Source organism: Equus caballus, chromosome 28, assembly GCF_041296265.1.
Source record: "Equus caballus isolate H_3958 breed thoroughbred chromosome 28, TB-T2T, whole genome shotgun sequence".
NCBI classification, from domain to species: Eukaryota; Metazoa; Chordata; class Mammalia; order Perissodactyla; family Equidae; genus Equus; species Equus caballus.
The window spans coordinates 48,052,599-48,624,552 of NC_091711.1; the positions used below are offsets into that span (position 1 = coordinate 48,052,599).

At 49.8% G+C, this 571,954-nt stretch overlaps 1 protein-coding gene and 3 long non-coding RNA genes across 19 annotated transcripts; all 4 read left to right on the forward strand.

Moving 5' to 3' along the window:
- Positions 1–718: 718 nt before the first annotated feature.
- TBC1D22A (TBC1 domain family member 22A) lies at positions 719–343,403 on the forward strand. 16 transcript variants are annotated; one of them, XR_011433577.1, is made up of 15 exons: positions 3,230–7,000; positions 7,125–7,265; positions 25,649–25,705; positions 26,650–26,990; positions 32,233–32,409; positions 93,330–93,400; positions 105,366–105,494; positions 110,185–110,247; positions 127,324–127,438; positions 180,594–180,703; positions 194,818–194,879; positions 202,730–202,805; positions 234,813–234,940; positions 290,606–290,701; positions 341,292–343,403. XR_011433577.1 is itself a non-coding variant. In XM_005606790.4 (14 exons), exons 1-14 carry the CDS (start codon positions 6,960–6,962, stop codon positions 341,418–341,420), a joined length of 1,674 nt encoding a protein of 557 aa, XP_005606847.1. In that variant the 5' UTR covers positions 3,230–6,959; the 3' UTR covers positions 341,421–343,403. The 16 variants fall into 16 exon arrangements, 10 of the variants coding, with proteins under 10 accessions (XP_023486862.1, XP_070110169.1, XP_005606847.1 ...); XR_011433574.1 differs by lacking the exon at positions 194,818–194,879 and adding an exon at positions 270,488–270,626 and having other exon boundaries at positions 341,292–341,843; XR_011433575.1 differs by lacking the exon at positions 194,818–194,879 and adding an exon at positions 270,488–270,626 and having other exon boundaries at positions 7,125–7,206; positions 341,292–341,843.
- LOC138921204 (uncharacterized) lies at positions 38,853–40,881 on the forward strand. Its single transcript, XR_011433580.1, has 2 exons — positions 38,853–38,931; positions 40,672–40,881. It is a non-coding gene; the product is annotated as an uncharacterized lncRNA (long non-coding RNA).
- Positions 343,404–360,175: 16,772 nt separating the features above from the next.
- On the forward strand, positions 360,176–397,590 carry LOC138921205 (uncharacterized). The gene is made up of 4 exons (XR_011433581.1): positions 360,176–360,705; positions 372,628–372,670; positions 396,643–397,049; positions 397,363–397,590. It is a non-coding gene; the product is annotated as an uncharacterized lncRNA (long non-coding RNA).
- Positions 397,591–535,045: 137,455 nt separating this feature from the next.
- On the forward strand, positions 535,046–537,675 carry LOC138921227 (uncharacterized). The gene is made up of 2 exons (XR_011433639.1): positions 535,046–535,371; positions 537,234–537,675. It is a non-coding gene; the product is annotated as an uncharacterized lncRNA (long non-coding RNA).
- Positions 537,676–571,954: the final 34,279 nt, after the last annotated feature.

Sequence of the window (571,954 nt, forward strand, 5' to 3'; positions counted from 1 at the left end):
TCAAGGAGCTCCCAAAGTTATATTGGAGATTCAGTCTGAAATGCCAGTCCCTGACGTCAGTCTTTGGTAAACGGACAACAGAGTTATAAAGCAAACCACATATGTAATTCTACATATTTCGGTAGCCACGTTAAAAAAAATTTAAAAGGAGTGTGAAAATAACTTTAGCAATATATTTTATTGAACCCAATATATCCAAAATATTCCATGTAGTCAATATTAAAAAGCATTAACATCTTCATTCCTTATTTCGTACTAAACCTTTCAATTCCTGAGTGTATTTTACACGCACAGGACATGACACGCACGTCCCAAGCGACGGCCGCCTGTGGTCAGCGCTCAAGCCAAGGCAATCCCCACACCTCCGGTGCCATCTCCTGTGCAGCTGACCCTGGCCTCACCCCGCCGTCTTTGCCCTCTCACACGCCCCGTGTCCCTTGAGTCACGGCGCTCACCTTACTGCAGGGTATGTCATCCACTGGTATTCCCCGGTCCCTACCACGTGCCGCGACACAGTCTCGACCGCCGCCCAGGCGGGGTGCTTTCCGGTGTCCGCGTTGCCCTGTCCTCCGGTCAGGACCCCTGCCGGGCCGCTTCGCCCAGCGACAGAAACCGGAGCTGGACACGCGGTCTGCAGCCATCGCCCAGCCCCGAGCACTCAAAAGCGTACGGAGCACGACACCCAACCGTCGAACGTCTTTCGCCGCACCACCCCAGCGTCGCTCCTTAATGCCGTCCGGCGCCTGCACTGTGCGTCACGCACGCCTGGCACGGAGGAGGGACTTCCGGGCGTGCGGAGGCATAACTTCCGGAGGGAGGCGGAAGAGCTTCTAGGCTCTACGCGCCGAAGTCCCGGGACCTCTGAGGGGCAACCTGGGGTACAGGAAAGGGCCGCCGGGGCGAGCCGGCTGCACTTGGGGTGTCGGAGCCGTGGGTCTGAGGGATGAGGAGGCGTCATGGCCAGCGACGGGGCCAGGAAGCAGTTCTGGAAGCGCAGCAACAGCAAGGTCCCGGGCAGGTGGGTGTGACTGGTCGGGGTCAGAGGTCAGAGGTCAAGCGGGCACTTCGGTGCTCAGGGCTGCGGGTGAAGTCGGGGACTGGGGAGGGGTAACCTGGGCTCTGGAGTCACCGCTCAGGGGTGTGAGGGGCACTGAGGGGTTGGGAGCCGGAGCGTGGGCTCTGGGAGGTGACAGTGGCTGCGCGTAGGAGCGAGGCTAAAAAGGAGGGGGAGGGGCGGCCGGCGAGTTGTCCTGAAACCGCAGGCTGTCTTCTGCGAAACTCCGCGGCTCCCTGGGGAGGCTGAAGGAACTGACTCGGGTCGCGGTGCGGAGTTTGGTGGAGTCAGGAAACTGGCCAGGGCGGGCAGCGCCTGCCGGAGGATCGGTTTCTGCAGGGGGCGTGGTGGTTTTGACCCGCTTGATTGGCCTTCTGTCTCTTGTCGGCTGCTGCTTTTGCCTTAAGCAAGGAAGAGGATTTGAGGCTCCCAGTGAATTTCTATGTTCCCACTTTCTGGCCTCAGAACTGACTCCTGTCTTGAGTTAGCAGCAGGAAGCAAATTAATTTTTTTTTTTTTAAATACAGTGCCTGCAATGACCCGGCTGCACCCTGGGAGCTGTATGGCTCCAAAGTCCTCATCTGTTTGGTGTATTGTCCAGCCCGCGCCAGGGCCCTAGGAAATGTAGAGACATTTCGTGGAAAATATCTAGGATAAAATCAGCTGCTGGTGAAAATAGATTAGGGATAAACTTCAGAATTTTTGAACACAGTCACTTCTCTTTGGAAACTAAAGTCTGAGATACTGAAAATTAAAAGTCGTGATATTAAAATAGTTCCAAGTAGAATCATTCATAAGCACAGCTTATTCTTAACTGTTGCCTAGCAACACTATTGTTTGAGTGATAGAATTGCAAACTTCCAAATCACTGTGTCCAGTCAGAAATGTTTAATTTTAAGAGTGATCTGGTAGTTAGCAGAAGTTGGTGACTGACTGCTCAGACACACTGCCTTTGGAGGGGGTCACTAAAGGTGACCGGAGACCCTATTTTACTTTACTGTGCTTGAGTGACGGACAATAAGAGCTTTCCTGAAAACCAACGTCAGGGTCCAAGATAATGTGAAAATTCTGGAATGGTGGAGGATAGGACATCCTCGTAGCAACAGGGACAAATGACAAATGCTCTAGAACATAGACTCCAGGGAGAAGGAGCCACGTGGCAGTAGAAATTTTGTGTGTTGCTTTTTGGTCTTGAGGTTTTGGTTTCTCCTCAGTTCAAATTTTTAATTGAACTGAGCTATAAGAATCATCGAGCTCCTGTGTGTAGTTATAACGGTGAACGAACCTTTGGATTGATGACTGTGTCTTTTGGTAATTTGTCCTTGTATTGGATTCAATAGTGTCCCTCCAAAATTCATGTCTATCCAGAACTGTGAATGTGACATTTGGAGGTAGGGTCTTTGCAGCTGTAATTAAGTTAAAATGAGGTCATGCTGGATTAGGATGAGCCCTGGTCCCTTGACTGGTGTCCTTATAAGAAGAGGGAAATTTGGACACACAGAGGTAGACTAGGGAAGGTGGCAGGTGAAGATAGAGATAGTGATTGGAGCAATGCATTTACAAGCCAAGGAATGCCAGGGATTCCTTGACATTCCAGTAGATGCTGGAAGAGGCAAGGACGGATCCTCCCCTAGAGACTTGAGAAAGAGCGTGGGCTGCAGACACCTTGATTTTGGACTTCTAACCTCCAGAGCTGTGAGAGGATAAATTCCTGTTGTTTGAGCCACTACATTTGGGGTAATTTGTTATGGCGGCCACAGGAAACGAATACAGTCCTCGGCTTTCTTCTGTGAGCTCCTGCATTACCAAAGACAGACTTTCTTTTTTCCTTTGATTTTGATACTTTTCTGTGTCTTAGGCTTTTTTTTTTTTTCAAGATTTTATTTTTTACCTTTTTCTCCCCAAAGCCCCCCGGTACATAGTTGTATATTCTTTGTTGTGGGTCCTTCTAGTTGTGGCATGTGGGACGCTGCCTCAGCGTGGATTGATGAGCAGTGCCATGTCCGCACCCAGGATTTGAACCAACGAAACACTGGGCCGCCTGTAGCGGAGCGCGCGACGTTAACCACTGGGCCACGGGGCCAGCCCCTGTGTCTTAGGCGTTTTTGAGAGCAGCTCCTGCGCTTTAGTTACAGAATTGGAGTGGAGTCTTGGAGAACTGCTAGAGGCTGTCGCTGCACAGAGTTGGGCAAGGAGGAGAGGCTGGACCCCCCAGAAAGGCCTGTGCAGCTGCTGTGTGCCCCTTGTCTTCTGTGGCCTTGCCTCTGGCGATGCTGCTGTTTCAGGGGACAGGAGGAGTTGCAACGGTATGCCCCTTGTCCTCTCAGCAGATCACATCCCTTGGTGATTACTAGCCACATCCTTAGACAAGCACGGAGCTCTCAGAGCTCCCAGCCGGAGTCCTGTGGCTTTGCCAGCCCTTTCAGGTGGCTCCCATGGTTGTTGAACTCTTTTTTTTTGAGTGTGGACCTCAACCCAGAGAAACTCAAAGGAGAAAAAATACACCCACCATGAAATACAGAACTGTTAAGGAATCATACATACCTCAACCCTTAATAATTCCTTAATGATGACCCCCTCATAGTACTCCTTCTGACGATAGTGGCTCGTAGGCATTGAGCACTTACGGTTTGCTGGGCACTGTTCTTGGTGCTCTGTAAGTGTTATGGCTCCTAGTGTTTCAGAGTTTATGACACTTGCGCTTTGTCCTCCGAGTGACACTCGCTGAAGTAGGCTTGGCTTAAAGCCCCTTGGTCATTTCCCTGGAAGTGTCGGGCTGAGAAGCATGTGTTTTTACATGATGCATGAGGCCCTCTGTGACCTGAGTCCTGCTCAGTTCTTTAGCCCCTCTCCTGTTTTGCTTTGAACTTTGCCCTTGGTGGTGCTGACGGACGTGTAGGTTCCTTAGTGTACATGCTGTATGGTGCCTCTGTCCGTTTCATGCTCTCATAGCTTACTAGAACGTTCTTTCCCTCCCTTTCCTCCCATCTTTGCCTGGCTTATTTATTTATTTTTTAAAAATTTTCAAAATTTGTCTCCGGCATACCTCCTTGTAAAGCCTTGGCTGTTTTCATGCAGTCTGGGGGAAAGTACCCTTTCATGCATTGGACTCAGTGGTGTTGGGGTGTGCTTGGTTTCCTCACTAGACTCTGAGCTCTTCAAGTTTTGGGACTGTGCCTTACTCACCTGTGCATTGTTAGCGCTGATGAGTGGTGGTTGATCCCAACTACCTTCCGGATTCACCTAGAGGGGAATAAGTGATTTGGCCACGGTTTCACACTGTGTGAGAGGTGGTCTTGCTGGTAGACCCCTCTGTTCTCCGTGCTCTTGGTCCTTAGGTTGTGCACTTGGCTGATGCTTTCTTAGAAATTTCTTTTCTGGATGAGGCAGGATGTGTGGTACGATGGAAAGACCTCTGACTAGGAGTTGGGTGGTCTGGGTTTAACCCTTCTTCTGTTAATCTCTGTGTGACCTTCACCAGGTCATTTCGCTTTTGGGGCCATCAGTTTCTGCAAGTGTAACCCAGGGAGCTGCGTTAGACCGAGGTGGCTGGGACCTGCAGGAGGATGTTTGTTTGGCCTGGCCCGATTCTCTTTATGAGAATGAGAGAAGGCCTCTTGGACTAGTTTTGAGATTGATAATTTATTCATTCAGCAAATATTTATTTAACCCCTACTCTGTGCCAGTAACAGTTCTAGGTGCTAGAGATACATCAGTGGTCAAAACAGGCCCAGATCTGCTCACAGAGCTCAGAGGGCAGTGGGAGTCAGAGAAGACGAACAGAACTGAGGGAGTTAACTCTTAGAAGGTGATAGCCGCCATCAGAACAGAAATCAGAGGAGTAGGGCAGATAGTTCGGGGGCAGGTGCAGTGGGGAGGGTTCCACGGTGACAAGGTGGCCAGAGAACCCCTCACAGAGGAGGTGACATTTGAGCAAGATTTGCAGGCGGTGGGGGGACAGGCCCCATGGGTGGCTGGGAGGAGGGTGGTCAAGGCCCTGGTGTGGGAGTGATGCTGGTGTGTTTGAGTAGGAGAGTGAGGGGGCTGTGACTATAGCCGAGGGAGGCAGGGAGAGGCACAGGCTCGAGGTCTGAAAGGTGGCGGGCCTCGTGGTCACAGTCAAGACGTAGCCTTTCAGTCTTTTGTTCTGAGTGAGGGCAGGAGCCTTTGGAGGATTCTTGCCAGTGGAGGGGATGGTCTGCTTTCGGTTGAGCAGGATTACTCTGGCTGCTGTATTGAAGGTAGAGTGGGCTGAGAGGGCAAGGGCAGAAGCAGGGAGGCCAGTGAGGAGGCTGTTGGGAATATCCAGGTGAGAGATAATGGTCCTTGATAAGAATCAGAAGTTAGAAGATAAGAATCAGAAAAGCTTCAGTCAAAAGCTTCAATCTCTGCCCCCTGGGGCCTGTTCTTTCTTGGGCCATTGACTCGCTTGGCTCCCAAGGGGCTGTTGCTTTCGGCAGTTGGAGTTGGCATTCTTGCCACACTTAACTCTAAATGCCAAGACGAAATCATAGCACATGGGTGTGAGAACACAGGCAGCCTTTCAGTGTGGATCCGATGCTTGCTATTTTAGCACAGCTCTGCCTGGCAGCGTGCTCTGCTGACAGAAGGGTATGCAGGCAGCTGGGGCATGTGAAGGATGACATTTGTAAGTGGGATGGCGGCAAGAAAGGCCCAAATTGAATATGGCAGGACTGTGGGTGCTTGGGGTAGAGCTGGAGCAGAAGATAGCTCACGGTGTCGTGGCTCTGACAGCTTTCAGCTTACAGCTGTCAGAGCCACGAGGAGTCTCTGAGCAAATGAGACCGTTAACTCAACAGTCGTCTCAGCAGGCCACCATCGCTTGTCAGCTGAAGGAGAGGAATTGTTGCGGGATAATTCATTCATTCAGAAAGTACTGAGCAGCATCGTCTGTGTGCCGGGGACCATGCTGAATGCTGAGCTAAGAAATGTGGCCCTCAGAGGCCCCTGGGGTGAGGGAGACAGTAAACACATAAATACATAAACAGTCTGAAGTGCCCCAAAGATGATAATCTGGGAATAAAAGGGCACTACATGAATAGAAGGACACGTCGGCCCAGAGGAGGTCACACCTAAACTGAGACCTGGAGGTGGAGAAGGAGCCAGCCTACCGCACAGAGATGTGGGCTAGGCAAGTGTGAGAGCACTTCTGGCCGGGGAGGCGCGAGGCCAGGAGACCAGTGGCTGGGGAGAGCTTTGAGAGGAGGGTCGGCGAGGTGAGCAGGGCCTAGAGCACGCAGGGCTTCGAAGGCCGTGGAGGAGATTCGGGTCTTGGTCCTTAGCACTGTGAGAAAGCACCGAAGGGCTATGATCCTATTTATTCTCCTTGAAGAGAGGGTGAGAGCGGAAGTGGACAGTGGGAGGTGAAGACAAGGGCAGGGCTGTGGGATTGGAAGAGAGTGGACGGGGTCAGGACCCATGTTGTAGGTGGAACGTGGAGGATTCACTGATGATGGGCTGGATGTTGGGGGTTGACGTCATCACCAGGGTTCTGGCCTGAGGGATGGGGTGTGGTAGGCAGAAAAATGGCCCCCCAAAATGTCTATGTCCTCATCCCTGGAACCTGTAGAATGTCGTGTTCCATGGGGAAGGGGAATTAAGGTTGCAGATGGAATTAGGGTTGCTAATCAGCAGACCTTGAGATGGGGAGATTGTCCTGGATTATCTGGTGGACCCAGTGGAACGCCATGAGCTCTTAAAAGTGGTCAGAGAGATTCGATAGGAGTTGGACTCTGTTTGATCTGCGATTGCCGACTTGGAAGATGGAGGAAGGGGCCACAAGCCAGGGAATTCGGTGGCCTCTAGAAGCTAGGAATGGCCTTCTTCTTACAGTCAGCAGAGTTCTTGATCCCACAACCACAGGAAACTGAATTCTGCCAACAACATGAATGAGCAGGAAACGGATTCTCCCCAGAGCCTCCAGAAGTAAGTGCAGCTGGCCGACACTTAGACTTTAGCTTGGTGAGACCCATCTCGGACTTCTGACCTGCAGCTTTAAGATAATAAAGGTGTGTGTTCAAGCCACTAAGTTTGTGGTAATTTGTCACAGCAGCTGCAGAAAAACCGTTTGCGGGAAAAGAAGAGGATCAGGGAAGTGTGCCGGAGGGATGTCAGACAGGGAAGAGTGGCAGGTAACCCACAGCACCTGCCCCTGTGGACTCCTGCAGCTGCACGAGGACAGGCGACCTCGGTCAGTCTTCATGGGTGGGCTGGCCCCTCAATGGGAACTTCTGCAAAGTGCGTTTAGTCCCAAGGGACTAGAACTAAGCTGGGAGGGTTCTTCCTGTGTCCCGTGTCTGCTCGGGTCCAGGAAGCAAGTGGAGGCCCTGCCTCTTTTCTCAGAAGTTCTGAGCTGCTGTCCCGGACCCACTCTCTCTCTTGTGTTTTTATAAGCCTGTGTTTATCTCCTTGCCTGTGTCTTCGCAGGGCTGTTGGGCTGAGTGCCTGTTTATTCTGTTTCCCGTGTTGTGAGCGGCGTAGGGTCTGTGCCCTGGCGTTATGTTGTGTTTCATGGGAGTGGGTTTCTCTGGTTACCATTTGTACGTGGACATGCTCTCACTGTGCCGAGTCCCTTGGATCCGCAGGGGTGGGTTTTTCTCTATGCATAGTTCCTTTTGCTTGTTTGTTTCTCAGTGGTCGCTTTTCATGTTATTAAATGCCTTTTATTTTGTCTGGAAACATTTTAGAAAGTAAATTTAGTGTGAATCATATATTTTCTCTCTTACATATTTGTCTAATGTAGCAAATCCAGACTCTTGGGTTAATTTTAAGTGAGGATGAAAATGATTTTTAAAAAATAAATCCCTGATGGTTTTGGAATTTTTTTTTTTGATTTAAATTTTTATAAATGAGAGGAGGACGTGTTCACTCCCCCAAGTATTGTGAAGGCAGGATCCGAGGTCGTGGATGGAAATGAGTAGACCCTGCCCTGGGAGCCCACGTCTCTGCTTTTCTGTTCCCCAGACTGCCCTGGTCTCCCTGGGCCTGTGTGTGGCGAGGACGAGGGCAGTGGCACAGTGACCCGGGGCCTGTGAGTGACAGTCACCCCCTGCTTGCCTTCTGCAGCAGGCTCCGTCTCATCTCCGCTTCTCAGCTTATTCACTCAGCTGAGCACGTGCAGTGCAAAGGCTGGCCCCTGCAGGCCCATGGGTGCACGGGGGTCTAGGAGCACCAGCTGGGTGCTGGGCTGCACACAGTTTCCTGCGGTCACTGTGGTGTGGGGACGGCCACTATGCTGGACCCAGGCAGCTCAGGCAGGGCCGACCGCATGTGTCTTTCTCTTGAGGAGCCAGGGAGAGCAGCTGTGAAGAGTCCCAGGACAGGTTTTTTTACTTTTTATTTTTTAAAAAATTTTTAAAATTTTTAATTTTTTAATGAGTTCATAATAGTTTACATCAATATGAGTTATCAGTTGTACATTATTTCTTGATTGTCACAACATAAGTGCTCCCCTTCACCCCCTGTGCCCATCCCCCAACCCCCTTCCCCTGGTAACCACTGAACTGTTTTCTTGGTCCATGTGTTTGTTTCTATTCCACATGAGTGAAATCATCTGGTTTGTGTCTTTCTTGGTCTGGCTTATTTCACTAAGCATAATTCCCTCCAGATCCTTCCATGTTATTGCAAATGGGATGAATTTGTCTTTTTTATGGCTGAGTAGTATTCCATTGTGTATATATACCACATCTTCTTTATCCAGTCATCAGTCAATGGGCACCTGAATTGTTTCCATGTCTTGGCTATTGTGAATATGCTGCCATGAACATAGGGGTGCATGTTACTTTGGATTCTTGATTTCAAGTTGTTTGGGTAGATACCCAGTAGTGGAATAGCTGGGTTGTATGGTAGTTCTATTTTTAGTTTTCTGAGGAATCTCCGTACTGTTTTCCATAGTGGCTGCACCAGTTTGCATTCCCACCAGCAGCGTATGAGGGTTCCCTTTTCTTCACACCCTCTCCAACATTTGCTATTTTTTGTCTTAGTGATTATAGCCATTTAAACAGGCATAAGGTGGTATCTTAGTGTAGTTTTGATTTGCATTTCCCTGATGATTAGTGATGTTGAACATCTTTTCATGTGTTTATTGGCCATCTCTATATCTTCTTTGGAAAAATGTTCATATCCTCTGCCCATTTTTTGATTGGGTGTTTTTTTTTTTTATTGTTAAGTTGTGTGATTTCCTTATATATTATGGAGATTAACCCCTTGTCAGATATATGATTTGCAAATATTGTCTCCTCATTGGTAGGTTGTCTCTTTGTTTTTGATTCTAACTTCTTTTGCCTTGCAGAAGCTCTTTAGTCTGATGAACTCCCACTTGTTTATTTTTTCTTTTGTTTCCCTTGTCTGGGAAGACATGGTATTAGAAAAGATCCTTTTTAGTTTGATGTCAAAGAGTGTACTACCAGCGGCTGGCCTGGTGGCGCAGTGGTTAAGTGCGCACGTTCCGCTTCGGTGGCCCGGGGTTCACTGGTTTGGACCCCAGGTGTGCACATGGCACTGCGTGGCAAAAGCCATGCTGTGGTGGGCGTCCCACGTATAAAAGTAGAGGAAGATGGACATGGATGTTAGCTCAGGGCCAGTCTTCCTCGGCAAAAAGAGGAGGATTGGCAGTAGTTAGCTCAGGGCTAATCTTCCTCAAAAAAAAAAAAAAAAAATGAGTGTACTACCAATATTATCTTCCATGAGTTTGTGGTTTTTTTTTGGATTTTATTTTTCCTTTTTCCTCCCAAAGCCTCCTGGTACATAGTTGTGTATTTTTAGTTGTAGGTCCTTCTAGTTGTGGCATGTGGGATGCCACCTCAGCATGGCTTCATGAGTGGTGCCATGTCTGCACCCAGGGTGCGAACCAGCAAAACCCTGGGCCACCAAAGCAGAGCGTGTGAACTTAACCACTCAGCCATGGGGCCGGCCCCCCCTTCCACGATGTATCTTCAAGTCTTTGATCCATTTTGAGTTTATTTTTGTGTATGGTGTGAGATAGTGGTCTACTTTCATTCTGTTGCATGTGGCTGTTCAGTTTTCCCAACACCATTTGTTGAAGAGACTTTCCTTTCTCCATTGTATGTTCTTGGCACCTTTGTCGAAGATTAGCTGTCCGTAGATGTGCGGTTTTATTTCTGGGCTTTCAGTTCTGTTCCATTGATCTGTGTGCCTGTTTTGTACCAGTACCATGCTGTTTTGATCACTATGGCTTTGTAGTACATTTTCAAGTCAGGGATTGTGATACCTCCAGCTTTGTTCTTTTTTCTCAGGATTGCCTTAGCAATTCGGGGTCTTTGGTTGCCCCATATGAATTTTAGGATTCTTTGCTCTATTTCCGTGAAGAATGTCTTTGGGATTCTTATAGGGATTGCATTGAATCTGTAGATTGCTTTAGGTAGTATGGACCTTTTAACTATGTTTATTCCTCCAATCCATGAGCAGGGAATCTCTCTCTATCTCTTTATGTCATTATCAATTTCTTTCAATAATGTCTTAGTTTTCATTGTATAAGTCCTTCACCTCCTTGGTTAAATTTATTCCTAGGTACTTTATTCTTTTAGTTGGGATTGCAAATGGGATTGTATTCTTGAGTTCTCTTTCTGTAAGTTTGTTGTTAGAGTACAGAAAAGCAACTGATTTTTGTAAGTTGACTCTGTACCCTGCAACTTTACTGTAGTTGTTAATTATTTCTATTAGTTTTCCGATGGAGTTTTTTGGGTTTTCTATATATAAGATCATGTCGTCTACAAACAGCCAGAGTTTCGCTTCTTCACTCCCTATTTGGATTCCTTGTATTCCTTTCTCTTGTCTTAATTGCTCTGGCCAAAACCTCCAGTACTGTGTTGAATAAGAGTGGTGATATTGGGCATCCTTGTCTTGTTCCTGTTCTCAGGGGGATGGCGTTCAGTTTTTGCCCAGGGCAGGTTTTTGTGCTACGCCCCAGAGGTGGAGGTGAAGCCTAGCATCAAAGTGGCATGGGCTTTGTAGTGACACCTCATACTGGTGACAGCTTACTGAGTGCTTCCCTTGTGCCAGGCTCCTTATATACACCACCCATTCGGTGCTCACAGCAGCCCTGGGTACTGCGTGGTCCTTGCTTCACAGATGAGCAAGCTTAGCTGCCTCTAAGGTGGGGGCGGGGGGCTGGCCCCTGAGGAGTGGACGCTGACTGCTGTCCTTCCGTGCCTGACGTGCCAGCCCTCAGCCTGGCCCGCTGAGCTTAGCTCGAGGCCTGGCTCCTCAGGGCTGGGAGAGGGGCACCGTGGTCCCTGTGCATTCTGACTTCTGCAACTCCGGGGGCTTCCCCAGGACTGAGATCAGCAGCTTCTTCTAGGTTCACCCTGGTGTGCCCTCACAGACGAGAGGCAGAGGCGTCAGGAGGCCCAGAGGGAACGGGGCAGCCTGGGTCCTTCCCGTTTATGGGGTCTCACGCTACGGGGAACTTTCGTTTTGAGTAGCCCCAGTCTTTCTGTTCCCCCATGCTGAAATGCTGTTTCCTCTTTTTCAGACATTAACATGGAAATGCCAGCCCAAGTGCTGAAGGTGGTAAGGCGCGTGGACTGTCAGTGAGTTTAGTTGGTGGGAACAGTTATGGATTCTCTTATTACAGTTGTGAGAATTAGGGGCTGAAATGCTGCTATTGTTGCTGCTACAGTCAACCAGGGAGTAAGTGCGCGTGCCAGGCGCTGTGGCAGGCCCTTTACAGGGCTTTGCTTCTCTGTGTGCACAGCAGGAGGAGGTTGAGCCTTTGCCCAAGGCCCCGCAACTCCGAGTCAGTGAGCTGGCTGTGAGCTCAGGCGCGTCTGTCCAGGCCAGAGCCCTGTCTGGCTGCACCACCCTATACGTTTCTGGGCTCCAGACTGCATTCACTCTGTTCCCCATGGGCTCCCTCCTGGGTGTTCTTGCTCATCCTGGGGTCCGCCCTCTTAGGGTCTGGAGTTCACCAGCATGGTCAGAGGAATAGTTCCGGCCCAGGTGTGTGCACTCTGCCTGGGCTAGCGTGTCCCTCGTCCACCATCTTTCTTTCCACACAGACTGCACACTTCAGCTTAGCCTGTGCTGTTGGTGGCCAGACCTCCTCGATACAGTTCTTAAATGTGCCAGGTAGCTGCTCTCTACTTGTTCCCTCCTGCACCTTGCTGCAGGTTTTGAAATGAGCCTTCTTTCAATAAACATTTCTATTAACTCAAAAATAGAGTGAGGATTGCTGGCTCTAAGGCTTACGCCAGATGAAACAAACAGTGTCTCATCCCTGTTTTCTGGCTGAGCTCCTGATCCTTGGCTGAAAGCCCTCAGCAGAGTGACTGGGGTTGTCAGAAGCGTGTGGGCCTGACGTGCTTGGAGAGGCAGGGCGGAGGACAGGGTCTTGGGATGGGGACAGGTCTCTCGGTGTCACTGTGACCTTGGAGGAGGAGGCAGGCCCTTAGAGAGTGCTTGGGGCACCTGCTTCTCTTCTTTTCACGTGAGCGTGTTTGCAGGTGGTGAAGCCAACCACTTAGTGGGACTCTGCATTGTGCTTTTGGGGTGGGAAACAAAACAGGGGTCTGGCCATGCTCCTGTCCGAATTCAGGCAGGGTCTGGGAGGAAGAAAGGGTGAGAGATGATTAATCACAGCTTTATAGTATTCATGATAATAATTTCCTCCTCCTGTCCAGCGCATTGGGACTAGTTTTATTGGTGTGGAGGAAGAGCGCCGAATGCCACCTCTCCTGTCTTGAGAGTACACCTGCATCTGCCAGTTCTCAGGGTTCTCAGGGTGGCTGGGAGTGCTGGGCATTCTTCCTAGCCAGACGGTGACGACTATTTCGTGGAATGGCTTATAAAGACGTGTGGGCTGTGGGCCTCATTTGTTTTCTCTTTAGAATTAATCTCTTTCTTGGGTTAATTTTCTATTCCAAAACCAGTCACTGGAGCCATCATACATTTATTGTCTCAGCCAAATGTGATTTCATGAACCATCGTGATTTTAAGTAGCTCTGACAGGGTAGGTCACGCAAGGGAAATGCAGAGCTTTTCAGAGGGGGTTATCTAGTTCTGTCTAGTTATGGGAGACCATGCTCTGTTCTTTGGAATTTAGCTCCTTCCAATATAAAGTGCTCGATCGTTCAATTATTTGCATGGTAAAGAAGACAGCGTTAAATGTAGCAAGCATTTATTGGATGCCTTCTGTGTGCACACCAGCCCCTGGCCTGTGCAAAAGTGATGTGATCCCTCCAATTGAGAGGCTCCGTTTGCTGGGGGAGACAGACACCAGCCAGGAGGGATGAGGAGAGTGCTGCGGCAGCTTGACAAGGGAAGGGAACTGCTGACGGCAGGTGGAGGTGGCATCAAACGGGACTTTGAAGGACTGGTCAGTTCCTTTGGACACTTATGTGGGTATGGGAGTGTTCTGTAGACAGGGGCTGGGGCTGGCTTTCTTGGCAGTGAGGGTGGCTTGGACGAAGGCCTGGATGAGAAAAAGGTGGATGAGAGAGAAGAGCCTTGCCCGCAGTGACCTGACCAAGGAGAGAGGGATGACCAGGCAGAGTGTGCTGGAGGCCAGCGCTGTGGTGGGAAGTGGGCTTGCCCCAAGCTGGGGTGGGTGTTGGGGGGAGGGGCGAGAGAGGTACCTTGAAGCTTCCAGTTGTTCCCCAAGGGCAACAGGAAGATTTTGCTGCCTTTAAGCTGGAGAGTGAATCCGTCCTCTGACACTGAAGGCCAGAGCCAAGGGAGAGCTGGGGAGGCTGCCTCAGCTCTGTCTCTTGGGGATGGTGGTAGAGAGGAGGGCGTAGATGTGTGAAAGGTTTCGGGGGTCGGGGGACATGGAGACTGGCTGAATGTGGGTGGTGTGCCTCAGGGAGGAGGCGAGGGTGGCCCTTGGGTTCTTGGATTGCTGTTCATGGAGATTAAGTCATGGAAGAAGTGGATGACGTGGTCAGGAGGGGAGGAAGTGGAGCCTTGATCCAGGGTGGTGGGACAGCAGGTGAGTTTAGATGCCACAGTTGGGCTGGGGGGAGCCAGGAGGTTGCTGGTTGGAAGAGGGCATGAGGGAGCAGCACGAGGCAGGGTGAGCCCCTTGTTTTGTTCCTGTGCAACTGGCAGTGATGTTGTTGTCCAGTGAGAGGACACTGAAAAGAAGGCGTGGGGCATGGCGGTTGGGGCAAAGTTGATTTTTCTGAAGGCCCCGTTAGTGTGAGAGCTGGAGTGGTTCAGCCTTGAGACAGCGGTGTGAGATCACCTCCCTGGAGATGGTCAGTAACAAGAGCGTGATTTCCCATGAGGTGGGAAGAAGGCAGGATTGAGGACTCTGCTCTGGGGAGCAGAGGTCAGCGGAGGTCAGGAATGCCTGGGAGAGTCTGAGGAGGGTCTGGACAGGCTGGCAGCAAAGGAGAGAGAAAGGGGGAGGGGCTCAGTGTGGTGAGTATGGCCAGGAGGTCTGCAGAGGGGTTGAAGTGAGAGGCTGCAGGGAGAGAGGTAGGGAATCTGCTGGCTGGCTGACTGCCAGGAGGGCGGAATTGTACTTTTCCATGTTACTTTCAGAAGCCTTCTTTTGTTCTTGTTCATATTTTCTGTGTTTTTCCATGTTAATTTCAAGACTTTTTCATGTTTTCTAAATTTCCGATAATAAACTCACATTGCTTTTTTAAATAGAGATATAATTGACATATAACATTATATTAGTTTCAGGCATACAACATGGTGATTTGCTATTTGTATATATTGTGAAATGATTACCACAATAAGTCTGGTTAACATGTGTCACCACATAGAACTACAAATCTTTTTTCTTTCGATGAGAACTTTTAAGATCTACTCTCTTAGCTACTTTCAAATGTACAATACAGTCTTATTAGTTATAGTTACCATGCTGTACATTACATCCCGAGGACTTATTTATTTTATAACTGGAGGTTTGTACCTTTTGACCACCTTCCCCCATTTTGCCCCCTCTCCACCCCCACCTCTGGCAACCCCTAATCTGTTCTCTGTATCTGTGAGTTCACACATTGCTTTTTTTTTTGAGGAAGATTAACCCTGAGCTAACATCTGCTGCCAGTCCTCCTCTTTTTGCTGAGGAAGACTGGCCCTGAGCTAACATCCGTGCGCATCTTTCTCTATTTTATGTGGGATGCCTGCCATGGCATGGCTTGACGAGTGGTGCCTAGGTCTGCACCCGGGATCTGAACCAGCGAATCCCAGGTGAATTCCACTGAAGTGGAATGTGCGAACTTAACCACTGCACCTCTGGGCCAGCCCCACTCATTGCTTTTTTCATGTGAGGGAAGAATTTATTGTAAACATGCTTATTTCCAAGACATATTTCAAGAGACATCCATGAAGCAACTTGTTGATTGGCTCAGTAATTGCCTGAGTATCTGCTGGGTTCTGGGGGCCACGAGGAGTGTGACAGGAGACAAAATCCAGTCTCTTTTGCCTGGAGCTCATGGCTCCTGGGGACACGAGATCACTGAGAGCTTGCAGGACAGAGGAAGCATTACTGCCAGGCAGGTGGTGTGGGTGGTGGTGGTGGGACTGCCCGGGAGACCCTCTGGTTTGGGTTCTGTGGGGCCACGTGTTTCTGTAGTTGACTCCATGGGGCAGTGCGAGTTTCAGATTATGCTGTGGGCGGAGGGGACATGGAATTGTTTACTGTTGTAATAATGTCGTTTCATACATTTTTCTCTGAAGCCCTCTAAACTTAATTTCCTTGGAAAACTTACATCTTCTGAACATATTTTATAAATCTGAGGAGCATCACTCTGTGTTAAAATGAGCCTAATGGAAAATCAGTTGCTAATTTAGTTCATATTTCAGAAAACTATTATTGAGCCCAGAGGGGGCATTGAGTCATGGCCGTGCTTGGAGAAGAGGTTGATGAGCTATAAACTGAAGCTGACTGCGTGATTCGCCTGTTTACTTCATGTATCTGAAATACAGGGAAGCGTTGAATCGCAAATGCGGTCATAGAATTTTTCATTTGTTTTATGATGCTTGGGACACTGCAGCTGGATTTATTTCTTTTCTGTACTTTTATTTCCTCTCACTGTTTGCTCTTTTCACTCATTACCTTTTTCACCCACTGCTATTTAACCTTTAATTAAAAAAAATAAAGCTTTTCTGGTCTTGTTCTTTCAGTTTTGTTGCAAAGCCAGTGCCTTGCTTAGGCATTCAAGTTCAAACCGGGAAGAGGTTTGCCAGGAACATGGGAGGGACTCACCTTATTGTCCAAACCCAGAGGCCTTGCAACTTTGGTCTCTAATTACTCCTTCCTTCTTGACTTCTGCCCTTTCCGCTCCCTCCCATTCAATCTTTTATGCTTCCGTTACTATGTTCCTTTCCATCTTTCTTTGCCTGCTTCAGTGGTTACCTGCATTCTAATGATTATCCACCATTGTGGGAGCAACTCTGGGGCAGGCTGTCACTGGCTCCCTAGCATCTTTCCTGCACTAGCCAGTGTTTGTTGAATGACTTGAGTCATGACCATTTACGACATCATTGTTTCCTGATGCTCTCCAGGTGAAGACCAAGTTCCAGAGCTTGGCTCTCCACGAGTAGGCCCTCAGACAGCCTTTGTTTTCTGAGTTTTTTTTTTTTTAAAACTTCCGTGACCCTGTTGTAAAGGCAGTCTGGACAGAGTCCTGAAGAGATGACATTGATCTCAGGGACCCATCTCCATCTTTTGAGCATTCCCTCATCTGACCAGTGTCTCCAGCCTGTCCTCGTCTATGACCCCATCCACCTAGAGACAGCCGTCCCAGTTCTTGCTTTAAACCTTAGCTTTATCCCATTCTTCGTCATCTTCCTTCCCCTCACCAGTGGTGGCATTTTAGTGGAGTTTGCCTGTGCCTTATGCGGAAGAGGTGACCTTTGGTGAGAGCTCAGGGGCTGTTGTGGGGGCAGTACCTCTAGTTGGGGTCGTCTTCTGGGCACCATCCTGGGGCATCTCTTCCCCTGCCCCCTCCGCCCCCCCCCCCCCCAGCCTGCTCTGTGCTGTCCTTTATCTGGACCCAACCTTCTCACCTTGGTGTGAGGTCACAGGGCTGGGACCTGGGGCTCTTCTTTAGTTCTCATTCATTTGTTCTTCCGTCTGAGAGTCCCTCCTGGCTGCTCGCTTGTGTAGTCATCAGGATGTATGCAAATCAGGCCCAGAAAACACAGCTGAGGGTCCCTGCTGTTGCCTGCTGGTAACAATTAGTCCTTCGTAAGTTTCCTTTTCTTAGTTTGGGGGATGATACAATTTCTATCATTTTCACATGATGTATATTGAAATGTTTTCTTCTGTGACGGTAGCATTTCAGGCTCTCGTTATTCAGGGTGGGAGAAGTGCACTTGGATCTGTTTGAAGGTTTTTTGAGTGACCTGGGTCAGGCATGCTCTTGGTGCTGAAGGGGTGCCTTGCTTCCCCTCTGTGGCCCCCCTTCCTGGGCACCTGGGTCAGGGAGGAGACCTTTCTGGTCCTTCCGCCTTCCTCCCGTCCTCCAGCCCTCCCTCTCTTCCTTCCTTCATTTTAACATCTTTATGGAGATATCATTTACATAACCGTACAATTCACCCATTTGAAGTGTATAATTCACTGTTTTTAGTATATTCACAGAGTTGTATAACCATTACCACAGTCAATTTTAGAACATTTTTCATCACCGCAAAGAGAAACCCCAAACTGGACTCATTAGCGGTGACCCCCCCAATTCCCTCCTCACCAGCCCCTGGCAACCAGTATTCTACTTTCTGTTTCTATAGGTTTGCCTATTCTGGACATTTCATTAAGTGGAATCATATAATATGTGGTCCTTTGAGATCGGCTTCTTTCACTTAGCGTAATGTTTTCAAGGTTCATCCATGTTGGAGCGTATGTCAGTGCTTCATTCCTTTTTGTGACCTGATAATTAATATTCCTTTGTGTGGATAGGCCACATTTAATTTGTCCATTCATCCGTTGATGGGCATTTGGACTGTTTCCACGTTTTGAGTATTATGACTAATACTGTATAAGTTTTTTGTGTAGATGTATGTTTTCATTTCTCTTGGATATATACATAGGGGTGCAACTGCAGGTCGCATGGTGACTGTTTGACCTTTTGAGGACCTGCCAGACTGTTTTCCAAAGCAGCTGGACTGCTTTTCATTCCCATCAGCCGTGTATGAGGGCTTCCATTTCTCTGCATTCTCGCCAACACTTATATTATCTTTTAAATGTTTGCCATCCCGCTGGGTGTGAAGTGGTCTCTAATTGTGATTTTGATTTGTATTTCTCTATGGCTAACGATACCGAGCTTTTTTTTTTGAGAGATTTCTGTGTACAGTGTGGAAAGAAAGGAGGTGGGAGTGGAGGGCCTAGCGTTGGTTACCTGAAATGTGTCCTTGAGGAGCAGTCCGTCTTTTACCCTCCTGGGTGAATGAGACAGCGCCCCCGTAGCTGTGTCTGCATCTAGTCCATAGACACCTCACCTCACAGAGCCAGAGCAGTCTGTTTAAAAAACTAGAAAACATTTTAGACTTTCAGAAAGGCAGCATACAGATTAATAAAATGAACACACAGCACACATGTATCTTCCGTCCAGCGTAAGAAATAAAAGATTACACATATGCAGTTGAAGCTCTGGTGTTCTTTTCCTGGACCAGCTCTTTACTACTCCTCCTTCTCCCGGATAATCACTAGTCTGAATTTTGTCTTTTTGTTGGCTCGCGTGCAGTAGGATTCTTTTTTTTGTTTTTCTTTTGTTTTTTTGAGGAAGATTAGCCCTGAGCTAACATCTGCCACGCCAATCCTCCTCTTTTTGCTGAGGAAGACTGGCCCTGAGCTAACATCCATGCCCATCTTCCTCTACTTTATATGCGGGATGCCTACCACAGCATGGCGTGCCAAGTGGCGCCATGTCCGCACCCAGGATCCGAACCAGCAAACCCTGGGCCGCCAAAGCAGACGTGTGCACTTAACCACTGTGCCACCAGGCCAGCCCCGTGTGTGGTAGGAGTTTTGACCACTCATGTATGTATCCAAAAATGATATATAGTGTCATTTTGCATTTTTAAAAACTTTCCATAAATGACGTCACCCCGTGTATTTTCAGCTTCCTTTTCCTTCAGTGTTCTGTTTATGAAATTGCCTGTCTCGGTTCTTGTAGCTATGGTTCGTTCATGTTTGTTGTGGTTAGTATTCTATTATATGCATATATTCCAGTTTTTTAATTTGTTATTCAGTTGATAATGGACATCTAGATTTTCTTAATTCTCTTTTTCTTTTTAGTGTTACAAATGTTGCTGAACCTGTCTCCTTGGGTACTTGTGAAGAATTTTTCCAGGGTGTATAACTAGAAGTGGAATTATGTCGTATGTATCTGCTTTTCATAGGAATCATTAGGGTTCTCTTTAAGACAATGAATTACTGTAGTGTTTTAGAGCAGTATAATTTATTAAAAAGTTTATTGGTTAATATATTTTTTTAAAAAAGATTTCATTGTCTGAAATGAGGTTGATGTGTTAGTTGCCACTTATTCTTTTAAAATGGCTTTAGTTGAAGCTTGTTTTTCTTTTTAGCTATTCCAGACCAAATAAAAATGCAATTTTAATAAGATAAATGAGGTTCCTTTAAGTCTTAGCCCGAACTTTGTTGGAACATTTTCTGCTCAATAAACACAAGTGGTCTGCCCATGCAGAATTAATGAGTTTCCTGTGATCCTGGGAGGGGGAGGGCCTGCCGTGTGTGATAGTGCTGGCAGCCATTTATGAAAGTGACGTGCAGCGGTGGGCCGGAGACCACACTGCCTGCTGGCTTTGAGCCATGCAAACCTACTGGGGCATGACGGAGAGATGCAAGTGTTCAAGTTAAGACAGACTGATCATATTGGGAAATGCACGGTGTAGGTCACTTTGCAGTATTCACACTGCTATCATATGGTTATCTCGTTTCATGTACATTCTCATTCCCATCGCTGCGGTGGGGAAGCTAAAGCTCAGAGGAATTACCTCGGTAACAATTGATCAGCTCGAAAGTGTTGGAGCTGGGACTTGAACCCTGGCCTTTTGATTCTTAAAACTTTCTACCAAGGTCAGGGAGGCCTCCATGAAATTTCAGGAAAGAGACCATGACAGATGGCTTGTGCTTGACCTGCTAGGCAGGCTGATACTGTTTTTTTTTTTTTGGCCACACACACACAAAAAACTCATGGATTCTGTGGGTCAGGAATTCAGACAGGAAAGGCTCATCTCTGTTCCATGATGCCTGGGGTGTCACTGGGGCGGAAATCAGAGGAAGGCTGGGTCACTCATGTGTCTAGCGGTTGAAGCAGATGGTCACCTGGGACCTCAGCTAAAGCTGTTAGTTGTAGTGCTGACACGTGGGCTCTCCATGTGGCTAGTTTGGGCTTCCTCACAGCGTGGTGGCTGGGTTCCAGGAGAGAACGGAGAACCCGGTGGAAGCTGTATTGCCTTTTAAGAAAATTACATTTTTATTGAGATTCATGTATAACTAATTCACCCACTTTAATTTACATACAACACCATTCACTCCTTTAAAGTGTAGAATTCATTGGAGTTATACTGTGTTCACAGAGTTGTATAACCATCACCACAATTTTACAACGTTTATTGCTTCAAAGAAACCCTGTACTCTTTAGCTCTCACTCCCCCTCAAGCTTCCTGTGCCTCACCCCACACAACTGCTAATCTTTTTGTCTCTATAGATTTGCCCGTTATAGACATTTCATATAAATACGATCATATAATATGTGTATTTTTGTGACTGGCTTCTTACCTTTAGCGTAATGTTTTCAAGGTTCTTCCACATTGTAGCAGGTATCAGTAGTTCATTTTAGAGCTGTTTCATGACTGGTATACACTGTTTATTCCTCGATCCGGAGAGGGACGTTGGCTTGTTTCTACTTCTTGGCTGTTGTGGGTAATGCTGCTGTGAACATTCCTCTACAGTTTTTGTGTGTAGACGTCTGTTTTCATTTCTCTTGGGTATACTGGGAATGGGATTCTGGGTCAGATGGTAGGTATCTCTACGTGTAGTTGTTGGGGAGCTGTCAGACTGTTTTGTAAAGCAGCAGCACCATTTTTCATTGCTGGCAGTAGTGTGTAAGGGTTTCAATTTCTCTATATTCTTGTCAACACTTGTTATTATCTGTTTGTTTTTTTTTTAAATTTATTTTAGCCATCTAGTGTGTGTGAAGCGATATCTTATTATGGTTTTGATTTCCTTAACCACTAATGGTATTGAGCATCTTTTCATGTGTTTGTTGGTCATTTGTGTATCTTTTTTTGAGAAATGTCTATTCAAAGCCTTTGTCCACTTTTAAATTAGTTTGTCTCTTTATTGTTGAGTTTTAAGAGTTCTTTATATATTCTAGACAGAATCCTTTATCAGATAAATGATTTGCAAAAAATTTCTCCTTTGAGTTTTCTTTCTCCTTTCTTGATGGTGTCCTTTGATGCACAGAAGGTTTTAATTTTGATAATGTCCGATTTATCTTTTGTTGTTGTTATTGCTTTTGGTGTTGATCTAAGAAACCATTGCCTAATCTAGGTTCACAAAGATTTACTGCTGTGTTTTCTGCTAAGAGTTTTATAGTGTTAGCTCTTACATGTAGGTCTTTGAGTTTGAGTTAACTTTTGTATGTGGCAAGAGGCTAGGGTGCAAGTTCATTTTTTTGCGTGTGGATATCTAGTTGTCCCAACACTATTCGTTGAAAGACAATTCTTTACCCATTGAAGGGTCTTGGCAGCCTTCTGAAAAGTCAGTTGTCTGTAAATGGAAGTGTTTATCTCTGGACTCTCAGTTCTCTTCCATTGATCTCTATGTTGATCCTTCTGCCAGTACCATACTGACTTGGTTCCTGAATCTTTTAGTAAGTTTTGAAAAGTGGAAGTGTGAGACCTCCATCTTTGTTCGTTTTCAAGATTGTTTTGGGTATTATGGGTCTTTTGAGTTTCCGTATGAATTTCAGGATCATTTTGTCAGTTTCTGCACACAAGCTAACTGGGATTTTGATAGGGATTGCATTGAGTCCTTATTGAATTTTTTTTTGAGATGTTATTTTTCATTTTTATCCCCAAATCCCCCTGGTACATAGTTGTATATTTTTAGTTGTGAGTCCTTCTAGTTGTGGCATGTGGGATGCCGCCTCAGCATGGCTTGATGAGTGGTGCCAAGTCTGCCCCCAGGATCCGAACCAGCAAAACCCTGGGCCGCCACAGTGGAGTGCACGAACTTAACCACTCAGCCACTCTCAGTAGGTATTGTGGACTGAATGTTTGTGTCCTCCCAAAATTCATGTTGAAGTGCTAACCAGAGTCATGGTATTAGGAGGCGGGGCCTTTGGGAGGTGATTAGATTGGGAGGGTGGATCCCTCATGAATGGGATTAGTGCCTTTATGAAAGAGACCCGAGAGAGCTCTCTCACCGTCCTACCAGGTGAGGACACAGTAAGAAGACAGCTGTCTGCAAACAGGAAGAGTCCTCACCAGACACCACATATGCGGGTACTTTGATCTTAGACTTCTCAGCTTCCAGCACTGTGAGAAATAAATTTCTGTTTATAAGCCGCCTAGTCTATGGTATTTTTGTTATAGCAGCCTCCATGGACTAAGATCGTAAGAGTGTGCCTTTCCAAGTACAGTCACGCATCGCTTAGTGACTGGGATGCATTCTGAGAAATGTGTCATTAGGCGATTTTGTGGTTGTGCAAATATCATAGAGTGCACTTACACAAACCTAGATGGTGTAGCCCCCTACACACCTGGGCTGTATGGTACTAATCTTTTTTTTTTTTTTTGCTGGGAAAGACTCGCTCTGAGCTAAGATCTGTTGCCAATCTTCCTTTTGTTTTTTTTCCTTCCCTAAAACCCCAGTACCTAGTGTATTCTGCTTGTAAGTCCTTCTGGTTCTTCTGTGTGAGTGCCACCACAGCATGGCTCCTGATGGATGAGTGGTGTGGTTCTGCGCCCAGGAACCGAACCTGGGCTGCCCAAGTGGAGCACACTGAACTTTAACCACAGGCCATCAAGGCTGGCTCTGTATGGTGCACCATCTTATGGGACCACCATTGTATGTGTGGTCTGTCATTGATTGAAACATTGTTAGGTGGTGCATGGTTGTATAGATGTCAAAGTAGAAACCTCTGTAAAGGATAGAAGTGTGATTGATTTAGCAACACAAATCTTTAAGCCTCCCATATACCAGGAAAACAGATTGCCACCTGCATTAGTTTTCTGTTACTGCTGTAACAAATTATCACACACCTCTTGGCTTATAACAACACAGGTTTATTATCTTACGGTTCTAGAGGTCAGAAGTCTGACACAGGTCTCATTGTGCTAAAATCAAGGTGTTGGCAGGGGTTTCTCTAGGTTCTATGGAGAAACCATTTCCTTACACTCTCTGGCTTCTAGACGCCACCCACATTCCTGGGCTCCTGGCCTCTTTTCTCCATCTTTAAAGCCAGCAATGTAGCATTGCTCTGAACATTCTTCTCTGGTCGTGGCTCCCTCTGACCATAGCTGGGAAGGTTTTCCACTGTTAAGGACTCCTGATTGGATTGGGCCTTCCTGGATAATTCAGGCTAATGTCCTTAATCACATCTGCAGAATCCCCTTTGCCATGTGAGGTGATGCATTCACAGGTTCTGGAGTTAGGAGGTGACATCTTTGGGAGCCGTTATTCTGCTGACCACATGCCTGAATGACAAAGAAGGAGTCCTCTGTTTACAAAGAGGTTTTTACAAATCAATATGAAAATGTCTAATACCCCCTTTGAAAATGGACAAAGGGCCCTAACAAGCAGTTCACAAAAAGAAGTAGCACAATGAGTGAAAGTGTTTAAGAATTGTTCAGCCTCACTAATAGTCAAGGAGGCCCACCACCAGCCTGGAGAGCACTTTTCTTTCATCAGATTAGCAAGGCCATGGGGTCCATCCACACTGCTGCCGGGACTGCGAGTGGCTCGCCTTTGGCGGTCTGTACCAACAGCCTTTAGAAATGTGTGCTGCGTATCCCAGGCACTCCATTTCTGGAAATTTATCCTGAAGAAGTTCTCACATTTGTGTGCAAGGATTTCTCCCCAGAGATGTTTATTGCTGTTTTTATACACAAACAACTTTAAACAAGTTAAATATCTCACAGTCAATGTTGGTTCAACAAATTACAGTGTAGCCGTATGGTGGGATCCTGTGAAATTAGAGGTGATACTGTCCAGGGAGATGGCACAGGCAGTAATGAATTAACTGGTACTCATTATATTGTTATGATTTTTAAGAACTTTTAAATTTTGTAGTAAGTATAGATATACAAGGAGTTGCCGAGAAATATGTAGTGAAATTGTGTGTGCCTGTCTCATGATTAAGCTTTTAAATTTACATATGCTGCATATGTTTGTTGTGTATATAAAACAATACATATAAAGTAAATAATTGCATATAAGTAAATTGAAGAAGGATAGTAATAATAGGGAGAAATAGTCATGATACATTACTAAGTAAAAAAGGTTACATTTTATTTAAAAATATTAAAATATTCATGAGTATACTAAACACTTGTCTGTCTGTACTTGTCTTTACATACACACACACTCCCTGTGAGGCACTGTGTCACAGTGTGACAGTCGTGGTCTCCTCCGTGTGGACCGCATCAGCTAGGATGTCTGACTGTGAGTGGCTTAAACAAACCTGGGTTTGTTTATTCCATCTAAATGGGTGTCTGAGGGGGTGGTCCGAGGCTGGACAGGCAGCTCTGCAAAGCTGTCAGAGACCCACGCTCTTTCCCATTGTCCTGCCCTGCTATCCATTATGGGCGGCTTTATTTCTCATGGTGGCAAAATGGCTGAGGGGCCTCTAGACCTCTCATCTGTGTTCCAGGCAGGAAGAGTGGGGAAAGCTAAGGGCCAAGGGCACGCTAGCTAAGCTTGTCTTCTGTTGGACAAGGAAGAGCCTGCATTTATTTCTGATTGGCCTGCACTGGGTTACACATGGCCACCCCTGACTGGAAGCCGACTGAGGAGGAAGGGGTGTGGATGGGGTTGTTCAGCTGCCCAATGTGGGTGTCTGCCATGCAGGTTATTTGTTTCCAGCTATTTTCCAAATTTACTCCGATGAACATAGACTTTTATAATGAAACCATTAAGTCTTTAAAAAAAATTACATTTATCTTCTTTGTAATTCTGTATTCCATCCTCAGACAAAATGGTACCAGTTGAGAATTTCCAGACGGGTGTTTCATTGTCAATTTTTAGTCCTGTGACATGAGGTCCGAGAGTGGAAGCTTTGGGGAAAGTCACTGATGCTGAGCGGCTCCCAGCTCCCAGCAGCCTTGTCACTAGTCGATGCCTGAGGCTCTGTGGGGACACTGTTGGGCCTGTGGTTCCCTGCACAGAGGCCCATTCGCAGGGAGGACTGAATGCCCTGCTTGTTGTGGGGTGTGGGCTTGTATGGCGCCATTCATCCCTTCCAGACAGGGCCCTCCTGACCCTGGAGTGGCCGGAGACGCCTGTGGCTGCTGATGGAGAGCTGCTTCCCTCAGTCTTGTAGGTTACAAGGAGCTGGTCTTTTCCCTGAGTCAGTGGGCTCTTGGGAAAGCTGAGGAGAAGCTAATTTGATTTCTCTTTCTTTTAAATAGCATCCAGCATGTGTATGGCGCCCAGCACCCCCCGTTTGATCCACTGTTACATGGCACGTAAGTGAAGCCTCAGCTCTCACAGGGCTGTCTCATGCACAGTTTGGGGGCCTTGGTGACCTTCCAGCTCTCTGAATTCCTGAGGGGGAGGAAAGTGGGCTTTCATTCAGCAAACGTACATCAAGCAATTGCTTGTGTGGGACACTGCTGGCCTCACACAGCTCATCCCCTGGGGGGAATGCAGACGTGGACGCTGAAGCCTGAAGCAGGGGCAGCCAGTGTGGGAGAGCATGTAGCTGCGCCTGGTAGCTGGCGGGCAGGGCCTGGCTCTGGGCTGGTCATGGTGGTTGATTTATGTCCCTGGCTCTCCACTGTACTCTCCGCCCCACTGCCTGAGGCTGGCTCTGCCATGTCCGGCCTCTCCTCCAGAGGCACGCCAGAGGAAGGTGTGGCCATGCAGGACTGCACCTGTCGGACAAGTTACCAGACACACACTGGGGCCGGCGTTCTATGTTGTCATACTGTGGGGGATCTCATTTAAATTATACTGTATCCAAATCTGTATACGGAAGGCCTGTGTTCTGTGAACAGCCTCTCCCGGCCCACACCCCCAGCTGCTGCCGTAGGAGGTGCGAAGATGCTGGGGTGAGAGAATGTGGTTGCAGGCACTGGCCAAAGTGAGGGCTGGGGATTAGGTCTGAACACCGTTGCTGGGTGGTGCCATGTTTCCTCATAAATTGGTTCTGTCAGTGGGCAAAGACTGCTTAGTGTGACTCTTTCTGGAAATCCTGCCCTCCTCCCCGTCACTGGATCCTCGTGAGCTCTGCCCAGTCTTAATTAGGATGTCTCTGAATTGTGTTTGCTTTTTCACTTCACTTTCAGCTCAATTGAAGTTGAAAGCTTGTGTGTGTCCCTTCTCATCTGGGGGTTCCTTTCTGACCAGTTTTGGGGTGAATACTCTCAGGCCTCCAGGAGTATAATTAAAGACTACCTTTGCTTTGCAGCTTGCTCAAGGCCACACCCAAGGTGCCGACCACACCAGTGAAGGCCAAGAGAGTGAGCACCTTCCAAGAGTTTGAGAGCAACACCAGCGATGCTTGGGATGCTGGCGAAGACGATGATGAGCTCCTGGCCATGGCGGCCGAGAGCCTGAACACTGAGGTGGTCATGGAGACAGCCAACCGGGTCCTGCGCAACCACAGCCAGCGGCAGGAGCGACACAAGCTGCAGGAGGCCCCGGGGCCGGAGCAGAAGCCAAAGCCTTTGGCAGAGCCTCATTTGGTCCCAAGCGGTGACCTCCGGCTGGTGAAGTCCGTCAGTGAGAGCCACACGTCCTGCCCTGCAGGTGGGTTGGGGAGAACTGAGAAGTGATGTGTATTTCTGCAGGAGGAAAGGGGCTGGAGTCCTTCCCCCGCGGAGGAGTAAGAGGGCTCACGGTCTCCTCTGCAGCAGGAACCCCTGCCCTTGAGAGCTTGTAGGGTTATTATCCAAGCAGCCGCAGGCCTTCCCAGGAAAGAGAAGCAGCCTGCACTTTTCTCTTTGTCCTCCTGGCTGAGTGCATCTCCTCCAAATGGAGTGGCAGGACATGTGGCTTTCATGGGCTGGTCCTGAGAGGGCCACGGGGGAGCACTTGGGCTCGGGGGACCCCGCTTTCTCCTAAGTACACCCTGGTCGCTCCAGGGGTGACGTTTCTAGCCGAGGAGCCAGGCCAGCTGCATGTTCAGGGGCAGCTTACGGGGATGCCCTTCAGGGACACGTGTACACGCGGGCTCAGGGTCTGCGGGAGCTGGGTGTCCGATGTTTGGAATTGCCATGCTCAGATTCTAAACTCCGCGGGGGTAAGATCACGTCCGCATCTTGTATCAACGTGCCAGGCAGTCAGCGCCGTTCTTGAGACTGCTTCCGTCCTGCTCTTTTTGCTTTGGAGGCTCTGAGATGTAAAACAGCACGGTTATTTAATGAGCACCTGCGATGGGTCAGGCACTGTTCTCAGGGCTCGCGATGCCCCAGTGGACAAGCCAAATGGAAGTCCTTGCCCTGTGGAGTGTCTGTTCTGGCCAGGAGGATGGACGCTAACCTATACACGATCAGTACAGAGGCAAGGAGTGTGCTAGAGGGAGGCTGGTGCCATGGGTCAGAGTAGCCGTGGGCAGTGGTCATGAGAGCAGCTGGGGCAGGGGCATCATCTTAGGGGGATCGGTCAGTGCAGCCTCCCTGAGAACGTGATGCATGAGCAACAGCATTAACGAGGTGAGGGGGTGAGACGTGGGGACTCTGGGGGCAGAGGAGCCGTTGCAGCCTCAGACTCTCTGATACTTGTCCTAAGGTCTCCTGGGGGTTAGGGTTGCTTGCCCCTCATTTACAGATGAGAACAGGAGATCGTTGTCACAGCCTGAGGTTCCCCTGCTAGGAGACACAGAGTTAGGTTTCATACCTAGGTCTCGTTTTCAAAAGCACTTTCCAGGAATTGATTAACTTCTAAAATGTTACAAGTCTTCTTAGATGAGAATGCTATGAATTCTTTCATTTGACCAGTTTTTATATTGGAATCTAGACTATTTTCCTGTAAAATAGGGTGAACTTTAAAGTATTTGAGTTTAAAAATGGAAGGAAATCCAGTTAGGGCTTTTGCAGGTGGATTGAAAATTCCTGTGGCTGATGAAGTACACACTGACTGCCCCCATCGTGCCCAGTCCCGGCCAGTGCACCCTCAGCCTGGGTCACTCTTGGCATTGGCAGGCACCCTGAATTCCTTCTGCTCATGGGCTGTGCTGATGCTGAAAGTCTTCGAGCCGGGGAGGCAGTTTCTCATGACTCTGGGGGCCTGGGCAGAGCCTCTGTAATGCCCGCCACCTGAGCGATTGCTTGTGGTGGTCCTCAGCAACCCCGGAATGGGGGCTTGTCTCGGCTGAGAGTGGTAAGGATCTTGTTGTCTTAGTCAGCCAGGGCTGCCATAACAAAAGTACCACAGACCTGGTAGTGTATAAACAACAGAAAATTATGTCTCACCTTCTGGATCCTTGGAAGTCCGAAGTCAGGGTGCCAGCATGGCAAGGTCCCTCTTCTGGGTTGCAGACGGCTGCCTTCTCATCATGTCTTCACGTGGCAGAAAGCAGAGAGGGGAAGCAGGCTGTCTCGTCCTCTTAAGAGGCACTAATCCTGTTCATAAGGGCTTTGCCCTCATGACTTCGGATCCTAATTGTCTCCCAAAGGCCCCTCTTCCTAATACCATCACATAAAGGGAGGTAGAGCTGCGCCGTTCAGTCCACGATGAACATGGTATGTGGTTGGGGGATTCCCACCAGAGGCAAGCTTGGGCTGCATCCAGCCAGGCTGTGGAGCCTTGGAATGTCACCTTGGGATGGGCCTCCTCCTGTAAGAGCCAAGTGAAGGACACTCTAAGCAGCTTGTGCTGGGAGAGGGGCTGGTGACTGAGTTTGCCTTCCCCTTCCACCTGCCTGGCAGTTGGCCATCTTTCCTTTGTTTGCTTTTTGGGTAAGCCTTTTGTGAGCACTTGCATATGATAATAACAATAACTAGCATTTATGGGTCGTTTACTATGTGGCAGGTACCCTAGCAAGCCCTTGTAATTAATAAACTCATTGAACTTTGCAGCGTCTCTGGGAGACAGTTTACAGGTGAGGTACAGAGAAGTTGCATGGCTTGCCCAGAGCTGTGTACCGAGTTATGGGGCTGGGGTTCAGTCCCAGGGCGCCAGACTCCAGAGCTTCTGCAGTTGGCCACTGGCCTCCAATATAGAACAGGCCTTCTCAACTGGGAAGTTTTGCTCCCAGTGAACATGTGGCAAATGTCTCTGGACACTTTTGGTTGTCACATCTGGGGCAGGGTGTATGTGCTACTGGCACATGATGGAGGCCTGGGATGCCACTCAACATCCTGTGGTGCCCAGGACAGTCCCTGCCTCCACAGAGAACTCTCTAGCCCTAACAGGCATAGAGCCGTGAGCAGGATCCAGAAGCATTTAAGGGCAGAAGTCCCAGTTTTGTCTTGTTGAGGAGGCCCAGGGGTATGTCAGGGAAGGCTTCAGAGAGGAGGTGATGTCTCTAGCATTTCCAGGAGCATAAGGGCTTTTGGGCCAGGAGGTAAGACTGTTAGGCTAAGGGGAGGTGCCAGGCCAGCTGGTCTGGCCAGCATTCCCATGCGGATGGGTCGGGTCTGTCTGCAGGCTTCATGTGCGTGGTTTGCAAGTTCCTTGAAGGCCAGACCTCATCCCAGTTACCTTTGTTTCTCCTTGGTGGAGTTACATAAATGCTGTTGACATAAACTGAGTTGTCCTCAGGGCCTGGTGACGTGGCTCTCCCCCTACACCCTGTCCCCTGCGGCACCCACACTTGTCCCTGCACAGGGACACACTGCCCAGGTAGGCGGGGCCTTTGCTCAGGTGAGGGACCTGTGAGTTCCATTTTACTTTATTGTTCACGTGAACAGCATTTTGTAATTTTAAGTGTCCTGCAACATTCCACTTCATGGGGCACGTCCAGTTAGAATGCTGCTTCTCCTGCTACGCGGATGTGCCACTGCCAGAATTTATCTTGGCTGCTTGTCCTTTCATGGTGTGCCGCCGTGGGGAGCAGATGTCACCTTGCACAGTGCCAGCAGGAGCTGCCCACTACCGTCAACTTTGGCCTTCAGCCCTGGATAGATGGTGGCCTGGAAGTTCAGTGATGGTGCAGCATGGAGCTCGTAGGCTGGCTGTCCCTGTGCCTGGGCTTCACCCTCTGGCTGTCCTGGCTTTCCTAATAAATGTCTGAGAACTCTCTTGCCTTCGTGCCTGAAGTCAGAGGCACTTTGCTTGATTTAGTGTGCCATTGGGTTAATGCAGAGCATGTCTTTGGCTGGGAAGGGCTCAGTGGGCATCAGCCAGGTGAAGACTGTCCCCGTAGCTGACCGTGAATGAGCTGCGAGTGGGATCTTGTGTGGATGCTGACTGATGGCAGCTGCATCACACCCTTAGGGACCCTGGAGGTGGACCGTGATGTGTTTGCTGTTCACAGTAACAGGGAGACCTGGCTGTCCATCTTACTGTTTTCTCGGGCGCATTGCTGTCGCTTTACCTTCCAGATTGCATCTGTCCCATCTTAGAGTGGGGCCAGGAGTGTGCTCTGCTCGGGAGTGAGTGGGGCCTTTAGTGTTTCAGGAAAGTCACACTGACGATCTCTCAGATTGCAGATAAATCAAAGTGAGCACGGTTAGTTCCGTGATACAGTGTGGAGCTGTTCTTCCTGCGGAATGTTCTTCCTGTAGAATCATGAAATGCGGTTGAAGTAATGGAGGGAAAGGAGGGAAAGGAGCTCTGAGTGTTACCACCTCTGTCTTCTCACCGTTCCATCATTTTCCTGAGCCGTCCCAGAGTGGAGGCCAGTGAGGGAGGCCTCCTGCAGGGGAGGGGCCGTCCTGGGGAAGGGCGGGAGTGGAGATGGGGAGTGGAATGGTAAGGGAGGCGCTCTCACCTCTGCGCCCACTTTTGAGGCTTTTCTGGAAGCTTAACTGGGCCAGACTACCCAGAGGCGTGGGCTGCCCTGTTCCTTGCAGCCAGAGGGTTCCTGTGTGAAGCCTTTCCACCTAAAAATTAGGGTAATGAGCGCTCTGCGGGAAGGAGGGGGCAGGCGGAGTGGTCATCCTCCCTCGCAGCCCAGCCCGGCAGCAGCTGCCACAAGCAAGCAGAGGGCAGCACGGATGCTCCATGGCGTTTGCTCCCTGCCCCATTTCCTGGAGTTTATTTTTCACTCTTCTTTGAATTTCAGTTTTGGAAGATGCGCTCGCTCGGTGGGATGTGGACCTGGGGGTTTGCTGCCTTTCAGGGCCTCTTGCTTGTGGGTTCGTGTTGGTCCCCAGTGGCTTCGGCTGTTTCCTTTGGCTGTCCTTGGACCCAGGCTTCTGGATGTGACTCAGTGTCTCACTACGTCTCCGTGGGTCCTGGTGGGCACAAGCCTTTCAGCCCGTCGAGGGGTCCATGGCACCCTGGGCCAGGGCTGGGCAAGCTTGCACTCTGGTGACCCGCTTACTCCTGCAGTAGGAGCTAACCTCCTCTACTTTCTCTGGGTGGCAGTCCCTGCCCCACCTCCCTCACAGGGTCCAGGGAAATGCAGGAGATTCAAACAGTCCTCAGTGCCGTCCTCTCCCCTTCACGAGTGACTCAGTGGCTTCCCTGCGGGCTCAGGCCTGGGAGACCTGCACAGGCCCCCTCCTACCCCTTCTACACCAGCAGCTCCTTGGGTCATGTCACCCGGGCAGGCCTGATCTGGGGGAGCCCTGTCTGCTGGTATGTCCTGAGGTCTGGAGTTTTCTGGTTGTCACTGTCTTGCTTTTGTGTGGGGTGTGTCTGTTTTACTGATGAATAATACTCTGCCAGTTAGGTGGGTGAACTTCAGAGGTGTTAGTATCACTCAAGAAACCAGGGTTCGCGCCACTCGGTTGTGAGAAGAAGGGACGGCTGTGACACGGCAGCGTTCAGAAAGGGAAAGCAGCTCAGCAGGTGGGAGCCCTTTTTAGTGGAGAACGTGGCCGTGGCCGTCGGGGGAAGCCCAGGAGGCTGGCCTCAACCTTTGTTCTCTTTCCCTTTGCAGAAAGTGCCAGCGACTCTGTCCCTCTCCAGAGATCCCAGTCTCTCCCACACTCAGCGACAGTTGCATTGGGTGGGACGTCCGACTCCAGTACCCTCGGCAGCTCTGTGCTAAGTGAGAGAGAGGCCTTCCGGCTGGACAAATTCAAGCAGCTCCTTGCTGGCCCCAACACAGACCTCGGTAAGTCCCCTGTTGGAGGATACGCATGGTTGTGTGTTGTTTCTAGAAGAGGCCCAGTTCTTGAGAGACTGCTGTCATGGAATGCACGTGCTTCATGTGTAATTTACCTTCTAAGAGGTTGATGTGTTTGGACTGTCAGACCAGTAGTTCACTAAGGTGAGCGTCACTCATCCGAAAGTTTACTTTAGGCTTGTTTGTTAGTGTGCTTCCAGGTGCTCAGGTATTTCCTGTTTTGTTTTCTTGATGCCCCACTTGCACTCTTTCGGCTTCTTAGAGCTGCCCTTGGCAAGCTCTGCATGGCTGGCCACGTGGCCCTCTTTGCTATTCGTGGCGTTTGTGGGGCATGGGGCTGCTGACTGACCACTGCTGACAGTGCCTTCCTGCTGGCGGCTCTGAGTCAGTGTAGAGTGTGACAGGCTGCAAGCACTGCCAGAGAGCCAAGGCAGGGCTTGGGAGGACAGGCCAGCAGGGGACAGGACAGTTACCCGTGTGGTTCTTTTGGGTCCTGATACCCGTGTGGATGCTCTGCAACCAGGCTCTGAGGCACGTGCCAACTTCCAAGTCCATCTTCTGCAATTCTTCCATTTGAACCTGTGTTCTCTTGTTTCTGTACCTCATTTTGTTGAATGCCACCCTGTGGTGGGCATTTTGCTAGATGCTGGAGCTTTCAGCAGGATTGGATGTGGCCCTGGCTGTGGGATCACTCATAACTGGGGGGGGCCAGGCACCAGAGAGCGGCTCTGAGGGCTGGGCGCACCGAGGCGGGCAGTGCTGCGCTCTACCGGCAGGTGGCGCATGAGGCCTGTGGACGGCTGCACTGAGTGGCTCCAGGCCCAGACGAGGCTGCGCCAAGGAAAAGCTGCAGCCTCCTGCCTAAGGCGGGGAGGCGGGGGAGGGCGGGGGGGGGCGGCGCGGCTCTGGAAGGTCTTGGAGCTCCTAAGGTGCTGCTCCTATTCTGGGTACAGTTCTCACGGCGAGGTTTTCTTCTTACTTTTATGTATTTTTGCACATGCACACATTACACAGTTACATGGCGCAGAAGGGTGTACAGTGAATGAGCCCCTCCCTTTCCCCACCTCCCCTTTCCCTTCCTTTGCACAGTTCCAGGTGTCTTCCAGAGATGCTCCGAGCATGTATTGGGTTAAACTGTTTATTTGATGTAATTTCAAATTTACAGAAAAGTTGCTAGACTAGTACAAGTGACTCCCATATATTCTCTACCCAGACTCACCAATTGTTTCCATTTTGTCCCATTTTCATTCTGTGTGTGTGTACTTGTGTGTATACGTACTTTTCCTGGACCATTTGAGTCAGCTGGAGGTATCATATCTCTTTACTCCTGAAAGCTTCACTGTGTACTTCCTGAGAACAAAGGTGTTCCCTTGGTGTAATCACAGCATCATTGTCAAGGTCAGGAAATTTAACGTCGAGATGGCACTGTTACCTCATCCACACTCCACCTTCACATTTGGCTCATTGTCCCAGTAATACATTTCTTCTTCTTTTTTTTTCCCTGCTTTTTTTCCCCAAAGCCCCCCAGTACATAGTTGTATATTTTAGTTGTGGGTCCTTCTAGTTGTGGCATGTGGGACGCTGCCTCAGCGTGGCCTGACGAGTGGTGCCATGTCCACGCCTGAACCAGTGAAACCCAGGGCCACCGAAGCAGAGCGCGCGAACTTAAGCCCTCGGCCACGGGGCCGGCCCTTACGTTTCTTTTCCCCTAGTCCTGAATCCAGTGCGGGATTGCACATTGTGTTGGTTGTCACGTCTCTCGTCTCCATTAACCTAGAGCATACTCCAGCCTTGCGCTGCGTTCCTGGATCTGGACAATTTGAAGAGCGTGGGCCGCTCAGCCTGGGCTGCTTCATCTTCCTCCTGAGGAGATTTGGGCCGGTCGTCTCTGGCAGGAGCATCACTTAAGAGATTTGTGTTCTCAGTCGTCATAACAGGAGGCCATGGTGCTGGCTTGTCCCGACGTTGATGAGTTCAGCGCTCATCACTTGGTTACTACGGTGCCTGCCAGTTCTTCCAATGGAAAGTTCCTCTTTTTCCTTGGTAATTCAGAAGCAGTTTGTAGAGATACTTTGGGGTCTGTGCATTTCTGCAGTACATTTGCTTTCTCCACACGAGTAGTAACACTGTCTGCGCCTGACTCTTTAAATTGAACAGCGTGTTTTCCCGTGTAACGGTGCTAGAGAACAGCTGTGGTCTGTATGGTGCTCTGTGGCGTGCCCGTCTGTGGGCCCCGTGCTCTGTGTACTGCCCCGCTCCTGATGGGCACGTAGGCTCTTCCTCACTTCCTGTCATTGCAGAGATGCGAGACTGCTCTTCAGACGTCGGATCCTCACCGTCGCTGGTGATGTTCACAGAGCATCCCTAGGTGCCGGTGGGGGAAAGGGAGAGCTTGAGAAGCGGGGTGGTAGGAGTCTCGTGTGCCAGGCTCAGAAGTAAAGATGGATCGTGCGTGAAGGAGTGCAGTGTGGGGTTGAGTACATGCCTTAGCTGCTTGCTTTTCTAGCCTGCCAGCACACCTGTGCCTTTGAGGCAGTGTCAGGGGACCAAGTCACATAGTGGCAGTGAGCGGGGAGGTTCTGGGGACGGCTCCCTGCGTGGAGTGCTGGCTCCACTGCTTCCTTGCCTTGTGACCTTGAGCAAGCCGGGTAGCTCCCGGGCCTCAGTCTCCTTGTTGGTCCCTAGGCGCGATGGTGGCACTGCTAGTTCTGCAGATAGTGCGTGTGAAGTGCTTAGGAGAGTGCCCAGAACATAATGAACACTCCAAAAGGTTAGTTATTTTTCTTCTTATTTTCATTCGCATTGGCTTATTTATCCTCTAACTTGATTTTTATAGGATTGACATATATGGTCACTTTTGTGATCGTTGACAAGTCAAGGAAGTTTACCGATATTTTCTTGGTTATGTTCAGCGGTGTCTAATGTTAAGTAGCAAGGAGATGGCTGATGAAAACACGGTTTCCTGCTGGGAATCACAGTTCTGAGCCCCCAGTTAGAATCTTCTTGTGGACTCTGTCATTGGAGTGACTTTTGGAAATTAAAACCATACTTAAAAATAAAGCTTTTAAGACTTGTAGGAAAATGTATGTATGGATAGATTGAAAAGTTAACATGTAAAAATTAAATTCTTTTGTTAGGTTGCTGGGATTATGGGTTTTTTCTTTCTTCAGAATTCTATTTAAATATCAAATCTAACACCAAAAAGCTAAAACCAAAGCTTTCAAAGTTAAACAGTTACTGGATCTGTGTTTAGTGGCAAGAGGAAAAACACAGCCAGTAGATTGTCTGTTTTTATGAGGCGTTTAAGATAGCTTCGGAAGAGAGTGGAATATATTATCTTCACATTACATAAGAGACGTAAGTGGCAAATATTTGCCAGTGTTGGAGACGCGGTCACTGGTGTGCCGAGTGCCCGCAGGACCGATTCCACCTGCTGCGTGCCTGGTCTGTTGCTCTTGTTTGGCTTCTGCTGTTCTGAGCCTGGGGATGAAAGTAGCAAATAGAACTTAACAGCTCATTCTCCTCTTAGCATTGGCTCAATGTTTACTCGGACAAAGGCTGCCTGCTTTGAAGCCCAAGAAAACGACACTTGGAGGCATTCATTTTTATCATGAGCTTGCCTCTGTGAATGGGAGTGTGATTTGGCAGTATGCAAAATAGGTGTTTCCTGAGGCCTGTGGAATGGGGCCACGTGTGGCCTGGCGTCCCAGGCCTTCAGATGTGAGTACAGAAGGAGCCAGGCCAGGTACACTGTCACGTTCTGGTTCCCCCGAGTGAGCACCCGATCTGGGCTTTAAGATGGAGAGCGTGGGGAGGAGAGGTTTTCTTTGGGGCAGGAGGCAATATGGAGCTGCTTGCCCTGGCAGCGGGAATTTCAGTTAGGTGCCCCCTCAGGCTCCAGGGCTGGAGGAGAGCCCTGCAGGACCGTGATGGCAGGAGGAGGAGGCAGCACAGCCTTGAGCCAGTCCTTGGTGGGACGCTGGCCATGTCCTTACTCTGCATGACTGACTCTAATTAGGTGACTCAGCTCCTGTCTTACCAGCCATAACAGGGAAATTAGGCCTACCCTGCAGGGTCCTTGTGACCTAGGAGGTAATTTCCGTAAGGGGCCCATAGTTCATGGGGCCCACATAGTTCATTTGTTCAAGTATTCATTAAGCACCTGCTGGTGTAGCTCTGGGCAGAGACAGAATCAGACCCCCAGAGTCCTGCCCTCAAGGAGCTGATGTTCCAGTGTGAGGAGACAGATGGACAGACGTATGCACACGGTCAGAATTCCAGAAACTCTCAGAAGATGGTAAGTGTATGTGGAGGGATAAAGACTGGTACTGCTTTAGAGGGAGTGGTCAGCAGGGACCCTTTGGAATAGGGTACCTTTAAGGCAAGCTTGGCACAAAGGCAGGCACTTGAAGATGGGGAGGAGCATTCCAGGGAGAGGGACTGGCGGTGGGAGGGGGCTTCCTGTGCTTGAGGAATGGAAAGCAGCTGTTGAGGCCAGGGCCTGGTGGGAGAGGGGAGGGAGGCCAGCAAGGCAGGAAGGGACAGGTCCCGAGGGCTGAAGGGCCAGGAGAAGGTGCTTGCCTTTCACTCTGAGTGCAGCCTGAAGTCTCTGGGAGGTTTTGAACTAGGAGAGTGGAGCTTGGCAGGAAGCATCAGAAAGTGGTTGCTGTTCTGTGGAAGGAAGAGCCGCTGAAGACTCCTGGGCAGGGCGTGGCCGGTGGCCTTGGGCTGAGGCACATTCCTTTGGCGGGGGGGGGGGGGGGGGGGGGGGGGGGGGGGGGGGGGGGGGGGGCTTGGGGAGGGGAGGGACAGGAGGGACAGGGAAGAAGTTCGATAGTCGATTGGTGGAAGGAGATGAGGGTCCTGGCTGGGGGGGGGGGGGTCAGTTCCCTAGGTGCTGCAGGGTGGGCTGGGTAGGCCTGGTCCCTGGTTGGACAGGAAGCTGGGTAGACTGGGGAGGAGAAAGCCAAGACTGTCACAGCTAGAGTCTGGGGTACAAGGGCGGAGACAGCTGATGGACACAGAAACCAGAACACACCCAAGAAGTGTGTCATTTCACCGGGGAAACAAAATCTGGTACTTGTGGAACAGAGCCAAGGAAAGCACTCCATCCAAAGGACTGCACAGTTGCTGCCGTTTTGGGTCCTTTCTCTGTGCTGAGTACTGTGCTTCATCTAATTATTTATATATGTACACAGTATCCCCCAAACCCAAGCACACCACTGTCTGCTCCAGACAGTAGCCGGACCCTGGCTTATGGCTGCCGAGGTCCAGTCTCGGCTTCAGTAGTGGCGTGTCCTGCAGCCCTACAGTGAGAGCATGCTGGGATGCGAACTGCCGCCGACCGCCTCGGGCTGTGCTCACAGCCTTCCGTCACGCTCGTTCCTGGTCAGCGCAGGCATTCTCCATGCTCTTCAGAGGCCCGAGTCAGGAGGGGCCAGTTCTCTCCTGAGGGCCTTGTTCGAGAACCTAGAGCAGAGGGATTGTCTTGGGCATTGTGGGTGGGTGGCCAGGAGGGCACTTCTGCTCCCGCAGGTGCAGGCAGTGGGCCAGTAGTGCCCGGCATCCCCCTCTAGTGGCCAGGCGCCAGCCCTGCAGCCTCAGCTGCATTGTCACAGCAGGGCTCGTTAAGGAGGTGTGGGCGGGAGAGCAAGTGCGCCTGTATTTGTGTGTGTGTTTGTGTGTTTGTGTTCAACTGTGTACTGAGAGATAGGTGTATCTCGGAATTAGAATGAGAGAGGGGCAAGATGGACACTCCAGCTAAATCAGTCTTTCTCTGGAATCTCATCAAGGGAGGACTTTCACAGGGACAGTAACCCACTGGCCACTTGGAGCTACCAGAGTGCAGAGACCCCAGGGGGAGGAAACAAATGACCACTTAGTCTTTGTGGTTTACATGGCTCCTGTCACTGCCCAGCCACACTGAGCTGCTGCCGCCACTGCTCCTGCCCGCTCCACCCCGACGCCTGGCTGAACGCACCTCCCGCCTTCCCTGTCGCTGGGTGTTTTGACCCACTGGCTTAGTTGGCCCGTTTACATCCCGTTTCTAATCAGAGGTGTGGACAGAGTTTGGTTCCTTTCCCTGCTGGTGCCAGTTCTGCTGGAGACAAGCTTTCTGAGATCAGCCTGAGGACTGTGCTGAGGCCAGCAGTGCTTCTGGAAAGTAATTAGAGTGTGAGAGATGGGCAGCAGTGACTGCCCCTGTGGGCTGTCAGAAGGCCTGGGCAGGGTGCCTTTGAAGGCCCGGTTTTATCTCAGCTCTGTGGTTTGAGGAAAAAACGCTTTTAGTGAAACAAACAAAGAAGTTTAAAAAGAGAGCCCCTGAACGTGTGAGACCGCCTGCCGAGCTCTGTGTTTCCTGCCCGCAGCTCGAGGCAGAGTAGCACTGTGACAGCGGCAAGGGTGGGGCTGCCCCCCCCCCCCCGCCCCCCCCCGGGGTCTTGGAGGTCCGGCAGGTAGTTGGCCCACATGCAGTTGTGGAATGAGCGAGTACTCTCGGTGTGAGATGTGGTAGGATTCTATTGGGACCTTTCTCATGGTGCTGCGTCGCATTTTCCTGGACATGGATTGGCTGAGCCTCACCTTGCACGGGAGGCACTGTTATTCCAATTCGCACTCAGTCTGCACAGTGTGGGAGGTGGTGTGACAGGGAGCGAGAGCACGGGCCGCAGGCGGGGGCCCCCCACCCTCTCTGTGGATGCGGAGCTGGCTGGCCCAGGGCTCTAGGCTTCTTTGCGCTCTTCAGTCCTTTCCCTGGCTGCCTCCTTCCCTGGTTTCTCTTGGAGTCTCCCCCGTGTTTGGTTCTTCCTGGCTGCATCTCCTCTGATGTCAGCAGGAGCACTGGCAGAGCCGATTTCCTTAAGAACATACATAAGGGGGAGCTCACTTTTTACAACATTCATCTACTTTTAAAGGCAGTTTCTAGGTTGAAGGTGTCACCTGAGTTGAACTCACGAGGAGACCTGGGTTTCTTCTCCTGGCACACCCCCATCTCTGTGTACAGCAGCACACCCTGCCCCTTACTCAGGCCAGACTCGGCTGCTGTCGTTTTCTCTCCCCTCCTCACACCTCTGTCACTGGACCTTTGGCTTCATGTGCTCAGTGCGTGCACCCCACCTGGTCCAAGCCACCACCTCTCACCTGATGGTGACGGTGCCTCCCTGCCAGCCCCCCATGATCCTCTTTGCCCAGAGTGTGCTGCATACTGCAGTCAGTGATCCTTGGAAAATGAGAGCCAGATCAGGTCCTTCTGCAAGCCATCCAGTGGCTGCCCTCTCGCTCAGAGGGTCAGCCACAGGCCTGCTGATGGCCTATGGGGCTCGGCACAATCTGCCCCCGTTCCTCTCGGACCTCATCTCCTCTCCTCTCCTCTTCTCTCGGTGTGTTCTGCAATTTCTGGAACATACCGGCATGTCCATGCCTGGGACCTCTGCACTGCTGTCCCTCTACCCTGGATTTCTGCACGACTCACTTCCTTCACTCTCTGCTCAAATGTCACCTCATCATCAGGGTCTCCTGACCGAGCCGTGTGAGGCAGCAGCATCTTCTGCCTGCCCTGGGTGCCCTGATCCCTTTATCCCTCTGCAGCCAGCTTTGTTTATCTCCAGAGTACCCATCACCTCTGCTCGCTTGTGCACTGGCTTGTTTGCATCTGTCCCTGTCGCTCCAGGGGCAGGGCTGTCTCTGTGAGCACTGCTGGCTCCTCAGAGCCTGGCCCGCTGAGCCAGCATCTTGCAGTAGGTGCTGATCGTTCAGTGTTGTTCACTAGTTGCTTTGTTAGACACTTCTCCCCTTCCTTGGGACGTGGGTAGTCCTCCCTCTCTGGTTTATTTTGTTTCTTTAAAAACAGTGACTAGGTGAGTAATTACTAATATCCAGATGACAGCTCCCCTGCAGTAATGCCCTTCCTTCAGCCAGGAACAGTTCTCACACTGCTGGCATTTTCCATCCTGGGGTGTCCCTGGCCTCACAGACACTCTGCCTTTCCTCCGCAGCCTTTGCCCAGTGCCTGGGCAGGTCTTGCCTGTGTCTTCCCACTTAAGAGAGGAGTTCTGCACACTGCTTTCCTCTTTGTCATTTTCTTACTGTAGGGTTTTGGTGATTATCGTTAATGACATGTTATTGAAAGTTAGAGAAATGGAACGGATGATAAAACCAGCAAACTGGAATTGCCACTGTTTACACATGCTGTATGTATTATGTGTGTGTTTCCTTCTGACCTCTTCTTGTCTCTTTATTGGTTCTCGCCAGCCAATGGTCGTTTCTCTGCAGTACAGTCTGCTGGGCCTCAGGATGGGAGGGCGAGAGCCTCAAAGAGACACACCGGCTCCTGACTTCAGTGCACTGCCATCACCAGCATCCTTTTTTTCATTGGTGACGTTCACTACTGGATGTGCTATTTGAACTACATGTGGTATCAATCAGCTTGAAATAAACTGAATTGAATGTGTTTTGGTGAAAGTTGAGTATTTCCTTTACTATCTATAGTAGCGTGAATCTTGAGTTTAATAGGAATCCTTTTGAGCTTCTTCCAGACAGCTTGTTTCCATTGTATGATGATTTTCTGTGTGTACTCTTAAAAGCAAAGATGAAAAAAATGTTATAAGTCTATTGTACAGTTTTAAAGGAGCAGTCTTAAAAATCTACCTATTAAATGTTTGCCTTTTTCCTTGAATAATTTCTTTTGTAGATTAGGCTCTTAAATAGCTAGTAGAGTAATTGTGAGATTGTGGTGTCTGCTTTCTCTGTTTCTCCGTTTGAGGGATGAGAGCAGAGAAGCAGGGAGAGGATGTGAGAGTCACGGGAGTGAATGGTTCCTTACTCTCGGGGACGCTTTGTGCTTGCAACTGAGCTCCTGCTGTCTTCTGCCTCTCCTCGGGTGTTAGAGCTGTGTGCATCTTCCCGCTGGATGGTGAGATCCTCACAGGCCGTGGCTGTGCCAGTGACTGGTGACCTGTACACGATGCATTCTTGGGAAATGCCAGTGGAGTTCATCAGACCACTGGCTGTCAGTCTTCTCTCTCCTACCCCGTGTCCCTTTAGTGGTTATTGGCATCTCTGTTTTACCAGCTGACATGAGTTACCTTGTGTTGAGGGGTATCGGTTAGGGTTTGTTTTGGCTGACGGTAACAGAAAACCAGACTCAGGGGCTCTTAAACAATTAGGGGTTTATTTTTCTCAGCAGGATGTCTGGAGGTAGGTAGCTGTTGGCATCGGATCACTGTGATATCATCAAGGATTAAGCTGATGGCCACAAGATGGTGGTCATCATCTTGTGAGGGGAAGGGCAGTCTCCATGGCATCTGTATTCTTCTCGGGAAAGCAGAGTTTGACCAGAGCTGGGTCACATGGCCACCCCTAGCTGCACACGGCACTCAGAAGTAAGTATCTCAGGTGGGCTCGGCCATTGGCACTTTGAAATTGGGGTTCTAGTAACAGAAAAGAGAGACGGGATGGATATTGGGTAGACAGCCAGCTGTGTTTGCCACTTGGACTTTTGTGTATCTGTCACCTCACCAAATTTCTGGTTCCTTGAGGTCAGGGACTGTGTTAGATTGTAGCATTTAACCCGTGGCTCATGTCCAGCACTGTGCTGAACACATAGTAAAGACCCAGAAATGTTTGAGTTGCAGTGAACTGTCTACAAAGTGTTGGGTGTGGAGGGAGTGCCTGAGTGAACTTTGACTTTTCGTAGTCAAAGACACGGCATTTACAGTGAGCCCGCCCTGTCCTGTTTTTTCCCAGAAATGGAGCTGAGACTCCAAAGGGCCACAAACCATCACATAGCCAGGTATCTAGTCCTGGAAACTGCAAAGAAAATAATATTTTTGTTTTAAGATGATTTAAGTTTCTTGGAATCTATTGCTAAAAATAAAGACAGACTGACCGCAGACCATTAGAACTGAGATATCAAGCTGAGAAAAAAATCCAGCTAAGAAAGAATCTAAAAATGTGTTTACTTAGAAAAACGTGATGATGTACTTTGACCTCCTGGGGGCTTTGGGTGTAATAGGGAGTAATGTAATGTCCCCAGCCTGAGAACAGAGAGGTGGCAGGAGCCTGAGTGGGAGAGGTGAGTGTCTGTGAAAGGCGGGTCACACCCAGGTCTGGAGTGGGCAGAAAATTGGCAGTCCTCAGCCGGCCAGGCCCCAAGTAGATTGTTGTGGAGCTGGGTTTGGTAATAGGAGCGCTGGAAGTCCTGCTTCTTCCAGGGACCGGCCTTCTGGTGGTTGCTGAGCAGATGGGGTGCTTGCTTCTCCCCAGGCACGGCCTGGACACGTGGCGAGTACCTTTTATTAGGGATTGCCAAGTTCTGTGATCACGGATCCTATCTGGTGCGTGCTTGAAATGCACATCCTATAAACTTGCCAGATGAAGCTAGACGGAAGAGGATTTCTTTATGAAGGAAAGTTGGAAGAGATTGGTGAACAGTTGGAATTCACCCTGGGGATGGAAGGATAGTGGAAAATACAGCGACAGGATCGTTTGACTTCTTTATAGTCAAATCATGGGCTTTGGGATGGTGGTGGTGGTGGCCATGGTGGTGGTGGTGATAGCTAACTTTTATTGAGTGCTTACTCTGTGTCAGGTACATGGAAATCCATGGAATCCCTGAGAAGGAGCCCAGAGAGGGCCTGAAGCACAATGATTGTCAACTTGGACTCTCCCCCTCCTGGGTCCCATGTTATTCTGTGTTTTCCAGAAGGCAGAGGCCCTACTCACAATGGCACTTTTTCCTGGAGGTTCTTTTTGGTTCTTCTCCTTTCCTAGGACAAGATTTCAGGTGCCAGAGCCAACCAAGTTCCTTTTGTTCTGTTCCCTTCTGTGCCGTCTCTTTGTCTCCTTGGCCTGGGAGGCCCAGAGAACTTACAGGGAGGAAGGGAAGTTGAATATGTTCAAGACAAAAAGCAGGAAAGTAGGGGAGAAAAGGGAGGTCAGGGCAGCCATTTTGGACTTTGTTACTCCTGGGCCTGATGTGACCTTGAAGGGCTCGAGTTAGCATCCTTTCCTGGGAGGGAGATCACAGCAGTCACATGTGCAGGGGTGGTGTGGCAAGAGAGGCCCAACAGCGGGGGTCCTGTGTTTGCATGGCCTGGACCCCCACTCTTGAACTGCCCTGATGATAGGGCAAATGAAAATCCATGAGCAGTGGGGACTCCAATGATGGAAGGTCAGTGGACTGTAAACTAACACAGACAGCGGGAACAGATGTCTGAGGAACTCTTGGGCTGGTGGAAGAGCAGGTGCCACCACCCAAACAGCATAAGAGCCGCTAGGGACAGTGCATGAGTCCCTGTCTGTGCTGTCCTGTGGAAGCAAGTTGGTGGTTTGCTTTGTCGCTTATTGGGGTCCAGTGGGCTGTGGTCATCTGCTCAGCTCAACATTGCCTTCTATTGAAACGTTCACTCTCAGGGCCCACGAGTCGATGGGGTGCAGGGTGTGCATGGATGCCTTCTGAAATGGCCCTCACTGCAAGGGGCCTGTTGGTGATCGTGGACCCTTTGAGCTCTTGCTGAGGACTTCTGTCATGCATGGCTCTGAGTTCCAAGTGCTGCTTCACTCTGAGCGGTTTCTGAGACACTGGCTGTCTATGTTTTGGCGTATTAAAAGGATGGAGAAGTCGGCTCTCAAATTGGTGTGATTATGCTGCTGTCTTAGTCTGCTCAGGCTGCTGCAACAGAATACCACAGAATGGGTGGCTTACAAACGACAGGCATTTATTTCTCCCAGCTGTGGAGGCTGAGAAGTCCAAGATCAAGGCACCAACAGACTTGGTATCTGATGAGGGCCCACACGCCTGGTTCATAGAGGGTGCCTTCTCTCTGTCCACATGTGATGGAAGGGGCAGGGGAGCTTCCTCAAGCCTCTTTTATAAGGACACTAATCCCATTCATGAGAGCTTCACCCTCACAACCTAAGCACCTCTCAAAGGCCCCACTTCCAAATACTGTCACGCTGGGAGTCAGGATTTAACATATGAATTTTGAGGGGACACAAACACTCTGTCAGTGGCAGCTGTTTTGCTTAATAAGACATGGCACTACTTCATCCCTGCCTGCCACTGCCCTGCCCTCTGCAGGGATAGAGACAGGTAGAGCTGGTGGCACCCCCCGTCACCTCCACTTCGCAGTGAGGAAACTGAGACTCAAAAGCAGGACGGCCTGCCTGAGGCTGGAGTCCTTGGGGTGTCACCCGGTGTTCTTGGTGGTGGACGCTGCTTCGCTCGCTTTACAGGGCACGGAAAAGTCACGTTGAGAAATTTGGTACAGGATTAAATTGTACGTGGTTAAAATAAAAAAACAGGAAGAAATTTCTAATGAACAGAAATGCAAATCCTGGGAGATGAAAAATAATTCCTTTAGGCATCACAAGTGCATATAATACAGGAAGGAAGTTGAAGAAATTCTAAGGCGCTTCCAGGAGAAGAGAACGCTGGGCTTTGTGTAGGGCGGCAAAGAAAAGCATCTCTATCCTGAGTTTATGGCAAGGCTTTGGTTGGTTTCGCGCCAACCCTTGAGATAGTAATATAAACTGAAAGCTTTCTGCTGAAATCTTAGACTCATGTTCAAATGGGTCCTAAAGGGAAAAGTTCAGATTTGCCTAAATTGCGTAAAAAGTGAATGTTGTTTCTCTTAGGATAAGATATTCTAAAAAAAGTAGTTAAGAATATCTTTTAAAACACACATTTCAACCCAAGATATAACCCATGTATTGTTTTAGGTTCTAGAAGTAGAATAACCACATTATGGGAAAGTAAGAAGCCATAACTGCCATCACCCTGGCACCCTGGCTCTTAGCATGTGGGGGGACACGGCGAGTGGGAGACAGAGTGTGGGCTTTGGGTCACATCAGGTGATGGCCACAATTCACCACTTACTAGCAGAGTGACCTTGGCAGCTTTTTAATTTTGAGCTTCTTTCAGCTTCAGTTTCCTTGTCTATGAAGTGGGTCTGATGATGTTTACCTCCATATTGTTTTGGAAGCTTGATCAGAAAATCCTGCAAGAAGCGGCGAGCACGGTGCCCAGCGCAGCGCATGCCTGATGCTGCCTGCTGTCCTGCTGTCGCTCTTCTCCCTGTAGGTCCTCCCCACACCCTTCTTTTCAGTTAGGAGGTGAGAATCGAGAGGTGATGTGTTATCCTTTTTTTCAGTTAATATTATGTTGTAATCCTTTCCCATGTTGCTACAATCTTCATAACCATCATTTTTAATGGCTGTATAATGTTTTGAAATTGAGCTTTTCTTAAAATTGTTATTAAAATTGTATATCTGTCTAAATCAACATTTAATTTATGTACTTAATCAAAATCTAGAGATATTCAATAGTGTTCAAAATCCGTAATATAAGCTACGCTAATAGAAATGTTGCTCCTTGATGTTCTGGAGGAGGAGGAGAATACACAAGGGCTCGTTTCTTAAAGTTTGGGAACTGGTAATATTTATTTTTAATTTTTTGTTTATGAGTTTTTTTTTTTAATTGAAAAAGCTACATTATGCAATGTTGAAAGATTCAAATGGCTCCTAAGAGCTTCCGTAAGGACAAACAAGTCTAAGGACAAACAAGTCTCGCTCCTCCCCAGGCCAGCAGCCCCTCCTCTTCCTTATCTCCTTCCGAAGTGGTCTGTGTGTATTTAAGTAACTCCCTGGAGGGCTGTGGGCGTATCACCCGCCCCCACCCTTTGTGAAATAGTGATGGAAGCCTGTTAGTCTTCTGTGCCCTTTTTCTCACCTGAGGACAGGTGATAATTGGGCATATACGCAGACATCGTTTTATTCAGAAGTGTCAGAATGGCTTAAAACATCATAAAATTTTCAAGTAAAATATATATTTTTTAAGTTGAGGTGAAATTCACATAATACACAATTAACCGTTTTAAAGTATACTATTCAGTGGTGTTTAGTGCATTCACAATGCTGTGCAGCCACCTAAAGGTTGTACACCGCCTCAGATATTCTTGATGCAAATAGAACTACCATATGAGCCAGCAGTCCCACTTCTGAGTGTTTATCCAAAGATAACAAAAGCACTAACTCAAAAAAATCTGTACCTCGTGTTCACTGCGGCATTATTGACAATAGCCAAGCTATGGAAGCAAACTAGGTGTCCATCAGTGGATGAGTGGGTAAAGAAGATGTACTAGACACACACACACACACAGAATATTATTCAGCCATAAAAAAATGAGGAAAGCTTGCCATTTGCGACAACACGGATGGACCTTGAGGACATTATATTAAGTGAAATAAGTTGATAGAGAAAGACGAATACCATAAGACCTCACTTATAAGTGGAACCTAAAACAAAAACAACAACCGAGCTCATAGATAGAGAAAAAAGATTGGGGGTTTCCAGAGGCAGGGGTGGGGGTAGGTGGGTGAAATGGGTGATGGGGATCAAAAGCTATAGACTTCTAGTTATAAAATAGATAAGTACTGGGGATGTAATGTACAGCATGGTGAGTATAGTTAGTAATACTGTATTGTATATTTGAAAGTTGCTAAGAGAGTAGATCTTAAAAGTTCTCATCACAAGAAAAAAGAGTTAGTAATTATGTGGTAATGGATGTTAATTAGACTCATTGTGGTGATCATTGTGCAATATATACAAATATTGAATGATTATATTGTGCACCTGAAACTATGATGTTGTATATCAATTATACCTCGATAAAAAAATTATTCTTAATGCAAAGGAATTGTCAGAAATTTAGTCATCAGGAGAAATTTTTTCGTATAACAGCAGTGATATAATTGGGGATTTTTTATTCCTGTAATCAAATGAAGGAGCTAGGTCTTCCCACGACCCTTTGAGGTGCCCCTCTTCAGGCGTACCCTATGATTAGACATCATCCAATTTGGGATTAAATCACCTCCCGGCAGCTCTGACACATCCAGTCTGTGACGTCTTGTCCACCTGTGAGCACTGGGGCAGTTGAGAGGTTTACACTTTGTACCCTTGGCATCAGGATCATATAGAGGCTCAGAAGCAGCACGCTGTTGTGCGTTGGAGACAGTGTGTATCCAGCTGGTAGAGGGCTCTCCCCTTCCTGGTTAGCAGGTGACCAAGCTCCCTGAGAGCTGGCCCTACCAGGTGTACGCTCCTGGAGCCCTGTTGGTGCCGAGCGTGGTGCCCGGTGTGGTGCCCGGAGCCCTCAGGACTGGCTGATGTCGGTGGTGGTCTCCCTGTCGTCTCATCGGGTCCCTCCGGTAGAAATGGCTGAGCCGGTATTGAAGCCCATCCCTGACTCATGTCCTTGCGCAGCTGCTCCGTCAAGCTGCCTCTTGTGGGGGATGTGGAACTTAGGTGGTAGAGCCAGAGTTCTGAGAGAGTGTGAAAAATAGTGTGTTCACTTGTTTTTGCCCTACAGGGTCACTGCCATGGATGTGAGGCACCCTCCAATAACTCTGCCCAGGTATAACAAGCAAAGTGGGAGTAGCCTTGGACTGATCTGCAGATGGTCTCTGGAGGACAGGAGGGCGAAGCCTGCAGTCCTTGCAGGGCTGCGTGCCGGGAGCTTCCAGGGCCTCTTTTCACACTGGGCCCCACATCGGTGTGTGGACTACATATTTGTGGTCTTTCTCCAGACCCGAATATTCAGCCCTTTGGAACTGAATTTCTGGAGGAAAAAGATCTTTTGTGTAGTATTGATAAAACCCTTCTTTTTTAAAGTCCTCTCTGCAGTACACTGGCTGTTCCAGAAGTTTCTAATGTGGAGAAAGAAGGAGTGTACTGAATCTGAAACAGGCGTGGGACCCCTCTACCCTAGGCAGGAAGCCTGTCCCACCCTTGGCGCCTGCTTGCTTCTTCTGCTGCTGTGAATACCTTGGTTTTGGTTTCCAGTGTGACCCTCTTCATCTTTTCTTTGAGGCTTACACCCTTTGTCCTTATATTTTGTCTAGGTTAATGCCATTTGTATATGGTCTGTTATATTGAGTGTGCTCAATGAATGGTCTGTTGGATGAAGGTTATTGTGCCAGTTGGGTGCATTGAACTTGCTCTGTGGTGTGTCCCAGACCACTGGGCACACTTGGGCCACTCACTCACACACTACTCATGGCCTTTTGTGTCTACCCCTGTAGCTGGGCCCCCTGGGACTCTTGGTTGTCTCATAGACGGGAGAGTTGCCCTTAAGGAGGGGAGGCTTTATTGCTAATCTGCTGCCAAGAGGGGACTGTGGGGCTGGGCTCCTGTTGTCCCCAGGTGGTAGTGTGACTGCAGCCAGCCTTGGTGGCTTTGGGCCCCAGGGGAGCATGGCTATGCTAGGCTGTGTGTCAGGGTTCTGTCAGTCAGCTGTGGTCTAGGACATGACTCGTTACTAAGCACCCTGGGCTCCGGGCAGCAAGCTGGCCTCAGGTTCCGTGGACAGTGGACAGTGGGCATCCTGATATTTGACAGGCTTGTTTTGGCCAGGTGCAGGTACTAGGCGGTGACTGAGGGCGCTGTGGAAGGGCTTCGGTGCCTGTTGCTGGGCTTCCTAGGCAGGCCTGATGGGTTGGAATGATGAGGTGTCAGGGGGACAGCCTCCATGGTTAGGGAGCATAGGGGCTGTGGTGAAAGCAAGCAAGTTTCATCCGTCCCTCCACTCATCCATCAGATATTTAGTGGATGCCTGCCGAGTACCAGGTCCTGCTGAAAGATGACGTGTACGTGACTGATGTACACTATGTAGGGCTGGTGTTTGTGGCTGGGTCTTGTCTCATGTGTGTGATTTCAGTAGCTGGAGCCTGGATAAGGCTGTCCTGGGTGGAGTGACCAGCGCAGGCAAAGCATTGAGGGGAGGAGGCATGGAGAGCAGAGCCTGAGCAGTGAGAACCGCAGCAGTGACAGCACCAACACCAACACTGCCGCCATCATGGGGGAGCTGTGTGCTACACACACTGTGTGCAGTAGCCCCTGCAGTTACCATTTTTAGAGGCTTGTAGAGGTGACATCAGTGTCTCAGGGTCACCCAGCCAGCAGAGCCAGCACTCAAAGCCAGCTGTGTCCGAGAGAGCCCTTCTTCAGTCTGCCCCACTGCAGGTATGATGGCTCTTTGAGGAACGCAGTGGTGGGAAGGCCAGGAATGCAGGTGGGGCCAGATCTTGGAAAGATGAGCTTGCCAGACTAAGGCATTTGGTTTTGAGGCAGCCATGGTACAGTGGAAAAAACCCTGGCGATGGAGAGGAGATGCTGAGATCTTGGGTTCAAATCCTGCCTCTGCCACCTTCAGACCTTGTAGTCACTTAATCCATCCTCCGTCTCAGTTTGCTCATCAGTAAAAGAAGGGATTGGTGCTGTTGGTAGCAGAGGTCTGAAAGTCTGACACTGTGACTTTGTTCTGTGGGTAGTTGGGAGCCATGAAGGTTTGGGTAGGGGAGTGGAATGATCAGAATGGTGCTTTGGGGAGGTTAATCTGACTTCTGTTCCTTTGTGATAATCCTGCTGTAGGCCTGCAAGTGACAACGTGTGGGTGACACTCTGAAATTCAGCAGCAAGTGAATTAGCTGTGCTCTGAACTGTAGCCGTTGGAACTCCCTCATGTGGTTTGTGGGTCTGATGGAAGCTTCAGCTCCTCTGCGCTCCTCTTCCCGCCTGCTCTCTCCCGGCACCAGCCCTTTCTTCTCCGCACACCCTGCGGTCACAGCAGGCTCAGGTGTAATGAGACTGTTTGGAGCTGGCTGGTGGTGGGGAATAGACATGGGAACGTTCATGAATCACGAGGATCACAAGTGGCCCCCTGTGAGGTTGGCCTTGGAGGCGTGCAGACTCTGTGCTCACATGTATCTTTCACTTTTTTGGATGCTTGGCCTTGGATCTTCCTCGCCCACTCTTTCTGGCTGGCCCAGCGAGCTGGCCTCCCCGCTGCTTGGGCCACAGGCTTGCTGCGCTTCTTGTGGCCCTGCACCCTGCCTGCCTTTTGTCTCGTTCTGAAGTGGGTTTCTGTGGATGTTGCTGAGGAATGGGCAGAAGGCTCACAAGGTTTTAGTTTTAAAGAGGCAGCCGGGTCACTCAGTCCTTGGGAAGGAATTTCTTGATCCTTGTTTTATTATCGTACTATTGTCAGATTTAGGAACTACCATCAGTTTCCATGAAAATGGTCCCTAATCCTTGCACGCTTAAATTTGCCTGTTTTAGCTTACTCTTAGCATTTTTCTTGTGTCAGTTCTTTCCGGGTCATTTGACGCTTTGGTAGCCCTCACTGTTTTGCATCTCCGCAGTGTGTCTTCCCAGTGTGTGGTGTCGTCCCCATTATTGATATACTCGGAGTGTCTGAGCTGTCGTTGGAGTGATTCATGCGGCCGCCACTGCCGTCATTCCCCTACTCATCTCTCAGGTGGCCCTGGAGTTCTTTCTGTATGCAGGTCACTGGGTTTCATTTGCTGTCCCTTTAGTTTAATGACCTTCTAGATCAGACCATTAAATACTTCACTAAAGTACACTGTTTTCTTCCATTTATTCATAGTTATTTCCTCAATAAAATATATATTGAATTAGTGAGACACAAATTTCCTTATGTGTGCCCTTTCTATCACAAGTCATTAAAACTTTTCTAGATTTGGGTCTTCTGTACTTGAAAATCCTATCCCCATTACCTAAACCAAATATTAAAGTATAAAATCTATTTAGCAAAGTCAGTTTTTGATCTTTAGTATGCAGCATTTAATTTACAGTTATTTTCAATTTGCTTTGGCCAGGTGACCAGTTTTTCTTGAGAGGGAGAAATCTTATTTTCATTTAAACTTCTTAGTGTCTTCTCCATTTTCCTTGGCTGGGAGAAGAACCCTTTTATTAATAGGGAAAATTATTTCTGATGATTTCATTCAATTAAAATACACAGTGGGCTTCTAGTAGGCTCAGCACAGGGGGTACAAGAGGCTCCCACTTCAGTGGGAAGGCAGATCAGTTGCAACAATTACAGCAGAGCAGGGAAAGATTAGGGCTGCTCAGTACACCTGGGAAGTTCTGGAAATGCAGATGAGCAAGTAATAAATTCCACCTGGGGTTTTGCTGCGGTGGGGGGAGCGGGTGGGCCCTTATGGGCCAGAGTGACCGCAGAGAAGATGTGCTCTCTGAGCCACAAGCTCGACCCGGGACTGAGTGGGTATTCCAAGAGGATGGGTACCTTCTGGGCAAGGGACAAGACCTGAAAACTCAGGGAGTGTTTGGGAAGATGGCATGGGTGGACGTCTGAATCTCAGCGTGGGGAGGCAAGAGCTGAGGCTTGAGGTGGACCCAAGGCCTACAGCTGTCGTGCTCCTTGAGCTTGGGGGGAGCTGCAAGGCTGGTGCTGTTTACACTTCTCTGGAGCTTTTGCCTGTTCAGATGATGCGCAGTCGTCTTTCACCAAGTGTTCACGTGGCTGGAACACAGCCTTCTGTTGTGGAACATTAAACTTGTTCTTCTGTGATATTCATAAGTATAAATTAAATTTATAGATGTTCAGTGTTTAAAGTTTAGCACATACTGCAAATAATAATAATAAGAAAAATATTAGCATCAAGTATTTTTTAATGCCCACTGTGGGCCAAGTGTGGTGCTAAGAGCTTACTGTGCATTTTCTTGATCTCTTCTCACAATTACCCTGTGAGGTGAACACTCTTAATGTCCTAGTTCTACAGACAAGGAAACTGAGGCTCAGAGGGGTTAAGAAATGTGCCCGAGTTTACACGATCAGGAAGTGGCAGAGCCAGAGCTCAGCTTCAGGTGTGTTGGAGGCCACTGGGTGTGGCCTTACTTGCTGTACAACCTCCCAAGAGCAGAGTCACGAAGGAAGATGGACACTTGTACACCTGCTGTCCTGGTTGACCCTGGGTCTTAAAAGAGCTAATCTTTGTGTCTTTTGGGAGGGCCTTCACAGTGTATGTGTGTGTTTCTTCCTTTTATAGAGACTGAGAGCAAGCAGTGTACCTAACTGTGCCCCTCACTACTGTTTGCGCTTATTATAAATGATGTCTTTTCCCATGACACTAATGTTCTTTGAAACATGATTGTTAATGGCTCTGTAATAGTCATTAAAGTAGTCACTTCTTCCATTCGCTCATAGGTGAGACATTTCTTAAGCCATTCTCCTGTTATTTGGGGCTTTCAGTTATTTGCAGTTTTGGTTTTGTTTTTTATTTATTGTTGTTACTAATCCTGTGAGGACCATCCCTGAGTCGTAACTCTTTGACCACCTTCTGCATTTCCTCAGCGTAAATTCCGGGCCTGGACTCGGTATTAATGGAGAGCGTCACTGGTCAGTCGGGTGCCGATCGTCTCAGGCGACCCTTCAGCTCCCTGACGGTCCTGTGTGCTCCTACAGTAGCTCTCCACTTGATTACTCTCTGCCCTTTCATTTCGTCCATGTCCGTGTTTTTGAATTGAAATGCCCCGGGCACACAGTAATTTATTTGGGCCCTTCTGATGCTGTCTCACTCAGAGCATGCAATCCTACCTTATGTTTGGTTTGCTAAGGTTTTTCTCCTCAAGCCTTTTTAGATTCCTCCTGGGTCTCTGGGCAGTTTTAACAAGGTTGCAGCCATTTCTTATTCTAATTATCTGCTCACTCTTTCCCTAACTCATTAATTCATCACTCACTTGTTGATTTATTATTCATTCATTTATTTGGGGAACCTTTCTCAAGCATGTAGTTGGTGCTGGGCACTGAGGATACCAGGATGTGTTTATGAGTTATATTCCCTGGTCTGTGGAGAGACAGGGCAAATGTAACAGAATTCCAGGCTAGGTTAGGGAGGGAGTCCCTGGACCTCAGGGCGGGGGGTTTGGAAGGATGGGAGGATGGAAGGCGGAGGGAGAGGCATTACATGGACAAGGGGCCACGTGAGGAAAGGCATGGAGGCAAGACGTGGTGGTGGCTTGGGGGTCCAGTTGAAAGGTACGGTTGGAGCTTGGGGTGTGTGTGTGCATGCATGTGCGCATGCACATACCTAGGAGAGACAAAGCTTGGTGGGTGGGTCTGGCCAGGTGTGGAGGGAGCAGTCTGGATTTTATCCTGAAGGTGACTGTCGTTTCCCTGCTCACAGTTCTTTAAAAACTTCTGCCTCATCTTTGGGATAAAGTCTGAGTTCTTGGGTTGGTCCCACTTACCTCTTGGACCGTATTTCTTGCCGCTTCCCGTCTTTGCATGTGATGTTCCGCAGCAGTGAGGCTGCTGGTCCTTCTGGTCCAAGCGTCACTCAGTTCCCTGCCTTTGCACCTCTTACACTCTCTGTGTGTCCAGTGCTGCTCCTCCTTTGGTGCTGTCTTCCCTGCCCTCTTTCCCCCGGAAGCTGTCTGTGGCTCCTCTGCCTCTTTGCGGCACACTTTGGTTTGGGAGGTGTCTCAGAGGTGGGCTCGGCCTTAGTCCCCCCGGGATCCCTGTCCTCCGCTCAGGCCTGACTCAAGGCCAAGCTTTGTAATTTTTGGTAAACTGAAGAATAATCTCTACCTTGCCTTGTGGTGTTTAGTGTTCTTTCCTTCATCTCAGTTCAAAATTGTGGTTTTCAAGAAATGCACTACTGCTCTCTAAGCGCTGAGTGAAGTTGCTAGTTTCCAGTAAGATTAGGTACATTCTGTGGAGAGCTTGAAGGAGAACCAGTCCATTAGAAGCTAATCCAAGAATCACACCATCATCAACAGTATCAGATTTTCAGTAGGGCCTGCTGTGTGCCAGACTCTGCTGTGGGCAGCGCAGTGGGGAGGAACACAGTTGATACCTGGCCTCAAGGAGTGGACAGGTGAGTTAGCAATGTGGCAGGTGACGGGATGAGGTCATGATTCCCAAGTGTCCCAAGGCTGGTTTGGCCAGCATTGGCTGCAGATGAGCTGAAATGGAAGATGAGCTCGTCTGGGTGGGCCTGGCAGAGGAGATGGGGCTTAACCTTGGCCTTGAGGGCCTGATGGGGGCTCAGGTCAGTAGTGGAAGGGCTCCTGGGCTCAGAGCTGAGGCAGCTCTGGAACATGCAACAGTCATCCGTCTCCTGGGGAGCTTAAAACAAAATACAACAAACCAGCCCCTGGCCTCTCCCCAAGCCAGTGACCTCAGAACCCTGGGCTATAACCACCGTTCTTGAGTGAGGTATTGGCAGATCCAGGAGTGTTCAGACTGTGTCTGGAACCTTTGTTGTCTGGAGCTGTGTGCATCCAGCTGCATCAGGCGTTGGAAGGTGATAGGGCCACACCAAACCTCAGTAATTCACATAACCCAATGTCTCCAGTCAGAACTAATCAGGGGTGTGAAACCTTGTGGTTGGATAAATAGCACATGCTCGTTACAGAAAATTTGGAAAACACGAAGAACTGCGGCCAAGAGATAATCACCTGTGCTGTATCTCTATCTGAATTGTGGTCCCTGCTTTTCGTGTAGTCACTGTTACTGTACCCCACCTGTCACCTGAGGTCACCTGTGAAGTGTAGGTCCTCTCGGGAAGGTCCAGGTGGATTCTCAGGGCAGATGGGAAGTCAGGGAGCGGGCTGCCTGGGCGGCATCCGTTCTGGTCGCGTGGAGACTGCTGCCCGACAGCTGGGCTTGAGTCCTGGCCCCACCGCTTACTGCCACGTGACCCTGGGCTCCTGTGGAGGATTAAGTGAATCCACTTAAGTAAAGCTCTTAGAATGGTGCCTGTCACGTAGACACTACTTAATAAATGTTAGCTATGATATTTATTTTTATTCTTATGGTCACTTCTGGCTCTGTTCTCCTGCTTTTTCCTGAATTCTTGATTTAATTTGATCAGTTAATTGCACTTCTGGTGTGAGCACCTGCTGGGTGCCAGGTGCTGTTGGAGGAGCAGGGGATACAGCAGTGACCAGCACCAGCAGGTGCCGCCCTCAGGGAGCTCCTGTCCCCTGAGAGGCCCCAGACCACATACTCCTAAACCCAGCAACACACAAGGTGAAATGAGACTGTGGTGCTGTGACTCAGGCGACACAGGTCATGGTCTCAGGCAGTTCCACCCGAAGGAAGGACGTTGCTGCCAGCCACGTATGCAGTTTCAGATGTTCTCATAGCCACACTAAGGCAGTGCAAAGACACAGGTGAAATTAATTCTAATGATGTATTTTATTAATCTCAACATACGAAATATTATCTTAACGTACTATACATTCAATATATAATCCATATGAAAACTGCGAATGAGATAATGTATACTCGTTTTTTGGTACTATGTCTTTGAGATCTGGGGTGTATGTCACACTGAGAGCAGGTGTCAGCTGGGTGACACATCAGGTGCCCTGTGGCCACCTGTGGTTCATGGCTCCCTCCTTGGATGGCACAGGGCTCGAGTGGATGGAAGGAGGGAACGGCTGATGACGGTGGTTGGGGTGGCCCTTCTGATGAAGTGACATTGACGGTGGTTGGGGTGGCCCTTCTGATGAAGTGACATTGAAGCTTAGAAAGATGAGGAGTCAGCTGAGGGACGATTTGGGGGCAGAGCCCTCTGAGGAGAAGGACCTTAGTGTGCAGGTGGCGCTTTGCAAAGGGAGGGAGGGCGGAGGGCTCGGCTGGAGAGCAGTTTAGCTGTGTTTAGAAGTTTGGGAGTTGCCTGCTGGCCGTGGTGGAAACAGTGGAAGATTTCACACAGAGGCTGACTGGGTCTGATGTAGGCTTTCCCAAAACTCCTCAGCCTCTCTGTGTTAGAGGGAAGACTTCGGAGGGAGTCTTGTGGTCTGGGGGGAGGCTTGGTATGGAGTGGACTGTGGCCGAGGAGGCTGTGCGAAGCGTGGGGCTCCTTGGGGGCATATTTTAAGGCTTCAGAGATGGACCTGCTGACAGACTGGCGGTGATGGATGAGAGAAGCGCCATCGGGAGGGGATGATTGGGTGGGCTGGGCACCAGTGAGATGGGGAGGACATGGGGAGAAGAGCAGGGTTTGGTTTGGGGCATGTGGAGCTTCACTGCCTATGAGACCAGACACCTGGGCTCTGCTGCAGAGTTGGCAGCTGGGTATGGAGTGCGCAGTGCAGGGGAGGGTCTGTGTGCAGACCCCGGAGCTCTGCTGGCACAGCTCCCGCTGTCCCTTGGGCTCACCTCCTTGGGCATTTGTGTGTGCAGCAGGCCTTAGTGTAGTCTTGGCGTCTCAGTAGGGGTTAACTTAGTAGCTCTGTAAATAACTTAAAACCAACAGCTAAACATCCACGTTCCAAAAAAAAAATTCCCTTTGCACCAGGAGTTTCGTACAGGCACCTTTTTCTCCCTGGGGGTCCTGTCTCTCGCTCTGTCTCGCTCTCTTGGTGAGTGTTGGGGCTGCTTCTCCCGCTGTGGGAAGCCCAGCTCTTCTCAGTTAATTGCTCAGAGCGGATCCCCCTGCCCCAGCCCCTCAGGCTCAAGTGCAACACAGAAGGACCAGCAGTGGCATGGCCTTCTCAGCTGCCCCTGTCTCTTTCCTGCTGGATGCTGGAAGCAAAGCAGAGATGGAGAGAAATTTGTTTTTTCCATTGATACGAATTATATAATACCTTTGCCAGAAAAGATTGTAATGAGTTGTTTTAAATAAAAATTGCCTCCACATATTAAATATGTAATATGAAAAAACACTTTTAAAACAATTTCATCTGGGCCATGAGACACCTCAGTGTTCTTTCTTCATGTGACAGTAAATCTCGGGCCCTTTCCTGTGGTTCAGCGTGCTTCTGCAGGCAGACATCTAGGACCCACATGGATTCCAGCGTTTGCATGTTCCACAGTTTATTTGGCCACCCCTTATTGTTGTCGATTTTGTTTTTTCCAGGTTTTCCCCACTAAATGCTGCCTTCAATATCCTTGTGGTCACATCTTTTCTCCCATCTCTGGTTATTTTCCGGGATAATTACTAGATGTAAAATTATTGCCTCAAAGGATAAGCCTATCTTAAGACTTGATCAAGTTTTCTTCTTTGTTTTTCACGTGTTATGGGCCATCTGTGTTTCTGCTGTCAGTTTTCGGTGCTAACTTTTCTATGATGGTGTTTGTGTTTGTGAGAGTTTTTCATGTTAAGAACATTAGTCCTTTGTCCTGCTGGTGGATGAGAGATACAGATAAAGCGTGGAGCCTGATGAGTGTGCAGCAGAGTGTGTGCCAAGGGTGTAGGAGCGTCTGAGGGCAGGCGCGTCGGGCTGTGGGCCTGTCAGGCTCGAGACACTTGGCTTTTAGTTCTCAGGAGGATCCTGCAAAGTAAGTGTTATCAAGCCCATTTTATTGCTGAGAAAATGAGGTTGAGAGTTAACTTGTCGAAGGTCACATGGCCACTAAGTGGTAGAGTCAGGATTTGAACCCGAACAGTCTGGCTCCAGGACCCAGGCTCTCAGCCTCAGCACAAATTCTATTGCACAGGAAGTGTGATCTCTGAGTCATCACAACCCTGATAGAGAACTGTGCACAACTTTTCTCCCCCCGCCCCCCTTTTTTTTCCTGAGGAAGACTGGCTCTGAGCTAACATCTGTGCCAGTCTTCCTCTACTTTGTATGTGGGACATTGCCACAGCATGGCTGATGAATGGTGTGTAGGTCCATGCCCAGGATCTGAACCTGTGAACCCTGGGCCACTGAAGTGGAGTGTGCTAACTTAACCACTACACCACTGGGCTGGCCCCTTGTTTCTTTTTATTTAACATTTCTCCTTCTTCCATTTTGTGTTGAAGAGGAATCAGTAACACTTTTTTATTGCTTTTTTCTGACTTTTTGGATGTTGAGTCTATGCTTTTGCAAAGGATTCTAGGCCCACAGACTTGCTTTTATTGTGTGCTAGTGCATTTATAAAGAGACAACCAATCTCTTTGGATAATACTGTGATTTTTTTCATTGAACCTATTAATGTTAATTCAAATATTCAATAATTGATATATTAGTAGAATCAATCTACTAATCACATTTTTAGATTTTCTGTTATTGAATCATTCTTGCATTTCTTGATAATGATTTATTTTTAAATAAACATCTGATTTAGTTTGATTCAGTTCATTACTATTTTTAACAGCTTCACTGAGTAAAACTGACTGACAGTAAGCCATGAGGGGTGAGGTGATAAGCTTTCACATACCAGTGTGAGACCATCATGCAATCAAAATAGTGAACATATCTGTGACCCCCCCCTCCCTAGTTTCCTGGGGAACACTCATTTCTAATGTATCACTTAAACATGGTTGCTTTGGGGGCACCTGCCCACTGAGGGGGACCCTGTGGTATGGGGGGCCCAATGGTGGCAGTGGTGCTGCCTCAGTGGTGGTCGTGGGGGTTGCTGGCTGCTCCCTCACATTGCGCTCACAGCTGATTCCTTCTCATCCTTGGGCATGAACCAAGACAGCGTTCCTCTGAGGAGCCCTCTCTGACACCTCCAGATAAGAGTGGATGTTCCTGCTAGGCTCTCCCATTGTGCCTGTCCTATCATTGGTCTCCATTTATGGTTACTGATGGTTTAATTGTCTCTCTTTCCAGGTAGACTGTGGGCTCTTTGAGGGCAGAGACCATATCTATGTTTGTTTAGCACCATATCCTCAGTACCTTGAGCATAGGAGGCCTTCAACCAGTATTTTTTGAATGAATGAATGAATCAGCATTTTAGGTGTTGAAGATGCAAAGGTGAAAACATTGGATCCTGCCCTAAAAGGCTCACGGCCTAATGGAGGAGCAGGCAGATAAATAGATTCATTAACTTCTATGAAATGCAGTAAGTGCTGTTAGCGAGTCCAGTTCCACGCAGGCACGAAAGGACTGGCTGGCTGCTTCTGCAGGGAACAGGGTCTGAGAAGGTTTCAGCGTGGATTTAGTGCTTGAGTTAGGGGGACCAGGATAGATTCCAGGATAGAGGTTTATGGCTGTGGTAGGTAGATTAATGGCCCCCAGAGATGTCCAAATCCTAATCTGTGAAACCACTGAGTTTGTTACTTTACATGGTGAAAAGGACTTTGCAAATGTGATTAAGTTAAGCATCTTGAGAGGCATTATCTGGGTTGGCCCAGTGAAATCACAAGGTTCCTTACAAGAAGGAGGCATGTCTGTTAGGGAAATTTAAGATGCTATGCTGCTGACTTTGAAGATGGAGAAAGAGACCACAAGACAATGAATGCAGACAGCCTCTAGAAGCTGGAAAAGGGAAGGAAGTGGATTCTCTCCTCGAGCCTCCAGAAGGAACTCAGCTCTGCTGAAATCCTAATTTTACCCCAGTAAGACCCTTTTCGGAATTCTGATGTCTAGAACTGTAAGATAATAAATTTGTGTTGTTTAAAAAAAAATAAAAAGAGACAACTGAAGTCACACCTCTCCATCAGTGCTGGGCTAGTTCCTGTTACCTGTCAGCCTCCCTGCTTGGATCAGAAGGGCACAGCCCGAGTCCTGGCTCTGCGCATCGTGCTTTGCGACCTTTTGTAGGTTTCCTCTTCCGGTTTCCCCTTCTGCAAGTGGGTTTAGTGACACACCTTGCAGAGTTGCTGGGAGACTGGAGTGAGGGAGATGCTGCATATCCTTGATTCTCGGACGCTGGAAACACCTGACACTGGCCTGTTAATCTGCTCATTAATAGTAAAGCACGTACATATTTTTGAAAAATTCAAGTAGTAATCAGTGTCATTCCAGAACTGAAGAAATACAGTAATCAAGCTTCTGCGGTAATGGAGTTACAGAAATATCTCAGCCTGTGGTCACTTGGTTGGTTGATTTCTCTAGCATGCTGGATGCTAAGTAGATTTATTAAAAAATACCAAACCACCCTGAAATGCAATCGTAGTCATTTCTGAGTTGGAGTTTCTATTCTGAGGAGTTTCCTTAAGTCACTAGATGTGTGAACCTGCATGCTGGCGGGGTCTGCTTTCCTCTAATTCCTCCCATGGTAAGTGTTCAGCAGTTTCTAAATTAGGAGGTTTCTGCCTTAAAGGCTTATCCTCTCCCCCTGCTCGGTGACACTCAGCTTTCCCTGGGTGTGGACTGATCGGTGACGTTTTTACATGAGAACTGCAGTTAAAGGAGCCTAGAGCCTTACTACCTGATCTTGTATGGTTAACAGCAAAAATAAGTTTATTGAGAGAGAGCTTGTGCTAGGTGCATCATCCGTGCTGTTATCAATCCTCAGGATTACCCTTTACGGTCCGCAGAGAGGCTGTAAAGCAAGTTACGAGACTGGACAGCTGTGAAAAGGGGAGCTGGCTGATTCCAAAGTGATTCCAAAAGTTTAAGTCGAGGCCGTGGTGTCCAGGCTGGCTCCTGGCTTGTGGTTAGCGCTCAGGTAGTTGTTGAATGAATAAATGAAAATGCAAATCCAGTTTCAGCTTTGTCTCTCTCTCTTTTTTTTTTGGTGAAAGATTAGCTCACTGTAAAATCTGTTTTTCTTCCTCTGCCAGAAAGCCGTCAACAGAGACTCTTTCCTCTCTCGTGTTGTAGAGTTGATTGACATGATTCTTTGTGCCTGGAAAGCAAATTATGTTAACATGTTCCTCACGATCTATTTATAAGTTACACGGCTCCACAGCACTATTTGGTTATAAGCTGTGTCCCACGATGTACTTAATGAACAACTGCTGCCACTCAGGTGCGTGGGGGCTGCCGGTTCCAGTGACCTTGTGCCTGCTTCTGACCTCAGGGAAGCAGAGGGTCGAGTCTCGTTCCTTAGCCTCTCGGGGTGCGCTCTGCACCCTCAAGGCACACACCTGCACTGTGTGCTCACCTAGGGCCAGCTGAGTGAGTCGGTGTCTGCTGGCCTTGTGTGCAACCTCTGAGTAGACCCGGGGAGAAGGAACCCAGTCTGCTTTCCCGTAACGCCCTTGGCTTTCTCACTGTTGCCGCAGATTTTGTGTCTAGGGTGCGACTCCCTCACCTGCATTACCTATCCCTACAAAACTTCAGCCGTCCGGAGCCCTTTGAAACCTGCCGTGCTCCTTCCTCGTGGACCCACACTCTGGACATATATACCGACTGGTATTTGTAAGTGACAGCCTTTTTGCATCAGAGGCCTGGCTGCCAGCAGAGCATCTGAGCACCACAGGTGGCCTGCCTGTCCAGACTGAGTTGCTGCCATTTCTGCCCGAAGATACTTGTTTGCTTGGTCAGCCTATGCAGCCTGCCCATGTAAGTGGGGTCTCTGCGCCAGGTGGGCTTTTGAAATGTGACCAGCCAGCACTGCTTGCATGCTGAGCTCTAGGGCTCTGAGAGAGCCTGAGTGTCCTGGGGACCCCAGGTCAGGTCAGGTCAGGTCATTTCCTGCTGGGGAGTCAGCGAAGGCTTCACTAGGGTTTGCTGTCTTAGCTGCTCTTAGTGTGTGACCAGACCACAGGAGCAGAGTTCATGCCGCTCTGCAATTCTTCCTGCAAATTGGGTGACGTAGGCTTCTGCCCTTATACCCCCCCTCCCCCCCAGAACAGCTGTGGTCATTAGCCCAATGCCCTGTTCAGCGTGATTGCCCCTGAAGATGTCACTGGAGATCTTTTCTGTGACTTTCACATCTGAGGCTGCAGGGTGCCTCTTAGGAAGATTAGAAGCACCCCAAGGGTAGGGCTGCCCTGTGCTCCTTGTGCCCTCCTAAACCAGCGTAGGTTCCTGTTTAGTCACTGCTCAGGCTGTACGTTCCTTTTCTGTTTGGGAGAATGTGTGCAGATGGGATACATTTGTTTAGCGTGATTTCCCCCCATGGACTAATAAGTAGATGTACATGTGATAAACTTAAAAGATGGAAGCCTTGAGATTGTCCAGGAAGAGAGAAAGGATTGAAAGATTAAGAAGGCCAGAAGCCTTTGAAATGGCTTGCTGTCCTCTTAGTTGTTCGTGTTCTGGTTTTGACAACATATTTTCTTCTAAGTACTCCCCGGGCTGTTGTAAAAAACCTGTCTGTCCTCCTGCATGTCTCCATCCACTCCCCCTGCCACTGTGTGATTTCAGATTGTTCCATCTTTGGCGCGGACCGTTTGGGGATCTCCTGTGTGGCCTTCTTATGTAGTTTTCCACTTCCTACCCGTCTTCCACATGCGGTCTGACAGCAGCAACAGTCTGCATATATTAGCTTTTGCTTCAAAGCCTTTGATAGGCTCGCCCGGGAGCTCAAGAGTAGAGGTCAGACCCCTTTGTGGCCTTCACCTGCCCTCTGGCCTCATTATGGGCTGCTCCCTGTCACTCACTTCACTCTGGCCATGTGGGCTCATCTCTGCTCTTTGAATGTGCCACTCATATAACGCATGTCTGCATACACACGCCTACACACAAACACACGTGCACACACATGAACCCTAACGTCGAGTCTACATGTCCTACGTGCCAGACGCTGTTCTGAGTGCTTCATTGACTTAACCTATTTCATGCTTGAAACAACCTTTGTGGTAGCTACTATTATTATCTCCGTTTCAGATGAGGAGCTGGAGGCACTGCTGCATGGCGCAGAGTACCCAGGGTCATGCACTCACCCCGTTCCCTAACCAGGATTAGAGCCAGGATGGGCTCCAGTTCTTGTGTGGTGTCCCTCCTGCCACGCGCCCCCCTGCCCAGCCTCCTCACTTCCGCTCATGCAGTTGAGGTTGCCCTGCCTCCCTCTCTTGGCGCCCTGTGCATTCTCCAAGGCTCAGAGCAGATAGTAGCACCCTTCTCTCCGTCCTGGCAGAATCAGTGTACTGTCGGCCAGCCGACTGTTTCACGGTTTCTGTAGTCTGGGCTGTGAGCCCCGAGGTAGGGGGTATGGCTTGTATGTTGTCAGATCACACAGACCGCACAGTGAGTAGGTTCTTAGTAAGCTAAGGGGGCATTTTGAATTTCTTAAAATACGCGTTTTGGAGTTGACCTTCTTTAATGGGCTGACGAAAGCGAGGATCTCATGAAGAACACCCTGTTGCGGCTCCTCTCTTCCGAAGCTCCGTGACTTTCATGAAGTCGTCTCTGATATTGCTGCTGATGAGAGTCAAAACTCTCACAACGGATTTGGTCACATGGAGAGAGTACATCGACTTAATGTTGCTGCCAGATGAATACTGCGTCTGGAAGGCCAGAGAAAAGCCAGGTTAAGAGAATCTTCCTGCATAGTTTATGAAAGACTGCGTCATAAAATGAGCATTTACGATGGCCTGTTTGCCCAAGGTAGGGAACCATAATGCAGCTGTTATTCACGGTGAGGGGCAGTGGCGTTGCCATGACTCCAAAGGTCTTCTGGCTCTTGGTCTCCTCTGTGGATTCTGAGGCTCTGTAGCCTCTCTTTCCAACATTGGCTCTCTTCCTGTTTGGGGATGAGAGCTTTGAAGTTCACCGTTATGTGTTCAGACGGAAATGATTTTATGAGAACTGAATGTGCCGATATTTCTAAATAGCCAAGTCTTTAAAAAACCCCCCACAAATGAACAGATTCGGTGCCAACTCTGCTAGGCACCATGAAAGGAGCAGGGGTACAAAGGAAAGTGAGGCAGGCACCATTCCCAGGGTGCTGTCAGTTGCTGGAGAGACAGGTTGGATACCTGACAATGTGAAAGCAGTGCCCTGGATGAGGAAAGGGTCCAGAGGGGGATGGGTTCCCCGTACCTGACGATGCATCATGGCAGACGGCTGTGGAGCTGGGCAAGGGCATTGCAGGTGTTGGCACAGGTGCACCAAAGGCAGAAACGCCTACAGATGCTGAGGTGAGCGACCAGAGGCAGGCTGAGTGATGGCCGGTCTGGTTTATGAAGGTTCTTGGTTTCTAACTCTAAGTCAGCCCTACCGCTCGTCACACGCGACTTCCCATCTCCACCCACACTGTCTCCTACTGTCCCATGAGCCTCCGAAGGGCAGGGCCTGTATGTCCCCATTGAATGTTGGAGCAGCCATCGCAGCTTCACAAACAGCCCTCAAAGCTCTGATGGTGAGGAATCACAGAGCTGCCTGCTCCCTGCCGGCTGCAGGTGGCTGTGGCTCTGCTCCAGGTAGCTCTGTGTGTCCTCAGCCCAGGCCCTAGTTTGAAAATGCAGTCTCTATGTGGGAGTGTTCTCATGGCAGAGCATGGAAGCGAGGGGCTGACAGAAGCTTCTGGTGCCTCTTAAAGCTTTTTCCAGGACACAGTGTGTCACAGCCACTCACATTCCATTGGCCAGTGGGTGGCACGCAGCCAAGGCCAACCTCAATAGACGGGAATATGTCATCCTCTATAGGGAAGTGAGTCCTGGGAACCATAACACAGCTTGTTTATAAATGTTAGAAAGTTCATTCTGGTGGGAAAGTAGAAGTTGGTGTGCAGAGACGAGGCTAAGTTTGGGTGAGTGTAGGCAGGAAGTGACGAGGGTCATGCTGACCTAGGAGGGATGGCAAAGAAATAAAAGACTTGAGAGACATCTCAGAGGGAGATGGCATCACTTGGATTTGGGGACTGATGGAATCACAGTGTCACTAGTGAGGCTGTGTTTTGGCACCAGCTAGATGGCAGTGACCTCATTGGAGAAGAAGCCACATGGGGAGGAACAGCTTGGGCAAGGCAGAGAGGACTGACAGAATCTACCCCGGCTGTTTTGATGGGAGGAAGGACCCTGATGTTGAAGGCCTACCATATGTGGGACATTGTTCCAGGAATCTCTGTTGAGCCTCTCATTTGATTTCCAGCTCTTGGCCACCATTTTGTTTAATAGTCGAGGGAACTGAGGCTTAGAGAGGTCACGGAACTGGCCCCAAGGTCATCCAGTGAGTGAGGCCAAGCTACAGTTAAGCCCCTGTCCTTGGGGTACAGAGCAAGCGCTCCCCTCCAGCAGGCCGTATTCCTTCTCAAATAAGACTACTCCTCATGTCCTCTGGCTCAAGATCATATCTAGTATGTAATGAAATTTTGTTTTATGCAGCTTTTCAATTGAGTTTACACCCATGGTCTGATTGAAAAAGTAATTAGTATTCCTATTAGTGCTTACCAAACAATTCCCTGGTATTTGAGCATCAGCAGAGGAACAAAGCAGCCCTGTGTTTGTGATCTTTGATTTATAGCTGCCTGTGCCCACCAAGCTCTGGGCAGAAGGCTATAAATAAAATTAAAATAAATGGAAACAATGCACCTATAAATTGTGTTGTAGGAACCTCCAATTGCCTTTTAAAGGAAATCCCCAATAAAATGCTGTTTGGCAATCCATTTCAAAGAGAAGGGACAGTAGATCATTGTGGCAGTCAGTAAAGTGAAGGACAGGCTACGGCGTTGGAATATTTTAAATATGAAAATTAGCTGACCCACTGAAACTTGCTGTTTGATGTTGGCTGTGTTGAAAAGTCTTGGGTAAGTGCTGGCTAATGCGCTAAAGGCTGTCAGTTGAAAGTGCAGGGTTTTTGGAAGGCAAATCAGTATTTCTGTCATTCCTTTTCTTTTTCAAGTCAGCTCCTGGACTTGTGTCATGGAGAATGTTGGAGGCCCGGAGAGAGGCCAAGTTTGATGTCATCATGGAAGGGAAAGGCTGAACCTGGAGGCCAGGTCCGGAGAAGGAGCTCTGGGCCTGTGCACAGAGAAGTCACTTTGTGTCTCTTTAGAAATCTTGCTGTGTTCCAATTAGTGGTGTCTCAAAAAGTTGTAGTCTATGAAAAAGGGTAAATTCTCTTTAAAAATAGGTTGTCCATTTTAATAAAATACTTTAATAAAAAGATTTACTTTAAAAAGTTGTCTTTATGCTTATTCTGCTGAAATAAATTATAAGCGTATTGCCAATTTCCGGCTATCTGGTGCTAACGGGTTATTAACAAAGTTACTAAAGCAAGTGGAAAACTCCTTTCTTGCTGGATGAAGACTTTCCCAAGCAGGCACTTGAATGCTGCTCTTTCTCTTTTGGTCTCTCCTGGGCTCTGTGGAGAGGGAAGGAGAAGGATAGATCGTGACAGGAGGGCACAGAGCCCCACTGCTGAGTCGCATGGGGCTTTCTCTTACAGGATGAGTGTAAATGGGAGCCCAAAGAGAACAAAACACACGGCGTTTTGGGGCCCTGCCACACTGAGAAGGGGCCCCAGAGGCTTGGCCAGGTTTGAAGATGGAGAGTTAGATCTCAATTAAGGCCATTGTTTGGGCTGGAAGGTCACGGCTCAGGCCCCGTTTTAAACATCATGAACTGTGGGTGGGGACCTCCCAGTTAGACCAGCCTGGGAGGGCCTGGGGACAGTTGTGGCAGCCACTAGGCTACCTTTGAGCTCTTGAGGGCCCTCTCAAGGTTGGCAGCTAGGAATCAGTGTAGATTGCCAGCTCCTTGTCCCCTACTTGAGTCCCACAGTGTATTCTCATGCTGGGCCGACGCTGCCTTGCCTGAAGGGCTCTGAGCTACTGTCCCTGTCCTTGGGGACTTTATGAAGATGCCTGGGGGTGATAAGACTCAAGGAGCACCTGGGAAAGGCTGACCGTTGGGAGAAGGGAGAGCAGTCTGGCTGAAGGAATTGGGAGACTTTTGCAAGAAGGAGATGATTAGGCAGCGAGGTCTGGGCTGCAGTGAGAAGGGCAGTATTTCAGAGGAAGCAGTTGGCCAACGGTGGCTCCAGGGCAGCAAGGGTCTAGTTTCTCTGGAGCCTGGGTTGAGGGTAGAGTGGCAGCCGTGTGCTAGTTCGACAAAGGCTCCCTTCCCTGAGCTGAAGCAACCCTGAGGCAGGTGCAGGTTCCAGGACCTGCCAGCAGAGCCGAGTCGGGATTTGAGCCCCACTTAGTCCCTCTGCCAGGTATCTTAACATTTTTTTTAGTAGCATCTGATTTAAATTGCATTTAGATATACCTGCTACCCCTAGAGATAACTTCTGTATGTTATAATTTGGCCCCTCTGACAAAACAAACACATGCAGATTTGTAAGTTCTAGTTATAGATATTTTTACGACAACTTTTCAAATTTTTCCTTGATTTAAAACATGTACCGCCAATTTTGCATTCTTTGACAAAGTCATGAACAATCCACAGATGAAATACCAAGCTACTTTCTTTTGGGTCACTTGAGAGATAGAGCCCACTAAGATGTGGTATATTATTTGGCCAGTATCCAAATAGGCTGACCTGTCATTGGGTTTGGGATCTAAGACCAGTAATTTATTTTTAACTTTTTATTGTGAAACATTTCAAACAGAGAAAAGTTGAAAACTTGTCAGTGATCACCCATATAAGCCACCACCTGGAGTATATTCTCTCTCTCTCCGTCTGTCCATCTCTATCCATCCATTAATCCATTTTTTTCAAAAATGAATTTTAAAGTAAGAGGTAATTATTAGTTCACCCCTAAACACTTAAGCGTGCATGTCACTAACTAGATTTATTTTTTTATTTTTGGAGGTAAAATTTACATCATAAAATGTACAAAAAAGCACAAAACTCAGTGCGATGAGTTTTGACACATGCACAACCTGTGAAACCCAAACTCTGATCAAGTTATAGAACATCATCCTCACCCCAGAATGTTCTCCAGGTGCCTTTTTGCAGTGCACAGACCATATGGTCAGACACAGTGTACAGCCTTGGTAGGTGAGTGTGGAAAGGAAAGCTATGGTGCACTGAAAGGCTTGAGTGTAGGGGTGTGTTATAGAGCTGATGGGCAGCATGGATCATGGTCTGTGTGCCCAGTCGGCACCTGGACAACATTGCTGGTGAATTCAGCAGTGATTAGGTTGCATGGATGAGAAAAGGACTGAGTGAGAAGAGTAGCAGGTGCTTACAAGAAGACAGGAGGAGGGCTGGTATTGCTGGGACCAGCGGGTCTGGTCTTCCTTAAGTGTCCATAGGGCCTAGTAGATGCTGTGTGTCCCCAGGGCAGTTGGTGGGAAATGCATTTAGTCCCAACTGTTCAGTGGGGTGACTGAATTTTGAGATATCCCTCTCCTCATTCTAATTCTGCAGCTTTTTTTTTTTTTGAGGAAGATTAACCCTGAGCTAACTGCTGCTAATCCTCCTCTTTTTGCTGAGGAACACTGGCCCTGAGCTAACATCCTGTCCGTCTTCCTCTACTTTATATGTGGGACGCCTACCACAGCATGGCGTGCCAAGCAGTGCCATGTCTGCACCTGGGATCCGAACTGGTGAACCCTGGGCCGCCGGAGTGGAACGTGCGCACTTAACTGCTGCGCCACCTGGCCGGCCTCTAATTCTGCAACTTTGAACAGGTTCTTGACCTCTCCAATCTTTAGTGTCCTTATTTGTGAGATGGTCCGTAGCGCATGGTGACTCAGGGTGTAGGCGCTGGGCCAGTTTTGCTGCTTACTCGTGGAGTGAGGGGGGTAAGGTCATTAATTTCTGTGTGCCTCAGTGTCCTCATCTGTCAAGTGGGAGTAATCCTGATACCTCCTTCCTAGGCTTGTTATGGGCGTTAAATGTACTAATGCATATAAAGCTCTTAGAACAGTTCCTGCACAGAGCAGTGCTCAAGAAATGTTAGCTGTTATTATTGTTATTGCCACATGCATTTTTGTAATAATAATGATAACTGCCTTACAGAGATAAAGGCGACAATGGGTATGGAGTGACTAGCACAGATGGTGCTCTGTAAGCGGTGCATCCTGGGCTGCCGAATGATTGAGCGGCTCCTGGCTCTATTGGAAAGCTGTCTCGCATGCTGACCATGTCCTAGTATTAGGCTGCCCAAGACACCCCTTTGTTGTCTGTGCACGAAAGAGCATACAGTGTGGCTGCAGCACATTCTGGGTGAAGTCTGTGCACCCATTCAGCTCCAACCATGGTTGACTTCTAAAGACTTCCAGAAAGTTCTCTGTAGAGGGGCTGTATCATTTATCATCTGTTTTGAAGGTAACTATTAACAGTTAAAGAGGGGCAAATGGGGAGTAAAGTGGGCAAACCAGGATGTATGGCTTCCTAGTTCTCTGGTATGAAGAAGGTCAAGCTGCCTTTGTATTAATGGAAGTATGTTGCATCTTGGTCGAGGTTGATTCAGCTATGAGGATGAACGCACTGTGGTACGCAGCACCTCACCCCACCCTGGATCCTCGGGATGGCTGACTCACACATCAGTCAGTACAGCTGCTGTCTGTTCATCATACATACTTATAGATGCTGTTTGCAGCTGTGTTGTGCCTGGCAAACATTTGAGGAGGTGTTAAGAAATCCCAAGCCAGATGTTTGTAGGTTGTCCAGTCCTGACGTGGTTGCACAGTCCCTGTCTTTTTGGCTGTCATTTGCAAGACTGTTGTCGTGGGCTGGGCTGGCCAGCCTCACTGTGGTGTGTATGTGTGAGTGTGTGTGGAGACTTGCTGGGTCCAGCACTTTTCTCATAAAGCCACTGGGCGTGTGCAGACTGGGAGTGCTATTGAGAAGCGTCTCCTCCCCCGTCTCGCCGTACCACAGTCAGCAATGGTCAGTGAGCCCACTGTCAACTGCTGCCGAGAACCGGAGACCTTCCCTCGAGTCCTGCTTCCTTCTCTTCTCTTCCCTCGTTTGGGCAGCCCCATCTCCCTCCGTTTATACACCTTCCAGGCATTCCGTATGCACCTCCTCTGTGCAGTGAAGCCACAAGCATAAAGCTAGTGAATGAGCCTTGTGATAAATGACTGTGTGGTGAGTCATCAGGTGGGGCAGCCACGGAGAGTTGGGCGTGGAGGTGGGACGGCGTGGGAGTGGGAACTGGTGGAGTGAGGGGTGGGCAGTCCACGAGTACAGCACAGCCAGGATGGACCAGGTGGAGGTGGGACTGAGGAGGACCTCAACAGGGTTGGGCTAGGCTGGATAGTTTCACATGGGCCCCCTGTAGCTCTGTTGCTGTGACCTTACCTGGTCACAGGCCTGATGAAGCCTCTGCCCCCACTTTTGATCATTGCAGTTGGTGGCTGAGCACAGTGAGGCAGGACTGTAGATCTGGGCGATGTCACAGGCTCGTGGCCCTAGCATGGCTCCCAAATGGAGAGCAATAGGTGAGCACTGGGTTGCGGGTGGCAGGTCCTGGACCGGCCCGGACCGGCCTGGAGGCGCAGCATCCTCACATGCGGAGGAAGTGTTGTGTAGGTGGTCTTGGAGCTCCCTTCCTGCAGTCAGGTCTTGATATGCCTGAGTGCTTCCACTCTGGAGCCTTGTGGAGAACAGAACCCCATGTGCCTGGAGCCCGGGGCCTGCGCCTCTGGTCTTGGCTTCCTGCATCCTCTGCGGGCAGCTCCTTGGTGTCAGGAGCTGGCCGTGTCGGTGAGTGAGGAATGTCTTTGTTGATTAGTGGAGAAAAGACCATAACAATGGGATATCGAGATTTTTAATTATTTTAGGAGAAATACCCAACTTTCTCATCGTAGCTGCTTAGATTCCATCTTTCTCTTTGCTGCAGACGAAAGGATGTCTGTGCTCAGGCACATGGTTGTATCTGATGTTATTTTCAGTCTGCTACATGTATTCTGAATAAGTCTTTTGTTCCATTGAGAAGATTAAGGGCAGTATTTGGTTGAAAAAATTTTAATGAAGCACCTAACAGAGCTATTATTCATTTTTGAAACAAGTTGCTGTGGTTACCATAGTAATATTAAACCTTTTATTAAATATTTTTCTTTTCAGTCTGTAGTCAGTTTTTGCTAAATGCTGATGGGGGAGCTGCCGATCCATGAACCTGGCATCTGGAAAGAATTTTCTAGCTCTGTTGAGTTAAATCATTCAAGGAATTTATGTTATAGGAACATAAAGCTTATAAATCTAGTTTATCATATCTATCATTTAATTGTTCATGCAAGCCAGCTCTTCATGTAGCGATTTACAGTAATCTCAGTGAAATAACAGTTTTGTGTCACAAAATGAATAATGCATGCAAAGAAATTGTTGAGCTCCTTAAAATCATTATGCTCAAAATATTAGGCTCTTTTATTTGAAAGTGATAGAATGATCATCATGTATGAGTTGCAAGCTAGGGACTTCAGAGTCTGTCGTTCTTGTGTGTTGGGTCGTCAGCTCTCAGGAGGGAAGCGTTGGCGATGGGGTGTCTTCAAGAGGGCTGTGCACGCTGCGGTCACACTGCGGGCAGCAGCCTGCCGGAGAGTGGGCAGGAGGCGGCCAAGGGCTCCGAGAGCGTTGGGATGTTGCTTTAGAGAAAAGAGGCTGTGTTTAAAAGATGACATGCTTTGTAGACATTCATCTCTCTGGGACAGGAAATGGGTGTCTTGCCATTCGGTATTGTTGCGAAGGAAAACCCACGGAGTGTCCACGATGAGTCTGGAAGGCAGAATGTGCCCAGTGCTTTTTTCTCTTCCTGTTACTCATCTATGTCAACAGCACGCATGTACCATGATGTGGTGCTTATTATTGTTTTAAATAATGATTTAACAAGCAATATCTGCTGTGAGTTTTCAGTTAGAATGGTGAGCGAGTTAGGTTTGTTGCTAGCAGCATTTATCCGTTTGTGTATATGTTTATCGTTGGTCATGGTGATGTTGAGGGCAGAGGAGGCAGTTCATGGGGCACAGTGGAGGTTGGGGCAGGGGGGGCAGTGTACAAGAGGGGTGGCAGCTCCTCATCTGGAGGGTGAGGGCTCTGCTCCTCAGGAAACGGACGCAGTTTTCCAAAATGGGAGTGTGATCAATCATTGTCAGAAGGTCTGCACACCTCTGCCTTCTCTCATGCTCTAAAACAATTGTGTTATGAAAAATTTCAAACATATACCAAGGTCGAGAGAACAGTACAATGAAGCCAATACCCCTCTCACCCAGATTCCAGAGTTATCAAGATGCTGCCATGGTTGTCTCATCCATCCCTTTTTTCTTTTCCTTTGCTGTAGTATTTCACAGCAAATCCCAGACGTCGTGTCGTTTCACCTTTCTGTACTTCACGGTGCATTCCAAAAAAGAAAAGAAAAACCCACCCCAGATCTGCTGTTTTAAGAACGTGCTGGTGATGGAGTGTCCTCCAAGCAGGCATTTCCCTCCACCGAGTCTTGTGTGGATTCTGGAGTCCAGGACTGAGTGTTGCGGGGCCTCAGCCTTCCTTGGGTGTCACTGAGTTAAATGACCTTTGGCTCATTGGGACTTTGGGGGAATGCTTCGCAGTCTAGAAAACCAATTCTGTAGTGATCCCTCCCTCATTTTTGGAGTCCCTGGCTTGGGTGGGCTTGAGTTGGAGGCATTTGTTATGTTTTATGGCTCTAGTTTTTTTTTGAGGAAGATTAGCCCTGAGCTAACAGCTACCGCCAATCCTCCTCTTGTTGCTGAGGAAGACTGGCCCTGAGCTAACACCCGTGCCCATCTTCCTCTACTGTATATGTGGAATGCCTGCTATAGCATGGCTTGCCAAGCGGTGCATAGGTCCACAGCCGGGATCTGAACTGGTGAACCCTGGGCCACCGAAGCAGAATGTGCAGACTTAACTGCTGTGCCACCAGGCGGCCCCTTCTAGCTCTAGTTTTGATGTTTAGATTTCCGTGTGTGAGGAATATTGTAGCAGACATGCCACCGCAGGAGACCTGAGAGGCAGAGTGACTGGACCTAGGATGTCCTGTACAGTTCAGTAGTCAGAGCACTTATTTTAGGAGTATTAATCATTCAGGTTTAAATATGCACTGATGTCTATAATAGACGTATCTAATAGGTCCTAAGGTTTTAAGGTTTGGTGTATATTGTCATTTTCCCCATTTCTGTTTCTTGTACTTGGGGAGTTATTTGTGGTAGGTATTACGCTGCTTCCTTGCCTTTTTGTAATAGCTTTTTCCCCTCACCGACTCTTCCCTCTCTCCTGTGTTTACACGACTGGAGGGAAATGTGGTGCCTTGGGTTTTTTCTGTTGATCTTAAATCATGCCTGCCACGTTTACTGAGAGCGTCCGAGCTACGTGTTTTTTCCAAGTGAGACTTTCACGTCCTTTATTGCAAGATGTACAAAATGACCCTGTGCTAGAGGCGACCAAGCTTGGTGGTGCCCTTGTTTGCAGAGGGGTGGCCCCTCATTCCAGGGAGGGGGAGTGGGGTTTGACGTGAAAAAACTTTTAGTCCTAAATGGACATTTATAGGACATTTGTATATAAAACATTGAAAAATATGTAAAGGGCCTGTTCTGATGGAGCCTGGGGAAGCAGTCAGAAAACTAGTGGAGTGTCGAGGGAGTCTGTACAGTAAACACCCATGAGGAGGGCCCCAGACACTCTTCCTGTGCTGGACATTCTTTCTGGGTGACAGTCCCATCCTAGAACAGAGGCGATGAGACACTAGCTGGGAGAGTGAATTTGATCTAAGTTACTTGGAAAATGGCTTTGCAGTGAGAAGTATTTGATTACAAAGAGTGGCTTGGGAACGTTTCATTTGCTTCATTCAGTTCCGCAGTTCTTGCACCCTCCCCCCAAAGGCCTGGTGTAGTGGAGGGGCTTTCGGAAGAGCTCTTGAAGTGTTCTGGTGGAGCTTCCGGGCCGCCTCTGCGCTTGCAGTATAAATCTCGCAGTAGAAGCTTTCCATCAGGGACCTGGGAGAACAGGGAAGGAGGGCTTGCTTGCCGTAGGAAGGCAGCGAGTGGAGAGCCGGCTGGAGTTGATTCTAGGCCCATAAATTGGGCCGTGACTCACTGCAGTGAGTTTTTAAAGCAGGTTGTGTGTGAATTTTAAGTGCTGCCTCATTGAGGCAGCAACAACCTGGTCCTGATTTCAGAGCAGGCTGTGGGGTTCTCTGAACCGACAGAGACCCAGGGCGCAGCGGGTGGACCACCAATTTGCAGCCTCTCTATCAGCAACTCAGACAGATCCAGCTACACTCCCTGGTACAAATATTTATCACCTCTGCCTAAGGAACAAGGGCTTTCGGTTGGTATTGCTGAAGCTGTATGATGATGTTTATGCTGTTACTGTATATTACTTTTTTATTGCATACTATTTCTGTTGCAAATAGTCATAAATATTGTTACAGTTTTGACTGCATTATGACATGTTTCTCTAAGTAGTCTCATGTACACTTTGGGTAGCAGGGCTGAGCAATTTCTGTTTTCCTTTGGTGTTTCTTTCTATGTTTCAGTCCACAGTACTAGGGCCTCATCACTTCCTTTCTTGGCTGGTAAGCCTTCACCATGGGGTTCCTTAACTCTGACAACATTTCATCGTTGGTGGGAACCTTATGGGGACCCTTAACAATGCATGCCCTCCCCTGCCCCAGCTGGATAAATTACTTAACCTCTTCTGTAAGGTGAGCAGGGGTGGGCTATCTCATAAGGTGGTCATGGGGATCAAATGCTAGAGTTCATATAACGCTCTGGGCAGGGGCCCTGCTGTAGCTATTATTATTCCAGCTGTGGAACATTCTTTCTTCCTGAGAGACAGAATCTGTCTGCAGGTTCTCCCCATTGGTCTGCCTCTGGAGGCCCAAGGGTGTCTCTGACCACATGGCAGGTGGTCTCCAGATTGCAGCCTCCTCATTACTCTGCTACTCCCTTCTCAGGCAGTTCCTGGGCCATGGCAGCAAGGCCCTTTGCCAACCTGACTTCCTCCCCTAGGCTTGTTTCTATGAGTCAGTGTTTCTCTGGAATTCTGCACTGACTAGTGGAGGCAGTGGGCCTGTCTCCTCCCTTAACATGGCCCATGGCCTTGGATCCTGTTACTTCTCAGGACAGCTACCATGCGTGTTGGCCCCTCCGTGCCTGCTGTTGACTGAACCAGTCGCTGTTGCCTTTGTTAGAGAACAGCTCAGTCAGGTCACCTGTCCTAGGCTGAGTGGCTGACCCAGATGCAGCCACCTTCTTCCCTCATCCCGCTTGTAAAGGCTGTTGGGAGAGGCTGGGCAGCAGGCGGCCAGCAGGTGACAACCAGAACTGTGGGCCTGTGAGACACCGAGTCTGCCAGCACCTTGATCTTGGACTTCCAGCCCCCAGGACTGAGAGAAGGAAAGAACTGCTGTTATAAACCACCCAGTGGATGGTATTTTTGTTATTGCAGCCTGAGCAGACTAAGACAAGGTACCTGTAGGATCTGAGCAGAATCGCAGGAATTTTGAAAGCATGTGAGAGAGGTATGAAGACACCTACCTCCAGAAAGTGCTAATCACCCTCTCCATGGGAGTATGGGCCAGAATTTTTGAACATTTGGAAAATGTCAGTTCATTCCCATGAGGGTCTGTGCACTCTTATGTGCACACCCTGGTCCAGGGACGGCCCGCTTGGCCAGCTTCGACCTCCTCTGTGGCTTTTCCTCCAGTCACTACAGTGTCAGTAGGCCACCCCTCCTCTGGGGCTTTGTGGTTTCACTTGCAGCTGCTTCCAGATGCGGTTTGAGACACAGAAGTGCTCTGTAAGTGCTCTTTTCCTGAAATCTGGGTTTTACTCCCAACTTTGCTGGAACTGGTCTTTTGGAGGTCACCCAAGTTTATTTGCCCAGTGGTGCTTGAGAGCTGAGCAGGAGCTGAGAAGTTAACTAGTTCAGTCTCCTGTTTTATAGATGAGACAGGAGCCTCAGGGGGTCCCAGTTTCAGCAGAGGCTCTTGAGCACTTACTGTCCGCCGGGCTTTGTTCTCTCGGCCCTGGAGCAGCAGTGCACGGAGGGTCTGCTCAGAGTGGCTGGGCACTGCGACGGGGACAGGGCAGGGCTAGGAGGCAGGCGCCGGCCTCCTTCGGCCTGAGGGATGGCTCCCATGGTCATTCATTTTGGCCCTGACACATTTTGCACCAATGGGTGCTTCCTGAGAAGTGTTTTCCCCTGGATTTCCGTGATGCTTACCATCTCCGAATGTTCCGTGTGGCTCCATTCCGCTCTCTCCGCCTTGTTTTGGTAACACCGGCTGTTTACTAAAGTGCGTTTCTCGACTCTCTTTTGTGGTACTCTCCCTTGATGCAGGGTCCTCCTCCATTTTCACATTCCTGAGCTTCACTCCCAATCCCTCTGTCTTCTGGAGATACCCACTGCAATAGCCTCGGACTTTCTCCACCTAAAATGTGTAAAGTGTGGTAGAAAGATTGCACACTTTGGCTTAGAATCAGGCAGCTGAGTCTCATCCCTTTATTTGTAAGATGGAGATGAGAATTGCCTCTCAGGGTGAGAAACCATCCCATGGAGATAGCCTGGCACAGGCCCTGCACTGTAGCGTTCGTAGATGCCACGAAATAGGACTTCTCTTGGTCCTCTCCCTGTTTCTCTTCTCCTCCTCCACTAAACTAGCTAGTCCTTTCCACCTCCTGTTGAAATCATAGTTGTCACTATTCTCTCTACCCAGGGTCAAATGTGGGGGTCGTTGTCAAATCTTTACCTCTTTTTGTCTCCATATCTGGTTGTTGCTGAAGCCTGTCTATTCTTGTTCTTTCAAAATGTGCCTGTGTTGTTTCCTTCATTCCTCCCTTCTGTCTTTGATGGGCCTGCCCTCCGTCAGACCTTTGTTATCTCTGCCCATCCACTGAAGTAGCTTCCAACTAGTCTCCTCGTCTCCCCATTCCCCTGTCATCCATTCCGTGTACTAGGAGGAGGGGAATCAAATTGGAACATGGCTTTCGCCTCGACTTTAACAGCTCCCCGCTACTTCCAGAAGGAAGATCAGACTCCTGGTATTTAATGTCCTTCATAGTTGGACTCCTAATTACTTGTTCATTCTTCTGCTCCATCCAGACATGGGAGCCTCCTGATTTTGAACTGTCGATGACTAATATCTGCCTAATACTTATGAATGCTAACTATTAAAAGTACTCGGATGGCACAATAGATAGCAATATGGTAACTATTATATTAGTTAAATAATAACAATTAACAATAGTTCAATTTGCCTCCTTTCTGAAATGTGTCTTTGTGCCTGTTTTCTTTGATCTCAGTGCCCCAGGACACCTTCTCATCTGTGTGCTACCCACAGTACCTCAGGCAGAGCCCTGTGCTCAGGTTGGTCACAGGCTCAGGCTGCCAGAGTGCTTGTCTATCCCTATTGTCCTCGCATAACTATTAATTATGCCCCTAAATGTCTGTTTTAAACAGTCATATGGTCACCCCACCTCTGCGTAATAGAGATTGTGGGTTTGAGTGCATGAATGGTGACCCCCTGATAGTGGCGGCTCGTTAGACTTACCCAGAGACTGTTTCTTGCCCATCTCACTTGGCAGATGTAGGGTTTTATATTGTGACTTACCTTTTTAGCATCTCGTCTGTGTGGCCGTAATGCAAAGAGTCAGGGTTACAGGGACGTGTAAGACACAGTCTCTGTCCTTGAGGAGCCTGTGGTTGGGGTACAGATGGACCTGGAACCAGACAGAGCTCATACCGGGGTGAAGGGAAGTGTGCACCTGGGCAAGGAAGGGGTAACCCCTTCAGTGTGGTGGAAGTGGCATGGGGCAGGCTGAGAGCAGGGCAGGATCCTGCAGCCAGTTTCATGGATTAGTGGTGGTCTGCTGGGTGGATGCCAGGGAGAGGTGGCTTTCTGGGTGAAAGCCCCCTGGTGGTGCCAGACGAAGGCTCCATGGTGAAGCTGGCCTGACTGTGCCATGTGAGTTGTAGGCCAGCAGGTGGGGTTTATGGTCAGTTCTTGACTGTCCCTGGGTCTCTCTTCGCCATCTAAGCCTCCTTTCTGTGCGTTTATATGTGAAATGATATGCAGGGGACTGTGAGATTATGTTGCTTTGCCTTTGTAATTACATTGCATACTTATCTAAAATTAATTGAGCTTATCACTGACAAGACTGTCTTCAGCCTTCCTGTGGGCTATTTCCAGCTTCCTGTCTGGTGGATTCCTCAGTCACATGTGACATCTAGAAGTGTGCTCGTCAGCCTTCAGAGCCTCAGAAAGCCTCAGAGAGCCCTCCCAGTGAGCCCCAGCCTCCATGACGCTAACTGAAAACCTGGCCAAGGCCTGCTTAAGTGGATGGGTTGCTCTGTTTTTCTTTGTGACTGCTGAGGGCCTGTCGATTGACATAAGGCAAACCGGGCCTGCTGGGGAGGATGCCATGGTCCATTGATGCCCACGGTGCCCTGTGAGTCTGGGCCCTTGGAGTCCATAGGAACTCAGGAAATGCTCTAGCCTTCACCAAGCAAGAAATAGGGCTGAAGGCAGTTCTATGACTAGATGTCATGGGGCTCGCCCCGGGCCTCCAGCTCATATCCCAGCCTCACTCAAAATGCTCACACCCTTGGAGCCAGTAATTTCATTCCTGGGAATGTGTCCCAAAGAAATAATCCAAAATGCAAACAAATATTTATGTCTAAAGATGATCACCACAGCATTATTTATATAATAAAAAAACATATGATCTAAATGTCTAATCAGAGGGAACTGACTAAAGTGGAGTTATATCCTTCGTTACTAATAGGAAATCAAGAAACACACCTGAAATGTTTAAGGGAAAACTCTGGCATTTCACAGTCTACAGCAAGGCAAAGCAAAGTACAGCTGTTCTGTATGTCCTGGAACCAGCTCCCCAACCCCCACCCTTGAAAGAGAGCCCAGTCATCCGTGAGTCACTTCACCAGGTCTAATTACACTGTTTTCCCTTCAATACCATTGATCCTACAGCTGGTGTCGCATGGCATTTAATTAAAGGAAAGGCTACTGCTATTTCATGTTAAAACTCTAAATGCTTTCAAACAAATTAGAAGCTTGAGGTTCACATCTTTGCCTTCCAGTAGGAACCATTGAAGAGGGACCCTCAGCCTCCTATAATTTCTGCATTAAAAAATGTATATACATGCAAAAAGATTTAGCTCCACATGCCTCTGGAGTTAACATGTTTCTGATAATAGTACCTGGCAGCAAGTTACTCCGTTTCTTTTATTTTGGTGAGGAAGAGTGGCCTTGAGCTAACATCTGTTGCCAATCTTCCCCTTGTTGCTTGAGGAAGATCATCCCTGAGCTAATGTCTGTGCCAGTGTTCCTCTCCTTTGTATGTGGGACACTGCCACAGCATGGCTTGATGAGTGGTGTGTATGTCAGCGCCCAGGATCCAATCCTGCGAAACCTGGACTGCTGAAGTGGAGCGCATAAACTTAGTCACCACACTGGGCCTGCGCCTACTCCATTTCTTAACAGGCAAAGTCAGTGACAGGATTGGAGTCAGCAAGAACAGTCGCCATCTCCGTTTCAGCAGGGGAAGCCACACAGCGGCCCAAAGAGGACTTGTCATATCTAAGCGTTTGGTTGGGACCCTGAGGTTGTCACAGCCTCTTCCGCTTTGTTGTCCCACCTGCACTTGCTCACTCCACTCTGGCTGCCGCTCCTCCCCTCCCACACCCATCACTCTGGAGAAGCCCCTGGACCAGACCTCCTCATGGACTCACAGAAAAGAGAGGCCCCGTCTCCCAGCTTTCCCGAGGGACTCCCTCTGCCCCTCTCGGTGCTCCTCCACCATCCTGCCACCCGGGAGGTAGGGCCCTTCCACATTCAGAGCTCTCCTTCCCTCTGCAGAGCCCTTCAGCCCTCCTCAGTTCTCATCAACCTTCTGCCCACCGAAGTCCATTTCTAGACCTTTACAACAAAGAGCCCCCTTCCCCAGGCCCACCTGCCTTAGAAGGCGCTCGGGGCTGTAAATAGCCTTTAAAAATTTCTTCACCCACGGCACTTTTTAAAACATCTTTATTGAGATGTAAGTTACAGCCCATATGACTCACCATCTAAGTGTACAACTCAGTGGTTTTAGTGTATTTGTAGAGCTGTGTAACTATCACTATAGTAAATTTTATTTTATTTTTTTAGTAAATATTAGAACTCAAAAAGAAACCCTGTGCCCGTCAGCCATCCCTCCCCATTCCCCCTCCTCCCTCCCCAGCCCCTGCAGCCGCTGGTCTGCTTTCCGTCTCTGTGGATTTGCCTCTTCTGGACATTCCGTATAAATGGAATCGCACAACCTGGTCTTTTGAGAATGGCTTCCTTCACTCAGCGCACTGTTTTCAAGGTTCACCCATGTTGTAGCCTGTATTCTTCAGTCTCCTTTGTGGCTGAGTAGTACTCCATTGTACGGATAGGCCACATTATGTACACTCATCAGTTGATGGACGTTTCATGGTTTCCACTTTTTGGCTGTTTAAGTAATGTTGCCATCAACATTTGTGTACAAGTTTTTGTGTGGCCGTGTGTTTTCATTTCTCTTGGTTCTGGACCTAGGAGTAGAGCTGCTGGGTCGTGTGGTCGCTGTGTTTGACATTTTGAGGAACTGCCAGGCCGTCTTCCAAGGATCTGCAGGATTTTCCAGTCCCACCGTGTTGTGTGAGGGTTCCGGTTCCCCCGTTTTTCATCACGGCCATCCTAGTGAGTGTGAAGTGGACCTCATTGTGGTTTTGATTTCCCTGATGGTTAATGATTTTCTGCATCTTTTCATGTGCTTATTGGCCATTTGTATATCTTTGAAGAAATATCTATTAAGATCCTTTGGCCCATTTTTAATTGGGTCGTCTTTTTATTATTGATATCTAAGACTCTTGATACTTAATACTGTTGTTTTTTCTAGTTGGTTGCCATGAGGACCAGGCTGGAACAGGGGACAGCAGGGAAGCTGGCTTTGGGCTGGTCAGGCTGTTTCCTGTGGGCTCCGGCCACCCACCACGCTGCCATCCCTGTGTTTGTCAGGTGTAGCCCAGCTGGGCCCGAGTGCCGTGTGATAAAGTTGTTACCCGCTAGCGTCTTATTGGTCTTCTTGCAGAAATGCCTGAACCGATTGTAGATGCTTCCCCTGCTGATTTTTGGGAGGAGAGAGCTTTCCTGCAGGAGAGCAGTTGGGTAGAGAGGAAGTGCTGATCGGTGCAGTGGGGGGCTCTGGCTTCAAGGGCTGGCCTGGCTCGGGAGGGCTTCTTGGAAAAGGTGCCTCGAACTTTCCAGGTAGGAGGGCTGAGGAGAAGCAGCTGCCCTAGAGGAGGGTAGTTACTTTTCTGGCTTTGCTGACAAGATGATTTCTGTTTCGATAGGATTTGTTTTCCCCACTGAGAATGAATTTGTGTATGTTCACTGAGGTGAATTATAAAAAAATGAAAAAGTACAAGAAAAGGATAAAAAAGAATTCTGCTTGTGATGCAAGCAAGTAACTTTATTAAAATTAGCAAAATCAAGCAAAACCAAAACAAATGACATGAAAACAATGAGATTACCAGAATCCCTTTGGATGTAAACACACACAAGACAGTGTTCCATCCTGGTTCAGACATGGCCAGCTTCTTCTAATGAAGAATGTGCTTCCTGGAAGTGTGTTCCACAGTTGTGTGAGGGCGGAATCCTCTTTTGTGGGGCGAATTTCCTGGAGAAGCTGTGAACGAAGCCGTGAACAGGAGCTGCAGTACTCGTTGTTTTGTAAGTGGCCGGAGCATTTTGCGGGGCAGTGATGGGTCTCTGTGCAGTCCTGAGGGGAGGTGGGTCTGAGTCTGCCCTGCCTCTGCGGAGGCGTTGCTGTTCCAAGCAGCTCTTGTTGGTGAAGGAGCATTTGAAAGCAGGTAATGAACTCAATTTTTAGAAATATGTTTATCTCATACAGAGTTGACTTAACAGTTAACTGTAGCACGGTTTCTAGAATAAAATGCATCTCTCTTTTGATTTTTCATTCTTTTTAAAACATCTTTTGGGGTTTTAAACTGTAGTGGTGCAGCCACAGACCAGAACGCAGCAGACCTCAACATGTGTTTTCTTGCTAGTGGCTTGCAGGTTTTTATGTCTGTGAGCAGCTGAGAGGGCGGGAGACCGCAGGGGTCCGCTCTCCCCGTCTTTTTCAGAGCTCTCAGGATTGTGGGAGCAAGTGGTTCGCCTTCTCTTGTGTGGTTATTCAGTCCTTTGGTGGTGAGGCTGAATCCTCGGATACCATCTCCTGCAGGGGCTGCAGGGGTGAGGCCAGTGGTCCTCCTGCTCTAGGATGGAGGCGGGGGGAGGGGGGCGGGAGGGACTAGGCTCTCCACGCAAGACCCACCCTCAGAACCCCGAGGCATCTGTATCTCCCCCCTGCCCCTCACCGTGATTCCTGTGCTAGTTGGGGTTGAATTAGAGCCCCATGAGTCACATGAGGTCATTTTATACAAAATGAAAGCGTTGCTGTCGTTCAGGAACAGGAACCTCATTGGGTTGGTCCCTGCTTATGTCTCTCCAGGATTTTCTCTTCCACTGCCCCCTAAGCCCTCGACCGTGCAGGGCTTGGCCCAGATGCTCCCCTGTGAGGAAGGCCTTCCCTCCCTTCTCCCAGCGGTTGGTGGACCTCTCCCGTCTTTCAAGGTTCCCGTGCGGCCTCCTCCACGAGGCCTTCCCTGGCCCGGCATCTAGACCTCAGCCCTGAGCCCTCGCTGCCTTCCCTCAGCCCCATCCTGCTGGCCTCTCCCCAGGTTCAGCACTGTGTCCCTTGAGGAGCATGTATCCATTTCTGATACCTCTTAGAGCACGTGCCTGGAGGAAAACCCTTTACATAAAAGAAAAAATTACAACTAGAGAAGGTACTTTGAAAAACTTTATGATGTTAATTTTAGCAATTAAGGGTCATCAAGCTTAGAATCCCAGAACTGTTCAGAAAAACTGCCGGGCAGCTGGGCATCCCTCTCATCTCCTCTCTTTCAGCTAAACAGGGAGAAGCCAGCTCCTTGGAGCTGGGAGAGTGCAGCCCCTACCCCTTGCTGCACTTTGAACTCCAGGGTCCTGCAGAAACACCCTCTAGAAGGATCTTTGAACTGTGTCGCGTGATCGGGAAAAACAGTTTCCCTCCAGCTCTGTCTGCGGAGCTGAAGCCTTGTTCAGGTTTGTTAAAGGCCGGCCAGGAAAGGAGCAGACGTCCTTCCTGGGCTTGCTGTGCTTTTCCCCCAACATCCGGCCTTCCACACGCACAGAGTGCTAAGGACACCGGAGTGCAGCATGTACGTGATACAAATCACTTAGATATCGGTGGTTAGGAAGTTTTCCACTTCTCCCTGTTTTCGCCTGAGAAGAAGGCAGCCTTCCCTAGAAAGTTGGTTCTTCCATTTTGAAAGCCTGAGGCTGGTGGTGTGGTAGTGATCTGTTTCCAGGTGCAACCATCCCCATTTTGGGGTCCGTCGTGGGGTGCAGTGGTGTTCTAAAGGGAGTGCAACGAGAGGCCTCAGCCTGATTGATTCCAACCTCTGTTCCAGCACGGAGCCCGGCCCGTAGCAAGTTCATCCTGGTGCGGGGCGTAGGGTGGCTGTGGGGTGGCTGGGTGGTGAGCCAGGGCCTAGGGGTGGCTGGCTCTGGGCACATGCTGGCTTTGCGTTTCCTGTTTGCTCTGTGCCTCTTCTCTGGAAGGGGTCGCTATGCTGTTCTTTCAATTCGGTAGTCACCCAGCCAGCCCTGCGGCATTCTGTCCAAATACTAGTGTTCTTCTTACTGAAACCCACATCTGGTCACAATACCTCTGAAATCTTTGCTTAATACCCCGTGCCTCTCTCCCCCACCCACACCACACCTTGGCTCCTGCGAGTGTAAATCCAGGTGGTCGGCATGTGGTAGTGGCCCTCTCTGGGTGACCTGGGCTCTGCCCCTTTCCAGCCTTGTTTCTCGCTGGCGCTCCCTCCTGCCCACCCCCTGGAGGGTGCTCCATGCTCAGCTACTTACAGGACCAGGAGCTGGTGTATGGTTTTACTCTGCTGTGCTTCCAGCTGCAGTGCCCTTGGCCCCTTGGCGTGTACCTCACTCAGTTGTTTTTAGGTCCAAACTTTCTTTTTATTGAAGTAATCCATGCACCTGGTTTAAAAGATGAAGTAGTAATATGAGATATACTGGAAACTGTAGTCCCCTGCCCCCACCCTTCCTCACCCCTGCATTCAGTCCCCAGAGGCTGTCACTTTACCTTTTGGTAAGAGAAAGTACCCTTCTGGTGCTTTCCTTTATATTTCCAAATACTATGCAAATTCTGCGGCTTTTTACAGTCTAGCCGTATTTATTGCCTTTCTGCTCTGTAAGTGGAGGGGTTAGCCTCTCATCATGCCCTCCCTCCTCTCCTTCCCCACCCTCTCTGTGCAGTTGATGTCACAGTTTTGGGGAAGGTGGATTCATTGTGCTATTAGGACTCTAAGTCTGGTTCCCGACTCCGCCGTGGCTACATGTGCTGTATGACTTTCTGTTTCAACCTAGAGTTAGTTGTTAATGTGCGGGGTGGGCGGGCGGCTCCTGCAGGCGTGTGGGCTCTGACCACCTCCTGTGCCTTAGAAGTGTGTATCCTGCTTTCAGCCCCACGCAGCCCTCTCTGGGGGTTCTTTGCGTTGATTGGCTGCTTCCCGTTGGCTGCCCTTTTGCCAGACGGTAGGTCTAGGCTTCATCACTCAGCTAGCTTGGCTCCCAGTCTCTCGTCTGCTTTCCATCTTTCAGACTTTTGTTGACATTTCTTGTCTTCCCCTGTCTCCTCCTCTGTGCCCTGGTCCTTGTTTATAACAATATTACTTTACTGTTGTGTTGATGAGGTCTAGGGTAGGGAGCAGAGATAAATCTACCAAGTTTTAACTTGGCTTCAAGGTGCCTCTCAAGCAGCAGGTCCTGGGACTCTTTCCTGCTGTCCCCCTTCCTCAGAGAGAGACCACCTCTACTCTGCTGTCCTGCGTCACCTGTGCACCCTTCTTGCCGAGCATCCCTTATCGCTTGCTCGCACTGTTAGATTTCTTCTTCCTCGCTTGCCGATGAGCCCCCAGAGGGTTGAAGCTGGCTCTAATTGTACCCTCCGAGGCTAGCCCAGTGTCTGGTGGTGATAATGTTGATTGATGTTCACTGACCAGATATATAAGTGTGTATGAGGGACTCAGAGGAGGAGCAGTGTTTAAGTGGCTTTTGCACCAGAGGCAGCAGCTTCCAGAGGGGGTGCTCAATAAATGCTGGCTAAATGGGCTGATTTATGAGACCCTCGTGTACTGTGGCTGTTAGGAACCAGAAATGTGCTTGTTTTGCAGACCCTTCTGCTGCTGGTGACTGCTCAGCTTTTAGGTTAGGTTCACATGGAAGCTGAGGTGATTGTAATGTACATGTGTTTCTTATTTTTGTTCAGTGTTTCTCCTAGATTTTATTGCTGCAAAAATTTAAAAAAATCAGAATGAAAACCTGTTAAAAAGAGATGAGTGTTAGGAAAAAATAGCTTAAATTATGGGCTGGTTTTTCTGTTATTCCTGGCTTTTCAGGGAAAAGGTACTTATAATTACGAGTTCGTTGCATACACGATTTTGTGACAGATTTCTGGTTCAGTCTCAAATGTGATATTTTACATCCAATTAGAATGAATGAGTCCCTATTGCTTTATGGTTTGGGTTCACAGAGTGTGCTGAGTAATTACATCAGTAAGCACAACAGAATCATGTTCTTGCATTTGTATAGCATGTCACAGTTTACAAATGCTTTCCCATGAATTGTCTCTTTGTTCCTTGTGAAAATTCTGTGACTTAAGCGAGGCAGGTATTTTCATTTGTTCCATGTTTCAGAGGAGGAAACTGGAGCTCCAGAGATATGGAGGGTACTGTCCAGGCCACACAGATTCTTGTTGGCCATGGTGGGCCTTGCTTTCGGGTCCACTGAATCCACAGCCAGTGTCAGTTCCCCTGTGCCTCTGCTGTCCTTGGTGATAGAGTGTCTGCTAGGGCAATTTCCCAGGGGCATTTTATTGAGACGTAAAGTCTCCTAGTATAGATGAACATGGAATTAGGATATTGGAGTTGTTTCCATAAAAATATTTCAAAATTTTATTTTTCAGAAATGAAATCTACTGTTGTAGAAGAAAGAAATGCTATTTATTTCTCATTCGTGTTTTGATTATTATAGTTTTTCTTATATTTTAGTTTTCTCTCTTAGAGGACAAGTGATTTTACAGTCTGATTCCAAGAACTACAGGGACAGAAAGCTGAAAGGAAAGCCAAATATAAGCTTTAAACATAGAGACTTAGGCTGTTGAAGTAAAAGGGTGGAAAAAGATTTGCTGTGCAAGCACTAATCATAAGAAAACTAACCTGCTTATAACAATATCAAAAAAACTACTCATCATGACAAGGAGTTTTATTAGAGAGAAACAGATGTGTTTCATGATGATAAAAGGTTCACCTCCTTAAGTAGACGTATCTTTTCTAAATGTGTGTGCACCTACTAATACAGCTTCATAACACATGAAGCAAACATTGACAGAAATAGAGAAATAGACAAATTCACATAGGCAGAAATTTCAACACCCCTCCCTGAGTAAGTGGTAGAATAGGTAAATTAAAAAAATCTAAAGATACGGAAGATATGAATAGCACTACCAACCAACTGGATCTAATTGATTTATAGAATACCACATCCACCAACTGGAGAATACGTGTTCTTTTCAAGGACATATGGCATGTTCACCAAATAGATCATATGCTCTGCAAAACAAGTCATAATAAATATCAGAGGATTGGAATTACACCAAGTTCATCTGACCAAATGTTATAAATTAGAAATCAGTCTAGCAATATGATACCCAGGAAATCCTCAAATATTTGGAAATTTATCAACATACTTCTAAATAACTCATGGATCAAAGAAATCAGAAGGAAAATTAGAAAATATTTTGAACTAAATGATAATGACAACACATCCAAATTTGTGTGATGCAACTACAACAGTGCTTGGAGGGAAGTTGGTGCCTCCAAATGCCTGTAGGAGAAGAGAATAAAGGTTTTGAATCAGTGATCAAGGCTTCCACCTTAAGAACCTAAGAAAAGAGGAGGAAATTAAACAAAACCAAGTAAAAGAGGAGAAATAAAATAAAGGTGGAAACCAGTAAACTGTAAAATGTGTAAACAAGGCAAGAATCAACAAAATGGAAAATCAGTTTTTTGAAAAGATCAATAAAAACTTCTAGTTAGGCTTGATGAATGGAAAAAAGAAGAGACACTAATTACCAATATCAGAAATGAAAGAGGAAACATTACTACAGATCCTACAGACATTACAAAGGTAATGAGGGGATATTATTTACAACTCTCTGCCAGTAAATTCAAGAACTTACATGAAATGGACATACTCCTTGAAAGATAGGACCTAACAAAATTAATATAAGAGGAAACAAAACTTTAATATCCCTTTCTTGACTTAAAAAATTAAATTTGTAATAAAAAACCCTTCACACAAGGAAAGTGTCAGGGTCAGATGGCTTTACTAGTGAACTGTATCAAACATTTAAAGAAAAAGTAATACCAGTTCTCCAAAAGCTCTTTCAGAAAAGAGAGGAAGAGAAAACACTTCTCAACTCATTTTATTAAGGCAACGTAGCTCTAATACCAGAACCTTACAAAGGTGGAGCAGAGTGCTGGAGGGGAGAGAATTACACAGATAGAGCCCCCGATTCTGTGCAGAGGGGTCCCACCAAGTCCTTGGCAGAGTGCTGATCTGTTCATGAGTTGGGTGACATTCCATGAGGCAGGGAAAGAATCCCCAGAGCCCACACAGGCGCTGACTGCTGGGTGTTGCCGGCCATCAGCCATTGCTATAGGAACCGGGAACTGAAAAGTCACTCTCTTTACTAGCTGAACGTCGGAGAAACCCTGTGTGCTCAGGACCATGCGCTGGAGAAAGCAGACTCTGCAGGGCCTTGAGCAGGAGAAAGCATGCTCCAGAGGAGGTGAGGGGTGGAGAAAACTGAGAAGCCACCTCACTGCAGAACTGAGAAGCAGCACTCTGCAGGAGCCTGGTGAAGGAGGCACACGAGAAAACCCCTTCTCCTTTACTGGCCCCCCAGTACGCTCTACTGAAAAGCGTAACATCATTCCAGCCGGCAAAGGAGAAATACTTACAAGACTTGGTTCCATTATCACAGAGGCAATAACTTGATAACCAGCACATCTGGCATTCAATAAAAAAGTTACAGACATGCAACAAACCAGGAAAATATGACCTAGAATCAGAAGAAAATTCAGTTATTAGACTGACGAATCAATAATAAAATTGTGAGCAACCCCATCAAAAGATGGGTAAAAGATTTCAATGTAAACTTCATAAAAGGTATAGAAAAGGCCAGTAAGCACATGAAAATCTGTCAAAGCTCAACATCGTTAGTTATCACAGAATTGCTAGTTAAAATCATAATGAGAGACCATTTAACACTTACTAGAATAGCTAAAATTAAAGACTGACAACACTAAATTTTGACCAGGATGTGGAGCAATCGAAACTTTCGTACATTACTGGTGGGAAGTGTAAAAGGGTACAGCCACTTTGAAGAACTGTATGGCACTTTTTTATAAAGCTAAACATATGTCTATCCTATGACCCAGCAATTCCATTCCTTCATATTTGCCTAAGAGAAATGAAAACATACTCCACGAAACACATAGCCACAAGGATATTCTTAGCAACTCTTTCATAGTAGTGAAAGCTTGTAAGTAACCCAGATGTCTACACACAGGTGAATATGTAAGCAGATTGTGGTATGTTCGTAGAGTAGAATACTGTTTCTGCTTGTAAAGAATGAACTGCTGGTACGTGCAACATGTGTGACTCTGACAGACATGAGCAAAGAAGTACAAGAGATTACATCCTGTTTGTACTAGTGATGTGAATTTTAATAACAGGCAGAGCTAATCTATGGTGATAGCTTTCAGAAGGGGCTAGCTCAGAGTGGGGGCAAAGAATTATTAGAAAAGGGTGATGTAAATGTTCTGCATCTTGTTTGGGGGGCTAAGTCATTTTTTATTGTTATAAATTATATTTCAATTAAAAAATATGATCTCCTTCACCCCCTTAAAAAAACCAATCTCTAAAGGGGTGGAGGGAAGAATTGGACTTTCTTTTCCCCCGGCACTTAACACCAAGCAATTGCAAGGCGCTCCATTAGGACAGACAAGAAGCAGAATCATGCAATCTTTTAAATCGCTTCTAGGAAATGAGACTGATGCTAATGACACTGCCCCGAGGGTGGGCTCTTAGCTGGATTGGCTCCAAGTGTTACAGGCAATCACAGGAGAGGAAGTAAGTGAGGACTGGAGTTGTCAGGAATGCTTCATAAAGCTGGCAGACCTTGAGTTGGGGCTGGAAGGTGGGGTGGGTTTTGAAAAGCTGAAGATAAAGGTGGAAAACCACAGGACCTTAGTGGCTTCGTAGAAACACAGTGGGGTACTCAGTAAAAACTGTCTTCCGCCATCCTTGAGCTCATTCTCTGAACCCCTCCCCTGAGTCTGGCTGTGCTTCCAGATCCCTGTGTATGCTCTCAGAAACACTCAGTGCCTCTACGCTCTGCTTTGTATTGTCCCCTTTTCACTTAATAATTTAGATAAATTTATTCCATATCCACCTAAAAGGTATCCATTCTTTTCCATGGCAGTATTGTAGTCCAGTGTATGGATGTAACTGTCTTTAATTATCTCCCTAGAATGGACGTTTTGATTGTTTCTAATTTTTTGTTAACATGACAGTACTCAAATGCACATCCTTGTGCACAATCCTTGCAGGCCTTTGCGGTTATCCCTGTAGAATAGGGTTCTTCCAGTGAAGTTGCTGCTCAGATGTTACTACCTTTAAAATTTGACCAACAAAAAACTTGTACCGAATACACTCTTACCAAATTGTCAGAGAGTGGCTGTTTACTCAGAGTCCCATCGGTATTGGGTATTATGCATTTAAGATTTTATCTAACTCATTTGTGACAAATTTCTTGTTTTAATTTATAGTTCTTTGATCACCATTGAGGTTATGTGTCTCTTTTTGTATGTTTATTAACCATTTCTGTTTCCTCTCCTGTGAATTTTCCATTTTTCTGTAAATTGTTCACTCTTTTGTTTGTGCTCTTTATATATGAGTGATGTTAACCTTTTTATATTATATGGTGCATGTATTTTTCAAGTCATTTGTTGCTTTAACATTATAGTGTCTTTCACTGTTCAGTCACTTCAAACTTCTTTATAATTGTGAATCTTCTTATTTATAGTTTCTGAGATTTGTGTCTTCCTTAGGAAGGCCCTTCTCCCACCTGAAGATAGCAAAATATTCTCCTGTATTTTCCTGTGGTATTTTTTTCCTTTCTTTTCTCTATCTCTCACATACACTATTTAGATCTTCGGATCTTTAATTATCTAAAAATATGTTTGTGTGGTACGATACATGGTCTAATTTCCTTTTCTAAAGACAGATACTGTGTTTTATGGACATCATTGGTTGACTAACCCCCTGATTTGACATGCTATGTTTATCACAACTAAATACAGGTTTGATTTGAACCATTCATTGTGCTTCATTCTGTGACACTGATCTCTTTGTCTTAGTCTTGCTCTTAAAACCCTGTAGTCTTAATTTTGTAGCTCTGTCACATATTTCTTCTCTATTCATGCAAGTCCCTTTGCATTATTCTTTTTGGAAATTTTGTTGGCTGTTCTTGTGCATTTGCTCTTCTAGATGAACTTAGGAAGTTTCAGAACACATGCAGTATATCCCATTGGAATTTTGATTGGCTTTGCATTGAACTTAAAGATTTTTGAAAGTGATAATTGACAGCATTATAATTTTGAGTCTTAGATCCGGGAATATATCATTTCAGTCTCCTTACTTTTATGTCCTAAATATCTGTTTGGTCATTGCTTTTCTTTTACTGTCACCATTCTAGCCACCATTACGTCTACACTGGCGTTCGTAAGTAGCCCATTAAGTGGTCTCCTTGTGATGCTGGCCCCTCTCTTCTGTTCTCCCCACTGTGGTCAAGGCTTTGCGTGAGCTCTTCCCTAGGCTTAGAATACCCCCCTTCCAGGCTCCCTCTTTACACTATTAATTCCTCCTCATGTGTAGCTCTTATCTCAGTCTCATTTCCTTGAGGAAACCTTCCTTAGCTAGGTAGGAATTCGCCATTTACAACTTCACTGCGCTCTGCTGGTTCTTCGGAGCACTGGGTCCAGTTGTAATTTTACATTCGCATGTCGTTGGAGTGGAGGGTGAGTTCTCAGAGCACAGGGCTGTGTGTGCTGTTGTTCCCTTTTGTGGTCCCCTCCTGCCAGCCCAGTGCCTACCCAGAGGGAGTGCTCCTTAAATGCTCGTTCACTTCAGTGAGCTTGGTGTTTTTCTCTGTTTCTTTATGTCTTTAAGTAAAACCTTACAGTTTTCTTCATGAGGTATTGTTCATTTGTTGTGAAACTTATGCCTGTGACAATTTTTATTTATTTTTTTGCCCGTAGAGAAAAGCTATTGATTTTTGAGTGTCCTTGTATCTGGCTGTCTTGCTGAGCTCAGAACCCTGGTTCCTCCTGTCTCCCAGTTCTACCTGCCTCTCTTTGTTGGCTTCCTCCTCAGGCTGGGTGGGCGCTGGGGGGCTGCTGCAGTCCCCAGCCTCACATCTGACCCGGGCAACCCTCAGAGGAAGCAGTGGAGGGCTGCCTCCCGAAGATTTCCCCGGAGCAAGGAGGAGCTTTCTCGGAAGCCCCAGCTAGTTTGCTCTCTCCTTCTCAGTGGCTCAAGTAGGGTCCCAGGCCCATTGCGGAATCAGTCCTGGTGAGGAGGGTGTGGCTTAGCTCTGTACCGACCAATCAGGCCCACCTTTGCAGGGCAGGGTGGGTTCAGTTTCCCGTGGGCTGCTGGGGGGTATGTGCACAACTGGAATTCTGCTAGAAAGGTGGAAGGGGCGAATGGCCCTGGGTGGAGTCTACGCCTGACACCCATCAGAATGGTCCTGTGGCTTTTCCCATCAACCCATCTTAATAAAGTTACAGATTTCGTGATTTGGAACCATGCTTTCATTCCTGGAGTGGATCCTACTTGCATGCACTATTCTTTGAATACCTGGTTGTGTTTTGATCTGCTAAAATTTTATTTTGGACGTTTTTGTCTATATTCATAAGTAAGAGTTGTTTGTGTTACAAAGAGCCTTTTTAATAGTGGAAATTAGTGGAGTGGAAAGACCCTGGGAGATGACGGTCCCTTAGTTCCTGTGCCACCGTGGTCAAGTCCCCTAACCTGTCTGAGACTTTTCCTCAGTTACACAGTAGGATCACAGCCCTAACTCACTCAAGCTGTTTTGAGGATCAAATGAAATATTATACATGAAAGCTCTTTTTAAACATTAAAGCTTACACAAAGGCAGAACTTTGTTTCGTACGCAATATTCAGGATACCATTTTTGTGAGTTTCTTCCTTGAGGAGATGAGTTCAGAGAGCATTAACAAGTGAGATTTCTCTCGGCTTCCTCATAACCTGTAATCAGAAAACCAGCCTCCTGCAGTAGGAGAGGCTCGGGAACGTGATTGGTAAACCTTACATTATTGGTGTGCAGATATTAGGTTCTTGCTTTTCATAATATCCTCAGGGAACTGGGGAAGATTTGATATGTTCTGAGATTGCTGTAAAATGTAAGTTATTGCCGTACCATCACCCAATTATTCTGTACTTATTTAACTTAGACTTTAGTAATTGGAAAAAGATTAGAAGTCAGGACTTTGTATTTTGTTGATTATGTTACCAAAGTCTTCTCTTTAATCATTTCTTTTATTCCTATTATTAATCATTAGCTGTGAGCTGTTAGAAGAACCTAATGGTGGATTCCGAACTTCAAGGAAAGAGATAATTGCTCAGTTTCAGTGGGATTGACTAAGCGTTGATACACCTACAATTGAAATGTATCTCCAGCCATTCAGGGCATGTGACTGAGACGCTGGAGGAGACACAGAAGGTCTGACGGCGTTCAGGGCCCTTATCCTACCCCTCCGTCCCGCTCTGTGCCTTCTCCTGCCTTCAGGAGGCTTGTATGAGTGTACCTGGAAGTCTCTGTTGTCCTTGGTGTGTATAACATGGTGACACCCTTATCAGTGCTGTATAAATGCAAGCTTGTCTCTAGGAGAAAACCACCTCATGTAGATATTCTTAAACAGTAAATGGTGAGAGTGAGACAGGATGAGGGAAAGAAAAGCTCATTAAGATGTTAAGTTGGGGAAAAGGCCTTCAGGAGAGAGAGAGTCACGGGAAAGGGGGAGAGAGCGAGCAATGGAGAGAAGGAAGTGAGAGGGAAGGCAGAGCGGTGGAAGGAAGCTGGTGTCCTCTGGACCTCACCTGTCCCAGGGTGGCACTAGGGACACCGGGGATGCATTTAGCAAACATGGACTCTCTAAGATTTAAATGTAAGCAGGTGACATTTAGCTTTGGACAGAGTGGTAACTTCTCTTGTATATTGAGAAGAATCAATATCTGAAATTTTTATCACTTAGGTTCATTCTGGTTTCATTTAAGGGGCTCACTGCCTCTAATAACACTTGCGAAAGATGTTAAAGCACTGGGGGAAGTTTGCTCACTGTTTGTAAACCCTGTTTTTCCTTGTCTCTTTTTTTGTCAACAGAGGAATTGCGGAAGTTGAGCTGGTCCGGGATCCCTAAGCCAGTTCGTCCAATTACGTGGAAGCTGCTCTCAGTAAGTCTCTCTGGGCCTGCTCATCAGTGCCATGTTTCTCCTGTGAGGACAGGCACCCATCGTTGGGGCCAGGTGTGGCCCGCCAACTGTGCCCAGATGCACCTGGTCTTTGTTGCAGTGAGGGGCCTTTGCTGGGCTAAGGTGATATTTTTCATCCTTTGTTTAGTTTCAATCTGCGTTTGACAAGACTGGCAGAAAATGAGGATAAGTAATAATTTATGACAGCTGTGTTCTTTTTCTCTGATTTTATTATTTTTTGAAATCTTTGTAATATTTTCAAACGTGTGATATAGAAAGATTCCAGCAGAGAAGATTGATTCAACTCTGAGGATCAGTGGCAGGGACTATGTTTTGCCCAAGGTGGTGTTTTTTTAAATATTAGTAATGATGCTAGAGGGGAAAAAGGATGTTAGAGGTAGTTTGTGTTTCTGTTGTGGAGAGTGGAGTTCTGGCTTCCTTACCCCTCGAACTATGCTGCCCGACTGGGAGCCCCTCTGGAGAAGGTGGGGGGTGGTGGTGGTTATTGGTGCCTTCTCGTGTACTTACCTGGGGCTCAGCATGGTCCTGCTGGAAGTTTCAGGATAGTTTATAGACAGCTTCTTCTCTTTTCCTTTTATTATTATTATTTTTGGAGCTAAGTCAATAGGGAACTCTTAGTGTTTACTCTAAGTTGGGTCTGACTTTCAGTATTTAAAAGACTCTTTCTTGCTAATGAGTCAATAAATTTGCAGCTCAGTACCTCGCAATCCTACTTGCAGATGCAGCTCTGAACAGTGAATATTGATTAATTAAATATTCTCTTGCAATTAAAATTAGACCTGCTGCAATTGCTGATGTTTTTGTTTGGATTTTTATTTTAAGTGGTTGTATCCAGTTTTCCAAATGTCCTCTAAGATAGGTTACAAGCTTTTCAGATTGAATTGTAGGAAGTTTTGATGAAAACATCTTTAAGACCCTTTATTGGATTTTGTCTTTATTAAGGGTGTACTGCATCTGGGTGGAAAGTCTTTACATGAATTGTTTTGTCGTATTCTATTCCCTTTAGTTCTCAGTCCCTGTGGTCATGGTTTAAATATCCTGTATGTGCTGCACAGGGGTTGACTCAGAAAATGGGGGGTCTGGGGACTCAGCACACAGAGGAGCAGAAGCGAGGGTGACAGAAGCTCCCTTTGTTGGTTTGAATGGCAGGGAGGGTGGAGGTGGGCAGAGTCTGTAGCCAGGAATACTGGGAACCGCCTTCTCAGGCACATTTGTTCATTTAACCATCACTGATTACAGGGGCCCTTTGCCCGGAGTCAGAGATGAATTAGACACCCACACAGCCATTAGGAGGGTTTGGTCAGGGGTGCAGTGCAGTCTAGGGGCCACATACTTGTGGGCTGTCCAGGATGCAAGCGGGAGCCGAGGGCGAGAGGAGTGCAGCACTGTGAGTGCCAAGGACAGGCCTCCTGGCCGGGAGATTCACTCCTTGGTCTACAGGGATGGAAAGTGGAAAGAGGGAGAGAGGGACAGAGATGAATGTGACAGTTCTGGCCCTCTCTTGGGCTTGGGTTGACGAATAAGTAAAAAAAAAAAAAACGTGTCAGGGTCAGTGAGCAAAGCCCATCCTTCCAAAAAGGGGACCCCAAGAAAGGGGGGGGGGGGGGAGTTCCAGGGCGGTGTAGACTCACATGGATGTCAGGCAGGGCTTCTTAGTGAAGGTGGGATGCTTCTGTGGCATCTCAAAGGGTGTGCCAGTGTTCCCTGGGTGAGGGAGATGGGGTGGTCATATGACCTGGGGGATGCAGTGGGGGTAGGGTGAGCAGGACCCAAGGCTGAGAGGAGCTGGCTCCCCAAGAAGCGGCAGGTTGACCACTTGAGTGAGGGAGGGGATGGGAAGCCAGGCTAGCTGGCGACTGGGGGAAGGCCAAGTGCTCAGGGCCCCGAGTGCATTGCTTGAGCTGCAACCTGAAGGATACAAGTGAGGGAGTGATGAGGGTGTTTTGGGAAGAGTAAAGCCAGGAGCCTCTTGAAAGATCCTTTGGTTGGTTCACGCATTCATTCAATCAGTATTTATTGAGCACTTTCTGTGTCTCCGGCACTGTGTTTGGTGCTGGGAAATAGTAGGGAAGGGAAAACGACCAAGTCCCCGTCCCTCACAAGCCTGCAGAAAAGAGACGAAGACCCTGCCTTTCTCTGTCTTCCCCCAGGACAGACCTGGGTCTTACTGCACGGAAAGGAGCCCGTTCTCTCGAGAGTCTGAGCCCCAGTGCCCTGCTCACCCTGGGCCTCTTCCTTTGCTTTTTCCTTTGTTTCACAAGCATGTTTTGAGTGCTTGCTGTGTGCCAGACCATGCACATGAGAGAGAGTCCGTGGAAGCAGTGGTCTCTGAGCGCATGAGCAGGTAGCTTGGGTCCAGAGTCATTCTTGACCAGTGTCTGGCTAGAGGAGGAAGAGTGGTGGTGGGCGTGAGAGGAGACTGCACCCAAGTACCTCTTGGAGGTGGATTAGAGCGAGGCCAGGGGAAATGGGAAGGGGAGGCGGGATCCAAGGCTGTGCGGGGGGACAGGAGGGACCCAGGCAGCTGGAGTGGGAAGCCAGTGTTGGGTCTCTGGAGCCCTACTCATTCATCCTTCAGGACGCACATTTAGGACTCCTAGGCCTTCATCCCACTCCGGGCCTGTGCTGACGAGCAGGGATGTCATTCCAGCCTTCAAGGGCTCCCCATCTGCCCGCGGAGTGGAGCCCATGCACAGTCTTTCTGCATGGTGGTGTGTGCCTCGGCAGGTAACGGTGGGCTCTGGGCATCCAGAGGAAGCGAACCCACCGTTTTCAGGGTGCTAGTCACATGTGGGCGTGGACAGGTGGAAGGAGGTCAGAGTTGTGGGGGCCGTCATCGCTCGTCCTCTCATCCCTGACCCAGGAGCTTGCTTATGAGCCTCTCTCCTTGCCCTCTAGTTACTCCCAGGCACAATCAGCCCAGGCCTGTTTTCTGCAGTCGAAGATTTTGGGGAGCACAGTGATGGATGCTAACCACTCATCCCTGATTCAGAAGTGTTTTTCACTTGTCTGCCCTCGGCCAGGCCCTTTGCAAGGGCTGAGGTCACAAGGATATCTTGGAGAATGGAGGGGAGAGAACCCAGCAGGCACTTCAGAGAGAAGGGGTCTGTTAGGCTGCCTCACAGTCATTCTCTGAATCTGAGAGTCTCAGCCCAACTTCACAGTCCCCTCTCCTGGGGAGCTCTTGGGGATCCTGATGTCCACGCCCACAAAGCAGCTTGGAGTCTTGGGCTGGGCTGCGGCATCGGCCTTTGTACCGACTCCAGCCTGCTGCGAAGCTTGTGGTCCGCTGAGTGCCTACCCCAAGCCCCCAAGGAGAGAGGGCAGTAAGGGCGTGGCAGCTTCAGCTGCCCTCTTGACCTGTGGATTTGCATTCTGGGTACACATTAGTGTCCCCTGGGGAGCTTGGGAACTGGGTTTCTGAGGGGTTCTCAGGTGTGCTGAGGGTTGGGGGTTGCTGCTCTAGGATACTCTCTCCACGCAGGGCAGGGCATGCATGAGCCAGCTGTCCGCACACCTGGGCTGAGGTGCCTGGGTGGAGAGCGGGTTGGGCTTGACTTACCAAGAGCGTGTTGTCCCAGAGGGCTTGGCTAAGTGAGTGGGATGGGGTGGTTTGTCCCAGCCCACTCTGCTTCCAGGATCAAGAGCTTCAGAGTCGAACTCAGGATTGAGAAGAACTTACCATTTTGTCCAGTTTAAAAAGACAGCCGAAGCTGTTCTTGAATGTGAATCTGTTTAGACCTGGCAAACTAATGACCCCCCCTCCCATGTTCCTCATGTGTTATTAACATGATTTGGGGGCTTGTCGGGGAGTGCTGTTCTTAACTGATGAGTGGGCAATGCTCCTTTAGTGATGAAAGATGAGAAATTGGCTCTCGTTGTTTATGGAGAACTAACATATACTCTAGTCTGGAACATATCATTAAACCACCATTAATGCTGTTTAACATTTAAATGCCATGTGGGGATGGCAGTAGCTTTTTAAAAATTACCACTATAGAAAATCGTATTTTTGGCTTTTTTAAATAACTATTTCAGAAACATCGAACAAAAACTAATTAAACATTTAACGTTTATGTTAGTGAGTAGAATGGTTAAAAATGAGAACTGAAACTCTGGTATAATCTTTTCTTCTTCCGATATATTGAGGTGGTTTTGCACGTGAACCCAGTGGGAGGGAGCGATTTGATGTTTGTGTCACCGGGACAATTTCGATATAAGTATATGCATGCATTGTTTTACATTTATGATTAGTGTTTTTATAGCATGCTAATACAGCAATTAAGTTTTCTGTAGTTCTGTCATTTAAAATTCATTGCATACTTGAATATATTTCATTTGCATAATTTCTAGTCTTGCTTAATTATCTAAAGGCCTCAACTTGCACATGTGTGTTTTCCTTTAGGAATGGGAGTGTGAGGAGTATGTGTGGGGGGGTTTATTGCCTCTGTTCCCATTATGACATACTTGCCTTTCAGAATTTCTGTTTAGATAGGTTAAATTAAAATTTGGGGAATAGGGAGAGTTTCCGAGTACTTGTTCACTAAGAATCCTTGTTGTCACCATGTGCGACTGAGGTAAGCCTGTCCACACCATTCCTGGCTGAGACCCCTTGGTGGCCACACTGTCCTGGATTGAAGGCCAGGCCTGGCCCGGCCCACAGGGCCCACTGCCCCAGCCTCTCCACACGTCTCCACGCCCCTCATCTGCCAGGCTCTTTGGCCCTGCCCAGTGCTGACCTGGCCACGTGGCCTGTGCAGTCCTGCAGTTGTGGAGCCTTTCTAGGTGTCTGCTCTGTCTCTCCCTCTCCCTCTCCATCTTCTCCACCACCCGCATCAAACCTAACCCAGAACAGTGTGCTAACTAGTACTTAAGTTTTCACATGTTAGCTCAGGCATCTTCCTCCCTGGACCCTTCCTCCCTGGACCCAGGGCTGTGCCGCTCCTTGTGGGTATGATGGTATCATTGCACATCACACTGACTTCAGTCTTTCATTTGACAAATATTTATTGAGTATCTGTTGTGTGCCAAGCAATATCCTGAAACCTGGGGGGGATATCTGTGAACAGCAGTGGTGGAAAGTCCTGCCCCAGTGGAGCTTGCAGTCTGAGGGAGGGGACAAGCAGTGAACTTAGTGAGTACATTTCATAGTATCTGAGATGGCGACAGGTGCTCCAGAAAAAACCTGGAGCAAGGCAGGAGGGATTCTGAAGGCGGGGGGCATAAAGTTGCTGTTTTAAGTCAGTGGTCACAGTGGCCTCATTGAGAAGGTGACGTTAGAGCAAGGACTTGAAGGAGGCGGGGACATGGCCATGCAGGTGTCTGGGGGAAGTGCGTTCGAGGTCGTTCATTCTTGATGAGGGATTTATTGATTCCAGTGTGGTGTCTGCCATTGAGATGCAGTGCAGACCAGACAGCCCCCACCCAAATGGAGCTGAGCTCTGACCATGAAGAGGGTGAGCAGCGGCATCAAGAAGTAGTGTCATTCTGGTGCTGATGCTGCAGAGGAAGAGTCGGCACTAACAAGAGGGTGCTGTTGTGGAAAGACTGGCCTTGCCACCTTGTGCCCTTGAGCACAGACCTGAGAGAGAGTAGAAGCCAGCCCCACAGAGGTTGAGAGCGGGGGCGGTCAAACTTGCTCTGTAAAGGGCCAGGTGGTAAATGTTTTAGGCTTTGTAGTTCCTGTAGTCTTTGTTGCAGCTGCTCAGCTCTGCCCTGGTAGAAAGCAGCCATGAAGGAGCTATATACAGGAATGTGCACAGCACTGTTCCCATAAAACTTTATTTACAAAGGCGCACTGTGGGCCGGATTCCACCTGTGGGTGGTAGTTTGTTGATCCCTGATCTAGAGATGTGAGTCGCAGGCAGAGGGGGCATAAGTTCAGAGAGAGGCCTTGAACCTAGAGGGGCTGGTGCGCCATGAGTGAGGGGAGCACCTGGCCCCTGGTCAGAGAGGTAGGAAGGGCCAGGCCAGGCAGGGCCAGGGAGGCTGGGGCAGGAGCATGAATAGAAGCTGTTGGAGGTTGTCTGGGGGGTGGGGTGTTAAGGTGGTCTGATCTTGCATTTCCACAGGGTCTCTTGCAGTTGTGGGGAGAAACGACTGTGGGGGTGGAGAAGAGGTCAGGGTCTGTGTCCACCAGCAGCTGGCTGCAGTCAGCATCTCTGCATCCTGGTGCTGAGCTGAGGGTCTGAGATACGCTTGGAGCTCAGTCAGTGAACAGTATGTGTGTGTGTGTGTGTGTGTGAGATCCCACAGGGCAGGGACTTGTTCCCGAGTTTCAGTGAATTGAGCTGGATGCCCCTGAAAAGGGTGGGGTCTCAGATAAGGAGGTTGGAGTCACAGTGCTGGGCTCTGTTCAGTCTGCATCAGGTCCCTGTGACTGTGCACGTGCACTAGATTCCTGAGCCTGGAATCTGCCTAGGGATAATGTCAGCCTCCTACTCTTGCCAGGAGTAAAGCCAGTACCGTGTGTAGCTCAGTACTTGGTGAGGAGCTGTCCCTTCTCTTGCTGTGGCTGTGGCAATTTTAGGACAAAGAAAAAGAAGTAAACTTAAGTAATTGTTATTCTCCAAGACATGATAGAGACTTGAAATAGCAATAAGGTCAAAACAGGTGTGGTCAATGCCCACAGTTCCCAGACGGATGGTCTCTGAGCCATCTCTGACTGAGGAAGGAGTGCCTTTCGCTGGGAGCTGCCCAGCCCAGCTGTAGCTTTGTACCCCCCACGGCAGGGGGAGGGCTGGGTACCCAACGGGAGGAGGGCGAGAACTCTTATGTTGGGCGATCCGTTGGCATATTCCAGATGGTGCTGGTTGAAGAGGACTAGTTCCGGAGATGCTCAGGTGGGTGGTTAATGGAATAGCACTGGAAGGCTCTTAGAGGCACGCCTGGCACTTCCTGTACACTTGGGGGCTGGTTATTACTTTTGTCACTCTTATAATTGTCTGAAGCGGTCTGCTCTTTGGGATATTAACATCCTTTTATTTGGCCAGAAAATAGAGTCAAGTGGGAATGACAGCCACGCCTTTCCTCGTAATGGGGACTCTGACCGTCTGACTCGTGTGTGTGCTTGTCAGCTGGACCGCTCTGGTGAATGTGCCCCTTTCCCGCCAGTTGTCATGAATGGGACGGGTGTTGGTGCAGGTGTTCTTCACGGGGCCCTCCTCCCTGTCGGTGAGGGTGGAGGGTGGGGACACCTGTGACAAGGCTGCTGGCGTGTAAATTGCCACACCTCCTGGCAGGGTTACTTGGAAACAAGGCATCGAGAACCTTAAATATATCCAATATCCCTTTGAGCTGACAGTTCCCTTGTAGGAAGTTTACCTCAGGAAAAATCAGACATTGTTCACTGCCACGTTTAGAATATTGACGATTGTAAATAGTCAAAATGTTCAGAAATTGGGGAAAGGCTAACTATAAAAACATAGAAAGACACGTGCTAGAAGGCTTTGTAGCCTTCAGGATCAATGTTTTGAGCAGGGGTAGCACACTTTTTCTGCGGAGGGCCAGATAGCAAATATTTTAGTGTGTATTTCAGTGAGTCACATGGTCTCTTTGGTGACCTCTCAGCTCTTCCGCTGTCGTGTTCAACGTGCAGAGTATGTAACAGACAGATGTGGCTGTGCTCCAGCAAAATCTTATTTACAAAAATGGACAGTGGCCTGTAGTTTGCTATAGTAGAAAACTATAGTACACCCCTATAGTGGAACAATACCTAATGACAGTGGGAATATGGTCATGATTTTAAAGTGAAATATATAAGCAAGGAATGTTGGATAAAGGAAATTTTCTTAAAAAGGACTAATTGTAGGGGCCAGCCCTATGGCCAAGTTCGCATGCTCTGCTTTGGCAGCCCAGGGTTTCACCGGTTCGGTTCCTGGGCGCAGGCATGGCACTGCTCATCAGGCCACATTGAGGTGGTGTCGCACATGCCACAACTGAAAATATACAACTATATACTGGGGGGATTTGGGGAGAAAAAAGCAGGAAAAACAAAAAGATTGGCAACAGTTCTTAGCTCAGGTGCCAATCTTTAAAAAAAAGAAAAAAAAGGACTAATTGTAAAAGATTAATAAATTGGGCTAAAGTTAGGAACTTCTCTTCATCAAAAGACATCATTAATAGGGAGAAAAGGCAAGTCACATGGGGGAGGAGAAGATATTTACAACAGAGCCTACATGTGGACTAAGAGTCAGTAAGAAAAAGGCAGATGACCCAAGAGAAAAAGAGGACTGTGCTTGTTCCCGCACTGCACAGGGGATGACATCCGACGGCACCCACTGGTCTGCTGGGAAATTTGATGAAGACGGAGTTCTAATGATTCCACTGCAGACCCACCAGGATGGGTACAGTGAGAAGTTCAGCAGCACCACGTGTTGACAAGATGTGGCACAGCGGGTACTCTCATACACTTCCAACGGGAGTGTAATCACTTTGGAAAATTAGCAGAATCTATCAAAGATGTGCATATCCTGATAGTTCTGCTCCCAGGTGTATACCTAAAATCCGTGTCATGTGCTATAAAAGGCAGGTACAAGAATGTTTATAGCAAAGACTGGTAACAGCCCAAATGTCTGTTAACAGTAGAGTGGATTTTGTACATGGCAATATTATGCAATAGTGAAAATTAACTACTGTTACGTGTTACCAAATAAATAAAATTTCAAATGTAATATTGAGTAAAGCAAACAGCCAGACAGAGAAAATGATTCCATTTATGTGAAGTTCAGAAATAGGCAAATTTATCCCAGTGTCAGGGAGTCACCTCTGAGGAGGAGGAAAGGGATAGTGATTGGAGGCTCCCAAGGGGCCCTGAGACGTATTCAATTTGTGATAATTCACACACACTTTTTGGGCATTTGCGTACACACACACACACAAACACATGTATGTTATATTTCCATATGCGTCTATTAAAAAGTTTAAATGGTGTTATCCACATGTGTTAAAACAAATGTGTGAGTGTATGACTTTTTGTTTTTTTATTAAAGATTGGCACCTGAGCTAACAACTGTTGCCAATGTTTTCTTTTTTTTTTTTCCTGCTTCCCCCCTCCACATCCCCCCAGTACATAGTTGTATATTTTAGTTGTGGATCCCTCCAGTTGTGGCATGTGGGACACCACCTCAGTGTGGCCTGACAAGCGGTGTCATGTCTGCGCTCTGGACTGAACCAGCAAAACCTTGGGCTGCCAAAGCAGAGCACTTGAACTTAACCACTCGGCCACGGGGCGGGCCCCGAGTATATGATTTGATACAGAATAGATGCTAATGGAAATACCTTAAGGAAAATAAAGGGAATGTATGTGCTGACACAACTGAAAAGATGTGGCTGGATTCATGCTGACTTCATCATCAAAGCCTGGCAACTCCAAGATCAGCTCTCCTTAAAGTCAGCTCTTCAGGGTGGGCCTGTGGCTCATAGTTCTTTGTGGTCACAGACTGGCTGCCACAGCGCCAGACTGCACGTTCTCTTTGATTCATAGGCAACAGCAAAGAAAAGTCCTGGGCCTTCCATTTATGCCTGCATTGGGTCCCCTCTGAGCCTGTCAGTCACTGTGGCCAGTGGGGTGGTATAGCTATTTAGCATAGTGCATCAAGGCCTGCCCTGAAGGAAGGGGATTAGCCACCTTCAGGTGGTACATGGGTTGAGATTAGGGAGCTATGGTTCCTAGAGAATCCTCAGGGCTCGGTTTGAGTAAAGGATGCATAGATGTTTGTCAGCAAACACAGTGATGTCTGCTGCTGATGTGGAAGCACTTTAAAAGGCAGAAAGCACTGGGTGGGGTATATTTGTTGTTTCTTTCACTCACTTGCTCATACAGTCATGTGTTGCTTAATGAGGGGGGCATGTTCTGAGAAATGCATCATTGTATGAATGCCAGTTCATCGTTGTGTGAACACTGTGGAGTGCACTTACACAGGTCTAGATGGCACAGCCTACTGCACACCTGGGCTGAATGGCACTCATCTTATGGGAGCACTGTCTTATATGTGGTCTCTGCTTGACCAAAATGTCATTGTGTGGTGCATGACTGAGCAAGAATTCACTCAGTTAGGGTTTGGATGCCTGCCAGTGAGGCTGGTACAGTGAGGGGCTGGCTCTAGGGAGCCCCATGCCAGTTGCTGCTGGAGCTCTGAGTGACCAGCCCTGCCTTGGGAGTCAGGTCAGTCCTCCTAAAGAAGTGACCATTGAAGGGACACTCAAGGGATGAAAAGGAGGTGGCCAGGTAAAGCTTTAAAACGTCTAGGAAAAAAATAAGGAGAAAATCTTCCATATATAGGACACAAGAACCACTAAATATAAAAGAAAAACTTTATAAATTGGACTTCATGAAAATTTTAAACTTCTGTTATTTGAGACATAAAAAGGCAAGCCACAGACTAGGAGAATATAATCGCAATGCATATATTTGACAAAAAGAGTTGTGTCTAGAATGTATACAGACCTCATAAAACTCAGTAATAAGACAAACAGCCTGGTTAAAAACTGGGCAAAAATTCAACCAGACACTTCACCAAAGAAGACAAGCAGTGGCGAATGGCTGTGTGAAAAGGTACCCAGCATTGTTAGTCACTGGGGAGAGGCAATACAACGACTCACAATGGCTAACGTTGGGCGTTGACAATACTAAGTGTTAGCGAGGGGTGGAACATCTGGACTTCTCATATGTTGTTAGCTGGAGTGTAAAATGGTATCTCTTTGGAAAAAGATCTGGCAGTTTCTTAGAAAACTAAACATATGCCTACATTATAACCCAGTAACTCTACTCCTAGGTATTTAGCCGTGGGAAATCAAAATGTGTATCCATCAAAATCTTGTACGAGAATATTTGTAACAAGCTTTATTCGTAATAGCTCCAAACTGGGAACAACCCAGATATTCAGCAACAAGTGCATGGCTTAACACACTGGTATATCCATGCACTGGAGTACTACTCAGTAAGAAAAGGAAGTAACTGCTGCTTCATGCACAACTGGGAGGACTTGCCCAGGACACTAGGCTGAGTGAGAGAAGCCTTGCACAAGAGCGTAGGTCCTGACTGATGCTGTGTTGGCGACGTCCCAGGAGAGGTGGCAGTGGTCATGGTGAGGAGGCAAGTGGCTCTCTGGGTTCTCCTGGGGGAGGGCTGAGATGGACTACTGAGGCACCGGGGAAGGTTCTGGGGTGACGGGAATGCTCTGTATCTTCAAGGGGGTAGTGGTTACACAGCTGTGTACCCTTGGCAGGTGTCACAGAACTGTTTACTTAAAAGAAGTACATTTTATTTTATATGTGATACATCAGTAATGTTGACATAAAAAGTAGAAAATATGTAACACCAGTCCCTCTGGCCCTGGAGTCTGGGCTCTTCATGGCCACCGTGTGCTTTCTGGCCCTTTCTGGGTTTGAGTCTACTTTATGTATTGGGAATGTGGCTGCTCAAAGCCCAGGAGTCTTTGGAGAGAACTACATAAGTGACAGTTTATATATGTGTGTGTGGAGGTGTGTGGACACACGTGCACACACGTGCACATGCATACGTGGTTGTTAGGAGACCATCCAGGCTTCTGACTTGGTCATGCGTCTGAGGCACGTAGAGAGGGCCGTTTCGTTTGCAGTGCTGCCGTGGAAGAGCGGTGCGCGCACTGCTGTGCAGATCCCGGCCTGCCTCCTGTGTGGTTGCTGTCAAGTGTGATCAGTTTGGTGGAGGCTGCGAGCCCTGAGCCGGAGCCCTCTGTCCAGGGCCTTAGGTGTGGGCTCGCTGTAGGGGTCAGCTTGCTGACTTTCTTCATGTCTCTTTCTTCGTTCACAGTCCATTTATCCTCCCCTTCATGTCAGATTTCAGACCACCAAGCTTATTTAAGACGTGAGCCTTTTTGTTTTAGACTCCTAATAGAGCCTCTGAATTCATACATATGTTTGTTTTTGTTTCTTTTCTCACCAGGGTTACCTCCCTGCCAATGTGGACCGAAGACCAGCCACTCTCCAAAGAAAACAGAAGGAATATTTTGCGTTTATTGAGCACTATTACGATTCTAGGAATGATGAAGCTCACCAAGACACATATAGACAGGTGGGAGTCCTTTTCCTTTTTCCTGTGTTCCTCGGAGTACTTTAACTTGGTGTGACCTGGAGGAGGAAATGTTTTATCTAGATTGGGTCACAGATCTTTATTTTCTAATAATAAATAAATTTGAAAGCAAATAATGGTGAATTTCCTCTAGTAGTAGTACCTTGCTTGTCTCCAGTTCCTTCTACAACAGTAAAGAGGATGTCACACGATAGATATCCAAGATCCCTTGCAGGACCCTGAGACCTGCTGGGGGTGGCGGTGGGCGCTGCCGTCCGACCTGGAGGGCCAGCAGCAGGTGTTTCACTGGATTGGATCAGACGAATGACTCCGCTGGGCTCCACAGGCGTTGTGCTCCTGGGTGCAGTTAGGGACGTGAATTAGATAGAAGAGAGCTGTACTAACCAGTGCAATTCTGGGGGGCCACAGTTCAGCCCAAAACAAAAAGTAGCCAGTTTATCATTTTGCTATTAACTTAATACAAAGTGGGTATAATTATGGTTTCTTGAACAGTCAGTTGATAGACGGTGTGAATAATGGGAAAAATACTTAAAATTGATTTACAGTTCACATTGCATTCAGAATTTGCTGTTAGAATAGCTCTTTGAGGCCTTTATAATTCTCACCATCTTTGTAATATGTGAAAATTCAAAATGGTTTGTGCCGCAGTTAAACCAGAAGGTAGTTCTTAATTGGTAGCACTGCCTCATATTTCTGAAAGAACTTCGGATTTTCCGGAGAGTTGTCAGCACTAAATACTTCCTTTCAGAAACCCTACCTCTAGTTGGAGGGGCTTTGCTGAATTTTTCTACCTCAGATGTGGGTTGTCCGCATCTCTTTGTCAATTTGGTATCAATCTGTTAAGAAAGTCCAAAGACAGGCTTTACCTCTGACAGATAAGCAAAGGTTCTTTAAGTTGAATGGATGTTTGCAGAGCGTCTTCCTTACAGACAGGATTCCGTGGGGGCTCCGGAGGAAGACGGGCTTGCTTACTAGCCAGGAGTAGTGAGGCTGGGGCGGGAGCCCGCCTCCTCTGCCCTCCGGGGCTGGGCCCTCTCTGCCTCGGCCCAGCCTTCTGCCCTGGAGCTGCTGTGTCTCATAGCTGGGCGGCTCCCAGGCCACATGCTGCTGCCAGCCAGTCACTCTGGGAAACTGATTTGAGAGACATTACATTTGGATTTGGTTAGGGAAGTATTAACTTACCTGGTTTATTTTCCACTTCCCTAGTTTTGGGGAATGGGTAAGTTTGGTATTGCTTTGAACATGTTTTCGATGTAATTTTATTCAAGGAAAAGACTTCCAAAGGACGACACTAGCATCTATCTGCAAGATTTACCTGTTATGAATTTCTTAAGGGAAAGTTAATTAAAAATGGGTTGCATACATCTTTATTCAGTTACTATGATAGGTAATAAAAAGCTCTTATATTATTGTGAATTCCCAAAATGTTTCTACATTAATTTAACTAAGAAAAATGTAACCCATGGCAGTTTCCTGGGGGCCTGCTTGCTTGCTGTCTTGCCGCTGCTATTTCAAGTGCACTGTGAGGTCAAGGCAGAGCCCGGCCGGGTGTAGGGCTTGGGCACCCTGGTCTCTTCCTGCTGCCTACTCGTGTTGTTTAACCCATGGGCTGACCTTGACCCACCATCTACACCACTAGGAGGCAGCAGGGGGCGGGGCTGAGGCCTGCTTCCCCACCCTCTTCTGTCCTCTCTTCATTTGCTTAAGCATTTACTCTCTTGCTGAAGATGTCATGTCCAAAGCACATGGACTGGGTCAGAGTTACAGATGCATCTGGTGTGTCCTCCCCTCTCCAGGAGTCCTGCAGACCATCATGACCTACCCTGCTCGCCCAGTCCGTACATGGGGAGAGGGTAGGGGGTCTGGAGGGGCACATGGAGCCCCTCATGTCCAGCCTTGCGCAGTGCCGTGTCTCAGGTTGGACCTCCTCCTCCTGAAGCCGTGAATGATGGCCAGGTGTGGATGTAAAGCACGCTGCCCTGTCTGCTCAGCAAACACGTGACAGGAGCTCTTCTGTAGCACGGACTGTGCTGGCCCTTGGTTGCCGAGGACAGGTGTGTGCCCATGTGAGTGTGACTGCATGGGAATAGGGCTCTGGTGAAGGGGACGAGAGCTGGTGGGTTCTCATCCCAGCCTGCACCGGCCTCCTGCACATGGCCAGCTAGGGTCCTCCCTCAGTCTGGAATGCTCCCCTCCTCCTCCTCCTCTTCCTCTGCTTCCTCTCCTTGTCCTCCTCCTCTCCTGCTTCTCCGTCCTTCCCTTCCTCCCCCTCCTCCCCCTGCTTTTTCTTCCCCTTCGGCTCCTCTCCTTCTCTTGCTCCTCTCCTACGTCCTCCTCTTCTCCTTCCTCCTCCTCCTCCGCCCTTCCTTCTCCTCTTCTACTTCCTCCTCCTCCCCTTCCTCTTCCTCCCCTTCCACTTCCTCCTCCTCCCCTTCCACTTCCTCCTCCTCCCCTTCCACTTCCTCCTCCTCCCCTTCCACTTCCTCCTCCTCCCCTTCCACTTCCTCCTCCTCCCCTTCCACTTCCTCCTCCTCCCCTTCCACTTCCTCCTCCTCCCCTTCCTCTTCCTCTTCCTCCCTTTCTACTTCCTCCTCCTCCCCTTCCACTTCCTCCTCCTCCTCATCAGCACTGTTGCCCGCAGGTCTCCTTCGGCACACATCAGGGATGCGTGCACGTCTCAGCTTACTCAGTTCCTTCCCATGCTGCTCAGAGGGTTTGAGGATGATTATTTCTTATATTCCTTTGGTTTGTTGTTACGTGCTGTCAAAACAGCTCCACCTCGGGGCTGGCCCCGTGGCCGAGTGGTTAAGTTCGCGCACTCCGCTGCAGGCGGCCCAGTGTTTCGTTGGTTCGAATCCTGGGCGCGGACATGGCACTGCTCATCAGACCACTCTGAGGCGGCGTCCCACATGCCACAACTAGAAGGACCCACAACGAAGAATATACAACTATGTACTGGGGGGCTTTGGGGAGAAAAAGGAAAAAATAAAATCTTTAAAAAAAAAAAAAAAACAGCTCCAACTCCTGGCAACCCAATGAATGAGTGATGCCCACAGTGTCCTGTGCTCAGCAGCCCTGCTCAGCTCCTATAGCCTTGCCTGTGGCTTCCGTTTTGGAGTCAGTCCATCTCATGTTTGGTCTTTCTCTTCTCCTGCTGCTTTCTATTTTTCCCAGCATTATTGTCTTTTCTAAAGAGTCCTGCTTTCTCATGATGTGTCCAAGGTGGGACCGCCTCGGTTTTATCGTTTTTGCCTCAGCGATAGTTTAGGCTTAATTTATTCCAGGACCCACTTGCTTATTTTTCTGGCAGTCGGGGGTATCCGTGGAGCTCTCCTCCAACACCATTTTCCTCCTCACTTTCTTGCGTCGCTGCCTTGTAGTCTGTGTTCCCTGAACACTCAGGTTTGCTGCCTCCGCGCCCCGGTTCCAGTTCTCTCCCTGAGCAGTTGCCTCCCTTCCCTTGGTGCCCCTGATGGGCTGCTGATTTCCAGGTTCTCGCTTGAGGGAAGAATTTAAGGCAGGGGGCTGTTAGCAGAAAAAGTAGTTCCTGAGTCTCAGAGCTGTGCAGTTACTGGGGCTCTCAGCCTGTTGATCCACCAGCTCATTTGCTCTCCAGCAGTGCCCCAGGAGGGATGTAGCAGGCATCTAAGATGAGGATGCTGAGTGCATGTCCTCAATGAGGTACCCAAGGCCATAGTGCTGGTGAGGTAGAGTGAGGAGTCTGTCTCAGGTCTCACAGATATGAGTCCTCACAGTCACGTGCAAGGATGCGGAATGAACCTGAGTTCGGGACTCCCTTTTGGCATTAAAATGTCTTCCCTCAGCCTGTTTGAGCCATTTTCCTGGGAGAGTAGGGGTGGTGACAGCAGTAGGCTATTGGGAGCCAGCCCAGGATGCCCCCCCAGCCCTGAACATACTTATTTCGTTGCTTCTTGAACCCACAGTTGTGCTCATCTATAGTGTGGGAAACTTTATTTTTTTTATGAGGAAGATTGTTGCTGAGCTAACATCTGTGCCAATCTTCCTCTGTTTTGTATGTGGGTCACTGCCACAGCATGGCTTGATGAGTGGTGTGTAGGTCCACGCCCGGGATCCAAACCCATGAACCCCAGGCCACAGAAGCAGAGTGTGTGAACTCAGCCACTGCACCACTGGGCCAGCCCCATGGGGAACTTTATTTTGACTCATGTCAGGCAGAGATTTTTAAATGCTTCCTTGGAGAAGTGCCCTGGATTCCCTAAAGACTTCGTGAAGTGGAGAAAAAGTGGCCTGGGTTCCAAGAAGAAGCTGTCACAGCTGGAAACTTGTCCACTGTTGCTGCACTTGAATTGCTCCCCTTGTCAGAGGCTGGAAATCAATGTTTACTAATTGCTATGGATTATGTTACTAAATAGCTGAGGGCCTGTGTTGTTCCTATCATGTGACTGCTGCCTTTTGGCTGCAAAGTGTCAAGCCAGCCTGTCATGCGAGGACTGGGGGAGCCCCGTTCAGGTGGTACCTGCTCCCTCATCCAGAGGAGAGTGCAGGCGTGGAGAGTTGCTGTCTTCAGAGAGGGAGCACTGGAGATCCAGAGGAAATTTGTTGCCATTCTTAAGTTTTGCCTTTTGAATCATAATGCTTGTAACGATGTTTGTCATCTTCTGAAATATGTCTCTTTCTCTTGCGTCTCCAGATCCACATAGACATCCCTCGAATGAGCCCGGAAGCATTAATACTTCAACCCAAAGTGACAGAGGTAGGAGCTGGACCTGGAGACTCCTGTGGAGGGTGTTTCCGTTTGATGGGGTGACGGGTGCCCACTGTTCTAGTAAGAGGTTGGGGCAGCTGGGGCGCTTTCCGCACAGCAGGCTTGGGGGTGACCTTGTGGGCATAATCACCGACAGGAATTGCTAATTGTTCTTCAGACGTTTTTATTGCGTGATATTGATGCATATAAAAGAATATAGATAACATGTATGTGTGTGTGTATATAGTATACACTCGTGAATCACCACCCAATTTAGGACCGAGAACCCCACCCGAATCTGACCCCTAGTGTTGAAGCTGCTCGGTGTTTTCACCCCGCTTTCTCGAAGCCCCTCCCAGGCGGTGACCACTGTCCTGGCTTTGTCTCTGTGATTCTCCATGGATTGGATATGCGTCATGTGATACCGAGAAAATCAGCATTTGGAGCTGTATCGTCCCTGTGTAGTCTAGTCTCTGCAGCTTGTTCTTTTCCTCTACGTTATTTTCTAAGATTCAGCTAATCTGTGTGTCTAGTTGTCTAACAGTCTGTTGTTTAAATATTCTACACCTTTCTGTAGCCTTTTTCCTGTTTGTGGACATTTGGGTTGTTTCTCATGTTTTGCTAGTAGGAGTGGTGTTGCCTGGAACCTTCCTGTACATTTATGCAAGTGCCCACAGGCAAGAAATTCTCCAGGGTGTTTACGAAGAAGTAAAATTGTTGTCTTGTTGATTGTGAGCCTGTTAAACTTTCGAGATGATGTCAATGTGCCTTCCAGATGGGTTCTATAATTCAGCTCTCCCCTGCAGAGGATTAGGGTCCCTGGTGCCCCCATCCTGGCCAGTTCTTGATACTGCCAGATTTCTCACTGTCTGTCCCTCTGGTGGGTGTTTTTACTGTGGCCTTCGTTTTCCTTTCTCTGATTACTGAGGGCGCTAAGCATCTCTCCGTAGATTTGTGGATTCCTCTGTTCCCCCTTCTGGGAAATGCTGTTCGTGTCCTTTGCTGGTTTTTCTTTTAGGGTGTTGATCTAATTTTTTGTTGTCTATTCATCTGTAGATGTTAGGGATTCTAATGCTTTGTCAGTTTGCATGTTGCAAATATCATCTCCCACCCTGGGCTTGTTTCTCACTTTCTTCTTGGTGACTGCTAATGATCAGACATTCTTAGCGTAGTCGAATTGATCAGTCTCTTCATTTATGGTCATCACTGGTGTGCTTTACTTAGAAGTCTTTTCCTATTCGTACATCATTAGGGCGTTCTCCCGTATTCTCATCCAGAAGTCTTAATGTTGTGCCTTTCCCACCTGCGTGTTGGATTCCTCTGTGTTGATAGCTGTGTGTGATGTGAGGCCATATCTGGTTTAACTTTCTCACACAGTGACCGGCAAGTCCCTGCATCCTTGGTGGTCTTGTCTCCCGTGTTTGCAGTGTCAGTTTTGGTTTGTCGTCGGCACATTTGCGTGGATCCATTTTTGTGTTCTCTGTTTTGTCCGAGTGTTCACGTTGTCTTCCCTCATGCCACATCCTGCCGAGTGACTCAGCCTATTAGGGAGTCTTGCAGTTGGCTGGGGGCCACTGCCGCCTCCTCTTCGGGACTGATCGTGCATCCTCAGGCCTCCACTCTCCCACGTGAGTCGCAGAAGCAGATGGCCAAGTTTTCTCGTGTGTTTTTAGAGTCTGCTTGATTTATGACTGGAATTGCATGGCATCTATAGATAATTTGGGAGAATTGACATCTTTATGAAATTTAGTATTCATTTTCATGAACATACTAATTTAGCACTTTTTAGGCCATTTTTAATGCCTTTCAATGAAGTTTTAAAATTTGTTCCATAAAAGGTCTTGTATGTGTTTTATTAGATTTATTCTCAGTTATATTTTTTGTTGCTATTGTAAATGGTATCTCTTTAAAATTGAATTTTTTATTGTTTGGAATGTTTGTTTTTCATCTTGACTGCTTCAGTAAATGCACTTTTAAACTTCGATCTTTGTGCAGTAAGTTTGTTGAAAAAAAATCCCACGTTATCAAAGCAAAAGTGCTTACAGCTGAGAGAACACAGAGGCCGAAGATCAGCCTTCCACAGGAGAAGCGTTTTGAGATCCTTCTCTGTCCTTCTCGACTGTGCTTATTGTGTCTGGAAGACGAGGGATAACATAGTATAACCTCTTTTTTGCCTATTTTCTTTTTGGTGGAAACTAGAGTCTGCCGCCAGACCTTTGGTTTGTTCTCATCTCCATAGTTTCCTGCCGCTTGACACAGTCCTTGCAGGGCTGAGCTCACAGTGCCAGCCTCTTGCTTTCAGAGAGAGGATCCAGTCACCGCAGCTGGTGTCGGTTGGCCTGTGTGTCTGTGTTGTCTGGGACCTTGAACCCCTTGGTTTGAAGCGCCTCTGCCCTGGTGGTGGTCTCTCTCCTAAATAATTTCTCCCTTAGCTCTCGTGGGCTCCTCCTGCAGCTGCAGACTCTGTCCAGGTCCCGGCTCAGCAGGACAGGACACCCTGAGGGGCAGCTGGGCTTTTGGGGAGGAGCTGGGGCTCTGCAGGCTGGCTGAGGGGGAGAGTCGGGCACAGCTGTGTGTGGGGGAAATGAAATGAGTGGGGGCCTTTAGGAAGAGTATGGAAATGTTGGTCTTGTGTTAGCCAGTAGGCGAGAGCAAGTTATATTTCTGGCATTGTGGAGGTTATGCTTAGATATATCTGCAGTGACAGCAAATCCACAACAATAGTGGCTTCACAACACGGAGATTCATTACCATTTCAGGAATGAGTTCACATCCATGAATTGGTTCCTCCTCTGTGCTTGGCTTTCACCTCATGGTCCAAGTTGGCTGCTTTAGCTCCCTGCGTCACATCTGCATTCCACCACCAGGAATAATAAGACATGGTGGAGAAGGGCCTGCCTCTGCCTTTAAAGATATTTCATAGAGGTTGCTCATGGCACTTCTTATATTCGACTGGCTAGAGCTCAGTCACGTGGTTGTACTTGGCTGTACAGAACCAGGAAAATGTCACTCTGATTTCAGTTGGTCATTTGCCCCACTCAAGTGTGGGGCTTCTTATTACTTAGGAAGATTGGTTCTGGCCTAAGTATTTCCCCCAGTCTGAGCACACATTCATTCATTCAGTCGACAGGCGATGCCTGGTTCTGCTCTGGTCTTCTCTCCCCCTCATCCCCTCCCTCCTGACAGCTTCACTGAGGTCTCATTGACATGCAGTAAAATCCCCTGTTGTAAGTGCACAGTTAGGTTAGTTCTGACACCTGTATGCAGGAGTGTGACGACCGCCTGAACCACGGTGTAGACCAGGTCCACCCCAGGAAGTTCCCCCCTGTCCCTTTGCCATCACTCTCCCCTCCCCTCCTGCCCTGGCAAATACCTGTCTGCTTTGAGCCCTAGAGTTTTGCTTTTTCAGACTTTCCCGTGAGTGGAATCATACAGACTGCAGACTTTGGTGAGTGGCTTCTCCTCCTTGGGTGGGGCGTTGGCGTTCCTCCACGTTGTCGCGTGTCATGGCTGAGGAGGACTCTGTCGTCTGGGTGGACCTCGGTGTGTTTGCCCATTCACCCCTCTGTGGGCAGTTGGGTTCTTTCCCATTCTGGGCCATTACAGAATAAATTTGTTGTACCTCTTCCGTACATATCTAGTGAGGGCAGCTGTTTTGCCCGCTCTGGGAGGTACCCAGGAGCGGAGTTGCTGGGTCATACGGTAAGTGTATATTTAGCTTTCTAGGAACCTGCCGAGCTGTTTTCTGCAGTGGCTGTAGTGGTTTGCACTCCCACGGGCAATGTGTGAGAGTTTGAGTTGCTTCACATCCTTGTCAGCACTTGGTATTGTCACTCTTTTTAGTGTTAGCCATTTTTAGCGGGGGTGCGATGGTATCTTTATGGGGTTATAATTTGCGTTTCCCTATCGACTAATGATGTTGAGCATCTGTTCATATGCTGATTTGCTATGCATAGATCTTTTTTGGTGATGTGTCTGTTCCATTTTTTGTTCATTATTTAATTCCTTTTCAAACCTTTAGCCTGCCTGTTCCCTGGCCTCCCTCAGAACTTCTGAGTCAGACTTCTTGGGTGAAGCCTGGAATCCCTGTTTTTAAGGAAGCTCGGCTAGACGTAAGGGCCACACAACCTGGGCCTGTTTAACTGCTGATGGGGAGGGTCCTAAGGTGAGTCGGGGGAGTGGACCAAGGAGGGGCCGGATCGTCATGCCCCAGCGTTGTGCTTGCAGAAAGCTGTCTGGAATGACTGTCTGGATTCCTCTTCCTCTTACCTGTGGCCTCTCAGTGTCTGGTTTCTTCTGGGCCTTCAGCTTCCACCTGGAATGTTGCCTTGTCAGAGACACTGTCCCCAGTGACTCTGGCTAATGTCAGTAGCCCCCCTCCTCCACTGTCATTCATACTCTGTGTTTCGTTGCACTTATTATCTGATTGTATTTGTCTTCTGTTTACCTAGATGTCAGCTCCCCTCGAGCAGGGCCACGGGCCCCTCGCTGTGGCTAGAGCATCACCTGGAACCTCATGGGACTTAGGAGATTTTGTTGAAATTAGTAATTAGTCTTTCTATTCAATGTTGTTATTTGAAGTAAAATTCAGAACTTTGTGGCCACTTGCTCCTTTTATCCGCTGTCCAGTGTTGAACAGACTCGATCTGTTGCGTTGGAAATGTGAATTCCGACCTGTGGCGCTCTGGCCGCTGTGGTTGGTGCCGTGAGTTTATGGGAAGAACTGTTCTCAAGTATGGCCATTGGTGAGTTCTTCTTCGGCTGAGGCACTTTTCCTGCAGTTATTATATTATCTGCCCTCTGGTTATCTGCTTCTTAGAGCAGTTTCACAAATTAGGGAAATAAGCTGCTTTTTCCAATTAGCCATGGAGAAGTGATGTCTCATTAAGTTTAAACAGACACAGAGGATAAGGAAGCTGGCAGGCTTTTTAAACTCTGTTATTTATGTGCACTTTTTAGAATTGGTGTGATGAGTTTCCAGGCCCTAAAGGATGGACACTTTCTAGGAGGCAGATATCAGTGGAGCATAAGTTTCTTCCAACTTTTTATAGACTGATTCCCAAAGAGGGCTTTTGTGTGGAAGAGCGTGGGCTTGCCGACCCCTGGGCCCCGTGGGGACGAAAGAGGAACCTTCTGTAGGAGCAGACGTTGGCTCTGTCTGCCTGGGACCTGGGGCCAAACCCAAGTGGGTTGCTGGCATTTGCACATGCTGTTCCTTCTGCCCGGGAGCCCCTCTCTAGCCCGCTGTTTGGCAGATGCCCTTGGCCTTACTGACACCACCAGTTCTGCCACACTGGCCCTGACAGCGCCTCTGTGTTCCCCACTCTTGCTCTGGGCGCGTCCTCAGAATTGCTCCTTCACGCGTCTCTCTCCCATCACATGGTCAGCTTGGCCAGGGCGGCAGCCTTCACTCTGCTGTTTTCCATCCCTGGAGCTGTGAGCTGGTACCTAACCGACATCTGTTGGGTGGAATTGATGAGTCTGTGAGCTGTGTTGCTGGGGGCCTGGCTGTGGCCGAGGGCTCTGGATCTCCCTTCTCAGACTCTGAGGGCAGGGCCCGGGTCTCTTGACTCCCCAGTGTCTGCCTGGTACCTGCAGTGGTGCCCGGCACATGGCTGCTGCAGTGTGAGGGGCTGTGGGGGCCTCAGAGCCTGGAGCATTGCTGCTGTTAGTGCCCGGGGGTCCGCATCTTGCTGCTCCTTGTCTCCTCGTTTCGTCTCGTAGTTGATGCTTGCTTTCTTTCTTTTTTTTTTTGGAGACAGGGATGCATTTGTGAGAGCCCAAGAAATACTTATTTGTTATACAACCAATTCAAGCTCTTCTGGTACATATTTTGGGGAGCTGATCCATAGATCTTTCCTTTTCTCATTCTTTGTTTTTATGGTGAAATATATCAGAGAAGAAGAGTTTCTATAACATGGGTCCCATTTAAAGAAAAAAAATTAAAAATGAACTTCCAAAATGTATTGTCAAGCTGAAGAAATAGAGCAAGCCCAGCATCTTTGGAGTTCCTTCTTTGTCCCTCCCCAAGCCTTTCCTTCAACAAGTATCTATGCTCTGGAATTTTGGTTAATGATTCTCTTGCTTTTTTGTATGCTTGTATTACGTGTTTATATGTGTGTGTGTGATTGCTTATTTTTAATCTCTATTTTTAATGGAATTATTAAAGTATTTACTATTATACATAATATAATACTACATATATTCCTTTGTGATTGCTCTTTATATTACAGCATTAAGGTTTTAACATCCATCCATTGATGCCTGTAGCTGTAGGTCATTTTTCACTGCTGTGTAGTATTCCACTGTAGGTTCCAGGATTTATGGATCCAGTCTAATGTTGATAAGCATTTGCGTTATTTTTCTGCCTATGCTTTTTCTCAGGATGTGGCTGTGAGCATTCTTGTCTGAGTCCCAGTGTATGTGTGTGAGAGTTCCTCTTGGGTGTATACCCAGGAGTGGCACCATAGGGCGCACACACAATGGGTAATGCCAGGTGGTGGTCCCTGAGGAGAGTGCCTAGTGCTGTCCCCTCACCACCTCTTGGAAGTGTTGGGCCGGAAGTGTCCCTCTCCTGGCTGGTGGGTAGGAAGTAGTGTCTCATTGTGCTTATAATTTTCATTTCCTTAATTGCTGATGAAGTTAAGTGTTTTTTCATAGGGTTCTTGGCCATTTGTCTTTCTCTCCTGTGAAATGCTTTTGCTCCTATTCCTGTTGTGGTGCTTGTCTTTGTTCTACTGATTTGTAGGAGTTGTTAATATAAACTGGATACTGATTCTGTTTTTGGATATATATGGATGCATGTATGTTCTTCCAGTTAGCAGATTCTTTTTTCACTCTATTGCTGAACAGAAATTCTTAATACACCCAGTTCCACAATCTTTTCCTTGACGATGAGGCCTTTTTGTGTCCTAAGACTTCCTTTCCAACCTCGTGATTTCGAGGAAGGCTCGTATTTCTTTGAAGAGTTTAAAGTTTTGCCTTTCACATTCAGGACCATCACCCGTTTGGATCGACCGTGCGTGGAGTTGATATGGCAGTCCAGTTTCCTTATAAATTAGCCCCCGGACAAGCAGTTGTGCCGTCGCCACTGGTCATCTCTGTGGCCTGTCAGGATTCCCTGTGTCTGTGGGCTCCTTCTGGGCTCTCACCTGTTCCCTGGTCTGTCTGTCTGTCTGTTCCTGTGCCAGCTTCATCGTGTCTTGGTTCCATGGTCCTGCTGTCTGCTAGGGTGGGCCACCCGTGCCTGGTCCTTGTTTCTTGTCCACTCCTGACCTTTGTTTTTGTGTGTAAATTTAAAACCAACTTGTTGTGTTTCGTGGAAATCTCATAAATTCTGTTGAATCTCTTGATCAGTTGTAGAGAACATTTTGTTTTTGCATTTATTTAGTTCTTCTGATCTTTTATTTTTAAACAATGTTTTCTCCTTAAATGCATTACACAACCTATTAAATTTATTCATAGATACATCTTTTGTAAGCAGTGTCTTTTAAATTTTTAATTGCATTGCCTAATTTTTTATTGACAGTCTATAGAAATGCAGTTGACTTTTGTAAGTTGACCTTGTATCTGGCAAATTTACTAATCTCTTTCATTAATTCTAATATTTTGTGTATAGATGCATTTGAGTTTTTGAAGAAGTTAATCATACCATTTGTGAATAATGACAGTGATTTTTTTCTTCTTATTCTATATGTCCATTTTTTCTTTTTTCTTGGCTTTCTTTTGCTGGTGAAGATCCTGCAGCAGTGTTGAGTGTTAGCGTGAAATTAGGCGCCCTGGTGTCACTCCTGACTTTAAAGGGAGGTTGTTTACCTGGTGCTGTTGACTTAGGATGTTTCCTTAGGTTTTATGGATCCTTTATCATATTAAGGAGGGTGGCTTGCTCGTAGTTTTAAAACAGTACATGGTTGTTAAGACTTATCAGATCCACCCCCCCCCCCCCCCGCCCCCTCCCCTCCCCCATCTGAGGTAATAATATGTTTTGCTCCTTTATTCTATTAATGTGATGAATTTTATTAGTAGACTTGTGGAGGCAACTTTACGTTCCTGAGATAAATCCAGATTGGTCAGGATGGAGTTTTTTAATGCCTTTCAGGATTTGGTTTAACATCTCCTGCGCCCTACTGCCGGAGACGGAGGGCTCGTTGCCTTTGAATTTGAAGAAGGCCTAGATTCCGGTGTCACACTTGGTCTGGAGCCCGGGCAGCCTCGAGGAGTGTTTGGTCTGGTGCTGACCCTGTAATGTGTTCTTTGAAAGTGGTGTTTCTTTCCTCTATTTCTGTTTTGAGTGTAATGAAATGTCTGTGCTTTGCTAACCTATCAAGACACCTGATGTGAGCACAAAATGTGGGACATAAATCAACATATTTGGATGTGGTGAAAGATGAGTAATTCATACCCCAAACATGACATCAGTGCCTGCTTTATGAGAGCGCCGCATTATTAATTGTGCTGTAAACATGTAGTTGGTAGTTGTCTGGGTATTCCCAGTGTATGTTTTATGTGACATATAGTTGCCTTTTAATCCACATTTTAGATTTGTTATAGGGACTTACTTTGGTTTCATTTACCAGGTATTATAATTCGTATGGGGGCATGTTCCTTGAATCATGTTGCGGACACTTGGGTTGTAAATATCTTCTTCTTTCGGAGCCCACATTGCTCCTGGATTTTGAGGGTTATAAATCCCACAGGTCCCCTCGGCAGAACTGTCTAGTTTGTTGCTCCTCTCACAGAAATCATCTCCATGGTGCTTCACATGCTGTGAAGTTGGGTTGCCGATGCATATGGTAGAATTATGATGTTTGCACATTTCTGAAATCAGATTTTTTAAATAAGTAGTCATGTGCACAGCGACATTTCAATTTCTATGTATATCACTTTTTAGAATGCAGATTGTCTCCACCACCTGAGTGCGTGAGCTGCTGGTGCACAGCGCCGCCTTGGAGGCGTGTGTGTTGGGAGGTGATGGGTTTACAAGGGACGGACCAGGAGCTGCCAGTCGGAGACCCTTGAGCCTTGCCAGGAGCTGTCGTGGAAGAAGCCTTTGAGTTTTTTAGGGAAAACCTTTCCTGGCGCTCAGGTTTCTGAAGTTTGTCAAGCAAACTGGCAATGCCTATGGCTTTTTAACTTTTTCAGCCCTGGTGGTAACAAGTAGTAGCAACTTTTTCTTTTTTTTTTTGAGGAAAATTAGCCCTAAGCCAACATCTGCTGCCAATCCTCCTCTTTTTGCTGAGGAAGACTGGCCCTGAGCTAAAGTCTGTGCCCATCTTTCTCTGCTTTATACATGGGATGCCTACCACAGCATGGCTTGACAAGCGGTGTATAGGTCTTCACCCGGAATCTGAACTGGCGAACCCTGGGCTGCCGAAGTGGAACGTGCGCGCTTAACCGCTGCACCACTGGGCCGGCCCCTGTAGCAACTATTTTTATTCTTGTCATTGAGTATAAATTAATCTGCAGAAAAGATATTTTGGGGAGAGTTTAAAGTCAGCACTACTTTTAATGAATTCCCACTCTTTAACGAAGATGAGAATGTCAGGAATGCCAATAGAACTTTAATAGCTGGTAACATCCAGTGAGTGTTCCTCGTCAGAGCCGTTTCAGATCGTTCTCTGTTTTCATTGACCACATCCACATACATAGGGCATCCTTCCTGTATTGTCCTTTGGCAGACACATCACTGCTTAAACCCCCAGCACGGTCATTTCAGTGTGAGCTGACGTGCTGTGACAGATCCTTTCTATTTCCTAAACTGCCCTGCTTCTGCGAGGAGCCTTGTGCAAATGAGTCTGTTGTTTGTACCTTTCCTACGACAGCTGTTGTTAAAGTACCTGGATTTTTAACATGTGAAGTTGTGGGGCCTCTGACCCCCACTAAAGAAATGCCAGTGGCCACCCATTGAGCACGTGGCTGACACAAGACCCAGAGTGGTCTCCATGCCCAGTAGTGTGATGTTGAAGTACAGGGCGCGGACAAACGTGCTGAAACCAGGGGAGACCTTATCAAGTCGCCAAGAAAATCAGTTTGGGTGGTGCCAATTTTGTTAGCTGCGTGCGTAGGATCGAAGAATACAGTCCAGAGGTGCGGCGATTTGTGGGGACCCTGGAATTTGGAGGGTAACAAATCGCTGATGCCCCCTTGTTTCACAGTTTGGGGAGGCCTTCTATTCCCTGACCTGGTCCCGCAGAAACCTTGTAGAGAGAATGTCCTGAATTCCACGTGGGGCTGCGCCCCTGGTGCCCGGGGCTCCGCCTGCGGCTGTTCCTTCCTGGGTCAGGGCAGGGTCTCCGGACCCCGTGGCCACCCTCCTGGCCCCGTAGGCAGGCGACACGGGCCTCGGCCTGGCGTGCCTGGGGCTGACTGCAGGGGAGGTGCTAGGGATTGTCTCTTGCGGGGACTGCAGCAGTGAGCCTCTAGCCCGTGGGCACGGCTGTGTTGGGTGTGGAGTGGGGGACAGGGCGCCTGCCTGGCGCTGGCCTCAGAGCTCCACTCCTGCTCAGGCCATGCCTGCTGGGGGCCGACCCTCCTGGATTCCTGGCTCGGGCCCTCTGGCTTTGACCCTGGCTTGCGGTGACCCGTTGGCTCTATCTGCTTTGTCTTGGGGACTTCTGACTGACTCCTCGGAGCCTGGATGAGAGAGCTCCGGGGAGTTGAGCTGTGTCACAGGGCCTGGGTACGGGGCCCTCATGGGGAACTGGAACGACCACTTCTTCTGGCACCATCCTTAGTAGGGTGAGACGGCGCAGGAGCCGCCTTTGCTTGGGGTGTGTCATCCTTGATGGTAACCTCAGTGGGGAGTGAGGCAACGAATGTCCTTTGAAAGATTCCTCTGTGATTCCTTTTCAGTGAGTCTGGCGAAGGTGGCAGTGGGGCACGGGGTGAGGGGGTGGACCCGAGGTGGTGGGAGCCCGGGAGAGCAGGTGCTTGCTCCCAGCTTGCCTCCGGGCGCATCGCTGGGCGTAAATGCAAGGGAACCAGGTGCTTAATTCAGACCCCTTAAAGTGTCACATTGCTATACCTTGAAAATGCCTCCTTGGAAAAGAGATATGATACCAGTCATTTATGATGTTTTTTTATCAGTCTGAGAGCGAAAGCTTAGAAATGACTAATGCATTCTTTGAAAAATAGCTGCATAGTAATTTGATGCAGGCTTAGAAGCCCTACAGCACGTGTCCCTCTGTGCTGGGCACGGGGTCCCTGTTCCTTATGACGAGCTCTCAGTGATGTCTCATCTGTGGAGAGCTCATTAGGATGACAGCCGAACGGCAAAATAATTTCAGGGTAACCCTCAGAGACACCATCCTAGTGTCCTCAGAGTCATGAGCGCTTGGCTGGTTGTGTGGCGGCGATGTGATGTCAGGATGGGAAAACGGTTCAGCCCAGGTCTTCAGAGATCTTGTCACGAATGAGCTGAGGGTCTTGAAGACAGGAGCTCTCAGGGGGAGGCAGTGGGCCTGGGCCCACAGTACGGTTTCAGATGATTTGGGGAGGACGTTTTAAATGGTGCTAAGTGACTTTGACAGGAATCAGTACTAGTTTTTGTGATTTCAAAACAAAAGCAAAGCAAACTCATGTGAAGTGATTTAAGACAAAAGATCCAGAATAAATCACAGTCAGTCAAGGAAAAAACGGAGAACCCTGCACCCTATCAGCTCCGCTGTCCTTTCTGCTTGAAGGTGTCGTCGTCCAATCAGCGCACAGCGCGGCCTGTGAGTGTTGCCTGTGTGCTCGCAGCCTTTCCTGAGTGACTCAGGTCTGCACCCGGTGTGCGCCAGCCGCCCTGGCTCCTGGGGCCACGGAGCCCAGCATCCCGTTTGCAGCCCCCTGCAGCCAGCCCCCAGAAGAAGGCTTGGAGAGCGGGGATGGGAGCTGAAGAAGGGCTGCACTCGGCCTGGGAGCAGGCAGAGCCTGGAGGCTGAGCCGACTGGACAGCTCGAGGCGGGCAAAGGAAGGGCAGACACTGGAATGTGTGGTCTTGGTGTGTAGGTCCTGTGGCTGGAGCTGAGGTTGCCTCTGGGTTACGGCCAGGGCCAGGGGTGAACCTGGGGCCCTCGGGCTGGGGCGCTGGCTTCTTGCTCCCTCGCCGGGTCCTGCCAGGCCTTCCTTTGCCCGGTGCCTCCACGGCCCACTGCCTCCGCGCCCCGATGCTCTCCCAGCAGCTCCCCCTCAGCCTGCAGGCAGCTAGGACTCGGGGTTCTCCTCTAGGCTCCTGGATTCATGATCTGGTATCACCAGGCATTCTCTTTACATGGAAATCTTTTCTACATTATACAATTATTGGTAAGTTTTTCCTCAGGGGAGTCTAGACAAGGCTGATCTGCCTGTCACCTTTTAAAAGACAGGCTTCTGCCTGCCGCCTTAGATTGATGGCTGCTCCATGTTCTGTGGGTGGCGGGTGGTCCCGCAGCTGGGCTGAATACGAGGCCTAGGACTGGGGACTGGCTCCCTGCAGGCAGGTGCGGGGCCTGGGACCTGCAGGTGGCTTAGTCGGAGGGGGGAGTCATCTCTGGCTTCCTGGTGTTCCCCCAGCGTGCAGGACAATTGTTGACACGAGGAAGGGAGGCTGAAGGAAATTTAAACATGTTGTTTACCTTTTCTTCCCCTTCTCCTGCCCAAGGAAACATAAATCATGGGAGTTTTTCTTATTTCCTAAGTGGATAGCTAGTGCTGTAGGGAAAGTCTACTCAGGAAGAGGAGTGGCTCTGGCGTAGCTTCTTGGGCTCCTTAATGACGTGGGGACCACGAGTGCTTGCCCAGACACAAGTCCGGGAAGGGCATGTCCGCATCAGCGTGGTTGGGGCTTATGTAATTGGCATTGAAGCTGACCTGCACGCAGAATTCAGAGGGGCTGGGTGCTGAGATCTGGGGTGGGGACAGGTGGGCCTGGAGACAGCTAGCAGGCAGCATGTCCCCGGGGAGGACACAGACCCGTCTCCTCTGTAAGACGCACTCGGTGCTGAGGGGTAGACATGAGTGCTCTGCCTTGTGCTCATCTGGCGGATTCTCTCCTTGCCCAGTCCTTGACTGGTGGCTTGGAAATAGGAAAGTCTTTTCAGTGATAAACAAAAAATTCTCCACGTATGGAACCACGTCCCCGTGCGAACACTGCTTGCTCTGACTCTCAGCCGTGCGTAGTTCCCTGGGCCTGCATCATCCCACTGCCTCCTGACTGTGTCCGGGTTTGTGCTCTGCTCTCTCTAGAAGGCTCCCCTCCTCCCTCCGTCTGAAGAACTCCTCTTCAGCCTTCACTGCCCTGTTTGCCAGTCGCCTCCTCTTTGAAGTCTCCCCCCGACAATGGAGCTGATTCCCCTCTCCCCTCAGCCCATTTCCCTCTCAGACAGGTGGGGGCCGAGGTCCTGAGTGGTTGGCGTTTGAGGAGCCAGATCTGGGGCATCACTTGATGGAGAGACAGAATGGGAAAATCTGATCCGAAATCCGAGAGGCACCATGGGTGTCGTCTGTCAGAGAGAGCACCCGAACGGGCAGGGCCAGGGCTCGCCAGGGGCGCAGAGCTTGGAGAACAGAGGAGAGTGAGGGCTCAGAAGGAAGGGCGGGGAGGGCTGGATCGTTTACGCCCCCGTCCAGCCAGCAGAGAGTCCCAGGGTCTCCTCTGGGCCCGTGAAGTGCCGGGACCGGGGGTGCAGCAGTGCATGGGACGAAGGAAGAGCCTCCTCGGGTGCTTACGCCCAAGTGGGTTAGAGCCGCAGGCTTGGAGGAGGGGCTGCTCTAGATGGGGCGGTGAGGGAGGTCGTCTCTCAGGAGATGGCGTTTGGACAAGATCTTATGCAGAACATTGTGGAGCCAGGGGGCATTTGGGAGGAGGATATTCCAGGCGGAAGGAGCAAGTGTCCCCCCTGAGGTGGGGACAGAAGTGGCAAGTTTGGTGAGGAGGACCCAGTGGAGGTGATGAGGTGAGCGGAAGGGGGAGGCAGGTCACGAGTTTGCATTTTACCCTCAGTGTCTCGGGAAGCCCAAGGGGGACAGACGGTGCTGTGCGACCTGATGGGTTTTCCGTGTCGGCAGCTCCCTCTGCTGCTCTGTGGGATGTGGAATAGCAGGGAGACCAGCTAGGGGACTGTCACAGAGATGATGGCCGCCAGGCTGATGTCAGTGGAGCTGGGGCAAGGAGTTGGAGCTGGCTCTTCTGGAGGCTGAAAGCACGCGGGTGTCACAGCTCTCTCCATGGTGCTCCCGGACTGACCTCAAGGTGCAGTGGCATGACAGCGCGCATCTCTGTAGTGGCAGCGCCAGGATTTGCATCTGGTGTCGCAAACCTCCCCGGGATCTGCTCTTGTCGCTGTTCAGCCTGCCTGCCTTGTTAAAAACCATGTTTGTTTTAGGTTCGAGCTACCTGTCCCTTTATTTCCGTGTTACTGGGATTAAAGTCTTAAGAGTATAATTTTCAGGTTATCAAGAGAGATCAAGTAGAGCTAAATCTAAATAATTTGAACTGACTGATAGCTTTCCTTAATAGGAAATCAGAATCTAAATTTTTCCCCGAAGTAAGAGAAGCACACTCTTTTCGAGTGTGTTGATGTCTCGGTAGCACACCATGCTTCCGGGGCAGGGACAGGCGGGGAGAAGCCTGTGCAGGCCTGCAGGAAGGGGTCAGAGGTCGTTGCTAGATTGTGTGCTCCTTGGTGGCCGGCTGCTCTGGAGGAGCCTGAGCTCTGTGCTCACTGCTGGGGAGGCTGGCCGCCTCCTCCCGCGTGGGCTCCGCCTGGCTCAGAGACATGCTTGCCCTGGAGGCTTCTTCAGTTTCTGCAGGTGGTGTTCTTGATGGCTGGCTCTGGCCTCCCCACAGAGGAGCCGGGCCAGTGAGCCTGGGGCTCTGGTGCTGAGTCTGGAGCCAGGTCCCCCTGCAGCTTTCTCAGGCTTTTTGTTGCCCCTTGGTCTGGGAGTCACGACCAAGAGTACGTTCCAGCTGCCTGCACGGGTGGCGAGCTGGGTGCGCTGAGAGGCCCTGTCCATCCTTCCTCCCCAGGCAGAGCTGGCTAAACCATCTGGACCACAGTGGGCTCCTTCATTGCCCCGGCCGCCGAGGGAAAACTGCATTCATGCTTGTGAGGGGGTTTGGGGGGTGTGTGTGTGTGTGTGTGTGAGATAAGCTCTCTGAAAGTGTGGGGCTAGGTTAAAAGGCAGGAGTGCTCCACTGCTTAAATCCCCACTCCCCAGGAGGGAGAGACCGTGAGAAGAGGAGAGAGCCCTGCGCTCTGAGCGCCAGAACGTCCTTCAGTTCACACACACACAGCTCTGCGCATGAACACCACACACACGCACGCATGCAACACACACCTTTGTGCACACACACCACACACACGCATCACACACACCTGTGTATGCACACACATCACACAAACCATACACACATGCACATGCACGCACACATCTGTGCATGCACACAAACACCACACACATACACATACACCTGTGTGCACACACACCACACACCTGTGCACATACACACATTATACATACACAAACACACATGCACACCACACAGCCAGACAGACACACACACCCCCCAAGTTCCTGCAGCAAGACTGGCTCCCTGCTGGACCTCGGGCGGATGCAAATCAATCAGATGCAGATTTTGCTCACTAGGAGCTCATAGTCTCTTCTGTTTCTTTCTTACTATAAAATTACAATTTCTTGGTCTTGTCTCCTTTTTGGTTTATGTATGAAAACAACTCTTTTGCTAGAATGTGAGTGCTGGATTTGGGGACCCTGAATCAGGGGCCAGACTGGGAGGGGACCAGGGTGCTGCACTGTGGCCTCTGGGCTCCATTTGTGGGAGGTGTGCGGCAAGTGAAGGCTTCAAGCTGTGTGTGCGCATGCGTGTGTGTGCTTCTGTGGTCAGGGCGATGGCATTGTGTTGCACCTTGGTAAAATGCCTATCGTGAATAAAGACAGAGGAGAGTGGGTGGGTGTGAGTGATGGTAAGAGGAAGAGTCAATTGAATGTGAGTGTTGTAAGGAAAGAGAAGAGGCTAAGCTAATGCCCGGGTTTATGGCCTGGGTAATTGAATGGCTGGTGAGAATGTATGTGATGGGAAGATGCTTGAGTATGTCCTCTTGGATGGTGATAACTTTCTAGTGATTAAAAAACCCCCAAGCTCGTAGACACAGAGAACAGATTGGGTGTGGTTGCCAGAGGCTGGGGTGGGTGTGCGGAAATGGGTAAAGGGGGTCAAAATAAAATAAATACATCCTGGGGATGTAACGTAGAGCATGGTGACTATAGTTAATAATACCATGTTGCATATTTGAAAGTTGCTAAGAGAGTAGATCTTAAAAGTCCTCATGACAAGGAAAAAAATTTGTAACTATGGTGACTGATATTAACTAGACTTATTGTGGTGACCATTTTGCAATATATACAAATATTGAATCATGTTGTACACTGAAACTAATGCAATGTTATATGTCAGTTATACCTCAACTAAAAAAAGTGTTTATTTACCTTATGAGGGAAATTCAGAGCATCCACACGCCCACCTGCCCTCCTTCCCTCCCATTCATCCTTCCGTTCATCCGTCCATCCAACCACGCACCCCTTCATCCATGCATCTTCCCACCCACCTACCCTCCTACCCTTCCTCCCTTCTGTTTATCCTTTGCTTCATCCATCCACCCATCTGTCCATCCATGTACCCGTTCATCCATGCATCCACCCACACCTCTCCTCGTCTCTCTACCCGCCCATCCATCATCCATCCCTCCATCACTGAGGAAGTGTTCACTGCTGGGCCAGGTGCTGTACTGCCCAACTAAGGCCTGGGCGGCAGTTGTTACCTGAGGAACCTGGACGAACAGGGAGCATCTTTTGTGAGAGCTAGCTCATGTGTAGGACTGAGCCCAGGGGTTGGTGAAATACTGCATATTGCTTGTGAGTCAATGAAAAATTACGATAATTGGAATTTTACAAAAAAAATTAAACAGCAGTTGATGTTTGTTTATATTTTAGTATTAGAGACAGAGAAAAATATTGATAGTACAATTTTAAGTAAAAGAATGCATATATTTTAAAGCTTCTGATGTGCTCACTTTTTGCTTCACCACCCGTTCTATTTTCTTTCAGATTTTTGAAAGGATATTGTTCATATGGGCGATACGTCACCCTGCCAGTGGATATGTGCAGGGGATAAATGACCTCGTCACTCCTTTCTTTGTGGTCTTCATTTGCGAATACATAGGTAAGATCATATCATGATATTTTTTCTCACCAGCATTAAACATGGACTTTAGTGGCCTTACTTAATGTTACTGTGCATAATTATACCAATATTGAAAATTGCCATTAAGTTTAATGTTATTAATGACAACTAATAATAGAGAATAATAGTTTTCTCATTGTTGCCAGCTTTAAAAAATTCTTTAAATCCACGTGCTCAACCACTGAAGACATTGAGATACAGTTATTATTATTAATATCTTCTTTTTAATAATATAAGGAGAAATGTAATATATTTGGGGAGTGTAGTTTTGTTTTAATGGCCATCAGAGCGCTGGCTTTCATGGTTGGAATTTAAATGGATAAGGTTAAGGTGATAGAATATTAGTTGAATGTTTTGCTTACAAGCTAAAAACTGAATCTTCTTTAATTGCATTTCTGCACCATTTCGTCACCTTTCTGCTTCTGATATACTAGTAGCATTTCATTTTATGGGAATATTAGTTACATGCAGAATAATTGGTTTAATGGAGGTTTAGGGTGGGTTATGCCGTTTCTTGTTGAGTACTGTGTATTTTTTCTTCCGTTTATCTTACAGCAGCCAGTTGTCCTAGAACTTCACCTGTTTTGAACATATTTTAAGTTTTAAAAAAATTCTGATAATGTAAGTCGGAAGGATCTACTTTTTAATTCGTCTGTGGTTAAAAAAATACATAGCAAAGGGCTGGCTTTAGTCTTTCGTTGCGGTATTTTTGTTTAGAACCGATGTTGATTTGTCTTCATGTGGGCCTTCCCGACTTGGTGTGTTGGTTTATGTCAGTTCTTAGTCATTTCAGTCTCCCGTCTGCTTCACAGCCCATCGTTGTTGTAATCTGGAGAGATTAGGTTTACTCGAGGACAGATTATCCTCCGAGGATGAGAACACAGCCATTTAGTGCATTTTATCGCGAGCCCTCTCTCACTTTGTTTCCATTTATGATTTCAGAGGAGGTTTTTTCATTGCTAAGCAACTAACAAGAACTGCCGCCGCTCACTCCCTAATCATCTCTTAAGGAGGGGAGAGGCCCGCTCCTGAGAGCTCTTGCGTTTCTGCTTCTTACTCCCTCATTTGACAGATAATGAAAATGTTCTTAATGATCCTAGAACAGTAGGACCTCTGTCAGTAGACTTCAGAGTTGTTAATTGAAAGAAGAACTTCAACCGAGATGTGATTAGAGAATTGATATTCCATGTTAAATAGACCATTTAATTAATGTGGTAAATAAGTTTGTCTTAACTACTTTACCACCAACTTATGTTGTAAGACCCAAGTGATCCTTAATGCATTTGCAAGATAGGATGAAGGGGCATGACCGTGCTGTTAATTGTCCAGAAGAGAGAAAAACTGGAGAAAATAGAATCTGTTCTGTAAGTGGTGGCTTCAGTTAAGCTCAGAGACTTTCCTTGCCTTCCTGCTGTGCCCACACACACATGTGCACGTGCACACATTTGCACACATGCACACACATGCAAACATGTGCATCGAGTGGATGTACACTGTGGTTTTGGAACATTTGTGTGAAATGTACCGTTTCTTCACTTGACTGTGTTAATTAGCGGACATCTGTTATCTTTTGCTCCTGGCTTTCAGGTGTGATTGGTGGATGTGAGGTCTTTTGGATCTTGTCTCCCAGGCTTGGGAGTGTTGGTTATTATGGTCCAAGTCCACCCTCAGTGACAGGTACAGCCTCATGTCTGTTTAGGTGGCCTGCTGTACTACTTGGCTGCCTTCTGGAGCAGCAGTGTGGGCGTCCATGCAGACCTCACGGGGCGCCTGCTGTGGGGTTTCTGGCAGAGCACAGGGTGTGGAGACCATGTCAGTTCATTTCAGCCAGTGTTGACTGGGCACCTCCTGGCCCTCTCCAGGGTGGTGGGGATGCAGGTGGGCGAGGCGAGTATGGTTCCTGCCCTCTGGGAGCTGGTGGCGGTAGCAGAGAAGACAGCTTTTAATCAAGTAATTGAAGCAACTAGACATTCGTATTATCAAGAGGAAGTATGAAATGGGCCGGCCCGGTGGCGCAGCGGTTAAGTGTGCACATTCTGCTTCAGCGGCCTGGGGTTTGCTGGTTTGGATCCCGGCTGCGGACGTGGCACTGCTTGTCAAGCCATGCTGTGGTAGGCGTCCCACATATAAAGTAGAGGAAGATGGGCACAGATGTTAGCTCAGAGCCAGTCTTCCTCAGCAAAAAGAAGAGGATTGGCAGTAGATGTTAGCTCAGGGCTAATCTTCCTCAAAAACAAAAAAAAAGAAGAGGAAGTATGTGAAGTGCTATGGGAACAAACTTGGGGAGGGGTCAGGAGCCTCCTGGACCCCAGGACGTTCCATGGCACCTGGTTGGGTGAGAGGAGCATCATGTGCGGAGAGTGGCAGGAGTGCAGGCCTGGGCTGCAGTCACAGGGCTGGAAGAAGTGCAGCGTGGTGACGTGGATAGTGAGGAGCAATGATAAGCCATGCGCTGGGGGATGCAGGGGCAGCCCTGGGCGGGGGGGTGAGGCTCCGTAAGAACCTTGGGCCAAGTCCTCAGGGGTGTGAGAGCCACCGAATTAGGGAAAAACCTGATCTCTCCAGATTAGCAACTCAGGGTTGCGGCTGAGGGATAACACGCTTGCGTTCTTGTCTGTCAGCTTGGCCCTGGCTGCAGAGATTGGAGGCATGGAGAAGCTCGTAGATGATGGGCACACGTGCAGTAATCCGCTGGCCAGAGGGCTTTCTGATTTGCTGGGTTTTCAAGCAGGTAAACCTCAGATGCTTTGCTAACTGAAGATTTTGAAAGTGTCTTTCTTTCCTTGGGACGGTAGAACTTGGGCGTGGGGTTCTGTGGTTTGGGTACCTGAGTGCCTTAGCAGTGCTTTCGGTCAGATGACGTGACTGCTCAGCTCTCAGGAGGCACATGGCTTAGGGGATCAGCCCGCATGTGTACTGCCTCCTGAAAGCCGTACCTCACTCCATTCTTGAGGCAACTTATGTTGTTATTTGGGTTTTCCTCTTTCTTTTAAGCTGAAATATGGGGAACAGTTCCTGTTGATTGAAGGTAGGAGAAGTCCCTTGGGTGTGCGACTCCTCCAGGAGCCCTCAGGCAGCAGTGGACAGACCTGCAATGCCTAACTGGGAGCTGCGCTTTTTCCCTGGAGCACGTGTTTGCCATGGGCGCCCAGCTCCTGGCCTTCTGCGTGGTCCTCCTGGGTCATGAGGGAGGAAGAAGAGGACCCTGGAGTGCAGCTCTGATGACTGTGATGTCCCAGGCAGGGAACAGCCACTCCTGAGCAGCAGAGGTCCTGACTTTGCAAGTGCGAGGTGGCACATAGCGGCCTCTTAATGCCATAGGTTTGGACTTGAGAAAGAAGGATACAGGAAATGAACAATGGCTGATCTGTTTGGGGTTGACAGATGGTCTGGAGGACCTTGGCTTATCAACTAGGTTAACTGCTTCCTGACAAGGAGTGGGTGTCCCTGCAGGTCAGAGGGTTCGTCTTTGTTAGGAGGCCGGCCAGAATGATCACAGACGTAGGAACAACTTGTAGGGAGGGAGGATGTACTCAGAGAACACTGTAAAACCGGAACAGGGGAGAAGCAGGAGTATCCTGGGAATTGAGCAGTGTAGAGGCAGCACAGCCGCCCTGACGGGTCTTTCAGGGCTGCCAGCACACCGTGGGGATGAGTCAGTAGTACGTGCCATCGAGCTCTGGTCTCACGCCCCTGGGGGAAGGCAATTTAGTCCCACTGTCAAAGTACGCAGTATCCTCAGATGCAAGTTAGCACATGCACATATGCATGCGCACACATACACAGATATGCACGTGCATGCACACACAGGCGTACGTTTGCACACACATGCACATGCACCTGCTTGCCCCTCACTAGTGCTAGCCACAACCTCTCCAAGTAAAGGTGGCAGAAATCCTTGACTAACCTTTGTTTGGATGGAGCCCACAGTCTCTGGTGGGCCCTGGAGGCGCCTGTCAATCTCACGAAGGATGGTTGGGCAAGGAGGTCAGGAGACCTCTGTGACCTCAGAGGTAGGGGTAGCAGTGTGCAGAGCCCATCAAGATGTGGAGGCTGGTAAATATAGTCATTTAGGTGGCACTGAAGCCTGGGGGACAGTCCTACGAGTGGAGTGTCATAATGGGAGGGTATCATTTTCTCAGAGAAGTCGATCATGGAAGAGTGCGCTGTGCCAGGAAGGTTTGGGAATTCATGAATTTCAGGAGTTGAAGCCTTGGGGAGTGAGTAAGAATTTTTAGGCACATAAACGACATGTTTGCTGAAGCATCATCAGTGTGCCCATTGCAGATCTGAGCCTTGCTCAGGTGCTTGGTCTTGTAGATTGCATCCTTGGTCTTGCAGATGGATCCAGAGGCTAGGCAGAGTGTGCAGGACACTCCAGCCAGCACATGCATTAGAGGCATCACCTCCCACCAGAAACAGGCATGAGACACAGTCCTGAGTTTTATCATTTGAAAGCTAGAGGAAGCAGCATGTTAACTACTCCTGTGGACTTGATTCAGCCATTGAGGAGGCGGGTCTAGGATGAGGCTGAGATAGGATCCCTGCCGTCTTAGAGTTCATGGTAGCAAAGCAAGGGAGTAGTGGGCATAGAGAGACATTGGGGGCTGATGGGAGCGGGCCCAGAGGCAGGCAGGGGCAGAACCTGGGACTAGAGAGAAGGCCCTGGCGCCAGAGATGGTGAAGAGATTGACCTGGGGGGCCTGGAGGCTGAGCGGAGTCGAGGGTGAAGGAGAAGGAAAAGTCTGGCATGTATCCCGGGTTCCTGGGTACCGTCGTGGATGTAGTATTGTTCTCCAGGACGGGACATAGAGTGAAAGGAGCTGGTCTAGGAGGCAAGATGACGCTCTGCTTTAGGACACGTTGAGCCTGCTTCATCTGTGGTGAATCAAGTAGGGTGTCCAGTGCGATCTGGAGCTTGGAAAAGAGGTCTGCGCTGGAGGTCGTTTTGGGAATTGTTGTCCTGGAAGCGGCAGCTGAGAGTCCTGGGTCCGGATGTGTTTATCCAGGGAGAGTGTGGAGTGGCGGGTGGAGTCCTGTGATGCCAGTGTCATAGGGGTTGCGGATGTGATTGCATTTGGCTTGAGGATCTGAGATTGGTGGCTATCCCCCACGAAGTTTAGGCTTTCTCCAGTGGAGGAGTCTGGATGTCAATAGTTCAGGCTGATGCCGCTGCCGAGGCATGTCCTCAGGGATCCTGTGGCGAAAGACACAGCTCTGGAGCCTGACTGCGTGGTTCAGATCCAGGCTCTGCCCTTTACCAGAGGCATATGGCCTTTGCGCATATGCATATGGCAGCTTTGCGCACCTCCTTAGAGTCTGTGTCCTAGGTATGGAAAGCGGCAGGTGGTGAAGGGCACAGGGCCAGAGGGCAGAGGGGTCCGTCAGCTGAATGTGCCCATTTTCATAAGCCTTCCTGACTTTCTCTCCTTGCCCCGCCAGTGGTGAGGGGTCCTGGAAGGGTGAGCCTCCCGCTGTCTTCCTCCTGGAGTAGAGGAGATGGGGATGCCGGGGCGGGTATGTGTGCCCAAGGGGAACGATGGGCGGTTGTGGGAAGGAGACGGGGAAGGAGGGGTTTTAGAGGCAGGGAGAGCCCTGGCGTGAGGGTCACAGACATCAAGGGAGGGACAGTTTCAAGGAGGGAGGGACAGTTTCAAGGACGGAGTGGTCAGTAGGGTCGAGTGCCAGATGTGTAGACTGGAAATGGACCAAAGGGTTTGACATTGTGGGTGTTACTGGTGACCTGACAGAAATGGGCTGAAGAATGGTGGCAAGTCACCTGTGACCTGAGCTGAAGGCGCTTCCCATAGGAATGGTGGGTGGGAATTCCTGCCCAGGGAAGGTTGGACAGAATAGTCCACAGGCTGCTTACAACTTTAAAGGACTTTTTACTATGGGAATTTTCACATACAAAGTTAAGAAAATAGTGTGACGAAGCCCCGGCTACCAGCATCTGGCTTCAAGCATTGTCAGCCTTCTGCCATTCTTGTTTCCTCTGTTCCTCCACCTACTCCTGACCTCTGCCCAATTGTAACTATTCCTACTTGAAAAAATAGCTTTATTGTGATACAATTTACATACCATAAAGTTCACCCACTTTGAGTGACAAATTCAATGGCTTTTAGACTAGTCATGCAGTAGTGAAAAACCATCACAATTTAATTTTAGAATATTTTCATCATCCTGAAAAGAAATCATATACCCAGTAGTGACCATTCCCCGTTCCTCTCTTCCCCCGACTCTGCCAGCCCTAGGCAGCCACTGATCTGCTCTCTGTCTCTGTAGGTTTGCCTCTTCTGGATGTCTCCTATAAGCGCATTAATACAATGTGGGGTCTCAGCACATGGACTCTGTCAGTTGTGTATTTTCAAGGTCCATCTGTGTTGTAGCATGTGTCAGTACTTCAGTCCCTTTTATGACCAAGTAACATTTCATTACATGGCTCTACCATGTTTTATTTATCCGTTTATCCAGTGATGGACATTTGCTTTCTTTCTACTTTTCGGTTATTATAAGTAATGCTGCTGTGAACCTTTGTGTACAGATTTGAGTATGGACATGTTTTCATTTCTCTTTGCTGTCTATCTAGGAGTGGAATTGCTGGGTCATGTGGCAACTCTACGTTTAACATTTTGAGAAGTTGCCGGACTATTTTCCAGACTGACTGTGCCATTTGACATTCCCCCAGCAGTGTAGGAGGGCTCCACTTTGTCCATATCCTCGCCGACACTTGTTATTGCTTTTTGCTTTTTTAAATGAGGTATAATTCACACTTATCCCTTATGACTTGTGATTACTGTGATTCAGTTTTGCCTTATCACTCTATGTTTTGTTTTCTTTTTCCTCTCTTTATATCTGCCTAGTAGATTTCAGTTCCTTGAAGCTAGGGACTGTGTCTTGTGTTCGTCCTGCTTTGCACAGAGTGGGAGCTCAGTATGCACCTGTATTGAATTGGATCCCTACAGAAAGTTTGTTTGTTGCACAATTAGAAAACATGGCTTTTAAATACTTTTAATAGAAATACCTGCTCAGTATAGAGAAATTGGAAAGTAGAGACAGGATGAAGGAGAGATTTAAAGTACTTTACAGTCCCACTGTTGAGAAGAACACTTATTTCTCTTCTCTTGGCAGCCGTTCCTTTCATTCGAGCCTCTTTCCCCACACAGCCCTGCAGGGTGGGCCGGGAAAGAGTTCCCTGCTCTCCCTCCCTGCGCTTGCTCTTCCCATGGGAGGAGTTACTGGTCGGCTTGGTGAGAGTCTTGCATCCGCCTGGGCTCCATTTCAGAGCCTCGGGGTGGAGTCAGGGTATCAGTCATTCTCGCGCGTCTGTGTGGTGAGCCCTCCTCCATCTTTCCTTCTGCCCGTGGCCAGGCCTCTGAGCTGGCCTGAGCCTCTTCTCTGGCTGCTGGGTGGAAGCAGAATCGGCTCGTTTCTTCTCTAGGCTCAGCTGTGTATGCAGGTCCCAGTGTCTACATTTGGCCTGGGAGGAATGAGGACTCATCGAGCCTTGAGCCTAAGCTGCGTTTTCCAGCCTGTTGTCTGCACTGGGGCCCCAGACAGTGGCTCGTTAATGATCACTCTGTGGTTTCTGTGCCTGTGTGTGCCATCAGACAGGCGCGGAGATGGGACGCAGGCCCACTCTGGCACTCGTAGGTAACAGCTGTTTTGGTATAATTCCTCTAAGTCTTTTTTCTATGCCTTGTATTTACGTAGTTGAGAGCATATTATGTATAGCATTCTGTTTTGTGCTTTTTTCCCATTTAACCTTATAACAAAAGCTTTTCCCTATATTATTAAGAAATCTTTGTAAAGATTATTTCTACCTCCTGCACGTAATAATTCTATTGAGATGATGTAGCATAATTCATAAAACTATTCCACTGTTGTTGGATTTTTTTAGGTTTTTTCCTCCAGGCATGGCATAATTTTTAAGTAAAGCCTGTATTTTTCCAACAATGACTGTCATATTCCTTTTAACAGTGTTAAATTTGATTTAAAATTAAGAACCATTATTCCAGCACCTCGAATCACCCAATTTAAGCAGAGAATTATATTTTAGTTTAGCTCAGTATTTCCAGCACAGCAAAGAACGAAGACGCATTCCCCGCCCTGTGTCCTCTCTGTTATGTAGATTAGAAACAGTTCTGACTGGGCACTTTGGACCCACACCTCAGGGTGATTGAACGTGGGCTGGGCTCTGTGGGGGGAATGGTGCGGACTGTATTTGGGAAGGTGAGGAGTATCTACAATTGATTCTCGTTATCAGCGTGTGTAAGCTCTGATTAGTTTGATTTTGTATGTCACTTTCTCTTAAAATACATTACTCTTGAAAGCCAATATGGAAAGGGACTGGAATAAACAATGTTTACTTACAAACGTTGAGAATATTCATTTCTCTATTCCTGTTTGTAAGTCAGGATCTCCAAAGTATAGGTTGTTTTTAAACATGTTAATTTTGCCTGGAGAAGACATTGTAGCCTTCAGTCCATGGAGACTGGAGTGCTCTGGAGTCATAATTAGCGTATGATCAGCATGGGAAGTCAATTCCCACGCCCGTTGGGATGCAGAAGGAAATAGGGTCCGGGATGTGCTGTTGGCCGAGCGTTAGCCATGCAGCCATTCCTTTGCCTGCTTCCATTATCAAAGTATAGACTGGGCTTTGAGTGACAGCGAGGGCAAGAGGAGCTGTTGCCCGTTTCTCACTGATAATTGACAGTTGTAGAAATAGGGGTTTTAACTTTCCCCAGTGTGTTTTCTTTTCTCTGTATGTTACCTGAACCAAGGCTGCTGGTACATGCATCTTCCGCATGGCTTTCGTGAGTGTGCCTCATACCTCAGCTACGTTTGCGGTCCACAGTCAATCTCAGAAACTTTCTGAAGGTAAAAACCAGAGCATCTGGGTACAGGAAGTTTCCTGCGTCAGTTCTAGTTCCATGTGGGAGAAGTGGAGAGCAGAGGACCCTGAGAGTGCCACTGCGTTACAGCTGGAGAGTGGAGGGCTGCTGGTTTTACAGCCTCCTGGAATGGTGCCAGATTCTTGCATAGCTTGTGACTCATATGTAGTCATATTTTCTTTTAAAAACATTTTGATGATGATCAAAGTAATGGAATTATTGTTAAAAAATTGGAAAATTCAGTAACAGTGTAGCTCCACATCCTAGAATCTGTTACTGGAACATCTTGCTAATTCCTTTTTGACCTTTTTGTCAGTGCACTTTTTTGCATGGTAGCGATTATGTTATGTGTGCACATTTTAATATTGCTTTTTGTTTAATATCTAAACATTTTCCGAAGTCTTTAAACATTTTTAAAAATGTCTTTTTAAAAAGCAGTGACTCATTACTTTCAATAATGGGTGGGAAAACTAGACAGAAGATGAACAAGGGACTAGAAAGAAAGAAGACTCAGCGCACTGAAAGCTGGCTGCTAGATGTCTGCAGAGGCTGCACCCACAGCAGTGTGTTCCTCTCCATGGCGCACGGAGCACCCTCCAGGATAGACTGTGTGCTGGGCTGCAAAGCAAGCCTCAGTACATTTGAAAGGATGGCGGTCATATGGAACATGTTCTCTGACCACAGTGACATTAAGTTAGGTATCAGTAACAGAAGGAAATTTGAAGAAATTGACAAATACGTGGAAATTTTAGAATACAATCATAAATAAGCAATGTGTCTGAGAAGAAATCACAAGGAAAATTAGAAGTTACTATGAGATGAATGAAAATGAAAACACAACATACCAAAGCGTATGGGATGCAGCTTAAAGCATTGCTCCAAGAGAAATTCATAGTTATAAATGACTGTATCAAAAAGAACATCTCAGATCATTAACTTAACAGTTTCAGAACCTAGAAAAAGAAGAGCAAACCAAAGTCAAAACAAACAGAAGAAAGGAAATAAAGACTAGAACTGAAATAAATGAAACAGAGAATAGAAAACAATAGAGAAAATCAATAAAACTAAAGTTGGCTTTTCAAAAATATCAACAAAATTGACAAACCTTTAGCTCAACTGACCTAGAAAAAAGAGAAGACTCAAATTACTAAAATCATGAGTGATTTTAGAAATAAACAGCATTAAGGGAATACTACAAACGACTTTCTAAATTAGGTAATGTAGATGAAAGAGATATTCCTAGAAAGACACAAATTACCACAACTGACCGTGATGGTTAGTTTTCTATCAACTTGGCTAGGCTATGATGCCCACTTGTTTGGTCAAACACCAGTCTAGATACTGCTGTGAAGGTACATTTTAGATGTGATTCACATTTAAATTAGTAGTCTTTGAATAAAGCATATTACCTTGCCTAATGTCTGTGGGCCTCGTCTAATCAGTTGAGAGCCTTAAGCAAAAAGACTGAGATTTCCTGAAGAAGGAGAAATTTTCCTTAAGACATAGAAACTCTGCCTGAATTTCTAGCCTGCTGGCCTGTCCTATGAATTTCAGACTTGCCAGTCCTCATAGTTGTGTGAGCCTAGTCCTTAAGATAAGTCTCTCTCTCTTTCATTATATATGTATTGATATATATATATATAGATATATCAATATTAATATCTCTATTTCTACTTATCTATAAGAGCAATGCATATAAAAGATTGAATTAGTAACTTAAAAAATTCTCACAAAGAAAAGCCCAGGGACCAGATAACCTCACTGGTGAATTCTACCAAACATTTAACAAAGAATTAACACCATTGCTCGACAGACTCTTCCAAAAATAGATGAGAGGGAACACTTCTCAATTCATTCTATGAGGCTAGTCTTATCTTGATACCAAAACTAGGCAAAGACATCACAAGGAAAGAAAACCACAGATCAGTATCTCATATGAGGATAGATGTGACAGTCCTTAATGAAATACTAGTATGTATGGCTGAATGTAGCAACATAGTAAAAGGATTATGCATCATGACAAATGGGACTTATCCCAGGAGTGCAAGGTTGGTTCAGTAGGTGAAAATCAATCAATGTAATACACTCTATTAACAGAATAAAGGACAAAACCCGTATGATTGTCTCAATTGACACAGAAAAAACATGTGACAAAATCCAACACCCTTTCATGATAAAAACACTCAACAAACTAGGAATAGAAGAACTTCCTCTCTAATAAAGACCATCCATGAAAACCCCACAATTAACATCATACTTAATGGGAAAGACTGAAAGATTTCTTCTAAAGATCAGGAGCAAGACAAGGATGTCTGTGTTCTCCATTTCTATTCAGCATTGTCCTGGTTCTAGCCAGGGCAGTTAAGCAAGAAAATGAAGCAGAAGGCATCTAGAATGGAAATGAAGAAACAAAACCACCTCTATTTGCAGATTACATGATCTTGTATATAGAAAATGCAAAGGAAACCACTACAAAACTATGAAAGCTAATAAAGGAGTTCAGCAAGGTTGTAGGATACAAGATCAAGATACAAAAATCAGTTATATTTCTATGCAGTTGCAGTGTACAATCGAAAAGTGAAAACAATTCCATTTACAGTAGCATCAAAATGAATTAAATAGGTATAAATTTAGCAAGAAAGTACAGGATTTGTACTCTGAAAACTACAAAACGTTGTTGAAAGATATTAAAGAAGATTTAAATAAATGGAAAGATATCCCATGTTCATGGATTGGAAGACTTCATAGTGTTAAGACGGCAGTCCTCCCTAATTGACCTAAAGATTCAGGGCAATCCATTGTCAAAACTGTAGCTGGCTTTTTAACCAAAATTGACAAGTTTATCTTTAATCCATATGGATATTCCAGAAACCCAGAATAGCCAAAACAATCTTGAAAAAGACTTAAGTTGGAGGACTCCCACTTCCTGATATCAAAGCTTACAGTACTCAAGAAAGTGTCATATTGGCATATGGATGGACATGGAGACCGTGGAACAGAATAGAGAATCTAGAAATGAACCTTCATGTTTACGGTCAATTGATTTTTGACAAGGATACCAAGGAAATGGTCTTTTTCAGTGAATGTTCTGGGATAACTAGATAGCAAGTGACATGCAAAAAAAATAAAGTTGCATCCTGCCTCTCACCATACACAAAAATTAAATACATCAAAATTAAAACTTTTGTGCTATAAATGATACTCTCAAGAAAGTGAAAACATATCAGCAGAAGGGGAGAAAATAGTAGCAAATCATATGTCTGATAAGAGACTTAAAACCATAATATATAAATAACTTATAACTCAGTAAGAAAACAATCTAACTGAAAAATGGGCAAAGTATTTAATAGACATTTCTCCAGAGAAGATATACAAATGGCCAATAAGCATATGAAAAGATGCTTGACATCATTATAATCATTAGTGCAAATCAAAACCACAGTGAGACACCGCTGCACATCCACTAGGATGCTGTAATCAAAAAGAGGAACAATAAAAAATGTTGGCAAGAATGTGGAGAAATTAGAAATCTCAGGTGGTGTTGGGAGGAACGTAAAACTAGTGTAGCACCTTTGGCAAAAAGTCTGTCATTTCATCAAAAGTTAAACATTGAGTTACTACATGACATGGCAAAAACTTAAATGATAATCTTCATAGAAGCATTGTTCATTACAGCCAACAAAAAAAAACAAACCCAAATGTTCATCAGCTGATGAATATGTGACTAAAGGATGATGCACCCGTATGACAGAATATTATTCAGTACTAGGGAAGCACTGATAATGCCTTAACACGGGTAAACCTTGGAAACGATGTGCTAGGTATACGAAGCCAGACACAAAAGGCCACATACTGTGTGATTCCATTTATATGGAATACCTGGAATAGGCGGATTTATAGAGACAGAACATGGACTAGTGGTCGCTTGTGGCTTGGGGGCAGAATGGGAGGGAATGGGGGTTGACTGTTAATTGGTACAGGGTTTCTTTTAGGGGGAAAATGTTCTAAAATTAGGCTGTGGCGATTGTTGCCCAGCTTAGTGAATAGCCCACAAAAGCACTTTAAATGGCTGAATTGTGTGGTAATGTGAATTGTATTTCAGTAACGCTGTTTGAAAAGAAAGTAGAGGCCCTGCTCAGTCAGTTTGGGTTACTGTGACAAAATACCACAGACTGGTGGGCTTATAATGAGAGAAACTTGTTTCATAGTTCTGGAGGCTGGAAGTCTGTGATCAGGGCACCAGCGTGGTAGCGTCCTGGTGAAGGACCTCTTCCTGGTTCTCAGACGGTGTCTTCTTGCTGCGTCCTCACGTGGTGGAGGGGTGAGGGAGCTCCCTGGGGCCTCTTTCATCAGGGCACTAATCCCAGTTGTGAGGGCTCCCACCTTCATGACCTAAACACCTCCCAGAGGCCCCACCTCCTGATACCGTTGCCTTTGGGGGTAGGATTTCAGGGTATGAATTTTAGGGGGACACAAGTGTTCAGATCATGGCAGGGTCAGTATTTCTGCTTTTTCATTGTTTTTGATGATACATGTAGTATCTTTGAATAAATTCTTTTTTTTTTAAAGATCTTTTCTTTCCTTTTCTCCCAAAGCCCCCTGGTACATAGTTGTGTATTTTTAGTTGTGGGTCCTTCTAGTTGTGGCATGTGTGATGCCACCTTGGCAGGCTTGATGAGTGGTGCCATATCTGTGCCCAGGATTCGAACTGGCGAAACCCTGCGCCACCGAAGCAGAGCACGCAAACCTAACCACTTGGCCATGGGGCTGGCCCCTCTAAATAAATTCTTGATTATTTTCTTGTCATGCATTCCTGGAAGAGGCATTACTTAATCAATGGTTGTGAGTAAGTTATGATTTTCAAGTCTTGGTAGTATTTGCTGTTCCCAGCAATGTTTGCACGCCTATGCTCACCAGCCGTGTAGGAGATTGCCATCTCACTCTCTTTTTTATGTTCTGAACATTCATTCTTATTATCTTTTTGCTGAGGAAGATTAGCCCTGAGCTCACATCTGTGCCAGTCTTCCTCTATTTTGTATGTGGCACGCTGCCACAGCATGGCTGACGAGTGAGTGGTGTAGATCTGCGCCCGGGATCTGAACCTGTGAACCTGGGCTGCCGAAGCCGAGTGCGCCAAACTCAACCACTATGCCATGCGCTGGCCCGTGAATATTAATTACTAATAGGTCCTTGATAGGCTTGAGACAGGACCTGCACGTGTGTCTATGTGCTTACATGTGTACTTCCTTCATCTGTAGATACTTTAGTATTTACATGTGAGGTATTTCAACATGGGCCAGAGCTCAAAGATGTTAACTGCCTCCGTGAACCCGTTGTAGAGCCAGGAGCGATTAATAAACCCTTCAGTGTTGACATTGGAATATTCAACCTACAGGTACCTTTTTCAACTGGCCTAATTAGGAACTTAGAAAAGACAGGGGTGTGTGTGTGTGTGTTTGCACGTGTGTGTAGTAAAACAGCAATTGGATTGGAACCTGGTGACTGTACTGCTTGTGTTTGGCGTGTGCTAGTGTTGTCCAAACAAATGTTTGACCAGTAGACCCTTCTAGGTGACTTTTCACAAAAGGTTGTTTGCTCCCTGGTCCCTGCAGCATGGGTCGGCCCCCCTTGGAAGACAGTGGTGGAGGGGTCGGTCGGGGCGCTGTGTGGAAATGCAGTATGTGCAATACGTACGCCGGCATCACTCAGGTCTCTGAGATCCTTCCATGAAGCGAAAGATGCTTGTATCCTTGTGAACAGTGAAGTAAAGGCTGTACGATCAAAGCCACCCAGAAAGACAGCCAGTCCTTCTGTTCGCCTTGGGCCTGTTTCTGGGGCCTTGCTTTCCGTTTCTCCATCCTGGTGTCCTCACCTCACTCCCAGTCTGCCCGCACAGTCTACAGTCTTTCCCTCCGTTACCAAAAGTGATGGCTTGCGTGCAGCCTGTTATGTGCTAGATGATGGTACCTGACCTGTACGGAGCATTACTGGGCCGAGTGTTGTACATACATGGTGCTGGGTGGGTTAGGTTTTCCAGTGAAATTGTGGGTAATCAAAACTACCCTCCAAGTCTCTTAAGTCACTAAGACTTGGGGCCTCTGATGCTCCAAATCTGAGAGAGAATCCTTCTTGTTTCTCCTCGCGTTTAAATGACGGCTTCCCCTTCCTTGGAGCAGTAGCCACTGTCTAGTTTGAATGGTTTAGGATTATGGGGGAAAGAAGTGGCTCTCCCCACTGCCCACCTCCTTCCCCTGAACTGGATTTATGGTTTAATTCACTTCATTGTGTGCCTCTTTTAACTCTAATAACAGCCTCCTAGGGTAGGTGTTTCGAAAAAGGAGGCATAGAGAGGTTCAGTCACTTGTCAAGGTCCTGGAGTTGTGGGTCTGGAATCCCAGCGTCTCCGTTTGACCCGAGCAGCCCGCTGGCAGCGCCTGCACCCGGACAGGTGATCTGCCGGGCAGCCTGGGTCTTCTCAGAGCTGCCACGGAATTGCTGGATCATGTGAGTTTTATGCTTGCAGCTAATAGTTAAGTCAAAGGAGTGACTTCCCCAATTTATAGCTTTTCTTGGTGACGCACCACCAGAGTTCTCCCTTACACTCGGATATGAGCCTCAAGGCCCAGGTGGTGGGATTTTATCCTTGTTACTTGGGACCCTTTGTACAGCCTTTTGAAATCCTGTTTCAGAAAACGGTTCTATTTCCTTTCCATTGAAATGCACCTTCACTTTTTTTTGTCCTCATTAATTTCTGTTCTTTGAAACTGAGTTTCTCTTCATTTCCTGTTTTAAATTGCAATCATTGCTGAAGTGGTCCTGGCTTTGGCTAAGAGGAAACACACAAACAAGTAAATACATTAGAGGTGTACCCCGACTTTTACCCTCGTGATATCAATGTCACATCATTTAATGTCCAGAAACTCCAGTAATTCAGCCCATGGCCTTTGAAAACGGAGTCAATTCGTCCAAGCAGTAGGAAGCCTGGCACGGAGGGTAGGTGTCCTGCTTGGAGTTGGCAGCCTGGTGGTTACACCGGCAGAGTGTGCTGCTGGCTCGAGAGCGTCTGCCCAGGAAGACACCTGGCCCCTGCTGGGCACAGTGTCTCGGGGACTTCACGGCCCTGTTTCCTGGGTCAGGATTCCCTGTGTAAGAGGTGAAGCCCTGCAGCGGGTGTGGGCTGTGTGAAGGCTTTGCCGTTCATGTTTGAAGAACCTCTTCCTTCCCCCCACAAACTCAGCTTTCTGTGAATTTTTATAGTATACTGTGTTAGAATTGGGAATTTGCAGAATATTTCTTATGTAACAAACACCAATGACTGTCCTCTTTGTTTTTTGGCATCTTAACATGTTTCTGTTTTTATCAGAGGTGGTTGTTAAATTACCCAAACCATTTTCAGACGAAATTGTATTTTGTTAATATTAATTTAACAAATCCATCCACACATACACTTAGACATACACCATGTACTTATTCCTCCTTAAAGTGCTGCGTGTGCGTGCTACAGGAGCCTGTGGTGAAGTGTCACAGGAGCCTGTGGTGAAGTGCCACGGGAGCCTGTGGTGAAGTGCCACGGGAGCCTGTGGTGAAGTGCCACGGGAGCCTGTGGTGAAGTGCCACGGGTTCTTACAGATGAAGACTGCGGTCCGTGGGTGAGTTCTGTCCTGTGCAGCCCCAGACGGTGGACAGCGCTTGGGAGATCCCCACGTACAGTGTGCTAGCTGAGGGCAGAAGGGAATTTGGGCAACCCAGCTTTGTTCTGGAAAAGTCCAGAGGCAGACCCAAGCTCCACGCCACAGCCCACGAACAATACAGACCAGCTCATCAGCAGGCGTGGGTTTGTCAGTTACCAGGAGTGTGCTCAAGAATGCCCTGATGGAACTTAATTTTGAAGTGTAGCTTCATCTGTTCTTGGCTATTGCATGTTACACAGTTTTATTTTATCCACAGAGATTTCCTTGGAATTATTATTATTATTATTATTTGTTGGTGAGGAAGATTGTCACTGAGCTAACATCCGTGCCAATCTTCCTCTCTTTTGTATGTGAGATCCCACCAAAGCATGGCTTGATGAGCAGAGTGCTGGTCTGTGCCTAGGATCCGAACCTGCGAACCCTGGGCTGCCAAAGTGGAGCACACAGACTTAACCACTATAGCATGGGGCTAGCCCTGGAATTTTTTTTTAATCGCTAGCATTTGGTTATGAAATCCTTATGATACATTCTGTGATCTGTTGTTTTCTTTGTTTTTCCAATTCAGTGTTAGAACTTGGGGGGAAAATCCCTGCTTGCAGATGGGTTACTTGTTAAGGAATGCCTTAATCTGATACTGTGAGTTTCCTGACTGACTCACACACGTAGCTGTCTGTGATATAGAGGAAGCACAGTGCTCTGCCAGTCACATGAGACTTTATTAATGAGCCTGACTGTGGCGTTAGTGAGTTCCCTGCCCAGACAGCGTACTGTGTGCTCCATTCCAGTATCCCAGGGATCCTTGCAAAACCCACTTTACCCCTGAGCATGGGGAGCCTCAGCAAGGTGACATGACTTCCCCAAGGTCACTTACCAAGTGCTTGCTGTGACCAGGTCTGCTGAGCCCAGAACTTGTGCTTTCTCACCAGCTTGCTGCATATGGAGAAGACAAGACCAGTTAAGAGTTCAGCTGTGGTGTCCTGGTTTGTTGGTTCATGTTTTTGTAGGCTCTTCATGAGTGATGCTGGTCTTAGATGGGATGGGGAGGGAGACAGCGTGCGGGGATGTGGGGGGTTCTCGTTTGCACCGATAGTTGTTTTGAGGCATGGGCATTCTTTGTTTTCAAGCTATGAGGCCATGGTTTTGGTGTAGCTTTATTTTTTCCTTCTTGTTTTTCTGTATTGTTTCGAGAGGAAATATTGGGAGATGGATATTTTGGTGGCTGCCGTTGTCTTTAGCTACCTGCATTTCCTCCTTCCAGAAATTTTTATTTTCTGCCTAAGACCTATCATCCCTTCCTCTGAGCTGTTGGTGTCTGTCCCCAGATCTAGCAAGTGGCATTCTCTTCAGGACCATTTTCCCCAAAGCAATAAAAGCCAGGCACGATGACAGTCAGTGTCCCTCTGAGCAGCCAGCAGAGGTCAAGTGGAGGAGCAGTTCCTGGATGTCAGGCATGCCTGCAGGGTGGGCACAGGAGTCGTGGGACGGTGTGCTCCAGGTGGCATAGCAGGTGTGTCCCTCCCCTCTGAGCACCCTCTGGCTCCCTGGCCAGGAGCTTTCAAGAGTCCTCCAAAAACAACTCGGAATATACAGGCAGCTCTTAAACCCTGCAAAGGATGTCTTATTAACAGCCGCTTACCAGCTGGGGTCCTGGGGCCAGGGCTGGCTCTCTGGTTCTCAGGTTCTCCTTTGATGACCTCCGTTACCAAACAAGGTCTGCAGACAGCCAGACGATTGGAGCGTGAGACAGGCCGCGGTAATTATGGGTCTTCCTGTCAGATTCTGGACAAGGGCTGTCAGTTAGCCGCTCGGGCTCTGCAGAGGATCCCTGAATAAGGAACAGACATGGGGCCTTGCTCACGGGCTCTCGTGTGCGTGTGTGGACGCGCCGGCCCAGCGGAGCAGAAAGTTAGTCTTGAGTATTCACCGCCCCGACAGGAGAAGATATTATGCACCTTGCTCCTCACAAGCCACTCCGACTTGGCCTGAATAATCTTCCAAGTTTTAAACTCCAAGTAAAAACAAACTGCTAACCCAAAAGCAAACTAACAGCAATTCCTCATAAACTAGTTAGGCTGGACATTCTGAAAGCTCTCGTCATTCTCAGGGTCAGTGTTTTACATCTCACAAACATAATGTTTGCTTTTTTGGTGGGGGGAACAAATAGGTTCTTGGGTGGCTTCATGTAGACGGTAGAGGGACTTTTTTTGGGTTCTGGGTCTGGTCTGTGTTTTCTTTAGTTCTGAGGAAGGCGTTAACCCTCTGTACACCCTCAGGATCTGTTTGGTCCAACTTTAGTTTTTGAGTTTCCTTTTTGAATATTTCAAACTATTTGGAAGGGTTGCTATTTGATGAGTTTTATTCTGTTCTTCAAAGATCAAGGAGAAAGATCTACTTATTTTGGAAAATAGAATAAAACCCGTCTGTCTTGCAGCTACCGTATAGATCCGTTGGACCTTTTCCTAGATCTAAGATATATTGTCAGATCTTAATTTTTTTCTGTATCTTAAAACATTTTGCTATTTTATCATTCTAGGAATCATTTTGTCATTGCTCATCAATTATTCCTAACTCTAGTAAAAAAAAAAAAAGACAAAGGAAATGGAAGAATAAGAGATGGAATCATCTAGAAGAATTGTGCTATAGTGAAATAAACCTCCCGTTTATACGATCCTTCAGTTTTTTTATTGTGTTTCCCAAACGATTATATTATCTTTCAAGGAAAAAGAAAAGTCTGGAGACATTTTTTTAGCCTTTTTTGTTTTTTTTAGCTTTTATTGAACACAGTAGAGAATTTAGAATTTTCTGTTTTTCACCCATAATGACAAAGAGGAGAATTGGCAGAGGGAGGCTTTCCCTCGTTATTAGACAAGTCAGAAGATGGGTGCAAAGCAGTGGAGGCAGCTCTCTAGAAGCTCATGATGATGGTGCAGTTGATTGTACAAGCACATTCTCAGACTGAAGTCTTCCGCTGAGGCTGTCTTAGGTGAATTTTCTCACGCTCGAGCATCAGTGAGTGAACGACGTAATTCTGAGGACATGAAGGAAATATGGTTTCTCATCCAATTAGTCATGCAACAGGAAGGCTTCATCACATAATTTTTATGACAAGAATGTGGACTATCTCCTTTTGCTAAAAAAGTATATGGCAGTATTCTTTCGTCTTTCATGATATTTCTGGATCAAACTTAGATGTAAATGGATAATGCTGAAAGCAGTTGTGTATTCAAGAGGTGATTAGAATGGGTGAAGAGGAAGTTATAGAAGTGAAGAAATCCACTGGCTTGATCATTCTAATTGTTCATAAATCTAGAAATGAAAAACCTCTGCAGTTCTGCAGCACAGAAGATGACTATCTTCTCTTCAACAAAAATGTAAGCCATAACATTTCAGGTATCGTGTTTTGAAAACAGAAATACAAGAAGAAGAACTAGAAGTAACAGTGAGCTGAAGTTTATAGTGATGTATTTAAAATCCAGAATCGTGATTGCGTTTCAGCAATGCAAGTGAAAGAAGAACCAGAAGTAATGACAAGCTAGGACTCATCAGAGATGAATTTGGAACCTGGAATCATGATTGCATTTCAGCAACATAAGTGCAAGATGAACCAGAAGTCATGACAAGCTAGGAACGGCCAGAGATGAATTTGTAATGTATTATCAGTATTTACAATACAGATATGATCCAAGTTCAGTCATGACAGCTGGTGAGCAGTTATTTGCTTTCAAAGGATGTTGCCCATTTCAGATATATTATACTCTCAAACCTAGGAAAATGTGGGGAAAGATTGAGTTTACTGTGTTTAAAATCATATTAAAATTTCTAACAAAGTTTTTTTTTTTTTTTTCACCTCACTTTATTCTTAATTCTGTAAACTCTTTGTAAAGTGACTTAAAAATACATAAAAAAGGGTCTATTGAGCTCTGGTGACAAATGGTGGTTATTTTTCCTAGTGTGCTGTGAGTCTGTGGAGCTGCCAGTGAGGAGTCTCCTGGTGGTCCCCTGGGGATCTGGGAGTGTCCTGGAAATGGGGGTTTAGGGTCCCTGCGGGTCAGTGATGGATGGCCCAGCAGGAGCACGTCTGCGCCTCCTCTGATGCGGCCCGGCTCTTGTCTCTAAGACAGTGAATGGCGAGAGGGCCTATGTCACCTTTCTGAATTCGGGGCGGTGCTGGTGACCCTGGCAGAGTTGGAGCACCTTGGCGGTTGGTCCTTGGCCTGGGGTGGAGGTGGACTTCACAGGCTGGCCATTCCTCTGTGGGGCTGGAGCGTCTGTGCTTCGCGGGTAGCCAGCTGATTTTTCAAATTTAAAAATTGGCGTTGTGATAAATCAACTTGGAAAACCTGGACCTGGATGGTAGGGCCTTTCTCCCCCTTCCTACTCCCTGGGAGAAAAAGGAGACCTTGGAGTTACTCGCTGTAGAGGAATACCCTCTCCTGGTGTGTCAGGCACTGTGCCCACTGCTTTCTGAATATTTAACCTCTGAAGGCATTCTGTGTTACAGTGGGGAAAACGAGGTCCTGCGTTAAGAAACGTGCTCAAGGGCATGGGACCTTTCAGCAGTTGGACTCATGCCTGGGAGAAGTCAGTGACACTGGTTCGTTTGTTCATTTTCTTCCTTCGTCATGTGGAAATCAGGCTGCCTTGTGTGCTGTTCACATTACCTATCAGTAACAGAGCCATCTTTTTCTTGTGATTTTTTTGTTTCAACTTTGTTTTGAGATGTTTTTTCCATTCTTTATAAAGATGTCTTATTGACTTCTGAAAGCCCCAGCCTTCACTGCTGCTGTTTGCTTCTTTGGGGACGTTTCTGGGACCCCTGCACAGGCAGTTAGAAATGGCCTCTCTGGTCACATTCTTTTGGCTGCTTAGCTGTGCCATTAATGTCAGACGTCTAAGTTTTTGCTTCAGTAATAAGAATTGAATAGTATTCAAGAAGGATTCAAACTACATTAATATTTAAGAGCCTTTTTGGATCCAGAAAGGGCCCGTGTAGCCCCTCTGAACGTAATGTATACAGCACATGTCAATTAGGAAGAGGGATGCGGTGCGCTTGGCTCCCCGTCCGCAGAGGCTTACTCCAAGCTGTCTCTTCAAGAATGCATCTTGCTCCAGCGCTCAGATTGCCAGCCTCCCAGAGGCATCCTTGCTGAGAAACCATGCTTTCTATTACTTTGCTGTTCTGAATAGATCTGTGTCCCAAATAGAAAGGAAAATTAATTTAATTACTTCTGAAACTTTTCCTTAAGGGTGAATGAATTATGAGGAAAAAATGAACTATCTGTCATCGGTAAGTTTATTTCAGGGCTGAATATGAGAGAAATTAATTTTGTTATGAAGATTAGGTGTTGGTTGTTTGGTGAGAGTGGAGAGAGAGTGCTCACAAAGGTATGTTCACCCAGAACTGCAGGGCGGAACAGCTTTGTGCTTCTGGGACCAAATGGAAAATGAACTGGAGTACCAGTGGCAGCAGGAAAATGGCGTTGAGCAGAAGCCAGACGACTTCCGCAGGTGTCAGAGCAGAAGAATTATGGAGGAGGAGAGAGCTAATTGCAATTAATGTGATTATGAGGAGAGAATGTACTCCGGAGGGAGCTGCATGCCTCACTTTTGGCTGGCGCTCTCCTCCCAGCTTCCCCGTGGCATCCATCTCCGTGTAATTACTGATCCTCATCGCCCACTTCGCAGAGGCGGACGTGGCGGAGCCGGACGGGATTCTGCCCCACAGTCCTTAGCCATGGGCAGAAAGCAACTCTCTGTTTTTTCTCCATGTGACACAACTTTGCAATATATCTACTTGAACAGAAACCAACTCAGAATGCAGTTGTCTTGTAGCTGGGGCTTTAACTGTTCAGCTGTCCAGGGTGTAAGGACAGAATAATGGAGTGTGCTGCTGGTTGCCCAGGACGGGAGCAGGAGGTGTGATTGAAGAGGGGAGAGTAAACCAACCCTTCCCAGCCCCTGCTCATGTGTTCTGATTGTCGACTGGTTGATCGATGGATCAGTCTGTCCACCGCCCTCCCTCTAGGTACCTATCTCTCTTTTAACATGTGTAATTCCGTGACTTTTAGTGTATTCACAGAGTTCTGCAACTATGACCACTAATCCAGGACATTTTCATGTTTCAGAAAGAAACCCTGTACCCGTTAGCAGTCTCTCTCCATTAGCCCCTCCCCCCAGCCCGTGGCAACCACTGATCTACTTTCTGTCTTTTTAGGTTTGCCCATTATGGACATTTCATATAAATGGCATCATATAGTATGTGGCATTTTGTGACTCACTTCTTTCACTTAGCATAATGTGTTTGAGGTTCTTGCGTGTTGTAGCATGCATCAGAATGTCCTGCCTGATTAAGGCTTGATAATACTCCATTGTATGAATAGACCACATCTTGTTTATCCACTCCCTGGTCAATGGACATCTGAAGTGTTTCCACATTTTGGCTGTTAGGAATAAGGCAGCCATGAGCGTTTGTGTACAAGTTTTCGAGTGGATGTGTTTTCATTTCTTTTGGGGATGTTCCTAGGCGTGGAATTAACTGGGTCCTATGGTAACTCTGTGTTTAACTTTTTGAGGAACTGCCAAACTGTTTTCCAGAGGGGCTGTAGCATTTTACATTTTACGTTTTACATTCCCATCAGCAGTAGGAGGGGCTTGCTTTCTCCACATCCTTGCCTGTACTTGTTAGTGTCTGTCTTTCTGATCCTAGTGGGGGTGAAGTGCTGTCTCCTGGTTTTGACTTGTATTCCCTGATGACTAGTGATGCTGAGTGTCTTCCTGCCTGCCTATATTTATTTGGTTTTGGTTTTACATGGTGAGATTATATTTGATGCTGACTGGATTCACTTGAAAGTCTTTTTAAACCTTAAATGCCTTTTACTAGCATTAAAGTCTATAAGCTCCATGCTTTTTCTTTAAAAAATTTTGTTTTTCACTCAGTGCTTTTTTGTTTTCTGTTTTTTGAGAAAGGTTGGTCCTGAGCTAACGTCCGTTGCCAATCTTCCTCTTTTTGCTTGAGGAAGATTGTCCCTGAGCTAAAACACGTGCCAATCCGCATCTACTTTATGTGGGTTGCTGCCACAGCGTGGCTGACGAGTGCACGGTGCTAGGTCCCTGCGAACCACGGGCTGCTCAAGTTGAGTGCGCCAACTTAACCACTGCGCCACTGGGTCAGCCCCTTGATGGTTTTTAATCTATTATAACTCAGCTGAAATTGGTCTCACATTTCGTAAAATGAAGATGCTTTCTTTTTCATTGTTATTACTTTTTTTGGTTTTAGAGGAAAAAGTATCTTCAGGGAAAGATTGGTGCACAAGTTTGATTTGTTTTCTAATTCACAAAGACACAAAGCCTAGGTTGATTTTTCTTTTAAGGTAGAGATTCAAGTTTGTATGGCACTGGTTGTTTCATTTCTACCCTCTTGTGTCTGAGAGAGGTGAAAGGAGACTTGGAAATGAGAAACCACTTCTTGTGACTTTGCACCATCGTGCTCTTTGGGCCAGGTGTGACTTTGGTTCTTAAAAGTCAAAATGGAATCCTTGTCTTCTGGATCCTTCAGTTCCTGTTCAATTCCACAGACTTCTATAAGCTCACTCCCAGGCGTCGGTATTTGGAAGACCAAGATGTGTAAGTGTGGTCTTTGCCCTCAGATAGTTTAAATTTCAGGAGGGGTCAGTGGTAATTTATTGTATTCATTCAAAATGTGGCAAAGGTGCTACCTCACTGTGTTGTCCAGCAAAGCACATAGTAGGTGCACAAGAAGGGCTCTGGGGACAACAGGCACCTGGGCTCTTGGATGCATTGAGAGGTTTCGCAGGTGGCTTTCATTTTGGGATGAATGCATTTCCTTCGTGCAGTCAGCAGTCTGCACGACTTTATCAGCAAGAGAACACCCCCAGGAATGAGCCCTCGTCCCTTCCTCCAGCTTCGTCTTCAGAGCCATGTGCTCGGCTGCGTTAGGAAGTGCATTTTGAGCACATCACTAGAGGTTTTCCTGCAACGAGCTCGCACCTCCCACTCTTACACTGGCAGATGGTGTGGCCTCAGGGGATGAGAGAGAGTTAAGCTGCTGCCTCCTGAGCTGTCTTTGGTGCAGTCTGGTTGTTAGTCCTTTGCCTTGGGTTGCTTTTTTTGGTTTGTTTTGCTGAGGAAGATTAGCTCTGAGCTAACATCTGTTGCTAATTCTCCTCTTGTTTTGCTTGAGGAAGATTAGCCCTGAGCTAACAACTGTGCTAGCCTTCCTCTACTTTATATGTGGGTCGCTGCCACAACGTGGCTGGTGAGTGATATATGTCTGTGCCCGGGATCTGAACCCACGAACCCAGGCCACCAAAGTGGAGCATGCCAAACTTAACCACTGGGCCACAGGGCCGGCCCCTTGGCCTGCATTTTGAACAGTGGCCTTCGCTAGTTGGAGCAAGCCTTGGTCAGAGGACTTAAGGCCAAAGGGTCCCCGGGGTTTGTGGGGCCCCAAAGCACAGCCCCCACTAAGCTGATGAGGTGGTGGGGGGCCTGCGAGGCTGGGGACTTGCGTGTAGCATTAGAGGCGCTGCTGACCTGTGTCTGGATTACTGTGTCACTGCTCCCTGCCTCTGGGCTGTGTGTGCAGTGGTGTGACAGAATAAGCACCCAGTGTGAAGAGGGGAGCATTCGCCACGTCAGCTGATTGTCTCCAAATCGTGTTTTTCCTGGTTGCGTTATGTGTGGACGTGGTTCTGGGGTCCTTTTCAGTCTCTGTGGGCTCAGGTGTCTCTTGGATGGCAGATGCTGGCTGACGTCGCTGGTCCTCAGAGTGCAGCCAGCTTTGACTGTTGTTGTCCTTAGTTTAAAAAGCGCTGCGCAGGAGGCACTAGCAGCTCACCCCTGCATGTTACAGGGGGATGGATAGTCGGGTCTCCTAGACCATCCGGTCCTCTGTCCTCATCGTGCAGGTTATGGGTGGGGCCAGGAGCCTGGCTGATGTACCCAAGTTGCTGCAGGTGGCACAGAGACAGGCCTCGCGCTAGGTCTACACAGGCCTTATCCAGGTCACAGCCATCCGTGTTGCAATTATTTAAGTTTAGCATATTTCAAGGCCTTGGGGAAGCCATGTGTGTTGTTCACCATTTGCCCGCCTGCCTGTCTGTTATGTTGCGTGTCCTGGTTTTCTTCATATGTTGACTCCGCCCCTGGTGTGTACAATCTCTCTCCTGCTCTCTCTGTTTTCTCTTTCCTCCCCTCCTGGCTTCTTCCTCTCTCTCCCTACGTTTGAGGTGTATGGATTTATCTATACCAGGCCTGGGGAGTCGGGTGGGGACTCCTGCCGAAGGAAAGAGGCCGGAGGCCCTAACAAAGCCTGGCCCTCTGCACTCAGCCTGTTCAGCAGCGCGGCTGTTCTCTCGGGTGGCTCTGCCACTGCCTTCCATTCTGGTGCTAACCTGGGGGACCTGGTTGTTCAGCTCTTTCTTCTCAAGAGACGTGCACAAAAATTACCAGAGCTTTTAGGATCCTGCTCTCACCTGATAAACTCGCCTTTTAATGCCAGCTGTGAATGAGAGAAGGCTGCTCTTTGTATACTTGCATAAATGAAGTGTTCAGAGCCGCTGCGTGTTGTCTAGGAAACATGCCTTTGGAGGGCTGCAAGGATGAAGGGCTTGTGTATCAGAGATGAATAAGAGAGATTGACAAAACCAAGCAAATAAAAACAACAAACCATGTATCTTCAAATAAAACATTTCAGGTGAAAAGGAGAAAACAGGAAATCAAAGCTCTTTAAGCAGAAAAGGTTTTCATTTATATCGTAGCTCTTAAATTGACAAGTAAGATGACATCCATACTTTTTCCCCCTTTTGCTTAGTTCTATTCCAGAGCAAGACTTTAATAAAGAAACACTAGCAGTTGTTTCTAATGATCTTTCAAAAACCTGCCAGTAATCGTCATTTTGTGTGTGATTGTGGCTCTGCAAAAGTCCTCCTTCTTGGTACTGCCTTTGAGATTTGCCCCCATGCTGGGCTCCCATGGGGTAGGGCCCCTCCACCCAGCCTTGGTCACAGTCATGGGCTTTGCTCGTGTGCCCCCTTGCTGTGAATTTCTAACTTCTTTTGTGCGTTAGCTGATAACCGCTTGTGCGAGTCTGTTCTGTGGCCATGGTTTCTGCTCAACTCAGCTTGGGAAACCTTTGATGCAGGCACAGAGGGTGTCTCCTCTCTCTGGTCTTTGTTCCTTTGGGGCAGGAGCCACAACTTCTCGAGAAGGATGGAAGAATAGTCATTTGAACTGAGCCCCTCCCTGCTGCTGAGAGACCCTGTGAGACAGGTAAAGACTGTACCCTTCTCCATGGAAGCAGTTTCCTGTTGCAGACACTACCAAACAAAGACATACCGATCTGGGTTATGGAAGTCAGGGCATCCAGGAGGGGCGCGTCATTGCCATGTCTCCCTTATGCAGACTCAACCTTGTGTGCTGGGCCAACACAGAAGGAGATGGCGACAGAGAGAGACACACATACACACACACACACGCAGAGGCAGGTCAGACTGTTTAGATAATGTGAGAAGTTTGTCCAGGGTTCACTGAAGGAGCAGGTGCCCTAGAGGGAGTATGAGATGGGAGCCATGAGTCTCAGGTTTTGTTACCTGGTCCGTCTTTCAACCTCAGTGAGAAGTAAAGATAGATCTCTATAAAGCATATCCTCTAAGTGAGTCAGTCATTTCCTCGGAGTTTCTGGGTTAGGGCAAAGACCTGAGGGCCGAGGGCCTGAGCAGAGGCTCGTGTAGCCAGAAAAGGGACATCCACATGGTGATGGCCCAGGTCCTGTGGGACGTGTGAGCCATTGGAAGGAGGTTAGCTTTTCACCTGGAAGAGAGAGACTTCTAAAGAGAGGGTTAACATGGCTCCATTTATGTAAGATCGCTTGGGGAACATGCTGAAGGCAGGTTGAAGGGAGGAGCTGGGCAGATTCGGGGGACCAGTGAGGTCATTGAGCTCAGCCAGGTGGGAGGTGATGGTGTTGGCTTGGAGCAAGGTGGTCGTGATTGGTGGTTGGATTCGACTGGTTTGAAGCTAGACGTGGAAGGCTTTGCTGATAGATTGGATGAAGGTGTGGGAGAGAGGAAAGTTAAGGTTGACCCCAAGGTTTCCCCTCACTAACAGGAGGGATGGAATGGCCACTTCCAGAGAAGGCAACCTGGAGAGGCTCTGGCTCTGGAGGGACGGCAGGAGCTGTCTTGGATGCGTGTGGTTCGTGGTGCCTGTTAGACGTCCTGAGCATCCGGTGCTGCTGATGGATCAAACACAGCCTGTCTGCTCTCTCCTGCCTCGGGAGCAGTTGATTTGGGCCATTTTTTCAGGTCTTTGTGTCAACCGTGAAATGCAGGACTCTCTTCCAGGGCAGATGGCTGGGGGGTGGAGGCTTTGTGACCCGCTGGCTCCCACTTTCCTGCTCGAAGTCAGAGCCAGCTCTGTTCTCTGAGTTTCCAGTCTTCATTTCCAGTGTAGGCCCAGTGACATCGCCTCAGGACATTCTGAGGACCAATGAGATGAGAGTGGGGACAGCTTTTATACGCTGAGATGGTTATTGTAGACATGCGCAAACGATGGGTGAATGTCGACCTGAATTGGTGATAAGGTAGAGAAGAATGCCTTTTACATATCTTTGCATCTTCTAGATGCTTGTGTAAATCAAAAGAAGGGAACGGCAAAAAACCCCGTTTCAGTGGTTCTGCTTTATTTCCCTCTAGTTTATAAAAGTTCTGTTGTGCTTTCTTTCTAGAGAGATTTCTGCTTACTCACGTTCCTTGTAAATATCCAGGGTGTGGGTTTGTGAGGTGTGTGTGCGCCTGCATCTGTACAGATGTGTTTGTGCATGTGTGCATATTGATGGGTACAAAGAACCTAGCAGTTTTCCAGCTTTCTTTGTTTTGCACGCAGCCGTGGGCCTGCCTGCCATTTGCGTCTCTGCCTTAGACTCGCTGTCTGCAGAATAGACAATACTTGCAGCTTTTCTTCTTGCTGGGAGGTTAATGATTGAGTATATGTATAGTGCTGTGAAGTCTTTGAGAGAAAATCACAAAGTACATGTGCGTTATTCTTATAGCTCTAATGGTATTTATATTTAAATCATTATTATTGCAATAATAAGGCACCATATTGCCAATAAAACACAAAACCCCTTCAGAAGAACATTCTAAAATGATAGTATTTTCTGGGGCAGGGCAGCGGTGTCTAATTTTGGGCCCTCACAATTGGTTTTGTGATTCATGTATTATGTATTTCCAAAGAATAATCAAGAGTGTGCAGTATTGCCCAGGGCAGTGAGTGTGGAAAACAGACCGTGCGATTGGACGTCTGGATTGACACGGTTGTATTTCACGTGGGCTGGGGGCTGTCATCAGCCTTTAATGCTGGTTTTGATCCTTTGGAGCTTGACCTGGTGACAGTGTCAGTAGGGCTGAGCGCCTTTTGTCTGCTGTCCACTTGTGGCAGAAATGTACAGTGGGGGAGCATCTCAGTGTGATCCACGGATTGTTTCTTTCAGATCCATACAAAATTCATAAACTTGATTTATAACCAGTAGAATTTGTGCTGCTTGAAGCAAGAGGCTCAAAGGCAGACCTTTGTTTGTAACAGGAAATGTCTCTCTTTTGGGTGCCCTGATACTCCAGTCCCTGAGGATGTACAGGTGATGAAACTGGAGGCTGTGCTGCCAGAGGGGAGTGGGGAAAGAGTTTGTACCCCTTCTTTCATTTCACTGGAAATGACGTTTAGCTTATTGGAATGGGACCAGTTATTACATTAAGAGCAGAATGAGAGGAGCTGTTTATTATTAGTTTTCTTTTCTTTTCTTTTTTTTGTGAGGAAGATTGTCCCTGAGCTAACATCTGTTGCCAATCTTCCGTGTTTTCTTTGAGGAAGATTTTCACTGAGCTAACATCTGTGCCCGTCTTCCTCTATCTTGTATGTGTGATGCCGCTACAGCCTGGCTTGCTGAGTGGTGCTAGGTCTGTGCCTGGGATCAGAACTGGTTAACCCTGGGCCACCAAAGTGGAGCATGCAAACTTAACCACTATGCAATCAGATTGGCCCCTGTGTATTATTAGTTTTGAAAACAAGGCATGTTCTGCTGGGTCTCATAGGATAGGACACATGGATGTCCAGTGGGGCAGACGTGACCAGAGGCTCGGTGAGCATGCTCTATCTGGGGTCACTCGTGACCACCCTGCATGCCTTTGATGCTTTGTAGCTGGCGTGGCCCTCTGCAGCCACGCCCTTCTCTAAAGCCTTCACCTTGGTTGGCTCCAGGACGGAGGCCCTCCTGGCGTTGCCACTCCTGGTCCCTCTCCCTCCTTCTCTCTGTCTCAGGTCCTGGGCCTTGGTCTTCTCTCCCCTTATCATTCTCTATGTGGGAGACCTCTTGCATCTTGGTGGTTTCACCATTCCATGTTCTTAGACGTCCACCAGTGGTTCTTTTTTTTTTGCTGAGGAGGATTTACCCTGAGCTAACTTCTGTGCCAGTCTTCCTCTATTTTGTGTGTAGGTTGTCGCTCACAGCATGGCTGCTGATGAGTGGTGTAGGTCTGCACCTGGGAACCAAACCTGAGCCGCTGAAGTGATGCGTGCTGCACTTAACCACTAGGCCATGGGGCTGGCTCCACCACTGGTAGTTTTTAGTGGGTTTATGAAGCTCCTGAAACTGTGCCGAACATTACATGTTTGTATATTTTTCTGGGAAAAGGAAGCATAATTTTCATCAGATTTCAGTGGGGGAGGGCTGACCTATAAGATTAAGACCTAGTGCTCTCAAATGTCGAATTTCTAGCACAGATCTGCCTGTGTGTATCTGCCTGCCTCCTTGGCATCTCCTTGAGGATACAGGAGCCACAGAGTGTGCTCTTGGGCCAGTGCAGCATTCTCTCCCATACCTGGTGCCTTGCCGTGTTCTTTGGCTGCCTGCACGTGCCGTCTTCTGGGTCTGAGACCTGAGAGTTACCCCCACATTCTCTCACTCTTAACCCCTCACACCATCAGGCTCCAGGCCTTGCTGATCCTGTCTCCTAAAATCCTTTCCTATCCAGCCTCTCCCATCCCAGTCTTACTGCTCAATCAGGACAATCCGATTATCTACCCATCTCTGGTCTCACTTCTTACACGTTTGTCCTGGGCCGTGTCTCTGGGACAAGCTCTCATCCCGTCTGATCCGACACATCTTCCCTCTGCTCAGAGCCTCAGTGGCTCCCACTGCTCTCAGTAGCGAGGCTGGCCCGGTCAGCACGGCACACAGGGCGTGCTCAGGCCTCCAGAGGCCTCCCTGCGGCTGTCGCTGTGGCTCCTCCTTGATCACTCCCACTCAGCACACTGCTTCGGCAGCTTCATGGCTTGCTTCCCTCTCCCCCACCCCCTGCGACCCCAGCCACTCTGCTGCACTTGACAATTACTGCTTCACAGGTGCACTGTCTTCCCGTGAGGGGACCTTTACCATTGTTGACCTCCTTGGTGTTTTGTCACCCTATGGCCATCAGGGGAACCCTACGATTGTCACTAGGCCCTTAGCATCGTGGTGGGGTGGGGGTGGGGGGTGGCTTCTTTGTCTTGGCATCTGTGCACACATCCCGGCCTTGGCCTAGGACAGGCACTCTCCAGGTGCTCTTGAACCAAATGGCTTTTGTGTAACGGCTTCTCTGACACCCTTGCTGTTATCTAGGAAGGGCTGGCCCTGTGCTCCTTGTCTCCTGTGCCTTCAACTGTCATGGCACCTATGCCTGCGGTTCTGTGGTGGGCGTGGTGATTCACCTTCTGTCTGCCTTCCAGATTCTGAGGTCTTTGTGGGTAAGGCTCAGGTCTGCGATGACTTTGCTGCCCTGGGGTCAGGGCAGGATTGGCAGCATTGATGCTTCACCCATGTGTGATGACAGACAGAGACAAGGTGCAAAGCCCTGGGCCTGGCTTTGCATCGACCTGGGTCGATGATGAGAGGCAGCATGACATGTTACGCCAGGCTTGCGTGTTATGCATGGCAAGCGTGCTTCAGGTTCCCTCTGGCTGTGGCAGGACGCAGGCAGGGGCAGCTCCAGTGTCGAGCAGCAGTCCCCACCCATCCATCCTCCATCCTTACCCTCCGTCTCCACTGTGGTGTTGTCTTCAGGACGCTGCATGAGGTCCGCGTGTCAGTTAGAGGCTCTGCTCTTCAGCCTAGGATCCTTAGCCATCGTGTAGATCGTGCTTCCCAGCCTGGGGTCTCAGTCACATGGTCGGAGGACCAGACCTTTGTGAGGACAAGCGGGCTGCCTCCGGGCACCCTTCCCAGCTGGCCTTCTTTTAGATTAATTGAGTTCTTTCTATGGTCCCGTTTTATCATTTGTGTTGGCTCTTAGTGACATCTTTTTTTATTTTTTAGAGGTTCTTCTAGGGTTTACAGTATACATTTTTAACTTATCACTGTCTACCTTCAAAAACCATTTACTGCTTGATGTTTGGGTTTGTCTGATGTTTTTTTCCGTAGTTAACCCAGGGTTATGCGTTTTTTGGAGGAATAACAAAGAGGCGAAGCGCCTTTCTCATCCTATCACATCAGGGTGCGTGCTGTTAACGTGACTTCTCACTGTGGTCTTGACCTTAGTCACCTGGCTGAGGTGTGTTTGTCAGGCTTCTCCACTGCAGAGTTCCTCCTTTTTTCTTCCCCTTCTATCCTCTTCCCTTTGGAAGGAAGTCATGGTGCACACAAACCCTACCTCCTTGAAGGCAGATATCTGTATAAATTATTTGGAAATCTTCTGCATGAGAGATTTGTCTATTTTCACCATTTGTTAATTTATTCAATCATTTATGTCAGTATGGACTCACAGATATTTATTTTACGTTTTGCGTTCTAGTCCAATACCACTTTATCTGTTTTTTTGCTCAGATTGTTTCAGCTTTGGCCGTTGGACACTCTTGTCAGTTGGCGCCGAGGTCCCTCTGACATTCCCCCCGTCATGGTGTGTGCGTGGCCATTTCTCCGGGGAGCCCCAGTTCCTCCAATGGGAGAATGGTTTTGGAAACCAAGATCTGTATGCCTGCTGTGCTCGTTGTCAGTGACCGTTAAAGAAAGTATAAATGAGGAAGAAGGCCTTCATATTTACCTTCATTTCTACCGTTACCCTTTTCATTTCTTTGTGTAGATCTGTCTTTCCACTTGGGATCATATTCCTTCTGCCTAAAGAACTTTCTTCAGCATTTCTTGTGGTATAGCTCTTGTTTGTCTGAAAAAGTGTTTATTTCCCTTTGCGACAGATATTTTCACTGAGTATGGAATTCTGGGTTGACGTTCTTTTCTTTCAGTACTTTAATGGTGTCATTCCATTGTCTTTCGTCCTGCGTAGTTTCTGTGGGAAGTCTGCTGTAATTGTTATTTTTGTTCTGCTTCTTAGGATTTGGTGGAATTCCCTGGAACTTAACTAGTTTCAGTATGAACACTGTTTACTTGTATCAGGCACTTCATTAAGCCTGGCTCTGCGTGTGCATAGGCCTCCCAACCACCTTGAGGAGGAGCTGGCCTTATTTTTCACAATTTATAGGTAAAGAACCTGAGGGTTGAGAAGTGAACTGATTTGCTCAAGGCCACTTAGCCAGGAGGTGGCAGAGCCCTGGTGGCCTGGTTCTAGAGCCTGCATTCTAACCACTGTTTCTAGAATTCATGCTCTCCAGAAGCTGTAGGATCAGACTGAGCTCATCCTAGTCTAGTTAAAATGCCATCCCCGTGATAGGATGTCCGTGGGCATCAGAGTCTGACAGACCTGAGCTCCTTCCTGCTCAGCTTTTTACAGGCTGTGTGACTGTGCACATGTCTTGCTGAGTTTGCTCTTTCCTCTAAAGTAGGTGAGAGTAGCTGCCTGCTGTTTTCTCTGGGTTAGGATTAAGTCATGTGATGCATAACATGTGAGCTGCACTGCGCCTTGCGCTGTAGTCAGTGCATGGAAGGTTTTCTCAGTTGGGTTGTGCACAGTGCATATCAGTTGAATTAATGAATTGAAGTTTTGCCAACGTTAGAAACTACATTGATGTCTCTGTTCAAGGCTGAGAGTTGTGGCTCACAGCACATGCTGTAGTGTCCTGTCACGTTTCACCCCCTCTGATTGGCTTCCACTGCTGGATGCATCTTTCCAAAGCATGGCCCTAATGACATCATTTTAGAATGCATTAAGTGGCTTCCTATAACTCCCTTATTCAGATACAGAGCACTGCCAGGGAGCCCCGACCTACTATTCCCGCCTGACTTTCTCCAGTCCCTTACTAATCACTTTCTGCCTGTTGTTCTGAGAACCTGCCCCATGGTTGTCCCAGCCTCTCTTCAGCCTGCTTCCTTTGATTAAAACCCCATTTCTTAGGGCCATCTGTATTAAAAACAACAACAAAACCCCAAAGACATCATTTAACGGAAGACACTTGATAAACTGCAAAGCTCTGGGTAAGCATTTGATACTTTCATCTGTGCATCTGTCTGCCTGTCTGTCCTGTGAACATTTTCAAGTGCCTTATCTAGGCTGAGCACCATGCTGGGCCCTGGGCCCTGGGTTCCTGGAGAGCCCCCAAGGACTTCACTGTCTGGGAACAGATTATAGGCTGGTCCCGCACTGTGAGAGAGATGTGGTGTTTGCTCTGGGGTTGGGAGTAGTGGGCAAGGCAGCTGACCCGAGGAGGACCTCAGAGGAGGAGGGGAAGGTCATGCAAGGCAGACGGAGGGGCACACTGCAAGGTCTGGGCCTATGAGGTTCTGAAGCCTGCAGTGACTACAAGTGGATCGTGCTGCTGAGTGGCTGGGACTGGGTCCAGAGAAGCCACAGGGAGCCTCTGCGTGGAGCCATGTGTGCTAGGCCGAGGGGCTCGGGTTTTATTGTAGGAGCTGAGGGGAGCTATGGAAGAGTAATTTTAGTTAGGAGAGTGAGGTAGTTGCACGTGTGAATTTTAAAACCCTAAGCTTGTTTATCATTCAAGGCCCCAGTCAGTGGGTTTCCTCCTCCACGAAGCCTTCCTATACCTTCCTCCTCCAAGCAGGATGGGCTTTCTCCCTCTTTGGAGGTCAGCCTGCTGCATGTCTCTCTCTCCCTTCAGGCCCTGGGAGGCTGGCTGTCCATCTGACCTTCAGCAGTGTGTCTTGGACACCTCTTGGTGACTTTGTGTTGGGCGTCACTCCCTAGGTCTTTCAGACCTACACTTTTTCAGCAAAGACCACGTTAACACAGGTATCTACACAATTGCTTGATTATAGTAGTGCATAGTTATTACAAAGGAGAGGGAAAGGATTGTGTGAACGTGTTAAGTAGACAGCAGGCCCACCCTAGGCATTCACTGAGTCCCCCAGGCTTGCTATCCCCCTGTCCCCATGTGAAATGGTGCTAACACCGAGGCAGCAAGCTCCTGTGCAGATGGATGATGTGCTGTGTCACACACAGCCTGGCATGTGGTATCCGCGTCCTGACTGACAAGGGAAGGTACCATAGTCAGTCGGTGAGTCCTGCCTTGTGTTATAATCATCTCTCAATTTTAAGTCCCTTGAAGGGTAAGCCACTCTCTGTCATCTTGGCATCTGCTGCAGCCCAGGCTCTGGGCGGAGAGCAGGAGCTTGGGACCCTGAGCCGATTGGATTGGAGGAGGGGGCAGAATTTACAGCAGCTGGACACGGTTAGGGGTTAATGTCTTTATTCAGTTGGACCAGAGTGAAATGGGTCATCTACCCATTAGGGATCTAATTGAAAATAATGCTGTGCAGTTTAATACAGCAATTTCTTAACATTTTTTGCATAAATTAGCAAAATACTTCAGAATAACATCGAGTTGCAATGGAAATGACTGAATCCCAGTGACAGATAAGTAGATCCTGCTAGAATATCCAAGGAGGAATTTCTGATGGGCTTTGGAAGCGAAGGGGTTATCTTTGTAGTATTTTATTGAACCACAAAATGTTATTTATAACCCATGTCAGGAGCAATTAAACTGATTGATGATTAAGAAAGTTTAATAGTTGAATAATAAGATGCGGTTCTTGACAGCTATTTTTTCTCCTTTTGGAAGCATATTTTATGAGACTAATAACAGTGTGAAGGATGGGCTGTGGAATGTGTTGTGGTGTAATTATGTGCTGGTGACAGAATATCCAGTCTGGTGTTACATGGTGTGTTACTTATAAAAAATTAAAATACCAATTAGGATTTTTTGATTTATTATTGAAGTGGTTTGTTAATTTTGACTCACCCCAAGCGGGGTTAATTAGTACATATTGATATATTTGATTAAAAGTACACTAATGTTGAATCAAATAAAAAAGGTCAAACAAAATAAATTATTTTCCAGGCACCCCAGAATGGTATCATAATTTTAGTTATTTTTCATGCTTATGTGAAAAGGTGGCTTCAGATTTTGACTAGCACCGTTTGCTTTGAGTGGCAGTTCCTTAGGCATTCCATTGAAGGTGGCATTTTCATTTTCAAAGCAACCTGTGCTCCTCTCCTTGCTTGCAAATGTGTTTTTTTTTTGTGGTAGTATTTATCTTTATGTACCATGTCTTGTGTCTGTGAAAAGCAAATATATAGTTAAGAAAATTCTTTTTAGAAATAAGCAGAGATGTTACAAAGCAGGAAACACAAATGACTAATAAACTAAAAAAAGTCTAGCTTCACAAGTAATGAAAATGCAAATTGAACCAATAATGCAGTTCTATTTTTGTCTATACAATTAGCGAAGATTAAAAAGAGATAATACTCAGTGCTTTTCAGGTTGGGTGAGATCGACACTCTGTAGTCTTTTGGTGAAACAGCCTTCTGGAACGCACTTGGGTGCTTATGGAAAGGATGCCTCCTCGTCTCCAGAAGTAGGAGGCGATCGCACGAAGACCGAGGCTTGGGTGTCTGTCCTGGCAGGTTTGTTCTGGTAGACGCTCCACACAAACCCAGAGCTCCTGCTGGAGGGGAGGGTTAAACCAGCTATGCTACGCTGATCTCCAGGCAGTCTCAGGCAGGGGGACCCTGGAAGGGAAAGGCCCACCTCTTCACTCCACCTTCCAAGGGCCTCCCTTTGCCCTTCTTCGTGTCAGTTCTGGCACCTGCGAGCTCATTTGACCCTGGTTCTGCTCAGGTCAGAGCTGACCAACACCCCTCTGTGCCTCCACCTCCCACTTTTTTGAGCATCCTGGCCCCAGGTGGTTCGCTCTTGTGCCTGTTTGTTCTCTGGTGCATTTCGTACTTTAGGGCCCTTTGACAAAGCCAGCATAGACTTCAGCTTTCAGACTTCTCCCTTCCTACTCGCCTGGGTCAGTGTGGGCTTTCTGTTGGCAGCTGGCCCCTTGGTCCTTGGAGCAGCCTTGTTTTGGTAACCTTTTTTAGCACTGGCCCCCAGTACCTCTGAAGGCCTCCATTTTGTCACCAGGCTCCTTCTGAATTTTTCTGCCCCGATTAAGAGCAGCTGCTCTCAGAGCCTGGGTCCTTGTCGTGGAGGACGGAGTCAGACACTGAAGCCTGGTTTCCCTCGAGCACTTGGCGAAGGAGCAGCACACAGTGGGGACTGGCCGCTAGTGACCGAGCAGAGGAAAGGTCAGGGTCTGCACTGCTGTTTCCAGTTTAGCTCAGTTTCCTCGTACCTGCTTCTCACAGGGAAGCTCGGTAGTCCATTTCCCCAGTAGTTGGCAGGGCTGTGTTGTATGCTGCCGTCACAGACCTTATGTGTGACGTGCAGTGTTGGACCCAGATCTAGAAATCTGTTTGTTTTTTTTTTAGGAAGATTAGCCCTTAGTTAACATCTGCTGCCAATCCTCCTGTTTTTGCTGAGGAAGTCTGACCCTGAGCTAACATCCGTGCCCATCTTCTTCTACTGTATATGTGGGACACCTGCCACAGCATGGCTTTTGCCAAGCAGTGCCATGTCCGCACCTGGGATCTGAACCTGCGAGCCCCAGGCCGCCGAAGCAGAATGTGCAAACTTAACTGCTGCGCCACTGGGCTGGCCCCTAGAAATCTGTTTTTTCTTGGCCTCTTTTTGATACTTGGCACAAGGACCCTCAAACTGACCTCAAGTGTGCAGGTCCAGGCAGGCCCCCTTGTCAGTACCACGTGCACACAGCTGAAAACAAAAAGTGGCCACTTCATATAAGAGAATGTATTTTCTTAAAAACCAAACAAAAAACCCATGGCCAGTACTCCTGGCCTCAAGAAAATTCCAGATAATTAGGGAAGATGACCGTCAAGTGATTAGCCAGGAGCCCCGGCTTCTGAGGCTCTGCTTTCAGGCTTGTCCCTGCGTTTCCCCAGTAACTGAGGTTACGGAGTGCTAGTGCATCTGTTATCACAGGTGGCTTTAGGATTGAAGTCGCATTTCTTAACTGCCTTTGGGTAAACAAGGCCTTCATTATACCAATACGTTAAAGCACTCTAACTTTTTAAAAACCAGTAAAGCATTTCAGAAAATGTGGCAAATGAGTGTCAAGCATCATCTAAGTGCTTTTCAGATTTTGCCCCTGAATTCAGGTTGAGTAGCAATTGCTGTAGATTCATACTTGGGTTCTACCACAAGCAACTTCAGATCGTGATGCATTTCTTGCAATTTTCTATTCATAGTACACTGAGCTCTTCAAGTTGCTCCAGACATTTTTAGGCCCATCTTCAGAGCTCATGCCCACGTGAACAAATACAGAGATTTCAACAAGTTAGTTTTAGTAAAGTGTCCGGTTTTCTGCATGGTTTATAACGTTCCATGCCTGCATCCTTAACTTTGCATTTTGTAATCTCAGCACAAACATGGCAGAGAAGAAACTCAAAGTCATTTCCTCAGGCTGTTTGGTCGATAGAGACTCAGAAGATTCTTAAGCCAGCCCCTTCCTCGGTGACCACATCACCCCCAGCACGTGGGGACCCAAGGCTCCGTCAGTGCTAGCTAGGCCTCCCACAGCAGCCTGTGGACTCATTTAGTTCCTGTAAGCGCAGGATGTAGGGGGAGTACAGACATGATTGATGTCCTTTAGTCATTACGAGGGACACGTGTGAGCCCTGCAGAATTTGCTAGTCAGACAGTATTGTGACTATACGAGTGTGTGTAGCTCTTGACACATTTGCTGGATTGTCATCGGGGGTGCTCACAGTCACTTGGTTCCTGCAGATTTTGAGCTGCGTCGGTTGAGCACACATTCCTGAGCCTGCTGGGAGGCCTGGGCTAGGTGGACTGCCGTGTGGGTCTGCACTTTCAAGGAGGGGACACAGATGTCTGAAGTCCCAACCAAGGGGAGCTCCCGCTCCCAGGTGATGAGAGCTCACCTCCTCCTTGTCGTCCCCCCACCCCCCACACACACTCTGTGTGACTCCCATGGGAACTGAGTGAATCCACAATGGATTCAAGGAACAGCCACAAAGACGCTTTTGGGGAAAAAGTTAAGCTTCACCAGAAAATAAAAATGCAAATTAAACCTCATGTTCCTGAGCGCTTTGCACCTTCCCAGCAGACAGAGCTGGCAAGGAAGAAGTGCTGGTGAGAGATGGGCGAAGGCAGCCTCCGGCCTGCTGGCTTCAATGTAAATTGCAAACACTCCTTGAAAACATTTTACCAGTATTTGTCAGGAGCCCTAAAATGTTCTTACTCGTTACCCGCCACTTTCGTTTGAGATGTTTATCTTAAGGACATGATTCTCAATGTGGATCAAATCCCTTATGCAAGAAAGATGCTCACTGGGGCATTCCTTATAATAGTGAAATGTTTGCAATGATGTCAGCATCCCAAAGCAGGGGTGTGGCTAAGTAAACTGGGATATCGCCAGTTCTTTAGACTGTTATACAACCTCCCAAAGGATGGCTTCAAACAGTGTGTTATAAAATGCAAAATCATCATTACAACTGTCAAATTTCAGCAGGATGCAAATTTATATTTATAATGCAACTGTAGTCATATAAAAGCTGAGCAAAAACTGTGTGTAGGAAAAAATTGGAATAAAATCATACTCAGGTACTCCTGGTTGTATTTTAGATGATAGTTCTGTGGTTAATTTCCCCCCTTTATTTAACATTTTGAGTTATTCAAATGTTCTCCTGTGACTGAATTAAAACAATCAGTACCCCGTCATCTTACCCCACCAGGATTTTGGACATGCCCTGGGGACCCCACTGGGGAACATGGTGCCCCTCACGCACCCGCCGTGGGCCCTGTGGTTCTGAGGCCTTGGCAGCCCAGGAGCGCTGGAGCTGTGGCCATTGCATGGCCTTCTCTTGTCTCCTATCCAGGTGTGTTGGCTATGGATGGAATGGCCACCAAGCCCCCTCCTCTGCCTTCCACAGCTCCCACTGCCCTCTATGCTAATTGTTCAGGGAAATGGAAACCTTCCAGTGTGAAACCCAAGGGACAGGCCATTTTGAGTGCCTACAAGGCCCTGTGTCTTTGTTTGCTTTTCCTCCTTGACTCAAGGGCATGCAGGGCAATGACAGTGTGGTAGTTCAGGTGACTCTGGAGACAAGGTTGGACCATTGACCAGGCCCAGGCCCTGCACCAGGTGGGTCATAGGACCTTTGGGCTGAGCTGGCCCTTCTGCACTCTGGGGCCATGCAGCAGGCTGCTTGTCTGGGTAGGGTACAGCAAGGCTGTGATCATCTGCTTGCTCTTCAGCCTTTGATGGGCACAGAGAGGTAGGTGTAGGAGCAGGGCATCTGGCTGGCAGAAGGAGCCTGTCATCTGAAGGCTCTTAGGAGCAAGCTTGCTGGTGTCCCTTCGCTGTGCTCTGGCCTCAGGTCCAGGAGGAGCTGTGCTTGTTTCTGTGAGGCGTTGAGAGTCTACTTGTGATGCTTGAGTGTGGATGACACAGTTGCCTGTTAGTGTGATGGTGAGGCTTCCCTCCCCGTCCTGTCTGTCTGCCGCGGCTGTTAGATTTTCTGTTAGGTGCAGAGTAGTTGCTGGTGCTTCGGGTCGGAGCCGTGGTTCTGTGTCACCTGTGTAGGAAGGCTGGGCAGCCTGAAGCACACTTTATCTGAAGGCTTCTTAGGTCAGGGATGGAGAGGGGCAGAGCTGTTTGGAAATTGGGTGCCTGTCACTTAGGCAGTGGTTTATTTGTTGGACTTTTCCACACTTATGCCATTTGAGTACCTTTTCAGCGTGTAGTAGCCCCACTGACCCTCCCTAAATACATGTGACCTGTGACATTTATGTTGGCCGTGAGCCAGGATGCTGTCTGACCACTAGGAAGGGAGGGGCCCCATAGTTTAAAGGCATCCATGAGTTCTTTTTGGGGGAACAAATTTCTTTTTATTGACAAATCTAATAGGCAACACAATTGATTATGTTATTTTGAACAGAAGTATGTTTCAAGAAACACTGGAAGGAAGTAGTGCCACTGTGCTTTGACCTTGTGCTACAATATTGGAATGTCTGTCCAGGTGTGTTGTAATGCGGTAGCCTCATACCCTTTCTGTGATTATATTCCATTGAATTGGGATAGTTAAACGTAAGCAGTTTTTTCCTTTGTGTTTATGGTCCATTTGCCGATGTAACAGAGGAAAGAATGTGTTGAAATGTATCAAATCCCGATTGATAGGTGGCCAGGGGCATTTCAAGAGCTACTGAAATCTAGCCAAAGGTTTGCGTTGCCAGCCTGGTTCCTGGCAAGGCCATGCCCAGTAAGTGACCACAGACAGCCTTTCATGCAGACATATTGGAATTGCTGCAGAGGCCGTGGCCACAAAACTCATTTTATTGCTTCTGCATGACACTCAGATGCTCAGCACCAGTGAATGCCACTCCCCACTCTCGCTGTAAACTGGGTCAGAGGAATCCCAATTGGCATGTAGGTAGTATGAAAACATGAGCAGAATTTTGGAGTTGATGTGTCTGAATCATTTATTGAGGACCACGAATTGACAATGAAAGCAACTTACTCTTTTGTAAATGGCCCCACCTTGTTGGAGTGGTCAGTGCAAGCCAGATTGTCTATCAGTTAGAGCAGCACACATTTCCAATTACCAGTGTTTTAAGATCCTACATCATCTCAGCAGCAAAGGTACCTGCTGTATGACTTTTTGTGAGTGTATTTCCTGGCTTTTCATTGTGCTATTACTGGTCAAGTGGAATGGCACCTTGTTCATACTAACCTGCGATTTCCCCGTCTAACTGTGGGGCACAGGGCGTGTCCTGCCTGCTCTGATTTGATGTTGGACTTCCACCTTGGTGCCCAGCTCCCAGCCAGACCATGAGCCAGGTGAGGGCGGGGCCCAGGGCCCCCATCTCAGCACCTGGTGCCCCATCTGGGCTCAGCAGGGCTCTGTGAATTTTAATGGGCTCTGACATATTTTGTCAGATTGCTTTTCAGAACCCATTTATCCTTCCCTTAGCAGAATGTCTGTGTTTTGTGTGTTCCCTGTGGTTCGGAGGGTCTGTTTCTCATTACCTATGTCAGTAGTGGGCTTTTCTTTTTGGTGGGCAAAATTGGCCCTGAGCTAACATCTGTTGCCGATCTTCCTCTTTTTGCTTGAGGGAGATTGTCCCTCAGCTACCGTCTGTGCCACTCTTCCTCTATTTTGTATGTGGGATGCCGCCACAGCATGGCTTGGTGAGCAGTGTGTAGGTCCATGCCTGGGATCCGAACCCCTGAACCCTGGGCTGCCTAAATGGAGTGTATGAACTTAACCACTCTGTAGCCAGGCTGGCCCCAAAAGTGGGTATTTTAAACTTTGAAACTTGACCAATTTTATAGGTGAACTGGGGTATCTCATTATGTTTATTTGAATTTATTACTAACTAGTGCTGTTGACCATTTCTTTATGATTTTAACTGACTGCCTTTTATAAATAACCTTTTCAGGTGTTTTTCTCAGTTTCAGTAGGCTGACTTACACATTTTTCTTGTTGAGAAATAATTCTTTGCAGATCGTTTGATATTACTTGTTGGCCTGCATTGTGTTGTAGATGTTTTCTCAACTTGTTTGACTTTCTGCGTTATCAGTTGTAACTGTGTGAGTCAGTGTGTGGTGACATAAACCAGGCTTTCCTTCTGTCCTGGGCTCGTCCCTGGAGAGTTGTTCTGACCAGCATGCACACGTATTGTCAGGCTCCCCTGGGCTTGCACTGCAGTCTTGTTTTCATCGTTACCTTGGACACACACCTTTGGCTTGGCCTTTTCCCATATTGGAACCCCACGCACGTTCCTTTTCGCCTTCTCCATGTGGTTCACTGAGGCCTTCAGCAACGAGCAGGCTTGTGTTGGTCCATCTTTCTTTCCATGTGGCTGCATCATTAATGATTTGAGTGAGGGAACATTTTGCTGATTGATTTAAAGACCCTTTTATCCTTTGAGGAATTATTTTTGAGTTAATTAGATAAAGGGAGTAAATGAATTTAATGGATTGATTTATGATCAGTTTGCATTTTTAGATTATCATGACTCAAGAAAGTCTATTCTCTCTATAAGACGTGTGCTGTCAGCCTTCTGAAAGATGGGTATCTACAGAATCTCCTTCTAGTTGGAAACACGGCATCAGAAAGAAGCTCTTAGCCGGAGGTCTGCCACTCCTTTCCTCATTAAGAAATAACGAGGGGCCGACATCCTTTAATGCACGACCTGGGAGCACGAGGAGAGCTGCCCAGCCCCCTGCATCTCGGGGAGCACTGTGGCTTCATGGTCTGTGTGCTCCTGGGAAGGTGGTGTGTGTGTGTCTCCTGACTTCTTGGAATGTAGGAGGCCGGAACAGGGTGAAAGCCTGCTCTGTCGGACAGGTGGACCTGGGGCCCTGTGGCCAAATGTGCATCCTGTTTTCCTGAGAAACCATGTCGCCGATTCTCAAGGCCAGCTCAGCAACGACGGTAGCTTTTGGGGGGTGTCTCAGAATTAGAAAAGAGTTTTGCCTTCTTTTCAGAGAATTCTGAGCTTTTGCAGAAAAGAGGCCGTTAGAGTACGTTGTATTAGGAAGAATGCTTCCTTCAGTTTGAACAGATTCTTGTTGACTAAAGTGTTGTTTGTGTTGTCATTAGTAGAAGCAAGTTAGACTTGATGTATTGTCTTAGATTCAGCAATAATTTGGATATTTCTCTTAACCAGCGAAGTTGAGATTACATCTTTTTTTGTTCTTCATAGAACATCTTGGCATAGTTTTCACTGTGTTCCAGTTCTAATTGTTTATGTATTTATGCCAGTCTCCTGGACCGTGAGTGCTTTGATGGCAGTCCATTCATTCACTTGGCATGTGTTTATTGAGCACCTTCTGTGTGCCAGGCACTCCCGGAGGTGCTGGGGACATGGAGAATAAGGGGGACATGGCCCTGCTCTTACTATAGTGGGGGGACAGAAGCAGACAAGTAAGGACACAGCAGGGAGTGACGCAGCTGGTGATATGTGTCATAGAGGACATACAGGGGGCAGTGCAGCGTACTGGCATGTCCCCTTCTGTCTCTGCAGCGGGGGGTCCAGTGCCTGGCATTTCATGGTGTGGAATTGATCTGTTCTCTGGAAATGTCTTTACTAGCTAGAGGGGCATGAGTGGTGGGGCCCAAACTCTGCATTTGTGCCTCAGCAGCAATTGGGGTTTGCAGGCTCTCGTTGGGAGCCTCTCCACCGCCTTGGCCTTCTCTTCCTTTGCTCAGCACTGTCCCTAGATCAGATCCCTTCTCCACCCCCACCCGCCATGCTTGCAGATGCCAGTGTAACGAGTTGCTCTAATGCACAGATGTCTCCAAGGGTCCCCCTTTCTACTAGAAGGAAGTCCAGCCCCAGAGCCTGGCACCCAAGGCCGGCAGCATGATCCTCACGACTCTTCGTCCTGCCGCAGCCATACCTTGTTCCGCACGGCCGCCTGGCTCTGGGTTCTCTGGTCTTCCCTCACGTCACCTTTCCCATCACTGTGCTCAGCTCTGCCGTCTCCTGAGGCTCAGGGCCAGTGCCACGTCTTCCACACTCATGTCTCTTCAGGGCCAGGGACTCTGTCTTCATCTGAACCTGCCTGCACTTGCCTGTTTGTCCCTTGTCACACTGCTCACTCTCCACTTGGCTGGTTCTTTATTTACAGACGTGGCCGTGTGAGTTGCATCTCCCTATAAATAAATCTGGTCAGCAAATAGTATGAATAAATGAAGTCAGTAAATGGAGAATGAATGAATCAGTGAGTCAGCGGATGAACACACGCCCGCCTCCCTGCTTCCACTAGACTCTGGGGTCCTCTCACTAAGCGTTCTGACCCCCAAACTCCCTGCAAGTTTCTCAAACTGTTTCCAAGGGCAGTACCACCAACCTTGGAACTTTTTCTCTAGGGATGTTTATCTGTAGAAAAGACAGGCCTTCCTTAAACTATCTTGATGGGTTAAGTAACATTTTTTCCCTATTGTAAAAATAACCTGTTCATTGTGAAAATTCATGTTCTCTTTGTATTCTGTACCCTTCTGCAGAAAATAGAGAGGCATAGTTTCCCACCCCACCCCCACCCCTGGGGCATCCATGGCTCTCTGTTGGTGGCATCCTTCTGAGCAGTGTTCTCTGTGTGTGTGTGTGTGTGTATGGACACACATTATATAAATGGAGTTGTTGATAAAGATGGGATTATTTTAGAGACTAAAAAAACAATAGAAAGGATCAATGAAGCTAAGAGCTGGTTCTTTGAGAAGATAAGCAAAATTGACAAACCCTTAGCCAGACTCACTAAGGAAAAAAGAGAGACAACTCAAATAAATAAAATGAGAAATGAAAGAGGAGAAATTACAACAGATACCACAGAAATACAAAGGATTATAAGGGAATACTGTGAAAAGCTATATGCCAACAAATTGGATAACCTAGAAGAAATGGACATATTCTTAGAATCATACAACCTCCCAAAACTGAATCAAGAAGAAATAGAGACTCTGAATAGACCAGTCACAAATAAAGAGATTGAAGCAGTAATCAAAAACCTCCCAAAAAACAAAAGTCCAGGACCAGATGGCTTCTCTGGTGAATACTACCAAACATTCAAAGAATATTTAATACCTATCTTTCTCAAACTCTTCCGAAATATTGAAGAAGACAGGATGCTTCCTAAGCCAGTCTATGAGGTCAACATTACCCTGATACCAAAACCAGACAAAGAGAACACAAAAAAGGAAAATTACAGGCAATATTGTCGATAAACACAGATGCAAAAATCTTCAACAAAATATTAGCAAACTGAATACAACAGTGCATTAAAAGGATCACACCACCATGATCAAGTGGGATTTATTCCAGGGATGCAGAGATGGTTCAGCATCCCCATATGAATCAATGTGATACACCCCATTAACAAAATGGAGAATAAAAATCACATGATCATCTCAATAGATGCAGAGAAAGCATTTGACAAGAACTAACATCTATTTTTGATAAAAACCCCCAATAAAATGGATCTAGAAGGAAAGTACCTCAATATAATAAAGGCCATATATGACAGACCCACAGCCAAGATCATACTTAATAGTGAAAAACTGAAAGCCATCCCTCTGAAAACAGGAACAAGAGAAGGGTGCACACTCTCACCACTCTTATTCAACATAGTACTGGAGGTTTTGCCCAGAGCAATTAGGCAAGAAAAAGAAATAAAAGGGATCCAAATTGGAAAGGAGGAAGTAAAACTCTCACTGTTTGTGGATGACATGATTCTATATATAGAAAGCCCTAAAAAATCCACCAGAAAACTATTAGAAATAATCAGAAACTACAGCAAAGTTGCAGGGTACAAAATCAACATACAAAAATCAGTTGCATTTCTATACACTAATAATGAACTAGCAGAAAGAGAAGTCAAGAGTTTAGTCCCATTTATAATTGCAACGAAAAGAATATCTAGGAATAAATTTAACCAAGGAAGTGAAAGACCTATACACTGGAAACTGTAAGACATTATGGAAAAAAATCGAAGAAGACATAAAGTAATGGAAAGCCATTCCGTGCTCATGGGTTGGAAGAATAAACATAGTTAATAGGTCCATATTACCTAAAGCAATCTACAGAGTCAATGCTGTCCCAATCAGAATCTCAGTGACATTCTTCGTGGAAATAGAGCAAAGAACCTTAAAATTTATGTGGAACAACAAAAGACCCTGAATAGCTAAAGCAATTCTGAGAAAAAAGAGCAAAGCTGGAAGTATCACCATCCCTGACTTCAAAATACACTGCAAAGCTGTAGTAATCAAAACAGCATGTTACTGGCAGAAAAACAGACACACAGATCAAGGGAACAGAATTGAAAGCCCAGAAATAAAACCACACATCTACGGACAGCTAATCTTTGACAAAAGAGCCAAGAACATACAATGGAGAAAGGAAAGTCTCTTCAATAAGTGGAGTTGGGAAAACTGGACAGCCACATGCAAAAGAATGAAAGTAGACCTTTATCTTACACCAGACACAAAAATTAACTCAAAATGGATTAAAAACTTGAATGTAAGACCTGAAACCATAAAACTCCTAGGAGAAAATATAGGTACTACACTCTTTGACATTAGTCTTAGTATCATCTTTTTGAATACCATGTCTACTTAGGCAATGGAAACAAAAGAAAAAATAGACAAATGGGACTACGTCAGACTAAAAAGCTTCTGCAAGGCAAAGGAAACCATGAACAAAACAAAAAGACAGTCCACCAACTGAGTGAAAATACTTGCAAATCATATATCTGACAAGGGGTTAATCTCCAATATATATAAAGAACTCATACAACTCAACAACAGAAAAGCAATCCAATCAAAACAGGATAGGGCAGAGGAAATGAACAGATGTTTTTCCAAAGAAGATATACAGATGGCCAATAGGCACACGAAAAGATGTTCAACACCACTAATTATTAGGGAAATGCAAATCAAAACTACAATGAGATATCACTTCATGCCTGTCAGAATGGCTATAATTGACAAGACGAAAAATAACAAATGATGGAGGATGTAGAAAGAAGGGTACCCTCATACTCTGCTGGTGGGAATGCAAACTGATACGGTCACTATGGAAAACAGTATGGAGATTTCTCAAAAATTAAAAATACAAATAGCATGTGATAAAGCTATCCCACTACTGGGCATTTGTCCAAAGAACATGAAATCAACAATTCAAAGAGATTTATGCACCCCTGTGTTCGTTGCAGCATTATTCACAATAGCCAAGATGTGGAAGCAACCCAAGCGCCCATCAATGGATGAATGTTTAAAGGAGATGTGGTATATGTCTACAGTGGAATACTACTCAGCCATTGGAAAGACAAACTCATGCAATTTGTGACAGTGTGGATGGACCTTGAGGAATAGTATTACACTAAGCAAAATACGCCAGACAGAGAAAGACAAACAACGTATGATTTCACTCTTATGTGGAAGATAAACACATGGCTAAGGAGAACGGATGAGTGGGTTACCAGAGGGGAAGGAAGTAGGGGGAAGACCAAATGGGTAAAGGGGCACATATGCATGGCCATGGATAAAAACTACACTATTGGTGGTGAATACAATGCAGTCTACACAGAAACTGACATATACTAATGTACACCTGAAATTTACAGTTATAAGCCAGTGTGACCTTAATAGAATAATTTTTTAAAAAGATGGAATTATTTTACAAATTGCTTTTATAAGAATCATATAGCAGGACAACATTTTCAAAGAATTTTATTTAAATCGTCCCCTAAAGCCTTTCTATGATCTAAGAAGGCAAGAGAGATTATTTTTAATTAAATGTCTGTTTCTACATCCCGTGTCTTCGTATTCAGTTGTAGTCCACTCGGGACTGCTGATCTTTTGCCCAGGGCTGTGGCAGTGCCTTCTCTGCCTCCCCCAGGAGCCCTTCGGTTAGCCTGTACACTTTTTGGCCTCTCTGCCACTGTGAGGGCTCTTTGAGGTCAAGCTCCCACCTTTCTCAACTTGGTGTCCCCAGGGTGCAGGGCCTGCCTCCTGAAGGAGGTGTTGTGGGTAATATGGGGAAGAGGGGGCTGGGTGCAGCTCTTAAAGCAGCATTGTATGTGCTGGTGTTAATGTTTGTTTATGATTAAAGGATGAAAGTAAGACATAGAATCTAGTCAAGTATCAGATGAAACAGGTTGGTTTAAATTCCATTACTTTTAATAATGTGTTTGGCATAAAGTCACCTTAGAGAGGACCACAGTAGCCCTGACTGTCCTGGCTCCAGGGCCCTGGCGGTCCTGCCTGGCTGGGAGGAGGTGTGTGCCCTGCCCAGCATGCCCCGTCACAGCCTGTGGAGTGTCTACGTGGCTTGGGTTAGAAATAGCTGAGCCAAATTCCTGAGGCCCTGAGGGTGCTCCAAGAGCCCTGCTCCTGCTGTGACCACTGCAGCATTGTTATCGAGGCCCACCCTCTGCTGATTGACAGTCGAGTTCTGCTTGTTCTCTTATTACCCGTGAATTTATCATTTTTCCCCTTTGAATTGTGTTTCTTCCTTTGAACCCTGGGATTGCCTGGAATCCCATAGTGTCCCTGGTTTCCTGTCATTTGTGATCCTAGCTGACCAGTCTCTTCCCGTAGGCCAGCAGTCCTGGCCTCTCCCCTGGCACTTGGCATGGCCCACGTTTAGGGAGCTAAGTCCTGCCCAGCATAGGCTCCAGGGCCGCTGACATTAACACTAGACTCCTCAGGCTGGTGCACAAGGGCTTCCTTGTGGGTCACTGTTCAGGTGTCCGCGCCTCCCGTCTCCCTCCCTCCTTGCCCATGGCACGTGTGGGAGCAGCATGCTCTGGTGGGAAGTGTGTGCCTTTGGAGTCAGATGGTCTTGAGTTAAAATCTGTCATGGCTTTTGGCCATTTTGGGGTCTTGACTCTGAGGACTCTTTCCCACCCAACAGTGCTGAGATTCCTGGGTCCTAACGGTGGATGGTTTAGGAGGTTAGCGTCTAACCGAGGGAACCTGTGCTAAACATGCTGATTTTCTTGTGGTTTCTTCCGGGCCGTGCCCCCAGGGACCACAAGTGCCCTCTCTCCTGTGGGCGCCCCCTGAGGGGTGTTTTCTGCTCTTGGGGCCTGTGTCTCAGCTCTGACCCTATAATCATAGCCTGGGGGGCTTCCAGAGCGTCTGTGCCTTCTGTGCCTTCTCCTATGTCGGATACTTTATCTGGCAGGATGGATATTTATCTCATTCTGACAATAAGGGACATTCCGATTCTCTTGACTTTTTGAAGACAAATTGGCATAGGGGTTCTCTGAGTTAAATGCCATTACTTCAATACTTTGAAGAGTAACAAATGGCCCATTGTGAGAAATGACACCTAGAAGAGGCTGCCGACATTTTCTTGGATAGAGCAGTAAGCCAGCTGAACGACCAAGAAGACTCAGCGAGGCTTCTGCCTGTCTCGCGCAGCAGTGTGCCGCCTGTGGGCCGGCTGTGGGCCCAGCTGCTTCTGTGAACGAGGAGAGGAACTTGAGGCCCTGTTGACTTTTATTACAGCTGAGGAAATAGCTCTGTGCTCTGAAGGCCATTGAAAGAGAGAACATGTCGATGGAAACTTCTCCAGAGAAGTCCTCTGATTATTGTTGTTGACTCAGTTCCCTGAGATTGGAAAATACAGTCAGATCTGCTCTAGTGTGGTGGATGAACTCATCTGCCAAAGCCATTTTCCCAGCGAGGTAGTCCCCGCTGTGAGGAGGCCACTTACACTGTTGTCTTCAAACTTGATCGTGTAGCTGGAAAGGCGTTAGGATGGGCAGCACCTGGCAGTGGGAGGCGGGCCCTACAGTGTACATTAATGTGCCCCTGGGAGACTTAGTGTCCTTGTCTGTAAACTGGCAGAGATAACACCTCCCGCATAGGCTGCTTGAGAAATTCGGGAGCCCAGTGCCTTCCTGCAGAGCCACAGTGGGGGCTCATCAGAGGGGGCACTCAGGTCAAATGTTGGCCTCCTGGGACAGCAGAGTTCTGAGGCCAGGCGTCTTGCTGGGCCAGGCCAGTGGGCAGAGCGGTGCCTGAAGGTAGGAGGGAGAGCCCGCAGCCCCAAAGGTCAGCTAGGATGGTGCACATGTCACAGGTGAGCTCAGGCTGCGAGGAGGGAGCTCAGAGCAGGCTGGGCCACGGTCATCAGGGTCCTGCATCAGAGGGAAGGGCCCCGGAGCTGGGGGCCACATGGGTCTGCCAGCCAAGGCCTTGGCTTGTGAGCACACAGCCTGGGTCTGAGAAGTAACCCACCTGCCCCTCCCCATCCCTCTCCCACCTTCATACCTAAACATTATACCTAAAAGTGACTCTCTGACATCTAAACGTGTATGTTTTCAATTTTTAAAGTTGTTTTCCCCGTTAATCTTTGAGCTTCTTGAGGGGACTGACTCTTACTCATCTCTCTGCCCGATGACCTGGAGTGTAGGGACAGAGCCACCACACCTGCTGCATGTTGTCACATTGCTCCAGTGAGGTGACAACCCAGTGCCCAACAAGGGACAGGTGATAAACAGAAGGTGGCCCATCCATATGGTGGAATGTTATTCTGCTATAAAAAGGAATAATGTGCTGACACATGACACAACATGGATGAACCTTGCAACATGGTGCTAAGTGAAAGAAGCCAGTCTCAAAAGGCCATGTATTGTATGATTCCATTAATATGAGATGTCCAGAATAGGCAAATCCATGAGACAGAATGCCGATTGGTGGTTTCCAGGGGCTGGGAGGGGTTGGGGGGAGTGGGGAGTGACTGCTAATGGGTAGTTTGTTTTTGGGGTGATGAAAATGTTCTGGAATTAGATAGTGGTGATGGTTGCCCAACTCTGTGCATATACTAAACCCCACTGAATTGTATACTTTGAAAGGGTGAACTTTATGGTATGTGAATTACGTCTCAATAAAATAAACCTCCCAAACAAACCAAAATAAAACAATACTTCTTGAGTGAATGAGGGAGTGACTGACTAAATGGGGCATTAAGAGTGCCATTTTCGTTTGCGTACGTGTGCAGATATGATCTCACGCATCCAGGGGGATGCAGCGTTAAGGGACTTAAGAGCTGAACTGACTGGAATCTACACTGCCTGGAGGCTGTGCTATGTTGGATGCGGGAGCGGGCGTGTGGCCTTCCTGTCTAGGCTCACGAGGCCCATACAGAGGGCCCAGCTGGTTGGCTCCCCTGCACAGGGTGCTGGCCATTGTCGTCAGGACAGCCCTCTCCTCTTTTTTTTTTTTAAAGATTGGCACCTGAGCTAACAACTGTTGCCAATCTTCTTCTTTTTCTTTTTTCTCCCCCAATCCCCCCAGTACATAGTTGTATATTTTAGTTGTGGGTCCTTCTAGTTGTGGCATGTGGGACGTCACCTCAACATGGCCTAATGAGCAGTGTCATGTCTGCGCCCGGGATCCGAACCCTGGGCCGTCTAAGTGGAGTGCGCGAACTTAACCACTCAACATGGGGCCGGCCCCAGCCTTCCCCTCTTTTTACCTTTCTGATTTCTCTTGTGAATGGAGAACAGAGCGGGGAGTTTTTCACTGTGGCTCTTCCAGCCATACACCTTAGTGTGAGTCAGGAGTTGTGTCATGCTGCCCCTGAGGAAACGGTAGAAACATGAGGTGTGCCTGTGAGCGTGCAGGGCTGTTGTGCTTTGTGGGGAGCAGTTAGGAACATGGGCCCTAGGACCCCATGCTGACCCCTCTGCTTCCCAGGCTGCAACTGGGCCGTGTCCCTTGTTTCTCGGCACCTCGTTTTCCAAGGGGTTTGATGGTAGTGATACTAGAATTGTGACAATGGTTAAATGAATTAATACATTTGAAACATGTGAAAGAGTACCTGGCATATAATAACCACTCAGTAAGTGTTAGCAGTTATTTTAAGTGTTGTCATTTTTACCCACTTAAAACTTCCAAAATATGTTCTGGGCTGAAATGTTTCTTTCGTTAAAGAACATTTTTCTTGCAAAGATGCCATGTACATTTGCAAAATAAAACAAAAGTAATAAAAAAATGTGGGGTACACAGTTTTTTAAAATTTATGAGTGTTAGGCTGGATGATAGCAGTTACTGTAAGGATCTAAAATTAGTTGTTCAAATGTCTGATAAGCCATTTCAATTAGGCATCTGCTTTGCATTTTAAAACTTTTATGTTATATTTTCTCATTAGGTTTTTTATACTTGAAGGAAATTATTTAGAACACCATTGCCTGTTCTTTTTTTCAAACACATCTGTGTTCCTGCTTTCTTGCATATTTGCCCGTAGCATAGAGGTATTACCCAGTGTGGTTTTAGAGTCTCTAACCTTGGAAACAGGTTTTTAGAGGAATTATTACTGAATGAATAGGTGCATATCTTAGAAGCAGAATTTTAAAAATCTTAGGAAAAACTTTCAGATCTCTGTTGGGAATAAGTAATATATTTTAGGTTCTCTCTTATTAGGATGCAAAATGCCTGAGAAGAAATCATTTACAATGTATTAATTATGTTAATTAATCAGAGAAGATTCAGAATATTAATTATGTGCAACTAATTAGGTATTAAAATTGAGAACCATTAAGTGATGAGGTGGAAGAGTACATGCGTCGTCTCGTTAGAGCAAGAAAAATGGGACCGAGAGAGATCCCGGCACAGAGCGCAGACCTCTTCATCAGGCGCCCCGCCCTGTGTTGTTTGCTCTGTGGGTTAACTGCTCACTGTCTTTTCCATGCTCCACGGCACACAGAGCAAGAGGATGTGGACGCCGCCGACGTCTCCCGCGTGCCCGCAGACGTGCTGCGCAACGTCGAGGCCGACACGTACTGGTGCATGAGCAAGCTGCTCGACGGTATTCAGGTGAGCCCCTCCCGGTGCTGATGCCAGAGAGATGTGATTCCGCATCTAAAATGAGCTTTGTGAAGAGTGCTGGGCCTGATGCCACAGGCCTGCTTCTGAATCTCGGATCAACCACTGACTGCCTTCTGAAGCCTCCCTTTCCACATCTGGAATAGTACCTGCTCCTCAGGGTTGACCAGGTGTGAGAAATACTGTGTGTGGGGTTGTATGTGGTGTGCCTGTGCAGGCACACTCCTTGTTCCGGGGACCCTGGTGGCGTCCTGCGGAGGGTTCCTGCGGGAGGGGATGGTGCAGGGCTCCGAGGGACTGGGGCTCTGCTCTGCAGTGTCTGATCCCTGTAGATTGCAATCTCCGCAGCTCTGTTGCCTGCAACCCCAAGTGGTACCAGCACCACACGTGGGCTATCAACAAGCTGTTGCCTGTGGGTGGCAAACTGTATTCAGAGGAATGTGCCCTTAAAGGGCATCATTTAGGGCCTCAGCCTCTCATCTGTAACACAGGGCCTGTGACCAGATGGCCACATAGCCCCTGCCAGTCCTGGGCCAGGGATGTAAGTGCTGGTCCCGGAGGACAGCATAAGCTGGAGTGAGTCCTTCTCCTGTGGCTGGGGCTCTGCTTGATTTGTCATCATCTGGGGCCAGAGGCTGGGATTTTTGCAGAAAAGCCACAGGTCTCCCAGGACGAGGGATGATTTGATGGAAACAGTTTTGGGGCAGCATCCTACGCAGAGCCTGGGAAGGACGTCGTTGGCAGGTAGAGGGCAGGAACGAGGACTGAAGCCTCTTGATGTAGCAGGAAACAGTGAGGTAGATGGACGGCCCTCAGGTGTGATGTGGGCCATTTTAGGCTCCTCTTATGCCCACACACCTTTCTCAGATGTCTGCTTTGTGCCGGATGCTGCACTCTGCACTGAGGAAGCAGAGGGAAGTAGGGTGACAGGCCCCCTGAGAGCTGGGCTTGGGACGGACGTAAGGGCGGCTTTTTGAGGCATAAGACTTGTTCTCCCGAGGACCCGTGTGTGGGGTAAAGTGAGACTTGGGGGGATGACGAATTTTGCTGACGGAGGAGGGGAAGAAGCACAGAGCAGGGCTTTGGTTGATGGAAGTTTTCTGAGGGACCACACGTTTGAGGTTCTTTCTCGTCACTCGTTTGTGGATGGTCCTTTGCAAAGACGGCTGCCATGGGCATAGAGGCTATGAGGGCATCTGTGCGTGCTCCAGGATCCCTCTTGTTCCAGGTAAAAGAGGGGGCCTTCCCCCGACTGGGGTTGCACTTGTCACATGTGTTTCCCATCAGGGTTTGGCTTTTCCTGAGCCGTTGTCATAGTGTTGTTCCTGGTGCCACTAACTGGAGAGTCTCAGCAAAGCTACTTGATTTCAAGTGGTCAAAGTAAGGCTTTTATAAGATGTCGTCTAAAGACTTAGGCCCTGAGGTTTAGTCTGAATAAATGAGCTGGAAAGATTCTATTGACGGAAACGGTGTGGGCTCACATTACTTTGGATAACTTAGGAATTGACAGAGAAAGTAAAAGCCCTCCCCGTAATTGAAGAATGAGACCTTGTGTCTGAGAGCTGATCCAGACCTCCTCGTGACTGATGTTGTATCTTGTAAAGAAAAGTGTGCCCGTTGGAGACATATTTTGGCTGACGTATCAATTCATCATTTCTCTACTTTGTTAATATTTTCATATTTTTTAGTCTTTCTCGTAAAACTTAAGACATTTTTTCCCCCTTAGAAAAGAGATTGAATCATAATGTGAAATTTTATCAATTTCAAATGTCGCTTCTCTGATCATGAGTGATGGAACTTCTGCCATTTAAATACAAGATTATCCAGCTTCTATTTGTAAATAAAATCAGCTGTACAGTGAAATCGATGCTCACTTTTCATTTCTCACCTGAGATTTATTGTCTGATGAAATGGTTTCTTGACAAGGCTGATGTGTGTATGGCCGGTGCTTTTCTGGTGCTTGTGTTTACAGCACACAGCAGGCCAACGGCAGTATCCATCTTTCTCTGACGTGGTTGGATTGACTCCACATGAGCCTCCGCGAGCAAGTGTTAGGGATGCCAACCAGCACCATCTGGGGAATTCGGGAGATTGTAATTCCTTTAGATAATATCGCGTTAGCAGTCCACAGCTTTGCCAAAGAGGCTTCAGGGAGTCAGAGGCGCTGGGCCAGGGCTCTGTGCAGTGGCCCTCCTCATGAGGAATGACAGGACTTCTTGGGACTGGTAGGTAGTAACAGCGGGCACGAGGGTGAGGCAGTGACACTCAGCGTGTGTTGAGTGTCTCCAGTCACTTGGTGCCCCGATGGTGGTTCAGTCTCACAGCAGAGCAGACGTTACACTGTTGTACACGAGAGTTGAGCTGCTTGCCCAGGCTTGTGTGGGGACCCACATTCGAACCCTAAAGCCTGTGGTTCTCTACTTTGCTTTGTGACTATCTCCAGCTAAAATAAGTAGAAATGAGTTCCATTTTGCCAGAGAAGTTCTAGAGGGCAGAAGCCACATCTATTCATTTTTGTTGCCCTCGAATATCCTGGGTAGGAGCAGTGGTATTTTTGCTTCACTTGGGGCCTCATCTGAGACTCTGCCTTCCGCATGTGGCCAGAGAGTGGTGATCACCTACCATCTCCAGGCGCTGCGTGCCAGTTGTGAGACATGAGTGCAGGTGGTTCACCGTCCCCCTGCTTTCCCCGAGGGTCTCAGAGCCAGGTGGCAGGGTGGGAGGGAGGATTGCCTATGGATGGCGGATGCTGGGAGAGGAGGCTCTTGTCCAGTGACGTGGCACACTGGGAGAAAGAACAAGCCACCCCCTCCCAACCAGCGCCTGGAAGTGCTGGGCGATGCTGGACAGAAGTTCTCTAGGAGCACGCCAGGCTCCTTGATAAGGGAGTCCTTCAGAAGGAAGAGAGATGCACCTACCAGCTGACTGCAGTGAAGCGTCAGACACAGTGATGGCTAAGAGCTAGGTTTGTCTGCCCTGGCGAGGTGTAAAAATAAGACAAACGCAGATCCTGGGAAGATCCAGGTGCTGTCGGGAAACGAAGTCAAATGGTTCTGCAGTTGAGGTTCTCTGACCCTGTGTCTCAGGACCGCTTTACACTCTTACAAAGTACCGAGGGACTCAAAGAGCCTTTACTTATGTGGGTTAGTTCTGTTGATATTGAGCGTGTTAGAAACGCGAACTGAGAGTAATTTACAAGTATTTAGTAATTTATTTTAAAATAATGATAAACTCATACATGCTATAAGTAACGTATTTTTGTGATAAATTTATATTTTCCAAAACAAAAATATTTAGAGAGAGGGAAGGCTTTGTTTTACTTTTTTGTAAAACTCCTCAGTGTCTAACTTAGTAGAAGACAGCTGAACCTCACAGACGCTTCTACGTTCAGTCTGCTGTAATGTGGTCTTTGGGTTGGGGCGCGGTGAAGAAGATCCAGCCTCACCCAGGTGTGGAGCTGGAAAAGGGAGGAGTGTTTGAATAACCCTTTCAGGTCATTGTAGATGTTTTCTCTTTCATACTAACCACAGCTTACTAGTTTCTTTTCTTTCTTTCTGAGAGTCCACATGCATTTTTTTATTGAGGTCACATTGGTTTACAACATTATATAAATTTCAGGTGTACGTAGACTACGTTGTGTTCACCACTAAAAGTTTAGTTTCCACCCAGCACCATACAAAAGTGCCCCTTTACCCCTTTCACCCTCCCACCACACCCTTCCCCTCTGGCAACCACCCATCTGTTCTCTGTATCTGTGTGTTTGTTTATTGATGTTTCCCACATGCATTTTTTACCAAAATAAAATCATAGTATACATGTTATTTTGTAACCTGCACTTTTCTGTTAACTCCATCTTTCCACATCAGTACGTTTTTTTTCAATTATTTTATTGAGGTCGTGTTGGTTTATAACATTGTGTAATTTCCGGTGTACATCATTATATATCAGTTTCTGTATAGACTGCATTGTGCTCACCACCAATAGTCTAATTTTTATCCATCACCATACATACATACCCCTTTACAACCCTTTTGCCCACCCCCTCCACCCCTTCCCTTTTTGTAACCCCTCATTTGTTCTCTTTATCCACAAATGGTAGTGTCTAAAGGTTAGCTGCAGTGTGAAATCTGAAGCCACATCAGTGAACATTTTGTACTCAGTTACGTTAAAATCCATCAGCCTGTCTTGCCCTTTGAATGGATCTTTTACCTGCGTGTGGTCCTGTAACATCAGACATTGGTCATCTGGAAAATATTGGATGACTGAGGTCTGCAGATCTTCTAAATATCGACACGTTTCATCATACAGTGTCAAAAAATCACATTTGTTAACATGATCACCATCTTATAAGAAGAAGCTGTCAAAACCAGAGTGGCAGACAAGAGTTCCCCAAAATTCAGATTTTGGCTTAAAAGTTCAAATATTATTATTGGCAACAAATACTCTTGATTGCTTTCCTTCAAGTAACAGGCTAACTTTGTTCATTTTTGAGAAAATGTCTGCCAGATACCCAAGTTTGAATAACCAGTTTGCCTGTTTGCCTGTTAGTCATTCTTTCAAGTTAAAATGGTATTTCATGAAAAATGTGTCTAATTTAGCTCACAGCTCAAACAGTTGCACCAACTGCTTTCCTGGAAGAAATCACTGTTTTTTGGTACAGCTCAAATACTTTATGTGTTCTTCTCATTTTGCCACACAGAATATTGAAAAGATGTTTTGAACTCAAGGGTTGAGATTTAGCATGATGTTAATCATAAAGTTAGGAATGTTTCTGCTTCATCAAGGACATCCTTAAGTGAAATGCCTTTCTTCCTTTTAGCTGTGAGTGTGTGGTGTTAAGAACACAGTTTGGTGGCACTGCTTTGACTCATGTCAGTGTGTAGCATTTTCACTCACCACCACTTTTGTGCCCTCAGTGCAGATGTCAGCACAGTGACAGAGGTAACTAACGCCATAGGATTGTTGTGAGCACTGTTTTGATCTTGCAGACTGCTGGACTTGAAAGGTCTCAGGGACCATGGCAGTTGGCTGACCGCCGTGGAGAAGTGCTGCCCTAGAGGGATGCTCTCTCCACATGGGCCTGGGGTTTTCTGACAGAAAGACCCCGAAGATGAACTGACAATAGAAAAAGCACAGAACAGGGGAAGGTGCGCCCAGAGTAAACGTCACTGGCGCTGTGATCAGGAGGAGTTGTACTCCCAGGACTTGAGATCCTAGAACAGTGATGTTGCTGAACCACGAACATCTCGGTTTTGAATGATCAAGGAGAAAGAAGGGCTTGGAAATCAAGAACAAGATTGTGAAAAAAGAACTTGCAGATTTTTTTTAAAAACAACTTCTTGCAACCAAAATTATAGTTGTTGACAATTTAAAATTCATTAGACACAGCAGAAGAGAGAATTAGTTAAAATGGAACATAGGTCTGAGAAAATCACTGAGTAGGCAGCACAGAGGGATGATAAAACCATGAAAGAGAGAACAGAGGAGAATAAAAAAAGATCTCGAAAGAGTAAATGTCCTGGAGGGAAGCCAATAGTATTTATAAAGATAATTGGTGGAGAATTTTCCAGCACTGATGAAAGACATTCTTACCTTTATTCAGTAAACAGAACAAGTCTCAAGAAAGAGGAATTAAAAAAAAACCCACACACATAGAGAAGTGAAAGTGAAACCACTAAATATGAAAGATAAGGGAAAATCTCATAGGCAAGGCCAGTGACCTACACATAGAATATTTAGGTGGACGATTTGGTGGAAAACAGCCTGCAGCAGGAGCAACAGAGACCAGAATAAAATGGAGCCATATGTTTGGTGTTCTGAAGAAAAACAATTGTTGAGCTAGACTGGATTTAAAAACACAATCCAGCTGTATTCTTCTTATAAGACACTGAAACCTGAGATTACAAGAAGGTGCAAAGGATGGGGTTGGGAGAAATGCAACAGATAGGTACCAAACAAAATCATAGTTAAGTGGCTGTGTAGCTCTGACGTAGCCATTAGATGAAATAGATTTTAAGGCAAAAAGCATTATTAGGGATAAAGAGTATCATTACGTAGTGATAAGTGGATAAGTTTACCAGGGAAGGTACAATCTTGAATGTATGCCCTGACAGCATTTGTGTACATGTACATAGTATAACTCACGAGCGTGTATGTGTGTGTGTATGAGAGAGAGAGAGAAGGAAGGAGGAAAGAAAGGGAAGAGAGGGAGAGAGAGAGAAGCAAGAATTTGGCAGAATTACTAGAAGACACTCTCAGTGCCAGACATAGAGTTCTAAGTTCTTTGAATGTATTCACTTGTCTATATTAGCTCAGTTTCCCCCCTACACGTCTGTAAGGTGTTTCTCTTTGTGTGACTAGTAAGCTGCAGAGTCAGGATTCAGACCCACACAGTGTGGCTCTGGCTGTCTTGCGTCTCAGTAATTAGCAGGTCATGCAGACAAGAACTGGTAAGATTATAGAGTATCTGTACCACAGAGTTAATAAGGTTGGGCTACTGGCCATATCTAGAACCCCATATCCAGCACATAGAGAGTATTCATTCTTTTCCAGGGCACACGGAACGTTTATAAGAATGGCTATACCAGCAGTTACCAGGGAGCCGTCTAGACCAGGGTTGGGGTTGGCATTCTACTAGGCGGAGAATCCGGGACGTGGACTCACCCAGACTGCTTAGGGAGTAGGAGTGGGCTGGAGCCCGAGGCTGGGAGGCTGGTTTGACCCTCTGCAGCTCTGCGAAAGGCCTGTGATTGGTGCCCTCCCCAGGTGTTCGGGCCTGGTCACTCATTTCTGATGGATTGGTGCCTTCCCCACTAGGTGTTTGTGGGAAAGACGTTCTTTTTATTGAGGGGCATTTGGTGCTGGGACAGAAAGAGCAGCAGCTGCATTTCTAGGTGTAATTGTCTTATGGGGGAGACTTAGTTCACAGGCACTTAGTGGAAGGCACTGCTGGCTTGTGTGAGGTCCTGGGCACTGCCCTCAGGGACGTCTGACCTGGCCGAGGGATGGGGCTGCATGTTGGGCTAGGGAGGGGAGCCATCCTGAGCCCAATGAGAGCCTAAGCTAGGTTGTGGCAGGCCAGCCATAGGAGGGCCAGGTGCAAGAAAGAGTGCCAAGGCGGACTGTAGGCCTTGTGAGCTGTGGCACTGTGAGTGCCCTTAGTTGGGGAGGTGGCAGTGGGGTGCCAGACTGCCTCCTTAGGATTGCTGGCAAGTGTCTGGGGTGTTTTTTGGTGGGTGCCGTAACTGGGGGATGCCACTGGCCTTTAGTTGGCAGGGATCAGGGTACTAAATGTCCAGTGATGCATGGACAGTCCTGTGCAGGGAAGAATTTTAACAGCAGCTCATTAGGAAATGCTGTGGAGAAAGAAGGCTGGGCTTGTAGTCAGCAGATGTGGCATAGATTCTTTTCATCTGTGTGACCCCGTTAGTTATCCAGTGGGATGATTTTGTCTTGAGAAGTGAATGAACTTGTGAGAAATTCTTTATTTTGTGGTGAAACGGTTGCTTGAATCTGACCTGGCGGACCGTGCACTGGGGGTTTGCACAATGCAGGAGGGTGACCCAGGCTGGCTGGGGCACAGACAGGGCTCAGTGCAGAAGCCGTGACCATGATTCCCAGTCTGTAACTCTGAAGCTTCCGTGGTGAATAGTCCTCAGCGCTGGGGCAGTTTCTGGGTTTCCTCCCTCAGCGCTGGGGCAGTTTCTGGGTTTCCTCCCTCAGTTGTGTGGTGGCTTTGATTGAAGTTCAGGTAAGTTGAATTTGGGGGAATGCTTCACTTCATTTTCCTCCTCATTTTCCACTTCCTTACCAGTTGCTCTTTGCCCATTTTGCTGCGTTTTGCCCTCTGTGCCCCTTGTCCTATGGGCATCCTGAGTTGACGTGCGCAGGGTGGCTGCATGTGGGTTTGGCCTCTGGTTCCTGAGGGGCGATCTGGCTTGCGAGATGGAGGGCCTACGTGGCTTTCCCCTCAGGTCTCAGCATGAGGCGGACAGGTGTTCTCCTCAAGTTAATGGGGTTGGGAGTCGGGGGAGGTTCCAGCCGGAGATGTAAGTTTTAAAAATCATTTGGTGGGCCACTGTTTCTTCCAGTGTTGTCTCGGGTTGTGTCTTTCTAATGCTGTTTAGTATTAGTAGCTGCCTTTTGGGGATAGTTTTGGTGTAGATCACAGAAATCCATCTGAGCCAATGCTGCTGATGGACTATTTCTTTACGAAGGACTGCCTTACAGCGCGGTGTGGCGTTCGGCCCCAGGAGGACAGGTCTCGCGTGGCTTCTGGTGGCAGCTGCTGCCAAGGCGCTGTGTGAGCCCTGCGTCCTGTCGTGTGCAGCAGTGTCCAGGCGGGGCGAGGCCTCCTGAGGCTTTTAGGGGATTATTCTTGTGCTTTTGCCAGCCCTTTCATTTCACTAACAGCACTAGCACTGGGCCTTCGGCAGCTGTTACTTCCTGAGTTACGGTTTCCATGTTGGCCCACCCTGAAGTCATCCTGTCCCTCTCAGATTCATTACTTAACAGGACAGCCTCTGAGTAGGAGAGAACCGCTGCCTTTTATAATTAGTCATTTGCATTTCCTTTCCTTGGGGAAGAATTACTCAATTCTAAGAACTGATTGGTGGCATGGAAGTGATGGGAATATTGGAGAAAGTGACTATATTATCTTGGAACTTGTCAGAGAAAGGGCTGGAAATGTGGCGGTAGAGTGACTCATTTAGAGAAAGGCAGGGAAGCTACCAGGCCTGTGACTGGAGTCTGGAGTGGCTGTTGTCTTGAGGGCGGGGTGCATCCCTCAAATACAGCTGTTGTGTGTTAGCCATGAAGATAATGCTAGTGAGGAGAAAAGGGACAGCTGTATTGCAGGAAACCAGAGCCTGTGCAGGGAGCCCTCAGAGAAGTTTATGCTTCAGAAAGGAGAAGGGCCCAAGGCAAACTCAGAAGGTGGCTCCGGATCCTCAGAAATGAGCTTAGACGGCTGGAACCTGGGCTGGTCTGAGGCCTGGGGATGTGGTTATCTTCCAGCTAAGCTCAAAGGAAAGAGAGGAACAAAGGGGCTGTCTGTTGCTTGGCACGGTGGCAGAGAGAAAGCTTACTTGGCCCTGATTTGGCTTTTGTGGTGTGCGTCAGGAAGAGCCTTCACCTGGAAAGAGTAGCGCAGCTCTCAGGTGGAGCCAGGCAGAGCTGCGGCCTGGTGCCGAGCCCGTGGATGGGAGAGTGGACGAAAGAAGCACCTAGTCCATGTAAATCTGTTCCTGTCTCAGACACCAGACGAATCATGCTCTATGTGTGGAAGAGAGGTGATTTTAGAGCCCCAGTTGACAAAATTGAGCATTCTTGGCAACATTTTAAAAAGGTTTATTAAATAGACAAAAATGTGTTGGTTACCAGGCAGAAGCGGACGATTCATTAAGAGTGAGTCATGGAGCAGCAGACAATTGAAAAATGAAAATTCAAAAAAATTCGATTTACAATAGCATTGAAAAACATAAAATCTATGCTGTTGCCTGAATGAATGGTTCATTCCTTTTAATTACTGGGTAGTACTCCATTGTGTGAATATATCCCAGTTTGTGTATCCATCCTCCTGTTGGGGGAAGCCAAGGCTGTTTTCGATCTTTGGCAGTTACGAATAAAATTTCTGTGAACATTCACGTATACGTCTTCTTGTTGACATATATTTCATTTCTTTTGAGTCAATACCTACAAGAGGACTTGCTGGGTCGTAGTGTAGGGGTCTATTTAGTTTTTATGAAAAACAGCCAGATATTTCCCCAAATTGGTTATACTGTTGTACACACCTGTCAGCAATGAATGTAATGTCAGGCTGCTCCACATCCTCACCAACATTGCATTTCCCCATCTTCTTTCTTCATGCTGGATAGCAATCCTTTGTTAAGATGCATATGTATTTTGAAAATATTTTTTCCAAAGTTTGTGGCTTGTCAATTCACTTTTTTTAACAGTGTCTTCTGATGAGCAGAAAAATTTAATTTTGATGAAATCTGATTTATCCTTTTTTTCCTCTTGTGGTAATGGTTTTCTTTGTGTCCTAACTACAAATCCTTTATCTACTCACAGGATGCCAGGGTATTCTCCTAAGTCTGTCTTCCAAAGGCTTTGTAATTTTAGTTTTTACCTATAGGTTTATCATGTGGCTTAACTTAATTTTTCTGTGTGGTGTAAGGAAGGCGTGGTGGTTCATTTTTACAATAGAGACTTCCTAGTTAACACAGCACCATTTGTTGAAAACAGTTTTGTTTTGTTTCTAGAACAGTTTGCTTGGGCACCTTTTCTGAAACTGAGATGATGGTCTCAGTGTGTCTGTTTCTGCACACTGTTCTGTTCTACTGATCTGTCAGTGGGTCTTGACGCCAGTACGTCCTATCTGAGTTGCCCGAGCTCTTCCTGGAGTTGGGTAGAGTAAGTCCACCAAGTTTGTTCTTTTTTAAAAAAATTGTACTGTGGATTTTGGTCCTTTGCATTTTTATGTAAAGTTTTTCAGTAACCGTTTCCTACCAAAAAAGCCTTAGGAGCTGGGATTTTGAGTGGGATTATATTGAATCTATATGTCAGTTTTCCAACAATTAACAGTATTATTAACAATATTGATTCTTCTAATCCATAAGCATAGTGAATTTCTTAATTTATTTAAGAATTCTTTAATTTATCCTCACAAACATTTTGTAGTTTTCAATGTATGGATTTTGCTCATATTTTGTTAAACTTATTTCTAGTTTTTTTTAATGCTACTTTAAATGGGATAGCTTTGCTTATAATTTTTTTTTCCGATTTTTACTCTGGGTTTATACAAATAACTGATTGTTGTAAACTGACATAGTTTTCCAGTTAGTATTGTTGCATAACAAATTATTCCAAAACTTTCTGACTGAAAGCAACTGTTGTATTATGCTCACAGATTCCGTGGCTCCGGTTTCAGTCAGAGCATGGCGTGAATTGCTTACCTATACACCACAGTATCTGGAGCCTCAGGTGGGAAGATTTGAAGCTGGAACAAGTTGATACCTAGGGGCTGGAATCATCTAAAGTCTCATTTGTGTGTCTGGTGCCTGACTCTAAGACTAGGACTGTAGACTGAACTGCCCACACGTGGCCTCTCCCTGTGGTTTATCATCCTCATGGCACGATGGCCTTAGGATAGTCAGAATTCTTACATGGGTCAAGGCTCCCAGTAAGACTTCCAGAAAACAAGGTGCAAGTTGCGTTTTTTGTGACTGAGCCTCTGGAGTCACATGGTATCACTTCTACTGTACTCTTGCAGTTGAAACAGTCACAAGCCCACCCACATTCAGAGAGAGGGAAATTACACTCTATCTCTTGATGCGCAAGTGCTGGTCACATCATGAATGAACATGTGGGATACAAGATACTGTCGTGGCCACTTGTGGAAAATGTAATATGCCACACCGTATTTATGGTGATCTTGCTAAATGTACTTATTAGTTCTAGGAGCTTTATGGTACATGCTTTAGGATTTTCTATGTACATAATCATGTGATCTGCACATAAGCAGAGTCTTACTTCTTTCTCTACAATATGTATGGCTTTTATTTCCTTTTCTTGCTGTATTGCATTGTCAAGGATCGTAAGTACAACGTTGAATGGAAGTGATGAAAGCAGACATTTTTACCTCCTTCCAGACATTGGTGGAGAGTAAATCATTCAGGCTCTCACCAGTAAGTGTGGTGTTAGCTGTTGGATTTTTGTAGATGCCCTTTATTGGGGTATTGTTGATGGTAAATTCCACAGGGAAGGAGTCGATATTTTTAATAAGCATCCTGGTTTATTTTGATAGGTCCTTACACTTGAGGAATACTAATCTATAATGGAAGAAAAAGTTAAGGATAGAATTTAAAGAATTGGTAGAAGAAGATCTGAAAGACAGATCATAGTTTGCTGAGACTTTAAAAATTATGAATCAGTGTTTTGTTAAATGGTTTTTCTTCTGTTGAGATGATTGTATGATTTTTCTTACTTATCTGTTAATGTAGTGAAGGACTTTGATTAATTTTTAATGGTAAGCCAACCTGCATTCCTGAGATAAACTCCACTTTGTTGTGAGCTATTAGCCTTTTTACGTATTTCTGGATTCTCTTTTGGTAATATGTTTTAAGAGTTTTACATCTGTGTTTATGAGGAATATTGTCTTCTATTTTCTTTTCTTCTAATGTCTTTTTCTGTTTTGGCATTAGAGAAATGGTGGCCTCATAAAATGCTCCTGTAATTTCTGAAAGAGTCTGTATAAGATTGGTATTATTTCTTCCTTACATGTTTGATGGAATTCGACAGTGAAGCCATCTTGGCCCAGAACTTTCTTTGTGAGAAAGTTTTGACTATAAATTCAATTTCTGCTCTGGGTAGGGCTCCAGATTTTTTTTTCTTCTCTTGTCAGTTTTGATAATTTGTGTCTTTTGAAGAATTTGATCTTTATGAACAGTTATCTAATTCATTGACATACTGTTGTTTACAATATTCTCTAATTCTTTTAACGTCTGTAGGAACTGTAGTGATGTCTTGTATTCCTAATATTGAAAATTAAATTGATTAATATTTGTCCTAAGATCTGTCACATGGTCTGTCTTGGTGAGTGTTTCGTGTGTCCTTGAAAAAAAGAATGTGTGTTCTGCCTTGTTGGGGGACGTTCCTGTAACTGTCAGTTAGGTTGTTTTGGTTGGTAGTATTATTCTAGTCTTCCCTGCCCTTACTGACTTTCTGTCTGCTTTTTCAATCAGTTGCTGAGGGAGGACTTCTGAAATTTCCAACTACATTGGTTGACTTGTCTCTTCTCTCAGTTTTATCAGGTTTTGCTTCATGTTATTTGAATCTTAGTTATTAAATATATACACATGTAGGATGATTATGTTTCTTGATGAATTTGTATGTTTATCGTTTATTGTTATGAAATACTCCTCTGTTTCTGGTTATATCCCCTGTCCTGGAGCCCAGTTCATCTGATATTAATATGGCCATTCTGTCTTCCTGTTGTTAGCATTTCCTTGCTGCATCTTTCCATCCCTTTCCTTTTAGTCTACTTGTATCTTCTTATCTAAGGTGCATTTCTTGCAGATAGCTTCTAGTTGGATTTTACTTTCTTATCCTTTATCCTTGTGTGTTTAGTTCATGTACATTCATGTAATTATTTATATGGCTAGGGTTTAGGCCATTGTTTGCTGTTTGTTTTTTATTAATTTCATCCTGTTTCCTCCTTTTTCCTATGGTCTTTCAGATGCATTGAGTACTTTTTTAATTAAGGGACTTTATTTTTTAGAGCTGTTTTAGGTTTACAGAAATATTGAGCAGAATGTTCAGAGTTCCCATATACTCCCTCACGTCTTCCTCACAAACACACAGTTTCCCCTGTTCTTAACATCTTGCCTTAGTGTGGTGTGTTTGTTACAACTGAGCCAATGTTGATACATTATTATTTACTAAAGCCCATAGTTTACATTAGGTTCCCTCTCTGTGCTGTTCATTCTGTGCTTTGGGCAAATGTATAATGGCACGTATCCACCGTTATGGTATCCTCCATTACGGTGTCGTACAGAGTGGTTTCACTGCCCTGAAAATCCCCAGTCCCCCGCCTGTCCATCCCTCCCTCTCCAAACCCTTGACAATCACTGATCTTTTTACTGTCCCCACAGTTTTGCCTCTTCTAGAATGTCATTTGCTTGGAACCATACAGTATGTAGCCTTTACAGACTGGCGTCTTTCCCTCAGGGAGTATTTTTATTATTCTTGTTTGTTTTCACTTTGGCTCATAGGCCGTCTCTCCTCTTCGCACCCTCTTTTCCGTTCGTGGTTCCTCTGCTTCTTACAGTGCATACCTGTAGCTTACCGTAGACCACCTTCGGGTGCCGTCACACCGCCTGTGCTGCTGCTCGGCCAGTCTCTGCAGACAGGCGTTCGGCGTTTCCCCACTTTCTGAGTGGTTTACAGTAGGAGCTGGTGGCTCTGTCAGGGCTGATGGGCGCCTCCAGGCTTCACCACTCTCCTATGACTGATGTCACCTTGGAAGCGGGAACAGGAGGGAGCTTTCTCACACTGTGTGGGAACCCAGTGCCTTGTGAAGCAGCCATTCTTCTCTCCATTTACAGATGAGAAAACAGAAGATCAGAGAAATTCAGCCAGCAGGGAGGAAGCGAGGAGTTGGCTTCATGTACGTTTACAGTGCTCTTCCATCTTCGAGCGGTATCTGAGAAACACCGTGCGGCTCTGTCCTTGCTCTTGTCCTTCTCCCCTCTCCTCTGAGACTGTGAGGAAGACACTGAGGGCGTAGCTTTAACCAGTGCCTCTAAGCTTGGAGGGACAGCTAATGTGATAGATGACGTAATCAAGACTCAGAATGAGGGCAGCTGCCTGCAATGCCAGCCGGGAACCAATGAAATGAACAAGCTAATAGGAATAAATGAAAAGCCCGATGTTCGAGTTAAAACCAACCAGTATCGGTTGTTAAAAGCGGTTTGGACAGTCTGGGTTGACTGCATCTTCAGTGGGCACTCTCAGCGTTATTTTGCCCAGATTACAGCCTTGGTCTCATACCTGACGTCCTGTATTCTCTTTGGCCCCCTCTGTCATTCTGCACCTTGCAGCCACACTCATCTTTTCAAAATGCAGATCTAACTGTGGTGGTTCCCCATTTCCACTCCTTGACTTCATTTCGTAGCTTTGCTGTGGTCTTACCCTTCACTCCTCACGTGACCTTCCAGCCTCAGAGTGGTCCACTCTGCCTTACCCCACCTGCCTTGCTGCCCTCCAGCGGCACTGGCCTGCATCCTGTTCCAGAAGGTGCCATGCTCTCGACTGCTGCCGGGCTTTCCTGTGCAGTGCTCCCTTCTTTCCACGTCTCAGCTCAGGCCTCACGTCCTCAGCGTGTTCTTCAGGCCGGGCCCCCTGTTCTGTGCTGTGGCTGCGGGCCTCCCCAGATCCCGGTGAGCCCCTCACATGCATCTGCACGGCCTGCATGATGAACGTTTGCTTAATGACTGACTGTCCTCTCTGTGAATAGATGGACCTGTTTGTTTTTCTCCCTGCCTGTGTCAACTCAGAGGACCCAAGACCACCCCCAACACCTCCAGGTTCAGTGTCTCCTGGGACTCAGTGTATAGTTGTGCTCCTGGCCATGATTCATTACAGTGCAAGTATGCAAGGCAGAACCAGCCAGAGGAAAAGGTCTGGAGGAAACCAGGTGCAGGCTTCCAGGAGTCCTATCCCGTGGAGTTACGCAGGAAGCGCTCAACTCCCCAGACAACACGTGTGAGATATTGTTTACCAGGGAGTGTAAGAGACTCCACGCTGGGGTTTCTGTTGAGGGCTCTCCACGTGGGCACCCTCTGCCTGGCATCATCCAAAATCCCAGACTCCTAGAAGGAAAGCAGGGGTTCAGCATAAACCACATTGCTCAACTGAGGCACAACGAGTCATTCTTATTAGTTAGCAAATGGTGGGAACACTCTCAAACTCCAAGGTCCCAGGCACCAGCTGAGGGAGGGCCTACCTTGCAGACGGGCCTGCCGAAGGACGTTGGTCTCAGGCCTGCTTTTCTGCACACCGTCTCTGCTCGGGACTCAGTGGATTGTCTGGCACGTAGGAGGCATTCAGTAAGTGTTTACTGTGCAGATGAAAGAAGTAATAGTCTGATGTGGTTCTGTCTTATATTGGATTGATTCATTAATTGGAATGATGTATTAATTGTTGGAAACTGAGCGAGGCTGTGGCAAGTAGCCCTCCGGCTCTCTGTCCTCTGGACCTCCAGGACCTGTGTGGGGTGTGGCCAGCTGGCCTCAGGGCGTCTGAAACCGGATCTTAGAAGTGTTGAAGGAGATGGAGGTCTTTCAGACCACCGTTTGCAAAGAGGACAGCTGAGCTGTTCCAGAGGCGGGTCCAGGGGGGCCAAGAAGCCAAATTTGGTTTCAGTATAAGAAAGGTTTTTTTGGAGGGAGATTGGCCGGGGAGGGGGCTGTGGGTTTGGTGAGGAGATGGCTCTCTGGTGCAGAAGGGTCGTGTCGCAGGTGCAGAGGGTTCTTGCTTCTCCACGAGCTGCAAGCTTTAGCCGCTAGGTGCTGTGGCCTTCCAGCTAGGCCAATCTGAATTTAGTTTCCCACTCCTCTCTGAAATGCTCCTTCAGAAGATTTTATTCTTTTGTTCAGATGCTTTTCTTCTGAAGAGCACAGAAAGTGCTATTTGTTCTTGTGGGATTGTGAGGTTGGAATAGCAGCAGATGTAGGGCAAGCCCAGTGTGCGTTCTGTGATGCTTCCTGCTAATGTGGACTTTACCTTCTGTAAAACATTTCCAAACGGTCGTTGTGCTTCTCAGACCTTCCTTTCTTCCCTTTGACCTGTAAGTTTTATGTATTATATCCTTTTTTAAAGACACAAAATCATATCTCAATTTGAAAGGATATGAATGTTTACTTTTTGTGAAAGGAGTAATATTATTCCTATTAACATTTCTGTAAATGTTGAGTGTTCTCACTTAACTCATATTTTGCCTGTCCATTCATATGTTCATTCTGCAGACGTTTTCTGTGCTAGGCGTGTGTGTGGGTACGTGTTTGGATGGGGTGCTGGGGGTGGTGTCCCGAAGGTAAATCTTGTTTCCCAGGCTTAGGCAAACAGAACCTGTGGTCTGATCAGAGGTGCTGGTGGAGCCCTGCACCAATCCATATAACAAGAACAGAGTCTTGGGTGAAAAGGAAAAACAGCTTTACTTTCTTTGCCAGGCAGAGGGAGCAAAGCAATAGCTAGTGCCTTAAGAATTGCTAGCTCCTCATTAAAAAGCGGGTAGGGATTTTTAAAGGTTGAGGAATGTGGCTGCTTGTACGGAGGGGGCCTATGGCCTTGCTGGTCAGTACTTTCCCACTGGCCTGCGTTTGGGGCTGCTTGCAGGGGAGGAGGAGGAGATAAGAGATTCTGCAGATGGGTGTCCTTGGCTGTCTGTCTTCACAGTGGATGGTGGACTCTGGTGCCAGGAAGCTGAGGAGTTGGGGCCTGAGAAGCTTCAGTTTCTTGATATTCTCTGGACATCAGTTTCCCTGTAATAAACTTCAAGAACCCATGATGAGCCACTACTTTAGTGTGAGCCCAGTGTGAGGCTGCCTGGGCTTGACCAATTTGTAACTTCTGTTCAGTTGTAAAGTTCAGGGAGTCAAAGGTTGAAGAAACAGATATTTGCATATGAGTGTAACTGAAGAAGCAGGGAAAGGGGATGAGTGCTTTTAGTTTTAACCCCATATATGCTGGGTTCAGTGCAGGGGAGCTGATATCAGGGCCAGTATTAATTAAAAGCCTGTAATACCCAGGAGGGCCTGAGTGCCAAGTGCCGCTCTAGAGAGGCTATTGCTTGGGCCGCAGAATGTTCTTTTCCCCTCGCACTTTCTCCCTCAGCCTCTGGCTCTGGAATGTCCTTGGCATGTCCTTCAGAGGCTTCCTGGCTGCTGAGCAGGATCATCTGCAGCCTGGATTGCTCAGCTGACTGTGCTGTGCCCCGGCCTTGCTGGGCTCTGCCCGCTGAGCCCCATCTACTTGGCTGGGTGGGAGCCTGTATGAAGGCTGATCTTCTCTGTGCCTGGCCTAAATCCAGAATACCAAGGCCACGCCTGTCAATCTTTTTGGGCTCTTTCAAAATACAGACCTTTTTTCTTTTAGGCCCTCAGGTGTCATTCTTTTCTCATTGTTTGGATTTCTGAGAGAACTCATCATCCCTACCTGGGTTTTGAACAAATTGAGAAATAAAACAAAATAGTGGCAGATGGAGACCAAAGAATACCTTTTATTTCTTCTAAATGAGTGGCTTGAAATCCTATCTTAGTGTAAGAACCAAATAAACTGGCTGACCGAATCCCGGGATTATTCAGGCTTATCTTCCCCGTCTGAGCCAAACCTGGGCCAGGGCAGGCCAGCCTCATGTGTAGCAGAGCCTTAGTGGGAGCAGCCTGTGTGGGGGAGGAGCCTTCCCTGGGAGAGCAGCCTTCTCTGGGGGAGCACCCTACTCTGGGGGAGGAGCCTTCCTGGAGGAGCAGCCTTCTCTGGGGGAGCAGCCTTCTTTGGGGGAGCAGCCTTCCCAGGGGAGAAGCCTTCCCTGAGGGAGCAGCCTTCCCTGGAGGAGCAGCCTTCCTGGGAGGAATAGCTTTCCTGGAGGAGCATCCTTCCTGGGGAATCAGCCGACTCTGAGAGTTGGAAGGATAGCTCAAGTCACAGGCTATTTATTCTCCCAGATTTAGCAATTGACAAGTTGCCTTCTTGAGGTGAGTATTTCTGGGGATAAAGTGCACCAGCTGAGTTCCTTCTACTTGGAAGCAGACCCCAGGTTTGGGGGAGTGTTTCCTCCTAGCTTCTAGCTAGTTGTTTGCATAACCATTAGGTCCCTGGTCAGCCGGGGCGTGGCCTCCCTCAGAGGGAGAGGAGGAGATGCGCAGTACATCTGGACAGGCCAGCCCCCAATGAAAACCCTGCTCCTGTGAGTATTCTCCTGGGACCACTGGGGGAAGGTGTGACAATGTGCTCCCAGTGGCTGTGAATCGAACATTGATTAAATTATCTGCAAGGCCTCTACCTAAGGTTGCAAAATCACTCTCTAGTTTGTTTCTCATCCTTAATTATATCCAGCTATCTTGTTCAACCTGGCTCATCAGAAATTCTGCCATGAGGTTACACAGCGTGTAAACTTCCAACAACACAGTATGCACCAAATTTGAATATAAATCTCCTTTGGTTCTCCAATTTCCAGGGAGAACTTGTCTTAAAGGCTAACTCTTAGTAGTTTAAGTCCAAAACCAAGATTTCTCTTTGCTGTTAAAGTTTGAATACATTAAAGCTCACACTTTGTCCTTAACCTGTGCCACTGCCCTCTCTCAGCTGGAGGGGCGCCCGGGATCCCACTGGGATGCGCACGGTTCCTGCAGGGTCCAGCGTCCTGTCCATTAAACTCGAGGCTCTGACAGCCTTCACTTCTCACGAGTTCAAAGTTTAGCAGGACCCACAAGTTGTCACCAGATCTAGAAGACACATCACGCCCAGGCCCCTGTGGCAGTCGTCCCCTGGAGAACGTGTCCTTCGTGCCTCTGCAAATCACGGAGGGACCTTGACATGGCTCTGAGTGAAGCCGGGGGCACAGAGCACTTCTTGGTTTTGCCCTCGCAGAGGTGTGACAGTGTGGAATCCAGAGCCTGTCGCTCAAAATCCGCTTGGGGGAAATCTCCCTGTAAGACGTTAAGTCTGACTGTGTTCATTCTCCATTTCTGGGGGAAGAAAAATCCTTGATGCCTTGTAGACATTTTTAGTTCTGTGCCACAGTACCTGCCACTCCCGCTCTAGTTAGGGAATGCTGTGTATATGCACTCACGTGTGTGCTCACATGTTAAACGCAGAGAGAGTGCTGACTGTGCCAGAGACAGTCAAGTCCTCTTCTAGGGCTCCTCAGCCGTGGAAACTGCGGCTGGCTTGAAGGTTGTCCTCTCAGCCCACGTTGGCTTCATCTGGAAAATCCCCCTCATGGATTCTGGAGCATGAGGCCCTGTGAGTGCTGTGGCCATGTGCCCAGGGCCTCCCAAGGCTCCTTCGTCCCTCTCCAGGTTTGGATTCTCCAGGGTTTGTGGGTCGTCCCCTCGGAGCACAGGGAACTCCAGGAAGGTCGTTCTCTAAACATTTCTGACAGCAAATCCAGATCTGCCCCTCCGCTTCCCTCCTGGACTCCGAATGCAGGGTGAGAACTGGGGCCACCTGCCCCAGTCATGTGAATCCAGCACCCCTCATGTCCGAGGTGCCTGCAGACATCTTCCGCCCTCAGTGTGACAGCATCAGGAGTGTCCCCCCACTGTCTCCAAGGCCAGGAAGGCTCTGCCCATGGGACTGCACACTTGCCTTGCCAGGCCTGAGCCGTCCGGGGGCTACAGCTGCCTGGGCCCCATGCCTTGGCCCACACCTCACTGAGGCAGGGGCCTCGCTCCCCTCACCAAGGCTGTGTGGCCCCCCGGGGTCACTCCCAGAGGACAGGCTGTCCTCTCCCATCACGAGCCCCCAGGAGGCACCAGGGCCCGAGGCCCAAGTGCTCAGTAGAGTCCAGGATCCACAGGCACAGGACCACAAGCTTGGCTGCTCCAGATTCCTCTTCTGGTCTCTTTATGTCTCAGTGGATTCTCAGGGACCCTGATAAAGGACATCCCCAAGCCTCTTGCATTAGTTTCCTACTGCTGCTGTAGGGGTGGAAAACTTTTCGCATCTTCCTTTCTAAGTTCTTTGGCTGGTCTAATAGTTAAATTGACGTAGACAGATTAGCAGGAGAAAAACAAATTTTATACGTATGGGAACCCCAAAGACATGAGACCCTGAGACAGTCAGGCCCTTGAGGCTTGGATGCCATCTGAGCTGGGGGGAGGGGGCGGGCTCTGGGCTGCAAGGGGAGAAGACCGCACAGGAGGAGAGCAGATGTCGCCCTGCCCGCAGAGAGCTCTTTCTCATATAGGAAGTTGTCTTGGGTTCAGGGCCTCTCTCTCAACTCTTGTAAGCAGTTCAGGGTAAGGGAAACAGCTCTTCCTGAGCCTCTTGGGCCTTGATTGTCTTCAGCTCGAAATAATCCACATGCCAAAGTGGCACATTTCGGGGTGCTCTATTCTCTTCCCCTCGCTGCTGTATCAGATCACCACAGACAGTGGCTTAAAGCAACACAGATTCGTTGTCACCTGGCTCTGGAGGTCAGGAGTCTGTTGTGCGTCTCTGCGGCCAGTTGAGGTATGGGCAGGGCCACGTCCGTTCTGGAGGCTCCGGGGAGGGTTTGCTCCCTTGCCTTTTCCCAGCCTGTGTCTCTTGACTCGTGGCCCCTTCTTTCACCCTTGAAGCCAGCGCTGGCAGGTGGAGGCTCTCTCATGCCACAGCACTCCGACCCTGGCTCTCCCCCCCGCTTCCACTTTGAAGGACCCTGTCATTACGCTGCACCTCTGGATAGCCCAGGATAGTCTCCCTGTCTTAGTCAGTGGATCAGCTCTCTTAATTGCCTTTGCCGGGTTCCAGGAATAAGGCCGTGGGCCTCTATGAGGCGTGTTATTCTGCCTTCCGTGTTCATCAGCAAGTGTAAGGCTGTCACTGCATGAGTCCAGCTCAAGCCCTCATGCTGACAGGGATCCCTGAGTGCCGGCTGCAGCTGCTCAGGGTAGCTCCATGGGGAAGCCCCAGGGCGGACAAAGCGGGGCCAGCTTTCCTCTCTGGCTCGTCTCTGCGCTCTCAGCTGGTGACAGTGGCCAGCAGGGCCTATGGTTCCTGAGTACCTGCCACGTCTTGAACCCTCTTCCATCCTCCACTGCTGTGGTTTCCTTGAATCCTCAGAGCAGTCCTGGAAGGCAGCATTATGGTTCTCGTGTTATAGATGATGACAGTGAAGCCCAGAGAGGTCATGTAACTTGCAAGGTCACACCACTGCTGAGTAATAGGGCTCGGCTCCCACTGCAGGTCTGTCTGACTTAAGACTTTTCCCCCAATGCCTACGCTGCTTTTCTTATCTTAGTTTTGAACTTCTTCACCTGAGTTCTCTGAGAGGAACGTCACACGTTCCCTGTTTCCTCTTGCAGTGACCGTGCTGTTGGCCCTCGTATTGTCAGCATGGTTGGCATGATGTCGGCATGGTCTGCACTGGGCTTGGTCGCCATTTCGCATCAGCTCCCCTGGCAGTGCTGAGTGCTCACTACCCCTGTGTGCCGGCCAGGCAGCTGCTTTGCCCACTTGTTCAATTTAAATGTAAATATCTTACATTTACATATAGAAATGCTCCATTAAGTATTTCCCGAGATGGGTGTGCTCATCCTCCCATATCGGGAAATGTTGGACTTTGCCTTCTCAAAGTAAGACTCAATCGTACTGCACGCTGGCGGTATAAGGCAGCCTCACGTGGCGTGCATATCTCAGTTTGTGAATTTGTTCTATTATACAATGTTCCCCTTTGCCCAACTGCCTTTTTCCTCTTTGGAAAATGTGTTTTATTTTCTATGCATATGATATTTGTTGTTATTTTTTCCTTAGGACAACTACACCTTTGCCCAACCTGGGATTCAGATGAAAGTGAAAATGTTGGAAGAGCTGGTGAGCCGGATTGACGGTAAGCCAGCTTCTGAGCACCCCTCTCCCTGAGGGGTGGGGAGAGAAAGTGGTAGAAGGCTTGGGGACTTGCCTCCATCCTTCAGCTGGACAGGATGCCATCCTCGTCCAGCCCATGGCCCCTGGCGTACACAGGGCAGTGCTGTGCTAGTGGAGCAAGAGCCGCTCCCAATCCTTTCCTGAAGGTGATATAATCAGAATTCAGTGCAGTTGCTTTGCGGAAAGTAATGAGTGAGGACCAGAAGCGAGCGCTCTCACTCCTTACTGTGCCCGGTGATTGTCATAATCTGGGTGATAACATGGTTGTTTAGGGCTGTCCTTTGGCACTCTCTTCCCTGCCTTGTGCATCATTTTGCTATCAAGGATGCTGGGATAATTTCTCCATGGAATCCAATTAATTACCACGTCTGGAAATAACATCTTTAATATTATGGAAAAATTATAGTGTGTGCTTGGGCAATTTTAGATTATGCTTTCATGTTTAAGTGGGGGCTTTGAAATACTTTTTACCTTCATCATTAAAATAATTCCCCCTATGATGTGCTGACTGTCATATTGCAATAGCAGAGTTTAATTAAATGAAAGTTGAGAGATAATGCTTGCCCGTTCCAAGCATATTCTCCTGATAGTTTGTTAAATTAACGAACAGAGCATTAACAAAGTGACACCAAGCAGAACCAAGGCGTGGATTTGTGACACCAGCCGGTCAGTGATGAGGTTTGGAGAAGAGACATGCCCTGTCACAGAGGCCCCAGGGGAGCTTGGCAGGTGATGTCACCGAGTGTACAGAGGCATTGTACTCTGCTTGAAATGTAGACATGGCAGTGCGTGTCCCAGCATTGCCTTTTGGGGATGTGCTTGTCACTCTTCCTTGTTTCCCCTGCTGAACCTTTGGCAGTGGAGAACTCTGACAGTAGTAATCTTCACAAGAAGGGCACTTGGTTTGGGAAACTATTGAATGACATTATAAGATGGAGTCATACAAATTAGAAACTCCATTTTGTTCCTTGATTGAGTCTGATTTTCAACTATGTATCTAATGGTTAATACCTAATTTCCATATTATGAAGTTTTACCCAGTTCTTCCAATAATACTTTATTTGATTCAGTGTATTTAGCTGCTTTTCAACCTGTTTATTCACATCCTGTGTTTTGCTTATGTAACTGCACTTGTGCACATTTCTTGTTAACTTCACAGTGAGGGCTTGTTTTGATATTGTTGGAGTTTTTCCCCACCAGCATTTTCACAGCTGTTCCCCAGCCTCATTTAGTTCTTTGAAATATGATTTGTAGTAGATGTGAGTTTCACTTTTTCAGTAGGTTCTTCTTTTCCTCTTGTGTCCTTCAGAAGGCATATTTTATGTTTTCGTGGAGGTTAGAAAGTTGTGGTTAGTGCTTATTTTTTCCAGTGCTGCCGTTCGGGAAATCCTTGAATTGATTTTCTCTGGTGCTGTGGTTTAGAAAGAAGCACTTTGCAGATTTGCTGGATGCCTGTTTAAAAGAGCCGCAGTAACAACCAGAGGGACCCCAACCAAATCTGTACTTTTTAGTAAATCACATTTTTATTTTCAGTGCAGCTTTGGAGGAGGGCATTCTCATCCTGCAGTTTTTCGTTTAAATGATCAGTTCTTCACAACAGAGAAGATTCTTTTTCATAATAGGTTAAACTGTGTAACCTGTTTGTAACTGTTCTTCTAATGAAACCTTACAGAATTTTTGTGATTGCCCAAAAATAAGAATACCTAGGCTTTTCAAGCAGGAGGTATACGGAATTGATGGGGTTTGGGCTCTCTGGCTGGGGGCCCATCACCCCTCAGCATCTCCTAGGGAGGAGTGTCTACAGGCTTCAGCCCATGAAGCTCCCCCTCCCCCATTTCATCACTCACCTCTTGGAGGAAGAATTTGTGGGCTTGGAACTTTTGCAGGGACTGTAAAGATTTTATTAAGGGCAGCTTATACCAGGGAGAAAAAATTGCTTTTTAAAAAAACCACTGCCTCATTTCTGCGTTTTAGGGGAGGGACAGCATTTATTTCAGAACTTTTTGGCAGTTTGGGGAAGGAATGCTCCTTCATGAACTTGTTAAGAAAGGTGAGGTTTTGTGGGCATGGCCCAGACGGGAATAATTTAGGAAAGAGCTAAATTGCTCTGCAAAGTAAAGTTAAAGGAATTTTGGAGATTCAGCAGTAGTGTTGTAAGGATGTGTGCCCGGAAGTCAGAAAAGAATCGAGAGGTGCAGGAAGCCAAGGCCTTGGGGGTCACTGGAAGCACAGTGAGGGGTGGGGGGTAGATCGAAAGTGGGAGAGCATCTCTGTCTTATTTTCTAGTGGGGAGGAATGGCTAAAGGATTTCTAAAGAGCACTTTTAAGTAGTTTGCTATTTTGAGTAGTGCCATACACCCTCTCTGTTACCCCTGAACCTTTAAAAGGTAAAAGTCTGTTCTGTGGACAAGAAGGTCCGTGAAAGAAGAAAGAGGGTTGTGTCTGTCATGGAGGCCAAGTGGAAAGGAGGATGAACAGCAGCGGAGAGAGTGTATGCGGGGTAGGGGTATTGACCCATCTTGAGAGGTAGCTAAGCTGGCTAATGAGAAACCCCAGGGGAATCCCCTCTAATCTGTGGGGCAGAAATTATAGAACTTCCCATAGAATGAGAGATGGAGACTTGAGCCACTTAATTTGGAATTAAAGGAAAAGGTGAGAGAGGAGAAACTTCTACTTCTGGTGGTGGTGGGCTAGATAATTCCACCCACGTTCCCACTGAAGACACCTAAGAAACCCTGGATAATATTTTTTTAAAGCCAGTAAACAAGCAAAAAGAAAAAAAAGGAATAAAAGTATGAAAGAAAGAGAAAACCACAGGGAAGAAAGAGAAAGAAAGAAAAAAGAAAACAAATTTCTTAAACACGCTGAACTGCTAACAAGAAAATAAAACTTCCTGAGCCAGATTCTAGGAGGATGCTAGAACCCAGAGAGATGAGCCCTGTACCAAAAGCCACTGTTGTTCTGAGGGCATTTGCTCAGCCAGGAGAATTAATCTCAAAGTAAGTTGTAGTTTTGACAACCTCTGGAGGGAATGGGTCAAACGTTAGCTTACCCAAAATAGGGAGTCTGAGAAGTGCCCATGTACTTTCTGAGACCCAGAGGAGTGATCATCAGATAAAGCTGTAGTGAAATAGCCCTCATCCAGTCTGGCAATCTAGGTTTATTTCACCTTGGAGGTCCAGCAGTGTGTGAACCTCAGTATGGCACTTGTGTACTCAAAGTGCTGGGGAGAAGCAAAACAAAGTCTTTTCTGGAGGAAGATACAGAACTCAAATTGTTCCTACAAATATGTATGTATTTTCCAATAAAATGACCTGCGCACATTCAACACTTCTTGGGTGAGAACAAACAGAAATGACAGATAAGAGAAACTGGCCCACAGAATGTTGAGCTTTTGTAATTCTTTGGCACATGCCACAAAACTATTATCCTTACTATGTATGAAGAAATATGAAAAAGAGAATCTTGAAAATGTCTTCAGGGGAACAGGAAACTAAGATTTTTCATAAGAGATTTGAAAAATGATGAAATAGGGCTTCTGGAATTGAAAAATATGGTTACCAAATTAAAAATTCAGTGGACAGGTTTAACAAATTAGACATAGCTAAAGAGTAAATTAGGGAACTGGAAGATAGGTTGGAAGAAAATAGCTATAAGAAAACATGGAGAGAGAGAGGAATATGGTAAGTATAGAAGGTAAGAGATATAGAGGGCATGGTTAGAAAGCCTAATGTATATTTATTTGGAGTCATAGAAGGAGAGGAGAGAGAATGAGTAAGAATTTGAAGAGATAATGACTGAGATGTTTTCCAAAACTGCTGGAATAGACCAATTCGTGGATTCAAGAGACCAGTGAATCCTGAGGAGAATTAATAAAGAGAAAATTAAATGTAAACACATCATAGTAAAATTTAATTAAACTAAAGACAAATTATTAGAGCAGTTAGAGAAAAAAGATTATTTTCTAAGAAGGGCTATCATAGAACTGACTTGTCTACAGAAGTACAAGAAGATATCTTCAGTGTGCTGACAGAATATAACTGTCACCCTAGAGTCTACATCCAGTAAAAATATCCTTGAAGAATTAATTTGAAATTCCAAGAGGCTGCCTAAATCTGAATTGTTTCTCACTGACTCCCAGAAACTGTATTAATCAGGAAGGAAAGCAAGTAAAAGCACGCACAGCCTACCCTTGCAGCATTGCTGCAGGGGGCAATGACTGTGAGCTCAGATCCTCTGGTAGTCCAGCCTGTGGAGGGAGTCAGGTGGTTAGCACAGAAAGTCTATGGGAAAAGGAGAGGGTGCATGGGCAGCTTAAGAGGAACATACCAGATAAAATCCCAGAAAGACAAAATCCCACCCAGATGGGGAAGATACTGAGACAGGCTCTGTGGGCTGATTGATGAAAGCACTTGCTCCTGGGAGACTGGGAAGGATTCAGGATTTCCTGGGTGGGTGGTTGCTAAGACCTCAGCAGAAGCCCATTTCTAACAGTCTCTCACCCTCTGTGAGCTGAATTCTTAGGTCACAGTTTTTGGATGGGTGCTCTGCTAGGAATTTCTCATTCCTGTCAAACAGCTCTTTATTTTGGCCCTGGAGTGGACTGAGCAGCTTCTTGTGCAAATGAGTTATTGCCATAGGTGTGTCTGCCTCCAGCAGGCCCCTTCCCACCCCACCTGAGGGAAATTAGGGGCACTCTGGCTGCAAGGAGGAGGGTGGGTTGAAGGGATTGAATCTTGGAGACCCGGAGGAGGAGCGGTTGATAATCCCGGTGAGAGAGAGAGGGGACAGTGGTGGGGCACTGAGGAAGAGGGGACGGGTTTGAGACTTCATTTATGGAGCCGTCATTCTTTCAGAAAGCAACTTCAAACCTCTTTTTTTTTTTTTTAACATTTGTTTCATTTCTTAATCTGTTCTCAAATGTAGTTTCTTTCTTTTCTCTTGGGGAGAAAGAGATTGAACCCTGGGTGTTAGATGTGGGTCGTAGTCCTCTAGCCTGCTGGGGCAGCCTCTTGAATTCCGCATCCCTTGCATAGTGGTCAGACTTTTCGGGGAAGGGCTGTGCACAGAGCAGTTATTCAGAGAAATACATACCAGCATCAGTTGATTCTATAAAATCACCCACCATCATGGTTGACTGTGGGTATATGTGACAAAGGCATTCGTGTGTAAAATAGACAACCTCTGATGTGCTGGCTGTGGCCTAAAAGACCTCTATCATCTTCGAAATATGCCTCTGATTCTGCTCACTCATGCTGGAAGCAGTGGGGCCTATGGGGGCTGCTGTCTACTGGCCCCTTGGATAGCTCCTGTGGAGCCTGGATTGAGGGGACCCGTAAGCAAGGAAGGTACGTGTGTGTGTATGTGCACGTGCGTGCTGGGCGTGTATGTCTGCCTGCATCGTACAGTAGAAGGCTGATTGTCTCATGGCGGGTGAAACTGTTCATGAAAAGGGAAGCCAGGAGGTGGGACAGGAGGAGGCAGAGAAACCTGGTCATTAATCAGCGAATTTGAACAATATCGTGAATTTCAGCCCAAAGGGATTTCGATCCACAGTGTCGAGACTGTCACCAGAGCTGCTTAGGGAGGCCAGAACCTACCAACAGAAATATACTTTCTCAATTTCTTATCCAAACTGTGCTTTCTCTTTCTTTAGTGAAAAAATGGGGACAAATCCTTCTTCTACCTAATCTTAGTGGTGCCAGATTTAGCAAATAAAAATATGGAACACTCAGTTAAATTTGAATTTCAGATAGATAACAAACAATATTTTAGTTTAAGTATGCCCCGTGCAATATTTAGTACATACTGAAATTCTGGTTTCGCTGGGCCTCCTGTATTCTATCTGGCAATTCTGCAAAGCATGAGGTCAGAGTGGGGCCAAGTCGAATTCAGACCCTGTCCTAAGCTTCAGGCTGCCCTTTTCTCCTGGGGTTACATATGGTGATGAAAATACTGCCTTACATAAAGGGCTATTTGAAATTACAGGATATATATGTATACACACAAACACGTACACACCAATACACACCTACACACACACACCCCCCCACACACATACCCCCCCCACCACACACACTCTGCACGTGCTTCATTTTATTGGCCTGGGTACTGCGTTCGAGGTCATTCTCCTCTGCAGCACAGTGCTGCTGTGTCAGGAGGGGCAGCCTGTCTCCTCCAGGAAGGATTCTTGTTTGTGGCCAAGGCTTCGATTGAGCTGGAAACCAGCTGAGCTCTTTTGACTTTTCACAGCACCGTCGTGTGATGAGGCTGGCCACCAAGCGACATTTTTTAAGTGAGGTTATTCTTCTTCATTAGGTATGACCAGTTTCTGGCTCACTAATTATTGTTCTCTGAAAGGCTTTGTTAGGACCCCTTGACCATTTTGGTGAATATATTCACAATCATGCAGAGACTGACCGCCCTGTGAGGGGTTGGATTTTTCTTTGCAATGACCATGGATGATGGCTTTTTGAAATCTGTTTTCTGTCGCTCAAGCCTGTGAGCATAGCTGTGATGGCTGGCCCATGGCTACTCGGGACATTACCGTGTGGCCCCGTGTCCTCCGAATGCAGGCCGATCCTGTAGGAGGTTCATACTTCCTGACTCAGTCATGTAATCAGATTTGCATTTCCTTCCTCTCTAGTCCATCTTCCACACTACTGCTGATGTTCTGTCTGTAAACATGGTTGGACCTCCAGGCTCTCAATGAGGTGGCAAAAACGTACAGTGCAGTGACCTCCAGTGCCCATCACAGTTCTGTCCCACACCCCCTCGAACTCCCGCCAGCTTTAGGCTGTGTCGAACCCTGGGGCTATCTGTTTTCCTTAAGCACAACATGTGATTGGAGCTTCTGCTCTGGGTCCTCCTTCCTGTTGTTTGCTCTGCTGGAAATGCCTCTCCCATCCTGCTGTGCCCTCCCCAGGCTGTTAGGCACTCTCGTTTGCTTTCAGCAGCACCGGTCCCGGTCCTGGCAGTGCTCACAGGTGAAGGGAAGGATTTGCTGGATTGAGGGGAGGGCAGGTGGGTGGAGTAAGTGTCAGACAGGACTTCGGCCTGCAGGAGCTGATGGTTGGGGGGATAATGGGCACAGCAGGAGCAGGAGACGCTAAGTGCAGTCTGGGAAGGCTTTGTGGACCACACATTTGGTGGCCCAGTGTGCCTGCCGTGGAGGCAAGTGTACAGGAGGCCCTTCTTTAGGCCAGAGCCAAGAAACTGCAATTGACAGTCCCAGGAAGATGTCACTGTCGCACTGACCTAGGCTGAGGGCAGGCCAAGGCCCCTGGGTCCCTGCATCTGAGCCGGCTTTTGGGCCACCACTGAGCACTTCCAAAGTGTGTTGGCAGTATGCCACAGCCAGCCCACTGTGCATAAGGCACTGCGGGCGTGGGGGGCACAGAGCATTTGTCCAGTGCTGTCTGTAAGGTGTTTGTGAGGATCGCACACAAATAAAAAGGTGACTGCTTCCTGTGGCCGTGCTGATGGGTGTCACAGGCCAGGTGTGCTGTGTGAGCACACGAGGGAGGAGGAAGGTTTTCTTGCCTGGAAGTTCAGTAGCTTGTGTCTTAGTCTGCCTGCACTGCCAGAGCAAAGCACCACTGACTGGGTGGTTCAAACAGCAGACATTTGTTCCTCATGGTTCTGGAGGCTGGAAGTCCGAGATCAAGCTTCCAGCCAATTTGGTTTTTGGAGAGGGCTCTCTTCCTGGCTTGCAGACAGCTGCCTTCTCGCTGTGTCCTCACATCGCCCTTCCTCTGTGTGTGTGTGCAGGAGGCGGTGGGGAGTGACCTTCTCCCTAGAATCTCTTCTTATAAGGACGTTAATCCTAAGGGTCAGGACCCCACCCTTATGACTTCATTTAACCTTAATTAACTTTCTTATGGACATCATCTGTAAATACAGCCACACTGGGGCTTAGGGCTTCAACAATAGGAATTTTGGTGGTGAGGACACAAACATTCGGTCCATAACAGCTTGGAAGTGTGACTTTTGTGTTTTAAACTAAGATATAGTCCACAGAAGTCGTCTTCATCCTCCTCCTCCGTTAGCAGGAAACATGACCCATGTCTTGAGCAGGTGAAATGGGAGAACCAAGTTTCAAATTTTCCAAAGAAAAATAATGACATGATATAAGGAAGAGTTATTCGTATTTTCCTTTTGAAATAGAATCTTTGAGGCTTGTGTTATCGAAGGCACCAAAAAACACCAGGAGATTTGGATTTTATCAGTTGAAATGGCCTTTAAAGAAAGACTTGTATTCCAGAAGAGTATCGATTCTTGCTAGAATGACTATTTAAGAAACTGAATCCCACAGATGTTTGTTAAGTGTGTTGGGTGTTGAACCTCAGCCTCTGTTTGCTGCCTTCAAGGCTGGGAGTGCTGAGGGTGTGGGGAGAAGGGCTGTGAGGGTCAGTGCCCGGGAAGGGCTTCAAGCAGCGCCTGGCATGTTGTGAGCTTCATTCAGTGTTGGTCCCGTTATTATCATCCTCGTTTGTTCTGAACGTGTATAGCAGAAGGGTTAATGGCGGATGGTAACACTTCTTCCCAGGGTTGGGGACTGTCATCTGAGCGCTCTGCTTAGCCATGTTGAACTTTACTGGGCAGTGAAGGGCCCTGTCCAGCGCTGGCTCCCTGGGCAGGCTCCTCTGTCCGCCCCCCAGGGATGCCCATTAGCGTGGATGATACTGACTGACCCTAGGGAGACCCTGGCATTGGCCATTATTATTATTATAATTTTACACTTTCATCCCTAGGCAAAAAAATGCTGAATGCATCCCTGGAGGATAGTTCTCCCCTGTGTGTTAACAGCTTTATCTACTTACACATTTTCCCTTTCCTGTGTTTTTTAATTTAGCTTAAATGTGATTTTAAGGAAATTTCTCTGAAAGCTGTCTTGACTACATTGTAAGGTTAAAATTGACTTATTCTTTCAAGATAGAATTCAGTTACAGCTAGTAAACTAGATTCAGCTTTATTACCACCCAAGTGAAAATATTTCTATTACTGCTACAAGGTAAGCAGTCAGAGAGCAGAGAATAAATCAGCAGTGTGGCTCTGGCCTGTGGAATATTCAGTGTGCGACAGTGAACAATAACGAGCTCCCTCTCCCGTGCTCGCATCCTCATTAGGCCCTGGAATGGCTGATGTGAACCTTTGGAATGATAGCGATATTTCTCTTGAGACACATGGACCTGGTGATTGGCAAAGCACACGAGTAGTGGCAGTGACGTCGATATAGGAAGTCGTCTTGACTTGCAGAGAGGCCTCTGTGTGGGCCACCCGGGGCTGCGTTCTTGTGCCCCTGTCTCCCCATGGACCGCTGCTCAGGGCCCTTCCCAGTTTGAATGTGGCTCGATACTGTGCATGTCACTGCCTGTTCGAGTCATTTCGACAGCAAACCCTCCCCAGCCGAGTCTGCGGTACTCTGCAGGTTCTCACTCTCTCCGAGTGTCATGAATTCCTTAAGTCAAGTTGATTTAATGTGCCTCCAATTGAAAACCTACATGGATATTTTGTTGTATTTTTGGGAAGAGGGATGCATTACCCAGTATAAAAAAATCAAAGAAAGAGAGGAAGTTTAGTATAATCCAAAAAATAATTAGGAATATACGCCCAGGTTCTAGTTCAGCCTCCATCGCTGACTCTGAACTTGGTTGCTGCTACTGCTAATAATAATAATAATAACAGCAGCTAGCACCTGTTAAGTGCCTGTGGTGTACGAGGCACTGTTCTCAGTTGTTTGTCTGTAGTATCGCGTTGACTTTTCACAACCACCCTACACAGTGGCATATTGCTATCCCTATTTTAAGAGCCCCGCCCCTTTTCTGGGCTCATTTCCCCCATAGGCTGGGTGCTCTCCATGCTGCCTCCAGCTCTGCCTGTGCTGGGTTGGTACTGAACACAGCAGAGCTGCGGGCTCAGAGTCCTGCCCATCCCTGCCTGTGCCCCAGGATCTGCTTGGGGAGCAGCTGCTGCAGCGATGCCCACTACCAGACCCTCGTCCCCCACCCCTGTGAGGTTGCTCTTGGATTCCTGGCCAGCATGTCATGCCTTCTCGTGCCCACCCTCTGTGCCAGCCTGTCAGGAGCAAGGGGGTCAGAAAATCGAATATACCCTCTTTAAATGAAGAGCTGTGGTCCCTCCTCCTTGGCTTTGAGCGTGGGCCTGCATTTGCGTCCCGGAGCCCCAGCAGGCAACGAAGGCCCAGTGTGCCGAGTGTGCTCAGGATGTGTTGGTGGATTAACGGGGAGGTGTTTACTGTAGTGCCCTGCACATGACGGCTCCCGCAATGTTCGTGGCTTTGAGTTGCTTCAATATAGTTTGAAGATGCAACGCTGTGTTTACAGAGTGGATGTTTAGGGAGTTAAAGCAGTTTCGTGTTTGTGACTCTAGTCTCTGGATGTTCGTTGTACCATGTAGGTTTCCTCCCTGGCTTCTCTTTTACCTGAGACTCTCAAGTCCCCATCCTACTGCCCTTTAATCCATAGAATGGGTGATTTGATGTGTGGAAAAGCTCCATAATTTGTGCCAGTGCAACCCATGCTACTGCTACATCATTTGTAAAAGTGACAGAAAAATATTGCACATACTGTACAAGTGACAACAGTTTTTGGCTGACTAGGTGAGAATTGACTCTCTTGTGATCTTCTGAGAATTGTCTTGCCTCAAAGTGAAGGTTCCCTCTGACTGATCTGGGCCCTTTCCTCGCTGTGACCTGTGAGCCTCTTGGGGTTACCGGCTTCTCTCCCTAATTGACCATCGTGCGATTGTAGAGACAGTGCTTTCCCTTTGGAGGAGCCTTCATCTTGAGTGACAGTCTTCAGATATATTCCCACCACCCCAGGGTTGTCAGGGTCTCCAGGGAAGTGATGCCTGCCAGAGTGCTTTGAACTGCTCGCCTCCTCTGTGAGAGACGGGGTCTGCAGGCATATGTGGAGGTTCAGGGACTCAGAGGATCCGGGCTCAGGGCCTGTAGCCACAGTGGCCTGAGATGGTGCAGTGCTGCACCGCCCTCTGCCCTCCCCCACCTGCACCTACCAGCCTTTGCTCCATGAGCCCAGTCCCAGGGGCCTCCCCACTATGGTCTTGGGACCTCAGGGTCGGGCCTGTGGCCCCTCCTGCCGTCTCCAAGGCCGGAGTGGCATGTTGGAAGAGTGGGGCTGCAGCCTTGTTGCTGGGGACCCTCCTTGACCTTCCCTGGTTTCCCTGCTGTGCCTCTGCTCTGCCCCACCGCCTTCCCAGCCCTTCCTGGTTTCCTCCCAATTTAAGCTGATTTTCAGGTGCCCCTCCTGACCAGACAGAGAGGGACGACTCTCCTCCCATGTTTGGGCCGGCAGGGTCTTGAGAGGCTCTTGGGGCTAGCGGCCTACAGGAAGGGCCACACTTAAATCCCTCGCGGAACAGAGGGATTAGCTCGCTTTTTAAAACCTCGTGCTGATGTGTGTGTGGCTGGGTTTTGACCGCTGAGGACGTTCTGTCCTGTGTTAGAGGATGGAACATTAACAGTCACTCCGGGATTTCTTTCTTCCAGGCCTGCACTTAGCAGGAATCATAAAAGACTCCCTGTTCAGAGCAGAGGCCCCCTGAGAGCATCTGGCCACCACCACCCAGCCCACTTTATGGCCTTGGGCAGCCGTTGTGCTCCAGTTATGGCCAAGCTACGGGTGGGCCGGGGAGGGGGTCTCCCCCATGCAGGGAAGCGGGGGCCGGGCGGGTGCGCTTGTGTTGGAGACGCTGTCTCTGCCTCTTGTGCGTCTGTAACTTTCCCAGGGCTTTGCTTCCTGGAACTGCTTGGAGACACTGTACAGGAACAGCAACCCGCTGTTAGCATTTCACTTGCAGCTGCTCTGGTGGGGCGTGTGTTTACCCAGGAGGCAGTGATGGCCATCCAGTGAGTAATGAGATGCAAGCACATGAGCCCTTCCAAACTCATGATTTAGATGCTTTTCTCCTTAATGATGGTATCTTTGTGACCCTCCGTCCCAAGATTGATGTTTGGAGTTTATTGCCAAACCGAGACTAGTTAATTAAATTCTAAGTAGAGACTTCCAAATACGGCGATTCTCCATGACCTTAAGAAGAAAAAGTTGTCTTAGTTTTGAATGTAGGCCATCAAACTGGTTTTGAAATGATTCCCCACAGTCGTTTTTGTTCCTGGTTACAAGTTGCTGGAGAGAATATGAGTGGTTTTATCTCCCAAACCATAAAGAACCAACGTCCCTCTTAAAATCAGGGCAGGAGGCAGCACTGGCAGCTGGGTATTTCCATGCCAGAGGTTGACGGAAGGAGGACAGCTTATTGCTCTGGAGGTCATTGTCCTTTCCAGGCCAGTGAGCCATGGCCCTTCATGCAAGGCAGTAGAGGCATCTCCTGTCTTGACGAAGGTGGACTCGAGATGGCCCCTCTGGCCTGGGTCCTCTCTGCTTCGGGCTGTGGATCCCTGAGGGGCCCAGCCTTCCAGGCGCGGTGCTTTCTCATCTTCTCCGAGCTCAGTCATGCTGCTTCCCTCTGCAGTCCCACACCCCTGCCACTGCACGGAGGACAGTGCAGGCAGAGCGCATGCCGTGGATCTTCCTGCAGTTCGAGTCTCCCGCCCTCTGCTGTGTCCGGGCCCTTCCGTCCGGAAACCCCTGGGTTCACGTCTTTGGAGATAAACCTCCTGTGCTCTGGGGAGAGCAGGAGCTGCTGCTAGGCTGGGGGATGTCTAGTTGCTTCTTAAAGACCGGTCCTCTGTGTTCCAGCCTGCCTCATCCGTTTCCAGGGGTCTGCTGTGCTGCCGGTGTCTGAGATGTGGGTGTCAAGTGCAAATCAGGTTGCTTCTTGGCTTTTTGAAGTGCTGGCTCAGGCTGGAGCTTTTCAGGCCCCTGGGGGAGACCCCGCTTGTCCATTTCTTTCTAGTTTCTCAGATCTTCCTTCTTGTTCTTCTCTTGCACTTGAGTATTTGCCCCCTTGCGTCACTTTGTGGGGGACTGGGATGGAGGAGAGGTGAATGCATGTGCTCAGAAATCTCTCTAACGGCTCTTAGGTCATCCTGGGGTAGGATGAGGTGTCCCAGATGGTGGGCCCTGGTGAAGAGGTCTCACCGGACGTTGCCAGTGAATGCCTCTGCATGGCTGGTGAGTGTGCACTGCTTACTGAGCTCCACCCAGGTCCCTGGCACTCTGCTGAGCAGCATGTGTTCTGGATTTCATTTATTCCCTGTGTAGTGGAGGAGGTCAGAGCTGACGGTATCTCTACTGGACAGATGGGGAAACTGAGGCTGAGAGGAGCATCTTGCCTGAGTCACACAGATGAAATGTGGGGTTTCTTGACCCTGGATTCTTTGCTTGTCGCCCCTCGGCCAGAGTTCCTGGAGGTGCTGTGCATATGTGTGTGTGTGCGAGTATGTGTGCCTGCTCTAGTCTCTCTTGTTGCTGCCATGTGGGAAGCCCCCACTCCTGCCTAGCTCTGCTCAGGGGCTCTTAGTGACCCTCTGTGGAACCCGCTGCAGCCATGAGGAGGCAGCCGCCCTCCTGCTTCCCAGCTGCCTGGGTGGCTGAGAGCCCTGTGCCAAGTGTCTGTACAGACTGGCTCCCCGGGGCGCTGCCACCCCTGTCCTCTGGCACATGGGTGCACGCTGGCATGAAGCAGTAAGAATGTGGACCCATGGGTTCGTCTCTGGTAACTCACATGCATAGGCACCAGGCGTTCATTTTGCCACGCCTGTGGGAACACTGGGGACACAGCAGGCTGTCATGGGGCTAAGGCGAGAGCAGAGATAGCCACTGTCACAAGTCACCCATCATGTGTGCCCAGTAACTGACACTCCTCAATTGGCTGTGGAGCTGAGGGGTGCTGAAAGAGCTGGGTTGCAGATACTGACAAAGTGCCTGGGGGAGCTTGGAGGGGGTCCCTTGGAGGAGCAGCTGTGAGTGTCCTCACACTGTCACCCGCTTGGGGAAGGCAGCTCTCTTCATTTGATCTGCACAGAGCATCCTGAGAACAATGAATGCTTTTAGCTCCCTGGTTAATTGATTGAATTATAGAGGTGTGAGAACACCATGGCCCACCCACTTTTTACACTTGGATGTGTCTCTTCTAATTACAAGGAAACCTGCAATTCCACTTGAATCTCTAATTTCCTACTTGGTGATCTTCCTCTTGCTGTTCTGGCGTGGCCCTAAGTGAAGAAAGAGCTCCAGCAGGGTTGTGTCTTGTCTTGCCACCACACATGTATATGTGTAGTCGTTCGGGTGGAGCAGTTTCCTGTGGCACTATCGATATGGGCTGTTGTACTGTTGTCTGCTTACTGACAACAGCAGTTGAGAGCCAGGGCTGGAAAGACCTGCTGGGCCGGCAAATCCAGGTAGGCTGAGGTCTTCTTGCTCCTCGGAGCAGCCTGGCTCCTGGAGCCTGCTGGGTTCTTGGCCTTACGCTGGCCAGTGTGGCTGGGCGGTTAGGCCCAGCGCTGAGCACGGGCAGTGGAGGACCGGGGGTGTCCTCCTCCCCATCATCTCCTCACGGAGAGCAGCCTCTGCTTCTCTGCCACTCAGCCCCTGCCTGGCCTCCTGAGTCTCCACTGGGCCCTCCACACGTCAGATGCCTCCTGGGGTGGCTGAGCAGCTAAGGGTTGAATTAGGGCCACCGTAGGAGTCTCAACATGCATCTCCCTAGTTGCTCCCTCCCTGCTTCACGTGAGCCCAGCCCTTCTAAGCAGGACTAGCCTTCTCCAGCTCGTTAAAATTGTGCGAATTTGGGCGTTGGTGCCTTGGTCCTGGGTGCACCCCCTCTGTCTTGGCCCTGGGAGCCCTGGGTTGCAGGAGGCCCCCAATCACTTGCCGGCCTGTCAGCCAGCCTGGTCAGGGCAGCCCAGACCCCAGTGTGCAGATGCTGGTACCCACTCCCTAGGTCCCCTGCTCCTGTGCTGTGGGCCCCTGGCTGGTCGCCGCACTCCCGAGGAGCCTGTGGGCAGATGCTTGGGTAAGCTGCCTTCCAGATACCTGCTGTTAAATATTTTGAGTGCTGTCCTTGCCTCAGTCAGTTTACACAGGTGTCCTGGGAAAAGGGCCCCACTGTTCGCTCATCCTGAGGGCCAGGCCGGGAGAAGCGGCGCATGCACAGAGAGAGCACTAGCTTGTTTGCCCACGCTGCGACCCTGTCGGTGGGAGGCTCTGGAACTCTGCTGTCCCCCAGAGCATGGAACAGCACAGCCCTTCCGTTTACGACGCAGGAACCCCTGAGCTCTGTCCTTTGCTGCACGGCTCCTCCTGGCTTCTTCCTGATGTCCTTTAACATGGAGCTGGATGGACCTCCTGTGGCTCTGCCCCCAGTTATGGCTGCCTTTATCTCCAGAATGTTCTTTTCGTTGTTTCCTCGTTGGAAGCCTGAGTGGAGGCTTCATTGGCGAGGCCCCCAGGAATGGGATCTGAGTGTCAGCCCCGGGCTGCGTGGCTGACCTCGACCACGTGCAGCAGCATGCAGCCCCTTCGCGTGCTCTCTCCCCTTACCCTGTGCTTTGTTATCAGCATTACCCCTGCATTCCTAGGGTCTGCGTTTCCACATTTGCCCACTGCACCCTGTGCCTGTGCGAGCGGTGGCTGTCCCTGCCGCCCCGGCTCCCTCCCAGAGGCAGGCACTTGTCAAAGGAGACAGTGGTCAGCAGGATTTGAGCTGACACTGTCTTCTAGGAGAAATAGACTGGCCAGAACCTTGGGAAGTGATTTCCTCTGGGCGCAGGACAAGCAAGAGGAGGTTTCTGGTTCTGTTTATCTTTACTCCACGAAACAGATGAGAGGCACCCGGAAAGGCCCATGTCACGCAGTGGGGGGGGGGGTGGGACCAGCCTTCACACGCACCTGCCTTGTGCTGCCCAGCTTCATGGCAGTCTCGTCTCAAGATGGGGGCTTTGAGGGCAGGGGGTGCTCAGTGCTGTGGGTGTTCCAGGGATGCAAGAGAGGCGGTGGCCTGGGCTTGACCTAGAGGGAGCCCGAGAGTGAACGCGCAGGGATGGGGCTCGGGGGAGCAGGGGTCCGGAGTCCTGGTCCAGGTGGCAGTGGGGGATGGTGAGTGACTCGTGTATTTACTCCTGGATGTGTCAGTGTGTTTCCCCAAAATGACGGCATTCTCCTAGCTGAGCACGGAACTGTCAAGGAGTCAGGAGAGGATCATGGATAGAGTGCTGGGGTCTCCGCTGCAGACCCTGTTCACGTTTCACCCCTTGTCCCAGTTGCGCCCTTTACTGCGAGAGAAAGCCCCAGACCATGAGGGCACTCAGTTATCCTCTCCCCAGTCTCCTTTCACCTGGAGCATAACTCGGCCTCTCTTGGGGTTTCAGGTCTCCGTCATTTTTGAAGCACGCATGTCGCTTTTTTGTTTTTTTCAGGTCGTGTCTTAATTTGGGCTTGTCTGATGCTTCCCTGTGGTGAGATCAGGTCGTGCAGCTTCGCAGGAATGCTGCAGACATATGGCCGTGTCCTTCTCGGGGCACCGTGTCGGGGACATGTGGCGCGGCTGTCCCGCCAGTGCTGACGTACCCCTTGATCGGGGCTGGGAGGTATCCGCCAGGCTGCTCCACTGTAGAGCGCATGCTTCCTGTTTGTGTTCAGAAGCATCTTGTGGGAGGCCATGGAGACTGTGCAGCTGTCCTGCTCGTCCTCAGACTGTTAGACACCAGTCTGAGTGGCCGATAATGGGGCCTTTAGCCTGAAGCAGTTTTTGCTGACATTTCTAACTCCACCACTTTTCCATGTTTGTTAGTTAGCTTTCTACCATAAGGAAAGGCTTTCCCTTCTCCCATTTATTTATATGTTTGAACTTGGGGATTCCTATTTTATTCAAGAGGTTATAAGTCTTTGCTATCATTAAGTATTTTGATGCTCAAAATTTCTCAAGCTTGGTGTAGGAGGCCTTTTTTTTTTTTTTTTTAAAGATTTTATTTTTTCCTTTTTTTCCCCAAAGCCCCCCGGTACATAGTTGTGTATTCTTCGTTGTGGGTTCCTCTAGTTGTGGCATGTGGGACGCTGCCTCAGCGTGGTCTGACGAGCAGTGCCATGTCCGCGCCCAGGATTCGAACCAATGAAACACTGGGCCGCCTGCAGCGGAGCACGCGAGCTTAACCACTCGGCCATGGGGCCAGCCCCGGTGTAGGAGGCCTTTTAAGGAAATTTTCCACTGAAAAGGATGAGATAATAGAGTAGCTCCAAGGTGGAAAATTGCATTTTGTGTGAAAGTCTCATGAGCGTGTCTGAAAGCCAATGGGAGGGAGATGATGGGGGATGGGAGGTGAGAGGAGGTTGTCTCTGAGCTGGCGGAGCGAGACCCCAGGAGTGGTGGTTTCTGTCCGCGGTGGATGGTGACGCTTCTGTCTCTGGACGAGGGTTGGAGGGGAGATGAGGAGAGGTGCTCCCCGAGTGCTCGTGGAGGGGACAGAGTCAGGTTGGGTCTTCTGAGAGGCCGGGTGGGGTGGGCTTTGGGCACATACCGGCTCTGCCTATGCTCAGTTTTTCTGGGAGCAGCCTGAGAATGTCTGGGTGCAGAGGGAATGAAGCAAAGGACACTTAAGGCTTTCATATGACAGATAAGAAAACAAAGAATGAACTGCAGTCTGCCCCTCCTGAGAGCAATTATGGGAAATAAGAATTTTTCAGTTATCTGGGGTTAGGTTTTCAGTGCTAGAAATGTGAAAAAATTCCCTTTTCTGTCAGAACGGGGTAAGGGGCCTTAGGTCTTTGAGTACGTTGATGATGAATAAACAACCTCCTTGAACAGATATTCTCTGATAAAGTAAACTCCTTGCTTTAAAATACACTCTGGTTACTTTTTTAAAGAGGTGTGGAAGCTGAGTGCCTGGATGAGCCTTGGCCTGCTTGTTCTGTAGCGGCTGAGGCTCTTGTAACAGGTTCACCGCTTGTCCCTCAGCAGCTTTGGGGTTGTTCATAAATACTGAAACCGAACAGAAGAGAAACGGTCCGTAAGGCGCTGCCGTGTCAGGACACAAAATTGGCCACTGACACCAGAATCGGATTATTCTCTGTACAGCCTGCTTCCCACAGAACCCTGGGTGCCGGACTGAGTGGGTGCCAAGCAGCGTTAGGGGCCTTTCCTGGAAGGCTCTGTGCAGGGTGGGCAGGAGTGGAGTGCGCATCTCAGGGCCCTCTGTGTCCGTTCATCTGGTCACTCCCAGGCATGGTGGCTGAGGGCCTGGGCGTCGGCCCCTGTGACTGGTCTTCCCAGCCTCCCTGCGTTAATGTGGATGGTTACAGTTATAGCGGCATTGTCGGTGGAAGGGGGCGGCCTGTTTGGGGTGGTGGCGTCACCCTGTATTCAGCCTGCATTGCAGCATCTCTGTGTTGTGCATCAGTGCCGGGCTGGGCTGGGCGTGCACGTTGTTCAGCACTGTCATTATCCAGCACTGTTGTGCCTTGATGCAAGTTTTTATCCTTGATTCAGTTCTTTTGGTGATCTCAGTCAATGCGTGAAGACTACTGGTCTACCGTTTTAGTTGAATCTGAGAAAACAAAGTCATCAATTGGACTACTGTTAATTTAAGCCGCCTCTTCTCTGCTTTCCCTCGGCCCCGTTCTCCTGCCTCTTGGAACCAGGCTGTCTGTCTGTCCCAGTGACTCTCCCTCCCTTTGGCCAACTGCACACATTTATCTGGATTTCAGCTGTCAGTGACCAGTTAGTGAATGTCCACTTGGCATGAGGCGCTGAGCACCGTGTGAGGTATTGAGCACACGAGGCTGTGTTTCTAGAGATGCTTAATAACCACAAAGCAATGGCTGCTGCTTCGCAACGCCGCCTCAGTGTCTCCTGCTCACGGGGCTGTTGTCATCATTAGGAATGGCTCCTGGTGGTGGACTGTGCTGAGGGAGGTGAGAATAAGTGTGGGCACGATGCACATGAGCAATTGACTCAGGGGCCTAATTTGAGTCTGGAGGAATTGACTGGGCAGCGTACTTCAGGATCCACCCTCCTTCCCCTCTCTCACCTCCTCCCATCTTTGCACCACTTCCTTGTCAACATGGGACAGTGTATGTGCTGCTCAGAGCCAATTATTCAGTGAATGTTGTCCAGCCACACTAGTCTCAGGCCCGTGGTACAGGAGTCCAGACGTGGGTAAGACCCGCAACCATGCTTTTGATTCTGGCCAGTCTCCCTGCTTTCTTGGCATGTACGTTCTGATGCTGGGAGGTGACACGTTAGCTCCTGAAAGTCGGCCTGTGAGCTGAGCCACTCTGTTGGGATCCCTTCTCTTCTCAGAGTTGCCATAGAAATTGACAAATACTACAAATCAGGGCCTCTCTCCCGAGAGCCTGTTGTGTTAACTGTTTAGCAGGACACCACTGACGTGGGAGAAGAACGAGGCCAGGTCAGGACCTGGATGCCTGCTCAAGGGATTTCAGCTTCCTGGGGGCCAGGGAAAGGTTTTAGGTAGTAGGGCGATGTAATCAGCATTGTGTCGGGAATGTGGAAAATGGACTGAGTTGGAATGACATGTTCCACTTTCTTTCCTTATCCTACATCAGACTCTTGTAGTTTACACATGCGCACCTTAGAGTGTGTTCTCTTAGTTTTGAATCTGTACCTTAGATTACATCCTATTAATTTTTAAAGTCTTTGACTAACACTACTTGTGCTCTACTGTTTTTTTCCTTGATATGAGCCAGAGTCCGTAGTCCTGTGCTTATATATGTGGTCCAGTTTCATTATCTTTATTGCATGTTAGTGTCTCTACTCGTAGGCATGGAATGAAATCCCTTCCTTCCCTCAAAACACAGCAGTTTCCTCAACTGTACTCTGTTCTTCAGTAATGGTTTGTGACAAGGAAAATATCAGGGTCAGAGAACTTACTTTGGAAAGTGTTTTTTTTTTTTTCAAAGATTTTATTTTTTCCTTTTTCTCCCCAAAGCTCCCTGGTACAGTTACGTATTTTTAGTTGTGGTCCTTCTAGTTGTGGCATGTGGGACGCCGCCTCAGCCTGGCTTCACGAGCAGTGCCATGTCAGCACCCAGGATTCGAACGGGCGAAACCCTGGGCCGCCAAAGCAGAGTGTGTGAACTTAACCACTCAGCCATGGGCCTGGCCCCTGGAAGGTGCTTTTTCCATAGGCATGCTAGGATCTTCCATCCCATCCATCATCCCTTCCCTCATTGAACATTCTCCTCCATCCTCTCCTTCCCTCCTTGATCCATCCACTCACCTACCCTTTAATCAACCATCTATGCATCTATCCATCGATCCGTCTATCCATCCACCCATCCCACTTTAATGGAAAACTTTGATTGTCTTGCCCTTTGGGTCCTGGGCATGGAAAAGAATCAGAAGGCTTGCCTGTCAGTACGAGTTCACGGTTTAATGGGAGAGATAGCCATGCAACCACCAAGGCCACTAAAGTGTTGTAGCTGCTCTCATAGATGTCTCCAGGCTACGCAGTGGGGTGCTGGGGAAGGGGAGGTTAGTTCTCAGTGTGGAGGGAGGTCAGAAAAGGCTTCAAGAGGGCAGTGATGCTTGAGCTGAGTCTTGAATGTGGGTAGGCACTGACCAGCTGACCAGCACCAGGCGTGGGGAGTCTCAGATCAGGGTCAGAACTCCAATGGGTATTTTTTGTGGCGGTATTCACAGTCTTCACATGCATCAGGATAGAGGGAGTACTTCTATGTATAAAGCTATATGTCTTCAATTTCATTGCAGATTTGGGTCATGGCAGGACTTTCTTACTGCTGGCAATGAGATGATATGGAAACTGAGCCATTTGTGCTCTTTTAGCTAGTTTACTTTTTCTCTGCTGTCTTCCCCATTTAAAGAAGGGCCCCGCCTGTTGGTGTGGAGGTGTCAGTCAGGCAGAGCTTTCCTCTTCCTCTCCTGACTCATGGCCATGGCTAGGTTACCAGGCTGCAGTTGCTGGTGAGTCTCGGCCCTCCCTCTCCCTGCCCTGCTGGAAAGGAGAACACAGTGGCTGGTGCTTAGTCGGGCCAGATGGTTTTGCTCCTGCCAAGGCAAATATAGTGAGTGGGTGTGGCTGACGGACCCTGCGGTGATTCCCAGGATCTGGTCTTCATGCCTCTGGAATCTCAGGCTGGACTCAAGTGAAACCTGTGATTTGAATGCACCCAATAGACTCTTGGGTGGTGGGATGTCAGTCCTGTCCTTACATTACAGTATGTAAGACTGCATTTTAACAGACTGGCTAGAGAGTCTGCTTTTGCTGTTGAAGTAGGTGGCTGTGTTGGAGAAGCCACCATGGCCAGGCCTGTGGGTGGCCTCCAGCCTCCAGCCAGCAAAGAGCTAGGGTTCTCAGTCATACATCTGTAAGTTAGTGAATTCTGTCAACAATCTACATGACGCTGGAAATGGGTCCTTCCCCAGTCGAGCCTCTGGATGAGAGCACAACCTTGATTGTAGCTCTGGGAAGCCCTGAGCAGAGGACTCAGCTGAGCCCTGCCTGGACCCTGAACCTCCGGGACCTGTGAGAGAAGTTTGTGTTGTTTTAAGCTGCTCAGTTTGTGGTGATTTGTTACACAGAATCAGGAAACTAACACAGTGAGCAAAGCACAGATAATACCATAGAGCCCTCATCTCTTTCCCTCCAGCATGGCTTCCCCACTTGCACGTGCCCCTGCTCGCCCCCTCTCACACGCCCATTTTCGCTTCTACCCATTGTCGGTGGGCTGCGAAAGCCCTGAGACCCTCACAGGGCTTCCTGCTGCCTCAGCTCTGCCAACCCAGGCCGGGCTCCCTTTGCCGGCCTACCAGACCTTGGGACCTGAGGCTGAGACATGGTAGCTTCCTGTCCACGTTGCAGCCCATGGAAATCTACATTCTTCATCAGCACCCTCCCTGTGTCCCCATCCAGAACATTGTAGGATGTTGGGTGGGACAGAGACAAGAACTAGGCCCCTCCAGCTCCCATCCGCCTGCTCTAGCATCACCGCTTCCTCTCTTCTCTGGGCTGCCACTGGGCTGCACTTGTCCACAGCCAGGGGCGGTCCTTGACGTGGTTTACGGAGCACGGTCAGTGTCCCCCGAGCTTTGGGCACCCAGGGAAGCTGCTCTGTCATCTGCCTTCTTTTCTAATCAGATTTCCTATTGTCTTCATATGAAAAGAGCCTTGGTTCGAGGCATCTGTTGAGAAGCTCACGAGCGCATCTGTGAAGTGAGAATGATTTAATACTGCGTCACCTCAATTCCATGTAGCTCGAGAAGAACTTGTATTTTAGATTATGTTACTGTCAAAAAATGTACCTTAATGCCTCTCTAGAGATGGAAAGGTGGTGTGTTGTGGTGTCTGATAAACACTGTTTTTTTACGATCTGCCGGGAGGCTTAATTTCATTCCACACATCTGTTTATGCTGGGGTCCTGAGAGTGAGTGGAGGCATCCCTGACCCCAGGGCCCGGGAGTGATCTGGTGTGACCTCTTCCTGCGATTGTACTGCGACCCCTTTAGTCCTTCCTGCTTCTGAGGGCTTAGCAGCCTTTTGGGCCCGACTTGCCTTCACTTCCACCCTGTGTGGAGCGTGTAAGAAGATAGCAGTTGCGTGGCATGACCTTGATGTTAAACTAGCCTTGGAGAAGTTATTTTGGGAGAATGAATTTGCACTTCGGCCTCTGCTCTGATGTCTCCTGGATCGCAGCCCACAGGGCCATTTGATGGCGGCAGTAACATTCTATTTGTTCCCAAGTGAGTGCATGGTTCTGCTGCTCTCCACCCGGAGCCAGTGTCAGACCCCATGAGTGGAGGCTCAGTTTTCCCGAGACTGTCCCCTGTCCGACGCCAGCCGCACTTGCATGGTCCTCAGTCCTCCTGCACTTCTTTCTGACTGAGTGACTGCAAATTCAGCAGTTCCCACCACCCCCTCAGGTTCCATCATTTGCTAGAATGCCTCACAGAACTCAGAAACCATACTTACGGTTACAGTTTTCTTATAAAGGGTACGGATGAGGAGGACCAGCCAAATGTAGAGGCCTAGGATGAGGCTGGGAAGGGTCCAGGGGTGGGAGGCTCCCTCTCTCCCCGGGGAGTCAGGGGCGCGAGGATGTGTTCGCCAGCTGGAAAGCTATGCAGACCGGGGCCTCCAGAGTTGTACTGGGGTTTCGTCACCCCCGGCCAGATGGACTGAGTCAGGGCCCTGTGACTGAGCTCAGTCCCCAGCCCCTCTCTTCTCCCTGAGGTCTGGAAGCTGAGTCCTGTCCCTGTAATTGTGGGCTGAGTCTGGTGACCAGTCCTCATCCTGACCCTCCCAAGGGGCCCCCTACCAGGAGTTGCCTCATGAACGTGACAAAGACACTCTTTGGCGGGGATTTTGAGTCTCTGTCCCAGGAGGTGGGACAAAGTTCATCGCATTCCCTATTACACAGCAAGGAGGTTCTGCAGTTTGGCCCCAGGTCTAGAGTCATTGCAAAATGACGCATCTGCAGCGTTTGTACAGATGTGCTTCTGAGGAGCTGGCTGCATTGGCTCTCCTTCTACCTTCTGCGTGCTCTGTCTTGCTTGTGGAGGATGAGGAAGGCGTGGAACAGTCACCCTGTGGGGTCAGCTGGGATTCTGGGCTCTTGGCACCCTGTGGGGGCAATGGGGTTGGGATTTCTCTCTTTACGCCTTCAGCACATTCCTGAGATGGTGTTGAATTTTCTAAATAAATCTCACTTTCTATTGATTTCCATTGTGATTCTGAGGTACACTTTTTGAAGACATTGTTGTGATCCTTATTGAGATGCAGCAGCGTGTCTCTATTAGGAAAGAGGCTTCCTGATGAAGCACGTGATGTGCGGTCATGCAGGTCAGTTGCTGTGGAAGGTAGGTGAACTGCGCGTGAATCAGACTTTCCTTACCTCATCCTCCTCTGGCTGTGTTACAGAGTCTGGCCTGTGCCATAGGACTGGCCCAGGTGCCCCCTTCAGCCTTCTCTCCTCAGCCCTTCCTGGCCTCCCGCCCGCCCCTGCGGCACAGACGGGGTGGCTCCCCTTTCTTGGCTGCAGCCCTGGCAGACCACACCTCCCCCCGTGGGCTGGAAGGAGGGCTCTGTCTTCTCGTCTCTGGTCCTGGCACAGCCCCTTGCCCGGAGCCTGGCCTCTTTCTCTCTGTTTTCTTTAATCCTCTTCACTCTGTCACTTTGGCTCACTGTGTTGTGAGGGCTGAGAAGAGTCCAGAAGGGAGCCTGAGATGGACACATTGGCCCCAGGCCTCGGGAAGCTGCGTCTGCTTGTGGATTCGGTGTGTTGAAATGGCTGAGAGCAGGCTCCCCTGGCTGTTCACTGGGGGCCGTGGTTTGCCATGATTGGAGTTGCATTGTGGATTTATTTCTGAAACGAGGCCTGGCTGCTCTCCCTGCCTTTTCTTGGTCTGGCATGAGAGAAAGGCCAGGAGGGGACAGGCACCTGTTAAATGTCCGCTGCATGGCAGCTGGTGCGCCAGGAACTTTCCTGAGAGAGTGCTGTGAGGGAGCTGGAGCTCTCCCCATTTTCCAGGGGAGCCTGGGGGTACTGGGAACCTTGAGAACTTTCCAGAAGCTTACCTGGGATTTGAACCCAGGCTCTCCTCACTCTAAACCCAAGGTCTTTCCACCGCTCCTCAGTGTCTGGCCTAGGCTTTCCTGCTGCCCGAGGGAGAAGATAGGCCGGTGGCCCAGATTCCAGCCAGACCCTCCTCACTGCCCTTGATGGGGGTCTGGCAAGAGTGTTGGCTTGCAAGGGTTTCCCAGGAGCCCTGTGCTTGGAGAGTGGAATCATAGGTCCTGGATTCTGCTCTGCCCCCTTTACTTCCCCAGTCTGCCCAGCCTGTCCCCTTCCAGATCAGGCCCTCTGTCTCTTGGGACACCTCTGCGGGTGACTGCAGTGCAGTCTGTCTGAGTTGGGAGCCCTGGACTGCTTCCCCTTTGAGGAGCTGGCCAGTCTGGGTGCTTTCTGTTGCTTTCTGTCTCCGCTCCTTCATCCTGCCCCCTGGCACAGAGATGGGCCTGGCCAGTGGTTGCGGCTGGGCCCTGCCTCTATGTGGGACCCGACTCTTTTCTAGCTGTTTGCTGTTAACATAAACCAGATCTTGCAAATGAGGAGGGTGGGCGAGCTTAGAACAAGGGGCTTTTTGGCTGCCAAGAGGCCTGTGTTCACTGTCCATTGGCTCTTGTTTTTGTTCTTTTTTGTCTTTTTAACTGATTAGAGAATTGAAATCTTCCCCCCAAATCAAAGCCTAGTCATGCCTTGCCCTGCAGAAGGGTGATGTGTTCACGTCTGTTCTCAGCTTTGTGGAGGGGCTTTGAACGGTCTGCTTTGTCAGGTATCTGAGTGTGAGCAATTATGCTCACTCTTAGGGCAAATAAATCTAAGTAGTGTCTGGCCCTGCATAAACGGTGTGTGTTTTTTATGCCAAGTCAATGGGATACATGGTTTTTTCCTTTTTAGCATAAATCCTGGGACACAATATGTTTGCATGATTTATTTTTATTTTTAATCAAGAAGACTAGATGTTTCAGCAGAATTTTCAGTCCATAGATCTGCTGCTTAAAATGCTAAGAAAAGTGTCCAGCAAATATTGTGGTTTCTCCCACATGCCAACATGATAGGGACCCTCCAGGTGACTTTACAATAATAAGCGTGCCCTGGTGTGCCACAGGAGGGTTTCATAGGAAAAATCTTTTCAGCTTGAAAGATGACAATAATTACATCTGCCTGCTCATTCATTATATGTACACTCTTATTTCCAGTGAAATGGAAATTTCAAATTCAGAATTATTGCTAACCAAATTACCTTTATCAGTGAAAGAGCATCTGCTCACAATTACTATAAAACAGGAAAAATGAATCTTTTCAGCATATACATTTGCAGCTCTGATGTATATAAATTGAAAGTAATGCCTAGAGTTTAGTAGTCCATTTTTCAACATGTTCAAAGTAGGAGGCCGCCGCGCCAGAAATTCATTATGCACATGAGAAGGTGGCTGGAGAGCTGGTGGCTGGCCCACTTTATCACTCTTCATTACTTACTTCCAGAGAAGCCACGTAATCCGTGAAAAACGACCACCTCCACGTGAGCGTGGACTGCTCCCCACTTTATTCTGGGATGGATGCTTCTGCTGGCCCCGAGTCTAGCCAGTGTAGCCTGGCCATGGGTTGGGCTGCCAGCAAGCACTGTCCCTGAGGTGCCTCACATCCGCAGAGCACATCCTGCCAGATGGGCACGGACTTGCCTTTCCTTTCCTCTCGGGGGCTCAGGGGCCTGCATTGGGCAGAGAGAAGGTCAGGCTCTCAGGACACTCAGAGCCGGTAGTTCTGATGAAATAGACAGCTTTGAGCCTCAAGGTAGAATTTTCTTTCTGTCTCCCCTGCCAGTCTCCTAGCTCCTTCAGGGCAGGATGCAGGCCTTGTCTTCTCTGTGACTTCCTTTCAGGCAGCCGGGTACGTGGAGGGCCCCGATAAATCTTCCCTCGGAGAGCTGATGAATGAGGAGCCTTGTGTTCGTGAAGGAATTTGCCTGTGTCCTTGTGGGGTTAATACTGCCTCAGGTTTCTGGTCATTCCTGTGGCTGATGCTTTCCCACAGGGGTCAGACTTGCCCTGCAGAGGGCGGTGGCTGTGCCCAGGGTGCTGTCCCAGAGACGCAGGGCGAGTCTGTGCGCCCATCTGGCAATGTGGGGTCATTTCAGGACATGGAGAGAGACAAACCTGAGTCCCGTCTTGAGTCTGCTGCTGTCTCTAGTGCACCTGGGACAGGTTACATAGACTGCCTCACCGCACGGCACAGGGCGAGCATGCCCCTGGGTCAGGGAGCTGCCTAGGGGGCGGAGGGTGCAGGGTGGCCAGTCATCATGCTCTGGCTGGGCCAGACTCCTCCTGACCAAGCCTGAGAATGGGGTCACCTCCATCAGTGTCTTATCGGGAGGGGCCGAGAGCTGGCCTGTTCCTGTACCTGCTGCAGGCAGAACTCACTGTGGAAGAGAAAGGGTTAATTTGTACTCTGCTTACTTAAGTTACTTCATTGACAGATGTTCCAGAAATGTTTGTTTAATTCTCCAAATCTACTTGCTTTCCAGTTTCCATTAGCAAGGTGTCAACGTGCCTCCAAGGCACGTATTAGAGCTGTTCATTTTCCCAGTTCACAAATGGCGACCTTCTCCTTCAGCAGGCTGGCAGCGCCCCGGGCAAGGCCTGGGCCTGGCTCCAGAGGCCCGGCGGCCCTGTCTGCCTCCCTGACTCCTGCCCAGTCTGCGGCTCCTCTGCCCCCAGCCCGGGCATCGTTCTGCTGGTGGACACACGGGCCGGTGCTTGCCCCATGCCAAGCCTGGCTCCGGGCCCGTCTGCGCACAGACCAGGTCCCTGCCTGGAGAAAGTCAAGGTTGGGGGACGGCCTGCTGGCTGGTTTCACTTGTGCCGGTGCCCAGTGCGCCTGGGTCATGGCTCCTCGCGCTTCACTGGGCTTGACGGTTCCGCAGCTAACAGACCCGTGTGTTGAGGGAGGGGACAGCATCCGAGTGTTCTGTCATCTGTTAAAAAAATCACTTGAATCCATGTTAGCGAAACTCGGAGTCCTTCCTGATTATTAAACTGTGACGATCCCACTGCTGTCTTTGAGGAGGTAGGGGCTCTGCGTGCCCACGCTGGGGACTTGACAGGGCCAGGGGACGGGCTCTGTGTCTCGGGGGCTCCAGGCCACTGACCTGTAGTGCCCGTGTGGGGACTGGGTGCTGTCCGCAGGCCACATGCCTCGTGGAGCCTCAGGCTGGGAGTGACCAGCGGGACCAGGGGCTGGAGCCCCTGCCTTGTCCTCCCTCCCTCCCGGACGCTCTCTTCCTAGACAGTGATTTTCTTTCCAGAGCTGTCACCAGCCTTCCGGCCTGCTCTTCCCCAGGCTGCCCACTGCATATCCATGGAAGCCCATTCCTCTTTTTCTGTGTCAAAGAGCTTTGTTCAGTACATTCAGTCATTTTTTGAAGTGCTGGTGATCCTGTGTGCGTTCATTGTATTTGAGTTTCACGTTGACTGGAGCGCCCTGTGTCAGTCCCTGGGCCTTGCAGAGCCTGGCCAGCCGGCAGTGCTGATGGGCCCCATGGGGAATGGGCAGGTCAGGCCTGGTGGGGGGGCTACTCGGGGCCCTTGGAACTTTCCAGAGGTTTAATTTTGTAGCTGCTGATAATTTCAGATTAGAAATTATTCTTAAATTCTTTAGAAAGAACACAACTTCCCATTACATTGCTGAGAACTCAGTGTTGCATGTGGAGAAGTGGAGCCAGGACTGACGGACCGGGGTTATTCGTGGTTTCCCTTCCACGTTCATTCATTCACTTACTCCCTCAGTCATCTGACAGACACCTGCTGGGCACCTAGGGTGTACCAGGGGCTGGAGAACAAAGGTGACTCAGGCACATACCTGCCCCAGAGCAGCTCACGTCCTGTGGTGGGCCCGGACCCTAAGCAGTGAAGCCAGTACCCTGTGATAAACGCTCCCCTAGAGGTGCTTGTAGGGCCGAGAAGAGGGAACAGCTGACCGCGGGGGAGTGTCAGAGCATGCGCTGGGGGTTAGCCCGCTGTCGCCTGAGGGGATGCCGTGTGGAGGGGCAGGAATGGAGGCTGAGGAGGGAGGTGTGCTCTAAGGCATCCTGCTTCATTCTGCAGCTAGCGTTTCTCAAACTGCGGCAATTCATGGGATCTCAGGACGTCTTGAGATGAAACCCCGTCATGGCATTAAGTGCCCCTGAGCCCACAGGCCAGGGACACAGGGAGAGTGTGACCGCTTTCTGTCCCTGGGCCCCTGTCAGTGAAAAGCTGGGCGGTCTGGCCCTGCCGGGGCTGTAGCCCGTGGAGGCTCCTCCCAGCGCTGTGTGGTCCACTGTTTACTCACCACTTCGCCCCCCCTAGAGCAAGCGGAAACTCCTTTCTGGTAGTGAAATCAAGTTTAATTTAAAAATAAATGTATTTAATAAAACATAAGTTGATTAGAAGAAAACTGCCAAGTAAATCACAGTGCCTCACCACCTCTGGGTTACACCAGCCCTGTCCTGCATGGGCAACTTCTGGAACAGGGACCTGCATGCGAGGTGGCATCCTGTCTTCCTTTCTCTGGGGGCCGCTAGGTGCTGGTGCCTGTAATTTGCCCCTGTGAGGGGTTCCCAGCACAGGTATGTGGCTAGCACATACGAATCTTCTGGAAAGCTGATTATACACAGATTCTCAGGTCCCACCTGGAAGATTCCGATTGAGAAAGTCAAGATGAGACTGAAAACTTGTGTTTTAACAGTCACTGAGATGAGGTTGATGCCCGGCTCTGTTTGGGGACTCCTGAGGACTGTCAGCTCCCACTGCACCCTGGCATTGGGTCTGCCACCCCTGAGCTGGCCTTGTGCTTTCCCTGTCCCCCGGCCGTTGCTGAGACCTGGGCTCCTCAACTAGCTCTCCCCTGTAACCTCACAGAGTGCTCCCGGATGGGAGGATAAGCCCTCGTCTGTGGGCGGGGGGCTTGGAAGATGAAGCTCAAAGGGGACCAGTGCAAAGAAGAAATTCCTTTGAAATCTTAGGTCTTATGCATATCTGTGTTGGTTTTCATGTAAGAATAGTGTTTCAATTCCTCAGGATAATCTGTCCTTACTGCCTCATGTGGCCCCGTTTGCTTCCAGCTGACTCGAGTCCTGATACTGCCAGTTCCCTGATCCACACTTTGTCCAGCCACGCTTGCACAGGAATGTTCTACTCAAGCTTTTCTGGGCGAGGGCAGGTGGGGTTTGTTCATGTAGAAATGCAGAATTCTTCGCGCATGTTTGCATGGGTTTGTGCCAGGACTTCTCAATAAAGCAAAAACAAAACAAACACCCCTCCCTGACATGTGAATCCCCTCCGGGGAGAGGAACCCTGTCTGTAGGAGCTGAGTATCCAGGGGAGTGGACCCCTGCCTGAGGGGCCCCCCCTGCCCGGCCTCCAGCTCTGCCTGCTTCCTGGACCTGGCACCCTGGGTCCAGGCCTGCCCTGTGCTGTGCTCAGAGCCCTCCGTCCCTACATTTGTCCTTGCAGAGGCAGCATGTGGCAGTGCGGGGTCCTCTGGGGTCCCACCTACTGCCTGATCTATCAGCCTCCTGCAAGGCAGTCACCTTCTCTCTGGTACCTTGCTCCCAGTGTGGCTACAAGGGCTCACAGGTGAGCCTGTGGCTTGTTCAGCCCCACTGTGTAATTTGTCACTGTCTTGTTGGGGCTGACCTTGTGTTGCTGTATCTACCATACACATTAGTGGGACCTCATCCCCCATCCCTACCTGGCCCTGCAGGTGTCCTGCCCTAGCCTACTGAGGTAAGGGTGCCCAGCTGTGTTTGCTCTGAGGAGCTGAGGACAGCAGTGTTTTGAGGGTGACAGTGAGAGCAGAGGCAATGAAGGAACTGGCTCCAGTCATGGAAACCAGAGCTGCCCGGAGCTTTTCTATGGCCAGCCCAACGAGAGCGTCCTCTCCCAGAGGTGAGAGCATCTCCCAGCCAGGCGCTCACACTTCTGCCAGAGTTACTTGTAAGAAAGATGCAGAAGGTCTCAGGACAGGATCCTCAAGCCCCCGCCTGACCCCCTGCTTCTTGCTTAGTGGTTAGGAAAGCCTTGTTTCTGTAGTCTTGCAGGTTATTAGGAACACGAGTACAAACAAACTGGGGAACAACAGAGCACTAACTTCTCTCTTAGACTTGTTTATTTGCCATTTCTAGAACTTTCTTTGGGAGAACTGAAAAACCTGTAAACTTTTTTAGGGTCGCTTCTCAGGGCAGGCCACTGGGAAGGGGAAGCCCTGGAGAGAAGCACTGTGTGTGACTCAGGAAGTTAAAGAAGAGATGTGTGCAGAAAGAGGACTTTTGCAGCACTTAGGTGGGCCCCGATGAAAGGAAATCGCTGTGGGAAAGTCCCAGTTCCTGATCTGGACCAATTAGGCAGTAAAACAGCCCCGTACTTCCCAGGCCCGTCAGAAGCGAGCTGCGTGGGGCAGAGCGTTGGAAAACAGGAGCACAGTCACCAGGATCACTGGCATCTTTGCTTTGTGGAGTGACGCTTCTAGGATTCCACAGACTCGGTGCTTCACTGAGCTCTGGAGCCTTTCTAGAAGATTGTTGAGGCAGAGAGGTCTGGGCAGGGAATGCAGGTGACTTAAGTTGTGGAGTTGCTGTCTGTTGCAGGGCGATGAGGAGGGGCGATTTCATGGCTGATAGGAGATTGTGCATCAGGGAAATGACAAGTGGTAAAGCCTGGTTCTTCTCAGAGGCCAGTCTATTTTTATGGTGCCCCAAACCTGGGCTCTGGAGGCACCTGACCCAGGGCCCAGGGACGTGCCCCCACTTGCCCACCTACTGGCGGGATCTGGGAGCAGGTGGGCATTTACCCTGGGTGAGGTTGAAGTTGTCTTTGGGAGCGGGCAAGCTCATCTATGCCAGGATTCTAGCCAGTTTCTGGTGGACCTACCCTGGGCTGGAGAAAGAGCTCCTGCCTGTGGGACCAGATAGATATGGGTTACCTGAGCTCTGCCGTGAGCCCTGGAGTGTTCGCTGGCCTCTCAGACCAGCGTTCTCATCAGCACTACTTGAGGAAGAGTGAAATGTGGTCTTTTGGTGAAGAAGATTGGCCCTGAGCTAACATCTGTTGCCAATCTTCCGCTTTTTTTTTTTCTCCCCGAAGCCCCAGTACCTAGCTGTGTATCCTAGTTGTAGGTCATTCTGGTTCTCCTAGTTCTTCTATGTGATGCCTCCACAGCATGGCTTGATAAGTGGTGCGTAGGTCCACACCCGGGATCCAAACCAGCGAATCCTGGGCTGCCAAAGCAGAGCGCAAGAACTTAACCGCTCAGCCACGGGGCTGGTCCCTAAATATAGTCTTTTAATAGAGATGACTTCTTTGCTCCCTGGGGGACATTGCTTAGAGCTCCCTGGTGGTCGGAGTGAGTTGTTCTGAGCCGGACGTGGGGCCTCAGAGCCCTGGACGATATGGCTCTGGGGGACCCCCAGGGCCTTTCCCTGACAGCCTGGGGCCTGTGTTTGTTTCATGCAGAGCAAGTCCACCGGCACCTGGAGCAGCACGAGGTGAGGTACCTGCAGTTCGCCTTCCGCTGGATGAACAACCTGCTGATGAGGGAGGTGCCCCTCCGCTGCACCGTTCGCCTGTGGGACACCTACCAGGTGAGCTCTCTCAGCACGTCTCCCCGAGGGTGCTGCCTGGGCCCAGGGCCCTTCCCTCCTCCCTCGAGGGGCCCAGCCCGTGTGCCCACACCACGGCACCTCCCACCATGTGCTGCTCCAGTCTGTGTGCTGCACTTGATTTTGCCTCAAAGCATCTTCTCAGTTGAAATGTGGTCTTTTAATAGTCCATTTCTAGCATTCTTGTCATCTGAATAAATGTAAAACAGGGAAAAAGAACTTGCAAAAATAGTTATATTTGTAGCTGAATTTCATTCCAACTGTGTGGTGACAATGTCTCCGGTGATTGCTGGCAATTTACATTTTGTGGGGTCCTAGGGGTATGGTGAGGGTTGCCTGTAACTCCGGCTTGAGTCTGAGCTATATTTGCCAGAAACACTCATACTCTGAATGCACACGTTATCTATGTTTTGAGTTACTTATAATAAAGATTTTTAAAAATCACTGTCAGATTCAGTATAATATGAAATTTTCTACTCTCCACCAATTCTGATGAAATTCATTTCTTCAGGAGATTGAGTTTTCTAGAACAAACCACCTTTGTTCCCTCAGGTGTCCCATTGCTTATTCTAGCACTTTTTCATTTTATTGGAGATGTTTGCTGAAGCTGAGGCTGTGTGTCGGGGCGACACAGCAGCCTTTCATTGTCACTTGTAGACGGCAGGCACCGTTATGTGGACTAGGGATGGAAGCCCTGTGGAGGTTGGTTTTCATTCTGAACTCCAAGAGGCAGGGTTTTCCTGCAGTGGGCATCAGCCCTCCTGGGCCTTGGATGGGGCAGCTGCTCTCGGAGGCTGGGAGAAGGAGCCCCAGGCAGCAGGCTTCCTTGTGTGGCAGCATCAGTCCCAGGCGTGGGGGTGGGCTCCAGTGTTGGAGCCTTGCATGTGCGTGTCCATGAAGATGGTAGCTGGAGGCTGGGGGCCTTAGAGGAGGCCAGAGGGCCTCAGCCCCCTCCCCTCCCTCCATCAAAGAAGCCCGTGGTCTGAACGATGTATTCTTCTTGTGGGGTAGGGAGCTCTGGCTGCTGACCGGCTGCGTCCCCAGGCCCACTGGCCTCTCACTCTGATCTTGTTTTTATGAGTCAACTAGAACAATAACCCAAAGCTTTGTTCCCGATGCTGGCCCATGCCCCACGCAGGGTCTGTGGGTGTTTGTGGCTCTGAAACCTGTGTTTTGACTCTGCATTTCTCTTCTGCAGCTTGTACATCTTTTGGTGTTCGCTACAGAAATGATGACTAGTCGGGAGACTGCATCCAGATCCCCCACTTTGGTTTCATTTTTCTAGGTACCTGGCAGTTACAGAATTTCTGGCAGCTCCCATTTGCCTGGATGTAAAGCCTCTCCTTGGGCCGTTTGGTCAAAGTGGCATCAGCTTGGTGCTGTTGATCAGGTCTTGGTAGCATTGCAGGAAACAAAACTTAACATCCCGTAGATTGAGGACAGTCCCATTTGTGATGGGTTAGGCTGTTCAAGACCCTGGGCCCCTCATTAAACACAGAACTCTTTGTCATGCCGTCCCCATTACAGGTAAATTAGGTATTAAGTCAGTTGCATTTTGAGGAGCCAGAAGATGGATCTGCGCATCCATGGTCCTGCACCACTTCGCCAAAACTCCTAATAGGTATGAAAACTTTAAACGCAGTTGTGGCATCTTTATTGAGTTAATTTTCCTGAAATTAAATTTTGTCATGAATTGACTCATTTGTACCATGAACTCATTCTTGAACTGACAGTACCCTGGTCATAAACCTTTTCATATCTTAAAAATTGGGGGTATTTCTATTTTACAGACCCAAGTAACCATGAAATTGTATTGCATCTTTTGGCAATGAAAATACACAGTAATCATAGGATGGCAGTCGGGTGATTACTCTCCCCTAAAGTGGGGTGTTTATTAGCTGGGCGGTTACAGGTCTCAGTAACTGTGTAAGCCCTTACAAGGGGGCTTACGGTCCTCTCAGGACGTGGGTCAGCAGAAGCTTGTTGATGAGCACCTACTCCGTCTCAGGCCCTGAGCTAGATAGATGTGGCACAAAAATGAAGGAGGTGCGTTGTCACAAGCATGAAAAAGACATTTGAAAAGCACAAACGATCCAGAAATAGCCCAAACAACAGGGAGGTGGCCCCTGCTCCTGGCGCATTGATGTTCTGTGCTGGAAGCCGTACTGGTGTGGGCTGCCATGGGTGGAGTGGGCCGTCCAGCTCACGGAGAGCCTGTGCCGTGGGGACTGGCTGTGAGGCCTCCATGCGACACGGATGCCAGCTTTGCCTTTGGCTCTGCTCCCTGGACTGTGGAAAGGACACATCCCGCCCTCCACAACCAGACCTGGAGTGTGGATTTTAATTCTTCGAATGAGAGAGGTTGGTCTGCAGCTGCAGAGTGGAGGTTGTCTGTTCCTAAACTCCCTGGCGTCATGGGCCAGTCAGGGCGCGCTCTCGTTTCATTTATTTCTCCCGGATCCTTGCTTCTCTTCCCCCAAGCCTGTCCCTGACGTGCCGGGTCTGTGTCCTGAAGGAGGCATGCGGGCTTTGCTTTCAAGTGGATGAGAGCAGGCGCAAGGTTGACAGGAAGGAGATCAAATGGCTGTTTCAAGTGAACAGCTCTTGCACCGTGCTGCATTTCGGACAGTAAATTGTGAGCTCAGCTTTCTTTCTGGCTCTGAGAAAGCTGCCCCGGTGCTGGCAGCCTTGGGCTCTGGAGGACATGGCTGCCCTGTGCTGCTGGCGGGTTCTGGGTGCTCAAGCAGCCTCGCTGAGGGTTCCTTCAGAGGCACACTCATCACACTTTCTCCTCTGCCCCGGCCACGGTCCCAGCACAGAGGTGCTGGAGCTGCTCCCTCTGGCCTTTCCTCCTGGGTGAGATAGCCACAGTGGACGGGAGGGTGCCATTGGCCCTTGGCCTCCAGCTGAGCAGAATTTCTTGCCCTGGGAACTGCCATTTGCTAAAGATCAAAGGTGCATCCCAGGGAGAATGCCCCAGCAACCCCTCAGCCTTCTGAGAGTGCGGGCTCCTTCCTCCTGTGGAGTCGCACGGACGTCGCCTCCAGCAGTATCCTAAGGCCACATTTTCTCTCCTGGCTGCTGCCGGGCCTGAGACAGGACAACAAAGGTCACACGTGCGTCCTTGTAAGGAGTCACACTGAGGAGGCAGGTCTGAGCATCAGGGTTTACAGAGGAAGATGCGTGAAGTGATTCTGTCACCGCAAGCGTGTGTCCTCTTCCTGATGGAGCCAGCTTCCCTGATGCCACATCAGGTTCAACGTCACCATGGGCAGCGGGGCTGGAGAGCGATTGGTTCTCTTGTTCTTTATTTTAATTACGAAACAAATCTATTATGTTCAGGGTCAGGAATAGGGCACTGAAGGAACAAGAGCCCCTTGAGCTGCCACCTGGGAGGTGGGCCAGGTGTCACAGTGGAAGTAGGGGAAGTCACAGGGGCGAGGTGTGTGTGAGTGCCTGTGCCGCAGGCTCTGCACCTGCTTGGCATCCTGGGCTTGTCTTGCGTGTGCCTTAGTGATTGGCACCAAATTTAAACTGAGTACAGGGTTGTCCCTACACATTCCATCCTTTGTTCTTTGGCCCTGTGTTCTCCCCAGGGCTCGTTTTGGACCTGCCCTCTTGGCTCCTTTGGAAGGCTGCCTTGGGCCCTTACATTCCACGGTTGCTGAAGGGGTGTCACTTGACCGCTCCTGAATGGGTGGATAGCACATCTGAATGTGGAACCTGTGCCAGGTGACAGCCTTGTGGCTCTCCCAAACCTGCGGGGCGCACAGTGCTGATTCTCAGTGAATCAGGTGGTGTTGAAGCTGATGGATTGGGTTAATCTAATAAAACTGGAGAAGCAGGTCTCCTTACAACGTCCTTTTTCATAAGCCCAGTAAGATTTGAGGTCGTAAGCTTTTCGCACCTGCCTTACTCCAGGAAGCAGGCATAGATCAGTCAGCAGGAAGGATTTAGAAACGAGACTGTTCAGCGAGACTGTGTTCATTGCTAAGTTTGCAGGGAGGAACCGGAGGGGGTGGGTCACTCCTCCAGAGTGGCAGTAAAGTCGATGTCCTAGGGATTTAGAGGTGGTATTTAAAGAAGAATCTAGAATGTCCTTAGTGACTCTAAGACTTTCTTTCTTCATATTTTAATCAGGTTGGGTTTTACCAGAGCTTATGTAGGGCTCGGAGACTACAGAGAAGAAGGTTTCTTCCCTCCGCGGGCCCGGCTTGCTCCAGCACCATTGGCCAAGCATGTTGGGGCCCAGAGGTCTGGTCTGGGTGCTTCCTGGGAATGAGGGACTCTCCAGGTGGGAGCTGGGACACCTGTCAGCTTCCACACAGTCACTGACACAGACGGGTGGCTCTTCCCTTTGCAAGTGAGATTCCAAGTTGTCCTCAGAGCAAGAAGAGAAATTTGCGCAACACTTTAGACTCTGATTTCTAAATTTATAACAGACAATCTTTGTTATTTCTGAAAAGTTACTTGATGAGCAACTGTAAAGTGCAGTTGCCTAACAACAGGCCAGACAGGACAGCTCCTTGCTGACCGCCATTCAGACATTGCCAGAAAGTGTGGTAGAAGAGTGGCAACCCTGACTGACTCCTGTCCTTTGGAAAGTCTCACAAATGAGGGCTTCTCTGCTGAGGGCTCCATCTGGGCCAGAGGGCGAGGGCCTCCCGGATTGCCCCAACGTCCAGTCTGCTCCCAGCAGTGGTCCTCCCGGGGTGTGGAGTAGCACCTTGTAATCAACAGTGGGTGGCCAGTCTGAATAAATTTCTCATACTTGCTGCAAAGTAGATAAGATTTCTTAGCTAAACCTTAGTTAATGGCAATGACATTTTCGAAGAAGAGATTAGAGAGTTCTTTTTTAATAGGAAATATACTAAACAAAGCTCCCTTGTTAGCAAGTGAGCTTTTGGATGAATCTTTTCTTCCATGTGTTCATTTAGTGGTCACTAGTCCCTTATGAGGCCCTACTGTGTCCAGGACAGAATGAAATACCACCCCATGTGGGAGGAACCTGCTGTGAGCCACGTGCTTTGAGCTCCACGAGTCTACCACAGACCCTCTGAGGAGGGACGGACAGGCCTTTGCCACGAGGACACTGAGGCTGGAGAGTGGGAGTAGGTGTTGGAGCGGGTCCCCAAAACTGACGTTCTTTCTGCAGTGTGGGCCATGTGACTCTGTTGTCCCCCCACCCACCACCTCACTTCCTCAACCCTTAGCAAGTGGTTTTCACAAATAGAAGGAGGGAGAGACCGGCAGGCATTTGGGGGAGCTCAGAGAGGAGGAGGCAGAGGGCTCATGGCCACGGACCCTCAGGGAGGAGGAGGCAGGAGGGCTCACGGCCACGGACCCTCAGGGAGGAGGAGGCAGGAGGGCTCACGGCCACGGACCCTCAGGGAGGAGGAGGCAGGAGGGCTCACGGCCACGGACCCTCAGGGAGGAGGAGGCAGGAGGGCTCATGGCCACGGACCCTCAGGGAGGAGGAGGCAGGAGGGCTCACGGCCACGGACCCTCAGGGAGGAGGAGGAGGCTGGAGGGCTCACGGCCACGGACCCTCAGGGAGGAGGAGGCAGGAGGGCTCATGGCCACGGACCCTCAGGGAGGAGGAGGCAGGAGGGCTCACGGCCATGGACCCTCAGGGAGGAGGAGGCTGGGGCCGCACCCCCTCAAGTGGATTCTCTGATGTTCTCTGGTGGAGGAGGGAGTTCAGGGAGGGTGGGAGATAGGGGTGCAGATGACATAGGGTGTACCCTGCCTCTGGTTGTCTGTGTCCCTGTGTGTGTGTGTGTGTCTACACGGCCTTGCCCACAGAGGAGGGTGTCCTTTTCAGGCTGCCAGTAGGGTTTAGGAGTTGGGACCTTGGACTGCTTCTGACAGTTGCTGGCTCAGTGGAGCTTTATGGAAGCTCCTTGGATCCCCTGGCTGGCTGTATCGTTTGAGTCAGGAATGCCTGGATCGCAAGTTTGAGAGAGACTTGGGGGCTTTGCCAGGGTGCAGTGGAAGCAGCAGTGTGATGTTGCCTCCCCGCCCGTCCCCTCTAAAGCCCCAGGAACACCGGATTCTCAGCCCCTTTAGAAAGACTCCAGCTCTGTTAGTGTCGTGAAGGGGACGGTGCCCTCCCTGAGATCTGTACCCCTCAGTACTTGTTAGAGGTCTGCACATCCTGTCACTTCCTGTAGGGGAATCACTGACCATTGCATCCTGGCAGCCTGTGGACTCTCTGGGGCAGGCCCCTTAGTCCCTTAGTGATGGGTTGGGGTACACACAGGGATGACCAGGACCACCGGTTAAATGAATGCATAGCGGAGACCAGCCAGGGAGGGGTGCTCACACTTCCTGTGTGAGGAGTGAGGATGAAGAAGCTGTGGTGGGGAGAGAGGCCTGGGGACACATGTGCTGCCCACGTCTAAGGGCCAGGTGCTGGTGTTGGCCTCGGACTTGGTCTTTGTGGCTCCAGATGTGGCAGTGCGATCTGTGGGTAGAAATAACAGGACTTAATATTCAATATGTCTTTCTGTTGGAGCTGAGGCCATAACGGGGCAGGGACTTCCCTGATGCGAGTGCCTCCAGCCTTGTCCAGGAGTCAGAGAGCCAGCTGCTGCTTGAGTCAGTAATCCCAGGACCCCTCCAAGCTGAGCCCTGGGTCCTGGCCGGGCGTCCTAGGGTCTCATCCGAGGGAGTTTTTAGGTGAGAAGGCTGGAGGGAGGCCTCATGCAAAGACCCACTGAGGATAATGGCTCTGTCGCATTGTTGCTAAGATGTAAAATGATATATTCATGAATATTTTATCTGCAGTGTGACCTTAGCAACTTCTCTGACTTCTTAGGCCTCTGGATGAAAGGTTCAAGAAAACTGGGGCCTGTTGGAAGGGTTGGAGGGGGAGGGCAGAGGAGGGCTTGGCTTCCTTCTCGTGTGAGGGTGTGTGTCCTGATGCGGCCGACCCCACAGGGAGCCACCCCGCATGTTCAAGGCCAGCTCCTACTCTCTCCAAATGCATAGCCTGAGGGCTCTGGTGAGGGTGGGAAGGGAACGCAGATATAGGAGTAGTAGTTAATGGTACATGTTAAGTACAAATCCACTTTTAGGAGAATTACTGAGGTGTGACTCTGTGGCCGGTGATTTAAGTCATGGGCCTAAAGCACTGAGTTGGCCACTTGCACAGTGTGTGTGCTAGGTGCTAGGGAGAGGAGCACAGGAAGCACCTGCTTCCAGGGCACCCACGGTCGTTGGGCTGTCCAGCCCCTCAGCACTCCCGCAGGCTGGGAGAGCAGAGGAAAGAAAGCCGGTAGGGCAGGGACCAGGACAGAGGCCGCGTGATGGCGAGGAGAGGCAGAGCCGGCGGTGTTCACGGGACTTTGGGATGAGAGCTCAGGAGGCTTGCTCCTTGGCCGGCAGTGGTTTGCAAACCATCTTGTTTGCAGGCTGTGGAGTTGGGAGAACATGTTTGATAGAGTCGTCTCATGGCAGGTTAGAGTCTTCCTCGGCGTCCTCAGGCTCCCAGGCAGCCAGCCCCAGAAGCGGGTGGGGCAGGAGCACTCTCCTGCCCTGGTCTTCAGTGCCGCTGCCTGTGGGGGTCCTCCCCGCTGGGCCTTTCTTAGGCTCTGCCCTCTTCTTGCTGCAAAGTCTGCTGCCTCCCTTGGTTCAGTTGCCCTCAAGAGGACCTCTGTTCCAAAGCCTGGTGGCTAAGGGAGCACTCCTGGCCCTGCAGTGCATGCCTCTTCCCCAGGCCTCTTGAGCTCGACTTCCTCTGTGTAAGTGGGTTGAAGGCACCTGTCCCATAAAAGGAAGGGTAGGTTGCTTCAGCTGAAAGGATGAAAGTAAGAATGAGAAAACCGCCAGAGGAGGGTGCCCGCTCGGGCTGCCCCTGGCTGTCCTGGTCCTGTGGGCGTGATTCGTCAGGAAGCCAGCTCCCAGCGAGGAGGCAAGGAGGAAAGCCTAGGGCCAGGCCTTCTGCTCAGACGAGTGTGTGGACCATTTTATTGGTGAGCACTTCCTGAGGTCAGCCCAGGCCCAGGCGGTGTTGCCCTAGACAAGGACAGGTTTCATCACTGTGAGGAGAGGAGGGGTGGCCTTGGCTCTTTGCTGGCCCTCAGTCACGGCACAAATATGGGCGTTGCTCTCTGTGTGATGGAGGTGGGCGTGCTGCAGTGGGGACCTGTGAGAGGCCGGGAGGTGGAGGCCTGGACATGACCCCAGCACATCTATCACTCTGTCTCTTGCTGAGACAGTGCCCCAGTGGTCTCGGCCTGTGTCCCTGGTTACAGAGGCATCCTTAGCAGGCAGAGGTCAAAGAGCAGAGGGGTAGGGTAGACTTGGCCTGGCAGGCATTCATGATGGCAGCTGCCAGGCCTGAGGAGGGATGGGGGCAGGCAGAGTCACAGTAGGCCCTGGGACACCTCCTTCTACCCCTGCCCTGCCCGCTCGAGTCCCGATCCCATGCCCCTGCAGCAGCTGCACATGTCCAGGAGCATGGAATTGGGGAAGTTGCTGTGTGCCGCCTGTCTCCTCGACCTACAAATGCCCTGAAGGGGTGGGGCGGGGCAATCTGATTCACTGTCCCCCAGTGCTGGGGTGGCATCTGCTCCCTACTGAGGAGCAGTGTGGGATGGGGACACCCTGCGCTGGGTGCCAGGGGACGTGTGCAGAGAGCTCCTGCAGAGGAAAAGTAGAGGGGACCCCATGGGCATCAGGGCCGCCCGTTCGGAGGTGCTCCTCTTATCTGCTGTGCCCTGGATTTATAGACTCTTCTTTTAAGGTCTAGCATCACTCGATAATTACCTTCACTTTTATGTGCTCTGGAAGAAATTCAAAAAGTAAAAGTTAACCTAAGAATTGCTTTCAGGAGCTTGGCCTGGTGTGTCCCAGGTGTGGGGAGTATTCTCAAGGTTTCCAGTCCAATTTTCTGTGACCTTTTGTTAATGACCACGAGGAGGAGGCCGTGATCTGCCCTGGTCCCTGGAGTGATTGCTCAGAGCCGCTGGCAGGGTTTGGCTACTCCTTCCTGGGCCCTTGGGAACCAGGCTTTGTGCTGTTAGGATGGTGTCCTGGGCCAGCCATTGGCTGCCCTCACTGTGTGAGTATTGAAATTTCCAAACATTCACCTCCTAGCTCCTTGGCGAAGCTCTTGGTACTGAATTGTTGAGCACAAAAAGCTCCTGGGAACAAGTACTGGCCTTGACGTGGGCTCACTGAGCATCTGGGCACCCTTGGCCCTTGCTCATTGCCCTGCATTACACAAACCTCAGGACCATGGTTACGTTCCCAACAGGCCTCCTTCCTGCTTATTTTCTAAAAAATTATACTCTTTTATGTCACCATGAAAATGTGTTGCAGAAACTTTAGAGAAAAGAAGCAAACCCTCGCCCTGGAATGTCTCCTGCCAGTGTAGACAGCCGCTGCTGAAGCGTGTTGCTGTTTCTTTTCCATCCTTTCTCTGTAATTTCTTAAACATAATCATCAAATATCATATACGATTTTACTCTCTGCATTTGTCGTGCTGTCCCGTCGTAATGTCTTTTTGTATTAGTTCATGGTCTTTATAGCCACCGTTCTCAGTGGTTGTATGACATCCTGCCCTGTGGATAGATTACTGTCTGCTTGCAGGTGGTGGGCAGTTTTTCAGTGTAATTGTGACTGTGATGTGATTTCTTGGTGCTTAAAGCTTTTTCTGTATTAATGGTCCCTTAAGACAGATTCAGGTGAGTACTGTGACGGGGTGAACAGGGACAGTGGCGTCCAAGGTGCCTGATGTAGGTCTGCAGATCGCTTTGTGGGATCCTCGTAGATATGTTGTGACCGGCAGCCTGTGAGAGGGATATTTTCCTCACCCTTGTCATCATCAAGCATGTTAATTAACATTATTTTTCTTAATTTGATGATGCAATCGATGGTAACACTTTGATTTTTATTTCCGTGGTTACTGTTAAATTTTGAAAGTTTTGCATGTATTTAATAGTTAGCTGTGCTACAATTTAAGATAAGCTTTTACTTCATCCATAGTTTCTTTTTTCTTTTACTGGGGGGAGGAAGATTGGCACTGAGCTAACATCCATTGCCAGTCTTCCTCTTTTTTCTGAGGAAGATTAGCTATGGGCTAGCATTGGTGCCCATCTTCCTCTATTTTGTGTGTGGGATGCTACCACAGCGTGACTTGATGAGCAGTGTACAGGTCTGCACCTGGGCTCTGAATCTGTGAACCCTGGGCCACTGAAGTGGAGTGCATGAATTTAACCACTATGCAACTGGGCCGGCCCCCATCCATAGTTTCTTGATGGGACATTTTTTAACTCCAGGGGACCAGTTAAGTTCACTTGCTGCTGCAGCCGGCACTTGTCTGGGACCTTGGCTGCAGCCTGCAGGGCTGTGGGTGCTGATGACATCTACAGAAGGCCACCTGGCTTGTTCTCTGGGAGTTCACAGTCTGTCCAAAATACAGGTAGCCCCAGGAGATGGTTACTAAGGGCTAGGATAGATTCAGGAGAGTTGAGAGCTGGAAAGAGGGTGCTCCCGGGGGCGCGGCTCAGGGAGGGCTTCGTGGGGGAGGAGGCATTTGGGGTGTGACTAGAAGAGCAGGCTGGTTGGATGGGGTAAAGTGAAAGGCAAAGCCGTGGAGGCGGGAGGTGGCAGAATTGGTGCGGGAGGAGCATGTGATGCGTCTGGCTGTGCGCTGGTCAGTGCAGGGTACCCCCTCCTCAGTGTAGCAGCGGACTCTGCCTGGGACCCTCTGGGTCCCCCGACACCTGAGCACTGCATCTACAGGTCCCCTGTCACTTCATTATTGCGAACCTCTGCAAGCACACTCTGAGCTCCTAGCAGGCTCATTTAGAGTCACAAATGCCCTCGGGGAGCCAAATCTGGACTTAGAACAGGATGCTCTTAGTGGGATAACTTGTTTTTATGAACGTTTCTTTAGAGCAGTTTGCATTCATTTTGAATACTTGAGTCCATTAGGTAATAGTAAATCGTTCCCGGGCCCAGAGATCGAGCCGGTGATTCCACTGCGCTCTCCTGTTAGGACGTCATCGGTAGGCTCCTGCTGCCTCCCGGTACTGGCCCTGGAGTAGCCGGCGTGCCTAGTGCTCTGAGCCACTGGGAGGGGACAGACGCAGCAGACGACTGTGGAGAGGCATGTCAGCGTCCTGGGAGGCTTGTGATTGAGAGGTGGGAGGGAGGGAAGGAAGGCTTGGCTTGACTTGCATAGAATGAGACGGGGCCTGATGGATGGGCATGTTGTATCCAGAGGAGGACCCCAGGCCCTACCCAGAGAAGTGAGGAGACTTGCCCAGGGTCACAGCTCAGTTGTGCTCATGCTGTTGCTGGCCTGTGTTTGTACAGTCTCCTTCCCCTGTGGGACCACAGCGTGCTCTGATGGTGGCCCAGACACAAGTTCCTGCCCATCTCTGAGTGGCAGCCTCTTAGATGCTGTGGCCAGCTGCCCTGTGGCTCCCCACATGCTCCTTTTGTTGGGTCAGGCACAGCACGTGCCCAGGCTCCCTGATGGCCCCTCTGTTGGGGCAGCCAGGGCAGCAGGAAGGCTGGCTTCTCACAGTCGCCACGTTTCTTCCTGTCCCCCCGGGTTGCTGCTCCCCAGCTGGGGTGACACCAGACCCATCACACCTTGACTGGAGAGACACTTGGGTGGTGTCCCCACTCTGTTTTAGGACATCGTTGCCACGTGGCTGGGCTTCTGCAGGACCCTGGTGGCCTTGTGTCCGTTGTCCTGGGGGCTTGAGCTAAGCCCTGGAGACCGCATGGCCTGGTCTGCTGGGCTGCCGGCCTCGGCCTCCTTGCTCACCTGTGCTGCTCTGGCCTCTTTTTTGCCATGTGGTTTACCATCATGTCTGTCTCTGCCATTGACTTTGTCACCTTTGCTGCATCCCGGGCGCTGCCCAGGGCATCGTGTCCACCCTCACAGGCCTGGCTGCTTCCTATGTGTCTCTCACCTCATGGCCCGACACTGGAGAGGGAGGCCCTGGCCTGGTGCCTGTGAGGCTCCTCAGCCACTTCCTGCCTCCTCCCACATGGCTCTCTCAGAAGGGTCCGGATCTGACCACCAGCTATACCTGCCTGCAGGTGTGGGGGGGTTTATCTGTTTCTGATGTTGGGGGGCCGGTTCCTAGCACCACTGACCTGGACTCAGTCCCCAGCCTCGCTTCCCTCCGATATGTGTCCGAGGGGCATGCATCCCTGTTTCCCTCGGTAGGCTGCCCTCTCTCCGGAGGCCAGGCCTCCGTGCAGGACTGGCCAGTCAGGCAGGGTCTCTGGGGTGGCCCCCAGGCTGTATTCCCAGTGCCTTTTGTCAGGAGCCCTCAGAGGCCCTCGGGAGCCCCTTCCCCAGTACCTTTGAAGAAGGGGTGCCTGTCTCTCCAGTCCGAGCTGCTAGGCCTGTTGGGGATCAGGAGAGCAGGCAGCCTGAGCCGTCAGAGACCCCAGCAAGGAGGAACGCCTCTGTGCAAAGGTGAAGTCTGGGAGGTGGGGTTGGGGTGCATTCATGATGTCTTATCAAGCTAATCTTTGGCTAAGACAGGCCATTCCTACATCTGCAAAATCAGCTGATGGAGAACGACGTTCACTGGCGTTTCCCAGCCCCCGTGCTACAAGCGCTGTGCTGGTGTTTCTGTGTTGCCTCGTGTGCTCACTCGTGTGCCAGTGCAGTCAGTCTCGCGGGCACACGGTGCGGAGTTCTCCATCTCAGGCTGTCGTGAGGAACAGAAGAGTGGTGTCAGCCGGCACACCCTGTGGGCCCACAGATGCTCCATGAATAGCAGCCGTTACCGTGAGGTGGCTGTTCCTCCATTTTATGGAAGAGGAAACCGAGGCTCAGAGAGGTCAGGACTTGTCCTCCGTCGTCTGGTTTAGGAGTGAGCAGACCTGGAGTGTGAGCCGAGGCTCTCTGGGCAGCGGCCAGCTCTGCGCAGAGCCTCTGAGTAATGCCCCTTTCCAAGCTCCAAGTGTGGCTGCCTGATTCCAGAACCGTGAGCACCCTGGGTTCAGAGACCCAGAGGCCGAGAGGAGAGGAGGAAGCCACACCGGGGTCGGGAGGCTTTGCTGCAGCAGGAGATGGGCGCTGTTGTGGGGCAAAGAGCAAGGCCTGAGTAGAATGTGAGGTTGATCGTGAAGTGTCGCCTGGTCATATAGCAGCCTGGATTTGCCACGACTTCACACTGGAATAGCTGGGGGCGATGAGCAGCCACTCTCAGCCTCAGTTTTCTCCATGTCTGGAACACCGCTGGAATCACGAGGACGTTAGTGTTATCCGCACAACTCCTCTGTCGTCTGCGTCAGCCCCAGCTGTGTGCCCTCGTCGCCCAGGTTCCCCCACTGCATTGTTTATACTCCCTAGATCTGCCTCTTGCATCTGCTCTGTGAGGGGCTCCTCACGGCCTCGCTGGTGTTCTTGGGCGCAGCCAAGAGCCTTTTGCAGAGTGGAGCACGCTCTTTGCCGTCTGGCGTGGGCTGTACTCCCTTTGTAGGCCCTTGGATTCCAGATTCGTTCTCTCACTGATGTGACAACAGAAGGAAGGTGCTCAGCCTCTGATTGGAGTCAAGTAGCAGGGCCGGTGGGAGGGACCTGCCCAGATTGGTGATGGACGTGCTCTTGGTGGGGGGCTGGGCTAAGGATCGTGCACACACGGGTGTGGGCAGGGCATGGGTGCCGCTCTTTCCCTGGCTTCCTTTAAGTCGCACTCCTCCCTGTCATTATCTTTGTAAGAGGGAGAACAGGACTGTGTGTTTGGCACAGACTACGGGGTGCTTGTGTGATTGTGGGAGCCCTCGGGGTCAGCACCACACCTCTTGAAGGACTAGTCTTCTTGTCCTTAAAGCCCAGACCTCAGAGTGGCCCCAAGTTGGAGTCTTGTGCAGCTCTGTGGCTGTGGGTGGGTGGCCTGACTGCCGAGCCTCCTGTTTCTCGCTGTGAACCAGAGAAGGCCAGTGGTCTTCCAAAGGCTGTGGTGGGCTAGTGTGGGGCTGTGCAGGGTGGGTGGTGGCAGTAGATGGAGGAGCCTGCCTTGGGGCCCACACTTTGCTTGCCTGGCCCAAGAGCCCTGCTGTGGCCTCTGCGCACCCCTGCTCTTCTCCTCTCGACTGAGTCTCTATCTTCATCTGCAGGATGAGCTCCTGGGGAGGGCAGGGGCCTTGGTTCTGCTCATCTGAGTGTCCTGGCGGCCCAGCCCAGGACTGAAGCTCAGAGGGTAATTGCACCAGTACATCTCTGGCAAACAGGAATTTTGGACACGGACAGACGGACAGAGGGATGGATGGAAGAAAACGAGCCCCGATAGTTATTATGGCAGCATCCGTGGTTCTTTCTTCCCTCTATTACAGTAATAAGAACTGTAGTTCAGCACGTCTCCTGGGTATTTACATTCACAGCATTCAGCAAAGATGTATAATGCAAGAACTAAGGCCCAACACTGTGCTAGAGGTGGGGTCATAGACTGGCGAGATGCTGTCCCTGCACTTGAGGATCTCATAGTTAGGAGGTATGAGGAGGCAGAGAGAGGCAGCAGGTGGCCAAGAGCCCCAGGAGGCTGCGGGAGAGTTGTCCAGGCTGATGGGGGGCTGCTATTTAGCAAGGGGACTAAAGGAGGCCAACCCCTGTTATAGGTGTCACTCTGCCCACATAACATGGACGGGAGCCATCCAGAGAGGGGTGACCCCTGGTCGATCCTTGCCAGCGAGCCTGTGAGAAGGAAGGCACTGAATGCACATTTGTTAGTCCACTTCCTAGGGCTTGCCCGTTTGAAACATGAGCCCCCTGCTTTCTGCTGTGGAAGGAGCAGTGGTAGAGAGGACAAGAAACAGGTGAAGAAAGCAGAGACTCTCAAAGGTGGGTTCTCTCCCAGCCAAACACACACACTTACACTCACCCTTAGCTTTTGAGACACCTTAGTTTTGTGTCTACTTTCTATTGAAATAATTTGAGCTGCATAAATAAAGGGTTATTTTTTTTTCAAATTTTTACCTGAACATTGAGTTTTCAGTGTGTTTTCACCCCTGACTTGAGCAAATCTGTCTCCATCTGCTAGAGATACTTACTGCAGGGATTTGACAAAAATGTAAAGCTTTCTAAAGACTGTAAAGGATCGCAGATTTCCTAAAAGGTGGTTTTGTGGGAGCTGGAGCTTGGAAGCGGGCATTACTCAGAGGTTCTGCGCAGAGCTGGCTGCCGCCCAGAGAGCCTCAGCTCACACACTGTTCTCTTTTGCCGCCTCTGGGAATCAGGGGTCTCTTCTTCCATCATGAACGAACTTAAGTCAAATGCAGTTGCCATTTCCCCCTAAGCCTCAGCAGCACCCGACGTGTTCTCAGGTCTGAAGGTGCCTACCCTGCAGAGGCAGCACAGTTTTCCGGCATTTATACTTCACAGTAGCAGGAGGGATCTTTATATTATTTTAGAAAACTCTGTGAAGAGGACCATCTATGACTCAACCAGAGTGTGTGGTTTGGTTCACGCAGTGAAAGCCAGCTCTTCTGTGTGTTATGTTAATGCTCAGCTGCTCGGTAGCCCCTGCTCCTGGGTTCAGAAGCTTCCAGGGCCATCGCGAGCTGCCTGACCCCCAGGGAACTGTGCATGAAATGGCATCCTCATCCCTAAGTGGCACGCTGGGGGCTCGGGGATTCTGGAGAAAGGTCCTCATTTAGACAGGACTGTGGCAGTTTATTCCTGATTGTCAGACATGTTCTGTGTACTTGTCATTAAAACCAAGATGCTGGAAGCTGGTTCCCCACCCGTTCCTAGCAAGTGGCCTAGGGTTCCCATAAGCTTTGCTGCTGCTGTTGAGGGTTTCTGACTCAGTTTCTGGGAGAAGTTGCCGATGGTTCGGCAGGCAAATAATTGCCAAATACATAGCAGGGAAATGTTGTCAGAAGCAGGCAAATGATTTAGTTACAGATCAGCCCAACAGCCTGTGCTTTTTGGCTGCTTTTCTGTTGTTAAGTGTGAATCATGCCTCTGGTCTTTCATGAGTGTAGAGCCTCTCAGGTCTCATCTTTAAGGCAGCTGCAAGGGGCAGGTTGTCATTGAGATTTTACTGTCGGGAGACTTGTCTTTGCCCGCTTGAATTATATTTGCAGCCCCCAAAATGACATTCACAATTGTTTGAGAGAACCATCGGAATCTCTGGTGAGCTCCTAAAAGGCCTGTTCTGTCTTCATCTGTGTTCCCCACCTGCACCCGCAACCCCTCTTTCCAGAAACACTGTCCTCTCTGAAGGGCCTCAGAGGCTGGGGTTCTCCAGGACGCAGGAATGCAAGGCCTGGCTTGCTCTCTCCCAGATGCTCCAGGTGTGGGGGGCCCTTCCTCCTCCCCAAGCTCTTTTCTCTGCCCCATAGTGGTCCCTGCTTTCTGAGGAGTCTCTCCGGGCATGTGTCCTGCCCTATGGCGCTCAGCTGAGCGCTCTCTGCACTCGCGTCCTGCCCTATGGCGCTCAGCTGACCGCTCTCTGCACTCGCGGAAGCTGGGCACTCAGATACGAGCATGGCTCAGGCCCCTCGGGATGGGTCTTAAACGAAGACCGAAAGCCATCCACAGCATTTAGTTTTGTCTCTTCTAGAATTTTGTAAAAATGGAACCCTATACAGTATGTGCTCTTTTTTGTCTGGCTTCTTCTACTCTTCATAATTATCTTGAGATTTATCCATAATTTTGCATTATAATTAAGTTCTTGCCTTTAGTTTATTGCTGAGTAATCTTTCATTGTAGGAGTCTTTCCTTAAAATCACTAGGCCGTTTCTTCCCTATCTCGAGGTTAGGAAGTATGACAGAGTAGGTTCTCCGCCCCTTTTTGTGCCTCCAAACAGAGCTTGTGGTGTCGTCTGTGACAGTGATTCTCAGAGCGCTGTCCCCAGAGCAGCAGCAGCACCTGGCATCACCTCCTGGAAATGCACGTTCTTGGCCCAGGCCTGCTGTGCCAGAATCCCCGGGGCAGGCCCAGCTGCCTGTTTCAGCGAGCGCTCGGAGAGGCAGGGGCCCAGGCGGGTAGGGACGCTGCTGGTCCTGGGGAGTTTGTGGTTCATCACGGACGGCTGCGTGGCTCCTTGAACCCAGTGTCTCCTGACGCTCCCTTCTGCTCGAGTGTACTGCAGCGTGTCCTTCCTGCTTGGTCCTCACATGGGTGCACGGTGGATTCCCCAACACAAGTACCTCGTCATTTCTGTTGCTCTCAAGATGTAGAACGTGACAATGGATGGATGTCATGATATCACCATGGAGAAGAGCAGGGAAGTGACTGCGGTCCCTTGCTGTCCTTATGAAGTGGGTGAGGGAGTTGCCTAGAGTCTCTCTGAGTCCTAAGCAAGGCCCTTCACCCATCCACAGACCCCTCCTGCCCTGTGGCTGTTGCTGTGACTGGTGGCCAGTCTCCTCAGCCACATACTTGGCCTCGTCCTAGGCCTGATGCTCTCAACCTTGGCCGCACGTTGGAATCACCTGGGGCGGTTTTAATCCCGGTGCCCCGGCAGACCACGGTCTCTGGGGTGGGTCCAAGCATCTACTCCTTGGTAGGGCTTCTGCCCCTCCACCTCGGTGATGCCAGTGTGCAGCCAAGGCTGAACTTTATTCTGGATTCTCTTCTTCTTTTCCTCCTTCACACCCGAGTCCTGTTGGTCCTGCTTCTGAGATAGCACTTAACTGTCTCCTCCTCCTTCCACTACCAGTGCCTTCGTTCAGACGTGTCATCTGTCACTGGGATCGTTACAGAGCCGCCTCCTATGTCGTTCCCTCTGCTGGCTCTGCTGTTTCTCACTCTCACTCTTTGGCCCAGGCTCAGGACTAGACAAGCCATTGTGCTTGTGGCCCTGGGGGTTGTGCAGGGGGGCCGGCTTAGCCAGTCTTCCTCCCCTGCTTGGAATGGCTGCTCTCAGCCACCAGCCCACCTTGCTGGGAGAGCTCAACTCAGGCAGCCCTCGGTTCCCTCTGGATTCGGTACTGTTCTGGTTACTGTTGAGGGAAACAAATCCCCCCACGCTTAATGGCTTAAGATAGCAAGTGCTTGTTTTGCTTATAGATAGCGATTTTCTCAGGGCTCGGAGGGGGTGGTTCTGCTGGGTGGCTGACTGGGGGCTGGAGAGTTCACTTTGAAGTGGCTCCCCCACCTGGCTGACAGCTTGGTGCTGGCTCAGTGGAAAGTTCAGCCAGGGCTGCTCGCTGTTTGGCCTTCCTCACAGCGTGGTGGCCAGATTCTGAGAGAACGAGAAACCTAGCCTGGGAGGTCACCCTTGCACTGTACCGGGCCACTTCCACAGGACCCACCCAGAATCACGGGAGAGACAGGACTCTTCCTCCTGACGGAGCAGTGGCAAGGTTCTGGAAGAGCCTGTGGGAGGAGAGAGCTTCCTATGATGGCAGCACCAGTAGCTCTTGTCTGGTGTGGTCTTCCCTCTTGCTCACCTCTCCTCCTGCTGGGAAGTCCCTCCTGTGCCCCGAGTCTGTACCAGCACCAGGTAACAGTCCTGGTGCTGAATGCATGAGGTCATGGGTGAGTCCTCGGAGGAGAGTCCTCGGGGCCCGTGCGTGGTGGGACTCAGGGAATATGATGTTCCCTCTGAGCTGGCCCCTCCCAACTGCACACGTGCTCCGCACCCAGGGCATGCCACCCGCATGGTGGGCAACATACATGTGTTGCTTTACAACAGTTTTCTGGCAGGTGATGGCGAAGTGCACCGCTCCAGCAGCTCAGCACATCATGACCCTTGTCCCATGGGAGGAAGTAAGTGTCAGATTTGCACGTTGAGGGCTGAGCGCCGCCCTACGTCTGTCCACATGCACGTGGTTTCATCCTCCCACAGAGAGAAAGCAGCAGAGCTCTCTGAAAAGTAAGACCCCATGGGAGTCCCAGGTAAAGCAGCTGCAGCCCAGAGCCTGCCTCTCGGCTGGTTGCCTTGCCTTTGGCCCGGAGGCCCCTCCAGGCCTGAGGCCTGAGACCCCAGGGCCAGGCCAACCCCACCTGCCCACCTGTAGCCAGAGGCCCCCTGCCTGTCCTTCAGGCCTCACCCACCTTTCTGAGGTGGGGTTTCTGTAAGTCAAGAGTACCTCTCTTCAACCACAGTGGCTCCCTGGTCACACAGGTGTGGCAGATGGAGGGTTAACCCAGTTAAAGTTTCGTCTCTGCAGAATTTCCGAAGCCTGGAATATGTTAATGTTAGTTGGGACTCTCCAGGCTGGGGTGCTGTTCTGCTCTTGAGGGCAGTACTGAGTGTAGCCTCCTGTGGGCTCCCTGCTCTGTGACACCGGGGTCCTGGGCGGGAGTATGGCAGAGTGTGCCCTTTGTCCCCAGCCCCAGGAGGAGGCTCCACCTGCTGGCTTTCTGTGCTCTGTGGACAGCCCCGTGCAGGGTGTCATGTGCAGGGGCAGCTCCGCTTAACATCTAGGAGTGCGACGTCCCAGGGCCTCCTGTCTGCGGACCCGAGGGCGAGTGTGGGTCCCCCGCTCTCACTGAAGGGGGAGTTTAGGATGACAAGGGTAGTGGTGTTTCTCAGAGCGAGCTTTCAGCTGATCATCAGTCTGAGATCAGGCAGACCTGAGTTTCTTCCTTTAGTTTATGAACTTGTCCCAGTGTGTGGAACCTGTCTGGTCCAGAGCCTTGTAACTGTTTTGAGCGCCTAGCAATACGTCGAGCCCGGGCCCTGTGGAGCCTGGGAGGCCTGTGTTCCGTTGGCACACAGAGCAGCCTGTTGAGTTGGCCCAGCACGCATCCGGAAACCTGCATAGTAAGCAGGAACTCGCCTTCCAAAGGACATCTGTCTGCTCCATCCCCATTAATAAAGCAAGCAGCCACACACAAAGAAGTATCTAAATATGCATTAAGTCCAAATTATTAAAAAAGTATTACCAGTTTTTATTTCTTGAATATTAAAAAATGGGAATACATATGCAAATGCAATTTAATCAGCCCATTCTAACCTTTCAGCACTCGGCTAATGAGTGCTTTGTGATGGCAGCCTTCGTTCTGGGCAGGAGGACGCTGGGGGCACAGCTGGGGCCTCCCCCCGACTTTCTGAGTGACCTGAGAGCCATGCTTTGTTCCTTCCTGAGGGGGCACTCCCGTGGCTGGAAGTTTCTAATTGTTCCACTTTTCTGTCTTGCCTTTCACAGGCCACTTTATAAATCCTTAATGTTTGGTCTGTTAGTCATTAGAAGCACGTGGTGTCAGAAGTGCTGATGGGTTTGCCTTCTCCAGCCATGGATTCAGATCTTGACTCCTCTGGCTTGCAGCAGAGTGACCTCGGGTGAGTCTGTGGCCCCGTCTGAGCCTCAGGGCCTCAGTGTGGACTGGTGGGGTGCTCGCCTCTCCCAGTTGTATGCCGTGCCTGTTGCACAGCGCTGCACATGAGCGTTGCGTTTCTTCTTTAGGTGGTGGTGTGGGCCAGAGGCCGATCTGCAAGCACATCTTCTTAGGTTGTGGCTTTGGTTGATGAGCTACCCTCTCTGATCCTCGGCTTCTCAGCTGTAAGAGTGCTCATCACGGCGCCTGCCTGGCAGGGCTGGTGAGAATCACCCGTCTGGGTTTCTCACACGGGGTCTGTGTTCTGTCCACGGCATCCTGGCGTGTCTGGTTTGCGAAATCTCTTCCACATCATGCACCTTGGACTGGCTCCTGGGAGCGTCACTGCCTCCCGACTCCTAGAGGTTGCGCTGACAGAGCCTCCAAAATGCTCTTGGAAAGCTGGGGACGATGTCGCACAGGCCTGGCCACATCCCTGGATCCCTGGGCATGAAAGTGAGACCTCAGCAACAGACGAGAGGACAGCCTGCGGGAGGCCCAGGGAGGGCAGGGCTCGAGTCCACTCAGCCTATGGGACAAGCCTCCCTAGGGACCTGTGGAAGTTTGGGGAGCACAGTCTCAGGGAAGAGCCCGGGTGCCCTTCTAGTCCAGCCTGAGGAGGCAGAGAATGAGATTGGGCATTCTTGGGCCGTGTGTTTGTTTCCTGTGCTCTGTAACCAGTGCCACAAAACTGGGTGTCTTAAAACTGTAGATGTTTATTCTCTCACTTTCTAGGTGCCAGAGGTCTGAACTCAGGGTGTCGGTGGGTTGATTCCTTCTGGAAGCTCTGAGCAAGAATCCATTCCAGGCCTCTCTCTTAGCTTCTCATGGCACCAGCTCTCCTTGGTGTTCCTCGGCTGGTAGATGACCACCCCAGCCTCTGCCTCTGTCGTCACATGGCCTTCGCCCCTGTGTGTCTGTGTCCAAATTCCCCTCTTATAAGGACAGCAGTCTTTAGATTAAGATCCGCCCTAATCCAGTGTGACCTCCTCTTAACTACCTTTGCAAAGACCCTGTTTCTCAATAAGGTCGTGTTCACAGGTCCCCCTGGGGTTAGGACTTGAAGACATCATTTTTGGGGACAGTTAAACCCACAACAGACAGGCTTTCCCAGCCGGGAACGTGTTGGTTGACCTAAGTGAGGAGCAGCTGCCGGCACCTGGGCTCATTAGTGGTAGCCTGCCCTCCCTCCCGGTCGGCATGCAGCCCAGAGTACGGCTGTGCCCGGTCCCCGAGCAGCTGTGTGGGACAGTCTTGCTGCTCTGTGCTGGGCAGCTTTGTCCGCAGGAGGCCCCAGTACTTTAGCAAACACAGGATCAGGAAAATTGGCACCCCTGTTGAATGGCTGTACAGATTGAGCTGTTCGGCTCAATATGGTTACTGTCAGGAAGGATTAAATGGTTCAATCTGATCCTTTTCACCTGATGGCATTTTAAGTATAGAAATGGTAGTACGTTTTCAGAAAAAAAATATTCCTTTTCTTATTGCTGAGAGTGCCCTGTCATTAATAAACCACTATAGCTTTGGGGGCCATCCTGGGCCTGGTCCTGCCCAGCAGTGGGGCAGACTTGAGCCCCCTCTGTCCTGTCACTGTCACCATCATGCAGATCCCTGGAGCATCTGGCTGTTCATAAACTGTTTGAGTCACTGTGCATGTCTTTGTCTTCGTTATACTCAGGGTCTCCGTGCATTAAGGTGTCAGGAATGAGCTCCTTTTAATTAAATTTCACAAAGAATAAATGTTAACTCTAAAAGTGTCTTTAATTTCTTCTCTGCAGCTGACAGTGTCTTTTGAAAAATGTACTGTACACTTTAATCTCCATCATTATGAAGAGGCAATTTCTAAAGGATGTATCAATGTTTTGTTAAATGAGAGGAATCTCAATTATAAATTAAGGTTATTTTTGAGTCTATTTTTGGCTCCTCGCTGACATTAGTGAAAATTTAAAGAGTTCTGGCTTCAAAGTTGTGCTAGCGCAGACGTGGTTCTGCTCAGGTGACGGCCTTCTCTGCAGAGCAGGTGAGCCAGGCTTGTGCAGGGGCTCCCCCGTCTCCTGGGTGGGCTCGCCGGGCCTGCTGGAGGGGCGAGGGGTCGTCTTCCTGCTGTGGTTCTCATTGGGGACTTGGCAGGGCCTTTCAGCTGAAGGGCCGAATTGATTGAACAGGTCCCAGGAGGAGGCCTAGAGCATCAGACCCTGAGATTGCCCTCTAGTCTTAGGGGCTGAGAGGCTAAAATTTCTTTCGGGCTCCACTTTCCCCACCCTCTGACCCGAGACAAGCTAGCGGGCAGGAGGGGGGTCCCACGGCTGCTCTGCCTGGAGCCCCACCCCAGGATGGGGCCGAGCCTTCTGCTGCCCGTCTTGTCCCCTCGTTTCCTCATACCTGGAAGCAGCTGGCTTGTGGTGTTTTGTTTGGTCTTAAGCAAATGTGTCCAGGTCCTTAGGCGAGGCGGCTCCTGGACTCCTCGCCACTTTCTGAATCCTGCTCGGCATGCCTTGGCCAGCCCGCGTGTCTGGCTGCAGTGTGTGGGGTGGAGGGAGGAGGGGTTCTACCTACCCACTGAGTCAGAGGACCTTGGACACATCCTGGGCACCATGCCCAGTGGACAACTGGAGGTAGAGATCCAGGAAAAGCGGGCCTTGCTCCGTGGGCCACGCCGCACGTGAGGGGTCGGATACATACAAGGGTGCTCTGAGCAAGCCCAAGGAAGGAAAGAAGGGTATTGAGGACGGTTAGGGGAGGTGATTGACTTCATCCAACAGTTTATCATTGTGATTGCCAACAACGTTTTGGGAACTAAGCCACTGGAAATTAAGTAAACCAAGGCATACGTTTAAAGCACACTGTCACTTCTCAAAGAGATGGTGGTTTTGTTGAAAAGAGAAAAACACCCCAAATTATGTGAAAACAGCCACAAGGCCACCTCGCACTCAGTGCAGGAAGGTGTGCTGCCCGTGAATCCCTGAGCAGGCGGCAGCAGAGGGGGCTGGTGCTCCTTGGGGTGCCGGCCACACCGAGTTGGGGAGATTGCGGGGGGGGAGCTGGTGTGCTGCTGCCCCACGGGCCGGACTGTGTCATGGCTCAGCCCAGCATGGGAGAAGCCCACGCAGGGTGGCCCCATCCCTCTCTTCCTGTTCCTTCGGCGAGGGAATAGTCACATGCCACGCCTCGCTGTGGAGGGAAGCTGGGTGGTGCCATTCAGCCCTGCACCTGGCTGCAAGGCATTCTGTGGGTGGGGAGAGGGAATTGGGGTCGAGCGCTAACCGGCTCTGTCCTATGACCACCTGAAAGTCGGCACTCAGAATTTGGGAGGGCTGAGCATTCATGAGGCAGCTGGCTTCTCTGAAGCTCACCCACCTGTGAATCTTGTCATGGGGCAGGTGTCCTCTGGGCAGGGAGGAAACCCTAGCCCCCTGGATGGACTGTCCTCGCCCTCACAGGGCACCATGTCTCTGTTCTCACCCCAGCCCACTTCTTCATCTGCTGTTTTCATCCATCCTTAATGCTTGTATCGGGATAGGTCATTGCCAAGCTTTTTGGGATGTTTCAGTCGAGGTGGCACTGTTCTCGCCTGTGTCTGCGGAACTGGTTTGCCTTGCCTGACACCAGTCTGTTTTAAAAACTCATCCTAACCACTCTGTCTGTCTTTCCAGGACTTTAGAGGCAGAAGAAAACTGTTGTAAGGTGAATTTTAGTGTCAGCTCTTTCAGACACTGTTTTTAGATTAATAGATCCTGTCTCCTCTTTTGTTTCTCCTAGTAATGAAGAAGCGGAGCTCAGGAGGGAAAGCAGGGCGTACAGAGATGGGCATTAACATACAGATGGATAGATGGGGTCTTTCTCCCCATCTGAACAGCTTCCCTTTGTGTGAACAGAGTGAACGCTGAGCACAGTCCATGCACAGTGAGTGAAGGAGCCAACTGACCTGATGCCAGGTCCTCAGAGCTGCTACAGGAGGGCCATGCCCACTCTGCACTGTCCTGTCTTTCTAGGCCTAGGATGAAGGGGACATTTGCGTGCATCTTTAGGGATCAGGCCAGAACAGCAGAGATGCTTAAGGCTGGAGCCAGGGCCTCAGAAAGGGACCATAGCCATTTATTTAATAACTTGAAAGAAACAGATTAAGACAACTCCCCCCTGCCCCCCCCCCCCATCCTACTTTGCTCAGCATTTGACCAACTGAGGAGCCCTCTTAAGGCTTTTCTGGGTCTGCCTTTGAATGTGGAAGGACACCTGCCAGTCTTGTCTTTCTGGTGCACACTTGTCCTTCTGTCCATCCGTTTGTGTTTGATGCTTTGAGCACCTGTGTGGTTATTTGGACTGGTCCTAAACCTCCGTTCTGGACATTAAAAGTCAAACGACAGCTGCCTCCTGCCTTGGAGGGGCCTTCTGTTGAAAGGGGACAGAGGGTGGGTGCTCTTTGACCAGTCAGTAACAAGTGCTAGGCAGGGACAGCTGGGGAGGGTGGCTTAGCTGTCCAGGCCACAGGTAGGCTGGCCACCTGGCTTTTGTTTTCTCAGCAGGCCTGTGGAGGGGGAGCTTATGGGCAGAAGTCTGGGTGCCCAGTGTGGGTGCCAGCCTGCCTGCTGTGGCAGGACCCTCTGCCGGGGTGGGCACCTGCTGTATGACAGCACCAGCCTTGGGTTAGGCGGCCCCTCTGCGTGGCCCACTGTCGGGGAGAAGACCGATTCCCCTGTGCCCCTGCTCCCCCTCTGCCAGCGTCATGGGGGTAAAGCAGACACACATCGCCCTGGGCCTTCAGGAGAGCCAGCCTCGCCGGGAGCTGTGCTTCGTCCTCTGAAGCCTGTGCAGCGGACACCGGCGTCGGGAGATGCAGGGCTCTTCGGGTGTGGGCCTCCACGTCACTGCACTTTGCAGCCTCCCCTCCTTTTCCTGTATGACAGGGACTGTCCGCCTGTCAAACAGGATCTTTCCTGGGCTTGCATGATCCCAAATCATTTCATCAAGTGGAATCTGCAGTGTGGTGTTTGAATACCTGTAATATCTCTCAAACCCTGGGGCCAGAAACTCCAGTGATTCTCTATTCATGGATTCATGTTGCAGTAAAATGGGATAATTGATGAATATCTGTGGAAATGGATATGATTGTGTCCTCTTTAATGAGCTAACAATTTCATGGAGAAATCTCAGCAGTGCTATTGTTTAGAATAAAAGGAGACATGCAAATGAGGCCAGGGCTCAGATTGTGGTGGGAACAATGCTGGCAGCCTCTTTATTGGACCCATTAATTAATTCCCCATCAGCCAGTTTCCCTGGGAATGAACTGGAAAAATAATTAAAATGATGCATGAGGTAAGAAGTTTAGAAATTCAAAAGGTGAAGGCGAGAATTAGTTTAATACGTAATTAGACATATTATTTGTGACTGTACATTTTTTTAAACGTGGTTCACTGAGGCAATAGGGTCCTATTTTTAGTCCTGGATAGCTAATAAATACCATTTGGGGCTGTTTTTCAACTCATAAAGGCTCATAAATTTTTTTAATGACATTAAGTGGCTAATTATATTGTACATTGTTAAAATAACTTCTATTACAAAATCTAATAATACAACAAAAGTTGGAAAAGCAAGTTTTTAGAAGAGTTAATTTGACTAAATTACCAAGTGAAATTCTGGGTGTTTAGATCAAATAGGAAGAGTTTCAGCAAAGAATCTACAGGTTCCCATTATTTTTGTTGCAAATTTGATTCAGAAGGTGAAAGCTTGAGCACCCAACCTACTGTTGCTATGAGTGGTGCACGTAGCAGGTCCCCCCTCGGGAGCCGGGCCTGACGCTGTGTTCCTAGTTCTCGGAACAGGTTAAGCTAACAGAACAGTCACTTCCGCTGCCGTCCGTCTGGTGCGCACCAGCCCTGGCTGCAGTGCGGTGCGTGTCAGGCTCCACGAATAGCTGTTGAATCAGTCACCACGTGGTGCGAACGCATGCGAGTTCCACCAGGTCTGAGCTCCCGGCCAACATTGTCCCTCCAGCTAAGACCCGCTGTTTGGAGGAACCAGAGTTCCTAACCCGTCCCAGGACAGTTCACCTAAGTTGTTCTCTGTGCTTCCCTCTTTTTTTGAATTATACACTGAACATGGCCCAGCAGTTCCATTTCTTGGAACCTTAGGGTATAAACATTTCTTAAAGTTATTGGTGTTAAAGTGACAGGCCTATATATAAATATTTGAACTTCATATTTAGGCTTATCTTTTTTTTTTAATGTACCCCTTAAAACTCATTTTAGAAGTCAGTCTCCCAAACTGTTGGAGAAAAGAATAAAAACTATAATAAAAAAATAATGAAAGCACTTATGAGGAACCAGATGTGCCATTTGCTGCCATAAGCACTTTGCACGTGTGAGCACGTGGGGCCGCCCAGTAACCGCACCAGGACCAGGGCGAGACCTCCAGTGTACAGTGGGTGCTCCTGAGGCCCAGGGCAGACATGTTTGCTGACCCAGGGTCTCCCAGCCGGGAAGCCCTGGATGCAGTCAGCATTCAGAACCGGCCCTTTCCACCCGGTCCTGTGAGGCCGTGTGCTGTGTGTATGGCCCTCAGTCAGTCCCTACCGCTCCCCTCCCCTCCACCTGAGATGCCTGGCGCTCTTGGTCTTCCCAGGCCTGCCTCGCTCAGGGGTTGGCTGCACCCCACTTTTAGTCTTCACTGTTACAGTCAAAATTAAAAATGAGAAACCCTTAGCTTAGGGATGGAGGGAAAGGATCCAACCCTGCCATTTCCATTCTTTCCTTTTAAATGAAACGCTGCCCATTAATCATCCTGTGATTTGATCTGTCAACCCTGAAACACTTGCTAATGCTTTATGGCTGTGGTTTGTTGAAGTTCTGGGAAAGAGGAAAATAAACAAGCAAGTCCTAATAAATAAAAGTTATTTCCTCATTTGAATTTCTGAGTTGAGGGAGTCAATATGAGGCAGACATCAATCTTTCCGTTCCTGAAAGGGAGGGACGATGCCTCATGTGCGTCATGCTGGGTTTGATGAGAAGTGTGTGGTGTTTGTCTGGGCTCAGTCATCCTCCCCTGGGACTGGCTGCCTTTTTGTATCACAAATTACACACTTGACTTAATGCTGGGAGCAGCCTGTGTTCCCTTGGTCTTTGAGAGTATTATTGTGTGAAACGATATTTCAAGGTGGGAAAGCACGTCGTGGATCTTCAGAAACCTGTTTTTCTCTCTCAGCCCTCTGAGTGTGCTCAGGAAGGTATGCTCTTGGAGGCCCACTGGAGGCAGAGGCATGATGGGGAGGTCGCTGAGCTGCTCTGGGATTTAGGAGGGAAAGCAAGACTGCCCTCATAGAGCAGGGAGGGAGGCTGTCCAGGTGCACAGCCGCCGGAAGATGGCAGAACCGGCACTAAAGTTCAGCTTCCCCTTGGCCAGGCCCCCCCTTCTCCTCGGTGGCCGCTCTGCCTTGGTCACTGGCTCTCCAGCACGAGGCTGCTGTGTGATTCTGAAAGTAAGCTCTTTAGGTTTTTTGTCACAGTGTCCTTGGCTTCAGCAGTGCAGTACCTGGGCTCACATTTGGCTGAAAGTGACATGCCGACTCGTAGCAGCAGAGTGGCCATTCCACCACCGTGTTTCAGGTGTAGGGTCCCCCATTTCTCTGCACCTGCAGCACTTTGCTGGGCCCTGTTAGTGCTCCTGCTGTCTCACAGTGCCACTGTTTTCACACCTGCCACACACATAGGCCAGGAAGTCCTCTAGGGTGGGGACTGCCTGAATCAGCTCTGCACCCTGGCATCCTGTGCAAGGCCTGGCATGCTGGCGTTTGCTAAAGGCTACCTGGGTAGATGGTGGGTGCCTGGCCCTGTGATTTGATTTACCTGGTGTCCTGTAGGGTGCTCTTGTGAATAGCTGCCAGACCGAGTTTGGGTGGAGGATAATGTGGCCCTGTCCCCTGGCCATCTCAGCTATGCCTTTTATTGATACATCTCGTGGTCTAGTTCAACAGACCAAGCTCTGCCCTGTCAGCTGGGGGCCAGCGGGGAGCCATCCTCCCGGTTGGAGACCTGCCCCCAACTCCTGCACGAAGGACAGACGGCTCCAGGCAGCTTTTTGGTTGTGGGGTCAGATTTGAATGTAAAACTGAAAAGTTCTAAATTTATTAAAGGCTTTCTTTTGGGGCTGGAAATATGCAATAGATTTCCTATCCCTCTCAATTCTCTCTTAAAATTTAATGCTGCCATAAAAATGATAGATAACAAATTATTCCAGGAAAAATGATACTGAAAGACTCTTCTAACTGTTGAAGCAGAAGTGTAGACTGGGCAGAGAAATAAATGTAGCCCAGAGGCTCACAAGGAGACAGGGAATCGTGTCCTTTGTGGGAACCACAGCCAGGTAATGTCGCTCCCGGCTATAGAAAACAGCAAGTTTATTCAAGATACTGAAGTACCGAATCTATTTTGTGCTGCTGGCATCTTTATTAATATAGGAACACCAGGCCTCTCTGGAATTCATTGTGCAGCCTTCTCTACCTGAACACTGCAGAATCCCGGCAAAGAAGCAGGAAAGACCAAACCCAAACATCGATGTCAGGGTGTCCCCTGTGAAAGCCTGTGCTCGTTACTCACGTGAGCATTCGTTGGCCTCGTCGATACATCTTTCCTCTGAGTTCCACCAACATGGGTTTGAGCCATGTAAGACTGTGATTAAAACCACAGACGGCTGGGCCTAGGACCGCCCCACTCAGACACAGTTGTGGTGGTGGAAATGAGACCTGATAACCAGACCTCAGGCAAGCAAGAAGGAGGAAAAGATATGTTCAAATCAGACCAAGGTGCTCAAATCCCACAGCAGTCTGAGGCGAGTTAGTGTGGGGACCAAACCGCCCCTTATTCCTTAAGTGGCCTTGGGGGCATCATTCCATGGTAGGTTTTTAATAAACATAGTATTAACAGAAAATGATTCAAATTTGACATCCCCACCATTGTTTTTACTCCAAAGTAATGGAAGTGATGGTGCTGCTGATGCCCTAGTCCTTAGTTCCTCTCAGACTAGTAATCCAGGCCAGATTCTGGCCTAAATGGAGACCTATGCGGCAACTGGATGACATGGCCCAGATCGGCCCTTGTGGTCTCATTTGTTTTTCTCAGCATGTGTTGCCACTTCTATTAGGAGAGCTTCGGAGAAAGGACTGGCTGTATCAATGATTTCCTGTTGGAAATGTCTCCATGACAACTCAGGAGGTGCTGGAAGCAGGCACTTTTTTAATTCCAAGTCTTAACCCTTCCTAGGCAACTTTGAAATCTTTGAAGGGAAATAGGCTCATTTGTGAAAGGTGTCTCTCATTGTTCCTAGGCTACATCCACTCAAGTGAATAATTTACTTTTTTGTGTAGGAAGAATAACAGATGCACACAATCTCTCTGATACCATCTTTACGCATTTTAATATGAGCTCCTTAGACTGTTCTTTGATGGCCAGCGTCTCAGGGAAGAGGCAGGACCCTGTAAATGGTGCTGCCTCAGTTCTCTTGCTCTGTTGGTCCTCTGAGACACAGAAGCTCCGTTCCCCGGGCAGCTGTCCTACCACCTTCTTGCTTAATTGCCTTCACCCGCAGCTCTGTTCCATCAGAGAAAGCCCAAATGCCTCAGGCCTGCTGTTAGAGATCTTTACCCTCCAGCCCCATCCTATACTTCCTGCCCCATTCATCAAGACTCTTGTGAGCACATGCTCCAGGTTAGGCCCAGGCCAGTGGGGAAGAGAAAAGCGGAAGTGAGTTAGACGCATTCCTTGCCACTCTAGAGCTCATGGCATCCTGGAGAAATCAGACTGAACAGAGGGGTGCAGTCAAGAGCCCCAGTGATAACCCAGGAGTCTTGGGGAACTCAGATCCCTCTGTCACTTCCTGTGTGGGTCAGGGTGACTTCCTAGCATGCTGAACCATATAAATGGCATATCACACAATCCTCAGAAGTTACTGAGAGATGGTCATAAGTAGGCTTGTAAATGCATGAAAATTTCCAGGAAAGCAGTCTCACCACCAGAGGACCAAGTGAAAACAGGTGGGAGGTGGGAGGGGGTGCTACCAGTCTCTAGGCTTGGGTGTGACCACACACTTGGGACAAGAGATAGATCTTGTACCCCTCGCAGCTCGGGAATGTGGAGTGAAGGGACTTCAGTAAAGCCAGAGCACAGAAAGGCTGTACTCTTGGACAAAGAGGGAACTAGAAGAAAAAAATCTACTCACCAGCCTGGGAGACAACTGGATGCACCTCTGTCTCAGCCTGGGTTCCTAGGTGGGGAAGGGGTGTTCTTCCCTGTTAACTTTTTATCCAGAGCCACTTTTAGCATTTGAATTTACAGGAACTGCATAATCTGGGAATCCACAAACTGAGCAATTAACATAGAAAGATGTTAAAGGCTATTAATATCACTGGAACATCCAGCACAATTATAACTGAAGATTTTAATTTGTCTGAATAGACCAAAAATCAGTAAAGATATAGGAGCTATAGAAAATGTCATCAAGCATCTTGCTTGATCTCATTAACTTTTATAGAACACTACATCCAACAGCTAGAGATATCCAACAGTATTCTTTTTAAGTACACAATGACCAATATCCAAGATAGTTTATTTCCTGGGCCATAAAAGAAGTCTGAAAATGTAAAAGGAGTGAAATCGTACAGAGTATGTTATCCAACAATAGTAGAATTAAGCTAGAAATCAATAAGAATGATATCTAAAAATCTCCAGATCTTGGAAAATTAAGCAGCACACCTCTAAAGAACCCTTGAATCAAAGAAATCAAAGATAAATCAGGTCATATTCTGAACTGAAAGAATAATAAGAATATAATGTATCTGAACGTGTGGGATGCAGCTAAAGCAATGCCTGGAGAGCTGACCTATTCCTATAAATGCATACCTCAGAAAGGAAAGATTTAAATTCAGTAATTTTAGACCCACCTTCAAAAACTAGAAAAAAGAAAAGGAAAGTAATCCCCCAATAAGCCAAAGGAAGGAAATAAAAATTTAGAGGGCAAAAATCAATGAACTAGAAAATGGGCAAGCAGTAGAGCAAATCGGCAAAACCAAAAGCTGGTTTAATGAAAAGATCAATAACACTGAAAAATCTCCAGCTAGGCTAATAAAGCAAAAAAAAAAGAGAGGGGGAAAAAGATGACTAATATCATGAATAAAGAGAGGACATCACTACAGATCCTACAGATATTTAAAAGATAATAGGAGAATATTATTAACAAACAAAATTATAAAACAATAAAGTTAACAGTCTAGATGAAATGGACAAATTCCTTGAAGGATACAAATGATCAAACTTTTCCACAAGAAGAAATAAGCCTGAAAAGCCCGGTTATATCCATTAAAGAAATGGCATCCATAATTAAGAACATTCCTACAAAGAAAATTAGAGCCCTGATACCTCACTGGTGAACTCTCAAACATTTCAAGAAAAGGGAATACCAACCTTACACGAGTTCTTTCAGGGCACAGGGGAGGAGGGGTGACTTCTCAGCTCTTCTTATTAGTCAGCATAGCTGAGATAGCAAAATGAGACAAGGACATTATAAGAAAAAATTATAAACCAATATTCCTCATTAACATTGATTCAAAAATCTGTGACAAAGTATTAGCAAATTGAATCAAGTAATGTATAAAAATGACAGTACATCATGACTAAGTAGGATTCATCCCAGCCTTGCAAAGTTGGTTTAACATTCAAAAATAAATCAGTGTAATTGATCACATTAACAGAATAAGGGAGAAAGCTGTATAATCATGTCAAAAGATGCAGAAAAAGCGTTTGACAAAATTCAACACCCACTCATGAAAAGAACTCTCAGTAAACTAGAAATAGAAGGAAGCTTCCTCAGTGATAAAGGGCATCTCTAAAATCCTACAGCTTACATCTTATTTAATGGTGAAGTTATCAAATGCTCCTAAGTTGAGAACAAAGCGAGCATATTTACTCTCACCACTTCTATTCAGTATCGTACTTGCAGGCCCAGCCAGGGCCATCAGGAATGAAAATGAAAATAAGACATACAGTGATTAGAAAGGAAAATGTTAAACTGTCCTGATCGATTGCAAATGTAGAAAATCCTAAAGAGCCTCCTCCCCTAAAAAAATAGAATAAAGATGCTGGATATAAGAATAATATGCAAAAATCAATTGTGTTTATATATATTAGCAGTGAGCAATTGGAAGAGGAAATTTAGAGGCTAATGCTGTTTATAATAACTTGCAATTCATAAAAATACTTAGGGATAAATTTAACTTAAAGATACTTAAAATTTTTACACTAAAAATTACAAAATATTGCTGAGAGAAATTGAAGAAATATATAGTGAGATATACCATGTTTATGAATTGAAAGACTTAATATTAAGATATTAATTCTCCCTAAGTTGATCTTTAGAATCAGTGTAATCCCAGTCAAATTCCTACCCAAAGGGCCGGCCCCGTGGCCGAGTGGTTAAGTTCGTGTGCTCCACTTTGGTGGCATGGGGTTTCTTCTCTTTGGATCCTGGGTGGGAACATGGCACCGCTCATCAAGCCATGCTGAGGCAGTGTCCCACATAGCACAACCAGAAGGACCTACAGCTAGAATATACAGCTATGGACTGGGGGGCTTTAGGGAGAAGAAAGAAGAGGAAGATTGGCAGCAGTCATTAGCTTACGTGCCAATCTTTAAAAAAAAAATTTCCTACCAAGGTTTTTTTTGTAGAAACTAACAAGTTTATTCTAAAATTTATATGGAAATGCAAAGGACCTGAGATAGAAAAATTTACAAAATTTTGTAAAAGAAGAAATAAGTTGGAGAACTTAACCTCTTGATTTCAAGACATACTATGAAGCTACCATAATCAAAACAGTGTGTCTTGGCATAGGGAGAGATAATAGAATATGGAGCCAAGTAGAGTCCAGAAGACTTGAGACCCACTGGGCGGAAATATTTATCATCCATAAATCTGACAAAGGATTCCTATCCAGCATATATAAAGACTGCTATAGCTCAATATTACAAAGACAAATAGCCCCAGTAAAAAATGGAGAAAAGCACAACCAGAAGGACCTAAAACTAGAATATACAACTGTGTACTGGGGGGCTTTGGGGAGAAGAAGAAGAAAAAGAAGATTGGCAACAGATGTTAGCTCAGGTACCAATCTTTAAAAAAATTGGATAAAAGACTAAGACATTTCACAACAGAAGAGAGATGAATGTCCAATAAACACTTGAGAAAGTACTCGACATCATTAGTCATCAAGGAAACTCGAATTAAACCACAGTGAGAGACCACTACACAACCACCAGCGTGGCTAAGATTAAAAGAATTGACAACACTAAACATTGGCAAAAATGTGGAGAAATGTTATACACGGCTGGTAGGAATGTTAACTGCTACCACCACTTTGGAAAACTGCCAATTTCTTATAAAACTGAACATGAAACATGCGCCTACTCACTGATCCAACATTTCCACTCCTAGGTACTTAGACGAGAGAAATGAACACCTCTGCTCACACACACAAACTTGTGCAAGAATGTGCATAGCAGCTTTGTTCATATTAGTTCAAAACTAGAAACAAATGCAATATCCATCAGCAGAGAATGGATAAACAAATTCATACCATGAAATGTTGTTCAGCAACCATAGTGGATGCATCTCAGAAACATTATGTTAACCGACAAAAGCAAAACACCGAAGAGTGCATACTGCATGGGTTCATTTATATGAAGTTCTAGAACTGACGGAATTAATCAGTAGTGATAGAAATCACCCAGCCCCCTCTTCTGGCAGTGCGGGAGTCCTGGGGGAAGGACGTGTTCTGTTAATGGGGATGTCCACTGGTGTATTCATTTGTCAAAACTCATCAAACAGTATGCTTAGACCTCTGTATTTCACCTTATGTGAATTATACATCAAAAAAAGTTAATAATTTTTTTTAATGCCAGCTAGAAATACTCAGAAGCCCAAACAAATAAAAACACAGTCAAAATATGAGCCTATTGTAAGGGGAACACTGAAGCTGTATTTTTCAGATCTGTTGAACTGGAGCTCCAGTATTTGAGGCTTACCAGGTACTTGGGACAGAATAGGGTCCTCTCAGTGGAGAGGCTACAGGGAGAGCCCTCTGAATAATGCAGTCACCCCCAAAGGGCTCTTTCCTCAGGGTTGCGCTGGTAGGCAACACCCCTGCCCTGCCCAGGACTTTTGTGTTGAGGTGTGTGTGTGTGTGTGTGTGTGTGTGTGTGTTTACCAGGGAGGGCTTGGGGACCCTCTGCTTAAGTGTGAAAGATAAAACATCACATTTTAGGGCCAGCCCCACTGGCCTAGTGGTTAAGTTCAGTGCACTCTGCTTCAGTGGGCCAGCTTCAGTTCCCAGGCAGGGACCTACACCACTCTGTTAGTAGCCATGCTGTGCTGGTGGCCCACATACTAAAAAATGGAGGAACATTGAGGCATGGGTGTTAGCTCAGGGCGAATCTTCCTCAGCAAAACAACAAAAATATATTACGTTTTAGGGAGGAGGGAGCATGTAGAGCCATAGGAACCACTGGTGGGAGTGTGAACTAGTAAAAACTACTTCAAAAAATAGTTTAGCTTTTCCTGGAAAAGTTGAAGAGGTGCATTGTCTAAGACCCAGATATTCCATTCCTGTATTATGTATACTTAGAGCTGTACTGTCCACCAGCCACATGTGGCTATTTAAGTTAATATTAATTAGAATTAAATGAATTGAAGAATTTGGTTCCTCAGTCGCACCAGCCACATTTCAAGTACTCAAGACCCACCTGTGGCTAGTGGCCACCGATCGGACAATACAGACATAAACATTTCCATTATTGGCCAGTGCTGCTTTAGAACAGTGGTTCTCAAAGTGTGATTGTGGGCCAGCAGCATCAGCATCACTGGGGAACTCATTTGAGAGGCAGATTCTTGGGCCCCATTCCCAGTGACCTACTGAATCAGAGATGCTGGGGTGGGTCCTCCCGGTGATTCTGGAGCACACGACAGCTTGAGAACCACTGCTCTAGAGAGACTTTTAAAAATGTGCACAAGGATTACAGCAGGACTGATTTGTAATAGCAAAAAATGGGGAAGAACCTACGTATCCATTCACAGAAGTATGGATAAATAAATTGTGGTGTATTGATGAAGCAATGAAAATTGATAATGACCTGCAGCTACTTGAAGCAACATGAATGTATTTCAGGAACATAACGGTGAATTAAAAAGAAAGTCCTTGATTCATACATACTTTATGCTACATTTATCTAAAATTCAGATCCAGAAGGAAACAACCGTGGTGAAAAGACAAAGAAAATCCAAGAAATGATCAACACACAATTTGAGATAGCGTTTACCTTCAAAGGGTCAGAATCTCAAGGAAACAGCTGGCTTTGGGGAAAGTCGCCCAGCGAGAGGTTAGTTTTCTTCTCCTTAAACAATGGATGGTAAGTCTTAGAGTTCTTGTTCTGTTGGCATTCCTTTACTTTCATATATACATATGTTTTTTGAGGAAGATTAGCCCTGAGCTAACATCTGCCGCCAATCCTCCTCTTTTTGCTGAGGAAGATTGTACCTGAGCTAACATCTGTGTCCATCTTCCTCTATTTTATATGTGGGACGCCTACTCCAGCGTGGCATGATAAGCAGTGCTAGGTCTGCACCTGGGATCCGAACTGGCAAACCCCAGGCCGCTGAAGCGGAGCGTGAACTTAACCACTATGCCACCAGGCCGGCCCCATTTACTTTCATATATTTAAAAAATATTTTTGTATTAACTCAGCATTTAGTTAAACAATTAAAAAATACTAGAATATCCAAGTATGTGGTTGGTCATGAATTAAGTTTTTCCAAAAAGTAAAATAGAGCACCAAAATATATTATTTTAAATACCCACAGATTAGAGGACTATTTCATTCATGTAATCTTAAAGTACAGTGTCAAATTTTCTTGGAGTTTCCATTTTATCATTTATTCCTCCTTTTTGGGACATGGAAAGATTATCAATGAGATGCTGGGCAAAGCTCTCCCAGTCAAACTTCAGCAGAAGCAAAATAGGGTTGCTAATGTGAAGATTAAAAAGACCACAGGAAATTGTATTAAGTTAATTAAAAACAACCATTTTATTGTAGCAAAACGTTTTTAACCATATATGTCCTCAGTCGTGGAGATAAGAAAACATAAAGCCAAAATCTGATAGAAAGAGTATAGTTGTAATGGAGAGCTTTAATCCTTTCTTGTCAGTGTATGAGTTAAAAAAAATAATGGCCAGAGATCTGAACGAGTTGATTTTCATTGTTGAATTAATATTTATTCTCCAGGAATCTAGAGATGGGAGAACAGTTAGATTTCGTTTAGAAGAAGTCACACCGACATCCACACCGACATCCGACATGTACACAGAAACACGTGCATTCCACATCCACACGCATGTGTGCTGATAAATGTGAATGCAAGCCAAATGAAATGTTTATTTAAACAGCAACGTTAAATCACATGCCCACATTAAAACTTGTAAGCACACAGGTGCCCATGAGGATAGACATGTCTTGTCTTAGTAGCCTGTGTAAATGTCCACCTGACTGTGATGTGTCAGTGAGCAGTTAGCCAAATGCTCTTCGGTGAGTCACGTGAGGAGCACAGGGCCCAGGCTGAGGAGCCAATCGTTATTCCTTTTCCTGTGAATTAGAAGTGTAGCTCTTACCTGGGTAAAGGGCACGTGGGGTCTCTTTGTATTATTTCTTACAACTGACTGTGAATCTACAATGATCTCAAAATAAAAACTTTAATTAGAAAAAACACAAGACAGTGCCTTGTTTATATATACTGGTAGTATATATGCAGCAATGTTAGTACATGGGGTACTGTTATCCGTTGCCCACCAAAGCCAGCCATCAGGCTGTAGTGACTGTCTTGTCGGCTGATAGGAAAGGTGGGCAGACAGCAGTGAGGTCAGCATAGTGCTTCAGCAGCTCAAGAGCAGAGACCAGTCAGAGTGAACACAGGGGGGTATCTGCTTATACCTCTTGGCCCAGGAACCATCCAGAAGGTGAGTTGGAGGAAATACAAAATGTTGTATCCACAGGCCTATTCGTTGTAGCACTATTTGTAACTGCAAACGATGGGAAGTACCACAGATGTCCATCCACGTGGGACAGGTTGGCACACTGTGCAGCGGTGAGGAGGATGTGGATGCGCTCTGCATCTTGCTGGCAGGCTCTTGGTTGTATTGTTTACTAGGAGAAGCAAAGTGCAGACGGCATGCATAGCGTTCCATCACTTACCTTGTGGCAGAGTATGAGGGCGTACGTACACGTGCATGCGCGTGCACACACACAGCTTTCAGCGAACACACGTATTTGCTCATGTTACAAACTAAACAGGAAAGTCAATGAAAGGATAAACCCGAATCCAGTGAAAAAGGTTTGCGGGGAGGATGGGAGAGAGTGGAAGGGTAGGGATGCAGCCTGGCTTCTCTGAATGCACCTTGTTTTAGTTTTTTACTTTGGGATCCTGTGTTGCTTTGCATAATTATAAAACCAAACTAAGCCTAAATAAGAAAGCTGTCCTTAAAAAGCAAGAAGAGGGGCCGGGCCGGTGGCGTGGTGATTAAGTTTGCGTGCTCTGCTTTGGCGGCCCGGGGTTCACAGGTTTGGATCCCAGGCGTGGACCTAGCACCACTTGCCAAGCCCTGCTGTGGTGGTGTCCCACTTAAAGCAGAGGAAGATGGACACAGATGTTATCTCAGGGCTAACGTCTGTGCCAATCTTCCTCACACACACATACACAAAAGCAAGAACAAAATTAAAATTTAAAAAATGAACCTAACTATGTATCAAGTTGGTGGCTTAACTACACAGAGAAAAATTACTTCATATAAACTTACAAGCGCTTTGAATGTACGTCCCTGGTAGGATATATCTCAAGCACAGAAAGAATGGCAAATAAATTTTGAAACGCTATTCAGTAATCAGATTGTTAGTAATAATATTAGTGCTATCTTGAAACTGTTGTTATATACACACATACTGAAATACATATATTACATATAAATATATATATTAGGATAAAGCAAATAAGTATGATAATGTAATAGGAACTAAGATTTTTAACATAAGGGAAAAGAATCAGGCATAAAATCAAAGAAGTAAAAACCCTATAATCTTAAATATGAATTAGAACTCAATAGGAATCTAGCATGTAGTCTTCTCTTTAAAAGAAATAAAATCATATCTTCTAGTTCTCTCCACTGAAAATTATTGGGCCAAACAATCTACCTAGTGGAAGCGACACCCCCTCACGGTCTCCATACCATTTCTCATTAAAAAGAATCAGGGCTCCTTAGAAAAACGTCTAATTCCAGGACTGGAGCAGGAAATGTTCAAGATGAGTCTGGAACATTTAGTCATAAAGAAAGCAAGGGGCCTCTCAGAGACCACTGGGGTCATGTCAGAGCCCAATTTAAAAGGGGCTCGCACTGGCCAGAAATGGGAAAATTGAGCCTCAGAAAGAATTATGATGTCAGTGGATTGAAACATATCAAATATGTTAAAGTCTCTGAATTCATAATGGTTTCTAAATAAAACCCTCGCTGGCTCACTTTGAAGGTTGCTATGGCATCAACTGGTAAATGACAGGAAAGATTCAAACAAGTTGTATTTTTCTGGTAATCAGATAGTTTTTGAGGGACAGTTTTTCCTTACAGAGGAAATGTGGCTACAGGTGCAGAGGGGATGAAAGAATTGCATTGTCACCCTAATGAAGTGATGGGTTAAGGCAGCGCTCACCAATGGCTTCAAAAGCCATTAGAGGCAGCTCGCAGGGAACTGTATAATGGATGGATCCGTCTGGCAACACCTGGACCCGCTAATCAATCATAGCATCACAAAGGCAGAGACCACAGACATGGCGTGCCTCCTGATGTGGTGAAATATGAAGGGCACACTTCTCCATTAATTCTTGCAAAAAAAGTGTCACATCTGACTCTCATTGAGCCTCTAGATCTAAGTGCAGGCTTACAACTCGCCATGGGAATGGAAGCAGCCGAAGCCAGGGTGCGGAACACGCTTTCCTCACCAGGAACAGAAGAGGAGATGAGGACCTTTAGAAGACTGGACAGACTGACCTTGAAAGGCCGTATGCGCACTTCTTTTGGAGCCTGATTAGAACAAAGCAGCATGGAAAGACAGGATTTGGAGATGTAGGGAGGAAAGTCTTTCCTCTACCCATCCTAGGTTCTCTTCTGGGGCTCCCTTACAGAAGAGTGATTAACAAGAGAAAGGCGTACAAATTTATTTAATGAAAGTTTTACACAGGAGCCTTCATAGGGAAATGAAGACCTAAATGTGAGCATTTTTATCCTGGGCTTGATGAAGAGGGCAAGTCGTGGAGGGAGTGACAGGACAGGAGGGTGGGAGGTGCTTGTCGTGAGTGGGGAGTCTTAGCAGGGCCTGGTCGCCCTCCTCTCCATGCTGCTCGTCTTTGGAGAGAATGACGCTCCTTTCCTCCAGGTAGAGGGAGGGCACCTCTCACAGGAGGGCCTTATGACCTGCTTCGGGGGAAGGTCAGACAGTCCTTCCAGCACCTGACATTTCTGAATTCCTTCAGCTTCAAATACTCACTATGCCAAGGTGCCGTGTCTTGGGGAAGCACGTTCTCAAGAGACAACCTTGTCGGAGACGTGTTTCGTCACCATGAGGAATTCCTGTTAACGTTTTCAGATACGATCATGGTCTCCTGATGAGGTTTCTAGAAATAGACCTTAGCTCTAAAAGAAATGATTTATGGATGAAATGTCATGTCTGTGATTTGCTGTAGAATATTCCAGCAGCATGTGGGTGGGGTAGGGGTCAGTTATGGATGGAACAGGATTGGCCACGTGATCGTTGTGGACCCTGAGGAATGGGTACGTGGGGTTTTTATCCTGTGCTTTCTGCTTTGGGGAAGTTTTGAGAAGTCTTGTTTGAAAATGTTTTTAAAAACCACACCCCATGCACACACACTCTCTGGAGCCCTGGCCTGGGTGAGGGTGTTTGGAAGGAGCAAGGCCTGAAGGCTGTGGATGGTCAGAGGGGTCACGGGCCTGAACAGCTGGCTCTTTCAAGCCCCTTGCTGGTTTCTTGGTGTGCTTCTGTGCCTGTGTAATCTTCCTTCTTTTAGCTGATTAGAAATTCTTTTCACTATTCCATTTTCTGCTAAATCTGGGGATTCCCCATAGAATGGCTATTAGGTGAATGTGGATTCTTTTTGTTCAAATTAGGTTCAAAGGGAATAAAAGTCTTATCACAGCCTAGTTTATAAGGGGCCAGGTTAAAGTATTCGCTCAAGGTTGGTGGTCTGAGACCCTTTGAACTGTTCAATTGTCCATCGTAATCAGGCGAAGCTATTAGTTAAGTTGACAGCTTGGAACTGGAGCAGAACCTTCACTAACGCACTCAGTGTCGTCATCTTCTGAATACACTGTGTGCAGAAACACTGTGCCAGGTGCTGGGGGAGACCCAGCGGAGGGAAGGCGGGACCTCGTCTCTCCAATTCTCAGGCTTTAGTTTGTGTGGCAGTCATCTCGGGAGCTTGTCAAGAATGAAGAGTCCCAGGCTTGCCACCAGGAGATTCTGCTTCTGCTTTGTGCTGAGAAGGGACATCTGTGGGTCTGTCTGAGCCTCATGTGCCCGACAGGCACTGAGCTGAGCTGAGGCCCAGCCCCTGCCCGCAAGGAGCTCTGCATCAGCCAAGCACGCTCCCTCCTTCCCATCTCAGACCTCATCCCAGCAGTGCATGTGCACAGTTTATCTCCTCCGCTGCCATCTCCACCCGTGTATTCTCATAGCTGAGTAACTGGGCAATCCCAGTCAAGGATGTTGCAAACCTCACATCTTGGACCAAGTAAATGCCCTTTATTGCTTTATCGTAGGAAAGGAGGACTCCGTTCTCTCCAGGTGGACGCTGGTCCTGCAGGAGCTCACCTGGTCTTCTCAGGTGTTCAGCCCAGGCAGCAACAGCCATCTCAGGCCACGATTTCTTTTGCTCTCTCAGAATCCTCGGGTTCATTTCTATAAGAATGATGGTTTACAGTGAACCTGCTAGTGAGGGAGATGCTGTGTAGGTGAGTTGATAGAGGCAGGTATCCAGAAACGACCTTTTTGCATGTGGACTCCTGTCTCTTTCCCTCATGGCACACGCACCCAGCAGGCCGCTCCCAGCTCCTCAAAGCGCTGCCCTTGAAATGCAGACCCCGGAGCCCTGGGCTCTGAGTCCCAAGGCCTTGAGAGCTTGTCCAGCTGAACGCTCCCTCTCCACTGGAGGACATTGAGATGCACATGGAGGTCAGCTGTCTGTCTCTTTTCAAGAGTTTTCCGATTGGTGCTGACGGTGAAAAACGTACTAGGGTGTCGTTGGCTTCATCATTCTCTTAACCACCTGTGGGGAGTCCAGGGCTCCATGCTGTGCCCTTAGGCTCATCTCTCACTCGTACTGTCATGCACACTGGAGAGCCAGTACTGCCATTGCTGGCTTCTAGCTGAGCGCTCGGGAGCTCGCCCAGTGTCACACACAAGGGAGTTGGAACCAGGCCCAGTCTGGCCTCAGTGCCCTGCCCTCTCAGGGTGGCAGTGGGCGTCAGTGGGGGCCTGTGTCTGTGCTAAACATGGGAGGGTGCAGGAGCATGAGGCATTCTCCTTGTGGGGAAGGGAGCTCATGGGGGACAACAAGTGAACTAAGGAGTGTGGTATACACACGTGTCCGGGTATGTCGTGGGGGATACAGCACAGAGCACAGCGAGGGAGCGGTTTGGGGAGACGCTGCAGCAGCCCCGAGCCTGAGCAAAGAGAGGCCTCAGAGGAGGGAGTGCCTGGGGAGATGGAGGCAGAAGCAAGGGGCTCCAAGGCCTTGAGAGCAGGAAGGAGCCTCAGGAGAGTCGCTTACGAGGCCGGATTGGGACCTGGAGTGGAGGAGGGGAACAGCTCCCCATCACCTGTCACCAGACAGGCGGGAAGTGAGGCCACATCCGAGCCGCATGTGCCTCCCTAGTGCTCCATGGTCTCAGCCTGTGGACAGGCACACATGCGGCCCACCAACTTACACGGGTGCCACCGAGTCACCACGGGGCTGGGGGTGGAAAATTGGTTTGTTCCCCGAGAGCTGCACTCACTCGCTCCTTCTCTGACCTTGATGCTCTTTTGGCTAAATTCAGTCTACAGAGAGAACCGGGGCTTTGAGCTGTTCACTGGTGTGATGTCATTTCTTGCTTCAAAGAAAAATAATCAGGACCCACAGCAAGATCTCTTTCCTTTTAATTTGCCAGGAACGTCCTTGACAAAATTTAAAGAACAGTAGAGTTTATCAGTTTGGACAGGGGAGCAAAAATACCCCTAGAGTGGTACTCGTAGACCAGACAGTGATGCATGGTCTTAGGCAAACGCCGGGTCATCAGGTGTGCAGGGTTTAAATTCGGGAAATGGGAGGGGCCCCACAAGGGCAGCTGAGCGTGGTGGCACAGTTAATCCCTCTTGCAGTTTAACGGCTGCTCTGGCCCCCACAGTCCTTCAGAGCTTGTATAATTCATGAAGTTTTCACAGAGCAGCATTAAAGGATGTCTTTGATTTCATCCATAAAGGAGACAGGCATTTGTGGGCAGTGTGATACCTGTGATGTGAACTGGTGTTGCAAACATCCCCCCGTCTCTTGGTGGTGGCAGGAGGCCTGTGCTCCAGTGGACTCAGTCACACACAGTCGGCTCCGAGTGCCTGTGAGGGGGACCAGTCTGCCCTGAGACTCATGCCAAAATATGTAAATCAAGGTTATTGTTGTTTGACTCTTAACTGGTTTTGCTGGTGTGCCTTTTTTGCATTTAAGGATCAACTCCTCCCTTAAGGACCAGTAGCAGAAGTGTATTATAGGGAGCAGGTGCTAACTAGGGGGAAGATGATGCCCCTGCTTTATTCCATTTCCAGAACTCCTTCTGACTATCCATCCTCGGGGGAAAACTCCTCTGTGAGTCACAGGAGTTTGTAACTCCTAGGGGAGTGTTGATTTTTTTGTTAATTAATTGAGTATTTAAACCAGTTGTTCAGCATGTAAAAGGACCTAGGAATACAGCACTGGAGATCACCTTTCCTCGTCGAAGGTGGATCATGATCTGAGCGGCCATCCACTGTGACGGTTGGTTTTATGTGTCAGGCTGGCTGGGCCCCATACCCAGCTATTTGGTCAGCGTTACTCTGGATGTTTCCGTGAGGGTGTTCTTGGATGAGATTAACATTTAAATCGATGGACTTTGAATAAAGCAGATTGCTGTCCATGATGCGGTGGTCCCCATCTGGTCAGGGTCAGTTGATGGGCTGGATAGAACAAAAGCTGACCGCACCCTGAGCAAGAAGGAATTCTGCCTCCAGACGGCCTTCAGCCTCCACCTGCGACATCAGCTCTTCCTGGGTCCCACTGCTGGCCTTCCTCATCAGACCTTAGACTCTCTAAGTCTCCACCGTTGTGTGAGCCACTTCCTTAAAATCAATCAATCAATCTCTCTCTCTGTCTCTGTGTGTGAACTGAATGTCCTGTTGGCTCTGTTTCTCCAGAGAACCCTGACTAGTATGTCAAATGAACAGTCACTAGCAATTTTAAAAACATTTCAGTATTTATTATTATTTTATGTTTTTCTCTTATACTACTTAGCTTTAAAATGTTCATTTCGGTTCAGAATTACTGATACATTAGAGCAACAGCCAAAATTCCAGAACCAGGAGCAGCCTGTGGGTCACCTCCCTTTCCCAGATTGGCCCTCCCAAGGCTGTGGAGATAAGCTTCCACCTAGTGACTCACAGACTGGATTGGATTGGCTGTGACCTTTGTCATTTAACCATTTGGAATGTTCTCAGACGTGGACAGACACATGCCAATAAGTATCTGGCAAAAGATAATAGAGGTTGGCGTAGAGATAATCGATCAGTCCCTTTGCGGCCAGCTGGATGAGCACCAGGCTCGTTTATGCTTCAGGATCTGGCTGCATAATGAAACGTGATTTACAGTTCCATTACTAGCCCATGCCCCAAACATGGGGATGTCGGTGTGAATTTTAAAATGGCTGTGCTCTGCATTCCTGGTAGGTAATTGTGTAATGCAATGGCCTGGTGATGAATATTTCAAAGGAAATCATAGCAAAGATTTTGCTTGCACAGCTGAAGTTGGTGCACTTGAATCTGCACAAAGAATGGGAAACAATTCTTGTCATTTGAATGGCCTCAAAAATTCATCTACATAAATACATACACACAGGAAAATCTCCTGACGCCAGAAGGCCATTCATTTTTATTTCAGTGCCAAAAATTATAAGGAAAGCTTAATGATACAATTAAAGGTGAAAAATTGTTCCTTTTATCACAATTTCTCTCTTATAAAAAATAGAAGGAAAACTGTTTCTTTGCCTTATTTCCTACATTTTAAAAAGTGTATGTCATATGTAATTTGCATTGAGTTAATCTGTAGTCATTTTGAACTTTGATTTTGTCATTTTATTAGCGAAACTAGATTCACTGCAGAACCTGAAATGTAGTTTTAAGAAAACTCAGAATGTTAGGAGGCATCTGGATTTATCTTCTGCTTCCAAACTGTGAGTGAAGGAGAGGCAGAGGTGGCCCCAGGATAACTCGGGTCATGTTGCTCATCCTTTGAGCTTCTCTTGACAATCAGGGCCGCTTTGTAAGAGAGCAAACATGGGAACAACCTTGCTCGGTGAAGGACTGGGGCAAGAGCCTTGAAGGAAGGTCAAGGGAGGGACAGAAGCAGTTAGGGCCTGCCTCACGCCTGCTGTGCCTGTGGACTCCTAGGTCGGAGAAGATGCTGAGCGGGGGTCACCCAAGGTCATGGAAGTCAGAATCCAAGGACGGGGAGTACCTGCTGCCACATAGTCTGAAGGACAAGGAGGGGCTGAGGCTGGATGGATTCGCTGGCTGGGCTGGAGCCACATGGATCTGTGGTCCTCCCAACAGACAGCTCTCTTGGTGACTCTGAGAAAGACCATTTCAAATTAGTCCCCGGTCTTTTTCATTTTTTTTAGTTATGAAAAATCTTAAATATACAGAATAGTGGAGATGATAATCTAATGAATGCCTGGGTACTTAGTACCCAGCTTTGTCAAGTCTAAAAGTTTTTTCATTTTTGCTTCAGATCTTTTATTTCTTACTCAGAAATCAAATTTTCCATATACCGTTGAAGCTTCCTTCCTTCCTCTCCAGAGGTTGGCCCTACCTTGAATTTGGTTTTTATCATTTCTAAACACGCTTTAGTGTTTTCCACACATACATGTATCCACAATGTGTAGTCTCATAGTAAATATTCGGAAACATTTTATAAATGGCATCACGCTTAAGTATTCTTTTACAACATGCTTTTTTATTCAACTTTATATTTTAATATTTATTCATTTTGATGGATATAGCTGTATTCATTTGTTCTCATACTTTGTAGTTTTACATTGTATGAATATTCTGTAATTCATCCATTCTTCTGTTGAAAGACATTGGTTTCTAAGTTTTTTGAAATTACAAATAATGCTCAATCTAGCGTTCTTTGTACACATCTCCGTATACCTGCATGTAGGACTTGCTCCTTAAGCTTAAGAAAGAAATTTCTGGGCTATAGGATGCAAACATCTAGATATTACCAAGGTGCTCTCCAAAGTGGCTGCATCCCCTCCCCCACCAGCACATGCAGAATTTCTTTCAGCTCATATCCTGTCCTGTAGTCTGCATTCCTCGTAATTTCTAGTGTTTGCCCATCTGAAAACTGAGAACTGACATCCCACTTTCACTCATTTTGCACTGCCCATCCCTGGTTACCAGTGAGTGTGAGTAGCCTTTCCTAGTTTTACTGACCACTTAAGGTCCATTCACATCCTTTGCCCATGTTTTTACTAGATAGTCTGTCTTTTTCTTATTGGTTATCAGCGGGATTTTAAAATCTGTGTATTCTGGATACTAATCCTTTATCAGTCATATATGCACTGCAAACGTCCTTTACTAGTCTATGACTTGTATATTCATCTTAATTATAGTGTCTTGTCACATGTAAGTTTTAAGTTTTTATGTAGTCAAGTTTATTGATTTTTAAAATTTATGCTTTAGGGTTTTGTGTTTGTATGTTACTTTCTAATCCACCTTGAATTTGGCTTTGTGTAGGGCGTGAGGCAGGGATCTAATTTTGATTTTTCCATATGGATAGCCAGTTGTCTCAGTTACCATTTATTGAATAATCCATCCTTCCCCCACTCTCTGTACTCCCCCATCTGCTATGGATAAACACCCGTGGCAGTACAGGCTTGTGTCTGATCTCTCTGTTCCACGCGCCTCTCTGTCCTGGACCTGGGTCACATGATCTTTATTAGTTTCACAAGATATCTTGACGTCTGATGTAAGTCTTCACCTTATTTTTTAATCTTTGGGTCTGTCTTGCTATTCTTGGCCCTTTGTTCTTCAATATAAACTTTAGAATAAGCTTCCTGGTCACAAAAAAACATGGTTGTAGTTTTGATTAGAAAGACATTAAATTTGTAAATTAAAATGTAAAGCAATTGACATCTTTTCAATGTTGAATCTGTTAGTCCTTTAACCTAGTGTATCTTTAATTAGGGTGTTTTTTATGTCTTTCAGAGAACTTTTATATCTTTTCCATATTTGGTTTGATGCATTCTTGGGTGCCTCCATCTTTCTCCCCCAGTGAAAGTTCTGCAGGGATGGGCTCCACACACCCACAGGCTGCCTGCCTGCCTTGGGTTTTGGCCTGTCAGAATGTCCTTTCATCTCTGCTAGGGAGGGGGCGGGCCACTGAAGTCAGGGGTCTCCCAGGAGCCACGTGGGCTCCATCATGGTGCAGCTCTCTTTTGGAGCAGGTTTTATGGTATGCTGCCTGGTTATTAGACACAGTTTACTGGAGGTAGTAAAAACCAGGATCTGGAGATTTCAACTGTCCGATCCAATTGGAATGGGATTAGGGCTTTTAAATGGTCATTTCCAAGTGCATCTGGGCTCTTACATGAACTGTCTTTCCCTCAGCTAGAGGGCCTTATGATTTTTAAAATTGGTATGAGTTACAGGAACGGTGTTTCTCCCTGACCCCTAGAATTCCCTGTCCTCAGAATCCTGACCCTTTTCTGGGGTGAGCATGTTGGGAGACTTGGCTAACAGACTTGCCTTGCAAAGAGGTAATATTAGGGCCAGTGTGCAGCCTGTCCAGATGCAGCCCTGACCTCACTTTGGCTGTCCGTTGGCCTGATGTCACCAGCTGGCGTGTGCGCTCTGGGGCCACAGTACGGGCACTGGATGTGCTTCACCAGGCCTTGTGCAGCAGGAGCTGACCTGCTTCGCCTCACAGGTGTGTCGTGCTCCTCGGGAGGCATCAGGTGCCGCTCGGAGGAGGTGGCCTGGAGGTCCTGGGGGTTCCCTCCTGTTGCTCATCACCTTTACTGACAGTCCTGCCCTTGTTGGGGTGAGAATGGACCCAGGGAGTTATGAGCGTTGGTGACATGCTGTCCGTGCAGACAGCTGTGCCCTGAGGACAGGTGCAGAAGGTTCTGGAAGGAGAATACTGGGGTGAGCTCTCCTCTGATCATGGTGGGGAGAAGCCTGCAGGCATGAGGAGCGGTCAGGTGCTGCCCCTGGACTTGTCAAGGCTGCACCCAGGGACCAGAACCTTCCGTGTGCAGTGCCCAGCTGCTGCTGCCCTGCCCCTGCCTGTGGGATGAGGGAGCCAAGCCCGGGAGGACAGGAGGGGCATAGCCAGGGTCGTCCAGGCCAGACTCTTGTGGTTTCTGGAGCCATCAGGGTCCGAGCCATCAGGGTTTCTAGTGCTGTTTCTGGCCCCAGGGCTGTGGGTCCAAATGGTGAGAGCAGGAACAGGCCCAGTGTGGAGGGTCACGTGCAGCAGAGTCATTGGGGAGGAGGCTGGCTAGGTGGGGTGGGCCTTGAATGCCTGGAGGGAAAATTTGAGCTGAATCTCTCAGTCTGGGGGTTTTCAGTTGAGTGGTGGCGGGATCACAGGGGAAGGGGTGCTGTGACTGTTGCAGACTCTGTCGCTTTTTCTGCGGCACTGTGACTCTCCAGGTGGAGGAGAGTTGTCCTCGTGTAGCAATATCCAGAGACTACATGGTGATCCTCAGTAGGCAGGGCAACTGAGCCCCCCACTCCCTGAGTCTGGAGAATCTACACATGCGATGGTGCTTTCCTGGTCTGGGCTCTTTGGATTTCTGCTGCAAAAGGAAGGAACAGCTTATGGTTTTGCAGTTGACCAGCTCAAGACCCCTGTCCCTGGGGCTGAGCGGGGAGATCAGCTTCTGTGCCCCCAACCACCCCATCCACTGCATCTGCCATGGAACCCCAAGGGCAATCACTCAGTGGCCTTTCCAGCTCTCTGGCTCTCTTTTCCCTCCCCAAACTAGTCTGGAGCCCGGGAAAATTGGGAGGTCAGGATTTACAGGTCAAGCCTGGTGCAATGGCGGCTGGAAGGCCTGGACTGGGGTTCAGGACCCTCCCCAGAGCCTGCCTTGTAGTGGGGCCCCGCACACCACTCTGAAATGGCCCCCAGCGCTGTGCTTCCCAGTTGGTTGGCACCATGGTCATCCAGCAGCCTCCCCCCAGGGGGGCTTCAGGAAGTCACATCTCTTCCCTTGGAGAGTTCTCCTTGCTCAGGGGCACCACCCCGGGATGGTTTGGAAATGGCTGGTCAGCTTGGCTGACTTGGTCCTAATTGGGAAGACCCCGATTGAATGTGCCAGATCCCAAAGATGAGGGAAACCCCTCTGTCCTGAGTGGGCCGGGCTGTGAGCTGCCTGTGGTGTGTGGGCAGCCCCTGCTGAGACTCGGCCTCCTGGTCTACCCTGTACTGCGATGACGGTATTTATTGTTCAGGTTAAGCTTCATTAAAGCAGAAGCCCATTTTCCATTATGATATGAATTTTTTATTTATTAAATTGCTATTTTAATATGATTTACCAAGTCACCGAAGACAAATAATCCACTTAAGAACGAAGCTGTAAAACTCCATTTTTTCCTCATGTGGTGTTCCTGTGAAAGTGTGGCTTGTACTGCATTCTGCTTGCCAGTTGGAGACATGTTGTGGGGCTGCAGAATTCACAGCCCAGCCTATGAATTCCAAGTGGGGGGGGGTACCAGGGCTGGCCTGAGGCTGACCTCTACTCTCTCCTGTTAAATAAAAAGCTGTTAAGCAAATTAAGAGTGTAAACAGGATTCCTTAGAGAACCCATTGTTTTGGAACATCCCTAAGTACCCCTGGAGCCCTTTCCCTCTCACATTTGCAAAGCTAATCACCAATCGTGCATTCCCAAGGGCAGGCTCCCCTACACCCTTAAAGACCTGAAGTTTCCCCTATGTTGTTCAGCCAACTTCAGTGTTTAAAAGGAAAAGGCCTGTTTCTTTAGATACATCCTCGGGGTCAAGCTTCCACTAATTCAGCCTGGCAGTTCCCCTGTGCTCCTGGAACCTGAATTGGTGGATTTCGGTGTGTGTGTAATTTCATTCCGTCTCTAATCCTCCTGTGGGGCTTGGGGCAGGAATTACAAAGAAGGGGTCACGGACCTGGAGCGAAGAGGCTCCCAGGCCAGTGGGAGAAAGAACGAGTGAGCATTAAAGAGGACAGTGTAACAAATGCGACAACAGAGACCTAGCCAGGCTTGTGGGTGCAAGGGCTGGGCCCCCGACTGCCTGGGAGAAAGGGAGAGAGCTTGAGGAATGATTAGGGTTTATCTGGCTGAGAAACCAGGGAAGCATTCCTTGCTGGAGCAGCAGCTGGTGCAAGGGCAGGGGTAAGGCTGAAAGGGCCTGGTGTTTGGGGGAAATTGTGAGGGTTCACCCTGAGGTGGCAGGTGGGGCAGGGCCCAGGATGCCAGAGGACTGAGTGTCATGTGAAGGTGTCTGGACGTATCTAAAGGCAATCGATGTCTTTAAATGGCTCTGTGATGTGATAGGAGTCCACTTATTTGGAAAGGGCGTCCTGGTTACCGTTTGAAGATGGGCTAGAGAGGGCTAGAGTGCAGATGGGGAAATCAGTGTGGTCCACGGTACAGAGGCCTCAGTGGCGTTTCACTGAGCTTGAATTGATAGTTGATTTTAGTTCCAGCAGAGAAAAATATTTTAAATTTTTATGGTGATGTATATTTTTAATGGATATTAGCAAAACTGTATCTAGCACATCAAATCTGTACTGCTGAGCTACAGTAGAAATCCGTTTAAGTTGTTAAAGAAGTGGGTTGATTTAAAGGAAAAAAACAGGGCAGAGCTTTCCATTCTGGCAATGTGGTCGACTTGGTGTCCAGAAGGCCAGTCCTGTCACAGAACACACTGAAGGATGCCTGTGTACTTTTAAAAACATAACCGCAAAGGAAGAGAGACTCCCACAGAGCAGAAAACACAGCAAATGTAAATCTAGAGAGGTAGAGGAGCAGCATCCAAGCAGGTGTTCACCCTGGGGTGTCTGCCAGTTAGTTTCTAGGGCCTTCAGCCTGGTTTTAGTGAGCCACAGGCAGGAGACAAAACCGGGATACTGTTCAGAAACTAAACAGGAGCAAGTGCTGGCCTTTCTTGCCCTTGGCCACGGAAGTTAAAGAAAAAGGATTCTTTAAAAGTCTGGGCCCCTCAGAATTTCCAACTACAGCCCTACATTCACATGGGTTTGGAGCCCCCATTCACATTACTAGTTGGTCCTGAGAAATTTCAAGCTCCAAATTTAGTTTAAGGCAGTCTTGGGATACTAGTGACCTCAGGCTCTGGCAGAGGCAAATACAATTTTTTTCCCCCCAAAGAAAACCACTTTTGATCCAGCATCAAAAATTCCAACAGATAAAAGTTCCAAGGACTATCAGCTCCACAGGGGGAAAACGGCAGAAGTACAAGGAAGCAGGCCACCAAGAGCAAGAACCAGCAGAGACAGCAGACTGCAGAAGGAGACCCACGAGACTACAGATGTCAGAGCTCTCTGAGATGCACTGGAAGATAAGTCTAATATGTTTAAAATAATAAAAAGGGTGGTGTGGGATGAAAGAAGGAAAGGGAAGCCATCACAATTTACAAGGCAGGTCTGGAAAAAGAACCAAGTTTCAAATTTAGATGAGGTTAGCAGGAACTGTGATAACAGTTGAAGAGATGACTAATGAACTGGAAGAGAGCTTTGAAGAAGTACTTCTCCCAGAGAGACAGAGAGATGGAAATATGAAAAGAGAGGTGAAATGAAATGGAGAATAGAGTGGAATTTTTGCAGACGATGGACGTCTTCACTATGGTGCGTGTGGTGGTGGGTTCACAGGAGGATACACATATCAAAACCTGTCAGATTATAATGTGAGTTTACTGGATGTTAGTTATTCCTCAACAAAGCTGTTTAAAACTAATGAATAATCCAACAAAAGTTGACATGTAGTTTTGGTCTTACCAGACCCCTGCCCCCTCCTCAAAAGACTTTAAGGCAAAAGCATTACCTGAGATAAAGGAGGTCATATATATTGAGAGCAATATTGTTCAGTACACCAGGAAGATAAAACAACATTAAATTTGTATGCACCTAACAACATAGCTTTCAAATAGAGAAAACAAAGACTGGCAGAACTAAAGGAGAAATCAAATCCACTCTTGTAACGGGAATTTTTAACACACCACTCAGTTGTTGATAAATCATGAGCAGACAAGAAAACCAATAAGGATTTATAGGAGATTTGGCCAACACTGTTGATTATCTTCATCTAATGGACGTGTAGAGGACCCTGTATCCCAGAACTCCAGCATACATGCTCTTTTAACACGCACCTAATAAGAACAATAGCTGGCAATTACATACTGTTTGCTACGTTCCAGGCTTTCTAAGTGCTTTACATTGTTTAATTTATTTAATCTTCATAACATTTTACAGATGAGGAAACTGAGGCACAAGGAGGCCAGATTCCTTGTCCCTGTCACCCAGCTAATAGGTGGCAGAGCCAGGACTTAAACCCAGGCGCTCTGGCTCCAGGGTTTGTGTTCTTGATTCTTAACTGTGCTGCCTTATGGAGCATTTGTGAAAACTGCTTGTGTCCTACTCCAAAAAGCAAATCTAAACAAACTTAAAAGAACCAACATCATATAAATCACATTCTGTTACAGCACAGTTAAGTTATGAATCAATAACCAAAAAAAAGCTGAGAAGACAAAGCAAAGTTAAAAATGAACCACGTGTTTATAGATTTTAAAAAACATACTGATAAGTAAGCCATGATTCAAACAAGGAAGCCATAAAAAAGGAGCAAAGTCTTAGAACTTAAGGATAATAAAGGGACTATTCATTAAAACTATGGAATGCCCCTGAAGTGGGGCTTAAGAGAAGGAAATTTATAGCCTTAAAAGCTTGCTAATATCAGAAGTGAAGAAAAGCCGAACGTTATGAGCTAATTGTCTATCTTATGTTAGAAGAAGAACTGATTGATTTAAAAATAAGTAGGAGCTACTCTACTTTTGGGTGTTAGAAAATATCGACAATAAAAAAGAGAGAAAGTAAGTCACTAGAAGAAAGGACGTAATAAAGACAGCAGCAGAAGTGAATGAAATACAAAAGATCAGCAGACCTAAAACTGAATCGAAAGTTGGTTCTTTGAACAGACGTGAAATTAACAAATTTCAAGCATGATTAATAACTAAAATGAGAAAAGCCACACAAAAGTGGTATTAAGAATCCCAAATAGGATATTACTACAAATGCAACTGAGATCAAAGAAAAACAGAATATCATGAACAAATTTGAAAACTTAGATGACAAATTCCTAGAAAAATTAAAATCTTCCAAAATTTGAAAAGGTCTGAAGTATTTTATACCCATAGAGAAATTGAATCGGGAATACGGGTCTTCCCACAAGGAAAACAGGCCCCCCTGTTTTACGGGCGTGTCTAGCAAACATTGGAAAAACAGATATCCCAGTCTCGTGCAGACTCTGAGCGTGGAAGAAGAGGGGAAAAGCAGTAAACACTACCTTCGTACTTAAACCAGACAGGGGCAATTCAAGAAGGAAAATGAAAGGCCAGTCTCACAAGTGTGAACGCAGAAATCCTAAATGAAAGATTAGCGAACAGGCCTAGCTATGATTAAAAAATATAATATATTGTGACCAAATTGAGTTTATCTGGGAAACAAGCTTGGTATGACATTAAAGAAACTATTATACTAATGTAATTCACCACATTAACAGATTTCAAGGAGAACAATCATCCTCTCAATTGATGCAGGAAAAGCGTCTGATGAAATTCTGTAAGCATCCGTGGTACGAACTCTAGTAAATTAGGAATAGAAGAGAACTGTTCTAACCTGTTATGTGTTGTCTACACGAAAGGCCTGGAGCAAAACAAACTTCATTATCGGGAGTGAAATGTGGAAAACAGGGTCCCTTTTAAATCAGGAAGTAGAAGGCAAGGATGCCGCTCCACTGTCAGCGGTTCTGCTCAACATACTAATGACGGTTCCAGCCAGCCCAGTGAAATAAGATAACGAAATACACCCGTCTCTAGTTTTCTCCTTACCATCCTCTCTCACACACTCAGGTCAGCCCTCCTGCTCGCCAGTGACCTCCCTGTGGCCAAATCCAGGGGTCACCTCCCAGACCCAACTTGGCCCTTCTGCAGCGTCTCCTCTTCTCCTGTGTTTCCTCCTGGCTCCCTGGATACTCCTGTTAGGGCCTTCAGTCTTCAGTGTATGCTTCTGGGCTGGACCACAGACCCACCTTCCTGCACTATGGATGCATCTGTCCAACTGCCTACCTGCCGTCTCCACATGATGCCTAACAGGTGTCTTAGGCTTAACGTGTCCACAAGAACAAATTCACAGCCTGCCACCAAAACACATTCTCCTGCAGGTTTTTCCACTAAACTCTCCTCACCTTAGGAATCTTCATCCTTCCAGGTGTTCAGGCCAAAGATGTTGGTGTTATCCTTGGTTCTTCTCTTTCTCTCATACCCCATAGCGCCCATATTCATCAGTGTACTTTGTTGACTCAAGTTCAGAATTCATCTAGAATTTGACCTCTTCTCACAAGCTTCAGTGCTACCCCCCTGGCCCCAGTCACTGCCACTTCTTGGTTTTATGGTTTCTGTGGCCTCCTAACCTCTCTCCCCAGTCTGCCTCTCCCCACCTTGCCCAAGGCCAAGTCTCTTCTCAACGTGCCAGCTAGAGGCATCCTTTGGAAGCACAGGTTTTTCCTCTGCTCAGAGCTTCCAGTGGTCATGAGGACAAGCCAGTGACCAGGGAGGCCCTGAGGATGTGGGCCTCAACTCAGCTTCTGCTTGGCTCACCTCTCTCTCTGTTGCAGCCACACTGATCTTGCCGTTTCTGGAAGGTGCCAGACAGTCTCAAACCTCAAGGTCTTTCATTTCTCCACAGATGTCTATATGGCTTTCCCTCTTTGTTTAAATGTCACCTTGGGTGACTGACCACCATTTTTAAATTACAGCCCCCTCTCCCAAATGTCCCTGGTATTTCCCATTGCTCTTCTTAGTGCCTTGTTTTTCCCAGATCATGTCACCATCTTATACATTATACTTGTTATTTATTTGCCTAGTAAACTATTGATAGTAGTCATGCAGGTGTCACATGAGATGGCACAGTCGTCAAGGCGTCACTCTGAGAGCTGGAGTCTGGAGAAGGCTGGGATCAGAAGTCGGTGGTGTGTAGTGTGTGTTTGAACTAAGGCGGCAGCATGGGGAGGGTGCTCCTGAAGGGAGGGGTGTGTGAGCCCCGAGGAAGGGAGCTGAGCCCCGGGTGACCTGCGATGGAGGAGGCGGAGAGGGAGTGTTGGACGCAACGAGGAGACGTACAGGATCGTGACTTGACGGGGTGTCACAGCGTCCTTCCCTGCCCCACGACTTCGGTCAGCCTCACTTCCCTGGGAACGCCGGGAGAGCAAGGACGCCCGTGTGGGACAGACCCCGGCAGGTGCTGCCCTGCTGCCCTCCTCCCATTCAGCCTGGGCAGACAGCTTGGCTTCTGCTCTTGTTTCCTCACCTGTGAACTGAGACTCCCTCCCTCCCATGGTGGTTGCACGAGTGGACTCGGCCCCTGGTGAAGAATTAGTGCTCGCTGGATTTGCCTTTTGTTATTGTTGGCTATCATCTGTGCGAGAGAAGAAAGGAACTTGCCTAAAACCTGGGCTGCTCTTCACCTGCTGTTTGTCAGGCTGCTGGCACTTAAAGAAAAATTCATGTTTATTTTAATGAGATGAAAATTTTGAAATTAAGGCATGAAGTAAAAACGAGTAAGGCAGCACCGCTTTGGTCCCCTCCGACCCCTGCCCCCGTCCCCGCGGCCGTGGCAGGCAGCTGCGCAGCCCCGTGGACGCCCTGTGGACGGCCCGCGCTCAAGTCTCTGGTTGTGTTCTCTCTTGCAGTCTGAACCTGAGGGCTTCTCGCGCTTCCACTTGTACGTTTGCGCTGCTTTTCTCGTGAGATGGAGGAAAGAAATACTAGAAGAAAGAGATTTTCAAGTAAGTAAATGCCTTTTCAAAAGAACCGGAATTTGATTTTCTACTCGGAGAAGTTTATTAAATTTCAGTTCATGGGGTTATTTGTGGAAGAGCTTTGAGACGCGCCGCCCGCGTTTCACCGCTGACCTCCTGCTGTTTGAAAGCTCGTCAAGCTGAGGAAGCAAATCTGGCTGTGGTCACGTGGGCATCGGCCCTGCCGACACCATGCGTTATTACATGTGGCTGTTTCTCAGGCTCCCCGGAGAAACTTCTGATTGGCCACAGCGTGTCCCCAACACTGTGGCCCTGGAGGGGTGGGATGTGGGGCCTCAGCTCCCAGAAGCCCCCTGACGGCAGCTGGCTGTGCTATGTTAGAGAAGGTGCTGGGCGAGTGATCAGATAGCCTGGGTTCCTGGCCACTTGGTAGCTGTGTGACTTGGGCACATTACTTAGTCTCTCTGAGCCACAGTTTCTTCAGTGCCTTAGTGGGAGAACCACCTTTGCACCCATTCATCAGAGGCTCTGTCCTCAACCGAGGGGCTCAGTGTGGGCTAGGTTCCCACCCCCAAGTGTGCCTCTGTGCAGTGGCCTGAGTACTGTGTGGGTGTTGACCCCTTCACAAGGTGACACCCACCGTTATCCAAGGTGCTGGATGGGCAGACCTTCGGCCAGTGCCCCTGGGAGGGGGTGGGTCGCCTGTGGTGCTGTAAAGGGAGCACCAGCAGTGGGGACGTGGACCCACCACTGCCACTGACTGGCTGGGACGTCACTGTCCTGGCGCTTTACCTCCTCGAGCCCTCATCTTTCAAGTGAGGACAGGCTAGGAGGCCCTGCGGCCCTTGGTCACAGTGTGGGGGCTCTGGGCAGCTCTTGGCCTTGTCGTTCCTCGGCCTCCATGCCTGCGAGACGGCTCCAGGCATCCCTGCTCCAGCTGCCGAGGGCCGTGGGGAGCAGCAAGTCCTGCTGCACTGCCCGGTAGCTTTCCATCTCGGCCGCCAGGAGAGACCGGAAGAGAAGGACCTCCTTCTGGGTGAGCAGAGCCTAGTGGCCAGCCTGCCCACGTGCCCTGAGGTATTCCTGGGTGGATGGGGAAAATGAGGTCATTTTTTTCACTCCAGTTCCTGCGCTTTTTGTTGGCACAGGGCTCAGGTGTGCCTCGTTGAGAGCATTGGTACAGCAGCCAGGTTCCCGGCTGGCTATTGCTCCTGCCTTGCCTCTTCCAGCCTCAGATCGTTGTCTGTAACATGGGTAGAATGCACCCACCCTGCCCTGCCCCTTTGGGCTTATGCAAAGCTTGTGTGAGGCTGCTGGATCTGGGTACTCCTGGACCACCTGGCCCGCCCTCATCACTTTGCCTTGGGGACCCTCGAGGTGCTGAGAGAGGCAGATGCTTGCCCATGTTACCGAGTAAGGTAGACTACAATGAAGGCGACTAGACCCACGGTCTCCCTGCCGTGCGCACCATGGTTTCCCCACAGCGTGCTCTCTCGTCCATGGAGGTGCGGAAGAGCAGTGCTGCCTGAGCCGGGCACTGGCCTGCAGACCGACTTGGGTGTTTATTGGAAGGGAGAAGGGCCCAGCTTCCCTGGTGCACAGCGGCCAGCCATGGTGTGACTGTGGCCAGTGTGCCCACCTGTGCCTGGGCCAGCTCCCTGAGCGCCTCCTGGAGAACAGGTGGTAGAGGTGACTGGGTCCCCCAGAGACTCAGGCTGACCGAGTATCTCGGGTGTCTCTGCCTCAGTTATGTCTGGGATTCTCTGGTTGGGGAAACTGTTTCCTAGAGGTCCCGGACAGACGTTGCTGCGCTCCCGGGGGCCGTGCCTGGTCAGGGGCGGTGGGTAGGAAAGAGCTCAGGGGCGATGTCAATCCCTGAAGCCACGAGTTGCTGTGTGCAAGAATGTGCTAGGACGAGAGGCTTGTCGTGGTCCCAGAAGTTGCTCTTGAGCGCCAACTCTGGGCAGCCTCCAAGCCATACATGTCTGAGGAGTGGCCCTCATCCTCTGGCTCTCGAGTCTGGTTGAGGAGAGAGACCTGTAAGCAAATGAGTGACCTTAGGCAAGGGGTTTTGCTGCTCTGCCCTCCATCTTTTCACCTGCTTCCCAAATAAGGACCCTGCTGCCAGGGTTCCTGTCCCACAGTGGCTCAAGTCAGACCAGACACACAATGGCCACAAGGAGCGTGCTGAGCAGGTTGTGTTCTCCTTGTTATGAAGTGCAGCAAAGGGACTGAAGTAGGGTTGGGTTCCCCCTGGGCTGGAGGTCAGAGGGAGAAGCAGCCCTGGACACAAGGGCACCTGAGCTGGGGAGGTGCCCGCCAGGACATCAGTGTTGGGTTGGCCCTTGTCCCTCCTGGCACCTACGCGCTTTGGGCTTCTTGTCTTCCCACCCCTCACACAAGAGCCCATGTGATGGGCCTGCCCCGGGCTCTGCAGCATGGCAGGCTTGACCCCACAACAGCGTTCCTGGTGGCTTTGGAAGATGCAGCACACTTTTTATCACACTTTTTAAGAGACCCAATGTATTTGCTGTTGACTGGACACATTGCCCTGTGTAATGAGAGGGGCGACACGGGCAGCTGGTTAAACGTTTCGCGGGCCTTCTCAGAGCCCTGCTCCCTTACCATGAGGTTGACGGAGGCCAGGAGACGAGCACAGCCAGGAGCCTGAGGAGCCCTGTAGAGTGCGAGGGGCAGGGAGGGAGCTCAAGACTGACCTTTCCTAAACTGGGAACACGCGCGTGCCGACATCGTGGGGGTCAGCTGGAGAGCGTGTTGTGAACACCACAGTTGTGGAGAATTGAACTAAATGGGAAAGGAAATAAGAAGAGAACACAGAAATTAAATAAAGAACCTTCGGAGTCCTGGTGAGCATGGAGGGATTGCACCTGCGGTTGTGACATTTAGGAAAATGATTCTGTGTCCGTGGAAGACAGCCTGAGTGACTGAGACCCGAACCTGAGCTCTAGCAGTAGAACATTCACGGAAGGGCTTTAAGGGCCCTCACTCTTTGCAGAGTTGTAATTTGCCCCTTGGGAAATAATGTGTTGCTTTAAGTCATTTCTATAGGAATGGAATCGTTTTCCGAGGACAGAGTCTTCCCAGAAGAAAGGCGGAGACTCTCCTGGTGTTAAACGTGGCCCAGCGGTGTGGGTGCTGGGGAGGGAGGGCGATGGGCTTTGCTCCATGAGCTCAATTCCCAAAACTTGAGCAGGCAGTGAGGTTGGGCTGCTGCCTCTTTCCTGTGTGCCTTGCCTCTGAGACTCGCCTAGGCCGTGCTCTGGTTCCATCCAGGTCTCTGAGCGTCCGCGAGGGCCTGCCGAGCCCGCCGTCTCGTGGGTCCTCTGGATGGAGGGAGGCATCTTCTGGAGTGGACGCTCACTCCTGTCCTGAGCTCTGGTGCCCGGGAGCTTTGTTCTGTTCCTTGAGGATTCACTGTCCCCCGGCCAGAGCTCATCCCATCCCTCGTGCAGGTAACTCTGCTCCATGACTGTCGGCCCCACAGGCGCCTCACCCTGCGTGTCCAAATGGGGCCTCCTCCGCCAGCCTCCATCCCCGCCTCTGCCAGCCACTGAGGTCCGAGTCTTGGCGCCCACAGCCTGGCTTCTGCCCTTCCGCCTGCCTCTTTCTATCCAGATTTTGTAGGGTCTTTGGGGTGGAAGGAACTTCCTGTGTACAAAGTCTTATGTGCCCTAGCGGTGCACCTGGCATACTCCACCTCGTCCTCGCCCTCTGGGGGGTATTTTACAGTAAGAGCACTCTGGGTCCAGAGAGGGTGAGGAACTCACCTCACGAGCAGCTGAGGGCATCCGCTCCAGCTCAGGCACATGGCTGAATACGCCTTCCGGGGGTCGGCTTCTGCGTGGCCGGCATGCTCAGAAACCTCCGTGGCTCCCATTGCTGAGACTCCAGTCGCCGATGCTCCAGTCCTGGTCAGAATGATGGATGTGTCTGCGGGGCATCAGATGCCCCTTCTGAGCACACGCCTCCTCACCGACAGGAGCCGGAGTTACGCTCCCGTGTTGGTGTTACTGAGATCTCTGGCTGATTCGTAAGTGCAGCATTACAAATAGTTGAAAATAAGTGACCCTAGAAAATTATTATATCCATTTTATCTCCCCAAAGTCTAAGCTTCTTAGTTTGGCGTCCCGGGACACAGGGGTCTGACTGCAGCCCTGGCCTTGTTCACAGCTGGCCTTTGCTGCTGCCAAAGCCTGGTTCACCCTCACCCTGGTCCTTGGCAGAGAGAGCAGCTCCCAGGCAGATCGTCCCTGCCTGCCCGCTCCTGGGACTGCGACCCAGAAGCGTGTGGGTGCAGAAAAGCTCTGTGAAATTGGAAAATTCTCCACCCACGTGGAGGTAGGGGAGGTGGTGTCGTTGTTTTTGATTTTGAAGATGGCAAGTCCCTTTAGACACAAAAGGAGATGACAGTGTACAGTGTTTTGTTTTTCAAAGTAGAGAAAGTGATTAATTTGTGGTGATCAGAGCATGGAACTTCCAGTGAAACCATGGACCTTCTCTGTGGAGACCTCAGGAGCTTAGAGGTCTGTAAATATGTCCAATAAATTAACCCACTGCTGCGTATTTGTTGATAATGGCTAGCCTCCTCAGGAGAAACGGCTTCCTGTGTGTGCATGGTGGCCGCCAGCCCCGGAAGGCCTGTGGGCACAGGGAGACCCAGTGGAGGGGCCTCGTCTGCAAACGCTGTTCAGCCACAGCAGGGATGCTCAGTGTATGGGTCATGGCTGCCTCACCGTGCGCCCCGCATCCTGGCGAGAGCTCCCGGCGGCTTGGTAGGTGGTGTGAGAAGGCCCCTTGCGTGCTGGCCTGCTCTGCTGGCCCAGGCACCTTCCTCTTCGTCTCCTTTAGATCTCACATCACTGCTCAGTGGGACCCGGTAGGAACAGGGAGCACAGTGCCCAGTGGAAGGGCCTCAGGGAGGTGGGACCATAAGCCTGGAGCAAGGGCCTCAGGGAGAGCTGGGTGGCGACTGACTGGAGGAAGGAGGGGGAAGGAGCAGCTTCAAAGGTGAGTGAGTGGGAAGACTGACGACTGGCATATAAGGAGCTGTAAAACATTTGGATGAAGGGTGTGCGCCATGGGGCAGACGACACAGACATGAAGAAAGCAAGGTCGGCCTGTTCCCGTTGGACTCGAAGGAGGACATGTGAAGCCTCACACTGTGGTCACAACCTGAGTGCAGGGAGCAGCTCCTCTGCAGTTAGAAATTGTCGGCAGAAACTTCTGGGAATGGGGCACAGTGCTCCACATCTCGCTTCGTGAAAGTCCCTGTTTGTGCACGCTTCTGTCTGTATATTAAGCTGGAATTTAAGACTACAAAACAGACAGAAGTTGAATGTAGCAGCCATAGGAGGAGACTGCCCACGTATTTGGTCAGGATAAAAATAAGGTTATTATGAATCTGAGTTGCAAAAACTAGGGGTGGCTTAAGAGTTCAGGATGGAATTTGAATTGTGCTAACAGAATGCACCTTTTTCTAAGTATTTCTAAGTATTTGTTAATCATCTGTGACCTAGGCCATAAAGATTGTCAAAATCTGGGGCCAGCCCTGTGGCTGAGTGGTTAAGTTCCTGCACTCCGCTTTGGCGCCTGGGGTTCACAGGTTTGGATCCTGAACGCGGACCTACACACTGCTTATCAAGCCATGCTGTGGTGACGTCCCCCATAGAGGAGCTAGAAGGACTTACAACTAGGTTGTACAACTACGTACTGGGGCTTTGGGGCGAAGAAGAAGAAAAAAAAAAACTGTGAAAAAAATTGTCAAAATGTAAAAAAGTGGAATAATATGGACTGTATTTGCTGAGCATAATCCTTTAAAACTAGATAATAATAAAGTTAAAACTGAACAATCAAGCATCTGGGAATTAGAGAGCCCTCATCAAAATATGTGGGTCAAAATGGAAGTGATCTTGTAGATATGGAATGATAGTAAAAAACATAGAATGTGGCCCGTGTTGGGCTTGTAAACTAATTCACAGCCAGAATCCTTTTATTATTTAAAAACATGAAAAAAAAGAAAACTAATCATTTAACTCGAGACGTTAGATATGGAAAAATAGTCCACATATGATGAAGATGATAAAGTAATTAATGAGTAAAAATAAATGACTGAATTAGAAAACTGAGTTAAGTAAAATTGTTAAGTGCATCTTAGAGAGGCATTTAAAGATGTCAGTAAATAGGCCGCCCTTCAGTGAGTGGGGCTGAGGTGAGCAAGTGAAAGCAGTGTTCCTCCTCCACGCTGGGAAGGAGGGACATACTGTAGATTTTGGGAGAATAGAAAATTCCAAAATTGCCTCAAGATGAGATTGAAAAACCTGAATGGACCCATAATTTGGGGATAAATTCCAACATTGTCAAAAGTTTTACTTTTAAATAGGGTTCTAAGGCCAGAAAATGTCTTAACCAGTGAGTTCTTTCAAACTTTCAAAAAACCTTTACCTGTGTAACCTACCCAACTGTAGAGAGAAATGGAAAACTTGGCCTTCTCTTTCCTGAGCTAGACACCTGGGCACTTACTTTACGTGGGCCTGTCTCTGTCTGTCTGTCTCTCTCTTTTTTTTTCTTTTGCTGAGGAGGATTCGCCCTGAGCTAACATCCATGCCCATCTTCCTCTACTTTATATGTGGAATGCCACCACAGCATGGCTGATGAGTGATGTGCGTCTGCGCCCGGGATCTGAAGCCGTGAACCCGGGCTGCTGAAGCAGAGCATGCCAAACTCAACCAGTAGGCCACGGGGCCAGCCCCTGTCTCAGTCTTAGTGAATGACTTTTATGTGAGTAGTGTCTGTGTCTGTCTGTCTGCTTGTCCTTCCACATGGAGAGAGAGACGTGTGTATGAAGCACCGTGCGGTCAGGGACACTGGTGTGCTCACCAGGCTCGCTCAGCCCCTGGCGCTGTGCCTGACCCGGGATAGAGGAGGTAACTACTTAGTAATATGAAAGGCAGCACCTATAAAACCGAATTTCACTTACAGTATAAATAAGATATCTTCAATAAAGTACCACCAAATTTAATCCATTAATATATTAAATAAAAATGTTCCATAAAAATATATTCTACCCCAAGAATTTTGAATCGGTTTACTGTTTACAAAATCTGTTCGTGTTGGAGGTTCCACTTGTGCAGGGCTTCATTAGAGGGGCTCACGGGCCTCAGCATATGGTCCTCACGGCTAAGATTCGTCACCACAACACAGCAGGAGTCCATAGCCAGGCCAGTGAGGGGAAGGTGCCCGTGGAGCAGTGTGGAGGAATCCGGGCCCAGGCTCCTTATGCCCCCCCACAGGAGGCAGGCAGAGCACGCCCTCCTCCAGCAGTGGATGTGGCACCTCGTTTCTGCCCAGGAAGCCTGGTAGATACCCGGAGCCAAGATTTTTATTGAGGAAAGGTCACGGAGATACCCTCTGCCCTTCAGAATTCCAGATCCCAGAAGGAAAGCAGGTGTTCACCGTGAGTCATGAATCTGAGCAGGCTGGCGTGGAAGCACAATGTTATCACTTAGGGGACACTTCAAGAGCCAGGTTCCAGATGCCAGCCAGGGTCAGCCCTGCAGTCAGGCCCCTGGAAAGTCACGTCTGCTGTGTTAACTCTTCCCTGCTCACTGTTGCTGTGACAGCCTTGCAATAAACTATCGGCATTGCGGCACATGATATCTTAAGAGATTCGGTAGCTTTCCCTGAGTTTAATAGAAAGAAGAATCATCCCTACTTTTATTAAAGTAGAAATAATGCTTATCTTGACATGCTAACAAATACCTCAAATCAACCACCACCAGTACCTAGGGAAGCACTAGGGATGGTCCCATTTAAACCCACAACATGCTTCTCTTTCTGCAGTAAATGCTCCCTCGTCCTCCCGCATACAGTACACTCGCACGGGTGCACGCACGCACGTGCACACACACACACACATACCCCGCGGACATTAAAAGTAGATTTGCTAAGCACGTGGACTCTGCAGCAGGTAAAGTAGCACCAGAGCTGGTGTTTGCCCTGCAGGCGTCTGCTAGTTCCCGCCGAGGAGCCCAGCCGCGTGTAAACAGCCTGGCGCCGCGCGGAGGAGAAAAGCCAGAGCCTGAGCAGGTGGAGGCTGAGTCAGAAACCCTTTGCCTAAGTCGGGACCCCTGAACCCAAGCAAGCCGACTGAAGCAGATAGACCTGGGTGCGCGGGTCCTTGCTGGTCTGAGATGTGGCTATGAGTGGAACAAGAATGAAAGAAAGTCTCCCCTGAGAATTCAATTCCCAACCACACACTCACCCTCCCACTCATTTGGCGCTAGAATTTATATTACTTTTGTTACTGGAATACTCCACACTAAAACAGTAATTTAAAATGGCCACAGCCCAGGTGCCTAACCCGAGAAAACATCAGCTGTCTCCAGAGTGACTCATTTTAAGCACAACCTTCAAGTTGTAAGTGTCTCTATGTCTGAAACTATATAAACAAAATTAACGGTCAGCTGAAAAACAGAAAAAGAATTCTCTCTCACAGATCAGATCAAAGCATATGTCTTTAGTATACAAAGAACTCACACAAATAACTAATGAAAAGAAAATGCCCTCGTGGAAAACGGACAGTCAGAGCAGACAATCCACAGAAGGATTTGTGCAGCTGTCCGGTAAACGTAAATGTGTCTTCCAATCATTAATAACGAACTGAACATTAAAACAGATGCTCTCTGTTAAATCAGCAATGCTCTTAAAAATGCACTTCCTTGAAATTGACTACATTGGCATAAAACAAGCATGCTCCTCCATTCCTACAGGGGGTATAATCTTTCTGGAAAGCTCTTAGTAATTGATGTTAAGAACCTCACCTTTGATCCAGTAGTTCCCATTGTTTATAATTGTGGGAAAGCCAGTTGTCAACAGCCTAAATATCCCATGTTAGGAGAACAGTTCCCTAGGTTCTGGTGCCTTGCTTGCTGGAATATTTTCTAACCACCAAAATCATATCTTCAAATAATAGTTCCTGATGTGGGAAATGCTCTCAGTATATTTTTATGTGGGGGAAAAGCATGATCTGAAATTACATGCGTCTATACACATACATACACCAAAATACGTTATACATCTATATATGTGTATATATAAACAACACATCTGCATACATGTGTATGTATAACATGCGCATGTGTATATACATAAAAATGCTCACATGTCTACATACGTACATGCAGATAAAATGCATACGTCGTCTACACATACACACAAAATACACATGCTCTATCTGCATATGTACGTGCATGTAAAATACATCTACATATGTACATGACACATCTGCATATGTACATATGCATAAAATACATTTATGTGCTTATATACATGTAAAATGATCTGGATTTTGATTGTGTTATATGCACAGAAAAAATTTATATGGACAGAAGCAAATCACAGTGTTAGCATTATTTAGTTTTGGTTACTAGAATTATGGATATTTTTATTTTCTTGTTTGAGCGTTTTTTAAATTTGCCACGTCCTCTCAACATGTGGTCCACGTGGTTTTTCACTTGGGTGAATTCCCACGTTAAGGAGGTGAGATCCTGACCTGCATCTGGACGCCGCAGCAGCCCACGGTGCTGGGATTCCCGTGTACTCGCCTCTGTCCCTCTGCTCACTCACATGTTCGCCTGCAGACACACACACGCACACCATGTGGTCCTCAGAGGTGAGAAGCACGTCCTGCTCGTCTGAGGACCCTCAGTGCCCACAGGTGCCTGTGAGCAGTGGAGACTGTTAATAAATTCTTGCTGGTGGAGGGATGACGGTTGGGAGTCCGGAGGAGAAGTGGAGGGTTATTAAAAGCTTGCATGAAGAGGGAGGTGAGTGGACTCTGGAGTCCCCGCCCGCCCCGTGACAGCCCAGAAGGCGCACACGGTTCTGTTGAGACTGCCTCTTCCCTTTGGCCAAGCTGCCATGACGGAAGTTTCTTGAACCACTTGGTCCAGCTTATAGGTCACTCTCAAAGTTTCCTTTTTGTTAATTGAACCAAGCTTCTTTCTGTCATGTCATCAGTTTCCCCATCTGTGGAGGAGGGGTTGGATAAGGTCATTTCTAAGTTACTGAGCAGGATGTCTGTGCACACTGGGCTTGATTCCACTACGTGACTTCCAGCCCCCTCTCAGCTGGCCGCCGCATCCCTGGGCCCAGCCTTACACTAGCAGACCTCCCTAAATGTGCCTCACCGCGGACTTCAGTGATCTTTGGTAAAGAGGCAACTAGCAAAGACATTGAAGAATCTCTTGGACATCTCTGATTTACAAAGACAGAAAGAAAGACACTACCACCATCCAAAGCCAAGCTTTGCAGAGACCGAGCTGGGCTCAGTGTGTAGAAGCGGGGCGAGGTGGCCTCAGATGCTCGTGCTCAGCCTCTGGCCACAGCCCCTGGTTCCTTCCTCTTGCTTCATGAGAGGCCTCCGCAAATGCCCTTCGCTAAGGTCTTTGCCGTGCTGGACATCTGGGCCTCTGTAGATCCGTTACAGCTTCAGAATTCCGAGTGGAAGATGTGGAGAGAAGACAGCACTCGCTCACATGGGGGGGGGGGGCGTGTATTTCCAGTGCTCCCTCCCTCAGGAGAGCCATGGTATTGATGACCACGGGGTCGCAGACCCTCCAGGAGGCCGAGGAGCGTCCTCATGGCAGTTGCGGGCCAGGACCTGCAGGAGGATGCGGGAAGCACCCTAGCTTTTCTTTGGCCATGCGGCCCTTCTCTGGAGCCAGAGAGCGTCAGAGTCAGTGGAGACTTCCCAGAGGATTTTTCTCTGCTCTGCCCAGCAGCCTGCAGGCCCTCATCCACGAAGCCCCCCAACCATGAGTCCTCAAGCATGGGGCACAGCCTCCTATCGTCACCATGCCTGGTTTCAGGTAGACGTGGCTGGGCCCTCTGTGCCTGACGAGATGTTTGTACGTGTCGGCTGTGATTGGTGTGTGTCTCTGCATGACCATGTTTGGATTCCGGGCAGGGCTTCATGTCGTTGTCAAAATAGACTAATTTTGCAACGCTGAGTGGCCTTCGATGGGTTAATGGTTCCGTATAGTTTGTATCTCATCCTGTGTGCATTTGAAGCAGCAAATGTCACGAAATGCCAAAGTAAAGATCAATTGTCTCTTTCTTTATCATTTCAAGACATTTTAGAAACAAAATTGGATCAATTGAAAGCTAATCTTTAAGTGGATTATTGTACCTTTGTGTGTTCCTGTGGGTTGCTGCGAGCGTTTAAGTGTGGGGTCTGAGTGACCATGTGTGGCATGGTGTAGGGTTTCTGTGGTTGTGTATGGTGTGGTGTAGGGTTTGTGTGTTTGTGTGTGGTGTGGGGTTTGTGTGGTTTGTGGTGTAGTGTGGGGTTTGTGTGCTTGTGTGTAGTGTAATGTGGGGTCTGTGTGGTTGTGTGTGGTATGGGCTTTGTGTGGTTGTGTGTGTGGTGGGGTGTGGGGTTTACATGACCATGTGTGGCTTGGTGTAGGGTTTGCATGGCCATGTGTGGTGTGGTGTGTGGAGTTTGCGTGGCCGTGTGTGGTGTGGTGTGGGGTTTGCGTGGCCGCGTGTGGTATGTTAGCTGCTGGAACCTTTCTTGAACAGGCGCTCTGGGGCCTGGTCCCCTTGCCTCCCTCGGTCTAACATAACATCATGAGGCCCTTAGGAGAGAGCACTGAGCAGTGGCTGGGAGGGTGGCAGGTTGATGGCTGGATATGCTCAGGGCCGGATAAGACAGGCAGGACGAGGACTCCTTGCTGGGAAAAGCCGCTCAGCAGGACATTTTAAGGCTCAGGCAGACTCTAGCCCTGGAGTCCTGGCGGCTTTTGTACCGCCAGGCCCTGTCTGCCGTCTCCCAGAGTTTCGACAGAGAGCCGCAGGGTCAATAAACTAAAAGAAAGATTAGGGATGGCGTCCAGGCTGCAGAAGGAAGGGCTTGGGGGAACGTGGGTCTCAGGCTCAGCTTTGAGGGGCACGGAGCTTTCCTGTGATGTGTGGCTGCAGAGACCAGCCAGACCTCTGTATGCCTAGCAAGCGGTAGGACGTGAGCGCTGGGTACCCACCACTCGGCTGAGGAACAGCACTGCCCGGTCCTCAGAAGCCCCTCTGTCTGTCTCCAAGGCCACTCTTCCCACAGTGGAGGGCAGCGTGACTTGGGGTGGGACCCATGCAGGAAGGATGCCTGAGAGCCTTGGGCGTCCCCTGCCGAGCGTCCCCAGCCGAGCGTCCTGGGAGGCACCTGGATCCAGTCTGTGGGGCCTGCAGCCTGAGCATGGCTGGAGAAGAGGCAGCGCGCAATCCAGGCTCTGCCCCGCAGCCTTGTTCTGGTGCTGAGATGTGCCTGGTGTGGGCTGGGCCCTGAGGCCGGGCGATGAGCCTGCAGGGCCAGGGCGGACATCCCACAAGTGAAGGAGCTGTTCGGTCTATAGTTGGAGAAGCTGCGGTCTTTCATGGCGCCTGGGGCCTGTGGGGAGAATGCCGTGAGCCGGGGTTCGTGGCATGTGGGGCCCATGGGGAGGAGGCCATGAGCCAGGTTTAGACACGGGTGGGTAGTCTGTGTACAGCTGGCCTGCAGGACACAGACTGACCAGTGCTGGGCCTCCTGATGGTTAGCAGGGTGCGGGTGGAGGCCTAGGGACAGAGAAGGCCAGAGCCTGCACCTGGGGGAGTCCAGCTGACCTGGGTTGCTCTCCCTGCAGGTCCCGGCACAGCAGGGCCTCCTCCTCACACTGCAGAGCCGTGGCCCAAGGGCCTGCTCTCTCGATCCCCTCCTGGTTGGGCATCTGCAGACAGCCCCAGGGCCAGGAGGCCTCTCTGAGTCGCAAGGCTGTGAGACATCATGGGCAGACCCAGGAGAGGGAGGGAGGCCCATCAAATTACGAGCATTTTCTCCTCCTTGTCCCCACACACGTACAGCAGGTAATTTCCTTTCCAGACTTCGGGAAATGGGCCCTCCTTATTAAATTATACCCCTCATTATGATAATGGCAGTGGAGTTTGAAGGTTCAAGTCGTTTCTGACTAAAGTGGGGCGTACGCTGCAAAGTTTAATAGCAACTTTCTTATTGGAATTAATGAATAAAGGTTAAGAAAATGGCTCATGAGGAAAGATGAAAGGAATGAGCCTGTCGAAAGGGGCTCTGGGTGGCTTACAAGCGTCTTTAAGTCCAAGAAGAGTAATGAGATCTTTTTCTCTGTGGCCCAATTAAAGCAGGAGAAATTTGGGCTACACCAAAGAGGAACTTCCCACGCCTCCGTGAAGTGACTTGTCAAGGACATCCGCTGGCGGCTTTGCAGAGTGACTGGAATGTGGCAGGCCAGCCCCAGTCTGAGCTCAGCCCAGGCTCCTAGAGAGCAGTGAGGGCCCGTGGCTGGTGGCGACTGCTTCTCGGTCCCGGGAGGTGGGGTGTAAGTGACCCTAGCTGGTCATACCTTGCTAGTGTCAGGAGTGCCATCCGAGCAGGACCTACTTACACACTTGAGAGCACTGGACGAAGGTGCTGACTTTTTTCAGGGAAGAGGGAGGGAGGCCGTTTCAGGAGAGTGGAATCCAGGGGTACAGTGAGGCCCTTCCCACCATTTCTTGGCTCACTAGATATGGCGCACACTTTCTTCTTGTAACTGACCCGAGGCAGCCGTGGGGCCAGCAGGACGTCTGCTGAGTGCACACTGCGTGGCAGGGCCTGGGTGGTGTGGAGCCTGCAATGTTCTATCTCTCTGTGGCCCGGTGGGAGGTGCCCTCCCCATCAATCCGTCTGTCTGTCCACCCATACACCATCTACTCACTGAGCGCCTTTTGTGCTCCAGCACTGTGCTGGCCCTGACTGTGAGCTCAGGTGGTCTGGTGAGGGAGAGAGGGAATACCCTGCAGGTCTCTGTCTCAGGAAAACACGGGCACAAGCCCAGAGAAAGTGCTAGGAAGTAGCAGACCGGGGCCACATCCAGGCCCACTTCTTCCCCACCTACCCTGAAGGCCTGGGAACGGAGCCCACCTCCCAGGAGGGAATGACCGGGGCCCGGTGGCCCAAGGCAGCTGTATCAAGGGCGGGCTGGCCCATTGCCCTGCCTAGGCTGAGGGGGTGCCCAAGGCATCCACCCACGGACCCAAAAGAGCAGGCAGGACAGTGTTGGGGGGAGTTCCAGAACATCTGAGCTCGGTTTCCTCATCGGAAGGGGAGATGGTGGCTTCCAGCTGTCTGCACCCACAGCTCTGCTGGGAGGGATGGATGAGGTTATGGACAGGGGCCGCTCAGAGCTGCTTCACATATGCACACACATGCACGCACGTGCACACACCCTCAGAATCTTTTATCAAACAAGGCAGGGGCAAGAATTGATTCTGTTCTTTTTAGACTCTGAGAAAACAAACTCTTTTTCTCTTTGCAAATGGGGAATTCTAGCTTAAATAGCCATAAAGAAGACTCCCCCTTTGCCGCATATAGGACGTTTGGATTTCTTTCCGCACAATGACCCCTTGTGTGTTCATTATTGCAGCAGAGGTCTCCCTCCAAGTGGCGTTTGGCTTTCATGCATGGCCAAGCTGCCCTTTCAGTGTCGTTAGGGAGGGTGGCACTGTTAGTGTTCGGAGAGAGAGCACATCTGCCTTGTGGTCCTCCTCTGAAATAACGTGGGTGGCAGTGGCCACATGTTGTCAATGTTGCAGGAGGACCTGGGGCTGTGGAGGGAGCGGACCGTCCACATACCAGTTGCTGATGAGGCATCCAGGTGCTTGGTCTCCCAGGGAGTGCCTGGCGTGCATTCTCTTTGGGGCAGGTGGTCTTCACTGTACCCCCTGAGCTGTGCAGGCCCAGATCCAGGAGGCCCACTGATTTGCGGAATTCAGGCCTCTCCTTGCCCACCTGCCTGCCATGCCCGCCACCCCACCATCAGCTCCACATTTCCCCAATGCCTGTCTGTCCCTGCCTATCCCAGAGGGAGCTTCTGAGGGGGTGGCCATGGGCTTTGTAGATGGAGAGTGGTAGAGGAGGCAGGAGGAGCTGACCACCTCGTTCCTGAGTTCCTGCCCGCCCTGACACAGGTCCTCCCACAGTGGGCTGTTTCCCGTAATCATTTTCCTTTTGAGAGCTGAACTCCCCAGGCGGCTTTTGAAGAAAAATGGGAGTCTGGACAAGGCTGCAGAAAATCGATTTTGTCCCATGACTATCCTCAGACACATCTATATTTCTATTAAGTCATCTCTCTCTGTGATGGTTTTCACTTTCTCTGGGGGACAAGCAGCTGGAACCCAAGCCCGCGTGGCCCTGCGAGGGCTGCTGGCCATGCGGCTGCACCCTGGCTGCTAACAGTCACCTCAGGCTCCGAGAAAGCGAGTGTGTGCCTAGCCAGTGTGCTCCTCTGTGTTCAGGGCACTTGCACAGTCCCATGGAAACACCTAGCGCTTCACCAGGTCACCAGGTCAGTAGGAGTGACAGGCAAAGGAATGTGGCTATCAGCCTGAGTACAAATGCACATCCCTTTATTGACAGCTTGCTGTGAGCGCCGTGCCCCTGCGTGTGGAGCAGAGCGGGGCTGTGTCCAGACCTGCTTCCCTGGATGTCCGGGTGGAAGGGTTCCCCTTTTTTCTTCCTTTTCTTTGAAATTATACCACACGGAATACTTTGACCTCGGAGTGAGTGATTCTGAGCCTTTTTGTTTTGCTGGGTCCTGTCGTTGATGGGTTTCGACATGCTTCCTGAGAGCCATGCCTTGTGTTAGTGATTTGCTGTGAATGTTAACGAAAGCTAAGAGAGTGTTAACAAAGATGCCAAGATCCTGAGGATTGTTGTTTATTAATCCAGCGATTTCCCTTTATGATGGCGTTTCCATAAATTCGTGGAGAATCACTTGGCAGAGAGGTTTCAGACTGAACGGGGAGAGGAGTGGGGCCGGGACTGTCCCTAGTATTCTTGCCCCAGCCCATTCCTGAAAATAATTGTTTTTTTGTTTACTAAAGCTATTCGTATGTATATTTTTTAAAAGACAGGAAGTTTTAAAAGGCTTTTTATCAAAAAAGAGTTGTTCTTTCTCCCCACCTTCCTCCCACCTCAAGGGGCAACCACTTTCAACCTTTTAAGTTGTCTTTAGTTCTTGCTTTTCGTATTTATCTCTGTCCTTCTGAGTAGCTGTTTCTTGATTTTTCAGCTTTAAGTAATGACTTTCTGCAGCAGAAAAGGAAGATGAGAATTGTGTTCTCACCCTCCTCTGCTCCCCCACACTGTCTGCCCTCTATAATCTCCCAGGCTCCCCACTTATTGGGAGCAGCTGATTGACCTGGTTGGGGTTTGTTCCTCGTGGCCATGTGTGCATCCTTCACATGGAGTCACCTCGTGTGCTGTGGTCATGTTCCATTCTTGGGCACGTTTTGTTTCCTTGGTCTTAGTTTCCCATGAACTATTCACTAACTCATCCCAACCAGTTTATCAGAAGAGACAGTCTTTCCAGGAATCCAGCACAACAAGCATTCTGCGCGTGGCATCCCCTTGGACTGTTGCTCCCTGCGTCCTTCCCTCCGCGTCCTTCCCTCTGCACGGGGCCGGCTCTTGGGTGCCCGATCCCGCGCCCTCTTGCTCCGTCTCCTCCTTTGACAGAGCGCGCCGTTCAGGGCCTCCCTGAGTCCGGAGCTCCAAGTGGGTGTGAGATGCTGGATGCTGGGTGTCTGAGGCTCAGCATGTCTCGCCCTCTCTCGGGGGAAGCGCAGAGGCTGGAGACAGCTCCCTTGGGCCTTTGACAGTGTTGCTGCACTCTCTTCTGCGTCCAGTGCTGCCGCTGAACATACGGTCCCATCCGACTCCAGTCCTTCACGTCTACCTTTCTGTCCCCTCCCCTGGCATCCAGGAGCTTTTCTTTGTCCCCCCTGCTTGAAGAGGCTGGTGGGTCTTTTCATCATCCTGCTGGAGCAGTCACTGGGCCTGTTCCATCTGGAAAACTCCAGGTGTTCATCTCTGGAAGTTTCTACGTTATGAACTGCTACCCTGTCTCTCTCTGGGACACCTGTTAGAAGGGGGGCTTCAGTTTGGCTCCTCATTTCTGATCTTTTCAATCTCTTCTGATCTGTGTTCGATCTGTTCTATTGCTATCTTTTCCTTCATCTCAGGGGATTCAAATGAACTGGGAGCTTTGAAAGCCCAGGTCTCCAGCCCTCAGCCCCAGAAGTCCTGGTCCAGTGAGCCTAGAGTGGCCTGCTGACACAGAGGCTCTGCCACATGAAGCCACTGAGCAGATGCCCACTCAGCTCCCTCTGGCTCTGATATTCTGATCCTACTTATCTGAGTGCACAGAAAGGGACGTGTGTGTGTAAGATCTTGCTGTACCCTCATACATCCCTGAAGGGAGAGTCCTTGGCAGGTGGAATCTTCTAGAAGTGCAGGGCTGCTGAGTCTGCCTTCAGGACCTGTGCCTGTTGACCAGTGAGGGAGCCGGCCAGAAGTAAACTCTCACCTCTTGCTTCAGCATGACAGTGCGCGAGATGCAGGACAGCTGTGAGCTTCGCCTGCTGGGCCAGCCCCAGGAGAAGCCCTCTTCCCAGGTGTGTTCCATAGGCTCCACGGCCAGAGAGCAGAGGAGACCCCCCCCCCCAGTCTCTGTCTCTGCCTCTCTCCCTGAGGAGCGAGGAGAGTGGGTGGCATGTGCCCATGATTGGAGCCCCAGTCACCCGGGGAAGCCAGAGGCATTGATGCTGACAGGCACGGCAGGGCCATCTCCTCTGATGGAGGAGGTCAGAGCTTGGCCCTTGTCCCCCACCTCACCTGGGGCTGACATGCCTTTTTTCTGAGCAGAAGGGAATGTTTGGCAGGGTGACTGGGAGCTGGCCCTCGCAGCGCTCCCGGGGGTCTGCACCTCCTTGAGAGTTGTCCACCTGGGAGTCGGAAGTCAGCTCAGAGCCCAGCATGTCCACCCCTGTCCTTAGTCTCTGTCCCATCTGCATGTGGGGCAAGGCCTAGCTGAGTTTTGGGGTCACTTGGGCACTTGGCAGGGCTTCTCAGGCTCTCTGTGGTGAAAGGCCAGTTTTGTTTTTCTCCTAATTCATTTCAGACCAATACTTTAGTAAGATACAATAAAAATGCCACGGCAGTGCTGTGTTGCTCTAGAAGTTTAAGCCTTTACTCTCAGTTTCTGCCTCATGTCCTCATGGAACTCTGACACACGACCCTGGTGGCTCTTGTGCGGTGCTCTGTAGGGGTGTCGCTCCCCTTCTGAAACAGCCTAGTCAGGAGGTCCGGGGTTCCCACCCCCCAGCCACATTGGCTGGAAGCACAGTGCTGATCTGTTCTGTTTGTCAGGGATGCAGGAGAATGTTCAGTGTCTGTGCAAACACCACATTATCTCAGGGACATGTTTTAAGATACCTTGAACCAAGTAATTTTGTATCAGTTTGACCTCATGCCTTGCCCTCCTGGGGTGGGCACTGAGCTCCCAGGGAGATCTGGGCCTCACTCAAGGCCCAGTTTGGATGTGAACTGGGGGCAGGTGGCCACTACCGTCTCCAGAAGCTGTATCTGCTCTCTGAGACTTGGAAAAATGGGCTCCACAAAGTGAAATTAGCAAATGTGTAAGTGATGTCCATAAAAAGTAACATCTTATCCACTTCATTAACTCTTCAACTTCGTATTCGTGTAATTTTGATGATATTTGAGCATAAATTGTGAGTTAGAATTTGTCGCTTCATAACAGATCCCAAGCATGCATGAGAACTTCTTAGAAATCATGTCGGTTTTACATTAAGCAAATTCCTTGCAGCTAAATAATTTCAAAGCAAAATTATAAAAGTCTTTCCATGTTTTTATAAGAAAAAAGATATTTGCTGTGAAGTACAGCTGCATCTTAAAATGCTTGTTATGTGGGATGGAGCCTCTGAAAGTACTTGGGACAGACAGACAGAGTGCAAGACTGTGATTCCCAGAATTCCCCTGGCCGGCTGGAAAGGCTGCCTGCACCCCTGGTTTTGACTCTCTTGGGCGCCTCTGTGCAATCCAGGTACTTGCTGCTGAGAAGCACAGTTGGAATACTGCCCGGGAAGTGCTGTGGTTCTGCAGGGCTGCTTTGTAGGCCTCTCCTCCTTCTCTGTGCAGGAACTCGGCAGGTTCCTGCAGGCCGTGCCTTGCAGGCTGCTCCTGGGGCTGTCGCCCAGAGCTCCCCTCTTGCTGCTGGCAGGAAACTCAAGGGGAGTGTGAGCTGAGACGGGGACATCTGTGGCAGGGCCTCTGTGTCTACACTCATGTCAGCTTTACCATGCTGATATTTCATTGATCAGGTGGCAGCTTTAGGCCGGCGATGCAATAAATGGCTCCTGTGCGCCATCGTAAACTCCAGATGTCCTTCCCTGAGTCGTCTTGTCAACCTAAGAACACTGCCCATTTTCCCCTCCCTCCATGCCCCCTCTTCCTCCTTTCCTTTCGTAAAAGAAGAATTTCTCTTGCCAGTGGAAGGTTGACGTTTCAACCCCTTCCCTCTGGGCCTGGAACACACCCTCTGGTGCACAGCTCCAGTTGTTCCAGAGGTTTCTCAGCCTGAGCCTCCGTCAGAATGAACCTGCCTGCAGGTGAGATGGAGGGCAGCCGAAAGCTGTGGATTTTGCCAGCGTCTCTCTCTTGCTCATTTCTGCCTGTGAATTAGTTTTGCCATTAGAGAAAAAATTATACCCACTATTCAAATCATTAATTGAAAGGCCCTTATTATCTCATTAATGGTGTTTGATATCTAAGGCAGATAAACTTGGAGAAGCTCATCTGTTCAGTCCCTGAAGAAATATAATTACATCTTGGGTCTTATTAAAATGTCTCCCTCTCAGCTCCCTCTCAGCTGTCACACGTTCCGTTTTGCAGCCTTTTGTGGTGGACACCCAAATGAATCTAGTATGGAAATAAGATTACACCAGCCTGAGGGACGCGCCAGCGCCCATGAAATGCATTTGGCCAGGGGTCTTAAGAGAAGTGAGCTTGGCGTTGATGCTGGCTGGTAAACAGGCCCTGGACTTCCGAATGATGGTTCCCGCACTCCATAGACACCTCCCTCCTTGTGGGCAGATCTAATTCGGGACAAGACCTGCTGGTGGTTTCACGTGGGAAACTTCGAGGGGTGGAGTCAGCCCAGATAGGCTGATAGTCACTTACATGGGCTACGGATGCTGAGAGCGCCTGAGACTTTTTATGTAAACCCGTGGAACCAAATGGGGACTGCTGGACCCAGGAGAGCCTCGACCCCAAGGCTGTGTCCTCCTGCTAACCCGGGGTTGGCTGGATTAGGTGCTGGGCTCTGGGGCCTTCTTTGTGGAGAGAACCCATTATGCCCCACAGTTGTTCCGTCCACTCTCTCTCCTGTGCGTCTCTGCTCATTTAACTGTGTCCTGGGTTTCTGATGTGACATTGCTCATCCCTAAGCCCCCAGGGCTCTCTGTTGGGGAAGGGCGTGCTGCATGCAGGGTCTCTGCAATCTCTTTGTCCTTCAGTGAGTGGTCAGTGGTCATTGAGCATGGGCTCTGTGCCAGCTTCTTTTAGGCCTGAGTAGATTGACCAAGAAGACCCCTTTAGGAGACAGTGCTGGTCACCCAGGTAGGAGTGGGCAGAGCCAGGGGCCCAGGCGGTCAAGAGGAAGGACGGAGGAGTGGCTTTGAGGTTGTCCGATCCCCACTTCAGGCAGAGTGAGACTCGGCAAAGTGAAAGCACCGTAAGACACAGGTGCCAGCTGGGGTCCAGCAGGGCTGGCGCTCCTTCCGGTTTCCAGCAGCCTCCCACTGCCTGCCCTCCCCTCTTCAGCCCTACTCTGGGCCACAGCCCCCGCCCTGGGTCCCCTCAACCCCAGCCCGCATCCCCATGGCCTCGCCCCGCGGTCCTTCCTGGGGAGACCTGGTGCAGTGTCAGGAGAGCTCTGGGGTGAGGCTGTCAACATGCCTCCTCCCACCCAGAGCCTTGGGCCTCAGACACAAGGAGCCCAGGCCACTTGAGAGTCCTGCGTTGGAAGCCCCGGCCACCACCCCCTATGTGACCCTGAGTGGCCGCTTAGCCTGCTCCCAACCCCCTCGGGCCTGGGACTCACATGGAGCTCTGAGAGGTGCCGGTGAGTGGGCCTTTGTGGGAATTGCTGCTGGTGTCCGGCACAGCTTGGGCCCTTGGCAGTGGGAGCTGCCCTTGTCTAGATGAGGCGGCAGCAGAGGACACGCTAGCCCCTCCCACCCGAGCCCCCAGACCTGGCTCACCCGCCAGGGTGCCCCAGCTGGCCCAGTGTGGCCACAGGTGACCTTTTAACATGGCCTGTGCCCATGCAGGGGTCCAGCATGAAGTAAGCAGACTCCTCCACGGGGTTCTCACCGAGCCTTCCCTCTCGTGCTGGCATAAAAAAATAAGATTACGATAAAATGAAATGAGATGCAAGCGCTTGAGGAAATCTTAGGGCTGCCTTACTATCCACTTTCAATCCTAAAAGCCCTTGATCTGTGCAGAATGTTCATTTTGTTACCCTAATTAGTTTGAGGATTTTCAGGGCAAACACGATAGGATTTCACAATTCCGTTTTGGGGTGTTTGTTTTTTGAGATAAAGCACACGGAGAACTTGCATTGATCTTTTAATTCCTCATGCAAAGAAAAAATATTTGCTCTTCTCTTATTTAGTGTGTCTGATTCTCTGCTGGGCTGGCAGGGGTGGCGGGGCCAGCCAGCCAGGCCGCTGGAGCACTGCGGACATCCCCGCCCGCACTGGCTGCTGCTGAGCCTCCATGCCCATCGTCACCACGCCGCCCCTTACAGCACGCAGACGCTAATCAGGGAGCTGAGGACCCCCACTGCACCTCCATCTTTCCTTCTCCACTGAGGTAGCCTTTCCTGGGGCTCCTTCTGACTGTGGGGGAGCTGGGCTGCCTCTGGCCCGAGCCTTATGCTCTGTGCCCCGAAGCTGGGCACCCCCCTGCCCCGCCCCCACTGAGCACCTCCAGCCCTCAGCAAACTTCGCAGCCAGGACCAGGTTCCTTCCTCTCTGGGGCTCAGTGTCTCCAGCTGTAGGCTGGGGTACCAGCACCACCTCTCAGGGTTATTGTGGATGTGGGGGGAATACAAGTGCTCCATGGAATGTTGTCATAAATGTCACTGTCACCTAATTGGATTCCTAGTCCCCTGTAATTCAGAGGCTTGGGAACTCTGGAGGTATCGCACATGAACCCACTGTCCTAGTCAAGGAATCGTGAAGGTGGAGCATCTCAGGGTCATCTCCCAGCCCCCTCGATTACTGAGAAAGAATTTCTCACAGTTATAGCTTGTGAGAGCGGCAGTGACTGTACCTAACCCAGCCCACTGCTTGCTGTGTGCTTTGTGTGTTCCGGCTAAGGACACAGAGTCTCACCCCCAGGCACGTGCAGCCTCGTAGGGAAACGGGTCAGGCAGTGGACAGTGGTTACCCACAGCTGGGGTGTGGTGTTAGCATGTTTCCCTGGAGAAGCTGTGGGCACCATGTGTCTGCGGCCGTCCAGGCCCCTACCTGGCACACTGTCCCTTTGAGGATCTCCAGGTGCCAATTCCCCTTGTCTGGGTCAGCACGTCCTTGAGAAGCTTCTTCAGGGGGCCATCAGGTGTTAGTGGACAGCTCTGTGCTTCCCAGCTGCCTTGTTTGGAGGAAGCCTAGGACACATACGTGTTAGCTCCTCAGTCTGTGGCCATCCACCTGGTGGCCTAGCCTGGCCTCAGGCCATTTCACCTAGCCAGGGCCCTCAGAGTCAGCAGCAAGCCTTTGCCAGAAGTTGACCTCATGTGTTTTATTGCTGTGTGTGTACACTTGAGCCACCCCTGGGCTCATGCAGTGACCAGTTGGGTCCCAGGACTCTGAGGCCTCCAAAGCTGGGTCCCCCCAGTTCTGCACTCCCCCATGTAACTGCCCGGCAGTGTGTTGGGGCAGAGGTGGCCGCGGGAAACATTTCAGAGGATGCCATTGGCACAAGCCTCGGTACCATGTGTGGCTGTACCTGCCACATGCCTTCTCCGGGGTGCGTGCCTCTTGGCAGAAGTTTACCAAACATGGATCCTGGAGTGCCCCCCGGCTGGGTGGGCCCAGCTCCTGCATCCCCTCTCACAGGTGGATGCTGCCCCTTGTGCCTTACATGGGAGCTTTGAGACCTGTAGTCTCATGGTGTTCAGATGGGAGGCTGCGCAGAGGGTGACCCGCTGTAACAGGAGTGAAACCTTCTTTCCGGGGTCTCAGGGTGACGAGCCACCCCCTAAGTCTGCAAGACTGCCTCACCTGCTCTCCAGCCACTCTGGAGGAGGCTGGCTACCGTGGGATCAGTGTCCTCTTGCTGTGTCCACGTTGGTGCTGCCTTCGCCATGTGCATGTTTGTGTCCAAGTGTAGCTGTGGGAGGAGAAGCCCTGCTCTCCAAGCCATGTTTCATGTCTCCAAATAATCCTGTTGTAATAAACATAATTCCTGCAGGAACATGCATACCAGCCCGTGAACCCGTCACAAAGTCAAATAATGTGACATCTCCTGTTACATTATCACTTCTGATTAGAACCTCACTCTTAAATACCAATCTGTGATTCTGTCTGCACTCCCTGCCACATTAGTATCTTTCTATAATCATTATCAGATGACACCTCTGTCACTTTGGAGACGGGTAGCTGGGAGCCATGACGACGCCCCAAATGAAGCCCAGCAATTTTTAATGCCATTTCTCCTCATTGGGAGCAGTGGACATAATTTGGAGCAGAAATCGAGCTGTATGTATTTAGAAATCAATTGAAACAATCATATCGCTCTGGCTCTGAGTGGTGTGTGTGAAGTGCCCCCTCTTTCCTGGGCAGCCCAGTTGGCTCCGCTGTTTGAAGACGGCCCTCCACTTGTGAGAAGTGCCACCGTGTGGGGCCAGCGCAGGGAGGGCTGTTGCCTGGAAGCTGCTGTGGCTCGGCTGCCCGCCTGGCCGGGGAGGGTGCTCCTGCCCGGCTCGCCCTCCACCTGCAGCCCAGCAGCTTGTTAGTGGTGGCTCTGCCCTGGGTGGTGGTCCTGGCAGCTCTCCGTGCAGCTCTGGGTACAGCTGGGTGGCACCACTTGCCATTTGGTTCCCTGTGCTGGGGCGGCTCATCGGCACAGTGAAAACTTGACCCCCCTGAGAAAGGTGCCCCCCACAACTGCTGGCCAGCAGGCAGCCTTGAGTGGATGCTGTGTTGGAGGGGGCCTGGGATTCAGACTCCGGTGCCCAGGTTAGTGCCATCGTTAGCCTGTGGCTTTGGTGAAATCACTGTGTCCTCACCGTCCCATTTTCCAGAATGAGGAGTTTGGGTCTCAGTCCCCCAAGAGATGCCCGTGGTTGAGTGTCGTCGTTTGTGGAGTTCATGGCGCTCTTTACACGCACACCTTTAATCCTTGAAACAGCTCCACCAGAGTGTGGGGTTGTCCCCAAATCTAGGGTTCAAAGAGATGGAGCTGGCCGGGGTTACACAGGTGAGCCTGACCCCAGGTCAGTCCAGCTCCATACCTGGGCTCTCGGCCCCACCCCTGGCCCAGCTGTCTAGACAAATGCCTCCAGAAGTCCCCCCAGCTGCCCTAGTTGGCAGCGGGTGCCACAATTCTGCAGGAAGGAATGGGGCCAAATGAGAGTTTTTTACCAAAGGCCTGTTTCAAGGGGCTTGATTTTGCCTTTGTTCTTTGTGTTTAGTAGTGGGGGTTTCTTTGAAAAGTTGTTTTTTTTGTGATGTTTTCCTAGGAAAGAAGGGAGGGAAAGAGGGAAAGGAATGACTTAGCTAGTATCTTAGTTAAAGACTGCAGTTTTATGTGTCAGATTCCACCAGTTCCCGAATAGAACTCAACTGGATAATATTCTGTGAATATTCTGTGACTGAAATTTCTGTTCTACGAACTGGTTATCTGGCGTGTCATATCTGGCATGTTTAAATTTTTATGCATCAGCGTTATCAGTGCTGGTGCTAATTGAACACAGGGACATAAGCCTCCTGTGTGCTAGGCCCTCTGCTAGGCCTTGGGGGTATATACCTGACTCTGCCACAGCTGTGGCCCCACAGACCTCCTGCTGAGGTTGGCTGTTCATGGAAGTAGCTAGCCTCCAGGTTCCCAGTGGGAAGAACAGAGCCACAGGGCCTACTTTTAGGGCCACCACAGAAGATATTTTGTTTACTTTCTCATCTATCCACCCATATACCTGCCCATCCACCACCCATCTACCCATCCATCCATCTGCCCGTCCACCTATCCATTGCCCGTCTACCTATCCACGCACCTGCCCACACATCCATCCACTCACCCACACTCCCACCCATCCACACCTCCACCCACCCACACCACCCATCTGTCCACCCACAGCTCAACGTGGACACATGCCTGCTGCTCTCAGTTGGGCACTGTGAAGTTCCAGAGGCCTGTCGGGCCTAGTGTGTCAGAGCCTTTGCCCTCAGGGATCTCAGAGGCAGGTGACAAGGCCCATGGTTGAGTCCTGCACAGGCCCTGAGGGTGACCACCCTGTGGAAACCTTGTAAGGAACCACACAGCTCCCCAGAAGCAGGTGCAGGAAGAGAGCACCCTGACCTTGGCCTCCAGGAGGACCTCTTCTCCGGAAACCCTGGCTCTGTCTCTCCAGGGAGGCACTATGCAGGTGGATCAGGACGTGGGAGCCACTTCTGTCTCCATTGCCACTCCCTGCCAGCTGGTCAGCTTGAGCCCAGCAGAGTGCCCTCTGTCACTGAGGACCTTGGTGGAACAGAGGAAGGTGTTGAGGCTGGGGAGAATCTCCTCGTTAACCTCCGTGAATTGATGGAGACTGAAAAGAAACTTTTGCCCCTGAAAGTCCATAAATCTCAGGTCCAGAGTACTTGGCAGTGACCCTATAACATTCGTGAAAACCAAAGGAAAGTGTCCTAAGAGCAGACGATTTACAGCCGGGGTGTCACTGGAAGCAGGAGGTAAAAGTCCTGTGTGCGGGCTAGTTGATTAGTTTTGAACAGTGTCCAGGAATGCTTGCATTTTAAATATCACCATAGGTGCACTCGTCCTACAGCTTTAGTGGAACCATTTTCCATCCGGAATGATGCGTATGCAGTGCCTCCTGCATGGGCAGCAAGAGAGTTGAATAACAGAGGTGGGCCCTGGGGAACACGGAGTCCCGTCCGGCTGCTCAACCACGTGTTCTCTGTACAGTCCTCGTGGACCTACATGTGCAGCACGGGTCCGTCTGAGCTGCTGAAGCGTGAAAGGCCCAGCCAGGAGGAACCTGCCCAGGTGCTGGCCCCTGGAGGCCTGGCAGAGACTGGGGAGGAAGTGTTGTAGCTGCAGTGTCCTAGAAATGCGGGAGGCCTCCACAACACCCGCCTTCTTTCACTAGGTGTCCTGACCACACCTCGTTCTGGCCTCCCACTAGAGTCAGTCATTTAGTCAGAGATGTCCCAAGCTCCCTACCCCTGCCCCATCACTCCTGGTAAGGCCACATACCCCTGGATGGATGGCATCATGGCACCATTACTTGGAGAGATGGGAGGCATAAAACCTTCCCAAATACTCAGGTTAAAGATATTCCAAAATATCACTGCCTTTGGCTTCTTCTGTAGAGGAGCCTGAACCACCCCCACGGGCCTCCCTGAGCCGGGTCTTCTTTCTCTCTGCCTTTCGTAGCCATCAGAGTGTTTCACCAGCCCTTCCAAAGGCCTTCCAAAGGCCTTCCAAAGGCCCTCGGTGTGGCTGCACATTTTAAGCGGGCTGTAACGGGACACATGCATTCCCAGAGTGTGTCTCTCTATCCTAAAGGTTCTTTGTGTTTGGGCGGGGCCAGCTCTCACCAATGGGAAGGGAGGCCTTTTCTGGCACAGGCCACAGCATAGAGATGAAGGGCGAGGTGGCTTCTACGCCGCAGCCAGAACCCACCAGCCCCACCTTCCGGGCGCTGCTGAGGGCCTTAGAAACAATGCCTCTGAGAGAGGACCCCAGCAAGATGAGCCGCAGATGCTGGGGAACCTCATGCCCGTAGGCAGACGCTCCCTCACTGGTCCTGTGGGCAGTGACCAACCCCAGGACAATGTCCCACTTGGCATGTCCACATGCATGAACACTCAGGCACATGCTGAGCACCCTGGACTTGGCGCCCGCAGCCTCGGGGCATGCAGGTGTCACTGTCACCCAGGTCACTGCAAGGGATGGGGTGCAGGCCCATGAAGGGCCTTGCCGGGCACTACTTCAGTGGCTGAGAGCCCAGGTCTTGGAGTCAGGGGAGGCCAAGCAGCTTGGTGCAGCTGAAGCCCACTGTGTAGACAGGTGTAACCAGAAGTGCGTGGCAGGGTAGACCGTGCCCGCCTGTGGGTTTGTGTATTTTGCTGTATTCTCACAGCAGCACCATGTAGTGGGCACTGTTGTTATGCATATTTACAGCTGGGACAGCTGAGGCACCACACTTACTCTGTAGTGAGGGGCAGAGCTAGCAGTCAGCGTGAGCAGCCTGGCCCCAGAGCCCCCGCCTGTGTCCCCTGCTTTGGGGGCTCGGTAGACTGGTGAGACACTGCTCCCTCTGCTGAGGGGGTCAGCAGTGTCTTTTATGTCCCCCATGACCACTGGGGGCTTTGCTCGGGGACTGACCCGGGAAGGCAGGAGGGCCGCCTCTGTGGAAGCAGGACCCGAGCAAGGGGACCCTCAGCCCTGAGTCTCAGCCAGCACCGTTGGCCTCTTAGGACTGCCCTGCTTGTCACAGGTGATGTGGCAACCAGAAGCGCCCAGTGTGTTTCCAGATGCTTTCCTGGGGGTCGATGCCCCAGGTGGGAACTGCTGGTTTGGGGTCGCCAGCATGAGAAGCTGATCTTCTTGGTCTCTCCTTAAAGCATGGTATTACGAAAGCATTGTCCTGAGAAGAGGCGATCAGAGAGCATGCAGCTAAAATTTGGAGAAAGGCATCCAATAGAGGTGTGTTACAGAATTAGATAACAAATATGTTATTTTTCTGGAATTTTTGTTGTTTCTTGTATTTGCCAGCTTTAAAGATTTTGTAATTTGTTCTAATTCCTTTCTTTGTAACTAAGCATCTACTTTCTCTCCTGATTTTGGATTCATATTTTATATTCTTTTTCTTTCTTAAAAAACTTCCCCCCGACCTTGCCAAATTGTATAACCTTCAGGGCCTGCAACCCGGGTCCATGTCAACCCCACTTGATATTCATCTGAGGGGAGAGTCCATGAAGCTGACCAGGAGGCAGAGGGAACTTTCTAGTGGAGGCTTGGAGAAGCTCTCGGGGTGACTGTCCTGTGGTAGCTCTCTCATCCAGGAATCCGGTCTTGTGCTTGCCTGCTTGAAACCGTGAAACCCTTCACTCCAGTCTGTGGGGTGGAATTGTAAGAAGGAGCGATCGACTCTGTGTCTCTGCAGCTCCGAGTCCTGGCAGTGGCGCTGAGGCCTTTGATTACGGTTGCTAGAGAGAGGTGATGAAGAGACAGCCAAAGTGCCATTAGAATAAACCTGTGAGATCCCTTCCCAGAGTTAGAAAGAGCCCGGGCCCGCGGCTCTTTGGGCCCGGCTGAGACAGGGAAGGTAGCTTCCGTGTCTTCCACCAGCAGGTGTTCCTAGTCTGCAGCTGGGGCAGCTGACACCCACGCCCTTCCATAGTCCTTTGGAGAGAGTCCGATCGGTGGAGGTGCCAGACTGGGCTGCAGGGTCGTGAGACCGTGGCTAGAAGAGGCAGCGAGACGTTTCTTCCTGATATGTGGCCCTTGACTCAGGGGCCTGTTCTGGATCGGGGTGGGGCGGGGTCTTCCCACAGACCCCGTTGCCTGCTGCTGTCCTCTTGGGGAAGGCCTCGGCCCCCCGAGAGGCCTTCAGCCTCAGATGGACACACATGCGTTCACTCACGCATTCATTCACAAATACCACGAACCAGCCTGAGAAAGTGAAATGGCCGCTTTTCTCCAGGCTGTCCTCAAACTAGATGGAAAGGGAATTGGTCAGAAAGGAGTTTCAGAGCGACAGGAAGAGCGAGCCAGTTGAAAGAAAGAAGGATCAGGAGGGAGGAAAGTGCTGGGGTGAAAGCAAGCGGCGTGAGTCGTGCAGTGAGGACAGGACGGGAGGTCCCTGCCGGCCAGATGGGGTGGGCAGGTGGGATGCCCTGAGGGCTGGGAGGGCACCAGGGGGACCGCCGTGGACCCGGGCAGGCAGTGGGAGTGGTCCCCACCATGTGGCCAAGAAGCCCCGTGGTCTGAGGGCCTGGGACGTAGTGACTAAACAGGTCCGCGCGGCTGCTTTCACCACACCACGGTCTGCTGGGGATAAAGGGCCACAGAGAAAACACCGTTCCCTAAAAATGATTGTGTCCTTTTAAAACCTGTTTCTGTGATGATTATTACGTTCCAGTAATATATTTGTAGGTTTCAAGGAAACAATTGATTACTTGTTCTTTAATGGACGTTGCCTTCTACCGAGCACGTAGCACCTGGAGGTCAGTCCGAGAACTGCCCGGCGTGCTGTTGGCCTCCCACACGGGCACCCACCACACCCGCTCTGGCGACTGTGTGAGGCCCCGGGGGGTCTTGGCCTTGGGACATGCGCCCACCTAGTGCTACAGGCAGGGCCGTACCTTGCCTTTTGTCATCTGGTCTGTCAGCAGACACTGAGCATTTTCTCTTCTCAGCAGTACTGATGTGGTGGGACAGGGCCAGCCATGCTAGAAGTGTGCCCCTTGCCGGGCATCTGCCATCTGTCCTTAACTGGCAGGAGTGGGCCGAGCTGCAGACTCAGAGAGCCAGGCTCAAATAACTGCCCAGCTCTAACCAGGTCAGCGGGAAAGCTGTGCTCAAGCGGCAGGAAAGGTCAGGGACCCAGAGCCAGCAGGGCGAGCAAGGCCTGGAGTCCGTGGCCCAGGGGCATGGAGGACCTGGACATAGGCCTGAGGACCTGTGCTGGGCTGATAAGGCCTGGCCTGGGACCAGAGTGGAGGCCGAAGCCTCTGAGGGGTTGGCATGAAGCTGGGGCCTTGGTGGCTCCCCAACCCTGCCCAGTAGGCCGGCCCTGCAGCCTACAGCTTCCTTCCTCCTGGGGCCGTGGCAGGGAAGAGGTCCCCCGGGACCTGGCTCCCTAGTGAGCCCTTGGGGTATGCCGAGGCCAGGTGCAAGGCCGGCAGATAAAAGTGGGTCCACACTGGTGAAACTTAGATGTCTCAACAGAGACAAACAAAAGCTGCCCTGAGCTGCCTCGGCACGCTTGGCCTAGTGGGATTCCCGTGGGAGAAGGCGCCCCTGGAGATGAGCCCCAGCCGAGATGACAACCCTCTGCTAAGAGCCTGCTGGGAGGAGAGCGGCGCCCCACATGGAGACCTTTGCAGCACCAGCGAGCGGATCACTCTGAAAGATGTTTACAAACAAACACACGAGAAAGAAGCCATGTGGCCTGAAGAAGGACAGTTGCATTAAGAATGGTGAAACTTAAAAAGGAAAATGTCCCCGAAGTCGTTGGGTGGTCCTGGGAGCACCTAGCCCAGTTGAGAACAGATGCCTGCTCAGAGCCTGAGGGCCGACGGGGTGGAGCACCGGCCTGGTCGGGGGCCTGCATGGAGCCTGGGGACTGGGACAGGCAGGGCAGGGTGCCTCTGGTCTCCATGCTGAGGGTCTCTCAGGCTCGTTGCCGGTCTCGCTCTCCTCCCAGTCAGCTTTCTCGCTCTGCTCATGCTATAGGGACCCCACAGCCTGACTCAACTGTGCTCCCTCCGGCTGTGCTCAGCCACCTGCGGCTCCGTGTGCATCCCGTAGAATCAGGGCAGGCTCCTAGGGACGGAGTAAGTGAGGGGTGGTGAGACAAGTAACAAGCAAGTGAGTGGACAAGTGGATGGAGGTGTCACCTGTTGCTGGCCAGCAGAGGAGCAGTGTCCATCCCTCACCCAGTCATCTGGAGGGGTGGGGTCACGCGGCACAGAGGGGATCCCTCTCTTGGAGGGCTGTAGGAGAGCTGATGATAATAGATATGTCCAGTGAGGGTCAGCCACGCTGAATGACACACCACTGACCTGAGGGGGACAGGCTCTACCTAACTGGCTCTTGTGACGTGAAACTCAGTCTGGGAGCCCGTGGGAGTGTGTTCACGGCCTGGACCTCATTGCCCCTGCTTAATGGCATCACACGGCCCACTATTTCCCTCAGAAGGTTTTCAAAAAGTTCTAAAATTAGGAACTTAATTGGATTTTTAGCAAAGTGCCACAGAGTCTTTATCCCTGCACTTGGCTACAGTGTTAACTCTACAGGGCTCTTCTCCTGTGGCACAGTCCTGTCTGGTTCATGAGACCTTCCGGAAATGGGCAGGGCTGGGGAAAGAACCTTGGGTCAGGGCTGCTCTGCCACCAGGTGGAAAGCTTTGTGCTAGCCTGTTCGTAGGCGGCTCCTTCATTCAGCAGGTGAGCTGGGCAGGGGAGGGGTGCACAGGGAAGGCTGCCCAGTCCTGCCCCTAGAGCTTGCTGCTGCCGGCAGCAAAGGCAGAGCTGGCACAGACAATGAAAGGCTGCGGTGTGCATGGGACAGTCGAGGAGGAGGGTTCTGGAAGGGGTGACGCTGGAGCTGAGGCAGCTGAGGAGGTCTGTGTGGCTAAGGGCACTCGGGCTTTTAGACATTTGTTCTTTAAGGATTTGATGACTTTCCCAGGAAAGTTTCTAGATGCTGCAGCTTGCCCATTGTGGACCTTGGGTGATCATAAGCTCCAAGTTCAAGGGAAATCGCGAGCCCTTTGGCCCAGCCTGTCCCTGTCCACTCCGTGGTGTGAATCTCCTCACCAGCCTCAGATGAACTGCCTTGGGGGTGGGGCCCCCTCCGCAGGCCCCATGCATTCGTACGGCTCCTGTTTCCGCTGCCTGCCTCATTCACAAAGGCGCTGAGGCCTGGGTCTGTGCACAGGAGCAGAGGAGCAGCCCCCTCTGGCCTGCTGGACACTCTGAGCCCCGGGCCTCAAGCCTGGGCTGTTGGGCTGCCGCCTGCACCCAGCGGCACTACTGACTCTGCCCCCGGCACAGCGTGGACACAGCCAGGTGGGCCCAGCCCGCCACTGACCCTTCGCTCCATACCTGAGCGAGCACTTTGACGCCGTGTCTGTCCTAAGAACTTTGTAGCTTGGGGCCTGTGGACTTCGTCGGGAGCTGAGCCCATGGGTAAGGCGTGCTTCTGCCGGCTGGCTGGGTCATTCGCTGGCTCTAGCATGCCTGCGAACAAGCCATTTAACCTCTCTGGTCTCAGGTTCTCATCTGTAAAGTGGACATAATGAGTTTCTCTAAGCCTGTTAGATTAAATGAGAAAAAGATAGGGGTCACAGAGTGGGCAGTCTGTGAACACCTGAGATCACAGGCAGAGGCAGCATCACTGTAGCCCCATCATCCCCTCTGTCCAGACAGAGCAGGAAACGAAAGGGATCGAGTGGCCCAGTCAGATGTGAGGGTGCTGGGGCATCTGGGCGGAGGGCTCCCAGTCCTCCTCACCTCGTCTCCTGCAGCCCAGCACTGCCTCGGGCCACCTCAGGCTCAGAGCAGGGCCTGCCGCTCCCAGGAGGATGATGGAGGAGCGTGAGTGCTCAGAGCAGTCGGGCCTGGCCTCCAGGCTCCGGGAGCTCACCTTTTCAAAATATAGACATTCTAGTAAGTAATTGGATATCAGCAAACGGCTTCTAACGTTTATAGGGAGAGGCCAAAGAGCCAGAACAGCCAGTGCGACATTGAAGGAGAGCAAAGTTGGAGGACTGACTGCGCAGCGTCGAGACTTCCTGCAAGTACAGTAAGCGAGACGGTGTGGCGTTGTGAACAGAACAGCGTCAGGACTTCCTGCAAGTACAGTAAGCGAGACAGTGTGGCGTTATGGACAGAACAGTGTCAGGACTTCCTGCAAGTACAGTAAGCGAGACAGTGTGGCGTTGTGGACAGAACAGCGTCAGGACTTCCTGCAAGTACAGTAAGCGAGACGGTGTGGCGTTGTGGACAGAACAGTGTCAGGACTTCCTGCAAGTACAGTAAGCGAGACAGTGTGGCGTTATGGACAGAACAGCGTCAGGACTTCCTGCAAGTACAGTAAGCGAGACAGTGTGGCGTTGTGGACAGAACAGCGTCGAGACTTACTGCAAGTACAGTAAGCGAGACGGTGTGGCATTGTGGACAGAACAGACCAACAGGTCAACGGAACAGCAGAGAGAACCCCAAAACAGACCCCCACGAGCACAGTCACTGCTCCTTGACAAAGGAGCGAAGGCAATGCAGTGGAGCAAAGACAGTCTCTTCAGCACGTGGAGCTGGGACAACCGGACACCCACATGCAAAAAGATAAATCTAGACCCAGAGCTTATGCCCTTCCCCAAAATTAACTCAAAATGGATTATAGACCTAAATGTAAAATGCAAAGTTATAAAACTCCTAGAAGATAACACAGGAGAAAACCTAGATGACCTTGGGTATGATGATGACTTTTTAGGTACAACACCATAGGCACAATCTGTGAAAGAAAGAATTGACAGGCTGGACTTCATTGAAATTAAACACTTCTGCTCCATGAAAGATAGTGTCAAGAGAATGAGAAGACAAACCACAAACTGGGAGAAAACATTTGTAAAATATATCTGATATAGGACTGGTAAATACAACAAACTCTTAAAACTCAACAATAAGAACTCAAACAATCCAATTTAAAAAGTGGCAAAAGATCTGAACAGACACCTCATCAAAGAAGATATACAGTTGGCAAATAAACATGAAAAGATGCCCCACATCTTGTGTCATCAGGGAAATACAAATTAAGACAACAATGAGATGCCACTACACACCTATTAGAATGCTCAAAATCGGGAACACTAACAACACGAAATGCTGGAGAGGGTATGGAGCAACAGGAACTCTCATCCATTACTGGCGGGAATGCGCAATGGTCTAGCCACTTTGGAAGACAGTTTGGTGGTTTCTTATAAAACTAAACATCTTCTTACTACATAATATAGCAATCACACTCCTCAGTATTTACCCAAAGGAGCTGAAAACTTATTTCCACACAGAAACCTGCATATGGATGTTTACGGCAGCTTTGTTCATAATTGCCAAAACCTGGAAGCAACCAAGATGACCTTCAGTAGGTGCAACAGGCAAACTGGTCCGTCCAGACAAAGGAGTGTTACTCAGCACTAAACGAGCTCTCACACCACGAGAGGACGTGGAGGAGCCTCTGTGCACATTGCTAAGTGAAAGAAGCCAGTCTGAAAAGGCCACACACTGTATGATTCCAGCTATAGGACATTCTGGAAAAGACAAAACTATGGAGACAGTGCAGGATCCATGGTAGTCAGGGGTCAGAGGAGGGGGCTGAACAGGCAGAGCACAGAGGACTTTTAGGGCGGTGAAACTTCTCTGCAGGATCCTGTACTGGTGGACACGTGTCATTACATTTGTCCAAACCCATGGAGTGTCCAACACCAAGAGTGAACCCTGATGTGAACCATGGACTCTGGGTGATCATGAGGTATCAATGTAGGTTCATCGATTGTGACGAACGTCCCTCTCTAGGGGGATGTTGATAATGGGGGAGGCTTTGCTTGTACAGGGTAGAGGGTATATGGGAAATCTCTGTACCTTGTGCTTAGTTTTGCAGTGAACCTAAAACTGCTCTTAAAGTGTTTTGTTAAAAAGTTGATAAACATGGCCTAGGATTTTCCCTGTGCTCTGGTCTCTGTTCAGTGAGCGTGCCAGGTCCAGCCACCACATCCACTGGGCGCTGGAGCCTTCTGGTCTGGTTCAGTCTGGGTGGTGGGATCTGGAAGGCTCCCTGTGCCCCGGCCCTTCTGCTCCTGCGTTACTGGCGCCTCCTTTCCTAGCCCTTCACTTCTTGGCCTGGCCATCTCTGGATCCCTCCTGTATTCAGCAAGCATGCGGGCCAGACCCATGCTGACCACTGGCGCACGCACGAGTGAGCTGTGATGCTGACCCGTAGGTCCCAGGTCCAGTGCCACAGCCTCCACCAGCCTCCCAACCTCCTTGCCTCTCTTCTCCTGAGCAGGCCCTTCTCTCCTAGATCACCAGCCTAGGGTGCTGTGTGCCCTCTGTGTAGTCCCTGCATCCACAGGGGACCAGGTCACAGGAGAACAGCCCGGCGCCACGCACCTCTTTAATGGAGGGGCGTCTGTGATAGTGGTGGCCATGTGACACGTGCCAGGAGTTGCATGGTCAGTACGGAATCCCTTCAGTTCCACAGTCTTGCATTAGACCTCGCTGTACCCAGCAAGACAGACAAGCCTATTCCCCCAATTTCATGCTGAGGGAACTGGGGCCCAGGATACAGAATCTCCCATGGTCACACAGTGTGAAGAGTATCCACACCGAGTCCACATCGTGGGGGTCAGTGCACTTCCCACGGCCTCTGAGGGGCCTGTGAGCAGCTGGGGGACCACTATGGTCAGGTAGTGAATGCCTGCCTTGCTCGTACAGATTCCTCACCAGGACCCCTATCATGAGGACCTGGGACCTCACTAGTGCATCACTTTGAATCCACTTTTAACACTTTGAGGCAATCCTGTGTGATGTGTGGTGCTCCCTGGTGTTTTTGTGATTCTGTGCACAGTCTGCACGTCTCCCCAGCACAGGCAGGTCAGCAGCCCCCAGTATGCGGCAGCACAGAAGCTGGCCTTGGCAGAGCCGAGCCACACTGCAGCTTTCCTCCTGGCCTCCCAGACAGTGGGAAAATCAATGTGGGAGCACACGCCCCAACAGCTCAGGAACTGTAGCAGTTTTTACAATGTATATCACGAGGAAGATACCATTTTGCTATTGAGGGTATGAACTCAGCTCTGCTGACAGTCAGTATTACCACCGTGTGGATGTAGCCTTTGAATCATGGTCCTTTGCTGTGGAGTGTCCTGGTGCCGTGGCCCTGCCTAGTGGCCCCTCTCCCTGGTGGCCCATCTCCCTTGTGGGTGAAAGCTTCATGTCTCTGCTGCACTTGGGCTGAGAGCTTTCCTCTGGGAGCTTTGGAGATCAAATGACCTTGGGGAGGTGATGCGCCGGCGGAGTTGGGGTCTTTATAGTCCTTGTGGGCTTACTCTGAAGACCCCCCTCCCTGCCTGCCCTGGGGTTGAGGACGAACCCCAAGCCAGTGAGAGTCATAAAGCCACCATGTGGGCCTTTCCTGTTGGAGAGAGGGCTGAGGAGTAGGTGGGACCCCGAGGGTCCTCATCAGGCTGGCCAGGGAACCTTCTGAGGCAGCCCCACCTCATTGGGAACCCTTGTCTGCCTGTTCCCCCGAACCCAGGCCCAGGCAGGCCTGGCATGGTGACCGCAAGTGGCGTTTTCCTGTCTCTTCGACTGGGTAATGGTTTTTATTGTGTACTGGGTATTGTGGAGGATGTCTTGTCACACCCTGGATTCTGTTATCTTCCTCTGCAGAGTGGTAATTTTGTTCCAGTGGCTCTGCTAAAACTCGGTAATTCATCATGTGTAAATCTTAGAGATGAACTTCTTGTTTGGGGTCTTTCTCCAGAAGGGAGATAAGCTCTCTGAGGGAGCGAGAGGACTTTGTCTGGTTTACAGCACATCCTGTGCTCAGGCCAGCTGGTAGGATAGGTTCTCTGAGGTGGCACTCAAGATCTGAAGGAGTAAAAGTGACAAGGCAGGGGACCACTCTCTGGGCCCGGGTGGGAGGAGGAACTAAGTGTTTATTAAGGGAAGAGGGAGACTCAGCTCGCGGGTTTGGGTTACAGTCCTCGCGCAAGAGGAGACCGTCAGGTGGCTTTAGTGGGCAGAGTAAGTGAGATGGGGGATGCTGCTCCTTTAAGAGGAAGCCAGCATTCCTGCCTTGTGGGTGATGGGCTGTGGGGGCTGGGCAGGACACCAGTGAGGGCTGTGGGGTCGTCCACTAGAGGATGGCGGTGGGCTGAGGGGCGCGCGCTGGCAAGGTGAGGAGTGTCGTTTTGGACCCAGTTGGAGTCAGCACTGATGGGACGGGCTGGGCTGGGCTGCGTGTCGGAGAGGGAGGAGCAGTGGGGGAGCACACACCCTTTCATGATGTCTTCACTGGAGCACAGGTGGTGCGTGCCCCGAGGAGAGGAGGGCTGAGGGACAGCCCAGTGGGGACATGTTTAGTTTGAGATGCCTGTAGGTACTCGTGTGGAGGCGAGGAGCGAGGAGGTAAGGGGCATGCAAGTGTGCAGGTAGCTGTGGGACGTGCCAGCCTGGAGTTCAGGGACAGGTTGTTGGGGGTGAGGACATAGGGAGGTGACCCTGGCCCCAGAGGACATCCCTGGGGAGGGCTGCAGGGGCCAAGAGGGCCTGGCAGTCAGTGTTGAGAGGCCTGGCAGAAGGGAGGGTTGCCAGGGAGGCCGGAGGGGTGTCCCCGGCGATTGGCGGTGAGCTCCAGGCAAGCTGGGATGAGGGGCCTCAGGAAGGGGTAGGGTCAGCAGGGAGGGCTGCGCTGGGGCACTGGGCGCCGGAGACCGGCTGTCCCTGGGCCTGTGCCTGTCCCGCCAGCCCACCCGTGGCCTGGGAGCTGCTGCTGGCTTGTGTGGGCAGTGCCCCCAGAGCTGGGGGCAGGTGCAGACTCTAGCCCCTTTAGACGGGGAGTGAGGACTGCTGCTCCGACAGGTCCCCAGGGTCCAGGCTGCCGGGACCACCGCCCACAGCAGCCATTAGTGCTCCCTTCCCGCCCGGCTCTGTGCCCCTCCCGCTGATGTCTCTGAGCTGGTGAGCTGGCGCGGCCTCCAGACGCCCGGCCTGCCCCACGGCGCCTTCACTGAGGCAGCTCTGCTGCCTTGTAGATAAGTGCGGGGGCTGGGGCCTCCCCGCTGTACGTGGGCGTCCTTCTCACCAGGCCCTTCTCGAGGGCACCCCCAGACGACATCTCCATGGCCCCGTCTGACCAGCTGCCTGGTTCCGAGTCCCCAAAGCAGGAAGGTCTTCACAGGATGAAGCCGACTAATTGCTGTGCCAGGATTTCACATACTCTGGGTGCCCATCAAACGTCTCTCAGCCGTGTACGGAGACATGAAACGGAAAGGCCAGCTCGACTGGGCGCTCACGCCAGACTCGTGGTTTCAGTACCCAAAAGTGTTTTTCTCTTTAGAATTCTTTTTTTGGAAAAGAAATATGAAATTAATTACAAGGATGGTGTACCTCCCTGAGCCATCAGAGGCTCCTCCGAAGATCGCTCCATTTCCATGTCGCCTTCTATTTTCCGCCTTCCAGAGGGCTGTCACCAGCCAGTCGGCCAGCCCAGCAGCTGCCTGTCCGTCCCAGCCGGCTGTCACCATCCTTCTATTTTTAGCCCTGGTTTGGTCCAGAACTTGACAAGATTTTCAAACTAATAACTGGATTGTCAAAGAAATCAGCTGTCACAGGATGGTCTGGGAGGAGAGGGGAGGGAGGGAGGTGGGAAGCAGCCTCGGGGACGGCCCGGTGCCGGGACCAGGGCCAGACTGAGGCAAGTGGGGTGCCGCCCAGCCACTCACCCCTTCCGGGAACGTAGCGTGCCTCGCCTGCAACCATCAGGTCACAGCAGCGCAGCCACCACACTTGAGAGAGCAGAGCGTCTCTCTTCTTGGGCGCAGGGTTGTTCTGATGAGGTTGCAGGAATGGACTGGGTGAGTCAGATCCCCGAGTGAGCGTCTGCCTGGGAGGGAGCAGTGGGTGGTGTGGAGTGACCTTCGTGTGTGGTTACTTTGTGTGTCTGCTGTGCATCAGGTTGTGTTCTGTGTTCTTTGATCTACTAGCTAAAAGGGCGTCGAGTATGATAGAAAGGTTAAAATAAGATGGACAAGGATGAACTTTTCATAGGCAATTTTCTTCCCGGGCCTCTGCACACCTCCCGCAACTGTGGCTGGTGCCTGGGCCCTGAGGGCGGGAGTGGGACGGAGATGCGGTTTCTTGTGTGTGCCCCCGACACACCTCCCTCAGGTAGCATTCAGCCCTGCTCCTGCCCACCCCACGGAGCTTCCCACAGTCTTATCCTCTGGTCAGCTCTGGAAGGGAGGCTGACAGGCAGTGGCTTTGCTGGGATGAGGTCAGAGCCTTGGCTGCTCTGATCACCAGTCCAGAGCTGCAGGATTCCAATGAGACGGCCCTCTAGGTTCCAGGCGGAGAATGGGGACTTATCTGAGGGGGGCAGTCCCCTCTGAGCGCTTGGCCTCTCAGAGAGGCAGGGTCATGTGGTGGTCAGGTTCAGATCTTTGGAGGGCAGCCCTGGGGGGGGTGGTCGTAGCCCTCCCCTGCCCGACCTGCTTGACTCTGAGTGATCCCTTAGCTTCCTGGAGTCTTGGTCTCCTCTTTTAGACACAGGAGTGTGGGAGCCCCCAGGCTTGGTTGTAGACACAGTGGGTGATGGAAACTGCCTAGGATTCATTGTAGACATGGGCGGGTGTGGGAGCCCCCAGGGTTGGTTGTAAGGGTCAACATGCAACACGGCGCTAGGCACAAAGGGAACACTAGAAGACAGGGCAGCATCCTTGTTGACCACCAACACGCAGGATGGCCGTGGGACATTCATGGACCCAGCAGCCTTAGTGCTGCCCTCACCTGAGGAGGTGGGCTGGGCGGCATGGGAGAGGTGGAGGTGGGCCTGCAAATCTTCTCCCTCTCCACTCCTGCTGGGAGGGGTCCTTCTCTGCCCTCGTCCCGTGTGTGCTGCCTCAGTGTCACCCAGTAAATCGGCATGAGTGCCCTCACCAGTTGGCCACCGGCCCTCCCTGCAGCCTCCTGGGAGCCGCCACCTCGCTTCCAGCCCCCAGGTCCTCACTCCTAGTGCTGGTGGCTCCATGTTCCATCCATCTGCCCTCCTTCCCATTTTCCTGGTCACAGGCCCTCGGACCTCAGGGGTGTCCATGGCATGACTGCTCTTGCAGAGTTGAGGGCTGTGTTCAGTGCCTTCCTGTGGGATGGACCGTGGGGCTGGACCTGAGCAAGGACGGTTGAGGGGGGCAGTGACCCAGCTGTGCAGGGGACCAAGGTGGCCTGCGAGGGTGTGTCCTGCTGGGGGTACCCACTTCCCATGGGAGATCCTGTCTCCTCTCAGGGCTTCTGTTGGCTCTCTCCATTATGCGTTATCATACCTCCTGGGACAGCAGCACACTGAGTGGGCCCCACTCCCAGCGCTCCCAGATCCTAGCGTTTGCCACATTGCCCTCCTCTCAGAGCCCCGCCTTCTTGATTTCTTGGCTTTGGTGTTCATTTTTCACACACGTGGCTTTAGACCCCCCATGCAGCATGTGGATGTAGTTTGCATATTGTCACGGGGCTTGCCCCCTTGGTCTGCTGTGAGGTCTCTGAGCTGACTGCCACCCTCACTGCTGCATAGTGGCCCTTGTGTGACACTGCCATTCCTTTCCATTCTCTGGACCCGGCTCATGGGCTGGTCCTGGTTTTCAGGACCACAGACAGTGCACAATGACCTTCTCACGCGTTTCTCCTGGCACCTGAAGGAGAGCATCTCCTGTACACACTGTGTCCACCGGCAGGCGGTGTGGGTGGACCGCACCATTTTTCCTTACTGACCGCCCAGCACTGCTTGCTGACCCTCAGACCAATATGCTTTTCAGCCGCCACAGGTCTGTGAGTGAGGTGCTGCAGCTGTCATCTCTTTTCCTGAGTCCCCATTACCTTTCGTGCACGGGGCCGGGCAGGGCCAGGGCCAGGGCTCAGGCTCTTGCGGGGCGGCAGCTTGTCCTAGCGAGGTAGAGCATGCACTCCAGATGCAGAGTACACGTGGGGTGTCCCGCTGTGGGTGGGAGGCAACCTCTCAGCCCTGGTCCCACTTTTGTGGGGTGAGGACAGTTCTGCTGTGCTCCTGTGATGGGCCTGGACTTCCAAGCCGGGTGCTTGACCCAGAGGTGAGCGCTGCCCACCTCTGTGCCCCTGCCAGGACAGCTCCCCGGGAGGTTTTGTGGTCCACCCCCAGCCCCTCACTGACCTGGTGCCCTGTGCGCCAGGTGCTCAGTGTTTGCTGACTTCTGTTGTTAACATCATTAGAATTGCAGAGAGACTGGCTCTACACATCACACACACACACACCCTGCACTGCACACATCACACCTGCAAACACACACACACCCCACACACTGCAAACATACACACCCCCCCAGGCTGAGGAGGGTCATCCCCTTGACGTGGTTTTCATTTTCCATCTGCTCCTTGCCCTCCCGTAGGCCTGGGTTCTCCTCCACTCGCACACTCGGGCCTTGAAACCTGACATGCAGGAGAAGGTGGGCTCCGAGTGCCGCTGTGAGCAGGAGCAGTGCTGCCTGAGTACAGAGACCGGGGCCCCAGGAGGCTCAAGTCAGGAACCAGTGTGAGCACTGGGCAAGTGCTCGATTTCCTGTTGACTCTGTCCCGAGCACAGAGCTTTATGGAGGACACACTTGTTGTTTCCTGGGGCATGATTCCAGACCAGCATCCAGTGGGGCCTCAGGGCCAGGCCTGTGCTTTGTTGTCCTTATGGGAGTCTCGCAGCCCGGCTGCACAGGCGTGTGCTGGAGAACGGGACTCTGTTGTTAGGTTGGTGGGGTAGGCATGCCCTGGACTGCCGGCCCACAAGCTGATGCCCTCGGCAGCCCTGAGCTCTGGCTTGTTTTTAAGTATCAAAATACAGAAATTTTTGTTGCAGTCATCCCATTGCTTCATGACTTTGAGATGTCCGAAGTCTGAATTGTTTAGTCATTTGTGTCTCGACAGGTTCACTTCCTAACTCTTCCATGCCCCCACCTCCCTGTGGCTGAGCCACAGAGCTTGGAAGTGCAAAGGGGAGGAATGTCTCACAGAAGAATCAGGACTGTGGCCCCAAGAATGGCTGCAAGGTTCCAGGCAGAAAATCCCCCAGCTGCCCAGTCCCCTGCCCTCAAGGACGCCCCTGGCCGTGGGAGTTCAACACAGCCCCAAGAGCAGTCTGGTCAGTCGTCATGCCTGTCTGCATTCGAGGACAGGCCATGGCTGCTCTCTGAGGCATTTTAAAATTAATTCCTGTTCACACAGTCAGTCTCTGAACCTTTAAAAAATCGTTCTTAGGAGACTGAAAAAAAAAAAGGCCTCAGGTTTCAACATCAGTGATGAGCAGGGGTCATTCGTGCTGCGTCTAGAGGTGTGGGCTTGATAAGTATTAGTCAATTCTCACTGGCTCTTCAAAGATGAATTGGAGATACCCAGAAGGAGGAGCAGTTGGCAACAGAAAAGACCCAGCCCATAGTCACTAGGGGAGTCTGAGACAGCACAAGGGACAGGATAGAGGGGGAACACGGGAGAGGAGGACAGGGGCCAGCCGTGGACTCTGCTGACTGCCACGCCAGTGTCCTGAGCCCAGCGGAGCCTACACCCTGCCAGAGCGCATGGAATCTTGACCTCAGGACTCCTTCCCGGCTCTGAAATGGCAGGATTGCTGCTGCACCCGTCCTGACACCAGATTCTTTTCCTGACGCACATCTTGTACCTCTGGACATGGGGCGCAGGAGGGCAGGATATGGACATGCCTTCCTATGTCCTCCTACCCAGCCGCACAGCATCAGAACCACGTCCATAACAGTAAATAACAGCCCAGTCTACTTCGAGAAGACATTCTCGCTTCTCTTGAGCGCTAACACCCCAGGGTTCATGCTTTTCCTTGTCATTAGCAGCCACAGCCGTGCCAGGTGACAGAACTTGGCCTGCTGCTGCATACCATGCTCTGTGGCTCTGGGGACACTTGGGCAGGGCGTGTACCGTCCCCAGGGTAAAGTCTCCCCCGGGGCCCAGTGGGCTGAACACTGACTGAAAAGCTCTGACAGAGGGAGCAGACAATAGCAGGGGAGGTCCAGAAACAAGAGACCATGGGCAGGGGGTGAACAGCACAGTTCGAGGAAAAATTGCAAACGCATCCCAGCTTCCACGCTTGTCACACCGTGCCTGCTTCAGCACCCCTGTAACCCCCACCAGGGGTGCCCAGCGAGGCCCGGCCAGGAGCACCGGATCATTAGAATTCCCCATGCCGTCAGTGCTGCCGGCAGACACCGCAGACCTTTCTGGTATAATTTAATCTCGGCTGCTTTTTTATCTTCCATTTTACACATGTACTTTCCAAGAACAGATATTTTATGTTGAATATGGATTCAAACCCCAGCAGATCCTGCACAGGCAGGAATGCAAATGACGGCTCCCTCCACCGACTCTCAGGGGTGATGAGTTTTGGCTGAGACCATGACCTTTGACCTGTGGAGCATGTGGTCCATGGTAACTTCCCAGGTGGGCAGATTGGACGATAGCCGAGGAGCTGCCCACAGGCAGAGGAGGCTGGGAGCCCGAGAAGGGTGGGAGTGGGCCCAGACCAGCACTTCCGCTCATGGAGGGTGAGCGTCAGCGCCCAGTAGAGCTCAGGGCAGGTCTGGGCGCAGGAGCTGTTTAGATTCTGGTGTGGCCACTGTGAAGTGTGACCACCTCACTCAGTTGTCTGAGGTTCCTGGCAGCCGGGCCACGGCCATGACAAGGACAGTGGTGGGGACCGTGGCTATAGTGGGGACGGCAGTGGTGGTGAGGACCACGGTGGTGGGGATGGTGGCGGTGGTGGTGGGGATGGCAGCAGTGGTGGTCCCAGTGGTGGTGGGGATGGTGGCAGTGATGGGGACAGTGGTGGCGGTGGAGACCACAGTTGTGATGGGGACAGAAGTCGTAAGGATGGCCGTGGTGGTGGGGACGGCAGTGGTGGTGGGGATGGCGGTGGTGGTGGGGACCACAGTGGTGGGGATGGCGGCAGTGGTGGGGACGACAGCAGTGGTGGGGATGGTGGCGGTGGTAGAGACAGCGGTAGTGGGGACCACAGTGGTCGGGATGGCAGCAGTGGTGGGGATGGCGGTGGTGGTGGGGACAGTGGTGGTGGGGATGGCGGTGGTGGTGGGCATGGAGGCTTTGGTAGGGATGGCGGTGGTGGGGATGGCGGTGGTGGTGGGGACCACAGTGGTGGGGATGGCGGCAGTGGTGGGGACGACAGCAGTGGTGGGGATGGTGGCGGTGGTAGAGACAGTGGTAGTGGGGACCACAGTGGTCGGGATGGCAGCGGTGGTGGGGACAGTGGTGGTGGGGATGGCGGTGGTGGTGGGCATGGAGGCTTTGGTAGGGATGGCGGTGGTGGGGATGGCGGTGGTGGTGGAGACAGTGGCAGTGGGGATGGTGGCAGTGGTAGAGACGGCAGTCCTGGTAGAGGTGGTGAGCTCCCATGTGCCAGGCATCGTGCCGAGCATATGTGTACCCACTCCTTCAGTCCTCACCACAGCCCTGGAAGGAGCTGCCCTGTCGCCTCTGAGGAGGTGTTGGTACCGCGCCCAGGGCCCCACAGGTGTGAATAGGATGATGGTGATGACGGTGAGGATGAAACAATAGGGCGCCTTCCTGGAGCACTTTCTCTGCGTCAAGCACGGCTCCGAGTCACTTATTCTCTGACCCTCCCAGCCTGGAGGTGGCTCCTATCATTGTCACCACCTCACAGACAAGGCCCTTGACTTCCAGGGTTTCTAGCCGCCTATGCTCTGACCTCGCCTAACTGTCTGCTGCATGGTGCTGAGCCGTCCGGGGCCCAGGGGCAGGGCTTCCGGCCTCTCCGCACCTTGGTCTCCTCTCCTAAAAGACTGATGAGTTGGGAGAACTGCCTGAGCCTGTCCACCAAGAGCGCTGTGCAGCTGCCACGCTCCCCCAGACGTGAGGGTCCCCGTGGCCTGCCAGGTAGCACCAGGACCTCCTTTCCACGGATGGCCGGGACGCCCCTAGCAACTGAGTTTTCTAGCCAAGCTGCACAAATTGAGCATCAGAACGCAATGGAAAAGTGAATTAAAGCAATTAGGCCTGCTCCCTGACTTGTATGTCAGCGAAGTGGCGCCTGTTTCTTCTTTCTCAGTTAAGGGGAGAAAATAATAAGAGTCGGTAAATGGGCCGCTTAGCCCGTCATGATTAATTTATTCCTCGCTGCGCTCTGGCAATTTGTAAACTCCTGACTTGAGCAGCTTTTACGCTGACCTCTGTGCCGTCTGCTGGGGAGCCTTCCAGTGCCTTCTCTCTGCCAGAAGGAAGGAGGGGAAGCACAGACCGGCCACCCAGGTGGGGCAGGCGGAGCAAGAGGCAGTGTTCTCAGTGTCCCTTGGAGCAGTGCCTTCCAGGAGAGTGTGACACCTGCCACGTGGGAAATCTTACATTTCCTGGTAGCCTCACAGAAATGGGAAAAACTGGTGAAATTGACGTCAGTATTTTATTTCACCCAATACATCCAAAATATTATCTTTCAACCTGTAATCAATATAAAATTAATAAGAAACATTTGACATACTTTTGCTCAGACTCAGTGTGTGAGATCCGGAGCGTGTGGTACGAGGACACACATCTCCATGGAGACCCCCGTCGTGGACAGGCAGACCGGGAGGCCGCGTCCAGAGCAGCCAGCCACTTACACGCCCCACTGTAACTCTGCGTAGGACGAAATATTGTCTGTTTCATCTTTGTGTGTCTGAGTCTGTTGCCTGACACTCAGCTCCACGCACACACTGGCACATGCACACCCTGAAGGTGAGCCCCAGAGGGCAGGCTGCCTGACACCCAGCTCCACACACACACTGGCACATGCACACCCTGAAGGTGAGCCCCGGAGGGCAGGCTGCCTGACACCCAGCTCCACACACACACTGGCACATGCACACCCTGAAGGTGAGCCCCAGAGGGCAGGCTGCCTGGCTTCTGCTGCGTTGTGCCCGGGGTGTGGAACAAGGCCTGCCGTCCTTGGTGTGTCCTCACCGAGTGAATGGATGGACAGTGAAGAGCAGGACCGTTTGTCCTCACCGGGTTCTCTACTCTCTGCTTCTGTCCCAGCGTGTCCTGAGCCGCCGTTGCGGCGGGATGAGCCTGATCGCACCATGGTCAGGCGCTGTCCAGTCCTTCATTTCTGTGGCATGTGGACTGGCTGTCTGTGGTCCAGGGAGGGTGTCTGACTTTCACTTAGGAGGAAGCGTGTTCTCAGAGCCGGGAGCTCAGCCCTGTGGACATGGGCAGGCTGTCACCGGCACCTGGGGTTGTAGGGCTGTCACGAGGTTTGGAGGAGGCCGTGTGCTTTGCAGAGGACTGCTCAGGCAGTCAAGTGTGCCCCCAGACGCCGCGTGTGACAGGAGTAGGTGCCCTGACGCCCCTCCATGAGGTCATCCTGGCGCAGGAAGCTAAAATGCTTGGTGGGCCGTTCTCTTTTATGCACCGAGCAGCTCATGCTCCCGTCAACTCTTTGGGAATGTTTTAAGTTAAACACAGTTCATTTTGTGTCTGATGTTAGAATTTGAAGATCCATTCCAAAGAGGTTAGAAAGCAGGGTCCTCCCTAGTACCTTGGCAGACTCTCAAAATGACCAGATGCGCACAGGCAGGTGCGCTGGGGTACTCCCTGGGTTGGGATCCCACCCACAGCCCGTGGGTTGATGCATGTGGTGCATTTCCTTCCTTGGACATTTTCCTGAACCCACCAGGTAGCTCGGCAGGAGAGTAAGATGTCATTGCTGCCTCCTGGGCGTGCTGCTCAGGAATGTGATTTTCTTGTTAAACTTGTTTGCTAAACCGTCTGGCATTTCCCACAGATGACAGTTTATCTAGCAACAAGTGCTGTTGCTATTACTGTGATTATTACTACTGGCAGTGGCAGTAATTACACTAATAATAATTGAACAATGGCAGCAGCAGGTGACACTTGCCTTGTGCTCTTTATATTCTGGCACTGTTGGGGACATTTTGCACATAGTAACAATCCAGTGAGGGAGGGATGTTATTACCCCATTTACAGATGAGGAAACTGTGGCACAGAGTGTTATGAGACTTGTGCAGGGCTGCACAGCTGATTGATGCAGGACTGGGGTTTCAACCTTGGCGGTTTAGCGTCGTTTAAAAGTGTGCACGTGCTATTAGTTGACCCACTGTGCTGTTTGAGCAACTGTTCACTGATCGCCACCACATGCTGTACAATTTATCTTGAGGACATGTGGACCTGTTGGTGTCGCAGAGAAGATGGATAACCCCGTGACGTAGGTGGGAATGCCCAGGATGCACCTGCCGAGTTCTTTGGGGTCAGGAAGGTGGTGGGGCCTGGGCTTGGACCCAGGTCCTCTGACTTCTGAGCTGTGGTCTTTTCTGCCCCACCTCACTGGTGCCCAAGCTCACTTGAGCCTCTGCAAGGGGCCAACCAAACAGAGAACTGTGGGGCCCCGGGGGGGGACCCGCTGGCCACTTTCCTGGATCCCAAGGACACTGATGTCTCACCACTTCGTCCTTCGTGGGAGAATGTCCGCATACAGATAGTCATACTTGGCAGATGGCGATGTAGCTCCTCTGACTCTCCGGAAAAGTGGACCCTTTTGGGCAAGGAGGACTCAGAGCCATAACTTTGTTTGCTCTTTAACATCAGAAGACTCACCTCTTGCAACCTCCCCAAGAGGCAACAATCAGCAGCAGGAAGATTTCTCCCTAAAAGATGTCCCCGCAGCATTATGGTGTAAACTGTTGGGAACAGCCCGGCTCAGAGGCCCCCACCTGCCTTCTGCACCCCACTCACCTGGGAGCTTTAAACAGTACCTTCGCTTGCCCCGAGGCTGTGTGAGTCCAGGTGCCACTGTTGCCGAGGTGGCGTCGACAGGGCCTCTGTACGGTGTGGAAGACCAGCTGCCCTCCACACACTCGTGATGTCACATCCAGAGTGTCCAGAGGGCAGTCGAAACTGCCCGTCGTACTGAGAGTTGGACAGTAACGTCTGCCCAGGCCCCCCCCGAGACTGGGCTGCTGCCCTGCCGTGTGCCGGGGCCCTGGAAGGTCCAGAGCTCCCTGGGGGATTCCGATGTGTGGGCACGGCTGAGAACTGCTGACCTCCAGGCTGTGCAGGCGGGGAGGGGTTCCATCGCCTACAGTCCTTCGCTGACCATTGTGGACCGTACGTGGCAGCGTGGGAGAACGCGAGTAACACAAGGCTGACCGTGACAGGCAGGAGGCAGGAGACCAAGGTGCGCCCTCGCTGTGGCCTTGTTGACCTGGTGGCCTGTCTCTTGGACGAGGGGATCTGGGGCCAATTGTAGGGACTTCACTCATCTTTGATTTCTTACCATGTCAGTGTTGTGAACAAACCTTCCTTTAATTTTTATATCCTCTAAGGTGGCCATAGCATTGTTTATGGGAAAGTTAAGATTGAAAACTTAATTGCCCTCTACAGTTTGCTGACTTGACCTCTGATGGGCCTGGTCTCAGCCCCTCCCTCCTGTCATCTTATTGCTGACAGACTCATCCTGGGGAGAGCTGGTCCCCTGTGACGTGACCCAGTGACGGCTTCATGAGCGACGGCCCGTTACCCGACTGATGTGTATAATGCAGAACAGCTCAGGCTAATAAATGTGCCGTGCGTCCAGATTGGAGACAGCTCTGCCCAGTGCATAAATAAGACAGGCCTTTTTAAAAAAGAAATCTGTATTTAAGGACGTGTTTGGCTGTGTCTTTGCCTCCCGTAAAGGTCACCCACATAGATTCTCCTTCTTTAGCATTGCAGGCTGTGAAGCGCTGGGCATTTCTATTCTCCCTCCATCCAGTGAACCTGGGGACTAAATTAGATTCTGAAATTGAGTGTGCAGTGGAGTTGGTGAGCTGCCGTAATGGGAGGGTATTGCTTCTCACCTTGCAAGTAGCGAGGTCATGATAATATGAAGTGAAGTGGATTAAAAATAAAACCAAAGGTATTTATTTACGACCTGCTCAGAATTGGATTGGCATCCGTGTAAGTTGCAGCTAATGGTGAAAGACAGCAGATTGATGTTGATATGTCCCCTGGGACATTCTGCCAGTGAAATTTGCTCTGTGAATTCAATTTAAAGGCCCCCAGAAAGTATCCAAAATGCAAAAGGAAATGGGATGGAGGAAGGGGAAAAGCAGCGACAGCGTCACAGCGTTGGAAGAGAGTCCCAGTGTGTGCCTAATGATTCGGGAGTGCGGGGAGGACCCTGGGATGGTGGGAGGCAAGTGTGGGGACACAGACCTGACACAGGGCTGCGTACCAGGCACTGAAACCCCCAGGTGGGACCTGGGACCCCCAGATGAGGACCCCAAGGCCCTGAGACAGTCTGTGGCCGGTGCAGCCCACACAGCCAGGCGGCAGAACAGCCAGGATCTGAGCCCAAGCCTGGCTTCCAAGTCCGTGCCCTGAGTGCCCCCTGTGGCCGAACTCTGTGCCTAATGGCTCAGCATCCCCCACCACAGATAAAGGGGGTCGGGGCTCAGAGAGGGGAGGTCAGTTCCCCAAGGCCACACAGTAAGAGAGCCAGGGGTATGAACGCAGAGCCCCACTCCTCCTGCAGTGCCCACGTGCCAGCCTTGCCAGAGTGGGGAGCTCGGTGGACAGAGGCCGTGAGCTGCTGCAGGTGGGGACGGAGCCCCTCAGTCTCTCTGGGCCGCTCCTTTTCCAGACGGGCAGCTCGGGCAGCCTGAGTCTGATGCCCTCCGCCACTTGTCGCCTGCTGGGAGCTGGGTGGGAGCAGCACCAGCTCCCTCTGAGCCCCAGCCACCCTCCTGACTTCCCCTGATCCAGTTTCTGCACGGGATGAGGCAGGAGGAGGGCCCTGGGGCCAAGTTCTACAGGACCAGAGCCCGCAGGGCCATCGGAGCAGTGTGGGCCCCTCCCTAGACTTATCTCTGCTGCCCGAGTGGCCCTGGTCCAGTCCCCCGTTCTCCTTCTTGAGACTCCATCCCAGGAAGCCATCCTGGCCACACAGCCCTTGAGCCTACCCAACTCCTGCCAAACCCCTTTGGGGGCTGGGCCCTGCACTCTGCGAAGCCTACCCCGTCTTTGGTGGGGTTGCCGGCTGCTCTGGCCACGGCCGTGATCTGTCGGGAGGGGCTGGGCTGCGGGCCCGAAGGTCGGTGTACCTGGCTGAGTCTCACACGTGCTCTTTTTCCCAAGCTTCCTCAGCTGCGGTTTAGTTAGTCACTGTCTCTTCAGTGTCCCTCACCCTGGCTTTCACACCATGCGCTCCCGAGGCAGTCCCTCTGTCCTGTGAGAGTGGGCTAAGTGCCCAGCCCACCAAGACTTGGCCCAGCTGCAGGGAGGGTGGGCTGGGGCAGGAGAGTGGCTCCAGCCTGGTCTTTCCTGGAAATACCGAGAATCGAATGAGTGACACTAATGAGGGCTGTCTGGTGTCCACCTGCCCTGTGTCCCCACCCAGCGTGTGACTGGTGTGCACCCGCCTGGATTTCCCCCCCGCGTTCCTGTTGAAGGAGCTGGTGCTGGAGGAGCGTCACCAGATGCCCAGACATCTGTGCCTAAAGATGCCAGGGGGGCGGTGCTTTACTTCCGATTCTGGGGTGATCCTGGAGTGGGTTGGAGGCTCCTGGGCCAAGGGACACACCTGCAGCCAGGCCCACAGGACCAGGGCCTGGACGCTGTGGTGCTGGGGAGAGTCAGCGAGATGAGGTCACAGATGTGGAGTGCCGGGGCCACGCAGCCTCAGTGTCCTAGCAGGTGTCGTCTCCAAAGTCTGAGGCCTTTCCTGGCTGCTGGGCCTGTCCTGGTCGAGTGCGGAGGGGACACGATTCCTGGCCACTGAGGGTGGGGGCTGGGAAACTGTGGAGCCCCCTGCTGGCTCACCCCCACTGCTGGCCGGGTTTGTTTCCTCAGGGTTCCCACGTACCCACTGCTGGTCACCTCCTCTGACCTGGGCTTGTCTCTCTCCCGCCAGGAGCTGCTGCTCTTCCTCCAGAACCTGCCCACAGCCCAGTGGGGCGATGAAGACATCAGCCTGCTGCTGGCCGAGGCCTACCGCCTGAAGTTTGCCTTTGCAGACGCCCCCAATCACTACAAGAAATGAGCTCGGGGCCCACTACAGCAGGCCTGCCCCCGCTGGCTGGCTGCAGGCCCGCCAGAGAGGCCTCGCCGGAGCAGCCCTGCCCTCTGGGGAGGTGCCAGGACTGGGTGCCGGACACTGCCCGAGGCCTGACTGGGGTGGGGCTGCTTCTGTTTTCCAAGATACCAAAGAGAGCCGGGGGAGGGTCTCGGCCATGCCAGGGGCCAGCGAGGGGTCAGGCGCCTTCCTCCCCCGGCCCCTGGAGCGTCCTTGCCAAATGACCACCTCCTGGGGCCTCCAGCCTGCGGCAGCCTGAGAGGCAGACCCTCTGGGAGAGGCCTGCTGCCTGGGTGCCAGGGACGAGGGAGGTGGCAGCCATCTCGTCCCTCCTTTGAAATGCAGAGTCTATTCTGTTGAGTGAAAGAGAATAAAATATAGACAAAGTCAGTGAATGTTGCACTAACCCACGGCCTCCCTGGGCTCTCTCGGGGCCTGTCCCAGCCAGCCATATTCCTGTAAGTGTTCGTCGCTTTAGTGTTGGTGTGTACTTGCTCTCCTGGTCTAAACCCAGCTAGAAAGCGATGGCAGAGCCCGACGTGTGAGCCACCGAGGGCCTGGGGAGCCTCTGGCTGCGGCAGGCTGGGAGCAGAGAGGGCTCAAAATTGCCTCACTTGCTGTCTCCATTCTCTTAAAAGAGACTCCTGCCCCACCTGGTCCGTGTCAGGCACCTGGCTGTGGGCGGCAGCTGCTCTGCTGGGTGCTGAGGAGCACACAGGAGCCTGCAGCCCTGGGGACAAGCCACGCAGCTCAGGCTGAGGACACTGCTCCCTCCAGGGGGCCCCCAGACAGGCAGGGTTTAGTCACTCTGATGGAGCCGTGAACATACACGGTGGGGCGGGAGTGGACAAGCTTCTGGGAGACGCCCCCAGGCCTCCCCCTGGCCTCACCCCTCTTTTCCAGGTCTCCAGTGCAGCAGAGACTTGACTGCTTGCTGCTGTTTACCGGTCACTGGGGTGGTGAGCCCAAGTGTGGGGGGTCCCTGACTGGCCCTGCCTGGGGCTTCCCACGCCCTCCCTGCCCATGCAGAGAAGCACCTGTCAGACGAGTGGCCAACGGTGACATGGACACCCCTGTGGGGCTGTGAGCTGCTCTGGGCCGCAGCCACAGCCTCCGACCCCTGAGCCCAGGAAGGCTCCTGTCCTCAGCGCCTGCTTCTGCTCTCAGACTCTCATCTGTTTACAGGCATCTCTTCCTGCCATGTGCCCGACCTTCTGGAGCAGCCACACCACCGCCCGTCTTTGCACAGCTCAGGTGCTAGGACACTGCCGTTGTAGGACAAAGCAGAGGATAGGAATATATATATATATATATATATATACACACACACACACACACACACACACGCGCGCGCGCGCGCGCGTATGTGTGATATGTGTGTTCCTTTTTTTATTAAAAAGATTCTTGGGTCATTACATGTGCGTTGAAATCAGTACAAAATATGTGCAAATGTCAGATGTTCCTAAATCAGCAGAGGGACCTGCTTGCCTTAGTCCAGATGGAGAGGGCACCCCGCACTGGTCCCTGCCCACACCCAGGATCAGGGGTTCCTCCGACCAGCACGCAGCAGCCTCCAGGCTACCAATCTTTTACTAGCGGGGGCATCCAGGTCCAGAATTGCTGCGTGGCTGTGAGCAGGGAGCCTCCGCCTGCTTAGCCAAGACCCCGCCTGGGAACTGCCCGTCAGAGCTCAGATCGCTCTGCGTAGCCAATACGTTGGGGACACAAAAGGTCTGCCCCTTGGGGCAGTTTATTTTGCAAATAGGAATGATCTACACAGTTAAGTGAGGTTCTGTGCATATTTTCACGTGTATGTAAATCTGGAACCAAATGTGAGGGATGTTGACGGGGTCCTTGGAGTCGGAGCAGGTCCATCTGAAGTGGTTAAAGGGCCCTCTGTCTGGAATACAGTGTGCTGAAACAAGGAATAAAGACGCAGTGAAAGCCCGAGCCTTGGCCCTTGATTCAAGGACTCTCCTGCGGGGATGGGGTGCCCTGGCCCAGGCGGCCTCAGTCCTTGGCCCTCTGGTCTGAGGCAGGTGACAGTGGGGAACTTAGGTGCTTGCCCAGCCCTACGGGAGCTGCTGGGCAGTTTGAGTTCCGGGCTTTTCCATACAGGCCATCGGCAGTGTGCCAGGCCTGGCTTTGGGCAGAGCACCCACAGTCTGGCCGAAGCCCACGAGGACCTCGCAGGGAGATGGAGGAGAGGGCAGGACTCAGACCCTGGCTGAACCCAAACCCAGACTGTACTGGCTAGGGGTCAGGATCTAGGCCGGCCCCTTGGTTGACCCTCTGCCAGGCCTGGGACAAGAGGGGCCTCCTCATCAGGCCACACCCTGTCAAGCACCTGCCTAGGGCAGGCACTGGGGACCAGGACCCACTCCTCCTCGCTCCTAGGACCCGGGGCACACCTGTTCTTATCTCCCAGCCCTGGGTGTCCAGCCCCCCACCTCCTCCCAGGGTTTCTCAGGGCTGCTTTCATGGTACCCCATGCCCCTTGGACACCCCACATCTGCACTTCCCCCACACTGGGTATCCTCCAGGGCGGCACTTTGCTCTCTGCCATCTTGGGCTGTCGGCTGATGGGAGGGGTGAGGTGCCGTCCCCATGGATGGGCTGGAGACCCCACAGGTAGGGTCTGTTCCCCTCTCTTCCCCGTGATCCAGCCTGCGCGCACCTGAGGCCAACTCTCACAGACCTCGCCGGTGCCGGCTTGTGATCACAGGATGGGCTGCGCAGTCCCTCTGGCTGTCAGGGGACCCCAGTGGTCCTGAGACAAACCCCTGACTTTTGGTGGCACTGTCCCCATGTATCTCTGCTTGCCTGGCTACGAGGAGAGACCCTGTCTGCTGACATCGCTACTGAGTGGGAAGTGCCAGAGACTTCCCTGTCTGTCAATCCTGTGGGGCAGCAGGCCCCAGGAAGGTCAGACGCGCGGGGGTGTGGGGTCCTGGTGTGGGAGGCAGGGAGAGGTCTGTGTGATTTGTGCTTTTGAACAGACTAGCAGGTGGAAAGTGCTTTTGTGCTGCTGTTAACTATGGATCTTAAACAAGAGAACGCTATCTGTGTTTGGACACCCTGATTCCATTTACACCATGGGGCCTGCTGCCCAGAGACAGGTCCTGCCTCAGGCTGCACCGAGCCTGGGCCTCCTGGCACCGCCCACCCTGAGCTGGAGGTTTCTTGCCAGACTGTGGCCCAGTGGTCTGCTCTCGGGGCTGCTCAAAGCGTCAGCCAGCTGGGGTCCTCTGTGAACCTCCCCAGTCCTGACCCACTCTAGCTACCCCTCTCTTCTCTCATCCCCTTCCCTCAAGTGTTCCATGTAGCCCCAGGGCGTCATGGCTGCTCAGCGGTCTGCCCCCCTCAGCTGTGAGGCCTTGTCCTGTAGCCTCACCCCAGCCAGTCCCTGGCATGGAGATGATCCCCAACAAGGATGCCTGAGGGAGTACTCACAGCCGCTATGTGACCGTGTGACTGGGGGAAGGATCTAATCCCTGAGCCCATTTCATTGATAAATTGAGGCTGACTATTCATGTAGGAAAAAAAGTGGTATACCGAAATAAACTCCAGATGAATGGATTTAAATATAAAAATTAAAATAACCCCCACCACCCCATGCGGCCAGCCCCAGGGCCGAGTGGTTAAAGTTCCGTGTGTTCCGCTTTGGTGGGCTGGGTTAGGATCCCAAGCGCAGGCCTGCTCCACTTACTAGCCGTGCTGTGGAGGTGTCCCACATGCAAAATAGAGGAAGACTGGCACAGATGTTAGCTCAGGGCTAATCTTCCTCAGCAAAAAATAAAATAAGATCCCCAAAATACTTAAAAGAGCAATAGACATTTTTATAACTGGGAGTGGTGAAAGGCTTTCTGAGCATGATGCCAGTGACCAACACGATGTAGGAAAGACTGAAGATAAACACCTATAGCATGCGCTACAGAACTAACTCCACCGACCACCCGGTCTCAAGAACCTCAGTAAACGACGAGAAATGACAACAAGCTCGGCTAACAGATTTGTAGCCCAGGTGAGACATTTCAATTCCTGAATACATACAGAGTTCTTGGAAATAACTCTGGAAATGAAACCACTCTTGGACATAAAAATGGGCACAGCCCAGGAAATAGGCCAATCACAAGAAGAACAAATACAAGTGACCGATAAGATGTTCTCGTCATCAATAGTTAAAACAGTGAAAAAAAAGTCATGAGAAGTCTGACTAGCTGCGTGACCTTGGCCTAAGTGTGATAATTTGTTCCCTGGCCAAAGAAAACCAATACTCCAGAGTCTTGTAGTCTTTATGTTTTTTTCTGAAGATTTAGCAGTGATTTCTGTTGTTGTTTTTACTTTTAAACTGTGGAGTATCATACTAACAGAATAACCCACGACACAAATCTGGCACTTGGTGAATTGTCACAAAGCAAACACCCAGGTCACCACAGCCTGTGTCAAGAAATAGAACACAGCCTGCCCCCTGGAATCTCCCTAGGCGCCCCTCTCCCCAAGCGTGACGCCACCGTGACATCGGACACTGTTGCTTGGTTTTGCTTCTTTCTGACCTGTGCTGTCTAGAGGGATCACGCAGGATGTGCTCTTTCGTGAGCAGCTCTTCCGCTGTGAGAACATCCGTGTGGCTGGGGGGCTGGCGTTCATTCTATCCTGTTGCTGTAGTCTCTCTTCTGTGCTTGCATCACAGTTTATCCATTCTTCTGTAGGTGGACATTGGGGTTGTTTGCAGTTGGTCTGTTATAAATAGTGCTTCTCTGAACATCTGTGTGCACGTCCCTGGGTGGATGTGTGCCCACGGTTCTGCTGGGTGTTCACGTAGGAGTGGATTACAGGGCCATATGGTGTGTGCATCTTCCACTTAAACAGATGATGACAAGCTATTTGCCAAAGGGGTTTTCCGATTACGTTTCCACCACAGGGTTTGAGGGTCCTCCTCCTCCCGTGTCCTCACCGCTTACACTTGGATCGGTGAGCCTTAGCCATTCTGGTGGGGGTGTCATGTTATTACCCTTAGCCTGGTCCGCCCTCCTCCTCAGAGGTTTGCCGCAGCCTCTCTCACAACCCCCAGTCTGGGGCAGCATCTGTTTCCTTCCTGCCACCAAAACTGACAGACAGAGACCTGCTTGGGACATCTTGTTAAGCTAACATCATAAGCATTTTCTCATATCATTAAAATTCTTCAGAAACATGATTTTAATGACTACATAATATTCTGTTGCATGGATTAACATAATTTGTTTATTCCCTTACTGTACATCCAGTTGCTTCCATTTTTTCCTCTTGCAAATGAGGCGGGGATCAACGTTTCTATTGGTCTGCATTTCTGCATACTTTTCCATCATAGATTTCTAGAAGTGGGATTCTTCAGTCATTATTGCTGATGGATGAGTTGGAAAAATGGCCACAGCCCGCCCATCCTCATGGGTTTGCAGCAAGTGGCTGCAGATCTGCTCATCTGGTTTCCTTGGGAATGTCTTGGAAAATACAATTTTAAGGAATTATTTAAAAATTTAAGGATAACTTTTTTTGGTGTGTGTGAGGAATGTGAGCCCTGAGCTAACATCTGTGCCAATCTTCCTCTATTTTGTACCTGGGACGCCACCACAGCATGGCTTGATGAGTGGTGTGTAGGTCCACGCCTGAGATCTGAACCAGTGAACCCCAGGCCATTGAAGTGGAATGCACAAACTTAACCACTGTGACACCAGGCCGGCCCCTTAAGGAAAACTTTTAAAAGAACAGAAATAAGACTGTGTAACTTCCAAGAGAGGGGAAAAAGAAAGTGAATCAACAAAATTGATCAAGTTAAGAGACGTTAGGAAAGGAGATGAAGAAGCAGCAAAGAGAAAATACAGTAACTCAGAACTATTAATTCACACGTCCCATGCGTTCAGATACAAGTGATCATGAGAAATGAATGACTTAAACTCACCTCTTCAAAGAGACTCACACTTTAAAAAACCCCTATAGGGGCTGGCCCCGTGGCCGAGTGGTTAAGTTCACACGTTCCGCTGCAGGCGGCCCAGTGTTTCGTTGGTTCGAATCCTGGGCGCGGACATGGCACTGCTCATCAAACCACGCTGAGGCAGCATCCCACATGCCACAACCAGAAGGACCCACAACAAAGAATATACAACTATGTACCGGGGGGCTTTGGGGAGAAAAAGGAAAAAAAAAAACCCCTATAAAATCTGACAACCTACTATTTATAAGAGAGACACCTAGGACAAAACAGCACAAGGTTTGAAATAAAAGGATGAAAAAAATAAATGTGAGGGAAATACTAACCAAGAGAAAGCATGGCTGGGAATATCAGTTTTCCCATAAAAGATATTTGAAGAGCCTTCACAAGGACAAAGGGTATGTCCTGTGATCAAAGGGCACCTGAGTAAGTCATGGTCATGCATGATAGACGACGTAACCCAACAGAAAGCAAAGAGTGGCACAATTACAGGCCAAGACCAGCCTTTCCACAGATCATGGGGCAGGTTAACACGTCTCTTGCAGAAAATGTGGACCAAGGGGGGAACACGTTTTAAAAAGATTTAAATAAAAATGATTAGGTTTGATCTAATAGAAAGAACTGCCTTCCACAAACAGAATATGCATTTATTTCCAGCACACAAGAAACATTTACATGTTTGACCTGTTGTAAGAGAAATTTCGGTAAGCCCAAAGCCTTGACAGTAGACAGAACTGTACTTTCTGTCCACAATGCAATAATGTTAGAAATCAGAACCAAAAAGGGAAGATTTAAATGCCAAAGCTCCATATACATATAAATAATTGAAGTAGAAATAGAATCATTAGAAATTGCAGAATGACAGGAAGAGACAAAAATATCAAAACTCGTGGGCTGCGGCTAAAGCAGTAGTCAGAGGAGAATTTATAGCCTTAAATATATATTAGAAGATAAATATTTTTAAAAATTTAGCTGAATATTTGACTTAAGAAGCTGGAAAAAGAAGAAGAGAACAGAAGTGGGAAAAAAAAAACCCATTGGGATTAAAATAATAACTACAGAAGCAGAAGTTAATGGGTAGAAAAGAAGCACAAGTAATGGAAATGACTGAGAAACCAGAGTTAAGTTTTAGTGTCGTCTAATGTAAGCTCCCGGAGGGCAGGGGCCTTTGTTGTGTAGCTGGTGTATTCCCAGCACTCAGAAAGAGCACTTGTGCATACTAGGGGCTAAATAAATGTTTGTTGAGTAAAAAAGAAACAAATTGCTAAGGGATAAAATTCAACCATACTAAGGGAAAAAAAGGAACCAAACTGCAGATACTGAAAAGATTTTTAAAATCTTAAGCATCAAGAGAGTGAGAAGACAAGCCACAGACTAGGAGAAAATATTTGCAAAAGATATATCTGATACAGGACTGTTACCTGAAATATACAAAGAACTCTTAAAACTCAACTATAAGAAAATGAACAACCTGATTAAAAATTGGGCAAAAGACCTGAACAGACACCTCACCAAAGAAGATATACAAATGGCAAATAAGCATATGAAAAGATGCACCCCATCCTATGTCATCAGGGAAATGCAAATTAAAACAACAATGAGACATCATTACCCACCTATTAGAATGGCCAAAATCTGAACACTGACAACACCAAATGCTGGCGAGGATGTGGAACGACAGGACCTCTCATTCATTGCAGGTGGGAACCCAAGATGGTACAGCCACTTTGGAAGACAGTTTGGGGGTGTCTTACGAACCTGAACATACTCTTACCCTAGGATCCAGGGAGAAATTGTGCTTCCTGCTATTTACCCAAAAGAGTTGAAAGTTCATGTCCACACAGAAACCTACAGACAAATGCGTATTCATAATTGTCAAAACTTGGAAGCAACCAAAGTGTCCTTCAGTAGGCGAATGGTCCATCCAGACAGTGGAATATTGTTCAGTGCTAAAAAGAAATGAGCTATCTAGCCATGAAAAGACACGGAGGAATCTTAAATGCACATTACCAAGTGAAAGAAGCCATTCTGAAGAGGCTACATCCTGTATGGTTCCAGCTCCATGACGCTCTGGGAAAGGCAGGACAATGGAGACGCTACAAAAAGCAGTAGTTGCCAGAGGTTAGGAGAGGGAGAGAAGACAAGGCAGAGCACAGAGGATTTGGGGGGCAGTGAAACTCTTCCCTGTGATGCTGTCATGATGGGTACGTGTCATCATACTTTTGTCCAAACCCACAGAATGAACACCACCAAGAGTGAACCGCAATGTAAACTCTGGACTCTGGGTGAAAAGGACGTGTCAGCGTGGGTTCATCAGCTGTAACACGTGCACCACTCTGGTGGGGACGTTGATGCCGGGAGGCTGTGCGTGTGGGGAGTAGGGCGTATGGGAAATCTCTGTACTTTCCATTTAATTTTACTATGACTCTAAACTTCTCTAAAAATTACAGTCTATTAATTTTTCAAAAATCACTAGTGCATCCTATGAGTAGCTTTGTACCTATAAATTTGAAAACCTGAATGAAACGGACAATTTTCTAGAAAGAATACAAATTACTAAATTTGACTCAAGAAGGAAATAAGTACTGAGTAGATCAATAACCACTAAATACCTTGAACAGATGGTCACAGGTCCCCTTTGCAAAGGCAGCGTGCCAGATGGTTTTACAGCACGTTTTACCAACCCCAGTGATCAGCATTTAGAGAGCGCGATACTGCGTGAGCTGGGGCTCCTGGCACAGCCAGAGTGGGGCCCGAAGCCTTGGCTGTACCTTATCAGCCTCAGGCCATGCCCAGTCTTGCCTTCGAGGCTTGCTGGGCCTACATTTTTACAGTTGTGTGCTGGCTTGTAAATTCTTTGGCTCTTCGAGGACCTGAAGAGGCTAGCTGTGGGGGCTTTAACCGAGGCATGGTCCTTTGGTCCACCAAAAGTGGGGTCCGGGCCTTGGGGAGCAGCTGCTGGCTGCAGCCTGATCTTGGTGCACACCCAGCGGGGACGTGGCTGGGGGAACTGAAGACAGAGCACACCACAGAGGGGCTCATCTGCTGCTTTTACGGTTTTATTTACTTTTTCCATCAAGTCTGCAGGCTGAGAGCCCACAGGCCCCCTGGCCCCCTACGTGCTTTGTGGCTAATGCAGCTTTTACGTATAAATCATTAGGGCCGGGCTGCCCACCTTCCTGTCCGTGTGGTTTTGACTGGATTCAGGCTCATGGAAGAAAACGTGGGGAGACTGACCTCAACTTCAGATTGTTCTGGTTAATTACAATCCATGACCAGTGACCCAAACTGGGGGAAGATTTTTATCTTAAAAACAAGTAAAAGGAAGGGAGTGGGGGGCTTACTGTCAAGAGAACCTGGCCTCTTCTTGGAGGGAGGCAGAGCTGTCACCAACTCCCAGGCCAGGAGGCGCCTCAGCTGCTCTGGAAATCGGAGCTGGGTGTGGCCAGAGCCGTGGAAGCAGGAGACGAAGGGAGCAGGAGGAGACGTTTCCACGGAGACTAGTTCAACCTGGAGGCCAACATGGAAACGTGAAACGGAGATGCACCCAGATTGCACATCTGAGAGGGGGTGTCAGATCAGAGCCAAAGAGACCTAACAAGGCCGAGGATCAGAGGGACGCTCTCCTCTGAGGGCAGTGGACAGGTGTGCCCCCTCAGGGCCACCACGGTGTCCACCCGGGGAGCAATGGAGCAAGTCCAGAGAGAGACGTCGTCGGTGTGGGTGTGCACGAGGAGCTGTGCTGGGACGGCGGTGCCGGCTGAAACAGAGGGAGGCTGGGGACGCCCAAGTCATTCTGCAGAGAAAGTAAGGCCACAGCGGATATTCATGCGGCGGGTGGCTGTGCCCAGCTAAGATGGATAAGTAGATGGATACCCACCGCATGGGGAGACCTGGGGAACAGGCTGCGTGGACCAGCAGATGGCACAGAGCGCAGGAGCACAGGCCTCACCAAGGGTGCGTGGTGGGCGCTGGTCTCAGAGCGCCACCCGCCTGCTCTCGTCATCATCCTTCTCTCATCCCTGGAGGCAGGCGCAGGTCTTGTTCCCACCCGAGGCTCTGAGAAATAACAAACGTGGCCGAAGATACACAGCTCCCGTGGTGGGGCTGCGAGGGGCTCTGGAGCCCACAGGCTCATCCCTACCCGAAACTGCTCTGCCGGCCGCGAGTCAGACCCAATGCAGGCTCGCGCGGGCACACGGAGCGTGAGCGTGTGCATGTGCACATGTGCGATGTTTGGAGACACGTGTGAAAACATCAGGCACACCGGGAAGGATGTATCTGCCTCTCACTATTGTAGCCATGTGGTTTTTAAATTATTTTACATTGTGTATTTATATAACTTATGTTTATGTGTAGTTATATTTGTTTATAAATGTCTCATATATTTACATATTTTATATATTTTTAAATAAAACGTATTTATATATAATTATATTTACTATAATTTATATTTGTGTTCTATTTTATTTCTTAAAACATGATGATTTAGATATAACCAAATGTTAACAGGTGTTAATCCTGGATTGTGGATAAGAGAGTGTTAAACTATTCATTTTTCTTTTCTGTAATTTTCAAATTTATTATAAAAAAGCCTTGGTCCTGGCCCTTAGAGCTCTAGCTGATAGCTTTGGAAGGCCGGTGACCCAGGGAGCAGGCTGAGTCTGGCGGGGTGACAGACCGCATGCATCTCCCTCCTGGAGGGATGATGCTGGCACCGAGATGGGCGCCTGACCCCCTCTCCCAAGGGATGGACCAGGGAGAAGGAATGCAGGGATGTACCAAGGACGGCGGGGAGCGCGTGTCCTCCCATCTGGGGAACAGTGGACACCCACACCAGCTGCCCTCCGTCCATCCCTCTGTCTCTGAGGTGCTCTCTGCAGCCAGCCAGCCTGCCCTTGCTCACTCTCTCTGTCCACCTCCCCCTCCCTCTCACGCTCTGTCCTCCCTCTATTCCCTCCCTCCCTCCCTCCCTCCCTCCCTCTCTCTCCCCTTCCCCCTCTATCTCCCCCTCCTCCTCCTCCCCCCACCCGCCCCCGCCCCGGCCCCCTTCAGAGCCTGTCACCACCTGCAGTGATCGAGCTGTTTATTAGGTCATCTCTCCCTAGGCCTCTGACTGGTCCTTGATAATATTTGAGGAGCGAATGAATGGAGCCCAGAGAGACAAAGGGACATGGTCAGGGCCCTTCAGTCAGTGAGGCCTGGATCCCAGGGCAACCCCACAGTAACCCCTGTGCTTTGGGCACACCCTTCCTGTCTGTGGACACCTGACCAGCTTTTGCTGTGGTGGTGACCTAGGGAGGAGGGGTTTTACCCAGCAGGTGGCGGGGGGGAGGCTGGCCTGGCCACCTGGAGTTCAGAGGTTGGTCATTCACTCGGTGAGCATTTACTGAGCACCCACTGACTCCCAGGCACTCTGGTCTATGGAGAGACCGACAGCCCTGCGGGCAGGCATCGGGAGTCCACTCCAAAGGTCAGCACCTGAGAGAGAGCAGAAAGGATGTCCAAGGTCACTCCCAGTAAGAAAGGACAGCGGTGCCTGAGGCCAGGAAGACCTGACCCCAGAGCCTGAGCCTCTGTCATCCAGCAGCCCGGGCTGAAGGGTGGAGATGGCCACGGGCTGCCTTGGTCTCCCCCGTGACCAGTGGCAGGAAGCACATCCCTGCCCCCCACGCCAGGCTGGATTCTCTTAATAAACTCTCAGTGGCCTCTGTCTCATGCGGCTGCTGCTGGGGATGCTAATGGGGAGAGGGGACCCAGGGACAGCCGCCCTGACCTGGCTATTAAAAATAATTGACCACCCACAACGGGAGGGGAAATGTTCTCCTTCAGTTTGGCTGGGAAATGTGAATTATTCTCATGTTGCCATAGAAACCAAGATAAGTTCCCAACATCTTTGAGACATTTAATTTTGTGAACCCAGTGATGACCCTCTGAGCTCTGCAGAGAAGCAGGAGACTGAGGGAGAGGGAGACAGAGAAGGAGAGCGAGATGCAGAGAGAGAGAGGGAGGGAAAGGGAGAGAGGAGTGGGGGGAGAAGGAGGCGGGGGGTGGGGCGGAGAGACCACCTTGTGGGTGGCTGGTGGACACTGAGCCCCTGCCGGACGAGTGCTCGCTGGGCGGTGACGACAGACCGGTGCCCTGAGCTCTGGATGGGAGGCCACCTCCTGTGGGGAAGCTGGAGTCCTGGGCGGCAGGGGCACTGGGCCAGGCTTGCTGGGCACTGGACCCCGGCCGGCTCCGCCTCCTTCAGAACAGCTTCTTCTGGGTCTCAGCTGGAGCCCCACGCGCCCTCCGAGGGCGACCTGCAGCTGCTCTGCTCGCCTGCCCTGGCCTGTCCCTGCACTCTGGTGCTCCCAGCCCTGCCTTTGCCAGGACCCTCCGTCTGCCCAGCATGTCTTTCTCCAGCTGGGAATCCCCGTCAGTCTTGAAGGCCCTCTGGACAGGCTCCATCCCCGCCCCTGGAGAGCCACCACCCCTCCCCCAGACGCCCAATGCAGCCCGGGCCCCCACACTTGCCTTAGGTGCCAGGAGAGGACCTGCAGCCTCTGTCCCCTCCTCCTGGCAGGGACTGGCCTCAGGCTTGGCCGCCCCCAGGCCCAGGCGGCCTCCGAGAGCTAAGGAAACCCTCAGGTGCGATGACTTCTGCCAGCGCAGGCGGCGCTGTGCCCAGAGTCCTGGGCCTGGGGAGCCCGGATGGAGCCCAGACGTGCTCTGGTGCCCCCCGAGAGGACGTGCACTTCATTTGGGGGGTGTGGAGGGAGGGTCTGGGTCCCGCGTGGGGGCGGGGGTGGGCGTGGTGGGCGTGGCAGGGACGCCAGGCGTGGGCTTGGCTGGCACTCCTGCTGGCCCTGTGGCCGCCCCGCCCCCTCCCTGTTCTCTCCTCACAGTTCTCTGAAGACCATTTACTGCTTTTATTCCAATTTCAAAGAATTTGCTTAGAAATGCCTCTGGCATTCTGCTAATAGTGGTGGAAAGAGGGGAAAAATGATCAGCTCGAAAATGACAACTTTAAATTGAGCTGTTTAAACAGCAAAATTTCTACATTAGAGGCCGGTGTGAAGATATAAGAAATACATCAATCACTGAATTTCAGAGGGAGGGAGAGGGGTGGCCTGCCCTGCGGCCCCAGACAAGGACCGGTCCTGCCGGGAGGCCTTGCAGGCTGAGAAGGGCCCAAATGCGTGTTTTGCACGTGACTTCATGTCCTCTCTCTCTCTCTCCTTTTGTGTGTTTCCATGAGGGAAGCCGTGGAGACCCTTAAAGAATCCTAAAGTAGAGGAAGTGGGAGGAGGAGGCAGGGCGGGGGGGAGCGTCTCCCCCGGGGATCCCTCTGGGTTTGAGCTTCACCCTCCTTGTCCTTGCAACGTGTCCCGGCTGCCTGCGCCACCCTCTCCGCTCAGGTCGGACTGTCCGCCGCTGCCCCAGCCGGCCCTGCGGCCGCTGGTCCCCTCCCTCCCTCATCTTTCCCTGGACCCAGCGCGGTGCTGGAGAGCTGCAGCATGGCCCTTTTGTGCTAACTCCTCTGCTCTGCACAGCAGCCCATTTTACAGACCAGGAAACCGAGGCACAGGGAGGTCAGACAGCTCGCCGGAGCTCACAGAGCTCGTCCAGAGTCATGCTCTTACCCACAACCCTCTTCTTCATCAGTTTGTCCTCACAACAGCCTAGTGGGGGCTACCCGCATTGTCCCTGAATTAAAGATGGGGGGAGGGATGTCCCACAACTTACCCAAGGTCTCCCAGCCAGCGCTGGCTTGAAGGATCACCGAGGGCGGGGCAGGTGGGAGTGGCCGGCTAGCTGTGGCCTGGGCCTCGGGGGGCCACCGTGGGTAGCTCTCTCCAGGTGCCTGGTCCCCAAGTGCTGAGTGAGTCCTCCCCGGGGTATCCACGCAGAGGGTCCCGCCTGGGGGGAAGCTGCGGTCCCAGACTCTGAGGTCTGGTTTGGCCCCAGGCCCCGGCCCTGCATAGTCTCCAGGCCGCGGGCTGGAGCTGGGATCCGCGCTGCTGAAAGATATCCATCATTTGCCAAATTAATGTTCCAGTTCTCCATGTCGCGGGAGCGGTAATGAAGTGTCCATGGGATGAGAGGACTGAACGAATGAATAAAATGGCTTTTATAGTGTCATTACACTTTGTGCTAAGATTTACTCGTCAGCTTAAAATGTAATCCTGCAATAATTTATCTGGTGGCCTCATGAAGACGTGCGGGTCAAGGTTCCGGGTGGAGTAATTACCCTGCGCAGGTGAGGGCACTTTCTCCTGCCCCACCCACCCGCCCCTCGGCGCTGCCCGAGCCCTGCAGGAGGGCGCTGGGCAGGCTCGTCTCCATCTGACCCAAGGGCTCAGTGGTTTGGATACAGCCGGGAGTGCAGGGCTGGGGCAGAGCCCACCCTTGGTTCCTCTTGCCCTCTTGATCAAAGCCTCGCTCTTGCACACCTTGCACCCAGCCTCACGACCTGGTCTCTGTCCAGCTCTCAGGCTGGGTGGGTGAACGAGTGCTGATAGAGGGGCTCAGGGCTGGACATGGGTGCCCACAGGGCTCATCCAACCTGGGAGGGTCAGGGACGTCTTCACAGAGAATGGGACATTTTAGCTGGGCCTTGAAGGATGAGTAGGAGTTTGTTGGATAGAAGAGGGCATTCTGGGAAGAGAGAAGAACACAATCAAAGGTGGAGGAGGGACCCATTGGAGGTCCATCCTGGGGCAGAGTGTGGGGCAGAGAGTGGAGGGGGTAGGTTGGGAGGAGCAGTAGAAAAGGCTGGGAAGCTAGGTTGGGACCAGCCCCTGGGGGCCTTAGACACCATGCTCGGAAGTTCACCCTGTAGTGACAGCGCAAACAGGGGAGCAACACAGTCCTCCTGGCATGTTCAAGGCATCTCTCTGGCTGATGGGAGGGGCTGCCCTTGCCATGACCTGAGATGGGGACCCCTTGGGAGGAACTGCTCTCAGGCGAGGTGGGATCAAGGCGAGGTGCTGGACGCGTGGTGACCTTGGAGATAGATGACCTTGGGTGAAGGTGATGGGGAGGTGTTGGATAAAGTGACCTGGAGTCTGAGCAGCGTCTGTCCGGAGAGAGAACCACATTTGGGGGTCCCAGTGCCTACACAGTATTCACACCACAGGCCTGGGTGAGAGCTCCTGGGGAGGAAGGGACCAGGACCTCTGAGCTTAACGGTCAAGGATGGGGCCTGGGGCATCCGCAGGGCCGATGGGGCAACTTGTCGAGAGGCGGGCCCTGGGCCTCTGTTCAAGGACTCGTGGCTGCTCCTCTCTGAGCATGAGTCCATGAGTCTGTGCAGAGGCTGTTCCGGCTCCGTCCGTAAGTGCAGGGCGCTGGCCTGTGCTTCTGCTCCTGCATCCTGGGAGCTGGGGGTCGGGAGCCAAGCCAGCCAGAAGTGTGGGCCCTGCCTCCCCCACCCCCCCGCCCCCGCCCCTGGCCAGAAGGTCTCCTCCAGCCTCCAGGCCCTCAGGGCTCTGGGACCGGCCCACCCCCTTGGTGCTTCTCCCTGCCCTCCGGGCATCCCTGGGTGGGTGGGGGGGTGGGGGAAGTGGGGAGGGTGGGGGGGGTCTGGGTTCCCAGGACAGAGGCAGGGCCGACTGTGGCAGCAATGGCCCCTTTGGGTCACTGCTCCCGGAGTCCGTGCCCTGGGCGCTTTCCTCGCACCCTAGCTGGATCGGCTCTGGGCGCTTCTGCAGCTGGTGGGCGTAGCCAGCCCCGCCCCCCCAGGTGAGAGAGCACGTGGGGAAAGGTCAGCCTCCTGGAAGAGGCGCCAGGCCTGGGAGGGACCCCCTAGACCCTCCAGCCCTGCCAGCACGGCCCTAACCTCAGATCCTCTCAGCAGCCCACAGAGTCGAGGGAAATACTCGTGCTTATTTCCAGCTGCTAAGTGTGGTGTGGTTTGTCGCGCAGCAGATGCTAACCGATAAATGAGGTCACCAGGCCACTGGCTCTGATGGCCCAGGGAAAGCTAGCTGGGCATCTGTGGAGGACCAGGGTGGGAGCTGAGCAGAGTGGATGTGCATTGAGCTGAACTTGGGTGGTCTGAGCTGGGCCTCAGCGAGGAGCAAGAGTTCCCTGGGAGGTGGAGGGAAAGTCATTCCAGGCAGGGGAACAGCCCATGCAAATCACTGGGAGGGGACTCCATCATGAGGCTGTCGTCGGACTCAGGTTCCCGGCATCGGGGGGGCCGGACTGAGTCTCCATCTGTCTGCATTTCCATTTTGCCCCACGAAATCCCATGCGGTCCCCTCTCCTGAGGGCATCTCCGCCTGCCCTTCGGGTGGGTGGGCTCCCTGTGTCCCCCGAGCTCAGAGATGCTTTGCCACTGGCCTGGCAGGGACTCGGTCCTCTTGTTACGTGTCTGTGACGGTTGGTTCTCCTGAAAACTGAGCTCCTTGGCGACACCTCAGAGGGCTTAAAGCATTGCCGTGAGGTCACAGCTGGTGGCAGTCGGTGTCTCCAGGCTGCTGGGCTCAGTTCCGACCCGTGTGCCCAGCCCCTGGGCTGCAGGGACACGGATTCCACTTGGCTCATTCCAACGACTCTGAACGAAATGACTCGGGTCGGGTGGCAGCAGGAGGGGAGGAGACTTGGCCCCGACCCCGTGTGGCAGAAAGGATTCTGTTCAACATGTTGGCTACCCCCCCATGGGCCGGCTACCCTTCCTGGCCCACATGGATGAGATGCCAGCTCACCGCACGCATTGGTCCCCTCCCCCATGGACTCAGGAGCGGCTGAGTCCAGCTGCTGGGGAAACATGGGAAGAAGCTTTGAGCCAGCTCCCACTTGCTGCCTCTTCCCCCTCTGCCAGGGGACCGTGGATGGCCCTGACAGAGGCTGCGCCGTCAGGAGACGGCATGAGGCAGCGCCACCGTGGGCTCAGGGTGGAGGTGAGCGGCATCCAGGAGTAAACCCTTGTGTGTCAGCCACGCAGATAGTGAGGTCATTTGTCACTGCACCATAACCGGTCCCAGCTGACTGCCGCACACTGTGGGGCCTCGAGCCAGTGCCTGCCTGCTGGGCCTTAGCTTCCGCACCTGTCCACACAGAGCTTGGGCCTCGTGCTTCCTGAGGAATATTTCAGGTGGTTTCAGTGGCCTCCTCTTCGCCCCGTTGGTGAGGGCAGAGTCGGCCCTGGGTTACGGGACACCTGACGCTGGGCAGAGGAAGGGGACGGCAGGTTGTCAGTCTCACGTACACACAGCCCCAGGGAGGAGCACACTGCCCACCTCGCAGGGCCACACGGGGCTGCACGTGGGGACAGAATGACCAGCCAGGGGCCGTGGGAGCTGGATTTGTAGTGACGGGGGTGGCGGGCCCCTGGTCCCCCTGGGGGGATGTGATGGGCTTGTTGGAATAATTCCCTGGGCTGGCAGGGAAGTGAAGCCCGCTCCTTGGGGACAAGCGGGGACTGCGCCTGGTCCCTGTGGTGAGGAGGGTGGTTTGGCTGGGGACCTTGTTCCCGGGAGGGGCCTTGCGGTGGGGCCCTTTGAGGCCTCCTGGTGTCACCAGATGTCAAGGTAGCACAGAAGGAGGAGCAGCCAAGCCCTCCTCCACCGACCCCGGGCCCCCGGGAGCCCTGTGCTGTGGGAGTGGGTGGCTCTGCTCACAGTCCAGCGGCTGTGGTGACACTGAGGGTCCAGTGGAAGCACAGGCTGTCCACACTGGTCATCAAACTGGTGACTCCAGTGACTGTGTGTGGAGCATCAGCCGCAGACAGGGCCGCGTGGGGTCGCTCCAATTCCAGAATGGCTCTGCAAAGCTGAGTCGTTACAGATGAGGACTCACGCTCAGAGAGGTGCAGTGGCCCTCCCAAGGCCACACAGTGCAGCCCAGAGCCTGCCTCAGATTTCAGTCCTTGGACTCCACATGTGTTCTTTGCATTTAGAAGGCGCTTGTTTTGGAGATGAGGAAAGTCTAGTCCGGAGAGGAGCACTTGCCCAAGGTTGTGCCCAGGTTGCTGGCTCCCACCGTCCAGGCCAGCAGGCATTCTGACTTGGGAATCTGGAGTTGGTGGGCTGTAGGCATCCTGCCCTCACTTTGCACACGAGGAGACGGGCGCAGCCATGTCTGGCCTGAGGTCACACAGTGAGCGTGTCCCAGGCAGGACAACAGGGCCTTGGGCTGTGCTCTGCCAAGTGTGACAGACCAGGACCCGGGCGTCCGGGAAGGGAGGCCTCAGCCTCCAGCCCTGTCCCCCATTTCCACTCCCCAGGAGCCCCATGGAGCAGTGGGGGTGCCCCAGCTTGTCCTCCTGGGCCTCTGCTGTGAGCCCTAATTTGGTGGGACCATCCTGGGCGCCTGGACAGGGGCTGGCTATGCTTTGGCTGTTGGAGACAGGTAGGGTCAGGTGGGGACAGGTGGGCATGGCCCAAGCTGACCCCACTGGCCAGCCCAGCTCCGTGTGATGGCTGCGATCAGCCCCAGACAGGCTGGACCCCTCGGCGCTCTCCCAGCGTCTGGGAGGAAGGCAGGCAGACAGGTGCTCTCGCAGCATCATGGGCCGGGTGCTGGGCTGGTCCTGCATGTGGCCGCTGCCCCTCCACGAGGAAGTGACTTCTTTCCCCTCACCTGGCACCCGGGAATGCCGTGAAGAAGGAAGGAGCCCTCCATTGCTTCCCGTAAAGATAGAATCTGAGGCCTTGACCTGCATAACACCCGTGTGTGTGTGTGTGCGTGTGTGTGTGTGTGTGATGTATGTGGTGTGTGTAGGTGTGTGTGTGGTATTTGTAGGGGTGTGTGTGGTGTGTGTGCAGTGTGTAGGTGTGTGTCAGGGCTGGTGGAGGGTGGGGGCAGGGTCTCTGGGAATCAGGAGCGGCCCCAGGCGCCTGTTTCTGTCCCAGGAGGACAAAGCCAGGCCTTTGGGGCCGGAGAACAGAGCACAGGGCCCCATGGATGCAGCCCTGGCCCGTCCCTCCCCGCTCGCAACTGCTCAGAACCAGGGCTGGCGAAGCTGAAGGGCTGCAGCTTTGGGGGTTCTGGCTGGACTGGGCCCCGGGCAGGGGCCAGTGGTGCGGCATTAACAGAGGCCCGGGCCCCGGAGCGCCGTCCAGTGAAGCCTAGAGGTGACCCCGCGCCCGACTTGGCCCCCGCCACCACCCGTACCACTCACCCTCAGGGTGCTCTGGGTACCCACAGCCGTGTGGGGCCGACCAGCTGGACACGGCCCCAGGGCTTGTCCTCGCCAGCTGCACGCCTGCTCTGCCCAAGCTTCCTGCCCGGCCTCTCGAGGGGGCGCCTGGCTCCAGGGTTCGGGCCCCGCGCCTGTGGACACCACCGCGGGTGAGTCCTTCCCTCAGCTTGGTTCCCAGGGGGGCGGTTTTGCTGACTTTCCCACTGGGACAGAGCCGTGCTCCTCGGGATCCCACCCGAGGACACTAGTTTATGCACCTGGGAGCTTCATCAGAGAGGGCTGTTGTAGTGACATTGACACACTGTAACCCCTGCTGGGCCCAAGGAGGCGGCGACTCCATCCGTCCTCTGGGGAGGGAGGGCACCCGGTGCTGGGTTTCTCCTCTGTCGGCAGCCAGCGGGGCACGCGGCCCCCCTCACCCCTGGGGTCCGCGGGCTGCTGAACATCACAGACCCGAGGGACCTCTCAGAGCAGGGCAGGAGCCGCCCTTCTCCCGCTGGATCCCCGAGAGCTGAGGCCTGTCTCCAAGTCCTCGTCCCAGGGGCCGGGCTCGGCCTCCACGGGGGTCTCAACTGAGGGGAGGTGGGAGTAGCTCTGGGAACGGGGAGGCTGTTACTGGGCCCCAAGAGCTCCCAGCCCTGGGCCAGGCCCTATATTTCAAGGTGGACTCCAAAGCGGGCGTCCCCCTCCATCCTTTGACTCCAGTCACTAGAGTTGCCTTTCCTGTGACCCAAGTGCTCTCTCCCTTGGGAGTCGGGCACAGGGAGCACCAAGGCTCCTTCTAAGGAGGTGACTGGCCTCCATTTCCAAAGCACAGCTAATGCGCCCTCCGGCATTTTCTAAGTGCACCTCCCGCTGGGCACCAGCTCCGGCCTCTGCACTCAGTGCTCTGTGAGCCCCCTGAGCTCCTTCCTGGACGGGACCCACGCCTCGCTAACCCAGCCTGGCGGTCAAACCCTGTGGATGAGAGAGTGAGGCGCACTGTGGAGGGGCATGAGGGCACGGGGCCTCCCTCCCCTGCCCCTTCTCCTCTCCGCTCCCCTTGGCACCGGCCAGCGCCGTGTAGGCCTGGGCTGCCTCCATGCTACGGCCAGCCCCCAGCTGGCTCACCTGCCAGTGGCCTTCCTTCCCTCCTTCTGCCGAGCTGGGGCGAGCATCCCTCCCAGTGTGGCCCGCGGGATGCGGGGCGGAGGGCCTGATGCTCCCAGACCCTGGCGGAGGAGGCGAGGGGTCAGGGCGCTCGAGGCAGACAAGGCCTGGTGGCCGAGCTGCTGTGGACACAGGCTCCTCCAGCAGGCGGCGTCATCTCTCTTCCCCTGGGCCTGTACAGGCAGGCCCCGGGGCATCCCGTTCTTGAACCCCGAGGTCGGCCAGCGTGGGTCCCCAGCGTGCCCTGAAAAGTTCAGTGTCTGCCGTGAACCCAGACGCCCTGCTCCAAGACCACAGGAGCCCCGCACGAGGGTGCAGAGACCTCACCACCGGTTCCCTAACTGCCCGGTAATTGGAACGCAGTCAAACTGTAAGTTATAACAGGCTGAGATGACAATAAAATCGCAATTTCGGCTCTTTCTTAAAGGGCTACTCACTTCAGGGTGTTTTAATGCGTGTGAATTATGTCACTGGCCCGTGGATGGTTGGTGACAATTCATATTTGGCTCAGCGAATGATTCCTTTTAAAAAACATACAATAAATTGACCCTTATGTGTGAAAAGCCGCCTGGAGAACTTATTAGCGGCAGCCAGCATAACTCAGGGGCCGTTGACTCACTCACGCGGTCACCACGCGCCTGCGTCCACTCGGGAGGGCGGCCTGCCAGGTTCACCTTCCTCAGCCCCGGGCGCATCCTTGGTCCCCTGGGAGGCTCGCTGGATCCTCAGGCCCCACAGGGTCACCAGGCCGTGCCCTGTCGTTGCTGGCTGTCCCTGGGCAGAGGTGTGCTCGTCAGGGTGCCCGTTTGTCAGAGGGCGCGGGCTCCTTGTGCAGGACACCAGGTGCTTCTGGCTGCTCTTGTCTGGGGTCCTGGGTCCCTCTCAGGCCCCCTTCCTGCTCCCAGTGGGTCTGGCCGGTGTGTTCTGATCCCCATGGGTGGGAGTGGGGAACCCGGCCTGCCCCTCCCACCACCGGCTCCGCTGGCTCCGGCCAGCTCTGGGCTCCAGGGGTCTAGCCGAGCCCCCCACCCCCCGCCTTCCCCATCATCTCACTGCTGCTGGCTCCCCAGGCCCCGTGGAGGCACCAGCAGGGAAGGAAGCTGGTGCCCACAGTACCGAGGGGAGCGGGAGAGGAGGCCGGGCTCCTGGAGCAGTTAGCTGTCCAGACCCTGGGGCCTCCGCACCCCTCCCAGATGTGGGAAACAACGGCCGGCCCGGTGCCAGCACTGCCCCACCATCCAGTCACCAGCACACCCCTCGACTCGGCGTCCAGAGTTTCTCTCCATTGTCCACTTCTCTCTGTCTCCAGGGACCTCACCCTGGCTACTGCCAACGGTCAACTTGGGTTTGAATCTTACTCACTGTGTGGCCTTGGGCAGCCTTCCTAACCACTCGGCGCCTCAGTGTCCCCGTCTGTAAACTGTGCTCGTGGAGGTGCTGCGAGGATGAGTGTTGCTGTGTAGACAGCGCTGACAGCAGTGACTGGACATGTGGGAGCCCAGACATGTCCCCACTGGGCACACCCCACCCTGAAGAGGTCCTGCGCTCCCCGTCACTGTGGCCCTTCTCCCTGACATCTCCCTGGAGCACTGACCGTCCACGGGAAGTTTTATCCGCCCCCCGGTTCCTTTGCTGGTGGTCTCCCACCCCGCCAGCTGACCTCACGCTCTCCGGGGCTCTGACTCCCTGGAGGCAGGGGGCTGATCGGGGTCCTTGGCAGAGGAGCCAGCTGCACCCTGACAACTGCTGAGCCCCCACCCCGGCCCCATCACACTCTCTGGGGGCTCACTGAGGAATTACACCAACACGTGGGCCTCTGATCTCAGGGTGCCAGTGAGGACGCTGTCCATCAAGGACAAACAGTCACTAACACCTGGAAACGGCCGCTGGAATCGCTGGGCCGTGTTGAGAATTGCTGAGTCATCCTGGGTTTCCCAGACGCACGGGCCATCTGTCCACAGATGTTCCAGGAGTCGTGACTGACCTGCTCACGCTGCTGTAACCTGCCTGGGATGGGGACCTTGAGCCCCGTCGCTGACTCATTCAGCAGGACCTGGATGGTGGGCGGGCGTTCTCTCCCTGGCCTCTGCATCCCGTCCCACCTGCTTTTTCACTTCTGCAAAGACAGCCGTTTCCCTCGTGTGATGGTGTGTGCTCAAGATCAGTGGTGTGGGGTTCAAGGCCACCAGCAGGGCATGCACAGTGGGATCCTGGGCTCCATCCAAGGCCAGGAGAATCTTCACTGCTTCAAAGCAGAAATCGGGGCCTTCTGAAGGAGCATTTCCCCTCCTTGTGCCCGAAAAAGGGCCAGCAGGAGAGAAAGCACATGAAGAGGGGTGATGGACTGGCTTGCTCCTTAGCAAGTGGCGAGCTTGGGCCAGCCAGCGTGAGACCATGCCCCAAAAGAATGACACCACGCATCTTTGACAAGCAATACAGCCCCCCATAGGGGGTCCCGGGGAGCAAGTGTCCGGTCCCCTGTGCTCTGCTTTGACACGCCTTTGCCTTGCACTCTGGTTTGTGGACCGTTGTCTGGGGCTTATTCAGAAAAGCAGGAATGGCCTTTTGTGAGAGATTTCTGAAGAATGGTTGTATGGTAAGCTTTGGTTCTAAGAACCAGCTGGAGTCCACGTTGCACATCCTGCGCGCCACACGCAGGGTCCTGGTGGGGTAGCGACGTCTGTATGCACGTCTGGATTTCAGGGTGGACGTTTGGGATCGGCAGGAGCAGGCGGCCTGTACCCTCGTCTTTTCCTCTGCTGGCTCCACGCATTCCACATCGGGCCCTGTCTGCATGCAGAGAGCACAGTGTCCCTGGAGGACCCCAGGCAGGGTGCTCAGGAGCACAGTTGGAGGCCTAAGGTTCGTTGAGGCCCTTGCATGGGGCGTGGAAGACGTCTGTGTGCCCCCGCATCTCACAGCCCAGCTGGAACCCTGGGATGATGGCAGAGCGGAGGAACCTGCACTCCCTGGAGGAGAGGCTCCTGGTGGGATGGTCGAGTTCACCACCCGGTGAATGAAGCCGGTAAAATAGAGGGAGGACCTGGCCAAGGCAGCCATCCCGGGCAGGACGCCTCTCAGTGGCATCGGGCAGCAGCTCTGCCCCCAGGGCCAGTGACAACTAGCCTTCTCCAGCAACGCATCCCCCACCGGTGTGTGTGCTCTGGGCTCCCCGCCCTGGCTGCTGTCACTGTGCACTGACTGTTCTATCGAGACGGCCCCCCTTGGGCACGGGACCCCAGCCCTTCCTGCCTCCTGACAAAGACGTCCTCCTTGCCAAACATTAGCTGGGCCCCTCCGACGTCTTAGAGATCCCTCGGTATCTAAGTCCTTGCTGCCTTCGGCGAGAATCCTGTGGGGCCCGAGCCTTGATGTCCCTCCTAATAGTTTCCCATCCCCGACCCTCACTCTGCTCTTGTCTGTAAACCCCGCACGTCCTTGTTGCATTCGGACTTGAGCTCAGTTCTACGCCGAAGTCTCGCTCCCGCGCTGCAGCAGCTCTAATGAAGTCTGTCTTGCCATTTTAGCAAGTGTCTGGTGAATAACTTTAACATGAGTCGAGGACTGCTTTCCAGCTGCTGTCCCCTCCCCGTCCTGCATCGTCAACATTTCCTCCTCTCCCGGACCCTTCCCAGCAGCATCCAGACAGAAGCAGCCCACCTTGGAAAGCCCTCCTTGGCCTCACCAGTTTCTAGCCCATTCTATCCCATGTCTCCGCCCCCCATAGAAGCCCACTGACCACCTGCCGGTCCTCAAACACACCAAGCACTGCTGCCCCAGGGCCTTTGCTCTTCCCTCTGCCTGGAATGCTCCTTCCCAGTGGTCACCTTTCATCTCCTTGACTGTTTGCTCAGCATCACCTCTTCAGAGTTCTGTGGTTGACCCACCTCAGGGAGCCCCCATCTCTCTGCCCCGTACCCTTCGTTCTTCTCCACTGTGCACCTGCACCCACCTGACGTGTCATCTGTCTGCAGGTCTCTCCCTGCACTGGAGTGTTAGCCCCATCGTGTTCACTGTCACATCCCAGTGCCTGGCACACAGTAGGCACTCACGTGTTTTTGGCTGGATTGGCTCCTCTCACTTGGGAACCTCAATGGGACGTGTGCGCACTGAGTCCGTTGGCAGCGGGGTCAGATGTGGAGCGACCTCGAGAGGAGGGGAGCTGGAGAGAGCAGTGACTCATCACTGTGGGCGACAGCTGAGGGAATGAGAACGCCGCTTTGGGGTGCGGGTCAGCCACAGTGTCCCGAGGGCTGGCCCGCGTCGCCAGGTCCCAAAGGTGCTCAAAATATTGCCATGTTCAGCCACGATCACCCCTGAACCGAGGATTCCTGACGGGGTCTCCATTCCTGGCAACCTCCAAGCCAACACGGGCTACACGCTCCCGACCCCGAGCAGACTTCCGGGGAGCCAGCTCCCACGCGGCTGGTATGCTCTTCCTGACGGCTGCTCCCAGCTGGTGTCCCCCGTGGTCCAGCTCTGCGGCTGGAGGCCCGAGAGGGTGCCCCCTTTCTGTCTTGCATGCTTGAAGGCTGGGGCCCCGCCACACAGGTCTCCGCTTTTCCAGGCTCGTCCTGCTCCATCTGCATGCCTGACTTAGGCCACCTCGTCCCTGCCTGTGGTCTTCATTCCAGACCTCCTGCCTCCTCCGTCCTGCCTGAGCTGGGCTGTGGGGACACCCCTTCTGTGTGCGTGTCGCTCACGGATATTTGGCTCAGGCCTCCCCCAGGGCCTGTCAGGGTCACCGCGGTGGGGCAATGATGGGCTCCAGCACCTCCTTAATGATGCACGTACTTAGGGAGATGGTCTAATTGTCAGTCATTTACTGCTGAGTGGGGACTGCAGGAGGAGCTCCTTTCCCCCTGTTTATTTTATAGGCGCCCATTAGACTGAATTCTTCGCTCTGGAATTCATTAGGCATCTGGGCAGTTCTTTCGAGACTTGTCTTTGGGGAGGACTGTTTCTCGGTCATTAGTGCTTCGTCTGCAGGCTGCCGGTGCGTCATCCAGACAACCGGCGTTTCCTCGGGTGGTGGGGACACTGCTGACCCAGGGACAGTGGCCCCTGAGCGGGGGGAGGACGAGGCTCTGAGCCTCGCAGAGTTTGCGGGTTTATTCAAGTAAAGAATCTCACGAACATCTAAGAGAGAAATAGCATTAATTATGCATGTAAGAATCCTCTTTCTTGGGGGGAAATCCCGTGAAACGTGGGCTGACTTGTGACTTTGGGGGCAGCTGCAGGATTAGAAGCTGGCAAAGGGCACGGGCTTTGGAGCCAGCCTGATAGAGGTTAAGTTTGTGTTTCTGTGCTGACCAGCTGTGTGGCTTCGGGCCGGTCACCCCTCCTCTCTGGACCTCAACTTCCTCATCCAGAAAGTGGTGCAACGCTTGTGCTTGTTGGACTGTGGTGACGGTGAAACAGATAAGGTTTGTCAAATGGCAGCCTCTCCGAGCTGGTGGAGGTCACCACCTTTATCGGATAACTTGGTAATGTGGCTGGTCGCCAGGATTCAAGGTGAAGGAAACACTAATTGGGTAATTTGGTGGGTGCACAGAGTGTGTGTGTGTGCGTTTGGGGGCCAGCTGCTTTTAGATTATCAATGAGGAAACCTTCCCCTAGGACCCACTTTGCGCTGTAAATGTCGGGCCAGCATGTCCTCCTAGGTCCTGGGCTCAGGACAGTTACGCGGCATCGAGTCTCAGCTCATCCTCGGAGGCCGGCCGTCACCATCCCCGGCTCCCGGGTGAGGAAATAAGGCCCAGGGAGGCAGGGTCACGCCGTGGTGGCGTGAAGGAGTCAGGGCTGGAACTCAGTCACCTGGCCCGGAGCGCGCACTTCTGTCCCCACGCTGGTGGCCTCCAAAGTCTGGGCCTGGATCACTCTTCCCTGAAAAAAGTGAAGTTTGAGTCAATGTGCCACTATAGGTCTATTTATTCACTTATAAATTACACACATGTAAGTGTACTATAAAATATTTGTAATAGAAGTGAGAAACGTTGCAATAAAGATGAAGTAACATATTGCTAAAGTAACTTTAAAATTTCCTTCTATTAGCAGTCCTAAAGCCATCTTGTTTTCACTAAAATATTATTAAACGTATTCCTTTCGCGAGCCGATCTGACGGTGCTCCTCCGTTTGGGGCTTCCTGGCTGAGACTGGTGATGCCGAGATTTGAAGGTCTGGTTCTACCTTTTGTTATCGCCGTCCTTGGCTTTGAGGATCGCTGATGATGAAGAGGATTCTGATGAAGACACTCGGAAGCACAGGAGGGGGCGTCAAGGGGGGCTCGCGCTCCCACTCCTGTCTCCATCCCTCCACCGCGCACTCCGTCCGCGCTGGGACAGGGTCCTGCACTTTCCACCACCCGCCAGATGCCCGTCCTTGTTCCTGTGAGCGAACGGCAAGATGTTACACACACACGAGTTCAAACACACGGAAACTTTTCATCTAACAGATTTTACACGGGTTAGAAAATATTTTCCCGAGTGTTTGAAGTGGGCAGATATGAATTTTTATAGACACAAAACACGAAACGATGCAGACATTTTCTGATGGCCAGCGCTGTTGTCGAAATACATCCCTGTAACTTGAAAGACTGGCGTCTCCCTCTGTCACCATCCAAACTGTCACCTCACCTGGAAGGGGGACCTTGAGAGAGTTCCCGATTTGTTTAAACGCCTGCTGGTTGGGGTGGTACGGCAGGCAGCCTCCTGCTGTCTCGGGATGGCCAGGCCCTTTCTTCTTGGAGGAGAAGCCGTGGCTTGTCTCCAAAGTGCTCCTTTAGCTCCAAGCCCGGAGCTCCCCGCCGCCTCTGGGTGGCACAGACTGCCGTCCTCGCTCCCCGTCTGATTACAGAGTATTAAAGATCGCTGTGTTTGTGTTGTTTTTCCTGTTGTCTGGGCTGTGGACGAAGCAGATGACGCCTCCTATGGGCGACGCCGTCCCTGTCACCCCGTCCCTGAGTCCCTCTGGAAACCCCTGTCAGACAGCCTTCCTGTCAGAGCCGACCTGTCCCCAGCTTTGGACGAAACATTATTTTTCTTAAAAAAGCCCCCTCCTGCCCCTTCTCCTCCTCTTCCTCTTCTTCCTCCCCCTTCTCCTCCCCCTGTTCCCTCTCCTCCCCCTCCTCCCCCTCCTCCTCCCCCTTCTCCTCCCCCTTTCCGTCCTCCCCCTCCTCCTCCCCCCTTCCTCTTCCCGTTTTCTTCTCCTCCTCCCCCTCCTTCCTTCCTCCCCCTCCTCCTCCTCCCCCTCCTCCCCCTCCTCCTCCCCCTTCTCCTCCCCCTTTCCATCCTCCCCCTCCTCCTCCCCCCTTCCTCCTCCCATTTTCTTCTCCTCCTCCCCCTCCTTCCTTCCTCCCCCTCCTCCTCCTCCCCCTCCTCCCTCTGAGCCATCCTGAAGTGCTGGTGTGTGGTCATCCAAAACCCAGACCCCAACTGAGCTCAGGCGGGCTAGTCTCTCCTGGGAAAGGTTCGGGGTGACCTGGTTATGCAACGTCACAGGAAACCCAGGCCCACGGTCACCAGAGCGGTCAGAACCGGAGGGCCAGGAATGTTGCCAGCTGCTTTTAGTTACTTTCTGGCTCTTTTGTGGGCCTTTCTAGAGAATTTCCTTGCCTCGTCTCCCTCAAGATCTGGTCTTACTCCTCCAGCAATAACATGACAGCTTTGAACTACGTCCACCAAATTCTTGCACACTCCTCCCCTCAGAAGCAGGGCCTGCTCTCCTCCCGAGTGTGGCTGGACTTGGAGACTCGCTTCTGATAAGTAGAATATGGTAGAGCAGCAGTGTAGACTGCTGAGGCCAGGTCATCGAAGGGCCTGTTGGTTTCTGTCTGTCCTCTCTCTTTGGGGGATGTCCTCACGACACGGCAGCCCCGTGGAGAGGCCCACGTGGGGAGGAACTCAGGCCTCCTGCCAACAGCCGTCCTGGGAGCAGATCCCCAGCCCCAGTCGGGCCTTCAGATGACAGCGACACCAAGTGACATCTCGATGGCAGCCTCCTGAGAGACCCTGAGCCACAACCCCCCAGCCAAGCTGCTCCTGAATTCCTGACTCAGACACAGTGAGATGATAAACGTTTGTTGTTGTTTTAAGCTGCTAAATTTGGGGACGATTTGTTACACAGCATGAGATAACTGGTACTCATAATCAGAGCTGAGGACTCTGGTTGAGCGTTTCCTGCCTGCTGGGCACTGGGCTCAACTATGCTATCTTGTTTGATCTTCCCCACGGCCCCACAAATGAGCAGATACTTTGATTATCACCTTTTCCAGATGAAGCAATTGATGCACAGAAAGGTTAAGAAACCTCTCCAGATCACACAGCCTATGAGCAGTGGGCCTGACAGTTGAACCCAGGTCTATACAATCCCAGAGCCCTTATTTGAAATGAAAATGTGATCCCACATCTCATTATCGACGCCTAACTCTGTGCCTCGCCAGTCCCCACTCCTCACCCCCAACCTCCCTCAAAACCCGGGCCTGTCTTCCATTTCCCAGGCAGCGGCTGGTCGATCACCTCTGCGAAGGCGTCAGTGATGGGCACAGATGGCGGTTTTGCCCCTCCTAGGGCCATGTGCACGGGCTGGCCTCATAAGGGAAACAGTTACTGAGTTTGGAGCCAGAAGATCTGGCTTTGAGTCCCAGCTGTCAGCCAGTGGTTCCCTTGCTCAACCTTGCTGGGCCTCGGTTTTACCATCTCCAAGATGGGAATGACAGTCAGGGTGTCTCCTCCACGGGTGGCTCTGAAAACCAGATGGAACAATGAGGAGAACTGGGGATGCTGACATGAAGCTCTCCCAGCCGGGAGGCCTGAGCGCCTGGCCCGAGGCCACCTTGTCTTGGACTCTAAAGTGCCACCCTCAGAATAGATTCACTCCCCGAATGGACGTGCCGCGGCACGTGGGAAATACATGGCAGCTCGGTAGAAAACCAGCAGACCCTAACCGTCAGATTGTCTTAAAAACAAAAGGCAGTGAGGTCTCCCCGGAGAAATGACCCCAAGATCATGGGAGACACTCGGAAGACAGAGCGACGCAGGAGGCAAGACCTCAGGCCAGCTCACGCCTGCTGACCGTCACCGTTCCAGGATTCACTCCAATCTATTTCGGGCTGGGCCACTTCATCTTGAGAGTTCCAGAGCTTAAGTATATATCAGCAAAGCACTTGCTTCTATTTGTTCTGTGTGATTTAATGTATTTATCACTGTGCTTTTAAAATGCCTCCTCGCTCTGTCTCCGAGATCTTTTCCTTGCATTCCCCATTAAATGGACCGGATGCTGCGCCCGCTCAGCCCTCCCTCTGCCGACGGCCGGGCGGTCTGGCATTCTGCAACGGAGCCATTCAGTTGTGATGCATTTTTCCTCCCATAGAGGAAGGTGTTTGTGGAGGGGCCTGCGGTCCGTGGGTGGTGGCTCCGGGAGCCGCACCGGCGCTGTGAGCCCGGGGTGGGCAGGGACATTCTCTGTCGTTCACTGGACTGACTCATCCTGCATCATCTCACCTGTTGACTGGTCTCCACAGCTTCAGTTCATGAGGGGGGAGGGTTACAGTTGCTCTTCTGTGTGTTCTGGAACTCTCTGCAGCACGAGGGCAGAGGGGAGGGGAGAAGGGAGTGACAAAGCAAGAGAGGGATAAAAGGTGGGTGTTGGAATAGTGGGGAAGGTTCTGGGGGAAGAGCCTGCAGAAGAAGAGGTTGGGCTACTTGCGAGCCAAGCATGGAGGCCTCAAGTTTGGGGATAGTGGCCATGCTCCTCCTGGCTATCCTCTTCCGCGCCTGCTAGCCCTCATGGTGGTCTCGAGCCCCTTCCCCACAGAGTGGTTGCCTTTATGTGATTGAGACTGCCACGTGCCATGCTGGTCCTGGGGGCCCCACCTCAGGGGACTGAGTCCTGTGTGCACTTTCCTTTCCGGCCACCGTCCTACTGGCAGAGCTTTCCCAGGAGTGAAAAGGTTGAACTGTATATAGGAGAGTGTATATATGTGAGTGTGTGTGAGTGTGTGTGGGAGGGCGCGCCTGTGTCCTGGGCCACCCTGGGTAGACTGCAGTGGTCCCCAAGGGGCTGGATGCTCCAGCACTCATTTTCTAGGATCTGACCTCCCTCCTTCATTGACCTCATTGTGCGTCTGGGTCAGCCATGTCAATGATGTCATCTTGCCCTGTGGCCCCAGCTGGTTGATCCTGGAGTGCGCACTTAACCCAAGCTCTGCCAATGAAAGTCTTTCTGAGTGGTTTTGGAACTGGAACTGAGAAAAAGAATTTAACATTTTGTCGAGTGCCTGTGGAAGAAACTGCAAAATGCAGGTGGTGTCAACGGCCGCGTTCTCCACTTGTGGGTCTTAGAAGCAAGGAAGCCGATCGACTCAGAGAGAAGGACCCACAGGTGCGGAGGTGAGAGAGGTGAGGGCTAGAGAGACACAGAGACAACAGCTGGCATTTGAATTCCCAGCCCCATTTGTTCCTGGAGTCCACCCGCCATCTTCTCTGTGGGTCCTACAAGAAAGTCCAGGGCCCTCTCAAGATTTTTTGAGTTGGGTTGAGTTGGGTTTTTCTTCCATGCAACCCAAAGGGTTCTAATCAATAAAATACTAAAACACATACTTCTATCAACTAGAAGAATCAATAGCCATAAATTACCACTTGAACATGACAAGACGTTCGACACAATTTTATTGCAATCATTCAGAATTTTAGTTCCAGAATGTTATTACTTTTCTTTCACATTATGTCAATTATTTAGGAATGTTATGTCCTATCTATTTGGGGAATTATTTTCTAACAACTGCATTAAACCTCATTTTCTCAGTAATTATTTGGACAGAACTGTAAATTTTAATTATCTCTTTGCTCCCCATTGTTTCATATGCTCAGTGCCACCCCTTTCTTTCATGCTATTGAATTGTATCCACAATTATTTTTTTCCAGGAGAGAAGAGTTTGCAGTGTACTCTCTGAGTCCTTGAAAATAGGTAAACACATTTATTGTCCCCTCACAATGAAACTATAATTTGTCTGGATATAGAATCCTAGTATTGAAGTTCTGTTTCCTCGGAACTTTGTAGCTGGTGCACAAACAGGTTCTAGCATTTTCATGTTCTAGATGAGAACGACCAGTGGGAGTGGACCTCCGTTCTTCTTTTAGGCCGTATATATATATGGCCAAAAACATGTATTTTTGTCTTTACTCTGGAAGCTTACAGGTCTTTTTAATCCTTTGAGTCATGAATTCCACGAGGATAGACGGATGTGTGTAGCGTGTGCCATTTCCCCGTTGTTTCTTCTTAGTGCACCCAGGATCCGAAGGCTTGAGTCTTTTCCATTTCAGAGGAAATTTTCTTCTCTTACTTCTTTAATTACATCTTCCTCCCACTCTCCTTTGGGACCCCAGTGGGGTGATATTTCTTCTCCGGGATTCTTACCATTTCCATCTCTCATTCTCTTTTTGCTCCAAGACTCTTCCCCGGCTTGACCTTCTAATTCACCGGTGTGGGCCTCAGCCATGTTACCCACAGCTGCTTCTGACTTCTATCATTTTAGCAATCATGATCTTTCATTTCAAAGATCTCTTTCTTGTTCTTTAATCCGCCATTTAAAAACCCATGGCCAGTCCTGTCTCATGGGCGCGATGTCCGTTGGCGTCTCTGTGGATGCCAATTAGAAACGTAAGACTCTTCTCTTTCCTGCCTTGATCCTGTGTTGTCAGGGGTTTGTCGACCACCAGGCCATTTTGGAAATGTCACTGAGAGGATTGAACTGCCCTGTGGGGCCACTTTTTCTGTGGAGAAGCGCATCTTTATCTGCGTCTGATGAAGTGGTCTCAAGTGGCCCTGGTGGCTGCTGCCCTGCTTTTCTCTCTAACTCAGGGGTTGACAATTTTCTCTGTCTATTTTCAGCCCACAAAGTCTGTCATATCCACGCAGCTCAGCCGTTCTGGCAGGAGAGCAGCCACAGACAGTGTGTCTGCCAGTGTGCGTGGCTGTGCGCTCGTGTAACTTTACACACACTGGCTGTGGGGTTTGGCCCCTGGGTCACAGGTTGGAATCTCGGCCCTCGCCCATGAGGGGAGCCCTTTGGGCGCATCCTCGGCTTTGCTGGAGTCACTGCTCTCACCTGCCATGTGGAGCCCTGACTAGAGGCTGCCCAGCAGTGGTGAAGGCCGCAGCCAGCTCCCACAGCACCCACCGTGTCCTCCTCTCTGCTGCCCACAGCAACTTTCTCCTCCAGCTGTTAAATGCCAAGTTCTCGGGGTCTGAGGATGACTTATGGGGGAATCAGTACCTATTTCTTCAACGGGTTCCTTCAACGCTTGGCTGCCTGCTCCAACTTTTCTGAGCAGCACACTTTCTGCATGAGCCCATCTCATCCAGGTTTTGCATTTCAGAATTTTCTCAGAATTTCTGATTCACCAATTCATCTTTTTCTGTTTTCCAATGCTGCTGTTTATTTTTATATTTTAAAATCATTTATGTGGGATTTGGGGAGAAAAAAGAGCTAAGACTGTGAGTTCAGACCATCATGTTGACCTGGAAGTCTCCTGGAAGTCTTTTTTTTATGTTAAAAAAAATAGCTTTGGGCTGGCCCCGTGGCCGAGTGGTTAAGTTTGCGCGCTCCGCTGCAGGCGGCCCAGTGTTTCGTTGGTTCCAATCCTGGGTGCGGACATGGCACTGCTCATCAAACCACGCTGAGGCAGCGTCCCACATGCCACAACTGGAACGACCCACAGCAAAGAATATACAACTATGTACTGGGGGGCTTTGGGGAGAAAAAGGAAAAAATAAAATCTTTAAAAAAAAATAGCTTTACTGAGGCATATTTTGCATATCATATAATCCACCCTTTTCAAGGGTACAATTCAACGATTTAAGCTATTTTACCAAATTGTGCGACCGTCACCATAGATCGGCTTTAGAACACTTTCGTCCCCTCCTGAAATGACTTCTGGCAGTTGATCTGTTGTGAGGATATACTAAGGCCTGGGGTGGGTCCACATCTCTTGGTTCATCGATCCACCCGTTGTTTTTGTGGTTGTACCACAGTGTCCTCACCACTGGTCTTTAAATACGTATTTCCACAGCTGGCAGGGAGAGCTGTCCCTCATTTTCCCTTCGTGTCCAATTTTCGTTTGCATTATCTCCTGCCGGGATCCCAGGGTCGACTCTGGAACAATGTTGCGGAGTTCTGTTGTTTTTAATCAGGACTTCAACTGGGATCGGGCCAAATGTTTGAAGCATTTTGGGAGACCCGGCAGGTTCACAGTGTTCAGACTTCCCGTCAATGGAGCACGTCCTTCCAGGAACCTGAACATTTTCTCAGGAGAGCTTATAGTTTTCTCTTCACACAAGTACTGAATATTTTTGGGGCAGTTATTTCTAAGCGTTACACGTCTTTTTTAATCTGTTGCCATTTTGAGTGGGATCTTTTTTCCCCATCATAGGTACTAACTGGTCATTGCTATAGGAAAACTATAGATTTTAAAATATTCGTCTAGAATCTCACCAATGTGCTAGACTGTCATCGGTCGTGGGCTGTTTTAGGCTTTTCTTTCTAGGCTGCTTCTCGCGGGTTCTCTGGTGTTTATCTGTGTGTCCTTGAAAGTGTTTCCACCTCGTTTCCAGCCATTATGCCTATTAGGTCTGTTTTATGCTTTGAAACATCCGCTAAAACTTCAGAAAATGGCAAGATGATAGTGCTGAGAGCAGCTTGCGTGGCTCGCGCCTGCCGCTAATGCCTCGGGCGCGTCTCTGGGGAGAAAGCCGTGCCGTGCTGGTCCCTCCGGAGAGTCCTAGTTTTGCAAGAGACTTTGTGGCCTTGTAGGGACTTCCTCCCGGGCATCCGTGGGGCGGGGGCGGCAGGCAGCCCGTCGGTGTGACTGTGTGTATCGAGGTGAGCCCCCTGGGTCGTGGCATCTGTCCGTGCCGGTGGCGGTTTGGTTCAGTCGGCTGAGAGTTCTTCCCTCAGGCTAGGAGGGTCCCATCTCCTTTCAGCTTCTCAGGGATCTCTGCGGATTATTGTTTCTCTCTCCTCAGTCTTTGACCTCCTGTGCTGTCGCCTCCTCCCCTCACTCCCTCACCCTCTGGACCCGGCTCCCACCCCATGGCCCACACTCCCGTCACTTGGAAGTCCCCAGTGACCTCAGGTCTCCAAAGGCCATAGGCGTCCTCAGACACCACACTGGGCGCTCAAATAACCAGTCTCATCCGCTTCTCGAAGCCTCTCTTTCCTCGTCCTGCTCTTCCTTGCGTTTCTCAGCCCTCCTCGGGCGTCTGCGCAGGCTCGTCTCCTTCCCCCTGGATGCTCACGCTGGAGTCTGTCAGGCCCCTGACAGGGCCCCGCTTCTACTCTCTCTCCACGCAGATCCCACTGATGCCGGGGGTCAGGAGCGTCCGCACGCGGGCGGGTCCGGGTTTGGATCTCCCACCGGCACTTCGCCTCTGAGCGTCTGTCCTGCGTGTGCATCTGCCCAGCTGACCCCTCCACGCGCACCTGTCAAAGGTCCCTCACACTCGAACTCCCCAAAGCATCACGGGATCGCTCCCCCTCCTCACCTGCCACCGCCCACACCTGTCCCCCCGGGCTCCATTCCACACCCGGGAAACCCCACGCTCACCCCACGCCCCCTCTGCCTGCCCTCCGGCCCCGCCCCTCGGATCCTCACTCAGCATCCCTCACACCGTCCACACCCCCGCCCTCCTGCCTCGGCTCCTCCACGCCCTTCTGCTTAGAGAGATATTTGAGAATTCTTACGGTTTGTATTTTCCTAAGAAAATGTCCCATTTCATTGAGAGTTCAAAATATGTTAACACAAAAGTATGTATTGTACCCTTACAATTGATGCATTTTTGTTTGTCTTCTTTCTCGCTTTTTGAAATACATTCTCCAGAGATTTATCTATTTTCTCACAGAGAACAAAACCCACAGCAATCATCAGATTAACTTTTTAGTACTTTTTCCTGCTTTTCTAATTCAGTAAGCTCTACTGTTTCCCTCGTTGGTTTTTCTTAGATTTGTCTTGTTTTCTCCAGATAATTTGTGCCAGTTTACATTCCCACTAACAATATATTTATTTAATTTTCTTTAGCATCGCGTTTAAAACATACCAGGCACCCGACAAATTTTAACTCACTGAATCCTCAGAAAAACCTCATTTTATAGATGAGGAAATTGAGGCTTAGAGAGATCAAGCAAGTTTCCTAAGTTTGTTAATTGATGAAACTGAAATACAGACCTAGACATTCTGGCCCCAGAACCCGTGCTCTTCACCAGCACCCTGAGCTGCCTGTTTCCACACACCCTTATCACCACAGAGTTGACAAATGTCTTAATCTTTGAAAATCTGGTAGAAAAAAAATCTCATTTTAGTTTAATTTTCATTTCCCTTACTATGAATAAAGTTGAGCATTTCTTCACATGTTTAAGAGACATGGTTTTCCCTTTCTGTGAACTATTCATTCATAACTCTTATCTATTTTTTCATTTTGGCTGTTGACCTTCTTATTGATTTATAGAAGCTCTTTACGTATGAAAGTAACTAGTTCCTTTTGTGATAGGAAATGCATACATCTTCCCACTCCTTTACATCTTTCAACTTTTTAAATGTTTTTTACAGTATATAATTTAAGAAATATTTATGTAGTCAAAATTTTCAATTTTTTTTATGTGTGTGTATGTGTGCCTGTTTCAATATACTCAGAAGGCATGCCCATCCTGAGATTTAAATAATTCTCTTATGTTTTCTTCTAGTACTTTTATAGTTCCATTTTTCTCATTAAATCTTTGATTCATCTGAAATTTTTTTTTGGCAAGATATAAGGGAGGGATTCAACTTTTTCTCAGACACCATTTATTGTGTAATTCATCTTTTCTTTTAATTAGATTTTCCTCCCTCATCATATAGTAAATTCCCACATGTCTTTCTGATTTTCTTTTTCTCCTGTTGATCTGTGTATGAATGTACTTGTGCCCCAATGTAAACATTATGATAATCTTAACGTATTCTACTATCTGGTAGGGCTCATTACTCATTACTCTTTTTCATGAGAGCTTTTCAATCAGTTTATTTGGTTCCTCAAAACATTCAGTTGATATTTTTTGTGAGTATAATTGACATCTTGATGTCATCTAGTCTTCCTATCCAAACACGTGGGATGTGTATACATATATTTGTCATCTTTTCCGTTTAGTTATATCTTAAAGATTTCTTTTTTTGATAGAGCTTGCACATTTCTTATGTTTATTTGTGTTTTAATATTCCTTTCATTATAGCTTCTAATGAATTTTATTTTAATATGTAAAAGCTATTGACTTTTATATACCAATTTTATGTCAACACCTTTGGTGAATTCTATCTTTATTTTGAACAATTTTTTTGTTCATTTTCTTGGAATTTCCAGATATATAATTCTGTCATCTGTAAACAGTAATAGTTTGATCTCTTCTCAATTTTTATATGTCTTATTTTTTATTCCTGTTTGATTGTGTTGGTGAGTATCTCTAGGATAATATTCAGTGATAATGACAATAGTAGACATCTTTGTCTTAACTTTAATGAGAGGATGGTTATAAGTATTTTTCTATTAAACATAATGCTGACCTTTGAGATGAGATAAATATATTTTATCACGTTAAGTATACATGCAGTCATTTTTGAGAGGTTTTAAAAATAAAATGTGGATGTTGAGTTTTTTATCAACAATCTAGCATAAACAGATGATCATATAATTTGTCTTTTGGCCTAATAATATGATGAATTATATTAATAAATTTCCTAATATTGAAGCATCCGTGCGTTTCTATACAGAGATGAATGATGTTTCTCTCTATTTTTCCTTGAATTTCCTAAAGATTTTGCTTTATGAATGTTGATGCTTTGTTTTTTGGTGCACAGGTGTTCACGGATGCTAGTCTTCAGTGTGATGCATCCTTTATCATTATAATGGGCTCTGCTTTTCTACCTTTAATGCTTTTTGTCCTGAACTCAATCTTATCTAATATTAAGATTCTAAGATTGAGATCCCTGTTTTATTTTTTTCTTCATTTTAATTTTTACCCCAACCTTCCTGAGTCACTTTGTTTTAGATGTGTTTCTTGTATGTGGCACAGATACAGGTTTCATTTTGCGATCTAATCTTAGAGTCATTTTGTTTTCTTTTTATGAATGAAAAGCACACTCTTTGAGACAGGCCATCAGTTATAAGCAGAGGGTTTGGGCAGACCCCCATTACTGTCTGGCATGGGCAGTTCTCCAGGAGTGGCCACCATGGAATTTATAGCCAGTGTTTTTTCCATCACTTTCTTTTATTAAGTTTATCTAATATAAGTATCATTATAGAGACATGTTAATAAAATAGGTTAGTTTTAATTCTGTCATGAGTTTTTAGTTATGTTTTTTGTTCAAACTTTAAACATCTTTTACTACACAGTCTATGTTTTCTTTGTTTTGTGTGTTCCTATTACTTTTGATAATTTAGAATGTGTATGTTTTGAGTAGTTACATTTCTTTTTACTAGGTAAAATTCACACGACAAAGTTAACCATTTTAAAGTGTATAATTCAGTAGTGGTTATGATTTTTAACTGCACATTTATAGATTGTTTATAGTCATTCTCCATTTGCTTTAGACCAGCAGTTCTCAAATTTTTGGGCCTGTTTACGTTTTTAAAAACCATCGAGGGCCCCAAAGAGCTGTGTTTCTGTGGACAGTGTCTATTGATAGTTACTGTATTAGAAACAAAAACTGAGAAATTTTGAAAATATAAATTATTTCATTTACAATCACAATGATAAACCCATTACATGTTAACATAAATAACATATTTTAATGAAATATAACTATATTTCTAAAACAAAGAAAAATTTAGTAAGAAGAATGGCATTGTTTTACATTTTTGTGAATCTCTTTAGAATTTGACTTAAGAAGACAGATGGATTCTCATATCTGCTTCTGCATTCAATCTGTTGTAATTTGTCGTTTGTTTTGAATTTTGAAGAAAACCTGGCTTAACACAAATGTGTAATTGGAAAAGGGAGGAGTATTTTAATAGCCTTTCAGGTAATTGTGGGGTCTCTTCTTTGGCAAGTGGTGGTGTGTTCAAGGTTGGTTGCATTGTGGAATCTGAAACCATATCAAAGAGCTTTTCGTACTCTGTTACATTATAATCTATTTGTCTGTTTTTCGTTTTGGTTGGATCTTTTATGTCTTTATGATTTTGTAACATCATGCATTGGTTATTTGGAAAATGACCCTGATTTATGCAGATATTCCAAATGTAGACACATTACATTTACATGTTATCCAAAAATCACGTTTGTTAAACCAAACCAAGGAGATGAAGGACTTACACACTGAAGCTACAAAGCATTGCTGAAGGAAGTTAAATGGAAAGACATCCCATGTTCATGGGTTGGAAGACTGAATATTTTTGAGATGTCAGCACTACCCAGAGCAATCTACAGTTTCAGCGCGATTCCTATCAAAATCCCAATGGCTTTTTTTTTTTCAGAAATAGAAAAATTCGTCTTAAAATCCATATGGAATCTAAAGGGAACCCAAATAGCCAAAAATAATTTTGAAAAAGAAGAACAAAGTTGGAGGGCTCACATTTCCTGATTTCAAAACATATTACTAAACTACAGTAATCAAAACAGTGTGGTACTGGCATAAAGAGGAACCGATCACTGTAACAGAACAGAGGAAGCCCAGAAATCAACCCTCATATATACGGTCAAGAGATCTTCAACAAGCGTGCTAAGACCACTCAATGGAGAAAAGAAAGTCTCTTCAACAAATGATGTTGGGAAAATGGATGTCCACATGAAAAAGGATGAAGTTAGACCCTTATCTTACACCATATACAAAAATTAACTCAAAAAGCATTAAAGACCTAAACATAAGGCCTAAAACTACAAAACTCCTAGAAGAAAACATAAGGGAAAAGCTTTGTGACGCTGGACTTAGCAATGGTTTCTTGGATACGATACCAAAAGCACAGGCAACAAATGCAAAAATAGACAGAGCCACGTTAAACTTAGAAAACTTTTGTGCATCAAAGGACACAATTCAGAGAGTTAAGAAAACAGCCTACAGAATGAGAGAAAATATTTGCAAATCATATGTCTGATTAGGGGTTAATATCCAGGATATATAAACAACTCCTGCAACTCAACGACAAAAAATCAAATAACCCAATTAAAAAATGGGCAAAGGACTCGAATAGATATTTCTCCAAAGATGATGTAAAAATATAAGTGGCCAACAGGCATATAAAAAGACACTCAACATCACTAATCATCAGAGAAATGCAAAGCAAAACCACAGTGAGATACCAGCACATGCTTGTTAAGATGGCTACTATTAAACAAAAAGAAAAAACAAATGTTGGCAAGGATGTAGAGAAATTAGAACTCTTGTGCACTGTCAGTGGGGTTGTAAAATGTTTCAACCACTGTGGAAATAGTATGGCAGTTTATCAAAAAATTAAAAACAGAACTATCATATGTTCCAGCAGTCCCACTTCTGGGTGTATATCCAAAATAATTGAAAGCAGGGTCTCAAAGAAATATTTGCATACCTATGTTTATAGCAGCACTATTCACAATAGCCAAGAGATAAAAGTAACCCAAATTTCCACTGATGGATGAATGGATAAGCAAAATGTGGCCTATAAACAACAGAAATTTATTTTTCCTGGATCTGGAGGCTGGAAGTCCAAGATCAGGGTCCCAGCGTGGTCACATTCTCTGGAGAGAATTCTCTTCCTGGATCATCTTCTCGCTGTGTCCTTACGTGGTGGAAGGGGTCACGGAGCTCTGTGGGGTCTCTTTTATAAGAGCACTAGTCCCATTCACGAGGGCCCCACCCTCACGACGTAAGCACCTCCCAAAGGCCCCCACCTACTAATACTGTCGATTTTGGGAGGCCAGGACTTCAGCATATGAATTGTGGGGGAGGGACACAAACATTTAGACCATAGCACATAGAATGTTAAGAAGATGTATATTCAAGTATCAGAACATAATAAAATTAATAATTTTTGCTGCTCATCAAGGACATTTTTTTTTTTTCCTGCAAGCACATGGCAGTGAATCACACAATACCTGCTGGTGTGGTTTGGTGTCACTGCCTCGATTGTGCTAAAGACTGGGCCGGTTTTGCCTGCCATTGCATTTGTACCATCAGTGCAAATGTCAACACAGTTGTTGCAGAATAAAAAATGAGATTCACGAAGTTGTTCCACAGTCTGAGTATTTCAGTACTGCTTGTGTTTGCTGCCAAGAAGTCACGGAAAGGATCTTCTGAGATGGTAAGTTGGTGCTGATGCAAGATCAACTCAAGCCAATAGCAAGGCCAGCCGTGGAGCGAGTGTTCCATGCGCAAGGCGCAAGGGCAGTTCTGCCCACGAACTGGGCATCAGTCTTCACGTCTGCAGTTAAGTGTTTATACCACGAGTTACTGTGTTGTTGGAAAGTGACAAAGCTGTGATTTCTTCTGCTGGCTTTTTAGCCAGCGCCCTTCAGCACTGCCGGCCGCTCACAGCTCTGCCCATCTCTCGGCTATTGTGCGGCTTCTCCAGCCCGTGGACGGGTAACTCCGGAAGATGCTTCAGTGGCTTTTTCATTTCTACTTTGAAAAACTGTATCAAACAATTTTTGGCTTTTCAAGCTCTCATCACGTCTACATTTAAAACCTTCCATTTCTTTTTCTTTAATCTCTGAGCGATTGGTCCCCAAATGATGCTGCACCTTACCTGATCCTGTAAGACTGTTTGAAAATGTTCTGTTGCACAAGACGCCATAGAGTAAAAGTAAACATTTATAAAGCTGAGGAAATAGCTCTCGTCATATCTTTGTTTCTTACTTACCCTTTCATCCAGGCTCCTCAGAGCACATTCCTCTCGTCATTTTCAGCATCTTTAGACATTGGTGGCACAGATGGCGCTGAGAAAGGGGCTCTCCTGCTCTTCCTTATGAACCAACAACCCGTCATTAAATCCAATAAAAATATATTATAAAGAAATTTTAATTTAAAAATAGAATATTATTAAATTCTAAAATAATGTTTTTGATAAAATTTAAAAATTTGGAAAATTTTCCAAAAAATTAAAATATTATTGCAAAACAAGACAATAACAAGAAACATATTTGAATTAAGGAAAAAGGAAAATCCTTTTAAGAACTGATTAGAATTGTCCAAAAATAGGGCAGTCGTCCTTGCGAGGAGTGAATTGCCCATCATCAGAGGTAATCAAGCATCAAATGGACAACAATAGGCTGGGATACTGTGGAGGAGACTCATCGCCCAGTGGGAACTTGGACTCAACGACTCTGAAGCCCTGGTGTCTGCCTTCTGTGCCACCATACGGCCACCCCTCCTAAGGTCTCCCCAGTGGCCCTCACCTCCAAGTCCACTGTCTGCCCCGCAGCTTTCTCACTACCCAGCCTTTCTGCAGTTCCAGAAGACTTGGAACACGTGCCCCATTTTGAAGCCCCCTCTCCCGAGCTTTGGTGACACCAACACTCTGGGTTCTTCCTCTGCCTCCCCTGCCGTTGAGCTCTGTCCCGTCCACCCCCCACCCCGAAGCTGGAGGCCTTGCTCAAGCGTGGTCCCCAGGCGTTCTCCTCCAGAGACCTCAGCTTCCCTCCGATTGGAGCTTTCTGAGTGGCTGCAAAGAAAGGAGAAGCCACGTCTTCACGGACTCTGAGATCCAGTCCAGAGATGAGGGCTGTCTCAGGGAGAGAGAAGCCCCCAGGGGGCACAGCTTCCAGCCGGAGGGGACAGGGCTGTAATGACAGTCAGCACCACGCCCGGTGGCAGTGCCCCTGGCGCCATCGCTGTGCACAGCCTTGCACACATCTCCCCTGTCAGCCCCTCAGCGGCCCAGAAGGTGAGCGCGCCCTCATCTTTGCAGAGCTGAGGAGCTGGGGCTCCAGGCGAGGAGGGGATTTGCCCCCGATCCCCCAGCTGGAAGGGGGCAGAGCTGGGACTTCACTGCGGGTGGTCTCCCTCAGAAGCCTGTGCTTTGGATGCGTAGACCCTGCAGAGCTGGGGAGGAAGCGGAATGCGTTCCAGGCTGAGGAAGCTGCAGTTGAGGCAGGAGGGCACAGCGTGATGAGGGAGTGGGCCCCACTCCGCTGGGGGTGAGGTGCTGGGCCCTGCTGGGGGGAACCAAAACAGAAGTTAGTGATCCCAGGGGACGGCCTCATGGCAGGTGGCAGAGGGGGTGAAGGGACACTGAGGGGCAAGCCCTGGGGACATGACCTGGGAGGTACACCTTTGGGGTTGGAATGACATCCTACTGGTTAACTGCTGCCGATTTGTGGGGAGTTCCTTCTCTTCTCCTGTCCCTCACCTGTGGGATGGGGCTCGCTATCCCCACCTCATCAGGCGGCCGTGGGAATGAAACGGCACGATGTGAGTGGAGGAGGCAGCCCATGGCTCGGGAGGGGCAGGCACAGGGCACAGGGCTTCTCTCCTCCCGCCTTGGAATGTTTTCCTCTCAGAACATGGTCTTCCTTTACAGGATCTGAGCACCCTGCATATAAATGACAGCCGACATGGGATTTCTCTTGCTTTAGCAGTGAGAAAAACAGGCTTCAATTACTCAGTGTGCGTTTCCATTCAAAATGCATGGTTGCTATAGCAAAGTTCAGCGACCCGGAACTTGGGCACACGTGCCGGACGTCAGACTCTGCCGGGACACGATGACAGCTCTGCTGTCGACAGACCCAAGAGGCTCCACGAGGGAGGCACATTCAGAGGCTGAATGAGGAAGTGGCGCCCGAAGCGCTGGGTTGCAGAACCACTGCATTCCCTCAGCCCAGCTGCCTCCTGGGAAAGGGACCCTTGGCATTCTGTCTTTCCTGATGTGTCCACTGCCCTTGACGTTTCCGCTGGCCCTGGCAGAGGGGCCCTGAAAAGAGAGGGCATTCAATAGTTTTTCTTAAAAGGAAGGAGCCAAAAGATAAAGGTTTGTTCTTGTCTTTGACCTACAGAGACTTTGAGACTAAAGAATACTTCTAACAACATGAAGGCAAGCTCTTATAGAACTAAAACGGGATTGATACTTTCAAAATCGCTGGTTAAGAATGAAAGCCCCAAATTACCATATTAATACGTGCAAAAAAATTTTAAGAAAAGAAAGAACACAAGAAATAAGCACAAAACCCAAAAAGCATAAAACAAAGGTCTAGCAGATCAAATATATTCATTTGGGTCATAAAAAAAAAGATAGGCTCACTGTCTTTACTAAAGAAAAAAGAGCTCTCAAATCGGGTTTAAAAATACTCCCCTATGAATCTGCCCACTCACCACCCACTGACGCATCCATCCACCCATCCATCCACCCACCCATCCATCCACCCACCCATCCATCCACCCATTCACCCATCCACCCACCCACCCATCCACCCATCCACCCACCCACCCATCCACCCATCCACCCACCCATCCATCCACCCATTCACCCATCCACCCACCCATCCATCCATCCATCCATCCTCCCACCCATCCATCCACCCATTCACCCATCCACCCACCCATCCATCCACCCACCCATCCTCCCATCCACCCATCCACCCACCCATCCACCCACCCATCCATCCACCCACCCACCCACCCATCCACCCACCCATCCATCCACCCACCCATCCATCCACCCATTCACCCATCCACCCACCCACCCATCCATCCACCCACCCACCCACCCATCCACCCACCCATCCATCCACCCACCCATCCTCCCATCCACCCATCCATCCATCCATCCATCTTTGAATCCTGAAGTGGACCCTGAAGCGGCCCTGTGAGCCAGCTCCAGCCCCACTCTACTGTGGTCTGAGGCAGTCCTGACTGCCCTGGGACCTGGCAGAAGACACACCTGTCCCTGCTCCTGGTAGCATGAATCTGTTCATCCATCCATGAATGAATCTATCAATTCCTCCATTAATCCACCCATTCATCCACGATCCATCCAATCATTTGTTAAAACACTTCCTGAGCATCCCTCTGTGCCAGGCCCCACAATTCAGAGAAGGTTCAGCTGTGGTTCTTACCCTTGAGTCTTTCAGAGTGTACTTCGTGAAGTCCAATCTGTAAACAGACTTATTAACAAGATGTAGTCAGTGTAGTGGGGGCCCGATGGAGGGCATGTCTGCTGGGGAATCAGGAGAGCTTCCCAGAAGAGGTGAATTGTGTAAGCTGGGCCTTAAGAGATGACTGAGCTCATCATTCAGTGGGGAAGAGGGCCTCCCAGTCACACGGAACAGAGGCATCCATACTGTTGGCATGGAGTGTGGAAAGACCCCGATGTGGACGTAGAGTACCAGAGCACAAGGCTGAAAAAGTTTGGGATGGGGGCAGATCCTGGGGGAGGGTCTCTGTGTTTTCAGCCTGAGTAGTTTGGGCTCCATCTTGTGGGCAGTGGGGAGCTCTAAAGTCTTTACACGGAGCGAGCTGATCACATTTGCCTCTTATAAACATTGCCGGGCCTGTGGCAGTGTGGAAGATGGAACAGAGGAGGCCAGTCTGGAGCCGAGAGGTAGGGGAGGTGGTTGCCATGGCCCAGGCGAGAGATGGTGGGGGCCTGGGTCGCAGCATGGCAGTGAGGGTCCCAAATCCTCAGCATGTTAGGAAGACACATCTGGCAAAGCCTGTGAGCATATGGGTCAGGTGGTTGCTATGGAAACATCAGAAGTCTCTCTTCCGACCTGTACAGGGTGGGCACGGAGCACAGCAACGTTTACCTTGGGTTTTATAGGCATGAAGGTGGAGCTGGGCTGCCTTAAATGAATATGGCCAATGAGATGTGTGTCACCGCTCTTCTCTGAGTGACACTTTGCCCAGAGAAGGCCATTGTGTCAGGGATGAGCAGAGATGGAGCAGCCCTTTTTATCCTGAGGGTGGGATGGGGAGGCCCAAGTTCATTAAAGCTGTTTAGGTCAATTACACCAGTGGGACAAATGACCTTACCTAAGTCTGCATTGCATCAGTCAGTTGTCAGCAGAAATGTGTGACAAGGATGGAGAGCAAAAGAGACTCTCAATTCCAGGGCAGGAGTATCCATTTCAGAGCACCTATTGCAACTTTATTTGATGGGTGAAAAAAATAGTAACAAAATAATGGTAATAGTGATGGTGATGATGATGGTGATTGTGATGATAGCGATGATGATGGTGGAGGTGATGCTGATGATGGTGATGATGGTGATCGTGATGATAGTGATGATGTTGGTGAGGGTGATGGTGGTGATGGTGGTGATGATGGTGATCGTGATGATAGCGATGATGTTGGTGAGGGTGATGGTGATGATGGTGGTGATGGTGATCATGATGAGAGTGATGATGATGGTGAAGGTGATGGTGATGATGGTGATGATGGTGATCGTGATGATAGTGATGATGTTGGTGAGGGTGGTGATGCTGATGGTGATGGCAACGATGGTGCTGCTGCTGACGGTAGTGATCATGGTGATGGGATGGTGCTGATGGTGATGGTGGCGATAGTCATGAGGTTGATGATAGTGATGGTGATGATGATAGCGATGATGCTGATAGTAGTGATGGTGATGATGGTGACAACGATGATGGTAATGATGATCATGATGATGATGACAATGAACATTTATATTGTGCCTACAATTTGCTAGTCAGTATTCTAAACACTTTATCTAAATTAACTTGTTTACTCTCATAAAGGCCTTCTGATGGGCTATTGTCATTCCCACTTTACATGTGGGGAACCTGCAGCACAGAGAGGCTAATGTGACTTGCCCAATTTACACAGTGCACTAGGGGTAGAGAAGGAGCTGGCACCACCCAGCATTCTCACTATGCAGCAGTTTATTTAGAAGGCAGAAAACGTTTTGGGAAAAAATGTTAGCCCTCAGGAAAGGATAAGAACCGGGGTTATTCCAAGTGGCTGGTGATTCTGCAGAGAAGTTGAGCCCAGATCTGTGCCTCGGCCGGTACCCCAGGCGTCGTGTGGAAGATGGGAGGGAGGGGCAGTGAGGATGGCGAAAGCTTAGAGAGTCAAGCTCCAAACCACCTACGCTCTGTGTGCTTCTAGGGGAAGAGAGGGAGCTTTCGGCTCAATACAAAGGCAATCCTTCTACCCCAAGGATCCGGGGCAAATAACCAAGGGGTCTGGTGAGCTTCCTACTTTCAGAGGTGAGCGAGTAGAGTTTAATGATCATGGTCTAAGGGGTGTGGCTTGGCAACTTCGGTGGTCCCTTTCAACTTTGGGATTCTGTTGTCTTTGTTTCCCGGATGGGGAAGCTGAGGGTCAGTGAGGTGACTTGTCCACAGACACACAGACAGTAAGACTTGGATGCCGTACCGGGACTCTTTCCATGTGGCCACTGCTCAGAGCTGGCAGATGGGAACACTTCTTCCTCACCCCTCATGTTTCCATGGGGAGGGACATCCTTTTGTGTAGCCCTTCTGGACCCAGGTGAAGCAGGGAGCAGTTGTTCTGCAGACTGCAAGGGCCTACCCGGCCCGACCTGGCCTCTGCCAGGATCTCAGGAACCAAGTGACTCATCAGGGAGGGCATCCAGGCAGGCCATGGGGTACAGAGGCACAGCCTTTGGGGTCAGATGCTGTGTGATGTTGGGCAGACCAATTAGCTGCCCTGAGCACGGCTTCCTCACCTGTAAAGCAGGACTGTCTTGAGGATGAGGCCCAGGTTGTGGGAGCTCATGGAGTGTTAGTTGAATGAATAAACGATGGCCCAGAGATGAGTCTGTACTGTAGTGCCCTGGCTGGGGAATTTCCCTCAAGGACTTTCTGCTCCTCTGAGGCCCCCTGGGGCATCACAGGCTGAGGGGCTGGAGAGTCCCTCCGTGCTCCTTCCTCAGAGAGTCTGAGCACCCTGGCTCTGCCCTGGGATGGGGCACCTGCGTGAGGGTCCCTGCTCCCCTCCTACACCCCTGCACCTGTATGGGGGGGGTCTCTGCTCCCCTCCCACACCCCTGCACCTGTATGGGGGGGGTCTCTGCTCCCCTCCTACACCCCTGCACCTGTATGGGGGGGGTCTCTGCTCCCCTCCTACACCCCTGCACCTGTATTGGGGGGGGGGTCTCTGCTCCCCTCCTACACCCCTGCACCTGTATGGGGGGGGGTCTCTGCTCCCCTCCCACACCCCTGCACCTGTATGGGGGGGGTCTCTGCTCCCCTCCCACACCCCTGCATCTGGGTGAGGGTCTCTGCTCCCCTCCCACACCCCTGCTCCTGCGTGAGGGTCTCTGCTCCCCTCCCGCACCCCTGCACCTGCATGCAGGGTCTCTGTTACCCTCCCACACCCCTGCTCCTGCGTGAGGGTCTCTGCTCCCCTCCCACACCCCTGCTCCTGCGTGAGGGTCTCTGCTCCCCTCCCACACCCCTGCTCCTGCGTGAGGGTCTCTGCTCCCCTCCCACACCCCTGCTCCTGCGTAAGGGTCTCTGCTCCCTTCTCCTCCCCCGCCAGCCCCGTCCACCGTTTCTCGTTGCAGCTGTCCATCCTTCACATTTCCTGGCTCCCTGTTCATCTAAACAGCTGGTGCTATTTGTTCTGGGTGATTTCCCTTATTTATTGCCACATTTTCGGGAGGCACATAACTCTGTCTTCCAACCATTTTACTGCGGCCTCTTTAAATTGAAACAATTGATCAGGCCTCTGCTTTTCTCCCTTTTGTTCCTGTCCCTCCTCCCAGCTGCCCACCCCACCCCTTCTCTTTCAAGCAGCAATTAAATTTAAATCCATTTTCTCTGAAGAAAATAATTAATCACAGCCCCAGGCCCAGCAGTGCCCCAGAGTCAAGGGGACGTCGCTGGACGCACGGGGCTGGACAGAAGGGCAGCTGGCTCTGCTCCTTCGTGGGGCCTGAGGCCCCGGCCCAGCTCAGGCCCAGGGCAGATTCTGAGCAGGATGGACAGAGGCTGCATAGGTCTCAGGGAGTGTGGCCAGTGTGGAATGTGATCACAGCGGGCTGGGGGTCAGGGCAGGATGTGCAGGTTGTGCACTGGCTTTAGAGATGAGCTTGAGATTGTTGCCTTAACAAGTCTCAGGGTTCCCTGTGAAAACTTCCCGGGGTGTCTGAGTTCCAGGCAAAGCCCTGACAGAGGGCACGAGCGAGCCTTTGGCATAAGGACAGTGAGGGTCTTGTCACTGCTGGTCTTTCCCTCTTTGTTTCCGCTACGAGGAAGCCGAGGGCCAGATTTACAGCTGGGGTTGAAGAACTGCTCCTGAGCCCGAGTCACCCTGTCGCCCGCTCTGCCTGCATCCCCTCCCTCAGCTGCCATCACGGGTGCAGTCACTGACCTTCGCCGAGTACCCCCGAGTCCATGAGCCCGCTCTCACCTGCCGGGAGCCCCAGCGAGCTGGTGAACCCTCAGACTGCTGTGTTTAAAAAGGAGGCCGTGATGTCGTGCGTGTCACTCCTGTTTGGAGACCCCTGAGAGATGTGCTGTAAACCTGCCAGCTCCATATGGCCAAGGAGACGGGGCCCCGAGAGGGGAGATGCTGGCTCTGAAGAGCCAGGACTGAAGGCCCAACAGGCTCCTGGGTCCCGGCAGGTGGGGGGCCCAGCTGGGGTCTGCCCGCCGCCCTGTGAGGCCGAGCAGGGTGCCCCTCCCTCCTCCTGCCTGCAGAGAGGCAGGCGCTGGCTTCCAGGCTCTTCCTAAGGAGCTCTCGTCTGGTCCTCCGAGGGTAACCCCGGAGGAAGCAGGCTCGGCACCTGTCCACAGGAAGTTACATCAGCCTCTGACGAGGCCCCGGGATGTCTACTTTGCCCTTTGCAGAACAGAGACAGGAGGAAATTCTTAATGTGGACCCGTGAGCAGAGCACACCTTTGAGGCTGACCCCGCACAGGGAGAGCCCCTCCTCTCCCCGCCTCCCATTGCCCACTCCTGCATCCCAGATTCGGTCTGTTCATTCGCTGGAGATGGGCGGCCCAGGAGGCTGCCCCGGCCCCGGGAGCTGCCGCAGCCCTGGTCGGCAGGAGGACAGGAACCGGCGGCAAAAGGCAGTTCTCGAGGGTGAGCACGGGGCACAGGAGTCAGCTCACCAGTCCCATTCCACAGGGAGGAAACAGGCTCAGAGAGGTTGGTAACACACTCAAGGGCGCGGAGCCCAAAGTGCCCAAACCAGATCTGACGTGAGGTGTGGTCTCCTTTCCCTCCCACCCCTGCCAAGGCCTGGGTGCCCACGAGAGCACGCCTGGCGACAGCAGCCCCAGGGGCTCCCCAGAGAGGCTCTTGAGAAGCACCTGTGAGCAACACCTGGGAGACCCTGACTCTGGCCGCGTGGTGCCGCTGCTCTGAAGGCCCCTTCCCAGCAGTGCCGCTACCCGCCACCCCAAGGCCACCATGGAGCTGAAGCCGTCCCGGGCGCGTAGCACACAGGCCCCCGACATGGAGGACGGCACCGTGTGTGTGCCTTCTGTGCAGCTGGCTCCTTTCACTCTCTGTGGCGGAGACGGCTGTGTTGTTGCAGGTACCGGCCGCGGGTCCCCTTACTGCCGACTCCCCCCCACTGCATGGACTGTGACTGGGTTTATCCAGTCCCCTGTTGGGGGGCAGCTGGATTGTTTCCCGTTTCTCGCTGTTATGAGAATTTGCTCTGGAGATCGTATGGCGTGGAATTGCTGGTTCATACGGTAAACGCCTGCTTAACTCTAGCGTATACTGCCGAGCCGTTTTCCAGAATGGTTTCACCGTTTACATCCCCGCCAGCAGTGGAGGAGAGTCTGGCCGTCCCACCTCCTCCCCGACACTCCCCACTGTCAGCCTTTTCATGGTTAACCCTTCTGGTGCCTGTGAAATGGTATCTCGTGTGGTTGTGATGCCCCTTCCCGGGGGACTAAGGAGCGTGAGCACTTCATGTGTCCTTATTGGCTCTGAGTCTCTCCATTGTTGTGAGTTGCCTATTCAAGTGTTTTGCCCATTTTCAATTGGTTATCTTTGTATTATTGATTTATGGCAGTTCTTTATATATTATGCTTTTGAGTTTCTTGTCAGATATGTGTCTTGTGTATTTTTCTTAACTCGTGGGTTGCTTTTCATTAATGATGTCTTTGTGATGAGCAGAAGTTTTAAATTTTGATGAAGTTAAATTTATATCTTTCTTGTGTGATTGCTTCTTTGTGTCCTCTCTGAAAAATATTTGTCTACCCCCATATTGTGAAGCTATCTTCCCTTATTTTCCTCTAGAAGATTAATTGTTCTACCTTTCACCTTTTGGTCAATAAGGCACCTTGAATTCATACTTGTGTCTGGTATGAGAGGGGTTGCAGTCTATTTCACGCACACAGCTGGCTGGTTGGCCTGCTTACGTTTGGGGAAAAGTCTTTCCCTTGCCGATTTCCTTCATCTACTCAATCTCCCTGGTGCCTCAGTTGACTGTACACGTGCATCTGTTTCTGGATTCTGTTCTATTTCATTGATCTATTTGTCTGTCTTTGCACTAATATCATACCATCTTAATTATTGAAGCTTTATCGTAAATCTTGAAATCAGAACGTGTTCTCCAACCTTATGCTCTTTTTCCAAGCTTTTCTTGGGTATTCTAGGCCTTTTCCATTCCCAGATTAAATTTAGAATTAGCTTTGCAATTTCTCTGAGAAGCCTGCTGAGATCTTATTGGGGTTGGATGGACTCTGTAGGCTAGTTTAGGGTGAATAGACATCCTGACAATATTGTATTTTCTAATCTGGGAATGTAGCTTACTTATGCATGTCTTTGCACAAGTTACTTCCCCTCAGCACGTTTTATAGTTTATAGCACAGAGGGCTGGCTTATCTTTCATTAGGTGGATTCTTAGGCATTTGATGTGTTTTGATCCTGTTATAAGTGGTATTTAAAATTTTCACTTTCCAATTGTTCATTACTAATATATAGAAATAAGATTAATTTTTGTATATTGACTTTATATTTTGCAATTTTGCTAAATTTGCTTGTTAATTTTAATAGTTTTTGTTGTAGATTCCTTAGGATTTCTGTACACACAGTCATGTCTGCCCATAAAGACAATTTTACTTCTTCCTGTTCACTCTTTTTGCCTTTTCTTTCTTTCTTTTTCTCACCTCACTGCACCAACCAGCAACCAACCCCCCCCCCCCCCCCGCCCCTGCCTGTCCGGTAGTGCCGAGTGGAAGGAGTGCAGAAGGACGTTTGCCTCGTTTCTAATCTTATGGTGAAAATGCTCAATATTTCATCACTAAGTGTGATGTTAGCCTTAGGGTTTTTTTGTAGATACTCTTTATTAGGTTGAGGAAGTTTCTTCTATTCCAGTTTGCTGAGAACTTTCTTTTCAATCGTGAATGGGTGTCGAATTTCATCACTTGCTTTCTCTGAATCTATTGAGATGATATTTTTCTCCTTTATTCTGTTCATTTGGTGAATAACATTGAGTTTTAAATGTTAAACCAACCTTGCACCTTAGACAAATTCCACTTGTTTATTACACACACACACACAAACACACATACACACACACACACAGAGGTGTTTTTCCAAAGATTGGCACCTGAGCTAACATCTTTTGCCAATCTTCTTCTTCCTTTTTTTTTCTTCTTCTTCTTCTCCCCAAAGCCCCCCAGTACATAGTTGTATATTCTAGTTGTGGGTCCTTCTGGCTGTGCTGTGTGGGATGCTGCCTCAGCATGGCTTGATGAGAGGTGCCATGTCTGCGCCCAGGATCTGAACTGGTGAAACCCTGGGCCGCCGAAGCGGAGGGCGTGAACTTAACCACTTGGCTCCGGGGTCAGTTCTTCACACAGTGGTTTTGATTTGCTAATACTTTATTGAGAATTTTTTTTTTTTTTTTTTTAAAGATTGGCACCTGGGCTAACAGCTGTTGCCAATCTTTTTTTTTTTTTTCTGCTTTATTTCCCAAACCCCCGCCCTGATACATAGTTGTATATCTTAGTTGCAGGTCCTTCTACTTGTGGGATGTGGGACGCTGCCTCAACGTGGCCTGACGAGCGGTGCCATGTCTGCGCCCAGGATCCGAACCCTGGGCCGCCGCAGCAGAGCGCGCGAACTTAACCACTCGGCCACGGAGCCGGCCCCAAGAAAATTTTTATTTCATTTTATTTTTTATTTTTTAATTGCAGTAACATTGGATTATAACATTATATAGCTTTCGGATGTACATCGTAATATATTTCGAATTCTGTGTAGATTATATCAAGTTCACCACCCAAAAACTAATTATAGTCCATCCCCTCACACATGAGCCGAAACACTCCTTGTGCCCTCCCCACCCCCTTCCCTTATGGTAACCACCAATCCAATCTCCATTGCTACGTGTTTGTTGTTGTTTTTATCTTCTACTAATGAGTGAGATCATATTGTATCTGACTTTCTCCCTCTGACTTATTTCACTCAGCATAATACCCTAAAGGTCCATCCATGTTGTCATAAATGGCCAGATTTCATCATTTCTCATGGCTGAGTAGTATTCCATTGTGTATAAACAGTACATCTTCTTTATCCATTCGTCCCTTGATGGGCACCTAGGTTGCTTCCATGTCTTGGCTATTGTGTATAAGGCTGCAATGAACACAGGGGTGCATGTATCTTTATGCCTTTGTGTTTTCAAGTTCTTTGGATAAATACCCAGCAGTGGGATAGCTGGATCATATGGTAGTTCTATTCTTAATTTTCTGAGGATTCTCCATACTGCTTTCCATGGTGGCTGCACCAGTTTGCACTCCCACCAGCAGTGTACGAGGGTTCCCTTTTCTCCACATCCTCTCCAACACCCGTTGTTTCCTGTCTTGTTAATTATAACCATTCTGACCAGAGTGAGGTGATACCTCATTGTTGTTTTGATTTGCATTTCCCTGATAGCTAATGATGTTGAGCATCTTTTCATATGCCTGTTGGCCATCCGTATATCTTCTTTGGAGAAATCTCTGTTCAGATCCTTTGCCCATTTTTTAATTGGATTGTTGGTTTTTTTTGTTGTTGAGATGAATGAGTTCTTTGTATATTTTGGATATTAACCCCTTATCTGATATATGGTTTGCAAATATCTTCTCCCAATTGTTAGGCTGTCTTTTCGTTTTGTTGATGGTTTCCTTTGCTGTGCAGAAGCTTTTTAGTTTGATGTAGTCTGAAAATTTTTATATCTATGATTTTAAGAGGTATTGTGTGTAATTTTGTTTTTCTTTTATACACTCTGACAATCTTGCTGCTGATTGGACTGTTTACTACATTTACGTTTAAATAAGTTACTGATAAAGTTGAGTTTAGATCTACTTTCTTGCTATTCCTTTTCTATTTGTACCATCAGTTCCCTGATTCTTTACTGCTTTCTCTTGAATTAACTGAGCATTTTTAAGTGTTCATTGTGTGTCTTCTCCTGGCCTTTTCATACCTCTTCTCTTGAAAGTGGTTGCTCTTGGTATTACAACACGAATCGATAATGACCAAGTCTACCTTGCATCACTGTTACACCACTTCAAGCACAATATAGTCGTGTGTTGCTTTACAATGGGGATACCTTCTAAGAAATGTGTCATTAGGCCATTTTGTCATTACACAAACACCATAGTATACTTACACAAACCTAGATGGTGTAGCCTATTACACACCTAGGCTATGTGGTTCTAATTTCATGGGACCACCGTCATATATGTGGTCTGTCATTGACTGAAATGTTGTTAGGCAGCACATGACTGAATAAGAATGTTATGACACTATAATTCCCTTTAACTCCTCATACCCTTTGTGCTATTATTGTCAAGTTTATTTCTACATGTTATAGATCCCATAGTGTGAGAATATTGTTGCTTTAAACAGCCAATAATCTCTGTTCATTCATTCTGATCATATTTTCCTCTAAACTAGTTAACGAATCTACAATAAAAATTTAAGGTGGTTGTGTGCTAATTCCAACAACATCCGTGCATCTCCTTCTGTTGACTGTTTTTTCTCTTGATTGTTGGTCACATTTTCAGCCAAGAGTCCAGCTGAGCTCGGGCTGGCCTCACCTCGAATTAGTTTTAGTTCATCTCTAGTTTCAAATGCACTGAGGGTGGGGTCGGGTCCTTTCCTTCTGCAGACCCCAGGAGGCTATGTTGATCTCTCTTTGCCCTCAGCCCCAAGCTCCAGTTTCTGTTGCAGCCTCCACGGTGGGGCTGATCTCTGCAGTGTGTCAGGAGTTGAGCTCATTGAGGGGGTTCAGTTACAGCTCTGAGTAGTTTCAGTTCACCCATGGATTCAACTGTTTTCAGGATAAAGACAGACACCCTTTCATCCCCAGCAGGGCCCTAGAATCTAAACACCACCAAACTTCAAGATCTCTCTCTGCCTTCCAACCTCACCCCCACCTGCCTCTGACTTAGCATTGTCAGGTGATGGGGACTATTTTTACGTTTGGGGCTTTTTCAAATTCCAGTCTGTCCTTCAAGCCCACAGGGCTTAAAAAATTTGGCTGCTTTATCTTTGAGCTTGAAGTCTCTTTGCCTCTGTAGGCAGAGGAGTGGGTCTCAGACTCGGTGACCACCCTGGATATGCCGGCAGACGTTGGTCTTTGCTCACCTAAGAAGGCCTTGTCTTTCTCTGGAATTTGTTTCATTTAGACTTTTTTTTGCATTTATAGCTCTTTGAAGGCTTATAAAGTGTAATTATGTACTTTATGTGGTGTTTTCTTGCTGTCATGGTGGAGTAGTGATCTTTATCTTCTACATCCTAACTAGAAGCACAACTTCACTGCAAACACAGTTTTTGGTGCATTGCTGGAAAATGCGAGACTTCACTAAGGGAAAAAGTAGGAGAAAAAAGACTCTGAGCATTAACGGAGGGTGAGTGTCAGCACTGTCCCTGCGGGAAACATTCCAGGGTGTGTGCTTCTGGGGGCCTGTGATCTGGGGAGTCCTTGAGTCGCCAGCAAGATCAAGGAGCTGACCCAATTTCCATAATAGTAATGATAGCAGTGCTATTTTCCTTTATTATTTTATTCAGTGCTCGTGGCTCCCTGTGAGAAGAGCATGCTGAGTCTGGATCGCGTCCACTTTACAGATGAGGACAGTGAGGCACAGAGGGGAACGTGTGCAAAGGCACGTAGCTGAATGGGGGCAGAAGCTACATGAAAATTTGGAGTCCTTGGGTCCTGCAGCAGCCTCTTTCCTCCAGGGAGCGCTGTGCATATGTGTCCTGGGGCAGCCCCATCGCAGAGCCCTGAGTTCCTGGAGGCACCACTGGAAAGAAAGCCAGACTGAGGACCCAGGAGATGGCATTGTCTTCTGAGCCCTGCAGACAGGAAACATCCCAAAGGAGATGCCGGAAGTATTTTTTCTCTGCGGCCAAATTCAGTCCTGGTTCTGTATGGACTCGTTGACCCATCTGGGGCAGATGGAGAAGCTGTCATGGTGAGCTGAGGCAGGGGTCAGGGCCAGCTGCAGCTCCATCATTACTCCAGCCAAGGCAGGGCCCTCAGGAGAGACTGCTTTCTCTGAGCGTTCAGATACAGCGGTGGGGCTGAGTCTCTGTCTGGGAGGGGAGCTCAGGTGGCTAATGAACCTTCTGTCCATTTGCCATCAGGGTGAAATGGGAAGGGAGCTCCGACAGAGCCAATGGGAGGCAGAAATCTGGCCCTGGGGGAGAATCTGGAGAAGCAGGACCTGAGGCAAGAGAATGTCTTCTCCCTCTGCACCAGCCCACGAGTCTGATTTATTTCTGCAGAAACGCATTCGAGGGACGAGATGTACCAAACGAGCAAGCAATAAGAATGCAGAGATTTGGGGCTGACCTGCACTCACAAAGAGCCTGCGTTCTGAATAGCCCTTCTGTTCAGTGTGGCCGTGATGAAAGAGAGAGTTGGCAGCAGACGCCCAGAAAGGGCTGTGACTAAGTGTCCATTCTAAGTGGAGCATTTTAATCGAAAATCGATGTAATTTATTTGAATAAAAATGTGTGTTCTTGCACAACCCTGCTCTCTCCCCAGCCTTTCCATATTAATAGATCATTAATACTCCATGAATGGGTAATCGTCTTCCTGGAAAACAAATGCAAGGGTGTAAAAGGAAAATTACGGTTGTTTAAACTTAAAGAAAGTGATAGTCGGGGAAGGAGAGCTGTGTGCACAAAAGCAGCCAGCTCCCGGCGTTGCGGGCTTTGGGAGCGGGGAGGCTGGCAGAGCGGCTCCCAGGATGCATGGTGAGTGTGGCCTGTGTCTCGAGAGCCGGATGCTCCCCCTGGCTGCAGAGGGCGCTCCAGGACCCCTGTGGCTGGGGGCTGCCCACAGGGCTGGGTGTGGTGTGCACCAGGGCAGGTCCAGGCCAGCTGGTCCGGGTGGGCAGGCTCACCAGGAAGGGCATCTGGGATGGGCGCGTTAGCACAGACCAGGTGTCTGGAGGGCGTCTGGGCGAAACCCACACTTTCTTGGATTCCTGACCCCTGTAGGGTGGGCTCCGTGGGTCCAAATGTGTTTCCCTGGTCTTCGGACCTTACGGTGGGAGAGGACTCTGGCCTTGGGCCCTAATACCCCCCTCACCTCTTGCCAGAAGACCTCCCTGACTCCAGCTCTTGTGGCAAATTCTCCGTAACTCTGGATGAGACTTCCCACTTCTGGGCCTCGGTTTCCTCATCTGTAAACGAAGGTGGTTAGTTCTTTCGTTGACCCCACAAACAAATCCAGCTCCAAGCTAAGCAGTGGGGTCTGTTCTTGTGTGGGTGTCTCTGTAGTTGTGACTTTTACGAGTGGACAGATAAAGTTTGAGATAAGAAGGACAAATTTCACACTCACTCGCCGTGTTTCTTATCAGGCTCATGTTGGTCAACCTAATTATTCACTTTGAACAAAAATGCATCTGCCCATCCATCCAGGTTTCTTTCTTTTTTTTTTTTTTGGTGAGGAAGATTGGCCCTGAGCTAACACCTGTGCCCACCTTCCTCTATTTTGTGTGTGGGTCGCTGCCACAGCATGGCTTGATGAGCAGTGTAGGTCTGCGCCCAGGATCTGAACTGTGAAGCCAGACTTAATGACTACACTGTGGGGCCAGCCCCTCCATCGAGTCTTTCGAGGACTATTTGGAACACTGGGGTGTTTGCTGTTCCATGAGAACGTGGTGCACATCCCATGAGCTCTGCGTTTGGACCAGGGAGATGATTTTTCAAGCATTTATTCCCACTGGCCTACAACTCCACTTGAGCCGTCAGCCAAGCAGCGTGGGGAACATCCACCATGATGGCATCTCGCACACCGTGTCAGTCTTCTTCCCAAGCATGTGCTGGGCACCCGCGTGTGCAGGTGCAGGGACCGGGCTCCACGATGGGGGAGAATGTAGCTGCAGGTGCGAGGGCCCGGGGTCTGTCTGCTTTGCTGGTGCTGTGTTTTCAGCACCTCAGATAGCTCCTGGGGCCCAATACACGCTCAGTAAACACTGAGAGTTAATGAGTCAAGGAATGGATAAGATTTGTCCCTGCCCTGAGACCTTCCAGTACAGACCAGGAGCCGGAGGGAGCCCGTGACCACGGTCCAGTGGACACCAGGCTGGCGCTCAATGCCCAGGGCTCAGCAGCCCCCTGCCCCTTTCCTCCCTACTGTTCCCTTCCCTATCCCACCCCTCCCTCTCCCCTCCCCTCCCCCTTCCTCTCTGCTCCCTTCCTCTGTCCTCCACTCCCACTCTCCTAGTTGCTCTCTCTTTGAGGCTCCCACCAGATTCGGCATCTGACTGTGCTCCGTGCAGCCCTGTGCGTGGTCACTGTCCCCTGTGTGTCTGTCCCCCAGAGTGGGACTCCCCAAGGACAGGTCCCATATCTAACTGGTTTCCTTCGTCCCAGCAAGTGGCACGGAGTCAGAATGATTGCTATACCAAAGATTTGCCTGGGGAAGGAGGTAGCCAGGGAGGGCTTCCTGGAGGAGGGGGTATGCACGCGGCATCTCACATACCACAAACTGGGGCTGACAGCAGCATTTCAGGCTGCACGAGCCTTTCAGGGGGTTGAGTGCAGAACGGTTCTGAGCAAGCCGCAGTTGCCCAATGTGTTTGGATTTATCGGTGGTGAATTTTTATGGAGTCTGGACACGCAGATTAATTAGGTTCTGGTCCTGGCTGCTGAGGCATCAATTATGGGCCAACCACTTCTTGTCTGAATTAGTGTCTTTTCCCAAAACACATCATCCAAACCAATCTCTGCAGCGACGCCTGCGGAGGTGGGTCCAGGCCAGCCAGGGCCTCTGCTTCCTGCCTCCCATTCCACCCCCACATCATCCCTTGGATGACAGTGATGTCAGCGTTGACAGGAGAGAAACTGAGGCACAGAGAGGCATACCACCAGCTGGAAGGAGAAGGGCCGGTGTCACCACCTGAGTCACCCAGATGAAGACCAGTCCCCTTCCCCTGGCAGCTGAGCCCACGGGGTGGGGGCTGGAGGTGAATCCTGGCTCTGCCGCCTGCCAGGTGGACAATTACCTAACTCTGCTGTGACTCAGTTTCCTCATCTATGAAGTGGGGAGATGGTGCTTCCTTTACAGGGTTGTGGTGAGGATTAAAGTTTAGTTTAAGCTGGTCGAGGGCTTGACACAACCCCAGGGTAGGAGGGCAGAGCTCTAAGGGTTAGTCTCTACAGTGACCCTCTACAGACGCGGAGGGAACCACGACCGTTATTTGCTGAGCAATCCCTGGGTACCAGGTGCAGGAAACTTACATCCAACCATCTTTAATTAAAACGCCCCCACCTTCCTGCGAAGTATTAACTAGCTCCATTTTGCAGAAGAGAAAACTGAGGCTCCAATATAGGTGGAAAGCAGTGAAAATAAGGATTTAAAAAAGAACAAACCTGGGGCCGGCCTGGTGGTGTAGTGGTTAAGTTTGTGCGCTCTGCTTCAGCGGCCCGAGTTCGTGGGTTTGATCCCGGGCACAGACCTATGTACCACTCATCAAGCCACGCTATGGTGGCGTCCCCATACAAAGTGGAGGAAGACTGGCACAGATGTTAGCTCAGTGACAATCTTCCTCACCAAAAATAAATAGATAAAACTCACCCATGTCTTTTTTTTAAAACATCATCAGCTGCCTCTCAGAGACAGAGGCGATGCTCTCAGGGCTACAGTTGACCCTGGGACCGGAGACAGTGACTTCAGAGCAGAGACGACTCAGGCCAAAGTCTGGAGGGAGACATCAGTTTCCCAGGGCAACATCGGAGTTGGGTCCCCCAGGAGGGCTGTGGTGATGGGCCCTCAGGTCTGCCCCTCATTTGTGTGCCCTGGGACAGCTCTACCAGAAGCTTCCCAGGGTGCAGGGCCCTCCTCCTCCCATCGGCCGGCCAAGCCCTCTTGACGGCGAGTTCTTTTCCCTTTTCTGATGGGGAGAAGGACCATCTCAGAGTGACACTTCAGAGCCCACTTTCGAGGTGAGGAGGATGACGGGTGGTGGGGCAGTGGGTTCTGGGAGGACTCCCTCATCCAGCACATCCGGGCCTGGCCAGTGGCCTCCCTGCAGCTCCAGCGCTGGGCTCACCTAGGTGCAGTCTGACCTCCGGCTGCCCAGCTTTCTGCTGCCTGGACCGTCTCCTTTTCTCCCGCATGTGTCATGTGTGCAGCTGGTGCTCCTTGTGATATGGCCGGACCCGGGTAGCCTCTGCCAGAGGCACAGAAACAGACAGAGGCAGCTCTGACCTGGGGCCACTCATGGGGCTCTGTGATCTCTGCCAGGTTACTTAGCCTCTCTGTGCTCAGATGCTGATCCATAGCATGGGGTTCTACGGGCCTCTCCTTACAAGCTGTCGTAAACATTAAAAGACATTGACGCAGAGCCCCTGGACCCATGCCTGGCGCTTGGGAGCACTGGGCTGAATGCTGCCGAGGCCAGTCTCCTAGGGCTGCCGTACAAAGTGCCACAAACCGGGGGGCTTACAGGGTGGGAATTTACCCTCCCACAGTGGTGGAGGCCACAAGTCCCAAATCAAGGTGCTGACAGGGTCTGCTCCCGCCGAAGGCTCTAGAGGAGGCTCTCCCTGGGCCCAGCACAGCCACTCACCCAGCCCTGTCTAAGGCGGTCCATGTCCAGATGGGATGATGGACACGTGGTCAGATCCACACGGCGTGGAAAGGCAGGACCAGGTGCTTCGGGAGCATGGAGGCGGGGCATCATACCAGGAGCCTTCAGCGGAGTGGGGACACTTTGAGCTGAGTTTTGAAGGTGAGACCCTAGAATCAGGTAAGCGGAGGGACAGCCTTCCAGCTGGAGGGAACAGCATGTGCAAAGGCCTGGGGGTAAGTGACACTGTGGCACCACACGTCCAGAGGCCTGCTGTGGGTGGGTGGCACCGGATAGTGAGGCTCGTGGTCCAGCAGTCCTGAGCCTGGAGGTTGTGGGCTGGGGGCCAGACTGAGGAGCTGGTCTTCATCTAGAGGGTGCTGTGATCAGGAAGACCACTCGTCTTTGGAAGCACTGCCACGTGGTAGAGGGTGGAGGGGGCCGGCGGGTCCAGCCCAGCGGCAGGAGGCCTGAGACAAGGTGGATGCAGCAGAAACTGCCCAGCCCCCTCCGCCCGGGGGCCGGCCTCATCCCTGTCCGTATCTCTGTTATGTGGTATCCACACCCAGGCACTCACGAGGGGAGAGATGTCCACTGATGGATGTGTGGACAGATGGATCAGCCTGTGCTTCTGGTAAATCATCCTGGGAGGGCGGCTGCAGTGGGTCAAGCACAGGGGGGTCAGACGGGCACGTCTGAGATGCAGGGAAGATGAAAGGCTGTGTTCCCGCTGGGTGCCTGTCAGGACGAGCAGCTGCAGCATCTGTAGAGCGTGTTTATCGTATTTCGGCTTTCAGTGCTCAGTCCACGGGCTTTCTCTCGTTACCACTGCCAAGCTGCATGCTGGATCTGGCCAGGAATTGCTTTCTGTGAAGTGACACCATTTCAGCAGGAGATGGGAGGGACAGGGAGCAGGCAGGGAGTGGAGGAGGCTCTTCTCCAGCCCTTTTCCCTAAGACTCGGGGATAGGATGGGTCCTCCTTGTGGACTTGCCCCCAAAGCCAGGTGTCTGAGGGTCCTGGGGCTCTGGAGGCCTGGCCCGGGCTGGGGTGTGATGGGCGTCCGGCATCGTCTCAGTCCTCACAGCAGCTCTTCAGGATGAGCCCCTGTGACGAGGAAGGGACACCCAGGGAGGCTGCGTGAGCTGCCCAAGGTCTCCCGGCTGTGGTCTGACACCCTCGCCTGTGGGCACTTGGCCGTGCTGCCGCGAGTCCAGGGACTGGAGTGCATGTCTGCGCCGTGGCCAGTGTGGGGTACCGCACGGGGCGTGAGCACTAAGCAGGGCAGCAGTGCCCTTGGGCACCGTAGAGCTGGGAAACGGCTCCGGGCTGTGGAGGGAGGGTTACAGCACTGCACACAATCTGATGGAGAGCGGACAGGTGGCACTTTGTGTCGGGTAGCAGCTGAGAGACGCAGCCTCTGACTTTCAGCTTCTCCCATGACCCGTTCAGACCGTTGCTGCTGACAGGTAGACCCTGCAAAATGTGAGCCTGCCTCCTGCTGAGAGGACATCTGGCTGTCATTTAACACCTCCTTCCTCTGCAGGATAGGGTGTCTGGGGGTGGGCCCTGGGGACCTCGTGTCCCACCTGCAGGGTGGCCACACCCAAAGTCAGTGGCCCTGTGGCGGTGAAGTCTCTGCTTGAACCTGGACTTCCCAGCGGAGCTGCCTCTCCCTTGTGCCGGCTGCCTGGCCTCGGAGACAGGGCACTGGGTCATGTGCTGCCCGGGCACAGACAGGGCTGGGGAGAGACCGCAGGCCCCGGGGGCGCAGGGGTTTTCCTGTGCCTGGTGCTTGACCAAGTTTGCAGGGTCACAGATTCTTTTCTTCCTGCTCTGTCTTGCCTGGTGGCCTCTGTCCCCCCTCCGCCCCTTGCCCTCCCTCCCCCCGGCTCCCTCTATAAAGCAGCCTGGGGTCATGAGACTCCTGACAAACCTGGTTGAACCTGTCTCTTCCTGGCTCTGTGGCCTCAGCAGGTCCCTTCTGATCCCCAGCCCCAGTTCCCTAGTGACGGAGGGTTCTCGGGCGGAGGAGAAGCCCTGTGCAGAAAGCTGCTCCTGGCAGGGGCTCCGTAGGGCCCGTTGGTTCTGTTGTTGGTCTGCTGGCGGGTGCAATGTGGTTATCGCCCTTCTCAGCACCTCCCCGCCCCGACTCCGCCTGGAACATGAAAATAATCTCCCAAATGTCCTCGAAGGCATTAAATAATGACAACGAGAGAGCAGACAGTAGAGGGGCCAAGGTGCTGACGTCACTGATGTGAGCCTGCGAGGTCCTCACAAGGCCTCAGGAGCTGTGCGCTATCATTGTGCCCACTTTCCAGATGAGCAGGATGAGGCTTCTCCTGGTTTCTCTTAGCATCCGTCTCAGGTTTCCCACCTTTTCAATGAAGCCTTACCAGCAGGAGTTGCATTAAGGGATGGTGGGCGCCACCGGTACTCCCCACCCACGCCCAGTCACCGGAAGTGGGCGCCCCAGGTCAGCGTGCTCAGGGGCCCAGGTGGCAGTGAGGCAGACCCTGAAGGATGTGCAGCCGCCACGCTCCCTGCAGCTGGGCTGCACGTCTTTCCCTGAATCGATAGCTGTTGCTGTGTTGGCTCCATTAGCAGAATTTGGGCTTGACTAAATTATTCCAGTTTTATGTCATTTTTACCAGATGCTTCAAAAAGAAAATCAGTTAATTCCATTGACAGCTTGATCATTTTCGTGTAACTCACGGAATCAGAGTAGACCTTCTGAAGTGCCTCCCGTTGCCGGTGAACAATGATGTTACTCTGGTGAAGCTGGTGTCATGGGGAAAGTGGGGTTCTTCGTGAACGACGTGCAGAGACGTCCTTGGGTTCTGGCGCAGCGTTCAAACTCGCCAGGAGAATCCACCAACTAAACACAAGCTGAGTTGGCAAGACTTGCAACTGTTACGTGTGCACCCAGAATAACTTGAAACGAACAATTTAGTGATGAAGTTAATGTCAAATACGCAGCAACCTACGGTTTAATTTTTTTGGCATGGTAGCGCTCGCTTTCTCCCAGTTTTCTCGTCATCCATCAGATTTGAGAAACGGTGAAGGCTTCGTGCGCTTACTCCGTAGATCAACCTGAGTGTCTGTGATGCCGCTCAATTTCTCATAAACAACCCTCTCAGTGTTGGCTGCAGTTGTGGAAAGTCAGTTGGGAATCTTTAATTGAAGCATTCAATGGATGGAAGCCGCAAAATGTCAGTTATTAATGTTTTCCGCAGATTGTAATTATTGAAAACAAAGCTTGGAGGCAGGAAGACAGTGAAATTCATCCCCAGAAAAGCAAAGGAAAAATGACTGGACGTGTTGTATGGCGAGGCTCAGTACACGGGATTTTATTTTGAAATTCTTCTTTAAACTTTGGCACATCTTGACATTTGGGAAGAATCTTTAAAGGAAGCTCCTTTGTTTAACTGGATAAATTTGTGAGGTGGACCGAATGGCATCAAGTGGAGGAGTCCTAGGATCTTACAGCGTCTGTGTTCGGTAAAACATTCAAAAGAATCATGAATAGAGATGATGTATTTGACATCAAATTTGACGTGAAAAATGTGTCTAAAAAGGTACTCTGAATGGAGACAAAAGGCAGTATCTGTGACAATGTTGCCCCTGAAATCGTTACACATTTCAGTGCGAAAATATTAGAATTGAAAATACTCTCCATTTAGCAGAATTTACTCTGAGCTTACCAGGTATTCAATTTCTGTAGAGATAATATTTTCTAAATTAAAAATATCATGGCCTATTTAGAAGAGTCAGTTGGAATGTTAACAATTTAAAATTGCATTTTGAAGACCACTACATGCAATTTCATGAAAAATTTAAAATAATATAATCGTATTAGAATACATACTTCTGAAAATACCACTGACACAACATTAAGATGTATATAGGAAGGGAAATGACTAAATTATGTACCAAGAATAATAATTTTATGTTTATTCTTTAATGTTTTAATAATAATGTAAAGAATTTTAGAATTTTGCTTTAAGTACATAGATATATTTTCACTTTCTTAGTAAAAATTATTTTTAATAATGGCTTTTGAATAAAACTAATTTAGACCCATCAACACAATAAAACCAATTCATTGGTCAATAAATGCATATATCATTTAAATTCTATAACTATATGTATATATACAAAATGTTTAATATATAATTTAATTCCAATAGCACCTTAACGGGTCGGCTGTCACATAGGGAGATGGAGGCCCCAGAAGGTTAAGCTGCTTGTCTAAGACCACATAATGGTAACTGATGTAACAGAATTTTCTTGTGTATTTTTTTGTATTGCTGTCAAATTCCTTAAAAAACACGATTAATAAAATTTTAATAATGTAACTTTATACCCACTGAGCAACAACTCCCCAAGTGTCAATTGTGCGAGAGGAAGAATTTCTAGAGATCTGGGGTATGACACTGTTCCCATAGCTCACAATATGCTATTGTGCACTTAAAAATCTGTTAAGAGGGTGTGGAAATTAATAAAAGAAACTGCAATTAAATAGGAGTTGGGAAGGCCTGCAGGGGGTGCTCTCAGCCCCATCACACACGTCAGTTACTCCAAACAGGGAGAGAGAATGCTTCCATCTTGGACAGGAAGTAAAACTACCTTACTACTGAAGGAAGACGTCTGTCCTTATCTGGCAACAGCTCAGCCAATGAGAAACACCACAGCTCAGCCAATGAGAAACGCCACAGCTCAGCCAATGAGAAACACCGCAGCTCAGCCAATGAGAAACGCCACAGCTCGGCCAATGAGAAACGCCACAGCTCAGCCAATGAGAAACGCCACAGCTCAGGCAATGAGAAACGCCACAGCTCAGCCAACGAGAAACGTCACAGCTCAGCCAATGAGAAACGCCACAGCTCAGCCAATGAGAAATGCTGCAGCTCAGCCAATGAGAAGCCGTTGCCTCCCTGAACTCTCACTTTCCCCCAACCGACTTTCCTTTGGAACAGCCTCTCCCTACTCCCTCTTTTTTCTCTATAAAAGCAGCTCCCCTGCTTTGTCCTCCAGATTTGCCTATGGTTTGCCATAATGTGTGCATTTTCTATTGTAATTCTTTTGGCTATTCCTGAATAAACTCCTGTAGAGTAAACTAAGAGGTGAATTTGCCTTTTAACTTGACAAGGGTAACTCTCATAAATGCTGTTACCACACACACACACAACCCCAAACAAAACAAACAACAAACCCATACAGGGACACAAGGAAACCTTAGGAAATGATGGTGTGCTTACTACCGTGGTGATGGTGTCACACGTGTGTGCATGTGTCCAGCCCATCAAATTGTATCCATGGGCAGCTTTTTATACATCAAGAAATTTCTTTTACTAATGTAGCTAAAGACCCCCATTCTTTCCTCTATCCTCCCCAAGTTTATGTCATCTTTTTCATATTTGTTTCTTTGTTGTTGTTTTTAAATCAAATATTGAGTAAAATAGAAACAATATTATAAAGTGTCTGTCGGGTACCCAGATGAACACTTCACTGAACACCCTGGCAGTAAGCACGACCTTGGGGAATTAGACGCGACCTTGCAGCCCTGGGTCTCCCCTCCCACCCCATCCATCTCCCGCTCCCCATAAAAGCAGCTGCTGCCGGAGGTGTGTGTATCTTCTCTTACTTTGCTCTTCAGTTTTGCCATAAGCGTGTCTACACCGGATTGCTTGGTCTTGGGTGGTTTGGACGGTACATGACGGAACCAAAGGCATGTAGCGGTGTCTGAAAACTGCTTGGGTGGCGATATCACCGTCCCAAGAGCCAGCCCTACTGTGTGCACACAGTTGTTGTGCACCACAGTTCCTTTGATTTCGCTCGTGAAATCACAACAAAATTGGACATGACCCTCCTCCTACTGATGGGCCCTTTGGCTGGTTCCGAGTTTGTTTTCTTTGGTTTCCATGGGGCACTGACTGTTCTTGGTCCCTTGTGGGAGAGTTCCTATAAGCTACACCCTAAGCGTGTAACTGTGACTCTACATGTGTGTCTTTTACTGCACCAGATAACGGCAACCTGTTTACCAAGTGGTTGTGCCAACGAAACTCCCACGGCAGCACAGGTTGTAGCGACATCATCAGACCCTTACCTTTCTTTCCAGTTTAGTTGGTTGAAATGACATATTACTCTTGTCGTTTTAACTTATAGTCTCATTATTTTTTAACGAAGCCCAAGTTTTTTCAAATGTTCATTGTCCATTCTGTTGAGTCTTTCTAAAGCGCAGCTCTGCTCATGTCGTTTCCTCCCCTCCCTCCCCCAGAGGCTCCCCAGTCGTTTAATAAATCTATATCTAGCACTAAGGGCGCCCTTCTGTACAGACTCATTTCTCACTTCTCTCCTTAACTTATGCTGCAGAAACTGCCCTCCACTTCACTGGCCGATCCCCACGTGCCATGTTCTCTCTTTCTCCTCCAAGACTTCGCCTGTGTTGTTTGTTCTTCCAGAAACACAGTTCTTGAATGCCTCTCTCCTCATCCCTCAAGTCTCAGTTCAGGGTCCACCTCCTCCAGGAAGCCTTCCTCAAATGCTCCCTTGCCTCTTCTCTCTGGGCTGAGTCAATCTCTTAGTCAGCTCGGCTGCCGTAACAAAATACCACAGGCTGGGGGGTTGGTGCTTAAACAAAAGACATTTATTTTCTCACAGATCTGGAGACTGGAAGTCCCAGATCAAGGTTGCAGCTGATTCTGTTCCTGGCGAGGGATCTCTTCCTGGCTTGCAGATAGTGGCTTTCTTGCTGTGTCCTCACACTGCCCTTCCTCTGTGTGTGTGTGTGTGTGTGTGTGTGCACGCGCGTGCAGAGAGAGAGTGGGAGAGAGAGAGAGAAGAGAGCTCTCAGGTGTCTCCTCTTATAAGGCACTAACCTCACTGGATCAGGGTCCCACCCTTCCCACCTCATTTAATCTTAATTACTGTCTCAGAGGCCCCATCTCCGAATGCAGCCACACAGGGGTTAGGGATTTAACATCTGAACTTGGAGGGACGCAAATACTCAGTCCATCACTATCAGCTGCCTGGGTCCCTCCCCTGTGGACTGAGCTCACTGGCGGCAGACCCTGCCTGATTCATCCCTGGTCCTCTGGTGGTTCCCAGCAGATGAGCGGGACATCATTTCTTCCATTTCCACATGATTTTGCAGTTTGGCCAAGGCTCCGAGGTTCTGAGGGACCACTGGCCTTTTAGGTGCAACTGGCTCAGCCTGTCAATGTGACACAAACATGTGACCTAGGGCCAGGGACCTTCAGCCTCAGATGGTCATCAGGCAGGTGGTGGGCCTGCTGAGCTCCTGGGACCACTGCTCATCACCCGACTCTGATTGCCGGGTTCCCAACAAGCTCTTGGGGGCTATGTCCAGTGTTTCCCTGTGCTTCACCAACACTTCCAGACTCCTCTCCGGCTTCCCGGCTTGGGCCATCCCTGCTGAGCCCCCGTGGGGACAGAAACCATGTCCATCTTGTTCACAGTTGTCTCCTGATGCCTACCTAGCACCAGGGACACAAGAGGTGCTGCAAGACCTCCAGAGGCCCCCTCGATGTTGACGATTTGGAGATGAGTAAGATGTGCTCCCTCTGCCCACCTTCATCTGGAGCAGAGGATCTCAGACCCTGCCGATCCTAACAGAGCAGGTGACCTTGAGAGTCCTTGAAGGATGCCACCTGCTGGGGGTGTAGATGATGAAACCCAGCAGAGGGAGTGCACTGCAGCTCCCTCTAGGCAGAGGAGTGTGATGGGGGGAGGATGGCGATGGATACACAGAACGCTCTGTCCCCTCAGCCCTGTTTCCTCAGTACAATGGACGTTTCCGGGAGCTTTCCACAAGGCGCCTTTGCGGGCCTCGCAAGAGTTCAGGAGAGGCCCAGGCTCACCTCTTTCTCACACCCACCTGTGGGGACTGAAGGACTTGTGTTGGAGGTGCCCACGTACAGCCCTCCAGGCGACACCACCCGCCTCCAGAGAGGGCAAAAAACAGACGACACCCTGGTGTTCTGGAGAGTAGACATTTGATCATGCCCCCTTCAGCGCCAGCTCGCATCTTATTGAAAAATTCTAATTGTCTCAGAAGGCTCATTTCTATTTGTGGCGCAAATGGAGCCTGTCCTCGGCGGGGGGATGGATGTGCAGGCGGCTGGCGCAAAGCGAGATGTTTCACAGGCTGGCAACAAAACGAAGCGCCCGGCGTCGGTGTGTCCTATGGCCTTGGACACGGCCAGCAGCTCCAGGGCTGGTGAGGGGTCTCCTGTGCGGGGAGCAGGGGGGCAGGGGGGCAGGGGGGAGATGCTGAGTCCCTGCAATGCCCCTAGGTCCCCCCAATCTGTGACAAGGACTGAGCCCCAAGGGGGGCTGGTGCATGGAGAATGCATCCCAGGCCCCAGCTCAGGCAACACACCCCGTCCCAGCATCTCAGGGGAGGAGCAGGCAGGGTGGCCCTTCTTCCAGGCGGCGGTTCCTGGATGGCAGAGCATCAGTCTCCCGGAGAACGTGACCAAGACGTGACCAAGACGCAGCTCCCCACCCCGCATCTGAGGTTCAGGTTCTCGGGCTGGGGTGCGTCCCTGACCTCGCTTTGTTCCACCGCCCTGAGCTCCGGGCCCCACCGTCTCCAGATGGGGGAAGCCTTCTGGGCGCAACTGAAACGCCCTCCTGGGCCCCGGGAAGGTCACCTGTCCGTCTCCCGGGTCCTCACGCCCTCATTCACCCCGAGTGGAGCGTTAGTCTTGGAGTGTTTGTGTGTTGGTGCCTCTCACACGGGCTGTGTCTGATCCCCCGATGCCGCAGGGACTCCTGACCCTCAGGGTGTGCACCGCACACGCTGTGAACCCACTTCCACAGCTCCGAGTCCAGAGCCGGCTCCTTATTCCTGCCCGTCTCTGTGCCTCCCTGGCTTTGGGCTTCCCGCATCTCCACGCTGTGCTTAGACTCCAGCAGAGCCAGTTTGGGCACAAAGTCCAAACCCTTCCCGGTTTCCAGAACCTTCCCCACACCCTGTGTGTTGTGAAGGACTGATTTGGGGTTTCTGGGCGGGGCTGCAGAGCCGCAGCGTCCGCCATCTTGCTCACGGCAGCTTCTCTTCCGCCGTCCCTTCCGGTGCAACTCGGAAATTCTTCCCCTCTTCTGGGACAGAGTAGTTCCGCCCGTTGTCACAGTGCTGGGGACCTTGCTTGTTCTGCCCCAGGAAGCTCTTCCAAACAGATGCCGAGGAATCCTGGTGACTTGATCTGCTCCTCGTGGGTTCATCGCATCCTGGCTTCCAGCCTGGGATCTGGCACAAAGCAGGCGGCTGGGGTGCACGTCGGGTGTTGCCCCAGAATGCTCACCAGGAGTGTTCTGCTCTGTGTCAAGGGCAGCCGGTCAGCAGAGCGAGTCAAAGATGTTTCCTGGGTGGGAAGAGTTCACTACCAAGAAAGGGACCAAGGAGAGGCTGGAGAGGGGAAGGAAGCATGGGGTGGAGGCTGGTGAAAGAAGGGCCTTGGGAGTTTCCCTGAGTCACTGTACTTGCGCCAAGAGGTTAGAATGTTGCTGGGTGCTTCCTTCAGCAGACAACAGCGTTTCTGAGCTGCAGGTGGTTATTGGGTCATGAAAGCAGGCCAGTGGGCCACGACCAGGTTAAGTATTTATTTCTTAATGAAACAGAATAGAAATGTTCAGAGTAAGTCTAAAATAGTAAGTATTTTTTTTGGAACTTCTGTTGTAGTTGTGTATCTGTGTGTGTATGTGTACATGTATGTGGTGTGTGTACTGGATTGTGATATAAAATGGGATTCGTACTGAAGGTCATTCTATTCATTTCCTGTTACTGCTGTAACAAATGGCCACAAATTTAGTGGCTTAAAACAACTCAGATTTGTTCTTTTATTGTCCTCCAGGCCAGAAGTCTGAAATGAGTCTCACAGGATTCAATTCAAGGTGTCGACAGGAGGCTCCAGGGGACACTCTGTTCCCTGGTCTTTTCCAGCTTCTAGAATTCCAGCTCCATTCCTTGGCTCATGGCCCCTTCCTCCGTCTTCAAAGTTGGCAGAGTAGAATTTCTCTTGTCTTTTTGTCATCGCATCTCTTTCTGACCACCGCCAGGAAACGGTCTCCAATCTTGAGGACTCATGGTTTGAATGGGCCCACTCAGATAATCCGGGATAGTCTCCCTGTCGAAGATCCTTACCTGAACCACATGCACAGAGTCCCTTTCACCACAAAATGGAGCATATTCGCAGGCTCTGGGCATTAGGATGTGGACGTCTTTGGGGGCTGTCATTCAGCCTGCCATAGCCATGGTCATGGCCAAAAATATTTGGAAGCCGCTAGGCTAGATGACCCTGGAAGTCCCATCAAGCCCAGATCTTCTGTGTTCTCAGCTTATATGACGAGAAGCAAAGTGACCCAGTCAGCAGGCCTCTGTGGTTTGTCTCCACTCCATCTCCTGCCCTGTCACCCACGTTCACGCAGAAAGACAGAAACCTGCTGGGTTTGACAATTGATAAGCCCTTAAACCCAGGACTCTTGGAGCTCCCAGGGGCCTCCGAGACCCCAGGCAGCTTCCTGTTCACAACTGAAAAAAATCAGGCCATCAGTGGGAGAGCCTTGTCCCAGCCACTCATCCGGGTGAGGCAGGGATTGGACTAGAATCTAGCTGCCCTGACTCCAGGCTGGTGTGAAGTCAGGTGGGGTGGTAGAATGTGCTGGAAGCAGACTGATCTGTGTCTAGACACTCATTAACTGACGACCTCGTCAGCTTGCCCATCTCTCCCATGGGGATCTGAACGCACATCTTGCAGAACGCTTGCGCAGAATCCTTGAGATAATGTGTATAAAGTGACTGGCCTTCAGAAGGTACTCAAAAAAAATCTGAGTTCCCTGGGGAAGTTTGAATCATCAGCCTCTTTTCTTCACCCCTTCCTGCCTCCCCACCCCAGCCATGCCTTGTCATAGGTGTCCTCCCCACACCTTGACTTGGGACTTTGCCAGGTAACTTGCTTTAGCTGGTGACATGTGGGTGCAAGTGACGCAGTGCCACTTCCAAGCCCCAAGAGCTACCCGTGCTTCTGCTAGCCGTCTTGGGCCTCTGCCTTCACCCGGAAGACCGAGCCCCGGCCAGCCTGCTGGGCTCAGGGGGAGGACGAGAGGGCGGTCGAGCAGAAGCTCAGCCCCGGCCAGCCGATCCAGCTGGCCTGCAGACCCGGGAGCAGCCACCTGCGGACGCTGAGCACTCAGCCGTCTTCACCCACGCCCTGCTGAGCTTTGGGGTGACTTGTTACCTAACAGCAGCTAAGGGCCACATTCCCCTTCCCTGTTTGTCTCATTTTCTTTAAACTGAGAAGACAGTGAACCATCATAATATTTTAGAATCAACTGCATCAAAGCCCCTTCCAGTCAAAGCCCCTGGTCCCTGCTGGACAGACTCCGGGCCTCCGGCGGCTGAGGCTTCCTCATCCCCGTGCCCTCAGCATGTAGTTGGGTTCACGAAGCGTCTGCTAAGTCAGTGAGCCACGGCCCTGAGAAACTCATTTTCACTTCTAATTTAATTATTGATTGAGTCTGCCTTGATGGCAAAAAGGTCTCTGTGAAATGCAATTACTTCCTTGTAACTGAGCATTTTGATTGTCTAATGATTGTCTCCAACATGAGCCAAGCATCCATCCTGCTTTTAATTAAACTAATCTGTTAGAGAGAAGCCCGCCTGCCTCCCAGCCCGGCCAACTTCAGCCACACCTGGGGGAGAGAGCGCTCTGGCTCCCTGGACACAGGCTGCCGGGTCGGGGACCCTCCCTGGCACTTGCGAGCCATGCTAACATCTCAGAATTGAGATCCTAAGGAGACAAGAGAGCTTAATAGCCCTGTGCCCATCCCTTTGGAAGTAAAGCCATTTGCCATCTTTACAAATGTGCAGTTCTTATGGGGCCCTCGCTGCTCCCAGAACCACAAGTCAGGGGACCCCGAGTGGCATTAGGAGCGGGGGCCGAGGGCAGGGAGAGGCCGGAGTTAAGAGCACAGGCTTGGGGTCAGAGGTGAACTTCCTGCTTTGTCGTCCAGCATCCCTGCATCCTGGGGAAAGTTATCGATCTCTCTCCGCCACGGTGTCTTCATCTGAACTCAGCGATGACACTGCAGGCCTGCAATTCCTCAGCCCAAACTCTCAGGGCCAGGTCGGTTTCACATGTCAGATTTTTTTCCTGGATTTTGGGAAGGTGATGCAGTGTGTATTACATATCACAGCCTTGCCAGCAGGGTCCAGGGCAAGTAGCCCCAAGTCAAGTTTGTTATTTTAGTAGCAAATCGTGACGACTCAAACTAAGGTGCTAAAGATTACAAACGATCTCGTGAGAATTCAGTTCAGATTTTGCTGTCAAATGAATTATGGAAAATCTTTTGGAATTCAGAGCTCTTTGGACTTTGGAATTTGGGGGTGAAATAATAGGTGCATAGCTAATTCAGCAGGTTCCTGCGAGGGCTCAGTGAGACCCCGCGGGAAAGTGCTGAGCACAGTGCTGGCGCACAGAGTCTGTTTTCAGTACATAGTCATTTCCACTCACCCATTCACTCCGAGTGCCCGTGGATAGAGCATCTTCCGCACGCCAGCCCTGTTGGGGGTACCGAGACCCAGTGGACAGAGGCCTCATCCTCCAGGGCTCGTGGATTTGGGATGGAGGTGCCAGGTCACAGTAACGACCCCGCCAGGAGGACGTGCTGGCTTCAAGACATGCACTAGCTCTTCACAGAAGACATTATCCAGTGGCTGATGGACACTTGAAGAGAGGAAGTTCCTCGTCAGTGATGAAAAGAATCCAAATGAAAACACAATGAGATGTTATTTTTCGGCTCTCAGGTTTATGGAAGTTTTAAATATTGCTAACGTTCGGGGCTGGTACAGCACTGGGCGACAGCCTCCTTAGACTGTAAGAATGGAAATTAACTGAATAGGTACTGTTTTTTTTTTTTTTGATGGATAATATTTTAGTTTCCATTAAAAACTCACCATGTTGGTATAGTCTTTGACTCTAGTCCCACTTCTGGGACTCTCCCCGCAGGGATCGTAGCTGAAGTCCGCACAGGTTCGTGTGTAACAAGGCAGTGATTGGAACATCATCTGTAATCCCAGAAGACTGAAGAGAGAAAGGGCTCTCTGAGGGAGCGAGGGTGCTGGCCCCAGGACTCGGGCAGTGGTGGGCCCCGGGCCTGCGGGAAGGCACTCTGGTCAGTTCTGGGTTCCTATAGATGATCCTGGATTACCTGGGTGAGCCCAATGTCATCATCAGTGTCCTCATAAGAGGGAGATCGGAGGGTCAGAGACAGGGAGGAGATGTGACCTTGGAGGCAGAGGTCAGAATGGTGTGGGGTCACGAGCCAAGGAATGTGGGTGACCCCAGGAGCTTGAAAAGGCCAGGAAATGGGTTTCCCCAGAGCCTCTGGAAGGACCGCAGCCCTGCCCACTCAGCTGGGACTTCTGATCCCAGAGCCATAGGATCACAAATCTGTGTTGTTTTAAGACTCTTGATTTGTTACTGTGGCCACAGGAAAGTAGTAAAGGAAGGTCCAGCCAGAACCAGTTCCTGGCGAGGCTGGCTGGGCTGGATCTGGGTAGAGCAGGAGGCGGGCACAGCTCTCCAGGGCCTTGGGCCGGTCACTTTCTGTCTGGGCCTTGGTTGTCATCTGTAATGGGGAATGATGACACCATCCACCACTGCTCAGGGCTGCTGCCGGGCTATGAGGGATTGGGAACTCTGTGGTAAATTTCTGCGGCCTGGCACCTCCACCCCTGGTAGCTGGCTGGGCTGAGGGCTGGGTCCGGCGTGGCCAGGGCCAAAAGGGCCAGACTACTACCTGCCAGTGTTCCAGCGCCTTCTGTGGCAGCCAGTCCTCAGCCCTGTGCTCTTGCCTGGAGATCCAGCCCCTCCCCACTGCGGTCCGCTCCCTGTCCTTCCTCAGGAGGGCTGGCCAGAGAGCCTTCCTGCCCTGGGGCTCCCTCTGCAGCATGTCGCCCTTGACTTCCTCTGGCCTGAGTGGGCCGAGGCCCAGGCCCCTCACGCCTGGGGTCTAGCCCCTCAGCCTGGGCGTGCTGTGCTCATCCTGGTCCCCTCAGGGCTTGACCTTCTTCCTGGGGCCAGGGTCCCTCCCTTGTAGGCCTGTCCTGGTTTGTTGTCATCCTTGACGCTGTTTGTCTCATTCTCACAGGCGTCTGTCTTCCTGGGCCGTCAGCCCCTCCATGCCTGGGCTGAGTGGTTCCAGCTCCCCTCGCCCCTTCTGCAGAGGCGGTGCTCCACGAATATCTGTTGAGTGAGTGAGCGAGCGAGTGAATGTATACCTGCACTCACCTTTCTCCACTTTCTTTTTTGAGGTAGATCAAACAGGTTTTACTTTTTTTGGTCTTTTTTTTTTTTTTAAGGATTAGCAGCTGAGCTAACATCTGTTACCAATCTTTTTTTTTCCTTCTTCTTCTCCCCATAGTCCCCCTGTACATAGTTGTATATTCTTAGTTGTGGGTCCTTCTAGTTGTGCTATGCGGGATGCTGCCTCAGCATAGCTTGATGAGCGGTGCCACGTCTGTGTCTGGGATCTGAACCAGAGAAACCCTGGGCCTCCAGAGCGGAGCGCGCGAACAACAGCCACAGGGCTGGCCCCTTTCCATGTTTTTAGATCTGTGAATCCCCTTTGCTTGAAGACCAGGTATCATCGTCTCCGGGAAGCCCTCCTTGATTGCCCCCAGGGCTGGATGAGGTGCTCCCACAGCCCCTGCACCCGCCCTGGCATCATGCGCTTACTTGAGGGTTTTGGCTGCTTCCCACTTTGCTTGCTGTCATTGTGTTCCCCTCTGCCGGGGCCGGGGCTGGCTCACAATAGGTGCTATGGATGCGTTTGCTGGGTACGTCATTGTTCATGCCGCATGTACCTGGCAAGTGCCTGCTTTGCATCAGGGACTATTCCATGCACCTGGGACACAGCTGTGACCCCCCCCCCCCCAACAAAGATGCTGCCCTTGCGATGACTCCTCTCTGACTGGTGGATGGATGGCTGCTGCCCACGTGGAGCCTCTGCTGGATGTGGCATCAGCAGATGCTGCCCGGATACAGATATAATTTCTGTTTTGTCATTGCGTCTGGTTGTAAAAAGCCACATTTTGATATATTTCCACTGGCTAAAGATTTAAGATAAAATTAATCAGCCAGCTCCGAGTCTGAGTGACTGTCGAGGTTTAAATAGTGCCGTTTAATAGAGAGTGGCAAGTGGGAGTTGCTGTGTTGGCCAGGAGTGGGCTGGCTCTCCTGCAGACCCCACTCTGCTCGCTGAAGACCCTGCCCTCAGGTCCACCCACGGCCCCCAGACCAGTAGGTGCTGGCCTTCCTCCCCCGAGTCACCAAGGAAACGGGCTGAACTTTGCCCCCACTTGCCTTAGTCCCCGATCGTTCCCTCCCCCGCACAGAACCAGTCTGTGCAACGCCCACGGCGGCCTGTAAGAGCCCAAAGTCTCATTGTCTCGTCCACTTCCCTTCTCCGACCATTTCTTTTCATCTTTAAAGTTAGCACAGTTTTGAATTTGACTTTGAGACCTGCCAAGGAATGGGCAGAATGGGCAAATTTCACTATCCTTTTCCTACAGTTTTTCAAAACCAAACCATTAAAGGGAATACTGACTTTAGTTGTCCTCACAAGGTGACAAAACTCTTGTCACCAGAAGGGGTTCAACCTTCGGAAGACGATCATGCCGGGAGGTTGTGCCCGAACTCTGGAGGAACTGAGGGAAACGGGGCCTGGAGATGGCTGGGGGAGAAGCATTGGAGGTTGCTCTCCTGAACTGAGCCCTGGCTGAAGGCCAGTACCACCTGGGCCTCAGTTTCACCATCTGTCAGAGTTGGTGGTGGATGAGATGATCTTAAGGCCTTTTCTTCCCCTTCCTTCTCCGATTGGTGGCTCCAGGGAAGAGGTGGTCGGACCGAGCTAGGTTTGACTGTGTTATAACCAGGGGCTGCAGGGGTGACCAGGAATGATCCTGCCCTCAGAGGGAGGCGGGAGGAGGGAGCAGGGGGCCGTGGCAGTGCCGGGAGAAGCAGGCTTCCTTGCTAATTGGAGCTCTGGCCCTGCCCAGCAGAACTCTGGGCAGTCAGCCTTCAGAGCCCAAGCAGTCTCCAGCCAACCGGGGCTGAGGGGTTTCCTTCCCTGTTTGCCTCCAAACCCTGACCAGAGTCCGAGGACTTGGCACCCCAAGGGGCATCCCCCTGGGAGCAAAGAAGTGGGAGCAGGCTCCATGGCTCCTCTGCCCGGGTGGGTGGGGTGGAGGTGGGAGTGGGAGGGCCCTAGAGGGAGCCACCTGGAGACCCATCTTTATGTAGCCGAGGGCATCATTTGAGAGAGGTGCATCGACATGCGCTGATCCAGTGGGTCTGGTCCCACTAAACGTAAGGATCATCAGGGAGCCTTAAAAATGCAGTCCCTGAGCTTCCTAAGTCCAGATCTTCTGGGTCAAAATCCCTGCATTGGCCAGGATTGCTGAGCCGCTCACGCCCCCTGTCAGGGGCTCGGAGACGGCTGCCTGCCTGGCCCGGCTTGTCTCGTTGTCCATTGTGGGGGCATCCGCTGTCTTGAGTTAACGGAGAATTCCCCCTGTGTCACGCCCTGTCCTGGGCACCAGGGACATGGAGGTGGACGCGCCATCCTTGGGCGTCTGACAGTGGTCTGGGGGTGACAGTTAAGCGCTGAAGCAGCTAACACATGGTGTGACGTGGCCACGTGTGACGTGGTCGTGACGGGGTACAAGAAGATGGACATCAGGGGTTGACAGAGACTCTTCACCCAACTCAGGCTCCTCTGAGCCCTGTTCTCGACAAGGCGGGGACCGTGACCTGTAAGGACTGCAGACTCTCGGCATAAATGATTTCGTCGTCCCCCCATCCCCCCGCCCAAGAGACTTGAACAGACCCTGGCATCCCTTCTTACAGTTCAAGGCCCCTTCAGTTCCTGCCTGGGAAAGCTCAGCACTGCCAGGAGAGTTCACTGTTCATTCCAGCCAACACCTGATGACACGGCCTCTGTCTCCCAGACCCGGTGGGGAGGCAGGAGCCCAGCTTGGATGGGGACTAGTTAGCAAACCCCAATGGGTTTGCGCGGACCACCCTTCCCTCTTTTTGTAAATTTCCACTCTCTGCGTCTGCTGGAGCTGGCTCCTTCCACACCCCACCCCAGCTCCCTCCTTGTCCCTTCAGAGCGCCCACTCACCGCTGCCCAGATCCAGGATGAGCTCAGTGTGCTCTGGACTCTCCTCCCACTGCAGCAGCTGGAATAAAATCTGCTTTCATTGCCTTTGAGTAGCGCCCGGCCCCGTTCCCTGCGACAGGGTTCAGAGAGCTGTGGGCTGGTCTAGGGTTGAGGTCCGGGTGGCGTGTTCATGTCCTGGCGGTGGAGGCTGTGTGCATGGCTTCCTATGGAGGCCGTGAAGCCCTGGCCTCCTCAGGGTGGCCAACACCTCTTCTCTAGACCTCCCCGTAGTTCCAGGCTTTCAAGGGTGGGAAGACTTTCATCTCGCGAATCCTTCCTGGTAGCCGGCAGCTGTCTTCATCTTTGATTTGTGTTTTCCTCCCCGGATAAACGCACACTCTGGCGATTATCCTCCCACACCCGTGTGGTCTTGGGGGGCTGTCTCCCAAAAAGGCAGCATGGGCGGCATTGCTATAGACGCCCTGGATCTCTGTTGTCCAGCTCTTTACCCCTCTGGCAGCAGAATCCCTTTCTTGGGACCCATGATTCTCAGTCCTCGTAGCTGAGGTAGAGCTGACTCTGTCCACCTCCTGTCTCAGGATGAGCAAGAGGCCCAGGGCTGGCCAATCAGAGCGCACAGTAACTGGCTCAGAGAAGAGCACATGACTCCAGGCTAGCCAATCAGAGCCCAGAGTAACTGGTTCAGAGAAGAGCACATGACTCCAGGCTGGCCAATCAGAGCCCACAGTAATTGGCTCAGAGAAGGACACATGACTCCAGGCTAGCCAATCACAGTCTACCCTGGGACTTTTTCTAGAGTAAGAAAGAGGCGCTTAAAAAAATTTTAGTGTCGGTCATCATTCATTGAGCCCCTTCTGTGTGCCAGACATCGGGCGAGGTGTTTACGCACATTGTTGGTTATCCTTACAAGTGCTGTGCCTGGTGGTCGTGAGTCCATCTTTGTCGTAGATGAGGAAATTGAGGCTTTTGGAGGTTGTGACTGTCCTCAGATGGTCCAGTGCTGTTTTGGAAAGCCGGGATGCGATTCCAAGCCTGTCTGCCTGCACCTGGCTTTTAGACTCACTCAGCAACTACCGCTGCACTCCAGCCCCAACGAGAGAGGTCAGTGACATGCATGCACAAAATAAACGTCTTCAACAGCCACATCTGGAGTCCTCGAAACTCTCAAGGCCATTTCCAGGTATTAGTTCTAAGAAAAGGATTGGAAGTCCACGCAAAGACCTAGGAAGAGCGCTGATTACTCATCTCAGGGTGAGAATTTGTGAGTGTGAGAAATTAGAACCTGGCTAAATGTCATATAACGAGGAAATGATTAAGTAAATGATGCCGCCAAAGACGCTTACGGTGAGTTCGTAATAACACGGGGAGACGTCCAGCATATTAAGTGAGAAGAACAACAGGGTAACAAATTATATTTGGAGGCTGATCTCCACACACAAAATTACAGATTGAAAGATAGACAGTTTCTAGAAGATTGAAATACGCCGACGTTTCCCCAGCGGTCTTCTCCGGGCAGTGAGATATATGTTTGCTGCTGCTTCTTCATTTCCTAAGTTTCCAAAACGGGGAAGTATTGTGTTTAGAGTCAGTACCAAAGAAAACATGTTATTAAAAATTCTGGTAGGGAAAATGTCAATAGGATTTTCATTCTCCACTGAGCTGATAATGTTCAACCCCCCCGGGCCAGGGCCAGAGAAACAACAAGGACAGTTTGCACTGGGGCCAGGTTTTCAATTTACAAGGCCTTTCCTTATACATGACCTTGTCTGGTAAACAGATGACCTCTGCCTGGTAAATAGGGCAAGTTCTTTGGCTCATCCTTATTTTTATCTTGTTTTATTCGTAACTGTCTTATATATCATACCTTCAAAATAATGCATAAAATGTAAATACAGTTTACAGAGCAATAACAGGACAAACGCCCACGCGTCCAACCTCTAGGATGGGCAGTAGAGTACTCTGGTACCTTAGAGCCTCTGTGGACCCTTCCTAGTTCTATCTCCTTCCGTCTCTGCCCCACCCCAGCCCACCCCTGACATTTGTGGGGCTTGGAGCAAGAGTAAAAACACAAAACCACATCCCATATGTCAAAATATTTATAAATTATAAATCAAGTGAATGAACTGTTAAATAAGAAATGCTCTAGCCTCCTGCTTTGACAAATATACCTTCATAACAATAAAACTGAAAAGATGTATAAAATTATGGGTTTTTTGGATAACTGAAAGCTGGCAAAATATCAAAGAGAAGTGAGTTTAATTCTTATTGCGTATGCCTGGGTGTCCTGCTGATGGGCCAGTAATGCTTGGATGAGTAATAAAAGAAAAATATGCATAATTTATAAATTATTGTATGTTTATTCTATAAAATTTGTTTTCTGGCCTCCATTTCAGCAATATCACTATGTTGTTATAATTAAGATTTGCATTTTATTGACAGTAGTGACAAATTAGACATCCTTTCTTGAGTCATTGTAGTTCTTAGATAACTTTAAAAATTAATTTCAATTTGGAAAAACTTTGATCTGCCAAGGCGGTAGCAACTGGGATTGTCAATAAAATTCTTAAAAGCATATATTGATTTGGAAATTAACCAAATTTCTTTGAAATTTTACGTATGTTTGTTATTGTAATGGGATTGCATGTTATACATGATCATGAACACAGGAAAAATCCTAAAATATTTTTTTTTCATCATATAAAGTCACTGTCACATCACACAATTTTCACTGTGTTTCGTTGTCAGTATCGGGGTTCCTGCCACAGTGCAAAGAGCATCGTGCGTCATCCTGTTACGTTGAATTCTATGGAATATAAATGGAAGCACCAGAAAAGTGATCTAACGTTGCAGAATGTTTCCCAGCTCCCATGGGTCACTGTTACACATATTTCCTGATTGGTGAGGAACTTCAGAACCATGACACACCGTCCAAAGAGAAGCAAGAAGATGGACCTGCCAGGAAAGAGGCCTTCCCAACCACAAAATTGAAAAGATGGATGCAGTGATGGTTATGTGAGAAGCTCCTGCACGTGTGCTGTTGGGGGCAGGATCTGAGAACTGCTTCGCCTCTCCTCGTACCCCTGTGCTTCCCCCTCGCAAACTCTCTCTACCTGATGTCGGCATCTGTCTGTGATGGAGACAGTGGTACAGCCTGGGAGGAGAGGCGGGAAGTGCTTCCTAGGGGTCTGGGGCACACGTCTTGCTGGGCCAGGGCTGAGGGCTGGGTCCGAGTGAGGGGGCCCCCAGAGCTTCTTTAATGAATGACTTTTGGGGGATGTTTATAATACCTGGGCCTAGAGTCGTGAGCCCAGAGCAGGGACCCCCGCTACTCCAGGGGCAGGAGGCTGCCTTGTCTCATCCTTCCTGTGCTTTCCCAGGTGGTCCAGGGTGATCTGCGGTGCAGTACTGGAGACCTGCGGGGCAGCACAAATGTGCCACGTAGGGAAGGGCAGATCGTCTGGTCAGACCAGAGTTCTGGAGAAGACGAAGCTGACAGGCTCTGGGTGGCCATCCGGTCTCAGCTTCCCCAAGGATTGCAAGTCCCTCCTGGGGAAATCAGTGGGCAAGACCAGTACTGGGCAGCCAGGGCTCCCCACATTCGCGGAATCTGGCAATGCCGCAGGGCGGCCCCGTGTTTGTTTCGTGGTTTCCGGGCCAGGTCACAGCAGAACGCTGTGGATGCCACGTGCTCTCAGGGGTCCTGCAAGCAGCGGGTGGAGTGGGGATCAGGGTTCCTTCCAAGTGTGGCTGAGCCCAGCATAGGTCATTCCAGGACATTCTGTGCTTAGGCTACTAGGATGGTATGAGGACCGCGGGCATCTTGGTGCATCCAGCCCAGCATGTCTGCCTCTTGTGTCACACCCTTCCAGCCTGGCTGCTGCCCTCTACGCCGACCTCCCCTCTCCCTTCACTGCCCCCGGGGGCTCCCCGCTTCCTGGGTCTGCTGCTTCCTTTCTCCTTTACACTCTTGTTTCGGTGGAATCATGCCCCCGTAGCTCTTGAGGAACGATGCGTGGAAGTTAAGTTTTTGAGACCCAATGTGTCTGAAAACATCATCATTCTGGCCTTGTGCTTGGTTGAGAGTTTTCCTGGCTGAGGAATTCTGGTCGGGAGTCATGCCACCTGAGAATGTCGGAGGCTTTGCTGCCCTGCGATCTGCATTTCGGGCTTGTGCTGAGGGGTCTAAACTTCATTTTGCTCTCTGATTCTTTGTATGTGAACTGTTTTGTTTTCCCTTTTTTGCCCCATCTGGGAGGCTCAAGCATCTTTCTCCTGTGTCCTGGGTTTGGATTTCCCAGGGACGTGCCTTTGTGCGGGTCCATTTTCATCTGCTGTGCTGAGCACGTGGTGGTCTTTTCACTTTGTCAACTAATGACCTTCCTGGGAATTTTCACACCTTTTCAATATGTCTTCCCTTCCATTTTATTTTCTTCTTGTTTTTTTGCTGGGGAAGATTTGCCCTGAGCTAATGTCTGTTGCCAATCTTCCTTTTTATTGAGCTGCTGCCATATCATGGCCACTGACAGAGGAGTGGTGTGGATCTGTGCCTGAGGAACCAAACTCAGGTCCCCAAAGTGGAGTGCACCGAACTTTAACCACTAGGCCATCAGGGCTGGCCCCCACCTCCATTTTCTTTGGAACTCCTGGTTTTGCTGCTTGGGTGCAATATCTTATTTCTCTAAAGGTATTAAGGGCATTTTCCGGAAATTCTCTCCTCCCTCCGCAGTCCTCGCTTGCTCCCTGCGATCTTTTTCGTGTTTGGTTCTGTGCTGGAGGTGGAGATCCGCCAGCCCTCAGCGCTTAGCTCAGAGTTAGGAGGGGGTCTAAGCAGCGTTCGGAAGCTCGGATCGTGGGTGGGGCCGGTCAGTGCTGGGCCTTGCTGCAGGGCGATGGGGTGGCCTGTGTTTCTGGGGCCCCCTGACGTCAGCAGTGTTTGGATCTCCCCTTTGGTGGGTCAGATTCCCCAGAGCGATCTTCCAGGTTCCTTTCTGGAAGGAGCAAGGCTGGCTGCAGCCTCCCGGGTGGCGTGGGGGAGTTCCGCCTTCAGAACCCCGTGTTCGTGCCCTCCCAGAGGCCATGCCCAAAACAAACACCCACCCCATCCCCTCTGCCAGAGCACGCAGTCTGGGGTCCGTCTTTTTACCGTCTCCAGAGAGTCCAGCCTCGGGCTCTGCCGGGGTGGACGTGGGGCAGCCCACAGCCCCAGGTGTGCTGGGAGGACCCAGGACCTCTCGGCTCTCACACAGCACCCCCCCCCCCCCCCCAACCCAGTCCTCTTCGTTGTCCTCATGCCTGCCCTCATCTCGGGTTCCGGAATCGCGTGGTTCTGTCCGTCTCCAGTGCCATGGATCTAGACAGGTTCTGGATTTTCAGGTTGCAGGTTTGGGACTTGAGTTTCTCAGGCCCGTTAAGCCACTTTCCAGCCGTAGACTGCTCCGCAGCTTCCAACATTTTGCTGTGGCGTCTCTCTTCCTATTCTCCTGTACCTTGAAACTTCTCTTTACTAGTGGAGCATGGGAGGGAGTGAAATGTTTCCTCAGCCTTCTAAACCTCAGTTGCCAGAAGCCCACTTGCTCTCACTGAGGATACTAGCTTGGATGAGGCAGAGCCAGAGCTTCTGGTGGCCGACATCACTATGACTCAAAGAGAACCTGATGGACGATGGAAATGGAGCCAACAGATGGATGAAGGAGACAGATTCCTGGCAAGCTGCTGGATCCAGCCACTCCTGAAGCCTCCCCACACCTTCAGTCTCCCAGAGATGTGAGTCAATGAATCCTGTTTGCTGGTGTTTGTTTAGTCTAGTTTGACTTGAAATTCTGCCATGTATAACTGAAAGAGCCCTGACCAGTACTTAAGTCTTCTCTAAATATTATCTGCCCACTATGCCATTTGCTCCCCCCACAACCAGGGCAATTCAAACAGCACCTTCTCAGAAAGGCCTTCCCTGGCCTACCTACTATAATAGCACCCTGGCTCTCTTCTGTCTCCTCACCTGCTTTATTCCCCTCAACCAAACCGGGGCCCCACCTTAGATGCCATGCACGTTCATGTAAGCGGCGTGATCAGATGGTAGAGTAGGGGCTGGTCGTCTACAGTCCATGGGATGAATCTTGCCCCTGGTCTCTCTTTTTGTCGATAAAGTTTTATTGGAACACAGCCACATTCATTTGATTGCATGGTCTACGCTGCTTTCACCCAACAATGGCAGAGCTGAGTAGTTGCAACAGAGATCACATGGCCTGCAAAGTGTAAAGTAAATTACTATCCGGGCCTTTGTGGAACCAGTTCACTGATGCCTAGAGTGTAGTGTGTAAGAAGGGGACAATCCACCAGGCCTGGGCTCCCATCTCGGCTCAGTCACCTACTCACTGTGTGACCTTGAGCAAGAATTCAGCCTCTCTGAGCCACGGTGCACTCATTTTCAAGCAGGTGCCGCCTCATGGTTGTGAAGGAGATTCGGTCTTGCTGTAACAGATGTGTAACAGACATCCGGAGTCTCCCAGCCTGAGGGGCAGCCTCTCCTTTCGCACCCGAGTGGAGCTTCCCGGAAGGTCTGTCTGCCGCAGGTGGTGGCACTTCTGCCTTGCTCACTTGGTCCCTCAGCGTCTGCGACTTGTTTTCCAAATGAATCCTGGAAATGACCCACTGGCCAGGCCCCCCGTGTCACTCCCTGTGGGTTCCAGGCCCCAGCGGGGACGGGATCCAAATCCTCTCCTGCAGCACGCAGGCCTGGCTGCCCCCAGGGCCCGGGGAAGGTGACCAGTGGCAGGTGTTCCCTCTTCGCCTGCTCACGCCGCCCACACCTGGGGGGAGACCCGAACAGGGATGGGTCTGGATGGGGCTTCATAGCTGTGGGGCGGGGGGGAAGCAGGAGTGGGATCACAGACTGAGGGGTTGCCTGCTAGCAATATCTCCATGGCAGGTTTGCGCTGCACCCGCTCACTCCAGACAGCCATCTGGGCCCCAAATAGAGAGTGTCAATGGTGTGCTTGCAAGCCTGGGCCCCCCATGGTCACTCTCTCCATTTTCCAGAATACCCTGAGCTCTGAGAATCCGCGTCCCTGGGAGAACACGTCCTTGTGGGTATGCCTTGGTGAGAAGGCCCTTCCAGGAGAGCAGGCAGGGGACCCCCGGTGGTGGCTAATGAGACCTTAGGGTCTACACAGCCTTCCCACCAGCCATGGGAAGTTCTAGATGCTTGACGCCATGACTCAGTGGCTCAACCTCTGAGTGTCCGGCCTGCACAGAGCCCTTGGGGATGTGCACATCCAGCCCCCCATGCCTTATGGGCACTAGCCTCCCGGGGCCTCAGCATATGCTGCAATTTATTAAGTTTTTCTGGGTAGATACTGTTCTTTGTCTGCAGCAATCCCGGCCTTCCCCAGGGCAGAGGGCGCCTGATTGCATATGTAAACACGCTTTAGTTATTCTCTGCTGTGTCATCTTCCTGTGGCTCTAACTTTCTTATTCTTTTCTTCCAAATAAGACTGAAGCCAGTTTAAGTGAAGAAATTATTCATTAAGGGAACGGTGTCAGTGTTTGGTGTTGGAACCACCTGAAGTCAATTAGGGATCAACAGAATTAATTATTCTCTCTGGGCTGAAGTCAGGAAATGGGAACTTGGAGAAACGGGTCTCCTTAACTCCCAGCAGGAAAGGGACGGGGTTTTAATAGACCCTGATGGCCCCAGTCCAGGAGCAGCGTGTGATCAGCTCCACGCTAAACGGCCGATGCATTTCAAACCAATCTCTTGGCTGGTTGGGTCTGGCGGAGGCTGGGGCTCCTTACCGCCCGGCGGAGGGTCATATCTGGGCCTGAAAGGGGAAACCATCACCCATGAGGCCTCGGTCTCTGCACCCGTCTGGGGCTCCAGCATCTAGGGTGAGGCCTCCAGGCTCAAGACTCATGCACCATGGGGCCCAGGGGCAGGCACTTGCCTCGGGCACAAAATTTAAAAGGGTCCCAAAACTCAGGCATCACAATAAATATTTCCATGCAATATTTTAACAAGTGCTGGGGAGGATATGGAGAAAATGGAACCCTCATACACTGTTGGTGGGAATGTAAAATGGGGCAGCCACTGTGGAAAATAGTATGGAGGTTCCTCAAAAAATTAAAAATAGGACTACTATATCCAGCAATTCCTCTTATATTTATCCAAAAGAATGAAACCTGGACCTCGAAGAGGTATGTGCAACCCCATGTTCAGTGCAGCCTTATTCACAGTAGCCAAGATGTGGAAACAACCCAAATGCCCATCGAGAGATGCCTGGGTCTACAAAATGTGGTATGTACATACTATGGCCTATGACTCAGCCTTTCAAAAGAGGGAATTCCTACCATTTGTGACAAACCTGGACGTGGACAAACCTGGAGAACATTATGCTGAGATAAGCCGGTCAGAGGACAAATACTGCATGATTCCACTCAGATGAGGAGTCTAAAATAGTCAAACTTACAGATGCAGAAAATAGAACGGGGGTGGCCAGGGGAGTGGGGGAAATGGGGATGTTGCTCAGTGGGTACCAAGTTACGTTACGCAAGGTGGCGAGTCCCAGAGTCTGCTGGGCAACATCGTGCTTGTAATAACAAAGCGGTATTGTACTCTGAAAATTTGTTAGAGGGTAGATCTCAGTTAAGGGTTCTGACCATGAAAAAACCAAAGTGAAAAATCAAAAAGCCAAGGGACACAAGGAAACCTGGAAGGTGACAGGTGTGTCCATTACCTTGACCGCGGAGACGGTTTCGTACGTCCAGACTCATCGAATTGTGCACGTGGCCTACATGCCTGTTTCTGAAAGTCAGTTACACCTCAATAAAGCTGAAAAAATATTTTTAAAAACAAAAATGAATGCAAAACAATCCATGGTGGACAAAATATCAAAATTTTAAGTAAAGACAGCCTGTTGTTGGTGTTGTTTTGTGACACTGTGTATGGGGCAACGGGGACACTTGTTTCCAACTGGCCTGTGTTTCCTGGGCCTGGCAGCCGTGGTGTCCACCATCACTCGGGTTTATGGAGGTTGATGACGGCATGTGAGCAGACTGGGCAACGCAGGCGTTGTGGGGTCCTGTTCTTTGACTGTGGGGCTCTCGGTCACCCGTCCCACTTGGATCAAACTATGGGAGGATCCTCCCATAAGTGCTGGTCGGGGTGCACGTGTTTCCCTTTGCATCAGGCTAGAGTGCGGCTTGGCTCGGCACCACCAGGCCCACTCCCCCATCAAATGTCACCCCTCTGGGCTGGCCTGAGTCCAGGCCGCTCTCTCACCTTTCTGGCTGAGCGCTCTCAGCCGTGCCTCTGGCCTCTCTGGTCCTCAGGTCCTGTAGTGAGGAACCTGGGACAGTGCTGCTGATGGAGTTGCTGTGGGCTTAGATGGCACGCAGGTGGGAACGTGCCCAGTGGCAGTGGGGGCTCAGGGCAGGGCAGTGCCCTTCCGTACCCTTTGATCACCTGCACTGGACAGGTGACGGTATGATGACAATGAAATATCGCTGGACCTTGGACTGAGCGCCCGTGCCTGGCCCGGGATTGGATGAGGCATAGAGCCTGGCAGGGGCGTGGTCGTGAAACATCCACTGAGGGCCGGAGTTTGGTGTTTCTGACCTCAAATGACCGTCCTGTCACCTCCTACAGAGGCGGGCACTTGGCCACAACCCTGTGCCCTGGGTGGCCCATGCAGACCCCACATGCAGCCTGCGCCTGGCACATGTGGGAGGGTTAAGAGCCTGAGGTTGTTTAAGTGAAAAGGAGAAGTGGCCCAGCAGGCAGGGCCAGGGGCTGGAGCGAGTGGGCTCCTGCGGGCAGTGCTGCCGAGACCCTTCAACTGGGAAAGCCCTGCCTGTGGGGGAGGGAGCCCAGGAGGACGGCACCTCAGCATGTGCTCACACGTGTGTCTATGTGCTCGTGCATGTGCAGGCTCGGCTGCGTATCAGCATGTACCCGTGCACATGGCCACCCATGTCTGTGCATTCTCACACATGTGCATGCATGTGCCTGCCTGCATTTGCTCGTATACCCACATACACACCACACAGGTGTATGTGTCCACGTGTGCCTGTACATGCTCATGCATGCATGCTCACATGCACCAGCAGTGCACTCACACGGTATCCGCATGTACACACACCTGCAGATGCACATACTCACATGTGTCCACCATGCACTCACAGAATACTCACATGTGCCCACATATGTATGCACACATACTCACATGTGTGTGTCCGTGTGCTCAAGCGTGCATGTGTGTGTGTGTGTGCAATCAGCACTAACTTTCTCCCTCCTCCTTCACTCAAGGAGCCTGCCTGGCTGGCCATCAGATCTTCGTTTTTCAGTCTGGCCTCCTTGGCTCATGTGTATTAAATAAAAATTGCACCTGGTTCTGGCAATGTGCTGTGGAGAGAGGCGCTGGGCCTCTGCGTCTGCTCCGGGGACTTCTGTGAGGCTGCGGGCTCCTGCAGGAGTTGCCAAGGGAGACGGAGGTTGTGGGATAGGCACACTGCTGGGGAGGGGCTGATGAGCTCCTCCTTCCTTCTCTCCCTCCCCACTTCCCTCCTCCCTCCCTCCGGTGGCTCCGTCCGTCCACCGTGTGTTAGGATCCTGCTGGTCTCCAGGCTGGTTTCTCTGGAGAGACGCAGGGAGGCCATGGGCAACGCTCCCCCACATTCCCTGGACCCTCCTGGAGGGCGTGTGTCACTGACCATGGGCGGAAATGTACCCTCCCAGAATCATGAGTGGTCACAGGGAAGGCCTGGCCCCCTGCGGGGCATCCAGCCTTTGGAAAACGGCCAAGAGCCGAACCCATGGGCTGCGGTGGGCAGTGGGTAGCACGGTGGACCCACAGCCCCTCTGAGCAGGGTTTCTGAGGACTTAGCTTTTGAGAAATTTCTTCTGTGACTTATTTATGGCATGGGGAATTCTCACTTAGCCAGTAGCTTGTGTGTTTGACTGATACTAAGAAATATTGAAAGACAGGAAGGCTTCTGGGGGACAGTGGCATCTTTCTGAAGTCAGCTGGCCTCCTGAAGCCTTTCTGGCTGGGGAATGCTTTCTCTAAAAGGGCAAAAGTCCACATGTGGACTGGAACACAGACACCCATTGGAAGCTGTTGGAAAAATGATGTTTGTACTGTGAACAGACCAGGACCCAGAAGATAAGAATTAGGATGTGAAAGAGTTAGTGGGGTGCTGACACCTGGGGTCTGGACTCAACACCTGGCATCAAAACGGACTCGGGGCCATTTCCTCCGTAGTCAGAGAAGGGGCCTGGTCCCTTTGCTCATGGGAAGGGGGCAGGCTCTCTGTGCCTCCATCCCTGGCAGTGGATCACGGAGACCCTGCTGTCTGCCAGGCCCTTCGCGGAGTACCTTATATATTTTCTTACTTAAACTGCACAGAACACTGAGGCATTGTCATCCTTATCTTAGAGAGGTGGGGACTGAGGCTCAGAGGGAGGACGTGACTTGCCCGAGGTACAAAGATGGTAAATGTTGCAAGCAGGTTTTGAACTCATTTCTGTCTGACTGCAAAGCTCAGGCTCGTGAACACCATTTTCTTTAGCGATCTGAAGGTGTTTAGGTTCTTTAGGTGTTTGAAGGAGACATCTTGGAAACAAATGAAACCCAAACATACTGAAAACGTATGAAGGCATTGCCGTTCCTTCATTCATTTAAATATATTCAAGCGTGTTCCGTCCGGAACATTCAAGGCATGTCGCAGCCAGGGCTGCAGCTGCAGACAAGGCAGGGAGCCGCTCCCCTTAGTGGTGGTGCGAGCGGGAGTCCAGCTTCAGACCTCGGGGGGTTGAGTTCCACTTCTGACACCTCCAGACCGTGCGTGTAGGGCTGGTTCCTTAACCTCTCTGTGCCTCAGTTTCTTATCCGCACACAGGGGCAGTATGAGTTGTGTCTCATGAGATATTGTGACTGTTAGATCACTTAGAACAACCTCAGTCATCACCCTCCGGGCTGACAAGTGCACGGTCAGGGTGAACTGCTGTGACTTATTAAATAATAATGTTTATCGGACCCACGCGACGAAACCTCTTAGAATTCAGAACCATGAAAGAGCTTGCTCATCCTGAAAACTCAGCCAGCTTCCTTTTCGTTCCAAGTAGGAGTTAAATACAAAAAGTGTTTCCCTTTTTGCCCTGGCTACCAGTAAGCTCAGAGCTACAATTTTGGCAACCACTAAGTTAGCTGAAGCTTTTGCAATTTTTATTTCTTTACTTGTCTTTCAATTTCGATATTTTAAAAGCCTCAGAGGGAAGTGTTCTTTATGACCCTCAACCTGAAGCCCTTCTCAGAAGTCCTTGATGACCCCTCCTCAGATCCTTCTTACATAGAAACGAGTAAACAACAGGCAGTTCCTCAAATTCCGGTTGCTGGTGGACAGGCTCTGTGGATGCTGTGGTCCAGGTCAAGTGGAGCCCTGGTAAGTGATGGCGGATTATGGCCCAGCAGTGGGCTTGCCTTTGTTTTTATTCACCTCTAAATCAACTTTAGAAGTATCTGAACTACAAGGAGGAAAGAAAAGACTTAAAAAGACAAAGTATATTACAGGAAAGCAATGATTTCTCGGGCTATTTGTCACTTCAAGTGCAATGCATTAACAAAGTACTGTAATAAGAAGAGCTACTAAAAAATGATTTATTGATACTTCAGACCTGTTAAAACAGGTTAATGTCAATACAATTAGCTCCTGGATCAAGGCAGTCCCCTGCAGAGGAAAGTTGATAAGGCTGCATTAAATGCCACTCTATCAGAGGTGGGGGCGGGGCAGCGAGGACTGTTACCACAGGGCAGGGAAGAGAGAACTGCCCTGTGACAGCGTCCACCCCCACCCCCATCGTGGTCCCCATGGGCCCGTGCCCCGCAGGACCCCCCAGTCAGAGTTAGAGACTTCGGGGCAGCTCTGAGAAATGGTCAGTTTATCTGGAAGGCACGGCGGCTCGGCTATTTCACGGATGGGTGACTCGAGCAACTTAGGACAATATCGAGCAGTTGTGACAGTGGGAAAACAGGCAGAGAAGGGAGGCAAGTCCCGAGAACCACCTCAGCGATCGGCAGGGCTCAGGGACTGGCCCCGGATGGACAGGTCAGAGCCCGACTCTGGGCAAGTCGCTGCCTTTCGAGCCTACTCTCTCCTTGGGCCAGTCACGCGGCTGCGGGCATCGGGCAGGGCCTGTGCCGGGCACGGGGTGGGCCCTTGGTACTTGCTGAGCCCCTCGGGGCCCACCTTCGAGTCCAATGGGCCGCTCCTTCAGGGAGCTGGACCCAGGCTGTGTGGCCTTTGGTGTTCCCCTGGCTGGTCATCAGGGTCTCACTGCCACCGTGTGAGCTGGGACAATCTCAGCGTCACCATCCCTATCCTCAATGGCTAGCTGCTCTCCTAAGGTCAGAGTGCATGAACTAAGATCTCAAACGGCACTTTGGCGAGTGCAGTGACATTTCCATCTCCCCACGCACCCCCCACCGCCCCCCGGCCCCAGAGGCAGCCGCTGCCACCAGGTTTTGGTTTATCTTCAGACTTGTCCTGTGCATCGATGCGTGTGTGGCTCTGCACACTGTCTGCTGCTGGCTTTGTCCACTGGCCGTGCCCCTCAGCTTATGGGGGTCATGTTACAGGAGCCAACAGCACCCCGATCTTGGCGGCTTTCCTAATCAAAGGTTGAATTTGTGCTCCTGACCGGGTACACCCGCTATGGGGACATGTCCTTCATGTGGCAGAGGGGACGACGCGGTGGCGCTTGGAGCTGCTGCTCAGTTGTGACTCATGTCACGGCTCACTTTTCATTGGCCAAAGGGAGTCGCATGGTCAGGTCCGATGTCATGGGTGGGCAAGTGTCCTGTCCTGGAAGCTGCTCCAAACTACTGGCAACAGGCGAGGAGGGGTCATTCTTCTCTCAGGGAAAGGGGAGCGAATAATTAGAAACAGTAGACTATTCTATGGCAACAGTGTATCTAGGAGATCTTTCAGAGCAGTATTGAGCTGTGACCCATCCTTTCTGGGATTGCCAGCATCCATTATACGGATGTGTAATGGTTTATTCATGTTCTTATCCTTCAAGGCATTTAGGCCTTTTGAGTGCCCCAGCAGGCTGACCCCAGATGCCACCACCCCCCCCCCCAACCACTGTGCTACCTGGCCTCCTAGAATTGCCGCTACGTTCTAGTGGCAGTGTCCACTGTACAGTCTAAATTTGGAGATTTAATGCTGCTAAAAGCCCATCAACTTCAGAATCTACTTTTGCCCAGGCCTCTGAGTCAAGGTTTCTCAGCCTCTCAGGGCTTTTGTTCTGAAAGGGGTTTTTACGAGCCCACGTCTCCAGGCATCGATTCTGAAGGTGCTTCTAGTGTCCTGAGCCTGAGGGGCTGTGATTCTGATAGTCAGAGAGAGGGGCCCAAAGAAAGCAGAGAAGCTCTGAAGGCATGCTGGTGGGCCAGGGGCGGGCAGGGTTTGCTGGCGGGCCTGGGGTGGGCGAGAGCACTGGTGGGCAGAGTGCAGCTCACTTCTCTGCTTCCCCCTGCCCGCCGCATCCACTGTGGAGCTGGATTTCAGGTCTGGCCCTAGCCCCTGTCAGTGAGGAGCTGGTCCCGAAGAGGGTAGCTGGGCTTTTGCAGCTGGGATTCAGGTCTGGAGTGTGCAGTGGAGGGTGGTGGGGTCTGGCCTGACCTTGCTGTCCTGTTCTGGGGTGAGCACTGTGTGCGGGGAGCCGGTGGTGAGACTCAGGGTGCTGGAGGGGCTTTGGCAGCCAGCTCAGTCCTTGGCCCAGCCAGTGCCTATGGAGGGATGAGGACACAGAGCCAGGAGGCCACTTCTCTGGGATGCCCAGCAAGGCAGGGACGGGGGTGGGCCCCTCACTCCAGGCCAAGGCCAGTCTCTGCTTTCCCGAGCATGCTTTGTGGTCCAGGGAGGCTGGGGTGTGTGCAGAGAGGAGAGCCAACGGCCCAGACAGAGGTCCCTCCTCTCACGGAAAGTGCTCCGATGGAGAGTGCTCTGTCAGATGAGAGAACGGCTGCCCTGTGGCACAGTGGGAAAATTGATGATGATGGATTATCCAACAACAATCCTGTCATACCCAGGGGATGCCCCATTCTGGGCTCACCAGTAGAGCCCAGGGGGTCTGTGGGGTCCCCTATCCATGGGATCAGCCATGCAGGAGCCATTGTGCCTACTTGGAAGAAGAGGAAATGCAGCTCAGAGACGGGGAGGCCAGGCTGCCTGGGGCAGGGCTAGGCAGACAAGGACCCCATTTCTGTGACAGCGCAGTGTCCTGGGTAGATGAGGCCCTGCCATCGGGGCTGGCCCAGAGTGTCCAATATGTTGGTCCCAGGACATGTCTGGTCGGCAGAATAATGGCCCCTAGAGATGTCGGCATCCTGATTCCCTGAACCTCGAATGTCACTTCACGTGGCCGAAGGGACTTTCCACATGTGGTTAAATTAAGGGTCTTGAGATGGGGAGATGAAGCTGGAGCATCAGAGTGGGCCCCGCGTCCCCACAAGGGTCCTTATAAGTGAAAGAGGGAGGCAGAGGGATCAGGGTCCAAGAGATGCCATGTGTGAAAGGCTCAGCTGGTCATTGCTGGCCGTGAAGATGGAGGAAGGGCCATGAGCCAAACGTGGGTGCCTCTTGAAGCTGGAAAAGGCCAGGAAACGGCTTCTCCCCTGGAACCTCCAGAGGGAGGGCAGCCCTGCCTATGCCTTGACCTTAGCCCCGTGAGACCCGTTCTGGACTTCTGACCCAAGAACGTCAAGACAATAAATTTATGTTGTTTTAAGCCACTAAGTTTGCATTAATTTTTACAACAGCCACAGAAACTAACCCAGCGTGTCTAGGAGTAGATCAGTTTCAAGGCCCCCCTCAGGGCCTTGAAAGGAGAGGATGTGGGGAGATGGTCCACGGAGAGGAGAACGCGGCCTCTGTGCTCTTGAGGGATGGACGATCCGTCAGAGAGATGAGACGCGAAACTAAAAGCCATCCGCGCGATGACCCGAGGCGGGGTCAGCCTGGGTGCTGGGCTCGGGTCCTCTGTGGCTGATGCCGTGGGTTCCCAGGGTTCTGGGCTGCCTGATGGCGGGCGAGGGCATCGGTCAGACAGGGTAAGGGCGAAGTGGGATGGAGCAGTGGGGCTGTGGGCAAGGCTGGCATGGTGACCCCTGGCCGGGCCTATCTCCTGGGCAAGTGGGGGCGAGGTCCAGGGGATGACAGGCTCAGAGAGAGTGTGCAGAGTGACCACAGCCAGTGGGGTGCCGAGAAGCAGGCTGAGGTGCTTCACGACAGCCCCTGTCCCCTTCACAGAGTGTCACAGCTCCAGGGGACCTGAACGCCCCAGGATGCCGAGCTTTCCTCTGCCCAGATCGGGGTAAGCTGCTGAGGCAGGAATGGAGACCAGAACCTGGGCTCCTGGGTCCTTCTAGGATGGGTCCCTGCTGGCTTTCTCAGCATTGTCACCAGGCACTGGGTTAGAAAGCACGGGATGCCCCAGAGTCAGTCTCCCCAGTAAGGGGGACACGTGGGGACCCTGCTGGCTTGTCTCCAGGGGCAGCTTGCTCTCCCTCCCTCTCTGAGACCCTGGGCTCCAGCTCCTTCCACAGACAGGCTTCCTCCCATCTCTGCATTTGTCCTGCTGTGATCTGGCTGGTGGTGGCTCTGGTGCCAGCTCTCGCGCCTCCAGCCTGCAGGACTTTCTTGTGGGCTCGGGTTCTGCTTCTCAGTGCTGAGGTTTCAGGAGAGAGGGTCCAACTGGGCCAGCTCAGGCCACTGCCCACCACCCTTCCTGTCAGCTTTGCCCACGTGGACTCAGGTTGTCTACGAATGGGGTGGACCTAGTGGGCACCCTGGTCCAGCGGCTCTTTCGAGTGACAGATGAGGGACAGTTTGGGCCGAGGTAGGTGCCCTGAGAGAGAGAGACCTCAGTGGCGTTCACTGCGGAGTCCCCGTGACCAGAACCTGGCAGGGACCATGGGCCAGCAGGTGATTTCAGATGAGTGAATGAAGGAAGGAATGAGTGAGTGAGTGAGGGAGGAGATGCATCTCAGCCCTGGAGGGGATCCAGCCTCACAGGGTCCTGTCCACCCTCTGGTAAAGCAGAAATCCTCACCACAGTACCCCCCACCCAGGTCGGAAGCTCAAGAAACTTCCTTTCATTTCCCTGGCCACGGGGATGGCAGAGGCAGAGGAGGAAGGCTACGTCCCTGTGTGCCCAGCTGAGGAGCAGGGCCTGGAGGTGTGGGCAGCCTCGTCATGCTCCGGCCCCGACATTGCCTGGTCCCGCTCTCCTCCGTCGGGTGGGGGGGCTCTGTCCTGTTCTGGGGCCCTCTCGCTCCTGTAATGAGGAAGGACGTAATGAGGAAAGTGGCCCCCATTCCCTGGGGCCCAGGGGACCTGTCAGAAGAGGTCCTTTTGTTCCTGTCTTGGTCAGAAGCCCAGGAAAGGGAGGCCCTTTCGGTTTCCTGGCCTGATTGTGCTGAGGGCTCTGAGGAATGTCTCTTCCTGAAGCAGCATTCTCCTCCTGAAAATTACGCATCGCATCCTGTGCTGTCCTGTCCCGTCTCTCATCTGAGCCCTCTAACAGCTTTGCAGCCCCCATGGCCTGGGCACGAGCGTCCACTGTGTCACCCTGTTGCCCTGGAGGCCAGGGCCAGCTCCAGCCCTCTACGCTCCTGAACAGCAGCATTTGGAGCCTCACCGCCGGGATTGCTGCCTGGGGGCCGTGGCCGTGGGCGTCAAGCCCAGCAGTGCTGTTGACCAGATGGTCCCTGGGGCCGAGGGGTTGCTCAGGGGTCCTCACTGATGGCCCGCTGTTCAGTCCAGTGGCAGTTTCCCCTCACTCCACCTGAACGCTGTGGGGTAGAGCTGGGGCCCCACTTCTTCTTGGGGGCTTCTTGAGGGAATGAGGGTCTCCTGCTCATGGAGGAATTGGCAGCTGGACCCGCCCCCACCCCATTCCTGGAGGGCTCACCCACCTGGGGCCACCTGGCAAGTGGGAGCCAACTTGTTCCCTCCTGGGACCAGCCCAGGGCTTTGACCACACCGGTTGTCATCCTCTAACCAGACCTGAAACCAGGGCCAAGTCCTGTCTGGTGGCTCTGTGAGTCTGCAGTGCTGGCTTGGCCCCAGCTCAGAGGAAATGGTCAGCAAAGGGTATGGAATGAATGGACGATAGACAATTGAATGATTAACCCATTAATCTTTCAGCTCAGATAGGCAAAGTGCAGCTGTCAGATGGAGACACTCTGCAGAGATAAATGGGGTGGCCTGCCCGAGATTTCCCATGACCAAAGTCCTTTAAGACACAGAGGTCCGTGGGGCCGGCCCCATGGCCTAGTGGTTAAGTTCGCACGCTCCGCTTCGGCGGCCCAGGGTTTCGCTGGTTTGGATCCTGGGCGCGGACATGGCACCGCTCAGCAGGCCACGTTGAGGTGGAATCCCACGTGTCACAACTAGAAGGACCCACAACTAAAATACACAACTATGTACTGGGGGGATTTGGGGAGAAAAAGCAGAAAGAAAAAAAAAAGAAAGAAAGAAAAAAGAAGATTGACAACAGTTGTTAGCTCAGGTGCCAATCTCTGAAAAAAAAGAAAAAAAGACACAGAGGTCCATCCCCTGATGTGGGAAGTTCCTGCATGAGACAGACCAAAGGGCCGTGGTGTCAGCCGGGGGTGGGATTTGCTGAGACCTTCATGTCACACTCCAGCGCACATTGGAGACTGGCTCTGAGCCCACGGCCACTGCGGGACCTGGAGCCCCGGTCACACCTGGTGGGCAGTGGACTGTCCATCTCCAGGAGAGGGAAGCATGCATGACCGAGGCTGTATTCCTCCCAGCCCTGACTCTCTGGCTCTGTCTCTCTCTCCCTGTTGCTTCATCTCTGTCTCTGTCTCTGTCTCTCCCTTTCTCTGTCTCTTTGTCTCTCTCCCTTTCTCTCTGTCTCCCTCTCTCTCCATCTTTCTATTTCTGTCTCTCTCTTCCTCTCTCTGTCTCTCTCTCTCCATGAAATAAGAGGTGGCCCTGGACCCGTTCCCCACTACATCAGGATGGTTGTCCCGAGAAGGGGAGGGCAGCAGACCTTGGAGGGCACTGGTTTATCATCAGCACCAGGATGTGAAGACCCGTCAGAGACTGAGGCAGCCTGGCGGGGAGCAAAGCCTGGCCTGGGGCTCTGCGACCTCTCCTGCTTCTGCAGCCTGGCTGGCTGTCTGGCAAAGAGCAGGCTTAGCAGCGTTTATGGGATGATTGACAGGTGGAGGAAGAGCGGAGAGAAATGGTGCCTCCATTGGCAGTTGCTGTAGGCGCATAATGGATAGAGGGCTTGTCTTGGGCGTTGGAAATGCCCCCTGATGGATAGTCGTGGGAGCATCTTTCACCATGCTGGCAGCCCCTCCATCAGAGGACGAGGCCTGCCAGAGGAAGTCCCTGTGACCCTCCCAGGCTCAGGCCTGTGGTGGAGCCTCCATGACTGACCTGATCAGGAGAGAGATCAGTGGCCTGACCCTGGGGACCAGACTGTCCATGGATGATGACCACTAGTCCTCTGGCTGGTGGCACGGTGGCCCGGTGGCCCGGGGGTGCTCACAGGAGGACAAGTTAACCTGGAGTCTGGCTCTGCGCCCTGGGGTCTCAGGCTCTTCAACACAGCTCATTGTTCTCCTGGGGAGTCAGGACCCTGCGTTCTAGCTGCTGCATCTGGGACAGCAGCCCATGCCTCCCTGGATCCTGCAGGCTGAGGGGGACGAGTGAGCACCGTGGAGGAATCGCACGTTTCCATAATGTGGACAAGTGCTCCCAGGTGGCCTTGAACACAGCCTGGAAGAGAGGCGGGTTTTCATCAGGCGCAGACGTGGAGAAGGGCCTTCCAGGCAGCGAAACCGCATCCGCGGGGTGTGAGGCAGTGGGTCCCGGGCACGCAGTAGTAACACCACGAGGCTTCACGTGGCCGGAGGAGCTGGGGACACGTGCCAGGTAGTGCTGCAGCCGTGGGCCGGGGCCAGAGCAGGACGGACCTCAGCAGGGGGGAAGCTGGGGCCACAGGAGGCTCCCTCCTGAGTGGGGCGGCTCAGGCGATGGGGTCACTGTCCCTGTAGAATCGGAACATGTGCAGGCTCGATGGCATGCACATGATCTCGCCGAAAAGTGGCCGAGAGTGGTGGTGGGGGGTCTTGTTGGCCCAGGTGCTGCCCCTCTGCGTGTGACCCCCACCCCCATCCGACCCTCACGCCCAAGGTGAGAGCTGCAGGGGCAGAGGCAGTGGGAGGCCCTTGGTCATGATTCCAACGGCAACAGCTCTCCCATGGGCGGTCACGTGGACACGGGTTTGTTTGCTCTGCTGGGAGCCCGATGTTCTGCTTCACCGACCTGCCCCGTTCCAGTTGGGGCATTTTGTGGAGCCGTATTTAACATCCTATATTTTGGAAGGCACAGATGTGGTGTGTATGTATTAATGAGCAGCCTCCATCTGCCTATTGAAGATATTCCGTCTCATTCAATTTTGGAAGCTCTTAGGGAGGCAGTGTAATGAGATGGGAGAAGGCCTGCCTGAGAAGTCTGCAACCTGGCTCTGCCTCCAACCAGCTGTGTGACCTTGGACAACTTACTTCCCCTCTCTGAGCCCTGCGCTTTCTAACTAGAAAATGAAGATCTTAGGCTTGATGTTCTTCAAGGTCCGCTTCAGTACTGACATTCTGAGTAACCATGGTTTTCTCTGTGTGTGTTTTATAAGATTTGGCATATAAAAAACAAAGAGTTCCCTCCAGGGGCCATACTTCCTCGGTGACCTCTAGTACCACTCTATAAAAACCCCTGCTCCATTAGATCTTTACTCGATTTGTGTAATCAGGGTCTTCAACTGGCATCCTGGCTGACTTCATCCAGGGCTGAGCACCTTCATCCACCCACCCAGAAACTCACCCATCCATCTTCCCGTCTAGCCATCTCTTCAATCTATTCATCCCTCCATCCAATCAACCCATTGTCCCATCCATCTATTCATTTATCCATCCATCCAACCATCCATCCATTCATCCTGTCCACCCTCCCATCCATCCATCTGCCCATCCATTCATTCATTCAACCCACTCGCCCACTCATGCTTCCACCACAGCAGGTGCATGGAAAGAACATGGATCTAGGGTTCTGAATGACCAACAATAGAATCCCAGATATTCCGCTAATTGTGGTCATCATTATGTTTGTCTATCAGATCACCTTCCCAGCAGACCCCTGCCCTGTCATTGTGCACATTCCTGCCCAAAGTGGTGGTCCTGGGGCATAAGTCGAGTCAGCCAGACCATCCCTTCTGTGAGTCTCGGGTGAGGGAGGGCGGTGGCGCTGGGCCATCCAGAGGCAGCGCCGAGACGGGAGGCTAGCAAGTGCCTCTGTCAGGCCTCAGAGCTGCCCTGTCTGGCCCTTTCTCTGCCTGGGCTGCTCTGGCTCATTTGTAGGTTTTGGGACCCACTCAGTGTCCTTCAAATAAACCCCCTTCTTTGTCAGATTTCGCTCTGATTTCTGTTGCTTATGACTGCACGTACTGATTCATTCTAGGAGGAGTCTGCCCCAGGGAGCTCACACCCTACTCAAGGGAAACAGACAGCCTACAAGAGGGAAAGTCTGTGCCCAGGAACATCCCATGAGGGTCAAGGTGAGAATAATCAGGGAGACAGATGTCTGGGAGACGCGGGTGGGAGGTGCGGTGTGGAGGTGGGAGAGGGTATCTCAGAGTAGGGGGTGAGGGAAGGAGGGTGCCTGGTTATCCAGAAAGGATCCCTGGAGAGGTTATTTAACTCAGGGGTTTGGAGGAACAATGCAAGGGCTCATTGAGACAAAGTACACTGATTCTGAGGCAAAAATAATTTTATGAATGTTCACAAAGGCAACCGCCAGGCATCGGCCCATTGTCCAGCCTGCCCACCTGAGAGGCCCATGAAGGGTGCAGGGTGCTGGGGAAGGGCGGGTGACTGGCCACCTAGTCCCAGGGCATCCAGGCCTTGTCCCACAGCAAGCAGGTGATGGGGGTTGTGGCCGTGAGATCAGCTCTGGCCGGGCCTGCTGGTGGAGCAGAGGTAGCAGCGGAACCCTCCTGGCCGTGGGTGGGTCTGGGTGGGCCCTGGACTGCAGTTGGAGGGGGGCAGAAAGGGGAGAGGCGGCCGGAGGCCCCGCCCTCTCTGGTGTTCCCATTTTGCTGTGCTGGGTATGGCTGGAGGGGTGTGAGGCAGCAGCCCGACCTCCAGGCTGCAGGCCATTAATTCTTATTATTAATAAATAACAGCTAATCTGTGCCTCCCTTTATCTCCAGGCTTCAGTAGAAAGCTATTTTCTTTAAGAAGTTATTTTCCAATTACTGAGTTGAGATTTCCTCCTACAGACGAGTTTGTTTAGTGAAGGAAAGTGTGACGGCGATGGTTCACGTGTCATCCAGTGTTCGTGTCACTCCAGATTATGCCAAGCCTTTGTGTCTGCCTCATGCCGCTTTTCATAAAAACCACATATTAACCAGGGTTGACTGTTATTACTCCAATCTTCAGATGAGAAAACGAAGCTTCGGAGGAGTTTAATAGCTTGCCGAAGGTTGCAAATCCAGTTCCCCGTGGAGCCAGCATGCAAATTCAGGCGGTGCCACGAGTAAATCCTGCATCCGTGTGTGCTCCAAGAGAAATGCACCCCCCATGGACCACACTCCCCCCAGAGCACCTGTTCCACTCCCAGCGGATCCCTGTGCTCAGCCGGCACCAGCCCCGAGTCCGGCTGCTGGCCTTGCTGGGGTGCCTGCTGTCTTCTCAGCCCGACAACTTCATCTGCCAGTGTGGCCAGTGCCAAGACCTGCCCCCGAGGGCCCCTCCAGGACCACACGAGAATGAGCGTGAACGCACGGATGCAGCGCCTGCCCCAGAGCCGCGCGAGGCACATGGTAGCTTTTATTGCGGCCATATATGTTTTTATTTCTCTATCTTTGAGGTTGAACTGAGTAAACAGTTTGGAAGCGTACTATATTTTTTCCCAAACAGAAGATGGAAGCTGAACACCTCCCTCCCTGCCTCCTCTGCTGGACTCGCCTGTGGCCCTGGACCAAGGCAGCCCTCGCCCAGGACGCTGCCAGGGAGGCAGCGGTGCACAGCACACGCTGGCGGCTTGTCCGGGGTCCTGACAGCAGGGCCAAGACACTGCGGGCAAGAGACTGCGCTTGAGCGGAACAGAACAACTAGGGGTAGGAGGGACGTGAGCTTGTGTCTGCCGCCCTCTTCTCAGCACAGGGACAGTGTACTGTGTGTGGCTGGCACTTGGTGAACCAGATGACCAGGAAATCTGGCTGGCCACGGTGGCGTCTGTGCTGGGTCTCAGGAAGCTGGGGGTGACTCTGCAGGGGGACAGGGTGCTGTTGAGAAGGTCTCCTGCAGAGGGGTGAGGGAGCAGGGGGTCAATGTAGGTTCTGGGTTTGTCTAAGGAACAAGGCCCATTTGGCCCAGGTGTGGCGAGTGCAGGGGCCTGGTGGGGGGCCTAGGGACCTAGGGGCATGAGGTGGCTACCCTACTTCAGAGGGCTTTGAACGCCAGGGGAGAGGCCCTCTGGCCGATCACCATTCTCCCTCTGCATGGAGAACCTGGGGAGACATTGGGCTTTTGCTCAGGAAGCTCAGCTCTCCAGGAACAGTGCTTGGGCAGCAAGGTGAGGATGGATGGAGGGGAGAGTCTCTTAGAACCCTTTAGGAGACCCTGTCAGTGCCCTGGGGAGGGGGACGAGGCTGGAAGGGAGGGGTTGGAAACAGAGAGAGCTGCCTGCCTGGCTGTGGGCATCCAGAAGGAAAGTGGGGTCTGTGCTGTTTCTGAGACTGCTACCCCGGTGATGCTGAGGCTGGCAGGACGTTAGCAGAGACAGGAAGCTGCCTCAGGGGGAGGATGTTGTGTTTCGACTGATCAATTGCCCGACTGAGGAGTATTTATTGAGCACCTCCTCTGGGCAGCATTCCCCAAGATAACCCCAGACTCCTCCAGGAGCGCCCTCCTGGTCGACCCATCTCAGGGCCATTTTGCCAAGGTGGCTACCCCAGCCCCCACTGGCCCTGGCATCTCTCCGGGTACCAAGATGCAGAGGTGAGGGACACGGGCTGAACCCTGCAGACGTGCCCTTGCCTGTGGAGTAGAGCCGTTTCAGCCTAAGACCCCTCCACCACTCGGAATGTGGATTTAGCTCAGGAGAACTCATCTGAAATAGATATTTCTCTCCACTGCTGGAGGGATTTATTGGCAAAACTAGCCATCTATTAACATTATCTGGGGACTCTGCACTGGTGAGAATAGATACTATAAATCTTAGTTGTATAAAAACCCAGGAGCTAGAAGGCTTTAGTGGACGGCAAATAGAAAAGTCCAATGAGTTCAGACCTGTTTATTTTACTTAGAGGGAAAGGACATTCCGTACCCAGCCAGGCAGGAAATGGGTTTTGGGGACGGCCACTTAGCCCAGCTGTTGGCCCTGAAACTGTGGGAGTAATCGCTGCTTGCAATTAGAGCAGACGGCTCAAAGGACCATATTTTGTAGCCAGTGATGGAGGCTTCAGGTTTCTGGAAAAGTCAGGATTGAAACTTTAGGCCGGTGGCCGTGGGGCCTGTTGGGAAGGGAGATCCCAGAGATAGGCTCAGAGTTCAGGATCTAGGCCCCAGGGATGTGTCTGATTGAGACGACCCTGTGTGCGCAAGCTGCTCTGGCATGAGCCTGGGGCGAGCAGGCGCCCCAAACTCAGTCCATCCGATCCTCTGCACCAGCGGGTGGCATCCTTAGTGGTTGGGAGCAAGCATGGAAGAAATGGGTGGACTTTGTCCTTTCATTCATTTCCTGCTGAATCCTCAAAGCCCGGGATGTGCAGAGAAGGGCCACAGTAAATACATGCTCAATAGCGGAGTGATTAATCTCGGCAGGAGGTCCTGGGGTGGCAGCTGAATGGCTCTGAGCCCCTCCCGCCCAGAGCCTCTCTGCGCCCGACCCGCCTCTCCTGCCTCACGCAGACCTGCGCTGCCTCGCATCCCTCAGAGAGATTTCTTTTCACTTAAACTAGTCAGTGGCAGTATCCGGTGATGGCAATTAGACCCCCAGCGGATCTGCGGCAGCAAGGACCCCCCCACGTACCCAGCACCTGGACACGGTGCTGGAGAAGCACGAGGTAAAGGGGTGAAGGCATGAAGGAGGCACAGGAGGGAGTCTGGACCCCCTCCACACTGGGCCTTGAGGAACTGCCTCCCCAGGAGGGGACACGACTCCCCCAGAGGGGTGAGCTCTGGGCCAGCGGCCACGCAGAACCCACTTGCCACGGGGGGCTCCTGCCTCCTCCCGCCCCCAGAAGGTGAGGTGGATTGTGATCGGGCCCTGCGTTAGCTTTTGCTGTGGCCTGGAAGAGATCCCACGGCAGCTTTGTGACAACATGGCTGCGTTTCAGTCACTGCTGTGGATGGAATGTTTGTGTCCCCCACATTCATAACCCCCAGTGGGACAGCATTAGGAGGTGGGGTTTGGGGAGGTACTTAGGACAAGAGGGTGGAGCCCTCCTGAATGAGATTAGTGCCCTTACGCCAGAGGGAGGATCCCTCCACCGTGAGAGGACAGAGCGAGAAGAGGATTGTCTGCAACCAGGGCGCAGGCCCCCAGCCCCGGGCACCGGATCTGCCCGCACCTTGAACTGGGCCCTCCAGCCTCCACAACCGAGACATAATGCAGGGTTTTAAGCCCCTGGGTCTACAGCGTTCTGTGAGAGCCACCTGTGCTGCTGAAGACTGTCACCTAGGTTTATTCTGCATTCACATCATCTCTCTAATGTGCCCTGAGTGGTAGTGGACCCGCGGGGAGGCTGTGCTGGGTGACAGCAGGGAGCAGTCATAGCGGCTGGAGCACCCATCGGTCCTGCTTATACGGCACCCACTCAGGCCCAGAGATGGCAAACAGGACCTCAGCGCCGGCTCCTGCTGGTGAGCGAGGGGAGATCGGGCTCAGCTCCCGACACCCTCTGCCAGGCCTGGCCTCGGGCTTCATGGTTATTTCAACATCCTCCTCCTGAAAGAGCAATGGGACAGGTCGGGCGCCCGTGGTGGCAATTCGGAATCTTTCGGAAATATCAAGAGAGGATCCTTCCAGAACTTCCGAGAACCCCGGAGGATGTGAAAATAACAACAGAGCCCTGTGCCTCTGCTCCTCGAGTCCTCCACCCCTTTCTTTGGTTCTTTCTTTCTCCCTGTGACTGGCAGACGTAAGGCAAGATGCACCGGACAATTCTGTGGCCAGAATCAGGGCGCCACCCCAGGCCTGCTCGGGTGCTGAGGTCCTGATCAAGGCTTTCTCTCTCTGGGCCTCAGTTTCCCCGTGGCGAGGAGCCGGGGCTGGACTTTGAGACGCAGACTCTCCCAGGTTGCTTTCAGCCACCGCTCCCTGCAGCTCTGTCTTCCACCTTTGAGAAATGGACCTACCCTTTCCGGGGAGAGGGGCCTCAGGACAAGCAGCCATAATTAGTATGGATGCCCTGCAACACAAAAAGTTAGAATTAAATACAAAACAAAAGGTGAGGGTCACAGGTAACCAGTTAAATGGCCACTTCTCCAAGGCCTTTTGCCCACGTTGGGGTCAGAACAGCCCTTGTCTGGTCTGTCAATTAATCTCCCCCTCCCCCACCACCTCCTTTCGCCTGGGAGCTGCCGCTTTCCGCAAATTGAAGGGAAAAGAGAAACTGGCCGGTTGCAGACGCGTGGAGCATCTCCCGTTGTGCAAACGCCAGGGAGCGGGAGGCACTGATCAATTTGCAGGGCTGAGATGGCGGACGGCCCCGGGAGGAGAGGCGGGCCACGTGCCGAGCCCGGGTGGGAGAATTAATGAAGGCGCTCCGGAGATGAAAGAACGCGGCATCTGAAATGAAGCCCAGCGGGTTGTGAGAGTTCGGGACGAGTTTCAAAGAGCAGAGCTGGCAGGGTCGTGGGCTAATTACCTGGCGAAGACGGGATCAGAGGTTGTGTCTACGCAGCCCCCAATGTCCAAGGGGAAAGGGAGGCAGGCGACCTGCTGGGGCCGGCCGATTGGGCAGAGTGGGAGACAGTTTAGGCCCCTAAATCTACCCCAATCCAGTCCCGTGGCTGAAAGGCTAGCATCGCTTACTCTTCTTTTGGGCCTCAAATTTGGAAATTGGTGGGTTGGTGAGGGACCTTGAAGCTGACTAAGATCCGGGCCCAGAGGGTTAAGCAGGGATGGGGGCTCTCAGTCTTGGCGTTTCTTTTCCACCCCGTCAGGTGTGTGCCACCTCGGTGCCAGCGCTGTCCTTCACCTGGACAACTTACTCCCATGACAACACTGTTGGGAAGGTTCCAAAATCACATCCTTGTTAGAGACGGGGAAACTGAGGCCCAGAGAGGTTAGGTGACGGCCCTGAGGTTACTCAGCTGGTCAGTGGCAGAGGGAAGGTCCCACCCTGGGGGCTTACCTGTACTTCCGATCACTGAGAAGCACTGCCACTCCCTAGGGACGCAGTGGAGGGGCTGGTGGTGGCCGAGGGCCATCAGAGGAGATGGTTCCTGAGGATGGAGCAGGAGCTCGTTGGGAGCTGGAGGGTTGGGAGGAACTCATTCCAGGCAGAGGAACAGGGTGTGGGAGGGGCACAGAGTGAGGAAGCGAGGACAAGTTTGAGCGACCAGGAGCAGCTCTGGGTGGCACGTGTGGCAGGGTGGTGAGGGTGGGGGGCCAGGTCAGGAAGGGCCTAAGGACCTCATCCAGGGCCCCAGGAGCTCTGGGGGTAGCTCGAGGTGGGTGTGGGGTCGTGGCCGGCCGTGCATTCTGGAAGGCTCTCCCTCGTGTCCTTTGGGAGTGGAGGTGGGTGAGACGGCCTGGGCTGGAGGTCCACGACTCACTGAAGGGTGCATCCTGGTGATGGACTTGGAGGGACTTGAGTGACTGCTGTAAGGACTTGGCGAGTGTCCTGGGCTGGAGGGGGTATTGTCATCTCCATTTCACAGATGACAGACTGAGCTTATGCTTTCTGTATCAGTTAGCTCTTGGCATGTAACAAGCTACCCCACAGTTTAATAACTCAAAACGAAGATTGCTTCTTATTTCTCTGTCTGCAGGTCTGCTGGGTGGACCTGGGCTACACTGGGCTGGGCTCCTTCCTGCATTGGGGTCAGAGGGCGGGCCAGCTGAGGCCTGGCTGCCTGGGAGAAGCCTGCTTCTGCTGCATCTGGTCTCTTGTCCTCCAGCAGGCTGGCTGTGCTACTCATATGGCAGCTGGGCAGGGAGCTGAGGCAGGCAGGGCCCCTTGAGGCCAGGCTCACAGTGGGTTGACGGCACTTTTGCTGAATTCTTTTGGCCAAAGCAAGTCAGGAGGCCCACCCATATCCAAGGGGGAGCTCAGACTCCAGCTCTTCTGGGAGGAGCAGCCAGGTCACACACAAGGAGCACAGGGAGAGGTGGGACGTTGGACCAGTGATGCAGGCAGTAAGTTCTCTTGAAGCCCAGAGAAGGGACCATCAGGATGGGCTTGACCGGTCAGGCAGCACTTCTCAGGGGAGGTGGGACTCTCCAAGCTCTAAGCATGAGCTTGTTTTATAAAGTTCATTTCTTTGCTGAAATTCAAGGCTCATTAAAATTTTTTTTCAAACCTGGTATGGCAGAAGGCAGGCTTTGCATCATGCCCCTCACATCTCCGATGAGTTTGCGAGCAGGCCGATTGCAGATACATAATTAAAGGGACTTGACAAGAATCAAGGCGGACTGGTTTCCGCTGGAGGTTTGGGGAGTTAATTACCAGTTCATACTCTGCAGCGATGGGCGAGCGTGAGACTTTTGAAGTGGGGAGGGCTGGGAATTCGCTTGGAAGATGCAGTGAACACGTACGTGTCAATACTGATCTTGTCAATCGTGGTCTGGAGACGAGGGAGGGTGCTCTGCGCCTGGCTTCTCATAGATGCAGGAACGTCTCTTTCCAAGAGACCCCCATAGCGTTGCCCTGGAAACCGGGCTCAAGGATCAGCCCCATCAGGCCCCAGGGCACCCCTGCTGCCCCTTGGGGATAGAGCAGAGTGCTGAAGGAGTTTTAGGTGGACTAAAGATGGGGTTGGAGACCGGGACTCATACAGAGAGGTCTTTCTGCTGTGTGGGTTAGAGACTGTGTGGAACAATCCACTGGGCTCTGTGCTCCCAAATCCTTCATCCAAGATGGCTCTCCCTGCTCTTTGAAGAGAGGCCAAGGGCAAGGACGCTGCACTCAAGGGGTCTGGCTCCTCCTGGTCTCTCTGCGCCACTCTCTTACACGCTGGGCCTCACCCACTTCTGTGCTCTCTCTAGTCCTTGCTTCTGCCCTGCTGGTTCTGCTACCTGGAACACTCTGGAACATTCCTCCTAGTCCCTCCCTGCCTCTCCCACCCAGGAATGGGCGGGCAGCAGACCTGACGTGTATTCATGTGGTTGAACTCGCCCTCTGTGCTCATGGCCCCAGTGCCAGGTACCTGGAGGGACAGTCCTGGACCCAGCCTGCAGCGAGGAGCCCAGATGACTGCTGTGGGACTGCCCTCCGAGCCCAGCCTGGTCAGCTCATCTGTGGGTGACCTGTAGACCTTGAAGTGTGAGAAGAAATGCCTGTGGTCAGAGGCGTCTGGGTTTCAGAGCCATTTGTTACGCAGCAAAGGCTGCCTGACACACCTGGCTACACCCTCTCACTTTTTCTATCTCGCATGATGTCACCTCCTCCAGGAAGCCTTCCTTCGCCCCCAAGTTCTGGGTTGGGCGCCCCCCATGTGCTCCCCATCCTGGCCCTTGTCTTGCTGTATCATCACCATTTTTCCCTGTGTCTGTGTCCAGCTCTCCTGCAGGCTCAGTGAGGGCCAGGATGGCCTCCCCTTGCCTTGTGCTTGGTGATGCCTCATTCTTCCTGGTCCTGCCCACAGCCTTCTGCACATAATGCAGGAGTGAATGCACAGAGGGCCTGAGCCAGGAGGAGTGGGCTTGTCAACTTCCTGGGTGTGACATCTGCTCTGCTTTTTGCGAGCTGTGTGACCGTGGGCAAGTCACTTACCCTCCCTGAGTCTCAGATTTCTCACATGAAAATGGGGATAATTGTGCCAGGTGGCAAGGTGAGGTGCTGTGTGAGCAAAGGCCCAGCTGCGAGCCTGGCGCACGGTAAGTTCTGGACAAATGACATGCCCCCTTCACTTCCACTCCCACTGTGCACAACCTACCCCACCCCTGTCCGCACTGTGGGCCCACCTGTGCTCAGTCTCTCTGAGCCTCAGTTTCCTCACCTGTGCAGTGTGGGGGCAATAATCACAGTTGCCTGTAGGGGGGCTGGTGCAAGGGGGCCTCGGCTCCAAGGCACCCCGCCTGGTGGTTGTGGGTCTCCGCCACCTCCCCCGGCTTGGCCTTGTCTTCCCCCTGCTTTTCTTGACACAGCCGGGGTGCCCGCCCTGGCCTCTGCTCCAGGCCCACCTGGCCTCGGCATACAAACAGGCACGGGGCAGCCCTCTCCTGCCAGCCCCCTCGGCCGACCCCAGGGGCTCCCCTGACCCCCACTCATGTGAGCGTGGGGTCACCCAGTGTTTGGGCGCAGGCCATGCCTGGTGTCTGTCTTCAGGAGGGCTTAGCGGGAACACAGTCTATGCAGGAATGGTCTGAGCTGCAGGGACCACGTGACGGGAGTGGTCAGCACTGCCACATCTCACTGCAGGGTCTCGCGTCCTTCCCCAGGGTCCTCTGCTTTCTCTGCGTGGCCGTGAGCCCAGAGGAGATGGCTGGGCCCGAGGTCACTGCTGCCACCTTGGGCCAGGGTGTCCCACACCGCCTGGTGTAGTCTTCATCCAGACCAGCTGGAAAGAGGGACCGACAGCCTGTGTCACCCCTGCTGACTTTCTCTCCTCTGTGCTTCAGGCCCCTCATCCGTAAAAGGTGATCCCAAAGTCCCCTCCGCTGAGTGGAGCTGGAAGAAACGAATTAACGAGTTAAACGTGCTGAGAACAGAGTGTGACACGCATGCTGTTGTAACCATTGTCATACGTGTGTCGTCCTTGTGTTTTCTGCACACAGCGGTGTGCACACACCTTCACTCGGGGCCTGCTGGACCCAGACACCTGGAAATAAGTTGTGATTGTATCCCACAAACCAGACCCTGCGAATATGTTAAAATTCTTGTTTCGGGGGAGCAAAGGTGACGCCTGCGCCTTGTGTGAGATCTGAAGGGTACAGTAAACCTCCAAAAGACAAAAGCCACTTGCATTTTCCACCCCCGGTGATGACTGCTGACCTTTCACTCAGAATCTTTTCTGGTTTATTTCTCCTTCGACGCCCGTGCGCACGCACATCACCCAGCTATGTTGGAAACTGAATTGCAGACGATTCGAGGCTCCGTTTTTCATTTTACAACGTATTCTAAACTTTTCTCGTGTCTCAGGCCTTTGTCTGCAGCCCAAGTGTGGATGGCGGTGTCATCTGTCTTTGGGATGTGCCACTTCAAATACTGCTTGGGTTTGACTCTCGTAAAGATTGCAGAGACCGCTATCTCAGTGCTACATTTTTATGCAAATGCACAACAGGCTCTCCAGGGTAAATTCTTAGAAGTGGATGTGTTGGGATAAAAAGTATGCACATTTGAAATACTTTTGATACAAATTGCTCAGTTGGCCTCCAAAAGGCAGGGGCGCCAGGCTGAGGGCCTGCTGTCTGCACCCCGCCAGCAGCAGGCAGGGGCACTAACCTGCGGTCCACTGGGGGCTACAAGTTGTTCCAGGGGCTCCTCGCAGCCCCCCTGAGCTGGGCATGGTTGCACACACCCGTGACGCTGACGGATGCTGTCTGTTGTCCTTCTGCACGCTGGGCGCCTGTGCCATAGTGGCCTCTGGTCTCCCGGCACCCAGGGGCGGCTCGGGCAGGGAGGCCCTCTCGCTGGGAGGCCTTGGTTGTAGTTTGCGCCCTGAACTGGCGCAGGGTCACGTTTCCCCTCGTGAGGGCTGGCCCGGGCGTCTCCCCTCCCAGGTGTGGGAATGCTGAGCTGGGGGCAACCCGGCGGGTCAGCCAGCTCTCTGGGGCTCTGGGCTTGCAGGAGTTTAATTAAATGAGAAACATCCTTGATTTAATGATCATAAAGTGGTTATTTTTAGTATTTGCTGTCAAATTACTGCTGTGCTGCTGAGCTCATGGGCAGCGTGGCCGAGTAGGCGCCAAGCCTGGTTTGGGCCCGCCTTTGCTGTGTGACTTTGGGCGAGTGGGTTGATCTCTCTGTGCTGCCATTTCTTTCCCTGAAGTGTGGGGAATCCTGATAGTGCTCAAGTTCACTGCTTGTTGTGTGATGAGAATGCAGCAGGCTCTTCACCCAGAGTAGAAGGCCCAAGAATCGTGGACGTTACTGTTCTCACCATCGAGGGGACATCAGGGGGCGCTTCCAGCTTAGAGAAGCGGGTCTGTCTGTAGGTCCCCCGGGCCCCGACAGAGCAGAAGAGCGGGGAAGAGGGGGTTGGCAGGGGCTCCTCTCCTGCAGCCTTCTCCCCTCAGACGGTCAAGTCGGGCGGTCGCTGAGCACGCAGGCGTCTGCCCTGAGGTTCCCCTGCACACGAGGAGCAGACTTCCCACAGCACGGTGCCGGCTGGCAGTCTTTTCCCACTCAGATCATGGAGGAAGGCCAGCCCGTCTGGGGCCCCGTGTGCCGGGCTGGTACATGCGAGGGGCTTCCTTTGACCCTGATCTTACCATGACCTTGTGAGATGGACATGTCTACCTCTCCATCCTGCAGAGGAGGAAGCTGAGGCCTCAGGACGTGTAAACTGTTATGATTATGAGTGTTAGGGGTCGAGTTGGGTTCCCCCAAATTCACATGTTGGTGTCCTAACCCTGGGACCTCAGATGTGACTGTATTTGGAGATGGGCCTTTAAAGAGGTGATTAAGGTAAAATGGGGTCATTGGGTGGCTGTAATCCAATAGGACTGGTGTCCTTATAAGAAGGGGGGGCTAGGACACAGACGCACAGACGGACGGTCATGTGAGGACAGCCGTCCACAAGCTGAGCAGAGAAGCTCAGGAGGCACCAGCCCTGCCAACTCCTCACTCTCGGCCTCTGGACTGTGGGAGAGTAAATGTCTGTGGTGTTTGTTACGCAGCCCTCGTGGACTCATGCAGTGATGTTTGGTTTAATGAGGTTGGGCCACAGCCTGAGGCCACAGAGCTGGGAGGGGCTGAGCTGGGCTGCAGCTCTCTCTGTTTGGCGGAAGCTCCTTCCGTCGTCGGCCTGTGAGGTCCGGCAGCCAGATTGGCTGGTGTCAGGGGAAGTTAAGAGATGTCCCAGAGGCCTGCTGGGTGACTGTCTGTCCCCAGACTGGACTTCCTGTGTGTTAAGTGACGGGTCGACGTTCTGCGGCCCCACAGCTCTCTGGGGGCCTCTGCAGTTCTAAAAGCACCCGGGCCCCTTGAGCTGCTTCCGGTGGTTCACGCGGCTGCAGTGGGTGTGGGCCCCCCAGGCGGCTGTGATGATAAAACAGGAAATACAGACACACCCGAGGCCAGAAGCCTCTCACGGCCGCCTGGAGCCTGGGGTTGGCGTACACCTGCAGCAACTGCTGGTTCACCCCCAATTCTGGGGCCGATCGACCAGCCCGCAGCTGTTAATTAAACCCAGGCTGGTTCCCGAGCCATCGCTAGAGGAACACGTTTCTTTGGGATGTTCCCAGTTCCCTGGCTCAGGGCCGAATGGACTCACGTAACTGCCGGGTGGGCACATGTTATGAACCGGGAGGAGACTGCCCTCTGCCCATCTTCCCTAGGGACCCTGGGCCTGACTTTGAATGGAGTTAGAGACCCAGAGAGGATTGAGCAGGGCCAGGACCAGATGGTGCTGAGCCTCACTTTACCAGAAGGAAACTGTGGCTCAGAGAGGTTGGAGGAGTTTTCAAAGTCACACAGCAAGTTAACGTGAGATAGAGTCAGTGTCTGATGCTGGGACCCAGCCACTCCCAGCTGGGTGTATGGCCACAGTGCTGCCCTCCGCCCAGGCGGTGTGGAAGCACCTCTCTTGGCCTGAGTCCCCTGCGCTGTTTACGATTAGCAGGGCTCTGCCACCCAGCCCTCAGTGGCCAAGTGGTGAGCGAGACGAGAGATGGACTTTTGATTCTGTTGTTGGTTGTAGTTACTGTGGCCCATCCTGGCCCGTCCTCACTGATGGCTCCCCCTCTGTCTGCCGTGCCTGGTGCACCCAGCCCTAGAGGGGACAGTGCAGCTCTGAAGGAGGGGCGTCCTAACCAGGGTGCTGGGCTTGGCCAGCAGGTGCCCAGGGGTGCAGGGAGGGCCTGGCAGGGACCCTGGAGTTGCCTGTGGCGTGGCCGGGGCTCTGTGGGGGCTGGCTTTGGCCGGAGCAGGGAGAGCCCGCAGTGAGTCAAGAGCCCTGAGGGAGAGGTCGTTGCTGCCCATGGCCCTCTCCACCGGAGCAGCTGGGCTGTATCTGGAGTCCCCAGGGAGCCTGGCGGCCAGTAGCCAGGATGCTTCGCAGAGACCCTGCCTGTGCTGGTGGCTCCTGGCTGAGAGCAGGCCCTTTCCTCAAGGCTGGTGTGACAGGAGGGCCAGCGGACCTTGGGTGTTCCTCCAGCACAGCAGCGTGTTGAGTGTGAGCAAGCTGGGGCCAGTCTGCCTGACGGGTCATTTTGGACCAGGCCTCGACCCGGTGGCCACCTGGGACTCACTGGGGTCTGTGTGGTGGGCAGAGCCCTGGCCTGGGGAGCTGGGCTGGGGGTCTTAGCCAGGCTTTGCCTGGCCGCACCTGAGGCTCAGGACCAGTGCAGCCGCCTGAGTGCCCGGTCCCATGACCTCCCGGCCACCCTCGGGGCTGCTGGGCCAGCGGCCTGCATCTGCCCTTTGGCACGTGTCTGCCCTCCTTCTGCAAAATGGTTCCAGATGCAGACTGAGCGGCCGTTTTGGGTCAGGGTTTGCCTGTTTAATGTTGACAAAACTCTCTTACGTTAGTTGTCCCATTTTACAGACGAGGAAACTGAGGCTCAGGGACGCCCCGTGGCTTGCCTGACAGCCTCCGGGTGGAGTGGGGTTTTATTCTCTGTGTCTAGTGCCCACCTTTCGGATCCAGGCCTGTGCTTGAAAAGCATCCCAGCCTCATTCGTGTCCTGGCAGACACAGAACACGCCACGTTTGTACGTGGAGCTGGGGCCGGAAATGTGGGGCTCGGAGAAAACGCCCATATGTTTTCATGACATACAATCTTAAGGAAAAAAAATGCAAAGTAGTAGGAAAGATTAAACGTTGAATTCTTGTGAAACTTCAAAATAAAACCCTTTCAAAAATTTTAAATCAGAGACAGTTTGCTCCACCAGGTTCATGTTTGAAACGGCCTGGGGTGTCCTGGGTGATGTCCTCTACTTGCTAGCTGCTCACCCACCACTGCTAAGAAACCCCAGCGATGGAGGGAGCTCAGCCAGCAAGTGGCCAAGATCACTGACAGCCATTTCCTGGGCAGAATCTCCTTTCTCACCGTGAACTAGAGTTCAGATCGTTCCGGCTCTTAAATTGAACTCCAGGGGAGCACTCATTCTTCTAATCGAACAACTGTCTTTTTTTTGTTGACAAATATAATGTTGAGGTTTTTTGAGATGATGCAAATGGATTTTGAATCTAATTGAACATTTTATATCAAATATTTCAAAATAACGATGACGTTTTCCTCAGCACCCGCAGATGTTACTCCCAGAGTCCTAATAATTCGTCTTCAGGATTCAAATGATCACTCCCGCTAAACATCAAGGGTGAGCTGCTCCTGATTTCACTTTTCCAAAGTTGACCCTTTGCTTTGAATCCATAAAATTTATCATTAAACGTTACCGTATTTTCACGTGGTTCCTGCAGTTTTCAAACAAGTTCATTTCAGAGCTCAAAAATGTCAACGGTGAAGCAGCGGCTTTGCTTCCATAAATCTGCAAAGTGAGGACCCGTGGGCGTTTCGGCGCCTAAACTCGGGACTGAGCCCTGGGCTGGCGCTCTGCTGCGAGGAGCGTTTCTGGGGATCTGACCCCATTTCAGCGTGGAAGCTGGAGACAGCTGGGAGTGCAGAAGCTGGTATTTGCCAAATCCCTCAATTTTATCATTTCAGATCTATAGGCAAATTTTGCATATGAGAACTTGACTTTCAGGTTTTCAGAATAAACTCCTTCTCCCTTCCTGTCAGTGCAGCTGCACTGCCTGATCAGCTGCACCCAGCGTTTCCCTGATGGTTTCAACACGATCCTTGACCACTCGGAGAATTTCATTCCTTTTATTTGCCACACAGATGATGTTCTGTCAAGCGTTTTTCTTTGGGCACTGATTCCTGCAGGGTCAGGTGGCAGCCCCGAGCCCCTGGCTTTGACACCGAGGAAGCGTGGGTGTTAGATATCTCCAAGCCCCCGTGGTTTCTCTGTGCAGACCCCTACGGTCCCAGGTGAGACACTGGCCACAGCAGACAGGGCCTGGCGGGGAGGGGACGGGGCCTGGCTGAGCTGGTCTTGGGCCTGGCCCAGGGCTGTGGAGGAACCCAGGTGGTTCCAGAAGCCCTGGCACTGTCGAGCCACTGATTTTGTTTCTGATTTCTCTGAGACAGGAAATGCCCTTGTCTTCCCACCCTGTGTCTATCAGCCTCCATGTTCTGTTGGATGAGCTGCCCAGGTGCCGAGGTCCACCCCTCCCTGCACACAGACTTCCACCCTCTGGTCCCTCCTGCATCACCAGCTTCTCCTTGCTCTTCAGACTGTGATGGCCAGCACACAAATGGGCCGCACCAGCCCCACGTGAAAAGGAAACCCTCTCCTGGCTCTACAACACCTCCAAATAATGCCGTTTCCCACTTCCGGCCCAGTGACCCTCCGAGCCCCAGCCCCGGTCCTCCCAAAGGAGGCTGTCGTCCTCACCTTTCTGCAGTCACTTCTTTGCCTCCTCATCGCTTTGCCATCCTCACGTAGGTAGGTAGGTATCCTCGAATAAGATAGTTCAGTTTTGTGTGTTCTAAATATTTATGCAAATGAAACAATAGAGTATATATTCTTGTGTTTGAATTGCTCAACCCAATATTATGTCTTAAAGATTAATCCAGTGTGTTCGTGCGCCTGTAATCCATGTGGTTCATTTATTCGTCCATGCTGCTGTTGAAGAACATTCGGGCCCTGGTGCATTTGAGCATATTTCCTGTTGAGTCCACGCCTAGGAGTGAAGTCCTTTGTCACAGAGTATGTGCGTCTTTAAATTTCTTGGGAGATTCTGAACTCTTCCCTCTTGTTCCAGGTTGCATGGTATTGTGTAAGAGTCTCCATTGCAATTTTAGCTCTCCTGGTGGGTCTGTAGTCATTTCTCCTTGAGGTTTACAGTGTGCATTTCCCTCATGGCCAAGGGGCCGTCATTTTCTGTGTTCACTGACCAGTCGGAGATTTGCTGTTGCGATGTGCTTGTTCGAGGGTCTGGCTCCTTTTTCGACTGTATTTGCAGTCTTTTGAATTTGCAGAAGTTCTTCATATATTTCAGATATGAGACTTTTGTCGGTTATATGGGTTGCAAATATTTTCTGCCACCACTTGTCTTTTCATTCTCCTACTGGTGTTTTCAGATGAACAGAAACACTTAATTTTTATGTGGCCAAATTCATCCAACTTTCCCTTTACGGTTATTGCATTTTGAATCCTGTTCAAAAATCCTTCCCCATCTGAAGGTCATGAAGATGCTCTCTTATATCACCTTTTAAAAGCTTTCTGAAGTGCTCTGATGTTCACATTTGGATCTCAGTCTGCCTGGAATTAATGTCTGAGCTCTCTGGAAGGAGAGGATAACCAGTGTCTCAGACCCTCTCTCTCCTTTGCTGCTCTTCAGAACCGGCTTTCTTTTCAATCCAGCGTCCACACACCCTTGGGCTGTTTCTAGGAAGATCCAGGGGCTTTAGAATAAGTCTTGGCATCTGGGAGAGCAAATGCTCTCACGTCTTACTTGCTTGTCAGCAATGTCTTGGCTGCTCTGGCCCTTTGGGTTTCCATGTACGTTCTAGAACCAGCTTGCTAAGTCCCACAGAAGTTCTTTCTGGGATTTTGATTGGTCTTACATAGAATCTCTGTGTGGGGAGTATTAACATCTGTACCATATTGTGTCCTCCAATCAATGCAAATTGTATTTTCTCCATTTTTAAGAGCTTCTTTAAGGTGTCTCAATAATGTTTAATAGTTTCTTGAGTAAAGATCTTTTACGTCTTTGTTAGATTTATTCCTTGTTCATATTTTTAGATGCTATTGTACATTCTTTTCCTGAGCTTTTCTCGTTGAGGTATAATTTGCGTACAATAAATTACACAGAATTGAGAGCACAGTTCAGTGAGCTGACATGTGCATGCACTCACTGAACAAGATCTCAATCAGGAAAGCTCCCTGGTGCCTCTTTCCGGGCAATTGTCCCATCCCTCTTGCTGAGGCAGCCGCTATTTGGATTTCTGTCACCATAGATTAGATTGGCCTGTTTTAGAGCTCCGTATAAGTGGAATTAGGCAGTCTTTACACTTTGGTGTCTGCCTTCTTTCATTTGACATAATGTTTCTGAGATTTATCCATGTCGTTTTGTGTATCTGTAGTCATTCCTCGAATTTATCATCCACCTGTTGATGGTTATTTGGGTTGTTTTCAGTTTTTGGCAATTACGAATGAAGCTGCTGTAAACAATCTGGTAAGTCTTTGTGTGGATATGGATTTTCATTTTGTTGGGTGAATATCTGGCCGTGAAATATCAGGTTCATAGGATATGTTTAACTTTATGAGAAAATTTAAAAGAATTTTCAAAGTGTACCAATTTGTACCCCCACCAGCCAGTGTTTGAGAAGCCCAGTCACTCCCTGAGCTCACAGCGTTTGTTGTTGTCTGCAGAGTTAATTTTAGCCTTTCTAAGTGAGCGTGAAGTGCTACTCGTGATCTTAATATGTCTTTCCCTGAAGATGAATGACGTTGAACATCTTTTCATATGCTTATTGGCCACTCATGTATCTTCTTTAGTAACGTGTCTGGTCAAGTCTTTTATTCATTTTGAAAGCACTTTATTAAGTTATATTGTAATGTAATAAATTACAGTCACTTTAAGTGTACAGTTGATAAATTTTGACAAATGTACACGAGAGTGTACCGCCGCAGTCAAGATACGGAATGTTTCCCTCACCTCAAATCCCCTTCTGCTTCACCCTGATCCCCGGTCCTACTCAACCACGGATCTCCTTTCCATCACTAGACATTACTTCTGTTGGTTCTAGAGTTTTATGTAAATGGGATCATACTGTAGGCATGCTCTGTGTCTGGATTCTTTCATTCAGTGTGATGATTTCAGATTCACCATGCTGTTGCCTGTGTGTTGTATGTTCATTCATTTCTGTGGGTTTCTGTGGTTTTGCGGTATTCATTTTTGTAGCATTTCATTGTGTGTTTATACACAATCTGTTCACCTATTCACCTGTCCGTGGCCATTGGATTGTATTCAGTGTTTGCTTCCTATGAATAAAACTGTTATGAACATTTATGCACAACTCTTAGCAAATATTTTCCTTTATTGTAGGTAAATAATAGGAGTAAAACGTCTGAGTCATGGGGTAGGTGTATGATTAACTATCTAAGGTATTTCAAAGTGACTGTAGCATTTCAAGCTACTACCAGCTTTGTGGAGAGTCCCAGTTCCTCCATTTTCTCTCCATTTGGTGTTATATTTTTGCCATTTTAGTGGGCGTATGGTGGTATCTGATTGTGGCTTAATTTGCATTTCTCTGATGACTAGCGACGTTAAGCATCTGTTCATGTTCTTATTGGCTATTTTTTAATCTTCTTTTGTGAAAGGTCTTTTCAAATCTTCCATTTTTACTTGTCTTCTTGTAATTGAGTTGTAGGAATTCTTTATGTTCTGGATGCCAGTTCTTTGTTAAGATATATGGTTGCAAATATCATCTTATAGTCTGTGGCTTGCCTTTTTATTTTCTCCTTGATGTTTTTGAAGAGTGGAAGTTTTGAATTTTATGAAGTCCAATTTATCAATATCTCCTTTGATGCTTGTGCTTTTTGTGTCCTATCTAAGAAATCTCTGCTATCTCAAGGTTGCAAAGATATTTTCCTAGAACTTTTACAGTTTGAGCACAAACGTCTAATTCTATGATTCATTTCAGCTAATTGCATCAGATATAAGCCTGTTGTCTATGATTGAAGACAGTTTTGTTTCTTTTTTTCCCAATCTGGATGCTTTTATTCCTACATCTTGCCTCATGGTGCTGGCTAGTGCCTCCAGCACAATGTTGAGCAGAAATTATGAAAGCAGACATCCTTGCCTTGTTCTCAATTTCACGGACAAAGTATTTGGTCTTTTATTATTAAATATTATGTGAGCTGAGGGTTGTTGGTAGATGCTTTTTTATTATTCTGAAGAAGTTCCTTTCTATTCTTGTTTGTGGAGAATTGTTAACACACATGGATGGTAAACGTGTTATATGCTCTTTCTACTTCTGTTGAGAAGAGCAGATAGTTTTTGCCCTGCATTCTGTTAGTGTGGTGAATTACCTTGATTGTTTTTGAATGCTAAAACAACCCTGCATTTCTGGAATACACCAACTTTTATATGTGGGTGAATTTGGTTTGCTAAGATTTTGTTAAAGTTGTTTGCACCTATATACATGGGAAGTACTGGGTATTAGCTTTCTTTCCCTGTAATGACTTTGTCGGGCTTTGGTAAGTGGTAACGCTGGTCTTATGAAATGAATTGTGAAGTATTCCCTCTTCTGTTTTTTGAAAGTAATTGTGTAGAATTGGTTTTACTTTTTCCTGTTGTGTAAGACAATTCATCAGGGAAGTCATCTGGGCCTGGAATTATTTTTGTGGGTGGGTTTTGTGAATTTGATTTAATAGTTAACAAGGCTATTCAGGTTTTCCATTTCTTTTTGAGTCAGTTTTGGTAATTGGAGCCTTTCAAGGAATTTGTCTATTTCCTCCAAGTAGTTGAATTTATTGGCGTAAAAGGTTTTCATAATATTTCCATATTATCCTCCTGACGATTCTAAGATCTAGGATGATGCCACGTCTTTCACTCCTGGCGGCAGATTTCCGTCTGCTGTGTTATAGTCTTCAGCTATAACTAGCTGTTTATCAACTTAGTCGATTGGTTCTAAGAACAAGATTTCAGTTTCATTAATTTTGTCTGTATCTTTTCCCTATATCTCTCTCTATAAACATCTTTTTTCCACTTCATTTCTGCTATTAACTTTATAATTTCCTTCCTTCTAGTAACTTTGCCTCTTATACTCATTTTCTCTAGCTTCTTAAGGTGCAAAATAAGATCATTGACTTTAGACCTTTCTAATTTTCCAGTATAAACATTTAAAGCTCTTAATCTTCCTCTATATACTACATTAGCTGCATCCCACAAACTTTGATCATTTCCTTTTTATTTTTTCTTCAGCATAAATTATTTTCTTATTTCCCTTGGGATTTCTTCTTTGACCCACAGATTATTTGCATGTGTATTGTTTAATTTTCAAATGTTTGGAGATCTTCAAAATACCTCTTTCTATTACTAGTTTCTAATTTAATTCTGTTTTTGTAAAATTTCTGTTTTGATATAATTTCAGTTCTTTTAAACATAATGAGACTTATTTTCTGGTCCAGCTTATGGTATATCTTGGTGAATGTTTTGTGTGTATTTGAACAGAATGTATATTCTGTTGTCACTGGGTGGAGCGTTAGCTAAGTGTCAGTTGGGTCTTTTACACCCTTACAGATATTCTGTCTAGGTGTTCTATTAATTCTATATGCTTTATTAATATGTTCTATTAATTAACTCTGTGAGAAGAGTGTTGAAATCTCCAATCGCAATTGTGGTTTTGCCTATTTCTCCTTTCAGTTCTATTAGTTTTTGCTTTTTGTATTTTGAAGTTGTGTTATTAGATACATTCACATTTAGAGTTACTATGCCTTCCTCTGAAATGATTCATTCATCATTGTGAAACGTCTCCCTTTATCCCTGGTAATACCTACGTTTCTTATGCTTGTGTCTTGCATGGCATATATTTTCCATTCTTTTATTTTCAATCTTTTTCTTGTGTCTCTATATTTAAAGTAGGTTGTGAAGAGACACACTGTGGTTGATTCTTACTTTTCCATCCAGAGTGTTTTTTTCCTTTAAATGGTCAATTTTATTTTAAAGAAATTTTAAAAATTAGAAAAAAAAGTTTTTATCTTTACCTACATATTTACCATTCCCACTGCTTTTCATTCCTTTGTGTGGATCCGTGTGTCTACCTGGCATCATTATTTCAGCTAAAGAAGTTTTTTTTTAAGTGCAAGTCTACTGGCAACAAATTCTCTCAGCTTTTTTCTCGATCTAAGAAAGTTTTTATTTGACCTTCATTTTTATCAGATTTTCTCGCTAGATATAGAACTTTGATGACTTCTGTCTTTGTCAGCACTTTAAGGATGTTGTTCCATGTCTTCTGGCTTATGCAGTTTCAGATGATGTGTCTGCTGTATTTCTTCTCTTTGCTCTTCTACATATAAATGTTGCCCCCACCCCACTGCCATGGCTACTTTTAAGATTTTCTCTTTATCACTTACTTTCAGCAATTTTGGTTAAGTTGTGCCTTTGTGTGGTTTTCTTTATTTTTAGCAGAGTTGTTTGCATTTGTGGATTTATAGTTTTCATGAAATTTGGAAAATTAGAAAACTTAATTCTTTAAGTAATCTTTTCCACTTGCCTCTGTGCTCCTTCTGGGACTCCAATTGCATGCATTTTAAACTGCATGTTATTGTCCCATAATTTGCTGAGGCTCTATTCAGGGATTTTTTTTTTTTTTGAGTCTTTTTTTTCCTTCCTTACTTCATATTGCATAGTTTCTATTGCTACTTTTTTGAAATAATTCATCTTTTGTTCTTCAGTGTCTGATATAGGGCTAATCCCATCTAGTGAATTTTTTTTTAGAGATTGTATTTTTTGGTTCTAGGTGTATCTGTTGGCTCTTTTGATATTTTCCACTTCCTCCTACATTTCTGTTTTCCTTTAAATATTTGAACAAATGTAAATACCTACCATAGCTGTTTTTTGGGGGTTTCTTTTTGTTGAGGAAGATTCACCCTGAGCTACATCTGTGCCAGTCTTTCCTCTATTTTGTATGTGGGATGCCTCCACAGCATGGCTGATGAGTGGTGTATGTCCACACCTGCGATCAGAACCCCTGAACCTGGGCCACCAAAGTGGAGCAGGCAGAACTTTAACCACTACCCCAGGGCTGCCCCCACAACAGCTGTTTTTAAGTCCTTGTCTGAGGGCCTGTTCTTCTCCCATGGCTGTTTTTTTCTGTTTATAGTTTGTAGTTTTTGATCGGATCCCAGGAGATTGGAAGTTTACATTGTTGCTTGTTTCAGTTTTGTTGGCCTCCTCGAAAGGGTGCTGAAGTTTGTTTCAACAGGCAGTTAGCCGACTTGTGGAGCAGGTTTGTCTTTGAGGGCTGTTCCTGAGCTTCTCTTTGGACTCTAGAGGAGCCCTCGCTCTAGGAAACGTCAGCCCTATGACTACAGTGCAGGCCTTCCAAGGTCCTCACTGATCACTCCAGGTGTCCACCAAAGTCTCTCTGCTCCTGAAGGAGAGAATTAAAATATCTTTCATCCCTGTGTGAGGTCTGGGTTTTTCCCTTCATAGCTCCCCAGCCGACTGGCTCTGCTGTTTTCCCATATGCAGGCACAGACTGGCACCAGCCGAAGTCTCTAGGAGAACCTCAGGAGGGTTTCTGGAGCTCTTCCTTTGCTAGGCTCCTTCTTCTCCAATAACCTGCCTTGCAAATTCCAGCTGCAGCAGCCTCCCCAGACTCCCCTCTCTCCTTGCTTCATCAAGATGCCTGTGGTCCGCCCCAAGACAGCCAGGACAGCTCAGGACTTAGTTCATTTCCTTCCCTTGTCTCAGGGACTACAGTCCTGCGCTGCCTTCTGCTCCAACAGATGAACTGATTATTTGATGTATCGAGCAGTTTGCAAGTTGTTTAAGGTGAGAAGGCAAATTCCACACCAGCTCCTCCTTTGTGCCCACATGAGGAAGGCTGTGGCTGACTTAACGTTTTTCTCTGTTTCTTTTCATCAGCTTGATTATGAAGTGCTCAAGTGTGTGTGTGTGTGTGTGTGTGTGTTTATCTTGATTGGGATATGTTGAGATTCTTGCAGCTGTATGTTGATGTTTTCAGTCAAATTTAGAAGATTTTCAACCAATATTTCTTCAAATGCATATTTTTTATCCCTCATTTCTTTGCTTTTCTCTTTCTGGGACTCCAATTCCACATTGGTTCTTTTTTTCCTGGCGTCTTCACCCTCAATTTCCAGAGCTTCTGCCATCTAACTAACATCAACTCACTAAGACTGGCGTTTCCTGCAGGAAACCCATCCCGTGTGCTGTGTACCCTGGAAGAGCCGGGTAATGGAGACGTCACCCAGCGTCACTGCCTTCTTCCACACGTGTCCCCGTCTTGTTTCTGCCTAATTTCATTTGCTTTCCTGTGACTTTGAAAACTTGCTTTTTCCATTTTGCCCAGAGTTTATAATTGTTATCGGCAAGATGGTGAGTCTAAATAGGCTGCTCCACTATTACTGGAAACTGAAAGGCGTATGCATGTTATCTGCAAAAAAATTATTTCCTGGAATGTGGAAAGAAAAATGATTTTTAATATTGATTTATATATCCTGCTGCATTAGAAAACTTTTATATTAACTTGAATTATGTAGTATAGATTCCTTTGTGTTACCTATATATTAGAGCATCTGCAAATAATGAAAGGGTAGTTTATTTATTTACTATTTCCAGTCCTCACATGCGTTATTTCTTTTCCCTGTCTTAATGCACCTACTAGTCCCATCGTAAGATCTCAGGTGGAAGTCGTGGTAACAGGCATCCATGTTCCACTCCCTGTTTCTAAGTAAGATTTGAATAGGTCACCGTTAAGAATGATCTCAGTGGAGGTTCTTTTGAAGATACAGCTTATCAGGTGAAGGACATTTCATTCAATTTCTAAGTTGATTTGGTTCTTTCTAGAAAAGTCGTAAATGAATATTGAATTTTTTTTATCAAATAGTTTCTTTATGTTTTGAGATGATCATGATTTTTCTCCTTTAACTGTTACTGTGGCAAATTCTATTGATAGATTTTCTAATGTTAAAATAAATTTGTGTGCTGGGGATAAACAGTTGAGGTTATTGCGCATCTGTTCTCCTTCTGACGTAATTATTGATGCCGTTTGCTAACACGTCAGTCGGAATTTTTTTAAAGAATTTCTAAAGTCTGTGTTCATAATTGAGGTTTGCCTTCCATTTTCTTTTTTTCAATACTATCCTTGTCAGGTTTGGAACCAGAGTCCCAAACTAGCCTTTACAACAAATTGGGAAATGTTTCTTTTGTTCTTTTTTTTTAAAGATTGGCTCCTGAGCTAACATCTGTTGCCAATTTCTTTTTTCCCTTCTTCTTCTTCTCTCCAAAGCCCCCCAGTACATAGTTGTATATTCTAACTATAGGTCCTTCTGGTTGTGTTATATGGGACACCGCCTCAGCACGGCCTCATGATGGGTGCCGTGTCTGCACCCAGGATCCGAACCGGTGAAAACGTGGGCCGCTGAAGCAGAGCACGCAAACTTATCCCCTTGGCTACAAGGCTGGCCCCTCTTTTGTTCTTTTTTATCTGAAAGAATGTGGGTGTGTTTGGAATTCTTTATTCCTTCACTGGTTGGTATATCTTCCCACTCAATAACTCTTTACCTAGCATTTTCTTTGTGAGAGTTTATATTAAGGATTTGATAATTTTACCATTTATAGGACAATTTTGATTTTCTCTATTTTCCTTTTTTTTTTTTTTGTACACTTTTTGGTGAGGAAGATTGGCCCTGAGCTAACATCTGTTGCCAATCTTCCTCTTTTTTTTTCTCCCCAAAGCCCAGTACACAGTTGGATCCTAGTTGTAAGTCCTTCTAGTTCTTATACATGGGACGCTGCACAGCACGGCTTGATGAGCAGTGTGTAGGTTTGCGCCTGGGATCTGAACCAGCGAACTCTGGGCTGCCAAAGTGGAGCGCGTAAGCTTAACCACTTGTCTACAGGCTGGCCCCTCTCTATTTCTTCAGGCGGTTTGGGTAAGACGTATTTTCCCAGAAATTAGGCATTTTCATTTAAATTGTCAAAAATTCTTGACACAAAGGCAGATATTGCCTGCAGTTTGTGTAGTTATCACCTTTTTGGTCCTAATATTGGTTTGGTGTTCTCCCTCTCTCTGTGTCTCTTTCTTCTTTAGACTCACTAGACATTTATCAGTTTCATTTGTTTCTTTTCAAGGAACTAACTGTTGACTTTGTGGCCCTCCTTTTGCATGCTTGTTTTCTGTTGCCTTGCTTCGTTAATCATGGGGTTCAATCTTCCAGGTCTTTGCTCCCTCCCCAGACACCCGGCTTAATGCATCAATTATAGCAATTAGAGACTTGCCATTTTTTTTGCAGACTTGTCAATTTTTGCTTTATATCTTTTGAGACCATGTTTTCAGGTGCAGACTTAGAAATTATTAGACATTCCTGGTGAATTAAAACTTTTACCAATATAAACTTCCAGCATGTGTCTCTAGCAATCTTTTTACCCTGAAATTTATTGATCAGATGTTGATGTTCACATAGCAGCTTCCTTTTGACGGGTGTTTATGTACGTATCTTTCCCCATTCTTTCCTCCAAGCCATTCTGTGTTCTTATATCTCGATATGACTCAGAAACAGCACATGGATTTTTAAAAATCCTGCCTGATGATCTTTGACTTTTAATTGAAGCGTTAAGTTCATGTCACAACAAAGCACCGCAGACTGCGAGGCTTAAACAACAGAAATCGATGTTCTCACAGTTCTGGCGGCTGGAAGTCCGAGATCAAGGTGCCAGCAGATCTGGCTCCTGGTGAGAACTCTCTTCCTACCGTGTGGACGACTGCCTTCCCACTGTGTCCTCACAAAGACTTTCTTCAGTATGTGCATGTGGAGAGAGAGCGAGCGAGCTCTCTCTTCCTCTTCTTATGAGGCCACCGACCCTATGGGATTAGGACCCATTTTACGGCCTCATTTAACCTTAAGTACCTCCTAAAAGCCAGTCTCCAAATACAGTCACATTGGGGGTTAAGGGCTTCAATGTAGGAATTTTGGGCATCACAATTCAGCCCATTTACATTTAATGTGATTATGGATGTTTTGAATTAAATTTTCCAGTTTTGCTATGTGATAAATATTTGTCACACCTGTTCTAGGTTCTTCTTCTCACTTTCTTGATTTCTTTTGGACTGGTTGAGTTCTTTTAATCATTCCATTTTTTCTTTTTTCAGTTTAGAAATAGGCCCTCTTTTATTTTAGCGGTTACCTCAGAAATGGTAATATACATCATCAGCCCATCAAACTTATGTTAATCAATGCTTTTACCCTCCTCCTGGGAAATGTAAGAATTCCAGGACTCTTTAACTCTGCTTGTCCCCTCCTGGCCTATATGCTATAGTTGCTGGGCATTTTAATCTATGCCTCAGTTTATATCAATGTATTGAAAAACTTAGCAGACATTGTATTGTTGTTTTGTACAGTCAATGTGTATTCAGGTTTATTCTTTATTTATTGCTACCTTGACCTTCATAATGCCTTGCATCTGGGTCATTTTCCTTCTGTCTGTTGAACACTCTTTAGAATTTCTATTTGTGTGGGTTTGCTGTTGGTGCAATCTCTGTTTTCGTTTGAGAGCTCTTTTTCCCCCCACCCCCTTCTTTGAGAATGTATTAGCTGGGTGTGGATTTCTGGGATGGCAGTTAGCTTTTGGCACATTGATGTCATGTCCTTTTCTTTGGGTTTCCACACTTGCTCTGGAGAAGTCAGCTTGTAGTCTAAGATTGCTCTTTTGGAAAGAATCTATCTTTTATTTACCTATTTTTAAGACTTTCTCTTTTTATTTGGAATCCTCCAACTTCACTATGAAATACCTAGGTGTATTTGTTCTTTTGGCGGTCTAGCGGTTAAGATTTGGTGCTCCCACTTTTGTGGCCTGGGTCCATTTCCCAGTCAGGGAACCACACCAACTGTCTGTCGGTTGTCATACTGTAGTGGCTGTGTGTTGCTGTGATGCTGAAAGCTATGCCACCAGAATTTCAAACACCAGCAGGGTCACCCAGGGTGAACGGGTGTCAGTGGAGCTTCCAGGCTAAGACAGACTAGGAAGAAGGACCTGGCCACCCACCTCCGAAAAAACTGGCCATGAAAACCCTGTGAATGGCAGTGGAGCATTGTCTGAGGCAGCACTGGAAGCGAGGAGATGGCACAAAAAGACTGGGCAGGGCTCCGCTCTGTTGCACACAGGGTCACTAGCAGTTGGAATCAACTCAGGAGCACCACCATCAGCAAATTTGTTCTGTTTGCAGTTGGTTGGGCTTCCAGGATTTGTGTGCTGATGCCTTTCATCAGTTCTAGAAAACTCTGTCTTTATCATCTTAAATATTGCCTCTGCTCCACACTGTCTTTTCTCTCCTTCTGGTACTCCAGTTAAACATAAGTTACATCTTCTCCCTGATGTCGTCTATGTCTCTTACCTGCTACTTGTCCTGGTCCATCTATTTTTTTCTCATCTTCCTTTTGGACAGTTTCTATTGACCTATCTTCTATTTCACTATTTGTTTCTTCATCTGTATCTATTTTGCCGTTAAACTCTTCCATTGGGTCATTGAGCTCTTAATTTTTGTTTGTTTTTAAATTCTAAAGATTCAATTTGGTTTTTCTTTTGAAACCTGCTATACTTATTTTTGTTTGTTTTGTTTCCCAGTTTCTTGATGAATTTTTCATGCTTGTCTTTTCTCTTCTTGAAAATAGAAAGCATAGTTGTTTTACCATCTATGGCTGATAATGCTAACATCCAGATTCTCTGCAGGTCTATTGCTAGAAACTGTTGTTTCTGCTGGTTTTCACCCACGGTATTTTGTATTCTTATGTGCCTGGCTATCTTTGTTAGTTTTCAGGTCACATTATTTGAACAAAAACTTTTCTGGAAACTATTGGTGGACACAGGATGATATCTTCCTCCAGAGAGGATTTTTATATTTCCTTAAGAACTCCTTGGCCGTATTTTCTCCCTCTAAATCTTAGAGTGCTCTGGGTCCAGTTGCTCACCCCACTCTTCTTTACCTGTGCCCATGCTTGCAGTCACCTCCTTTAGTGATGTGGCTTTAAATGACTGGATCTACATCTGGCACCTATACACCTAACACTGACCTCTGCTTTGAGATCCAAACACGTGTATTCATCTTCTCTTTGCTTATCTTCTCTTGGATTTCTAAAAGTCATCTCACAATTAAAATGTCAGACACTGAATTCGTAATTCCACCTCCCTATTGGTCCACTTCTCCCTAAGTCTTCCTTGTTCAATCTAAAACACAGGAAACATCCCCAGTTGCGCTCCCTCTGTATACCACATCTGTTCTAACAACGGTGCTCTTGGTTCTATCCCCAAAATACCCACCAAGTCCAGCCACCGTCACCTCTTACTGGGCTGGCGCAGGAGCCCCCACATCCCAGGTCTCCCGTCTCCCTCTTTGCCCCCATATTGTTAATTCTCCATCCAGCAGCCCAAGTGAATATGCTCCTCCTCTGTTCAAGATGCTCGGACAACTTGCACTTATGCCTAGAATAACATACAAAATCCCTGTGGAGGCTCATGAGGTCCTGCCTGATCGGCCTCTGTCCACCGATATTTCAATCTTATCTCCTTTTCTCTCGTCCATCCTAGTCGTACTGGCTTCCTTGCTGGCATTCAAAAGGCCAAGTTTTGTCATCTCAGTGCCCATGCATGCTCAGTTCCTTTTTCTTGGAATGCCTTTCTTCACGTCTTTACGTGGCCTTCTCTTTCACTTCATTCACATCTCTGCTCAAAAGTCAGGTCCTTATAGAGGACTTTTGTCATCACCTAATTCATAGAGCAGCGTATTATCTATTGCTGTATAAAGACTGACCCCTAAACTTAAAACGATAATAAGTATTTATAATCTCACAGTTTTTGAGGGTCAGGAATGTGGGGATGGCCTCGCTCTTTCTCAAGGTCCTCTATGAAATTGTGTTGAAGGCTGTAGTCAGACTTGACTGGAGCAGATGGACCCACTTCCTAGATGGGGCCCTCACAGGCCTGGCAATCTGAGGTTGGTCATTGGCAGGAACCCTCCACAGGATGCTGCGGTGCTCTCGTGATGTGGCAGCCGGCTTCCCCCAGACTGAGTGATACGAGAGAGCAAGGTGGAAGCAGCAGTGTCATGTATGACCTGCCTCTGCCATTTCTGCAATGTGCTACTGTTCTCATGCACCATCCGTATTGATGTGGGAGTGGGAGTACACGGCGTGTGTTTAGGAGGTGAGGGTCATTGGGGGCCATTTTGGAGCCTGGATGCTGCGCCCACTACCTCTTCAGCCTGCACTCTTCTTTATTTGTTAGCCCTATATGAACCAAAATTATATCATCCATCGATCTGTGCCTGGTTTGTTGTCTGGCTCACACACCTGAGCACTTGCTCCGAGAAGGCTGGGTCTCTGGCTTTCTCGCTCACTCTAGTGCCTGTGATGGTGTGAGCCTCATAGCAGGTGTTCCAAAATTATTTGCTGAATAAATAAATGAAAGGTTTACTGGAAGCCTGGAGGGGATCTGGGCAAAGGAAGAAAAAGTCGTGGAAGTGACTAGCGGGCAAAGAGCCAGGTGGTGCCGGCCGGATCAAGAGCCAGCACGGGCTGAGCTCAGAGGGTTCAGAACGAGGAATTGGAGGCCTCCTCATAATTTGGGACTGGATGGGTAGCTGAGAGCAGAGATGGACCAGGATACCGATGATCACTGTAGAAAAGCTGAGCTATTGTTTTTGATCTGAAGTCAAAGCGCATAGTTCTTGGTCTTCCTCGCCATCGAGGAGCGGGCAGAAACAAAACCGGGGTGGAAATTTCACTCAAAGAAAATAGCAATAATAAAAAACCCCTCCTGATGAAGTGCACAGTCTGTGTCATCCGCACCGGAAAGCAGAAAGGGGCTAGAGGCAACACGGAGAACGGGATTCACAGATTTGTGACAACGCTTGGTGGGCGGGCGAGATGCTTTAAAAATGAAGATTGTCAAGTCAAAGTTCAAGTGGCTTTGGTGCTGAGTGGCTGTGACTGACACAATCAACGAGTCTTTAGTCAATTTGGGTAAGTGTTTGCTTCTGATTTATGCCTGGGAAGAGCTTCCTAGAGGCTTCGCCTGATGATAACATAAAGATCTATTTCTGTAATTTCCAGAGGTGAGCATCCAGCCCGCGCCGTGGGGGACTCAGCCTGCGTGGTGAGAGCGTTCCCCAGGGGAGAGAATCCTGACCCCACCCAGCCCACTGCCTGCTGAGGGTCGGAGCAGGTCCACCCAGTTTTGTGCATTTTTAACCAGTGACTCACATGAGACTTTTTGAATTTATTTTTCTTCCTATTCAATCCAGTTAATCAAATAAATGGAGTTTTTGAGCCATTATGATGTTGGCAGAGCCGGTTAAGCACCGTTGGGAGATGATGGAGTCTTGGCTCGAATTCCAGCTCCTTCACTTTCTAGCTGTGTGACCTTGGGCAAATTTCTTCATCTCTCTTTGCCTCAGTTTCCTCATCTGTAAAATGGGACAGGAGATTACCTGGCACAGATGTGTTGTGAGGATTAAATGAGTTGTACAGGTGAAGTTCTTCGGGGAGTACCTGACACACAGTAAACATTATGCAAGCAGTAAGTATTATATTATATATATGCATTTTTTGAGAAATGATGTGTGTCCTCAAGGAAACAGTGAGACACCAGACAGAGGGCATGAGTCAGAGTCAGACAGGCCACCATCCCCCTTCCTGATCCCATGGCTAGTTTGCCTTCGAATGATCCACTTTACCCCACTTTCTTATCAGCAGAATCTGAACCTGTTGGGGGTGGCAGTGTATCCAGCTTGAAAGCAATGACGACAACTGGATTTTACTGCCTCCCTGTGACTCAGGCCACGTGACCCGCGTCCTCTGTCATGGGGTGTAGGGAGAAGTTGCTGGTTGGCGGTTTCACGAAGGCTTTGCAAACCGAAGGCAGACTCAGCGAGTCTTAGGGACTGGGTTAAAAGTTTCCAGGTGAGCCGCTGTGGGAAACAGTCTGGTGGTTCCTCAAAACATTAAAAATAGCCTTGCCATATGACTCAGCAGTCCCGCTTCACAGTGTACACCCAAAAGAATCGAAAGCAGGGTCTCAAAGGGGTGCTGTGCTCCCGTGTTCACAGCAGCCTTATTGACAGTAGTCAAGAGTGGAAACAACCCAAGTGTCCATCGACAGATGAACGGATAAGCGAAATGTGGTCTACACCTACAATGAATATGATTCAGCCTTAAAAAGAAGGAGATTCTGTCACATGCTGCCACGTGAAAGAAGCTTGAGGACGTTATACTAAGGGAAATACGTCAGACACAAAAAGGCAAATATCGTAGGAGTCCACTCACACGAGCTACCCAAAGCAGCTAAACTCACAGAGGCAGGAAGGAGGGCGGTGGGCCGGGCCTGGGCACGGAGGGCTGGAGGGTTATTCTTAACGGGGACAGAGTTTCAGTCGGGATGCTGAAAGAGTGACTGAGACGGGTGGTGGGGACGGTCGCACAGTGGTGTGAATGTGCTTAGCACCGTCACCGAAAAACGGCCGAGATGATAAAGTGTGTGTTCAGGGTGATTTACCCCAGTGAACAAAGTACTTCCAGGTGATTCTGACGTGCTCCATGTGGGGACAACCTGGGAGGCCCTCAGCTGAGGTGTTCCCACCAGACCTGCTCCCTCCCTGGGGCAGCCCTGATGCTTCCGTTCTCCTGGAATCTGTGAGCTCTTCCAGCCTCCTCAGTGGCCCCACCCCGGCCTCTGAAAACATTTCTCTTTCTTCCCCTCCCCTCCGTCCCCGCCACTCCTCTCCTCTCCTCTTCCCTTCTCTCCTCTCCCCTCTCCTCTTCATTCTCCTCCCCTCTCCTCCCCTCTCCTCCCCTCTCCTCCCCTCTCCTCCCCTCCCCTCTCCCCTCCTCTCCCCTCTCCTCCCCTCCCCTCTCCTCTCCTCTCCCCTCTCCTGCCCTCCCCTCTCCTCTCCTCCCCTCTCCTCACCTCTCCCCTCTCCTCCCCTCTCCTCTCCTCTCCTCTCCCCTCCCCTCCCCTCTCCTCTCCCCTCTCCTCTCCCCTCCACTCCCCTCCCCTCCCCTCTTCTCTCCTCTCCTCTCCCCTCCCCTCTCCTCTCCTCTCCCCTCTCCTCCCCTCCCCTCTCCTCACCTCTCCCCTCTCCTCCCCTCTCCTCTCCCCTCCTCTCCCCTCCCCTCCCCTCTCCTCTCCTCTCCCCTCCCCTCCCCTCCCCTCTCCTCCCCTCTCCTCTCCCCTCTCCTCCCCTCCCCTCTCCTCTCTCCTCCCCTCCCCTCCCCTCTCCTCTCCTCTCCCCTCTCCTTCCCTCTCCTCTCCTCTCCTCTCCCCTCCCCTCCCCTCTCTCCTCTCCTCCCCTCTCCTCTCCTCCCCTCTCCTCTCCTCTCCCCTCTCCTCCCCTCTCCTCTCCTCTCCTCTCTCCTCTGTTCTGTCTGCTCCCTGGCGTGTGTAGTATTATTCGTTCTGTAGTGATGTGGCTGGTCCTCAACTTCTTTTCTTAGCTTTGATCTCTCCTTTTTATTTTCATTCTTACCCCTTTAGTCTGAGCTCTGGTCTCATTACACTCGTTCTACAGCACGAAGCCGCTCGAGGACGTCCCTTCTCGTCCTTGACCTGTCCTCAGTTTCTCCACATTGGGCTCCGTGGTCTGGGTTGTCTTGTCTTTTCTGGAGCGTCTTTGCCTGGTTCGCAGTTGGTCTTTGTCTTGTTGGTGCTCAAGCACTTCTGATGAGCAGCAGGGTCTTCTTGACCTCTCCCGACACCCCGAGACCAGGTTATGTGCTGCCCGAGCCTGGGCGCGAGGCCAGCCCCTTTGTGCCTCTGCTTTTCTGCAGTTGCGGGTGAGCTCTGGGTGCAGCGAGGAGGGTGCTCTGGGTGCAGCGAGGAGGGTGCTCTGTGCCGAGATTTTATTTATGGTCTGACACAGGAGGGGAGTGCCCTGCTCACCGGGGCACCCTGGGGTCTTGGCGGCTTTCCTCAGCCAGTGTGTGGCACGGGAGCCCTTGCTGGTGTCAGACAGCCTCGGCCATCTAATGCAGCCTGCATCTAATGCAGGGAAGCCACTGGAAGGCCGCGTCGTTGGCCCCCTCTGAGCTGAGAGCGTTGGTGAGAAAGCTCAGGACTCCGTCCCCTTGCCGGTACAGGCTGTGGGGCTGGGAGTCCTAGTCACGTGCGACTCGTGCTCCAGAACCTCCCGTGTCTTTCTTCAGCCTCCACTTTGTGAGGTTCGAGCTTTTGGTGCGATCCTGTCCTGCTGTGGCTGCCGGTGGTGATGGGTGGAGTGGCTGTGAGGCTGTCTTTTGCAGGGTTTTACTGGATTTTCTCACATGGTTGGAGCAAGAATTTCCACGAGGACATTTCCACCCGCCATCTGACGGGGGGCACGTCCGGCGTTGTGGTGCTTGGCCTCCTCTGGGGGCAGCTGCCGCCGAGACCCCCCTAAGCCAAGGCCACGGCCAGGCTCCAGGAGGGCTCACTGCTCACAGAGGCGTCTCAACCAGTTAAATCCCCTGTTGTTACAAAGGGAGCTTGTGCTGAGGCTGTTGGGGTGCTCAAATATGAGCTTGTGTGTGTGGTAGTGTGAGGTGTGTGCGTGGTGTCTGCATGTGTGTGTGTGGTGTGTGGTGTGTGTGGTATGTGTGTGTGTGTGGTGTGTCTGTGTGGTGTGTGTATTCTGTGTGGTGTGTGCGGTGTACAGTGTGTGTGATGTGTGTGTGGTGTGTGTGGCATGTGGTGTGTGTGGTGTGTGTATGAGGTGTGTAGTGTGTGTGATGTGTGTGTGTGGCATGTGGTGTGTGTATTCTGTGTGGTGTGTGTGTGACAAGGTGTCAGTCCACCACTGTGCACCGTGGGAGCTGGAGCCTTTGTTGCCGGCACAGGATGGGGCGCTGCCAGGAGGAGCTGGCCTGCGCTCCCCGTGCTGCTGCTCTGACACCTCCCTCGCTCTCCCTCCCCGGTCCCTGTCCCTGTCTCTCCTTCCCTCCCGCCCCTTTTCCTCTTTTTCCCCAATCATCGGAGCACTGGACCGAGATCTATAATAAACTCCCAGCAAAGTGGCGTCTGTGATGGTGGCGGCTGACCTCCTGACTCTGGCCTCACGTGGGTGGGGGGCAGCGGGCCCGTAACAAGCAGGCACAGGTCACCTTGTGCCTCATCCAGGCCTTTGTTGGGACCCCAGACCACCAGGGCTTGCAGACCTCTGTCACTTTCCTAAACTTCTGTGTGGAAAACCCCTCCCTCCCAAGAAGCTAGATCAGCCCTGACCTGACTCGGTTAGTTGGCAAATCCACCTTAAAGCCACCAGAAACAATTTATCGATTGGTGTAAAAGAGAAATCCCAGAAGTGAGATGCTAGCAATTTTTTTTCAACAAATCCTGCATTCAGTCTGATAATGAAAACTTTTTCAAGGTGAGATTTGAAAATAAGAATTTTAAACTAAAGTGAAACTGTTTCATACACGATCTCCTTATGTTTGAGTAAGAAAAGCTATCTGATGATTAAACAATCTCCAGCAGCCATCAGCCCAGCACCCTTGTTTCTACATCCTGGCTTCAGTCCCAGGGGCCCTGCAGGTGCCCGCCTAGACTGGGGACAGGGACGCCAAATGGTTTCTTGGACAGATCGGGGTCACACATGGTGACCGAGGGCTGCCGGGTACGGAAGGGGGCTGCTCGGGACGATAGGGTCCTGGCCTGGGGGGCTGCAAGGAAGGTGGTATTGGATTGGTGGGGCCAGGACGCCGGGAGGTGGTGGTTTTGGGGTCCTGGGGGCGAGCTGGGCAGGGTGCGTGGTGAACAGTGGAACCCAGGAGACGGCGCTGGGGAGGGAGCTCAGGCCTGGGGAGTTTCCCCACATGTCAAATTGGGATGGTTGTTCTTGCTTCATACGCTGGTCTTGAGACCCGAGTGAGTCGGCCCCCAGCAGTCATTAGGGTTATGAGCACAGGCTTGTCAGGAGTCCTTCCTGAGGACATGCACAGAGGGAGGAGCCACAGGCGTAAGGATGGAGCCCTAGGAACCACAGCACCCAGGGGAGCTCAAAGGAAGCCGTTCGCAAGTTTGAAAGGCAGAGAAGCCCCTGGAGGAGAGGCAACCGGTGACGGGAGGACCAAGAGGTCAGCAGGGCCAGGGCCGTACCAGATCCTGCAAGATGAACCCAGACAGGTGCCCGTGGATGCGGCCACACGGAGGTCTGCGGTGACTTTGTAGTGCGTCCTGGGGAAGGAGCCGAGGGTGCTGGGTTAGGATGGGTGTCAGCCGGGGCTCCCCAGAGGACCAGACCATTGGAGATTTTACGCGTATATATGTCTATGTGAGTATATACACACAGAGATATACACCCACACTTATATAGGGGTTGGGGGAGAGAAGGAAGAGAGGAGAGGGAGAGAGAGACATTGAGTTTCAGGCCTCGGCTCACGTGATTGTGGGGCCGGCAAGTCTGCGATGGGCAGGGCAGGCTGGCAGACTGGAGACAGGGAAGAGCCGGCGTTGCAGTGTCTTGGATCTGAAGACTCTGCAGGCATGATTCCCTCTTCCTTGGGGATCTCAGTCTTTTTTCTCTTAAAGCCTTCAACTGGTTGGATGAGGCCCATCCACATTATGGAGGGTAATCCACTTAACTCAAGGTCAGCTGATTGTGACTGTTAACCACATCTATAAAATACCTTCACGGCCGTGTCCAGACAGCTGTTTGACCAAATTTCTGGTCTTCTTAGCCTGGCCAGGCTGCCACATAAAATGAACCTCCCTGGATGGGGAGTGGGAAGGCTGGCTGGGAGGGCAGGGGTCACGTAAGGACGTTTGTGGGCAAAGGGGATAGAGCCAAGAAGAGAGGAGAGGAGTGAGGGCTGTGGCTCCGTCCTGGTAGATAAGCAGGAAGCGGGGGGAGGTCTGCGGAGGCTGAGGGCATGGCTACGGTGGCGGTGGGCATTGACGCCATGCTCCAAGGACAAGGGGGAGGGGAGACAGGAGTGGAGAGAAGGGGTGCCCAGGAATGGCTTCTGGAGGTGGGGTGGGCAGTGAGGGAGGGCTGGGTGGTGTGTCGATGAGTTGGGGGAGTGGGAGAGAGTGAAGGGTTGAGAGAACGGACCGGCTCCTCTGAGCCATCCTGGCATGGTTCTCTCTCCTGGGGCACAGCCCGCACTTGCCTCGTTCTGAGAAAGCCAACACGTCATCTCACACCCCGGCAGATGTCTGGCACACAAGGGCGCTCAGGGACCACTTGTAACTGGATGAGTGAGGAACTGAGTCCACGGGCTCCCTGGCTTTGCACCGCTTCCCACGGGGGTCCCTGAGGGGCTCCTGTGACTGAGACCAAGCACCCTGATGGGAAAGTCCGGCAGGCGAGTGCTGCTGCCTCCGTGACAGTCCATCCCCGTCGGCACCGTTGTTTATTCAGCAACCTGCCCTGCTTCGTTTTTCCGTGGTAATAAGGCTGCAGGGAACGCCCGTGAGTATTAACCTTGATGCCCTTCTCTGATATTCCCTTAAAATAGATTCCCAGACCCGTGTGACCAGGGTTGAATTCTTCCTAAGGGACCAAGTTAGGATCTCGACAGTGTTTGGTGGAACCATGGCCAGGAACCGGGAATGCCCACCTCCTGTCCCGAGATCGCTCCTCAGCTCTGAGATAACTCAGGGGCACCAGTCAAATAGGAAATGTGATAAATGCCTCCATTGCCTGATACCCAGGCCGGATTCTCCCGAGGGAAGGGAAAATGTGCTGAACTCTTTCTAAGCTGGCGGGTAATCCGCCTCCTCCTGGAGTGCCGTCCTTCCACAGCCTCTGCTGTAGGCTCTGCTCTTCCCATAGCCAGTTCCATTCTAGAATAAATCTGAATCACTTAGGAGCCGAGCTGGGAGCAGGTCCACCCTGCTGGGACCCAGCACCTGGGAGTAAGGCTCTGAAATCCATTTGGAAATTACTTCCACGGAATACGAATGGACAGAGTAAGGGAATAGAGACCCCTACCTTGAATGGGATGGAACATTCATCTGACCAAAGCAGTCAGCAGGCACCTGCTTCCTCTGCTTTAGATACCCAGGAGGACTGAGAAAGCTGTGGACGGTGCAGCAGGAGGGTGTGGGCCTGGAGCCCTGTGTCCGCCACGTGAGAGTTGTGAAACTGGCCGTGTGGCTTAACTGACTCAACCTCGTTCTCTCAAGGCTGAAGTAGGAATCATGGTGCCTGGCTTGCTGGGCTGCTGGAAGCTTTATCGATAGCACGTGTGAAGCATTTCACGTAGGGAAGGGGTCGATGCATGGCAGCCACAGGCATCTGCTTCCAGGAAAAGGTCTGACATTTGGGAAGCTGTCAGGGCTCCTCGGCCTTGGAGGGCCGTCTCCATGGGGTGTTGCAAGCTGGCCGTCGGCTCATGTAACTCGTCTTACTACATTGACACAGGGTGTACAGGCATTTTGGCATCCTGCTTTATTGCACCTAAGATTGCAAGCATTTTTCATGTTGTTAGAGCTTGCAAAATTAAAATGCATGATATTTGTGAACAGTAAGACTATACACATCAGGTCATTGTTTTTGATGTTTAGTTTGCTTCTAATTGTTGTCTTTGGAGATGACGTTGCAATGGGCGATGGAGCTTCTCTCCACCCCAGTCTCATTTTGGACTAAGGTGATTTTTTGTCCAGGTCTCAGAAGTGGTGCGAGGGCTCCCATGCTTCTTGACTTGTGTACCCAAATTGCTGCTCATAAGTCTGCACCAATTTATGCTGTCACCAACAACACCTGACTGCATCGATTTTATTGAACTCTTGCCAGGATTAAGACTCACTTCTCAGTATTTTTAAAGTGGATATAAAATGTGATCACATTATTCTTTTTGAAAGTGTGATGCTTTTGTGATGTGTCAGCTTGGCCAGGTGAGTTACACTTCCCAGAATTCCCTTCCCTATGGTCTCCTGTCAGGGCCGCCCCAGGAGGGGTCTTATGTGAGCGGTGGAGGGAGATGTGAAGCGGCAGCTGTTGGTGGCTCATCCACATTGTCCCTTATCTACCAGCCCGTCTCAGGACTGTAGGGCAGGCTTGAGATTGTGCCTCGTTCCCCTGGGTCCTCTTCCAGACGTGTGTGTTCAAGTCCGTGATGAAGGGCCCAGTGTCTGAGGACACTCACACCGCCAAGGTCAGGGGCAACCAGAAGACGTGGGTTCAGTCTGTCCTTATGGGCTCCAGCTTATTCTGGATCCCTCAATATAAAGCCATCTTCCCTTCTACTGTCTGCCCAGTGGACTTCAAGCTTTCTTGGGAGATTGCTTAACCAGCTCCCATAATTGTGTAAGGGCAAATCCCTGTAACAAACCCATCTCCATCCGCATCGTTCTCTCCATTTCCATCTTCTCTTTCTCCTCGTCCTCCTCCCCTTCCTCCTCCTTCTCCGTCGCCATCACGATCTCCATCTCTAATGCCATTCCCATCTCCATCTCTTCCTCTCTCTCCTCCTCCGTCTCTGTCTCTGTACGCATTGATTCTACTGCTCTGATTAAACCTCAGCTGATACAATTTAGTATTTGAGATTAGGCAATACATGGGGAAGCAAACAGCGCATAGAGTAGGCGTCCCTCCTGACCAGCCCTGTCCCCAGTTTTCCCCAGGGGTAACGACACCTGCTTGTGAATCTTGGAAAGTAAATCCATGCATAAAGGAGCTGATTTATACATGGTTATTGTAATTTTTTATACAGCTGTGTACTCTTCACACAAATGGTAGCACATTGCACACACTCTTTTGCTTCATTTACTTGACAATATGTCCTGGCGATGCAACCGGAGCTGTCGTGTAGATCTACCTTATTGTTGTCAACGGATGCCTACCATTCCGTTACGGAAATGCACCACAGTGGATTTTCCCAGTCCTGGATTAATGGGCTTTTATGGTATTCCAATCTTTTGATATCACAAAAAGTGCTGTAAAGAGTATCCTGGTGCATGTATCATTTTGTACATATGCTAGAATACCTGTAGGGTAAGTTCGTGGCAGTGTAATTTCAGGGTCAAAGGGCAAATTTGATGGATGTTGTTGCCCAGAGAGATGGTCCCACTTGGCGCACTTTTCCGGATTGTCTGTTGGTGTCGTCTCACCCTCCCTTCTCCCTGCTGGGGCCCCTCTGTATTGCAGGGGGCAGAGCTTGGGAACTACATTCCCCCAAATCTTGTGCCAGCAGGGTTTCTGCCGACGAGGGCCACTGGGCTGGAATTCGGAAGCCCAACAGAAGGAGACGTTGATGTCTGGCGAGGGTGTGAGATGTGGGCTTCGAGAAAGGCTGGGGAGAGTCCTGCCAGCGGCTTTCATGTATGGCCTCCTGTAAATCCTGTGCACACACAGCTGAGATCCACAGTGGTGTTTCCCTGCAGCTCTGCTCTCCTGGGATTCCTGAACGTTCCAGAAGCTTCCCTGGCCTTTACTCTTCCTGACAGCTTTGTAAGCCTGTAATTGCCTGCATTAAATCCCCTCTTGATTGAAGCACCTGGAGTGTTTTCCATTTTCCTGGGCAAACCCTGACTCACACGTATCAGCATTTCATACGAGTGCCCGCGGCTCTATCTCCGAAGCACAGCGCTTGTCAACATTTTGTCAAAATCTGATAGCATCCAACTGAAAATGACAATATTCAACTGCAATGGTATCTCATTGCAATTTTAATTTGAGACGTGTGTGTGCATGTGTGTAAGGTTGAATTTTTTTTTATATGCTTACTACCATCTGTATTTCCTTTTCTGTAAACTGGGTTTGTATCTTTGGATTAGTTTTCTGTACTATTGGTCTTATTCATCTGAAACCCCCACCCCCACCGGTTTTAAAAGAAATAATGCTTCATCTATGACATAAATTGCAAACCTTTTCTCCAGTTTGTAATTAATTTGTCTTTTGATTTAGTTTATATATGTTTCTATATAGATCAACATAATCTTGTATGTAATCAAATTCATTTTCTTCTGTGGATTCTGGGTTTCGCGCCACCCTCCATGTGGCCGAGGCGGTTAGCACTCACCAGTTATTCCACATGCATCCCTATGTTCTCCAGCTCCCTTGAAGCCTGTTTTTGTCATTAGTGCCCTTGAGTCAATTCCATCTCCTAGTGACCCTGTGGACAGCAGAGTGGAACCCTGCGGGGTCTTTTGCGCCATCCTCTCACCTTCTCCTGCTGTATCAGACGATGCTTCGCTGCTGTTCGTAGGGTTTTCATGGCCAATTTTTTGGGAAGTGGGTGGTCAGGTCCTTCTTCCTGGTCTGTCTTAGTCTGGAAACTCCGCTAAAACCTGCCCACCATGGGTGACCCTGCTGGTATTTGAAACACTGGTGGCATAGCTTTCAGCATCATAGCAACGTGCAGCTGCCACAGTGTGACAACCGACAGATGGGTGGTGTGGTTCCCTGACCAGGAAATGAACCTGGGCCAGGGCAGTTAGAGCGCCGAATCTTAACCACTAGACTACTGTTGAAGCCTATGGACCATGTTAATTATATTCTTAAGCTCCTGTTTTCTTTCTCATTTTTCCACCTCGATCTGGCATGGACTAAGAGATACGTCTGAAAATTTCCCACCTAACGCAGCCCTGCTTCTCCTGGTTTTCTCGAAGCTTCTGCTCTGTGAGTGTTAATTTTACATATGATGCATTCAGATCCATAATTGCCAGACTTCCTTGTGGATTGCACCCTTTCTCTTTATAAAGTGCCCTTTTTGTTTTGTATAATGCCTTTTACCCCAAAATAAACCCTGTCTGATGTTAACTGTGTTCCCTGCTTTCTTTTCTGCGTTTGTCCGTTTATCTGCACGCCTCCCGCTTCAGCCTCTCTGAGTTGCTGTGTTTGGAGTGACCTCGGGAGGCAGCCTGTACGTAGCTGAGTTTCCCTTCCTCGTCCAGTTAAACCCCGTAGTGAAGTGCGGATGACTTTGACGCTCGTTCTATTACATTTTCCACTTCTGATTGTGTCGTAAGATCGTCTTTCGCTGTGGGTTCTCCGTGTCTGATACTCTGTTTTGTCTGTCTCTCTGTTTCCATTATTTGGAAGGACTGGAAGTTTTTTGTAGTGGCTATCTTATAGCTCTGCCTTCCCATGTTCTACTCAATCCTTTATTGACTCCACACGCTGAACAATTACAGAACAAGTACATCTCAGCTGCCTCTGCTCCTCGCTTTGACCAGTTTCCTTTCTGGATCTCAGCATTTACCTTTTTACTTTATATATACTTACACATCCAGTAATTGATTTATCTGATGTAAACATATTTTGTCTCCAGTTTTGGCAGAAGAGGAAATCCGTGTCCTTATTCCACCTCTTGAATGCCCATGTCCTTCCTCTCCTGGTCTTTGACGGTTAAAATATCTTTAGACTGGTCTCATATTTAACGTGTACATTTTCTCTAGTGACTCAAACACCACATTTGTTTGAATCTTCCTTCACAGTTGAGTGTAATAACACGCTCACCACGGGTTCTTTTGTTACACTTTCTCCATTTCTCTCTGAGTTGGCCAAAGTTGTCTTCTGGTAGTTTCTTCGGGATGAACTCATTTTAAGGATTTTCCTCTTAGATTTTGAATTTTCAAAACAAATTTGTCTTTTGTCTTTGTGTTTGAAAGACAGATTGGCTGGCTGTGAAACTCTCGGGTTACAATTTCCTTTTTGAGGATTTTGGAGGCATTAATCTTCTGGATTCCGGCCTTGAGTGTTGTCATGGTAACATCTGAGGCCAGACTAATGGTTTTCCCTTTCATGTGATTTGATTTATTTTTCCTTGGCTGCCAAAAGAATTCTTTCTTTATCTTTAAAATCCAGCAACTTTACTAGCATCTCTTGCCAATTTTTTCCCTGAGACATGTACCTTTCAATTTGTAGACAAGTCCTTCCTCCTTGTGAAAATTGTTCCTGAATGATATTAACATTTTTTTCTGTTATGTTAACTTTGTTCTCGTCTTCCGGGACACCAATTCTGCGTATGTTGGGTGTTCTTCGTCTGTCTCCCGCATTCTGCTCTTTCCTCTTGTCCTCCTTGGTCCTTTGCGGATTTCCATTTCGTGTTGCTCACCTCTCTCCATCCCATCTTTCGTTTCTCTGACTGTGTTCTCATTAGTGTTTGTACTTGTCTTTGCACTGCATTTGGTTGGCTTTGTATTTCAGGTTTTATGTTTTCCTCTTACTTTTTCCTTAACTCTGTCACTTTTTGTTCCATCTCTTTGTTTTCATCTCTGCTTTGAGCTCTTACTTATAGAACTGACTCTTCTATTAAACTTTCAGCTTTTCCTAAGCAGGGTGCAATATTTGGCGTGTGTTACAAGCCAGTGAGGTCTCCTGAAGATACAGCTTGTGTTGGCCTTTGTGTTATTTGCTTTTACTTCTCCCTTGGTTTCACTTAATTCACAGCACAGCCTCTCTCCTCCATCCAGCTCTTGAAGAAACTGCTTCCTGCAAATATGGCTTCCTGGTGGAATCCCGGTACAGTCCCGCCCTCCCTGCTCCGGTACCTGCAAACTCGGCCCACAGATCCCTCTGTTATGCGTCCTGTTCCTCGAGTCTGAAACCCGAGTAGAGAGTTTTCTCTGTGGCTTTGGCTTTTCCCCCCACTGTCTGCCCCTCAGGCAACCTTTCTCGGCCTCTGTTCATCCTTTGGTGTGACTTTGCTGCATGTGGTGGCCTTTCTCACGTATTGAGGCTCAGGCCTGCAGATGTGTTTCTCTTTGTTTTTTCTTTGTGCTTTGGTTAGTGTCTAAAGAAGAGGGGAAACCACTGTCTTTCCCTTGCCATTTAAGAACTGCTTTAATTGTTATTTAAATTTGCATTTCGTTAATTCCTAGTGAAGCTGAATATTGAAAATGTATTCTACGTAAGGAATTTATAGAAAATCCAGAATAAAGTGCAGTGTGGCAGTGGGAATTGACCTCATTTATGTCCATTCTGCGAGTCTGAAACTCTGACCTTCCCACACGGGGAAAGAGAACCGTAGTGGCTCTCCTCGGACCACGCACGGACTGATAACAGTTAGGAGGGCTCATTTGACATGGCCTTGATAAAGACAACAGCAAACAGATTTGTCTCAGTGACTCAACCACTCATGAATGAATTAAATACAGTTTTCTAGCAGCAACTTGATATAATTATTTTTATGCCAGCCTCAACGACGCCATCCGTCTACGTTCCGGAATTTATGAGGCTCCAAAAATGTTTCTGCATTTCAGTCCTAGTTCCCTTCCCCCGTCCTGACTCTGAGTCCCTCCTGGTCATCCCCTGTGCTGTCTGCTCTCCCACGCCCTCTGACACCACCGTGCATTGGCCGCATTCTCATGGCTGACCAGAGCCTTGATGCTAATCGTGACAATTCCCTGAATCCTCCACAAGGTCCCCAGTTCACACTTTCACCCAGAATCTTTGGCTGCCTCCTATATTTACTGACCCTGACCCTGAGCAGCACAGAAGGTGAAGGGCTTACGCCCTCCAGTGTCTGCTCTGCAGACGTGCAGGCACCTGCTTCCTGGGCTAACGCGTCCAGAGCATGTGTGTGCTGCTTTGGTCTCCACAGCCGCGCAGGAGGTTTAACCTGCTCGTGTTATTTTGGCAGGTAAAGCTCAGTGTCCTGCCTCGTGGCTCCCAACGAGCTGTGCTGTGGGAGGTGTTTCCTGTGCCTCAATGTTCCCACTGCCCCAGGTCGCAGCCTCTGGGGCTTGTCATTGGTCACGTTCTATGAGACGTGAGCCTCACCAGTCATTGGCTGCTGTGTTGTGTGTTGGCTGCAGCTTGGCTTCCAATGACTGCAAAGCTAAGTAGCTTCTGGGACTACCCCCACCCCAAATGCAAGCGTCTAGAATCACCCTCTGTAGTGGCCCAGAGAGCACAATGTAGATACTATTCATAGGATGCTCTCAGGTCTCGGCGCCTGCCTGTGCTCAGATCGAGATCTGAGAGGTGGCCGTGCTAGATGCTGGAAGGTAGGACTGAGGGTCCCAGTCCCCGTCGGCGAGGAGTCCCTGCTCCTGGGGAGGTGACCAGCCAGCAGGCAGACAGGCTCTCCAGGGAGGCCTCGTGGGCATCTAGGCCCAGGGCTCCTTCGCAGTTTCAGGGAGAGGGCAGCTGTGGGGTTGCTGGTGCCGGTGGTGACGCAAGCAGGCTCGTTGGAGAATGGAGCGGGGCAGGAGAGGACCTGGAACACCAGCTTCCTACAATGTTTGTAGAGAGGCCTAGATCCGGGCGGCTCCACTGACAGTGCAGAGAGCCGGGGAGTCAGGGTGGGGGGTACAGTATTGAGCAGGGGGAGTTGACATTTCTCATGCTCAGCTGAATGGGGGGGAGTGCTGTGCATGTGACTGAATCCTTCACTTTCCTCCCAACGCCTGGTTCTGGGTAATAAAGACAGTGTGCGGGGGGCAATCAGTGTCCTCTGGACAGCTCTTAACCCAGATGGTGCGCGTGCAGAAACTCTGCTAGCTGCACGTGGCCGGGTGGGATGGATGCTCGGCGCCCTGTTAGGCGGCGGTGATCTGATAGAACAACCTTGAAGCTTCTCTCGTTTGCGTGAGAAATGTCCCGAGCAGGGGCATGTTCCACAGATTTACTGCGAAGCAGGAGGGAGGGGGTGAAGGGAAACACTCCTTCTGTGCTCAGACCCTCTTCCCGCGCCCCCCGCCCCCGCCCCAGATACGGGGGACCAAGAAAGATTTGAGGGAGGTCACTCTGGGTTTGCTGTTACTGACCTCAGTGGGGGGTTGGGAACACGTCAGCTGGGCTCTTTGAGGAAAAGAGCACCATTTTTCCATCACTTCAGAGCTTTCAAATTAATGTTTTACAATTAGAGGCAATGCATTAGTTCTCGCACATGTATGATTTCAGCCTTGGCAGGAGCAGCAGGGCCGCTGGGAGCTGAGGATGGGAAGCTGCCTCCTGACCAGGCACTGCCCCCTCCTCCCGCCCCTGGCTCCCACGCTGTGGTCCCCGCACCTGCCAAGGGCCTCATCTCCCAGCCTCCAGGCCTGGCTGGAATCCCGCCACCTTGGGTAGCCAGGCCGGGCTCAGCCAGCTTATTCCGGTTCTGGCGCTTCCAGGGACCCCGTGTGGCCGCGCCCCATTCATTCCGTCACCCGGGCCTGGGTGTTCTCATCGGTACATTGCGTCACATGGACTAGATTCTCCCACTGAGAATTATTCATGAGCTCCTCAGACGTCCGTGCTGTAGAGGAGACTCAAAAACCAACTGCCTGGGGTCTGAGCCCCGGCACTGGCCACTCAAGGCTCCTTCCTGTGGGAACAGCTGCCAGGAAATAATTCTCAGCGGTGGGAGCCTTCCCATTCCAGCCTGTGCTCTCGGTTCCTGCTGTGAGCTCCTTTGATCCACAGTGATCTCAGAGCAATGAGGGAGGAGGTGTCCCCTTGAGTCCCAAGTAACTTATCCTCGGCTTCACCACAGCAGAGGCTGGGGCTGCTTTTCTCTGAGGTCCCCTGTCCCTGCGGGAGGCTGCCCGTTCCCTTGCTGCAACACGGTGCGCAGAGCTTGCAAAGCTCCAGAAACCAGGCTGCTGCCCCTGGCCCAGAGCGGGGAAGCCAGTGCTGGGGTTTGAAGCTTTACCTCCAGGCAGGTGTCTGGACACGGCTGGATGCTCTGATACTCCCCTCCCCCAGAACCCTGTTAGCTGCATCCGGCAGCCAATGGAGGGCCCGGGGCCTTTAGTCCCTGCCTTCTGCTCTCCTGCATGTTTCATCTCATGCAGATGAGAGCCCAAGGGCAGCCTACCCCAGAGGGGGTGGCCCTCCCCAGCTGCAGTGAACTGAACAGGTGGGGTTCCGGCCCTCGTGTGGGCTCCCGCCGTCTGATGGAAGAGGCCAATTTACTCAAGGAGTCACTCATGCAGAGGTACAATTCACCCTGGGTGGGCGCTGCGACAGGAGGGGGCAGGGCATCATCAGGGAAGTTGAGGAGGCCAGTACTGGGAAAAGAACATTCCAAGTCAAAGGCATAGTGTGCGCAAATGCCCTGAGGCTGGAGACAGTAGGGTGGGAGTAGGAACAGAATAGTGGTTGGAATGGCTCACCACCGACAGAAAGGGGGAGTGTGGAGCAGGTGAAGCAGCAAGGCCTTGACCATGTAGGACTGGCTGCAGGTTAAAGGATGCGCCTTCACCCTGAGAGCCCTGGAGGCTTTGGAAGGGCTCCCATGGTGGGATTTGTATGCCTTCAGAAGAACTGCCAGAGGGGTCCAGGCAGGCCAGAGCGGGGACCGCTGCCCAGGAGAGCAGGAGAGGAGGCAGGACCAGGCCTCGGTGGCCTCTGCTTGGGCAGGACGGGCCCTCCAGGGGGCATGTGGCAAGGGGGCGTGTCACCTGACGATTAGTGGACGGGGCCAGAAAGCCAAGGAAACATAAAGATGTTTTCTGCCCCCAACAGCAGTGGGCTCTCCTGAAAAAAATGGGAAGTGCTGGGACCAGGGACTCAGAGAAGGTGACAGACAGAGAAGGTGACAGATGGTGTGGGGGGATGAGGGAGAGAGGGGCCAGGGTGATCCCTGGCATGTGGAATGGGTGGGTGGCAGTGGCTTTCACTGACATGGGGAGCATCGGGAGAGGAGGTGAGGACCATGAGTTCAGCTGAGGCTGTGCTGAGGGAGAGGAAGGCCCCGTGGAGACGCGGTGGGCCACTGGATCCCTCAGTAATGTGGGGTCATTGCACGGGGCCACAGGAGGCTGTGTCCAGTGAGGGAGAGAGGGACCTGGCTGGGGAGCTCCAGCGTCCAACGGGTGGGAGAGGAGGGCCAGAGGCAGTCACAAGCAAACGTTTACTGAGGGATGTCACATGTCCCCTGTGCCCGGTGCTGGGGACACAGCTGCTCCCCATCACTCTGATTCTGGTTTGATTTACCCACACATTTATTGCAATGTCATCTATCGATGATGTGTACACACAGATGTACATGTACAGTGCAATGATGTGTGCACACAGACCATGATGACGTGTGCATGTAGAGGATGATGACATGTGCATGTACAGTATGATGACGTGTGCACATAGGCCACAATGACGCGTACACGTAGACCATGATGACGTGTGCATGTAGAGGATGATAACGTGCACATACAGTATGATGACATGTGCACATACAGTATGATGACGTGTGCACATAGGCCATGATGATGTGTGCATGTAGACCATGATGACGTGGGCAAGTAGGGGATGATGATGTGTGCACATACAGTACAATGACGTACACGTACAGTATGATGACATGTGCTTGTGGAGTAGACTGACTCTACACATAAACATGAATGGACTGCTATCGCTGCCCTCAGAACTTCAGTACCCCTTTGGTGATAAATAAATGAAATCAATGAATATCTGGGGAATTCATTTGCAACTTAAGATACAAGAGGCTGGAATCTTGCAGCCTCAGCGATCACCTGGCTCACACAGAAGAACGGGACGTGTCCAGAGGCACACTGTGAGATGCTGCAGACTCAGCACCCCTTTCCCGACCTTGGCTCCTTGCTGCTCTCTCTATCCCATCTTACCAAGGGTCCTGGACTGGCTGGGGGTGTGCTGGTGTGGGGTGGGTGATGGTGGTGGCCCTGTAGTCTTAGGGACCGACGTGGGGACACAGAGGGGCTTTGCTGGAGGAAAGAGGTGATGCTCACCTGGCTCTTAACTGGTCACCAAATCTTTCTGAAAAAGTTCCCCCTGGGAACTGGAGCCTCTTCAAAGGGAAGCCCAGGTGTGTGAGGTGTCGGGAGCTCTGTCACCAGCACCAATGGGAGACTGGGGGTGCTCAGCACTGAGGGGGCGTCCCAGGGTCAGGCTGGCCGAGCTGGGTCTGCAGGGCAGCAGTGGAGACAGGGAGCCGGTGGGTGTGGGAGCCGAGCTGGGCCGGCAGGGAGAAGCCCAGAGGTCAATTCCAGAGTTCAGAAGAGCACTTTCTCACATCTCAGGCATCTGTGTGACAGCCAGACTCCTGAAGGGCTGGCGAGACCCCCACTGCGGAGGCGGACGACGGCGTGTTTTGGGGAGGGTGGGCTGGTGGCCCGCGTGCGCAAGGAGCTGGGACCACACGTCTCCAGGGTGTTAGTTTTCTGTGGCTGCCGTAACAAATGACCACAAACCAGGTGCCTTAAAACAACAGAAACTTATTGTCTCCCACTTCTGGAGGCCGGAAGGCTGAGAACAAGGTGTGGGCGGGGCCACGCTCCCTCCAGAGGCTCCAGGGGAGGGTCTTTCCTTGTCTCTTCCACCTCCAGGGCTTCCTCAGCTTGTGACCACATCACTCCAGTCTGTGCCTCAGTCTCCACATGGCCTTCTCCCTGTGTGTATGTCCCTCTACTGTCTCTTAGAAGGACACGAGTCATCGGATTTAGGGCCACCCTAATCCAGGATGATCTCATGGTGATTACATCTGAAAAACCCCATTCCCAAATAAGGTCATATTCTGAGGTTCCAGGTGGACATGGATTTTGGGGGGACGATATTCAACCCACCACAGGGCCCCATCCAGCTCTGAGCTTTGCAGCCACGAGTCCCGTGACCTGAACAATGGAAGCACACAGGACTCGATTCCTCCCTCGTTCCCACTGCCCCGGCTCGGTCCATGCTCAGGGCCCGTCAGCCCCCTCTGCACCGACCACAGGCTGTACCTGGATCTTCCAGCCTCCAGCCTCATGCCCTCTGGCTAGCCTCCTGGCAGCAGCCACGGAGAACCTGGTTGTGTCACCTCCGGTTTGAAATCACCCCAGGACCCCATCGTCCTTGGGATAGAGCCTGTGCTCCCTATTGAGGTGGACCAGCTCACCTGTGCTTGGCCCCATCACGAGCCCCACAACGCCTCCCCTGCCCCGTGTCCTGGCCAGGGCCAGGTGCGTGCAGCTGCTTGGAAGATGCCCTTCCTCAGGCCTCGTGATTTGGAAAAGTCTCTTCTGTCTGGAAAGCTGCTCCCTTGTGCTTGCACGGCTCCTGAGCATCCTGCAGCCTCAGCTCGAGTCACCTCTGCAAGGATGGCTTCCTGATGTTGGCCACTCCCATCCTCCAGGCAGAGTCCAGGCCGGCCTCTGGGTGCCCTCCGAGTATTGCTCACACTGGGTGGGCAGGAGTTTCCTGTTCAGTGTTGGCCTCTCTGGGTGACCCTCCCATCTGTAGGCCCCATGGTGGCCCCGGGCACAAAGGAGGTGCTGGGTGGGATTGTGGAGAGAAGGATGAGCGAGTGGCCCAGTGGGGCCTCAAATCCCGCTGGCTCAGCCATAAATCTTGGGTGCTCTCCTCCCACAGAGCCTTGCGGAGCCCCTTCCATCACTCCCTCCCCTGACGGGTTGCCGGGCTGCATCCATTCCCCCACAACGGAGTACTTAAATCCTCCCCAAATGTTCCTTGCAAAATGATGAGCAGCTCCAGAGAAGGGTCTCGGGGAGCACGGGCGGCTGTCTTGCCATTATCTTCCACGATCCATCTTTCTTTGCGATAGCAAGCGGTGTCTGCGGTATTTCATAATTGGTGAGATGAACAGCCCCTGCTTCCCGAGATGGTCAGGAATAACTCAGTTTTAAAGACCGCATCCTAACAACTGGAATGGGCCGATTATTCCAGGGGAATCCGCCGAGAACCGTTGCCGCACGGGGTAGGAAAATGCACCTGAATTATTGCTGAAACTTTGCTAAGAGATTCACGTCGCTCGTTGCCAGGAGAGACATTAATGCCCATTTATTAAAAATGTGTTTGAGGTTTTATCTCCCATAGAAGGATTTGTTTTATTTAAGTTTGTCCTCTGAAATGCTTACTGGGGCAGGGCCATCCGTCTGTCCTTCCCCTGACTCATGCCTGTTGACGGAGGGTCCCGTGGGGACCAGGACTTGGCCTGGAGAGGGTGGGAGAAGCAAGACACACATGAGGTGGGTCAGCAGTGTTTCGGGATGAGAGGAGGCTCCGTCACCCGGCTCGGGACGAGCATCCACCCGGAGGGACTATTTGAGTTTTCCGGGGTTGAATGTTCAGTGTATCTGTGATGCAGTGGGTGGGTGGGTGGGGGCACCATTTTCACGGAGGCAAAGAAGAGTTTGCATATCAGGGACGTGAGACCCTCCAGGGGCCTCCAGGACCATCGAGCATCATCCCGCTTTCACGGGACTTGCTAGAGATGAGCAGGTCAAGAAGCTCCGCAAGAGGGCAGAGCGGGGTGGTGACATGGCCAGGCTGCGTGCCCAGGCCTGGAGCCCGTGGTCTCCTTGCTGAGCTGTCTGAGGCCAGGGTTTGGGGGTGTTGGCCAGAGCAGCCCGCCCTGGAAGCTTTCCCACCTGAGCAGTGGCGACTCCTCAGCCTTCAGCCTCAGCTCACGTCACCCTCTGTCCAAGGACCCCTCCAGCCTGGGCAGACCAAGCTGACCCTTTTCTGTGGCCCCCACAGCCCCCAGCTGCTGTTTTACAACAAATAATTCTTTGCAACCCCTCCAACTCCAGGGGCCCCTGCCTCTTTACTTCTCCCCGCCTTTGGTGTCACCTGTATCCATTAGGAGACAGATCTTGGGACGTATGAGGGAGAAGGGAGCAAGCACCTTTCAGGAACCATGTCTCAGGTGGCAGAACTGGAGAGGTCCCTAGGGACTGACTGGTCAACCCCTCCTGGAGGTGGCGGGAGCCCGGGAGTGAGAAACCGCCTCTCCAGGGACACCCATGTGGGCACCAGGTATAACAGGGTGCCAAGAGGAGTGGAAATCATAGACAGGATGTAGAGTGGTGGGTAGTAGGAGCTGGACCGGGCGAGCTGGAGCTGTTGTTTGATGGGGACAGAGTTTCAGTTTTGCAAGACGAAGAGAGTTCTGGAGATGAATGTGGTGATGGTTGTGCAACAGTGTAAAATCTGCTGAATAACACTGAGCTGTCCACTTAAAAATGGTTAAGAGGGTAAGTTTTATGTTGTTATTTTGCCACAACTGAAAAAAGAAAATAAAATTAAAGAAAACCCACCAATTAAACAGAAATACAGAGTTCAGATGCCTCCTCTCAGGGTTTAGAAATTGGTCTGAGATTTTGTTAAACACTTAGCAAGGCCTGTTTTCAGGTGGACAGTGGCCCGTGGAGCCTTTGCTGTGAACAATACAAGGGTGCAGTGCAGAAGTGGTGGCCATGCTTGAGCAAGCCATACCTGAAGGTGTCATTGCTGTAAAGGATGTTTCGCCAAGGAAAGGTGCTCCAAGGAGGCAGGCAGGTGCCAAGCAGGCCTGTGTGCACAGGTGGGTCTTGACTTGGGTCCTTGAGCATAGAGATGACTTTGAACCTGTCTTCTAATGGGACCTCCTATCTCCCAACAATTTTTACTGCATCTCATAGCATGATATGACCAATGTGGGACTCTGGGCAACTCTGAAGTCCTCTTGAGAAATGACTCAGGTGGAGCTTGGTTGGCTTGTCAGGTTGAAGTTGGCTTCAGAGCTGGTGGCCATATCTGGGCTGTGTTGACACATCAAAGGACCACCAGAGGGGCCACTCTGTGGAGGCAGCTTGGGGCTGGCTCTTGGGAAATGCTGAGCTTCCCCCTTGGGAGCTCCCCTGGAGGTGGCTTGTGGCTCCCTGGACGCTGGCCTCCGCCTTCCCTGGGAAAAGTCCGGGAAATAGCCTCTGTCCTGGAGCCCCCAGCAGGAGGCAGCCCCGCCTGCACCTTGGTTTTAGTGAGACCCAGGGCAGACTCAGACCTCCAGAGCCAGCAGACAATATGTTTGCGGTGCTGGCATCACTCAGATGGGCTGCAGCATCTGTGGGATGCTGGTCCCCGTGACTCCTGACTCCTGGCTGGTGCACTTCTCCATGCTGCACTCTCTGCCGCCCCCTGGTGGCCGGGCCTGTAATGGCTGGTCCTACTGTCTTCCCACCTTATTCCCCTGCTCAGGGGTGACTGGGCACATGCCACGCGCTAACCATTCCTGCCCATCAGGTGGTCCGGTCTTCACGAGAGCCAGCTACCTTGTCTCCACTGTTCTGAAGCCTGGAGAAGTCGGGTGCCACCCGGGATCACAGAGGCAGTGAGCCCAAGAGCAGAGCCTGGAGCTCAGAACTGTGTGAGCCCAAATCCTGTGTTACAGCCATGGAAGGAAGGGGTCTCTGTTTCCCGGGGCTGCTGTAACAATTACCAGAGACTGGGGGCCTTAAAATGGCAGAAATTCATTCTCTCCCAGTTCTGGAGGCCAAAAGTCGGAAATCAAGGTGCCAGCACGGCCGTGCTCCCTCTGAGGCTCCAGGGGAGGACCCTTCCCGCCTCTTCCGGTTCTGGAGGCTGCGGAAGCCTCGGCCAGTGGCTGCCTCACTCCGCTCCGCCTCCGTCTCCACGTGGCCTTCTCCCTCTGAACCTGCGTCTTCTCCTCTCCGGTTTCTGATAAGGACCCTTGTCCTTGGATTGAGGGCCACCTGGACATCCAGGACTTAATTACATCTGCAAAGACTTGCTTTCCAAAAAAGGCCACAGTCAGAGATTCTGGGGGCTAGGATGTGAACATACGATATTAGGGGCTGCTGTTCACCCTGCTCCAGACGGGGCGATCAAGAAAGGAGGTGGCTGGGGGCCTTTGGGTTGCGGGCACTGAGGCTCAGGGCTCTCGGGGATGCAGTCAGGCCTCTGTTGGCTCAGACCTAGGAGGGGGGAGTCAGGATTCTGGGCCGATGCTCTGTCCAGGAGTGAGGGTGGGGATGAGGGCCGAGCGTCTTAGAGGACCACATCTGCCGGCTAGGGCGGAGGAGGAGGGCAGTGAACGGGCACTGGGGCGCCAGGCAGACGCGGTCCTGCCCCGTCTCCACCGCGTGTGCGGCAGCTCATTTAGTCTCCACGAACCCCTCCATCTTCTCATTTCCGAAGCGGAGCAGCCACAGCGCCTGCTCCCCAGTGTTCTTGAGGGTTTGGTGGGATCAAGGCTCTAAAACAGCTGGCCAGGCACTGATGTGCGGCGGGTGCACACACTGACACACAGTGGGTGCATACACCGACAAACAGTAAATATACACACTAACGCACAGCAGGTGCACACATGGCCCGCAGGTACACACACTGACAGGCACACAAGCACAGTAGGTGCACACACTGACACACAAACACACAGTGAGTGCACACACCAACACAGCAATGCACAGCGGGTGTGCATGCTGACACAGCAATGCACAGTGTGTGCGCACACCAACACAGCAATGCACAGTGGGTGCACCTGCCGACACAGGTGGGGGCACATACGCAAGCTCTTCCTTCCCCTCTGTCACAGCTCCACTGCCCCCTCGCAGGCACTGCTGGACATTTTTCTTTCTGCCGCTGCCTGGCCACCTCCAGGAGGGTGGGACTCTCAGATTTGCTGGTTTCTGCATCCTCCTTGGCCCCCACCTGGCGGGCAGCAAGGATGGAGCAGGTCCTGTGGTCCAGAGAGTGAGACGGCCTGAGTGAGGGGCGCAGGCGGGCTGCTGGGTGCGGGTGTAATGCAGGAGGCTGGCCTCCGGGCCGTGGATGCATGGGAGGCGGGGAGTCCAGGAGAAGCTTCCAGGGGGGGCCTGCGAGAGTGCTGGGGGCTGCAGGGTGGGCGGGAGCAGTGGGGGTGGTGTGCAGGGGCCGGGGCCTCCGGTGACCCTGGTCCACAGGGAACAGTCCACAGAAGCCCCATGTGGCTGTTATACCGAGTCCATCCTTGTGGCTTTGCATGCTAGGCAGGGACGCGATGCTTGTGTCCGTGAGGAAGTGGGGCCTCAGGAGGTGATTTGCCCAGGAGCACAGTTTGTCAGCCATCCAGCGGCGACCTGCCCACCATTTCCTGTAGGGGCCCCTGTGACCAGAGGCCTCAGTGGGATGGGGCTTCAGCTGCCGTCTTCCTGTTCTAGGCCACGCCTGCCAGAGGGCTGTCCCCTCCCCGGTCAGCAGCACGGCACCCCAGGACTTGTGAGCAACACAGATCCTCGGGCTCCACCTGGGCTGTGGGGGTGGCCTCGTGGTCTGCTCCCTGGCTGTCTGGGTCGTGCTTATGTGTACATGAGATTGAGAACCCCAACTCTAAGCTGCCTGTCACCGTGGTGTCCCAAGGCCGCCTTCTGGAGCTACGCTAACCTGCTGCTCAGCTGAGGGGTTCCTCCAGTGCCCCAGGACTTACCAGCTTTGTCTGGAGGCACCATTCTCTCTCTGTCCAACCAGGAGAGCTCCCCACGCTGTCTCCTCCAGAAAATAAGAGCTTTGCCCTTCGAATGGGATGTGAGGCTAGAAAGCAGGTTGGAGGCCTGGGGGAAAGATTTGCTAGAAAACATAAAGGAGAAAAAAGGGCAGGTGAGCGTGTTCACTCACTGGCCAACATTCACTGAGCCCCTGTCATGTGAGGCCCACATGCTCACGGCGTAGACACAGATGGATCTGGAGGCATCCCTACCCTTGAGAACCCAAGTCAGGGCCCACCTGTGCACACAGACCAGGCTTGGGTGCTGCCAGCATCTGCCTGCCTCCCTGGAGCATCTTTCCTGGGTGAAGTATCCTTTCGAACAATGACACCTTCAGGCACAGCTTGCTCAGGCACAGCCAGCCCTCCATTCTGCACTGCACCCTTTTCATTCTTCAAAGTAGAGGCCACACGGGCCACTCTCCACCCGCAAGCAGGCTTCGCTACGTGTTTTAACAAAATCTGAAACCAATTTCTAAACCCTGAGAGGATTTATCCGAACTCTATTTCTATTTGTTTGATTTTTCTTTGAAAAATTAAGAAATTTGGCCATACTTGACCTGGATGTCCATGGGGAACATTCCACTGGACATAAGTAGGCCACCCCCTTGACAAGGGCTAGTGGTCTCTGGTTCATCATGGTGCCCACTGCTCTCTGCTCTCCTGGCTTGGGTCAGTCACTGAGCTGGGCTCCTGGGTCTGCCACGTCCCCGCCCAGGAGCCTGGTGGCCATTGTCTGAGTCAGGTCTGGTGCCAGGCGGGCTGAGCTGGGCCTACAGAGGAGCCACAGACCACATGCAGGGGAGAGGGAGGAAGAGGGAGGGAGGTGGCTCCTCTGCGGCTCTGAGGTGTGGCGGGCGTGTGCAAGGACAATTTGAGGACACTCTGATGGTCCTGGGGAGACTGGGTCAGGCCAAGTGCCAGTGTTTGTGAGCATCGCTGGTGCATGTTGTGGCAGGTCATTGAGTCATCGGTGTGAAGGCAGGAGCGTGTCCTCAGGACAGGTGGACCTGGCTTCCACGTACTAGTCACTGTCTGTGTGGCTCTGGAGGGTGACCTCGCCTTCCTGAGTCTCAGAGTTCCCATCTATAGATGGGGGTTGATGACACTCCAGAACGGCTGTGAGGACTAGACGGAACGACGTATGTGAGGCCCCAGCTCGGCTCCTCAGACCCTGAAAGGGCTCAAAAAGATCCTTTCCTGCCCTCCGTCTTCATCTCCTGCCCTGCTCACAGAGAGGGGGCGACTTCTCATGGTCCCCCATCCTCGGGACAGACGTGACCAGGGTTGGCCCAGGGGTCGCAACCCTGGAGCTTCCTAAATCATCTGCCGTGTTCTTCTGCAGCGATGTCACGGTGGTCATCCTTCTCAAGTCGCACACGCACGCGCCTCCTCATTTAGAGCCACCCTGACGCCACCCCTTGAACACGGGGAGCGCCGGCTGCCCTTTGACGGAGGCCCGAGCCCTGGGACGTTGGTTACCCGCAGGGAGGTGTCGAGCCAGATCTCACGTCTGCGTTTGTCCTTCCGAGGGCTCCTGGGTTTTTTTCCCCTTCTTTTTAATAATGATTGGTTTCTAACATTATATAAATTTCAGGTGTAAGTCATCACATTTCGGTTTCTCTGTGGACTATCTCGTGTTCGTCACCAGATGTTTGCAAACCACGAATCTGATGGGGAGTTGATATCCACAGTGTATAAAGAACTCACGCCACTCAACAACAAAGAAACCAAACCACCCAATTAAAAAGCGGGCAAAGGACCCGAACAGACATTTTTCCAGAGAAGATACACAGATGGCCAACAGGCAGGTGAAAAGATGTTCAGCATCACTAACCATTAGGGAAATGAAGATCCAAACGACAATGAGCTATCACCTCACTCCCGTCAGAATGGCTGTAATTGAGTTTACTGTAAGTACATTTGACTAATGACAGGCCAATGAACCTGCCTGTGTTAAAGTTCTCCCTGCTTGGAGCCTTCACGCTGGACTGCTTGTCATTCCTGAGTTGTGTGGCTCTGTCATCAAGACACTGCTTCCTTCCCGTCTGCCATCCCACCCATCCCCTCCGGCTTCTGCAAAGACCCCTTCCCCACCCCCTCCCTGCATGGGACTGAGGCTGCTTTGGGTGAAAGGCCAACAGGGCGGGCCATTTGTCTCTGAGCCCCTCCCTGCCTAATGTCGAGCCAGGGGCTAGGAGGCACAGGGAGAGGGGGCATCCCCAAGGCGGGCCATGGTGGGATCCTAGGATGCTCCAGTGGCCCCTCCAGGGTCCTCCGGGAGAGAGAGTGCTTCCCGCCTCCCTGTTCTCGGGATGCCTGGCCCCTTAGCATCCAGCAGCCCTCATCTGAGGGAGAGGAGGGACCGAGCAGGGATTCCCGACGTGGCTACTGCAACTTTCAGCAGTTTCCTCACTCTCTGGGTCTGCTGTTCTCTCGCTGCCCAGCAAATCGGTGAAGGGAGCCGACCTAGTCATCCACGCTCACGTTTGTTCTAGAAGCATTTATTGAGAACCTGTGGAATTCTCGGCCTACGATCATGAACTTTCATGAGCACAGCTGCCTCGTTAATTCAGAAGTGTGTGCTGCGTTCCTACTGTGGGGATGGCAGGGTTCCTCCTGCTGGGGCAGGCTGGGCTCTGCTCGCAGGGAGCCGACGTGTGTGTGTGTGTGTGTGTGTGTGTGTGTGTGTGTGTGTGGACCCAGCCCGTGGTCAGGGGCTTTGCTGGGGGCACTTGAGCTCTGCTTGGGGCTGTCCAAATGCTAGCTGAGGGGGGCCCGGAGACAAGCGGACATGAGGGTCTGTCTCCCGGATGAGGGGAGAGGAGGGTACCAGGTCTGTGGCCTGGGGACAAAACAACGGCTTCTGGGTGGCCCAGAGATTGGTGTTTCCTTGTTTCCAAGATTTGGAGGGTAACATTAGTATCTTCTGCTTTCAGGACTTCACAGGGGAGAACAGGAAAGTTGCCATTTTCAAAGCGAAGATCTTTGAAAACTCCACAGGTCTGAGCCAAAAGTGTTGGAGCAGAGGATGCTTGAGAGCAAGTGGAAAGCACTGGAGGAGGTGGGTCTGGCCACCAGCGGGGACACCGGCTTGGGCGGGGGAGTGGGGGGTCCTGTCCATCCTGATCTCTGCTCTGTGTCCACTCTGCATGACGTCCAGGGCCAGGTTGTGGCCTCTTTTCCTGGGTCCAATGTCATTGCAAAGTTTGCCTCGGAGCAGAGACCTGGCTGCGTGGAACGGGAAAACACTGAAGTAATTCCATCCTTTGCACTGGGGGTTGGCAAAATGCAGCGCTTGGGCCTGATCTGGCAGGCTATCTTTGTAAATAAAGTTTTATTGGAACACAATGTCCATTAGTTTAGGTATTGCCTGTGGCCGCTTTTCCACCAGGACAACACAAAAAGACATTTACAGGAAAAGTGGGCCAATCCCTAATCCAGAGAAGTATGGAGAAATTTACTAAACATCTCTGTATATTCACAGGCCAGATCTAAAACATTTTACCATTTTGCAATATGCGCTTTAGATCCTTGTATGTGTGTGTTTTTGAAAGAACAAAGATCCCAGTTGTACTTGCAGGCTCCTCCACGACCCTTTCTGCTCCATCTATTTGTGGAAGTAACCACTAACCCGAGCTTGGCATGCATTATTTTTATTCCTTTACTACGTCTATATTTGTAATATAACAATATCCAGTATTGTTTGTGTTTAGAATTGTGTACGAATGGAATCTACGTACTCCATAATTTTTTCAAAGTCCATCCAGTCGTTCGTTCATTTTAGCTGCAACGCAGTGGTGTCCGTGACTTCTCCCTGCCTCCCTGCTCTGCTGGATGATTAGGCCCCTTTTCGTTCTGGCTATTGCAGACGCGGCTGCCATGCTCGTGGCCTGCCTCCTCGCCGTGAGTTTATGCAGCAGAGCTCTGCGGCAGGAGCATCTGGAAACGGATCTGCTGCGTTGTAAGGGGTGTGCCTCTTGGCTGGCTACGGCCAAGTGGTCCCAGCGCACGTGCACTGGGCCTCCTTACATGTACTACATGTTATCTCATCAATCCTGGCAACAGCCCTACGAAGCATAGACTCTATTATCCCATTTTACAGACAAGACAATCAAAACACATAGAGGCTGGATACCCAGCCCAAGGTCACACAGCTGAGAAGTGGTGGAGCCAAGATGCAAAACCTTGGCCATCCCGTTCTAGGGCCAAAGAGCTAAACCTCAGCATCCTGCTGCCTGGGGGGCGCTCCAAGGTCTCGACCATTTTCTGTGCCACCAGCTGTGAACACGAAGTCCAGTCCCTCTGCACCCTCCACAACACGTCATGTGGTCAGACTGACCCCTCTGCCAATCTGGGGAGGTGTCATGGGGAGCTTAATGTAGACTTCCCTTATTGTTAGAAACCATAGGCATCTTTTTACATTTAATGTCCGTGATGGTTAGTTTCATGTATCGACTTAGCTAGGCTATAGTACCCAGTATTTAATCTAACCCTAGCCTAGGTGTTGATGTGGAGGTGTTCTGTAGATGTGGCTGACACCCACCATCAGTAGACTTTAATGAAAGGAGATGACCCTCAATGGTGTGGGTGGGCCTCATCTAATCAGTTGAAAGCCTTACAAACAAGTGCTGAGGTTTCCAGAAAAGAAGAAATTCTGCCTCAAGACTGCACCACCAGCTCTTGCCTAAATCTCCTGCCTGCTGTCATGCCAGCCCCCTTGTGTGAGCCCTTCCTTAAAATGAACGAGCTACATCTCCCGTTGGTTCTGTTTTCTCTGGAGAACTCGGACTGATGCAGTGGCCATTCACGTGTTCTCTCCTGTGACCTGCCTGCATTTATCTTTATATATTTCAGGTACTGAAACCTGTTCAGTTATGGTAGTTGAAATAATTTCCCTCAGGCTGTGACTTACCTTTATGCTATCTTTTTGATGAACAAAATTCTCTCCCTTTATAGTTTGTGGATTTGTGTGTGCGTGCATGCATGTATGTGTTGTTAAGAAATCTCTGCCTTGTGGTCCTAAAGATATTCTCCCGCATTTTCTTTTAGAAAGTTTTGCAGTTTTCTTTTATCCAATAGCAGTGGGTTTGCGTGTGTTGTGTGTAGGAGTTGTTCTGGGGGCAGCCCCTCCTGGGTGTTATCGAAGACGGCTCGTTGCACGTGTCAGAGCTGGTTACTGAATGGAGGCTGCACGCTGTGGGTTTGTAGGCAGTACTCCACATGCTGCGGGGCGTGCAGCCCGGTGGGGTTGGCGATGCAGGAAAACACTACCCCGAAGAAGATAGTGGATTCTGGATTGTGGCTTCCTAAAGGAGATTTTCTTGCATCATATAAAGCACTTATGCTGGATATTCAGTGTGATGCGATTGAAGATCTAAGAGACTGTTATGAGGCCGCTGACGACACGGTGCCTCTTACTTGGAACACAGCGGTGTGATCTGCCACCGTCAGTGCTGGCCCCAGTGTGTCCCCAGCCAGGAAGCAGGGGGCCTGAGAGTCGTGCTCAGCACACACTTTCTGGCTTGACTTCCCAGCAGGCTCGGCAGAGAATATATCATTTGAACTCACACAAACAGCCTGTTACTGCCATAAAATATTCCAGCCAAGCCTCCAGCCCACACTCTGCAGGACTATATCAGGGTTAAAATTTTATTTTATCTCTGCACCTGAGCACTTATTCCAGCAACGTTTACAGAATTCATTTCTTCCCTACCCGTGCTTACCCTGCCCTGCTGTGTGCTTGGCGGATCTTGATGGCATGTTGGGCGTTGTACGTGGAAAATTGTAGAAATAGTTTAAGCCTGGAGTCTTGCTTTCTTCCTCTGGAGAGGATTTCTTGCTTTTCTGGCTGGAAGCAGGGATGCTCAGAGTCCAGGATCCCCTTATTCCACTCTCGGAGACTGCGAGTGTGGAGCTGGGCTCTGCTCCCCGGGACGGCTCAGCGGGTACCGCGGTGGCATAGGGGCCATGCCTCCTGATTTCTTGTCTCTGGTTAACTTCAGGTTTTCGTTGCTCTATGGGTTTGTTTCTGTGCTGTGTGTCCTGTTTCACTGGTGTATTTTTATGTCTCTGTGCTAGTAGCGCCTTCTTCTCATTGCTCTGTCCTTTGGTGGGACAAATCCCATTCTCCTGTTTTCTAATTCATTATTTTCTTAGCCACTTCTGAGCCTTTGTGGTTCCAGATGAATTCTGGGGTGAGCTTCTCGGGTTCCACAGAGCACCCTGTGGAGGTCTGATTGGAATTGTGACAGAAGTATGCCTTGACTTGGGAGAAATGACATCTCCCTGATGTCGACCCTTCCCTTGCATGAGCATAGTATACTTCTCAATTTAATCGTGTTGTCTTATGTGTCCTGTATATGTGTTCTTTTAAAAAAGAATTAATAGACTATTTTTTAGAACAATTTTAGCTTTGCAGAAAAATTGAGCAGATAGTACAGGAAGTTCCCATATCCCTCTCTCCCGTTTTCCCTCTTTTTATCATCTTGCATCAGGGTGGTACATTTGTTACAATTGATGAACCAGTATTGATACATTGTTACCAGCTAAAGCCCATGGTTTACACAAAGGTTCCCTCTAAGTTGTACATTCTACGGGTTTGGACAAAGTGTAATGTCATGTATCCACTGCTGTGTCTCATACAGACTCACTTCACTGCTCTAAAAATCCTCTGTGCTTTGCCTTTTCATCTTTCCTCTGTCTCTTCCGATCTCTGGCAACTATTGATTTTTTTTTTTTTTTACTGTGTAGGTAGTTTTGCCTTTTGCAGAATGTCCTAAAGTTGGAGTCATACAGTGGGCAGCCTTTTCCGATTGGCTTCTTTCTTGTCTTATTGCATTGGCTAGCACTTCTAGTGCCATGTTAAATAGGAGTGGTGGGAGGGAATATGTTTGCCTAGTTCCTGATCTTAGGGGGTAAGCATCTCATTTCTCATCATTAAGTATGATGTCAGCTGTATGTGTTTTGTAGATGTACTTTGTCAAGTTGAAGACATTCTTTTCTATTCCTAGTTTGCTGAGAGTTTTTACAATGAATGGGTGTCAGATTTTGTCAAAAGTGCTTTCTGTATCTAGTCATAGGAACACGTGATCTTCTTTAATCTCTTGATGTCGTGGCTTACATTAACTGAATGTATGCCTGGAATAAATTCCACTTGATTGTGGTGTATAATCCTTTTTACACATTGTTGGATTTGATTTACTAATATTTTTTGAGGATTTTTACATCTTTGTTGATGATGAATATTGGCCTGTAGTTTTCCTTTCTTATACTGTCTTTATCTGGTTTTAGCATTAGTGCAATGGCAACCTTATAGAATGAGTTAGGAAATCGTCTTCTGCTTCTATTTTTCTGGAATAAATCAGAGAGGATGGGTATCATTTCTTGCTTATATGTATGGTAGAATTCACCAATGAAACCATCTGGGCCTGGCATATTCTTTTCTGGAATGTTATTAATTACTGATTCAATTTATTTAATAGATTTAGATTCAGATTTTCTATTTCCCCTTATATGAGTTTTGACAGTTTTTAGCTTTCAGAGAATTGGCCCGTTTCATCCACATTTTCAAATTTGTGGGCGTAGAGTGTTCATAATATTCTTTTGTTATCCTTTTATGTCTGTGGGATTACTAGTGATGACTTCTCTTTCATTATTGACATTAGTAATTTGCGTCTCCTCTTTTTTTCTTTGTTAGCCTGGCTAGAGGTGTATCAATTTTAATAATCTTCTCAAAGAACTAACTTTTGACTTCACTGACTTTTTCTACTGATTTTCTGTTTTTTATTTCATTGACATCTGCTCTAAATGTTATTATTTATTTCCTTTTACTTGCTGTAGGTTATATGACTCTTAATTCTTTAGTTTTCTTAGGTGGAAGCTTAGATTATTGATTTCAGAATTTTCCTCTTTTCTAATATATGCATTCCATGCTATAAATTTCCCTCTAAGCATTGCTTTCATTGCATCCTGCAAATTTTGATGTTATATTTTCATTTTCATTTAGTTAAAACAATTTTAAAATTTCTCTTGAGACCTCTTCTATGAAGAAGATGTTCCATGTGTTATATAAAAATTATGTAATCTCCAAACATTTTGATATTTTTTCTCAGCTTTCTTTCTGTTATTGATTTCTTATTTGATTCCATTGAGGTCTGGGAGCATTGTTTATATGATTTCTATTCTTTTAAATTTCTTAAGGTGTGTTTTATGGTCCAGCATGGGATCTACTTTGGTAAATGTTTTACGTGAGATTGAATAGAATGTGTATTCTGCCGTTATTGGATGATGTATTCTATAAATTTCAATTAGACCCAGTTGAGTGATGGTGCTGTTGAGTTCAACTACACCCTTACTGATTTTCTATGATAGCGGATTTATCTATTTCTTCTATCAGTTCTATCAGTTTTTGCTTCACGTGTTTTGAAGCTTTGTTGTTAGAGGCATATATATTAATCATTGTTACGTCTTCTTGGAAACTTGACCCCTTTGTCATTATGTAGTGCCCTTGGTATTTTCCTTATTCTGAAGTCTGCGTTGTCTGAAACTAATATAGTCTCTCCAGCTTTCTTTTGATTAGCGTTAGCATGGGATATATTTTCCCATCTCATTACATGTCATCTATCTGTGTCTTTATATTTCAAGTGAATTTCTTGTAGACAATGTGTAGTTGGGTCTTTTCTTTTTTTAACACTGTGAAAGTCTCTTTTAGTTGATGTATTTAGACCGTTCACATTTGAAATGATTAGAGATGTATTTGGGTTAATATCTGCCATGTTCAGCTATTTTCAGTTAGTTGGACTTGTCCTTTGTTGCTTTCCCCCCTCTCTTTTTCTTCTTTCTGGGTTTTAATTGAGCACTTTATATGACCCTATTTTCTCTCCCCCTTACTATAGCAGTCCTACCTCTTTTTTAAACTTTTCAGGTGGTTGCCCCAGAGTTTGTAATATACATTTACAACTAATTGAAGTCTTCTTTCAATAACAGTAAATCACTTCATGGGTCATTCAGGTAACTTTTAACAGAATGTTCCCAATTACTTCCTTCCATCCCTTATAAAACTACTGTCATCCATTTTACTTGTCCATATGCAATAATCACTTATAGCTATTATTATTTTGCGCAGTTATTTATTAGATCAGGTAAGATTAAGAAAAATAAAAGATTTTATTTTGCCTTTATTTATTCCTTCTCTGAGGACTTTTCTTTTTTTATTGTTGATCTGAGTGTACAGCCCATATCATTTTCCTTCTCTGCCAAGAACTTCTTTTAGTATTTCTTGCAAGGTGGGTCTACTGGCAACAAATTCTGTAAGTTTTTGTCTGTCTGACGAAGTCTTTATTTCTCCTTCACTTTTGAAGGATAATTTCTCTGTGTACAGAGTTGTAGGTTAATGTTTCTTTCTTTCAAGACTTTAAATATTTCACTTCACACTTTTCTTGCTTGCATGGTTTCTGATGAGAATTTCAATGTAATTCTTATTTGTGTCCTTTCATAGGTAAGGTATGTTTATTCTGTGACTTCTTTCAGAATTTTCTCTCTTTTTTGTAGTGTAAATGATATGCTTCGGTGTAGATTTTTTTGCTGTTTATCCTGGTCGATGTTCTCTGAGATTCCCGGATTTGTGGTTGGGTGACTGCTATTAATTTTGGAGAAGCCTCAGCCGTTATTACTTCAAATATTTCTCCTGCTTCTTTCTTTCTTCTCCTTTTGGTATTCCCATTACACCTATGTTAGAACTTTTGATATTTTCGTACACTTCTTGGATGTTCCGTTCTTGTTTTCATCCTTTTTTCTCTTTGCATTTCATATTGGCAAGTCTCCATTTACATATCTTCAGCCTCACTGGTTCTTTCCTCAGCTGTGTCCGGTCTGCTGATAAGCCCGTCACAGGCATTCTTCATTCTGTTACTGTGCACTCGATTTCTAGCACTTCCTTCTGTTTCCCTCTTAGACTTTCCATCTCTGTTCACGTTACCCATCTGTTCTTGCATCTGCTCTACTTTTTCCAATAGGGCCTTTAACCTAATCATCACAATTATTTTAAATTCTTTATCTGATTATTTAAAAATTCCTGTCATATCTGACTGTAATTCTGTGTTTTTCCTTGCCTTTTAGCATGCCTTTAAATTTTTTGTTCAGAGTCAGACATGTTGTATGAGGTCATAGAAACGGAGGTAATTACGCTTTTAGTGTGAGGTTTCATGTTAACCTGGCTCTTCCGAAAAATGTAAGAGAAGGGAATGCATCCCAACTCATTCTATGAAGCCAGTATGACCCTAACACCAAAACCAGATAGAGACATCAAAAGAAAAAGAAAGTACAGTCTAATATATATTATAAATATAGACACAGAAATCCTAACAAAATACTAGGAAACCAAGTTCAGCAACACATTAAAACAAGTAGAGAACACGACCAAATGGGATTTGTTCCAAGAATGAAAGGTTGGCTTAGCGTCTGAAAATCAATTAATGTAACACACTCTGTCAATAGAATAAAACATAAAAAGCAAAAACCACATGATCATCTCAATAGACACAGAAAAGCCTTTGACAACATTCAACATCTTTGAATAATTAAAAAAAAAAACCTCAACAAACTAGGATTAGAAGAGGAATTCCTCAACTTGATAAAAGGCATCTATGAAAAAGCACAGCTGACATCACAGTTAACAGTGACAGACGGAGGGCTTTCCCCCTGAGTCCAGCAACGAGAGGAGGACGTCTGCCCTTGCCACTGCTGTTCAATATTGTACTGGAGGCCCTTGGCAAGGCAATTAGGTAAAACAAATAAATTGAGGGCATCCAGATTGGAAAGAAAGAATTACAACTATCTTTATTTGCAGATGATGTGACCTTGGACACAGAAAACTGTCAGGAATCCCCCTAAAGCCATTAAACTAATAAGTATGTTCACCAAGGTTGCAGGATGCAAGTTCAATATAGAAAATCGTTTTTATATCTATACTCTTGCAAAGAACAATCCAAAAAGGGAACTAAGAAAGTAATTCCACTTAAAATAATATCAAAAGGAATAAAATATTTAGAAAGAATTTTAACAATAGAAAAGCAAAATACATTCTCTGAAAACTACAAAACACTGTGGAAAAATTAAAGAAGGCTTAACAGGAAAGACATCCCATGGGGATGGGTTGCAAAAATTAATATTGCGAAGATGGCAATACTCTCCAAATTGATGTGTGTGTTCAGCACAACCCCTATGATAACCCCTGCCGCCTTTCTTGCAGCTACAGACAAAATGATCCTAAAACTGACATGTAAAATCTAGGGGCCCCGGAATAGCCAAAACTGCCTTGAAAAAGAACAACAAAGATGGAGAACTCACACACTGCAATGTCAAAACTTACTGCAATGCTGCTCCAAGCAAAACAGTGTGATCCTGGCACAAGGATACACAGGTGGATCTGTGGAATAGATTTGAGAGTCCAGAATAAACCCACATATCAGTGGTGATTTCTGGCGAGAATGCCAAGAGAATCCAATGTGGGGGATAAAAATAATCTTTTCAACAAAAGATGCTGAGACAACTGGATATGCGCATGCAAAAGAATGAAGTTAAACTCTCTCCCTCACAACATGTAGAGAAATTCATTCAAAATGTAACATATACGAAAATTGCATTTTCTTACATTTAAGAGCTAAAAGTATGAAACTCTTAGAAAAAACCACAGATGTAAAACTTCAGGATCTTGGACTAGAGAGGCAATGGTTTCTTAGACGTTATATCAAAGCACAGGTGACAACAGCAAAAGTTCAGTTAGACTTCGTCAAAATTAAAAAATTTTGTGCTGCAAAGTACAACACCAAGAAGCTGAAAGAATGAGAGAACATCTTTGAAAATCATGTATCTGAGAAGGGACTTGTATCTAGACTATATAAAGAACTTTTGACTCAATAGTAAAAAGATAAATAGCCCAATTAAAAGTGGGCAAGTATTTGAATAGACATTTCTCCAAAGAAAACCATATGGCCCATAAGTGCATGAAAAGCTGCCCAACGTCATTAGCCACTGGAAAAATGCAAGTCAGGGGCTGGCCCCGTGGCGCAGCGGTGAAGTGCCCACATTCTGCTTCAGCAGCCTGGGGTTCGCTGGTTCGGATCCCAGGTGTGGACATGGCACTGCGTGGCACGCCATGCTGTGGTAGGCATCTCACATATAAAGCAGAGGAAGATGGGCACGGATGTTAGCTCGGGGTCAGTCTTCCTCAGCAAAAAGAAGAGGATTGGCAGCAGATGTTAGCTCAGGGCTAATCTTCCTCAAAAAAAAAAAAAAAAAAAAGAAAAATGCAAGTCAAAATCACAATGAGTCACCCCTTCAACCCATAGGATGGTTATAACAAAAAAAAGATAGATAATTGCAAGTGTTGGAGATAATGTGGAGAAATGGGAATCCTCACCCTGCTGGGGGGGCTGTGAACTGGAGCGGCTTCTTTACTAATGGGTCTGTCTGCTGTGGACTGAACGGTGTATTCCCTCCACATTCACGTATTGAAGCCCTAAGGCCTGATGTGAGGGTGTTCGGAGGCGGGGCTTTTGGGAGGTGGCTAGGTCATGGGGGTGGAGCCCTCATGATGGCATTAGTGCCCTTCTAAGAAGAGACACCAGAGCGGTCCTCTCTCTGCACCACATGCGGACGCAGTGAGAAGACGGCCATCTGCAAGCCGGGAGGAGCTTCCTCCCCAGAGCCGGACACGCCGGCACCCGGGGCTCGGACTCCCCAGCCTGCAGCACCCTGACAGATAATTTCTACTGTTAAGCCACCCAGCCTGCAGCACTTTGTTGAAGCAGCTGAACTGACTAAGACAGGCGGTTTCTCAGAGGGTAAGCACAGAATCGCCGTATGACTCAGCAATTCCTCTTCTAAGTACATCCCCCAGGGGCAGTGAAAACGGGTCCACAGAGCAGCTCGTCCGCAAACGCCGACAGCAGCATTACTCACAACAGCCAAAGAGTGAAACAAGCTGAATGTCCGTTAATTGAGGAACGGATAAATAACACGTAGTATGTCCATAAAATGGAATATTGTTTGGCAATAAAAAGAAATGAAGTGCCGACACAGGCTACCACACCATGAACCTTGAAAACGTTATGCTCAGTGAAAGATGCCAGGCACAAAAGACCACACATTGTATGATTCTGTTTCAAAGAAATGTCCAGAATAAGCAAATCTATCTACAGATAGGCAGGTGACTGCCTCTAGGCAGAAAATGAGTTGGTGTATGCGGAGGACATGGGCCGGGGGAAGAAGTGGGGTTAATGTGAGTGACTGCTGGTGGGGACTGGGTTTCTTATCATCGTGATGAAAATGTCTTAAAAGTGCTTGCGGTGGCTGGCCGTCTCTGACTATCCTAACCGTGGGATTGCACACTCCACCGAGGGAATGTGGCCCATGAATCACGTCTCAACAGAGCGCTGGACAGAAAAAGAAGCGATACGGTTCCTAAATTATGAGGACTTCTGTCCCTTCCTTCCTAACCTAATCTTTATATTTCATTAGTTTTCCTTGCTTTTTCTTGTTCCTGCCTGTCGAGACTTCTCGTACAGGACAGAACAGCACCATAGACGCCTCGGGACTGCAGTGAAGCGGCTCTCGGCGGGCTGCGGCTGTCCGAGCGTCTTCACCACCTTACGGAAGTTGCCTTCTATTGTTTGCTAAGCATTCTTACCCTGGTGGCTATTGAATTTTATCAAATGTCGTTTTTGTGTCTATTTGGGTGATTACGTATGTTCTTTTTTATTCTGCTACTTTTGTTTATCACAATAATAGATTTCCTTACGCTGAACTGTTTTAGAATTCCCATGAAAAACCCGACTCGGTAATGATATGCTATACAGCGTTACATATGAATTGCCAGGATCGTTTTTGATTTCTGTGTACATTATTATGTCAGATTGCTCTCTAACTTTCTCTTACTCTATCTTGTCTGGTTTGGGTGTCTGAGTCAAATATATTGCCTTCTTTTTAAAATTAAAAAAATTACACACAATAAAATTAACTTTTTATTGCATAGAACTGCGCGTTTTGACAAATGGTCGGTCACTGAAACATTACAATGAAGATGAGGAAGAGCTGTGCCAGCCTCCGGGCTCCCTCGTGCTGTCCTACTGTGGTCAACCCCTCTCCCCGCCCCCGAGTTCCGACTACCACTGGCCTGTACTCTATCCCTAGGCTTGCTTTGTCAGAAGGACACAGAAATGGAGCCATATTATCCGTAGCCTCCTGAGTCACCTTGACTTAGCAGAATGTTTTCTAGAGTCACCCATGCGCTGGTGCGAATCAGGAACTCGCTGCTTTCTGTCTCTGAGCAGTATTCCACCGTACAGACGGTAGCTGACTTGAGTGAAATGGCTTCTCAGGTTTGCCATAGGTTTCTGAGTCCTGATCAGGCTAAAGAAGTGGCCTTTGTTTATTTCTTGATCTGCTCACCTGTTGAAGGCCATTTGGGTCGTTTCCCATTTGGGGGCTGCCATAAATACTCACATTCAGATTTTTTCATGACTGTAAATTGTCATATCCTCTTACAGCGAGGAACGAGATTGTTGGGCCATTTGGTGGCTGTTTATTGAACTTTATAAGAAACTGACTTTTTTCTGTCGGCTGTGCCATTTTCCTCCCTACCAGCAAGGACTGGGCGATCCACTTTCCTGGTCTGCCTCCCAGCTGCCGCTTCGTATTGTAGCTGTTTTGTTGTTGTTGCTCGTTTTGTTTTAGCTTCAGGCCTTCTCGTGGGTGTGAAGTCGTATCTCACTGTGGCATTAATTTGCGTCCCTAATGATCCTAATGGTCCCTAATGACCAGCGACGAGGAGCACCTTTTCTCGTGTTCATTCACCATCCAGATAGCTTCTTTGGTGAAATGTCTGCTCAGACTTTTTGCCTGTGTTTTAATTGGCGTGTTGCTCTCTCATTGCAGAGCTTTGACAGTTCTTCTTCACGTACGGCACATACAAGTCTTTCGTGGGATGCGTGATTTGCAAATATTTTCTCCAACTCTGTGCTTGTCTTTTCACTCTCCTAACTGTGTCTTGCCCAGAGCAAAAGTTTTTAATTTTTGTGAAGTCTGATTTATGTATTTTTTTCTGTTATGGATCGTGCTCTTGGTGTTGTATCTAAAAATTCTTTGCCTAACCCAAGGTCACAAAGATTTTCTCCTTTGCTTTCTCTGAGAAGTTGTATAGTGTACCTTTAAGTCTGTGATCCATTTTGAGTTAAATTTTGTAAAAGGTGCAAGGTTTGGGTCAGGTCCTCTCTCTGTCTCTCTTCTCTGGCGTATGGATGTCCGGTTGTTAGAAAGGCTACGTTTTGTCCAATCAATTCATCATATTCACGTGGGTCTGTTTTTAGATTCTTTTCCGTTCCATTGATCTGTGTATCTATCCACCCTTTCGCTAATATAACATTATCTCAATTACCATAGCTTTATAGTAAGTCTTGAAATCAGTGAGAATCCTTCAACTTCGTTTTTTTCCCCCACAATTTCTTTGGTTGTTCTAGTTCCTATGCCATTTCCTATAATTTGAAATCCTTGTTAATTTTTACTTGTTTTATATGCTAATTTCTTATAAATTAAAAAAAACTCTCACAATAATTGTGGATTTGGAAATTCTCCTACATGTGTTTTGGTTTATTCTTCTTTTTACTATGTTATGTTCCTTTTTAACCACTAGCAAAGCTTTTTGCGTTAAATTATATTCCCTGTGTCTTGCTATACCCTTTTCTTTCATACAGTGCTTTTCTTGTATATTTTTTTTCTGTCCTTTTATTTTTAACTTCTCTGTGTGCTTTTCTTTCAGAAATATTTCTTGTAATCAGGAATTTGCTACATTGAAAAATACAACGTAATATTTTGGGCTTTTACTCCATCATTTTAATCGTTTTGCGTTTACTGTGATTCCTTACATGTTTAGACTTGAGTCCAATTTATTCTATGTTTTCTGGTTTGTCTTCTTTTTCTTTTTTTGTCTTTTATTGGATTAATAGTACTTCCCAAATTTCTTTTTCCTCTGTTGGTTTGGAGGTTACATCTTGTAATTATATGACTTTTAGTGGTTCTTCTTTATATTTTGAAATATTTAACAGTACATTATTTCTAGGGAAATGCCACTATTTACTATGCGCATCTCTTTCTTCCTGTCAGTCACTGTGTCAGTCACTTCCTGTCAGTTCTATGTAAATGTGCTAACCAGGAGTTTATTTCCCATTATTGGAAAAGGGAAAAATTTATAAAGCATTACATATCAACCCAAACTCTCAACCAGCTTCCTAGAGTATATCTAAAACATAGAAAAGTACCTGTGTCGAAGTAAAAGCCCGGTGTATTAGAGGATAAAATGTTTCAGCATCACTTCCAGATCACCAACACCTGTTACGGTTGCTGACAAACCTCTGCTTTGCAGGCAGTAACGCATCTAGTTTACGTGCAGTTCCACAAACATTATATTTGCCACATAGCATGGCAAATAACACACAGAAATAAATAGACTTGTTAGAAAAATGCAGACTAAAATTGTAAATAAACTTAATGCAGTTTCCTCCCTGATGAGGTAGAGACTTGAGGCTCAAAGTCAGCTGAGAGGAAGAGGGTGGGGGGAGAGGGCAGTTGTGTGGGTTCTGGCCGTGGACGGGGACGGGCAGAGGAGCTGGCCGAGAGAGGGTCGTGTGGGGCAGTCGTCAGACTCAGGAGACCTGCTGGATCCTCCACCGTACGGGGGCTGCGGCAGGGACTCCCGAGGAAGGGGGGTGACAAATCTTCAGGGAGTTGCTCAACACTTTTGGATGAAACGATTGCAAAAGGCTGTCTTCTTGCCTTGACGTTCACTTTCATAAATCTATTTATGTGGGGCGTTAGGAGACATCAGGCTGGTTTTTCCTCCTCCTTTTGAAGTTTCCCATCACATCACAGTGAAGTTCGAGGTTAAGATTTAACACAGCATCAGCATGGTCCTCACGGAGTGATGCCTCCCTCGGGACCAGCATCATCCCAGGTGTACATCTCTGCCCTTGGCACTCGGTGGGCTGTCAAAACATTTGCACATGTGATTCTGACGTTCTGCCAGTTGTGCTCAGAACATAACCGGGAACCTCCTGTATATCGTTTTGTTTAAAATGTTAAATTGAGCTTTAGGGACATCAATGAGTTTCTCACATAACTAATAGCTGAAAATATTGCCTTGGGAGCTATTTAAGTTCCGTGAAGTTAGTGTATGAAATCTGAGAAGTGTTCTGGGCAAGCATCCTCGGGGAGGAGTTGCTGCAGGGGGATGCTCATATTTGTATCTTTTCCCCCAACATGACGTGGACCTCAGCACACTATACCCGCAATTTCTCCACCATTTAATTTTGCCTTTAAAACCCCACAGCTGCTGTCATCATTTCACAAGTCAATGTTTAATTAAATTCATCAATCTGGACATCGTCAATGTCTAAGCTTTCCTTTATTTCTGGTGTGCCGTGAACTCTCTCTGGGTGTACTCGTCCTCTTGAAGGAATCCTTTCATAGTTCTTGTGGTAAGAGTCTTTGGTGGTAAATTCGTTTAGTTCTTGCAAGTGTTGATTTTCTCTTTTTCCTGGATAATTGTTTGTCTTGGTGTCAGATGCAGCTTAGTGATTGTTTACCCTCAGCCTTTTGAAGACGTTACTCCATCGTCTTCTGAGCTCTATTGTTGTTGATAAATTTACTGTCAGTCTGATTTGTGCTCCTCTGTAGGTATCTGTCCTTTCTCTCTGGCAGCTTTTACGATTTTCCTTCCGTCCCGCTTTTGTGCAGTTTCACTACTGTGTGTCTACATGTGGACTTTTCTCTGTGTTTCCTGCTTTGTACTTGGACTGCAATTTTGAACTGAGGCCTCCTCTTTTTCTCTAAATCTGGAACAAAAATAAACTATTGGTTTTCCAGAGAGCGTATCTCTCTTTTCTTCTTCTAGAATGGTGATTCAACAGGTATAGGAGCTCCTTGACCATTCTCCGTCTCTGACCTGCTTGTGTGTGAGTGTGTGTGGATACGTAGATAGACACACCTCAGCTGACCTAAGATGCCATTGATGAAGGAGGAGCCATTTTTGCATGTGCCGCTAAGAAAGAAGCATGCCAAAGAGAAAGAGTCTAATCAGAGAGCCCTGCAAAAAGATGGGACCCCAAAGGGCTGCAGCCTTACTGTCAGAGTAAATGAGAAATGCATCCACTGTGGGGAAAGGGGTGGCAAGGGAAACTGGCACTTTTCCCTGAGATTGCAAACCCGAGGTCTAAGCACATTTGGGTTTGCAGTTTGAATTCAAATCTTAACCATAAGTTTAACTTCAATAGGTCGCAGGTCAGCAGCAATTTCAGGTGCCCGGTAAGACAAACACCAGCTCTCTCTGGGGGTCATCTCCAGTGCAGACTAAGAGTGGGTGTAAGTGACCTTCAAATGTAACATGTATTCCAATTTCACATGTGTTAAGGTATGAAAAAATGCATATGGAACTGATGAAATGCAGTGTGTGTGTGTGTGTGTGTGTGTGTGCATACGCATCCATATCTGTGTACATCCCTTGTCTCTCTCTGTGTGGTATTCTAGGTGAGTTCCTCAATATTCTCTCCAATTCACTAATTCTCTCTTTAACTCTGTTCTGCCTAAAATGTGTTCCTTTTATCACACATTTTATTTCAAGAACTTTAAAAAATTTTCCTAGTTTTCTAATTTTTTAAAATAAACATCTGTTGTTGTTGCTTATATGCCTGTCTTATTTTTCTACAGTTTCATGTGCTTTTAAAAGTAAACCTTCCTTCATTCACCTCTGTCATTTCTTTAAGCACCCTAGACATAATTATTTTAATCTTAGACAAATTCCATGCAATTAGTCTCATCTGGAGTCACTTTGTGTTCTGATTGTTGATTTTATTATCTATCTTTTGAGTGTTAGAACATTCCTGTACGTGGGTGAGGGGTTTGGCTTCTCTCCTCCCACCCCATTTTTTTGTCTGTGTTTCTCCCTCTCCCTAGAGAAGCTTTCCAGTTGTCCCCATTCACCCCTAGGGCTGCCGGTCTCACACACGGTCCTACCTGGCTCTCTCTCCCTCTTGGTGCATCTTTCTCTGACTCCTCCTGTTTCTCTCCATTGGCTTCTCGTTGAGCTCATAGGTCCTCCCCTCTCTCTGTTTCTCTTCTCATTTCTTCATGCAACAAATATTTTTGAGCATGTGCTGCATACCAAGCTCTGTCCCACCTTCTGTTTCCTTCTTTTAATGATCTGTTTTAGGGAAATGGGCCATATTTTGTAATTTATTGTTTATGTTAAATATTTTATGAGTCTTGTTTTCATTTACAGGAAGGTGGGTGGAATAGTGTATATTCCTATGCAGAATCCTTCTCTCTCCTCTGATCCTTTACAGCTGACTGTATTTTCTGTAAGTTGCTGTCCTTCTGTAATAATATCTGTTCCTCATTCTTGTCCAGGACTTCACAACCTAAAAATGTTTTCTAGTCAACTCAGTTACCACCTGGACTAGCCCCAAGGTGAAGCAGATGGGACAGAGTTTAGTCCTGTCTTACAAAGGGTGACCTGAGGCTCAGAGAGGTTAGGTCTGTCCCAGGGCCACCCAGCCAGTGGGAAGCAGAGCAGAGCCACACCTCAAACCATCCCATGATTTAAACATTTGCATCAGATTCTTCAGACAGGACCAGAACATGGCCTGGGCACGGGTCACATCTTCTTTCCTGGTGTCCCTCCTTGGACCTAGCACATACCTGGGCGTGTGATGCACTTACGTAAATGAAATGTTTGATGAAGGCACCTGGGAGAAAGCCGACTTTGTGCATTTTGGGCACGGGCTCTACTGAACCCCTCCTGCAGGACTTGGCACCCTTGCTGTCCCCAAGGGACGTCAGCCCAAAGGATGACCTGTGGGATCTGCAGGGAGACACGTGCTGCAGAAGTGTGTGAGGGAGAAGGGGCTGCTGCAGGCTCCCGTCCTCTGAGGAAGGAGGATTTATGTCCCCACCACAGTAATGGGGCTTCGAGGACTCTCACCATGTTCACGCTCAAAAAAATCAGTACTATCGATCCACATTACCGAGTTGACTGAAGGCAGCGGCAGTATTTATCTGGAGTTGTGCTCTTGATGTAATAACACTTAGATTACAATATTTTCTGTAATTACTTAAAAATGACAATGCATATTGGGTTAACGATAAATCAGAGGCAATTTAAATAATGTCATCAGGAATCGAGGAGCATAAATCCTGTGGGTTTCATCCTAGCCAACAAGCCTTTGCTTCAAAGGGCGTGCAGTGACTCAACACCTGGCACCATCCGGAGGCCGAGAGGGCAGGACCCCAGGCTCTGACTTAGGCCTGTGGCATCCTGTCATCCTGACCTGGCTGCTCTGGACCCAGCGGGCAGCCATTGGCAGGGGCCTGGAGCACAGACCATGCCAAGGGCGCATAGAAAGCAGGACTGGTGCTGTGGAATTTCCCTCACCCTGGGCAGCAGGTGTGGGAGCAGGAGCTCTAGAAGGTGACCCGAGTCTCATGAGGGTTCCAGCCACCTGAGCGCCACCTGATGCCTCTCTCCCCCCTCCCTGCTCTCTCCTGCGCAGGCTGCATGTTCTCTTGGAGTGATCTGCGCGTTTGCCAGGCCTCGGAGCCTGCTCTAATGAGAATCCAGTTTCTCCAAAAGCCCAGCAGGGCACCACGTGGCCTCCGGACCCCGTGCAGTCTTGCTCGGGGCGATAGTTCACTTTAGGCTGAGAGCTCACTTGCTGAATGGTCTGATTCCAGTGATGGTGGGGAGAAAGGAGTTCAGGAGGCAGGAGCTCCACTGGCTGTCTTCTTAGTTAAAGCCATTTGCTTGCAAATAACAGAAACAAACTCGGGTAGGCGAAAACGAAAAGGAGGAGTTGGTTAAGGGGATTCTTGAGAGTCTCGTGGGACGCGGGGCAGGAATGTGGCCTGGACACTGGGAAGGGGCCAGCGGCCTGTCAGGAGAAGTGTCCGGAGTCTCTGCTTTCTTCCTGCTCTGCTTTGTGCACCTCGGCTTTCATCCTCCTCCTGTCTGAAGTGGTGTGCCCCTGCTCCCTGTAGCTTCCTGCATCTCCTGATCCTGATGGGGTAAGTCCAGCCCCTGGAACACGCAAATTGTTCTTGGACACATTCCACGTTCCTGGGGAAGGGTCAGGGGCCCACCCCAGTTCACTTGGGATAGTGTTGCATTTACAAAATGATTGCCTTTGTCCGGTCGGTATGGACCAGCTCTTATCTAAGGGGCTCCTTAGGAATCAACATGTGCTTTCAAGGATGTCCACCACATGGATACCACTTCGATGCATTCCCCAGAGCCTGTCAAGTGGCTTTCTCATGGGTGTTATCAGTGGGGGCCAGAGAACTAATTGCTGAGCCCAAGGTGAGACAAGTATGTCCCAGCAGGATTTGAATCCAGGGCTGCTAGATCCAAGGAACATGGTCTGTCTGTCCTGGCTCTCCACCTCCCACCATGCTGCTCTTGCTCTGATTGCAGGACATGGCCCAAGCAGAGGGCTAGGGGCAGGCAGGCCAGCACGGCAGGCCAGTTTTGGCATTTCCAAGGTGTCCCTTATGGAGTGTTTCACCTTCAGGCTGGTTAGGTAGGGAGGGCCCTTTGTCCTGCTGGTGGGACTATGAGATCCCACGGGCAAGGCCATCAGCAGAGATGTTCAGCACAGAGAATAGGATGGGATGGGGGGAGGTGAGTTCCACTCTGCCTGGAGAGGAGAATAAGGTGGAAAATGAAGATGGGCATCCAGAGCAGGAAGATCATAAATAATGAACAAAATAGGAATTTATTTAATTTTTGCACTAAAGAACCCAGATTGGCCTCCTCTGTCCATCCTACTGACAAAGCTGCTGGGTTGCTTGCCATATAAATGCTTCCAGCACTCAGATTTCTCACCCAAGATGGTTCAAGACCAAGCCTGCAAGATGCCAAGCCAAGAACATGTACAATTTCCTTCAATCATCCAGATTAGTGTTTTCATTTTTTGTCTCCCACCATGACACCAAGTATATGAAGAATATTTGTAGGTTTCACTCAACCCTTCATTTCCCATCATGGCACCTGGCCCCCATTGGGGTGGCTCAAGCAGCGTTACTAAAAAGAAGCAAATAGCAGAAGCTTTAATGGCCCTCAAAATCAAGGTAAGTTTTCTTCTTTCTAAATAACTTGGAGTTTTTTTTCCCTCCAGTGTTTAAATTTTCTAAGCTCCTTGAAATTCTTAAAACATTAAAATGACTCTGATTTTGAATCAAGCTCATTGGTCTTGAAAAGAAAATAATTGTGCTCCAAACTGAGCAACGGCGTGGTCTGGGAGAAGCGTGGCGAGATCTTGATCGAGGAGACACTTTAACTTCTCTTGGAACCAAGCCCTCACCCTCCTACACACTTCACACTCAAGGGAATTTGGAGTGGAACAGATCCGGGTTCAATGGCAACTCTCCCTCATACTGTGTGTTCTTGGGTGAATGACTTCACATTCTGGGTCTTGGTTTTCTTATTCCACAATAAAAAAAGGATATATTCAGTTCTGCATCAGAAGATGGTTGGAACAAAATGAAATAATGTATGCAAAATAGCTGTGCACTTTTGAAAATGCTCCATAAATGTACTCTCTTTATTAATGACACTAATGATTATTATTGCTCTGCATTCTGCTCTCAATCACATTTATTTGGAACCTACTGTGTGCAAACACGTGGTGCTGGATGCTGGAGGAAGGATCTGGGTTGAAACTGTCTACTTGCGAAATTTAGAGTATTTTCCTTGCAGGCTTCTTCTCCCAGAAACAAAATCACTAGTCAGTACCTGAGACATTACAATAGTACATTTTAATGAAAACTTAATTAATTTGAAATGATTGCTTTCTTGTAAGTAGAAGGAAAGAAAAATCATTAACGATTGGCAAATGGGAGAGAAAAATGCTGTTATATAAGTACATAAGAGAGACATAGCGAGGCAATGAATATTTCTAAAATAAGGAAAGATAAAACTTGAGTTTGTAAAGTTATATCCTTAATTTGGAGGGCTGTTTCAACTTGTTCCCTGACAAAAATAAAGGAGTCAGCCACTGCAGCTTGTGCGAATGAAGAAGGAAATCAGTGCAGGCTTTTCTTTGTTAACTGTTCTCCAGTGGGCTGAACCGCATGGCCTCACTTAGGGCTTCACGTGTTTATTTGTTTGGTTTCGTTCTTATAGTTCTTGTGGAAAGACACAAGTGTCAGGACCAGAAGCTCAACTGAGTCACTCCAGCCTGTTCTCCACTAACCGGGTCACGTCACTGTTCAGACATTTTCAGGCCTCTTGGTTGCCTTCTGGGTCCAGGTTGGCAGACAAGAGGGGCTCCTTGATGAGTGAAGGGGGCACACTATGAAGCTGGAGGAGCTGAGCTCCGCTCCTGACTCCGCACTGATACTTTTCCCTTTGGGAGCCTCAGATCGCCTGTCTCTAAAGTGGGACAGTTCAAATCCAGCTCTGACTCTGGCCCACGCCGTCTCCCCTACACTATGGCATCCGCCATGTTTGAAAAGTGAGTGAATGACTCTTCAAGGTCACGTGGTCTGATCCACATCTCTCCCTTCCCATCCAATCCTTCAGTGTCCTCAACGTCATCAACAAAGTCTTAGGATCGAATCCCTGGGTACGACGGTTGTGGAACCTGCCCAAGGTCACGCAGCCGGGAGGAGGTGCGGTCTGCCTGACCTCAGGATGTCTGGCTTCGTAGCTGTACTTTGAGGTGATATGCTGTCTAGATTTCAGCCGTGGTGATTTCTGCTCCGGACGATTTTTCCAGCCTGCAGAAAAACACCTTGAAACATCAAGCAAGTCCATTTACATTTGGTTCCTTTATTTTGAGTTCATTCATCAGATTTCCTAATGATTCATGCATCTCTTTAATGCCCCTGAACCATTAATAAACATATTTGTAAACATACTTTGATGGTATTTTCCTTCACTCTAAGAACTTGCAGATTTATGTCATTTAGCGTTTTCTTTCTGTTTTGTTTTTGGGTTGGTCCCATTAACAGGCTAGAGTGCAGACATATGGGTCTTATATAAAAAAAGACTGACTTTATAACAGCTTTTCCGAGATTAGGGAAAGAAACAGCCTTAAGTAAGGGAGCTATTTGGAGCAGAGAGGTTTTTAACGAGGGTGATATTCCAGTGCTGAGTGACAGAGTGGCTCTTGGATAGCAGGAGCCAGCGTGGCGTTTCCTTGGAAGGGCGTCGACGTCCGCTAGCCCGCCAAGCTGATTTTTCACGGAATCAAGCCCTTCGCCTAAACTGGCAGAGGCATGCAGCATTTGTCCAAATGAGCACAGTACAAAGCGGTTTGGAACACAAGAAATTATCTGGAGAATCAGGCCACATGCATTGCCAAACTGGGTAATTTGTCCTCGTCAGCGGCAGTGGTATCCATGAAGGGCCTGATTATAGGTTCTTCTCCCCGGCCCGGGACAGCCTGTCCCCAAGGAGATGGTGATCTCGCGCCGCTAAACCAGGTTTTAAATAAACTTAGGCTACGAAAACACAGATCAGCAGAGACGCACCTCAGGTGAAACCAGCTCCCTAATGACAGTGCGGTGCGGCATAAGGGCATCTTCAATGAAGTAATGGCATAGTTGTTTTCGTAAAAGTGATAGCTACTCATTAAAAGACAATTCAGGGAATGCATAAAGGAGCCCGCAGCAAATGACATAGAATCCCCCCATTCAGAATGCCCACCCAGCGGGTGCCTTCCCGGTGTTCTGCTGTCGTGTAACAAACAGCCCCACACAACGTGGTAGAAAACAACCACCGTCATGTTATGCTCACGTGTTCTGTGGGTCAGGAATTTGGACTGGCGCAGGTGTCTCTTCTCCTTGATGTGTGGGGCCTCAGTTGGGAAGACTCAATAGGTTAGGGGTGACTTCACTGGCTGGGCGCTGGAATCTTCCAGAAGTGTCTTCACCTGGGCCATGAGGACTTAAAGACTACCAACCAAGCGCCTCTCCTTGTGGCTGAGGCTCTCACAGCAGGGCGGCTGGTGCAGAGAGGGAGCACCACCAAAGGAAGGATCTGGAGAAGAAGTGAACCAAGAGACCCTGGCTGAGGCTGCAAGGCTTGTTCTGAACTCCCTCGGGTCCCACTGCCTTCCATCCATTACAAGGGAGTTACTGCAGCCAGCCCAAACTCAAGGGGAAGGGAGTCACATTCTACCCCCTGCTGAGGGAAGAATGAGGTCACAGCGCCAGAGAGCATTTGTGATGGAAGACATCACTGTGGCCATCTTTGAAAAATACGCTCTGCCCCAATTGACCATCTTTCCAGAAAACTCTTTCGGCGTGCATACAAATGAGTAAGAGATGGATGGTAGCATCTACAATAGATGTAGAATCTACAAAGGCAGATTCATAGATAGAAATGCTTTTTTAAGAATGGAATGATTTCATCCTACTTTTCAAAAATACGAATTAATAAATTTAACTCTATTTGAATTTAACAGAAGAAAAAGAAACTGATGTAAAATTGAAAGACTTGCTCAACTGCAGATCATTTTTTTAACCACAAGAGATATTTGTTCCTAAATGACCTCTCTAAGAATAAGGAAATAAATTACAAAACCCATTAAAAGCGTGGAGTCATTATTTCTTAAGAAACCTTTTTTTCCTCCCATTTTTGACAGTGAGGACTAACTCCCTGCTCAGAAAAATGCAGAGATTCTAGTCTTTACACTTTAGTCTATTCTTCCTCGCCCCTCACTCAAGTTTTGTTGCTTATATTACTTTTACTTTGTCAGTTTATGACATCCATGTTCTGGGGCATCCACTGTTCCTCGATCTGGTTAAGTCTTTGTTCTGTGTTCATATGGATTCAGAGCTCAGTTATTTCATATGTGTATATGTATTTATGTACGCATTCATTCATTCACTCACTCACTGTGGCTGCTTCATTCCTAGTTTCTTTTTTTGTGTCCTCCCTTGGTTGGATGCATTTTATCTGCGTGGTTTTTATCCAGAAGGCCTCATAGGTGATTTAATCCCCCAATTCTTTAATGTTCAAAAGGTTTGCCTGTTGGCTTTAGTCTGTGGTCACCCTCTGGGTGGGTAAGCTGTTCCCGGCCACACACAGTTCCTTCAGAGTATGCAAAGCTCCATTCTCCAGGCATTGATAGTTACCATGAAGCATTCTGCAGCCAACCCACTTTATGGGGACCACTTTGTCTGGCCCCCTCCCTGGCCACACCTTGAGGGTGGGTGGAGCTTTCACGGGGTGGGGGCGTCTGTGGCCTGAAGACCTGGGGGCTGTGAAGAGGTGGTGGCTGGGCCAGAGGGTGGTCTTGGGCTCCCCTCCCCAGGGCTTCAGCTCCTGGCTCAGCGCCCTTCCTGCAGTGCTGGCCCCGGGGCCTCTCTCCCCATCTGGACTCCAGCCCTGCTGTCCCTGGGTTCCATGCCTCTCCTGGATTTGCACCCTGCTGGCGCCTGTGCCCTTAGACCAACCCCTAACCCCTCCAGGGCAGCTGGTGTAACTTTTTCTCAAGCGCTGCCCATCCAGGGCCTGGCGTTTCCCACTGAAACATTCCTTTACAACGTTAATGGATGCTCATGGCCCACATCCCCATCACCAGCCATCAGTGACTGTGGCCTTATTGCTATTTTAAATGATTTTTACTAAGCGTTTCTAACCAGTTGCCCATAAAATAATGGAGGGAAAACTATTCTCATTAAAGAGGAGTTTATTTGGGTTGTAAATGCGGGCCTGCTAATTGTGCCCTAAGCGCCATAGCGCGAGGCTGTTTGTTAGTGTGATTAAAGGAGTGGCAGTCATCAAGGCTCACAGCCCATCAGAGGCGGGGCTGCCGGGAAGGACCATCCTGGGGCAGCCCCGGCTGGGGCTTCTAATGGGAACAGAGGGTCTTGTCTGCTCACTCGGGAAGCAGCCCCCCCAGCAAGCTGTTGAGGCAAGGAAACAGCCCAGAGACCAAGTGGCCTGGACCTCCTCGGGGCTGCCCGAGCCACCTCATATGCCCAGAGCATGGGAGTGGGGCTGGCCTGGCCAAAGTCTCCATGACTCTGTGGGGTGATGATGAAGCCCAGTTTCTCTCTGGGAGTCAGTGAAGCCTGGGGCTGCTCCCGTAGGGCTCCCGAGTCAGAGAGATCTGAACAACTGTCTCTGCTCACCACACCCCACCTCTTCATCTATAGATCCAAACAGAAATAGTATCTCTTTCACGGGGCCATTGTGTGGCTTATGGGCCAAGCCCAGTGCTTGCCATGCAGTAGGCACTTAATAAATGGTCCTTCTGTTATTATCGGTAATAGGCCATCCCCAGCCTTCATTCAACAGGGGATTTCAGAGCACACCCTGGATGCGAGTGTAGCTTGTCTCAGATGAAGAGGGGACAGACAGTTATTTCAAAGGGACCTCTGCAGAAGTGGCACTTAAACCGAGACCCCACGGCGGCTGGGTTGGTACCACTCCACGGGCCGTCTGCTTGGTCACCCCAGCTGGCCACTGGAGGGAGCCTGCAGTGGACGCTTCTCAAAGCCCTGCTCCTCCTCCCACGGCAGCCAGACTCTGCCTGGATCTGGGACAGGTCTTAAGAAGGACAGAGTTTTCTTCTGCTCCTCAGGTGGGTCAAGCCTTTGCTTGGCATTATACAGGATCCTGAGTCAAGGGTTTTATACATTATACGTATAATTTATATATCATATATTGCGTGTATATATATATTGCATTTACTCTTATATAAGTACAAGTACATAGGCTACAGACACGTCTTTTTCCAACGTCACACCTTTAACTGGACAGTTGAGTGCAATTGCATTTGATGCTATAACATGGGTGAAGCTTGAGGACATTATGCAAAGTGAAATAGGTGAGTCACAGGAGGGCAAATACTCCACGATTCCACTTACACGTGGTCCCTAGTGGGATCTTCCACGGGGTGGGTTTCTCTGGCTGATCAGAAGGGGTGAGTGGGACACGGCATCCACCTGGGGGTGTCCGAGAAGGCTTCCCACGGAGGTGAGCCTGGAGTTGACGACTGAAACTTGTCTTGGAGTCGGCCCAGGGGAGGGGCTGGAAGGGGTGGGGGAAAAGGAACATCTCGCATCAGGGACCAGCCCCGCGCCCAGATGGACTTGGCAGACATCTGGAAGGTCCTTTCTGAAGAGGGGTCAGGCCCGGTCTTCAAAGATGAATTGATGCTCCAGGGAGCCCTGCTTCCCCTCCCTATCACGGTACACCACTCATCAGAAGCTCTGAGCGACAAAGCCCTGAACATGGTCTTGAATATTTTATTTAACCATCTTTGTAAACCCCATGAAACCAATGGGGCCTTTAGCCAACGGGCTCAAAGACGACCTAAGGGGGTTTGCTGGCAGGTGGCCAAGGCTGGACGTGAACCCGGGTCCACCCGGCCCCAAACTCTCCCGTGGCCCATGCGCCTCCACCCTTTAGGCCAGCTGTCATATGGCAGCGGCTTGACCAGAAACCGAGCAGCGCGTGCTTTCAGAAGTGGCTGCTGATGGTTATTTGGGGGACATGGAGATGTAGCTGGGATTTAAGTGTCCGAAATATCTCCTGTGAGACTGAGCCGGAGGCAGATACCCTGAGCCCTGGATTTCAGCCGTGATGAGGGCTCCAGGCATCCTTAGGAAAAGCTGAGCCCGCCCCTGGGGGTCCAGGGCCTTCCGCGAGCGAGGGCTCTCAGCCCTGGCGAGAGTCTGCAGCTTAACTGGCCCTTGTGGGCACGTTAAGCTATTAATCCATCACAGTCTGGCTGTACCTTTCAGCTCCTGCAAAGAAGTGTGGAGTGATGCTGTTTTGCAGATGAAGGCCCTAGGAACGCAGCTGACAGGGGACGACGGAATGTGGGGAAACTGCTGAGGACATCCATTCTGTCGATGGAGTATGTGCATCCCAAGAAAAATGCAAAAGATCTTCCCGGGCCTGGATCCCCGCACCTCTGCCCAGTTCTCGCCTCTCACTCAGCAGGATCTCATGTTGGGCAGCCCTCGTTTGAATCCATGTCTACACTTAAGGGCTGTGTGACCTTGGACAGTGACCTAACCTCTCTGAGCCTCCTCAGGTGGTGGGAAGATGAACCCACGTGCGTCGCCTCCACCGGGTGGCAGGGATGCTGGGGGTGGACGGGGCTGTCTCCTTCTCCTGCACCCCGTGGAGCCCAGCTTAGTGCAGTTCTGTTCAACTGGGCTGACGACTTTGAGGGACCTGCTGAGTGCAGAGTCTCTAGTGGATGCTCAGAGGTCTGGAAAAACGTTGACGCCTTAAAGCTCTGCTCTGAAGCTCTTTTGAGCGCTGTGGGCGCAAAGGAGAATGTGCTGCTCCGGAAGGAGGAATGTCGGTGAACAGAATAACACCCCCAAAGACGTCCTTGCCCTCACCCCCGGAACCTGTGAATACGTTGTCACTGTGCAAAGGGAATTCAGGTTGCAGATGGAACTGGGGCTGCCGCTCAGCTGACCCTGAGATGGGCAGCGATCCTGGATTATCTGGGTGGGTCCAGTGTAAGCAGGGTCCTCATGGGGGTGCAGGCAGGGGCTCAGTGTCAGAGAGAGAGGTGAGAGAATCTCGACCTGCTCCTGCTGGGTTTGGAGATGGAAGGGGGATGTGAGCCAGGGAACGCAGGCGCCTCTAGAAGCTGCAAAAGGCCGGGAAAGTGATCCTCTCCTGGAACCTCGAGAGTGGGGGGCAGCCCTACCAGGGCCTTGGTCTTAGCCCGTGAGACCCTGTTCATACTTGGCACCTCCAGAGCCGGGAGAGAATAAGTGTGCTTGTCACGCAGCAATGGGAGAAGCGAATACAGGAGGCTGGCCCTTTGCTGCAGGCCACGCTGCCGCGGGAGGGCAGCTGGTGTGTGGCGGGTGTGTGTGCATCTGGGTCTCCACACTTACAGGCTCGCAGGGGACAAAGCATGTCCACAAATTCTCTGCTGCTGGGATGGCTCCTGTCCCGCCAGCACCCGGTGTGTGCCCCGCGCTGGGCCAGGGCCCGCCAGGCGTCAGCTCATTTCCCCTCACAGGGTGGGCGGGTGCCCCTCGTGTACAGGTGTGGTGCTGGATGCTTGTGCCAGTGCCCGCTCTGGCTCTGTCCCACTGTCCCCTTTCTCTATGCCTTGTGGGGTCGGGAAGCCCTGCTGAGGGCTCCCAGCAGCAGGGGCCCCTGTCAGTGACGAGGCCTCCCTGGGGACGTGTTGCTTCGGCCCTCAAAGCACGTAGGAAACGGGGTGATTAGGAATCGCGAGGGAAGGGAAACAATGTGAGGTGCAGGGAAGTGAGTGTGTCTCTGAGCATGGCACCTGGGGTGGGAGCCATCGCTTCCTCCGGCCCTGCGATCCCGGAGCCAGGAGCAGTGCAGCAAGCAGCCAGAAACCAGGGCCTCCACTCCTTCTTGTCAGTGACAGAAAACAATTATTCACTTGGAAGGAAACCTTTCCACCAACGGTCCCCACAAGGACGGTAATTACTGGGGGGCCGGGTGACACAGATGTTTGAAAATCTTTTCTCAATAGGTTTCCTTACATCGTCTTCCTAATGCAGACCAAGCCGATGCGCACACACTCACACAGGCACACACTCACACACGTGCGCTCACATACTTGTGCACATGCAGCCTGACTGTAGGACCTGGTCGTGACCCAGCAGAGCCCCTTCTGAGGGGCGCCCAGGGCGCACAGCCGCCCTGCATTGTTGGTCTGAGGGTCCCAGCACGAGAGCGGGACCTGTGTTCAGTCAGCCTCCAGGGCAGGGTTCCCCAGCAAGCCTTGGCCAGTGCAGGGCCACAGACACACTTGTCTGCCTGGTCTTGGTCAGATCCAGGAGCTGGTCCCCTTCGGATGCCGTATCGGCCACCCTGAGCGCTCTTGGAGGCCGTGGCATTGAGAGCCAGTGAGCAGAACCCGAGTTCCCGCTTCGGAACCCCTTTGCCTGCTGGGAAAAGCTGCCAGGTGCCGAGGGACGCGCTCCTTGGAGGCAGGTGGGGGAGAAGGAGGGCGGGCTTGGACCAGGTGGATGAGGAGGGGCGTGCTTCCTGACAGAGGGCCTGGGGCACCGTGGCACAGAGCCCCCAGCGATGCTCTCCCCACAACTAGAGTGAGGGGTCCCCTCCGCTCATGTGCTCCTGTATCTCATCCAGGCCACACACAGAGGAGTCTTCGACCCCAACCCTGGATGCCAGGGAGGAACCACGCTTGGCAATGCTGGGTCCCCAGGGCCTGAGGGTATGGGGAAGGCAGACAAGGATGCGGGCAGTTGACTCCTGACAGGCATCTGCCCTCTGTGCTCTCTGTGGGTTCCTAGCCTTGGTGCCAGGAGAAGAGGTGACATCTGGGGAAAGGACAGATGCACATGTGTTTCCCAAAGTCATCTGCCAAGAGAAGGGACTCCTGGCACTTTAATGAAAGAACACTGGGGGGTGAGATCCTTGGTCTGGAGACCTCGAAACCTTCGGTGTCTCCTCTTGGCCCTTAGGATGAAGGACAGCATTCTTGCTTGTCTCAGAGACCCTGCAGGGTGTAGCCTGGCCCCTTTCTCTGGCCTGCACCCTCACCATAGCCATGGTCTCTGCTTTCAAGCAGCAGTGGCCTTCCCTGGACTAGTCAGGGCCCCTTACCACAGGGCCTTTGCACATGCTGTTTGTTCTACCGGGAACCATCTTCCCTTTCCTCTTAGTCTGAGGAACTCCTCCCCACTCCTTGGATCTCCACTCGAGCTTACTTCCTCAGGGATTCCTTCTTTTACCTCCCTAACTTGGTCACCTCCCCAAACATCCTTCCCAGATCCCCCATCTCGGCCACAACTTGATATTTGTTTGCATGATTATCTGACTGGCATCCGGTTCCTCTCTTAGCCTGTAAAGTTCCATGAAGACAGGGACCTGGCTTGTTCGTTCCACCCTGTGTCTAGGGCTGAGGACAGCCAGGGTGCCCAGCCAACATGACTGTAGCGCCTTCAGAGTGGCCTTGGGTGCCAGGCCTATTCTGAGTGTCTTACACGAATGGCCTCACCGATTTGCAAAGCAGCAGCCTAGGCCAGTACCGTCATCATCTCCACTCCATAGATGAGGAAACTGAGGCACAGCGAGGTAATCAGGCTGTCTGAGGTCGCGCATAGTAAGAGTCACAACCCGGACTCCAGGTCCAGGCAGCCCGGCTCTAGTGGCGCTGTGCGTGGCAGCAGCCTCCAGCCGGCGTGCAGCCTGTGGGTTCGAATTGATCAAAATGAGATGCAGCATTCGGTTTTCCAGGTGCACCTGCCACGTGTCCAGTGCGTAGCAGCCACGCAAGACTCACGGTGCCACGTTGGAGCCCAGGTTTAGACCGCGCCTGTCCTGGCGGGAGGTCCCTGGAGCGCTGCTCTACAGGTTGCATCTCCGTCCAGAGCTGTGCGTGGGCAGCCTCACAGCATTTCCACGAGGGATGAGTGAGGCGGGCTCTGCGTGCCTCCCCGTCGTCTCGCGGCTGCGCCTGGTGGAAGGGGCTCCCAGCCCTCCCAGGAGCTGGCACTTAGCGCCGGCCACTTGCCACCCAGCTCCCCAGCCTATAGACCGCCACCCCTATTTCTAGCCTCCTCGTCTCTCTACGGCAGGAACAGCAAACTCCGCTTTGTAAAGGGCCCAGGAGTAAAGGTTTTAGCCTTTGTCCCTCAGTGAATTCTCACAACAGAGGGGCCTCCTGTGCACAGTTTCCCAGCCCCGCTCTGTCTGTGACTGTCCCCCGGATACTCCACAGCTCGCGTGCTGCCCCGCCTGGTCCAGCACACATCAGGCGCAGACTGTGCCCTGAGTGGGGCCTGTTGTTTGGTGCTAGAAGCTTCTCTGTGCGTAGGACACGGTGCCTGCCAGCAAGGAGCTCACAGCCCCACGGGGGAGACGCAACATGGGCGGATGAAGACCACCTGCCCTGGCCTGGCTTCTCTAGAAAGCAGAGCTGAGGCAGAGCCCTCCTGTGCTGAGTTTTACAGAAAGGTACAACCCCAGGGGGCAGGGGTGCAGGCTCGGGGGGTGAAGCAGGGAGGGAGGGAGGCCCAGGAAGACGAGTATGTTATCTGTTGGGTCCTTCCACTGGAGAAGCATCCCCTCCAGGAGCCACATAACCGTGTCCTTGGACCATTCCCAGAGGAGAGTGGAGGGAATTGATCCCTTGATTAAGGGCTCTCCACCAGGATGGGGTTCCTCAGTGGCATCAATTGGAAGCCACTCATTCCTTCATCCATCCATTTATCCATCCATTCATCCACCCAACATTCCGGGACGCCCTGCACCAGCCTGAGTTCTGGACCCGGGGGGTACGGAGAAGTCAGAAGTGGATGTCGCCGTTGAGTCAGGGGCTCCTGGAAGAGCCTGCACCAGTGACGTCCCAGCTGCCTGTCACATCCAGCCCCTGTGGGCTGGCCCAGTGACCCTCGACCCCAGTGAGGTTTCCAACTGGCTAGGGGTAGTCAGGGGTTTCGGACTTGACCCTGCTCGCCTCTGACCATGGTCTGGAGCATCAGTTGCTCAGCACTTGAACTTGAGATTCTGGTAGGTGCCCGCACCTGCTGGGAGCCGTCAGCCTATAAGTTAAGCCTCTGCCTTGTGACACGGTCTGGGAGAGAGATGAGGGGACGCACGGCGACCCTCAAGGGAATCTACCAGGCTGCCCCTGCAACGAGTCCCCCTGGTACTTTTGACTTTCCTGCTTCTGCTCACTTTGTTCTGGACCTGGGGTTATTTCAGGGGAAGTCAGCCCGGCCCTGGGAATGAGAATGATACAATGCAATATTCTAGGGAAAGTTCTGGGGAAAAAACATCTTCTAGGGAAAGAACGTTCTGACCCGTCCTTTGGTTGGGTGAAGCGATGGGAGTGGAGGGGGAACAAAGAAATCTGTGGCCCCCACAGATCTCTCTAGGAGGACGGTGGTTGCCACGGCCCATTGAGTCAGAAGGTCACTGGGGGTGGCCTCCTTGAAGTAAAGGATTGCAGAAGCTTGACTCCCCTCAGGCCTACACACAATCCAAATACAATTGCTCTTAGGACTATTGTCTACCTTGCAAAAACCTGCTTTCGTGAGCCAAAAATATGTACTGGGACTGTTTCATGAAATCATCCTTGCGTATCCTGAGCCCTATATAAATCATACATACACAAAATAAAGTGAGACTTGGACTTGGACACCAAACTGCTTGTCTCACTGCCTCCTCCTTCGCCGACGCCGTCCATCCCTCAGGAGACCCTGTTCCGGCTGGGGCTGGACCCCGGCACACACCCTCCCACCTGGGTGTGGCCGCTCCAGTCAGGGGCGGGTTTCATGTGGCTGTTTGGCATTTGCGATGAAGCCCACTTAGGAAGCCTCTGTGGGCCCTGACTTGACCTTCACCTTGGGTGGGTCTCAGTCCTGCCTGGACTCAGCCCCCTGGCCCAGCTTTCAGCCCCTGCCTTCACCGTTCCATCCTGAAACATGCCCAGAGCAGGGCTCCGTCCTGGTTATTTGGCTTCCTGACCTCTCCCCCCACAGGAAGACGATTCTTCCCGCCCAGTGCTCCCCACTCAGGGGGTCTCACCTGGACCACAACCCCTGGCTCGCCCGTCGTAGACACCTGGGTCAGCTTTGACCTCTTCCTCTTCCCGCCTGAGTGACTTTGGACTAGTTACTGAACCCTTCTGAATTTGTTTCCCTACTCGTAAAGTGTCGGATACTGACACCCGCGTCGTGGGAGCATCGCCAGGCTCTCAGCCTCCCAGGACAGGGCTGTCACAGAGCCGGGCTCAAAATCGGTCGTCTGGTATCACTTTTATGATTATTAATTGCTAGTGAGGATAGTAGTGGCACATGCCTTTTCCCCTGGCTCCTGGCAGCCCCCGCCAGCTCCGGGCTCGCTCCTGACCCTGGTCAGCGTGCTCGCTTAGGGGGTGATCAGGGACTTGTGGGAACACGGAGAGAGTGTGCAGGCTTCCCCAGGGAGGGGAAGTCTCTGACAGTAATGCACTTTACTCGTTTTTGTCTTGAACTTTTAAAAGAAACATTTGTCTGCTTCACCCTTGAGGACGAGGGAAGAGCATGAGATGGAACGACTGAGAGAGCGTCTCGGGGGTCTGGCGCCTGACTCATGCTTGAATCGGACAGTTTCTAGGTTTGTCTGTGCCCGGAAGATTCTGGAGAGGCCGAGGAAACAGCTTGTGCTGAGTCACTCCAGCTCCCACTCAGCCCGCTGCCCGTCGGCGACGCCGCTGTCTCGCCTTTCAGAGGCCCTGGGGACAGACATGGTTGAGTGAGTCAGGCTGTGTCTCCCGCCCCTGCCGTGCTCGCAGGGCTTTCCCGTCTCCTGGGAGAGCCTGATAAAGAAGCGGATTTTATCACGGCTGTGACAGCACGTCGTCGGTGTGAGCCTGCCTGTTCCCCCATCACAGCCTTTCTCCTCTTTGCTGGGTCTGCAGAAACTGTTTTAAATTACCGCAGAGAGGTGGTGTAATGGGCCCACTGTTGGGGGCTTGGCGCGTCTGCCGAGGACCTGATCTCACTGCATCTCACCAGTGGGCTGGGGGCTCTTTCGAGGCAGAGACACATCTTGCAGTTCCGTGCTCCTTAGGGCGCCGGCCGGGGCTGGGACGTTGTGGACGCTCCTATGGTTCTCTAATAAACAATACTGCAATGGACATCTTCCTTCGTAGAGCTGCTTCCTCCCTTCGCCCCGGGTCAGCTGGGGATGCTGTAACAAACACCGTGGGCTGGGTGGCTTAGCCACAGACATTTCTGTGTCACAGTGCTGGAGGCTGCGGTCTGGGACCAGTGTGCCACCATGGCCAGGTTCTGGGGAGAGCTCTCCTCCTGGCTTGCAGGCCCCTACTTTCTCTCTGTGTCTTCACACGGCAGAGAGAGAGCTCTGGGCTCTTCCTCATCTTACAAGGACACCTATCCCATCATGGGGGCCCCACTCTCACAACCTCGTCTAAACGTAATCACCCCAAAGGCGCACCTGCTAACACCATCCCACGGGGGTCAGGGCTTCAGCATATGAATTTGGGGGACGCAAACACACCCCATATCCTCCATTCCTCAACTCTTTTCATGCGGTGGCCACCTCTGAACAATGTCGGCTCCGTCCTTGGGTTCCTGGCAGCCTCGGACCCTTCTCAGCAGGCCTGAGCTCGGATGCAGTAACCCTCAGACTTCCCCCAAGACTGGTTAACCGAAGGGGCTGCCAGGAGCCAAGGAGTAACCACCCTTCTCTCAGCCAAGCTCTCCTGGCTGACCCCCTTCTTTAACCCACCCCACGTTTTGTGATTTGGGCACGAGGGCTGCATCTCACTATTGCCTGTCCTTCTGGAAGCCCCGAGTTCCAGAAGCTTCTCCATAGTTCTGGATGGAACAGAGCCGACTTCAGCCTGTCCTTTTGGAAAAGTAGCAAAATGTTAATTTTGAGTTCTTATCTATAAAATGGGGATAAGGATGCCTCACCCTCAGAACGGTTGTGAGCCTCAAACTATATAATGTCCAACAAAGGGGCGAGTGTGGGAATCGCACCTGCGTCTAAATGGGCGCTGTGACTTCTGCTGGTCCCACCACCACGTTGTATTCGTCACCTGTATTTCCTACAACTTGCTGTCTATATGGCAAACCGAGTTGACATAGGAGGCTCCCCTGGCTTCCATCACACAGATATACTGGATGACATATAATTAAAAAATTGCAAATACATATAAAACTTGAAACCAAGGGGAAGCCTCAGATTGCAGAGTTGATGGGGCTCATAACTGGAGCGGGGGATGCAAGTTGAAGTGCAACGTGGGAAGTAGGAACGGGGGTAGCCGGTGGAGCTTCCTTCTCATAGTTAGCATCTGACAAAAGGTGTCACTTCTATGAACGGGACAACCTAGTGGGTACCCGCTCTGTGCTCTGGGTTCCTGATCTTGGAATGCCCACCTCGTGATGCGTAGAGTCCATATTTGTACTGCAGAAACTGAGGTGCAAAGTCTGGGAAAGACATGTCTGGAAGCAGCTGAAGCCACTTGTCTCCAACAGATGCAAGTCACAAACCGCTGCCCAGGCATCCCTCCCCCGCAGGATGCTCCGGGTGCCCACAGGACACAGTTCTCATGCAAGGTGTGCTTAGAGGAAGAAACACAGAGAGTACACAGCACGCGGGAGAATTCGCCTTCCAGAACTACAGATGACAGAGCAATCTGAAGAAGGGTTTAAAATTAGGACCGTATGTTTACATTTTTCAACGAGACGAAGGAATGGACTCCACAGGCAAAAGCAGGACATTGTGAAGGAGCTGAACAGGTAGTTTTAAAAAAAAGGAGCCAAAGGGAAATTCTGGAAATGTAAAATAGAGTCATGGAAAGAAGAAAAGAGGTTTTATAGCCTCTGTCCCCATTCCTTAGGCAAGCGTCTTAAGCATCTACAGGTTGTACTACTTCCAGTCTTCGGAAATAAGAAAGTAAAAGATATGACAAAGTTCCCATCTGCCGTCTCCATCGTGAATTTATAATTTATTGTGGGAGAGAGGTCCTAGAAATAAAAATAACACGGAGCGTTTATTCATAGCTGCTCTGCCCAGGCACGGGGCTAAGCTTCTTTGCCAGCGTCGGCTCGTTTAATTCTGAGAGCAACTCTTTCAAGGTCTGCCGTTCCCCAGCCACGGGGGGAGGAGGAGGCTCTGGGAGAGAAGGGACTGTGCGGCCCCAACATCGCTGGGGCTGCTGGTGCTGGGCTGACCCTGGTGTGTGGACTGCCGAGCCGGATCGTGTAATCACGGCGCAGTCAGCTCTGCAGAGCGATGTCAGGCGATGGACGGTACGACGGTGCAGCCCGCATGCACAGCTTTCACTCTGGCCGTGATTGGGTCTCGCATGGTATCTGCGTCAGTTGCCAAAGGCGTGAAGATCAATTCCATTCAATGATTAATTTGGTAACATTAAACTACTTTATGAAGGTTTTTTTTGGCGTACATTCCATTCTGTTAGCTCTTTGGCCATAGTGCCTGCCTCTCCCTGTGAGCCCTTACACATGACGATGTCAATTATGGTGTCCCTCCTTCCCGAGTATCCCTTTTGGGTGGTATGAATGATTTTAGTGAAAAGCTTGCATCCCTAATGGCAAATTCTGGGACAAAAAATCAAGTCTGGCAAGAGTTGCTGGTGGCTGCCTGAGCTCTGGGGGCCCAGTGACTCTTCTGCCACCAGGAGCTTGGGAGATGCAGGGAGGCGCATCCATTATGCAGATTGATTAGGCTTCAGGGAGTGGTGGATCAAAGATGCATGGGGTGTAACAATTGACGGAGTTAATTGTAGTTGTAATTAATGACGAAGAAGCCCTTTAAGAATTCAAAATTAATTCAAAAAGACACCTATAAGGATACACAACAGGTCCGACCATCTTTAAATGCTTCACATTTAATGCATATTTATCAGAGGGAGGTTTTTTTTCCAGATGTGCTTTTGGAAGAATAAGTGAAAAAACGTTCCTGAAATATCTCAAAGTACCTCCCCCGCCCCACCGAAGGGAGAAAAGAAGGATAGGATTTGCGAGTGTGCTCACATATGTCATAAAGGATGTTGAAGAGCAGGTCAGCAGGGAATTAGGCAGTTGATCATCAGGCAAATTGCTTTAAGTTCCGTGATTTTAGGTAAAGTCGCAAGTTCCCATCCTAGATGTGCTGGGCATCTTACTTCACAAAGGAAAGAGGTAATTTGGAGTGTAGAGGAAGGCAGGGCTGTGGGGACCCTCAAATACATTTGTAGTGAGAAATGTTTTAAAAATCTGCAGCATGGGAGAAAAGGAGATTAGAGACCTCGGCCATATGGCTGTGCTGGATGAAAGGCAGCTGCAGAATCTTCCACAGTGCTTCCGTTTAGAGACACGACCTACTGCCCCTCTCCTTGAGTCTGGCCAGGCTCTGTGACACTTGACAATAAAATACGGCAGAAATGACACTGTGTTCCTTGTGCCGGTGTCCAGGCACAGTCCTTAAGAGACTGGTCACTTTCCTTTTCTGTCTCTTGAAATACTGGCTTTGGTGCAGCACCACCATGTTAGGAGGAAGCCCAATCAACCATGTGGAGAGGCCCCAGGTGGGCAGCACCAGGTGAGCTCCAGGCTCCAGGCAACACAAACTTGGCAGCCGTGCAAGTGAGCGATCTTGGAAGTGGGTCCTCCAGCCTCTGTCAAGCCACCCTAACTGACCACACCAAATGGAGACTAGCTGTCACTGCTGGACTCGGTCCACATCATGGATTTGTAAGGGAGGAAAAAGTCTGTTGATGGTTTAAACCACTAAGCTTTTTGATGGTTTATTATGTGGCAACAGGTAAAAATAAATCAGACAAATAGTGAAATGAGCCATGTGGGAAACTCCTTTCCTGTCCACACACATATAAATGTGTAAAATATAAGTAAGTAAATAAATACTTTATCTATTATTTAATTGATAAAATATTTATTTTTTAAAGAAGCACACAGATTTAACAGCAGTACTGGGTGATCTCTGGGTGTTAGATAACAAGAGAGAACGCGTAGCTTAGCGGTGAGGGGATGTGAAGCCACCTGTGCCTCAGAGGTGTTAGATCCAGACACATGCCTTAGGAGCTGGGGTTTTAATGCCTGCTCTGGGTCTGGAGTGAAGACTGGAGGATCTGGTATTTAAAAGGCATCTAGACCTGGGCTCTTTGCAAAAAGCTTAGAGTAGCGAAGAGTTTATCTGGTTTATGATAGGAGATAGAACAACTCTGCCAGGCAGCCTGCAGCAGCAGAGCAGGACCAAGCTGCCTTAGGCAGAAACAGTTCCTCCCAGGTGGTGAGAGCCCCAAGCCCAGGCTTCTTTGAAGTCTAAACCCACACAGCGCCGTAGTGCAAAAACCCTGAAATGAGAACTTAAGGTCCAAACTGAGCTGGAACCAGTGAAGTCATGAAGCACTTCTAAAATGCTGTCCCATAGAAACAGCTTCACACTCACGGGAACCAGAACTAAGACAGAAGAAAACTCTGATGGGGGATGAGCTGATAAAAACGTACAAAGCACAAAGAAAACCAGTCATGATGAAGGACAGTCAGTAGAAACCATATTGGAGAATTCACCCCTGAGGAACTAGAAATGACAGAACATCCTAACGGGGTTTAACATAAGTACAATAAAAAATGGTCAAAGAGATAGAATTCATAACTGACAAGAGGGCCTTATTAAAAACAAAAGGAAATTCTTAAAAATAAATTGAAATTATAGCCTTGGAAAATCCAACCAAATAATAATTTAAAAATCTCTCAATAGATATTTTATGTGAAACGCCTTACACTTCCACAGAGAGAAATAGAGCATTGAAAGGTACCCTTGAGCACAGCAGACCCAGAATGCAGCTCAGAGAGGGGAAATGAGGAAATACAGGCCCATTCCCCCCCTCCCCCCAACATCCTTCAATTCTGCTCTTTCCTGGAATCTCAGGGCCAAGTGTATAGGTAATTCCCTTTACCCTCAAATACACGCTAATAATGCTCTGACTTTGCATTCCCTTTGTGTTCTGGCATAGAAGGGTTTTCTTTCTTGTTCGGAGTTTGGCTTTGTTTTATAAAATGGTTTTTGTCGTTAGGATCTATTCTGCATTTCTCTATTTTTGCAGTGGGGAGAGGGCCATTGGCTCAATTCATCACTTTCTGCTCCCAGAAAGTAGAAATATTCCAGGGCTGCACTGTGCAGTCCAGTAGCGACTGGTGGTAAGAGGCTCTGTACCTTGAATTTAAATAATTAACATGAAACAAAATGAAAACTTCTGTTCCTCCATGACCCTAGCAACAGTCACGCATGGCTGTGGCTACTGCACTGGGCAACGCAGATATAGCACATTCCATCACTGTGGAAACTCTGTTGGAGAGCTCTGCCCCGGAATGCCCGAGAAAATCCAACGAGGAAGTCACGAGGAGGCAAGTTTGGATTCTCCATGAAAGGAACCTACTGCACAGGGGCAGTGGACACAACATGGTGGATGACGCCCTGCCAGGGGGCTGCGGGGAGGTTCTTGTTTGAGTGGAGGTAGTGCTCGGTGGTTTGAGAGGCTCCTTCAGGAAATACCAGCATGGGGGAAGTGGGCTGTATGTACTCTTGGTAGCTCCAAGTCCTCAATGGTGGCCAAAGATGGAGCGAGGAGACCAGAGAAGGAAGTGAGCAGCTGCCTGGCCCTCCTCTCCTCCTGGTGAGTGAGAAATTCCACATCTGTAGGATCTGGGCACTGGAAGCTCAGGGAGCCATTTCCAGATGTTGCTAAATCACACCAAAACCCACAGCACCAGATTGCAACAACACGGATTCTTGTAAAAGCACACAGATTTTGACATGAACCGCACTTCAAAATTAAGCAGAAACAGGGCATTACGACAGCTTCTGGTGCCTGTGATAGGAAGAGAGGCGATGAGCAAACTGTTCAAACAGGAGCAGAAACAGTTGGCTGGAGAAGTTTGCCATTGCGGAATGAGTGAAATGGAGCGTCTTACAAAGATTGCGCCCCCGCCGGGCAGCGGCGCTGAGCGAGGAGCTCCTCTGTGTGGCAGGGGTGGCAGAGCAAGATTTGAACTCAATATATCCTGGGTCGAGAATGCTGGAAAATGCAGCCCTCAGTTTGTCAGAGAAGCGTGGAAAACCGGTCAATGTGGCAAGGAGGGGGAGCTGCTAATTAACTTCTCGTTTTGAATCACCCAAGTTCTTGTAAATACCAGAGTGAGGCCCGAGGGCCCTATTAATCTCAGGCGGAGCGACAGAGCCTTAGAGGGGAGAAAGGAGGGCTGTGGGATGAACCTGAAGGAGCCAGGGGCACAGAGCCTAATTAGAGACACTGGGCTGGGCTATCCCAGAAGCTTCATTCATTCACTCGTCACCTATGCTGAGAGCTGGGGTTTCAGAGATGTTCAGGACCTCACGTCTATCCTGATGGGGTTCGCTGTCTAATGGGGGAGGAAGAGAAATAGAGAGCATGGCTAAAATGCATTTGGGGAAAGGCTGTAGGTGAGGCATGCCTGAAAGCTGTGAGGACATAGGGAGGACTTCTCAGAAGAGGTGCCGTCTGAGCTGGGCCAGGAGAGTGTTAGTTTCTGACGGTTGCAGTGACAAAGCACCATGAGCGTGTGGCTTAGAACATAAACTGATTCCCTCACAGCTCTGGATGTTAGAAGCTGGGAATCAAGCCATGGGCGGGGCCGTGCTGCTCTGGACCCTGTAAGGAGGGCCCTCCCCAGCCTCTCGCTGCCCTGGTGTTTGCCCGCATTCTTTGGCCTGTAGACGCATCACTCCAAACTCTGCTTCTGTCATCACGTCGCCATCTTCTGTGTCTCTCCCTCTGTGTCTTGTAAGGGCACCAGTCACGTTGGATTAAGAGCCCCCTCTACTCCAGTATGGCCTCATCTTCGCTAATTACGTCTGCAGAGGCCCTGTTTCCAAATAAGGCCACATTCTGAGGTGCTGGGAGCTAGGACTTCAGTGTATCTTTTTGGGGACACGATTGAATCCAGGACAGAGGGACAAGAGGGACTTCAGCAGCTGCAGGAGTTTCCCAAGTCAGAAACCAGAAGTCCCCCTACACTTGCCACTCTGGATCCCCACAGCCACTGGGTGCAGCTGGGCCCCCTGGCAGCACTGGGCCTTGTCCTCCCCGCCTTGTCTGGGCTGCGGCTGGCAGTCTTCTCCTTGGTCTACAAACACCCCCAGCCCCTCCCCGCCCCAGCCAGAGGGACCTGTCTAGAACACACGTTTGACCTACTCAGAATTCCTAGGGGTCCTTATCACTTGCAGGATAATATCCAAGGCTTTTCTGTGACATGTGGGGGCTCGGCATGGGCTGTTTCCAGCTCATCTCTCCAGCAGTGCAGTGTTGTAAAAACAGCAGACATTCACTGGGCTCTGGAGCACGCCGCGGGCACCGTGCAGAACCCACGTGCTCTCATTTACTCTCACAACAAACTTGGTGGGTAGATGATTGCGTCCACTTTGAGGAGGAAATGGGGACACAGAAAGTTTAATTAACTTGAAAATAATATTTTTTGAATGAAAATAAAACTTTTGCAGGACACACAGTCAGGAATCCAAAGAGCCCGGATGCAAAACCCGGCCGTCACATTTGAAGGCACATGCTCTTCGCTCCTGTTCACTCCGGCCTATTTGCACATCCTGCCATGGACAGTGCACTCTCAGGCTTCCCCACGTCTGCTTCCAGATGTTGATCCCGGGACTCCTGGTCTGTGCTGGCCCACTTGCTGTCCTTCCAGTCTCCATGAGGATGTCCCTCCCCCAGGCGGGGGAAGACCCAGAGACCTGCCCACCCCCTCCACTCTCTTCCCCTCCCTCCCCTCCTTCTTCCCTCTCCTCGTCTTCCTTCTCCATTCTTTCCTTCCTAGTCCTTTCTCAAGATCTCAGTACAGAGTTGGGTTAATCACATTCTCCAGTTCCTCACATAAAATACAAGGTCTTCTTTTCTAAAAAAAAAGTAAAATAAAAAGATTTAATACTTTTCTTGGGTCTTTAAATAAATACTCATTCATGAGATGTTGTTTAAAATTTTGTAATATGTTGAGTTAATCATTATTATTTTTCATAAATGTTACTCTGCTGAATATAATCATTAAAAAATGTTTTGACCCTGGGTATATATTTTTTTCTGTTTGCTGTTTGTAATTGCTGGAAGTTCTGCAAAAACATAATTCTGCATATTTTTTCATTTTCGTGTGACGGGCATTTAAATAATAGAATTTTTGTTCTGGGAAAACCTTGATTATCATTTAGTTTTTATTGAATAATAAATATATACAAGAGACACATGTAATACGTGAGGAACGTATAAAGAATAAAAGTTAAAGGAAGCGATTCTGTGTGTACCACTCCTCGTACATAGATAACTGGGAAGCTCAGAAGGCTGTGGGTCATGCTTGGTCCCTTTCCCTTTCTCTCTCGCAGGTAGAATCGTTATCTTGAATCAGGTGTGAATCATTCCTTTGCTGGTTCTTTACTACATAAATAATGTATTGTTTAGTTCTGGCTGCTATGGAACTGTCTAAAATGGAATTGTGCTGCATGAATTCCTAAGTGGTTTGCATTTTTTTCACTCAGCATTGTAGGAGGAGGTCATAGAGGCAGGAGGAAGTCAGGGCAGCGACCCCCTGAGCTCTCTCCTCCAGCTCCCTCACCTGCTGCCAGTGCCTCCCACTCGCTGAGCCCAGCTGGAGTCCCAATGGCAGGGAGCCCTGGGTGATGTACCCTGGGTGACTTAGACTTTGTCCCCAGCAGCACGGAGCAGGGCAGAGACGGCTAGAGACGGGTGTTGGGAGTGGAAAGGAAATAAGGATGCCCAGCACACGCGACTCCAATTTGACCAGACAGCGCCAATGACAGCTCAGAGTGTATTCACCTCTGTAAGAGTTATGGCCGCTCCATAGACTCCCGGACGCCTGGCGTTGTCTGACCTCTTCGTCTCTGCATAGCAGGGGGAGGCGAAATGCATCTCATGGAGGCTTCCGTCCACCATTCTGCAACGGCTAAAGGGGTGGGCACCTTGTCACGGTGATGGGCCATTTGCCTTTGTTCTTGCTGTAAAGTCCCAGTGAAACCTGAGCCCATGTTCCTATCAATTGTTTTCATCTTGATTGACTGGCTGATTCATCCAAAATTCTTTACTGATCACCTTCCAAGTGGTGCCAAATCCTGTTCTAGGTCTCGGAGATGTAGCAGGGAACAAAAGTGACAATAACTATGGCCCTTTTGGAGCTTAAGTTCTACTGGAGAGAGACAATGATTCAAGTACACAGTATGTTGTGTTGTAACTGTGTCAGGAGTGTGATAATTATGTGCGTGTGCCTCCTAAAGCTCTTAGAAGTGTGCTTGAGGAAAATGAAGGAGGGAGCGGCGCAGGACGTGCTGGTGGCACTTTTCCATATTGCTGTTCAGGATGTCTTGTCGGGAAGGCAAGACATTCAGAGCCGGTGTTTCCAACTCCTGTTCTAGCTTCTCACCCTCTTCATGCTCTTCTCTCTTATTTTTTTCTTGCCAGAGTTTTGTCATTTAACTAGTATTTTCAAAGCTTTGCTGATCTTTTCTATCATTTATTTACTTTCTCTTTATTCATTTAATATCTTCGTAAAAACTTATTTTCTTCCTTCTATTTTGTTTGATGTATTCTCTTGTCCTTTTTCTAATTTCTTATGTTGGGTGCTTGTCTCATTAATTTTCAACCTTTCTTCTTTTCTAATATGAGCAGTTAAGGCTAGAAATTTCCTTTTAACGTGCTGACTTAGCTGCATCTTACCAGTTTTGATATTTCACTATTTTTTATTTCTAATTTCCATTTTAATCCTTTTCTTTTATTCCATGTTAATTTAAAGTGTGCTTTTAGTAGACTTTTTCAAATGTATGCAGTCTTTCTAATATTTTTGCTATTTCTAACAACTTTTTAACTGAAAAATTGGTCTGTGTATTCTTAAACCTTTGAAATTTGTTAAGATTCTTTATGGTCTAGTACATGCTAATGTTTATAAATGTTCCATGTGTGCTTGAAAAGAATGTGTATTCTCCAGTTGTTTTTATTTTTACACGAGAACAAGCTTGTTAATTGTGCTATCCACACATTGAGTATATTTACTGATCCTTACCTGTTCCATCTATTAATAGCTGCAAAACATGTAATAGAATTTCCTTCTATGACCAAATATAGTTCTGTCAATTTTAGCTTTATATAATCTGAAGTTATGTTATTAGGTACATTACTTCGAGGCTATATTATTCTTATTTCGAGTTGTTGTATATCATGATTAACTTTTTTTCATTTTATAGTGACCTTCTTTATCTCTATGCATTTTGCCTTAAATTCAAAGTTGTTTGACTAATGTATATGTATAAATAATATAAATGTACAAATAAATATATGTATAAATAAATATATACAGTAAATGTATATAAATAAATAAATATATTTACATGCATATCCTATATTCCAGTTTTCTTTGATTGGTATTCCAGTTTTCTTTGATTAATACCTGGCTTATATGTCTTTTTCCATCCTTTTCTTTTTTTTCTTTTTTTAAAGATTGGCACCTGAGCTACTTTTGCCAATCTTCTTCCTTTTTTTTTCTTTTTCTTCTCCCCAATGCTCCCCAGGACCTAGCTGTATATTCCAGTTGTGAGTGCCTCTGGTTGCACCATGTGAGACGCCAGCTCAGCATGGCCTGATGAGCAGTGCCATGTCTGTGCCCAGGATCCGAACCGGCCAAACCCTGGGCCACCGAAGCAGAGCATGTGAACTTAACCACTTGGCCACAGGGCTGGCCCCTCCATCTTTTTCTTTGATCCTTCCTGCATTCTGAAGTTTTACAAGGTTTCTTGTAAACAGCATATGGTATATAAATCTATCATCTTTTTAAAATCCAGTTGAACCATCTTTGTCTTTTAACTAGTGAGTTTGGACTATTTACATTTATTGCAATAGGTCATAAATCTCAATGCATTTCTATTATCTCCATCCTTTCTACTTTCTTCCCTTTTCCGTTTCCCTCTTACTGTTTCTTCTTATGTATTGCTTGGGTTTGTTTCATTCATTCTGCTTTTCTCCACACCTACTTTAGAGGTGTTTGCAATTTTATTTATTTTAGTTGTTACACTAGAAATTTTCACCTTTATACCCAACGAAGTAAAAGACAGTTAGCATATTTCCCCTACTTTCCAATAACGCAAAGTTCTTAGAATACTTTAACTCCCAGAATTCACCTCTCTACCTGTGTACTATTTTGCCCATTTTAATAATTTTTAAATTTTTTATGTATTTTAAGCCCCCTAAGTTGGGTTCGATTGGTGCTGTTCTTGGTGTTTCTGTTGTTTAGATTTTATGCAGCTTATCTTTGTTTAGATTTATCTGCATGTTTACCAGTCTCTTTTCTCACAATTCCTTCCAGGATCTACCAGTTTCTTCTGGACATAGTTTTACTTCTGCCTGAAGCAGATTCTTTAGAATTTTCTGTCATAAGGTCAATTGATGGCAAATTATCTTAAGTTACTTTATATGTGAGATGTCTTTATTTTGCCTTCATTGTTAAATGGTCATTTTTCTGGGCACTCAATTCTTTTATTTTCTCTGAAACACACTGAAGACTTTGTTGCCCTTATTTCACCATCCTTTGTTGCTGTTGACAAGTCAACCCTCTGTCTGATTGTTGCTACTTTGTAGTAACGTTTGTTTCCTTTCTTACTGCTTTTAATATTTTCTCTTTGATATTCTCCTGGCTTGTTTTGTAGTTTAACTATAGTGTATTTAAATGTGGGTTTCTTTTTAAAAAAATGTATTCTTATTACATTTTGTTAGTTGCCTGAATCTGAGGATTGGTGCCTTGCTTCTATTTCCAAAGATTCTTACACAACATCTAATAAGTATTCTTGTCCTCTGCTCTAATTCCTTCTAGAATTCTGATTGGAGGTACCATCCCCACTCTCCTTCCCTCTGAACCCGTCTTTTACATCTGTCTCATCTGTTCATGTTTGTGATACATCCTCCCTTCCAGTTCAATAATTGTTTCATCAGCTGTGTATAATCTGCTATATCCTCTCCACTGACTTTTTATTCCAATCATTATGTCTTTTATTTTTTAGAACTTCTACTTAGTTATTTTTCAAATATACACCATTCTTTCTTATAGTCTCTTGTACTTTATGCATATTTTAAAAACATATTGAAGCATATTTTGTACACTTATTTTGCATTCCAGCTTATATAAATGCAATAGCTGAGGTCTTGGGGGCGTGATTCTGGTGCCTGGCATTTCTGCTAGTTCTCATCCATGCAGCTTGCCTCTTTGTCTATTGTGTGATTTTTGACCATGGCTCATTTTTTCTCAAAACTCTATTTGTGGGAATTATATGAGGCCTGTACTGAAGGTGCATTCTGTGGAGGAGAATTTGTATTCAATTCTTTTGGCGACCTCAGGTTGCTACCAGCTCAGTATAGGACAACTTTAAAATAATTTCTCACTTAAGGTTTTTTTTTTCCCCCTTTTAACACAATTGGTATAAGTTCAGGCTGCAAAAGCACATGAGGACTGGCTTAGGGTTCCAAATGATTAGGGGAATTTTTTTATTTTCCTTCCATTTGACAGCAAACTTGAGCCAAGGTAGGTTCTTTATTGTCTTTTTCAGAGGTCTTTCTAGGTCACTGTTATAGGGAGGGGTGGCCCTTGGAGGTCCAGCTTCACTGGGATTCTCTGATGAGACACCCCTCAGTGGGCTGGCCTGGCCTTGTCCCTGGTACCCCAGGCCTGTGCAGCCATCAGATCAGGAGGTCAAGACCTTTGGGGTTCACAGCATTCAATGGACTCGAGGTGGGCTCCAGGGTCCTGGTCCCTCTCTGTAATCCCGCTTCAATGTGTTCCGTTTCTGAGGGTCTCTTCTTTCTTGCCCACTCAGCAGGGCATTTCAAGAGAGATTTTTTAGAACATTGTTGTATCGGGCGTGTTTAGTTATTACCAGAAGGGTGTTCATTTTATGTATTTCTTATAACTGTTTTCTTTCTTTCGTTTTATTGCTGCCTGTCTCCCTCTTTCTCCATCCCCTGTTCCATGCTGCCTCTAAGCCTCATAGGCACAAACTATAATAGACTCAGTGTGTGTCTTTGCATATGGGAAAATCTCTGCAAAATATTTTATGCTGTTTGTATAAATATTACTTTAACTTTCCATAAGTGGGGATTGTGCTATAGACATCGTTCTCTCTCTTCATTCCTCCCAACTTGCCTCTGTTTTGAAGACCTATCCATGCTGAATGCACCCCTGGTTCATTTCTCCTTATCGTCGCGTGTGGTTTCATAAGGAGCATTCACCTAACACTGTTAGTCCACCTGTACAGATGGGCACCTGGGGTAGACGCTGAAAGGGCCAAGTTGGCCTTTTAAACCTGCTTTTTGAGGCAGAGGGAAAGTTGGTTTTGGTGGGATGGGGCTTGGAAACAGGGGTACTTGATTCAGTTGCATTAAATGAAGTTTTTCAATTGCTCTCGAGCTTCTGGGACGGTTGAGTGAGCAGACAGTTCTGGTGGAGGCTTCCTCCTGGGTCTAAATGCCTCAGGGTCTCTTCAGTCTTCTTTTGTGGCACTGAGCGCTCTCCGCTTCATTGTGCGATTGTGGTCTCAGTCCTGGGGAAACTTGCAACATGGGAAGGGTACCACTCGTTCATCCTCATCTGTCTGCATTCGCTGACGTACGTGGGACCTGACGACACTCTGAGAGGGAGCAGAAGCATCTATGTCTACACAAGGGGTAGAGAGCTAGGCCTGACGGATTGATGGATCCAGCTGGGGCCCACTGTACTTGGGGATGGGGCTGTGCAGAGTCAGAAGTCAGATTGTGAGGAGGGCTGATGGAGCCTGCATTAGTCAGCATTACACACAGCCCTCAAATCTCACAAGCTTACACAGAAATGTTTACTTCATGTTATATGTTGGCTGTGGATTGTCTGTGGCTCTGCTTCATGCGTCGGCTTTATTCTGGGAACCAGAGACAAGAAGCTATTAATTGTCACTTTCTGTTCTTAGAGCAGAAAGAAAAGAGCGACAGAGCTGATGGAAAGTCGCGCAGCCCTTAGAGCTTCCTGCTTACATTTAGCTGTCTGAAGCGAGTCACAGGGCCCATGGGATGGGGCAGAATGCCAACCCCCAAGGGGAGACACATGGTGATGGGGGGTTGCATAATCCTCTGGCGGGGAGGACAGTGAATACTAGGAAAGCGTGACGTAGTCTGCAACAGAACCCCAAAGAGACAGTTCCCCTGAGGGATCAGGAGCAGGGTCAGCGAGCGGCTGGGGGTCTACGAGAGTGGTCCGGGCACTAAACCAATCCTGACCCCACGTTTCTGCAGGGCCTGCAAAGGTGGCTGGAAGAGCCATGCTGAGAAGCCCCATTGCACTTTGGAGCCCAGGTGGCACTGCTGTGGGACCCTCCCAATGGACTGTGACCCAGAGTGAGGACTGACTTCACATGGCCAAGGAGCTGCAGCTCAGTGGGGGGACGTCTGGAGCGGGCAGCTGGAGGAGATGGTGGGGCCTTGGAGCAACAGGCCAGCCAAGAGGGGCAGCTCATCCTGGCTCATTGTACCAGCTAGGGTTCGCCAGAGAAACAGAACCAATAGGAGATATAGATATATATGGAGAGCGAGAGCAAGAAAGAGGGAGAGAGAGAGAGAGAAAGAGAGGATTCTGTGATTTCTTTCAAGGAACTGACTCATGTGATTATGGAGGTTGGTGAATCCAAAATCTGCAGGGGACCTGGTGCCTGGAGACCCAGGGAAGAGCCGACATTGCAGTTCAAGTCTGAAGGCCGTCCGCTGGCAGAATTCCCTTCTAGCCGGAGGAGGTCAGTCTTTGTTCTCTTCAGGCCTTCAACTGATTGGACGGGGCCCACCCGCATTATGGAGGGTAATCTACTCAAAGACTATCACTTTAAATATTAATCTCATCCAAAAATACCCTCCCAGAATAGTATTTGACCAAATATCTGGCCCGGTCAAGCTGCCACACAAAATTAACCATCACATTCCTGGATGTCAAGAAAGGTTCGTTGGGGATGGGAGGTGCTTTCCGTGGGCAGGTGTTGCTTGGAGCCGACATGCTGACCTGCCTCCCTTTGTATCCAGCAGAGGGTGATGCAGGGTACCTCCGAGTGTCTCACAGTCCTAGTGTCCTCTTGGTCTGTCCTCTCTGCAGACCGAGCACCCCTCGAGGGCAGGCTCCACGCCCCCAGAGGACCCCGCGTGGACTTGCTCAAGGTCTGAATCGGTGTGTTTTGTTAAGTGTGCATGCAGTTCTTCTTAGGCTAGACTATCTGAACTTCCAGCTGCTAAGTGAGCTCTCCCTTCCTCTCCCCGTCCCTGTTTCCTGGTTCACTGTGCACACATGTGCTGAGCACACAGTCCGAGCAAGATGCTCAGCCAGGCCCGCAGAGAGGAGACAGCTTGCTGGGATGGGCACAGGTGCTGGAGAGCATGAAGGGAGGCCCCATCTCCCTGTTGCTTGGTATTCAGGGTCTCACCTGCCTCTGGACACCCGGCTTCCCCTCCCTCCGTCCTCTGCTCCCTGCCAGCTTTGTGCTGCTGCAGGAGCTGCGGTCCTGGAGGGGAGCCCGTGTGGGAGGAAGGAGCTGTTCCTCCCTCCTCTCATCCATTTGCCTCTGTTCCCCGCATCGTGGGAGACAAATGAGGAGGGAGCATCTAGGCTTCTGCTCAGCGTGGCTTTCACAGGACTCTCCTGCAGGCTCAGGTCCACTTCACGTCCGTTCCCCATTTGTAAAGCGAGCTGTTGAGAAGCCTCTGTGCCCCAGCCGGGGGTCCGAGGCTCTGCACAGTTGCCCACCCACCCATCCAGTCTCCATTCGGGCCACTCCTCATCATCTCACACAGCCATTTCCTGCTCGAGTGCTCTGAACACGCTCTGCTTTCTCCTAATCTCGCTCAGACTCTTCCGTTGGTCTGGAATTCTCTTCTTTTTGCTGCCTGGCAAAATCCTATTCATCTTCTGAACATGAATCCAGTCTCCTCCAGCAAGCCTCTTGTGATTGCCCAGGCTGGATTGAGTGTCTCTCTTTGACACTCTGTCCTTCCTCAGTAACACAGCCACGTGCCACTTAACGATGTTTCAGTCAACGACGGACCGCATTTATGATGGTGGTCCCATGAGATGGGTACCATGTAGCCTAGGTGTATGGGAGGCTGTACCATCTAGGTTTGTGTAAGTGCACTCTATGATGTTTGCACAACGATGAAATCTAACGACACGTTTCTCAGAATGTGTCCCAGTTGTTAAGCAGCACATGACTAGGCGAATGTACTGTATTTTCACTGTTCACCTGTGTCCTCACCTGTGGGGTTGTGGAGGGTGGGAGCTGTGCCTCTTCTCGATTTCCATCCCCAGGGCTGAGATGTCGTGGGTTCTCCATGGTACTTGCCAGTTAACAGAGTGGATGGGCTGTGGTGCCCACCACAGAAGGCGGGAGGTGGGGCTGCTGAAAGGAATCACGTCCTCATTCTGTTGTCCCCTCCCTCTGAGGAGCAGCCTCCCGGAGTGTAAAGAGCTCTGGGACCCCAGGAGTGGGGCCGCTGCCCGTGCCTGAGTGCCTGGTGCTGCTGGGTGGGTTGCTTGACAGCACGGCCGCGGGGCCTTGCGAATATATTTATTTGTCTCATAACCACAGAAATGGAATCCTGTTTCTTCGCTTACATTTATGAGTAAAATGTCTTCTTAGGTTGTTCAAAAAAGCAAGTTTTAGACCATTAACTTTTTTTTATTTTACCTTTTATTGGAGTTTAAATAACAAGGTGAGTGCAGAGCACAATGCAGGTGATTATGAGGCAGTAAAAGGCGTTTAGAGCACTCGTGGGGCAAGCCGCGAGACCGAGAGCCAGTGGGAAAAGAAAGATTGGTTCCATCGACTCAAAGCACAGCGTTTATCTAACCTTTCCTTTTAATGGAGTAACTTGTAAAAACAAGGGATCAACATGAGGAACCTGCCCACTGGCCTGCAGCTCCTGCCCGGGCTGTTCGCGATTCTCCAGGGTGAGGCTGCGGGCCAGAGCCGCCGTCCAGCGGTGGGCGACCCGTTTCTTCCAGGTGGTACAGATGGAGCTACGTTCTCACACAGCCAGAGGGGAATGAGCACTGGCCAGGTGTCAGAGTCTGCGATTCTAATTTCAGTTTTCCAACTGCCGACCAGGTGACTTGGGGCAAATCCCTCAATATCACAGTGTGATGAGAACAAGAATAATACCTGTCCCACAGGTGTGTTATGACAGGTCAATGGGAGAATGAACGTGAAATTGCATTGACAGTGAGGAAAATTATACAAATGTCAATTATTATTTAAAATATAATTTTATCACTTTCTTTATCCATACTATCACTTGTTGAGTAGCCTTGGAAAGATGGAGGCGATGGAACTGAGGGCAACCATGCTGCGCACCTAGATTAAAAATAGAGGATCTTCAACGTTTCCTGGTTTGCTGTTGTCGGCTTTTGTTTGAAAAGTTCCCCGGTTTGAAGTCTTTATGATAACACCTGCTCTGACATCCTGTCGCCTGTAGTCATCTTGAATTCCCCTTCGCCTTGGTGCAGAGCTGGAGATGCATTCACTATCTTTGCCCCCTTACTGTGCAGACATTATGCTCCTCTCGTGCTCGTTTCATTCTCGTCTTGTCTGCATGTGCTGGTCCTGGGGAGGACATAGACATTCGAATGGTGAACCTTGGTCCAAGATGTTGGAGTTCCTAGATCCACCTGGAACTGTGCAGAGCAGTTTAAGGGCAGTGCATATCATGGGACACCAAGACCTGCATGAAGGCAAGAAGAGGTCTGGGTGACATCTCCAAAAAGGAAATGTCAAGACTCCATTGTTCTCCTTTCCTATTGGTGACCTCCACAGTTTATTATGCTGGGGGAGACACTATGGTCATGGGAGGGAGGGCTGGATTGGGAGGAAATTAAAGAAGCAGGTGGGAGGGTATCCTGGGACGTTGAGCACCTTGTGTGGGAGATGCTGAGATGGTGGCAAGGATGTAGGGGCCGGGGGGAGCCATAGCAGAAGGAGATGAGTATGTTCTTGGCTACACATTTTACACTGAGGCAAATCACTCCATGCCAAAACTCTACACTAAATCCCCGAGAAGTACAAGAAATCAATTTCTTGGGCACCTGACTTGCTGTGGTAAGTTACATAGCAGTTTTCAGCATTCATTCACTCATTCAACAAATATTTGCTGGATCCTTCCTCCACCTGTCACTGCTAGCCAATGGGATGCAAAGAGGAATAAGATGTGAGTGACACTGACATGTCAGCAAATAGTTTAAATAAAGTATGATAAATGTTCTAAACTACTTACAAACAGTGGCTAGTGGTTTGGGCACAAAGGAAGTGTTTACTCATTCCATGCTTATTGAGCACCTACTATGTGCTAGACCCTGGAACTGAGCAATGAAGAAAACAGACATAAATCCTTGCCTTCATGAAGAGATTAAGATATATTTTGGGAGAAGCCTAAAGTGAGAGGGGGACAGGAGTTGGAGTGACTTTCAGGTAGGGCAGCTGGGATAGCCTCTCTGAAAAGTGGTCTGTGAGTAAAGACCTCAAGAAGTTCGAGAGGGAGGCAAGGGGATATTTGAGGGAGAAGTGTTCTAGGCAGAGGGAACAGCAGGTGCAAATGTCCTGAGGTGGGAGTGTGCCTGTGGGTTTAAGGCATCCCAAGGAGACCAGTGTGACTGAAGCAAGTGAGTGAGGGGCAGGATAAGAGGAGCTGAGGTTGGAGAGGTGATGGATGGCCAGCTCACATGAGAGATTTTGAGGCAGGGTAAGGAGTTTAGGGTTCACAGCAAGTGCTTTTGAAGAGATTGATGGGTTTGAGAAGAAGAATGACATCAAATGACAACATTTTTAAAAGATCACTTTGATTATGGATGAAAATAAACTTAAGGGGTCCTGCTAGCAGGATGTTGCAGCAAGCCCAGCAAGAGATGGTTGTGGCTTGGACCACGGTGACAGTGGTGGAGGTGGTGAGAAGTGGCTGGATTCTTGATGTTATATTTTGAAGTCAGAGTCAACAGCATTGGCTGATGGACTTATTGCGGAGTTTGGAAGATGAAAAGGAGTAAAAGATGTGTCTAAGTGTTTTAGCACGAGGGACTGGAAGAACGGACTGATCATTGATTGAGACAGGAGAAACCGTGAGAGGAGCAGGGTTGAGGACGGTGGATGTCAGGATTTGGACATATCACACTGGATATGCCAAATTACAGTCTTGCAAGGGGCTGGATATACAAAGCTAAACAAATAAATTTGGACTCATGAGCATGTAGATAGAAGGTAAAGCCATGGGACCGGCTGAGATCACCCAAGTAATGAGTGTAGACAGAGAAGAGGAGAGGTCCAAGGATGAATCCTGGGGATGCCAACACGGAGAGTTCAGAGAGATGCGGAGAAAGCAGCAAAAGAGCAGAGGTGGCTAGAGAAGTGGGAGGAAAATCGAGTGACCGTGGAGTCCTGGGAGCCAAGGGAAGAAAATGAATGAAGGGACAACGAGTGACCAACAGTCATAGATACTGCTGAGGGACAAGTCAGTGGGGACAGAACTGTTCTGTGGATCTAGCCACATGGGGGTCATTGGAGACTTTGATATAGGTAGTTACCAAAGATAGTGATGGAAGCAGCCAAGTCTTGCTGGGGAGAACTCAACAGGAAAACAGGAGGAGGGAAACAGAGACAGCAAGTAGAGATGACTCTTTCCAGGAGTTTTACTGTAAAGGGCAGAAGCTGGAGGGTGAAGCGGGGTCAAGAGAAACCTTTTATATATATATATATATATTTATTTATTTATTTATTTGTTTGTTTATCGAGGAAGATCAGCCTCGAGCTAACATCTGCCACCAATCCTCCTTTTTTTTTTTTTTTTTTTTTGCTGGGGAAGACTGATCCTGAGCTAACGTCTGTGCCCGTCTTCCTCTATTTTATGTGGGATGCCTGCCACAGCATGGCTTGACAAGCATTTCACAGGTCTGCACCTGGGATCCAAACTGGCAAATCCTGGGCCACCAAAGTGAAATGTGTGAACTTAAAAACTGCACCACCGGGCCAGCCCCAAGAGAAAGTTTTGGAAATGGGAGAAATAGTAGCATGTCTGTGTGCTGACGGGAATGATCTACGCTCGATAGAACAAGGAAAAATGGTGATCCAGGAGTTGGAGTTGTGTCTTTTTAGGTAAGAGTGAATAGATTCCACTGGGTGGGTGGAGACCTTATTGTAGCTAGGAGCAAGGAGGATATGTGCACAGCCAGAGGGCTCAGTCAAGGATGGAGAAAATGGTCCTCTGTGGAGGGGGTGCTTGCACAGGTCTCTTCAGAGTGCTTCCAGGTTCTCAGTGAGATGTGAAGCAAGGCCATCGGATGAGAGGGAGAGCTGGGAGGAGGTGTTAGGGGTTTGAGGAGGTGGTTGGAGGAGAAGTGAACAAGTGATGCTCACTGTCAATGAAGTGAAAATCAAAATCCTTGTCTAGGAGAGTAGGAGAGAGAATGAACTAGGCAAATGTGGTAGAAATTTCTGGGCAGCATTAATAACCTACTTACAGTTAGGAGTTGAGAATTTAGAGTGAGACCTATTAGCATGGTTATCCATTTTCTCCAGCCACAGTAATCTGAGCAGGTGCAAGCATGAGTAGGTAGAGAGTTGGATAAGATCAGAGATGTGGTTTGGCCCAACTGAAAATAATAAAATGAAAGAGGGGCAAGAGAGTCTAGGGTATATTTAAGGGGAGGATTATGACTGAATCATGAAATATCAGCTGTATAGACAATGAGACTGGAGCCAAGATCTTTGAGGAATAAGGCGGAGTGATTGGGGAAGGAATAGACAACTTCAATGAGGAGCAGTTGTAGGTGGGATAGTCTGATATGTGAAACTCACAACTGGTGTATTGGAGGGAGAAGGGAGGGAGAATGGTCCGGAAGCAGGAACGACAAGAAAGGAACAACATCTGCCTTGCCTTCAGGCCCAGTGGCACAAGAAGATATAATTTTTTCCCTCTGTGAAGGGGTAAGGAACTGGGAAATGATGGGAGCTGAATCCTGGAGAAGTCTGAGTTCTCCAAGAGGACATACAGAATTGTCAGCTCCCTGGAGCCACCTGAATTTGCTGGAGTGTCCTGGGATGATTCTGGGATTTGGAGCCAGTCAGGTTTGGATCTAAAACCCAGATCTATCACTTGTTATGGCTAAATCTGGGTGAGTTACTTAACATCTCTGACCTTCTGGTTTCCTGTCTGAAATAGCCAAATAATTCCTCCTTCCTGGGATTGTGGCCATCGTTAAAGAATAATGCATACACTTCTTTGGTGACCAGTAACTATTTTCTGTTAGTTTTTACTTCTCTCTCTGGGATCAAGTTTCTTCATTTGTCAATGTATGATAATACATATCTGGGTTGTATTAATTAAATCAGATAATATCTTATATATTTATGAATTCATAAGAATCACTCAATAATTTTTAAAGTTGGCCTTAACCTTTCTAAAACAGATCCTTGTTTGTAAAATAGGGATAATATATGCTCCCATGGAACATTCTCCAAAGAAATATTATTTACCTTAGTATATTCTCATTCAACTTCACTTTTTTAACCAGCAGGTAGGAGAGAGAGAAAAAAACCCACAAGGTAATTTCCAAATCTACTATGATAGTTGTGCTCAACCTAATTGCAATGAAATTGGAGTTGATTTAATTATCGGCATTTAGAAAACCAAATTTTGCTCAATATATGTGTGTTACATGGAAATCCTAAAGAACTCCAAATTCCAGTAAGTGATTAGTTCATTATGTAGACTAATTGCTTTTACAGTTATAAATAAATTCAAAATATCGAAGATCTAAAGTACACACCTGTGCACTAATTGCTTTTCTGAGAGCTGTTTCCATGGCTGCAGAGCAGACATTCTGCCACCCACAGATAGGATGGTACAGGTGGATCCCAGAGACGCACTTCAGAGAGCGCACGTTGATGCCAGGGCTTTGGAAACAATGAGCTTCAGCACCGCAAGTCTCTGGACAGCTCTGCTCTGAAGATTCTGCATAAACTCAGAATTCCAGAACATTAATCAGGGCTGAAAGGATTTTTTAAAAAACTGGTGAGGACACTGGGCCTCAGAGACCCTAAGTGGCATCCTCAATGCACCACAGTAGATAAAGCAACAATATGGAGCTGGTGCCTTGGTTCACTGGAGTCCAGATCTTTAGCTCTCTGTACAATGGCAATTGATGGAAACAATGGCTTCTCGGGAACATTTTCAAAAGAAACTAATGACCAAAACTCTGGATGTTTTAGTTAAATATGTGCATTTTAAAAAGCTTGCTTCTACCTGAATTTGCATAATGGTCCTTTCTCACAGGCCAAAGTTACCTTTCGCTCTGTTTAATAGACTCAATGTTGCATTATTAACAACCATATGCAAAATGATGACCTCAGGAGGCTCCTTTCCCCCCAACTGCCTTCTTCATTGATTACTCACCTGCGACCTCTGTGGCCGAGTCAGCTTCCTAATGGGACCATAGCGTTTCTTTGGTCCAGGTGTCTAAATGGAGCCTTGTTGCCTGAGGAATCCTCAGGGCTGGGAGAAGAAAGTCTGAATGAAATAGAAATGACCTTCCTTTCTGAACCTTGAGCACACACAAGTCTTTTCATCAGAATTTAGCACAAGTAACGTCATTTCTTTACTTTTCCTTTTTTCCCTTTTATTTTGAAACAATTTCAAACCTACAAAAAATGTTGTAACAATAGTCCCCTTCACTCAGACACCTTATTCAAGTTTCACCAATTGTCCCAATGATGTCCTTTAATGGCAAAAGAACCCAAACCAGGACCATGCATAGAAGCTTCTTGTCATGTCTCTTTAGTACCTTTTTGGAACAGTTCCCCAGTTTTTCCTTGACTTTTATGACCTTGACATTTTTTAGATTACAAGCCAGTTACTTTGTAGAATGTCTGTTAATTTGGGATTGTCTGACATTTTCTCATGATCAGACTCAGCTATGTATTTTTGGCCAGGATATCACATATGTGATGCTGTGTACTTCTCATTACATCCTATCCTGTGTCAGGTGAGGTTGATCTCTCCCACTTTTAGTGATGTTAACTCTCTTCTCCATTCCAGTTAGCGATTGCTGTGTAACAAATCACCTCAACGCTTAGCAGCATAAAACAATCATTCTATAGTCTTGATGGTTTCTGTGTCTCACGAATTCAGGAAAGGCTCAGCTGGGAGTTCAGATCTGTGATCTCTCATGTAGCAGTGAGATGGTGGCTGGGCATTTTTCTCTCCCTTCCTGTAGTCTTGGGAACTTTCCATGCAGGGCAGTTTGGGCTTTCCCAGAGCATGCTATTACAGGACTATTGGACTCCTGACATGGTAGTCAACTTCCCCAGAATGCACATTCTAAGAAAATGAGGTGGAAGTGCATGACATTTTTATGACCTAGCCTCAGGTGTCACTTCCACCATACTCTGTTGGTTAAGGTAGTTGTATAGACCAATCTATGTTCAAAGGGAGGGGATAGACCTCATCACTTAATGAGAAGGGTGTCAAGGTTAAGCAAGGAGAGCATGTAGGATGGGAGATACCGCTGAGGGCATCTTTGAAAAACATAAAGTCACATTTACATGAATAAGACAGTGTCTGCCAGGTTTCTTTTCTGTAAGGTTATTATTATTATTATTTTTTTTTTTTGCAATTTATAAGTATTCTGTTGGAAGATACTATGAGGCTACATGAAATACCATTCTTCATTACACTTTCACCATTAGTTTTACTATGCCTTGATATTTCTTGCTTGAATTACTTATTACTATGTAGGTTGATAAGTGGTGATTTTCTAATTTTATCATTCTTTCTACATTTATTATTTGGCATCCATCTTTAAGAAAAAAATTTCTGTGCTCCTTATTAGCTAATTAATTAATTAATATCAGTATAATAGATACTGACATATATTGACATTTACTGATTATATGGGCTCAGAGGTTCCAGCCCAAATTTTCAGAGATTCCATCCAAAATTTACTTTGATGTCGACATTGTCCCAAATTTGGCTGGTGGGAACCCCTTAAAGCTGGCTTTTGCGTCTTTTTTTTTTAACAGCTTGATTGACGTATAATTGAATATTACAAAATAAAGATGCTATGAACACCCATGTAGACATCTTTGCATGGGCACATGCTAGCCTTATCTCTGGGGCAAACGCTTAGGGGTGGAAAGACAGGATCTTACAGTCAGTATGAGTTCAACATTTTCAGAAATTTCCAAACTCTGTCTGTAGTTTCCAGTTCCAGTTTCTAGAATGTCCTCTACAGCATTCTCAGCATTTGGGAAGGTAGTCTTTTTAATTTTAGCCATTCTAGTATGTGTGTAGTGGTATCTCATTGTTATTTTTAGTTTGCATTTCCCTAATGACATCCATGCCTCACGTCTTTTCATGAGCTTAGCTGCCATCTGTATATTTTCTTTTGTGAAGTGTCTGTTGTTGATGTTTTTAGACTTTTTTTTATTAGGTTATTCATTTTTTTCTTGAGTTTGGAGAGTGCTTTATACATTCTGGATACATGTCTTTTGTTTAATATGTGATTTGCAAATATTTTCTCCAAGTCTGCGGCTTGCCTTTTCATTCTCTTAAGAGTGTTTTTCAAGAAGTAGACATTTTAATGTTGTTTTTTTAGATTTTGCTTTTGGTGTCATATCTAAGAAAACGTAACCTAATTCAAGGTCACAAAAGTTTCTTACTTCTAGAAGTTCTATAGTTTCAATTTTACATTGAGTTAATTTTGTATACGGGGAAAGGTGTGGATTTAAGTACATTTCTTTGCATATGCATATCCATTTGTTCTAGCACCATATGTGAAAAAGATTATCTTTTCTTCACTGAATCGCTTTTGCATCTTTATAAAAAATTGGTTGTCCACATATGTGCAGGTCTATTCCTGGACTCTCTGTCTGTTCTATTGATCTATTTGTTTAACTCATCAATGCTACATTGTCTTGATTACTGTGGCTTTGTCATAAGTTTTAAAAACAGGAAATTTTAGTTGTACTTTGTTCCTGTTTTGGAAAGTTGTGTAGCTGTTCTAGGTCCTTGAATTTCCATAGAAATCTTAGATGTTTGTCAACATCTACAAGATAACCTGCTGGTTTTTTTTTCCCTTTGGTGTTGCATTAAATCCATAGATCTATTTGGGAAGGATTGACAACTTAACAATATTGAATCTTTCAAAGAATGAGCATGGTATATCTTTCTATGTATTTGTCTTTTGAAAATTTCTCTTGATAATGTTTTGTTTTCAGTTCATAGATATTTCACATCTTTTGTCTGATTCATCTCTATTTCTTTTTTTTTTTTTCCTAAAGATTGGCACCTGAGCTAACAACTGTTGCCAATCTTCTTTTTCTTTTATGCTTCTTTTTTTCTCTAAGGGTTTTTTTTTTTGAGGAAGATTAGCCCTGAGCTGACATCTGCTCCCAATCTTCCTCTTTTTTTGCTGAGGAAGACTGGCTCTGAGCTAACATCTGTGCCCATCTTCCTCTACTTTATATGTGGGACGCCTACCACAGCATGGTGTGCCAAGTGGTACCATGTCCACACTGGAGTCTGAACAGGCGAACCCTGGGCCAGTGAAGTGGAATGTGCACACTTAACCACTGTGCCACCGGGCCAGCCACAAATCCCCCCAGTACATAGTTGTATATTTTAGTTGTGGGTCCTTCTAGTTGTGGCATGTGGGACACCGCCTCAGAATGGTCTGACGAGTGGTGCCATGTCCACGCCCAGGATCCGGGCCACTGAGACCCTGGGCCACAGAAGCAGAGTGCATGAACTTAACCACTCAGCCATGGGGCCAGCTCCTGATTCATCCCTATTTCATACTTTTTGTGCTATTGTAAATGTTATTGTTTTTTAAAATCTCAGAATGTGATTGTTTGTTAGAATGTGTAGATATATAATGGACTTTTATGTGTTGATCTTATGTCCTGTAACCTTGCTAAACTCACTGGTTAATTCTCGCAGGGTTTCTTTTTGGTAGATTCAATCCAATGTTCTACGTAGACAATCGTGTTGAAGTTCACATCTTTCTTTCTAATCTGGGATGCCTTTTGTTCTCTTACTTGCCTTATTCCAGTAGCTAGTATCTCAGTAAAATGTTGAATAGAAGCGAGGAGAGTAGAAATCCTGTATTAATGGTACATCAGATGGGTATAGAATTCTGGATTGGCAGTTTTCGTCTTTCAGTACTTTAAAGATGCTGCTTCTCTATCTTCTTTTTTTTTTTTTGAGGAATGAGAGTTGAATACATTTCTTCCATCATTTTTGGTGGGGAATTTCTTGCTTGTGTCTTTTGTGAGGAGAAATTTACTACCATACTTATCTTTGTTCCTTTGTGTATAACTTGCCTTTTATCTTTGGCTGTTTTTAAGGTTTTCTGTGTATTACTGGTTTTGAGGAAATTAGTTGTGATATGTCTTGGTGTTCTTCATCTTTCTTTTGCTTGGGATTCATTGAGCTTCTTGGATCTGCAGGTTTATAGTTATTGTCAAATTTGGAATATTTCTTCAACCGTTTTTTCTTTCTGCCTGCCTCTCTCACCACCCTCTTCTTGAGGGACTCAAATTACACATATGCTAGGCTGTTTGAAGCTGTGTCATAGCTCATGGATGCTATTCATTTTCTAAAAATCTCTTTTCCCTTCTGTGTTTTATTTTGGATAGTTTCTATTGCTACATTGCCAGGTTTTAATCTTTCCTTTAATCTTGTCCAGTGTGTTCTTCATATCACCCTTTGCAGTTTCATCTCTAGATCTTCAATTTGGGACATTCATTTTCCATCTTTCATAAACATGTGGAATTCACTTCTTGAACATATGGAATGCAGTCATAATAACTGTTTTAATGTCCTTCTCTGCTAATTCTAATATCCATGTCAGTTTTCATTGATTATTTCCTCATCTGGGTCATGTTTTCCTACTTCTTTGAGGCCTGGTAATTTTTGGTTGCATGCCAAGCATTGTGGATTTTGCCTTGTTTGATGCTGGATATTTTGTATTCTTAGGAATATTCTTGAGCTTTTTTCCTGGCATGCAGTTAACTTACTTAAAACATTTTGATCCTTTCAGGTCCTGCTTTTAAGAGTTTTTAAGTGGGAATTGGAACAGTGCTCAGTCCAGGGCTGATTATTCTCCACCAAGGAGGTGAGACTCTTCTGGGTGTCAACCCAAAGTCTGGTGAAAAACGAGATTTCCCCATCTAGCTGGGGGGGCTGCTCTATTTCCAGTCATGTGTGTGCCTTGGTCACTGTCACCTTTCATCCTTGTTCTCTGGCCTCAGATCATTTCCTCACATTCATGTGCTGATCAGTCTTCAGCAGCGTAACTGAGGGGACCCTCTGCAGATCTCTGGAATTCCTGCTCTGTGCAGCTCCTTCCTGTCTGTACTCTGTCAATGAACTCTGTCCACCTGGGTTTCCCCAGACCTGCTGCTCTGCCTCCTCCACTCAGGGACCCCCCTGGGTTCTGCTTGGGTGCACCTTCCAGAATTGTGGCCAGGAAATTGTCAGAGTTGTAAACTGGGGCAATCATAAGTCTCTTTATTTGTTTTCATCTCTCAGCATCACTCCCTTTTGTTGCCTGATGTCTAGTGTCTTGAAAACCATTGTTTCGTGTATGTCATCCATGTTTTGGATTGTTTTGGGGGGGCAGTATAAATTCAGTTTCTGGTAGCAGAAGTCTTTTCTGTGTCTTTTTGACATGTCCTTATCTTTCTTTGAACCCTTCCTTACATTCTGGCCCACCAAGATATTTCAGCTTCCGCTTGTATTTTCCCTGTCCTGGCCTTGGAATCAGCCATGTCTCCAAAGAGCCCTGGTTCTTTCGGTGCAGAATGATATTCAGACAAGATTTGGGCATGAAGTGTGCTCATTGCTGCCGAACGTCACAGCTGTCAGGTTGTCTCAGTGGGGAAAAGCTTGTATGTATGTATATATACACACATATGTATGCATCTGCATGTCTCTATATATTGAAAACCACAAGTTCATAGCAATACCTCCAATTCCCATCCAACTCACGAAGCTCATTCCAGAGCTCCTCCTTTCCATTTATACCCACTTCTGAACTTCCATGTGCATTTTAGAGAATAGTCTTAAAACAAAATGGGAGCCATCAAATCACCCCAGCAGGTTTGAGTCCTTCTGTGAGGGCTGGTTGTGTTAAGTAGGAAGGGGAGCCATTGCCTGTAGTAAGCAGGACATCCAGGTAGCAAACCCAGGTTTGAGCTGAGATTGCAGCTCTGTGAGCCCAGGAAAACCAATGACCTGAGGGAGCTTCAGTCTCCTCATCTGTAAATAATGACCATGATCCTTCCAACTGTATCAGCGATACTTCTGTAAGAGCCATAGGTTGCTATGGAGACCACGAGGACAGATGTCGCTGCTGTAGGGGACGAATCTTGAGTGAGGGCTGTAGCTCATGGGGTCACCAGCTTATCCGGGCCAAGGTGAGGATGGAGGAGTGAGAATGATGCAACTCTGTGCCATCATGGCTCAGAATAATCCTGGGGAAGAGGAAGACACTGAAAAGAGGCTCCTGCTCCTTTACCTGTTGATCCTGTAGGCATCCATGCCCGTGCACTCTGCTCCAGGCACTGTGCCGGCCCTGAGAGCATCCTGACACACCATGTCATGCAGCTTTCCTTTAGAAGGGTTAGGTGTGTGCGTTGGGAGTGGTGATGGGCAGGTTAATGGGTTGGGAAGGTGCCGGGGGACTTGACTTGCCCAGATTCTGAAAGAGCCTTCCTCTGTGGGATGGTGTAAGCGGAGGCTTGCATTTGCAGTGGCAGAGGGTGGAGAAAGCAGAGTTCAAGAGAGCAGGATTCTTGTGCCTACCCTGCCAAGGACTGGTCATGTGACCTGCCCAGACAGTCACGTGCTTTTGGGAGCCTCAATTTACTTTTCTGTAAAATGTGGGCCACGGCGGGGGGATGAAGGTCAGTGTGGAGGAGGGACCCTGGGCCAGCTGAACCATGGGAGCCCTTTGGACACTCATATCCCTAGTCTTGTCTAGCAGAGTGCTTGGCGTGTTCTAATGAGTGAGTGAATGAATGAATGAGTGAATTCTAAAATCTCGAGGCCCTGATCCTGGCCAGTCATCTGATGGGTAATGGATGCTGATATTTATGGAGACTCATCACGAGGCAGGGACGTGGCTGAGCGCTCTCTGTTTTCACCATCTCCTCGCCTCACCATCACAGCCTTGGGAGATGGTGCTATTCTCATTCCCTCTTTGGGGACCCGGAAACCAAGGAGCACAGAGGCTGACCAACTCACCAGGGGTCAGCTTGAGGGCAGGTCTGCAAGTGTGCTTGGCTCCTGAGCTCCCAGGGGCCCTGCCTGGAGGGGGTGGGCAGGGGCGAGTGGGGATGGGGAGGGGATCTTCCATCAGAGGGTCACCAGTATTCAAGCCCTTGGAGGAAAGCTTCAGGGTGCTGGAGGGGGGCGCATCAGAAGCTCAAAGAGGATCATGAACCTTTTAGAAATGCAAAGTGCTGTAAATATGAGCAACAAGGAGCCCGTTTTCATAATCTCCCGTTTTCCATTGTGTTGCAAATTCTTGTGCATTTTCTTGCTCTCTGGGAAAGATGAAGGCAGCCTGTTTAATAACTATACTATTAGCAAGTTATCAAGTATTTGATTGCATTTTCCAGAAAGCACCTCAGTGGCTGGGGGATCATTTCACATCTGCCTTTTCCACTCACACTCAGCATTTCCAGCCTCGCGGCCGGGACTCCTCGGTGTAAAATTGTCTGTGTATCGCGGTTGAGGGAAATTATTTTTTAAAGGGAGGAAAAGAGTATCCAATTTACAGATGTCTTGTGTAATGCAGGAAGCAAGAATGATTCTTCCCGGCCCCTAGTGTGGACAGATTTAGCAGACGTCAACAGAATGCTGGAATGGGTGTCAGATGGATGCAACTTCATAAAGGTTCTCAGTGAAACTCATGCAGTTAACTTTCTTGTGCACTGAATTTGGGCACTGCATCCTCCCTCTCCCCTCTCTGTCACTACAGGGGCTCTCAACACTTTCTGGAATAACCTGGGGGGACCAGCGGCCTGTCCTTTCGTAGATCCACCATGCTCTTGGTGCTGTCTGGTGCGGCCTCGTGCATCTCATCTTGTTTAGCTGGTGGAGGCGGTCGAGTGGTGTCCCACAAAAATGCGTGTCCACCAGAAACCACAGAAGGTGCCCGTATTTGGAACTAGGGTCTTTGCAGATGTAATTAGTTAAGGATGTTGAGATGGGATCGTCCTGGTTTAGGGTGGGTCCTCAATCCACTAACTATATCCACATAAGAAGAAGAGAGGACAGACACACACACAGGGAGAAAGCCCCGTGAAGACGGAGGCAGAGATTGGGGTAGTGTGTCTATAAGCCAAGGAGCACCACGGACTGCTGGTGACTTCAGGAGTGGGGGGAGAGGCCTGGAATGGATGGTCCCAAAGATCCTCCCCAAGGAACGAGGCCTGCTGACACCTTGACCTGGGACTTCCGGCCCCCAGACTGTGGGAGAATAATATCTGATGTTTGAGCCGACCCTTTTGGGTACTTGGGTGCGGCAGCCACAGGAAATGCTGCACCTGGTGAATCCCAACCCGATTTTCCAAGCACAGGTTCAGACTCATCCTCCTCCGACACCTTTCCTGACATCATCACGCCCCCAGCAGTCACACAGTTGAATCTCAGGACACCCACTGAAACCTCACACTGAGTTCCTGTCCGTCTCTTACGCCCTGGTTTCCTGACCCTGTGAGCTGCTCCAAGTGGGGCTGCCCTGATCCACGGGCGTCTCCTGGGGCCTCACTCAGTGCCTGTCACACGTGGACTCTCAGTCCATCTTTGGAGACGGACCGCGTACCTGTTTCATGAGCCGCTGTAGCAGGCTTGGGAAGCCATGTTGCTTCCTTGCCCAAATACCTCCCAAGGCCCCCTCTTCACCCACAGAACCAATCCCTGAATCTTCAGTTTGGCATCAAATATTCCCTAGCTGGACCACAAAAAGCTTGTCTTTCAATCACCCCATTAACTAACAAACATGTCTTGGGCCTCTCCTCTGAGCCAGGACCTGGGGCAGCGATGAATGAGATGTGGCTGTGCCCTCCCAGGGCCCCATGGTCAGATGGGGCACGGACATACAGCAGACAGCAGTGACGCAGCTCATGAGGAGCTATGAGGGGATGGATGGGGAGGGGAAGACACTGAGTGGGCTGGTACAGGCGGCCAAGGAGACCCACTATTCTTAATGCCACATGGTTTGCACGGGAAATCAGTCATGAGGGGTAGGGTTAAATTTTCTAGAAAGGTGGGCGTGGGGTGGGGAAGCCTGGCAGGGCCCGCTGAGTCCTGCACGAAGAGTCTCTGCCCCTGAGGGGAGTGTGGCGTCTGGCAGCGGGGCCTCAAACTGTCCCACACACGCACGCACGGCACTCCGTTTCCCCTCCCCGAGCTGGGCCCTGCTCTGACGGGCTCCTTCCATCTCAGGAGCCTGTGGACAGCTCCTCTAATGACTTCACTATGTCTCCATCAAGACAAGCATCTGTGTTTGAGTAGAGTCCTTGTTTTCTGGAAGGCAGCCTGGGCCTGAGAGCCGACAGCAGCTTCGTTTTGTGGTGTAGTCTCCCTGCCTTGCTTATGAAATCAATGTATCTACTTATGATAATAAGTAATCAAAATTCAATGAATAAAATAGTGAACTCTTCTAATAAAATGCAATGTCTGCATCAGCAGAACCGGCAGCCGGGCACACTGGTATTTGTTCTGAACCCCCTGGGGGACGGGCAGGGAGGCCTGGACAAGCTGCCGGATGCCAGCGAGCTGCCGAGCTGGTGCTCCCGCCTTGCCCGGAGCTGGCCAGCCCCACGGCGTGCTGGCTGCTCTCACGTTGATGGCTTCAGCTTTCACAGGGGTAACCCCATAAAGAAGTCTCTTAAAATGCATCTTTGAAATTCTGGCACTGTCGCCACCAATAAAAGCCGTAGAAGGGAAATTTCAATAAGATAACTCAAGAACATTTAATTTTCTGCTCCTTTGGATTTGCTATCTTATTACAGCCATTCAGTTAGCTCATAAATGTCCAATCCTGTCCAATCTTCATAGTGAGCAGAGAGGCTGGGATTTGAATAATTGGATGGAATGTCTAGGGGGCAGCTTTTAGCTGAGTTTGCCAATAAAATCGGTGGGTGCAATGTCTAACCCTATTGTGGAAGCTGCTTCCTCTAATTCTGGCCTCGCTGACCCCCCACCCTGTCCTGGTCACTCTGGTTACCTGGAACGAGGGGACTGTGCAGGTGGGGAAGGGACAGGAGCAGAGATGCCTGGGGGTCCTGGTTTCATTCTCAGATGGGAGGAGGGGTCTTGGCTGGGAGTTGAGGTGGCCCCAGGGAGGCCAGCAATACCGGAAGGGTTTTGACACAAAATCTATATCCCGCTGGGCTTGGTGGTGACAGATGCGGGCTGAGCTGCAGCCACTCACCTGGCACCTGTTCATCTGGAGACGACAGACAGGCTAAGGTCACAATGTGAGCAAAGGCTGTTCCTTTCCTGGGACCTGGGTCCAAGGCACCTGCCCCTTGTCAGCTGGGCCTTTGGGGTCATGGTGGAGGCTGGGTTTGACCACATCCCAGCCACCTTGCTAAGGGGCCATCCTAGAGGGCGTTTGATGGGGCCACTGGGGCCAAGTATCAGCCACAGTCAGTCAGAGACTCCCCAGGCGGGGTGGACCCTTCCCTCCACTCTCCTCTTGACCCTCCCCAGCCCTCCCCAATCGTGAGGCCACGCTGGGCCTCAGGGGAGCTGGTCTGCAGTTCTGTGCTTGCCCGTCTGGAGCGTTGTTACAGGGAGAGAAGCATGAGGGGAGCGCCATGATCCAGACCTCGCACTGGCTGCTTTCTGAGGTCACCCATCAGCCCCGGGAGGGAGGTCCCTTGGAGACACTTTGAAGATGGCTGTTGGTTGAAGCTCAGTGAACGTGGATTGGTCCTGGGCATGGAGCCAATGTTGCTGCTGCTGGCTGAGTGACAGTGCCGGCTCCGGGAAGCCAGAGCTGGTAAGGAGGGGCTGGCCCTTAGCTGCGGTCTCATGGCCCTGAGCTGAGGTCTGATGGTGGAGACGGGCCTGGGGGCCAGCAGCTCTACGCTGAGTGATGATTGTTAAAGGGCGAGAGAATCCAGGACTGGGGACCCAGGGGAGGCGCCTCCCTGACCTGAGCAGCTCAACCCCCACCCTGGGCTGAATGGTGGAGAGGACGAGCCCAGTGGGAAGGGGTGAGAACACGGTGAAGACGTGGCATGGATTTGAACCCCCACCCTCTGAGTCCTAGTCCCGGGCACGTTCCACCAAGTTACACCGACAGACGACACGGGATCCAGGAGTAAAACCCTTGTAGAGCCTGGGTCTGCACCTCGTGAGGAGCACAATCTGGGAAAGTTACTGAGAACATTCAGGCCTCAGTTTCCCCATGGGGCCCTAGGAGGCCAAGTCCACAGATGCCACAGGGCCCTTCCTGTGGATATGATCTAAGGCACCTTTGAGGAGCCGAGGGCCCTGGATTCTGGGACCCAGTGCTGGCTGAGTATCCCAAGCCTGAGGTCCCTGGGTCTGAGATGTCACAGGAACCACGCCCGCATGTACTGAGCATGAGCTGTGTGTCCTGTTGGCAGGCCAGGCCACGGGCCCCACGGGGATTTGTCCTCACAGTAATGCAGGTAGGAAACTGCAGCTCTGCCCAGGGCCGGCGGCCAGGAGGACTGAGCCAGGCCTTGTATCTGGGCGCCTGAGTCCAGATCCACAGAAAGTGTTCTTACCGTGTGCTCGCTCCAGTCAGGGGCTTGGCAGATAGATGGTGGCGGCCGGGCCGCAGGGGAGGGGCAGACCGGGTCTGCTGTGCGGATGCCGCTGGCTGACCTGGGTGGGCCTTCACCAGACTCTTCTGGGGACCTGGGCCTGGGGAACAGATGAAAGGCCGGGGGCAGTGTCTGATGGCCTTGTTGGTCAGCTGTGGTCTTGGTGGTCATGGGATCCCCAGCGGCTCAGGCTCATGCTGCTCTGAGGGCCCTTCACAGGATCCAAGGGCCGGGCATTGCCCTTGGGTGGGCTGAGATGGGGGCACCCTGGAGGGGGGCCCAGGGAGGGGTCTCAGGCTGTGACTTTGGCTCTGCAGCTCCCGAGTCTGGTCACTGTCACCCAGGTGTGTGAAGTCCAGGCGTGTGCGTGTGGACATGGCTCCATCGGGCAGATGTGCAGAGGTAGCGTTCTCCTCAACTCGTGTGCCCCTCTGAGCATGCAACTCGTCGTGTAGTTTTCTGCTGTTGCATTGCGATAAATGCAGGTAGCGGCTCAAAGCAGAACCCATTTATCAGCTCCCGGGTCTGTTGGTTAGAGGTACGACAAAGCTAGACCGGGTTTCTGCTCGGGGTCTTACAAGGTTGAAATCAGGGTGTCTCCGGGCCAGGCTCTCACCTGGAGGCTTGGGGAAGGATTGGCTTGTTCAGGTGACTGACTAGATCCAGCCCCTGGTAGATGGGAAATCCTGTTTCTGTGCTGGCTGCTACCCAGGGGCTGCTTGCTGCCACCAAACTTCTCCTCACGTGGCCCCTCCATCTTTAATGCAGAAATGGCATGCTGAGTCCTTTTCCTGCTTCAAGTGTCTCTCGCTTCTGCCCTCAGCCAGAGAAAGTGCACTGCTCCTACGGGCTCGCCTGGTTAGGTCAGGCCCACCTGGCAATCTATCTCAAGGCCAATGGTGGCATATAACATAAAAAAGTCCCAGGAGAGATGTCTCAGGTTCACAGGTTCTGGGGACTAGGGGGCACCTCTTTGGGGGAGCATTTTAGAAATTCTGCCTCCCACACATGTGGGATGCTTCTATGCCCATGTGCGTCACTGTGCCAGGCCCTGTGCATGTTCCAGGGGTGTCAGAGGAGGGAGACATCGGCCTGCTCTCTGTGCTCAAAGCTCACAGTCCAGCTGGGAGCAGGCAGACAAGCAGAGCCTCCTTAGAGCAAACGGGCTCTACACTTAAAGACGCTGAGACAAAGCCAGAGGAGAAAGTTATTAGCCTGAGCTGGGAGGGCAGCCCTTGGGCTGGGTCTTGAAGGAGGAATAGGAGTTCGCCTGTGCTGCAGTGGGGTGGGTGCACCTTGTGGGGAGGGCACGCTTGAGCAGGGAACTCACGGTGTGTGCAGGGCTGGTATGTCTAGAGTGGCGGGTGGGAGGCGGGACTAGGAAAGTGCACAGGGGCCAGAGCGTGAAGCCTATGGGCCAGGGGAAGGGAGGGCAGGGGGCAGAGTTTCAAGCATTCTCCAGGTAACATGAAAGCGTCTGTGCCCAGGCCTCAGGGTCCAAGATAAATGATCCTGAGACCCCAGGCCCCTCCAGAACCTCATTGGCAGAAAAGGGCTCCCCAGGCCTGCACTTGCCAAAGGAATGTACACACACAAGCATGTGTGCAAACACATGAGTGCACAGCCAGGCCTTGCTGCCCCTGGCCCCACGGGGTGGCCCCCTCCCTCTCCCTGCGCGGCCCTGTTCACTTCCAGATTTTGGCTCCTGTAGCCCCTACCCCGGTGTTTCCCACTTTTTCCACCTCCCAGCTTTTTGCAGAACTGTGGCCGTGTCCTTGGCTGAATAATGACCCCAAAGTGTTCACACCACAATCCCCAGAACCCGTGAAAGGTACCTCACTGGCAAAAGGGACTTTGCAGATGTGAATAAGTTCAGGATCTTGGGATGGGGAGTCGACCCTGGATCATCCCGTGGGTCCCATGTCATCACAAAGTCCTCATAAGAGGGAGGCAGAGGGAGATGAGACTTCAGAAGAGAAGAAGGCCAGGTGACACAGAAACAGGGGAAAATGTGAAGATTCACGTGGTGGGCTTTGAAGATGGAGGGTGGGGCCATAAGCCAAGGAATGCAAGGAGTACGGCTCCAGGAGCTGGAAGGGCGAGGAGGCGGATTCTCCTCCAGAAACTCCAGGAGGAGCCAGCCCGGCTCACAGCTCGGTTGAACCCAGTGAAGATGATTTTGGACTTCTGGCCTCCAGAACCGCAAGAGAATAAATTTGTGTCATTAAAGCCACTAAGTTTGTGGCAGTTGTTACAGTGGCCACGGGAAACTCGTATGGACCCAACCTCTTGGGGCAAGCAGAGACATCCTTGTGGATTTGGAATCAGTTGTAACTCCTGGTCCTGTCCCACAGGAGGATGGGAGGGAACTGAGAGAGATGGGTTTTATGGAGGAGAGAAGGTCAACCGTGAGAGGGACCCGGCCCCCTGGGCAGCCTGAGGCCACGGGGAACCTGCGCGGGTGGAGGACGGAGCTCACCCACCGTGAGCGCCGGAGCAGGAAGCCTGGCCTGTGGGAGACACTGGGGAGGGGGTTCAAGAACTAACAGCTGGAGGTGCACAGAGCCTGGCAGGGAGAGGGAGGGGGCCATGCTGTGGGGCGGGGTGGAGAAAGGCCTGGCCGTGCGCACGTGTTTGCACACGTGCTCGTGTGTGTACATTCCTTTGGCAGGTGCGTGAGGCTCTCGCTCCTACACACTTATTGAAGGGTATGTCTGCTCGCCCATCAATGTGTGCCTTGCCCGCTGGGTGCCCGGCCCTGGGCGGCTGCTGGGGGCTTAGAGACGAGCCTTGGGGGGCGGTTCCTGCTCCCAAGAACTCAGGTCCCCGGAGAAAGCAGACCTACAAAGAGCCCCTTGGGAGTGTGAGTCGTGTGCAGTGGGAACCAGAGAGTGAGGGTGTCTATACCTCTGTGTGCACACACGTGTCCTCACCTGGGAGGTGCGAGTCTGTGTGTGTGCATGAGCACCACTGCAGGCTTTGGGCAGACACATGCGGGCGCAGTAGTGCCATGTGGGGGCCTGGGCTGGGCGGGGGAGACTCGCTGTGCAGTGGCTCTGGTTTGGGAGGGCAGTGCCACCCCGCAGGTCTGCCAGCCCCTCCTGTGAATGAGGAAACAGATTCTTCTCACTGTAGAACTTTCGATCAGCTGACCAGCTACAGCCTCACTGTACACGTGTGCAAACCAAGGCTCAGAGAGGGGACACGACTTTGGCCTCAGTGGCTCATCTCTCAGGGGCCACACTGGGGAACTGGAACCCAGGTCTGACCACCCATCCAGTTTTATTAGGCATCTGATGCTGTTCCCAGGACTGGGAGACATTCCCCGGAATGCCCCACTGTGGACGAGCTGGAAAGATGCATGCTGCATTTTTTGGATCAGATTTTCCAATAACCAACCATGTAAACAGCCTGATGCATTAAACAGAAATCGATGTATTTCTGCCCTGAAAGGATGCTGAATGCGCTGCCATAACGCCTGCTATCTGTTTGGGCCAGGAGGGAGACGGCTTTATTTCCCACATAACTCTTGCCCGCACACTCCCATTGTTTACTTTGTGACACAAACGTGCCATCATTAATCACCTGGGGAGAGAGATGGGAGTTGTGGCTGGCTTGAAAAGCGGGCCGAGAACTCAGGAACATTCTCACAGAGGCATGTCTGAGGATTTGGGGAGTTTCCTGCGCCCGGGGTCTCCCTACCCTGTGGTTCGGCATGTCACAGGTCTGTCCTCTCCAAGCAGTATTCTACGAAGTTCCAATGGTCAGCTCAGAGCTACCCCACAGAAGCCCTCTGCCACGCTTGTCCCAGGAAAATAGATATCCATTAATTTGCAATGGTCTAAAGTGTGGTGGAGACATTACTGCTAATTGGCAATAAGAAATGCTAAATGGAGCAAAGTTTCATATTAATGAGCCGTTTATCAATACTAAACGGCCGGCTGGCTCCTTCCGTCACTGGATTGGCGTAGGTTTTATTTATGTCACAGATGTTTTCCAGTTTGTCGAGCTGGTCGATGGCTCTCCCTCTGTTCTCAGCCGCCCTCACCAGCCTCAGCCTCCCTCCCCTCCTTGTTTTGTTTTTAAATCTCTGACGACAATAGCCGCCCAGAACGGAGCAGGCTTGTCCGGTGCCCTGTTTATACTTCTAGCTCCCAATCCCGCGTTGGCCTCCTGGCCCTGTGACCTGGGTCGGAGAGGTTTCACGATTCTCTGGAGGTCACAAAGCACTGCCCCTGCTCGCCTTTCTCCAGACCCCACAGAGGATTTGGGGCATCAAAAGGGCCGCTCTTCTCACACTCACTTCCAGTGAGGCCCAGCCCAGTCTGTGCTGATTTCCAGCAGGGGATGGATGACCCCAACCATCGCAGCCACCCTGGGGCATATCAGATGTTGCATTGGTCTCCTGCAGCTGCCGTCACCAATTCCAGCAAACTGGGAGCTTAAAACAACAGATATTTATCCTCCCATACTTCTGGAGGCCGGAAGTCCAGAATCAAGGTGTCCACAGGGCTGCACTCCCTCCTAGGGCCTGACTGGAGGGTCCTTCCTGCCTCTTCCAGCCTCTGGTGGCCGCATGGTGCCGTCTCTGCTTCTGCGGTCATGTGGCCCGTGCCTCTTTCCACCTTGTGTCTTCTCCTTTTCTGTCTCTCTCTTATAAGGACACTTGTCACTAGATTTAGGGCTCACATAGGTAATCCCGGACGCTCTCTTCTCGACACCCTTAACTTGATTACACCTGCAAAGACCCTTTTCCAAGTAAGGTCATACACACAGGTTCTGAGACTTGGGCACATCTTTTTGGGGCCACCATCTAACCTGCTCCAGGTGGGGAAGGGGGTCAGTGCCCTGTGTCCTTGCAGGTGACCCACTGGAGAACTGGGGCAGGCCTCAAAGACAGTGGGGTGTCCCTGGCCCAATCAATTATCCATTCATTGCTCCATCTGTCAAACAACAACATCTGTGAGTGGATTTGAGGACTCACATGGCCACAGCGGGCAGGGCGTCTATCCCCCACGCCTACTGAGGGCGAGAGAGCTAATGAGACAATCACGAGGGGAGATCGGAGTTCTTTGCTGTCTGATGCCAGAGGTCCCACCGTCTGCAGCTTGCCAGCCTAGCTGATGTGACCCCACCTTCAAGAAGCCCTCGCATCCCCCTGGCGTCTGTGACAGAGCAGGGACTCCAGGAACCTGTTGGAAAGCATTCAGCTGAGCAAAGTGCCGGAGTCCAGAGAAGCAGGAGCAGGTCCGAAAGAATCGGGCCGGCTGGGATTTCAGTACCGGCGAAGGCTTCACACCCTGGTGCCGCTCTTGGACAGAGCGCTGAGCTGCCTGCCACGGCTTTAGCACTTCTATGTGATCCCCTCCTCTGGACAGAGAGAGCAACAGCCCCTCCTCCACCCCACTGGAGGCCGACGGCGAGTCATGAGCCAGGGGATGGAGACGATGCAGCCTGGCCTGCGTGCACAGGTGCTCAGCAGGGGCGAGCTGTCTTCTCCCGGGACAGAGGCAGGGTTATGGGTGATGGCCCTTTTACTGCAGGAGGATGCGCTGACCTTGGGAAAGGACTGTCGACTGGCAGCACAAAAGCTTGGTGGACTAAAGATGGCCACAGGTCCTTGGACACACCGCCCGTCCCCTGGGATGGCCTTGACCGCTCTGCTCCAAGGGTACGTGGGTGAGATGCTGAGCCAGTGCTGGCCTTGTCTTTAAGGGAGCTGGCCATTTGGCCCTGGCCTCTTGGAGCCCGGAACTGCTGTGGGAAGTTGGCTTGCCTGGACTGCCCGGCTGCGGGAAGCCCAAGGAGCTCGTGGAGAGGCCGTGCGAGGCAGAACCAGGAGCCCGAGGCCCCAGCCTGGTGGGCGGAGATGAGCTGTGCGCTGGGCCGGCTCTGGGTCCTGACCCAGAGTCCTGAACGCAGAGAACAGCTTTGCTCTGTGTGAAGTTTGGGTGTTGGCTACCCACCAGCAGGTGCAGAGCTCGCGGGGGTCAAGGACTGAACTGCGAGCCCAGCCCGCTTTCTCTTGTCCTTCTCCACAGCCCCAGCTCCGTGGCGGTGGGCGTGCCTCCTCCTCCTGGAGCTGTGGTGCTGGTGCTGCAGCAATGCTGGCGCATATCACTGAGACCGCCATGGCGCCGGGCGCCGTGGGAGGCCAGACACACAGCAGCTGGGGTCCGCCTGGACAGTTTCCACTGGCAGAGAGGGGACAGGAGCCGGGAGGGAGCCGGCTGACGGTTGGGGGCTGCCGTGGGAAGGGCTGTTCGCCCCGCGCCAGGGCCCAGCTCCACACCCGTGTGACGCGGACTCCCTGCAACACATTTTCAGGCCAGCCGGCCTGGGGTCAAGCGCCCTGTCCCTCACAAGTCCCCGAGCTCCTCCCTGGAGCTGCCGCCATCGGGGGCCAGCAGATCAGATGCCACTGCTGCATCTGTGTGTGCACTGGTGTGAGTGGTGTGTGTCATATGCATGTGTGAGGTGTGTGTAGTATGTGTGCGTGGTGTGTGTAGTGCATGTGTGCCTGGTGTGTGTGGTGTGTAGTATGCATGTGTGTGGTGTATGACATATAGTGTGTGTGTGGTGTGCGGTGTGTGTGTGGTGTGTAAGTGTGGTGTATGGTGTGTGTAATGTGTGTGTAGTGTGTCTGTGTGGTGTGTGTAGTACATGTTTGTGTGGTGCATGAGATGTGTGGTGAGTGTGTGGTGTGTGTATATGCATGTATGTGGTGTGCAGTGTGTGGTGTGTGTGTGTGTGTGTGTGGTGTGTGGCGTGTGCCACCAGGAGGAGAAGAGCTGGAGGGTGGAGCCAGCATTGTTGGGTGGGGACAGTGAGGGAGGCCGGGAGCAGGTCAGGTCCATGTGGGTGGCAGCCGCCCGCTCGCATCACTGACAGGCCCCAGGCGCCTGGGCACAACCGTGTTGCCCTGGGTGGGAGCCCGGGAGCCCCAGCGCAGCACAGCTTGGGGTGGCCCCTGCGTGCTACATTCGGGGAGACTGAGGCCCAGGGGTCTCCTCTGGCTGCCCCCAGTGTGGGGACGGAGCTGGCCCCGGGCTCAGGTCTGTGTGCCCTGGGGGGCCTCCCGCCACGGCCCTCCCTCCCACAGCCGCCGCTGGGCCGAGGGGACAGCGTCCAGGACTCTGAGCTCAGGCTTGGGTCTCCGGGATCGGGGACTCACTGGGGGGGTGGCAGAGGGGCTGGTGCCAGGTGTTCACGCAGCCACATGGACATGTGACCAGGCCTGAGGCTCCGACCCCTCAGCGTCCATCTCACATTGATGTTGATTTTCCTGGAACGGTGGGGATATTACGTGGAGAAAGGGACAAGGATCAAAGCTCATCCGTTCCCCCAGTGGGGCCCAGGTCCAGGGCCAGGCATGGGGAACTCCTGGGAGGCAACACCCTTTACAGAAGGGCCTGGCTCTTGGTCAGCGTCCTTTGGCGTGGTCGGGACTGGGCTGTGGGTGGTGCTAGCTGCCTTCCTGAGGCAGGGTTTTGTGTGGAAGCTGCCGAGGGGGACAGAGGGTGTGCAGACGACCAGCCAAAGCAAGGACCATCCTGCTGTGGCAGAAAGAGGAGGAAATCTGGGGGCCTGCCTGGAGGAGCTGGCGGCAGAGCTGGACTGAGGAAGCCCACAGGAGACGGGTGTGGGGCCGGCAGGTAGAAGGAACAGGAAGGACAAAGAGCCAGGAGTGGCAGAGCAGAGGGGAGGCCTGCCAGGGTCTGGCGCCTCTGCCCTCCCGAGGGTCAGCGTGTGTGTGCAGAGCCGGTCGTCCCAGGGGCGGCGGCTGCATGGCACTTATCTCGGTGAACAGGCCTCCGCGTGAACTAAGGTCAAGGTCACAGAGGGCGAACATTCGACTGGCAGCCACGTGTCCGCAGTAAAGCCCTGAGCGCCTCGTCCTTTCCACCTCCCCGCTCGGCCATGTGCGTCTGAGACTCGTCACCTGGAGCCCCCAACTCCCTGTCTCAGTCAGGGCTTTTTCACGCCTTCCTCCTGTAATTAACGGCGTACTCCGTTGTTACTGCTTCGCATATTAAAGAAATATTCTCCCCAGACCGGCAGAGGCGAGCTTAATTTACGCAGAATCCCTCACAACACACCTGGTGGGGTTTTATGTTGTTTAGCAGAGAAAGGATAGAGGGGGTGCCACTTTGCTTGCTTTCTTCACGCAGAGTAACAACAAAGTGACGGGGCCTCTGCTGCGCATCAGCAGGCAGGGCAGGGTGGGAAGCAGGGGTCAGAGATTGGAGGAGGTGAGAGGGTACGAGCAAACGACCCTGTGAGGAGGCGGTCCGGGAGGTGGGTAAAGGGAC

What these genes read in the sequence shown, in the direction of transcription:
- TBC1D22A (XM_005606790.4), top strand. Translation starts at nt 6,960, where the DNA reads ATGAATGAGCAGGAAACGGATTCTCCCCAGAGCCTCCAGAA. An exon ending in CTTCATTTGCGAATACATAG is followed by an intron (nt 127,439 to 180,593) that starts GTAAGATCATAT and finishes CACGGCACACAG; the next exon opens with AGCAAGAGGATGTGGACGCC. An exon ending in TAGAAGAAAGAGATTTTCAA is followed by an intron (nt 290,702 to 341,291) that starts GTAAGTAAATGC and finishes CTCTCCCGCCAG; the next exon opens with GAGCTGCTGCTCTTCCTCCA.